Genomic DNA, 500,769 nt, shown 5'->3' on the forward strand with positions numbered 1-500,769 from the left:
AGAAAGGTACCCACAGCCCAAAGCATGGCTGCTGGAGAAACCTCCAAAGCCATCCTCCCTGGATCATTGCCCCATAGAAACACCAATGTGACCTAGTGCCTAGAATCCAGGCTCTTAGCAGGCTCCGCCCCCACTGGCTCCAGCTTGTGCCTACTGTGCTGAGAAACACTAAGTCCTTTCCAAATTTGCGATGTAAATTTATCGCAAACTATGTGAGACCTTAAGGAAGAAGAGTATATTCATCGCCATAGAGGGGTCACCTCAAGGACAAATATGTAACCATGCACAGCTTGGGAAAAGGACCCAGGAACATCAACGTTGAAAGTAAAAACCATTTGGAACTGTCAACAGCCACAGCAAAACTCCCGGTGATCCACCATTTTCTATCTTGATGAAAAGAGGAAGAGTCAGGCAACATTCTAGGAGCTACTGGCAACACCTTCTGCTGGGCCCATAGTCCCTCTGCCCCCATGGATGCTCCTCAGTGACCCTGGAAAAGCACAGAAGCTACTTTTCATCTGCCCATTTTCAGGGACTTTGGTGTTGGGCAAGTTCTTAAACTGCCTCAGCCATCTTTGGTGTCCTGTTTCATGCAAATTTGTTACAGGCAGGAGGAAACAGACACAGGATATCTACTCAACAGTAGCCCAAAGCAGAGCTCCTGTGTGTAGGGAATTCTCACATGAGCTCACATCCCTCCTTCACTCTGGCTTCCAAGTGTCACCTGCAATCCTGAGATCATTATAGATATCCAGTATGACCAGGCTGCGGGGCTCCCCCTCCTTCTGACCATATTTAGGATAATATGTTATCAGAAACACTCTGGAGTGAAAGATAATAGCTTCTTGGGACTGGTATTTCTGCTTGGGAAATGTTCTGTTGAGCCTCAGTTTTCCTTTATAACCCATAGGGCTTAAGATGAAATGCCTTTTCCATTGCCCACAAAAGACATATCCCTGTTTCTTCCTGATTCACAGACTAAGAGAGAGCATGGCTGTTACGAGAAGCTTTTCTTGAGAGGAGCCTTCCCGCCCGCCTGGTTCCAGATCTGCATCAGTCCCAAATAAACACACAGGAGGCTATATTAATTATGAAGCTGTTGGCCTTGCTTGTTTCTTACTGGCTAGCTCTGACTTAAGTAATTACCCCATAATTGTTAATCTAAGTATGTCTCTTACCGGAGAGGTTTCCGGGCTTCCTACCCCAATGGTGTTACATCTCGACTCTCCTGTTTCTCCTTCCCAGAATCCTCCTGGACTCCTAGTCCCTCCTATCTAGATTCCCCATTGGCCAGACAGTACTTTATTGACAAATGCACAGGACTTCCCCAACATCATGGCAGTCTCACTGTGTGTGAAGACAAACACCTGGCCTGGGCTATCTTACCCCATTGCATGACCTCCAGAGTGGACAGGTAGGAGAATAACAGAGGCAGTGGGGCTCTGGTGAAGAGAACAGAAATTCTGGAAGAAGAAAGGAAGGATCCTTATTGCTGGCTCACCTCCTCGCACTACTGAAACTTGATGTTTTGTTCATTTGGTTCTTCTCTGGTATCAACTTTGATAAATTCCTAACCCAGACCACCAATTCACAGTATCTTCTTATGGCAGCCCAAGTGGGTCAAGAGCGCTCTAGAAGACACATCAATTGGCTCGTTTGAATGAAAAATGTCATCACAGTCTCATGTATTTTAACACTTGGTCTCCAGTTGCTGGCTCTGCTTGGGGATTGTCTTAGTTTGCTCTCCATTGTTATTCTTACACCATGTTAAAGCAACTTGGGGACAAAAGAGCTTAACTGGCTTACATGCCAGGTCACAATCCATTGCCCAGGGAAGCCAAAGTAGTAGCTCAAGTTAGGAGCTTTAAACAAAAACCATGTAGAAATGCTGCTCAATGGCTTGTTCCCCTGACTTGTTCAGCTAGTTTTTTTTTTTTTTATTTTATAAAACCCAGGACAGCCTGTCTAGGGATGACACTGCTCACAGTGGACTGGGCCTCCTCCTACATCTATTAGAAATTAAGAAATGTCTCACAGACCAAACTGAACCAGGCAAGTCTTCAGTTCAGCTTTTTCTTCCCAGGTGACTTGGTTTGCATCAAATTGGGTGCTAAAGTTAACAATGATAAGGCCACTTTGGGATTTTTAGGAGGCAGAGGCTTGCTGAAGAAGTACATCACTGGGGATGGATTTTGAGGGTTTAAAGACTCGTCTGGCTTCATGCTTTTTCTCTCTCCCTCCCTTACTTCTCTCTCCTCTCCCACCCCCTCTCTGTTTCCTGTGTGCAAATGAAAATGCAACCAGCCAGCTTTCTGCTCCTGCCACCATCTAGCCTTGTCGTCCCGCCTGTCCCAACACGTAGAATTCTATCTTTCTGGAACCACAAGCCAAAACAAACTTTTTCTTAAGCTGTTTTTGATCATGAAATTTCATCACAGCAACATAAAAGTAACTAAAATGGTCTTAGGCTCTGGGCACCTGAGGGAAGAGACAAAAGAAGGAAGGGGGTTGGCACAGGGGCCTTATTGTCAAAAGCGTCACCCTTTCAATGACATTGGAGAACATTGGGACAACCCTGATAAGATATGAGAAACCATTAGCAAGACAGTAGAGCAAACAGAACTGTGTCCCACCTCATCCAGGCTCCTCTGACACCCACAGAGCTTTTGGGGTTGCAGTCTTTGGTAACAGTGTCACCTGGATAAGTCAACAACAAAGGAAAGTTCTCCAAAGCAGTTTTCCCAGGAAGATCAATATTTAATTTCTAAAAATATAATTCTCAATTAAATCCTGGATTTGGCTATGGTATGATCCTTCACCTGTGACTACCACAGACCTTTGCTCCAGTCAGTTCCCAAGCATGACTGATTTTACAGTCATGCATACAGGTGCTCAAACCCATGGTTGTGACCAATACAGAAGCCTTTGTGTAGCTATTGTCTAGAGGATATGTGACAAGGTCTGGAGACTGTGTCATTGCCACATCTAGTGGGTAGAGACCAGAGATCCTGCTCAATATTTTGTAATTCACGACGGCCTCATAACAGAATTGCTCAGCCCAGATGTCCACAGTGCTGACACAGAAAACCCATCAACAGTCCTCCTTACCTCCTTGGCAATCAAACTCAATTCATATATGATCCTTCTCCTTCCGGCCCTCCTCCTGACAGGATGCCTGCCCAAGCCACACCCAGGCAGTGTTCATACACATCTGTCGCCTGACATGACACTCTTGGAATTCCCCAGCTTTGTAATCTGCCAGATATGCCTTTCCAGCCTTGCCACCTAGTTCCATTCTTGTCTCAAAACTTCCCTTTGCACACCAGCCACTCTCCAAAGGGCATGTGCATCAGAATCACTCTGGGGGGGCTTGGGCTGAGGGACAGAATTTTCATCTCTAGCCAATATGGTGGCCATTGCTCTAGGTAAGAGACTCTGACAAAGAGTCAGCCCATGGCTGGCTTCTCTGTGATCTGGTTCCCAGAAGGGCTTTGCTCTTGATCTTCCCTCACATTTGACCTCTGCTTTCACAGTCACACCACCTCACCAATGCCACTGACTACTCTTAGCACCCTCACACCTACCTTTGGCCACTTATTTTCTTCTTTCAGAAACAATTATCCAAAATCAGGCCTTACCAGTCAGAAACCCTCAAAAGGAGCAGCCAAAGAGAGCTTTAATCCAAAAGTGTAGGCAGCATTAAGGGACTCCAGTACAGGTGAAGCCCTGGTCATGCTGAGGGCTAGAGCTAAGGTAAGGATTTGATAACCAGGGTCAGAAGAGGGTTACCTGGCAGGAGCTGTCCCTACTCTCCTGCAGGCTGGAATCAGGAAACAGACAAGGAGCAGACCCTCCGTTCTCTGAGCAGGGGAGAGGGACACAGAGAGGATCCCACCAGGCAAACAGAGGGGTCTAGCTTAGGCCACTCTTCTTACTATGACACCCCACTGGACTGAAGCCACATCAAAATTGCTCTGAAGGATTTGGAGGGGCTCAGGTGCTAAGAGAACCCAGCACCTTCATGGACACCCCACAAGGGACTGGAACTCCATATCCAGGGAATTCAGTGCCCTCTTCTGGCCTCCATGAGTACCAAGTACAGACACACAAGCAGGCAAAACACCCATGCATGTGAAACAAATGGAATTGTTTTAAAATTTGCCCCTGATCCACAGCAGGCCCAGGAACCATGTGACATGGTAGACCATTAGTAAATATTTTGAAAGTGATTTCATCATTAGTTGGCACAAATGTCTGGTGATTAATTCTTACACATTTTATGGAATTTATCCATGCTGAATATTAAGATTGTTCACAAAACCATAAGAAAAACACAACCAGGAGCCAGGCCATCCCAACCCATTTCCCAACTCAGTCCATCAGTTTTTTACCCACATATGACTTTGTCCCCCAGAATAAAAAACACCAAGTAGGAACACATCTGATCTGTGGAGGGGGGGATCCATTTTCTCAGGTTTCAAGTAGTCAGAGAAAACTCAAAGAGACCAACTCTAAGTGTAATATACCCAAACTGAAGTGAAAGGGAAAAATTGAAAGCAAAATATAATCATACTAGAAGTTATAAAGGGCTTAAAAGCTACTATTAAAAAACTATTTACTTTACGTACATGAACATTTTGCCTGCACATATGTATGTGTGCCACATACATGCCTGGTGCCTGCAGAGGTCAGAGGAGGGTGTCGGGACTTCAGATCCCATGGAACTGGTGGCTGTGGACATCAAGCGGGTGCGGAGAGCCTAGCCTGGGTTCTCTGTAGGAGCAACAGGTGCGTTTTGAGCCATTGAGTCCTCACGCCAGTGTTCCTCCCTTTTATGTATCTGTTGGGGTTGGAGTAGGGGTATGAACACCATGGCACTCCTGTGGAGGCCAGGTGTTAATGTAATGTGTGTGAGTTGATTCTTTTCTTCCTGGAGATCAAACTCAGGTCATCTGGATTGGTGGAAAGAGCCTTAATCTGCTGAGCCATCTCACAGGTCCCAAAAAGGCATACAATTCTTTTTTAAAATTTATTTTTATCTCTGTGTGTGTGTGTGAGTGAGCATGTGCATTTGTGTGCATGCATTAGTGTATATCTCTACATATGTATGAGAGTGCAGGTGACCCAGAGACTAGAGGTGTTGGATCTCCCAGAGCTGGAGCTCCAGGGTGGTTGTGAGCCTCCTGATATGAGTGCTGGGAATGGAACCCAGTTCCTCTGGAGAAGAGTTACTTGCGCTTAGCTATTGAGCCATCTCTCCAGGCCTGAGTGATATTTTGTTTAATTAACAGTGTTTATTCTAATTCATCTAATAATCGTTTAATAAAACTCAAGTCAACTCAAATAACAATTTTTAAAAATCAAGTATTCTACCACAATACAACTCAAAAATATACTTGTCTAATGCATGCTGAGGGATGACCACTGGAAAACATTAAAAGTATTTTGTTCTTTGCAATTAAACTTTTATGTTTCTTTAAGATCAGAAATTCCACATGTGCAAAATATGTGCAGTTAAAACAAAATACTTCATATATGTAATAGTTTCTATCTGAACTGAGGCCCTTGAGGCATCATTCTTGGTGTTGCATGGTCTGATGGTAGAAAGGTTTCCAGCTGTGTGTTCAGAACCAAGGCTACGGTGAAACTGGGAGATGCAGCATGGCTAAGTTCTTTTAGGAACGCCGAGGGTTCATTGTTCATCGATTGTTGATGGCTACACAGTTGGAAGCTTTTGCTGCTGCTCACTTTTTTTTTTTTGTAAACCCCACAGTTAGTTATATGACCCATGTGGAGGCTCAGTTCATACTTGAAGAAGCTGTGATATCTGATGAGGCACTCCTTAGGATTTGAACCTCTGGAACTGAGTCAAATTGCTCTAACCGTATTATCTCTGCTCTGGAAATGAATCAGTCCAAGCAGGGCAGCAGGATGGAGGGGCAGGCAGAGGGGAAGAGGGCAGGGAGGAGTTGAGTACTATGAACCGTTGGGACAGCAGGACCTGGCCTTAGACGGTGAGCTCAAAAGTAGAAGCAGGGAACACCTCATTGGAGGTTGGGCTATTGTCACTCATCAATGCCCTTAGAACAATGAAGTAGGTGATGGAGAGCCTTTAGAAGAGGAAGTAGCTGTGTAGACTTTAGGAGCCTTTTAACAGGGGTGACAGTGTTAGTAGCGATCCACACTAGTAGAATTTGTTGCTCCAGTAAGGACAGTATTTGGTGGAAGCCAGGTAGATTTATCCCATCCCAGGTAGTGTCTTGTGCCAAATTCAGGAATCTCCAGTTACAAAGTTTCTCTGGGATGTAAGAAAGACTCCATTAGCCATCATGAGGACAGCAGCCTAGGTGAATAAATTTTATGGACTGGTCTTCCAAACAGGAAGAGGAAGTGGGACTCTTGTTATCTTCTCTAAGGAAGCAGCAGAGGAGAATGGATCTGAAGTACCGAGCCTGACTTTGCAGACTAATTTCCAGGGTGTGGTGGTGTGGGTGTGCAGAGGAGTTGAGGGTAAGCTACAGAGTAGTTGGGCTGCCTCCTCCCATGTTTAGAGAGTTACGACTCTGGGTTGCAGCTGCCTGGTGTGGAGCATTTTGCTGTTCTGTGGAGGGACCACCCAGAGTATAGATAGAGGCCAAGTGGTTGGAACAGAGAGAAGGCCTGAGTTAGAACTCCCTCAGTATGGAGGGGACCAGAAAAACCAGAGACCTGCCACAGTGAGGGAGAAGGTGTCCCCTCCAGGAACACATCCTACAGAAGGTAGTCACTGTGGTCAGTTAGGAAGTGTGTAGGAACAAAGGACAGGGTGGGTCCAATGATATTGGCAGAACCTCAAGCCAAGCCTTGTTGATGGCCTCTGGAGCCCCTCTGCTTCCTTCTTTCGGGTCAGGGAAGCAGAAGCTGCTGGGGGATGGAGCCAGAACTTGGCTTATGACCTGTAGGGAACACTGCTAACACATAAAATACAGGTAATTTCCTCCTAGAAGTGCTTGGAATCACTTCCAAGAGAAGCATTGTCTGCCTGCACACAGGACCTCTCTCCCCTATGATCTGTGAGTCCTCAAACCCAGTGGGAAAGCAAGCAATCAGCACTCACTGTATTGCTGAGTTAATCAAAGGGTGTTCCACGCCTCCCAAGGGCTGTAGGATTTGGAAGGGCCCTTTTCACTTGTGAGAGGGACTCCATAGGCCACACCTCATTGGAAAGTGACACCTGCCCCACTGACTGTACATCTGCCAGCACATGACTTCCACCTTTCCCACAGGTCACCTGGTGCTTTCCAGGATGTTCCTGGAGCATGTTTGCAGAGGAGCCTAATGGTGCTGCACTCAGAAGAAAGTGGGCACTGCAGGGGTGTCTTTGCCCTTCCTGCTGCTCTCTGCACCCAGGGAAGGCCCACCCTGCCTCACCTGCCAGGCTGCAGAGACATCCAAAAGAAAGAGCCCAGGGGGACTGTCCTTGTTCTCCCTTTTTCGTGCAGAGGAGTGGTTCTCAACCACAGAAGAATGACAGCCTGCACATCCTGTTTCCGATCTAGTAGGTCTGAGGCAAGACCAAGAACGAGTCTCTTGGCTCTCAGGAAATGTGGGTGATCAGATCTAGGACTTCACTGTGGAGTTAGTGCTGTGCGAGTCTCTTGGCTGTCAGATGTGGGTGACCAGATCTAGGACTTCACTGTAGAGTTAGTGCTGTGCGAGTCTCTTGGCTCTCAGGAGACGTGGGTGACCAGGTCTAGGACTTCACTGTAGAGTTAGTGCTGTGCGAGTCTCTTGGCTCTCAGGAGACGTGGGTGACCAGATCTAGGGTTTTACTGTGGAGTTAGTGCTGTGCGAGTCTCTTGGCTCTCAGGAGATGTGGGTGACCAGGTCTAGGATTTTACTGTGGAGTTAGTGCTGTGCATGCCAGCTCTTTCTAGGGTGGACTCAGGGTCCGAGGCAGCTACATCAAGGCACTTAATGGTACTCTGTTGTCATAGGAGAGTTGAGTTGAGATCCATTGGCAGCCTGCTGAACTGGATGTGCCTGGTCTCTGGCTGGTGACAGTAGAAAGGGACAGGGTTTGCATGTGTGCACTCCTGGAAAGCCAGAAGCAGGGATGGCAGAGTCAAAGAAGCCTTAGGGGACCCTCTCCTCAGAATGTCAGCTGTCAGATTTCAGGTGTGCTCTGGCCCTTAGGGGTTACCCAGTCTCTGCCTGGAGCTCCTGTCTACCCTGGGGTGGGATGTGAAGTTCCCTACTCTCCCCCTGACCTCAACAACTTTTCCTTGAATATCAGGCTTTTAAAGAAAACATAGGATGGCTAACAGTTTGCCTGAGACTATCAGGATGATGTCAACTACATTTCCCCATTTTAGCACAAGAAGCCTTTTAAGTTTTCATATGGTACAGGATGGAGGTGATCTATATTTAGATCAGAAACAAGGAGGAGAGGTTCTGAGTCCAGTGGCCAAACCTTATGGGAATCCTTGAAAAAGGAGCTACAGGCATAGGGACAGGTAGGCTACTGGGAGGTTGAATCAAAATGCACTTAGGTAGAGGAGGCTGGAAGACCTGCAGCAGATGTCGAGTCCAAGCTTCAGGCCAGTTATGTTGTGATGTCACAGCTCTTTCCTCCACTGCACAGGGTGTGTGTGTGTGTGTGTACAATTATCTCATTTTCCCTCTGGTTCTCTGCAGTTATCTGGTTATTGGTTATTCCCAAGGATTTAGAGTAGGGTCTAATTCCTAAGAAATCCTGCCAGGCTGTTTGGCCTGAGACACAGTCACATGACAGAACATAAGTGTTCCAGAGCCAGTACACTAAAGCTCTAAGTCACAGAGACTATAGAGGGACAGTGGGTTCCTTTGGGAAGCTGGAGTTGGCACAAGCAGCTGGGTTCCCTTGCCCATGAGAGTTATCAGTCAGACATTGTGACACATCTGCCCAAAGTCTGGCTGGCACTGTGTTGGCCTATGTAAGACACAGGATTGAGAGCTGGTCAGACACTCTGAGCCACGCCTCTTTTCTGTCCATGCCTCTTCAACAGTGTCCCTGTCTGTCGTAGGCTATTGTGCAGGTGCCAGTGAATAGTCCTCACTCAGCAGGCAGCACTATCCACAGACAATGGCTCAGGACCATTTCATATTTTATGTAACCATTTTTGTCAATTTTCAAAGTAGCATACCTTTGGTGTGCAAAAAGCAAAACTTCACAGCAAGAAAGTGATCCCTTAAGCCCACAGAGCTGGTAACTTCATCAGAGTCACGATGCATTCAGATGTTCTTAGCATCACTCACAATGTATACATAAGTAATGACCAGGACAAATTCAACAAAGCACAGTTGTGTGGCTTGCTTTTTAGATCTGCACACATCTGGAACTCTGTATTAATAAGTGAACATTATCTGCAGGCTCTTTAAGGAGCATCATTGATGCCCTACGATGATTGAATGCTCCACCAGGAGACACTAGGAGTCTTTCCTTTGGGGCAACAATGTGTAGCCTTTTTGGGGCATCTTTGACCCTCCTGTGAACCTTTCTGAAGGAGGGACTGTAGACAGATTGCTAGGCCAAAGTGTATGGTCATTTTACACTTCAGTACGTATTGCTGAACCAGATGGGGCTGCCACACGCACCCACGCTTCCATGTTCATGTCTGCCCAACCCAACCATACTTATAATTTAAAAATAAATCTTTAAAATAAAAAAGAGCAAACCTAAGCATGGGTAATACAGTCCATCAGGAGACAGAAGGAATCCAGGCCTTTGGTGGATGCAGAGTCATTGTATCTGCTGGGGACAGTCTGTTTTGTTCTGTTGCTTTTGGTTCTTGGTCTGGCCTCTAACTTGTGGTATCCTTCTGTCTCAGCCCCCTAAGTGCTGAGATTACAGGCATGCACTGCCACCATGTCAGGCTTCGCGAAGCTTCTTACATGGCTTTTGTTATGTGCAGCACAAATGCATCTACTACACCACTTACAGTTGTAGAGCCTGCAGGGGAATACACAGTATTTGGAAGCTTTAGCATCCCCCACTGAGGGGTCAGGTCACCCACAGGAGCTGACAGGGTGGCTGTCATAACTAAGGGTGCATGTGCACAGGGCAGTGTCTGCCCACCAGGACTGCAGAGCAGACACTTATGGACCTTTTACTCTCTTGATGTTCAAGCCACACCTCAAGCTCAGTAAGTCAGAAATTCAAGGGGACTGAACTTTCAAGGGATCTAGACCTAGGTCATGGTGACTTTAAAGTTGGTGGCATGATGTCAGGTGTTGGTAGCAGTGTGGTTCAAATGAACAGTGGTAGCTGGTGAAGGAAGGGCTAGGGTGCAGGTGAAGGCAAAGCAAACAGGTTGGGGCACTGCAGTGCCCCACAGAAGAGCAATATGGTGGGGTTGGTCCTGAGTCTCTTCAGGATTCCCTGAGAACCCCTGGAACACTGGGCTGCAAGAGGAAGCTACCGGACAGGCAAATTCCCTTAGCTTGCTGTAAGAAGGTACCTCGCATTGACTACTGCTTACTGATCTACTGTTTCTGAAGAAGCAAATTAGCTTTGAGACAGAAACTGGGGTACCGCCTGCAGTCTTAGTACTTTTACCATTTTCAAAGAAATATTTGATCAGGGAGCACATCTTTTCTGCATCAAACTCCATTTCAAATACCAAATCCTACTTACTTTGAAGGACTGACAGTGGAAAAGTTAAAACTCCACAGCCTCTGGAAGCAGTAATGAATTCGCCTGGAATCTGTGTTCTCTACAGGGAAGTCGCTTCCAGAACTGCCATCTTGGATAAGGGCAGCTTATAAAATGCGTGCATTTCCAAAGGGCTCACGGGATACACAAAGTCTGAATGCTTTCTGGGAGAAGAGAGAAGGCGGGGTATATGAAGGGAAGAAAAGCTGAGGGAAGCGGGGAGGGCACAAGGAGACACTTCAGAAGGTCATTTCTTTTTTGAATTAGGGCAAATAAAAAAGGAGTCATCTAAATCTGATGTTCAAACAACCTTTCCAGTTTGATCTTGTCTTTTCCCCTTAAAAAAAAAAACAAACCTACATTTATAAGTGCCCCAGATCTGTGAGCCGGCGACACTCCGTTCTTTCCTTTGTTTCTACTGGGCTTGAAAGAGAGGCAAACTCTTCTTTATCGGTCTGCACTTCATCCAGAAACTTCTATGGGTGCTCCTTCTCAAAGTAATTTTTTGTCGTTGTTAATTTTGTCCTTTCACCTTTCAGTTGGGAATCCCAATCCTACAACAGAGCACATATCTGGAAGGCTTAAGGATTTTTGAGTCTAGTGAAAAGGGGAGGAACACCCAAATGGTATCTAGCCAGATTTTGCTTATTATTAAGGAATGATCACTGTCACCATTACTGTAGGATGAGGAGTGTGCATTTTCCTCCACAAATCACAAGGTAAATATGAACTTTGAAACACAGAATGCATACAGTTTCAAACACATGTGAATTGAAATCTTCATGGTACAGTGTCTTTCAAACCAGGATGTGAGCACCTCCAGGGCCACCTCTTACACAGTTGGCTAGGCTGGCTCTATTCCACTTGAGAATTCCAGGAAGGGCTGAAAATTTAGCTTTCTTGACAAGCTTTCAGGTAACACTGATGCTGCTGGTCCAGGGAAACTGCTTTGAGGACCACTGTCTTACAATGTTGAGTATCTTCATCTATTGCCCTCTGCCTTCAAGTTTTGAGGCAGAGTCTCTCACTAAACAGGATGTTATCTGTTTGGCTAGACTAGCAGGCCAGTGAGTCCTCTGGATCTACTTGTCTCAGTCTTTTCCCCATACTGAGGTTATAGGCCTGCCCAGCCGTACAGAGCACATGCTCTTACCCACCTAGCCACCTCTCAGTTTCTAGACACAGACTACAGATGCTGGAAAAGAGACCAAGGGTGTGGGGATCATGGGGGAACCGCTGGACATTTGTTGTGCAAGATGGTGGCATGACCTCTGGTGTTGGGACTGGTCAGGGTGCTTCATTATTTGTCTAGACCTGGACTGGGATTTAAATGGACAGTGTGGGGGAGGGTGTTAATTTCCTTAGCAAGTGCAAAGCCCAGGACCTGGGATCTAGATGCTCACACAATGCTATTAGAAACTGGTCTCTCCTGGTCCCTTAGTGTGGCTGATGCTCTAGGGTGCTCTAGATTCATTTCTATAGGTATAGCAATAAAATAAGGCAATACCTCCTCTCGAAAAGCCCCAAGGTGGCCATTCATTGGATTATCTGGGTCGAATTTCTATCTTCGTGTGGTTGAAGGATCTCTGTACTGACTGTCCAAGTGTGGAAAGACAAAACCCACACTCCTCCCTATACTGCAGCAGTTCTAAAAGTGTGGGGGCTCTTCTCTAGACTCTCTTCCCTTTTGGATACAGTTTAAATGTGGGGTGCAAAAGTTGCCCCCTCCCCGAGTCCTTTGCTAAAGGTTTTGGTGTAATCAGGCTTCACACTCTGTCCTCCCTTGTTTTCGTTACAGTAGCAGGAATCGTTTAAGAACATTCAAAGGCTAGTCCTTCCAGACCAGGCCTCACCTGCCACCTGTGATGTATCTGTCACCTCCAAGTGTCCAAAACAGGCCAGGCAGCATCGGTCCAGCTCCTGTGCCTGAAGGGCCATCACCATGCCACTTTCCATTCCCTCCCCGTCCTCATGGGTACCTGTGTGTAATCACTGACCAGACCAGAGTCCCCTGCTCCTCACCCTGCTGGACTACTGTGGACTGCTTTCTCCAAGACCTTCTTGCTCTTGCAAAAGGGAGGCAGAGCATGGTGGCAGAGTGTTCACAGCTGCCATGGAGGGGTTAGCTGAGCACATCCTTGGTTCCTCATCAGGTCCCAACCCTGTCTCTTCCTACTAACTATGAGGGCCAGTTGATTATCTGTACCAACACACAAAAGGATCGTAGAGGCCATCCTCACTGTCCTTTCCTCTGAGTGCCAGGCACCCTCCCAGGGTCGCAGAAGAAGGGCACTCCCTCTGCTCTGCAGAGGCTATCTCCAAGGAACAGGCCCCTGATAGTCTCCCAAGAAAAGCAGAGCGGGGGCTGTTTGCTACTCAGCAACTCCTTCCCCAGTTGAGTCCAGAGCCTTGTCCCTCCTGACCTTCCTTCTCTGCTCCTTGTGATCAGGATGGGCTGGGAGATTGCAGCGAGCCTGGCCCTATGTCTCTCCGGAACAGAAGCCAGTTACCTTTGACCCATGCCTTCTCTCTGGAACTGCCTCTAAGGTCTTCTTGCTGCTTGAAAGGGGAAACAGATTCTGCAGTAGCCATAGCAGGCAGGCTGAGAGCAGGCCTGATTTTGTGATTTCTCCAGCTAGCCTTCCTTGCTGCCTCTGAAGCCTCTTCAGACACAACTCAGTGCTAATAGAACTACTCCCTCATCCAATCCACACAACTCAGTGCTAATAGAACTACTCCCTCATCCAATCCACACAACTCAGTGCTAATAGAACTACTCCCTCATCCAATCCACACAGCTCAGTGCTAATAGAACTACTCCCTCATCCAATCCACACACGCTTCTTGCTTTGCTTCCAGTGGACTTAACAGGTGGAATCTAGAATCTGGGACTAGCATGGGACACACAGTAAGACAGTCTTGTTCTACAGACCCAGGTGGGACAGCCAGTGCTTCAAGACTGGGGGCACAATGCCAGTTACTATAGCTGAGAGGTTAGGTGGCAGCTCAGTCCTACCCCTGTTTGGGTCTCTCTGTGGCACTGGATTGCCCAGTAGTGTGTCCCCTACATATGGGGAAGGAAAAGTGGCCTTCTGCCATCCTGATGCTAGCCCCACCCCTGTGCTCAAGAGAACTGCAGAGAGAGAGCCCCAAATCACTCTGGGTTAGTGCCTCTCTCATATACAGATCAAGAGTAGAGGGTAAGGGACCATGCCAGGGAACTGCTAAATGATGTTATCTACAAATGCTATCAGTCAATGAGCTAGCTTTTCTTATCATCAGAGTGTTTTTAAATAAATCAACATGTGATACTATTCTCCTACGTTAATTCAGATACTATTATCTGTTAAATGCTAAACAGACAGCGAGCTATCTACGAATACTTTCTCCTAAGTCTGGGTCAATTAGAGATGATCAGTTCTATGCCAAGGCTATGAAGATTAAAGATAAAATGTCCACAACCATTATTAAGAGTGACACAGGTTATTAAGAACACCATTACAGATATTTTAATAATGAAGTTAGATGTGGTAATTTTATAATAAGGAATCCTTCATGTATCATACATTACAGAATTCAGTTTTGACCGGATTGCATTTGTTCCTTAAGTGGGGATCACCCTAAGTAGGACAACCGAGACTATAGAAAAAAAATTAATGTAATGGCGGCGACCCCATGCACACTGGCTTACAGCCCTTTGGTATGTTTAAGGGGGAATAGCAATTACAAAAATTATTTTCCTGTTTTAACTCAAAGGCCAGAGCACAGTGCTCAGGGACACTAATTTAGGAAGGAGTGGCACTCTGCTAAGGAGCTTGGCGCACAGGCTGGAGCGGGGTGCTTTTGCTAGCTAACGCTGCAGCTGACTGGCACTTTTGAAAAAGCAGCTGTTCCCTGAGTAAGTGGTCGCTGCAAATGATGGGACTGAGAACTAGGAAACTCAGGTGAAGTTCACACGAGGACATCCTTGGCACATAGCACAGGACAGAAGCTTGGCCAATGTGAGCTGAGTAGCTGCTCAGGGCTGAGGGGTGCAGTCCCGCCCATGGGGTCTGCCCAACAGTGCTAGCACTAGGGGCCTGCCCTCACTGCTGAGGATGGTGTCAGTAACTCTCTACAATGTTATACCTTTAGTTTAACCCCGAACCAGAATCAATTAAAGAAACACTTGGAAAGTAGTTCTCTGATGCCTTTAAAATATATAGACCAGGTTTATTATTGAAAGTGAACCCGCACAGATAATTTATCAAAATGCGAGTTTCCCAAATTATACCCTTGATAAGATTTGTTAGTTCATTAAAAAGAAAAGGCCCCACCACGAGCAGTAGCTACTTCTTTTTAGCTACTTGTTTTTGCTGAGTGTCCTCTGCTTTTCCGCATGTTCCACAATCTTTTCTTCCACATAGAGGCCCTTCCGCTTCCGTACCGCATTCATGTACTTCCGGGCCTGGTTCTCGGAATCTGCCTTCTCCCCAAAGTGCAGGTACTCCTCCTCAGTGGTTGGCACCCAGAAGGGGTCACTGGGAATGACCTTGTAAGAGAAGGTGACAGGACAGGCAAGGTGAGGCAGATGGTAAATTTCACCAGTCTTTGGCTAATGAAACAACTTCAGCAATGGACATTTAATCGTCCTAGGAATGGTAACATACAAATACGCCGTGACAAAATGGGGGCAGATCCAACAAACTGGTAGCGTTTGCCATTCTGACTTCTCCTGGAGCCATTTCACAAGACAAGCAAGAACAACAAAATAGCTTCATCATTAATGAAAATGAGGAAGCCATCCTGACTAGGATGTATCGAAGTATGCCTTTATTCATTTTGTCTTGACCTCTAAAAATGATCAACTAGTGTGAATGTGGTCTTGCTTTTCGCTTTTGTAGCCCATCGTATAGCCCATGATGGATCAGAAATCACTGAGTGGTTGAAGATGACTTCTGGTCCTCCTGTTGCTACCTCCTAAGTGCTGTGATTACAGGGGTGTGTCACCACATCTGGTTTATGTGGTGTTGAGGACTGAACCCAGGACTTTATGTGTTATGGGTCCCATTTAGCTGGAAGCTCCACTAAGGACACCTGAGGCTGGCTGATCTTCTCCTAACAGGCTCACAGGGCTGCTGTTTGTATGCACTGATATCTTCCCTTGGGGATTCCTTCAGGGTCTTGGCTGCAATGCTCCCATGCGGTGTGCTGAGGTCTGACCCGCCACAGGATCTCTCACCTTCACCACTCTCATACCTGTGCGGACACCCCGACTCTACCCCCTGACTCTACCCAACCTGTGCGGATACCCCGACTCTACCCCCTGACTCTACTCAACCTGTGCCATCATCCCGACTCTACCCCCTGGCTCTCCCCAACCTGTGCGGACACCCCGACTCTACCCAAACCTGTGCGGACACCCCGACTCTACCCCCTGGCTCTACCCAACCTGTGCGACACCCCAACTCTACCCAAACCAGCTCGGACACCCAGACTCTACTCAAACCTGTGTGGACACCCCGACTCTACCCAAACCTGTGCGGACACCCTGACTCTACCCAAACTTGCGCGGACACCCCGACTCTACCCAAACCTGTGTGGACACCCTGAATCTACTGCATCAACATGTCAAAAAGACTCCAGCCCAAGAGAGATGGCAGTCCACTATGGCTGTCCAGTTTGGAACTATAGCAATTTCTCTCTAGACCACAAAGCAGGGATTGTCATCAGATTGGAGAGGAGGGTGATGCTTCCTCACTGGTTCACAGAGAACCTGACGGACCAGAGCTCAATCCTTAGATCAATTTTTCCAACTCAACAGTTAGAGGTGTATACCACCTTCTAACTAACAGGAAGGCACCCAAGTGAGAGCTGTTATCCAATCATCACGGAGATATAGACACATAAGTATATACACACACACAAACACACACAACTATGTATACACATGCCCTTAGGCTTTAGGGGCTCCATTTCCTTTGGGTCCAGCAGGTGGGAATCACCACATCTAACCTAACCTGTCCAGCCTCCCCCAGCGACACCAGCCTCCCACAGGGTCAGCTCAGGATTAAGTGGTAGATCCTGGGTAGGGGGGTTAGGCTGACATGTATATGCAGCAGCACTGGCTGAGAACACTTTCCCTTGTGTCTGTTATTAGTTCCTCTTCTTCCCCCTTTCATGGAACGCTGAAACTTAGAAAGAAATTATGAGATTGCTGACTTCAAAGGTTTCCTCGTGGAAAATGCCTGTAATTTTATTTTCTCTATTTTCTGAAGCACTTTCTCTCAAAAGCTCTTGATTGTAAATTATATGGTATGCCAGGACACAAATGGGAAAAAATCCTTGGAGTGAGAAGGCAGATCTCAACAACCATGCTATTTCTAAACCTAAATATGTGTGTGTGTGTGTGTGTGTGAGAGAGAGAGAGAGAGAGAGAGAGAGAGAGAGAGAGAGAGAGTACTAGATCAGTGACATTTAATTACAACGCAGTTTTAAAGATGTTCAAGGATTTGAAGCTTTAGGAAATAGGACCATGGCAGGTGGCAAGAAAAAGACAGAAGGAAAGCATTACAACCAGGACAGAAGTTTTCTTGACAAAAATTTTCTCTAAAATTATTAAGAGCCTTGTTTTTAGTAACTGTCTGCAGCTGAGCCACACACTAGTGCTTTTAAACATTACTAAGAGTATAAGTTCACTTTAGACTCAAAAAGAAAAAAGAAAAAATTGGGAGACACAAAGGATAGTAAAAAGTAAAACTTACCATGGCTCCTGTGTGAGGATTCACCTACTGATAAACCTTGTTCTGTATTGACTATAGAAACTGGTAAACCTGTTTCTGTAATGACAGATGGCCACATGGCCAAATGGGTTTGGGGGTGCAGGAATACTTCTGTAAGAGCTAGACACACCTTGAAAATATTATATCTTAACTATTTAGCTCTTTTTTGAAAGCAGCTACAAAAAAAAAAACCTGGGTGAGCTTGTAAGGCTATACTCTAATAAAATTGTATTTACTCCAACAGACAATGTGCACCATTTTGTGGACTCCTGACCTAGTTAAAGAGCACATTTCTCAGCTTCCTTGTTAGATGTGGTCATATGACTGGATAAAGTAATATGAGCAAAATCCAATGTGTATTATAGGGGGAGGAGAGGGTCTTCTTTCTCAGCCCAGCCCTGTTGGCTGGGATGCAGCTATAACCATCAAGGAAAGAGGGGATGAGCCTGGGCTGTCACTCTGAGCCATATGTCAGCTCTGCACTGCCTTCTTAGACTGGAAGGAGAAGTACCCTCTGCCTGTGTGGTCACTGTATTTTGGGATGCCTCCATTAGAGCAGTCTTTTCCCTTTTCTCCATAACACATTTGCCTGTGTGGAGCATGGCTATGAATGTGTACAAGGAAAATGCCTGGTATCTTCACTAGGCTAGCTCGATAATGAGCCAGAATTTGCCTGTCATTTCCTCCCAGTGCTGGGATTACAGACATTTGCAGCCACACATGCTTTTTTTACATTGGAGCTGGGGGTTTGAGTTCAAGTTCTCATGTTTGCACAGCAAGCTTTTTTACCACCCCCAGCCTTCATCCCAAACCCATTCATAAAAATTTAAAGAGGTTCAATAAAATCATTTTCAAAGAAAGACTCAGTCTAAATTATTATTATTATTTTGGTGGGGGCAGGTCTGATGGTGTAAACATGTAACTTTATTAACTGGGCAGAGAACAGAGGCAGGAGGATCAGGGATTCAAGGCAAGCTGTGGCTGCATAGCAAGTTCAAGGCTAACCTGAAAAACTTACTTCCAGTCTCCCTCCTTCCACAATCTTTTAAAACAAAAATAGAATATATGATGTATCACTCATCCAATGACGAAGTCAGTGTAATAGCTCCAAATGCTTATTTCAAGCTGTTTATAGCCAGTCTCGGGCATTATGTACCCAGCATGCTGTGTTCGGAACAGAGACACTGTAACCCAGTTTTCTGTGCCAGCATTGACCAAGGCCACCCTTGTGAGATGGCCTGAGATATCAGAAGCCTGAGCTCTGAACACTGTTTAGCAAGGGCAGCATCAATGAGGTCACTGTTGCACCTCTCAAGGTCACCACTTAGAAGTGGACCCATCGCACTCAGTTATACATTAGCTGCATAGTTCTGTCACTGTGCGCCTGGTGAGTAGGACCCCAGGAACACTGCTGACAGTTCCCAATCTCCAGGCACTGCCACTTTAAATCTATTTCTATTCCTTACTGCTTTGTGTTTTATGTAAAAAGTGAGTGTTGAGCCAAAACCCACGCGGAAACACTAGAATTTTGGATGAATGGGAAATGACTATCTGTGAGCTATGAAATAATGGTAAATTAAGTGTTTTGGGGCTGTTTCTACACAATGAGACACAGAGATGAAGACTACCTGGTAAAAAGGAGATGAAGGAAACCATCACAAGATCATTCAGTATTGAAAAATGCAAAAAAAGTCACTGTTAAACACAGTCTGTACTAACAGCTAAGTCAGAGCATTCAGCTTGTTTCTATTGAGTGCTAAAGAACTTTACGTTTTCTAGGGAGAAGCAGATAGCCCAGGGCTTTGGACTGGACACCGAATCCACACCAATCCAGGTGACAGGGACCGCTGAATTAAAATCACACGTGCCCTGTCCAAAGCCAGCTTCTCCAGTGTCATCATTTTTTCCTTTCTGGCTTCCTTGATTATAAATCTCAGTTTAAAAAGAAAGGTTTTACTCAATTATTTTCTACTTCATTAATCATCTAAATTTAAGCTCTGTTTAAAGGGTCCTGGAGAAAGAAAGTCATCAGGCCAGAGAAGGTGAGAGACGACGATGGTAAAAAAGAAATCCTCTGAGTAGCTAGGAGGGCTGCAACATGGAGCCTGAGGTGAGGGTTTGACACAGAAGTGAAGTCTTTGGGCACGCTGTCCAATAATTGGCAGACTCGGTATCTACAAGTGAGCTATTTGACAAGAGCATTGCTCCCTCCCACATTACAAGCCACCATAGAAGAAGTGAACTGGAGTGACTTAGGTTCCTACAAACAAGAAAATACTGCTTCTTTGGAACAGCCTGTCCTCTGGCTTTCATTTAAAAGACTTCTGTTCATGACTTCCGTTTAGTTTTCCCTGGCTGGCCTCCGTTCCTTCTGATCAAGCCTTCTCTCGGCTGGTTAACTGCTAATTCTCCTTGAAGGCCTTCTTCAGGAAGGCTCACCCGACTCCTCCCACACGCTTTGTATTCACAACCCCTTTCTCTTCTCCGAGAGTACAGAAGAATTTGCTGCTCACTTGACCCCACATATGTGGATGGGGAAGGGTTGTGATGAGCTAACTACTCCTCTTGGGGAAGCCATAGAACCCCAATGCCCAGATGACAGAAGACTATAGAGACAAACTGCAGACCCCCCCTTGAAGAGTTCTCCCCTCAAAATGCTGGACAAGTCTCTCCCTATCCTCCTACCCATTAGGGAAGCGTCCTTCAAGATTCACTTTCAGAACAGCTGTCCTTTATCTTTAACCTAATATCCGTCTGCAGCAGGAGGACAATGGATGAAACCTTCTGTCTCTTCCATTTTACATTAGAAAAAGAATGCAAACTAGTGCTATCAGCCAGCTTTCACTTGCCCCTTGCCTGGGTCACCCACACCAGTGAAGGCCAGTTTCACTCAGCCTGTGCCCAGTCCTAGAGGGTGGGGCTGCATCTTACCTCCCAGTGGCTGAATACCAGCTGTGGGCTAGCCAGCCCGCTGGTCCTCTTCCTGACTTCATCTGCAAAGCCAAAGCTTTCGGCCACAGGCAGCACGGCCTTGATGATGAACATGTCTGTCCCTTCCTTCATTTCTTCCTGAAGCACTCGACCCTCTCGCTTTGACAACACGGCATAGACTCGTCCTGTAGAAACAAAACCACTTAAGTTCATTAACTGATCATGACTTGACCCAAAGCCACATATGATTTACACACCCAGTAAGGACAATGGCAGTGGCTCAGGGATGTTCTCAATAATCCTGATTTATAAAACAAGGAATATCTAACTGCTAATTAAAGGGGGAAAGTTAGAAAAAAATTACAAATAAAAGATAAACAAGAATCTCATCTGTCCCTAGTGACAATCCACATGATAAAGTCTAAGAAACACAACCTCTGAATTACAAGCAGAGTTATCTTTGGGTATGAAATCCAAGGAGAAGAATGTTACTGGAATCTTACAAATATTAAAATGCATTAGCAGCTATGTGTATTCTCAATATGATGGCCAAAACGGTGACAAGAGACCATTTGAGTTCAGTAACCAAGCAACTAGCAATGGCATTTTCACACTGATCAAAAGATTGGTGATTACCATATCCATGTAAACATTTGCTCCATAATATTCCAGTGGTGTTGAGCATGCGCATTTTATTCCTCTGGAGATAGATCATGTTTGGAATCTTTAATATCTGCTAACAGTCTCTAGTGCCACATAACGAGAGTTTTAGCAACTTCACTAGACTGACAGTAGAAATTTGCCTTGAGGTGAGATTCGGCCTTATACTCAGGAGGAAGGCATCTGCCCCTGGGTGTGGCACCTGCACAGATGTCTGTGGGTGTTCAGGGTGTCCTTTCAACTAGCAAGCAGAACGGATTGAGAGCAACAGAGATACGTTAAGCTAGCAGGCATGCTCATTAGAGCCCCGCCTTTCACCTGCAGCTGAAAAGGCCTTTTGGTTAGCTGTATTTTGATCTGCGCATGTGTACGTGTGCAGCTGCAGCTGGCAGAATTAAAGTCTACCTAGACGCCACTCTGAGGTCTGACCTCTCAGTACAAGGGGATGTGTCTGGTGCAGCCACCTCTATTCACCCATCTTTGCTTCTTAACCCGGGAACTGAGGGCTGGGAGGAACACTGGCCCACACCTTCCTTTCTGCAGATTCCCTATGCTACTAGTGATTAGGAAGGGCACTGGAGACAAATGGCAGAAAAATGTGCCACAAGGCCTCCAGGATTAAGGCAATGACCCTTCTATTAGCTACGAGGTCACGACCTCTCCACTTGTCTGACAGCCCCACCCGCTCCCACTTCTTCCCATTTCTAAAGCAGGGACTTCTAACTTCTTCAAATGCTCTGTGACTCCAGGTTCTTTGAGCAGCCCTGGGCTCTAATAAACTGCTTCTTGGAGTCGGATGCTAATGTCCATGCTCCTAACCAGTGGACTTCTCAACCTGGCTCTCATGACCTCTCTGAGGCACCGGAGACCTCTGATGGGTATGCCTGTGCCAAGCCTTCTTTTTGCCCCTGGCTCCTCCTGGGCTACCATTGTTGATTTCTGTAACTCCTGAAGGTATAACTTTCCTATGAGCATTCCGTGCAGCCTCGAACCAATTCCCATATCGTGTATGTGGTAGGCTAATCTTGGGCGATTCCTAAGACTCTACCTACACTAGGCCCCTCACCTATGTTACAATGCCCAGTGCACATCACTGTGGAGCCCATTCTCTTCTAAACTCAAGTCCAAGTGCAAGAGGCAAACCACCCTCTAGGAATAGCACCTGCTCTGTCATTGGTACTGGGAATGTTAGCTACAGAATCATGGTACAGTGAGTTGGAAGGAACTTGAGGGTCAGCAATCTTTACCTGATGAGTCAGGTAAACTCGGCATTTATTTCCTAAACCCAGCTTTCTCCTCCTCCTAGGCAGCCCCTTCTGTCTTTGACAGCTACACAAGTCTTGAGTCTGAAACCTGGAGATTTGAAGTTCTTACCTATCATCCTAGATTTATCATGTGGGACACGTGTGATACCTCTTCTATAAGCCAGCCTCTTAGGCACTTGAAGACAGCTTTCTGGTCTAGAGCCCCTTGACAGGCTTTGAATTTCCTGTCGTATCCCAGCTGTCTTCCTACCTAAGCCAATATGGATTGGAATTCAGGTCCTTGGGCTTGTGGGGCAAGTGCTTATATCCACGGAACAATCTTCCTAGCTCCATATTCTCAGAGAACAATTAAGTTAGTCTATGAAAGTGAATAGTAAGCATTAGGTGCAAGAAAGAACAGGGAGACTGGCGCGAATGAGCCATGATAAGGGCTAATGAGGACAAACTGCTGAATGCTGCTGCTCAGGCTGGCAATTCCTCTCCTTCAGGGGCCATAGCAACAGTTGGGATCAATACTTGTAATTGAAACTGAATGCAATTAATCATGTACTTTTGAGTCATTCAATTTGAATTCTACTAGAACTACATCCTAAAATTGAGGCATAGTAATGGATCACCTAAGAGATGAAAACAACATAATAAAACTTCCCATGTCACTGTGGATAGGTGTTCCTAAAGCTTAGAAGCCTTTGGGCACCTTCTAACCCTGCTACCTCTGTCACTGGGAAATCAACAAGGGTTTCTGTCCCAGGCTGCTAACTGTAAATGCTTCGCTATTCCTTTACTGGGACAGGGACATCAGACCAGTCCGTACTTCCTTTGCTCATGCGCAGTCAGAGTCCATGTTCTACAGACAGCACCACAAGAAAAGTCTTCATGAAAAGAAGAACTACAACATCATCAAATCAGTGGGGAGGGTTTTGACCATGACTGCACCACATAACTGCACCTCAGCCTGTACCTGGCCTGGTGCTTAACAGGACTTCAGCTCTGGTGAATAGAGCACATGCTGGGTGCTTTCCCAGCCCAAATGAACTGCTCACATCTCAGTGTATGTTGGAGGACTTCCACTTAGAGCCTCGGCTTGCTCACCTAAAATATGTCATCTTAGTCCAACCCTGTAAGCATTCTTTTCAGATTCAAGGACACTCATGAACAACTTGAACTCTCCTTCCATGCCGGTTCCATGGAGCACGGTCTTTACAGCATTACAGATTAACATGCATTTTCTTTCAATGTAACAACTAAGAGTAGTCTACAACCTCTAAAGATGGGAGGCAAACAAAGGTTTGTTGTCTTTCCGAATATAGAAAAGAGAGCAGCTGTTCACAGTATACTTTCTCCTATAATGAACAAAGATGAAATGAATTTCCAAATGGGGGATGATAGGTCAGCAAATTATAGCACATCAAGTTCATAGGAATTATGTAGAGGTTAAAAAGAAAATTATGTAATAAGTGGCTAAAGAGAGGCATGCTTTGAAAAGAACATACTAAAGTAAAATTATTAAATTAGTTATACCATGAGGTCACAACTATGCACAGCATTCCAAGAAAGTGATGACAATAAATAAATGAATAAATAAGTAAAATGGGAAATAAAAGGTTGATTTCCAAGGAAGATTTTTTTTCTTTCCTCTCATGATTTCTGTAAGTGTCGGTAACACAGGTGAACAACTTTCAAACGCACATACAGACATTTAGAATTTCTTAAGTCTTACAAACAAGTTTACATAAAAGCTTTCTCCTGTCACCGAGCTACCAGAATGTGAAATCAAGCAAATGAAGCTAACAGGATGGATGTGGCACCTGCAGACTCACTGGGCTTGTGGGCTGCTTGCTACTACAAACAAGGTCAGCTACAGGGTTAGAGGAAGTTGGTGTAGCATGATGGGGAAGTCCTTCTGTGTATATGTAAATAAAGCACTGTTGGCCAATAGGGAAGCAAGATAAGTAGAACTAGGAGTCTAGGAGGATTCTGGGAAATGTAGTGAAGAGAGTCATCGCCATGTGATCATGGGACCCAGGTGGGAATCCCACAACAATATGGCACCAAAAATGTTGGTAGTAAGAGCTTTCACTTAAAACCTGATAAAAGCTTAAAAAGGGATTTTACAATCAAAAGAACAGAGGCAAACACAGCTTCTTGGTAGCAGCATTTTTCTCAGGTGAGCTCTATTTTGCTAGAGACAGGCAGAGACTCATGCGGCTCCCTTAAGGGATTCTTCCTGACTCAGCATAAGAGGCAAAAAAAAACCCCCGCAGGGCTCTTTACAAGGCCCTGCGACCAAACAAGAATGGTGTGTATGAGCAGCTGTCAGTGGCAGTGACCTATCTTCAAGCTGGATGTCGGCATAGATTAAGGCAGTGAGCACAGCTCCCAGTGTGGGCAGTAAACTTACACCAGCCATGTTGAAAAGTCAGCGGCTAAAACAGCCACTGCCACTTTAATTTTACCAATGTTGTTTAGCAAATAAAGACACATGGCCAGAAAAACATAAAGATTTACAGTAATGTCAGATTCAGATGAAGTAAAACCTCTAAAGGTTCATAGTTTGTTTAAAAAATATACATAGGCTTGGAAGAGAAAAAGAAACAGGATAATGGCTGGGTCTGGTGGCACAAACCTTTAATCCCAGCACTCCAGAGGCAGAGGCAGGCAGATTTCCATAGAGAAACCCTGTCTCAGAGAAAAAAATGAATAAATAAAAGTAAAAGAAATAGAGTAGAACAATGTGAGGTGCACTCTCACCCTGAACTCTTGGGGAAGGGTCTAGGCCCTGCCCTATATGAAATGACAGACTATGGACACCCCCATGGAGGGCCTCACCCTCCCTGCGGGAATGAGGGGATAACGGGGGGGGGGGGGGATGGGGGGAGGGCACGGGAGGAGGGGAGGGAAAGGGAGAGGGACCTCATACTGACTTGTGAAGCAACCTTGTTTCTTATCTAAATTTAAAATGGAAAATAAAAAAAATATTAATAAAAAAAAAAAGAAATAGAGTAATAAAAATGCCACATAAAGATGAAAAATACACAGAGAGTCTGGATACTGTATGCTATTGTGTTCTTCAATTGTTCAATTGCTAAGGAACAACTGCTGAAATATACTTGATTATAAATGCTGCTAAATTAATCCAACTTATATATTTAAAAATGCTTTGGCTTCTAAATTTAACTATAAGGACAGGTTACTTGGGAAAACATTTTTGTTTCTGTTTCCACAGAAAATGAAAGGCAGTGGATTCCTTCAAGGCTTCTATGGTTTGATGAAGTCAGACCTCCTGAAGCACTGTCCCAGGCAGTCCAGTATCTGAAACAGTTGAGATGATGCAGCCTTACAGACTACAAAAACAAGGACTTAGCCATGTTTCTGTGTTTTGTCATGATGTCCAAGGTATGGACAGCACCCCCTACCAGCAGGAAGCAGTTTGAAATGAACAATGTCCAAATTCCCAAATATTGTTTATATATCTTTGTTTTCATTTAAATGGGGTTGGTTATAAATGGTTAATGACCACCACCACTCTCTTTTAAAAGGTAAAAGGGGATTATGGTATAGAAATGAATACTTTGTATTGGTATGGATTTTCATTTATTGATACAAATTTACGGTCAATTTTCTGATGTGTACATTTCTCTTGTTTAAGTATTGTGTTTATATTGATCTTTTAAAATGTAATGCATAATTAAATACAGATTGTATATAGTCACCTATAAAAGTCAGAAGTATAGTTAGGTTTTCTAGATACACAGAGATATATTTGAGATAGGTAGGTAGGTAGGTAGGTAGGTAGATAGATAGATAGATAGTCTTTAAACCTTTCAAAGACCTTCGAAAAGTGCATTTAAAATGGTTTAGAGTTTTTCTTGACAATGAGAAATGTCTGCTCCTGGCAGCACCAATTACGTCTGAGAGAAAGATGGGCATTGAAGAAATTCGTTATGGAGTTTGCTTTCAACATGGCAAGATTAGCCATTTGGGCAAGAAACTGCTCTTGCCTGGACTGTTTGACTGCTGCTATATAAAATGGACATGCAGGACCCACAGGAAAATGACTGCTGAACTTGAACAGTCCTACAGTGTTCCTGCTTCATGGAAGAGTCTGCCAGACATTCTGCAGGACACAGAAAAATGACTAACAAACTGCCAATGCAGATGGACAGTTTAAAATTTCCTGCTTTGCTGAGAAGTCTTCTAGACACACTGTGGCCTATGGGCTGAAAATGGATGCCCCAATGTTGCAGAGGAACTTGGGTGACTGTCCAGGTAGCGAGATGTCTCTGTCAATTCTAATGTTTATATATTATCCTTCTGTGGTCTTTGATGGAGTTTAAGACAGATAGTTATAGTTACAGATTTCCTTAGTTATGATAAAAGATAAGCTACATATAAGACTTTAGACTTACACAGATAGATGATAAAATACTTTCTTTAAATCTTACTAAATGTTAATAGATTAAATATTGTAACTATAGTTCTTACTTGATAACTGTTCTGTTATATATAATTTGACTATGTTAAAGTTAAAATCTTTCTTTTTATTTAGACAGAAAAGAGGAGATGATAGGAGAAGTCCTTCTGTGTATATGTAAATAAAGGACTGTTGGCCAATAGGGAAGGAAGATAGGTGGGACTAGGAGTAGACGAGGATTCTGGGAAAGAGAGGCACAATGAGTCACGATGTAGGACGCAGGAGGAGTAACAAGCCCGGACCCTTCCTCCAGTAAGATTAGACCACATGGAAATACTTAGATTAACAATTATGGGTTAAATACTTAAGTTAGAGCTAGTCAGTAAGAAACTAAGCAAATGGCCAACAGCTTTGTAATTAATATAGTGTCCTGTGTGTTATTTGTGGGCTGAGACAGCAGCAACACCCAGGCGGCTGGTGGGAAGACTTCACGTTACAGTAGCGGACCTAGCCCCGGAAGGTCTTCAGTGATTCTCTATGCACTGCTTCGTTTGTACTGTCATTGTAGACTTCCTACAGATGCAGAGGGCACAATCAAATCCAGGTGACATAAAACTCTCAGAGTAACACTCTGAAAGAACTAGCTAAGGCCCCCAGTGGGACTGTTAACACAGTGTCAGTTTGCAGGGGTTTAACAGGCACAGTGTCTGGGCCCAGAGAGGGAGCACTGAACTAAACAGTTCCTAAAGCCAATCAGGAATGAGCATGAGCTCAGTTGTGCTCTTCTGTGTGCAGTAGATGCTGGCTGAGCCTGGAATGATTCAGTACAGCCAGGCCCATTTCAACATCCTATCACTTTTGAAAGACCCACCCCATGCCCCTTCCTACTAATCCCAATTTCTTATAACATGTCACTGGAAACCAGTACACTAAACAACTGGATTTTGCTCTATTCACTTCGTGTCATTAAACTTTGTCTCCTTAACTCCTCTGTCAAGGAAAGAATCATGCTTGACTTGTGGATAACACATGCTGTTCAACCAGATCTTGTTGAAGATGATGCTGGTCAACCATACAAAGGACTTCAAATGAAGAGGGGGAAAAAGGGGCTTTACAAGCTCAATGGTAGTCAGGATGTTTCCAGCTTGTTCAAACACATACATTCTTACAATGACAGTGCTGATGCCTATGTGTTAAATTAGGCCAATAATCACGGTTGTGATTAAAATTCTAGAACTGTTGGACAAAAGTAACAGGTCTGAAGAAAGAAAAAGATAGACAACTGATTGGTCACATGACAAAGCAGTATTTATGATGGCTAAACAGGCCCATAAGAGGAAACTTTTATGGGTGAACACAATAACAATAGAACCATAGATTTATTTTTAAAAGTTTCTTTTTCTTTTTCTTTTTTTTTTTTGTAAAATAGGATATTTTCTTGGAATCTTTTGCCAAGATAATTTGGAAATGAGTATTTTCTTACAAAGTTTCCCATTTTGATATGTAAGGAAAGATAGGTTTTAATAACCTATGCAGGAAGAATTAAGAAATAAAAAAACCAGGGCTAGAGAGAAGGTTCAGTGGTTAAGAGCACTGACTGCCCTTCTAGAGAACCTGGGTTCAACTCCCAGCCTCCACATGGTAGATCACAACAGTCTGTAACTTCAAGATCTGATACCCTCACACAGACATACATGTAGGCAAAACATATAAAACACAAAAACAAAACACATGCAGGCAATGCATATAAAATAAAAATAAAGCATAAAAGCAAAAAGCTGAAAAGAAGTAAAAACTCATCTTATTAAATAAAAAGGACCACAAGTCACTATGTGACTATTCATAGAGAATTGAAATGAACAGTTAACAAAGTCTGAAGCCATCTTGGAAAGTCCCCAGTTATCCTGGCAAGAAGTAAAAAGGCTTTAGAAACAGAGTAAACTTATCCATTTCTTTTTCCAATTGAAGTTGTGGAATTTGGAAGATAAAGAAAAAAATAAAACAAAAAAACATGTCAATATCTGTGTTGATGGACCCTGAACTCTTGGCTGTCCATACCAAAGAACACCCCCAAATGCCAGGAGAAAACAGATCTCAGGGGAGATGCTCCGGGAACTCGACTTCAAAGCAATTCAGGAGAGGAAAGGGGTGAAAGAATCCAGAAGGATTCATTGTGGTAGGGGTGGTTGAAGGTAGGTCTTGGAAACCAATGTCCATTCTAAGCAAACCACATACATATTTGCACATGGAAGACCTGGCACAGTGGGACTTGAGTGCTACTTGGACAAAGGAAAGCCAGACTTCACTCCAAAGAAAGAAGGGTACAAGTAAATGGGTCCAGATGGGCATCTGGCTCTGGGAAGTCACACAACTATGTATGGCAGCCAGGTAAGGTGTGTCAACACGAAGATAAAAGAACAGGATGACAGTATTGAAGTATTACCCTAGGGAGGATGAGTCACACACAGGGCTGGGTGTGGTTTTGGGTAACCAGACAGTTTGCTGGGAATTTCAACCTGGTAACAGGAACAGCTGCCTCTGACTTCCATGTTATGTTGTAAACTTGTCTTTTCAGAAAACCAAGGACAAAAGTCAGGAATGCAGCTTAGTGGTATAGCATTTGTGCAGGAGACAAATGACAAGTGCCATGCTACCTGGGATGCCAAGTAGAACTGACAGTGATTTGAGGAGGAAACGTTTCTCTTATCCCAAGTGGTGGAGGTACAGATGAGGACCTACGCAGACTGTGGACATTAGAAAGACCACTTCAAATATAAAGAGAAAAGGAAAAAAACAAGCACAAAAATCAACAAGGCATATGACAACAGATTCTGAGGAAAGTGAGAAAAAAAAAAAAACCAAAAAAAGAAGTCAACTATGAATGATTCTTCTGAAAGGAAGAGGTGAGAGCCGGCATCTAACTTCTATGTAGTGGGTGGAGGAAGGTTACTGGTTATAGACAGATCAGCAGCGTGTCCAGCACATTTACAATAAGCTGATCCCATCAAAATAAAGCGCTATTGTATCACGGAGGAGCCTTCTCATTGTTCCCAAACAAGGAAAGTGTGCACGACCTGGGCAGGGCTGGCATGAGGCTCATGGGGACAGCAAGAAAGCTCCCATCCTCTATACCTGCATGACCCTACTCTCAGGGAGAGAGGTGAGTAAGGATCTTTCTTCTCCTCAGACATCTGGTAAGCTGGTAACCAGGGCAGTGGCAACATGAAGGACTGTGGCCTTATTAAAATGCTTGGTTCACTGATAGTTGACTTACATGTGGGGAAAAAAAAAAAAGGAAAAGGAATCCATGTGCTTAGCTGTGGTGATATTTTGTTTATGATCTAATAAATAAAGCTTCCATAAAGATAAGAGTGCAGAGCTAGCCATACCAGTTAGCAATAGAGGCCAGGCAGTGGTGGCACACACTTTTAATCCCAGCAATCGGGAGACAGAGGCAGATGGATCTCTGTTAGTTCAAGGCCACCCTGGGCTACATGAAATTAATCCAGTCTAAAAGAAAAACAGAGCCAAGCAGTGGTGGCTCACACCTTTAATCCCAGTACTTGGGAGTCACACGCCTTTAATCCCAGCACTAAGGAGGTGGAGATGAGGAGGGAGATAGCTGAGTGGAGAGAGAACTATAAGACCCTCTGAGGATACAGCCTGAGGACAGGATCACTCCTTTGGTCTTAGCAATGGTAGAGGTAAGAACTGTAGTGGCTGGCTGCTCTGCTTCTCTGATCGAGTTTTTATTAAGACCAAAGAGAATTTGTTCTACACAGAGTTTAAATTTTTGGCCATTTTTCTCCTTTGTACAGTTGTATTGCTTATTATACAATATGCAACAAGAAAATTAATTATATAGACTCAGATTATTGATACACAAATAAAAGAGAACATGAGACTACCTAATTTTTGTATAGTTTAGGTCATCACCACAGCAGGGATCCTGATTTTGGGGAAACAGCAAGAAGACATGTTTTTGAAAACAAAAATGGGGCCAATAAGACTCAATCCCTAAACTCCATGAGAAGAATGCTAACCCAAATGAGAGGTAATAGTGTTTGTCTCCTGGCAGGTCTCTTGGGTGATGGGTTCAGACATGGTTGCTTTACTTAGGAAGGATACTGACCAAGTGAAATGTGTCCAATGGACTACTGGAATGGTGAATGGGCACAAAACCATAGAAACAGCTGAAGGATCAGGGTAGCTTCCTCCCAAGTAGAAAATTAGGAAACCCATATTCTCAAATACAAAAATCACTGCTCCAGAGACGAGGCAGTACACACATGGCGGAAAGGAGTAGCAGACTGACCTTACGCTCAATAAAGGAGACAGTGACTAATCATGGAAATGGCTGAGCTGCCCACTACCAGTTTAGAAGTAGATGTGGCATGCAGACTGCCAGAGTAAAAGAGAATGCAGATGAGTTCTCTAGGATTCGAAGGAATCACCATCTCTTGATTTCAGCTCCATCTCTGTCTCTTTAAGAAGGCTCTCAAGGGAAATGTAGACTAACATCTGGGAATGGGCTAGTTAGAGGCTGTATGAGGAGCTGGTGGGTCTGCTACATTTAGAAAGAGTGGAGGAACACTGTGCACAGCCCACACTTACAGACCTTCATCACAGGGCACACTGCTGTTCAGTAGCCTCTGTGACTAAATCTGCCTAAGTTGTTTAGTCACGCTGTTTTGAAATGCTGTTACAGATATTCAGCTTGTCTCAAAGAATTTTATTGTGATACAAGCCTAAATTTCTTTTGGAAAAAAATCTCAGATTCTTCTTTTGGGAACTAATAATAATAATAAAAAAACTTACTTAGAACGTAATTAACTGTGTATGGACTCAAAAGACCTTATGGTTAGAGGAAAGACAATAAACTCTCTGGTTAATTTTCTTCCTGTATATTCTCTTACAGTTGATTCCTAGAAAAAAGACACCTACTATGTGCACGACACTTCGAGGAATGGTGTTTGTGTTCTCACTTGAATTTTCACAACCTACAATCACATACCTTGTTATTCCCCCTTTTAGTAGAAGAAACTAAGCCCCAGTGAAACAGTATTAAACGAACACCAAAACATCCACACCAAACTCAATAATCAGGGAGTCTGCATGGGACCAATCTAGGCCCTCTCTATTTACGTGGCTATTGTATAGCTTGGACAATTTGTGGGACTCCTAACAATGGTAGTAGGGGCTGTCTCTGACTCTTTTACTGGCTCTTGGAAACCTATTCCTCATACTGTATTTCCTTGCCCAGACTTAACTAAAGGGGAGGTGCTTAGTCTTACAGCAACTTGATATGTCATGTTTTGTTGATACCCATGGGAGGCCGCCCCTTTCTGAACAGAAACAGAGGAGTAACAGATTGAGGGGGGTGGGCTAGATGGGAGGTGGGGGAGGTGATGGTAGGAGAGAGGGAAAAATGTAGTCAGGACATAAACACATTTCTTAAAAAGTGGGTTTAAGATGCAGACTTTGTGTTACTCAGGGCACCTCTCTATCTTCGCCCTTCCCTCCTTACCGAGAACATCACTGGTGGCCATGATGTCACATGTGTACATAGCTGCCATCAGGCGTTGAGGCTTCACCTGCACAGCATAGCGACAAGCTTCTTTCATGGTGGCAATGAGCTGCCCTGAGAAGGGTCCATAGCAGTCAGTGACTGGAGATTCGACTTTTGGGGAAGTCCCTTCAAAGGGCTCAGAGCAGCCATCTTGTTGCTCTTGGTTTTCATCTCCACTGTGACAGGTTTTACCTTCTTCCTGTCCTTCTTCTGCCAGATCACACTGCTTTTGGTTCTGTTTATCACTTGCTCCTTGTTCTGCACATTTATTTAGTTCCCACTTTTCTAGAACAAAACAGACACCCATGAGGGGCTCTTCACACATGGGGCCAGAGAGGGTTGCTAGCTGGAAACCACTCACAATGCTATTGTCAAAGTCTCGGAATCTACTAGCTTCTTTTGATTCTCTGCCAGCTGGGCCAGACCATACTGAGTTCTGGAAATCTTCACTTCTACTGACAAGTATGTTGGGTCCACATTTTCTTGGGCCAAATGACCAGATTTGGTCAACAGTGTTCCTCCATTTTCTCCCTATTAGGTGTTGCTCAAGTTTTCCTTTGAATTCCCAAATTTTCTCTTGGGTCTTCTGATGAATTCCCTGGGTATTTTTGCCCTCATTCAAGGAGGATGTCAAAAGCTCCATGGAACGAATCAAGTCACTATTTTCTTCTAGAATCTGAGTAACCTCTTCTGGAAGAGGTATGGCCCGAACACTGAGAGTGGCTAGTTTATTGGGCGTTGTGATGGTGATCAGCCCATCAGAGTCAACGTGGATGCCCTCTGGAATTTTGCTTTGTTCTTCTTTTGTTTGGTGTATGACAGCAACTTTTTGTTGTCTGCCTATTTCTTCATTGACCATGTCAACTTTGGGAGGTTTTGTGATTGTTTCTCTGAATGGAATAATGGGTTCAGATACACTGATGTGAATCTTTGCGAACCTATGAAATCAAGAGAAGGAGCAGATAGTTAGAATCATAGCCTTGAATTACACATGGAGATGGTGGAAAAACAAAGAAATAGAAAAATCATTTTCTACGAGAGGCCTGTAATTTACATTCTGTTTCAATTCACAAAGTGCTTTTATTTCAGACTGAGAGACAGCCTCTGATGGGAATGTACCTCTGGGGAGCTCTTTGCTTGTGCTAGGATGTCACTGCTTTGTTCACTCTCAAGACAAATTTAAACCATCTATTTAGGTAAGATCATTTTGAGCGGAAAATAAACACTGCAATAGGATCTGACATATGACTTCTTTAAAATCAAATCTGCCAGACCCAAGTCTGGAGAAGAAGAGCCTAGTGATTACAACTCTGAAGAGACAGTCAGAGACTCACAATAGTCAGAGCTGAGCTGTACGAGACATTCTGAATAGACAAGGAGGCTCACACGAAGCCAGACCAGCCCAGGAGTTTGTCTAGAATAGCATGTTACCATGAACTTTCTGCAGTGACAAGAAGCTATCTTCTCTGTGATGACTGAGCATTGGAAACGTGACTAGTACAACAGAAGAAAAAGATGTTTAATTTCATTTAAATGTAAATAGCCACATTATGGCTGAGCATTGGAAATTAGACTAGTTCTGTTAGGAACTGAATTTTCAATTTCACTGGATTTTAACCAATATTTATCTGAATAGCTTCACAGGGTCCCATAGCTTCACATAGGTGGTGTCTGCAGTACTGACTAGAACAAAGCTCAAGTCCTAACCTGGCACAAAATTCAGAAAGTACCCTTTCCACATAGTATTGGGTTTAGCTTCTTTCTTGTCAGCTATAGGCTCAGCCAGGGCAGAGACTGGAAGCTGGCCTGAACTGATGCTGCTGTTGCTGCTGCAAAAAATTGGTAACCTTTTTCTTTTTGTCTCATTTTCTGTTTTTACCACTGTCAATTCCCATTATAGCTTTGGGTTAGTCTTCCTTTGTGTGTGCCTGTGTGCATGCATGTACAAATGCATTATGTTGATCTTCTAGAATCTCAGAATGATGCCTGCCCTGGGAAATTTAGTTCATAAGGAAACTGAATTCTGACAATTCATCCAAGGTTTCTTTCTGTTTTCAACATTTTATAGATATAGTCCAATATTTTATTTTATGCCTTTTGACAAATTTGAAAACTCAGTAAGTGGATTCTTTAAATGAAAATGATATTCAAACAGATTTCAAACTTCAACATAAAGAACCCAAAATCGACTATAATGTGTAGAAGGAAAAAAAAAGGCATGATAAAAGGTTACTTTCACTAAAAGCTATGGCTCTATTAGTAAGAGTTTTTCTCTTTCAAGGATTAGCTTACTTCAAGTCTACATGTCTGCTCCAGGGTACTCAAGACATTGTACCAATTAAAACTTCCTCTGATACTCAAACTTGAGATCATATACAAATGAAACTACAGTTCAGCCTCACCAAATAATTCAGATGGAAAACAGAGATAAAATAACAATGAAGAGCATTAGGAAATTCATGTACATTTTGTTTTGTGACGGCTCCTTACTACACTGAGTCATTACACAAGTGCGTTAAAAAGTCGTTATTCCTTAATAGACACTAAGGCAATCTTTATTGTGTAGAAGAGAAGACCATGTAAGAATAGGTATTATCCAAGCAGCTGGAGAGTAGATAATCTAGGATCTGAATCTTGATCTGACTTTAGAGTTCACACTCTCCACCATTACAGTGCAGTGAAAAGTTGAGTTTTGACAGTATGGTAAAGCAAAAATTCACAGTGCCAAATGATTTAGATCATAGGTCATATAAATTAATTTGTTTGAGGTCTGTCAATATAATTAAAATCATAATATAATTTACACCAAAAATGTCAAAGTAATCTTTACAATCATTATTTAAAGTGACAAGTATTCAATACTTATTCTTAGGTAAGCAGTATTTAGAGGTCTTAGAAATAATAAATGAATCTTAAAAACAAATCTTGGAAATAATAAATGGCCGCTGACTGACTCCAAATAGCTAATCCAGTCTTTCCTCCAGTGTGTGATTCTTCCCACTTCCCATTCTGAGGGTCTAGTTTGCTGCTGCATCAATTCTAGGGAGTCCTCTCTGCTGGGAGAAGCTAGGGTGGCACCATGGGACACGAGGGTCTGAGGTGCCCATCTTATCCATGGTGGCACTTGCCAGGCACAAGCTTCATTCCTTCCCATGCAGGGTTAGGAGCTACTGAAATAGTACTCATTGAAAACCCAAACCATTCTTAGTTTCATGTTATTAGAAAAAAAGCCAAGTTCATGTAAGAGCTCCTTGACTACTTATTTTGGTTTTGGGCCTATCCTTTAACGGCTGAGCCATTTCTCCAGACCCCTTGTCTACTTATGAAAAGCATTTACTGGGATTTACAATTTCATGAGGCGAGGTACTAATCAATTAGCTGGCACTTTGGCCAAAACAAAACAAAACCCCAAAGAGTATCATGATAAAATTCCTTGTTTTAGGAATTCTTATAGGCTTTTTAAAGTGACTTATTTTCACAGAGGTTTAATAAACATGTTATGCAAGGAGGTGAATCAGGTGAATGACTTGTAGCAGAGAAACTTCAAATGGTCTAAGATTTGAATTCATCAGTTAACATGGAGGGTGGGTAGGTAGAAAGAATGAAATTACTGTTAGTGTTTCTTTTCTTAAGAAAAAAAAAAAACCCCAGTGAGTTCCAGTCTTATTTCAAGGCTGTGATAGACATTTATTATTATACTGTTTTAAAGATGTTATTTTTTTAATTTGAAGATTAAAAAAGGCTTATTTGTTACATATGCTTATGAGTGTGTACCTGTATGAGTTTATGAGCATCCTGTGTGTGCAGGTGACCAAGAAGGCCAGGGGCCATCAGATGCCTGGAGCTGTGAGCTGTCTGAGGGTGAGTGCTAGGACTGGAATCTGGGCCCTGGGCAAGAGCAGTAAGTGCGCTTAACTGTTAAGTCGTCTGTCCAGCTTACAGCTGAGTTCCTAACAACAATAAAATGGTTCTGGCAATAGTTCACCTGCAAGCACAGGACCCGGGTTTGATTCCTAGAACCGGAGGAAAAGAAAGCCAGCGTGCTGCTTGTGCTTGCAATCTTAAATTGAGGAGGAAGGCAGTTGGATTCCTGGGGCTTGCTGGACAGTCAGCCAAGTCTAGTTGGGATGCTCAGTATCTGAGGAATGACATTCAAAGCCTCTACAGACTCATATGCATATGGAAATGCACCTCCCCACCCAAATACACACACCAAATAACAAAATGGAAGCACAAACACTAAAAAAAATAAATAGAAAAACCACAAGAATGGAAAGTCTAAAAACCATTATGGAATATGTACTTATGTACTTCAAGAAAGCCAACTGCAAAGTTGCTGAAACTGAGACTGCATCAATAACATTACATCGTTACCTTTTATTATAAAGTAACACAAAAGCTAACTACTTTGATTTCTGAGGTTCCAAAAAGTCTGCTATAGAAATTGCTCATGTGATTAAAGCCATTCCATGCTGTTGAGGGAAGTTTGAGTCTGCCAAACCCACAAAGCACCAGGAGCAGAGGCTCTGAAAATCCTGGCAATGCAGAGCCTGCTGTTACTTATAGATGACAGACAGACAGACAGACAGGGTAAATATTAAATAGGTAGGTAAGTAGATAGATTTGATAGATAAGGGAAAGATGGACAGATAGATATATGATAGACAGACAGACAGACAGAGAGATTAAAAGCCACAGTAGGCTTCTACTATTTCTGTGAGAGTGCTTCGAGTGGATTCCTGCTCCATCTACTTTGTACCTAAGGTTTGGATGCTAAGAACTAACAGTTCCTCTGGCCTAGGGTCAACCGCTGACTCTTCACCTCTTTCTCTTTTGTATATAAACCATGGATTGGTAAAAAAGTTCAAACAAGAGACATGTCCTATGAAAACAAAAAAAAATTGTAGAAGGCCATAAATGTTGTTAATATAATCGTGAAATGTAGCAGTCATAAAGACCAGTACACAAAGAATCTACTGATCTGTAATAATTTGGCTCAATGTGAACACCCATGCAAACGATTGCCCAGGCTAAGAAACAGTTTCTGGAGCCCTAAGAAGGTACCTCCCTATCTCTTCCAAATCCTTCACAGGTAACCATAATCTTTTATTGTAACCTGCCCTGTCCTTCTGCCTTTAAAATTTAAATGAAAACACCTACACTCTACATTTAATTATGTGCATACAAGTATATGCGCGGACATGTGGAAAATCTGTCCTTTCCTCGTTGTTCTGCATTTCAACCTGTTTTTGGAATCTCTTCAGTCCATCATCTCTGCGGTCAACATTACAATCTTACTTCCTGTTACTTAAAAAAAAAACAAAAAGACCTCTGATTTCCAGTTTTCTAGCACAGTGACAACACTGGGAGTTCTTTGGCTATTATTGACCCTTTGCATTTGCACACAAATTTTCAAATCAGCTTGAGAAGTCTTACATACATGGGGGTGGGGAGAGTAAATGGACCACATACGTCTTTCAAGTCATATGCCAGGTGACATATTGCTCAATCAGACCCTACCCAATAGACCATTCAGTATAATTCCTTCTTATGACTCTTGGGCCCCTGAGCAAATCCCTGCTTGTCACAGGGCACTGGGATACTGCAATTGCCATGGCCCTTTGCCAGCACCACTTGTTCTGTTTCTTGGAGTTCAAAAGCAGAACCTGCCAGTCATAAGGCACTGCCCGACTAAGCCCACGCCCACTATCCTTCTCTGGGATTGGCACTCAGTCTAGCTGATTTCTCTACTGACTACCGTTACATATGGAGCAGGGAGTTTCCTTTTGTCTGGGATCCAGGTGACCTCTGAGTTCTCAGCTTGAGGTTGCTCCTCTGTCACAAGAGGCTACAGGAAGGGAATTATTTTGTTTGTCTTGAGGGAGTGGGTGCTAAGCAGTACTTTAGTCCAACAATTTAGAGCCACTTCAGAATTTATATGGGATTGCCAAGCTCACAACACATATCTGTAATCCTATTACCAAGGAGGCTGACACGGGATGATTGTGACTTCAAGGTTAGTCTGTGCTCTATAAAGAGAAATCTACAGAAACAAACAAATGAATTAATGAGAAAGAACTTTGTGGTATTTTAATAAAGCAGTTTATCCTTTTTCAAAAGATTTGTTACAGTTTTCATTGCTCCCATTCAATATAACTATAAATTATCTTTAGCTTTTAGATATTAATATTTTCTAGGAATTTTTATATATTTGTATTTATTGAAATTACTTAATACCATGTTAACAGTACATTTCTAGAAAGCTAATTTCTTTTATAAGACATACTTGGATTTTTCCCACCACAGGTTAAAAAGAATCTACAGTGAAAATCATGAGGTATAAATGCTAAGCAAAGATAAAAAAATAGAACTACTAAAGCAAGTTTTAAGGAGAAAGTACTTTTCAAAATAAGTTTAAGTATTAAAAGAATGATTTTTAAGGAAGAGATAAAAGGGTGAGAATGTGAGATGACTCAACACGGATTTTACATAGGCAGATGGAAGTAAAGTGGGGAGAGGCATCACCTAATTCACAAACAGAAAATACATTTCTAAAGCTTTGCAAGGAACCTGAGTCTAGGGCCACCCTACCCTGAATGCATCTGCTCTCATGTGATCTCAGAAGCTAGGCAGGGTCGGGCCTGTTAGTACCTGGATGGGAGGAACCCTCTGGAAACTGTCGTTATTTGAAGTGCTTTGTATCTCATGATTTACCCAAATGGAACTTCAGTGACTCTAAGAAAATACTGACAAGAAATGGACATCTACCTTCAAGTTTTGTGTGGATCATGGCTACACAAACACAGAAAAGGAAAAAAGAACAGTGGCATTCTCCAATGAAGAAGACAGGGGAGCACTCTCCATCTGGAAGGAGACCCTGCCTCATCCCAGGACACTCCTGCACACTGCATACTGCCACCACAGTCACCTCATCCCAGGATGCTCCTGCACACTGCACACTGCCGCCACAGTCCATGTCACCTCGCCCCAGGACGCTCTTGCACACTGCACACTGCACACAGTCACCTCATCTCAGGACGCTCCGGCACACTGCACACAGTCACCTTGTCCCAGGATGCTCCTGCACACTGCACACTGCCGCCACAGTCACCTCGTCCCAGGACGCTCCTGCACACTGCACACAGTCACCTCATCCCAGGACGCTCCTGCACACTGCCACTACAGTCCACAGTCCATGGTCACCTCGTCCCAGGACGCTCCTGCACACTGCACACAGTCACCTTGTCCCAGGACGCTCCTGCACACTGCACACTGCCGCCACAGTCCACGGTCACCTGATGCGGCCACTGCAGTGCATTCCTACCACTGTCTAGTCTGTGGGGTTGGTGTGCGGTCGAGGTGACAAACACAGGGACCACATGCTATATTTAGCATATGATTAGAACAACCACTTGTAATTATTATCTAGGTTATCATTATTATCCTGACAGAAAATTTAAAAATAAAAGGAAAAAGGGCTATTACAAGAAAATACTCATTGTTTTCATTAGTAAACATAAAAATATATATAACAAATAACTTTTGTCTTCTAGATTGTGATGTTTTAAAAATATAATAACATGTAAGGTTAACAAAAGTGTGAGCAAACTGGCATTTCCAAACACTATGGTAGTTATATTATGTGCTTTTTCAGTTAGCAATAGTAGCTGCAGAAGTCTGTCTTGGCAAAATGAGCAGAGGTCAGCACAGATAGCCGTATATACATAAATACCTACAGACGAGTGGGTTCATGAACCTGAATGCTAATCACAGTTATTTCTGCGAATAACCCAATACTCTATATTCTTCTATACTTTCCTTATTTTTCCAATAAATATACATTATCAACAAGACAAAGAAGAAAAGCATTTTTTTTAATAAAAAGTGATTTGATATGCTCATATAATGACTTACATATGACCTTCATAGAGAAACTTTCATCAGGTTTACACAGAGTCTACAAGAAGTTTATCTTAACCATAACCTGTATTTATAAAATAAGACTCTGTTGCTTTGATATGTGCTTAAAACATAATATATATGAAAATGTTTTATGACTCAAGATAAACGCAAAATTATTCAAGTGTATGAAATTCATGTCAGTTTCCAGCTATTAAAATTTAAATTTATGATTCAATAGCAGTTTTATGTCTGAATTGAGGGCACTGCATTTCTCTCCCAAAATAAAGCACAGTCTTAGTTTGACCTGTTTGGGAAACATTAAAACATCTCATTGGGTTTAGAATGATCATTTCTCCATCTCTAGCATTTTAATCTGACCTTTCTCTTAAGTCATCCAAACATCGCTGAAGGTGGACCTCCCCCGCTGTGACCAAAACATGCTCTCCTGTTTCCTGAATTAAAATCTGGACACAGGGATCAGCTTGGTTTAACAGCTTCATTCCTTTCACAAGCTGTGGCATTTCACCTAGATAACAAAATGAAACAAATTAACAAAGCCATAAGAACCTATATGACTGGAGACAATGGCAGTGACTGCTGACAGGAACATTACAATGACATTAAGTGCCTAGGTCACAGAAGTGTGAAGAAATTACCTTCTTGGAATTGACTTGTACAGACAGATAACTAGGACAAGACCGACACAGCCTTATCTTTAAAGTGCCAAAGGTGACTAACATCTCTTCATCAAATTATTTTTTATTCCCTTTTTAAAACTTATATTAGAAACAAGCTTGTTTTACATGTCAATCCCAGTTTCCTCTCCCTCCCCTCCTCCCCTGCCCACCACTGACCTCCTATCCCATCCCTTTTTTGCTCCCCAGGGAGAGTGAAGCCTTCCATAGGGGATCTTCAAAGTCTGACATATCATTTGGACAGGGTCTAGACCCTCCCGTGTGTCTAGGCTCCCAAAGTCCATTCATGTACTAGGGATAAATACTGATCCATTACTAGAGTCCCCATAGATTAACTAGACCTCCAAACTGACATCCACATTCAGGGGGTCTGGGATAGTCCTATTCTTAGCATATAAAACCATCATCACCATGCCTTTGAACGAACCTCTGTCTTACTAGTAACACATGTATTATAGATTTAGAAATGGAGCAATACTTCCTCAAATAGAACATACAAAATTAAGACAGATATGCAAGGCATTTACAATAACATTTGAGAGCTACTAGAACGTCATACTAAATTAACAATGTGTAAGTCAGGCTTGGTGACACAGACCCTACCATCCCAGCTACACAGCGGGTTGAGGCAAGAGACTCTCTATTTCAAGGATGGCTGTGATACAGAATAAATTCAAGGACAAACTTTAGTGAGACTGTCTCAAAATAAAAATAGTAACAGGATTGGTTAGAGGTGTATTTCAGTGGCAGAATGCCTGTCTGCTGTGCACAAGGCCCTGAATTTTACTCCTAGCACTAAAAGAAGTTAAGCAGGACAAACCCATTTGTGAAAGCACTTGATGGAACCGTGGGGTTCAGGGCTACTATATCCTCTGCATCCCATTCTGTGTGTGTGCTTGATACATACCTGCTTCCACCCAATAGCACACGTTGTTGAGTTGAGGGCACAGATGGGGACTGAGATCTGCATTTGGGATTCGCTTTTCCACTCCTACATGCTCAGCTGCCACTTTGCCTTCAAGGCAGGCCAGAGCAAGTCTCTGGATGCTGTGTAAAAATTCTGAGGGCATTCTTATACAGTATTGCTTTGAATCAATGTTGTGCTTCACCGTTCTTCAGCATTCAGTTTTCAACACACAAAAGCAAGGAGCTTTTTGCAAGGCAGAAAAGTCTTACAAAAGTTTGTTAATTAAAGGACAGGCAGAGACTGTAAGAACTTCAATGCTGATTTATTTTTGAGCTAAAATTCTAAAAATAACTACTACTATTTATAGTGTGAAGATGCCAGACAAGCATTTCAGAATCAGGCATCATAGAAGAAGTGGAGAGATTAATGTTCTCATTGTGCAGATGAGGAAACAGCTGGAAAAAAGAGAAAGAATTTGCGTCCAAAGTCAACAACAACTACATGGCAGAAGCTGGTTCTGACGCTGGCTGCCCGGCCTTAGAGTCTAGGTTCTGTCCACATACATCACAGCCCTGTAGACCAGCTGGCTGTACGCCACCCTGGAGTGGGAATCCCAATGGGTACCCTCTTATGCTCCCTTTACTATTTTGTGGTTTCCCTTTGCTTATACAGGTAGATTTGATAGTGTCGGCTTGACTGTCAGAGAATCTGAAGCCTAGCTTAAAGGATTGATATACTGATGCTGGTAACACTCAAAACACAGGACAACAGCAATAACAGGAAGACAAAGCTTTCCTTTAGCTCCCCTTCAGCTGAATCACAAAGTCCAAACCGTGCATACTTGTCTCTGTTCCTGCACACTTAAATCTGTCTCTGAGCTAAAAGCAACAATGTAAGAGTAATGAAAGAAGACAGTTTTAGAATGAAATTTGAGATTTGGAGACAACATTGATATCAGAGATTTGAAAATGTTTCTGGTAGCCATTCTGTGGCCAAGGTCAACACAAACACTTCATACACTAAGCTCTTGAAATTTGGAGGGTGATTTTCTTTGCTTATTTTAAAAATCTTGCAAACACACAGTTCACCCCCAACATAAAAACAGACACTAAGGAGTGTTAAGAGACAGTGACACCGGGAAAAGTAGACATTTATTTTCTGCATTTTATCAAGAACTTGGTGTAACTGAATAATGCTCTGAACCAACACATGGCTCAGTGCTGGTTGCCAGTGAGGCACTCCTTCCCTGGGACTCCGCAGCAACGACAGCGATCATTCAATTAAGTGTTGCAATAATGGATCCCCGGAGACACCTCTGAGTAGTTACAACACAGGGTGCCAAGTCAAGAGTTCAAGCAGCCAGCCTTGCAGGTGACTTCCATCATCCTGGCCTCCTGTTAGTCAGTTCTACTACAGTGCCCCTGACAGTGACAGCGACATTTGATAACAGAACACGGTGGGAGTGGTGATGTGTGCCTGCCCAAGCTAGCTCTGGACTGAAGTTAGTCACTATGCTCTGCTGCAGCATACTTGAGAACCAAGTGAAGGGCCCTGTGGAGACCTGAGGGCTGAACTCAAACCAACATTTGGGTCCAAATGAATAAATCTTGGAAGCACAGTCAACCTGCAGGCTGCTGTAGCCCTGAACTTGTACAAAAGCCACTGGTTAGGACTTTAAGCTCACCTACCTCCAAATTCCTGGCCAAAAGGACAAATAAGTGATTAGTGTTTCAGACTATTAAATTAATGTAACAATTAATTACAAATAGTATGCCTATGTACAAAAAATCCATAAAAGTGTAGTTATTTTATTTCTCAATTTTAAATAATTTCTACTTTTGGTGTTTCATGATATACAGAAAACACTAACAGAAAAACCAATGCATCTAGAAGTCCTATTTCAGCTAAGGAGGATTTCTTAAATTCTCCTCAAAGATTTAGGATTGTCTCTGAGGCAGAGATCTGAATCCTGAACACAGCCCTTATTAACTATACAACCTTGGACAAGTTAGCTTTTTCTACTTTATTTCATTTTACAATTATGTGCACATGAATCAATGACTTAGCGTTCAGAAGAGGGCAGTGACTTCCCCGAAGTGGGGCTATGGGTTGTTGTGGGCACCCTGACAAGGTGCTGGAAATGAACGTGTCCTCTGCAAGGGCAGAGGACAATCTTAACTGATGAGCCATCTCTACAGCATCACTGCCTTTCTATTTTTGGTTTTAAAACTTTCCTAGTGTTGCGGATCAAATAAATTAGGCTTTGTATCTAATTAACTCCTTTATGCCTTAGTCATCCTTGCATGAAGATGAGAATAAAAATGGCACTCGGATGGCTGCTGAGGTTAGAAGATAACTCAATATCCATTCGGCACTACACTGTTGGGATACATATGATTAATGAGACTGATGAATCAGTTATGGTTTGGGGACACTTGTGGGTGTCTCTGAGAAGCCTGTGTGTAGGAGAGGGCTAGCCAGCAGGACCTGCAAACTCCAGCTTGGGAAATCCAAGAAGAAATGTGAGAGAACAAATGGGTGTGGTTCTCTTTGATAGGGCAAACGGTTCGGTTTTGGATGAATCCTGCTTATCATGAAAAAGATGAGAGGCCCCAAAGTGAAGAGCTGTGTACAGGAATAACAGCAGGTCCTCCTAGGCTTCTGGGGCAGTGCTATTGGGAGTCTTGCTGTGAACCTGTGAGCCCATGGACAAAGTGGCTATGGCCCCAAGGAAGGATGAGTGTAAGACAGCAGAGCCAAGAGCAAACAGTACATGCATTCTGAGGACTACGGGCCTGAGGACAGCATGAAGGAAAGGGTCTCAGGCACCCTGAGTATGAAATGAGGAGCAACAGTCAGAAACTGAAATATTCATATGGGCACTTCACTGATACAATCAAAGGATGGAAAACAGCAACATTTCTTTAAAAGTTATAACAGACATTGTATGCTCCTTTCAAATGTTTCAATTTAGATTTTAGAAGCTCAGAAACATTTAATCAGTGGGGAAATGCATCTTGGCCTCCAGGTGGATAACTAAACAATTCTCTCTCTCTCTCTCTCTCTCTCTCTCTCTCTCTCTCTCTCTCTCTCTCTCTCTCTCTCTCTCTCTCTCTCTCTCTTTTTACAAAGTAAAGGAAGTTAGTGTCATTCAGAGCATGCTATGGACAGGATAAAAGCCAGGTATTGGGCAGGATCCCTCATGTCACAGATCATATGGGGCAGCTCACAGCTACCTATAACTCATTCCGGGGATGCTGCTGTTTTCTGTCTCTTCAGGCATCCCCACACATGCATGCACACAGATGGAGATCCCCCAACACGCACATTAAAATAAATCTAAAAAGGGGGCAGTTAGTAAATATTTGATAATGTAAGAAGCTCTAATATTTTAATAGAAAACTTCTAAAAGGCTGTTTTGGGTATCGCTTTGTGCTATGTTATCCAGGGTAATTAAAAGACAGTAGAAGCAGCTTCTGGGACCTAGGGACCACGAGCAGCTAAGTCTATACTTTGGAACTTAGAGGGAGAGAAAGTTTTCAGGGTTCAGACCTAGAGAGAGGAAGGATACACAGGTAGAGATGTAATGAGGCCATCATATCCTTTAGCAGAAAACTGCTTTTCACATACTTGTTCTATGCTTCCTAAGGGAAAGTTTGTCGCATCTTCATTCGCCATTACTAGGTACCAGGAACAGCTAGATCTTAGGTAGACAAATAAATGTGTACATTAAGAAGGTGAGGGAAGCTGGGTGTGTGTTGGTGTACGTTTTTAATCCCAGCACTCTGGAGACAATGACAGGCAGATCTCTGAGTTTGAGGTCAGCCTAGTTCATAGCAAGTTCCAGGTCTGTCAGAGCTATGTAGAGAGACCCTGTCTCAAAAGAAAAACACCAAACAATCCAAAACAAACCAAAAACCCATCTCAGCATTATACGCCTCTAAAAAACAGGGTCATCTTACTTGGGTGTTTTGGTTCAACAGCAACTCTCACAATAGGGGTGGCTTCAAAGTTGAGAGGAATGAACGGAGGGCAGGATGGCAGGCTGCACAACGTTGCGGATTTTAGAACAAAGTCCTGGAGGCCTCCAATTCCTGCAGAGAGAAAATGACCCACGGTCAATACAGGATGATCAGTTCTGAACTTACACTAGGAATATAACTGTGTATCTAGTATACTACCAAAGTGACAAGGAATGCATTGTTTGCTTGTTTTTAACCTAGATAATATTACTCTTGTCAAAAATACAAAAATTCTGGATGGGTGTGGCAGCATACAACTTTAGTCCCAGCACTTTGGAGGCAGAGGCAAGCAGAGTTCCAGGCCATCTTGGTATACATAGTGAGTTGCAGACTAGCCAGGGCTATATAGTGAGACCCCGTTCCAAACAAACAAAACATACAGAAATTTGCTCTATTTTTTCTTTTTCAGATAGACAAATCAAGCTACATTAGGTTTAGCAAAAGCATATCTACTTTGATAACAGAAATGATCACTTCTAGGTTTTATGTGTGTATGTTTTGTATGTATATCCCATGTGGTATGTGTAAATATGCTTGGGGGGGGCATGCACACCAGTGAGCACATTCACGTGGAGGTCAGAGGCAGCTGTCAGGTATCTTCTGCAATTGCTCTCTGCCTCATTCTTTTGAGACAGGGTCACTTGTTGAACTTGAAGCTCACCAACTGGCTAGACTTGCTGGCCGGTGAGCCCAGGGATGTGTCTGTCTCCCTTTCCCCAGTGCTGGGGTCACAATGGTCTCTAATGTGGGTGCTGGGGACCCAAACTCAGACCTTCATGCTTGTACAACAGGCACTTTCCAGACTGAGCCACCTCTCCAGGCCCCACTTCTAGATATCTTATCTAAGAACCATGATTATTTCAAGTTACAGCTTATAGTTTCTCTTTAAAATATATTCTAATTTAATGGATATGAATCTCTGCTAAAATAATCACTTTGCTAAACATATTTATATACACATATATATACAAAGGGAATTCAGAAATCTATAGTGTGGCATGGCTACTGAGTATTTAGCCCCCTAGCATTTCTGAATTCTACCCCAGTTTTAAACAGAATCTTCCTCTCCAGGCTCATGAATGACGGTTACATGAGACTCTGAAGGGTATATATATGCCTCTGGATAGACAGGAATAAAGATAATATCCTATAAAGAGAGATAGGACATTCTGATCTCACATCCAGAATTAGAGTGGACAGTGTTCTAGAACACATTAAGGAACATGCACAAGGACCATTCGGGAGCCATTGTGTTGAAATAAAAAACACTGAGGGGCTAGGTAGAAAGGAGATCATCCAGGAGAGGAGACCTGAGGCAAGGGTTTTGTATGTACACTGGAATGGCAGCTTACAGGACTCTCCTTGTCTGACCACACTGGTGGAAACTTGCCTTTGATGTGCCAACCACAGTGCATTCCGATTCACCATCTCATGAAGCCAGTTCCAAGTGTGAGAGAGAAAGCGTTCATTCTCCTACGGTCAAGCCTGTTGCTCCATTTACGCACGTCTCCACACTCCAGCATACCCCTGTAGCTAAAGTCTAAATTCCCTGCTACTGTACCCACTGGCCCAGTACCCAGAAGTGTGTGGCTGTAGCTTCCTGTCTCTCTCCCTGGTATCAGGATCTAACTGATTCTGGAGCTGGCAAACTCTCCGGCAGGGCTACTAGAAATAGCCTCATCTCCAGGGAGGCCGGGCTTCAGGAAAACCCCGTAGTAAATATTCCCTTTCAAACTTCATTCATCCTGCTTGTGACCTCTGACAGCAGCACTTCCTTCCTGCACACACAGCACATGGTTTCACTGGAGGGCTAATGCTGCTCTTTCTTCTACACCACAAGGGATATGAGCTGCAGATGGTCAGTGAATCTGAACACTAGCTCTCTGACTTCTGGTTTACATTTTGCTCTTCCAGCAACCAAACCTACTCTTGCTATTTAGATCTGCTCAGATCTGCTGGCATGACAGGAATTCCCCCGAATAGAAGAGTCAATGTCACAGAATTCATCGCATAGGAAATGATCCAAAGACTGCAAGACCTTTGTTAGCTGAATTACCAGTTACCAATTTTATTTATTTTAAAATATAATTTAAAGACACAGGAAAAGGACCATCAAGGTTATCTGGGCAAATCACAACAGAATGACTGAAAGTCTCTGAGAAGTTCTTCATCGGATACAGGACAACATTGACTATGCAGCTTGGTTTTATACCAAACACAATTTACACAATTTGAAACAAAGTTTTTGCCTTAAAAATAATGGCACCAACTTCAGTTCTGAAAAAGAAAACACATTATCTACTATTCTCACACCCTCACACTGCTACTATCCTCCACCCCAGCCCCTTTTTCTGCTCTTAGGCACACACCTTTACACTACTATAATATTTAATAATCTTTTTTCCCCTAAGCCATGATTTTTTTCCTTCAACCATTTCAGTCAATACTAAATTAATCAGCCAGGCATGGAATCCCCACACCCAGGAGGCTGAAGCAGAATGCCTGTGAATTGGAGTCAGGTTGTGCTATACATACAGACCTTTTCTCAAAACAAAAAGCCAAACCCTACTATTCCCTTCGACTAGGACTTGGAGGGAAGGGACACACTCCCAAGGAATCATTTCATATTCTCTGAATTAGGAACAGATTGGGTCCATGTGAAAAATCCCAAACGGGGGTGGCCATCAGTTTTTAGTTCCTACACTTTTTTTTTTTCAAATTTTAAGAATTAAAAAAAAGAATAGAAAAGCCAGATTAAGGGATATGGTGATAAAAGCAGTTTAGAAGCAAAAGAGTTTCAGCTTTTTTCTTTCTTTCTTTTTTTGGTAACTGATTGAAGGTAAATGAGTCTGCATGCTAACTGGCCCTCACAGACAGGATGACAGTTACCAGAACAAAGTAAATGCTGAATTCTTCAATGGGGCACAGAGGCCCTGGATAGGCTCTATACCATTCATTTGATTCTTTTAAGTTAAATGTTACATTTTATAAAGTTACCAGGCCATTTTTTTCCAAGATGTCCCCAATATCCCCCTTTAAGAAGTAGCTCAGACATAAGCAATGCATGAAACATATAAAAAGACTTGCTATATTTTACAGAGACTGAGAAGTGGGTTGGCTTTCTGTTACATGGGTTGAGTCAATCCCACATGAGGCTGCCCTGCAGGGAGGAAGATGACAAAACTACCACTTAACACTAGCACTACTTTCTGAGGACAAGCCAGTCAGCTGTCTGGAGGGAACACAGCATTACCGTCTACAGAAAACTTAGGTTTGTAAAGCACTACTCCCTGGCTAAAAGAAAAGTGTTACTGGGATTAAAATTTGTTGGGAACTATGTAGTTAACATTGTAGCTAGCAGATGGTCCCTAATGTTTAGCGTTCTCACAGTTAAAACCCCCAGCCCGCCCTTCCAAGGCTGTTTGGCCAGAATCAATGGATTCTCTAAACTCTGGAGAAGCAGACTTGCACATAGCCTCAGGTTTGTTAGAGCACTTGGAGCCACTTTGGAAGGGACATGGGGACTTCTCTATTTTTCAGTATAGATGCATTAAGATGTAGGATGCTGTGTCCTTGGCTGTGCAAGGCTACATTCTGCCCTATGCCCGATGTCATTAGGTACTGAAGGACCCAATACGTCTGTCCCCAGCTTATGCTCCAGTTCTACTTCCTTGTCACTCAGACTCAGCAGTTTGACTCAACTGCAGAGTGTTAGAGAACCCATACTTTACCACCCTCACCATAAATGAGGGGAGGCTGTGGAGGGAGTCCAGAAACATAAACATGCCCACTCTGTCAGCACTGCCAAGGCTGACAGGTCGAGACTAGCTAAAGTGTTCAGAAGCCTGGTTGGCCTGTTAGATGTGCTAAGCAGGCCCAGGAAGTCAACAGCCTGTCAGTTCTTGATAGTCCTAGAGAAAAGTCTTGCAACAATGACATCGTCATGTTTTTTCTTCTCTTAGGAACAAATAAGCTAAAATAGTTCTTAAGCAGGTTACACTAAGAACTGGAGGTCCTCTCCTCAGAAGAGAAAACTAACACCTTAAACAATTGTACATTTTTAATTTTTGTATTTAAGAATAGGGAGCAAACTGCCCATTGAGGAAAAAGAGTTATAACCAGATGTGGCCACAGGGAGCCAGTTTATGTCATTCCTGTGGAAACATACCGACCCAGTAGAGTTTGGCTAACACAATCAAACATGGGAGACAAGGATTCAAACAGGGGAAGATCCTGAAGTGGCTGAGTGTTGCCTAGTAATATGTCAAAGGCAAATGAGAGAGTGCCTGAAAGAAGTCTTCTGTCTTCTCCCTGTTACACCAGGATAAATGAGAGCTACATAGGCTAGCCAGGAAAACAAGGTGGCATGTATTTCAGTTAAGACATTTGAATAGATGTTTTCTACTAGATCAGAGACAGCTGTGAACGGTTATACAAGGTGAGGAAGGGGATTCTAGCCCCAGTCAGAACAGAGAGAAGCCATAGTCCTAACAGTCCCCAGCACTGAGGCAGGTTATAGCAGAGAGCACAGGCTGGAGGTAATACAGACAGGTGTCCAAGGGCTTAACCTCACAGCATGGACACTAGTGTGAAGGCTGTAGATGTGATAGACTACAGCTAGATTAAGGACCTAGGGCCCAAAGTGGGGCTATCACTGGATTAGGGACTGAGGAGGAGCTGTCTCTGGATTAGGGACCAGGTGGAGCTGTGCCTGAATTAGGGACCAAGGAGGGGCTGTGCCTGAATTAGGGACCAAGGAGGGGCTGTGCCTGAATTAGGGACCAAGGAGGGGCTGTCCCTGGATTAGGAACTGAGATGGGGTTGTGCCTGGATTAGGGACTGAGGTGGAGCTGTCCCTGGATTAGGGACCACGTGGGGATGTCCCTTGTGGTGGTTTCTGAGAGGCTGGAAAGATGAAAGGGAGGAAACAAGCACAAAATGCTGATTCTGCCATGGGCAGGAAAGGGAAGCGTTGCAGTCCAAGGCTCTTCTTTTAGGTGTGTGATTCCTTATTACCATTTACATTAGTCACTGTGTAATGAACATTTTAGCTCTACCCCATCCTCCAATATCTTTTCTATAGGATACTTTTGAAGTTTTTCTATTTGGTATCCAAGCTTCAAAGCTTAGAAAGGACTTTGTGTTCAAAGGGCTGATTAATAAACATTCAAAGTCTTCCAATAACATGAGTTTTAAGGGCAAGGATCCAAAACAGGCACCCCCAATGATCCTCCAAGGACTGAACGAATGTGAGGACTTCCTGTCCTCACAAAGCTTAAGAACTGACAGACAAATGCAGGGAAGAAAAATTTCAGTGCAATATGACCAGTGCTATAACAAGGCAAGTGCATTCTGTTTACAGCAAAGATAAATCAAAAGGTTCCAGGCTTCCCTGAGAAACTGACATACAGGGATAAGGAGACAGCCATGCAGAGTGCGTAGGAGGGTTCTCAAAGCTGAAATGGCACCATCGTAGGCCCAAGGGAGAACACAAGGTCCTTACTGACAGACACAGTGTGGAGTTTCAAACAGGACTGAACAGACATTTCACCCTGCGCTCCCACTTCCCTGGGATCTTGCAAATGCTATTGCTTTTTTTCTCTAGTCCACATGTGTGCTTGTTATGTTTGATGTGGAATCAGGGGATTTGAATCTAATTACAGCTCTAACCTTGTGCAATAAATGAAGCAGTGGCAGTGATAATTATAAAGGTCACACTAGCAGCTGTTGTGCTAACATAACAGACAAGCTCATTAGATTTTGAACTTACATTCGGTGGATGATATGAATAGTATTAATCAATCACATGAATACACCAAAGAGTTAACTACAAAGAATAACAGATTTACATTCACAATCCCACCCATCCATAGGTTCTGTGCCCTGTCCCACTGACCTAAACTTACACTTTGTATGTAACATATTGGTTTAGATAACAGTCTTCAGGATGAGTTTCAAATGGAACAATTTAAATACATGGAGGACCGTACAAAGATGAGTATGCAAGAAGCATAAAATGCTTAGAGTAGATTAAAAATAATGCTGTACATTAGTCTACAGGCAAAACTTAAGAAGGGAAGGAAAGAAGAAAAAAGGGAGAGAGAGGAGAATAGGGAAGAGGAAGAAGAAAAGACACAGAAAAACATAACCCGACTGCTTCTGCCGTTAAAACTCAAATATTTGTTTCCAAATGGAAAGAGGAAATGTGTTCCTTCTGGGTGAAATGGCAGCTCCAGCTCAGGTACAAAATGATCCTGACCAAAACAATCAAAGCAACAGAAAGCCAGGGAAAAGCTGAATGAACAGGTGAAATTGTAGCAGGGCATCTCCAGCGGGAGCTACTTCTGTTCACTGCGGACCAGATAAAGAAGACTGAAGGGCCAGCTCATAACCCTGCTCATGAGAAAGTGGCACAACTCCAGGGGAATGTATAGATAGAACAGGGATGGTGATCTGTCAGACACAAGACAGCCGAAAAGAATGAGAGGCAGACACAGACCCACAAGGACCAGCCTGAGGACGATAGCTCCAAGGTGGCAGACAGGAGGGCCTCTTCAGCAAGCGGCAGTGAGACAATAAGCTGATGAATCAGGAAAAAAAAATTAGCACTGTCACATACTCATAAAAAGTAAATTTCATAAGGATCAAATATGAAATGTGAAATGAAAAAAACTGGTACACTTAAATCTCAAAGATTCTGTAACATTAGACTCTCAAACCTCAGCACATTGTAAAAAACACACTTTGTAACAAAACATGCCAAAATAAAGTGACAAAAATGGTTCTGGTATCAAAGAGTTGGAACAATGCAAGCACTAAGTGCTAGTGTATATCAAGGAATCCTGTAAGGCAACAGAAATATAGATGAAGAATACAAGCATAACTACAAAAAGATTCTAAAAGAGGAGACACCCTGGATGTATGTTAAAGACCAAAAAATCCACAGTCTTAGTCTTATTAAACAATAACACAAATATAAATTTAAGAAAGACATTTCATACCTATACAAGTGGTATGGAAGAGCCAGGTTTTGGTGACTATGTGTACTAAAAAGTGGGTTTTGTGTACTATAGATGCTACTAAAGGTTGTTACAGCTGTTACCAATGTCCTATACAAAAGAGTCAGCCCTTTGTATGCTTGATTTGTAGGTTCTATGCTGGACAACTAGCCAACAGTAATCTGAGCTTAATCTAATTTCATTTTAATAGCAAAGCTGGTTGCTTTCTTTTCTTTTTATAGTTAAATATGCACTAAAATTTTAAGAGTGGAATTATTATATAAATCAGAGGAAGAATGAACCTGTTCTGTAAACAAGATATTCACCATTTTGCTAAAAGCCCCTCAGGGCATAGTCATCAATACCATATATTCTATCAAACTGCCATCTATAACTGTGACATAAACACCAAGTGTGTAAGTAACTGGCATAGTCACAATCTTTACATTCCAAAGGGTACTGCACTTTACTGCAGATTACTTCCTTTCTGTTTGTCCTTGTAGCTAAATCATTAAACTGCCATGTTGAAATTAGGAAGGCAGGCAGATTATTTTGTCCTTGAATTATGTTTCCAGGAAGAAAGGTGATGTTAAATTAGCTATTAAAATAAGGTTTGGATTGATGGGCATTAAAAAACCATTGCCTTAGTTAAGCATCCACATGTTCAAAGATGCACACTGTAGCACTTTTTTCAACAGCAAAAAGCTGAAAGTAAGATGGCTAGATGGTGGAGGCCTGTCACCTTAGCAACATTTCCAAGTTCTAGGCCAGCCTGGACAGTGATACCCTGTGTAAGGGTGTGAATAAGAATGGCCTCTGTAGACTCAATACATTTGAATGCTTAGTCACCAGGAAGCAGTGGTATTTGAAAGGATTAGAAGGATTAGGGCTTACTGGAGGGAGTTATGTCACTATGGGTGGACTTTAAGGATTTAAAAGCTCACACCAGGCCAGGTGCGTGCGTGTTCACAGCTACTTCTCCAGCACTGCTCTCTGCCATGATGATAATGGACTTAGCTTCTGAAAGTGTAAGCAAGCCCCCAATTAAATGCTTTCTTTTCATAAGAGCTGCCTTGGTCATGGTGTCTCCTCCCAGCAATAGAATACTAAGACAGAAGTTGGTACCAGGAAGCAGGGTAACAGGTCTGACCATGCGAACCATGCTGCTTGTTGGAGAAATATGGAGGACTTTGGGACTCTGGACTAGAAAAGTGCTTAATTCATTATCCTAGTAGGAATATGAGACAGTGCTGAGTGGTTGGAACTGTGAGGGCTCAGCTCAAGAAGTTTCAGAGGTGAGGAATATTAGTAAGTGGCTTAGAGACCATACTTGTAATATATTGGCAAAGAATTGACTGATTTTTGCCCTTGTCTTAAAAATCTGCCCAAGAATAAATTGAAGAGTTTTGGATTAATGACACTGACAGAAGAGATTTCAAGACAGCCTAGTATTGACTATTATGTTATTAGTAATCACTCTTATGCAGATCTGTAATGAAAAGTAAAAAGCTAGACAAAGAGAATACAAAATGTACAATTTGAGGAGAAAAGGAGCCATGGGAAGTGCACTGGAGCCAAGCCCAGTGCTCAAGGAGTTAAAAAGTTTAAAAAGTCTGATGCTAAATGGAATAAAGGGAGTGGGGACCTCAGGGCAAGACCCCACCCAGCTAAGCTTCCATCTTATAAAAAGGAATTAAAGAAAAGCTTAAGCAATAAAAGAAACCATCAACAGCAGAAAGCTGATGCAAATATAATTGAAGGGGGGGGGTTAAGTTCCAGTCCTATCATGAAGCAGGACTTGGCAGCTTTGGCCACATGGTTCTGGCCTTAGAGTCAAGGATACAAGAAAGGAGCTGTAGAATTTCCCTCCATAGCTAAGGAAAGACAGTGACTGAGGCTGGGGCTGTGTCAGGCTTTTTTGCATGGAGGCTGAGAGAGGCCACTGCATGAAGCTATAAAGGTGAAGCCTAGATTGCCCTAGAAACCCCAAGATGTTGAAGATGTCAAAGTCAAGGAATACACACGAAGGAGCTCCTAAAGGTGTGGAACCAGTCCAAGAAAAAGAAGTGTGTTGCAGTCAACAAAGTTGAAAGGAGTTGGAGATAGGAAGAACACTTTGTTATCAGACACAGAGAAGCAGAATTTGGAGTTTGCCCTGCTGAGTTTTAGTCTTGCTTTGGTATTTCCTCACTATGTTCCCTTTCCTTCCTTTTGGAATGGTAATGCATATCTGAGCCTTTGTATATTGGAAGCATGTGATTTGGTTTTTGATTTTGATTTTATAGGGTTTACAGTTAAGAGATTGCCAAGAGTCTCAGAAGAGACTTTGAACTTTTAAATAGTGTTGAGATGGTGAAAGACTAGAGGTGCTTTTGAAGTTGGACTAAATGCATCTGCATCATGATTTGGCTATAAGTCTTTGGGCACCAGGGAAGGGAATGTGGTGGTTTGAATTAGAAGCAGTGTCTCATATTATCTGAATGCTTAGTCACCAGGGAGTGGCACTATTTGAGAAGGATTAGGAAGTATGGCCTTGCTGGAGTAGGTGTTGCCTTGCTGGAGGAAGTATGTAACTAGGGGTGGGCTTCGAGGTTTCAAAAGCTCACACCAAAGGCTGGTGCGCTCTGTCTCTGTCTCTCTGTGGATCAGAATGTAGCTCTCAGTTACTTCTCCAACTCCATACCTACTACCTTATCTGCTGCCATGTTCTCTGCCATGATGATTAATGGACTAAGCCTCTGAAATTGTAAGCAAGCTGCTTTGGTCATGGTGTTGCAACAGCAATAGAACACTGGTTAAGACACCCTGTGACTAAAAAGCAAAAAGACTAGAGATCTAGTTTGGGGTAGAGCATTTGCCAGGTCTTATATTGAATTCCTAGCCCTGGGAGAAAACAAACAACAACAAACCTGAAAGCCACTTTCAATAACTGTTAATGAAAGACCAGAAAACTTACATCATGATAAATTCTGACATTGGAATCAGCATAGGCAGAAAAAAAAAATCCCTGATGGTGATGATGGAGAGCTAGAGACGGACAGAAGGCATGAACTATAAACAGCCTGGGTTACAGAATGAGACCCTTTCTCAGAAAACACAATTAACTTCCCTCACATCCATCAAGTTAAAACAACACGAAACAGAATATGAAAGTGTTGCACAAGTCATAAACAGTATTTTGCTGTTATTCAGAGTTTAAAAATTCAGTATATATGCATCTATACATGTTATCTTACAGAAACCTACTGGGGTTGTAATCATGCTGCAAATACCTTTTAAAGCGCCTAAGAAGAAAATACCCAGCAGTCTCAGGAAAGTGACACCACGGGGGCAGGTGGGAGCTCTTGATGAAATGGGAAAGACACAACAAAGGCTCCTTAGGTGACCACTCAATATTAAAAGGATGGATACAATTACAGGAAAACTTCCAAATCAGTTAAACCTGGATGAATATGTGGGTGTTCACTGTATTATTCACCACTTAAAGTACTGCAAATTTTAAAATGTTGGTGATGGTCTTAACTGTCTTACATTTTTCCTATTTCTTTAACTTGTAAAATTTTGTTTTTTATTGAGTTCATTAAGAAGTGTATGTTGGCCAGGTGGTGGTGCTGTACGCCTTTAATACCAGCACTCGGGAGGCAGAGGCAGGCGGATCTCTGTGAGTTCTAGGCCGGGCTGGACTGACAGCCTCCAAAACAATACAGAGAAACCCTGTCTCGTAAAACCAAAAAAAAAAAAAAAAAAAAAAAAAAGTGTCTACCTTGGGAGCTGAGGAGATAACTCACTAATGTAAAGTACTTGCCTTGCAATCGTGAGGACTTGAGTGCAGTCCCCAGAAAGCATGTAAAAAGGCTGGATGTGGAAGTGTGCTCTGTAATCCCAGTGCTGGGCAAGTGGAGACAGGATTCCTGGGCTCACTGGCCATCGAGTCTAGCCTAATTAATGACCTTTAGGCCAATCATAGAGTCTATCTCAAAGGAGGCAGGCAGCAATTCTGAGAATAACACTGGAGGTTCTCTTCTACCCTCTACATTGTACATATACATGTGCTTCCCCACACACATGCACAGAAACATACATGAAGTATATCTTTCATTTTTTAAATGCACATGTTTTAAAATTATAACCTTAAGTGCACAGTGAAATAGAAACATACACATAGGAAAGCATGTATTTAGAATGCCAAGAGTGTTGTCCCTTTTGTTCTCACACATTTAAACAAATAATCTCAGCAAGATTCCTACTTTTATTACGGCAAGATTTATTTAAAAACAGAAGCTAAAAATAAAAACAACAACAACAAAACAGCCCTTTGTTGTTCCTGGGGCTTGAATGAATGCTCCCATTGTTTGGGTGATCACAGAGTAATAAACCCTGGGGTTATGCTTTGAATGGATGGCATCAATATTAATCAACTTGAGCCCAGAAACTGAAACTGGTCTCTGGACAGTCAGACTTAGATCTCCCTGTGCCTGTGTGCCTGGTGTCCAGAGGGAGGTTTGGGTTCCTATCAGATGGGGAACAGCCTGCTCCTTAGGTTAATCAAGGTCCTTCCAGAGAGTGAGGTATGGAACAGCCTGAGACTGAAGGCGGTGCTGACTCTCAGAGCCACCACAGGCCCTCATCTCCTGGTTATGCCTCACTCACAGGCCATCATATTACTAGTGGGCCAGCACCACTCAGTGACTCTCCTGTACCCTTTGCCACTAGTACTGAGCACGTTTCTAATGGTAACTGCTTTACTCAAAGTCCATTCAGGAGGCATGGAATTTGGAGTGGCCTTTGGAATCTCGTTGGTTAACCCAGCAATTTGAGGCTGAACCCAACCCTTGCTGAAGGAGCATTTCACACAGTTTCTTTACTTTTAGAAATTTATTCCACTTAGTGCCTCACTAGCCACTCAAGCTTCCATATGTGCTGAGGACCATGGACGGCAGACGAAGACAAGGTCATTTCTTGTGTTTTGTTAACAGGGCTGTTGCTACAGTATTTTAAAATTTCCTTTTTAACTTGTATGTAAAATCATAAAAATTTTACATTCATGGGGCACCCTGCAAAATTTTGACATGTTTACATTGTGTGGTATTTAAATCATGTTAAGTGTATCTACCTCCCTCCCTAAACATTTATCATTTCTCTTCTATCTTTTTTTTTTTTTTTTGATTTGCTGGTATTTTTAAAGGAGCAGCAAAGCTCTCCATGGAAAATTCCACCATGATCAATTGACCTACTGCAAAATGGTCTGTCCTAGTTACACTTACACTGTCTATATCTGCCAATCCCATTGGTTATATCCGTTTACAAAAGCAGACAATTTCAGAATGTGTTACCCAGTATGTATTTAGCCTTCAATGAAAAGAGTCATTTTTGTACAGCAAAAACTTTCAAAGTCCCTGCTAGTTCACATCACCATCACCTATGTCACCCTCCTGTGCAGGGGCACACCAGGAAGAGTAGCTTAGCCCCTGCTGGTGACTTCTGGAGCGGTGTTGGAACATAGTCCATAAAGCTTGCTTACTGAACCCCTAGCCCCGAGTTGGTAGCTAAGGCTCTACCGTGTGTCTGCATCTTGATGTGGCATAGGTGCCACTGAGCTACATTCCCAGCCTGCTACCTAAATTTTAAGCAAGGTGCACCAGTGAGCTTCAAGCTAACATCCAATTCCAGAGCCTGTATTACTGTCCCAGTAAGAAGCGGTAGGCAATCTGCAAGATAGCCAAAAATTAAAAGGAAACCATCACATTTTCTCCCTTATCAGACCTTCAAGCCCAAGGGAGATGAGATGACATAGGTTCGATCCCCAGCACTACAGGATAGAAGAGAAGTGATTCCTACAAACTGTCTTCAGCCTCCACACAGAAAGGGTGATAAGTGCCCACCCGCCAAGAAAATAAATAAATTAAAAAATTTTAATTGTAAAAAACACTTAAAGTTCAGTTTTTCACATTAATATCATCTTAAATATAAGAAAAATTTTATACTACAGTGGTTATGGGTTTTAATTATGTATTTTAAGAACGCAGTGGGTGATAGTGGTGTATAAAGCAATCAAAGTATAAAAAACAAAAAGAATGGTACTATAAGGGATGGATTAATGTTGACTCAATTAAAAATAAGTGAAAATAACTAATGATAGGGGCTCAAAATTGATATGGCCATTCTATTTGTTACCTTTAGTACAATACATTTCTGCAAGATAGCAGTGTTTCCTATCTAGATAAGACTAGCCTAGATGTCTAGAGACTGGGCAAATATGTATACCTGTCAGAATACTACACAGCCACTAAATAAACCGAATTTGGAAGACCACTTAAAGCAGAATATACAATTTTATGTAAATAGGATTAAATACATAAAATATAAGGAAAACAATTATAATAAGACCAATTAAAGTAGTGTTAGTATCATGTGATTTTTTTAAAAAATGAAAATGTTGACAGCTTTACCCTGAAAATTGGCTCACAAGCTGTAAGAATTTTTGAATTGTTTTTAGAGTGTGGCTGGAATCAAGGGATTATAAACTACTGAGAGTGGAGCTCTCAGTTCTATGATGTCTTCATCAAACCCTTCCCATCAAAGCTCAGGGACTATGCAGAAGAGGAGGCAGAAAGACTGTAGAGCCAGAGGGGATGGATGACTTTAAGAAAACAGTCTTCAAACATGACAGGACTGATGCACACATGAACCCACAAACATTTTGTGGCTTGTGGCAGCCTAAATGCAACATACTCATGCTTCTGTTCAAGCCAGACAGAGTTCCAGCAATGAGCTGGGAAATGGACATGGGCTCCTGCCCCTAACAAAGAAACTATTTGCAATTGATACCTACTCACAAAGGGAAAACCAGTTTTCTTCAGTGGAGTGTCACAGGATATGTCAAGCACACTCCAGGGCAGGCCCCATGCCCAACAGTTGACCAACACAAAATAATTAAACGATTTTATGCATGTGTGTGTACTTCCTTTGTTTTGGCATTAAAAAAATCTTATTGCATTTTGTTTATTTATCCTTTAAGAGAGAACAAGAACATAAAGGTAGAGGTTACAGAGGAGAAGATGATCTGACAGAAGTTAGGGGAGGGAAAAATAGGGTCAAAAAACATATTACAAAAAATTTCAAATAAATACAATGAGTAAGCAAAGATTTCATACAAGAGGTATACAAAACACTAATCACAGAAGAATCACAAAATCTAAAATATATATTTTCTCCAAAATAAAATATATTAAAATATATCAAAAGACATCACTGGAGAACCAAAGGTTACTCACAGAGGAGGGGGAAGTATCTGCAGTCTACACACTCAGACTTCTATGCAGAAAGAAGATAGACAGGATGCCAACAGCTCAATAGAAAATGAGGACAGGAATGGAAAGGAGATACTTAACAGGCTTTTCACAAACAGAAATCGATGATCAACAAATAAGAGGAACTTATTTTCACTAGTCATTGGGGAAACTAACACCGGCTGCTACTTCATAAAGAAATAAATGGCTCAAATGAAATCAAAAGTAGAAACAATTGTTAGTAGGGATATGGAGTACCCAGAACTCTCAGACACTTCTGTTGGAAATTTAAATTGTAATTCACTAAACATAAGCATATGCCTATGCTGTGATCCAGAAATTTCTCTCCCAATAGAAGCATGTAGATATAATTGCCAAAAGACATGCGTAAGTATAGTCAAAGCAACAATATTCATAACAGGCAAATACTGGAAAAATTACTTAAATATCTCCCAATAGAAGAGTGGATAAAGTATAGTAGGCACACATACAGTAATGAGAATGAACAAATGAGCAATATGTGTACAGATGGATCTCACAAACAGAATACCGAATGAGTAAGTCCAGCAGCAGAGTACACTCTCGTAGTCTGTACAGACGAGCTGGCAGTAAAACAGAAGCAGCACCTGACGGGGCTGCTCATCTTCTCCTTCCTCGGTCTCCAGCGCTGACATAGCATGTCTGTCACTGCCAAGTCCTTATGCTGATGACTGCTGAAGATGCCTGGCCCCAAGCAAATTCCTCACTTACTCAAATATGTGCAGACTGCCTCTCCTGCCTGCTGTCTTCTCATCGCTTTCAGGTTTTTGACATGCTATGGTTTATCCACAGTCTAGTTCTTTCAAACACCAATTGGAAGATGTCCAAAAATGAAAAAAAATGTACAAGTTTATGCTATGATTTTGTCTTTATTTCTGGAGAAAACAAAATAACGTTCTAGCAAATACACTTACTTCTCTATTGCTAACATCCAACATGTCACCAAAGAACTACCGTGTGTTTGAGTCTATATTGCTATCATCATTGTTAAGATCCAGCCACGGCCAGCCTATATCACAGGGATCATCCCTGAAGAACAAAGATGAGCAGGACAATGTGAAGGTCATTTCAAGTGGAAAAATCTCCATAGATGTAACGTGACAGCCTTATGTATGTGACTTTGAAGGCAAAGACCCCCAATATCCAGTGGGGTGGGATAGTCATTTAAAATTGATTTAACTGATCTTATTGATCCAAATCTCTGGACTCCTAAGAAGGGAATGTCCTCCTAAGAGGGAGGCTCCTTTACTCCATCATGGACATTGGGATGTGTTTGCTCAAACTAGAGGACTTCTAATTTATTAGTAAACAATGCCTAGTGCAACCTGTTACAAAATCCACAGTAGCACGAATCAGAAATGTAGGTGCAGTATCTGTAAAGAAACCCTCATCAGCAGTGTCTGGAGACTGCCTGGGGACTGCCACAGAGCCTCCCCTCCCGGCTGGAGCCACACACCCAGATTCCTGGTTTTCTTTTCCACCAATGGAACCAGCAAGGGGACCAGGCAACCAGGTGAGCCCAGCCCTGTATCTGGGGTCTGCCTTCCAGTGCCTGGGGATTGCTACAGAGCCTCCCCTCCAGGTTGGAGCCACACACCCCAGAATCCTGGTTTTCTTTTACACCAACAGGATCAGGGACCAGTGCATGCAGACCACCAGTGGGAGCCCATGCACCCGCACCCCAGATTCTCGGTCTTCTTCTCCACCAACGGGACCAGAACTAGGACGAGGAATAGAAGGACTACCAGAGTATTGGACTTGCTTGTACCCACCGAAAGGGAAGTATTGTCCCCTACCCACCAGACCAGTAAGTGACTCTTTCTGCAACCACTAGAAGAAGGGATGGGAAGGAGACAATACAAAAACACACTCAGGAACAGAAAAACAAATATGACACCACCAGATTCTAGAGACCCCACAAAGGCAAGACTCAAACATTCAAAAGTAAATGAAGCAGAAGAGAATGACCTTAAAAACAACTTCATGAAAATGATAGAGGCCCTAAGAGAGGATATAGGAAAAATCTCTCAAAGAAATGGAAGAAAAAACAAACGAAAAAATGCAAGAAATGGAAGAAAAAGCAAACCAAAAACAAACCAGAAAATGCAGGAAATGGAAGAAAAAATTAAAAAAATGCAACAAATGGACAAAAAGACAAAGCAAAAATTGCAAGAAACAATTCAAACAGTGCAGGGGTTGAAGACTGAAATAGAGTCAATACAAAAAAAAAAAAAAGAAAACACAATCTGAAGGAAGGCTGGAAATAGAAAAGCTGGGCAAACGGTCAGGTAAACAACAAAATACAAGAGATGAAAGAAAGAATCTCAAGTGTTGAAGATACACTAGGAGAAATTGACTCATCGACCAAAGAAAATCTTAAGGGCAACAAATCCCTAACACAAATCATCCAGGAAATATGGGACACCATGAAAAGACCAAACTTAAGAATAATAGGTATAGAAGAAAGTGAAGAAAACCACCAAAATATATTCAACAAAATGATAGAAGAAAACTTCCCCAACCTAAAGAAAGACATACCAATGAAGGTACAAGAGGCTTACAGAATGCCAAACAGAGTAGACGACAAAAAAAGTCCCTTTGCCACATAATAATCAAGACCCAAAATATATAGAATAAAGAAAGAATATTAAGAGCAGCCAAGGAAGAAGATCAAGTAACATATAAAGGTAAACCATCAGAATTACACATGACTTCTCCATGGAAACTCTGAAAGCCAGAAGGTCCTGGATAGATATTCTACCAACACTAAGAGACCATGGATGCCAGCCCAGAGTACTATACCCAGCAAATCTTTCAATCACTATAGATGGAGAAAACAAGATATTCAATGACAAAACTAGATTAAAAGAATACATATCCACTAACCCAGCCCTACAGAAAATTATGGAAGGAAAACCCCAAACCAAGGAAGTTAACTACAACCAGAAAAACACAGGCATTAGATAATACCACCTTAACAACAGCCCAAAAAAGGGGGGGTGGGATTCCACACATAATTCCACCAACAACAACCATTTCAAATCAAAGAAGAATGAGCAATCAATGGTCATTAATATCCCTCAATATTAATGGTCTTAACTCACCCATAAAAAGACACAGGCTAACAGAATGGATTCGAAGACAGAACACATCCTTCTCTGCTGCATATAAGAAACACACCTCACCCTCAAAGACAGACATTACTTGAGAGTTAAAGGTTGGGAAAAGATTTTCCAATCAAATGGACCCAAGAAACAAGCAGGGGTAGCAATCCTAATATCTAACAAATTAGACTTTAAAATAAAATCAATCAAAAGAGATGAAGGAGGTCATTACATACTCATCACAGGAGAAATCCATCAAGATGAAGTTAAAATTCTGAACACCTATGCCCCAAATACAAAGGCATCCACGTTCGTAAAAGAAACATTACTAAAACGTAAATCACATATAAAGCCCCACACACTTATAGTGGGAGATTTCAACACCCCACTCTCACCACTAGACAGGAATACCAGACAGAAACTTATCAAAGAAGCAAAGGGGCTAACAGAAGATATGATCCAATTTGGATTAACAGACATCTATAGAACATTCCATCTAAATAAAAAAGAACATACTTTCTTCTCAGCACCACATGGATCCTTCTCAAAAATTGACCACACACTTGGCAACATAGCAAACCTTAACAGGTACCAAAAACATTGGAATAACTCCATGCATCTTATCAGACCACCATGTGTTAAAATTAGAATTCAGCAAAAACACAAATTGCAGAAACCATACAAACTCATGGAAGTTGAATAATGCACAACTGCACCATTCCTGGGTCAAAGAAGAAATAAAAAAAAAAGAAATTAAAGACTTCCTAGAATTCAATGAGAATGAAGACAAAACATACCCAAACTTTTGGAACACTTTGAAAGCAGTGCTACAAGGGAAGTTCATAGCACTAAGTGCTCACATGAAGAAACTGGAGAATAGTTACACTAGAGAATTAACAGCACAGATGAAAGCTCTAGAACACAAGAAGCAAACTCACCCAGGAGGAGTGGATGCCAGGAAATAATCAAATTGAGGGCTGAAATCAATAAAGTAGAAACTAGGAAAACAATACAAAGAATCAATGCAATGAGAAAACCAACAAGATAGACAAACCCTTCTCCAACCTTACCAAACAGCAGAATATGAACATGCATATTAACAAAATCAGAAATGAAAAGGGGGACATAACAATGGACACTGAGGAAATCCAGAGAATCATCAGGTCATACTTTGAAAACTGGTACTTCACAAAATATGAAAATTTAAAGGAAATGGATAATTTTCTGGATAGATATTATTTGCCAAAATTAAATCAAGAACAGATAAGCAATTTGAAGAGACCTATAACCCCTAAGGAAATAGAAGCAGTTATCAAAAGCCTCCCAGCCAAAAGAAAATCCAGGACCAGATGGCCTCAGTACAGAATTCTACGAGAAATTCAAAGAATAGCTTATACCAATTCTTCTCAAGTATTCCACGCAATACAAGCAGAAGGGTCTTTGCCAAACTCTTTTTATGCGGCTTCAATAACCTTGAAACCCAAGCCACACAAAAATACAACTAAGAAAGAGAACTTGAGACCAATATCCCTCATGAACATTGATGCAAAAAATACTCAATAAAATACTGGCAAATCAGATCCAAGAACACATCAAAACAATCATTCACCATGATCAAGTAGGTTTTATCCCAGGGATGGTTCAACATAGGAAAATCCATCAATGTAATCCACCATATAAACAAGCTGAGAAACAAAAATCACATGATCATCTCACTCGATGCTGAAAAAGCCTTTGACAAAATCCAACGCCCCTTCATGATAAAGGTCTTGGAGAAATCTGGGATAACAGGAACATACCTAAACATCATAAAAGCTATATACAGCAAACCAACAGCCAACATCAAACTAAATGGACAGAAACTCAACGCTATTCCTCTAAAATCAGGAACAAAACAAGGATATCCACTCTCTCTATATCTTTTCAATATCGTCCTTGAAGTTCTAGCTAGAGCAATACAACAACAAAAGGAGATCAACGGGATACAAATTGGAAAGGAAGAGGTCAGACTTTCACTATCTGCAGATCATATGATATTTTACATAAGTGATCCAAAAAACTCTACCAGGGAACTCCTACAGCTGATAAACACTTTCAGCAAAGTGGCAGGATATAATATCATTTCAAGAAAATCAGTAGTCCTGCTATATACAGGCAATAAAAGGGCTGAGAAAGAAATCAGAGAAACATCACCCTTTACAATTGCCACAAACAACATAAAATACCTTGGGGTAATGCTAACCAAACAAGTGAAAGACATGTATTGCAAGAACTTTGATTCTTTAAAGAAAGAAATTAAAGAAGACATCAGAAAATGGAAAGATCTCCCATGCTCTTGGATTGGTAGTATCAATGTAGTAAAAATGGCAATCCTGCCAAAAGCAATCTACAGACTCAATGCAATCCCCATTAAAATACCAGCACAATTCTTCAGACTTTGAGAGAACAATAATAAATTTTGTATGGAAAGACAAAAGACCCAGGATAGTCAAAACAACCTTCTTCAACCAAGCAACATCTGGAACCATCACCATCCCTGACTTCAAGCTCTATTATAGAGCTGTAGTCCTGAGAACAGTTTGGTATTGGCACAAAAATAGACGGGTAGACCAAAGGAATCGAATTGAACACCCTGATATTAACACATACATGTATGAACATCTGATCTTCGACAAAGAACTAAAAATATACAATGGAAAAAAGAAAGCATCTCCAACAAATGGTGTTGGCATAACTGGATGCTGGCCTGTAGGAGAATGCGGACAGATCCATGTCTATCACCATGCACAAAATTTAAGTCCAAATGGATCAAAGACCTCAACATAAATCCAGCCACACTGAAACACTCAGAAGAGAAAGTGGGTGGTACCCTTGAACGAATTGGTACAGGAGCCCGCTTCCTGAAAATAACACCACTAGCACAGACAGTGGTCACCAATTAATACATGGGACCTCCTGAAACTGAGAAGCTTACTGTAAGGCAAAGTACGTAGTCAATAAGACAAAAAGGCAGCCCACAGAATGGGAAAAGATATTCACTAACCCCACATCTGACAGAGGGCTGATCTCCAAAATTTACAAAGAACTCAACAAGCAAATCTTCAAAACACCAGAGGAAACAGTAAAAAAGTGGGCTACAGAACTAAATGGAGAATTTTCAACAGAAGAGTCTAAAATGGCTAAGAGGCACTTAAGAAAGTGCTCAACATCCCTAGCCATCTGGGAAATGCAAATCAAAACAACTCTGAGATACCATCTTACTTCTGTCAGAAGGGCTAAAATCAAAAACACCAATGACATTTTATGCTGGAGAGGTTATGGAGAAAGGGGGACCCTCCTCCACTGCTGGTGGGAGTGCCAACTCGTACAGCCACTTTGGAAATCAGTATGGAGAATCCTCAGAAAAATGGGAATAAGCCTACCACAAGACCCAGCAATTCCACTCTTAGGCATATACCCAAAAGACGCACGTTCATACAACAAGGACATCTGCTCCACTATGTTCATAGCAGCATTATTTGTAATAGCCAGAACTTGGAAGCAACCTAGATGCCCCTCAACTGAAGAGTGGATAGAGCAAATGTGGTACATTTACACAATGGAGTACTATTCAGCAGAAAAAAAACAATGGAATCCTGAAATTTGCAGGCATATGGATGGTACTAGAAGAAACTATCCTGAGTGAGGTAACCCAGTCACAAAAAGACAAACATGGTATGTAATCTCTCATATATGGATTTTAGACATAGATCTGGGGAGTGCTAGCTCACAATCCTATGGCCAGAGAGTCTGGGGAACAGAATCTTCATCCAATGGCTGATGGAAGCAGAGGCAGACTCCCACAGCTTAACACTGAGCTGAACTCAAGGAACCCAGTGACAGGGAGGACTGATGACCAAAGGAGCTAAGACTGGGCTGTTTTAACCCCCAGAAACAGCTGACCTGACAAGGGTTAGCTCTTGAATCCCAGCCATAGGACTGATCAAGACCCCCTGAATGTGGGTGTCAGTGAGGAGGCCTAGGCAATCTATTGGGCCTTGGGTAGTAGATCAGTATTTATCCCTGGCATACAAATGGACTTTGGGTGCCCATCCAACAATGAGAGATGCAGTCTCAGCCTGTACTCTTGGGGGAGGGTTTAGGCCCTGCCCTGGATGAAATGACAGACTGTGGACACCCCCATGGAGGGCCTCACCCTCCCTGGGGAAATGATGTAGTGTTGGGAGGAGGGTTGGAGGGAGGACGTGGGAGGAGGGGAGGGAAAGGGAGAAGGACCTGTGATTGACATGTGAAACAACCTTGTTTCTAATTTAAATTTAAATATAAAATAATAATAAAAAAAGAAACCCTCATCAGACAGACTCGTGGCTGCCAAGCCTATCTACTGCACCATCACTAGACTAACAGTCACTGAAGTCCACCAGTTTACATGAATTCTTACCTGCACTGGGTTCATCAGCTAACCTGGGAATCCTGAGGGCTGTTCCCCAGGAGCTGATGAGCTCATAGGTGCCGAAGATTCTTGGACACTCTCTGTGGGTACAGGGGACACTGCTGTGGCCCAATGTCTTTCAGAGAACAGCTCTTACAGGTGTTTTTCCTATCTTCCAAAGGGCTCAGCCACAGGATCAATAGGATTGGGCCAAAAGGAAAGTAAAGGAACAGACCTCCTGAGACTAATGCTCAGGTGCAGGATTGCCCTGGCACGTCTGCTCTTTTCTTCCTCGGCGCCTCACTCACCTTCCCAGGTCCCTCTACCAATTCTCTGTACCTGCTATTCCTCTGAACTCCAGAAGATAATGCACCTGTGCGGACATCACCCTTGGAATCTCACTGCTTGCATTCCTAGCACACATTAAGAAAATGGCCTATGGCATCTGCTCAGGTAGCAGAAGCGGAGGCTGTGGCAATACTACTGTGTCCCTCAGAAATAGGGAAAAGCCTGCAGGGACCCTGAAAGTAGCCGGGGCTCCACATCCAGTACCACAGCAGAGAAGCAAACTCATCTCTCACTCTGTTTTCAGTTAAGACATCTCTCTAAATCTCTGAAAACAACTTTTATAGCTGGCTTGTGAAACAGCACTGTCCCCGAGTCAAATACATAACCATATATCTTAAACCCACAGGCCCTCAGAGTATGTCCATTTTACTGAGAAGGAATCCGAGGGGAGCACGGCCACAGGCTGCCCCTCACTGCAGTCCCTGAAGGTTTTAGAGACTTCCCTAGTGCCAGGCCAGGGCTGGTGCCCACCACTGTTTGCCCAGTGTCTTCAGGGAAGAGGGCTACGTTTTCGAGGGATAAGCCATCACAATATTGCGTCTCCTCTCCACAATCTTCACGTGCCTTCTCTCCACTGAAAAGTGGTTCTGTCCGCTTCCAGCTACATACTCCACACTGCTCACGACACCACTGCCACCTCTGGTTTTAGCTAGCTTTTAGACACTTAAAAACTATTTTCCCTAAGATTCAATTTTTATACCCCATCCCATAGACAACTCCCTCCCTGCCTCATGTAGAAACTGAACAAAATATGTTTAGGTTAAAAGGAAGATCAGTTGCAGCGCAGGTACATCCCCAGGCAGCTATCTGTGCAAACAGAGCCTCAGTTTGTGCTTGGCAGCAGGTCTGCTGTGAGCGCAAAGTCGGAGGCAGCTGCTAACTCTGTCTTAGGTATTCTTTCTTGAAGCAAAGTGAGGCTCCCACAGCGGTCACCTGAATCACCTGAACTTGAAGTATTACTCCATTAGAAAGGACAAGTTTGGCAGAAGGGGATGGCAAGCTGCTTGTAAATCTTATTTTATGGGGATGAAGGACACAGAACCAAATGCAGTATGAAGCCAGGTTTAATCACCAGAACAGCTGGCCAGTGAGAGCAACAGCAGACGGACAATTGCAAGAAAACAAACAGTCAGAGTGTTTAGCAGGTACCCGGTAGAAAGAAAACAAGAAGGAGCAGTGGTGAAAGGACCAGTTGGCAGGAAAGAGACCTGGGAGTGACAGCCACTCATATCCAAGATTGTGTGGGAAGGGAAACAGCAAAGCCAACCAAGGCCTTGTCTAGAGAATTTTATGACAGGAGCCCTTGAGATATACAGTAAGTAGCAAAAACTATGAATCTCAAATGTGGGGAGAAGGAAAAGTTGCTACTCATGCACATAGGCTAAAAATAAACTTGGCAGTAATTTTTTATTTTTTAAGCAGGCAGTTCTCACTTGCTTTTTTGGAAAGCCAGTCTTATTTGGGGGGGGTACTTGTCTTCTTAGCAGGCGGTGTCATGACACCACTTTGGGTAGCTTTTATTACTAAGAGTCACCAGTCCCTTTGTCTCTGCTCTCCAGATAGTGGCTATGAACAGGTCTGGTGGAAGGAGCTGGAAGAAAGGCAATGATAACAAAGGCCCTGAGATGTGCTGGGAATGTGTCCTGTGGCTCTGCAGAGCTGAATGTCGAGTCCCTTTGAGAATCATCTGTGGGTCTACAATAGCCCTTGTGTTCTCTGTTTGTGAACAGGGTTAGCTGGCAGCTGTTACTTTTCTTGGGGAGTTATTGCAGCCAACACGGAAACAAAACCAAGTACAGGATCCCCTAAAAAGTGCAAAGTGCTGGGAAGTCTGCCCAGCAGAACCCTGCCAGGTTATCTAGCAAGCCCTAGAGCAAAACGCCTGAGCAGCACACAGATGTGGAGGGGGGGGAGGGTTCACTGACAGGGCTAGTCATGTCTCTGTCCTACCATCTATTGGCCTCTGGTACTCTGAGAAAAGACAGAAAGCATAGTAAAACAGTGTGGAAAGAAAGTGACCCACTCTGACATACTCCATTATAGTCAGTGGTTCCTAATTCTTTTCCATTGAAGTATTTCATCATCTTTGAAGATCACAAAAGTTTTAAGTGTCTTCTCTCACTACAAACAGTACTCAAGGGTACTGCAGAAGCACATTGTTGGTGGACCAAACCAGACTGTGGCACCTGCTTCCCTAGGTGACTTACAAATGCTAACTAACCAGCTCCAGGAGCATCACTGTGCATAGGAAAGCAAAGCCCTGGCGGGGGGGGGGATGAGAGCTAACCTTGGCTTCCTGGTAGAGTGGAGGGTTAATCCAGAAGGCCCCAGTTCTTCCTACTTCCCTTAAGTGACATTTCACTGTCAATCAGAGTCCAGCTCTGCCCTCTTGGAGGGACACACCACAGAAGCAGACTAAAGCTACATTCCTCAACAGACAAGCAGACTGGCCCAGCCAGAACAGGCAGACTCTGCAGACCTCTAGCAGACTTAACTGCTTCTCTAGCAGGCTGGCCTTAGGCATGGGAATTACACCTCACATTCGGAACCCCACTGGAAGCTAAATAAACTGTTAGAAAGAGGAGAAACTCCTCCTCCCCTGCTGACAAGTGGGCCACAGGGTGAGTGGCACAAGACCATTTATCTACAGCAAAAAAGTGTCATCGTAAATGGGAGAGTCAGTTTCTTATCTCAACATTTAGAGAAAAGAGCTTAGAGAGTGGAGTGAATGAGAAGCTAATAAATAACGAGACTTTCTTTTTCCAGACTGAGTTTGTTACCAGGAAGCAAATGAAATCTGTCTGTTATGTGGGGAGAAAGAAAAGTTGCTACTCAGTGCGCATGGGCTAAAAACAACCTAGACAGTAATTTTTTAAATAAAAATTATAATATTTAAAACAAAAAATTATTATATTTAAAATAAAAAATTATTTTATGGTGGGCTTTTTCTGCCAAGATGAACTTGCTATACACATGAAGTCACAGCAGGTACTCAGTGCCCTAGAAGACACAGTTCCCAGCAATGCTACAAGGTGTGTCACACTTCTCAGTTCATGGGCTAGAGACCATTTTCAAAAAATAAAATATGGACATGGTCTCCATAAATGAAGATAAACACACAGGCAGGTTGAGCAGTAACACTCTATGTGCAGCTGTTTAACATGACAGATACAGTGATCTTAAGAAAAACACAGAAAAAAAAAAAGACTACAAAAATCAGCAAGCCTATGTAAACCTTGAAAAGCAGTTGTCTTTACTCATAACCCCTCCCCATGCCTCCTCTTGCCCTCTCCTTCCCTATGCTGTAGAGCTCCTGGGAGCTGTACATTCAGACAAGGCTCTAGCTCCAGCCCTATCCATTTACCTCTCTGGTAAAAGCCACAAAACACAAAAAGATGAGTGAAGAACTGAAAACGTACTTAACAAGAGCTGGATGCTTCAACATATACATGAGAATACTAAAGAATACAGTCCATGCTGGATAGGATGGCGCACGCCTTTCATCCCGGCACTGGGGTGGCAGAGGCAGGCGGGTCTCTGAGTGAGTTCCAGGACAGCCAGGGCTACAAGGTGAGAAGCTGTCTTAAAGACACTGCCCACCCGCTGTGTTGGTTCCAGTATATACTGGAGCTGCAGCTTCTCTTTTCTAGGAGGCAGCTGTATTATTTCCTAGGGAAACAGACAACTGACAGCTCTGTCTTCCTTCACGGCAACACGCAGGCTCCACGGTTCTGGAGCACATCTATATCAGGAAGCTTTGATACGCACAATTCCTACTTTTGCCCATTTTTAAATTCCTCTAGGCAGCCTCCTTCCCACTTTTAAATAGTATCTAAAATAAATATTAGGGCCAGAGGTCAAAAGGCAACAGGGAGAAAGGTCACTGGAACAATACAAACTTATTTTGGCCTGCAGAACCCAACTCTCTAGGAAAAGCCACCTCCACAGTCTACTCGTACAAGCACAGGCATGCGCTTTCTCTGCACGGGCGGGCAGAGCAGATGCTGCCAGGGCTGAAACCCCTCTCGCCAAGCAAACTGCTTCCAGATTCTGGGAGCTCTGGTGTCACGGAGTTTTGCTATGGTCAGAAGCAGCCACCTATGTCTGATCCATTTAATGCCTTTGTTTTTCATAGAATTTAATGAGTTTAATATAATTTTGCAGTAATCCCACCACTCAGAAGGCCAGGGAAGTTAGACAGCTATTAAGTTTAGACAGCCTGGACCTAAGACAGACTGCGTTTCAGAAAAAAAAAATTAAATAGATGTGCATAATTTAGTCTTTAAAAATAGCCAAGTTTAACAACTGGTTGGCAAATTTTGTGAAACTTAACAACTGGCTCTTGAGAACTGACAGCTCCCCCCACACCCCTCCTGTCCTGCATGGCCAATCAGATTTTTCTAGAGAGCAGCTTGTGGCTCCAGCTGTTGGGAGGCTGTAGTCTGTGGCTTGGTTCTGCTCCTATTTCAGTGTTCACTTCTGATCTACAACTTCTAGAATCCTCATCTCCTCTTGCATGGCTGAGGCAATCTTTGCTGCAAACTGCTGTGGTCCCCCGAATGCCTCACGATGCTGGGCAAACCACTGTCCTTCCTTAGTAATGCATACACTCTGAGAAATGCACCTTGTGGGGCTTCTGTCACTGTGTGAACACCATGGGAGGGAACCTAACAGAGTGCAGCCCTGACCCCTTGACAGGACCGAGAGGAGGAAAGCCTGAAGTCCCCATTGTCACAACACCACACTGTTTCACAGTAATTTCTAACCAAGAAGGTGTACATGCTAAAGTGACAACTAAAAGTATAATACTCAGATAAGCCGGTGGCATAGTTGCTTATCTTCTATGTAATACACAGAACTGAGTGTGCTCGACTTTTATGGGTTTGGGAGCATGCTAGGCTTCACACCAGCATCACCACAGGCATGTGAGAACCATGTTATAACTGGTTTGAAATGGCTACCATATCCATAGGCTGAAGCAACTTGTCAGCTCCATTATAATCCAATGGGATCATATCTGTCATGAGAGAAATGCCTCAAGGAGGCCTCTGACTATAATCCTGGCTAACCAGCAGCTCAGAGGAGGGGATTCTGAATTTCCCTTTGCTAAAACTTCAGCCTGAAGGTTTGCTGTTTAAAATCCTTGAACCCTAAACCGGAGCAATCACGTTCCTTGGAGACTTTTGTAGGCAGCAATTCTTGCTGTTCTTAGAGTGATGGCACAAATGTCTTATTTCAACCATGCTACAAAGGCTGCTAGCAGAGGAGGGTGAGCTTGAGCATGGCTCTGGTGATTGCAGCCTAGTCACTGGCTCTCTTCTTGATGGACCTGTCATCCTTGACTATCCATTCTGATTTTAACCAATGCAATGCCCTCCTAAACAGACTGAATAATCTCTTTCTAAGCTCTCTCTCATTTCCCACACGTCTGCCTTACGTGGGCCTCTTAGCTTGGGTTGATGAAGTTGGTTCTCTTCTTCAAGTGTCTGTGTCTGTTTTGCGAGAGGTGAGGAGCTTGTGTTTAGTACTATGTGACTGTTCAAGTTTTTATTTTCTACCAAAAAGGGAGAGAAGACTTTAGATTCCCTATAGATTCTTTGCTGTTTATCAGATGATCTTGTGGCCATCTGTATGGTATAAAAAAGAGAGACTTGGCAAGCAGGATCAGAATAGTTTTACTAAAATAATGTTTTCCTCATGTCTTCAGTAACATAACCAACAATAGGCATGTCTATTTTATATGTATGCATGAATCATTACACATATGCATACATACTACATGTGCAATATATTGTATGTATGTACACAGATGTATTTATTATATCGTCTATGTCCATGAAATACTTAACACTGGATAAGGCTTGGGTGTAGCTCAGTGGTAGAGTTTGCATTTACCATGTATAAAACTCCAAGCTGAACCCCTAGCAACAAAAACTAAGCTAACCCTGAAGTCCAAGTGGTCAATGTAAAATCTCTGTATCAGTTCTTAAAAACCTACAACTCAAGTATTACTTTATGCTACAACTGCCTTGCTTTTCCATCATATTGGGGAACAGACTGTGTCTTCTCGGCCACCTAAGGAGTTTTTCTTTGCCCCTTCTTCTTTCTCAGCTATGTACTTGAGTTTTCTTACACATATTACACATTATCCACATTGCAGTAAGTTAAAGTCATTCACTAAAAATAGACAAGGGTGAAAAATAACAAACCCCAAGCTTTCAAGGGTTGCTCATGTCTAGGATGATTCAAGCAGCAGCTTTTCCTTATAGGAAACAAAGTTTGAAGTTTCACGTTCAGATGAAGCCTGTTGAAAACACCTGGAAATGATTTCAAAGTCACTATCCTAATAGGTATCACTTCCAACCTAACCATTACTGGCCTTTGAAATATAGAAGCTAAAAGCAGACTGGACAGATCAAATACTATAGATAAAAGCATTTTGAAAAGCATACAGCCCTATGAAAACATAAGGTGGGGGTGTTAAAAATGGATTTGGACATGAACTCTCCCAAGCTCACTCATTTCAACAGTTCCCTAATGCTCAGAAGAAACAGAAAGCAGGCAGACTTTAATCCAAATCCAGTTCAGCATTGCACAGGGATCATTTCGGGCCAGCCGGCTTTAATCAAAACTCTCCTCGTCCACACATGACTGGAAACCAACCGAGGTTTGGTCACATGCCACTGCTGCTCACTCAAGGCCACTGCACTTACTTTCTTAGAGGCCAGTGGGAAATTATGTGATCAAATTTGAGGGCAACTTTTTGAGAGCTGTGTGTGGTCTTTCTAACAAAGAGGAAATTTATAGGTGCGGCTGACTTAAAATCTCTTGCCTGCAACTAATCAATTGGTAAAACAGTCGCAGTAACAAACGGGCACATGAAGCAAACAAAATGCTAATGTGCTAACTGAATGCAATTTATAGTTTATTCTCACTGATCAGATACAGGCAAGGATATGGAAGAGAAGTATTGCTTTAAAAAAAATCAACTAATGAGCACCAGTGTTCTCCCCTAAACCCCGTGTGCATGCATAATGCCATGGAGCTATATCCCCAATTCTTCAAAACTTTTAAAAACTGAAGCTACTCAGGCAGAGCTTTAGGTTAGGTTACATGTAAAAGAGACAAATATAGTAAGAGAAGCCGGGTGATTTAAAGATCTATGCAACCCAATGAATTAATTCAAACCCAGGCAAACCTTTCTTTCTACAAAAACAAGGTTCATAGATATCAGTTGGTAGTGACCATTGTGATATGGTCTCAGAGCTTGTGCTTACTAAATGCTTAAACAAACAGTACCTTATTTGGGCTTTGTAACATCATGGACTAGAAAGCCCTGGCATACTGATAAGGGGATTAGCTACAGTAATGAATTTGAGTATGTGTCAGAAGAGAATGTGATAAATTGTCCAAGGGCAGAGATTATACACTAAGTGCTTCATGCCTCTTGACATTGTGTGAGCAAGAGCTCAATACATCATCTATTGAGCTGAACCAAACAGACAATGCATCTAATGCCACTTTCATAAAACAAAAGGAAGGGGTGCCATGTGTTGCTTGTTGCTCGCTTTATGCCAGAGAAGAGGTTGCAGAGATGATGAGACTTCATTTTACTTAATGATTCTGATTTAAAAAAATATATATTTGTATGTGAGAGTGTGGGCATATGCATGCCATAGTGTGTGTGTGTGTGTGTGTGTGTGTGTGTGTGTGTGTGTGTGGTCAGAGAACAAGCTCTAGGGTCTATCCTTGTTTTCTTTTTTGTTTGAGAGGGTTTCACATTTGCCACGGTGTATGGTATGCTACGCTAGGCTGTCTGCAAGATGCCAGAGATTCTCAGGTCTCCAGTTCTCATCCCATCATTAGCTCGCTGGGAGACTACAATTGCACCTACTGTATCCAACTTGACATGGGGTCTCAGTCTGAACTCAAGTCCTCAAGTTTGCATGGCAAGCACTTGACCCATGGAGACATCACCCAGCCCTATTTTATTTTAGCATTTCCACTGTTGGGATTTGTGTGACAAGCATGTACGATTTTTGAAATTTGTCAATGAAATAAAAATAAAAGTGTATTAGCTAAACTTGTCAGAGAAGAGTTGATATTAATTTAAACACGAAACCCTCAAATTACATATTTTTGGTGGGAAACAAAAGAGAAGACACCTGGGGATTTTGCTGTGGTTGGATTATGCTTGACTCCAACTTACTGTAGCCTAAAAAGGAAGCATAGTGAACCCAATAACACACTAGACTTAATTCACACTTATGGGGTGTTGCCAGATGACAGGAAGTGAACAGTGTCCTGGTGGTGTAATATTTATAGAATATCTGAATCCAGTTTACCTAAAATATGCCTTGGATACCCCTCAACTGCAATCCCATATTTTGAACAGTCGAACAAAATGGCATTTCTCATTATCAAAGGTGTTTACTGCTGATAGCCTGCAGCTTTATTACATCTAGCAACAGTTAGCTTGTCCTTATTTCCCCTAACCTAGAGGCACTTGGCTGGTGTTAAATCTGGCCAAGTAAAAAGATTCATTTTATCAGGGATTGCAAATGGTCTACCAGAGTACAGACCAGCTTCTGTAACTCAAATTCTACAAAAGGTCATTCTTCCCTCCTTGGGCTCATAGTGGCTGATGGTTACAGGATACACCTGGCTGTCTATAATTCTACTACTTCAAATAAAGAAAACAAATTTCTTGAGAAACACCACTCAGTCAACTGAATTTGCTCATAAAGCCTTCCATTTCAAGAAGTCTTTGCATAGCTCTCGAATTATTGTCTAACTGGTGCAGTCTCACACAATTCAAGGTCTTCTCCTTCTAGCTCTGGGACATACCAACACTGAAGGTGGTGGCCACAGCAACCAAACCAAGGTAGTCCAGTCCATCTCTGCCTTGGCACTTAGCAGCTGAATGGGCTTAGAGAATTTCAACCAAGGGTCCTACAAGCCCAAGTGGTGTTACTAGGTAAGCAAACACGCTGAATGATTCTTTTCCAAAAGAAGGCTCAGTCAACAGTAGTGGAAAGAATGGATATCCTCAGCTCAAGCTCAGTCCAGTCCCTTCCCTGGGAGGTTACTATACTGTTCACAGATGAGACCAAATATCAATACTAGAAAGCCAAAATACTTCCTAAGACCCATTCTACAAGTTCTTGATCAGTAACTTTTTGCTTAGAGACAAAAAAGAATTGTATCAGTCTCAAAGAATTTATGGAGTCTACATTTTAAGTTGAAATATGAAGGATAATATTGACAAGTCTAAACAATGATTTGAAGTATATAAAAGGCAGCTATGAAAAGAAATAAAAATAGAAAATGCCTTCTAAGAGTTAAGACAATTAGTATGGCCAAAATGTGTTTGAGGCATCAAAACTTTTCCACAGCTCAGTGGGTAAGAGTATGAGGTGCTAAGCCTGATGACCTGTCCCTGAGCCCCCCATAGTGGAAGGGGAGACCTGACTCCAGTAAATTGTCCTCTGATCTCCACAGCTACACTGTGGAACACAGAATAAGCAGATGTAAGATGTAAAAAGTTTTTTTTTACACTAAGTCCAGAATACATCAGTACTAACAAGTGTGATCACGCAGAATTTATCATCCAAAGCAGAAAATGTAAGAGTGAAAGGACACTATTAATAGCTTCTCCAGGACAACAGGCAAGGACCAGGTACTCTATGCAAGACACCATCATGAGGCCTTTGGCTCTATAAAACAAGCGAGGAGTGAGTGAGTCCAAATGCTCAGCTTCCCCTGCACATCCTCACACCTTGATTTTAGATTCTGAAAACCAACAGGGCACACTGGAGAAAATGGAATCTAACATATACAAAATGTCTACATATACATAAAGATAAGAACTATATGGAGCTGCTATATGTCAAATTGCATGTGTGCACATGCGTGAGTGTGTGTGTGTGTGCGTACAAACCACACATAAACACACATCTAGCATAGCTGCTCACACGAACTTCAGCACTTTATTCTTGCAGGTAGCTACTAAAGACAAAATACTGCAAACGGTTGAAAAAGCAAAGTGCTGTCTCTCTCTCTCTCTTTTCTTTTTTTTTTTTTGCGAATGGTAATAAGTGTATCACCAAACTTCATTGTGACGCTTAAGAAAATACAACAAATATAGCTCACTGAATACCCAGCATAAAATAATTACTAAACAAATGATGGCTAGATGTGGTTTAAGATAGCTTTGAAGTACAATTCTAATATCAGTTAACAAAAGACATTACAAATATGAGATCAATTATATAAATCACTAGAAAGTGAAAAGTTAGTAGTTATTTTTGAAAAATTGAAGGCTTGTGGCTTTGAAGAAAAACAACTATCGTGCAATAAACCTACTAATTGCTGCTTTTGTGGAGACCTAAAAGAAACTATTCCTGTTTCCACCCCAGCCTAGCCCTAGGGAATAGTGAATTTACCTTTGATTTTCAGAGCGTATCTGATTTCTTCCAGCCATTACAAGTCAAATAACAAAGAGGACTTAGATATGGCAGTAGAGGAGAACAACTTTGAATCAGCAGACCCAAATCCTCTGAAATGTGCTCATCACTGCAAGTATGTACTGGGCTACTGCACATTAATAAACAGTCATCTGGAAAGCGTAAAACAAAACAGTGACAATGTGCTTCTAATTGCACGAGAGACCAGTGATTAGCAATATTTTATATTCTGTCCACTAAGCAATATGTATTCTTATAATACTTTTTCCAACTACAAACAACGGAAGGAGTCATAACTCATTTTTCAAAATGAAGAAGAAACCAAAGGGGAAGAAAATAGACCACTGAAACCATCCCTTCAAGAATAGGGAGGAAGGATGGTGCAAAACAGATTTAAAAGTGTCTGTTTTGAAATCATTCTTCGGGTTCAGACAGAAAGCTACACTAATCTTAGCTTTTCTACAGGGACATGGTCATTTCTATTTTTAAAATTTAACTAATGTATTTTTTTTTTGCCTGCCATTCATGTCTCTAGTAATAAAATGTCTGTCTTCCATGTACTGCTGTGGGTTATGTGAGGAAAATGTTCACAGAAATGACAGTGAGGAATTCTGGAGTGTGCTAACAGAACTGCAGCCTGGCAAAGCGCAACTCTATCAGTACGTAATGCCCTTTGCAACAGCTTGGCACATTTGGGAACAAGGACCACTCTGTCTTTCTTCCTGGTGGGGACCTGCATAGAACAGGCGCCAACCAGGTTCTTTGTTCCTTTTTCTGGTTTGATCAAAATCTGGAGAAGGCTGCCCCCTTGTGTTCATCTTGGTACAGCTGCACTTCAGTGGCCACCACTAGTGCCTGAGGTCTGGCAGCACAGACGTTGGCCCCAATCAGGGCCACTGTAATGAGACCTTTGCTGGGGCTTTTGGAGAAGCATACAGAACTCTGATTTGCCCAAGTCTGGGACAGCTGTTCTACACCTCTCTGGAGGCGGAGCCATTTTATGTAACCTCATCAGGAGAAGGAGTGCCTTCTTAAAACTCCAGATGGAGCGGTTCCTGTCCGTCAAATGTCTCTAGCTGTGTGAAAGTGACCTGAGACAGTCTACACATAGAGAAGAGGGCAAAGAGGGTACTGAAACCAGCAGAGCAACCAAGTAATGAGAGGATGGCCCAACACATGAGCAAAGGAGAGGGTGGAGGTTCTGGGAGAACCCTAAGTAAAAGAGATGGAGATTCTGATTCAACCTTATTTATATGGATGTTCTGAGTCTGGACACCTCATCAAGATGAGCTTGCTGAAGAGTTCATATCTCGCATAAGCAGCATTGTTTCTCCTGTTACCCCACTGGCTAGAGAGGCGAGATCAGAAGTAGGAACGGCCTACAAATAATCTGGAAGACTAAGTCACAGTGGAAAATCTACTGTAGTGAGAAGGATAGACCTGGACAGGACAGGGAGCATAAAATGAATACATAGGAGCAAATTATTAGGTTAGGAAACAAAGCAACAAAAGCTTGTCTTTTCAGAACAGTCAGAATTTAACATGGAAAAGAAGTTGTCTTTTCTTTCCATTTTCTTTTTTAAGTGACTAAATGCCAAGAATGATTTAAGACTGAGGAAATGGTTCAGCAGGTATGCACAAACATATGAATCTGAGTTCGAAACCCCAGAACCCACAGAAAAGCTGGTTGTGGTGGCACATGTACCTGTGACCCAGCACTGTGTCTGGTAGACAAGTGGGTCACTGGGTCCTGCTGGCCACTAGTCCAACTCCAGGTTCAGTGAAAGACTCAGTCAAAAGCATAAGGGCAGAGAATAATAGAGCGGGACATATATCCTCTGCAATGTGCACTGGCACATACACCCACACCCCAAAAGATGGTTTATACCCTTTCTACCTTCCTCCAAGTCTCTCCACCCCAAATCTCAAGGCTACAGAAAGGTACAGATTAGGGAAAGGCTGTGTCAACACAGGGAAAGGTCTCATGCAAATGCCAGACTCTGAAAACCGGAACTACATTAAAGGCCACCCAGGTGCTTGAGAATTAATTCATGCCACTAAGACAGCAGGTGGCCTCTCCAGAAGTTAAAAATAAGCACCCTGGGCTTCACAAAGAACGTGCAGTAAGACGGACCAGGGCAGAAATCACATTTCAGGGAAGCCCCTTGAAAGTTTAGGCTGCTGCCTGGTGGCTCAAGTTGAAACAGCTGGCCTAGAAGCCACAAAAGCAGGGGAGAAGATAGGAGAGGGTTCTTCCCCCGAAGAGACTAGCACGAGGGCAATGTTACCTATCTAAAATTATTCACCTGGAGTGAGGAGACCAGAATAAAACAGGCAGGGCTTAAGCTGCACATCTTTGTTCGGCTCCCTGTCAATTTCTGAGTTCACGCATAAAATTGTTATCTACTATATATACACATCTACACATTAGTGTACTTATGCATATATAAGTCTAAGGATTATACATTATGCGGTTAACACATGCAAAAGTCACTGATAGAGAACTGACCTCCATTGATTCTTACATACTGAGTTGATAAGAACATGATCATGACTGTGTTCTTCAAATAAAATAAAATGCCGTAACACTGGCATTAATGAACTAGACAAAAAGGATTTCAGTTCATATGCAAGAATAAATGCGAGAGAGTAGCACCCAGCTGACAACCAGCTGAGATGAAACCAGACCTAAAAGTAAATTTACGGGCAATACAGGGATTCTAGATGGGTAACACCACATTTTGCTCTTCGAGAGCTTGGCTCCAAGCACCCATCCTGGCAGCTCACAACTGGTTCCAGGGAATCCAACACACTTTTTCTGGTTTTTGAGGGTACCCACCCACCAGTGGCACACACATACACATAAAAATGTAAAGTAAATCTTAAAGAAAGATGAATTAACAGCATCCTGGTTAGTGTTTAGTCAACCTGACAGAAGCTAAAGTTATCTGGGAAAAGGAACCTCAACTGCCAAAGACTCTTCATCAAATTGGCCTTTAGGCATGTCTGTGGGGCATTTTCTTGATTAATGGTTGGTGTGGGTGAGTTCAGTTCACTGTAGGCAGTGCAATCCCTGGGCTGGTGGTCCTGGGTTATAAGAAAGCAGGCTGAGCAAGCCATGGGAAGCAAGACAGTAAGCAGCTCCCCTCCATGGCCTCTGCATCAGCTCCTGCCTCCAGGTTTCTGCCCTGTTGGAGTTTGTGCCTTGGCCTCCCTCAGTGATGGACTGATCAGGGTATGTAAGCCCTTTCCTCCTCAAGCTGGATTTGGTCACAGCATCTTTTTCATGGCAACAGAAACCTAGCTGAGACAACAAAAATAATTGAAATCAAACAATGACTAGTAAAACACACTAGAACAGAAAATACAGCCTTGCAGAAGCATCAGTATAGAGTATAGTGGGATCCATCCATCCTTCCATCCTTCCTTCCTCCCTTCCTCTCTCCCTCCCTTCTTTTCCCTGATGTAGTGCTGGAAAATAAACCAAGGGTCAGCACAAGCAATTTGCAAAATTTACTAATAATTGAAGTAGTAGTAAGATGGCTCAGATGTACTGTGCAAATGGAAAACCATCAATTTGACTAAGTTTATGTGTCACTGTGTCCACATTCTGGAAGAGGGGAGACAAGCACATGAATTATATAGCACAAAATGTCAGAATAATAATACAAGAAAGAGTTTAGCTCCCAAAAGGACTGTAGAGAGCTAGGGAACTTAAAGAAAAACACAATGACTCTCATGACCCTTTGAGGCTACAGTACAAAATAATCACCATAGGCCAAATAGCACTCTAGACTGTGACACCTGAGCTGTGCTGAACTCAGGAGCACTCTGCTTTGGAAACTCAAAAGTGCTCCAAAAGGCTTCTAGGACAGCTGCTGGCTTACAGAGCCTGAGCCATACTCTTCTGTTAAGAGATTCAGATTTCCCTGTTCAACAACCTTGTCTCTTTCAGCCCAGACATCAGGAGAGGAAGAGGCATTAGTTTCAGTGTCCAGTTGGAGAATTCCTGATAATCTCCCCATGCTCTGGGGGATTAGATCTTATTAAAACACAACTGGCCAGGCATGGTGCTGGATGTCTGTAATCTCAGCACTTGAAAGGTGGAGGCAGGAAAATGAGTTCAAAGCTACCCTCAACTATATAGCAAGTCTGAAGTCAGGTTTGGTTACTCAATACCCAATACCCTAATCCTAACCCCAATAAAAGGAAAAAAAAATACAAAACGCAAAATAAAGCTATATAATCATCTAAATCTTCTCCAAAAAGGAATGTTCAGATTAAGAAATGATTTTTCTCTTACCAACCAACTTCTAGCATTTATTTTATATGTGTGTGGTGCACATGTATGTGCTCCCATGTGTTTGTGTGCACAAGTATGTAACTACTTGGATGGATTGTCCAAGAACATCATATAATGTACGCTCTATTTACTGAATCAATCTAGTGAAGCTAGCCAGCTTGCTTTGGGGAATCCCGTCTCTGCCTCCCATGTGCTGGATTACAGGGGGACTACCATGCCTACTTGGCTTTTAAATGGCTTCAGGGGATCTGACTCTGGTCTTCATATTGGCACAGCAAGCCATTTCTCAGCCCAATTCTAGTATCTTTATAATGGAAGGAGCGCTGTTGTCAGAGCCCACTCCAGGTTCAGGTTGGAACTATGGAAGCAGAGCTTTGGGAGACAAGATGTTGGGTCTTGGAGGCAGTGCTATGGCTTGGCAGTTGGAGGAGGCAGGGAACCATGTGTCCAAGCTTGCATATAAGATAAAAAAGGAAGTTGACAGTAGTAATCCTATTGTCCTAGAACATGGTTCTCAACCTCCCTAATGCTGGGGCCCTTTAATGCAGTTCCTCATGTTGTACTGGCCCCTTCTATAAAAGTATTTTCATTGCTACTTCATAACTGTAATTTTGCTACTATTATGAATCATAACAGTTTTCTTATGGTCTTAGGTGACCCCTGTGAAAGGGTCATTCATCCCCCAGAGGAATCACAACGCACAGGTTAAGAACTACTATTCTGTTGCCTACTATGAAGAGCCACATACCTGGTCAGCAAACAGTAGTCTAAGTGGGAACAGATTTAGAATGAATTTTTGAATTATTTCTGTAAAATTGACAACTACAAAAACCAGCATGTGTTTCTAAAATGACATTCTGAAGAGAAATCTTCCAAGTCAGGGGTTCTTGCTGTGATCTAAAGCTTCAGTCTTTGTCACCATCAATCGCTGGGAATGGGAAGGAGAATCTGAGAACAGCAGCATCAGTGAGCACACCTGATTTCTTTCTTCAGCATTGCTGGAGAACGTCTTTCTAACTGACTTCACCAGAACAGAGCCAATGGCGCACTTTAAGTTTTTAAACAAAGAAAATAAATGACACCTTTTCTGAATTATAAAAGCCTTGAAATCGTCATACTCAAGTATTTCACTTATGGTTTTTGTTTTATGGGTGTGACTTTCAGAGGCCTACTTACCAGTAATAATATTTCCTATAAAAATAAATGGTAAATGCCATGAGACTTCATTAACATTGTGTCTTTTGATAGTTTTGAAACTAAATGAAGCTGTAGATCCCACTGAACCTTATGGCAACCTTCCTGGATCCTCACTCTACAGCTGAGGAAGTGGAGGAAGGTTAAGCACCAGCCAGGTTACTAACCTTGTTACCAAACTACTCTAGCCAGAGCAGCTGAACTGGAATTTTAAACCAGAACATTCCATTTCCAAACCATACACTCTGCATTTCCTAACCCAGTTCTTGGAATAAACCATACAAGACAGAATCAGCAAGGTGAAGAAAACACATAACACTATTACCCATGAGCCCCCCCATCGCTGTGTGTGTGTGTGTGTGTGTGTGTGTGTGTGTGTGTGTGTGAGTATGCATGCTCTCACATAGGAAACAAATAAAAGGTAAAAAGAAAAATGAAAGAAATGACATAAGGCCAAGTTCAAAGACACAGGACACTGGCAGCATCTGTTTACCCCTGTCAGCCCATCTCAAGTGAATTACCTTGGCCTTGCTGTCAATTGTTTTTTTAACTACAGACACACTTGTTTCTAAGCAATCTACAGTATTTACATGCTTTTAACTTTTATATGGAAATTCTGTAATCTGTTTCCAATTCTCTACGCAAAACTGATAGTATCCTTCATTTCACTCGCATACACTCATGGATGTTTGGTTTACTCTTCTCTGAAGAACGCCAGCACAATGAACATTCTTGTGTGTGTCCCTTTCAGTATCTGGGTATCACGCATCCTCCAAAGCACATCAACAGTTCTACAAACCCAACACAAGTTGTTGCCAGCTTTAAATATTTCTGCCCTTCTACTGATTAGGAAAGAACACTCTATTGTGATTTTAAAATATATTTCTGAGTTACTCCATATCTGTCTGCCATATACATTTACATCTTAGATGATAACTGAAACATGCTTTTTCATCCAACATCAAGTTCCTCTAAGTCTCGCACACTGTCTTTTCTGAAAGACTCAGCTGTGTAAAGTTTTCATAAAAACTGCCACTACTCAAACTCATCCTTACTGTGGTCACTCAAAAGTCACCTTTCCATAAGCTAGCCTCAGGGTCTTAAAGATACACACACTTCTCCCTCAGAAAACATTAAAAAAGAAACACTAATACATTTATACTATCCCATAAAACTTATCTTTAAAATCCTTAAGACAACGTCAAATTGTACTCCAAATGAATGCATTATTTTATGCATATGAAATTGTTAAAAGAAAAATCTGTTTTTATCAAAAGACTATATGGTATGAACCATCAATGGTATCTTGTCAATATTTACAAGCCATTTACAAATGCCAAATTGTTTTCCCACTTTGCAATGAGCCATAAATACTAAGAACCAAGATCAATTATCTCACTACTTATCTCCCGAACTTGACTTTTGCTTGGTCCGTTAACTGTCCCCTCCCGCCTGTATTCTTATAGCTGACACTTGACCTTTTGATGTCTTGTCAATAGCTAAATTCCAGGCTCTGGCCTCCATGGCCTGGTCAGTGTTGGCATAGCAATTATGTCAACTATTAATTATCAACTTGACAAGTACGCTTCTAACAAATCTTTGGAATGGAACAGACTTCAAGTTTAATCATTGTGTTTGTTTTAAGTACAATTCCTTACCTCTTAACTACTACATACAAAACCCACTTGGATCAAAATTATAGCCGCAGCTCAAGAAACAGCAAGACCTGCCAATTGAGTTTGCAGGAGGTTGATCACTGGCGTGGGAGCCTGTTCCCACCCTTGAAGGTGTCAGTAGCATTTCTTCCAAGGAAACCCCTAGAAAAGCATCCGTTGTCTACAAATAACCTCTAGCTCCCCCCCTCCCCCGCACTATGCTCAGGCCAACCTTATATTTCCATGTATGTGATGCTTGCTGGGTTTCACATCTGTGCTTCTTCTGAGAGCCTAGTGTTGCTCCAACTTAGTCTAAGCACAGTGTAATAAAAAATCTGCTGACCAGGGCTCACTGTATTTCTCCTTCCATTTACCCATTTACCCAGTTACACCCTTCCTTCCTCTCTCACAAGATGCTCCTGTATTCTGCACAGTTAAGAGAGATTAACACTTTCCATCACTGATCATTTAAATTTTTCACTCTATCTTTTATTTTTCCCCTTGCTTGTCCTCCTCCCATTGACTCAATTGCTTTTGATACATTAGTCTGCTGTGCTCCTTTAACCAACAACTCCAACTATTACTTGCTCATCTTCCTTCATGCTCGGCTACACTGCTCTTTTAGGCTTCATTTAAGAAAGAGCAGAAGAGAAGGCTGGATGTGGCAGTGTACACCTGTAATCCCCGCAATGAGAGGCTGAGGTGGAAGGACTGGCCAGCTTGGGCTATGCATAACAATACTCCTAAAAAAAAAACAGAAAAAGAATAAAAAAGGGAATGTATATATTCTTTGGAGATGGGGCAGAGTTACTACCTAACTTCTCAAATAAGGTCTTGGGGCAATTCTTAGATTAGGAAACAGTACCCATCTAATTTTTCAAAAGATACATGTTCACAGCCATGTTCTTCAGCCAGTGACTATGAGAACCACGAGGTACAACTTAGCCTACACAGTAAGCACTTATCACAGCGATAATCTAAGCTGAAGTGACAGTGAAGTAGATGTCCTTCCCTAGAACCTGATCAGTGGTTTCCCAGGCTGAAAGGGCTGAGCATGCCCCAGTGCCACCTGCAACTGTACACCACTGGTTGGAAAGTGCTGAATTACGGTACACATAACAATGTACTGATAAGACTAGGTGTGATGGTTACTGCTTTAATCCCAGCACTTGGGAGGCAAAGGCAGGCAGATCTCTGTGAGTTTAAGGCCAGCCTGGTCTACAGACCTATAAAGTAAAACTGTGTCTCAAAAGAAAAAGAAAGAAAGGCATTCAATCAAAGTCATATTAAGAATTAAGATAATATGTTTTAGTTTCAAATACAATAAATGAAACAAAAAAGAGGATTTAATAAAAATGATCATATTAATTTAAAAAGCTGACATATATGAAGACTTACTCTTTCATTTTATTTTATTTTTTGAAGACAGGGTCTCACTTTGTAACCCTGAGTGCCGGGATTAAAGGCAGTATCAGTATTACAGTTTCAGAAGACTTATTCTTTAAAGGTAGACAGGAAAATGCAATGTCAAAATGATCATCAGTAAGACTAATTGGAGCACAGGAAGGAAACCTAAATGATACAGAAACAAAAAAGTTAAACAGCTACAGACAAAAGTAACTGCTAAACACATCAGCTTCCACAATGCTCACCATTGTATTATAGATCAGGGAGTCAGTTAGTTGGTGTTTCCTAGCTTCAGTCCCCCGTATGTAAAATAGTCCTGTCTCACCGGCAAGAAGTGAATAATACCACCACTGAGAAATATTTAGTACAGTTTCTAGCACACAATAAGCCCAGACAGACATTAGTTGTTAATGATATTATTATAGCCAATGTTAGCACAGGTCTCTATGATTGAACAATCAGTCTTATAATCTATGACAGCATGAGCACTGATGGAAGGACAGGAACATTAACCCAGGTGATACACAATTGGCCGACATTACTTCATCACAAACTTGATAACCAGTCAGAGACGGGTGGTATCATGGAAATCAGTATCACGAACTGTAAGAACCAGAGAAGCCTCATGACACTTGAACTGTTTCCCAGAACATGAAGGACAAGTGCTGTAACTTTGATTTGTTCACATCTACTCCACATACGCAAGAGATGACTTCTATTTTGCTTAACCTGAATTTTCAAATTTACTCATGTCGAGACTGTGCTATACTTTAAATTATTTTTAATGAACTATGACATTAGGCTTTCTTTAGCCCAAGGCCTTGCATATAGTAAGCAAGCAATCTATAAGAGGCATTACATTGAAATTTAAGAGAAAGCTCTATAATCAAGAACTCAGGTAAGAAGACACATGCAGAACTAGGACTGAGGCAGATACAGCATCCCAAAATCACACAGGCAGACAAATGCACCAGGCATAACTGGCTTTACCCATAAGAGAGCTACTTCAAACTTACAGAAAGACAATCTGCAAATTACACACACACATTGACCCCAACCTCACTTCTACAGTTTGGCTACAGAGTCCTGGAGTACAGCCAGCACAATTGATGATGTGAATTTTATTGCCTTTTTTTTTCAAATGATTTAAATGTAAATGAATGGCCATAGTTAGTGGCCACCAACCAGACAGTACAGTTCCAGAAGGGGAAAGAGACAAAGTTTCCTATTTGGTGCTTTCATGATACTTAGGAAACACTGGTCAGTTGTCCTCACGACAGGACAGAAATCTGGATAAAACACCTATGTTAAATCTCACATTCTATTACTAGAATGAGCAGTGATCAATGGCTGGGATTTTTCTCTAGGATTGCAAAGGCAACTTAATGCACAGAAAATGAAACATGACTTTAGGTTTTTTAACAGGAAAGTCTCTAATACTCTGTTGTCACAGTCTGAGGATTCATCAGCACATTCAGTTATTCCTAGCTTGATGAGAGCCATTGAATCACTGGTGAAGCTGAAACACCAGGGACGTCACCACTAAAGCCAGGAGCAGCAGATACACCCACCTCTATTTACCACCCTTTATCGGCAATATGAAAACATGAAGAAATAGGTTATCACCATTACATAACAGGAAAAATTGTAAAGAACTTCAGGTTAAGCTATGAAAGAGTTAACTTTTTGTTGATTAAAATGTAACTCCAATCAAAAATGCTGATAATAATCTACACTGTAAAAAATTCTCAAGAAGTCAATTTAAAGTATTATAACAGTATTACCAAGACTTGAGACTAAGGCCACCCACGTTTTCTTCTAAGAGATTCAGTGTGACTGGATTTATGTTGAGGTCTTTGATCCATTCAGACTTAAGTTTGTGCATGGCCAGAGACATGGATCTATCTGCAGTCTTCTACATGCCAGCATCCAGTTATGCCAGCACCATTTGTTGAATTTGCTTTCTTTTTGCCATTGTATAATTTTAGTTTCTTTGCCAAAAATCAGGTGTTTGTGTGTGTGTGTGTGTGTGTGTGTGTGTGTGTGTGTGTGTGGGTTAATATCAGGGTTTTCAATTTAATTCCATTGGTCTACTTGTCTATTTTTGTACCAATACAAAGCTGTTTTCAGGATTATGGCTCTATAATAGAGCTTGAAGTCACGGTGGTGATGCCTCCCAAAATTCCTTTATTGTACAGGGTTGCTTTGGCTATTCTGGGTCTTTTGTTTTTCCATATACAGTTGACTATTGTTCTTTCAATGTCTGTGAAGAATTGTGCTGGGATTTTGATGGGGATTGTGCATTGAATCTGTAGATTGCTTTTGGCAAGATTGCCTTTTTTACTATGTTGATCCTACCTATCCAAGAGCATGGGAGATCTTTCCATTTTCTGGTATCTTCTTTAATTTCTTTCTTTAAAGACTCAAAGTTCTTGTTATACAGGTCTTTCACTTGTTTGGTTAGCGTTACCTAAGATATTTTATGTAGATTTCCTTTGTAGTGTTACCTAAGATATTTTATGCAGATTTCCTTTGAAATAAATTAAGTCAAACTCACTGGTAAAAAAATCCTTCCAACATTTTTTGTTTCTAGGTTACTTCACATAAACAGAATATATTCTCACACACATACTCTCTCTCTCTCAAACACATACACACACACAAATATACACAAACACACACACATGCCATTTGACCTATAATGATATAATGATCACTGATACTGATTTCCTATTGGTCCAGCAACCAACTATGACAGAATTAAATCTGTTCAGAAAAGGCTAATTAATATTTATTATTTTCCTTATGTTGTGAAAAAAGGAATATCATGTTTCCTCTCAGAATATGTCCCTGAACTTTTAAAGGCTCAACCATATGGAAGAGATCTACAAGAGTACATGAAAAAGGCCAGGATTTGGAATTCTAATTCAATTTCCCCTCATATTTTAGTACAAGCCTGTAGCAAACATTTATTTTTAGAGATATTTTCAGTGGGGAATTTAACAAAAGACTATTGTGTGCTTGACACAGTTAGGTCTCTTTGGTCCCATCTATACCAACTATATAAACATCAGGTTGGAATTAAATGACTTTAAACTTAAAATCAACTATTTCCAGACAACAAAATCTATTCCATACTTATCAGCACATATAAGTTCTAAAGTGAGTTACAGCTGAGTTCAAATGTGAAATCTGCATTTTCAAGTGTTCCCATAAAGGAACTCCCCCGTGGAGCCTGGCTACCTAATACTGATTGTCCAAGAATGCCATATAATGTTTTCATTTCCTCTTCCAACAAAATAATTTTCATCTGCACTGAATGAACTCACTGCTACACGGTTTCTGATGAAAAGCAGATGGCCATCAGCCACATCATTTGCCACCATTTTCTTATTAAATACATCTGACATTTTCTCTAAGTGAACAAAGTCACAAAGAGCTCACAGGCCTTCCCCAATCACCACGAACATCTCTATCTTTATTTGTAATGTATATAGATAGGTCTATAAAACACAAAAGCAAAGAAGTAGTTATCTGTGAACAGTAGTGTGGTGGTTTCAAAGCACTGTCCATAAATCCTAAGACTGGCCCCTCATTAAAAGTGAGGGTTAAAAAAACCAGATAGATAGTTCTCTTTCTTAGAATATGGGTCATGACTCACTTCTTACAAATAGGATGTGGTGGCACGATGCTCAAAGCTGTGGAAGGCATCCACAAAGGTGACAGGGCTCCCAAGCTGGGTGCTGGGACACACTCACAAAATAATTTGGGAGGAAGGATGTATTTCCGCACAGTTCTAGAGACTGCATTCCACAATTGTTGACTCTGTTGATTCTAGGCTGAAGTGGATCATGAAAGTGGAGCAGAGAGGGGGAGGCTGCTTACCTCATGGTCTGGAGGAAGGGAGGAAGCAGCAATCAAGATAGACCCTTTAAAGACACATCCTGGTGACTCAGTCTCCAGGGTGACCCATCTCTGAGAGTGTCTACAAATTCCCCAAGTAACACTACCAACAACAGGAGCATTACCAACAACAGGAGCACTACCAACAATAGGAGCACACTACCAACAACAGGAACACTACCAACAACAGGAGCACACTACCAACAACAGGAGCACTACCAACAACAGGAGCACTACCAACAACAGGAGCACACTACCAACAACAGGAACACTACCAACAACAGGAGCACACTACCAACAACAGGAGCACAACCGACCACAGGAGCACTACCGACCACAGGAGCACACTACCAACAACAGGAACACTACCAACAACAGGAGCACACTACCAACAACAGGAGCACACTACCAACAACAGGAGCACAACCGACCACAGGAGCACTACCAACAACAGGAGCACACTACCAACAACAGGAGCACACTACCAACAACAGGAGCACAACCGACCACAGGAGCACTACCAACAACAGGAGCACACTACCAACAACGGGAGTACTACCAACAACAGGAGCACACTACCAACAACAGGAGCACTACCAACAACAGGAGCACACTACCAACAACGGGAGCACACTACCAACAACAGGAGCACTACCAACAACAGGAGCACTACCAACAACAGGATCACAACCAACAACAGGATCACACTACCAACAACAGGAGCACTACCAACAACAGGAGCACTACCAACAACAGGAGCACTACCAACAACAGGAGCACACTACCAACAACAGGAGCACAACCGACCACAGGAGCACTACCGACCACAGGAGCACACTACCAACAACAGGAGCACTACCAACAACAGGAGCACACTACCAACAACAGGAGCACACTACCAACAACAGGAGCACTACCAACAGCAGGAGCACTACTGACAGGAGAAAAACAATTAAGGAATGAACCTGTGGGGGAAATTCATATTCAAAGTGGAACAAACCACTCACCTGTAAAGCCTAGTTACCCCCAACCAAGGCCACAGCCCAGAAGAGGCATTAGTCTCCAGCACTTGAACTGAAAGGCTCTTCCTACTACTCTACCCCATAGGCTTTGAACTCCGCCAGCAGACATCCAAGGAACACACACCACCTACACCAAGCAAATCCACAAACTGCAGGTACATTAAAAAAAAAATGTTCACTTTAAGTCACCAGGCTTTAAGTTTGCAATGTAGCAGTAGGAAGCTGGAACACAAGGTCTATTCTACCCAATTCAGCTAGCCTAATTTTTCATTTCAAACTGTAAACAATGAAAACCTGTGTGGATACACCTGGTTTTAGTCAATGTACCCTAGGAACACTTCACTGTCCTGAGCTACAGCTAGCCTCCTCTGCTACCCACCTTCTAGGCTGAAAGCTCCGAGTCTCCTCCTCCTCCTCCACTCTTGCTAGCTGTGAACAGCTGCTTTTATTAAACACCTTGGCTTATGAACTTATGACTGCTAACATATGCTGCATGGTTTTAAATCAATGAACAAGTGGAATTTGCCTCAAGAGGCTGTTCTAGGTTCTGAAGCCACAAATCAGTTCATGGTGTTCTGATGGAGTCATTTGAATGGGTCATCAGGCCCAAGTGACCATGTCCAAACAGTTACTGCTGCTTCTAATGAATACTGGGAGGGGAAATGGCCTAATTACTGAAATAAAGTTTATATTTAAGAACCTTGGGCCTGAGAAGTTAGGGGCTTAGAAGGGACATGGATATAGTATTGTTCTTTTCCAACCGTGGAGATAGTGGCAATCCAGGTAAATAAGGCAGAGGCAGGTGGCATATCTCTGTGAGTTCAAGGCCAGCCTGGTCTAGAGAGATTTCAGGACAGCCAGGGTTATACAGTAAATCCTGTCTCAGAAGAAAGAAAAAAAAAAGAATTTTAAACTTACTGCATTTGACTTGGGTTATCAGGCTGCTACAACATAACAGGAATGTCAAATTCAATTTTGTAGGTATTTTATAATTTTGTTAGCATTTTATAGTTAGAACAACAAAATGAACTACATCATATATTGCTATTAAATGTTCTGTCTTTCACATTTTAGCTAAATAATAAATATAACAAATGAAGCCCCAGGAATCCATAGATAACAATCTTGGGAAACAATTAAATGTAGCTATTCTGTTTCTACCAGAGGAAACAGAATTGTCAGTAACATTAATAACTAAGGCAGTAACTTCAAATCATTGGTAAATCCTTAAGCCCAGCAAGGTTTCATGACTGGCTAGAAGCCAATATAACTAGCTGGAGGGAAATACGGGCAGAATCTTGGTGTCTTTGTTCTGCGTTGCAAGTTATGCAGGGAGCTCAGTTAGATTTGGAAACAATTACTGCCTGTCTCAATTTAGAGAGCAAATCAAAGAGGCTGGCCAGGCTCTAATTCCTTCCGTGTTACTTTCATAATCCTGGGGGGGGGGGGGTGATCTTACTCGTCGATGTGAAGAAACACAACTTTAACAAAGGGACTCAGGAATCGATGGGCAACAAGAGATGAGGGGTGGGGTGACTTGGCTGGTAGGATAAACCAGACCTCTGAAAAGCATTAATAGCCCCAGTATCCCTACACTCAATCCTGGGCCTCCCTTGTAGTTAGCAGGGCATATAACAAAATCAGAGAAAAATGTCTATACATCAAGATCACCAGGAAAGCTCCTTTACTTCCCAGTAAAACCACGAATCTACTGGAGGCTGCAATGATTTATCTTCTTACCTGGGTGAGAAATGCCTAGAAGGTTTAATAAAGCATACCCCAGGCTGTGTGTCCAGAGACAATTGGATCATGAGAGTTGTGATCTAAGGAACAGTTTGACACCTGGGAAGCAGCATTCTGGAAAGGGTGGGGGGAGCGGCTAGACATGGGCCACTAGGCAGTGCCAACCATGGAATTTCATCTTATCCTTTCTGTCATGGTTTCACTCTTCCTCCCATCCAAGATCTGAGACACTCTGCTCTGCTTCCAGGCTACCATAAGTCACACCACACGCTCCTGCCACCACGATGTTCTGTCTCACCAAGGGCCCACAGCCAAATAGTCAAGGACCATGGACTGAGATCTAAGCAACTAAATACTGCTAAATATAGCTCTAATGCATACAGGACTTTTCTCACTCAACTCTACTTCACCTCAAAGTTATCTGTCTCTTTGGTATGTTCTTAAATAGGTACATGACAAGTAATGCTGAATCACTTTTACCTACCTGCTACTCTACTCCCCAATTTTTAAAAAATAGGACGGAGGAGTGTGTAGGTGTATGTCTGCGCGCACGCACGCATGCACGCGCACACACATTCTTTTTTTCTCTCAAGAAGAAATGAACAGTTTAACTCACAGCTCACAGTAGGTGGTAGGTGGTTTCCCTATAGCAGAGGGCAGAACCATGGCTGCCCTGAGAGATGGATGAGATAGAAATGGTTTCAGTACTTCTACTAACACTTAACTATGGACAGTATCTAGAACCCAGAAGAAACTGGAAACCACTGCCTGACAAGCTCCTATCACTTATAATGGAGAAGACAACACAAGGAGTCCTAGGCAGAGGCACCATCATGAAGGCACTCCATGCTTCCACACCATAGAGCATCTTCCTTTTCCTGGGCATCAGGCTGAACTCCTCTAGGTTATGGGCCATTTAAGAAACACAGGGAGTCTAGGCCACAGTAATCCCAATGAGGGCTTAGGAGCAGAGGTGGGGTGTTCTCATTCTGCCAAAGCTCTCATGAAGTTGGCTATGGTCACTCACAAAGCTAGATCAATCATCAGCTTGATCAAAACTTCAGCAGCATTTTCAAAGTAGAAACAAAAGAGAGAACAGGGAAGGAAGAAGCCAGGAATTCTACTAATTCCATGTCAAATTTTAAAAAAAATGAAATTTGTTTTTAAAAGAAAAGAATACATCTCAGCAGGACCATGACAAAATGTTTTGGCAAATTCCTTAGATTAAAGCCCACAAAATCCATGCAAACCGGTAGCTACTCTAGACCAATACCCTTGCTGTAACAAGGACTTCTCATTTAGCAGTCACTGAATGAACAGCTCTACAGCTAACGAGGACCATATGGCTCAGAGTCCAAGTGCACAATGGAACACTGCACTCCATGTCCTGTTTCTGATGAAGAACTTGCCTCAAGAACAGCCTAAGAGCCTCAGTGGGTTCTGCAAGAAGTGCAGGAATCAAGCCAGGGACAAGGAACAATATTCACAGAAAAATTAATACCAATCAGTTACTTTCAGTGGTAAGAAGTACTGGGGGGGGGGCGCTAAGGAAAAACGGAATGAGTTTAAACAAACCATCATAACAAAATAGCTTCCAAAAATTTAGAATCAAACCTGTAGATCCAGAAAGGTTGGGTCATCTATACTGACGTTATATGAGTAAGAAGTCTCTTTTTAGTTTCCAAACAAATGGCACCCCCACTTAAGACAGAGCATCACCATTTACTAAAGCAGCACATATGTTTGAACTACATATCCAAATTGCTGACTCATATGCTGGTGACTCAATTATACTAAGCTAAAGACTCCAGAAAAAATTACGCACTATGGAAAAAGACAGCCTTCAATGGTGGAGTGAGTGGAATAGCCAGCAGCACCTTACCCAGCACATTTCCTGGGGGCACTTCCTCCAGATCTTGCAGCTCCCTTCCCATCAGAAGATACAGGTTCTCCAGAGTACAGCATGCCATGTGTGGGACAGGAGGCAGGTCATCTGGCGGAGTTGAGAAGCCTAGTGGAACCTGCCAGAGAAAAATGATGGAAATCAAGTGAGGAGATGAGTGAGGTATCACAGAGCCTTCAAGCTTTTAGTAAGCAGCAAGACACTGAAGGTCACCTTGTCTCTACCCCAAAACACACAAAGCTGAAATGTTATTTTCAATTCTCCATAGGTTATGATAAAAACGAGTCACATTTGATGAGCAAGTTCTGCAATACTAAAACCTCTCACATATTTAAAATGTGTCTCAATGCTCACCTATAAGCTCTGAGATTAAAAAATTCTTCTGTGACCTGGTAACTCCCCTTCTGCTGGTCCAGAGCCCTTGTTAATATGGATGAGCATTATGCCAGCAACAGTTCTTAGGACTATACCATGCTTCTTCAAATTTCATCATTAAAATTGTTGGGCTCTTCTGATGATGTTTTGAAAAGTATTCAATAACAACTGCGCTAGTGCCTTGAGACACATGAAAATAACTGATAAAAACACCATAAAAAAGCTGAGCACCTACTGGGTACGTATGCCACATGGTTAATCTGAAAGGGAGCATATGTTGAAATACTAGGAACACTGGAGAAAAGACAGAATGCACATGCATGTAAACACACACAAAAACAGCAGAATTATGAGCCCCCTCCTTCATTATTATTAAGGAAACACTGTCACGTATGATTCAAGGTGTGAGTTTCATAGGTGTTCAGAAATATATCCTCCATATCCAAGTACCCAGGAAGTATTTCAATCAACCAATGCATCTTTGGTGCCCACTAGTACTAAGATGGAATAAAATATCTTAGATCTAACGTATGAGGTCAAGACAGCTCACATCACAAAGAGTGACTGACAGAAAAGGAGCAAAGCAACAAAACTCAGGGGTTGAGAACAAAGGCAGACTTGGGAACCTCAGGAAAGAGATGGCTTTCTGACATGACAAACCTCAGTGTCCATGTTCTATATGACTGCAACTCTCAAGAGCATCTCTAAAGACAAAATGGCAGAAAATCTAAAATGCAAGCAACACCTCAAGCCTGATGGCACAGGCCTATAATCCAGGTACTTGGAAGGCTGAGGCAGAAAGATCACAGTTCAAGACCTGCCTAGGCTACAGAATGAGCTCAGAGCTATCCTAGGTAACTCAGTGAGGCTCTGTCTCAAAATAAAAAGTAAAAAAGACTGTGGCTATAGCTCAGTGCCTGCCATGAGCATCCCTGGTCCAACCTCTACTAGTGTGTGCGCAAGCAGCCCATGTGCACACGCTGTGCATGGGCGCTCGCTCCTCCCCCACTCCCTCTCTCAGAAGCACATCTTTTCTAGTTGATTCTGCAAAGGAGAACAGCCCATCAACACCCTGATGACAGCAGTGTAAAATCCCAAGGACACCCAGCTAAGTCAGACCCAGCCCCAGAGTCTTAGAAAGTATAAGCCAATAACATGCACTTTTCTAAACTGCCGGATAACACACAGCAACAGAAAAACAGCACATAGGACATGGGTAGGATCTCAGTAGGGCTAACTTCCACAGTGGGTCTGAGATATTTCACATTGCATTTTAAAAAAGTATCACCAGACCAGGATTCCCATGGCTCTGACTCCATGGAATCAACTGTCTTTTGTGTTGCTCAGCTGTAGATACATGAGCAACCGGTTTCAATCTGTAGTCACAGTGATAGACAACACACAGACGGTGGTGAACAGGAGTACTCACAGGATTTTTAACAGCCAGTGAGTCCCTGCTTCAGAGAACAATCCCTACCACTGGGACAGTTCAGAGTACGTGACTCTCAGGGACAAGCTAAGAACTTCTAAGATCACAACAGTTTCCCACAAATCACAAGTCTCTGTATATCACACCAAGTCCTGTGCAGCACTGCAGAGAATAAACTGTGCACAGTGGAGACTGAGGACAAACTTTCTTCAGCTGCTCCCTGTCTCCTAACTGCATCTGACTGCACTGTCCTGGTCTCCTACAGATAAGCTACTTCCATGAGGCCAGGTGTTTCTGCGTCTGAGGGGTCATGTCACTCACTTCTGAGTTGCTTCTTGCTGGTCCTGTCTGCCACTTTTGCGTCTTTCTCATCCATTTTAATACCAATGCCTATGTCATGTGTTCCCCAATAATTCTGGCCTATGGCCTCTTACTGCCCTGGCTCAAGCATTTCTCCTTGATGGCTGTCCACCCGTTCTCAGACAGGCCTGAGTAGACTCCAGGCTATGCAGGCGACACTTCCTGCCTGCTTGCTTCCTATACCTTTTGCTCGAGTCATTGGGATTTTGGCTCTGTAGACTTCTTGAAGATGGACCATTGCCTTGGCTCAGGAATAACATCCCCATCTACTTCTTCCCTCCATCCCAAAGTGACTCTTACCTAGCTTGATGTGCAAAAGGCCCGAAAGCTGTCTATCTGCTTTTAAGGTTCTCAAATGCTACTTACTATAGGAACCACTTACACAAAATATTGCCAAGACAACACAACAGAAGACCCAGGAATTGGGGTGCCTCTTGCCCATTCACCTATTCTTCACCACACCTAGTCAGTCTCAAAGTTGCCACACCCTTAAAATAAGGCCTTGAATTTTACTCCTAACTCTTACCCGTTGTAAAAACTCAACAGGGCTGTACTTGGGTCCCAATACAAAAATTTTCTGTCCTCTTCGAGCTACGCCACTGAACACACGAGCAAATGCAATGAAGGCTTCTTGGCTGCTTTCTTCCTGGGACACAGGTTGAGGGCTAACATTTGCCACATTTGGCTCATCACCTGCCAGGCACAAAAAGATATTCAGTGCCACGAATGCTCATTTCAACCTAGGAGCTATTTGTACATACAGAAGAAATGTGAACATGAGTATCTGCTCCAAGAATAGAAACAATATTAACAAAAACTATGATAAAAGTTAAAAGATAAGGGACAATGCAGCAAGATTAACAAAAATGTCCAATACTTTACACCAAAGCCTGTTTAGGAATGCTTTACCTCTTGGCTCATCTCCCTGGGGACTTGTTTCAAGGGTACCTCCATCCTGGGTGGAACCCTGGGGTGCCTGCCCCTGTGTTCCTGCAAGCCTCTCTGCGTGTCTCTGTCGTGCACGTTCACGTCTTTGGGCAATTTCTTCTTGAGTGAGAGGCCTATGGGATGTCACAAATACGTTACGATCTGGCAGTACCAAGTACCTCTCAGCTCTGTCAAGAACAAGCTCTCATCTGTCCACAGAGGTGATGATCAGTCCCAAGTCCTCCCAAGAAGTCTTCTCCAAAAGGGGAGCAGGCTCTCTGGCCTGCTGTGTCCTCAGAGGCTCTGAACCTATGGACTGGTGCACAAATGCCCATGGCCCCAAGCAGCACCAAGTGCAGTCACACGACAATTCCACAGACACCCAACAGCTCTTCTGGTAGAGGCTGACAAGGAGAAAGAAGAAAATGGCTAACAGGCAGGGATGCTTGGAACACCCTGAAAAATATGCAAAAGGCCATGATAAGAAATGAGGTTTTCGGCTGACTTGAACAAGTAGGAGCTCATGGACCCTAGATTGATAGCTGGGAAACCAGCATAGGACTGTCCCAGATCCCCTGAACGTGGATGTCAGTTTGGAGGTCTGGGAAATCTATGGGGCCTCTAGTAGCCGATCAGTATTTATGTCTAGTACATAAATGGACTTTGGGAGCCCACTCCACACAGAGGGATACTCTCTCAGCCTAGACACACAGGGAAGGGTCTAGGCCCTGTTCCAAACGATATGACAGACTTTGAAGATCCCCCATGGAAGGCCTCATCCTCCCTGGGAAGCAGAAAGGGGATGGGATAGAGGGTCAGTGGGGGGGGGCAGGAGAGGAGGGAAGGGAGAGGGAACTGGGATTGACATGTAAAATAAGCTTGTTTCTAGTTTAAATAAAAAATAAATTAATTAAAAACAAGCTTGTTTTACATGTTTTATCTGAATATCTAAGGCTGAATTTCTACAATGGTCTTGCATTTCAATGACAACTTGTGCCTATAGTTTAATATAGTACACTTCTTACTTTAAAAAGCATCTAGTCTGAAGGATAAACTGCATGGCTACTCCACAGTTATTTAACAAAAGGTGTTTTCAAGAAAAAAAAAGAAAGAAATGAGGTTTTCAAAAAAAAATTAGGTTAGCTGGGCATTGGTGGTGTACGCCTTTAATCCCAGCACTCGGGAGGTAGAGGCAGGAGGATCTTTGTGAGTTCAAGGCCAGCCTGGTCTACAGAGTGAGTTCCAGGACAGCCTCCAAAACAATACAGAGAAACTCTGTCTTGAAAAACCAAAAAAACCAAAACAAAACAAAAAAATTAAATAAAAAAAAGAGGCTTTCTTTCTAAGTTCAAAAGTATGTCTTCACGGAGAACGAACATTCACAAGGAAAACTGCGATGTCGGGCTGAGAACTCACAATTCAGCAGCACTAAAAGGTCAAATTCAAACTATCAGCCATTATTAGACACAAGCGATACTCAAAAAGAAAAGGCAATGTGTACGTGGGATGAATGCCAGGGTCAGTCTGAGGAAAGGGAGGGGCCGTCAGCAATAATGGGATAATGCTTGTTTCTTTTTTTCCTCTATGACAAGTGACTCTGATTTCTACCAGGATAGAGAAGGCACTTTGGAGCCTTAATACTGCAAAAACCACTGTAAAAAGGAAGGTTGAGGCTGGGTATTTAGCTTAGGAATTTGGGTTTGGAAGGGAGAAACCAGGTAAGTGAAGGGTCCCAGGACTGGCCTCCCTTTCAACAGGCATTCACATGAACCCACCTGCATATTTGAAGCCCACACAGAGCCGGACAATCCTGGTCCTAAGTTGGTAGAATCTGGCATGTTTAGTACACACTGGGGCTGCTGGGACAATGCTTGAGCGTAGGCTTGAACAAGAGCTGCAGAAGTCTACGACGCTGCCTCCTTCCCATGCTGCCCCTCACCTTTGACATCACCATTTCTGTTTCACTCTGCTGTGGACACCCTGAAGCCAGTCTCCGCCTCTTCTCCCACCCCACCTTGCCTCTTTCCTGTCCTTTCTGCTTGAGCACCAGTGGCTGTGCTCACACACAGGGCATAGGCACTTGCTTTTTACCTCCCAGAAATACATGCTCTTGGAGTCAATGACATTTTGAGGGGTTTTAACTCATATTGTTCACTGCTATGCTCTTCAGGTACCTGCTGGATAGGGAAACTAGTGCTACCTGGCTTCCAAAGGGAGCATCTAGACCTAGGAGCTGGCTCTCCTACTCAGACCCAGCCCACTCTAGGTAATCAAAGTGAGAGACCTCCCAGCACCGGAGGGAGAGACTGGACACTACTCCAGGAAATGCTCTCCTCTTCTTGGAACATGCCTGCACCCTGCTTCCTCAGAACTACTGCAAGAAATGCTCTCCTCTTCTTGGAACATGCCTGCACCGTGCTTCCTCACAACTGTAAGCCATGGTTACTCTCTGTCTTTGCAGCAGTGTCTGATTTGTCTACTTCCTGCCTTTCTTTGCCATCATCAACAGCCATATCTTCTGCTCCTGCTCTTCTGTCCCAAGCTACACACTTCTGCTACAAGTATGTATCATTGAGTCTTTTGCTAAAAGAATGCCCAGGAGTATCATCCATGATTGGTGGTATACATATGTAATTAATCCCAATGCTAGGGAAGTGGAGACAGAGGATCCCAGTCTAACCTAGGAGGCAAGCACTAGATCAGTTAGAAATCCTGCACACACACATGGGCATACACACACACATGGGCACGCACACACACACACACACATGTGCACACACACGAAAATACCTGAAAGTATGAATTAAAATACAAATGTAGAATATATATGGTATTCATTGTTATTGTTTATTATCATTAGTTTAAGAGTACAGAAATAGAAATAAGCACACAGTGTGAAGAGAACTGTTCTCTCACTGGTCTATACACCATGCTTACCACTTCACACATGTGACAGCTCATAGCCACTACAGCAATCGAAGACAGCACATGGTATACCCCCACTCAGGAAAACAGAGACTCAGAAAGCTTAAGAAAGTTGACCCAAAGTTAAGTGAATACTACATGAGCCATAATTCAACTATAATTTGTTGGGTCTAAACTCCAGTCACCATCTTCCAGTTGGTAAAAATTAAAAATCACTACCTTAAGAAAAAGCAATTTAAATTTAGCTCTGGTTACAAAAGAAGTATAGTCTTCACCTTTATTAAAGGCTAAAGCCCAAGTTCATGACATGGTGTAAAGTCACCATTTAAATCGATATTCGGCATATTCACCTACAGTCTTGGAACTCAGGAGACTTGAGGCAGGAGGCTTGCCAGTCTGAGGCTAGGGTTCTCATTTTTGTTTGTTTTATCAACTTGAAACAAGCCACGGTCATTTGGGAAGAGCGAAACTCAATTGAGAAAATGCTTCCATCAGCTGTGGGACATTTCCTTGATTAACCATTGATGTGGAAGGTCCCAGCTCACTGTGGATAGTGCTAACCCCTGGGCAGGTGGTCTCGGGTTATATAATTATGAAAGACTAAAAAGCGCCAGGCGTTGGTGACATACACCTTTAATCCCAGCACTCAGGAGGCAGAGGCAGGTGGATCTCTGTGAGTTCGAGACAAGCCTGGTCTACTGAGCAAGTTCCAGGACAGCCTCCAATACAGAAAAACCTTGTCTCAAAAAACCAAAAAAAAAAAAAAAAAAAAAAAAAAGACTAAAGCAAACCATGAGGAGCAAGCTAGTAAGCAAAGTTCCTCCATGCTATCGGCTTTAATCTCTGCCTCCTGATTCCTGACTCCTTCCATATGGACTGCAGCACAGACGTATACATGAAAACACTCTTTCCTCTTTCAGTTGCTCAGTCATGGTGTTTATCATAGCAATAGAGAAAATTAGGAAACCTGAGTTACATGATCAGATCTTATCTATAAGTAAATAAATAAATACCAGGCAAAAATAATGTGCATTTCTAGTGACCAGTCAGTATAAAATACATAACTGACTGCCACTTAGTCACCCACTGATGAATACCTACTGTGCCCTATGCTGTTATAGACACCAAGATGCTAGGAGAAGGAACAAAACAGGCAGAGGGAAATCCACAGGAGTTACTTAAGAATCTGCTAGACATCCAGTATTTATTCCGAAGAGGAATTATTTGCAAGAAAGCAGAGTTCTGTGGGTAAGGAAATAGTTGAGGGCAGTGAGTTAGCTAGGTTACAGATAACCACCACCTCCTGAACAGAGAGCAGTCCCCAGCACTAGAGGAGACCAGAGGTGAGGCTGCTAACTGGAGACTGAATATTATGCTGACACACAGATTTGGTTCAGAAAGGAAAAGAGCCAGAAACAGAAGTCCATCCAGCTTCAGCTGTCATGAACAATGACCACACTCTGGCCTCTGGTGCTGATGGGAGAAATGGGTTGGTGGAAACTTGTTGCAGTCAGTCCAGGTGAAAACCACGCTACAAGGTAGCACAGATAACAGAGCAGGTGACCCAGAAGAGGCATCTGTCTGATGTAAAATAAAAGCTGCCCAGGGACAATAGGGCAATTCTGCCTGGAGAACTCCAGTTTCTTAAGAACTACAGTTCAGAACAGCAAAAGCAAAGGCACAAAGTGCCAAAAGGCTGGAGTTGCTGAGAGTTAGCATGGGTGCTGAGTGCTGACACGCCATGGGAGGCTGGAGAGCAGGTTCTACAGAGTGCTGAGGAAGACACAGGCTTCAAAGCCAGGTAGACTGCATTCAAATTCTGGTGCGATTCCTCTGGCTATGTGACCTGGAACACACTATACATTTTTTTCCCTAAGGCTCTGTAATTCCTTCACAAGTGAAACTGAAACAAGAGCTGTTGTTAGACCCAAGTGGCACAGTCAGTGGTGTTGCAGGAATATTGTAACAGCTTAATGAACTGAAACCAACTGCTGGTTCCACAACTGCAGAGCTAAAGCTTGACCTGCAGCGTGGCTACCAGACTTGTGCTTCCTCAGAGACGAGCAAGCAGACCAGCACCAGAAGAGAAAGCTGCCACAGTTCCACGCAGTGAGAGAATGCAGGGACTTCATGTACAACTAAGATGGGATAGCTGACAGTGAGGGCAAAGCCTGATTGCACTCTGCAGGTGCCCAGCGCTCTTTCTTCTTCTTCTTCTCATCACCTGTCATTGCTTAGTGTATGCTAGTCTACACTACAAAAGAATATTTCTTATAGTTTTGGTTGTGAGCCTAGCCTTTAACGGCTGAGCCATCACGGGGAAGAACCTGGGCCATTCCCGGGATGATGTGACAGACTCTAGAAATCCCTCATGGAGGCCCTTGCCCTCCGTGGGGAGTAGAGGGGGGAATGGAGTGGGGGTGAGGGGTTGGGAGGATTGGGAGGTGGGGGAGGAGGGGAGGGAGAGGGAACTGAAAGTGACATGTGTAAAAAGTTAAATAAAAAATATGGGGGGAAAAAAGAATATTTCTACTACAGCACTGATGGATGAGATCAGTTCATCGCCAACGGCCATGTCTTCAACTCAAGGGCAGTACAATTTATATGAAAAAGAGCCAGAAGACAGAAAGGAACAAGATAGGGATGATGACTTTACTCAGACATATTTGAAAACACTGTAATATATAAAGTAAGTACTAAAACAAAGTAAAATAGGTAAAACAATCTTATGGAATAGAATTAATAATTGCTCCACCAAAACACACCAGGACATGAAACACTATCAAGAAAAATACTCATAAGAGACATAGTGAAGTAGTGGAGTTATAGTTGCCATTATTTTCTAGGAAAAGATAAAGGATGAGTCACAGAGGAATTTTTAAGTGGTAAAAACATGCATTTGAAGCCTTGGGAGAATGTTCTCCAATTCTTTAGCATCCTCTAGTATCTGAGATATTCTTAGTGGCTACAAATACAATCTCCAAGGATGTTTGAAAACTGTCACTATATGGAGCATTGAAAGCTCGCTGGGACAGTCTACAGTTACATACTCCTTGTCAACTTTTCACTTACTTTACTTACTGGGTTACCAACTCTTTCCTTTACCTCCTCTCTAGTTCACACATTTCCTTCTCAGGTAGTACCCTTCATCTACTCATTCATTCATTCACTCATCATTCATTCATTCTCTCATTTCTCTTCAGAACAAAAATTCTGTTAGATTCTTTTGTTCAAACCACTATAAAAAAGCTAACAAACAAACAACAAAAGTCTTACACAACCTTTCTCTTAAAGAATAAAGCAGAATTTGATTGGAAAAGAAGAGACTCCCTAGGATGAGGTATAGCATAAAGGACAGGACCTTGTTGATGAAACAGCACAAGTACCAGAGAAAGAGAACAATCATTGAAACACATTGTAGGGAGTCGGATTACGACAGGAGTGATTCCCCAAAATTCAGACACTTTGTGCTCTGCATCATTTGTGGAATATTTACTTAAATGGACAAATATTCTTCTTAAGACTTTAAAGTCTCACCATATAAAAAAGAAAAACTATCATGACACAAAAAGCAATAAACATAAATATACATTAAAATAAGTATGATAATGAAAAGTGCCACTGCACTCCAACAGTATACTTCATATTTTATGGAAAACTAGATATTGAGAATCAATAATGGTTTTTAAGCAGGAGACCTAATCTTCAGATGGAAGTCTTTGCAAAGATTATTTTGAAGGGGAGGCAAGATGGCTAATGGGGAAAAGTGCTTGCTACCAAGACTGAATATCTGAGTTTGATCACCAGGACTCCCACGGAATAGGAAAAGAACTGACATCTGACTTCTACACATTGTCCTCTGACCTCCACAAAATAAGTAAGCAAGTAAATAAATAAATGTAAGTTAAAAAAAAAACTTTTGAAAAAAAGGTTAAGAAAGATCACTCTGGAGCAGGGTGAGAAATACACTGGAGAGTTTCAGGCAGGGGAACCAGCTCAGAAGTTGCTTCAATTATTTCCAGAAATGACCAGGGTCTCTAAGAATGTATGCTGGGATCTATTCTCTGCCTCTGCCAAGCCTGTTTTAGACACCTGACAGGGATATCTGGGCTCCGAGCCAGCATACTTGCTGATGCTAATACATCTCATCTGGGAGGCGAATTGCATTAAGGAGTGCTACCCCACTTCCCTGCCTCCTGCCAGGAATCAGACAGCCAGGCCTTGAGCTCCTGAAGTGAACCGCCTGCTCCTCAGAAAGAATAAGAAGAGCCACCACCATGCCACACTTCCTGTCCTTGGTCCTAGAGTATGATCACTCCTCAGAACCCTGCCATAGAATTAATATCTCTTCTAATTAACCCCCCCATTACACAGTAATTTTTCTTAGTGTCCTCCTGAACCACCAGCCCCACCCAAACCTAACAGGATCTAAACTTGTTGGGGAGGCTGGAGCCATGGGGAAGAGAAGAAGACATGGGGAGCAGACAATGGAGAACAGAAGGGCTTTCCAAGACTCTGAACTTGACAAATCCTCTCCACAACCTGACAGCCCTGCAGACACAACCCACAGTGATGATCAGACACCCAGTCTCCACTGAGGTAGACATGCCTAGAGACAGGGAAGGCTGACTGCATCATATCTGACATGCTCAATGAAAGGTTAACTGTCCTTAACAGAGCTTTTACTAGCCTTTAAGCTTACATCAGTTCAAGTCAATATTCCATTGGTGATTCCAACAGCTTTCTTCTACAGATGTAACAAAAGGACAGATGATTTAATGGATTCTAAGTTACCCCAGGGATGTGCACAGTCCAAGGCAGGGGTGAGGAGGAGTGGCAACACCTGTGCCTCCCAGCCACACCCCAGTTCCATGCCTCCCAGTCAATCATAAGCCTTTCCCCTAGCCCAGCCCAACTTTCCACTTTCTCTTACCTGGGCTTATTCTGAGGCAAGGTTTTCGCATCAACTGCAAACATTTTGGAAACAAAGATAATAACTGGAGCAGTATCTTCACTTCCACATTTCATAAAAGCTAAATAAACAGGAAACAATATGTCACTGCTTTTCTCAAGATTTAAAACCTATAAATGGTTGTGAACAGCAATTGCATTTAGAATACAGCATCATCGAAACACGTTAACTCTTTACAGCTGTGATAAAGCAAGAACTGGATGATATATAAAAAGGAGTAAAGCCGAAGGGTGGGAGCTGGAAGGCTCCTCCCACAGACATAGCAGCTGGTGACAGGGCTTGGCCACCCACAGCAAACCCTAATCAATGTTTCTCTGTATCCAAGGGAGAAGGTATACAACAAAGTACTGCTACCAGGATCAAAAGCCAATAATGGAGTTGCTTAAACGTTCTTTTAATCCCTTATAATGGCAAGTTAAAGTATGAAATGAAAAAAAAAACAATGTGTTATCAGGGTTGGTGAGACGGTTCATCAGTGAAGAGCACTGACTGCTCTTCTAGAGGACCCAGGTTCAATTCCCAGGATCCACATGGCCGCTCACAACCATCTGTAACTCTAGCTCTCACTTCTGATTCCATGGGCATCAAGCAAGCAAACAGACGTGAATGCACACAAAAACTCATATGCAAATAATGATAATCATGATACTAAAATTTAAAAATAATGTATCAGGATAGTAACAAAACTCAGAAATAAAGACTCAGTGCCATAGAGAAGTCAATTCTCTTTAAGTATATAAAGTTTAACACAATTCCATATCAACATATGTCAGACCTCAGAGATACTCATCTTTTCCAGAACCTAAACACAGGTATAAAACCACTGGTATTCAGTTTTTAGAAAACTCATTACCTCTTATCAAAATAATTTCTACAAAGAATGAAACATTTAAAAAAAATCAAACAAACCAGGTGGTAGTGGCACATGCCTTTAATCCCAGCACTAGGGAAACAGAGGCAGGCGGATCTCTGTGAGTTTGGGGGCAGCCTAATCTACAGAGCGAGTTCCAGGACAGCTAAGGAAACCCTGATTTGAAAAACCAAATAAACAAACAAACAAATAATTAAAGTATAACAAGAAAACTACAGGCAACAAGAGCTCAACAGTTCTGAGCATGTCAATAACATCAGTCAGACTGCAGCTAGAGAACACAGAATTGGGTGCAGGTGAGAGATAATGGCGACTGCCCAGAGAAGTGGGTGGAAATGCTGGGCAGTAGTTGGATTCTGGATGTATTTTAGATGAAGAACTGGCAGCTATTTTCCAATAAGTCCAGGGGTGTGAGGTCAATACAAGAACCACAGACAACTCAGCAGAAGAAAGGGTGGATGCAGCTTTAAGTTCAGCAGGAATAATCAGAAGAAGCAGGTTTGGGAGGCTGGGGTATGTCAAGCACTGAAAGCTTCTGAAGCAGAGTAGAGTGGAGGCGGGGGTGGGGGTGAGAGCAATCTATACAAGTCTAGTGAGTCTGGAGGTCAAAGAGCACCTGTGCATGCAGACACAGATGAGGAATCTATGATCATGTAATTGTCATGTAAAGTCAGAAGGAAAGGGGAGCTCACCAAGACTGCAGATAAAATGAGGTATAAGGAAGGGATCCTGTGTGTGACTTCCAAAGTCAAAATGCTGGGAAAAAAGCGACATAGGAAGTAGTAGAATGTAGTCAAGGAAGTCCAGGTTCAGAGGAGGAAGCAGTCAAATGCTAGTGACTGATCTGATCAGATGAGGATGGGAACTGGCCGTCTGAGTAACAAAGTCAGTCAATAGTGGGCCCCACTACAGCAGTTTGTAGATTGGGGATGTAGGGGTTACAAATTTCAGTATAATGAGAAGAACTGGAGACAATGAACACAGAAGAGTTCCACTGTGCCCTAAGCCTGGAATGCTACTGGCTCATATATGAGGAATGTGTACCAGCAGTTCTTAAGCATTAGTACAGTTCCAGGATTCACTCCTCCAGTCCCTGAGAAAGCCATGGCAGTGACTTCATAGCTCAGCAAACACATGCTTGGCAATTTAGGAAGATGGAGTACAGTGGGAGTAGGAAATGAGAACAGCAAGCAGGAAGGAGTCTAGGTCAGTGGCTGCTAACCAGAGGGCTTAGCAATATGCTAGAGTAAAAGGAAAGCCTTGGGAGAGGACATGGTCAGGTCTAAAAGTGGCGATTTAAACGTGTGACAAACTGGCCTTCGGCAAAACAGGGCAACCCGGACTGGGGACAGTCAGTAGTGTAGTACGCGGCAATGTGCCCATCGTTCCTTACCTGATTTCAGGGCTTGGGTTTCCAGTGGAAGAGACTCAAATGTCTGTGATCCTGTACACATCAGTCTCTCCACTCGCTCAGATGTCATGTCAAGAGGACTGGGCAGCTTCTGACACACCATAGCTAAGGCCTGTCGTTAAGGAGTCTATGCTTTCAGAGTGATGGCACTGAAACAGTCAGTCATGTTTACACAGAAATGCCTGGATGTAAGGTAACACTGCAAAACCTGCATGTGCTAGGATGTCTACTGACTCGAAGTATCTTTCTTGAGTCCTTTGTTTCTTATCATATACTTTGTCAGCTATTTTATTGTTAGTGTATTTTTAGAGTACAAATATTGTTTAGAAAAGAATACTTCATAGAATTAATATTAATCAACATTAGCACATTAATTTTCCTAGTATTTCATATTGCTTCAAGATAGAACATGAAGTAAACAGAAAAGACTTACACTGGATTGGAATGGGTTATTTCCAGAGGGTTATCTGATTGCCAATGAAATAATGTTTTCATCTTATTTTATAAAATCCAGCTAATTAAAAACCACTAAAATAAAGGATACCGAGAACAGCTTGGGATATGGGGAGCCACTGGCTACAAATGGCATTGATCTGGACTTTAGGGTCTGAATGTCGTGCCTCCCGGGCTCCAATTTTTAATCCTAAAGAAGTCACAATTTTATCAATTTTTTCTTTGTCCCTATGGGAAAAGATGAGATAGAGAAGGCATAATAGATATGAATGAGTAGCAAAGAAAATTAGTTTAATTTTGTTTAACACCTTTTTTTCTTTGTACATTACTTTTTCAGAAGTGGCTAAAAATAAGTCAAAGGACCCTAACAAGCAGGCGACTCTCCAAGCTCTCTATGCTAACACCTTCTAACTCTTTCCGAACTGTGCACAGAGTACCGTTCTACAATTTACTGAAACAAGCAATGTCTATTGGAGCAGCTTTACAAAGAAATGCTAACACTGATTCTGCCCACACGGTTAACAAGTTTACAAAGGCAGCCTTTTTTTTACACTTATACTGGGTGAGTTTTTCTCAAGTTCCTGATCTGACTGTTCCCACCACAATCACTGCTTCTTTAAACTGTACTTACATAAAGCAAGGCCCATCGCTTCTTTGCAGCCTCTGCTCTCATCACCCCAGTAGGCTGCTGTTCCAGTCCTTCCTCTCTCTTGCTCGAGCTGCATGTACTCCTTTAAATTGTTTCCAAGCTGTATAGCTAACTCATCTGTGAAGCTCTGTTCACTGTCCCAGTCAAGCTCAGCTATCTAATAGACCATCAGACTGGGAAGTGGGCAAATTACCCTGCCTTAAGACAAACAATTTTACAACAGCCTTACTTTTTCAAGACTGCATCATACAAACTCCATATATTTTCCAGGATCAACTGTACAAATAAAGGTTTCTTCCCTTTGGCCTACAAAGAAGAACATGACAGCTTCAGTACCTGAACATTGACTACAGTCACGCCTCATCCCAGCACTGTCAGTGTGGCTTTTTATGCTAGAGTATTCAGTGGTAAAGACAAAAGTCATGTTCTAAATAGCCCGTAAATCATATCCAGTAAGTCACCAATTCTCTTCCTTTAGGAACCAGAGGGGTGTTGAAATAACGTGAGCATTTGGGGGACATACCTCAGGGGCTGCCCCACAACTACATAAAAAAAAAAAAGCAACATCTGAGCTGCAAGTTGACTTGACTCAAGGCACGGGGCTCTCTCTACAGACTGACATTTAATTGCAGACTTTACTTGTTCCATGGAGACAGACACATAGACACACATACAGCAAGTCAGATGTGGCCAATTAAAAGTATTTATCAGCAAGCTTGACAACCAGTTCAATCCCTGGCACTTATATGGTGAAAGGAGAAAACCAACTCCTTTAAGGAAAAATTTTAAACAAAACTCTATCTTTTAAAGATCAAACTAAATAAAAAAATAATAGTTTGAGTAATGAGAACCTAGGGTTATATGAATGCTATTGCACAAACATGAGATGAAATACATATCAAATGACTCCTTTCTGAAGAGCCATTGGCAATATTATCATTATTATTAGCTAATGCCAATTAAGAGCCATTGCCTTGAGTGTCCAGTTTAAAGAAAATCATCAAAAGAAATTTATACACAAATGTGACTTTGACAGCTTTACTTACATTATGGAAAAAATTAGAAGTACACAAAGGCAAAATGTGTATCTTCAAAGTAAGTGCCCAGGATCTAAGATTTAGAGTACTCAGAAACCAAAAACAGTTTTCTAGCCACTTAATCTAATTTACTTAATTTTGAGACAGTATCACTATTTCTCAGGCTGGCATAAATGCCAAGGAACTGACCCACCCAAGCTACTGGGGCAATACACACATATTACTGTATTCAGCTTGCTCACGGTATTTAAAACTGGAACTCCACAGAAATAATGCTTGAACATAAGACTCATGTACTTTTTCCAAATCTATGCCATATAAAATCCCCCGTGAACTCATCTGCATAAACTAAGGCTGAGTAGTTTCTACTATAGCTATATATAAGTTTTCTATAGCCAACAATCAAAGCAACAAAAACCACACTACCTGATCAACTTTCATAATCTTCTTAGCCTTCATATTTATGTAATAATCTCCCCACAGGGTCTTCAAAAGAACTTCCTTCTTGATGCCAATTTTTTGACTATAGATTCTGGCAAAGTGCTCAATTCTAAAAGAAAACCAATAGTGCATGTAATAACATTAACAATGAAAAGAGCTAACACGTCACTGTTTCTTTGCTATACTATTCAAAATGCTTTATACATACTACTAAACCTAGTATTTTCAACTGTCTTGCAAACTTTTCTCATTTTATAGAAAAGGATAATGACACAAAGATATTACACAGGTAGTGAGATTGGGATTCAAACACAAACAAGGTGACATTGAGGCCTGTGCCACTGTTCAACATTCTGTATATTGGCATGAATTAGAACTCAGGCTGCAGAACCTTTGTGAAATTTGACAAAAATCAGAAGTCAAGGAAGAAAAGGTGCCAGCTACCCATCATAAGTTTATTAATTACAGAACTATTTTTGGTCTTCAATGCTGTAAGTGCTGTTATTCACGAGGAAAATGAACTCTTGAGTTCTAATCTGCCAAAACTAGAGATATAGCATCCTAGAATAATCAGTCACATATACACATTTATTTCATTTTCATCACCCCACAGAGAAACCAACTAGCACCAGTTTCCACCTACTGGAGAGGAGTCAACCACAGTGAGGTGTAAGGTATCCTCTGGTTTAAGTGCTTAGGGACCACTTTCCTGTAGGAAACATTACTCATCACCAAAAGCTTGTCTGGAGCTCTCAAAGCACAAACATGTTAGGAGATGCTGCTCAGAAACAGGTCACAAAGACCACCTGTACACAGCTCTTCAGCACAACACCCAGAGCTACAACCACAGTGATGATAAGGGTAAACTATCCTTGGCTGAAGGTGATATGGTCATCCATGTAGAAAAATTCACGATTCTCATGCTCTACTGACTGTTCTAGACAGACTTTGATGATTCCCCATGGAAGGCCTCACTCTCCCTGGGGAGTGGATGGGAGCTGGGATGGGGGAGTTGAGTAGGGGGGGATGATAGGATGAGAGGGAGAGGGAACTGGGATTGATATGTAAAATAAGATTGTTTCTAAATTAAATAAAGATTAACCAACTAAAGCAAGACTGCATGCAAAGCTAACATAAACATTGCTTCTCTATATGCCAGCAGTCTCAGCAAAGAAGACAGACAGCAAAATAAGTCTATAATCTTACTCCGCATTCTGCCATCAGGAAAATGTAGTGCTATGTGTCTTTCAGTATGGCCCAAATCCAGAACAATGACACCATGAAATGCTGTCATGGGTAAAACAACAGTTACTCCATTCATTACTAGTAGGAATGCAAAGTAGTACAGCCTCTTTGGAAGACAGTATGGTGGTTTCTTAACTATCTAAACATACTTACTTGTGATGCAGCAATGGTATTTAAGTATTCACATAAACTGAAAGCATATGTCCATAAAATATGCACATGGATGTTTATAGCAGTTCAATTCACAATTTCCAAAATTTGAAGCAAGCAAACAAAGTGTCCTTTAAGCAAGTCAACAGACAAACTGTGGTGCAACCAGAGGAGGGAATACGACTCAGCACTAAGCAGAAATACATGGAGGCAATGTAACTGTTCACTGCTATCAGAATGAGGTCAACCAGCAAAAGCTACATGCCGACTTTGCTATGTGGCATTTTAAAAAGTCTAAACTATGAGAGAGTTAAAAAACCACTGGTTGCCAGTGGTTAGAGAGAGGCAGGAATGAAGACTGTGTAAGTTTACTGTGTAAACTTCGTTTTCTCTTTGATCCAACAGTGACTTATTTAGTAGAGGCTTTCCTTTGTGTTTTTTTTTTTTTAATTTTCAAGTAGGTTAATTTCTCCAAAATCTATATGATTATTTACTGTTAATTTTTGGAGAAGTCAAACTATTCTATACGGTATGATACTGCAGGGTACAGCACCAAAAGAGAACTCCACGAGGATCTTGGAGTGCCAAAGATATGTTGGTGTGTGTTTACCAGTCACAATGAATGAACTACATCGGTGAAGGATAACGGTCATAGTAAATCTATGTATGGATGAGAGTGAAATTTGTACTTTCCTTTCAATTTTGTTCAAATCTGCAGGGTTATTTTGTTTGTTTTTAATTCCTTTTACAAAAGGAAGAAGAAGAGGAATCAGAAACCTGCCATTCTCCTCACTGGAGAAGGAATCCAAAGCTACCAATACTGCACACAATGATTGATTGATTGATTGATTTTGGTTTTTCAAGACAGAGGTTCTCTGTGTAGCCCTAGTTGTCCCAGAACTCACAATTCTTTCCATGTCAGTTAGGGTGGTTTTCCTGAAAACCAGGGTTAATGTTAAATGAGTTAAGTGATGCAATTAAGAAGCTGCAGTCAACAATTACACTAGGAAAGAGAAATGCTAAGGTCTTCTGGCAGTGGCTCAGAAAAAGTGTAAACAGCACAGACTGCTGAAAATAAGTAACAAGTGACTCTTCTCACTGAGGACAAGGGAGAGAAAAATACCTAGAGACCAAAATCCAAATTATAGTTACAGCTACTGACATTCTGAAACTGTCTCAAGAGTTTACTTTCTCTGTAATTTGCTACAGTATAAACTTCATTTTCAATCTCATCAAGCAGTTACTTATTTAGAAGTTTCCCTCATAACTTCCCAAAACTTTAGTTTCTAAAAATCTATATTACTGGTTACCATTGCTTTGCTGTTTTGAAGTAGGAAAGTAGGAAACTTTTCTCTCTATAAGTTCTTATCTCACTCCAAATATCTGGAGACATCTGCAGCTTTCCATTAGAGAACTGTGAATGGAGTACTGCTCACTCCCCGCCACCTCCCCAGGAATGGTATTCCCTTGAAAAATCAAGTTGGAGAATGCTCAGGAAGTCGGGCCACTATGGCTGCAAGCTTCCAAGGGTTGAACTCCGGAGCTGCCCATACATAGGTCCTGGACTGGGTCTGTAAGTCTCCTTGGAGGACTGCAGCCTGCCTGGCAATTGGCATCTATAACTAGGAAGCTAAAGAGACAAGATCTTCAAATGTGTCTAAATAAAGATTTATTCTGTAACCAGGGAAACAGAGAGACGATATGACTCCTTTACCTACCAGTGCAATGAACAGGAAGGCAAAAGCAGTCTCCCAGTGGGTCAGCCCTGTATGCTCACAGACAGGAGAGCTCCTCACCACCTCCTTTTTCCTTGCACATCCGGTTGACACCTCCCAGGCGAACCTTCAGTATTTGGACTCTGTATTTTTACATTGATATCTTTCATATGGCAAGTTTCTAAGTGGTTTCTTCCTTCTTTTAATAAAGAATTTAATAAAGAATTTGCTACAACTGTTTAGATGAGGAGGATTCCTAATCTGTTTGTTGTTTGGTTGGATAGTTTTTACTTTTATCTGTACCTATTTTTATACTGAATTTATTCCTGTGCCGTAAGTTTTTGTTTCATCAATTTCTTCTGAGATTGAGATAACTTTTTCTTCTGTGCAACCTCCTCTTCTGGCTTTGGAACAATGTGCTGCTTTTCAGTGCAGATCATTTCTGTGGCGGGCGGTGTGGGGCTCATGTATGGGTTAGAGGGTCTACATCTAAACCTCTAAGTTCAGCATTACTCTCTGCAGCATGTTCAGCAAAAGTTCAGCAGTCTTCGGCCACCTGTCCTATGTCTAGCCCCACTGTTCAGCCTGGGTGCTCCTACTGATGCCACCATTATACCTCCAGAAGAGCACACATGGCTTCTTTAAAATGGCATCCTTAGACACTTTTTGGATATGCATAGCTTTGATTGCCTGGGCAGTTTCACAGTGTTCTTAAAATGAACACAAAGATTTGAAACTCTTGATTCGCATGATTTTGTATAGTTTTCTGGGCAACAGAGTATCAATCCTTCTTCACAGGTCATTTTAGACCTCTTACAAAAGAGATACAGTGGGGTTTTTATTTCATGTCTCCAGAATTTTAAAATGTTAATTTGTGTTACTAAATCAAGTCATATTTTCTTTTACATTTTATAATACTGTCAGATAAATGCCCCATCTTATGTTCTAAAAGTGGTAAAGACTACCCTCAGAATGACAAATTATAAGATATTTGCCCTGATTCTCAGGCCAAGGTCTGCACTTTCATTTCCATCAGCATTTTCTCCTCAACTAACTTAACCTTGTTGAGAACAGGCATTGAGTCCATTCATCAATATAATAGACCAGGGATTACTATCTAGTAACACTGAAAAGTGGAGAAATCTGAACGGGATATAGAAATTACTCTTATACTATTCAAGATCCCACTCCTTCTCCACCCACATGGAACTTCCTCCAATTTGTAAGACTGAGACTCAAGTTAAGATAAAACATGAAATTATGAAAATCATTCTTATGGACAAGCCCTCCACCTTGTGGTTCACTAGCAGAATGCTCACAAACTAGTACATTAACAGGGCTGAGCTTGGAGTATAACTGAATGTATCATTTAACTTTTTTTCCCTTTTTTTGAGATAGGGCTTGGCTATAGTTTATGCTGACCTAGAACTCACTATGCAGCTAGCTCATACTGCCCTAAAACTCATCCTTCCGCCTCACCCTGCTGAAGTGTCACACTACAGGTATGAGCTTAGCTATGGTATTTTTTTAGTTAGAAAAAAATTACTAGAAATCATTTTAGTTCAATCTTGTTTTTCAGAATGTTACAACACCAAGCTACTGTACAGGTGGGGAAAAGTTCATAATCCCTATTCTCTTTATATACTCATGCCTATATTTATTTAAATTTGCCATAGCCTTCCAGGCACAAGAACTAAGGTACCTATAATCTATAATTTGACAAAAATGGCCCCAGTGTGTACACAGTAGGGGTTAGGTCTCTAACCCACAGGGAAGAGTTATGAGAAGTACCATGGCTTAAAAAAATAAATGACCAAGTAAGGTTGACTTTAATGTCAACCCTTAGTAGCTGAGCAAAGCTTGTTGTGAGAATTCAATCAAATAACTCAAATAAAGTGAATAACTCAATGCCTAGCATATGTATATACTTGATATAGCTTTTTTCCATATTAATCTCTGTTAGCATTAAAATAAGTGCACTTGCTCATTGGTGAACAAAAGGTTTAAAACACACAAGAAACTGCCAAAAGAGGAACTAAACTAAGGTTAGGGTAGAAGAATGGTCCAAGTGGCTTTGGCAAACGTACAACAGAAACTCAATGGGGGGGCAGGCAGGCTTTTCAACAATGGCACAAGAATAAAAAATTAGTCAACTTCAACCCAAACCACATATTGTATACCAAATTATTAACTCAAAATGAACCAGACTTAAATGTAAACAAGAAAGCCAAAAGAGACATGAACGTAGAACAGAGGCTACTGAGAAAGGAGAGAAATGGGGGGAAGTGAGAAAAGAGAGGGTGAATATGATAAAAATACACTATGTGTGAAAATGTCATAGTGAAACCCATTGGGTATAATTAATATATGTGAATAAAAACATTTAAAAATGAAAGAAAATCTTCAGGGTCTTCAGGTAGGCAAACAGTTATTAAACTTGATACGAAATGTAAAACTCAAAGTGGTAAACTGATTGTGACAGTTTGAATGTACACTCATAGGGAGTGGCACTATTAGGAAGTGTGGCTTTATTGGAGTGGATATGGCCTTGTGGAGGACCTGTATCACTATGGGGGCGGGCCTAAAGTTTCCTATGCTCAGGATACCATCCAATGAGACAGTCGACTTCCTGCTACCTTCTGGTAAAGACAGAGCCAGCACCACATCTGCCTGCATACCGCCATGCTTCCTATTATTATAATAATGGGCAGACCTCTGAAACTGTAACCAAGTCACTCCAATTAAATGTTTTCTTTATAAGAGTTACAGTGGTCATGGTGTCTCTTCACAGCAATGAAAACCCCAACTAAGACACTGATTCACCTAAATTAAAATCTTTGTTCCGTAAAAGCCACAGTCAAGAGGATGCAAAACCACAGGCCAGGAGAAATATTTTCAAAGCACACATAAGACAAAGGCCTAACACCTACAATTTACAAAGAGCTTTCAAAATTCAGCTGCAGAAACGCAACTAGACAACATGGACAGGAAGGGATGCATAAAAACCAAACGACAACAGTGATGGCGCCAAGTCATGAAGCAGACCATGTGGGCACTGTTGCAGGCATGTAAACTGGAGAAGTCCTCCGGAAAGCTGTTTGGTAATTTCTTTACAATTAAATGTACTGGCTGGGGATGTAGCTTAGTTGATAGAGTGCTTGCCTGGCATACACACACACTTATAATGGCTCCTAATGGGAAAAATCCAAATGTTCTTTAGTGGATAAATTGTGGTAAATGTAAAAATAGGATATGATTGAGGGGGGCAGTGGTAGCGGCAGGGGTCCAATTATTATAGGCTGAGCACACCTAATTCAAAAATTAAAAACTTTTTAAGCACTAACACAACACATTAGTAGAAAATTCCCCAAGGGCTTTTATGATCAGCCTCAGTGAAGACATGGGTGCAGTTAAATTACATGCTGGGTAAAGTTACCTTCCGGCCATGTGTGCATAATACAAGTGAATGCTGGAGGACAGCTTCAGTCCCATCCCCAAGATACTTTGTAAACATGTAAATATTAAAAAAAAAATCACAACTATGAAACACTTCTGGTTCTAAGCATGCCAGGTAAGGATGACTCAAGCTATAATATATGAAACCATCTGTATTACTATCTAGAAAATTATGCTGAGTAAAAACAAAATTGAAAAAGGGTTCAAGTTACTTGGCTCCATTCCTATAGCATAATGTTTTGATTTAATTTTTCTAACTTTTTTTTTTTTGGTTTTTCGAGACAGGGTTTCTCTGTGGCTTTGGAGGCTGTCCTGGAACTAGCTCTTCTAGACCAGGCTGGTCTCAAACTCACAGAGAACCACCTGCCTCTGCTCCCAAGTGCTGTGACTAAAGGCGTGCACCACCACCGCCCGGCCTTTTTAAACATTCTTAAAATAGCAAACTACAGAAATGAAGGACATTAATGACTTCAGTTTTGTTACACAGGACTTGGGGTAAAGCAGATGTAGCCACACAGGTATCATGTGGAAGCTTCATGAGATACAATGTTCTCTAGCTTGACCATGTCCATGCTACTGTCCTGAAGGTGACACTGTCTTACCATTTTTCACAATGTAAGCAGGGGGCAATGCAGGACACTGAGCAGAGGATACAGCCTAACTCTGTATTGTATTACTTCTCATAACAACATAAAATTACAGTGACACCAAAACAGAGTTGAAGCACCAGTGGTCTATAATTCCAAGAGGCAGAGGTGCAGAGCGGCTTACCCAAAGCCCCAGCCATCTATTGCACTGGTGAACACCACGTTGCCCTGTTCTGGGGAGAAGTACAGCTGGGAGTCATCGGCGTCCTCCAAACCAGCACTCCAGTCGTACACTTGGTCTCCTTGTTCAGAGTGTGTCTTCACCTGGGAGTCTGTCTCTCTCTCTGCCCTTTCTTCTAGGACTTTAGAAGTAAAAAGAGTTCCTGTAAGTGCGTTAATCTAGGAGAGATGGTGAAATGGCAAAGTGTCATTCATATGCTTAGGACAGATGTGGGAGGGAACACACTGCCTAACCTTTCCTGTTGAGTTTGAGTTCCCTGGAGGTGACATTATAATCAACAAACAACTTCCACATATTAACCTATTCTTTCAAATTCCAATGGGCCCACAGCTTCTAATGTGGTTTCTGAAGGGCCATCTGTGTGGATTACTTTATTCCTGGGGAGTTTCACTAAAAACTCATCCTGTCCAAACCTCCAAACTTTAATCAGTCCTTCTCCCATTTACCACATCAGCTGTTTGGAGTTGCCAGAACTCTCAAACCATGTTCCCAGTGTCTAGTCTCAGATAAGTAATCTCATTTCCTACCTCAGAGTGAAAAACCAAGTCTGCTACTCAGAAATGCCACAAGGCTCCCAGAGCCTACCTTATGCCCTGCTTACATCTACAAACAAACGCCTCTGCCTCTTCTCTTGCCACTCGCCATGGTGAGCACCCTTCCTCCGTGTTTCTGCAAGGGAGGAAATGTCTATAGTTTGGCCTTTTGTGCAGGGAACTAGACTGGCCACCCATTCCCTCTCAAAGCCCTACATTTGTCCTTACTCTCTTTAGCAAAGAAATATATTGGTGCTGATCTTCACCAAGTTTATATTCCTTTATATGACAAAAACCTTCCTAAGATGTAAGGCTTACACTGTTTTTGTTTTCCTGTCAGGCCCCATTTCTTATCACTTCCTATCATTAATTCTTTTTTTTTTTTTTTTTTTTTTTTTTTGGTTTTACAGGACAGGGTTTCTCTGTATTGTTTTGGAGACTGTCGGTCTAGCCCGGCCTTGAACTCACAGAGATCCGCCTGCCTCGGCCTCCCGAGTGCTGGGATTAAAGGCGTGCGCCACCACCACCTGGCTATCTCTTAATTCTTAATTTATAACAAATAATTTCCTTAATGGAAACAATGCCCATACTTTTTCTGGCTTCGTATTTTTGCACATTTGTTTTATCTCCAAAAGCCAGGAATCTTAAGTGATAAACTTTCAAATAAATGTATTTCTCCTAGTACCACCTCATATTCCCCACTTTCTTACAGTCTTTCAGTGCATTCTTTAGTACTAAAGAATACTTACCTGTTCTAAAATATTCTTGAGGTGAGAGTAGGCCTCTTGTGGGGTGAATTTTAGCTCCACTATCAGGCGATCTAGCTTATTAATCACTAAAACAGGACGGATATTTTCAAGCCAGGCTTGTCGCAGAACTGCCTGTGTCTGATAAAAACAAAGCAAAAACCCCTCATGATCTGTAATGACTAAGGCACATAAGAAAAATCTCATTTAATAACTAACACCTTCTCAGGTTGCATTATAACCACCCAGACTAAAATATGCATACATGTTTACCAGGCACTCTGCAAGTACACACACATATTTAAAGAATTAGCATATAGGTCAGAAGCACAATGGTCCTAGAAGGGACTCGCCCCTCGATCCTAAGGTCTTCCACATGGCCACTATTCTGCTATCCTAGTCAGGGGTCTTCACCTCACCCATCCTATCAGACACTGCACAGGATAAGGCTGTACTTCTCAAGTTGAGACCCCTGTGGCCTTGTGGGAACATGCACAAGGGATACATGGTAATCAGAGCACATCTTCCTGTAGCATTAAACTTCTTCCGTTCAAAAAATTAAACCATTTACTATTCCTTTTTTTAAGCATTAAAAGACAACATATATTAAAGACAATTCAAAATTGACTTTGGATTTTGGGTTTTTGTTTGCTTTCTTGTTTTTTAAGATGAGATGCAAGTTTGTGAGAAAAGAACTAGCCTTTCTGAGTTTTACTGCCCCAGGTACTACACGTTGACTCTACCCTTAATGGAAAATTCTTCTAATTTTGTTAAGAATAGACACACTGGATTAAGGATGCAGAAAAATTCCCTAAGTAGGAAGGATGCACGCGCATGTATGTGTGCGCACACGTGCATGTGTGTGTGTGTGTGTGTGTGTGTGTGTGTGTGTCCTGAGATTCTAGTAGAAGAGAATTGCCCTGTCTAGGGGAGAGCTAGCTCCAAGCAGTGCAATCAACAGCCTTCTATGACTTGGAAACCTTTCCCATTGGAATAGAGCCTTCAGATCCCTCACAAACTCAGCATTCTCGTGTTTTTGCTAGTCTTTCTTCTAAAAAGATACTACAGACATGTCTGCTAAAGTGTGGCCTGTAAAGGGAGGCTTTTTCCTTGAGAGAAGCATTCCCGCCAGCCTGGTTCCAGAGCCGCATCAGTTCCAAATAAACACACAGGAGGCTATATTAATTATGAAACTGTTGGCCTTGCTTGTTTCTTACTGGCTAGCTCTGACTTAAGTAATTACCCCATAATTGTTAATCTAAGTATTTCTCTTACCGGAGAATAGTTCCGGGCTTCTTACCCCATGGCGTTACATCTCGACTCCTGTGTCTTTCCTACCCAGAGTCCTTCTGGATTCCTAGTCCCTCCTATCTTGGTTCCCTATTGGCTCAACAGTGCTTTATTGACATAAGACTTCCCCAACAGTGGCCCCTATCTCTTACAATCTCATTAAGACTCTGGTGATAAACCAGAGCCTGGAACATTGCTAGATGTGAAATATGAAATCCACTGTCTGTCGACAACACACAACAATCAAGTGTCTCCTCTTCTATACCCTCCTTAGCTAGTCAAATAGAAGACCCTTTTGGGTCAGACCTCACCTGTGGACAGACGCCCTCCACAGCATCTACCACAATGATGCATCCGTCACAAATGCGAACCGCTGTTGATACTTCTGAGGAGAAATCCACATGGCCAGGAGAGTCTATCAGATTAATCAGGTACTCCTCATTACCTGAAATGAAATTTGAAGACACATTTTCAGCTGTGCAGACAAGCAATCCTCTTCCCTGGGAACTTGGAAAGATGAGAAGACTGATCAAAGGTACAGGAGTCAAAGCCTCAATCATCGGCTATCATTCCAACTTTACCACTGCACATGTGGAATCCAAAGTCTCTACAGAGAACAGTAAAGACCTTCATTAAGAGCTTAGCGTGTACCTGGTGCTGTGCTAAAGACTTTTAATGCACCTAACACATACTGGATTATTAAACTATCCCTATGAGATAAATAGCTCTGTTCTCATTTTAATCATTAGTTTTTTGAGGTGGAAAGAAGCTAATGCCTAAGGGCTCATGAGTAGAAGCTCTTCAAATGGGGCCTCAAATGCCTATTTAAAACATTAAGCAGTTACCAAATTCAAACTCCTTCCATACTTTCTCAAGGAGCACTGTGTGAATCTGTAAACAACAGTGAGACTCAAATCTAAACTGCACAAAACTGTGAGGAGCAGGTATTATGGGCAGGTAGTGCACAATATGCTCTCACACTACCTCCTTTAATATACCCAACAAACATGAACTCAAAGTGTGGGGGTCACCTGGCTGTATCTGTCTGGTTTTAGCACTAAGATTCACACATCCCATCAAAGCCCCAGGCACACCAGGACAACTGGTCATCAACAGAATCAGAGATTTAACAATGACACAATTCAGTAAACCATGCAAACAATAATCATACTACAGAATACTGCACTTAACTGCCATTACTGCCAAATCTGATACAATCTTAAAGTCAAATCAATTACTTGATTGCTCAGACATAGTTTACTTTTGTTCCTCTTGTGATTACTAACTGCAACATGTTAAAGAATTACTAAAAGCTACATGGTACAATCTATGGATCACATAAAAAACCTTTTCTGGAATAGAACTCCAACAACTCAATGTGACATGACAAGGACAGAGAACCACAGCAGTAACACAGCCAGAGCTAACATCTATGGCTCACCTATTTGTGCCTGCCATTGTTCTAAGTCTATAATGTTCTTTTAAGCCCTCCACAGTAGAAGTCAATATTAGCACCCTTTTCACAGATCTGGATACAAGAGCACATGAACACACCTATCTCTAGGACAGCCAGCCAGAACCTCACTCTGAGTCTGCCTCACAATCAAAATGGTAGAAGCAGCCAGGTGGAGGAGGAATAGGCAAGAGTACCGCGAGTTCAAGGTTTGCAGGGCTAAACCGTTTCTAAATGAATAAACAGAAGCTGAGAGTTGTAAAACAGCAACAAAACAAAACGTTCAGTTTCAGAGACCACACCTTCAACCACTAACTTGGGCAGCACACTACCCTCCACATGCCAAGACGCCACTAACAGTAAACTGCTGGATTGCTAGGACCTGACTGCCTATGCTTTCCAGTCACCTGCCTCAACCTTCCATTCATTCAGCATCCCTTTTCACCCAAGGTATGTTTACACCTCCTCCAGTAGACACACACATAAATGGGATGTACAGACCAAACATTTACTGACAAGAACTCATAAACCAACTTACAACAATTCTTTAGAATGCATAGACCTTTACTATGGATTAACAAGCAAAACAATGAGACAGAAGTACTGATTTATTTTACATCAGGAATTAAATCTTGGGTTTAATACTGGATGGTACAGGGCACATAGCATCTTTAATAATTTTTTTTCAAAACTGTTCAATATTTTGATTTTATAACTGTCACTGCTGAGAATACTACTTCATATAAATGACTGCTATAAAATATCAGAAATATTTAGGAGTTCTGTCTAAGTCCAAAGCCAACACTTATGGAACAATTTTTTAGGAAACCTAAGTCATATCTTAAACAATGATATTTAAAGTTAAAACTTCTAATATAATGTAATCTAAAGACATACTGATTTGATGCTTCCACAAGGAGGGAAGTTTTCTGTGATTAATCTGTTTTAATTAATTAAAATAATATAATTCAATGAATAATTTGATTCAATTAATTTATTTAATTGATTTTAATTAATCTGCTTTAACTCTGTAATTAAACTTTGTTTTCTGTAATTAATCTGTTAATTAATTCATGAAAGCAGACAATTTCATGTGTTCAGCAAAAATACTGGGATTCATAGCACAGAACAGTCTCTGATCTGAGCCGAAGCATTCCAGGCAGCAGTCGTTGGCAAGGTGTGGCATGACGGCACGCACAGTCAAAGTACACACTGCGTGCTAAGAGCCAGCTGTGGTGACGCAATACAAGTGAGTGTTGGCACAGACTCTTTGGATTTCTTACTTTTTGACTTTGAATTAATTTTGGTATGCACAGTCAAGACCCTCACTGCTATTACTAAATTTTTCACTTCTTCCATATGAGGTCTTAAGCTATAATTTAAGAAGCTGGGCTCCAAGAAAGAATCTCAGAGTGCACTGGAGTTTTGGTGCTCTTGGTTAGCAACAGATCCCTTTCCCCAACACCACTGCTCCCCTTGCCTCCATCTTCTCAGGCAAATTTTCAAAGAGCTTTCAAATGTTTAGAGCTCCGCTAAACCCAACACACAAGGCTCCCCATTGCCAAGGAAACATTATTTAACAAAGCCCTTTACTGCCAGCTCTCTTAGGCCTGGTTCCAATCATCATCTTAGATTAAGTACCATGGTTTCAACCAAATAAGCCACAGGAAATTGAGCACGTCTAGCATAATGCAGGATCCTGGCACACAAAGCAGTAGTTGGGAAACGTGGGACCACTCAGCATCCTCTCAGCCTAACCCTTCACTATATAAATATCCTAAACCCCGCAAAAACAAGAGCATTGCAAGGTCACACACCAGTGTACCTAACAGTCTGCTATGTCTATGTCCTACATTGTATTTCGCAGATAGGGAACTAGACATGCTTGTTCATTTGCCAAACTCCAGACTTAACTTGGGTCAGTTAATTAACAAGCACTTCCCTATCCTTGGATAAGAAGTCTCAGAACCTGAGCCTTCTTCACAGATTCGAAACATGAATTTACACAGCAACCTCAGGCCACCTCGCATCTTACCCTTTAGTGGGACCCCAGGCCTTCTAGCAACTCTGAGAGACATGAACACCCCCCTAGTTTTGTCTGCATCCAATTATAGACCTTGGGAAGTTCATTCAGGGGGGCAAATTCAGTTCTAAAACGGCACAGAAAGCTAGTGACATACCAAGTGTTTATTAGAAAAAATTATAATCTGAACAATAACAATGTATGACCAAATCAATTAGGGCAATACAGTTGAAGTTTCTCAAATATACTGAATGGTGAAGAGGCAGAGCTCCAGCCAGTTAACAGCCAACATAGGCAGGGCTGTGCTAAGAGTCAGGCCTTCCAACTCCTCTTTTGGTGCCTTTTCCATTCTAAGCTTTTCAAAGTAACTTCAAACTGAGTTTTGAAGGCAGGGGAAAACAAGTCACACACCCTTTAGAGAGTAGTCTACAAGCACAGCTGCTTTTTTAAAAACCTATTTATCAAATGCCTTCTACTAATGTGCGGATGAGGGTCTAACTTAAAAAAAACACACATAAAAATGTTACAGTACTTATACATACACACATAACAAGAAGGACAAGATCTAATGTGTTTCAGGCTGCCCTTGAACATGACACAGCCAAGGACAGACTTGAAATTCTGACCCTCTTGCTGTAATCTGAGCGCTAAGATTTACAGGCACACATAAACACACCATCTGCTGAAGACTGAAACCAGCCAGGGTCTTGTGTATGTTAGTAAGCACTCTACCAACTAAGCTATATTCCCAATTGATGGGGCAAGTCCTTCTGTGTATATATTTTTCTTACTGGTTGATAAATAAGGCACTGTTGGCCAATAGGAAAGCAAGATAGGTGGGACCAGGAGTCAAGGAGGATTCTGGGAAATGTAGTCAAAAGTAGAGTCAGCATGTGATCCCGGGAAGAGTGGACATGGATGCATCAGGATGGCTTCCTAGGAAAGATAAGTCCTTATAGAAATATACATATTAGTAGTCATGGGTTAATACTTAAGACAGAACTAGTCTATGAGAAGCCCTGGACACTGGCCAACAGCATTGTAACTAATAGAGTCTCTGTGTGTTATTTGGGGTTGATGCAGCTCTGGGACCAGGCTGGCGGGAAGAATCTTGTTACACTCAATCCCTTTGGCCATATATATATTTCAACACAGGGTTTCTCTGTGTAGCTTTGTAGATCAGGCTGACCTTGAACTCACCTAGATCCATCTGCATCTGCCTCCCAAGTGCTGGGATTAAAGTCATGCACCAACACTGCCCAGCTTACTTTTATATTGAGAGCTAATTACAAACGAGAAGTTTTGTGTGTGTGCTGAATGATCTCTCCAATCTGTAACAGAATCCTTCCTCCTTAGCTCTCTGATGCTGCTGGAGAAAGTGTCAAGTGACAGGAGGGTGGTGGGGACTTTCCCGTGTGTAACAGTGATCCATGCTGCAGCATTCAGGGACAGACACCTTGCTGCCTCCTCATGTCAGGGGATTGATTTAATAAGCCAAGCAACACTGTAAAAAGACAAGTTTTTTTTTTTTTTTTTAATATGCTCCCGGCAACTGAGAAAACAGAAAGTCAAACAATCTGAAGTTGATTATGGTAGAAATCTCAATCTCTGCTAATGGAGTAGTACGGACACCATCTGTCAAAGCCTTTACTTTAGGATGATGTGGGTAATTGTTCCAGCAGTATTGAGTTGACCAGCATCTGACTAAAAGCTCCTCTGTGGACAGAACTTACAAGGAACTCAGCAGAAGGCTTCCAGAACATGACAGGTGACCACTGGAGCTCAGGAAGAAGGCTCAGGAGAAAAACATTCCTCAACAAGAGAGAAACTCACCATTCAGACAAAGATCTAAACTTTGTGCAAGTCTTTTTTCTATGTCAGTGTATTAGAAAATGAATACTCAATCTAACTGACTGAAATAGCATAAACTGAGTTATCTGAGGCACATTCTTGAAGATGCCACAGTAACAACTACATACATGAACTATATGGCAGCTGCAGAGTGACTGCAGGTGTCCCTCCACAAGATACACTATTTCCATTTACTCTGTAGTTTAGATCTGGCACATCTCCCAAAGTCCTTAGTCCTCAGCTTGGCTCTACCAAGAAGCAGTGGAACCCAAAGAGGTGGGGTCAAAGGTAAGTCTTAAGTCACCCAGCAAGTGTCCTCCAAGGGGCTGGTGACACTCCAGTCTCCTCTTTCTCTCTCACTTCCTGGTGAGACACCTTTTCCACTACATGGCCCATCCCTGATAGGCTATCTCTATCACAGTCAAACAAGCGTGGACAAAACCTCCAAATTGCCAAGCCAAAATAAAAATAAACCTTTCTTCTTTAAGTTGATTATGTCAGGTAGTAAACACAACAGAAATCTAACACAGCTTATTGTGTAATAGAAATGTAAAACATAAGACACACTTTATCTTCTATTTGCAGACATCATAAGCGTTTACATATAATAGAAATTTCTTAAAATCATCCCTGCTGACATATTCAAGGCCAGGAAGTTCCATAGTCTTGTTTTCAGGCATTCTGAAGTGAGAGAACCCTGCAAGAAAAATGAGGTCATTCAAGAGGTATGGTGCAGACTCAGATAGAGTGTCCGACTGAAGTTTGGAGAGTAGAGGTTGGTAACTTAGAAGTAATGAACAAATGAGGCTTTGCTTTTACAACATAAACCCTTCCAAAGGCCCTCTCTGGACATTTCTCCAACTAAAAACAAACTGGCCCTTGAAATGCTGCTCATGGTTTACTTCATTGACTTCACTTTTCTTTACTATAATCCCAGTCCACACCAACTATCAGGCCTGCGGCCACATCCTGAACTCCCACATCACAGAGAGCAAGCCCCTCTTCAGAGGTCTGGTATGAATCAAGCAGCTGTACCTCCACACGATCATGGCTCTTTACTTGCTGGTATCTCATTCTGTTACATCATCCTGGAAGGGAAGTCATAGCCTGAAGTCCAATCTTCTTGCAAATCTCATCTTGCTAGTGTGTGCCATTACTGTAAGATGTGGGGCCTATCAGAGCAATTTAGAGAATAATAGTAGTACTAAACTTGGAGCAGGGAGAAAAATGAAGAGAGACCTCGTGGAGAGAAAGAACTATGGACTTATATGATGGGCAGACTTAAAGGCCAGAACTGGGAAAAGATGAAGATACAGATGAAAAAACCCTACGTGGGGCATGAATCCAGAGCACAGGAGATAGACAAAGACAAAGAATTGAGAATTCTTTCTGCAAAACTTAAATAACAATGTCCACTGAATCTGTGGAAAAGAGTTTGAGGGGTATGTTGAAGATTGTCATAAGGTTTCAGATAGCTGTTGGAGAGAATGGGGAGGCCTCCTAGAAAGAAGGGATAAGTTGGCCTGCAAGTCTGAAGAGGAAGAACTGTAGAACACATTAATCAAGATGGGCTTTTGTTGGGGGGAGTGCTATAGAGGGTTAAGGAAGTAAAAGGAATGCTGGAGGATGCTGGGAAGACTGCTGGCCAAGTGACATCCCTGTGCTATAGAAGGCAGAGAGCAAGTAAAGGGGGCTACTGGGCCTTGACAAACTCATAGAGTCTTATGAAATAAAAACTGGGTACCTCACCATGTAGGCAAAAGAGCAGGAAAGGACAAGGGTAGCAAGGAAGGGACTACTGAAATTTGATAGTTGCTATTGACTGAGTAAGTTTTTAACTTCTCAAGTGATAACATATTGAACTTTCGTTATTGAGACGAGAGAGAGCAGGCTGCTCTCAAACTCATAGGCTCAAGTGATCCTGCTGTATACAGTTTCCTGAGTAGGTGGAGACATGTGCCCTACCAGGCTCAACCACAAGTATTTACACTTGAAATGTTAAAGATGGTCAGTTCCCAGAGATGCTGGAATTCAGAAAGTGACATGGTAGCAGCCAAGGAAGCAGAAAACTAAATTGCTTTGTTACTGAAAAGCCAATCCCTAAGAGAAGTCATTTTAGAGATGGTAAAAGCTACCTTGAAAAAGTCACATGAAAAAGAAAATTAGGCACCAGGTGTCAAATCATCAGGAAACTGGGAGCCTTTAGGAATTCATAATACTAAGAAAAAGGAGCAACTGGATGGTATGCAACTGGAAGGGATCTAAAATAGGACAGAATTAGCACTGTAGTGAAAATTTGGGCAAGAATGGCAACCCCGTGTCCTAACTCAGAGACAAGGAGCATGAAAGAAACATGGAGAGCAGTGTGGTGAGAACAAGGAAGAGGGAACACCATCGGAGATGTTGAGGGTGTGCTGATGTTTGTCTTGGGAAGTCTGCAGAGGAAGTTTTGGTAAGGAAGGAATAGTAGGAGGTCGAGGGAGGTGTTAGAATCACAAAGAACTATGGAAATAAGACCATAAGGGAGGCTGGGACATGTGGCTTACATCTTGGGCAGTGACCAAGGACAATAGGGCTGTGGGTAATGCTGGCCACAAGATGTCCAAAAATAATCCCAGAAAAATCTGTGGTGGAAAGAAGCGAAACTTCAGGAAGAATTAGCTGGGGCCTAGCCTAGCTCCAAACAGACTCCTGATCCAAGCGAACAGACTGGAAATGTAATTACTTGGTTTCTAGGCCTGCTACTGTATTCTAGGAACTACTGTCGTTCATATATTCTCGTAATTGCTGAAATCCAGTTTGCACATAAGTAAAATAAGGATAACCACCTCAGAGGATTTTGGTGAGGATTACACAAAGCCACGCATGAAACATCTAGCTCAGATGACATTCTACCATCACCAAGGTTTACCTTAAGCTTGGCATCAATGACACTTCAGAAAATGAAGAAAAGCCATTGTTCTGAGAGGGGAAATAAAATCTGATCTTTCAGTCAAATGAGGAACAAGGTAATCCTTCCCTCCTAGGCTAATACACAGGTAGGAGGAGAGGGAAGCCTGTGATAGCAAACACTTTCTGGTACACTCTGCTGTTGTGTAGCCTGGCGGGGGAGCAGAGGAAGTGACTTCCCTATGGCTCAGTCTCTAAAGAGTTGAGCCAGAGTCACAGGGCAGAAGCCATCATGAGTGTGAATTCTGAGCCTGGTCACCACACTTACCCAGAGAAAAGATCCCGAACCCAGGCTTCTTGTAGAAAGCTGTTGTATCTCCCATCTTCCCAATCAAGGTAAATCCCCAAGTGCCTCACTTAATCAAGTAATGACTTCATTTACAAAGATAAATAGTTACAAACTAAGGTCTACTGCAATTTATTCTCCATATAATTTTATAAATTTTTTAAATTGACAACATTTTGTAAATTACTAAAACTCTTGTAAATGCAAATTCTCTTAAGGTATCAATCAACAAAGCCAAAATGGTACTGGCCTTCACCGTAGGGGGGGGGGAGATATATTGAGGATATATGGTGGATAGGAGAAATTTACTCTCTAGTCCACCCAGTCCCACCCAGAGTATCTCAGTCAGAGATGTAAAGACCAGCATAACAGAACCAATAAAATCATACATAAAATGATATCTGACTGATGTTAGAATCCATTAACTGTAGGGAGGGGGAGGTAAGTTATATATTTACTTCAGTGTATACACATGTGCACACATAAAATTCCTGTGGATTACATATAAAAACTGAAAAAAAGAAATAAAATTAAGAGTGATTTGTATTCCATTCTTGTATTTTACTCAATATCCTATAACAAAATATAGTATCAATTCTTACAAAAAGATAAATATTTTATTTAAAATATCTAAGAAAGACTGAGTAAAATAAAATGCAATGTTCTACAATGGCAATATTTCCTCATAGATATTTGCTAATGACTATAAAGTAGAAATGTCAGCAAAATGCCTTTTGAGACTACCCAAGGACTAACTAGTCCATGAATTTCAAATTGCTTAAAATTTGAATATACTTATTATACATGCACTCTAAAAGATTTAAAGGCATTGTATTACCGTAGAATGCTGAAGACAGTGCTCCCAAATTCTTGAAATGACAATATACACCAATGGTACCTCTGGATAAGGGCATGAGTGATGGGTAAGAAACAGAAATGCTTCACAATATGCTTCTAGAAGTTATAGCAAGTGATGGCCTAACTAAACATGGAAGACTTCAGGCTCCACAGAAGAAACGGGCCTCTGGAAGATGAGACATTTGGGGTTACTCTGATGGTTTTCAATCATTTTTACATTGTTCCAAGACTGTTGTATGCTTATCCTTTCAAACTGGAATAAGGCCTACTATTTCAATCTAAGGGAAAAATGAAAAATGTACACACAAACTAAAAGCCCATCTCATTAAGCATCAGACCCAGAGAAAGGACTTAACATTTACTAAAGATTTCCAACTAAGAAGGCAATCAAATGGGATGGGTAGTGGGTGATAGAAGCAACCTGTGGAGTTTCTTTAACCATTAGCAGCTTCCTCTCTTCCCCCCACCCTCACGAAGACCACTCTGGAGAATCAGCACTCAACTTCAGAGAGGAAATGTATTCAGTTCTTAGAAAATGTCCATCAGTGTGCCCAGCTCTTATCCTTTTGTGCTAGGTTAGGAAAGCTAAGTATGGTGAGCCCCGGGCTTAAAAATCCCTTCTAGCTATCAGTCAATGTCCGCAGAGAAACATGTTTGATATTTACTGACTCCAATTCTTATTGGTGTCACTAGATGACCAGCCAGCTGAAGTAAAGTCAATACACGAGTACAACCTCTGAAACAGACTGACAGAAAAAGAAAAGCTGAGGTACATCGTAAGTTCAGAAAAATAAGAAAATGAAGTAGTAAGCAACAGGAATGAGGGAAAAGAACAGATAAAAGTAGGAACAAGGAGTCAGAGATGAGCAAGAGGAAGGAGACTGGGAAGTAAGGCAAACCTATAAAAAGCGGAGCAAAAAAGCATAGGCAGAAAAGAGACAACCAAACCTGAAGACAGAGTAGAGTTCCAAAAAGAACATTCATAAAGCTGACCTGCTGTGGTCAGTCTGCCCTGTATACACAGGCAACTATGGGGCTGCATGGCTATAATCACTACATTTGGGAGGTGGAGACAAGAAGGAGAATATGGAGTTCAAGTATAGCCTTCACTAAATACTGAGTTTCTGATCAGCAGGGGTTATGCGACCCTATAACTAACAAACAAAATGTCACTCTGATAAAATTCCCAGTTTTTTCAAATTTTCATAAAAAATCTTTCTAGTTATTTTTAACATATATTCAATAAGTCACTCCACCTCAACTCAAAGTAGCTTGTATCTCTGTTTCTGTATAACCTAGAAAGAAGCATGTGTCTAGAACATTCTAAGATCAAAGTTCCCAAAGCCAGAATTTAACAAAACTTGTTAGGCCACTCAATCCCCAGGATTCCACAAGCCATTTCCCCACAGCCTCTATCAGAAAGACAATGAGGAAGTGGAATTGCTGAATTTCATGGTATATACGTAAGGCCTGAATAAAATAGCTAATGTAGTGAGAATGAGTAGATACAGACTTGGGCCGTAACAACTAGAACCGACACTAGAGGAACCTTGAAGTTAAAAAGGCATATTAGAATGAAACAAGAAAGGTTACAGTCTCTTCAAGTCTATAAAATAGTACGGTAAGGTCTGTCACACCATTCTCCGGGTTTCAGAACAGGAATAGATCCTTTAAAATATAAGAGGTAGCATTACTTGAAATATTAAACAGTGGGGATTTGTGTGCTTCAAAGTCCCCAAACTAGTTTGATTATAAAAATGGTTTAAATGCTAATGTCAACGAAAATGGCCATACTCCACACAGTGCTTCCCTTGGTGCCAAAGATACCACACTGTGAAGGATGAACCACAGGTCACTCCATTAGAGAAATAAATCTTTATTATTTTCTTCAAAATATCAAAATATACATACTTATAAAGTTTTCTAACAGTACAATAACACGTACTTCGAAAATCACAAATTTTATCATTATCCAGTTTCTGGAAATATCTACTGTGGTGGTGTAAAATATATCCTTTTAGAAACACATATACATGCAGATTCATACCTCACAGAAATACTCTGCAATTGGCTTTTCTGTCTCTTAACATGCCATTTGCACGTAATTATAAATATATCACCTATATAACTATAATTCTATGTAATTAAGCATTCAAGGCTCTATAATACTCCACAGTATGGATGATAGTCAATGCAATAGGGAATACAATATACTTATTTACCAGAGAGAGGGAATCACACAAGCTGGGAGTCAGAAGCGTGGCCAGCTTCCAAAAGAGGAGGTCCTTTCTCCTTTCACTTCCTTTTATCTCTACCTTGCTAATTTACATGTCCCCGCCCTCATGGGCGGATAACTTTGTGGGGTTCACTCCTATGCCACAGCATGGATGTAACAATTCATCTAGCCATTCTTTTTAACATTTAAGTTACTGGCATGCTTTCACCAACACAAACCTTCTGTGAACATAGAGCTCATGGCATTTGTTTGATACTTTTGTCGGAGAAGTCCTGTGTTACTATCAGAATGACAAGACAGTACTTCATGGTGGTCAGAGCAACCCACAGTTACATAACTAAGACTCCAAGTTTCCTATGCTGGCCATGGAGCAGAAGAGGGATCCAGCCAGGGAATGGAAGGCTAAGATGAGCCAGCCAATCCTAGCTCCTGACTTTCCTTGTGAAGAAATCCACACAGTCACCTGGTGGAGTGAGGCAGCTGTGAACTGCCACTTCTTCTGCCCTCAAGTCAGTCAGAGGTCCCCATCTACATCCCAGCCTGGACAGCCTGACTTTGACAACAGATCATAGGAGATGCCAGAATGAAATGCATGGAACACAAAGCAAAGAAACCGAGGCATTTTATTAATTCAGAAAGAGAAGGGGCAGGGCATGAAAGATAAAAATTGAGTTCTTTGAAACACAGATGTGTTTACCTTCTGTGTAATGTAGTGAAATGGCGCTGGATTTCATGGTGATCCCTCTGACCTGCTCATCTTCTCGGCTGTCCATGTACCTCAGCTAGAAAAGTACAACATATTACATACTATTACTTTCCAGTGACTAAAAGGCAACATAAAAATGGAGTCAGCTTTCATTCCAAACACATAAACTACACTCAGCCTCTGTGTCTTTTTAAGTGGTAAGGTGCTGGAGAAGCAAGGTTAGTCAAGAGAATGCACAGACAAACTGAAAGGCGTTGCCACAAATGCATCCACACACTGATTCCCCGGAGTGGTGCTCATCTACATCTTAGCCACGAAGGATTAAACAGTTCAAAAGTCCACAAAGGGACCTGGAGTTGTTTTTGTTCACAATGCAGCCTTCCTTTCCTATCCAGAAGTACTTGAAGAGGTCCAAAAGAAGCAGAAGGTCTTTAGAGGAACGAGGAGAATTAACTCTTTTCAAAAGTAACTGACTTTAATTATGTGTGGCTTTTCTTCTTTTTATAAGAATGACATAGGAGAAAATATTTACAATATCAAAACTTAGCCAATGGCTTTCCCAAAGCTTTACTGCTTACATATAAAGTCCCACCTAGCAGTACATCAGTATTTCTCTCCAGTTTAAATTCTTAACTTTATGTAGATTCAGCTCTTTCAAACAAAATCCTTAAGAATATGTGATTACTGGATTGCCGGATTGCCACACTTTCTCATCCTATAGTGAATCCTAAGTATTTTAATACTTCCATCCCCACAGCCCTGGCAAAATATCATTTTGAATTTTAAGCTTTAAGGCTTATATAAGTAGAATTATATTTACATTCACACACATATAAAATATCACATTTTTTTGTTGTTCAGTATTGTTATTCACTGTTTCCCAAGTCAACCACTTTGATGGATGTAGCTATAAGTCACCCATTATAAGATTCTCCTTCACAAACCTATCATATTTACTCATTCAGTCTACCAATGACGGACATATGTAAATTCACTGCTTTTTAGTAACATAACTGAGCTGGTAAGAAGTTTGGATAGGAACCGGAGAGATGGCTTAGTGGCTAAAAGCACCGACTGGCTCCTCCAAAGTCCCCTGGTTCAATTCCCAGCAAGCACATGGTGGCTCACAACTGTTCGTTAACTCCAGTTTCAGAAGACCTGTGCTGTTTCCTGGCCTCCAACGGCAATGCATATCCACAGTACAAAGACACGTATGCAAGCAAAAACATCCATACATATAAAGTTACAATAAATCTAAACAAAATCTTAAAAAAGAAGTTGGAATCATGTCTCTTACACACTGTCTAGGAGATCTCAAAATCACTAAACTGACACATCTTCAGTGCTACCACATTGTTTTCCTGCTGTTGAACCAATCCACACTCAACAGTGGAATACCGTTACGGTATAATAAGCAGTATTTCATCTTTTAAATTCACACTTTCCCAACTTCTAATGGGATTGAGCATCTGTACAGTTTACTATCCTGGCTTAGTTGTTTCACACTCCTCTTCTGTAAGTATCCCATATTCAGTCCATCTTCCTGCTGGTTATAATACAGGTTTGTTTTGGAAAGGTGTTGTAAATAATCTCTAATTGTTAGTTCTTTGTCAGTTAAATGTTTATTATATTTTCCCTAATTCCAAAGCATTTTTGTTATTTTTTTTCATTTTGTAGCATACTTGATAAAAATGTTACTCATTTAAATATAGCTGAATTAAGCAACCTTTATACCATAGTTTTTACCTTCTCAAGATATCTTCCCTTATGGTCACAGAATTAAATTAAGTTAAATTATAATTAAATTCACTAACATCCATTACTATTTTTCTAAAAACTTAAGCTGGGACTTTTGTGTATTTTAACTACATGCAGGTGTTTTGTTTGATATTAACAACAGGTCGGTTCAGTATTACTTCCACATAGCTAAGCAATTTCCCAAAGATCCTTTATTGACATTATCTTTTCTCCACAGATTTGAAATGCTAGACCTATATAAGTCAAGTTCTCACATATGTATCTGTTTCTTGGTCATTGGTCAATGTGATACCCCAGACAATTCCAAACCACCAAGTGACAGGCCATTCACAAGCCTTACCATCTTACAAGACAGTAAGTACCACATCCCACTCCTCCGGGGTTTTAAAAAGACATATCTATTTTTAAATAATAAAAAAAAAGCTGTTGGAATTTTTTCTAATTCATAAATATATGGATTAATACAAAACAGCCATCAAGTTTTCTTGTTTTGGTTTTTTTTTTGTTTGTTTGTTTGTTTGGTTTTTTTGAGGATTTGGTTTTTCGAGACAGGGTTTCCCTGTGTAGCTTTGAAACCTGGAACTAGCTCTTATAGACCAGGATGGCCTCGAAATCACAGAGATCCACCTGCCTCTGCCTCCTAAGTGCTGGGATTAAAGTCGTGCACCACCACCCAGTAACCAAGTTTTTAAATATTGAGTTTGACAAAACACAAACATAGTATACCTACCTTGTTTAAGTTTTCTCTAATATACTTTTATCCTAACTATACGGTAGATTTTAACGTCTTTTATTGTTTATTTATTGCTGATGTGCATTTCTTTTCAATGACTTGTATATCCTGAAATATGCTAACATATTAAATTCTGGCAGTTGATTTATAATTTTTTACCTTTGGGATCCCCTAGAACTGGAGTTACAGGTGTTTATGAACTAGCATGTGGGTTCTGGGACTTGAACCCAGGCCCTTTGCAACAGCAACAACTTTTGACCACTGAGCCATCTCTCTAGCCCCTTATTTTTTACTTCTCTACAAAGTCATAGCCATTTATTAGTCAACAGTTATTTTCTTTCCAAAACACATTATTTTTGCCTTATCGTTATAACTATAATCTCCAAAACAATGCAAATTAGAAGTTTAAATGCCAACAGCAGGATACAATAACTTATTCATGAACAGAAAAGTTTTAATATTGCATAATTAAATTCAATCTTTTAGATTTGAAAAAAACACATTAGGTTATCTTCTAAACTTACTTTGTGAGAGGATTTTTATCATAATCACAATAGATGTTGAATTTTATTGAGTATCTTTTACATCCATTGAAATATTTTTCTTTAATTCATTAATATAGTCATATTAAAATCATTTTAAAATTCCTTGAGATATATTTAATTCAGTTATAAAGAATTATCATTTTAAAAAATACTAGATTCAAGTTGCTAGTATTGATAACTTTTAAAAGATTTTATTTATACTTATTTTATGTGTATGAATGTTTTGCCTACTTCCATGTCCTATGCACCACCTGTGTATTGTCTACAGAACAGAAGGCATGGTAATATCTGGAACTGAAATTACAGAATGTTGTAAGTCACCATGTAGATGCTGGGAACAGAACCCAGAACCCAGGTTTTTTCCAAGAACATCAAGTGCTCTTAACCACTAAGCTATCTCTCTAGTCCTACTACAATAACTTATATCCCAATTAGAAGGTTGACATGGAATTTTCCTGCCCTAGGTTGCCTTCGAAAGGACTTCTGGATAATCATGTTCTCCTTGACTTGGTATGTCCTGTGATTGGTGAATATGCCCCATCGTTGGGTTTCTCTCCTCTATTGTTTTTACTATTGCAGGTAGAACTAAAATTTATTTGTTCTTGAGGTTGGAGAGAAGGCACTGGCTCCTGTTCCAGAGGACCCAGGTTCAGTTTCCAGCACCCACATGGAAGCTCACAACTGTCTGTAGCTCCAGTTCTGGAGCTTCCAACACCTTCATGCAGACATACAAGCAGGCAAAACACTAATGAACATAAGATAAAAATAAATGATATATATTTTAAAAATAGTTTGTTCTTTACTACCATATAGACAGTTAAACTAGACAGGCATATTTAAGTATTTAAGCAATCTGGGCTTTTCAGTGAAAGGTTTTTCCCAACCAAAATAATTTCTTAAATCATCACAGTAATAGGTTTACTGACATAAAGCTGTTTGTTATAATGTATTACCTAAATCTCTATTAGCATCATCTATTTCTCATTCTTTACCAATCTTACTGATGTTGTCATTTATATTAATCTTTTAAGTCATTAAGAAAATATCTCTTTATATATGCTATACTGATAGGGGAAGTCCTTCTGTTTATGTTTTTGTCTTATTGGTTGACCAATAGGGAAGCAAGATAGGTGGGATTGGGAGAGGTGGAGGATTCTGGAAAATATAGTCAAGAGTGGAGAGTCACCATGTGATCCCAGGAAGAGAGGATGCATAGCGTCCTTGGAAAGATAAGTCCTTATAGAAAATACATATTAGTAGTCATGGGTTAATACTTAAGACAGAACTAGCCTATGAGAAGCCCTGGACATTGGCCAACAGCACTGTAACTAATAGAGTCTCTGTGTGTTTTCTGGGGATGATGCGGCTCTGGGACCAGGCTGGAAGAATGCTCGGTAGACTATACTTCATATATTTCCTAAGTACAGTGAGCCACAGAAAGTAGCATTAGCTGGTCAAAGTAACAAATATGCTTCAAGAGAGAAAATTAAAAATAAAAAAGCAAAATAAGGTTTTATTCACACTGATCATAAATTGCTTACACTGTTGTAATTTTAATTAGTAAACATCATAATTTAAAACAATTTATGTCTATAGAAAACATAATAAGTATTAACAGTTCTCACAAACATCCTCCTAATGGCTTCTCTCATTATTTACATCTTCATTACTGTGTGGTATGCTGCATTCTCACAACTGATGAACCAACAGAGATGGTTTACTAAAGCCAGTTGATATATATATATATATATTTTTTTTTTTTTTGGTTTTTACGAGACAGGGTTTCTCTGTATTGTTTTGGAGGCTGTCGGGCCAGGCCGGCCTCAAACTCACAGAGATCCGCCTGCCTCTGCCTCCCGAGTGCTGGGATTAAAGGCATGCGCCACCACCGCCCGGCTTAAAGCCAGTTTATATTAAGGTATATATTTTAAGCATGGCTATCATCTTTATAATTGTTAGTGGTTGTCTTTGGCTTCTCTAGTGCTTTCTATAAAGCATCGGTTTTCTCCCTCACGTGCTTAACTTTATCTTCTTTCATCTTACTTTGGATACTGTCACTCTATCTTTTCAAGTCGGGAGAACATGAGTGCTTCATTATTAAACCTGCCAGCTCCCATACAAATGGCCTCAAATTTCCAACAACCTCCTAAGTCTCCAGGATCTATTTTATTTCTCTATTTTCCCATCTCATTATTCCTCATCCATCCTGTTGATTACATACTAGATAGATACTAGGTCCATTACAGAGACAAATATTTTATTTTGGGACTATGAAGAGAATTATTCTAAACCCTTTGAACTTAAAAGCTAGAACAAACACTCTTCCTTTTAAAACTTGTACTTATTTGTGTGTGTGTGTGTGTGTGTGTGTGTGTGTGTATGTACATGTACACATACCATGCATAAAAGTCAGAGGAGAATTTGTAGGAATGTGTTCTCCACTCCTACCATGTGGATCCCAAGAATCGAATGCAGGACATCAGGCCCCAGAGCAAGCACTTTTACCTAATCAGTCATCTCACCAGCCCTAAAGCAGTATCGTCAAATGATCCTCAAGCATTCCTTTGGTTCTTGAATTACTTGGGCTAATCTTCAAGGTCTTTTGTAATTTGATACATTCTGTTGGTCTCTAGGCACTAGTTCCATTCAAATCAAGTATAACACACAGAAACTGGTCTTTATTCTATTTTCCAGCACATAATGGCTTTTCTGTCTTCCTCTCAACCCAGCCAACACATCCACCTGTGAAATCTTAAAATCAAGTAATAGCCGACTTGTCACAAGTCACTTCTGCATTTAACACAATATCAGATTAATACAATGCAATAAAAAGCAATATAGAAGTGAACTTTTCTCAACACCTATTTGATCTTAACTTAATGGATTGTCAGTTCCTGCTACATGTTTAGATTACTAAAGAACACTGCAAATGGATCATGACATTGTAGATAGCTAATACTCATTAAAATGCAACAAATATTTAACAAATCTAAGAACATACCTTGCCTGCCAGGCGGCTGGAGATGATTCCATTACTAGATATAAGACAATCAGCAAGGGTAGTTTTTCCTGTTAAAATAGCATTAATTACCACACATTTGTTTAAAGGGGCTAGTTTTTCCTAGTAAAATACATTAATTACCACCCATTTGTTTAAAGGGGCTAGCATTCTACAGTGCTATATTTTCTACCTGTGGACTTTACCAATTGCACTTGAAAAGTTGTCAAATTAATTTTAAGCACAGAAATTTTTTAAATTGAGGTAGACCTTACAGAGTAAAACATATGACTTTGGTGAGATAAACCACTAGAGAATCAAAATACAGATCATCTTGTACAATAGTATACTCTATAACTAGAACCTAGCATTTAAGAAATTAATAATTTACTAACCATCCTATACAACTGATTATACTTATAAACTTAGGCTCTAAAGGCTCAGAATGTCACAAGGTATGCTAGTAAATCATCACCAGGAAATGACAGCACACAGTCTTCTGTCATAATTACCTATGTGTGACCCTCAACAACATTTGCAGGTTAAACTGTTAACATTTATTTCATAAGAAAATTGCAAACTGTTGTTTGCAGTGCAGCCTGTAGAGCAGTACAGAGCAGCCAATGCAACCCAGTTTCAAAACTAAACCTAAAATCTACTTTACAATAAAAGAAATTTGTTGCATAATCAATATACATTTACAGTTACCCTTACCAGACTATTGCCAAAGTGTTTAAAGAATGGCATGGGCATACTCAATTCCCACAGTTGGGTAGGCCTAACAAATGGTTGGATTTTTCCTTCAATCCAGCTTTTTGTAGTCTGTGAATATATAATCTGTGAAATCTGTGTAATAGCATAAACCAGGAACCACTCAAAAGGACCTCTGATGATCTTAATGTGTTTTAGTATATAATCCTAGAATATCACTTTGCTGCTATGCAACAAGAGTAGAATTCATTCTAAGTATGCAAACACACGAACCTTACAATATACCACAAAAGAGGGACTTTGCATTACTAAACAAGGCTGACCCTTGGACAACAATGTTTCATACATACACACTGGTGAATCTGCTATTAGTTTTCAAAGCAAAAACAAAACAAAACAGAAACAAAAAGGGAAAAAGAAACAAAGTGAAACCTTTGGCAAGACCTCATATCCTCCAAACGTGCATACTATCATAAAACCCATGGGGTAGGTTAGTCACTGATTTGTGTACAAAACTCAATCAGTTGGTTCTTCCTACAAGGTGACCCATTATCTCTGTTTCTATACTACCTTCAGAGCTCACATTAAGGACAAGAATCACCAAGCCTCTTTTCTGCCTTCCAAACCACCCAAGTACCTTTACCAGTCTAATCAAATCTGTAATCTGAGTACTTCACCCTTGCTTGCTTGCTTTCCCTAATGGCTCCCTACATGATAATAAAAAATGCTAATCACCATTTTCCTGACTACGTATTTCATTGCTGACAGGAGATTCTCATAACCATTCTTTTACATAGGCTGTACACCGCAGCTCAAATAGGCAAAGTAATTTGAAAAGAACTCAGAGTTTAGGATGGCTAACTACATAGCTAGAGCACTTAAGCCTTCTCTTAGAACCTTGCAGGCTTGACAAGCTCTAAAAGACAAGACCCAGCCTGCCTCTCCCCCATCCACTCCCTCACCTTTAAAATGCTGAGTGGTTTTGACTTCACAGGCCAATCTAAACAGAGCTGAGGCTACTAGAAGAAAAAGTTTCAACTGGCCAGCAGACTCAGAATGAAGCAGTCTGACAGTGTCAAGGAAATGTCTACCAGAATCCCACAAACAAACATTAGCTGAGCCGGCCTTTACTGTACACTTTGGTCACATCTGTCTCCTTCTGTCCCTGCTCACACATTGCCGCTTATAACGCTTGTCCCCACCTACCAGCTAGAGTGCCCTCCTGAAAGGGCAATCTGACAACTTTTCCTAACCCAACCTGGCTACCCAATCCTCCATTTTTCAAAACTCTTATCTACTCCCCCTCCCCTATCTCATCATGATTCATCCCTAAAATCGCTACAGCTGGGCAGCTGGCATCCTCAGACACGTCTAGATCCTGATATATTTAACAAAATGCCACAAACTTAGCAAATGTTCATTCAGTATGGATGAATTAAGTAAGATCCCTAGGAGATACTCTCTACCAAGACCATGGATATTTTTAACATTTCACAAACTCATCTTTTAACAAAGATTCAAGCTCAAATTTAAAAGCATAGGAAATCCTATGCAGAAGAATGCTAATTACCAGGTAACCTATTACAAATGTTTTACAGCATGCTTCTCTGACATCATACACACACACACAAACACACACACACACACACACACACAACTTCTTAGCAAGCATCACTTTCATCACTCCAATGACACGTAGAGACATCCCTTTGTTAATAAAAAGCCATTTTTCAAAAGTCTTACCATGGTCAACGTGAGCCAAAACACAGATATTTCTGATGTTGGCGGTGTTTTTCTGAAGCTGAATCATCTTATCAAGGCCATTGAGCACCATGGTTACTTCTTTCCTGTGACTAAAAATTAAAAGCAAATTACAAGTGGTACAATGTTTAAGGGTCAGGGGGAAACAACAACAACGACGACCAAAAAAAAAAAAAAATGAACAAGCTGAGAGACAGATGCTGGTATTTACAAGCCGCCTCAGATTTCTCAGCTGAGACCCCGAAGAATGGCTAGCCACATCTAATTCCTTCTGCCTCTGATGGGATACGACAGTCAAGCCCAAGAACAAGTTCCACTGCAAAGTCCACACACATTTACAGCACTTGCGGAGTGAGCTGGGAGTTTCCGGATCTGAGGCGCGATGAATCACGCAGCTGGGAGCAGGGAGCAGAGACGCCCAGCCAAGTGACACCACGCCCCCGTCCAGGTACTGAGGCTCAAGACGACCACCGGAAAAGTGGGCATCTCCCTCTTCCCCACTTTAGCTCCTCCGAAAATCTGTCGCTCCTGTCAAGCTCGCTGGCTTTTTACCAGACCGAAGGATCTCGGCCCGGAGACGGCACCGAGTGTCCCTAAAACTTTTGGATCACGTGCTGGGGAACACAGCAGGTGCATGACACATCGCCCGTCCCTCTGCGGCTAAAAAAACGCAAACCAAGGACTGCAAGCTCTTCCTCCGTCCGGGCGCCGGGAGTCGTTGCCGGAGGCTCCCAGGGTCCTACGAGGTGCAGCTGCCCCGTGCCCTGCTCGCCTAGCCCTACCGCCACGACCCCCGGGTCCCCACCACCGTCCGGAAGCCGGCGTCTCCCGCAGGCCCCACTCACCGGCTCCCGGAGCGCTTTACTCACGCTTCCAAGGCTCCCGGAGTAATTCGGGCCGGAAGTCGCAGGCGCCGGGAGGCGGGGCCTGCAGGCCTGCGACCTCTGACCCGCGCGCGTCTCCAACCCCGCCGGAAGTCGCGTCACGCCCTTCACCATGGAATCCCGCGGTCGCCTTGACGACCGCGGACGCTGTGGCTGCTCTGAGGTGCCGGCTGAAGCCCTGCGGAGCCAGACGCCGGAGCCAAGGCCATGAGGAACTGGTGTCTGTGTCAGATTTGCACCTGCGGGTAAGAAACGGAACGGCCGACCAGGGGTCGGCGGGGCCGTAAGCACCGCTCACTCCTCGCTGCAACCCCCATTACTTCCTTGCCTGAGGGGCCAGTGCCCAGCGACGCCTCCACTTACCCTCTGCGAAGTGCACCCTTTTTCTCTGCTTGTCTGGCTCCTGGGGCAAAACTTTTCCTCTTTGTAATGCCCGAGACTTCCTATTCAGAGATTTAAACTGAAATACAGTCCAGCCCTGGTAAGTAGTACGAGCGAATATGGCTTATTAAGTGATGGAATCTGGACGGGGAAGAGTTCGTGCCCTCCCCACCACCACCAATTCTGATGGTTAATTTAAAAAAAACGGTATCCAAGGTCTTTAGTTAACAACCCAGGGCTTTCCATCATCTAAACCCTATTGTTATTCCTGCTCAGGGTCTGCCTGACAAACAAAAATGGCAGTAGTCCCCACCTTAAACCTCACAACCTCCCCCCACCAGTAAACACATTCATCTCTTTCCTCAGCCTTACTGTTGACCCAGAGATTAGGTCACCTTTGCTAAGTAAATATGAATAATTCCAAGCCCTTTGTATTTCTAATCCTCTTCTAGGGGCAACCACCTACAATGCATGGTGATTGAAAGCAGTTTTTATAGGGAAAAGGGACCAGTCAAAGAAACACACCCCAGCAGAGACAAGAAACACACTTTGGCCCTGCAACCAGAATCAAAGAAATGTACCCTGACCCTGAAACCAGTGCCAAAGGAACACACTTTGTCCCTAAAATTGAAGCCAAAAGGCTAAAAAGGACCAGAGAAAGAAACACACTTTGGCCCTGAAACCAGAGCCAAATCTGACCCTAACTCTGTGTAGGAAACTAACCAATCCTTGAACAGAGCTCTAGCCAATCTGAGCTCAGCATTGAAATCTGACCAATCCCCACCCTGGAATCCCTACATAAACCCTGTGTGTGCTCAGCTTGTGGCTGTTCCCTCTACCCGGCTGTCCTCTGCCAGAGCAAGGTTTCCCCGTCAAAAGTGTTGCACTCTCCTGGATTCTTCCCTCCCAATAAACCCCATCTATGACCTTTGGGTGAAGACCTTTGGCGGAGGCAGAGCAGAGGCGACCCTGGGCAGAGCAGAGCAAGCCGGGCTGTAACACTTTGGCCGGGGAAACCTTGCCCTGGCAGAGCAGAGTTGCTACACTCTGCTGTCCACTCCTCCGAGAACAGAGCTGAACTGTAGCAACTTTGCCCCGGAAACCTGCTGCTGGAGCAAAGCTGCTACACTGGGCAAACATCTCCAGCTAGAAGAGCCTCTCCTGCCTGAGCAGAGCAGATACACTGGGGAAGCCTTTCCCTGGGACAGAGCTGTAAGCCGTGAAGCTTACTGCGGCCTGTGGTAGTCCTTGGCTCCCAAGCTCCAGGATACCTTTCCATCTGAGCTGCATGACTCCCGAGTGCCAGAATACCTGTCCCACCCGATCCGACCAAAATGCCTACCGTTTTTCTGCCTTTTTTCCTAATAAACATTGTTTGTATGTAAGTATGGGTACAAACACAACTTTTAAGGTGTGAATCTACAAAATCTGGTAAGAAAAAAAATTTTAATCTGAATTTATTTGCAGCATAAGTTATTTCCTATCCAGCCATCAAGAAATTCATTGTGTTGGGGACTCCTCATTATTCAAATAATATCATTATCCAAAGAGGTGGGGCACTGCCAATGTAAGAAATAGCCTCTTTAAGCTTTGGAGCATGGCTAGTAACTTCTGTTGAAGTGTCCCTTGCAGAAGTTTAGTTTCTTCCAAGGCAGTGTTCTGCTCCTTTTGTTTTTTATAAAACGAGGCACAAGAATCTTTGACAAAATGAAGAGTTACTATGTATGACACACATATTTCCACTCAGCCAATGGTTTTTAAATGTGGCTACCTCCATGGGACACTGTCTCAGAATGGGACAAAGATTCTTCACCACCATCCCTGTACATCCTACCTTTTGCCTCTTGCCCTGTTGGAAGGAAAAAGGGAAGATCTTTCTCTATTCTTGTTGTTCAAGACCATCTGTTAGATACCTTTGCATGATGTAGTAGCAATACCAGACAGGAAAAAGGAGGAAAGTGCCATTTGGGCATGCAGTTCCAGAGGGCGCCGTCCATGCTGTCAGGCATGGTAGAGTTCTTGTTCCTGGAACATGAAGCAAGGCTTCTTACATGCTGGCAGACCAGGAAGTAGAGCCTTTGGAATCAAGAACCAGGCTATCATCTTTCAAGGTCTGCCATTAGCCACCTACTTCTACCAGGTAGGTGCCAGCTTCCAAAATCCTTCCAGAATGGTTCCATCCGCTGGGAAGCAAGGATTCAAAACGTGAGCATTTCAGGTTCAAACCATATGCCATCTTTTCTCTCTTATGAACCTTAAATCAATTCCTTTGTTCTCCCAATAGGAACATCTAATTTCACATTTTTCCCTAAGGCAGGGTTTCTCTGTGTAACTGTTCTACCTGGCCTGGAACTCAGAACCAGGCTGGCCTGGAACTCACAGAGACTTGCCTGCCTCTGCCTCCTGAGTGCTGGGATTTTAGGAGTGCACCTCCCTGCCCAGCCAATTTAATCATTTCTATGAGCTGCTTCTTCAAAAAAGAGAAAGATTTAACAACTGTGAACAGCTATAACCACTAGAAAAACTATAAATCAGAAGAAAGACATTTTCCTTTTAAGGATTACAAATGTTAGATTATGAGGCTTTTGCTTTCTTTTATAATTTGTCTGCACTCTTTTATATTTGTCCACAGTCTTTGGTATGCTACAGTGTGAAGGCAGTACTTTGGTGGGCATGAAAACAGTGGCAATTCCTAAAATGTTGTGTCTTGTTAATCAATGCAGCTCTATCAGAACTTTTATTTATACATGACCTGTGTACTCTCCTCCTGGATTTTCTGAGTGTCTTGGACCCTGCATGGAACAAAATCACTTCAGCACTTGATAGCAGCCTCATTTTGGGAGGGGGCATTGCTGAGTCTCTTGACTCTTCTGACTTAAAGCTTCTTAGACACATGGAAGAATAAAGATGTGTAATCAGGATGCTGCCTAGCATCTCCCAGCTCCAATCCCTCTTGACCTCTACTATATTCCAACTACTGAAAAAGAATGTTGTGCTCTGCCTCCGTCCTTTTGTAGCTATGTTCTGAATCAGAGTCACCCGTAAGTATCTGTTTTAGGTGAAACTGAAATGGAAAACTTGTCTGCCAGACATCTAGGAAATTTACTCGTTAGCATTTCTACTTCAGTAGCATAAGAAGTCACTAAACTGTGATAAGCAAAACCCGTTTCTGCTACATAAGGCTATACTGTAATTTACTTATTATTTTTATGAGCTCCAATGCAGAGAGGGAAGCTGTGCTAAAGTTCTAAGTGGTGAGTTCATTGGGGATCCTGTTAACCTGTAATAACCACAGGAGATGCTTTTAAGGCAAAATAATGTTTCAGTTTATTTGTTTGTACAGACGGCATCGTTGTCCTCATGGAACCACAAGGGTTTATGAACATTCTGGCATATCTTGTCCAACAACGGAGTATTTGGAAAAATATCCAAAGTATGGCGATGTTCTTCCACCTCAGAGTCTTAAACCCAAGCAAGAATTTCAAGCACACCGTGGTAAAATGGAAGGAATAACTACATTTAAGTAAATATTGAGAAACTATTTCCTTATTTTTGGCCCAACTCTTCTGACCTTAATAAAGTTTTCTTACTATTTAAATTTAACTAGCTTGTTGAATTAAGTTGAACTAAACTTTAGAAGCAAAAACTAATTTACAACTTGAGAAAAACAGAAAGGTAGGAATTAAGTACTTTGGCAAAGAGAAGGAAAAACAAAAGGTTTTTCTGATTTTTAATTGCATAAAATAGCTCATATCTATGTACTTTGCACTGTTTCTACCATCAAGATGAATACCTTTTTCCTAATGTGTGTGTGTGAGTGTATTTGTACTTATGCTTGTGCATGCAAACATGTATGTGTGAGTTCAAACATGTATGTGTGGGTATGTATAGGTGTGTGTGTGTTCTAGTTTTTGCATCTCTCATTGGTATCCAATACATCAGCCTGCCAAGGCAATCTTTTCAGTGTGCAGATATAGTCCTATCATGGTTCTACTTAAAATGCTTTAAAAAAGTTTCTGTTTTTTAGCATAGACTCAATCCCTTCCATAACTACATGGATTATCAAACCCTGCTTGCATCTTTAGTTTGTTTTCCCTGTTTGGAATTCTCCTTCCTTCTTTTCCTAGCTAATACTCATCCAATCTATAAAGATCAACTCAATTTTCCTTTGTAACTGTCATCTCTGACACCCTACCTGTGTTTTATTTAGCTATTGAGACCAAGTAAATATCCCTCTTGTAATTTCTCATAAGATCTTACTATTTGTTATTAGATTCATTTCAGTGTTCTATACCAGCAGGATGTACATCTATTCTTTTCTCACTATTCCATCCTCAGGAACCTAATACAATGCCCATTACCTACAGTAGGTACACAACATTCCTAAAAGCAGGGGCTTGGAACTCTTCCATGATTCTCTCATGTTGATCATATTGACTAGAAAATTTAGGGGTGATTTATCTATACTAAGAATAAGTCTCATTCTATACTATATGTTTCTATGTTTCTATAACACAGGAAGAGACTGTGTGAACTTGTATGAGATCTTTTGACATCATAATTGTAGCTCAGTTAGGTAACTGTCAGGATTGACTGTGTGCATCTTTAAAATAACTATGATGTACATGATAATATTGTCCAATATTATTTAAAGGGAAACTAGGGCATAATCAGGTTAACTAAGTTATCCAAGGTTATGCAGCTATTGAATGATAGAGCCAGGATTTGGATTCAGGAAGTCCAGTTAGCCTTGAATCTCTGGTTTCCTCCATTCCATTCTGTCTCAGCTCCTGCATTACACCTCCATCACAATAATGTTGTATAATGCATAGGGTGGCTAGATTACCATTTCATTCCCGTCCGTGGCCAGGGCTTCTAAGAGATCCAAAATCTTAGTAAGGCTGACAACTGTACTATGACCCAGAGTTAATGATCATTTTAACAATGCACAGGAATATATTGTGACTTTCGTAGGAAGACACTGTGCCTAAGTATAGTCTATGCAGGTGAATGTGGCTTCTGACAAAGTGAATACAGAGCAAGTTTTGGCAAATTATCAATTATCAGCTCACCAAATCTTTCTCTTGAGATTTCCCTCTACATTAGATAAAATAAAATTACTTGAGAATTTTACTTACAAGATCAAATTGAAATGTTTCAATTTAAAAAAACTAGGATTTGTCATGTCTTTTCTTGTCATTGAATAGAACCTTATATAACTATTCAGTTGCTTCTTTCAAATAATAAGCTATTACAATTTTATTATCTCCTTAGATTGTTCAAGTAAGACAAAATTGAAGATTTCGGTACTATAATAATAAAAACAGAAGAACCAGTGAGGCTATGTTTCACAGACACACACACCCACACTATATATATATATATATATATATATATATATATATATATATATAAAATTTCAGGTCAGATTATCGTCCTTATGAACTTGTCAAACAGACTCGCCACGTACCAGAAGAATATAAACCCAAACAGGGGAAAATTGATCTTGGTACTACCTACAAACAAGATTTTAATCCTTTCGAAGTACAGCCTGTGGTAAAAGTCCGTCCTGTGGAAAGACAACAAGTTGAAAAAGGAAAGTTGGACACTGTCCCAACTTATAAAGGTAACTTGTCATTGTAAAAACAAAGGTACCCCAAACCTAAAAATGCTGTCTTTGACCTTTATAGTCGACTAGTAATTTTCTTGTATTATCATATTTAGTCACCAGTTAGGAAAGAGCATTCTTGTCTTTGACCAAAATAGTATTGTTAGCAAAACCTAATTATAAACAAACAAACTGCCTCATGGGGAATTAGGAGTCTTAGACTCTTTCCACATTTATACCCTAAGTTTTCTGTATCTCAGAGCATATTAAAAGCAAAGGATGTCACTAGACAGGGATATATGCTACACTTGTCACTTTGTCATATTTAGTTGGTATTATCTTTTTCACCCTTTCCTAGCCTATAACGAGTAGAAATTCATTATGAGAGAAAGTTGGAGTTATTGAAAAGATAAAACAGCAACTGTGCTCTTGATACAAATTCCAGACCAACCTGTAAAACTAACTAATTAGTAGATTAACAAGCAGAGTATTACTTTTATACTCTAAAGGCTAGATTGGAGGATCTATGAGCAGATGATTCTTGATACCGGATTTCAGAATAAGGTAAACATCTTCACGCTGACAAGCAGTTCTAGATGACAGCATATAGGCCCTGTTCCTCTAAGCCTTGCTCGCAGCAAGAAAGAAGTGGGAGTGTACTTTCCCATTGTTAGCAGCTCACTTACAAGAGAAAGCGCTGGTATTGTATGATTCCCCCCTCCCAACAAAAACTCACATGATTTTAAAATGCTCTATTGCTCTTGGATCTTCATTTAAAAACAGACCATCTTGATAATGAGCTATTCTGGTTTGCTTGTTTTTCATTAATACACAGTTGCACAGCAGGCTTATATTCTTTCTGTTGGTTATGTGAAGTAGCTGAATGAGTATGTTCCAATATAAAACATTCTGCATCAGTGTTAGCAGATATAGTTAATTAGATAATAACTAATGAACACTTTAAAAACGCTTAACATTAAAGAGGTAAGTAAAATGCAAGGTATCAATATACTATGATCTGTCAGGGAAGTTAGGAATAATGTTCTTTCTGATTTTGAAAAAGTTTTTTCTGGTTTTGAAAAACTGAGTACATGCACTGCTATAGAAGAACAAATTATAATGACCATGAATGGTAAATATAATCAAATACAGCACAAGCAAATTGCTGAGATACTGATATATAAAAGATAATCTTGACTAAAAGATAATCAGTGAAAATTACTATGCCATTTATGAAACCATAGTAATTTTCTTCTGTGTAATATGTATTAAAAAGAGAAATACTCTGTCCTTTGATGCACACAGCATATCTAACCCTTACAGACACATAGTGTTCCAGGTTTTCAGATGTGAAACAACAACCTCTACTGTACTTAATTTTGTGTGATTGTAATTCTCTGTGTGTACTTCTGAATACCTTTGTAAGAGCAGGTATCTATTATAGTCTAAGAGTGGAGGGCAGAGGAAAGACACAAATAGAATATTACAGAGGAAAATATCCTACAGTGCAGTAAGTAGATTTACATTTCTGAACATGCGGTTTCTTGAAACAGAAATTTTGTCTGTCCTCAGCTTAGAAATTCATGTTAAATTTTAGATACTAAAAATAGATTGCTGTGATTTGATAAAGGTCTTAGGGTTTCTCTGCCATATGCTTGCTATTATAGAGAATACTGAGCTATAGATTGGAAGGTCATTCCTGACATTCAGAAATTTTATAGCCAATATAATGAAGTAAAAACTCTGTACACTGAAAAATATAGAACACAGATGAAAGAAGTGGAAAGCTATCTTTTATCCATGGATTGGGATAAATAGTATTAAAATGCCTATGATACCAAAGCAGTCTACAGATTGAGTGCAATCCCTAAGAAAACTCTAGTGGCATTTTCTCAGAAATAGAAAACAATTCTAAAATCCACATGACACCCCCAGAAGACTAATACTCAAAGCAGTTTAGAGAAAGAACAAAGTCTGGGAGATATTTCCTGATTTCTAACTATATTAAAAGGCTACCATAATTAGTATGCTAATAACAAGAGAATGTACACACAGACCCATGAAGCAGAATCAAGGGCTCAAGTGTGTATATTAGCATATATAGCCAACTAATCTTCAGCAAGGGAGCTATAGATATACAATGTAGAAAAAATAGAATTTCTTCAATAATTTGTATTGGGGAAACTGGATAACTGCAATATAAAAATAATAAATTTGGTTTTTATACCACACACAAAAATTATAGGAGAAGAAAGACTCAAATAGAAGACCTGAAATTGTAAAACTCCAAGAAGAAATACTGACTTTGGAATTTGTTCAGATAGGATGCCAAAAGCACATACAACAAGAGCAAAAAGATACAACTAGGATTATATAAAACTAAAAAACTATGCAGCAAGAAGTGAAATAGCAACATATGTATTTGAAAAATATTTGCAAAAATATACCAGATAAGGAGTTAATATACAAAATATATAAGAAACTCAAACAATTTATTACAAAAAATAACCTTATTTAAGAATGGCCCTTGAATCTGAATAAACATTCTTCCACAGAACACATAAATGACAAACAAGTACATGAAAAAATACTTAGGGTCACTAAGATAGGGAAAGGCAAATGAAAAACAAACTAAGATACACTTCACATCTATTTCTTTGGATATTATCAAACAGTAAAAGAAAACTCCTGTTGGTAAGCAAACATCAAACAGTAAAAGAAAACCCCTGTTGGTAAGAAAACAAAAGAAAAAAAAGAAAAAAGAGAACTTTGTACTCCTCTTCATAGGAATAAAAATCCCCCCCCACAAAAAATGGAGCTTCCATATGATCCATCAATATCTAACCAGGATTCATAACAGAAGGAAATGAAATAATTACTTCAGAATTATAATATGTATTCCTAGATCCGTTTTAGCATTATTCACAACCATGACTGCTTATTAATTGATGACTAGGTAAAGAAACTCAAAAGTTAGGGGAACAATTCAAAAATTTGTATTTAGTATTTGTTTGTTGTGGCATGCCTGTACTACCAGTACTTGGAAAGCTGATAGAGGACCTCAAGTTCAAAGTCAGCCTATCCTATATAGTTCAAGACTAGGCTGGGTTAACACAGGTATAGCTTGTATCAAAACACAGTATAGAAATAGGAAGGATTACCAAATGCTAGAATAAAATAAGAAAAACCGCATAAAATGGTGAGGGGTGGGAGCAGATTTCTTGAATGAAACTGCTGGGGATCAGAGTCAGGACTCAGAAACTAGGATGTACTCTATAAATGCAGGTTGAGATTATATTGGGAAGAGCCTTGATTGACAATCTGGACATTTTATAACCATTATATATTTAAACAATGTTTATGTAGCACAGGCTGGTGTTGAAATTGTATATTTCAGAGGGTGTCCACCTGTCCACCCACCCCCCGTGTCCCCATCTCCCCATAACTGACATTGCATATATGTGTCACCATGCTCAAATATGTTACTTATTTTTATTTTGACTACATTACATATATTTATAAGTTCCTATGAAGGTGAAAAGTATGTCATAGGTAGTAGAAATCAGTGCTTTTATTATAACAACTAAGAAAATAATATAAAAATTTAAGTCCTTTTAGTACCAGGCAGCTTGTGCAGGAAGAAACCTAAAGTTCCATAAAGTGCTGTCCACCTTATAGATAGATGAGCTACTAATTCTGTGAGAATATTTGCCAAGTCCATATACAAAATCAATTTACTATGGGAAAAGTAAAGCAGTAAGCTATTTGATATGTAAGCTGACCCAGATTGCAATATACAAAAATCCCATATACATTGCTTATTTCTTTGTGAAATTCGCACTGTTTGATGGATGTACTGAAAGACCGAGCCAAAAAATTACAAGAAACACCTAAGAAGTTTATTTGGGAGTAGATGCTTAGTAGATAAAGCCTATTAGAATGAAGAGTTTACCACAAACACACCCAAATCATGTCCTAGGGACATTTAAACATAGAGCATGACTGTGTCTACCAAGCTTAATTTATATTGGATTGAGGGGATATACCCATACCCTATATGCCAAATATCTGAAAGCAAAATTTCTACTAAAGAAAGAATTTAGTTTCCATGGTTCCTTTGTATGGAGATAAATAGAAAAAGAACTACCAAAATTTGTGATAGAATCATTGCATAGATTTAAGTTCCAAATAGATAAACACAAAAGAAACTTCCCCCTAGATAAATTCCATTTTTAAAAGGTAAAGAATTCTTAAAGATGATGGAAATCTATTTATGAAAAAAAATTGTCTAGAAAGAGAATTAAGTAGACTTTGTTGAAGCCCAATGGAACAGCATGCAGTTCTAAATAGGATGTCTATATCAAACCCCTCCCCCCTCAGGTATCAGGAATATATGCAGAAGATGAGGCAGAAAAATTTTAAGAACCAGAAATGATGTCTCCACGGAAACAAGTCTTCCAGACACAACAGGGCTGATGCACATATGAACTCACAGAGAATGTGATAGCATATATAAGATCTATAAAAATTCAAGCCCAACAAAATCCCAACATGGAAAAGGTGAAGTGGGCACAAAGTCCCACCCTTAACCAAGAAATTATTTGCAACTGATACTTCCTTACAGAGGGAAAATCAGTTTTCTCCAATTGAATGAGTGACTTAGGGTATATCAACCACATTCCCAGACAGGACTCATGCTCAGGAGTAGTTGATCAATGTTTTGGTGCTCATGAGTGGTGTGTGTGTGTGTGTGTGTGTGTGTGTGTGTGTGTGTGTGTGTGTGTGTGTGTGTGTGTGTGTGTGTGTATGTGTGTTATGGTTTGGTAATTCTTGTATTTTGTTTTTGATTGAACATGAAGTGTTGGGTGAGTAAGATCCAGAGGATCTAGGGAGACTTGCGGAAGGATAAATAATACAATCAAAACGTTGTATGAAAATTAAACTTTTTAAAATAATTTTTAAATGCCACAAGAAACTATTTAAATATACTGAATCTCAGACTTATATAACTAGTAAAATTGTCTTCAAAAATATGACAAAGATTCTTTAAAACAAAAACTGAGAGAGCTACTAGCAGCACAGCAATACTGCAGAATTTTAAAGGAAGATCTTGTAGTTGAAGGAAAATGAATCAGATAGAAACATGGAATCTATGAATGAATAAAATAGAATGTACAAATAGAAAATATGTTGCTAAAATATTGATTTCATAAAGTCATGGTATGTTTTCAAACAAATATGGGATTGAAAATGTTAGAACAGTAGCATTAAAGAAAACTATTGTGGAAGTGTTCACAACATCTGCATACATAAGCCAGAGAGGTTCCATAATTAGTGAAAGTAAACATTTTATTTAAAAATGGAGGAAGGCTTATTGAAATTCTAATAAAGATAAGATAATTAAAAACCTGTGCTAATTCAAAAGAATAGGAAATATGGGATGGGGAACATATGAGGGAAAGCAAATAGTGATATAGTCAAGACTAGCTGGATCATTCGTGGTATTGTATATAAATAATTTTAGAGTGGTTTTTCCTATAAGGGATTTAAAATCTGATGTCAAATTATATTTATATAAATTGTGAAAATTCTTTGAGAAAGATAATCCACCAAATTAACTTAAGAATTAATAAAGTTCAAGTAGATATCTGTTACAGAAACTGAATTTGTAGAATTGCAGATGTAATTTAAAATGATAAAGAATGATCTGGGATTTCCAAGTTCTGAGTAAAATGCAGAAAACTGAAGAGTGTTCTCAGCCAAACTTGGAAAAGCTAGGCAGGTAATGTATAGAATCATAAGCGTTCATGAATCCCTTAAAAAGTTGAGATCATAAGTCCACTAACAAAGCAAAAGCAGAAGAGGTATCATGCAAAGTGAATGTTGCAGCTTGGAGACAAGAAATAGGAAACAAGAAGCAAAACAAAGTTTTTAAAATTCTCCTCTCATGTATTACATTCCAGCCACAGTTTTCCCTACCACCTCTCTTGTCAGTCTCTCTTCTTCTCCCAAGATCCATGCCTCTTCTGTTTCCCTTCAGAAAGGGGCAGGACCCCCAGAGTTATCAACCAAAAAAAGAAACTTCTTAACATGAAATGAGACGATGTCCCTCGAACTAAGCATTGCGAAGATCTATCTGCCTCTGCGATGCAGGATAGACAGATCTGGAGAAGAAAAACAGATACCTCTCCATATACACACAGTAACCTACCTCACTTGGAAATGAGTACCATCAGCTCACTGCTGGGAAAGGGCAGGATATGGAGAGACACATTTCCTGAAGTATAAAAAGCTAAAGATGGACCAGATAAATGAAAAGCCTCCCCACAAACCAGCCTCCAACCTGAACACAGGAGCAATACCAAAGACATTCTGGTCCTCTGAATGCAAGCATAGCAACAGAGAGACCCAAACTTAATTATGGATTGGACAAAACTGACCTCAATAAAGCTCTGAGAAATGAACATGGATTCATTTACGATTTCTGGTTCTCAAATTATAAAAGGGGAAATGAGGAGAGAAGGGGGAGGAGGAAAAGGAAGACATTTTCATGAGACCAAAGGTAAATTCAGTCTAGGAAGGAGTCAGATAATGGATTTATCAGAGAATCAAAAATTATGACTGATGGTCAGAAACAAGTAGAAAAATTAGCCTAAAGAGGGAAAATACAAAAAGGAGAATGCAATAACTAAAAAAATTAATAGTGATGACAATACCTTACATAGGTGTTTGAGTAGATAAGAGTACACCCATAGGGAAGGAGTCATGAACTTCAGATATAAACCAAATGTAAGGAGGGAAAACAGCATGCAGTGCCCAAAGCTGTAGACCACTTTGAAATTGTCCTAACACACATGTACTTAAAATACTAGAAGGTGGGAAAAAATGGGAGGATCACCTGAAGATTGAATAGAAAAGATTTTTTTCCATAAGTAATGAGTGACATCAAAATATGGACCCAGAAAACTTTAAAACGCCCAAGCTGGTTACATTTATAGTTTTAAAATCACATAGAAACATACAGACTGCTTAGTATGAGAGGCATTTTATAAATTCAGGCATGTTGGTACATACCTGTAATCCTGGTACATGGTAAATAGATACAGAAGAATCAGAAGGTAAAGACATCCTTGGCTAAACAAAGAGTTGAAGGCCAGTCTGAGCTACATGAAACTTTGTCTCAAAAACAACAAAAAAGAAGCAAATTAAGAACATAAGAGTGAGGACTGGTACCGTGGAAACTAGAAGATAATGGAGTTAATGTCTTGAAAATGGTGAAGGCTAGGGTCCATCAACCATATCAACCCTTAGTGAAAATACCTTCTATAAAGTCTTTCAGACAAGAAAAAAGAATTATCAAAGATAATATCAATGTCATATGCAGGGTTTTTTTTCGAGACAGGGTTTTTCTGTATTGTTTTGGAGGCTGCCCTGGAACTCGCTCTGTAGACCAGGCTAGCCTCAAACTCACAGAGCTCCACCTGCCTCTGCCTCCTGAGTGCTGGGATTAAAGGCATGTGCCACCAAGCCACCAACACCCAGCATCATATTCAGTTTTAAGAGAAATTCATCAGGTAAATGTAATATGAAGCAACAGAAACTTGGTCTTCATAAAGAGAAAAAAGTCCCCAGAAATAAATGCAACAACAATATAGTGTTTATGCTATCAGATTTGGCTGGTTTTTTTAACCGACTATAAAAGTACAAAGTAAAAGAGGTAAGAATTGGAAATGTGCTGTACCTTAGTTGTTACTCCTCAGTCATGTCTGTGTAACAATTCAGTCAACAGAAGACTGAGTTTACAGCCACAGCCCACTAAGATGATGCCATCTAGTGAGGTCATAGGCACTTTGGAATGCTTTTATTCCCATAGTGAAAGAACTGTAAAGATTCATCTCTCAGTATGTCCCTATCGTTAAGGTGCACAAATTGCACATGTAAATCAGAACATTATTACTCAAAAAATGACTATGGTTTGTTAAAAATTTGTATTGTAAATTTTTAAAACAAGGGAAAAAAACTGGCCTGTGGGCCAAGTCCAGCCCACCATTTTCTTTTTGTAAATAAAATTCAGTTGACCCACCCGTTCTTTTCCATGCTACCTATTGCCACATTCTTGGTACACAAATAGATGTTTGCCTTTACAGTAGGCATCACACATTTAGAGACTTAGCTTCTTATCTGGCTATTACAGAAAAACCTTTGTCAATACCTGCTCTGTGATAATCCTGATGCTGAGATTGAAAACTTAAAAAGAAATAGTGCTTATACTACCTAATACTATCAAGAGACTTTGTCTCTCACCCTCCACATTCTTGTTTCCTTTTCAAACGCCCTAGTTGCACTGGTATGGGAAAATACTTTCTCCTATCATTTGCTTATTCACCTAAAATAAGCATTGTTTTTCTTAGTCACTTTGGCAACAAAAACTTTCCCAATATAACCAGGAAATATGGATTTTCCCTAACATCTCTGATTTTCTTTTAGTTACTGTAAATAGTGCTATAATTTTATACTGTAGTTCCTAAAGAACAGAGATCCCTTCATGGTAGCTTAAGAGAAAGATTCATGGCAAAGCTTCATGTGAACTGGAAATAGAAAGTTGTCAGGTACAGAGGGAACTGTACGGAAGTGTTCTAGCTAACATGTACATGATCCCACTCATAGCAGCTTTGCTTCACTCACACATCTTCCCTAGTTGCTATCCTAAAAGCTGGCCTTCTCCAGTTACCTATTTCATTGCTTCTATACAAATCTTTCAGAATATGCCTTCCATCTGCCATCAGTCTGCAATATTACCTCATGCCATTCTTTATGTTCTTCTATCCTATTCTTGATTTTTAGTTTTAGGATCATAGTATTGGTCTGGTTCATCTTTTCCTGCCACTTGGTTTCATTGAATTCTGGTAACTTAAATATTATCTGCTCTTCAGCTGAGTTTCCACTTTCACTAAACATCAGTAGTTTAATCATTTAGTTTAAAACTCGGCAGGAATACCTATGAATGAAGAATATTTTTTCACAGTTGAAGGCCATATAGTGAATATTCAAGGATTAACTATTCCAGTAGTCATTCCATAGACTTTGGTTCATATTCTATTATCTTACCTTATATATAAAATATTTGCCTTTCATAAATTAACTTTTGATATTTAAAATTTGGGGGGATGCAATAGATATTATATTTCTAAGCTTTCTATATTATCTAGTATGTAAAATACTTGTAATTTATAAATTAAATATAAATATTTTATAGTGTGAAGTAAATTTTATCATATTGATCAGCTTAGTACTTTTCTCTCTAGAAGTAGATAAGCTTTCACTGAAATATAAATACTTCAATTTTCCACCTATAATTTAAATAAGCTGTATGGACTGAACTTCTAACTCTCAGATCTCAGCCCTGATGTTCACTTCTAAATTGAAATACAGTTTTGAACACACTCAGTTTGGGGGCCTGTTCTCTAGATGCTATGTATCTCTTGGGAATGCTTTAAAGACCAATAGTTCATGCAATATTGTATCTTTGATAAAAATCAAATTGAAATTGTGTACATAGTCTGTAGGGCTTTTAATTTTCAATTATAGGATCCTGAAGGTCATTCCTGTAAGTTTTTAGAAAGTTGATCAATTGACTTGTAAATGGTTTTGGCCTTGCAACTTGTCTAGTTCATAAGATACATAATCAAGTCGTTGACTTCTTTCTGTTGGAGACTTCTTAGCCCTGATTTTTATAGATAACCTTAGTATTTTGTGACTTATAGTGAAAATCCTAGCCAGTACATTTTATACTCTCTTCACCCCCAACACAGACTATTTAGCTTTCCCTTCACAGTCAGGCTCATGTGTACCATATGCTCTTGTATGTAATCAGACACATCTGGAAGTAGAAAAGTAACTGTCCTCAAGAGGGAGATGCATAGAAAAAGATGGAAAACAAAAAAGAACAAATATGAAGACAACTTCATACTGATGGTAGTGTTTGTGTATCTCAAAGAAAGCAGAGGATGATTGATCATGAGTAGTAAGAGTTCTTTGAAGAAAAGTCCTTTTCCACAGTATTTAAAAATGTTTTGTTTGTTCTAATTTTCAAGATGATTATAGATCTTGGGATATTCAGAAATGTGAACTGTGTAAACCAGAGCAAGTTTACCATCCCCCAGATGTGAAATTCGGAAATTCAACTACATTTCAGGATGACTATGTTCCCCGAGAGATAAAGCCTAGGCAAAGCTTTAAGCCCTGCTCTGGGGTCAAGTGTTCTGTAGGCCCCTTTAATGGTGAGACAAGTCATCGTCGAGATTTTGTACCTCACCAGCTAGAAGTCATGTTTGCAAGGCCAAAAGAAGTTTATAAGCCTACTGACCAGCCTTTTGAGGATCTCACCACTCACCGGAACGACTTTCAGGGTTTTGCTGGAGAAACTGCAAAAATCTGCAGACCTGCCTACACAAGAGTAACCCAAAACACTCAATTTAAAGGAAGCACTGAATTCCGTGACAGTTTCCAACCATGGGAAATTCCACCACCTAAAGTCAAGAAATTAGCAGAGTATGTGCCCCCTCCAGGAAGCATGCAGTTAAACAGCACCAGCCATCTTGACTATGTTCCCTATCAGGCCAGCCGTGTTGTTGCCATCAGGCCCATTTCTCACAGAAGAAAAAGCAATTTTCCTTTCCAAGGAAAAAGCACCATGAAGGAAGATTTTCCAGTGTGGGAAAGTTGTCATCAAGGACTTATTAAGCAGCAGCAACAGATTCCCAATCCGTCTGGAAAATTTGATGGCTTGAGCACTTTCAGATCTCACTTTGTGCCACATGAATTAATTCCAACAGAGAGCTGCAGACCTTTGAATGCTGCTGTTAAGAGTTCGGTTCCACTTGATGATGTTACCATGTATTCTATACAGTACACCCCGAAGAAACGGGAAATCTGCCCAGCTAGCTATCCTTCTCCTCCAGGTTATGTATTTGAAAATACAAATTCCCAAGGACATAAATTCTTTCGCAAGATCATTCCTGCAATGAAGGCCTTTTAGTAATCAAATAATTTTAAAAGAAAGCTAATGAGAGTTCAGTTTTTTAAGAGAAAACCCAAATTTTACAGTGAAAAATTATTAGAGTTATATCATTTTTAGCTTTTTAAACAAGTTGGGACATATAGATCAGAATTCCCAAATCCATTTCATACTAATGGTTTAAGCCAAGAATGTTCTTTGTTGTTCTTATTTTTTGATTTTTGAACCAGGGCCTCCTTTGTCTCTCCATGCTAGCCTGGAACCTGCAGTCTACCAGTGTCAGTCTCCTGATTCAAGACTGTTCTTCAATGGACATTACTGAAGGCTAAATGATGTGCATGCTCATCTACATATGTCTGTTATCATTTATACTTCTTTTTATAATTACACAATTATACAGCTACTCTATGTTAGTTACCAGATACATTGGGACTCTCTAGAACTAAATGGAAGGTGAGACATGAATTTCTCTTCCAAAAAGTCCAGGATTTACTCTTTTATTCATTCATTCATTTATTCATTCATTCAACGTATTTACAGAGCATTGAACAAGTCGAGTTTGGTTGGTGATGTCAGAAACTACTTCTCTGCTCCTTGCCATGTTCAGCATAGTAAGAGACATTATTATTTGAAAAGGAAAGGTCCTCTGGTCTGGGAATCAGAGGACCAGAGTTCAACTACTAATATAATCAGTTTCTGTTAATGCCACTGTAAGCAAACTGCTCACATACATACCATTGTGATTCGTGTGTAAAAAATATTGGTCCTGTGTACCTCACAAAAGTTTGTTGGGAGCATTAAATCATGTAAAACATTTGAATGCATAAAGTACACAAGAAAGGTGTGATTAACTAGCTATCAGCTACTTTTCGTACTTACTTTTTTCCTTTTCAAATAAGGATAATTACAGACTTAATACTCATTACCTGCTCTACAGCAAAGATTATAAAATAACTTTTGAGTTTATGAGTAATATGCATTTGTGAGAGGCATCTGCCCTCTACAGAGTCACAGGCACCCTATAAATTATGGCAGAGAATAGAGAATTGAGATTAAATACTTTGGTGTGAATGGCTACATTTTCAAAAGGAAAAATATTTGCTAGGGCAGTTTTAGGGAACATTTTCAGCTATGACAAAATCTTCAGGAGAAACAGGTACCTATGCATTCAGTGGCCATACCCAGAGTCACTGTTCACTAGTAAGAGCTGTAACTACCTTGTTCACCACTGAAAGTTTAAGGATAAGTGCTAAGAAGGAAGGGGAAGAGATGCCAATGAGGGACACGGAAATAGCATACTACACTTATAAATGCTGAAAGTTTCTAGAGAGCTAAGATCAAGTAATTATTTTAATAAGTGATCATACGTAGGAAAACATGATTGACTTTAAAATGAATTTTAATGTTTTCATAGTTGTTTAAGAATATGTAGTATTTTATGAAGTATTTCTAATTAATTGAAAGGAATTCCCAATATTTGCATTTGTTATAAATACATAATGTTTGAAAATTGTTTTATGTGTAATTAATAAAATGGATTGGTTTTCATGAAGTCATTTCTGTATTTTAGCTGATATTGAACTTCCAAATAAATTCCTATCTGGAAAAGCCTATACATAAGTAGATACACATTATTTTAAAATAAAAATACTATAATAATAAAAAATTTAAATTGGATAATATTGTACCATCCTCTTCATCCTGGTACATGTTCCAATGTTTAATATTCAAATCCCACTGCAATTTGATGGGTTGGTCTCCTCTCTGAACAAAAGTCATCCTTAAGAAGACATCTACTGGCATTTTCTGAAGCAGTCTTCCTTAGGCTAAGGACACACTGATGACACTGCAACGATAAACGGCACACTTGTTGAGGGTATAGGTAACTGTTTATTGTAGAAATTACTCACAAGAAAAAGATAAGCAACCCAGATGAGTCAAGTAGTTTTCTGCCACCGAACTGGAAGCCGAAAGAGAGTGAGCGCTGTGCTGTTAAGTCTTTTATTCCTTCCTCCGTACACGCCCCTAGCCATGCCCAAAAGTGAGCCTGGCTATTGGCGTAGTTCCACCGCCCTGTCTCTAGTCATGCCTAAAGTGGGTGTGGTTAGCGGCACAGTTCCGCCCTTTCGTTACCACATCCCTATGCGTCTTTAGAGCGCCACAAGGCTAATGGTGGAGTCCTAATTTTCCCCCTATACACAGACATACTGTTTGTCACACTGTAACTTAATATAATAGGTGTGAAAATGGAAATTAGAACAGATCATAGCCTAAGACATTCAGGTGGGAGTTCAGGAACATCTCCCTTAAGGAATGCCTTCTGAGCTGAGCCTTGAAAGATAAATAGCAAGAAATAAGGATGAAGAAAAGTCGAAGGGACAATACCCTATTTTGCTTTCTATTGCTATGATAAAGACCATGACCAAAAGCAACTTGGGGGTGAACAGGTTTATTTCATCTTACTGCTTATAGTCCATCATGAAGGGAATTCAGAGAAGGACTTGGAGGCAGAAACTGAAGCAGAATCCAAGGGGAAGAATTGCTTACTTGTTTTCTGTTTCTTTCTTAGCCCACTTTCTTATGTAAACCTGGGCCATAGGCTCAGGGGTAGCACTGCCTATAGTAGACTAGACCCTCCCCCACCAATCACTAATCAAGACAATGCTCACAGATGTACCTACATATAGGCCAATCTGATAGAGACATTTCCTCCATGAGATTCCCTCTACCTCTATGTTAAGTTGATAAAAACTAACCACAAAATTTTTGTTTTACTGGTTTCCTTCTTTCCTTCCTTTACTTTTTTGTTTTTTGTGGTTTTTCCTCCTTTTATGAGAGAGAGGGGTATATGGAGAACATGCATATAACATTGGGTGGGGAGGAGTTGGGGACAGGGACATAATATGACCAAAATATACCATATAAAAATAATTTTAAGCCAGCAATATTGAACCTTTGTCACTATGACATATAAATACATCACTGTTAAACCATAACCAGTCATTTCTTGTTTATTCCCAAGATCTCATGTTAATATCACAGTCCCACAGTCTTTTTAAAAATTCAAATGGTCAGTGAGGAGGCCTAGGCAATCTATGGGGCTTTGGGTAGTCAATCAGTATTTATCCCTGGAACACAAATGGTCTGTGGGTACCCATGCCACAATGAGGGATACTCTCTCAATCTGGGCACTTGGGGGAGGGCCTGGGCCCTCCCTGGAATGAAATTACAGACTCTAGATATCCCCCATGGAGGCCCTTACCCTCTCTGGGGAATGGAGTGGGGATTGGGTGGGGTTCTGGGAGGTCGAGGGGGAGCGGGCATGGAGGGGAGGGAGAGGGAACTGGGACTGACATGGGAAGCAAGCTTGTTTCTAATTTAAATATATAATAAAAAAGTGTTTAAAAAATTCAAATGGTCTTTTAAAAATATTCAGCATCTTTTTAAAAATCTAAAGACTCTCAACTGTTGGCTCCTGTAAAATAAAAGTTACATACTTTTTATTCCAAGAGGGAAGACCCAAGACACAGTTACAATTAAAGCAAAATTAAAATTACGAAAGAAGTTACAATTAAAGCAATACCCATCAGTATAAATAGCTCAATACTCAATGTCATAAATTCACTCGTGATCTTCTGAGCTCCAAGTGGCATGGACTGCTCCTTCTCTCTGGCTCTGTAGGTCATCTGCACCACACCCTGCTTGTCTCATTGGATCAGGCCAGCTCCACCCCATATCTGCTGCTGTTCTTGATCATACCTTGGTTCTTACATCTCCAATATGCTGGGGTCTCCTGCACTGTTTCACCTCCACCAATGGCATTCTGACATCTATTCAAGGACTCCAAACCTGCCACCTGATGCTAAATCTCAGCCATTCTCCAGGACTCCTTTAATTCTGGAGCTTCCATTGCTCCAGAGGCTTCACCAGTGGTCTCTCCTGGGTTCTCACAGGGACAAGCCTCAACTGTTCTCCATGACCCCTTTAGACTTGCAGCTTCCATGTGGCCAAAACCACTTGTGAATATTCTTACACAATACCAAGTTCAGCTGCCAGTTTGAGATGCAGCACTGGACCTCTATGAGCCACAGCTTCCTGTGCTAACTCTAAGAGATACTTTGAAGATTTCACTTCAGTAACTGGCCTCTTATTAATCAAAGCCAATTCTTCATCCCACCTGATCCAGAAGCTAGAGATCTTTATAAAATATATCACACAAATAGTCCTGACAGTCTTTACTTCCTCTGAAAGTTCACATGCCAGGACAACATCACCTACACTTAATACTCTTATCTTCCAAGCATCTCCAAAAAAGCCCATTAAACTTTGAACGTTCAGTGGCTTTTGCAGCTCAGAGTTCCAAATGCATGGCCAGGTCTGTCACATCAATACCATGTGGTTCAAACAGCAATTTCTGTTCTAGTTTGTTTTCTGTTGCTGTGATAAACATCATGACCAATAGAAAATTGAGGAGAAAGGGTGTTATTTCATGTTATGATCCATCATGAAGGGAAGTCTGCAGAAGTGGGAAGTCTCAAGGTGGGAACCTAGAAGTATGAACAGAAGTATGGTGGAGAAACACTGTCTACTGGCTAGTTCATCATGGATTTCGCAAGCTACTCTTATAAAATCTAGGACCACCTGCCCATATATATATATGAAAAACCACATTCACATAAAATAAATTAATTTTTAAAAAGCAAAAAATGCCTGATTGTAGAGATGTCTCAGCAGTTAAAAGCACTAGCTGCTCTTCCTGCGGTCCTGAATTAAATTCCCAGAAACCACATGGCAGCTCGCAATCAAAATGTCCTCTTCTTGCCTACAGGAATACCTGCAGACAAAGCACAAAAAGTAAATCCTAAAAGAAGAAGCAAAATTGCCTGACAGATGTGCCTACAATGTCAATCTGATGGGGGCATTTTCTCAATTGAAGTTTCCTCTTCCTCCATGACTCGAGCTTGTGAGAACTTGGGAAAAAACAAAACAAAACAAAAAAACTTAACCAGCACAAACCAGTATAAATGCAGGTCTCGTTAAAGAGATGTTTTAGGGTAACATCAATGGAAAGTTAGCAATCCCAAATTACTGGCTTCTTAAGTCTCTTCAAAATCCTATTCAGGAAAATATATTTGCATATTTTAGAAAAGCATTGGAAACTACTAATATTCAACACTCTGCCTGAGTTTAGAAGGAGAAGGAGTTTCCATTAAGGTAAACTTGGATAATGCATTGTAGGGGAAAATTCAAAGTGAAAGTTTGATACTAATTTCCACCTCTATCCCGTCTCATTTTTTAAAAAACGGTGTGTCTGTACCTGTGCTCACCTGATTTCTAACAAAGAAGCCAAAAACACTCTGAAATAAAAAGACAGCATCTTCAACCAATAGTGCTGGTCAAACTGGGTTGTCTGTATGTAGAAGAATGAATATAAATCCATATATATATCAACCTGCATGAAACTTAATTCCAAATATATCAAAGACCTCAACATAAGACTAGATAGCCTGAATCTGAAAGCAGAAAAAGAGGGAAATAGTCTTGAACTCATTGGCACAGGAAAAGACTTTCAGAACACCCATAGCAAAGGCACTAAGAACAATAATTAATAAATGGGACCTCATGAAAATGAGAAGCTTCTGCATGACAAAAGGCACTGTCATTCAGGCAAAGTGGCAGCCTACAGAATGAGAAAAGATCTTATTTTTACAAATTACATATCTGATGGTCAGACCCGTAAAATGTATAAAGAACTAAAAAATCTGGACATCAAGAAACAAATAACCCAATGAAAATTAACTGGGTTAAATTAATTTAAACAGAATTCTCCAAAGATGAAACACAAATGTCTGAGAAACACTTAAAGAAATATTCAACATCCTTAGTCATCAGAGAAATTTAAATCAAAATTACTCTGAGATTTCATCTTACACCAGTCAGAATGGCCAAGATCAGTAAAACAAATGGCATCTCATGCTGATTAGGATGTGGGGAAAGAGGCATCCTTATCTCTTGCTGGTGGAAGGGCAAACTTGTACAGCTACTATAAAAGTCAATATGATGCTGCAACGATAAACGGCACACGTATTGGGAGTATAGGTAACTGTTTATTGCAGAAATTACTCACAAGAGAAAAACAAGCAACCCAGATGAGCCGAGTATTTTTCCACCGCCGAACTGGAAGCCGAATAGAGTGTGAGAAGTTCTGCTGCTCAGTCTTTTATTCCTTCTTCCATACACGTGGGCCTGACTAGTGATGTAGTTCACCACCTACGACTGTATACATCTTTAGTCACGCCTAAAGTGGGTGTGGTTAGTGGTGTGGTAAACCGCCCTTTTATTACCTCATCTGTATGTGCCTCTAATATGCCACATGGCTAATGGCTAATGGGGGAGGACCAAATTTCCCCCTACAATTCCCCTTTTAGTCTAAAAAGGATATTTAAACTTAAAACAAAACTAACTTGTGTCAATGAACAAAATGTCTCAAACATCTATTCCATCTAAACCTAAGCTTATCTGAAAGAAACACCAAAGTCTGAACACCTCCTTCCAGTCCCAACTCTAAAATAATTGAAAACCAACACTAACAGGTGTAAACTATCATATAATATCAATAGTAGGGAGAGGGGGCATGGAATTCTCAAAACTAGTTCCTGCTGAGAAGGGACGATGGCAATCTCATGGGGACCTGTGAGAAGAAAAATGTTAGTGTAGTAAAATCTTAAGTAGATTAGACAATCTCTGGCAGGGGATGCTTGATTGAAGTTCCTGACTGGATCGAAGCTCTCGTCTGAAGCTCTGGCCAGATTGTAGAAGGTGTGCTGTATCAGTCCCTTGGTCTGAAGTTGTGTCGAGTGATGTAGTTCCAAGCCAGTTTCAGGATGGTGGAGTTGATGATATGGGGCAGTTCAGATGCATCCAGTCGGATCAGGTGGAGTCGAGGAAGTGGATCGTCATTCTCTTTCCGAAGCAGTTGAAGATTGTTGTCAAGAAATTCCTTGTTCTCTGGAAAACTCAAACATTAATGTTAACAAAGAAATTTTTTAACCTTTATATGTGTGTATACTGGAAAAAGTGATAATAGGGAAGATGATAAACATGAAGGAGATTAGGCTTTTCAGAAAAAGAAATCCACAGATAACAGTCCCTAATTTTATTTTCTTCTGTCTTATATCAATGGCTCTTTGATATAATACAGAAATTCTGAATTTTATTTAAATAATACGCTTGAATTTAGAGTAGGAGAGCCAATCCAACTCCAAAGCCAGCTTCAGTTGAATGAATGGGGACTGAAGTATATGAAGAAACAAAGATAAAAAACAATATAGAGAGATTCAGACTTTGATACCACACAGTTAGTTATTGTTTGTTTGATGGTCCTCAGGGTACCTATTCATTAATCAGGAATCCATGCATCCAGTATTCTTTGCTGAGTTTACCTATGGTTCAGTTCAGAAGTCTTCTCTGTAGTCCAGTGTCTTTCTGCTGCAGTTTGTCCTTTTTTCATTAGCACTAAGAAAATTCAATATTAATAAAGCATTATGTAACCTGTGTTTTGGGGGTCTTTGTTCCCCCTGGCTATTTATGAAGCATCTCTTTTAAGGTTTGGTTAAATCTTTCAACCACTGCTTGTCCTGTAGGATTGTAAGGTATACCAGTTACATGTTTTATATTATAATATTTGAAAAATTGTTCCATTTTACTGGAGACATATGCTAGAGCATTGTCAGTATTTATTTTTTCAGGTATACCCATAACAGCCATCACCTTTAAGAGGTGTGTAATAAAAGAATCAGCCTTTTCAGAGCTAAGGGCAGTAGCCCATTGGAAGCCTGAGACCGTATCTATGGTATGGTGTACATATTTCAAATTGCCAAATTCTGGGAAGTGAAATACATCCATTTGCCAAAGTTCATTTCTGTGAATACCTTTAGGATTACAACCTGCTGGTAATGGAGTTTGATTGTAGAATGAGCAAGTTCTTACTATGTCTTTGGCTTGTTGCCAGGTGACAGAAAAATCCTTCTCTAAACCTTTGCTGTTAACATGGTGTTTCTTATGGAATTCTGAAGCTTCCAACACATTACCTATTAATAAACGATCAATTTCATCATTGCCTTGCGCCAGAGGACCTGGCAGACCTGTATGGGATCTGATGTGTGTTATATATATATAGGATGAGTTCTGTTTCTGATGGTTTCCTGTAATTGTAAAAACAATGAGGTTATTCCTGTGCTATCAGGAGCAAATTCTGTAGTCTCAATGTGCAAGACAACTATCTCTGCATACTGAGAATACATGACTATATTGAGAGGCTCTGTAAAGTCTTTAAGTACCATGAGAATGGCATATAACTCTGCAATTTGTAAAGAGTTGTAAGGCCTTTGAACTACTTTACTTGTATTTCCTAATTTATATCCTGCCTTACCTGATTTGTTTGCATCCATGTAGAAGGTAAGAACTCCAGAAATAGGTGTTTGTCTCACGATACGTGGAATAATCCAAATTGTTTTCTTTATGAATTTGATTCTCTCTGTTTTTGGATAGTTGTTACTAATGTTTCCCAAAAAGACACTTTCAAGCTATTTGCCAATACTCATTATCTTTCCATAAGGAGGAAATTTCCTCATTAGTTAAAGGTACAATAATTTCAGCTGGGTATTTCCCAGTCAGTTGATGAAGCCTTAACTTACCTTTTAATATCAAATCTGAAATCTTTTCTATACATGTTTTCAGTTTTTATTTTGTTTATGTGGTAGCAATACCCATTCTAGTATGATGTCTTCCCTCTCCATTAAAATTTCTGAGGGGTATTCTCTAGATGGTAAAATAACCAGAATACAGTCCAGTTTTGGATCTGCATGGTCCACATGCGCTTCTACCCATTCTAATTCCTTTTCAGCCTCAGGTGATAGTACTCGTGGGCTATTTAGGTCTTTATCTCCTTTTAAAGCTATTTTCAGGTGTTTTAAATCATGCCCTTCTACACCGATAATTGTCTGTAATTGAGAGATTTCTCCTAATAGTTTTTGAAGATCATTAAGAGTCTGGTAACGATCTCTTCTGATCTGTACTTTCTGTGGTCTGCTTTTCTGAGAATCTATTTTATAACCTAGATAATTAATAGAATCTCCTCTTTGTATTTTTTTCTGGGGCAATTTGTAATCCCCAGCGAGGCAAAGTTTCCTTTACTGCTTCAGACTCCTTTTCCAAAGTATCCTTATTTGAATCAGGCAGTAATATGTCATCCATATAATGATATATTAACAAATGTGAAAATTGGTTATGAATTATTTCTAGAGGTTTATGCACAAAATATTGACACAGTTGGGCTATTTAACATTCCTTGAGGCAACACCTTCCACTGGAATCTTTGTACCGGTTGGGAATTATTATAGATAGGTACTGTTAAGGCAAACTTTTCTCTGCCGTTTCCTTGTAATGGTATAGTGAAGAAGCAATCTTTTAAATCTATACCTATAATTGGCCTATCCTTAGGCATTAGAGAAGGTAATGGCATCCCAGGTTGTAGAGACTCCATAGGCTGAATTACCTTATTGATGGCTCTAAGATCAGTAACCATTCTCCATTTCCCAGACTTCTTCTTGATAACAAAAACAGGTGAATTCCATGCACTAGTTGATTCCTCAATATGTCCAGCATCTAGCTGTTCCTGATATAACTTCTCCAAAGCCTCTAAATTCTCAGATGTCATAGGCCATTGACCTACCCAGACAGGTTCATCTGTTAGCCATTTTAAGGGTAGAGCTTTTGGTTGCTCTGTAGGTTTGGCACTAGCATCCCGTTTCTGTACAGACTGTATTTTTGGCATCTGTTTTATGTACTGCCTTACTATATTCTTTCTACCACCAAGAGCTTGTCTATAATTCCTATCTGATACAGGAGGAATGTTAATCTGCATATTCCATTGCTGTAATAGTTCATGACCCCAGAGATTTATAGCAATATCTGCAACATATGGCTTTAACCTTCCTCTCTGTCCTTCTGGCCCAATGAAGTCAATCCATCTAATGTTCTGTTTAACTTGAGATAGCGTTCCAATCCCTAAGAATTGAACGTTTACCTCTTTTAAAGGCCAAATCGGTGGCCAAGACTTCTGATTAATGATGGTGACATCATCTCCAGTGTGTAAAATGCTATTAATCACTGTATTATTTACTTTAACTGGTAACTTGGGTCTATGATATTGAATAGAAGTTTGCCAAAATATACGTTTTGTATTTCCTCTTGAAATAATTGATTCATCCTCTATAGCGATTGTATTATCCAGCAGCGTATTATTTACAATGGGCAGTGGATATTCTAATTGTCCTGGGAGAGGCTGTCCTCCACTGTCACTGGGAATGACCAGACTACCTTGGGCCAGTTTCCCAGCTGTAAAGGAATGCTGTGGTCGATCAGCATTCCTTGGTCCAATGTCTTCCCTTTCCATACCTCCTGCAGAGACCAGAAGGCTGAGGCATTCTGTCATAAGCATTCCTGGTAAAAACATTGTTTCTAGGAATGCTTCGTCTACAGTTCCTACTCAGATGTCCTATTTTACCACGGTTAAAGCACATGGCATCTTTATGTCTGTTGAAATTTTTGGAGATTGCCTCCCCTACCCAGGCCTCTATATTGTCACAGGTAGGGTATTTGGCATCCTGGTGCCTCCTCAAACCTGTAGAAGTAGGTTCACCTACCTAAGCTCCTGTATCCTGACTTTTACATTCAAGGTTAGCTGTATATAGGACCCATTCCTCCAATGGTGCTGATCTTATTTTTAATGGCCAAAGTACCTGCTTGCATTGTGGATTTGCATTCTCATATGCCAAAGATTCTATAAGGAGTCGCCTAGATTCTGGATTTGTTACTTGTACTTCTATCACTCTGGACAATCTTTCTAAAAATTCAGTGAACCTTTCCCTTGAACCCTCTACTACTTTGGTATAGGGTTGCATTATCTCTCCTGTTTCACAAACCTTATCCAAAGCATTCAAAGCAGCTGTAAGGCATAAAGTCAACATGTGCTCGTCATATGCGGACTGAACTTGCGGGTCAGTGTAAGCATCCTACCCAAGAATCTTGTCTTGGGGGGTGCTTCATAACCGTTCTTTAATCCTTGTATCTCTAGGGCTTTCGCCTCTTGCCTCCATAAAGCTCTCCATTGAATTTGACATGAATTTTTGAGCACTGCCGAAGCCAATTGGGCCCAGTCTCTTGGGGTAACTCCATTTGCCGTGGCCCATGAGGTTATGAGCCCTCTTACATAGTGAGAATGAAGACCATATGAAACAATGACCTCCTTTATTCCTTTTAGGTCCTTCATCTGTATAGATTCCCATTGATAAGCAATGAAACCATTTGGGTGCTTTCTCATTGCTGGTTTTTTGATTACAGATACTGAGAAAACCATAGGTGAGGGCATAGCAACCTTAGGGAGATCTTTCCGGCATTTGAGAGGTATAGGGAAACCTCTGTCCTGACCTGTTGCCTATATGTCTGATTCTGAAGTATCAGATTGGACATCTTCTGAGATCTGCAATCTATTTATCATTGTTTCTCTGAGCTCTTGAAGTTCTTGGGTCAAATAGTTTTCCAAGGACGTCATGGAATCGTTCATTCTTTTTTGCATTCATCATTTATATGTGATTCCAAATATGTAATATTCTCATCCTTGGAAAGTATCTCAATAGCATGTAAACGGCCTTCCAGAAATAACATTCTATCAGCTAGTTTGTCATTGCTCTCAGACATGGAACGAATCTTTTCTGTTAGCATTTCAATCTTATGTTCCAGAATTTGTAGTTTGCTAGTGAAATCATCAAACACAGAACAGTTTTGTTGATTAAACGTTTCAACATTATGTTCCACTTTTTCTATTCTGTCTGTTGAATCGATAGATATGGAACACATTTTTCCTGAAAGTAATTCAATTTTATGTTCCGTCTCTTTAAACCTGTTTGCCAGATCTACATTATCATTTTAATACCCTGAATATTTTTACCAAACCTTCCTTACTATCCTGCAAGGAATTTTCCATTTCCTGAATTCTTTGTACTAGGATTTCATAATCATCATGCGATGACTGTATGATCCATATAAGTTTGTCATTTTTCGCCCTATTCTCGAACCATTTCTTTAGTAAAATTATATGGATTATGAAACTAATAATCACCATCATGGGTAGAAAGTACCTTCCAGGTAAGTCCTCAACCCTTTCTAACATCCCATCCATACAAAAAACAAGAAAATTCTTAACATCCTGCATTGTAATGTTAGTTGACATTGTATAAAGTGGTTAAGTTTGTTACCAGTGGAGTTTTATTCAGGCTGAATTCAGCAGGCCGCCAGTGAAAGAGTACGTGGCCGCGAGAGAACTCTCAGAAGACCACTTAACCTTACCGGTAGGTAGAAGGTGCTGATTCCCAGCAGAGGGAATCATGCCTTGCCTAGCGAAGTGTTGGGAACTTAGTGAAAGGAGAATTCATGTGTGCCTGGGGCCGGCGGTGGTCCGGCCGAGGAGCAGCTGCTTTCAGGGTGCCTGGATCTGGGTTCTGGGACTTCTGACACCAAAATGATGCTGCAACGATAAACAGCACACTTATTGGGAGTATAGGTAACTGTTTATTGTAGAAATTACAAGAGAAAAACAAGAAACCCAGATGAGCCGAGTATTTTTTTGCCTCCAAACTGGAAGCTGAAAAAAGGCAAGAGGTTCTCCTGCTCAGTCTTTTATTCCTTCCTCTGTACACACCCCTAGCCATGCCCAAAAGTGGGCTTGGCTAGTGATGTAGTTCACCACCTACATCCATATACGTCTTTAATCACGCCTAAAGTGGGTATAGTTAGTGGTGCGGTAAACTGCCCTTTTGTTATCTCATCTGTATGTGCCTCTAATATGCCACATGGCTAATGGCTAATGGAGGAGTACCAAATTTCCCCCTACACTCAGGAGCTTGGGAATAGATCTACCTCAACATCCAACTCTACTACTCTTGGGTATATATCCAAATGACTCTACAAAGTACTATAGAAATATTTGCTCATACATGCTGCTCTGTTCATACTGGTCAGAAATTGGAAATAGCCTAGATGTCAATCAATAAATGAATGGATAATGAAGTGTTATACATTTACGCAATGGAATATTATTCAGATGTTAAGAAAAATGAAATTATAAAATTCACTTGTAAATGAATGGAGCTGGAAAAAGATCATCCTGAAGTAACCCATATCCAAAAGACAAATACTGTATGCTTTCTATTATATATGGATGTTAGCCTTTAAAGCCTTTGATAGATGTGCTCTAGTCCATAAAACCACAGAGATTAGGTATAGAATCAGAAACTAATGGGGAGGGAAGTATCTCCTAAAGAAGGAGAAATAGAATATATATATATATATGTATATATATGTATATATACAGAGAGAGAGAGAGAGAGAGAGAGAGAGAGAGAGAGACATGGGGTAGACTGCAACAGGATTAAACAGGGATGGGGATGGAAGAGATGAGTAAGAGAAGGAAGATGAGGAGGGACAACTAACACTAAAGGCCATTTTGAGGAGTCACTTATAAATCTACATAGACATATGAAATGGAATCACTAAATTACATGGGAGACAAAACCGCAACTATACTTCTTATGCTACCCAGTAAAACCTTCGGTGTCAGGAATGGGTTACATCTACTTGAGTCATTGGCCCAAGGGCCCAGGTAGTTCAAGCCGTATCCTTACCCACAAACTGATTGTAAGGTCTTTTTGCTGAAGATGACACTTACATATGTCATTGAATAAGAGAAGTCAAGTTGTTCCCTACCTACTGCCTTTACCTCTATTGACTAGTTTTCATGGTAGTGGAAGGTATTCCTCATGCTACCAGAGGAGAAAGGTAACCATCAACCCAACTGTAATTCCTGCAATCTACAACAGTAACCTGCCTGTGACATAGTGGCATAAATGTAGGATTAAGCAACCTCATTCTTATTGGATTTAAGGCCCACCCCATAAGATGAAACCCATGCCTGACCCTGCTTGGGAGCTAAGAACCTGAGACTAGATAGATCATGATCCTGGGGGAAAACCAAATACTATTTTTCTGCTAAAGGAAATAGCAACAAAATTACTCCTAATTGGACAATGTCCACAGAGTGAGAAATCTGGGAACAGCCAGTCCTAAATAGAATGTCTTTATCAAACCCTCCCCTTAGGGCTCAGGGAGCTATGCTGAAGAGGAGGAGGAAAAGATTGTAAGAACCAGAAGGAATGGATGATGCTAAAGAAACAGTGTCCTCCAAACACAATAGGAATGATGCATATCTGAACTCATAGAGACTGTGGTAGTATGCTCAGAGCCTATACAAGTCTAAACCAGATGGAGTTCCAATGCAGAGAAGGAGAAGTGGACAGGAGCTCTAATCCCTAGTAAAAAATTGTCTCCAACTGGCATCTACTCGCTAAGAAAAAATTAGTTTTTCCAAATGGTATCTCATTGGGTATATTAATCACAGTTATGGTCCTTAGCGACAAACAGTAGATGGTCTTTACAAAATGAACTCAATGCTATTTTTGTAGACTTTTAGTAACAATTTGTTTTGTTTTGGCATTTTTGAATAATTGGACTTTTGCTTGTATATTATGATTTACAATTTTGTGTTTTTATAGGTTTTGTTTGTATGTCTCTATGTGTTTCTTGTGTGCTTGCATGTGTGCTATTATTCTGGTTTGTTTGTTTTCTCTACCTGTTTGTTTTCTAAAGAGAGAGAGAGGAAGGGTGCAGAATTGCATGGGTCAGGAGATGGGGAGGCTCTGGGAAGAGTTAAGGTAGGGAAAACCATGATCAGAATATATTTTTCCAATAAAAAATAATAAATTAAAACTTTTATGAATCATTGTCTTATAAAATATAGTTAAAATAACCCTGTAGAGATAAAATACTCCCAGATAAAGAAAGGAAAATTCTGAAGGCCCATAAAGCAATGAGAGCAGCGGAAAGCCTGGCAAACCCATTTTTTGATAGTACCCTAGAAACTAAGTTTGCAACATCTCAAAGACCACAAATGTCATTCGTTCATAAAATCTCTGTTTATAATTCTGATCCCATGGTCTTTTTTTCCTCAACAACAGTACTCACAGAGACATTGTAGAAATGAGATAGAGCTGACCAGATGGCTCAGTTGTGAAAGTTCTTGCCCTGCAATCCTGGCGATCTGAGCTCAATCCCCAGAGCCCATAGTGGAAGGAAAAAAACTGACTCCTAAAATTTTTCCTCTTGCCTCCACATGTGTGTGGCCAGAGATCCTTGAGTGCTGGGGAAAGAAGGTATTTCACTGGAAAGGTCTGTCAAAGAGATTGTGTTCCTCATCCTTAATTGCTGCAGGAGTTGTAATGGTAGAATAAAGAAATCTTTGGATTGCACCGAAGTGTTGTTTTTATCTAAATTGTTCTATTACCAATAAAGACTCAGTAGTCAGATATTGGTGTGAAAACACCATAGATCAAAGGAGTGGAGGAAAAGTAACCAACTGACCTTCCCTTCTTTACCTGAGATCCAACAAGTTCATCTTTCATTGCACATGTCCCAGACCAAAACGACCATGAATCTCTATGTCCCTCCCTATTCCTTCCTGTGTGTCTTCTTTATCCATCTTCCTGGATCCTCTGTACTCTCTATGGCTAATTCTTGTTAACCAGTGGCTGGCTCCAGCCCTAATCCAAGGTTAATTTTATTAAGACAGTCTCAGAGTTTTACAATGCAATCAAATATCTCCAACACCAGAGAGCTGCCCCAGTCAGAGATCATGGCCTTTGAAGCTCAATTGAGTTTCTTGATAGCCCAAAAGGGGAGGAAGAAACAGAAAGGTACCAGAAAAATTGGGCACATCACCCCTCAGACAAATGACAGATAGTGGTGAGCATGTGTGTTATTAGTGAGGCCTATTGGCCACATCAGGGGTGATCCTAAAGCACACATATGACATGATTTTGAGGATCCAGAGTCCAGAGAAATGTAAGAGATGTCACCAAATAGTAGGGGCTGATGGTTTTGCAAAAGAATTCACTGTCTAGAGAGCAAAAGGTAACATCTATTGAATATCCTGAAAGAGTTCTACAGCAAAGGACAGTGATAGAATTGCCTATCATGCAATTTCTACTTTGCAAATAATGGCAGTTTGATATCTGGTTTTATATGGAGGCTAGTGTTAGAGGGCCAATAGCACTGTGATTCTAGCCTATGGTGAATTTTGATTGTGTCATTTATGTCATTCTGCCACTCATGGCTCAACTGATAGTTTGAAGGGGAGAAAGGGAAGAGGGGAAAGAGAGAATTATTTCAAAAAATAAAATGAGTAATAAGATGGAGGCCTTGGCCACACTCTGGAGTATGGCCTACTGGTTAGACATACTAGCTGGCTTGACCACATGAGGGAAGGACAGCAATTGCCATTTGTTGCTGCCTGTAGGGAGAAGAGCTGTTGGAATCACAGTTCAACTTCTCAGAACATTTTCATGCCAGATTTGTACTGTAAATTTTTCTGTTGGGGACCTGTTTTAGTTAGGTTTCTATTGCTGTGATAAATACCATGACCAAAAGCAACTTGGGCAAGAAAAGGTTTGTTTGTTTCACCTTGTACTCTTAGATCACATCTGATTGTTATAAGTCATGGAAGGAACGTACAGCAGGAACCTGGAGTCAGGAACTGAAGCTGAAGCCATTGAGGAGTGCTGTTTTATTGGCTTGATTCAGCCTGCTCCCCTACACAATCCAGGACCACCTACCTACCCAGGGGTGGCACCTCCAACAGTGGCCTGGGGCCTCCCACGTCTATCACTAAGAAGATGTCCCACAGGATTACCTATAGGGAAATCTGAAATCTAGTTCACATCATCTGTCCTGACCCATTCTGAAGAAAGAAACAACAACAAAGAAAACAAAAACAAACGACTTCAGAAATACATGAGGTATACAGCTGAACAGCACAAATTCACCACCAGGCTGTTATTAAATTATATGACTGATTGCCAAAGGTGATAGTTCCTTTTATCTGGAATGTCACACTAAAAATATTTTAAACCCACAATTTGAAAAGTTAGAACAAGCATTAGACATGTAAGACATGACATAATTATGAAATTTGGAGATTAAAACATCTATGATTATAAGGATGAGGTCAGCAATGGATAATGCTGAAGCAAACAAGAACAGGTAGACAAATAATCAGAGAGATTAACATTCTAAGAAAGAAACTACACCAGGAGCACAGTAAAGGGACTCCTGACGTAACCACTCCATTGTATGGTTAGAGGAAAGGTAAAAGAGAAAATATCCAGAGCAGAGAGAGAAATAAATAGACCGAGCATGGCTAGCGGATTGGACAGGGCCAGGGCTATCTGCAAGAGAGGGGCGAATATCAGGAGAGCAAGAGAATGGCAAGAGATAGGAGATAGATAGATGGATACATACATACATACATACATATGATATACATAGATGACAGATATAGATGATTGATAAATACAGATGATGGATAGATAGATAGATAGATAGATAGATAGATAGATAGATAGATAGATGAAGAAATGGGGGTGGACAGAAGATATAAAAAGAGCAGGGATCTTAGGTGAGAACAGACAGGATGCTAGGGTAAGGGCTTTGAAATGTATAACAAGTACTTATGAATAGGGACTGGGGGAGATTGGAGACTAGGATGACCTTTAATATTTAGCCATATGTATAAGTTAATGTGTACCTTCTGCTAGAGGTAAAGGAACTGACTCATTTTGGCAGAAGGGAACTGGTTTCACAAGTTCCTGAGGAATTCTGGCTTTATCTAAGCATCAGAAATCCTTCTATAGTCTAGGTTGAGTTGGGCCTAGATGTAATTTTGGATCAAATCAGTGGGCCTGCCCTCTGTGAGTCAAGGGGCAAGGGAAAATGAGGTGTCCTTTGGACCTGACAGAAACACTAGGAATTTAAAAACAAAACAATAAATAAATAAATAAGCAACAAAATAAAAATGCTAACAAAAATGAAGAAAGCCCTTGGCAGGCTCTAGGAATGTGGATAAGTCAATTCAACTGAAGAATCTCTCAGTTTGACAATCTTTCCTCAAAAGCATGAAAGTGAGAATAAAGAAAAATACTTTAAAGAAATGAATTTCCAAGAATAGTGACATAACTACAAAATATGCAATGCCCGCATAATGGACATTACAAAGAAGGGAGTGGAACAGAAGTATTTGAAAAAGTAATGGCTGAAAATGTCTTCAAATTAATATGATATACCATACCATACCACAGGCTCAGGACATCCCCAGACAACACCAAGGATGACACATGCAGAAAGCAATAGCTGGCTGTGGTAGTCCAGGTTGGTAGGATATGCTGAAGAGCCAGAGGCAGGAGTGTCACAAGCCAAGGTCAGCTTGGGTTACACCTTGAAGCTGAAGAGGTGGCTTGGTGGTTAAAAGCACTTCTTTCTCTGCCATACCAATTCAGTTTGGTTACCAGCACCTAGATGAATGGTCACAATCACATTAATTCCAGTTCCTGGGAAACAATGCCCTCTTCTGGCCTCAACAGGCATCAGGTAAGCATGTGGTACAAATACATACATGCAGGCAAACATTCAAACACACACACACAAATCTTTAGAAAACAAAACCCAAATAAATCCATCCAAAGAGACCTACAGAAAAAAATAAAGATAAAAATATTGAAAGGTAAATATCTTACCTGTAGAGATGTACAGATAAGAGTTACCTCAAATTTTTCTTCAGAAATAATGCAAGAAATAAGCAAATATTTATGCCAGAAGATATAGACAATCTGAATAAGCCAATCTAGAAGTTGAAGAAAAACAAACTAAACATCTTCAAAAGTAGAGAGCAGTAGGCACAGGTTTGCTCACTGGTCAACTCTACTAAAAACTAAAGGAGGAAATTATTCCAGTTCTGTACAGTCTTTTTCAAAGGCTGGAGCACTTTCACATAATTTTGGTACTATGCCTCAACTCATTCTAAGAAGCTAGCATTATCCTAACTCCAAAACCAGACAAATATTACAAGAAAACTTCACATCAGAATTATTCATAAGCATAAACACAAAATCTCCAACAAAATGTTAGAAAATTGACTCTAACAATTTATAGAATAATTAAACACTATGAATAAGAGGGATTCACCCCAACTATACATGGCTGGTTTAACATTTAAAATTCTATTAATCTGCCTTCCAGATCCCACCCTCCAGCATCCCAAGTTTCAGGTGAGCTTGGGTCCTCCTAGGGCCACCCCCCAATCACCCATTCCCTCAATCTTCCGGGGACCTGCTGCTGGCATCCAGAGGTCCCACCTACACAGGAAAGGCATCAGTCCTTCCAGACCCCACTCTCTGGTGTCTCAGATTCAGGTGAGCTTGGGTATCCCTGGGACCCCCCCACTCATCACCAACTCCCTCAATCTTCTGGGGGCCCGCTCCTGGCATCCAGAGGACCTGCCCACACAGGAAAGGCATCAGTCCGTCCAGACCCCACCCTCCAGCATCCCCAGCTTCAGCTTCAAGAAAGGAGACCAGTGGAGATAGAAAGACCCCACCTGCAACCACTGGAAGAAGAGATGGGAAGAAGACAGAATAAGAGCTCACTCATAAATAGAAAGACCAACATGACTACACCAGAATCTAGAGACCCAGTGCCAGCAAGACCTGAAAAGCACTACATAGATGAAGCAGAAGAGACAGACCTTAAAAATTATTTAATGAAGATGATAGAGACCCTCAGAGAGGAAACGAGGTAATCCCTTAAAGAAGTAGAAGAAAAAACAAACAAAAAATACATAAAATGGAATAAAAGACAAACCAAAAAATTCAATAAATAGACAAATCTCTTAAAGAATCTAAAGAATACCAAGAAAAAACAACCAAACAAATGAAGGAAACAACTCAAACAGTTGAAGGATTGAAAGCTGAAATAGAAATAATAAAACACAGAATGAGGGGATACTGGAAATAGAAAAGCTGGGTAAACCATCAGGGACTACAGATGTAAGTATCACCAATAGAATACAAGAGATAGAAGAGAGAATCTCAAGTGTTGAAGACTATTTAGAGGATATACAGTCATCAACCAAAGAAAATCTCAAAACCAACAAATCCCTAACACAAAATATCCAGGAAATATGGGACACCGTGAAGAAGCCAAACCTGAGAACAATAGGTATAGAAGAAGACGAAGAAATACAGCTCAAAGGTATAGAAAACATATTCAACAAAATCATAGAAGAAAATTTCCCTAACCTAAAGAAGAATATGCCTATGAAAATACAAGAAACTTATAGAACATCAAATAGTCTGGACCAGAAAAAGAACTCACCTCACCATATAATAATCAAAACATCAAACCTACAGAATAAAGAGAAAATATTAAGAGCAGCTAAAGAAAAAGGCCAAGTAACAAATAAAGGCAGAACTACCCGAATTATGCCTGACTTCTCAATGGAAACTATGAAAGCCAGAAGATCCTGGTCCTACAAAAGCTAAGGGAACATGGATGTCAGCCCAGACTACTATATGCAGCAAAGCTTTCAATTACCATAGGTGGAGAAAACAAAATATTCCATGACAAAGCCAGATTTAAACAAGATATATCCATGAATCCAGCTCTACAGAAAGTGCTGGAAGGAAAACCAAGACCCAATGAAGATAACTACACTCACAAAGACATAGGCAATAAATAATCCCACTGAGGGCTGAAATCAATCAAGTAGAAACCAGGAAAACATTGCAAAGAATCAATGAAACAGAGTTGGTTCTTTGAGAAAATCAACAAAATAAACAAACGTTTGTCCAAACTAACCAAAAGACAGAGAGTGAGAGCATGCTAATTAACAAAATCAGAAATGAAAAGGAGGACATAACAACGGACACTGAGGAAATCCAGAGAAGCATCAGGCCATACTTTGAAAACCTGTACTCCACAAAATTCGAAAAATTAAAGGAAATGGACAATTTCCTGGATAGATATCACTTGCCAAAACTAAATCAAGAACAGACAATCTAAACTGACCTATAACCCTTAATGAAATAAAGCAGTCATCAAAAGTCTCCCAACCAAAAAAAAAAAAAGCCCAGGCCCAGATGGCTTCAGTGCAGAATTCTACCAGAAATTCAAAGAAGAGCTAATTTCAATACTCCTCAAAGTGTTCCACACAATAGAAGCAAGAGGCTCACTGCCAAACTCTTTTTACGAGGCTAAAATTACCTTGATACCCAAGCCACACAAAGATACAACTAAGAAAGAGAATTATAGACCAATTTCCCTCATGAACATTGATGCAAAAAATACTCAATAAAATACTAGCAAATCGTATTCAAGAACACATCAGAAAAATCATCCACCATGATCAAGTAGGCTTCATCCCAGGAAGAAACCATCCTGAGCGAGGTAACCCAGTCACAAAAAGACAAACATGGTATGTACTCACTAATATATGGATTTTAGACATGGATCAGGATAGTGCCAGTCTGCAATTCCACTGACAGAGAGTATGGGAAACAGGAAAGAAGCTAAGAGAGATATTCATGGTCCCCCAGAGAAGAGGAACGAGGCAAGATCTCCTGAACAGATTGGGAACACGGTAGGAAGTGTGTGTGGGGGGGAGTGGGAGCTGGGAATAAGAGAGGGGAAGAAGAGGAGGAGAGAGAAAGTCATGGGGGAACAGGAAGGTTGAGTTGGGGGTGGAGTAAGGGGAGAACAGGATGAGAAATACCATAATAGTGGGAGTCATATGTTTGAAGAGAGATCTGGCACCATTGAGACCTCTAGTGATCTAAAAGGATGACACCAACTGGCAAGCTAAGCAATAATGGAGAGACTACCTTGAATGCCCATTCCTGATAATGAACTTGACGTCTACCTTATATGCTATCCTAGAACCTTTATCCAGTGACTGATGGAAGCAGAGGCAAACACCCACAGTTAAACACTGAACTGAACCCGTGGAACCCAGTGACAGAGAGAGAGAGGAGCGCTGAGCAAATTGGCAAAGAATGGGCTGGCAAAACCAGCAGAGACAGCTGATCTGAACAAGGGGGAGCTCTTGGACCCCAGACCGACAGCTGTGAGGCCAGCATGGGACTGATCCAGACTCCATGAATGTAGTGTCAGTGAGGAGGCCTCAGAAATCTCTGGGGCCTTGGGTAGTAGATCAGTGTTCACCATGGCATACAAATGAACTTTGGGAGCCCATTCCACATGGAGGGATGCTCTCTCAGCCTGGATACATGGGGAAGAGCCTAGGTCCTGCCCTGGATGAAATGACAGACTCTAGAGATCCCCTCAAGGAGGGCCTCACCCTCCCTGGGTAATGATGTGGGGATTGGGTGGGGGGCTGTGGGGGAACTGGTGGAGGGACAAGGGAGGAGGCGTGGGAAAGGAAGCTAGGATTGACATGTGAAGCATTTATTTTTCTAATTTAAATAAAAACATGTATTGAGAAAAATTCTATTAATCTATAACAGAACTCATGTATAAAATTCTCAAAATAAATAAAAAATGATGTCACTTCAGATATTCATATATAAAAAGATATTGATGTCAAATATGTTAATTACATCATTATTAAGATTAAATAAATGAATTAATTTGAGCTTAATAGATCATAAGCAACTACTGTGCTGCTAAGTAAGAATTTAGGAGCTGAACAGAAGAGCTTGTGGTTGATATTAGTTCTTTTTATTCCCAGAAGACCCAAGTTTGGTTCCCAGGATCCATGTTTGGTGGCCTACAATAGCCTGTAAATTCAGTTCGAGGGATATCTGACATCATAGGCCTCCAAGGGTACTTACAGCAACATACTTCCTCTTTTCTCTCTCACAGATACGTGCACACTCACACAAATACACACACACACACACACACAAATTAGAAGCAATGAAAAAGACTCTGGAATTTAGTTTGCTTATACCATCATATTAATATTTTTAAACTAAAGGGTAACTCTCTAGTTATATGATATCTGTGAGAAAATAATAGTTCCCTGTTTTTGGTCAATTTTATTTAATATATAAAAATAAGATTTAAATAAAACAAAGATTTTCCCCATGACAAAAATATCTATCACATAGACAATCAGATGAATAGAACAATATATTCTAAGAAAGCATTCATCAAAATTCAACATTTATTATTATATGACTCTCAGTAATTAGATATAGAGAAAATTCTTCAACTGCATAGAATATACAGAAGAATCTTTTAGCTAATACCATGCCTAATGATGAAAAACTTGAAGCATTCCTATTAGATTAGGAATGAGGAAAGAATTCCTCTCCATACCCATTTTTTCTATACTTTACTTAAATTAGAAACAAGATTGTTTTACATGTCAATACCAGTTACCTCTCCCTCCCCTGTCCCATCCCATTTCTGCTCCCCAGAGAGGGTGAGTCCTTCCTTGGGGTAACTACAGAGTCTGTCATATCCTTTGGAGCAGGGCCTAGTCCCTCCCTTGTGTGTCTAGGCTGAGAGAGTATCCCTCTGTGTGGAGTGGGCTCCCAAAGTCCATTAGTATGTTAGGGATAAATACTGATTTACTACCAGACGCCTCCTCACTGACACTACATTCATGGAGTCTGGATCAGTCCCCTGTTGGCCTCTCGGCCATCAGTCTGGGGTTCAACAGCTCCCCCTTGTCTGGTCAGCTGTCTTTGTGGTTTCACCAGCATGGTCTTGACCCTTTTGCTCATCACTCCTCCATCTCTGTCACTAGGTTCCTTGAGTTCAGTTCAGTGTTTAGCTGTGGGTATCTGTCTCTGCTTCCATCAGTCACTGAATGAAGGTTCTAGGATGGCATATAAGGTAGTCATCAACCTTATCATCAAGGTGGGGCTATTAATGTAGTCTCTCCACTATTGCTTAGTTTGCCAGTTGGTGTTATCCTTGTAGATCTCTGGAGATCTCACTAGTGTCAGCTCTCTCCTCAAGCCTATAATGACTCCTTTTATTATGGTATCTCTCATCCTGCTCTACTCTATTCTCACCTCGATTCTAACTTCCTGCTCCCCCATGCCTTATGCTCCCCTCCTCTTATTTTTTCCTGAGTCCCTCTCCCCTTCCCCAGTGTTCCCAATCTGCTCAGGATTGGCTCATTCCACTTCTCTGGGGTATCATGCTTCTCTCTTGGGAACCTCCCTGTTTCCCAGACTCACTGGCATTTGGATTGTAGGCTGACACTCCCCTGATCCATATCTAAAGTCCATATATGAGTGAGTACATTCAATGTTTGTCTTTTTGTGACTGGGTTACCTCACTCAGGATGGTTTCTTCTAGTGCCATCCATTTGCCTGCAAATTTCAAGATTCCATTGTTTTTTTCCGCTGAGTAGTAGTCCATTGTGTAAATGTACCACATTTTTCTCTATCCACTCTTCAGTTGTGGGGCATCTAGGTTGCTTCCAGTATCTAGCTATTACATATAATGCTGATATGGACATAGTGGAACAGATGTCTTTGTTGTATGAATTTGCATCTTTTGGGTATATGACTAAGAGTGGAATTGTTGGGTCTTGTGGTAGACTGAGTCCCATTTTCCTGAGGAATCTCCATACTGATTTCCAAAGTAGCTGTACGAGCTGGCACTCCCACCAGCAGTGGAGGAGTGTTCCCCTCTCTCCACATCCTCTCCGGCACAAACTGACATTGGTGTTTTTTGATTTTAGCCATTCTGACAGGAGTAAGATGATATCTCAGAATTGCTTTGATTTGCATTTCCCTAATGGGTAATGATGTTAAGCACTTTCTCAAGTGTCTCTCAGCCATTTTAGACTCCTTTATTGAGAATTCTCTATTTAGTTCAGTCCCCCACTTTTTAATTTGATCCTTTGGTGTTTGGAGACTTGCTTCTTGAGTTTTTGTAAATTTTGGAGATCAGCCCTCTATCAGATGTGGGGTTAGTGAATATCTTTTCCCATTCTGTGGACTACCTTTTTGTCTTGTTGACTGTGTTCTTTGCCTTACAGAAGCTTCTTGGTTTCAGGAGGTTCCATTTATTAATTGTTGATCTCACTGTCTGTGCTACTGGTGTTATGTTCAGAAAGCAGTCTCCCTACCAATTTGTTCAAGGGTATCTCCCACTTTCTCTTCTAACAGGTTCAGTGACTTAAGTTTTGTGTATGGTGATAGTCATGGATCTATCTGCAGTCTTCTACATGCCAATATCCAGTTACACCAGCATCATTTGTTGAAGATGCTATCTGTTTTCCATTGTATAATTTTAGCTTCTTTGTCAAAAATCAGGTGTTCATAGGTTTGTGAATTAGTCTCAGGGTTATTCAATTCCATTGGTCTACCTGTCTATTTTTGCGCCAATACCAAGCTGTTTTTAGGACTATAGCTCTATAATATAGCTTGAAGTCAGGGATGGTGATGCCTCCAGATGTTGCTTTGTTGAGCAGGATTGTCTTGTCTATCTTGGGCTTTTTGTTTTTCCATATAAAGTTGAGAATTGTTCTTTCCAGGTCTGTGAAGAATTGTGCTGGGATTTAAATAGGGATTGCACTGAGTCTGTAGATTGCTTTTGGCAGGATTGCCAGTTTTACTACATTGATCCTACCTATCCAAGAGCATGGGAGATCTTTCCATTTCCTGGTGTCTTCTTTAATTTCTTTCTTTAAAGACTAAGGTTCTTTCAATACAGGTCTTTCACTTGTTTGATTAGTGTTACCCCCAGTTATTTTATGTTGTTTGTGGCAATTGTAAAGTGTGATGTTTCTCGTGTTTCTTTCTTGGCCCTTTTATCGTCTGTATATAGTAGGGCTACCGATTTTCTTGAGTTGATCTTGTATCCTGCCACTTTGCTGAATGTGTTTATCAGCTGTAAGAGTTCCCTTGCAGAGTTTTTTGGGTCACTTATGTAAACTATTATATCATCTGCAAATAGTGAAAGTTTGACCTCTTCCTTTCCAATTTGTATCTCCTTGATCTCTTTTTGTTGTCTTATTGCTCTAGCTAGAACTGCCAGTACAATATTGAAGAGTTATGGGGAGAGGGGACAGCCTTGTCTTGTTCCTGATCTTAGAGTAATTGCCTTGAGTTGCTCTCTATTCAGTTTGATGTTGGCTGTTGGTTTACTGTATATTGCTTTTATTATGTTTAGGTATGTTCCTGTTATCCCTGATCTCTCTAGGACCTTTATCATAAAGGGGTGCTGGTTTTTGTCAAAGGCTTTTTCAGCATCTAGTGAGATGATCATGTGGTGTTTCTTTTGCAGTTTGTTTATATGGTGGATTACATTGATAGATTTTCGTATGTTGATCCATCTCTGCATGCCTGGGATAAAACCTACTTGATGATGGTGGATGATTTTTCTGATATGTTCTTGGATCCAATTTGCCAGTATTTTATTGAGTATTTTTGCATCAATATCCATGAGGAATATTGGTCTGTAGTTCTCTTTCTTAGTTATGTCTTTGTCTGGCTTGGTTACCAAGGTAATTGTAGCCTCATAAAAAGAGTTTGGCAATGAACCTTCTGCTTCTATTCTGTGGAACGATTTGAGGAGTATTGGTATTAGCTCTTCTTTGAATTTCTGGTAGAATTCTGCACTGAAGCTACCTGACCTTGAGTGTTTTTTTGTTTGTTTGTTTGGGAGACTTTTGATGAGTGCTTCTATTTCATTAAGGGTTATAGATCTGTTTAAGTTGCTTATCTGTTCTTGAGACAATTTTTGTAAGTGAAATCTATCCAGAAAATTGTTCATTTCTTTAAATATTTGAATTTTGTGGAGTACAGGTTTTCAAAGTATGACCTGAAGATTCTGTGGATTTCCCCAGTGTCCATTGTTATGTCCCCCTTTTTCATTTCTGATTTTGTTAATTTGCATGTTCTCTCTCTGTCTTTTGGTTAGTTTGGATAAAGGTTTGTCTATCTTGTTGATTTTCTTGAAGAACCAAAGATTTGTTACATTAGTTCTTTGTATTGTTTTCTTCACTTCAACTTTATTCATTTATGCCCTGAGTTTGATTATTTCCTGGCCTCTTGTCCTCTGGAGTGAGTTTGCTTCTACTTGTTCTAGAGCTTTCAGTTGTGTTGTTAATTCTCTAGTGTGACTACTCTTCAGTTTCTTCATGTGAGCACTTAGTGCTATGAACTTTCCTCTCAGCACTGCTTTCAAAGTGTCCCATAAGTTTGGGTATGTTGTGTTTTCATTTTCATTGACTTATAGGAAATCTTTAATTTCTTTCTTTATTTCTTCCTTGACCAAGGAATGGTGCAATTGCATGTTGTCCAATTTCCATAAGTTTTTAGGTTTTCTGCAATTTGTGTTGTTTTTGAATTCTAACTTTAAAGCATGGTGGTCTGATAAGAAACAGGGGATTATTCCATTTTTTTGTATCTGTTGTGGTTTGCTATATTGCCACATATGGTTGATTTTAGGTCCCATGTGATGCTGAAAAGAAGAAGGTATATTCTTTTGTGTTTGGATAGAATGTTTTGTAGATGTCTGTTATTCCCATTTGGGTCATAATTTCTGTTAGTTCCTTTGTCTCTTCGTTAAGTTTCATCTGATGGTCCTGTGTAGTGGTGAGAGTGGGATATTGAAGTCTCCCACTTTAACTGTGTGAGGTCTTTCGTGTGATTTGAGTTTTAGTAATGTTTCTTTTACGAACTTGGGTGCCTTTTTTGTGAGGCATAGATGTTTTGAATTGAGACTTCTTCCTGATGGGTTTTTCCTGTGACAAATATGAAATGATCTTCATCTCTTTTGACTGATTTTAGTTTGTAGTCTAATTTGTTAGATATCACGATAGCTATACCAGCTTGTTTCTCATGTCCATTTGATTGGTAAATCTTATTCCAACCCTTTACTCTGAGGTAATGTCTATCTTTGAAGTTGAGGTGTGTTTCTTGTATGCAGCAGAAGGATGGATTCTGTCTTTGTATCCATTCTGTTAGCCTGAGTTGCAAGTTCAGACCATTAATATTGATGCAAATTAAGAACCATTGATAGTTAATTCTTTTTTGTTTTTTATTTGTTTCTGTTGGTGGTCTTGTGTGTGGATTTTCACCCCTTTTTTCTTTTGGCTTTTGGTAAAGTGGGATTATCTATTGCCTATGTTTTGTGAGTGTAGTTAACTTCCTTAGGTTGGAGTTTTCTTTCCATTACTTTCTGTAGGGCTGGATTAGTGGGTATGTATTGTTTACATCTGGTTTAAACAACTAATAAACTTGCTTTCTCCATCTTTAGTGACTGAAGGCTTTGCTGGGTATGGTAGTGTTGGCTGGCATCCGTGGTCCCTTAGTGTTTATAGGGTATCTATCCAGGACCTTCTGGCTTTCAGAGTTTCCATGGATAAGTCAGGTGTAATTCTGGTAAGTTTGCCTTTATATATTACTTTGCCTTTTTCCTTTGCTGCTCTTAATATTCTTTCTTTATTCTGCATGTTTGGTGTTTTATTTATTATGTGATGAGGGGACTTTTTGTGGTCCACTCTATTTGGTGTTCTGTAGGCTTGTTGGGCTTTCATTGCCATGTCTTTCTTTAGCTTGGGAAAGTTTTCTTCTATGATTTTGTTGAATATGTTTTCTGCACCTTTGGGTTTCTTCACCTTCTTTTTTTTTGTTTGTTTTTGAGACAGAGTTTCTTTGTATTGTTTTGGAGGCTGTCCTAGAATTTGCTCTCTAGACCAGTGTGGCCTCGAACTCACAGAGATCCACCTGCCTATGTGTACTGGGATTATATGTGTGCACCATCAACGCCCGGCTTTGCATATTTTGTGTTAGGGATTTGTTGGACTTAAGATTTTCTTTGGTCAATGAATCTATTTCTCCTTGTGTATCTTCAATATCTGAGACTCTCTCTTCCATCCCTTGTATTCTGTTGGTTATGCTTGTATCTGTAGTTCCTGATCATTTACCTATCTTCTCTAATTCCAGCAATCCCTCAGACTGTGTTTTTTTATTGTCTCTATTTCAGCTTTCAAACCTTGCACTGTTTGAATTGTTTCTTGCAATTTTTGGTTTGTCTTTTTTTCCATTTCTTTAAAGGATTAACTCATTTTTCTATCATCTTCATGAAGTTGTTTTTAAGGTCGTTCTCTTCTTCATCTGTGTGGGGATGTTCAGGTCTTGTTGGTGTAGAGTCTCTAGACTCTGGTGGTGTCATATTGGTTTTTCTGCTGTTGAATATGTTCTTATATTGTCATCTTCCCATCCCTTCTTCCAATGAGTGCAGGTGGGGTCTCTTCTTCTCCTGGTGGGTACAGATCCAAGGTTCTCTTCCGATGGATGCAAGTGGGTCCAATACTCTGATATGTCTCATGGGGGTATAGGTGGGTCTGAGGCAGTCCCTCTTCCAGTGGGTGGGAGCTGCACTAGCACAGTGCTGTCAGCAGACTCCTGGTTCTTGCTCCTCTGGGCAAGTCAACCTGCCTGCAGTTCCCAGGTCAGAAGTTCTCACAGTGCGCAAATCAAAGTTGGACCCAAGGCAGGGGCTGAAGCTCTCCTCTGCCTTGAGTGGGGGCGGGAGTAGCCTATCAATCTCAGAAAACTTGCTGTTGCTTGGTTTGCCCTATCTCTAGTTCTTACAATCTTTTCTTTTCCTTTCTTCCATGATGATTCCTGAGGGTTTTTTAAACTATTACAAAATCAGTTTAGAGTCAGGTCACTTGGTATAGTCTTGCTTTTCTTAGTTCAATGTCATAGGTTGTTTTCAGAGATCACAACTTAAAGACAGTGAATAGCCAACAGAAAGTCTTTATTCCAGAGTGCTGGGGCCACAGCTAAATGATCAGGACCTAGGTGTGTCCTCCACACCCATTTCTAACAGACCATAAGTCCAGGTTAATGGAGCAAGGCAAGAAAAGCAGCTAGAAGAACACAGGATTGGAAAGAATCAAACTTTGTTCACTCATGACATAATAATTTATGTGGAACAATTATCCCAAAATAAGAAACAATTTCTGGAAAGAATAAGTACTTATAACGTTGCCTACACAGTTGACATACAAAAGTCAATTATTGGTCCATGACTGTAGCTCTGTGGTAGAGGCACTTGCCTGAGTCTGAGTTCAATCCCCAGTATTTCTGGGGGGGAAAGTTTATTTTCTGCATGCCAACAAGAAACAGGTACAATTTGAATATATAAACAACTCTAGTTACATTAGATTCATTCAAAATTAAGTAATAAAAATTGAACAAAATGTGTTCAAGATCTATATGATAAAATCTACAAACCTTTGATAAAAGAACATTTCAATAGAGATATTCTCCATTAATTAATAGACAGACCTATTATTATCATGATGACATTTTCAACTTGATCTGTGTTTCAATATAATCCCCATTAAAATCTTAGTAAGTTTCTTTATGGATTGTAGGAGAAAGAAAGTCCTTGTACTCACAGACAAGCACTAGGGAAACCAGGAATGTGAAAAAAATGCATGTTTTTTTCCTGGGAAAGGATGTGGTAAATAGCCTGTATGGCTACTGCTGTCCTCCCCAGACCCTTATCTTGAGCATTGTTTACCTTGAGCCTGCTTTCTCAGTCAATCTACAGAGCCCATGTACTTCACAAATGGGAACAGATATGGCTACAGCTTGGTGACTTTTGCATTATCTATATGACTGAGACCCACCAGATCTTTCCAAAGACCTTCAAAAAGATGTCACTATAAAACCTGTCCTTTCTTTCTTTCTTTCTTTTTCTTTCTTTCTTCTCTCTTTTTCTTCCTTTCTCCTCCTCCTCCTCCTCTTCTTCTTCTTCTTCCTCTTCCTCCTCCTCCTCTTCTTTTTGTTTTGTTTTTAGAGACAAGGTTTCTCTGTGAAACAGCCCTAGCTTTCCTGAAACTAACTCTGTAGTCCAGGCTGACCTCAAACTCACAGAGATTCACCTGTCTCTGCCTCCTGAGTGCTGGGATTAAAGACATTTGTCACCACTGTCCCATCTATAGAACCCATCTTTATGGAAGAGGTCGCATATACTTTATGAAGAGTTTCAATGTAATCATGTCTTAAGCTTTGTTGTACAAATAGGAATGAGTTAATTATCATAAGTTAACTTTTTTCCAAATTGTGCTGTGCTTAAATATACCTGAAATAAACTACCCAGTGTCAGACTCTTGAAATTTGAACCAACACTCTCTACTAAGTCATGTAGAATTGGATCTCCTTCTTGCCTCATATGGACCAGAGCAACACTGCTGGCCATGGTGTCCACAGACCCCCCCCCCAACAAGGGATTCTGAAAAAGTGATTTGAACATTATTATGGAGTGATCAAAACAACATTGAGAGAGAACAAAAAAGTTTGTGGACTGACACTAACCAACCAAGAGACTTAGCAAAATGACAATAATCAAAATTGCATTGATAAAAGGACAGACAATAGATCCAAGAAACAGAATATAGGACCTGGACATAGACCTACATGAATATATCAAGTAATTTTTGAAAAATGATAAAAAACTAGTACAGTTGACCAGTTTAGTCATTCAACAACTGGAGATAGAATGCCTGAACATACACATGCAAGAAATGAAAGTAGACCCAGGTGTCTTTCACAAATTAAAGTGGGAAAGAGATGAAGAGTTAAAAAGAAGAGGGATTTTTTTAGGATGGTAAAATGGACACATGTTATTTTACATTTACCAAGAACTTCAAAATGTGTGACACCAAGAACAAACCTTGGTGGAAACTACAGACTTCAGTTATGATGTGCCCTTATAGATTCATGAATTACAGCAAAAACAGAAATGTTGAGAGGATAGTGCTAGTGGTGGAGGTTATTCATATTTTCATGTATTAGAAATCTGTACTTTCTCAAATTTGCTGTGAGCCTACCACAAGCCTTTCAAATATATAAATAAAGGGGCATTGGTATGCTCTGCTATCTATGGATGTAGCACCTACTTGCTCCTGCCTATTATCATCCCACGATTCTACTAACTTTTCTATTTCCATTTTTAAAAGTAGGATTCATAAGACACAAAGGATTGGGATGTGGAATTGGAGTGAATTTCTATGATCTCTCATTCTTGTAATTCATGCAAAGGACAATCTGGGATTTCAAACTCACAAAGGGAGCTACTGGATTAACAAGGAGACAGACGGGCAAGGAGGCAGTTCCAAAGTCTAACAAAAGCACATCACAGAGAAGCCACCTAAGGATGCCACTGGATACTCAAAGTGAATTTATTTTGAATTAAGGATCATCAAAGGGAAATATTAAACCATATCATAAAAACAGTAGTAAAATACAGTACACAGGAATGCCATTTGAATGTTAACAGGTGAAAATACAATAGCAACTGAAAATTGGTTCATTTTAACCTTAAATACAAAGGTGAAGCAGTTTAATAAGAAATTTTGTTAATATGAAAATATATGTCCCATGTCTTTATTACATACTGTACAAAATAAAATATTGCACCTTTGAGTCATATAATAAATATATACAAAGAGTACTTTACAAATGATCTTTCTTTTAATTTAATACGCTCAACAATCAAATGTGATTGATGACTAACAACTCAAGGGCTGGTGTGCTCTTTCCTTTGCCCTGTCTGTTCCAGACCACCAAGCCCTCCACCTCCAGCAGTCTTTGTCCCAGTGTCAGTGAGGCTGAAATTGGAACAGAAGATAGATCTGTACTCAGATGATGGCAGAGAGGCTCAGCAAGCTTCTCCACAGACCAATCAAAAGCCACAATGCACTGTTCACATGTTGATCAGGAGGTAGGTCCAATGCAACCTGCCTCAGGAAAGGTTGCACTGTGCGCCAGGAGGCTGTGAGTACTGCATGTGCAAACAGTCAGGACACCGAGTTAGGAAGCAGGACCATTGATCTGGGATTGTGTAGCATCTAAAGCCATAACTGGCAAAATACCATGGAAAGGCCCTCATAGCCGAATTAGTTGTAGGAGTTAAAATTGAATGCGAGCATCAACCTTCTTTAGCAGCAAAACTGACTCCAATGTCATGAACACTAGCATTGGCCCAAGAGATCCAACCCTGTCTTAAACTGGCCCTAACCTTAAGGCCAGCTCTGTTCTTAGCTCTAATGCAACTTCCTTTCTCACCTAACTGAATCCTAGTGCTAGTCCAAGACGAATTCAACCCTTCTTCCCAACGCATAACCCAAATCCCAACTCTAGCTCCTAACCCCAAAATTGTTATTTCCAGCCTAATCCTAATTGATTTTGGATTTACTGACAAACCACCTCAAATTATAACAATCATTTACTATAAACAATTTCTTCATCTATCATGTTTCTTATTTAGATTACTTTCTTATAAACTTTCCAAAATAAAAATCATCAGGAATATTATTGTATGCATAAATTACATCTGATAAGGCTCTGATCTCTATGTGCAAGAGAATGGTGCTTAGAGAAAGTTTCATTCACAGCTCTGAAAAGAAAGCTTGGAATATACTTCAAAATCAGTAGAAAAGGTTAGCTTTTCCTCTCCTTTGATTTCCAAGATGCCTCATTTGGTCACAGATAGATTTCTGTAGTTATGAAACTGGCAGTCATGTCTACTGTGTTTTCTCCCATGGATGCTCTAAGAGTGAAGGTGAGATGCTGTCTGCAGTGAATTCTTGGCTCAGGTGGTATCAAGAGCTGTCCAGGGAGATTGCCTCTTCTTCTCATAGTAAACTTAAGGATCTAGAAAATGCCATTAGTGCTGACATCTGAACAGCTACTGGCCACAGCCTTTAAATCATAAATATCGCACAAATATGCTGAAACTCTGCAACCTGAGAGAAATCCTCAGCTGCTGATTCTTTGGTATGGACCACTTTTGGCTGGTCTATGAATCACAGCGGGTGATGATGTGCTCACGATGAGGTCCCACGAGCAATGGTATGGCTGCTGATGCATTTTTGCTAATCCTAGAATACATCATTTGGAGAAACTGGAATTAAAAAACAACCACTGGAAAAAGCTAACTTTACAAAATTGGAGTAGGTCCTGCTTCTGCCTCAACCTCTGCTTCATCATAGACTCTAGAAACTTTAAGAATTGTGTGGTTTAGCCGGGTGGTGGTGGTGCATGCCTTTAATCCCAGCACTCGGGAGGCAGAGGCAGGCGGATCTCTGTGAGTTCGAGGCCGGGCTGGTCTGACAGCCTCCAAAACAATACAGAGAAACCCTGTCTCATAAAAACCAAAAAAAAAAAAAAAAAAAAAAAGAAGAAGAAGAAGAAGAAGAAGTGTGTGGTTTTGACCCAGAGACATGGGGGAAAGAGCCTCTAGATTTTTCTTTTCTCACCACAGCAGCATCAGAACCCCACCAACACTTTATTCTTGGCAAGACTGACAGCACCTTTGTTTGTAGAGGGCCAGAGAGCACAAGTTAAGGTGCTTTACGAACATACAGTAGTGAGTTGTGTCGGTGCAGTTTCCTGCAAAAGAAGAGAAAAGAGCCCATGGCATGTGGTTCATTAGAGAATGAATAAGAAACTAGGTATGCCTGGTACAACTGCTTTGCCCTGTATCAGAAACACAGTCAGCTCACTTCTCCACTTGACCAACTGACTTCCTATGGCACCCTGAGATCCTCACAGGTCCTCCGACCCAGGGTACTTCTTTCACTGCTGAGGGTAGGTGTTACTTTTGTAGGGCCATGGGCCCCTTGGAAAACTGAAGAAAGCCTCATATTTGCCCCCTAGAAAAGTAACATGCAATATATTCACTATGTAATTTTAGGACATTTGTTTACCTGTACAAGCCCATTGGCTCAGTCTTAGCAGAGGAGACTGCTAGGGAAAATGCGTGTGAACTCTGCCTGCCACTGTTTTGAGAATCAGTGCTGCTGGCTGTGCCCCATTGCTCTTATGTGACAAGGGTGAGATAGGCACATTTGTGTCTGGATTTTTGACAAGGCTTATGGGGAAGCTGGAGATACCTGAGAAGGGTACGTACTATCACAGGAAGGCCCAATACAGTGCCTCCAGGAAGCTGGTTTCATCTGCGTACAATGTCTGTCAGCCATGGGTTTGCAGCTCCCTGTGTGAATGCAGTCGACTTTGCGAGATTGGAAGCCCCTACCGCAGACTGCTGTACAGGGCTTCCAGGGCCCCACACGCCAACATGTCTCACAGAGCCCTGAGGTACAGTTCCTCCTAAAGGCATGTCTGAAATGAAAAAAAAAAGAGAGAAAGAAATATAAAATGGGAGAAGATGCCAATCAAGCCCTTTCTCCTACTATGAATTCAGAGGCTTCCTCTCAGAAAACAAATTCACACTGTCCATGGCTGGATAAGCAGAGTAGTAGGACTTTCTGACCACAGTAAAGATAAGTAGATACCTGAGAATGTTGCCCAGATGTTGGGAATGACCTGAAAATACTGATCATTGCCCAGATGTTGAAAATGACCATGTAGTCCACCCACATTATCACTAGATATGCTAGGAAAGTTCTGGCAAAGATTTGATAAAAGGAATAGAGGAAAACTTACTTTAGCAAAAAGGGTCATAGCATTTATTTAAGACTTAGTGTATGGATCACATGGAAATGAAGAAGTAGAAATGGGGGGACAGTACCGAAATAAAGTTGAAAAGTGTATGGAGAGAGCCAATGAGTGGCTGAGATGCCACAGTGGGCGGCAAGAAGAGGGTACTGGCCTGTGAGAAGCCAGTGGCGACTGCTCATACTCAGGTGTGTGCAAGAAAATCAACAGGGTGTGAAATCACTGCAAAGGAACCCAGGAAAGGCATTGGTGCTCCACTGATGGTGAGCACAAGGTCTGTGCATCCTAGAGTGTTCTATCTAAAAACAAGACCTGAGCTGGGCCTGGAAGCATAGGTCTGTAATTCCAGCTACATGGGAGTCTGAAGTAAGAGACTCAAAGGTTAAGTTTGGCATCAGGTATAGAAAGCCCTAAATTAAAACAACAACAAAATGGCCTGGGGATATAGTTAGTGGTAGATCACTTGCTTAGTATGCACAAGGCCCTAGATTTAATCACCAACACTCACACACACACACACACACACACACACACACACACACACACACATGTCCCCTGCCTCTATATCATACAATATAGGGTGACACCATTACCCAATACCTAAGGTTTAATTAACATCTCCCCTGAAACATGATCTGACAAATAAGTCATGGCCAGAAATGCTGTATGTTCCCAGGGATTTCTAACATCAAAATCAGTGTATACCCATGAACAGACTATAATCTGGAGCAAATTAATTTATGCAAGGAAGAGAGTTATTACAATGACCACAATAAGCCTCTTTAAAATTGTTAACAAGCCTTAAGTTGCTGTTTATAAGTCCCAAAACACTCAGCTATAACAAGAATGTATAGGCCTGCAATGTTGTCTGCCACTGGGTGTGTGCTCAATTCACATTTTAGCCACATATAGATTTGTCACCAGTGATTACAAAGCTCAATTTACTTGGAAAGTAAGATCTAAAATAGAAAAGAAACTCAGTGGTTTCTGATGTTTGGAAAGACAATGACCTCAGAGGACAGCATCTCAGCAGATATACACAGACATATCGCCGTGGGAGGTACATTTGCAAGTAGGAGACAGTCTCTATCCCCAAAGATGACTGGGAGAAGGTCCTAACTTGAGGTGCTTCGGTAGTTGTCTTTCTCTTTGCAATCTGGAAGATGTGGAACAAGGAATGAGGCTTGGGATAACAGTGTCTGCTACATAGGCTGAAGAGGTTGAAGGATGTTTAGAAAAACCCAGTAATAAATAAAAAACCAAAAGCTGGAGAGATGAGAGAAGAAAAAACAAGCTGGTAACTTCCCATTCTCCAGGTACAGTCCCTCCTGATCTTCCAGCAGCACCATTGAACTCTCTGGTCGTTATTGTAACTAAATTTCAGTTTACAAGCAGCATCTCTTCTAAGGAATGTTGAAATATTACTGGAGGTATAAGAAAATGGAGAGAGGTGTGAGAGCCTTACTTGTGTAGGAGAGTTACACAAAGTGGGAAGCAATACTTGGATTCACCAGTAGGCGGAGACACCATCAAAGGGTTTAACTAGGAAACAATGCTTTCCCACCTAGTTGCTATAAGATTTAGGGACCAGGCTCAATAGATTCCCTAGGCCAAAAAAAAAAAAAAAAAAAAAAAAAAAAAAAGATTTAGGGACCAGGGATCAGAAAAGATTGTCCTGTTAATTTCCCTTGTTTTCTCAGTGGGTATAAATTGTAATGTCCCAAAGTCGAATACTTTGACCAACAGAACAGACTGAACACTCCTTGGCTTTCCCCCACTCCAGAGGTCAGCTTCCTACAAATACTTAAAGAATAGATTCAAGAGGTTAGTAAGTGGATGCTCACAAGTGTTAGGTGATCCTGTATAACTAATAAGGCTATGCTCTCTTTTCAGAAACTTGTTTCTGGCCTGAAGGGACTTAAATAATTCAACTGTCCTCTTGATTGAAGGTCAACCCTTCCTAAATCCAAATGATGAGAGGCCCAGGGATCTGTTAACCAACATGGAGGCCAAAGCCCAGACCCTCTTGGAGGCTGAAAACCAAAGACCAAAGTTGGTTTAGCTGAGGGCATCTACCTTCAGAGCAGGAACAAAATGACTTGGAATGAGGAGACCCAAGTCAGGTAGAGGTTGTGTAGACACCAACAATACAAACACAGTTTGACCTCATGTGTTTATGAATGTGTGATGGCAGTAGGAATCATGAAGTGACTGTCTTACTAGCTTGCCTCAATTTCTCTATTACTGCTTCAAATCATCCTCTCACCACCAGCCAGATGGAGTTATCAATTCTAAGGGCTGTCAATGGGGTCCAAGCCTGGCTAGTTATCAAGAATAGACAGAAGTGGACAGTTTTAAAATGATGTAGACTGCCAGACAATCTCCCCAAAAAGATGGCCCAGGATATTATGACACCTAGATAAAGTTGTAAATCATCATTTGAGAACCTTTCCATGTCCTCAGCATTTCCTCACGTCCCAGAGGTCCTCATGATTCTTCTAGATAAGTCCGGATTAGTTCTACTCTTACAGTTCCCAGGATGTCTACAAGGCTACTCAATAGAGCCCACATATCCTGAGCCTTCCAGAATACAGACCACCCACCATTCTCTACCCTAGCCCCAATGTGATATCCTATAAAACACCATCCCACATCTTCTGAGCCCCTGCTGTGGCTTCTGGGCTGTCTCTACTCCATCCCATTGCTCCTCTCTAAGCACTTTGAAGATATGAATCTCTAAGGCGACCTTCTCTACCTTTTAATCAAACCCACAGACAGCAAGCATACCAATTCAGCAGATATCTGTGGGGAGAACTAGATTATAAAACTTCAGAGAAACCCCTCTCAGCAGCTCTCTCTACTAATCAACTTGGCCTCCTACCCACAAACTACCAGACACATGAGGCAAAGTAATAGCCCTGAAGAACACCAGGTTATGACAGAGGTGGGCTATTCTGGCAGAGAAAAGCCACACAAAGCAAATGAAAGGCAGTTGACACCTTCACGTAAGAACAGCCCTGGGAGACTTACACTTACAATTCTAATCAAATCTACTCTTTCATTTCACTTCCATGTCCTTTGTGTAAGATCCTCTTTGATCAGATTCGGAGCCACCTGATAGATCGTTCCATGCTCCCTTTTCCTTCTTTTATATTTTCTGCCTCTTGTTTTTGTTGCCTTTGATTGAGCCTATAAGGTCTATCTAAGGACTATAAGGATGATATATGAAGATCAAATATATATATACCATTTATATTTTTCATATATGAAAGAAAAAGTGAGACAGAGTGATGATATATATATAATATACATATACATACATATGTATATGAGAGATGAGAAGAGAAGAAGAGAAGGGAGGAAAGAGAAAAGAAAAGGAAAGAGAAGAGAAGAGAATTCAGGGAAGGAAGAAGTGGATTTGAGCATGTAACCCCACATTAAACATTTTGGCTAGCCTTCTCACTAGAAGCAAGTAAAGTCTGAATTACAGTAATAGCTGACTAGGTTTGCATTTAGACAACCACCTTGATCTGTAGCGTGGAGACTGTCCTGGAAAACAGAAGGATGAAGAAGGGGAGACCAACAGGATGGATGTGGTTTAGTCAAGGGTGATAGTGGGCAAAATGAAAAACAAAAGGAAGGTGAATTAAAGACAAAGGGCACAAGGGGTCAAAAATCCATATAGAACATTACAGAAAAGAACTCTATCATATTAATTAAAATTGAAAGATTAAACACATAGCTAATGTTAATGAAATGGAGATAACTCTCATATTGTTTAGATAGTTTGATGATAATTTGGAAATAGCTGAGGGAGCATACTTACAAACCCTCTTTGATTTCTAAATATCTACCCCATAAAAATGTAACTGAGCATAAAGACATACATTCTGAGATGTTTATTGCAGCATCTGTTTACAAGGGCAAAAATTAAAACAATATCCTGTCATAGACATAATGGAATATTAAATATCATAAATAAGATTCAGAAAAATATGTATATTATGTTAAAAGAAAAGGCTCCATCCATATATGCTTTTGTGTTGTAAATATGCAAAGAGAAACATCTGGGATGGTGCACATCTGTGTGTGGTCTCTATCTTCTCAGTAAAGTAGTAAACTAAGTTGTCTGTTGAGAATAAGGGCAGCTGCTACAAACATTTTCCATTTGAGGAGAATGATTCTGGCTTGAAAACACCTTGTGGGAATAGGAAATACTGCTGACTCTACATTGCCAAACCATACTGAAGGCTCAGAACAGCGACCAAGCCAATAGTCAAGGTCATTCCACTCTTAAGCAGGATTCAGGATGTGGAGCAGTAAGAAAGAATTAGATATGGGGTGTTGTCTGAGACCAGGACTGCTTAGGTGCTAGCACTCTGCTCACTAACTGTAACATTTTAACTTCAAGATCACATGTATGATAATATTGCATTTGCAATATAAACAGCTATATAGTCCAAGGTCACACATAAAAGGACAATGGAATGAAAATTCCTTAGTGGTGTATAACGCGCAGGTTCCCTAACACTTGGGATGGCTGGGGAATTATCTTCTGTGGTAGTAGAACCAGCAAATGGAGGCTGGCCATTCAGGTGCTCTCATGAGTCAAGTTCTACTCTACCACCTGTCCATACAGACTTCCATGCAAGAGAAAAACAAACACCCCCCTTGAAAACTAAGAAGTTTATTTTTATTCTCTGATAAATCATGCTAATACCAAATCAGCACAGCTTCTAAACAGGGATGAATCATTCACTGAAAACAGGAAAATTTCACCTGTAAAGCCAAGTGAAATATTAGGCTTGAGAAAAAATATATATTTAAAACATATACATGTCACATATGTTATATATGTAACATATGTATATGTAAGTATATGTATGCAAACACATATACACTTATGTACATACATATGTTTATAAATCTATTTAGGGTGCTTCTTTTTACCCTTTAGAATATTTTCTCTTTCTGTTTAACATCCAAATAACTGTCAGTATGAATAGTGCTTATTGACCATATTTCAGTATAATGCACACTGTCAAGGATAACATTAAACAAATAATAATTGACTAGAAATTTTCAATTATGACAAGTGACAGAAACTAGGAATAATTCCATTTCAGGCAGTTCTGGTCCCCGAAGGTGCAAGGGGAGGTGTGTGCTGCACCAGGCTGGGGTCAGTACCTCCTTCTGTCCTCACAGTCAGAGATGGAGCTGTTGTGGGCACAGGGTATGTGGTGCTGCTGTGTCCTCACGGCATGGCCCATGCAGCGTCCGGGACACTAGAACAGAAGCGCAGTGCAGTGTTGAAGCACTCTGAACACCCAGGCACACTGTGTGTGCTGAGATCCTTACTGACGTGGATTGGCCAAGGACAAGTTGCAGGGGGCCAGCTGTCCCTATGGTGAGGGGTATGATTATAGCTCTGCAGACAGATGTATCCTCCGCCCACATTCTTTATCCTCTGAAACTCAGACCACATGGGGGAAAAGGAAAGGATGGGATACACTCTGAATTGATTGAACTTAAGTATGGAAACAGCTATATTTAAAACAATTAGTGAAACCAAAGTAGTTTTGGGTTTTTTGTTTGTTTGTTTGTTTTGGTTTTGGTGTGTGTGTGTGTGTGTGTGTGTGTGTTTGTGTGTATGTGTACATGCACGTGTACCTTGTGTTTGTTTTGTTTTTGTTTTGTTTTGTTTTGTTTTTTGCTCTGAGCAAAGATGGAGGCACTTGTGCTAAGGCAAGTTCAGCTACAGGAGAAACAGCTCAAGCTTGATTTGCAGCCCTTGAATTTTTGCACAGCTGTAAGGCCCATCACATTTCCCTCGTAATGCATGGAAAAGTATGTTACATTTTTTATTACTGTTACAATGAGCTCTCTGGTGAGGTCAGAATTTTGTGGTGTATGTTCTAAGTGTAGTTTTTGATTTTCCTTACTTTTCTTACCTTACCTAACTGATTTCTATCATACAATCTTTTTATGTTATAGTTTATTGGGCTTTAATTCACCTGCCATATAATTATCAACCATTAAAAACACACATTGTAATGGCTTTCAGACTTGCCACACCATACTCAAGTTTGGAACACTATCACCATCCCTCACAGAAAGAAACCTAGAGCCCTCAGCCGTCCTTTCTCCCCTAGCAGGCCTAGGCAGCCACAAAGCTGCCTCTTGTCTGACAGATTTACCTACCATAGACACAACAGTACAGTCCTGTGTCTGGCTTCCTTTATTTGTCCTGAGGTGCTCAAGGTCTGGCTGTGGTATAGAATATGCCAGTCCCACATTCCTTTTAATGATATTCATTGTACTAACATGCCACAGCTCAGATACGTTGGCACTTCCTTCATCATTTTGGCAGTCGTGTTACTGTTATTTGTATTGCTTCTGCTGCTTAGTTATTATGAGTAATTAGGTTATCACCTCTATCTGTAAGTGTTTGTATGGTGTTTTCACTGATCTAGGATACACACCTAGCAATGGAACTTCTGGGTCATCCTTAAGTTCATGTTAACACCTTAAGAACCTGTAGATTGTTTTGTGATGAGGATGCATCATTTTACACCCTGTCTATAGTCCTGTAGGCTCCAGTTCTGCATTCTCTTGTTAAACTGTTTTTAAACAATGCAAAAATGGCTGCAAAGTGGCATCTACTTGTGGTTTAAATCTAATTTCTGGGTCCTTATAATGCTGATATTTCCATTTAACAAAATAATAGGTCCTCTATGTGTCCAACTTTTAATTTATTCATTTTAATAATATGCTATCTTTTAACATTTTATTTTATATATGAGTGGTTTTGCCTGCTTGCATGTGTGCACACCACTTGTGTGCCTGATGCTCATGGAGGCCGAAAGAGAACATTGTATCACTCAGAGAGTTACCAATGCTTGTGAGTCATCATGTATGTGTTGGGAATCAAACCTATGTCCAATGGAAGAGAAGTCAGTGCTCTACCTCTGAGCCATCTCTCCAGCTCCGGTGTGTTCTATTTTTCATTAAAAGTTTCTATACATCAAAAACAAAATTCTTAGCTATTTTACTTTATAATTTTGTTTGCTCTTTAAAGACAGGGTTTTTCTAGGTAGTCTGGACTGTCTTTGTATCCCAGGCTAGCCTGAAATTTGCCATTATGACAGTCTGCTACACTCCAAATCAGTGCCTTAGTCGGCTATCATCAGAGAAGCTTCTGCCTGGAGCAGTCGGGAACAAATACGGAGACCCACAGTCAGATATTATGCACAGAGAGAGAGACCTTGGAACATAGCTCTAAACAGGAAGTTTCCATCAAATCCTTCCCCTCAGGGCTCAGAGAAAGAGGAGGTAGAAAGTGAGTAAGAACCAGAGCGGATGGAGAACATCAAGGAAAGATAGCCCTGTAAACACAGCAGGACAGACACACTTATGAACTAACAGAGATTGAGGAGGCATGAATAGAAGACCTACATCAGTCTGATGCAGCTAGGCTCTTAGAGCTGAAAGATGTAGACACATGCCCCATCTCTAATCCAGAAGCTATCTCAATTGACCACCACTTTCAAGTAAAAATTTAGTTTTCCCCAGGGATTCTCAGTATGAGAATGCCCAGTAGTATGGCCAAAAGAAAATGAACTCAGTGGCATCTTTGAAGGTTCTGTGTCTCTTAGTGTCATGTCAGGTTTTTGTTTGCTTGTTACAATTTTATTTCTCTATTTTAATTATTCCTTTGTACACCACTGGTACTTTGCATATAAATCATGGTTTCTAGATGTGTTTTTATGGGATTCCTAAATGTGCAAATAAGTTGGTCTCTGTGTCTATATTTGTTTCTTGTGCCTTTTCTTGGGCTCTTTTCCTTTTGTTTGTTTTGTCCTATTCTGATGTGTTAGTTTTTGTTTTATCTTATTATATTTTATTTAGTACATTATTATCCCCTAGAAACCTGTTAGTTTTTTTTAATGAGATATAGGAAGGGGCAGATCCAGATGAGTAGGGAGAAACTGGAAAGAAGAGGGGAGGGGAAACCATTATCTGAATATATTATATGATGAAAAAACATATTTTCAATAAAAGGGAAAATACATGGCCCATTAACAATTTTAAAGTAGCCACAACAGCATTTTTAGCTATATATACTGTTTTGATAATGGCTCACCAGAACACATTCATCTTGCACAACTTTGTACTCTTTAAGGTCAAACACCCTTGTTCCCCAGTCACTCAGCTCTTTAAAACTACTGTTCTATTCCCTGCTTTTATGAACTTGATTAGACTCATATACAAGTGGAATCACAGTCTTTGTTTTCTGTGCCTGGATCACATTGTTTGGTAACAAACATATGATATCATTTCAATGTTGAATAAATCCTTCAAGTTAGATATTCTAAATAATTTGAAAGTTCATTAGTAACAAAGAGGTGATTACAGATAATACTGCCAAATATCTAAAGTTACCTGGTTTCCTGGGTCGATGACCTGTTGAACACATGGACGGACTGAACACGATTTTCTCCCCAGAGGCCTGTCTTTAGGAGCACATGCCCTTGGGGACACCACTTGTACAGTCCCATTGGCTTTTGTCTGTTTGCATGCCACTTGCCGACTGTGAAATCCTTCACCACAAGACACAGAGCACTCTGACCACACACTTGTAAACCACCTAGGAACAAAAGCTACAGGACCTCAGCAAGGGATGTCATGAAAAGGCTCATTTGTTGATCTTAACACTATGGTGGTGTCAGGGAAGTCTCATGTCTCTCCAGAACAAGGTTGCAGCACAGGTAACTTCCACTCTTCCTCCTCCCCTCCCCTCCCCCCTCCCCTCAGGAAGAGCAGTGTCACTAGGTGGAAAGAACCAATGTAGCGATGAATGTGCCACCCACAAGGTTTAATAGAGAGTTGTCACTGTACACCAATTGTCAATGTACACATTTCCCTGTGGGTTTGTATCATGATATTTATGTTTTCTCAAGGGTGATTCTCATATGACATGCTCCATTTAGAAATGATAGTAGTTACTAAAAGATATGGCAGGTAGAACGCCTGCAACATTGACATGCCTCAAAGCAGCTGTTGTATCTGACACAGCAACTCTGCTTTTCAAAGTCTTCTGAGGCAGTGTGGACGTTTCTATAGGAAACGGAACTGTAGAACAGCAAGGTTCTCCTATTTAAGACAATCTGTATCATTTTTATTAGTGTGTGTGTGTGTGTGTGTGTGTGTGTGTGTGTGTTATGAGTGCCTACTGAGGCAGAGGGCATTGGATCTCCTGGAGCTGGAGTTACAGGCAGTTGTGAGGCATGGGCATGGGTGTTGGGCACTGAGGTTCTCTACAAGAACCTATGCCTGTTAACTACTGAGCCATCTCTCCAAGCCCTAAGTATCCATCTTTTAATCAGAAAATTAGGGATGAAAAATCATGCCTGCCTTACAGATCTGAGCTCAAAAAATACAAAAGCACCTCGTCATTTGTTAATTGTTTTTATTATTTATTTTTGTGTCATTTGATCAATTTTCTGCTAGACTATGTGACAATCATTTATTTCCCATTAACTCTGAGTATAGCTAAATTACTGTGCCTATAAAAATAACTTTTAATATTATTTTATGTGTATGGGTGTTTTGTCTACATGTATGTCTGGTCACTATTTGTGTGCTTAGTGTTTGCAGAGGCCAGAAGAGGGTGTCAGATTCCCTGGAACTGGACTTATAGATGGTTGTGAGCCACCATGTGGGTTCTGGGAATTGAACCTGGGTCTGCTGGAAGAGCAGCTAGTGCTCTTAGTCACTGAGCTATCTCTCCAGTCTCTATTACATTTTTCAAAACCAGCAAAAACCAGTATACTGTTAAGAAAGTGACTAGATATACATACCTTGCTGGGCAATCCCGGGTGTTACAAGACTGAAACCCAGTTAGCAGCTTCCTGTGAGGTCCACAAAGGGCTTCATTTACTTCCTGCCCACTGGCCACCACACACCGGGGCCTCTGAAGGCGTACTCCCAAGGGGCCACAGGTGGCAGAACAATGTGTCCAGTTGCCAGGTTCCCAAAAAGGCTCTGCAGAAAGGAAATGAAATATCACCAGCAATCCCAAATAAGAAAGGATGATACGCTGGAGGCAGAGGGCCAACCACCACCATCAGTTGTTCTGTGGTTAGCTACGTACCTGCTTTTTAAATGGCACACACAGAAAAAGCCACTGCACAGAGATTATTGTCCCCGAGGACTGGAAACCGTGACCAGAATGGGCTCTTTGGAGCACAGCCCGGGAGATGGCCACTGTAGGTTGGCTAGGTCTACCAGGAAAATCCAAGAGAAAGGGAGGGGGGCTTTGTGCAGCCAGTGCTTCCTAAGGATTCTCTAAGCAGAGCCAACAGGGCAGGGAGGAAGGCCTCTCCAGGGGATGCCCTACTGTCATCCATTTTCCAAAAACAGATCAGGCAGAGAAACAGAAGATGATTTAGCAGGAGGAATGGGGACCGGGGATTAAGCAGTAAGGTGAGATGCTTTTGAGTCCCACCCTTACTTTTCCATTAATTCTTAACCCAAACATCACATCCCATCTGAAACTGCATAAATAATTTGTTCTGGAGACATCTGGAAAGGTAAGAATGAGGTTTTCTTTAGACAAGTAAAAGCCAAACACCTCCTAGTAATCACAGCTTTCATGTTTCCCTTCCTTGGCGACACTCGGTAAAAGATGAGGTAGGACATGATGATGACAGGTTTGTGGATGGCCACAGAAAATGCCAAATTTCCCTGTAATAATCATGAATAATTGATAGCTACCAGCTGTGTCTACATGATCTCTCCCAGAATGGAATGGTTTCTTTAACTTATTGTTTTCCATTCTGAGTTTTGAGTTTTTACCTTAAATTCACATGGCATCATTTGCAGAGCAGAGCCATAAATTATATCTCCAGTTGGACTTTCAGAATCATAGTTTATTTAAAAACGTTTTCTTTTCAAGGTGGCCATTTACTGAGACTCTCCGGGGTGAACAGGTAGTGGGCTAGACACTTTAAAAATTAATCTTCCATTGACAGCTATGAAGCTGCTAATTTTATTTTTATTTGCAGAGGTAGAGAGATTGAATAAAGCTAAATAAGTTCCCCAGTGTTTGTTATGTATCAGGAAGATTGGAACCCACACGTGCCTAACTCCAGATCTCAGCAAGGCAGGATACATGTACCTTCTTCAAAACGATTGGTCATTTATTAAAATACAATTTATGTACAAGAAAGTACTCAAATCTCAATTTTATGAGCTCCACAATTGTGTGAACTCTTTTATCTATGATGCACAACAAGGCAAAGAATATTTTTAACATCCCTAAAGCTTTCATTTTACCATTTTCCAATCAGCCCCTTTCCCCTCCTACATGACCACATGTTTTTTTTTTAAATTATCATTATATCTTGGCTGTACTTCTTCCTGGGGCTTCTGTATTTAGTTTCCTTTGCTTGGTATGCTGTTTGGGGATTCACTCATATCATTGGGAGTATCAATAGTATATCTTCTTTTACTGTATTTCTGAATACACTGTAGTCTTTCATTCTGCTGTCAACAGCTTTCAGGAGAGGTCAAACCTTTTTTTGTGAGCACGTTTTCACTCTGAATGAATACCTATGAGTAGAATTTCTGGGTTGAGAATGGATGTGTGTTTAACTGCAAAGTGCCAAGCAGTCTTCCAGTGTGATCTCAGCTCACCAGCATACAGAAGCTTTAGGTGAACTATGGCTTGCTGGAATTTAATTTGTGTTTTGTTTTCAGCTATTCTAGTAGGCATGAACTTACATCTCCTGGTTTTGATCTGCAATTCCCCATTGCCTCCTTCTTATTCAGCAATTTCCTCCAAGGCTCAGTGATACCAGGAGCTTCTAAAAGGCCTTAAGTCCCTGAAACCAACCAGATGCACAAGACTCCTTCTTCCCCAAGGCTACATAGGCAATAAGGACTGCTGAGGAGACTCACCAGTCAGGACGATTAAAGAGACACTCAGACCTGTTGGGCTGCCTGAAAGCCCTGCAATGAACTCCACGGTTCCAGCTGTCACAGTCACCATATTGGCAGGGCATGGAGGACTTACAATGTTGTAGCTCCCTTTGAGTCATTCCTATCCCTGCAAGTAGTCCTTGCCCATATTCCTGTAAGTTAACTCATTGGTTTCCTGTTGCACTTAGTTGTTGTCTTTACTTTGGTCTCTTGTCAGTTCCCTATCTGTAGTGAACAGGTCTCCCTAGGAACAATGTTACACAACACACTCATATGTTACTTTTTATGAAGAGTCCATCAAGGGCTTTTGTATACTGTTTTGTAGTCAGGGAGTGGTGGCCACTGTTAACTGAAGGAGTTTCTTATGTTTTTCATGCAGTTCTTCATCAGAAATATATTCTGGTACAGACAGGCCAAAATCACTCAATAGGGAAATCATAAGAATGAGGAAATAGGCTCTGCCAATATTTCTTCAGTTGTATTTGAAAAGTAGATCATAGCTTGACACTCACATATAAAGCTCCTTGGTAACGCTTGACATTTTAACTTGACCCTCAAAATCCTGGATGGTTGGTTCTCAGAAACTCCCTTTTCCTTCTGTACCCTCATTGCAGGCACACTCTTTTTGTTTGTGAAGCACATCAGGCTACTTTCAATGTAACTAATCCCCCTCTGGGAAAAGCCCTCCTCACCCTGCTGCACAGAGGGCTCTATCTCATCCTTTATGTCTAGGCTACCTTAGCTCCTCCCCAGGAGGCCTGTCCTGACTATCTTCCCCAAAGCAGCCAAAACCAAACATTATGTACCCCATTGCTCTGATAACTTCATCCCAGTGCTTAACTACGTATTTATTTGTTTACTTATTTCTTGTTTATCTTTCCTACTGAAAAGTCAAATCCATACATGCTGTTCTAGTCAACAAAAGGGCAGGGTGTGCCATATATAAGTGATTGAATTAACATTGGTTAACAAATGATTTTCTATAAAGCGATAGCCTAATTCATCACCGAAGGGCTGACACACTTTACAGCATGCCCTTTTAAGTATTTGCATACATTTCTGCATAACTAATTTCTGAGTCTGGGTACAAGGTGCTAAAATGATGTAAATAGTTCCAATTAGCCAAGTGTTGTCTACATTAAAGGCTTGGCCTTGCATTATCATGAGAATGTCTGCTATTCTGTCTGTTGCAGGAGTTCTTATGGTCTTTGTGCCTCTGGCACATGCAACATCTAAATGTCTTCTCATATTCTAGTTTCTCCTATTGGTGGGTCCTTCCTTCTCTTCCCAGAACAAATATCATGACATCCATGAAAACCTAGTTGACATTTCCAGAAAGAGGCTGGCCTCTTCTTCAGCAATGCCGTTGTGCTTTGGCCATGTTTTTCTCTTGGTATTCACTACACTGCCTCAGCAGAACTGTTACATGCCTGTCTCTTTCTTAGACTGGAAGCTTTTCAATGACTGAGACTGTAGGGCTGCAGGCCTAGGAGAAGCAAGTGCTCAGCACTTGACACTGAATGCCAAATGAATAAATAATTAACCATGTAATACTGGTAGCATTACATCTAAATGAGTAACTTAAGCAGGGTTGTCATCAGTTACACATGGTGCTGTTGATGAACAGCTTATCACCATTTACCTCTCCTATCCTCTCCCTTGAATGTCAGGAAGTAAAGGTCTTAGAAACTATAGACCCCCTACATACAGGATGATATTCTACATTCATTGTACAGTTGCAAGGAACTCCTCAGAATTTCAAATCCCAAAATGACATCATTGCTCTAACCATTCCACACAATAAAACATGTGGTCTGACAGTAGTTTTGTTTTGTCCTGTGGCCATCACAACCTAATTTTGAGTGACAAGGAGCTGATATCATCACCTGTTTTCCTGATTTTTCCTTTCTTACCTCTACCTTACTCCCCTTGGCCTTCAGAAGAGGGTTACATAGCTTCTTTTGATTATATATCAATACATAACAAATTAGTATGAATGGGAAATTTGTGTGTGAATATAAAATGAAAGAACTGATCCCACAGCTAAAAAGAACTTCCTCATGTTGGTGTTTCTTCAAGTGATGGTTGTTTTGAAACTGGAAAATCAATATCTACAACATCACAAATAATGATGTATATTAGGGATATGAGCTCAGTGAGCTGCCTCATTTCAAAAACTGTTTCACTGTGGAAGGATTAGATTGAACTACCAAAGACTGAGGGGCAAGAAAAAACCTTAGTAAATGTGCAAGAGTACACTGCATAGAGAAAAATTCCAGAGGTCTCCCAGCAAAAAATACATGTCCCAAAAAGAACTCTGTAAACAGTCAAAATCCAGACCTTGAGGCAGGGTCTCTCCTGTTGAGTTGTTGCTGTTGACTCTGCTGTTGGATACCTGGATAACGCGCCTTTTCTGAGCCTTAGAAAATACACTCTTACTGCCCAGTCCTCTTCGTTCTGAGAAAACAATGTGTAACACATCTGACCAATCAAAAACCATCAAATTCTCATTCCAGTTTGGGTGTTCTTGAAGAAAACTATGAAGAGGAAATTTTTCTAATAGAATGCTGTGTGTCCATGGATGCTCTGACTCACACAGGTTGTGTGTTCATGCCTTCGTGTGTGTGTGTCTGATTCTGTGTGTGTGTGTGTGTGTGTGTGTGACTGTGTGTGCGCATGAACATGTTTAATAGGACCAGCAAAATCATTTTGACTAAAACAGACCTCAGTACAGTACACATATACAATCGGGGTTGAGGGTTAAGTAGATATAGAGGAAGGACATGAAGTCTTAATGCTGGGCAGGAAAGTGCATGTTACTTAGGCAGAAAAGTAGCTTCACAATCACAGCCTTCTAAAAACTTTCTTGGCAGCATGTTAGAAGTGACTTTAAGTAGGCAGCAATGGCATGGATGAGAACCATGACACCTGTATCATTCACACTTTGACTCCAGCCCAGCAAGTCTGGCCCTACTTTTTACACATTATTGAACAAATCAGGAACAATTAGAATTGGACACTCACCCAGCAAATGGAGCACAGAGGTTGACACTGCTTTCCCAAGAGCATTGGTGGCTGTGCAAACATAGGTTCCTTCATTTTCAAGGGAAGCATTCTGCAACAACAGGGATCCATTGAAAAGCAAGGAAACATTGTCACTCAGAGATCCTCCTCTCTTCAACCAAGTTACATTAGGCTGAGGGACACCTTTGGAACAAAAACAAATATGACAAAGGCAATTCCTTTAAGAATAGGGCCACAGAACTATGAGAAAAATACCATCTAGTGTTTGGAGTACAAGTCAGGAAATGGGTAAATCATAGCTAATAGGAAATGACTGATTCTGTTTTTAAGGCATATATATGAGGAAGCATGGTGGAGCAAAGACTTTGGTCCAGGGGGTACCTCATTAGTTCATGTATTATATTAGGGGATAGGAGTCAGAAAGATTGCTTCACTCTGGAAATGCAAGGGAATTTTAGTTGGGCAAGCCAGTGGGAAAATTGTTAAAAGAAGGAGTTGGTAAAGCTGAGGTAAGTGGAGGCAGAAGAATTCTGACTACTGAGTTGTTACCAAGAAGACTTTGAGAAGCAATATATATATATATATATTTAGTTGTCTGTCTAGGTGTGTGTCTTTAGAAAGGTTGAATTTACTTATGTTACATGTACATACAGAAACTAAATATAATATATTACAATATATATCATCTCATATATATACATATATATATCTGTTGGTTGTGAACATATGATAGAAATGTTCCTCCTTACTCATATATGTATTTTAGACACAGAGCAAAGGATTACCAGCCTATAATCCACACTGCCAGAGAAGGTAGGAAACAAGGAGGACCCTAAGAGAGACATACATGGTCCCCCAGAGAAGGGGAAAGGAACAAGATCTCCTGAGCTAATTGGGAGATTGGGGGAGCGGAGTAGGAGTTAAGAGAAAGAGAAGGGGAGAAGAGGAGAGGAGGACATGAGAGAGCAGGAAGATCAAGTCAGGGGAAGAATAGAGGAGAGCAAGAAAAGACATACCATAATAGAGAGGTCATTATAGGTCTAAAGAGGAATCTGGCAATAGGGAAATGTCCAGATATCTACAAGGTTGACCCCAACTAACAATCTAAGCAATAGTTGAGAGGCTACCTTAAATGTCTTTCTCCGATGAGATTGGTGACTACCTTATCGGCCATCCTAGAGCCTTCATCCAGTAGCTGATGGAAGCAGAAGTAGACACCCACAGCTAAACTGAACTGAACTGGAATCCAGTTGCAGAGAGGGAGGAGTGATGAGCAAAGGGGTCAAGACCAGGCTGGTGAAACACATAGAAACAGATGACCTGAGCTCGTGGGCTGATAGCTGGGAAACCAGCATAGGGCTGTTCCAGACCCCCTGGATGTGGATGTCAGTTTGGGGGTCTAGGAAATCTATGGGGCCTCTGTTAGTGGAACTGTATTTATCCCCAGTACACGAATGGACTTTGGGAGCTTACTCCACATACAGGAATGCTCTCTCAGCCTAGACACACGGGGAAGAGTGCTCCAAATGATATGACAGACTTTGAAGATTCCCCATGGAAGGCTTTACCCTCCCTGGGGAGCAGAAAGGGGATAGGATAGGAAGTTGGTAGGAGGTAGGGGAGGAGAGGAGAGAGAGGGAACTGGGATTGACATGTAAAACAAGCTTGTTTTTAATTTAAATTGAAAAAAAAGGAAAAAGATACATGTTAAAAAAATTTCTGCCTTGGAGGAAGATTATATGCTCCTTGGAGAAATCTTCATTAATTTTATTCATAATTCTATAAAAAGTTTACTTGTAGAGAAAAAAGGAAGTGTTGAGTTTTAGTCTGGGTCAGTAAGACTTCCAGTAAGGCTTCCAGAACTATCACAGCAGGAGCCTGGGTACAGGGGAGGACAGAAAAGCTGGAAAAATGTCTTCACCCACATCTTAATAAGTACTAGCATTTTGCTAGGCTACTGAAATTCAGAACAATTTCACTTGATTTTTATGAGTTAATGGTGCCTCAGGTGGTGCCTGGGACTGAATAGGTAGCTGGTTTGAGGGATGTCTTCTCCTTCTAAAGTGCTCTAGTGGGAGAAAACATCGATTGGCTTTCTGAAGAAATTATCTCACCACTTTTATAATGGCATGTGCAAAGTAACTTGTAGCAGGTTGAATTTGGTTGAGTTGTTGGCCAAGGGGGTCCCATGGAGATTCCTAAATAACCCAGGCTGATGCTAGGACAGAGGGTTGCTTTCCAAAATGTGACAGCAGGGCTTCATTGCTAAGGATAGCATCCATACAGGTTGAGCTGGTACCTTCATTGACCCTTCACCCCTATATTGTAGTCTCTTTGGCAAGGGAAGGTACTTGACAAGCTAACAAAAGAGGAACCTGGACATCAACACAGACACAAAACCCTCAACCTACAAACTATCCTGCCTACAAGATATTCTGGGGCAATGGTGGCACAGAACTTGCAAGAATGGCCAACCAATGTCTGGTTTAACCTGAGGTTTGCATTATGAGAGGGAACACATTTCCTACATTATCTGGATGTCCAGGGACAAGAGACTGGAAAACCCAGAGACCTATGGTAGAATTAAACACTACTGGCCAAAACAATCAATGAAATGATTCGTAATGATATTATACTCATAGATCTGTGCCTTGTCCAGTCATCATCAGCAAGGCTTCCTCTGGCAGCAGATGCAGAGACCCATAACCCAACATTATGTGAAGGTAAAGTCTAAATTTGAAGTCTACTTGGGGTCCCTCTCCTCAGAGCTAGGGGTATCCTGTGGAATAGGGGTTGAAAAGATTGTAGGAATCAGAGGGGATGGAGGACATCAGGAGAACATGTCCTACTGAATCAACTAATCAGGGCACATATGAGCTCACAAATACTGAAGTGGCATCATGTGGCCTGCAAGGGTCTGCTCCAGGCTCCCTGCATGTATGTTATGGCTGTTAGCTTAATTTTTTTGGTGGGGGAACTCGTACAAGTGGGAGCAGGTATATCTCTGACTCTTGCCAGCACTTGGGACTCTATTCCTCCTATTGGGTTACTTCGTCCAGTTTCAAAGTGAAGGCTTTTGCCTTGTCTTACTGTATCTTGTTTTGTCACATTTGGTTGTCTCTTGGCAGCCTGCTCTTTTCTGGGAAACTGGTATGTGTTGGTGGGGAGATCTTGGGGATGAGCATAGGTGGGGAAAGCTTGGAGGAGTGTCGGGAGGGGAAACTGTGGTCAGGATGTACTTATACAAGAAAAGAATCTATTTTCAAAAAAGATGCAATTCATGCTCAAAAAAGTAGCAACAAAATGGAAAAGTTGCTGCCTTAGGTGTGAAGGGAGGTGCTGCTCTCATTCTCATCTATTACTTTGTTAACTTTGGGTATCACATTGGATTTCATGAGCCTTAAGTGCAAAAGGAATGTGAAATAAGAACAGGAATGCTATTGCATTTAGATGTAATACTTGAGGGCTTCAAAACCTTAGTCTGAGTCTGAGTTGGTTGCTCTCAGGGATTTTTGTCTTTAATCCTGTGGCTTTGTATGATCTTGTGTGACTGGGGGATTTCCAAAGGTATTACCTCAAGATTCGTATCCTCTGCTTGCTGCATCAAATAACTAATATAAATACTGATGTCGAGGGGTTTTGCAGATTTGACTAAGTTAACAAGTCAGATGGCCTTAAAATACTATGGTTGTCTGCATGAACAATGCAATGTTGTGAGTGCTGAAGATCAGAAAAGCAGAGCAGGAGTGGTTAGAGATGTAAAACGGGATGGAGTAGGAACAACAAGGCCGGAGAATATGTGTGAGGGGCATTGTCTCCCATTGATGATTTTGAAATGAAGGGATCCATGAGCCAAGGAATGCAAGTATCCTCGAAAAGTTGGAAGTTGCCTCCAGTTGATAGGAACAAGCAAGTGGGCCCTTGAGTCCTGCAATGAGTAGGAACTAAATTCTACCAACAACAGGAATGAGATGTATTCCCAGAATCTCCAGACAGGAATTTGCCCTCAACAACACCTTTATCTGACCTTTGATCCTCTAGATAGAGCAGTCATACTCTACTTACTGACACATAGAACTGCAAGATAATAAATGAGTGTTGTCTTCAGCATATAGGTTTGTAGTAATTTGTTACAGCAGCAATACAAAATGAATACATTGGTAGACATCAAATTATGTTGAGAAAACTAGGCTTACCCTAAACAGCCAGAGCATTCTAATGACATGTACATATATAGTTTTAGCTTCTTCTGTACACATATACATAGGACAGTCAAGCTTTCCTAAGGTCATAGCTATTAAATACAGAAAATGAGATTTGGAGCCATGTAATTAGACTCAGAATATCTCTTAACCAGAATTCAGATAGTCCTCATACATTTCTTAATAAATTCTCTCTTAAGCAGCTTATAGTTGTTGAAAGGTTTGGTAGTAGTAGCAAACAAGATCATATGTACATACATGCATATGTAGTATACACTATGTATAGTAGTTGTTGATTGCTACCACATAAAGGAAGTTACAAAGCCTATTTATCTTGTTTCCATCAGCATACTAGATGATTTAATTTTGGTAGGTTTTCAATTATTTTCTTCTTTATTTTAAAAAGGTAACAATTACCCCAAGTGTCCTGCCTTTCCTTGCTACCCGATTCTGGCTGACACCTCTGGCAGAAGCCTCTCACCTCCAGAGGTCAAACCAGCATCCCGAACCCCAGGTAATACTGGCCCCCACCCCACCCTGCTCACCCAGCCTAACTTCAACTTCCCCTCCTGCCCTCTTCACCATATCCTGGTCCACATTTCTTGTGGAAGCCTTCCAGCAGAAGTTAGGCCAGATTCTTGAAAACTAGGTAAGCCACTATCCCAACCAACACTCTCCTGCCCCACCCAGCATGACCCCAAGTTCCCTTTTTCTCCTGGCCACCTGATCCTGTCCCACAACCCTCTACTGGATTAGAGGTCTTCCAGGCCATCAGAAATCCAGCCCTCAATGCACACAGAGACCATCTACTCAACCACAGGCTTCAGCAGACCAGAAAGGAAACAGAAATCAAGGAACCAGACACCCATGCAACAAAGACAAATTCAGAAATTGGCACCTAGATATACAATCACTCCAAACCCAGATGTCTAAACACTAGTGTAAGAACACAACAACAGACAGAGCAACATGTCACCAACAGAGCCCAGCCATACCACTACAGCAAGCCTTGAATATTCCAATACAGTGGAAGCACAATAAAATGATCTTAAAACCAAATTTATGAGTATAGAGGTCTTTAAAGAAGAGATGAAAACCCCCTTAAAGATACTGAGGAAAAGACAACCAAAAAATTGGAGGAAATCACCAAATCCCATAAAGAATGCAAGAAAAAATAAACAGGTGAAGAAAATGCTTCAAGAAATCAAAATAGAAATAGAAGCAATAAAGAAAAAAACTGAGGGAATTCAGGAAATGGATGATCTGGATAATTGAATAGGAACTATAGACACAAGTGCCACCAAGAGAATTCAAGAAATGTAAGACAGAATCTCATTCACTGAAAATACAATAGGAGAAATAGATTCATCAACCAAAGAAAATGTTAGATATAAAAATCTCCTAACAGAAAATATCTAGGAAATCTGAGGCTCCATGAAAAGGCCAAACCTAAGAATAACAGGAATAGAAGAAAGAGAAGAATCCCAGATCAAAATCCAGAAAATATGTTTAATAAAATAATAGAAGAAAATTTTGCTAACTTAAAGAAGAACATTCCTATAAAGGTACAAGAAGCTTAAAGAACACCAAACAGATTGGATCAGAAAAGGAACTGCCTAAATCGCATAATCAAAACACTAAGTATACAGAATAAAGGAAGAATATTAAAAGATGCAAGGGAAAAGGGCCAAGTAGCATATAAAGGCACAGCTATAAGAATTACACACGACTTCTCAACAGAGACTCTAAAAGTCAAAAGTCCCAGACAAATGTGTTGCAGACTCTAAGAGACCATGAATGCCAGCCTAGAATAATATACCCAGAAAATCTTTCAATCACTATAGGTGGAGGAAACAAGATATTTCATGACACAGTCCAATTTAAACAATACCTATCCCTAAATCCAGCCCCGCAGAAGGTACTAGAAGGAAAACTCAAACCCAAGGAAGTTAACTACACAGACAATAGATACTCTTACACCAGCAAAATCCGAAGAAGGGAAATACACACACACACACCACCACCATCACCACTACCACCAACAACAATAACAGCAGCATAATAGTAACAAATAATCAGTGGTTATTAATATCTCTCAATATAAATAGGCTCAATCTGCCAATAAAAAGGCACAGGCTAATAAAATGGATACCAATACAGGATCTATCCTGCTGCTGCATACAAGAAATACACCTCAACATACAAAATAGACCTTACCTTAGATTAAAAGGTTGGAAAGAGATTGTCCAATCAAATGACCCTAACAAGCCAGCTGAGATAGCTATCCTAATATCTAAGAAAATAGACATCAAAAAGAAACTGGTCAAAAGAGACGGAAAAAGACATTTCATACTCATTAAAGGAAAAGTCCACCAGGATGATATCTAAATTCTGAACATCTATGCCCCAAATGCAAGGGCACTGACATTTGTAAAAGAAAAAATCACTAAAGTTTAAACAACAAATCAATCACTACACATTAATAGTGGGGGACTTCAACACCCCACTATTACCAATGGACAGTTCATTCAAACAGAAACTAAACAGAGAAAGAATGCAACTAACAGACATTATGAGTCAAATGGACCTAAAATATCTACAGAACATTTCACCCAAACACAAAAGAATATACATTCTTCTCAGCACCTCATGGAACTTTCTCCCAAACTGACCACACAGTTGGTCACAAAGAAAATCTCAAGAGAGACAAGAAAATTGAAATAACACCCTGTATCCTATCAGGTCAGCATGAATTAAAGTTAGATCTCAACAACAGAAAGCCTACAAACTCATGGAAACTGAACAACTCTTTACTGAATAACCACTGGGTCAAGGAAGAAATAAAGAAATTAAAGATTTCCCAGAAGTCAACGAGAAGGAGTGCCTAACATTCACAAACGTATGGGCCACAATGAAAGTGGTACCAAAGGAAAGTTCATAGCACTAAGTGTCTGTATAAAGAAATCAGAGAATTTGCATACCAGTAACTTAATAGCACTCCTGAAAGCTCTAGAACAAAAAGAAACAGACACACCCAAGAGTAGCGAATGGTGGGAAATAATTAAACTCAGTGCTAAAATCAATAAAATAGAAACAAAGAACACTGTGAAACAAAGAGTTGGTTCTTTGAGAAAATCAAAAAGATAGATAAACCCTTATCCAAACGAATTAAAAGGCAGAGATAGGATATCCAAATTAACAAAATCAGAAATGAAAAGGGGGACATAACAACAGGCACTGGAGAAATTCAAAGAATTATTAGGTCATACTTTAAAAACTTGCACTCCACAAAATTGAAAAATCTAGAAGAAATGGACAATTTTCTTGACAGATACCACTTACCAAAGTTAAATCAAGATCAGATAAACAATTTAAATAGACTTATATCCCTCAAGGAAATAGAAGCAGTCATTAAGAGTCTTCCAAACAAAAAAGGACCCATGCCTAGATAGTCTCAGTGCAGAATACTACCAGACTTTACAAGAAGAGCTAATACCAACACTCAAATTATTCCACAAAATAGAAACAAAAGGAATATTGATAAATTCCTTTTATGAAGCCATAGTCACCCTGATGCCCAAACCAAAGACTCAATAAAAAAGGAGAATTACAGACCAATCTCCCTCATGAACATTAAGGAAAAAACACTCAATAGTAATTGCAATCTCAATCCAAGAACTCATCAAAAGGTTATCCACCATGCTCAAGTGGGCTTCTTCCCAGAGATGTAGGGATGGTTCAACATACAAAAATCTGTCAGTGTAATCCACCATATAAACAAACTGATTAGATGGTGAAAAAGCCTTTGACACAATCAAAGGAGAGATCACAATACAAGGGATATACCTAAATATAATAAAAAGCAATATACGGCAAGCTGACCAACAACATTACACTAAATGGAGAGAAACTGAAAGCAATTCCACTAAAATCAAGAACAATACAAGGCTGTCTACTCTCTCCACATCAATTAAATATAGTATTTGAAGTTCTAGCTAGAGCAATAAGACAACTGAAGAAGACCAAGGGGATACAAACTGGAAAGGAAGAAGCCATGTATTATTATTTGCAGATGATATGAAAGCATACGAAGTGACACCAAAAATTCTACCACTGAACTCCTATAGCTGATAAACACCTTTAGTGACTGGATACAAGATTAACTAAAAAAATCAGTAGTCCTCCTATACACAAATTATAAAAGGACTGATAAAGAAACCAGGGAAACAATACCCTTTACAATAGCCACAAAAATTATAAAATATCTTGGGGTAACTCTAGCCAAGCAAGTGAAAGGCCTGTATGACAAGAACTTAAAGTCTTTGAAGAAAGAAATTGGAGAAGGTATCAGAAAATGGAAAGATCTCCCATGCTTATGTATCAGTAGGATTAACATAGTAAAAATGGCCATCCTACCAAAAGTAATCTACATCAAAATTCTAACACAATTATTTACTGACCTTGAAAGAACAATACTTAACTTCATATGAAAAACAAAACAAAACAAAATTCTCAGGATAGCTAAAACAACCCTGGAGCTATCACCATCCCAGATTTCAAGCTCTACTACAGAGCTATCATAATAAAAACAGAGACACTGAACTGACAGAAAAGAAAGTGGGGAATAGCCTTGAACACACTAGCACAGGTGACAACTTCTTGAATTAAACACTAAGATCAGAAATTAATAAATGTGACCCCATGAAACCAAAAAAGCTCCTGTAAGACAAAGGACATCATCAGTAGGACAAAAAGGGAGCCTATAGAATAGGAAAAGATTTTCATCAACCCCACATCTGACAGAGGGCTGATTTCCAAAATATATAGAAAACTTGAGAAACCAGACATCAAAAAACCAAATGATCCAACTAAAAATGAGGCACACATCTAAACAGAATTCTCAACAGAAGAGTCTCAAATGGCTGAGAAAAAATTTCAAGAAATTTTCAACATCTTTAAGCCACCAGGGAAATACAAGTCAAAATTTGTTTGAGATTCCATCTTACACCTATCAGAATGGCTAAGATCAAAAACACAAATTACAGCTTATTCTGGAGAAGATGTTTGCACTCCATTTCTGGTGGGAGTGCAAACTTATACAACCACTTTGGAAACAATATGGCTGTTTCTTAGAAAATTTGGAATCTATATTCCTCAAGACCCAGCAATACCAATCTTGGGCATATACCCAAAGGATGCACACTCATACCACAAGAACACTTGCTCAACTATGGTCATAGCAGCTTTATTTATAATAGCCAGCACCTGGAAACAACCTAGATGTCCCTCAACTGAAGAATGGATAAAAAGAATGTGGTACATTTACATAATACAATATTACTCAGCAGTTAAAAACAATGACATCATAGAATTCAAAGGCAAATGGATGGAACTAGAAGAAAAATCTCAATCCTGTTAGTGGAAAGTGGTCCAGGATTTCTGTTCTGCTGCTGATTGGTGGGCAGGTGCATCTGGACCTTTTTAACACAGTAGTCAAAAACAAAGGAGCCCATGCCAGTCAGAAAGTGGGTCCAGAAGGTTCTATATTGTTCAAGCTCTGGAATTGGTATCTTAGAAACAAACTTGGAGTGAAGCCTCTGTATGGTAAGGGTATGATGCTCAATCTGCAGTCAGTAAAAGTCTACAGCTGTTAGGAATACCACACAGCAAAGCAGTGTGCAGCAAAGTTTTAACTATGAATGGAGAGACAAAAGCCCCATTGCTAAGGAGCCAACTAGCAGACTTTACACCTAGAAACATTGTGACACCTGCAAATGCTTTCAAAGGACTGAAGAGACCAGAGGACTGCAGACAGGATTCTTCATATTACTGTCCTTTGCAGGCTTTCAAAATTACAAATGTGTACTCTGTGCAGACAGCTCTAACATGGTAGAAATGACTTAAACTTATTTATCTAACCTCAAAGACAGGCCATTCCCACAAGACTCACAGCCCTGAAATATCTGGCACTCCACTTCCACAACTCTGAAATAGCTTTTGGAAGGTGAATGTTGTGGAAAAAAGTCCAGCTCTGCAGAGGCTGTGAAACATGTACTGCAAAGAGCCTGTACCTCAAGGGTGTCTTTAAAGTAGTCAGTGTTTAAAAACAAATTTCCTCCATCCTTGAAAGGTCCATGAAATATTCCACACTATAAAATCCTTGGCTTGAGCAGACCACTCTAAGATGCCAGCTCTTTATGTAAATATATAGTGTCCCTGAATGTTTTTGCTATCTGTTGTTTCTTTCAGCTATTTCACAACACACTGTGAAGGTTTAAACCACTATTGCCTTCCCCAGGTAATCATGAAGAAATGCTGCTGTCATATAAAATAAGAGGTTTACTGACCACAGTGTAGGCAACAACGAAAGGAGTTGTCATCAATAAGTGTAATAATAAACAGGAAATCACAGCATTAGCATCAGAGATGATACATTGAAGTGACTACAGCAAGACAGTTAGGTGGCAGCAGAAGTTTGAGTAATATCCTTCTTTAGAACTAACTGCATATTCTTTAGTCCTTCCTGGCAATGAAAGGCCTGTCTACCACTGAGGGTAGGTCCAGAACTCCAATCACAAAATTATGTCTATTCCCAGTTGCAGAACATTTGAAATGTGATGATGTGTATTTCCTTTTATAGAATTGATGTCAACAGACTCGCATAATCAGTACCCCCATCAATTTGTTCTGAGGCTTTAGAAATCAGTTGGATTCTATATTTCAAAGCTCTGTAATTAAAGGTCTTTCCATAAGTCTGCTAAACGTTTTCTTGTGTCATGGAGGAGGAGAGCACCAAGTTCTCTTTATGGTGCAGTTATGCCTGACCTCTCAGGACACTGCGATTCTGATTTCACTCAGGACTGGACAGTTCTTCCTAACTACCAGGCATATTCTGTGAGCTGCTGGATACTATTCTGCAGACTCTCATGTACAGGCCACAAAGTGTCCATGGCAACTATTCCACATATTGTCTCAAGGCCAGAACCCTCTGCAGTTCCTTGAAGAGTTAGAAGCAAGGGCTTGTGCACATCATACACAATGATATGAGCTGCTGCTGTACATGCAGCCCTGTACACATGACATTTACATCTGGAACTACACATGTCACACAAGCCACTGACCCCAAGTACTGAGAATGGGGAGAAGAACCCTCCAGGGAGGCTCAGGTGGTGAGAACAGTGGGCATTCCTAAGGCTCAGTCTTATGAACAGCAATTTTGGTAACTTATTCACCTAACACTGGGCTATAGGCACACAAACTGCTATTATCCACTCTTAAGAAGCTGTATTAGGCCGGGCGGTGGTGGCGCACGCCTTTAATCCCAGCACTCTCGGGAGGCAGAGGCAGGCAGATCTCTGTGAGTTCAAGGCTGGGCTGGACCGATAGCCTCCAAAACAATACAGAGAAACCCTGTCTCGTAAAAACCAAAAAAAAAAAAAAAGAAGCTGTATTAAAAACGAATGTTTATCCAGAGGGAATATGCCATGATCTACAGGGGCTTCTGGACCATATGTAAAGCAAAGAAAACAAAACAAAACCAAAAAAGGTGGAAGGGGAGTTTTGATCAGGAGAAGTAATTTTAAATATACTTTATTTGCCTCTATAGGTTTAGATATTTCAAGGATTGTAAACGAGTTTTTAAATTGACAACTAATCAGCAACTTCTAGAGACACAGACACTGCCTGCATTGAGAACACCAAGAGGTGAGTGACTGGTTTCCCACCTAGACAGCCCCTACTCTAGGCACTAGCCCCCTCCCATCGCAATCCCACTAGCCAGTCATCAGGCAAGGATCCTGAAGGCAGGCCAATCTGCCATTACCCACACTGGACCCTGTAATATATAAGGCCCACTGGGTGCCCCACACCCAACCACCCCCACAGAACAGCAGCTCCTGGAGACACAAACACCACCTACAACAATAGGACAAAGAGTGCCCCCTCGAGGCACAGGCACTACCTACAGGAAAAACAGCCCTCAAGCCCCAGGCACCGCTTGTACCAATGGGAGGCAGAGATGGGTAGACACCAGTGCAAGAATACACTTAACAATATAATGAGCAGTATGGTACCACCAGAACCTAGTGGTTCAACAATATAAAGACAAGAACATCCCAAAGCAGAAGAAGCAGAAGAAAACAACCTTAAAAATGACTTTATGAAACAGAAAATTATTAGGGATTAAGGAGGATTAGGAGGAAGGGAAAGAATGTAATAAAAATATATTGTATGAAATTTATTTAAAGTCTTTTTTTTTTGGTTTTACGAGACAGGGTTTCTCTGTATTGTTTTGGAGGCTGTCGGTCCAGCCCGGCCTCGAACTCACAGAGATCCGCCTGCCTCTGCCTCCCGAGTGCTGGGATTAAAGGCGAGCGCCACCACCGCCCCGCTGACTTATTTAAAGTCTTTAAAAATCCAGTATCCTCAACATAATCTTTGAGATATATGACAAAAACTTATTAAACTAATAAAAGTAACTTTTTGATCACTTCTATGAAAAATAGCTTTATGAAGATGATAAAGTTCCTTAAATAGAAAATGAAACATTTCATTAATGAAATCAGGAAAACACAAACAAAAAATTGGAAGAAATCAATAAATCTCTTAAGGAAAATCAGGAAAAATGAACAGGTGAAGGAGGTAGTTTAAGACGTGAAAATTGAAATATAGGCAATAAACAAAACACGACCTGAGGGAATTCTGGAAATGGAAAATCTGGGTAAATGAATAGGAATTACAGATGCAAATATAACCAACAGAATGCAAGACATGGGAAAGAGAATCTCAGGCACTGAAGATAGAATAGAGGAAATAGATTCTTTCAGTCAAAGAAAGTCATAACACAAAACATCCAAGAAATTTGGGACACCATACAAAGACCAAACCTAAGAATAAACAGGGATAGAAAAAGAGGAAGAATACCAGCTCAAAGGCACAGGAAATATATTCAACAAAATCATAGAAGAAAATTTTCTCAATCTAAAAGAGGAAATGCCTATGAAGACATAAGAAGCTTACAGACCACCAAATAGACTGGACCACCCCCCTAAAGACCCCTTAGCACATAATAAAACACTAAACATCCAGAATGAAGAAAGAATATTAAGAGCTACAAAGGAAAAAGGCCAAGTAACATACAAAGGCAGACCCATCAGAATAACACTGGACTTCTCAATAGAGACTCTGAACAGACATTATTTAGACACTAAGAGAACATGGATGCCCCCCAGACTACTATACCCAGAAAAACTTTCAATCATTATAGACAGAGAAAACAGATATGCCAAGAAAAAAAACAGATTTAAACAATACTTATCTACAAATCCAACCCTACAGAAAGTTCTAGAAGGAAAACTCCAACATAAGGAAGTTAGCTAGACCCATGAAAACACAGGCAATAGACAATGCCACACCAGCAAATCCCAAAGAAGAGAAATATACACATGCTACCACCACCACCAATGAAACAAAAAATAACAGGAATTAACAACACTGGTCATTACTATCCCTTAATATCAATGGACTCAATTAGCTGATAAAGACACAGGCTAACAGAATGGAAATTAAAACAGGGAGCTGACCTGCTGCTGCATACAAGAAACGAATCTCAACTTCAAAAACAGATATTATCTCAGAGTAAAGGGATGAGAAAAATCAAGTGGACCTAAGAAGCAAGCGGGTGTAGCTATCCTAATGTCTAACAAAATAGAATTCAAGCTAAAATTAACCAAAAGACAGAGAAGGACATTTTGTATTCAGCACAGGAAAAGTCCATCAATATGAAGTCTCAATCCTAAACATTTATGCTCCAAATACAAGGGCATCTACATATGTAAAAGAAATATTACTAAAGCTTAAATCACACATCAAACCCTACACACTAATAGTGGGAGACTTCGAGACCCAACTCCCACCAATGCACAGCTCTGCCATATAGAAACTTAACAGAGAAATAATGCAACTAACAAATGGGCTTAACAGACATCTATAGAACATTCCACACAAACACAAAAGAACATGCCCTCTCCTCAGCACCTCATGAAACCTTCTCTAAAATCAACCATATACTCAGCAACAAAGCAAACCTCAACAGACACAAAAAATTGAAATAAACCACTGTACCTTATCAGATCACCATGGCTTAAAGTTAGAATTCAACAACAACACAAATTGCAGAAAGCCTACAAACTCATGGAAACTGAATAATGAATGCTCAACTAAATCATCACTGGGTCAAGGAAGAAATAAAGAAATTAAAGACTTCCTAAAATTCAATGAAAATGAATGTACAACATATCCAGACTTATGGGACACTATGAAAGCAATGCTAACAGCAAAATTCAGAGCAGTAAATGCCCACATAAATGAAGAATTTGGAGAAAGCTGACACTAGTGACTTAACAGCACCCAAAGACTCTAGAACAAAAGAAAGTCACCCAGGAGTAGACTATAGGAAATAATCAAATTGAGGCTGAAATGAATAAAATAGAAGCAAAGAGAATGCTATAAAGAATCAATGAAATAAAGAGTTGGTTCCTTGAGAAAATCAACAAGATAGATAAATCCTTATCCAAACTAACCAAAAGGCAGAGAGAGAAGATCTAAATTAACAAAATTAGCAACGAGAAAGGGGAACATAGCAACAGACACTAAGGAAAATCATAGAATCATGAGAATCGTGTCATGTTTCAAAAAATTGGAAAATTTACAAGATATGTACAATTTTCTGGGTAGGTTCCACATACCAAAAATCAAATCAAGACCAGATAAACAATTTACATAGATCTATAACCCCTAAGGAAATAAAAACAGTCATTAAAAGTCTCCCCCCCCAAAAAAGCCCAGGGACAAATGGCTTCAGTAGAGACTTCTACAGGAATTTCAAAAATGAGCTAATACCAATATCCTCAAACAGTTCCAAACAATAGAATCAGAAGGAACATTGTCAAACCGTTTTATGAGGCTACCGTTACCGTGAGACCCAAATCACACAAAGATACAACAATTAAAGAGAAGTATAGGCCAGTCTCCCTCTTGAACATTGATGCAAAAATATAAAATAAAATCCTGGCAAACCAAATTCAAGATCATGTGAGAAAAAAATCATCCACCATGATCAAATAGGCTTCATCCCAGAGATACAGGGATGGTTCAATACATGGAAATCTGTCAATATGACCCATTATATAAAAAATTGAATAAAACCCCACATGATCATCTCATTAGATGCAGAAAAAGCCTTCAACAAAATCCAGCACCCTGTTCCATCTGCTCGCTCTCTCTGGGATCTCCTGGCCTAGGGACTGCAGCCAGGTTGATTCACCCCCAGAGGACCAAGCTACCAGAAGCCTGCTGAGAGAGCCTGCCTACTACTGCCCCCATTCAGGGAAGAGGGCAGAGGGAAGAGGGCAGAGGGTAGAGACTTGATTGCACACACTGAAAGGGAACCCTGGTCCCCTACACACAAGGAAAGGAAGAAGCTCTTTCTGCACCCACTGGAAGAAGAGATGGGAAGGAGACAATACAAAAACCCACTCAGCAACAGAAAAACAAATATGACACCACCAGAGTCTAGAGACTCTACACCAGCAAGACTCAAACATTCCAATGCAAATGAAACAGAAGAGAATGACCTTAAAAACAACTTCTTGAAAATGATAGATGCCCTCAAAGAGGATATAGGAAAATCCTTTAAAGAGATGGAAGAAAAAACACACCAAAACATGGAAGAAGTGGAGAAAAAGACATAGCAAAAATTGCAAGAAACAATTCAAACAGTGCAGGGGTTGAAAGGTGAAATAGAGACAATAAAATCACAGTCTGAAGGAATTCTGGAAATAGAAACACTGGGCAAACAGTCAGGTACTACACATGCAAGCATAACCAACAGAATACAAGATATGAAAGACAGAATCTCAGGTGTTGATGATACACCAGGAGAAATAGATTCATTGACCAAAGAAAATCTTAAGTCCAACAAATGCCTAACACAAAATATTCAGGAAATATGGGACACCATGAAAAGACCAAACCTAAGAATAATAGATATAGAAGAAGGTGAAGAAAACCACCTCAAAGGGGCAGAAAACATATTCAACAAAATCACTGAAGAAAACTTTCTCAAGGTAAAGAAAGACATGCCAGAACACCAAATAGAGTGAACCACACACACACACACAAAATCCCCTCGCCACATAGTAATCACCACCACCAAACATTCCAAAACAAACAAGAATGAGCAATCAGTGGTCATTAATATCCCTCAATATTAATGGTCTTAATTTGCCTATAAAAATACACAGGCTAATAGAATGGATTCAAAGACACAATCCATCCTTCTGCTGCATACAAGAAATACACCTCAGCTTCAGAGACAGACGTTACCTCAGAGTTAAGGGTTGGGAAAATATATTCCAATCAAATGGACCCAAGAAACAAGCAGGGGTAGCAATCCTAATATCTAACAAATTAGACTTTAAACTGAAATCAATCAAAAGAGATGAAGGAGGTCATTTCATAATCATCACAGGAGAAATCCATCAAGATGAAATCTCAATTATGAACATCTATGCCCCAAATACAAAGGCATCCATGTTTGTAAAAGAAACATTACTAAAACTCAAACCACACATAAAACCTCACACACTTACAGTAGAAGACTTCAACACCCCACTCTCACCACTAGACAGGACCACCAAACAGAAACTTAACAAAGGAAATAATAGAAGTTATGACCCAATTGTGTTTAACAGTCATCTATAGAACATTCCATCCAAACGCAGAAGACTATTCCTTCTTCTGAGTGCCACATGGAACCTTCTAAAAAAATCAACCACATACATGGCAACATAGCAAACCTCAACAGCTCATAGAAGTAAGTGCCCACATGAAGAAACTGGAGAATAGCCACACTAGAGAATTAACAGCACAACTGAAAGCCCTAGAAAAAAGGAAGCAAACTCACCCCGGAGGAGTTAACCACAGGAAATAATCAAATTGAGGGCTGAAATAAATAAAGTAGAAATGAAGAAAACAATACAAAGAATCAATGTAACTTTGAGAAAATCAACAAGATAGACAAACCTTTATCCAAAGTTACCAAACCCAGAGTGTGAACATGCAAATTAAAAAAATCAGCAATAAAAGGGGGACATAACAACGGACTCTGAGGAAATCCAGAGAATCATCAGGTCATACTTTGAAAACTTGTTCTCCACAAAACTCAAAAATTTAAAGGAAATGGACAATTTTCTGGATAGATATCACTTGCCAAAATTAAATCAAGAACAGATATGCAATTTAAATAGATGTATAACCCCTAAGGAAATAGAAGCAGTCACCAAAAGTTTCCCAACCAAAAAAAGCCCAGGTCCAGATGGCCTCAGTGCAGAATTCTACCAGAAATTGAAAGAATAGCTTATACCAATTCTCCTGAAAGTATTCCATGCAATAGAATCAGAAGGGTTTTTGCCAAACTCTTTCTACGAGGCTTGAATAATGTTGATACCCAAGCCACACAAAGACACAACTAAGAAAGAAAACTTCAGACCAATATCCCTCATGAACATTGATACAAAAATACTCAATAAAATACTGGCAAATTGGATCCACCATGATCAAGTAGGTTTCATTCTAGCGATGCAGGGATGGTTGAACATATGAAAATCCATCAATGTAATCTACCATATAAACAAGCTAAGAAACAAAATCACATGATAATCTCACTAGATGCTGAAAAAACCTTTGACAAAATCCAACACCCCTTCATGATAAAGGTCGTGGAGAGATCTGGGATAACAGGAACATACCTAAACATAATAAAAGCTATATACAGCAAACCAACAGCCAACATCAAACTAAATGGAGAGAAACTCAATGCCATTCCTCTAAAATCAGGAACAGGACAAGGGTGTCCACTCTCTCCATATCTCTTGAATGTTGTACTTGAAGTTCTAGCCAGAGCAATAAGACAAGAAAAGGACATCAAGGGGATACAAATTGGAAAGGAAGAGGTCAAACTTTCACTATTTGCAGATGATATAATAGTTTACGTTAGTGACCCAAAAAACTCTACCAGGGAACTCTTACAGCTGATAAACACCTTCAGCAAAGTGGTAGGATACACAGTCAACTCAAGAAAATCAGTAGCCCTACTATATAAAGACAATAAAAGTACTGAGAAAGAAATCAGAGAAACATCACCCTTTACAATTGCCACAAACAACATAAAATACCTGGGGGTGATTCTAACCAAACAAGTGAAAGACCTGTATCACAAGAACTTTGAGTCTTTAAAGTAAAAAATTAAAGAAGACACCAGAAAATGGAAAGATCTCCCATGCTCTTGGATAGGTGGGATCAACTTAGTAAAAATGGAAATCCTGCCAAAAGCAATCTACAGACTCAATGCAATCCCCATCAAAATCCCAGCTCAATTCTTCACAGACCTTGAAAGAACAATTCTCAACTGTACATGGAAAAACAAAATACACAGGATAGCCAAAACAACCCTCTTCAACAAAGCAACATCCAGAGGCATCAGCATCCCTGACTTTAAGCTCTATCATAGATCTATAGTCTTGAAAACATTTTGGTATTGGCACAAAAATAGTAAGGTAGACCAATGGAATTGAATTGAACACCCCGATATTAACTAACACATGTATGTACAGACACTGAGATCAACAATTAATAAATGGGACCTCCTGAAACTGAGAAGCTTCTGTAAGACAAAGGACACAGTCAAAAAAACAACAGCCCACAGAATGGGAAAAGATGTTCACTAACCCCCCGCCCCGCCACATCTGATAGAGGGCTGATCTCCAAAATTTACAAAGAACTCAAGAAGCAAATTTCCAAAACACCAAAGGATCCAATTAAAAAGTGGGGTACAGAACTAAATAGCGAATTCTCAATAGAGGAGTCTAAATTGGCTGAGAGACACTTGAGAAAGTGCTTAACATCCCTAGTCATCATGGAAATGCAAATCAAAACAACTCTGTCAGAATGGCTAAAATCAAAACCACCAACGACAGTTTATGCTGGAGAGGTTGTGGAGAAAGGGAAACACTCCTCCACTGCTGGTGGGAGTGCCAACTTGTACAGCCACTTTGGAAATCAGTATGGAGATTCCTCAGGAAAATGGGATCAGTCTACCACAAGACCCAGCAATTCCACTCTTAGCCATATACCCAAAGTATGCCCATTCATACAACAAGGATGTCTGCTCCACTATGTTCAGAGCAGCATTATTGTAATAGCCAAAACCTGGAAGCAATCTAGATGCCCCTCAGCTGAAGAGTGAATAGAGAAAATGTGGTACATTTACACAATTGAGTACTATTCAGCAGGAAAAAAAACAATGGAATCTTGAATTTTGCAGGAATTTTGAAATTTGCAGGCAAATGGACAACACTAGAAAAAACATTCTGAGTGAGGTAACCCAACCACAAAAGACAAACATGGTATGTACTCACTACTCACTCATATATGGATTTTAGACATGGATCAGGGTAGTGCCAGCCTACAATCACATTGCCAGAGAGTCTGAGAAACAGGAAGAACCCTAAGAAAGATATGCATGGTATTCCAGAGAAGGGGAATGAGGCAAGATCTCCTGAGCAGATTGGGAGCTTGGGGGTAAGGGAGAGGCAGCTAGTAAAAAGAGAGGAGGAGAAGAGGAGGGAAGAGGAGGACATGGGGGAGCAGGAAGGTTGAGTTGGAGGAAGAATAGAGGAGAGCAGGATGAGAGATACCATAATAGATGGAGTCATTATAGGTTTGAGGAGAGGTCTGGCAGTAGTGAGATTTCCAGAGATCTACAAAGATGAAACCAACTGGTAAATTAAGCAATAGTGGAAAGCCTATCTTAACTGTCCCTCCCTGATAATGAGTTTGACGACTACTTTATATGCCATCCTAGAACCTTTATCCAGTGACTGATGGAAGCAGAGACAGACACCCACAGCTAAACACTGAACTAAACTCCTGGAACCAAGTGTCAGAGAAGGAGGAGTGATGAGCAAAGGAGTCAAGACTGGGCTGGTGAAACCCACAGAAACAACTTACCTGAACAAGAGGGGAGCTCTTGGATCACAAACTGATGGCTGAGAGGCCAGCATGAGCCTGATTCAGATCCCCTGAATATGGGTGTCAGTAAGGAGGCCTAGGCAATCTATGGGGCCTTGGATAGTAGATCAATATTTATCTCTGGCATACAAATGGTCTTTGGGTACCCATCCTACAATGAGGGATGCTTTCTCAGCCTGGACTCTTGAGGGAGGGCCTAGGCCCTGCCCTGAACGAAATGACAGACTGTGGAGATCCCCCAGGGAGGTCCTCACCCTCCCTGGGAAATGGAGTGAGGATTGGGTGGGGGGTCTGGGGGTCTGGTGTGGGAGCTGGGGAAGAGGAGAGGGAGCTGGGATTGACATGTGAAGCAAGCTTGGGGACACCAACTTAGTTAACAAAGACAACATATCAGACTAATATCAGACCTTTCATCAGCAACCATGAAAGCCAGGGCAGCAGGAAACTGCATGGCTTATGCCCTACAAAGTAAACAACTGCCAACCAAGGTCGTTACTTTATCCAACAAAGATGTATTGAAGATTGATGGAGAAATAAGAGCATTTCAAGACAAGTGGCTCATGATTCCAAGCCAGTGCCGCAGAAGATAATTAAAGGGATAGTATAATTAGTGGGATACGAAAGAGTCTCAATCGTAAGAATACCGGAACGGAATGAATGCATTCCATGAAAAGATGAGCAAAGAACAACAAAGAGGGTATCAATTATGTCTAACGAAGTAAGCTAGTGAGCCTCTCACACGCACAAAGAGAAATAAAAGAACAAATAGTAACAAACCAGAAAAGCTGTAAGAATCGCTAAACATTTCTCAGTAATAATCTTACTGGTAAATAGTTTCAACTCTCACCAGTACAGAGAATCAGACTAGCTGACTGAATTTAAAAAAACAAACAAAACAAAACAAAATTATACTTTTGGAGCTGGAGAGAGAACTCTAGTCAAGGGCATTAGCTGTTCTTGTAGATGACTCAAATCGGTTGCTGGAACCCATATAGACATCCCATAAGTGCCTGTAATTCTAGCTCCAGGGGACTGGACACCCTCTTCTGGCCTTGTGGGTATTTGCAAAATACAGCACACGGTTACATAGACGCATACACATTCTCATAAAGAAAAAGAGAAATAATTCTTAAAAAAAATAAACACTAGCCCCAATTATTTGTTACCTCTAAGAAACATCTTATGGATGAAAGTCAACTTATCAAGTGAATAGAATCCCAAAAGAAACTGAAATAGCTATTCTGATACCTAGTAAAGTAGAATTCAAGGCCAAATTAGAAGACATGAAGGCCACTACATATCAATCAAAAGAAGAATTCATCAAGAAGATATAACTATGTTAAGCAAATGTACTGTATGCTGGAGTCCCAAGTTTCATAAAACAGGCCTGCTTTGTCAAAGAGGAGGGCTGGACTCACAGGCCTCTAAGACCCTCTCATATTTAATTTTGTATTTTTATCTCAACCACATCTAACTATTTCTCAAGAGAACTTTCTTTTCATATTTTGACTTCACCCATTTTTGAGGCTAAATGGTCCAGATTCAAGCTATTCATCACAGTATTAGTACCTGTGGGCATCCAGACATTCGGACATGTAGAAAGAGTTGTGTGTTCAGAGGACATGAAACATAACTACAGGTGACACACATTTCCCAAAGGTTGTTCAAACCTTTCATGCTGACCTACTTCCCTCTACTATGTTATTTTTTAAAAATAGCAGTTTTCACATAAATGAAAGACTCTATTTCAAATATATCAAACTCTGGCTTCACTGAATCACAGATTCTATATTATTTGCTTCTTTTCTTTTTATTACAACCTGACTTTCCAAATCATAACATAGCTAATTGGGTTTTTCATGAACTAGTAGTTTAGCTGCAAAACTTGTTTTTGTGAAGGACTTTCTTTCTACATATTCTGTAAGAGTTTTCTCCACACTTGTGGGTTCTTTACTCAGACATTTCCAATAAAAGGTGAGAATTAATTATACCCAGTTTCAAGTTCCAACTGGTTGGGTATTCCCAGACCTTTTACTTCCTTTATTATTATCTTGGTCCACATTTCTGCCAGGGACCTAAGGTGCAGAGTAGAATTTTCTTCAGGATATCCCACCCCAGTGATTCATTCCACAACAGAAAACAAATGACCTGGGAGACAGTGTTAGGGACTCAAGATCTCGCAGCCAGGCAGTGGCAGGGCTAGGAGAACCATATGTGATATTCACATGCCCATGACCCAAGATTAAGAGATATTTAGACCTGTTTTTGTTTGTTGTAGACAGTTTTATGCAATAAGCAAGCATCACAGGTAGAGTCAGCATTCTAACCACAAACTGTCCTTTTCTCTCAGACCGGGAACGATTCTGTGCCCTTCCCTGCAATTACACATGGCCTATGGAGAGCATCCTGACAGCTGTCCCTTGGCCTCAAGGGGACAAACCTCATGAAAAGAAATTTCAGTTCTAATCATCTAGTTGCTATAAATTAGTTTTTCCAATATATATCCTGGTTGGCCACACCTGCCATTCTATTTTTAAATATTCTTGCCAACCCTTAGTAGTGTGAAACTCTTGAAGTTTTCCAGTGTAACAGGTCCAGGAGGAAGCATCATTGATAATTTGATTACAAATGAGAATGGAAACACTGCAAATCCTTTGAAGCTCAGGGCTTCAGTTCCGACAACTGTTGGTACCTATGGCCAGCTTACTGTTCCATGTGGTGATTTGTACTTAAGTTGATTCTCAGCAATCATTTATATATCGTGGATACTGTGTGACAAAAATTTTTCCCAGAAATGTAACTTTTAAAAATTTGTTGAAAATGTCTCGAAATCTTAATAGCAAAATTGATCAAAATATTATTCATATATTATGAAATTCAACCTTTAAAAATTTATAAAACTGCTGTGCATTGGTGGAGCTCACCTGTAATACCAGCACTTGAGAGGCAGAAGCAGGTGGATCTCTGTGAATTTGAGGCCAGCCTGGTCTACAGAGCAAGTTCCAGGACAAACTCTAAAGCAATACAGAGAAGCCCTGTCTCGAAAAACCAAAAAGAAAAAAAGTATATAGCACCAAAGTTCAAGTGCATTCATAACATTCTCTAATTATCCCCATGAAGTAGGCACTGTATTTACTTTATCATTTCCAAATATCAAACACATCTCATATTTTAATTGAAAAATTAATTGCTTCGTATTTTAGACATGTAATAAGAATCATTCTGGGTAGAGGCTATTTTATGTTTATAACCAATTACCATATCATCATCTACTTAGCAATTTGCCTTTTGACTTTTCATTCTGCCACTACTGGATTTTCCTATATGTTTGAATCTGCTGTGGAATCCACATTCTATTTCATTATTTGCCTGTCCCTTGTCAGCCCCATACTGCTCTTAGTCCTCTGGCTTTATAAGAAGTCTTTGTAACTGTGGGAGGCAAGTGAATGAAGCCCTGGCCACTGTGGGCCCCAGCACAGACACTGGGTGTGTTAACTCTAAACTCTCCTGGGCCCACAGAGCTTCACAGGCTTGCACTAGTCTCCTTCTAGTCTCCTTTTGTCTCTAGTCCTTTCTTGCTTGCTTCCCTCTTACACATATGGACAGCAATGCCCTGAATATCAAACTCTGCCTTGGCTTGACTTAAAGTTGATTCTTTAAGTGTGGTGGCATGTGGCACATGCCAGCATTCCCATTACTCTAGAAGAAGCAGTAATATCAAGAGTACAAGGTCATCTTTGACTACAGAGTGAGTTCAAGGTCTGCCTGGGCAACCTGAGACATTGCCTTAACCAAAACCAAACAAATTCAACCCTAATAAATTACCTATTTGTAAGCACTGTAAAAGTGTTCACTTTCTTGGTGAATATTCTCCTTACTCATACACAGGATTGGGTTTAGCCTAGGAGCTGCTTAATCCTTTATACATTTGTCCTTATGACTTTTGTTAGAGTCCTCTGCCCTACCTGGAGGCCAGATGCCAGAGTCCCTGAGGCAGAATTGTTCTTCTGAAGCAGATGTATATACTATCCATCCTAACTAGTGTTCTACACTATTGGTATTCTTCAGTTTAGTTAGAATTTCAAAGCATAGCCAACCATTTGGAATTCACTTTGCTCTGAGGAACAAGTATCAAATAGACCTCATGCTTAAGAGGCTTTCCACTTTTGATGGCTGTGCCATAGGGCTTTGACAGTTCCACGCATTCTGGGACTGTCATTTTCCTAGCTCAGGCCCATTTTTGTCTTTGGACCTGGAGAACTTAGAAACAAAAGTGGAACTGACAGTAGAGCCTCTACACCAGGGGCTCATATCAGCTGGGTCTGGTGTGCTTAAGGAGTAGTTAATAAACAAGAGTGAACACATTCAGCAGAAAATTACAGGAAGTGGGCTGGTGAGATGTCTCTGTTGACAAAGATGCTTGCCCCCAAGCCTGAGGCCCTGAATACTATCCCTAAGACGCACATGGTGGAATGAGAGCGCTGACTCCTGAAACTGTTTCTGACTTCTACATGTGTGCCAAGGCATGCAGTTCCCAACCCCTGCAAAACAGGTAACAGAAAAGTATATGGTATACAGTGCTTCTGGCATGTGCTCATGTGAAAGAAATAATGGTATTTGCTGCTGTTTGCTTCCTCCCACTCCCCAACACCCCGCATTTATAAGGAAGTATTTCTTAATCACAAGCCAGGCAAACAACCTTTGCAGGATAGAACATTTAACCTCCAGAAATGCTGGCTTTTCTAGTTCTATCATTTGATAGAATCAATAGAAAAGTCTCTAAATGTGGCCAGAGAGAAACTATTTATATCTATATCCCTGAGCAGTATAAAACATGCTGTCTCTGACAAAGAATTATAAATTTGTCTGGAAGCTCTATATATTTTAGGATCCACAAAAAACGACTAGCACAAAAAAGTTCAAGGCAACTGGTTGCATTTTTAAAATGTAGCCTACTGAATTAAAGTTCTGGAAGTATCTGATTTTGTGAATCATTCTATATGCTCACCTATAAAATGAAAGACTAAATTAAATGACGATGAAGTCCCTTCTACTACTAGCGTCTATCTTCTGTTTTGGAGATGAGGGTAAGACAGACAAATGACTCATCTGTGGTTGTAGTCTAGCTATTTACAGAACTGTCTGTCACCTCACATTTTCTGACTCTTTATCGGCTTCACCAACTGTCTTTGAAAAGATAGTGGTCTGTAGAAAGCAAAGCAGGCTAGAGCTCTCCAACCATGAGGAAACTAAGTTCACTACAGGCTTGTTTAAAATGACACATAACTCCACACGACCGTGGAACCTCCAGCAGCAGATTCACTTTGAGAGGAGAACATTGGAAAGGTTTCTGGGACCTGAGTCCATAGCGGAAGGCTGCCAGGCACTAAAGATCGAAGGGACTAATTCTAGAAAAGATGAATGGTGGGGAAGGGTGACTACTCCCAATTCTGAGCTTCATTGGAAAGGAGGAAGAGGAGGAAGAAAAAAGAGAAGGAGGAGCATGAGGAAGCCCCACCCACCAGCAATACAAAAGCATAGGGCAGGAGGAGCTGCAGAGTTCGGGAAGGGATCAGACAGTTCATAATTTGCCTGAGTGGATAAGAGACAAGACCTGGGCTCGGTGTAATGATCTCTGGAGACGTTGTTTGTGAAAACAGTCTCCACTGCCTCTAGTCCCTGACTTAGGACAGCAAATGATGTCCACAAGTCTTTTTAATTTTAAATGATCGGAAAGCTACAATTTAAAAAGAAGCATTAAAAGTTGAGGTTTCTCTTAATAGAAGTCTCGTCTGTTTTTCAGAATCCTCTGCAGGTGGAGGGCTACAGAAACTAGAGAAGGCTGTGGCTTGGCATCTTAACAGCTGCTCTGCTTTTCTCCTTGCCCTGGCTACAGAATGCTGGCCTGTTCTGTAATGGTAGGTCCATTTTGCCAGAAAAGTCACATATTTGTGGGTGGAGCCATTGGGGAGGCTGGGCGAATTGTCAAAAGTCTGCATAGGCCAAACACTGCAAGGACTGCCAGGGGGTTGAAAACTAATACCTCGGAGGTTAGCAAATTTCCAGTGTGCTCGGAGCCAAAGGTGTGCTTTTAGAAGTAGGGCAAGCGGGAGACCATTAGGGGGGAGGAAAAGAAGGAAGCAGATGCGTGTGACCCAGGTCCTTTCATGACACCCAACTTTAGGTGCTACAGGGCAGCCTCAGAGGCTCCTGCTGTCACACTGCATTGTATCATTGGTTCTCCTGAGTTCATTACCTCTGGTAGAGAAGAGGGGACCTGGTCATACAACCCAGGAAGTTACCCGAATTTGTAAGACTGGAAAGGTCAAAAGGTTAATAGAGGCAAAGTCTCCTCCCCAAGGTCGCATGCACAGGAAGCTGTTGCTAGACTGGAGGAGATTGTTTGACAGAGCTGCCTACACGCTATGCAGAGAGCTGTGGTGAATGGTCAGCCATTCAGGAATGGGCTTTTGGGTGATGTAACTGCTTGAGTCTTCCATGCTCCTGTAACTCACACCCAATAAACTCATTGGTTTGAACTCACACTCAATTTAAATGGAATCTTTTTTCATCTTTCTTTCTTTCTTCCTTTCTGTCTGTGGTTTGTGCCCTAGATGGGATGAATTAACGTTTTCCCACAACTTCTGTAGTCGTTTGAATAGTTATAGCCCCCATAGATTCATGTGTTTGAATGCTTGGTCCATAGGGAGTGACACTATTAGTAGGTGTGGCCTTGCTGGAGTAAGTGTGGCATTGTTGGAGGAAGTGTGCCACTGTGGGAGTGGTCTTTGAGGTCAAGTCTGGCCAGTGTGACACACAACATGGACTCCTTCTGTTGCCTGTGAATCAAGGTGTAGAACTCTCAGCTCCTTTTCCTGCTCACTGCCGGTTCTGTCATGATGATAATGGACTAAATCTCTGAAACTGTAAGCCAGCTCTAGTTAAATGTTTTCCTTTATGAGATATTTGCCATGATCATGGTGTGTTTTCAAAGCAGTAGAAACCCTAATTAAGACAACCCCCAGTGAAAGAGTCAAAATCACATATCATTAGATGGGTTAACATCAGAGAACATCAAACATATCTACAAATACAGTGGTGCCTTATTAATCCTTGGAAATTGGAGGGTATGGCTTTTTTAGATATCTAAGTCAATGCACAGTAAATTAAGGGTATGTAGAAAGTTTCTTTTGAATTAGTAGACTCAATTTTGTATTTATATGACTCTCTTAGAAAGCGATCTAAAGCTACTAACAAACGGCCCACCCCTTACATCTGTAAAATGTAGAAGTGTGCAGAATATATTGTCTGTTTACATAGTGGGCTCTCAAGAGCCCAAGTTAAGACTTAAGAATGCCTGTCTTTGAGTGGCCAAATAGCCCTAGTTCAGGCAGAGTGAGGCCAAAAGTTTTACTTCTATCAATGAAAGAGGCCCAAGGGTTCATAAACAGCACTACAAATAAACAGTCTTTTGCAAAGGAGTTGATCCTGCATTAGCAAATACAGCAGAAACACCACTGACACACCACTGACACACCACTGACACTCATGGGCAGTTGAGAACTATGTCTGAGTAGAAGATACTGACATTCCTAGTCTCAGACCTGGCTTTGCCAAGGCCACTGCATAGCAGGAAGACATATCTAACAATTTCCAAAAATCCTTTTTCTCAGACTCCATAGTCACCACACAACCTCATAACTGAAAGTGTCTCTTTGTTATAGATCTGCCCACACACGGTGCTCTGGCTTTCCCAAGATGAACATTCCAGTGTGTATGTGTCAGTCACAGCCCACAGTGGAGACAAAGTGGCTATCTGTCTTAAACATCTCTCCCCCCCCACCGTGTGTGTGTGTGTGTGTGTGTGTGTGTGTGTGTGTGTGTGAGAGAGAGAGAGAGAGAGACAGAGACAGAGACAGAGTCAGAGACAGAGACAGAGAGAGGGACGGAGGGAGGGAGGAAGAGAAGGAAGGAGAGAGAGAGAATGACAGAGACAGAGAACATGCTAGTGTGTTTGTATATGTGCATGCAGGTGCTTATGCATGACCAAGTCTTTACGCACTCCTTCACCTTATCTTTTGAGACAGGGTCTCTCACGGACTAACAAGACTAACTGGTTAGCAAACTCTAGGAATCTGTGTCTCTGAAACCTACACCAAGGATCTGGGGTTACAGACACATACTACTGTGCCAGGATTTCTTTTTTATTTTTATGTGCAAGCTTCTCAGGTCCTGATGTTTGCAGAGCAAAGACTTTATTGACAGAGTCATCTCCCCAGTGCTGGAATCAGTCTTACGATCTTGTATGAGGTGACTTTTGATAATTAAATGCATGGGAGAGTACTAGAAATCAGAATTAGGGTTCATCAGGATAATATATGGAACACTAAAATGCTAGCTGTCACCTTCTGGCTATTGTTGGCCAAATACATTCACACAGGAAATGATAATACTTACCTTTTACAGGACAGTGAATTGTCACATTTGCCTGAAGGGCTGCCTCCACAGTGCCTCCCACCACAACAGACAGATGGCTGTGTTCTGGTTTGGTGACATTTCTTTCAACAGACAAGATGACAGGTGCCTCTTAATTCAAAGGGAGCAGAAACTATGTTAGGTTTAAACTCTTGTTCATTGACAAGCATTGTTGATTTGCTGAAATCGGGGAAGAGTACTGGTCTCTTTAACCCTGTGGTACACACAGACAAGCATATACACACACACAGCTAGAGGTACTCAGTGTGGAAATGATGGATGGATGCATGGATGGATGAACACATGGATGGATGGATGCATGGATGGATGATGGGTGGTTTGCAACAATCAAGTATAAAGTGAATATATTTTATCATCATAACCATAATTAAGGTTAACTCTTTCTTGACATTTTCACAGAGACTCAGTTCACAAGATGCAAAACTGCATGGCAGGCCAGAATAGCATCTATCACATGTATCCTCAGATGGATTGATGCAGGCCTAAAACACCAGGGACTGTGACAATCTGATACTTTATGGAAGGAGGGGTTATCCTCGATGGAAAAGGCTCTCTGAGGCCTCTCCCACTGATGTAAGAGTAAGCCAAGACTCAGCTAACATGTGCAAAGCACCCCACTGTGCTCTCTGCTCAGCAGCAACAAGAGCAGAGCTACTCTTTAATTAATAATCACAAAGCCTGCCCCTGCACAAGGTGATGCAACAATCAGACATTTCAAGAACAATATAGAGCCTAAAAAACAAACCATGTACAGTTTTCTTTTAGGGCCAGAGACAGGCTGACTTGCATATAACAGAGTAAGTTTAGGATTCAGGACTCATTCAAAACTGTTTTGGGAAAGGTCAGCTGGGCAGGAGGTCACAACTCTCATTAACTTTCTTCTAACCATGAACATGTACAAAGTTTCTGCTGGGCTACGGTAGGAACCCCAATCAAATTGCTGAGTGACCTCATAGCCCTTCACCCTGCAGTGTGTGGCTCAGAGGCTCCCCTTCTCACACTATCTAAATAAATTCATGTGCACTTAAAATAGTAAAACTATCACTCTTGAAAGACTATTGGCTGCTGGGGCACCTCCTTAATACACTTCTCACACCTCTCTACTCTGCAGAAATTCTTCATTTATGAAATCACATGAAGCTATCTCAAGTGGATGCCCTGTTTGGAGGAGAAGTAAGAATTTAGCATTTTAACTAATGTGAAACAAATAGCCACATAAAACTTGCCACAGAGTCAGGAATTCATTCAAGGATTCTCTCTCTTTGAAATTTGATAATTAATGGATTCATTTATTAACTCAGTCAGGGCACATGCTTTGTCCCCCTACATGCATAATTTGTGTGGCATGGACAATGAAAATATAGAATAAGAACACATGTACTCTTGTTCTCAAGAAGCCTAGGCTACAGAAAGTTCCATTCTTTTTTGGAGTGCCTGAGGCAGTAGAAAACTACCCGAGGGGTTGAAAATGATGGGAACACTTTGGGTAGAAGGGATCTTTGGTTGTCACAGCTCATCCTATGGTTCATGAGAACCTCATATCAGCTCTATCAGAAGTCTAGGTTATCTGGGGATGGACTCAAGAGCAGACTTAGGAGCACTGGTAGAGGAGGCATTTCCTGGTCACCAAGGAACTACCTGAATTTGTGCTTGCTTGAAAGGAGCTAATGATTACAGGCATAACAGTCCAGGAGAAAACAAAGGCTATTAACCTGTAGGTCACAACCCATTTAGAGGTCAAATGACCCTTTCACAGGGGTTGCCTAAGACCATTAGGAAATATAGGTATTTACATTATGATTTACATTACAGTTATAAAGTGGCAATGAAAACAACTTTCAGTTGGAGTTCACTACAGCATGATAAACTGTATTAAGAAGTTGAAGCATTAGGAAGGTTGAGACCCACTTATCTGATGACTCTGACTTGGGAAGGCAGCCATCCTCAAGTCATCCAGTCTCAAGGAACTTTCAAAACCAGTGGGTTCAACTTTCTCAGCTTGTGGATGACTAGTGTCTGCCACCAAGCCTAGCAGCTAAGTAACCAAACTGGGTTCTAAGCCCTGATGTTGTCTCTATTCTCTCTTGGTCCATTTGGGTCACAAAGAGAGGAAGAAAAGAGAATAGTGATCTGGGAGATGATACTCTTGTTTATGTCTAGTCCTAGAATATAATAGTACCATGGAAAATTACTGCCTACAGCTTAGGCAGCTAAAAATTATCTTCTATTGTAAAAAATATTTTGATACAAAGTGACAATGTCCAGTGCCTATGGTGATGTTTGCTGATGTAAAATTACAACCCCTGAGGGTGGTGCTGACTAAGGAGTGGCAGGTATGTCACTGAGAGAAAAGTGACAAATTTAAAGGCTAGTGATTTTCATTCCTCGGCTGATGGAACTTAAAAAGTCTATAACGTCAACATTGCCAATGAATCTCCATCTCATTAATTCCCAATTTGTGGAAAATAAGCCTTACAGCCACTGTTTCCAGAGAGTTGGTGTAAACTAAGAACATGTTTAATAGATCAAGCATCAGTCTCATTCCAAACCTATTAAGGCAATGCTCTAAGCAGCACCAAGCAAATGGTACTTTAACAAGCCCTGCTCCATTGCCATACACAGTGAGAATTTAGAATGCTAGCATTCCAGGTGATAAACAAAGCAACCATGAGACCTCAGACACTCTAGGCTTCGTCCGCGGGCATTACCTGCGTATAACACCAATGAACTTTCTACATCTGAACCAAGATGATCAGCTACTGAACATTCATATATCCCTTGCTCTTTCCTTGTAGGATTTTTTATCTGCATCTTCCCAGTTTCATCCAAAATGATCCTGCAATTAAACATTTAAAATAAGAATATATTTAAGTAACATATATAATTGCTGTAGGGTCATCACAGAATGTGACTGCAAAATTGCAGGTTTTCATCTGGCATGGAACCTGCAAGGCAATCACGTCCCGGCTCCTGACTCGAGGAAGAAACTGCATATGTGGAAGAGTAGGGAAGGCTCTCCTCTTGCATTAGATCAGAGAGGTCCTACCGCAGGCTGGGATGTGGACAAGCTGGATTCTGTTTTGATCTTACTACAGTTTAAAAGAAAAAAATGGCAGGTAAGTTGCACATCCCAGAAGCTTCCTGGAAGAGAAGGGCAGAGAGAAGGCAAACACTATGACACCCCAGGTGAGCAGACACAGATGTCAGATTCATGGTGGACAAGGCAGTCATGTGGCAGACATGGGGGCTTTACAGAAAGAGCAAAGAAGTCCAAACTAGCAGGGGAAACAAAACAAAACAAAAAACATACTTAGGTTTAGGTTCTGGCTAGCAACTGAAAGAGATAGGATAAGAAAAGAAAAGAAAAAGTTCCATCTTTCTGAGTCAGACCCAGAACCTCATAGCAACCACACTGTGGTTTGTGGAAAGTGTCCTAGAGAACAGGAATTCTGGGAAGGGAAAGTAAAGTACCTCACTTAAGCAGTCAGTTAGCCCACCTATCTCTTGAGCATGGCTTAAGGTGAGACTAGCCTATTAAGGACAGTATTTCCTCTGATGGGGGAATAGTCCCTAGGTCAGGTGATTGACTCCACAAGCTTGAATTTTAGGTTTCCCCTGAGGTCAATGAGTGTACTTTCAACCAGGAGCTTGTCCTTAATGGGTGGGCCTTTATCACTCTTTAACAATACTTAGTGAATTAAGCCATCTCAGAAAGGCAAACATGCCTGGTGTGCCTTTTCCCATTTCTCATTCCTGGACTGTGTATAGATAAATATAAATGGAGTTCTTAATTGGTCTAAGTAAAAAAATACCTGTAGTCAGATATAGAGGAAAATGCTGAGGGATCAGAGAGAAGGAGTAAGCTACCACCACACCTTACCTCCTTTGTATGTCAGCAGACAAGAGATGGAGCTCCTGTTTCTCCCTGCTTATATCCTGTTTCTGCCCAGCTACCTAACTTCCTGTCTGTCTGTAGAGACCTCCAGACCTCTATGGTTAGCTAGCTGCAAGCTCCATTCTTTGACCTTCAGACAGGCTTTATTTGTGCAAGCAAGGTATCACCACACACGCACGCACACACGCACGCACGCACGCATGCACACGCATGCACGCGCTGTGAAAGAAGTAAAACTGTTTAGGTAGATAAAGGAGAATGGGAATGGGAGGAAGCATATTTTTTAGGGGAAGAAATCTGAAAATGTTTCTAAGAAAACTAGAATAGGCCACAATAAGGAAGTACCAAGGAAACACCATGTTCTTAGTTGACTCACTTCACAGAGGGCTGCAGCAATGCTCCATCCTTGGTCCAAGTGTATGTGGCCTCACTGCTGGGAGTAATAAGATTGCAAAGCATATTGATGACCTCTGTGCTTTTTGTAATGTATACTGTGTTCCCAATCCTTGCATTTATTGTTTTGTTAAATGAAACTGAAGGGGGTAGGGTTTGTCTCATGAGAACAGGTCCTTTTGACTTAAAAGTCAGCTTGCCTGAAGTTTTTACTGCAGGGCTTTGGGGAGCTCTACCTGTCTCCCCTCTGAGTGGAGCCTTGGGAGTAGTAGCCACCTTGTGGGTGCCCCTCTGCTGGACAGGCATCGGCTGAGCCTTGGCCAACTCAGCTACCAGCTGATATATCATCTGAGATGCGAGGTCATCGCTGGCCTCTCCTGTCTCCATGAGCTGGCTCATATTTCTAATAAGCTCATCAAATTGGGCTGTGTCCATGCTGTATGCTCCCTGTTTCATGGCTGCCTCAAACTGCTTGTTCTTAAACTCCCAGGAGTTGGTGTTTCCTGCAGAGCTCCTGCATGGCCCTAACAAAGCTCTCAAGAAAGACTGGTTGTTTATTTCCCCATCGTGCAGGTAAAGTTCGTTTTGGTTATTCCACATCTGACGCATTTTATGCCATGTGGCTCCCAAAATATTGGCTTCATTGTGGTCCACCCCAGAGTAGGCCCGCAAGTGCTCTCTGAGGGATGGGTGCGCAATGAGTCTGTTGTCAGTCCCAATGAGCTTGAGGACAACTGTTTCCTGGGCAGAACCTGCAATGCACCTGTACACGCCAATGTCAGGGGCTGCAAGACTGTGGATCTTCAGTGAGCCCGACTTGGTGATGCCAAGCTGCTTGGAGTTCTGCAGACAATGGCCATCCTTCTCCCACTGGATCAGAGATTTCTGGAAGCGTCTTACAGGACATTTGATGATCACAGACGTATTGAGCAGCAAGTAGGCTCTACTGCCAATGGTCAGGTTGATCCGTTTCTCCTCCCTTGTCTGAATATAGACTCTCCGGACACCAAGAATCTGGGGAGCCCGCTCTCCAAGCTGTTTCTTTGTCCCAAGTTTCACTTCTGCAGGGGGAAAAAAGTAAGGAAAAAATTGATGGAAACCACTCACAAATAGAAAATTTTGACAGGAAATTTCTGAGGCTGATTGATCTAGGCCTACTAATATCTTTCTTTTTAATTCTTTAAAAACATGTGAATTAAAACAAGAGAAGAATCTTACATCCATGTTTGGGGTAAACTTCACAGCTGTAACCTGTATTCTTCCCACCAGCTGTCTGGGTCCTGTAGTTGTCTCAGCCCCCAAATAACACACGAGACACTATATTAATTATGAAGCTGCTGACCATTTGATATATTTTCTTACTGGCTAGCTCTGACTTAATTATTAACTCATAATTACTAATATATATTTTATAAGGTCGTATCTTACTGAGAACACCAGACTTGTGCCCATTCCTCCCGGGATCTCATGGTGACCCTCTACTCTTGACTACATTTCCCAGAATCTTCCTCAACTCCTAGTCCCACCTATCTTGCTTCCTTATTGGCCAACAGTGCTTTATTTAGCAACCAATCAGACAAACATATACACAGAAGGACTTCCTCTATCCCACAGCAGTCTAGTACTTCACCAAGGATGCATACAAGTTTGAACATGTTGCTTAGAAATATGTATGCTATTTTATAAAGCCCTGGCATGAGGTAAAATAACTCAATGAAACAGAAGAAACAGAAAGGTTCTTCTGTAGTTGAGAGTTGTTTTTTGCCACAATGGAGTAGTGGCTTGATTAGTTTCCCAAGTACTGATGGTGTAAGACTCTATTAATAAGATGCTTCTTCAGTATGTTGGCCACCCACTCGCTGTTGGGGTGGCCCTCAGTGAGTTAGTTTGGCTTTGACCACAGGTATACCAAATCTAAGGGAAGAGGTGAGAGAAAGTGAGTGAATACATTTAGAAGGTCTGAGTAGGATGATGGGGTAGACAAAGTTCAGAATCTAATCCAAATAGATCATCTAAACAACCAGGAGTGTCTGAAGATGTAGAAGAGTGTGCTCAGCATAGAAAGGTACAATAAAATAAGCAATTTAAAGCCAGACATCCAAGTTTGAATCCCAGCTTTGCCTGAGGATATGACACTAAATTTCTCCAAGTCTCTATCTTGCCTGCAAAATGAGAATGATGTTAAGAATGTCATCCTTCAAATGAGCCTGAGAGTTACGTCCACTTGCTTAGATCACATGTACCCTCCTGTGGCAGGCACATGTGGCTTCTCATACGTGTCAAATGACAAAGGCATCCCAGAAGCAATGGGGCAGTGAGAGGGTATCAGAGCTGGGACTGAACTTCATTTGTTCCCAATGACACTAGCTGACAGCTTGGGACAAAAGGTTATATACTTACAATTCTGTTCCCTAAGGTGCCAGCGTTTGCCCTTGTTTTTACCTGAAAACACGTGTATTCTGGAGAAATATGGGAAGAAATCAGATTACTGTTTGATGACATATGTTGGTCTCTGGGCAGGTCACAGGGTGTGGGAACCTCAGTGTTCTTGTTTCTACTCCCAGACAGTCTAGTTTATGGGGTACAGTTAAAACTTTAGAAAGTTCCTCAGCTGACTGAAATGCTCAACTACTTTGAGGACAGTCATCCTGGAGCATATCACTGGAGTAGACTAACAATGGTAGAAAAAGGCACTCATGGCCCAGTTTCTTCTATTCAGTGACAGTAATGAGCATCTGTATTGCTTGTGAGCTCAAGTCTCTGTCACACACGTGTCCTTTCCTAAGATGGTAGTGGGAGCTTGTATATCTGATCTTAGCATCAGGCATCGTGGTCCTTTACTGATTAGTCATACTTGTATGTCATCAGGTTTCTCAGAAATGGACTGTAGGAAGGATGCATGGGCAACGGATAGCTGTGAAACGCAGTCTTTAAGAACTATGCCAAGTCTAACACTGGGATTCATATAATGGTGTAAAGTGCAGAGAAAGATTCTTTCATGAAAGTAGAGTCCTCTACATAAAAAATGAAAATTGGCTAGTATGGCACAGATTCCTACACAGGGAACTATCTAGTTGAATGACTCATGTTGGAGACAATACAAGAATGGTATGATTCCTGGAATCCAGTGACCCAATATGGACATGGGCCTACCAGTGGTCTTTAAGATGTCCTCATGCAAACTTAAAGTTGAGAACACCTGATTCTTTCCAAGGAAGGTCATGAAGCTTGGGTGCCCCTCTGGCTGCATGCCCATTCACAGCAGACAAACCCTTTGATGCCACTCATCCCCCTCCCAGTCCTGCCCTGGCAGTTGCTCACACTGAGGGTACAGAGCAGTTCAGACAGCAGAGGGCCGGGGAGTGGATTGAGATTATCCTACAGGCAGACACTCATAACACCTGTAAGGCTGCTAGGCTCTACATCTTTAGCCAGTTTCCCCTTTGGTTCTCCTGTGAGTTTCTTCAGAGCAGACCCCTATAGTGTGGTATCATTGGAACAGATCTTGTGGCTTTCTGTCTCTCTTATATCTGGAATTATTCCAACTGTAACACTGGCCATGCCCAATGAGACCAGGGCATCATTATCTACTCTATACCGTGGTCAGGGATAGATGACATCCTTATGGAAGGGTTTCTGGGCTATGTAATGGTGCCAGCCCATCACTTTACCCTCTTCCACTATTGCAGGGTATCACATCTTTAACTTTTATAAAATATGAATCCCTTCCTTCCATATGACTTCCTTTTGAGTCAGCTTGACATAAAGGCCAACTCCAGGTACCAGATGACATTATAGCACATGATTCAGTACCTTGCATACCTGTCCTGTCATTCTATTTGTTGTATTCCAACCATTACTCTAAGCCTGGGAAGTATGCCAGATTTCTGCCTCATGCCATTCTGGCTGCAATTTATATTTGCTTCTCCAGCATTTGACTCTTGCCACTCACTAATGGGCTTTGGCCATGACCCAGCCCTTACAGCCTTCCTATTACTCTGCTGGAACCCTCTTAGACTCTGGACCTCGGTCTGGTCATTTGGCTGGTACTGGTTCCCTCGCCTTCCATGAGGCATGGGGATTCAGCAAGAAAAGCTCATCTGAATATGTGTCAAGAATGTGAGGAGTTAGTTTATTTAGGCTTTTTTGAGGGCTACTGATGAGAGGCTGTAGAAATGCTATGGGTGGGACTTGCTAAATGAGGTAAGATGCTCCTAAGACCCCGTAACCATGGTATGGCCAGGTCAGACTGAAACAATAGCTCCCAGTTACTTATTTCTGTTTTACTATTAACCAACTCCAGCCTGGGTTCTGTTTCTATCACCACACTAATGTTCTCAGGAAAAGGCCACCAATGACCCCTAGAGATAAATTCATCACTTTCTCTTTTGGGTTCTTACCCACATACTTTCTTCTCTAATAAGCTGCTCAGTGTGTTTGTGTCTGAAACTGACACTGGGCATGAGTAACTCGTTAGAGTTCAGAGCCTGGTTCTCCCAGTATCTTGCCATATGACACTGGTGAGCTGTGATCATTGCCTCCTTCTTAAAGAAATAGTGGCTATAGCTGCCTCATGAAAGACTGCCTTAAAGTTTATAAAGAGGGCTAGCTACGAACTCAGGTGCAAAACTCAGAAATACTGGTTAAGGGTGTGGGTTTTCCACTGTGAAAAGAACCTCAGTGGACAGATATGACAGAGTGAAGAATTTGAACTTGTAAAGGGCCAAGCCTGAGGAGGTGCCTTGCAGGGAATGTTTACCAGTGAACAGCTGGAGTGCAATTAGACTATACGGGGTACTGCTGGCCTTTAGGGGAAGCATGTAACATTCTTCCTACCCATTGGAACACCAAAATAGCCAAAATGAAGAGCAAGAAAAAGCAAACCTCTCCAAGAACATGTATTTTACTTAACCCAGGACACTGTTCAGTGCAGATATTCTAAAATGTTGTCTGAGGAGGAGCCACAGAACAGTTGGGCTTGGCTTCTCTTGTCCATAGCTTCAGTTATGGAGAGGTTAAGCTCATGTAAGACCATATATTTTCCAGTTTAGGGAAGTAACAGGGTGGATTTGAGGTGAAGTAGAGAGGAAAGTCAAAAGTATGTTGTGCTAATGCAGCCTTACTGTTACCAATGGGTAAAAGACGAGATCATGCACAATGAATGGCAGCATAGTCATGGGAAAACAGTTGTTCTGGTGACTTTCTAGTGATTTCTTAGTAAACGTGGGATGGCTCACACTTACTGCCCAGCTTATTTTAGACAACATAAGCATGCTTGTCTCACTGGCAGAGTAACATTATCTATTCTTAGAAATCCCAGTAACTCAAGTCAGAAAGCAAAAAGCAGACAAGAAAATCACTTGAGAGTAATGCTAAGGTTAAAGATAAGCAGGGTCTCTCGCAGTAGGTTAAAGAAAAGCATGTATCTGGCAACAGGGTTGATTAAGTGGATGATCAGAAAAGCTAGCTAAGTGGACTGGTTTCTAGTACAGGATCAGAGTGTTGGGAAATAATAGGGACATATGGAAATTCCAGAGGTCATAGTGAGACATTAACCAAACAAGGTCTAACAGCAGGAATCTTGGGTGTCATCTAACCATGGTGATGGCATAGAAGAATTGTTGAGGTTGGGGGATGGGGATATTACCTATCAGAAAGGTCATCAATAGGGAACTTGGTTGTCCTGTGTATTAGCAAATGTTGGTAGATGCATGGCGGTGTATCCTACCGTCAAGTAGAAAGTATATTGAAGACCTATATAGTGAACCTTGTAATGTCTAAGGAGGATGCTTAAAATGGCATGCATATGAGGGAAGAAAAGAAGCAACAGAGACAGGATGCTGGGAAAGTGTCCTGCTCATCACCTGGCCTTTAAGATGCAATGGTGGTAAGAGACTGGCCCATGAATGTTCAGAGGGAGCTGCTCACAGCATAGCCAAGCAAGCACCATCAATCAGAGGTGATGACCTGGCACCAGATGGTGGCAGAACTGGAGGTCAGCTCATGGTGGCTGGCTATTAGGAGTATGCTGGCTCCTGTCCCTTCTACCGCCTATGTGGTCAGCAGGCTAGGGAATATAGTGGGGTAAAACAAAATGCTTTGTTTTTCTTGTTTTGTTTTCCTCCATAATGCTTGTGAAATTCCTCTCTCTCTTGAATGCCATAATGATTTATAATCCCATCCTGTATATTACACGTCCCAGTGACCACAACACATCCCCACAAAGTGTTCTGTCTATTTTCAAGGGGGCTGCTGGTTATGACATTAACTTCATTTTCCTCTAAGGCACTTTATGGCCTAGTTGCACTGATAAAAATCAGGTAGGTAAGTGACTAAAAAAAAACACATACCATGCCATTTGCCGCAGACATTCCTGATTTCCAAAAGGCTTTAAAACTTGCAATCTTGGGGTTTTAGAATGTCAAGATTTTGAAAATATGTTCTCAAAGTATTCCCAGAAAAAAAATGTTAGTGTCCATGAATCAGCAGAGAGTAGCAGCTAAGAGTCAGACAGACTTGTGGTCAAATAGGTCGAAGGGTCCAATTGGCAGTCATGGAGTCTAGGGTAAAACTCAGGTCTTGTCTCTAAATGAGAATGAGGTCTGATTCTGAGCATTTCTGGGGAGACTAAATGAGATAACCATGCAAGGTACTTTCCATGGTGGAAGATGGTCAACAAATATCACTACTTTTCAGTTGAACTTGTTTTGTGACTTTCTCCAGGAATACTGTCAGCAAACTAAAGACACACACACACACACACACACACACACACACACACACACACACACAAATGACAACAGTTCATCCCTGGTGTTTTTCTTACTACAGGCAAGCTCGGTGGGGCTATCTGACACAATGCGTGCAGTAACTAGCTAGGCAGAGACTGTCCCCTGAAGCTGTAGTCTCAGGGTTCCACACTCTCCTCTTACTGTCACCTTTCAGGTGCCTGTTTGCAGTTGCTGCTGTGACAGTCCTGATCTCACAGGATTTGCTCCTCTCACATGATACACACACACACACACACACACACACACACACACACACACGAATGCATCCTCGCACATATATGCCGATTACCTTTGAATAGAATGAAAGCACACTATTGATGTCGCAGTAAGTTCATGATTTAGAATCAATTGGCAAGATATGCAATCTGTCATTTACTTAAAGCATGTTTCTATGCTAACTGATTTTGACTTACACAGCATTAAAGTACTTTTATCAAATACTCAGCTTTTCTAGTTTTAATAATGTGAATACAGATATACGTAAGCCAAGAAGCAATTCAGTTTCAGCCCTACAAGGCACACTCATGAGCAGATACTCCTTAAATTGGACTGTCCTTAAAACTCTCTCTAGGTCTCCCGAGTCTAACATTCACTGCTGAAAACAAGCTGGAGTTTCGCTTGGGTTGCTTCACCCCAGGGTTGAGATAGGCTAAGGGATGAAATGGGGAAAGGGAGATGCTGACGCATGGGAGATGCTGACACATGGGAGATGCTGAAGCATGGGAGATGCTGACACATGGGCGCTGCTGCTTACTTACTGCTGCACACAGGCATCTGGCAAGGTCTCACGAGGGGGAGCCCCGGCAGGCCCCTGCACAGCGCCTCACCGAGGGGCACACGCCGGCCTTTGGCCGTCAGCCTTTGACACACCTGCTTTCTTCTCTGGAATCCCACACCACAGGTGACAGAGCACTGCAATGAGAGTGGTGCATGTCAGACCGAGCATGAGCGGGACGACCCACCGACAGAGCATGCGCAGGATGACCCAGCGGCAGAGCATGCACAGGGCCACCGGCCTTGGGTGATAGCCTCCAAGGCTGATTTTTACTATAGAGAGCTTCTCATCGCAACTCCTCTCACCTTCCTCTCATTCCCTTCCTTTCACTCTCTTCGTTCTCATTAATTCCCCTCTTTCCTTATATTCTTCTTTTCTTCAGGCCCTTCTTTCTGAGATTAGCAAGCAACTGACAGTAATTTATTGTAGACTTTACGATTTCATTTTTGACATTCGAAAAGATGCCTAATTTATTTTCTGTGTGTCTGTGTGTATGTGCACACATGAATGTGGGTGTATGTGCGCATGGTTTCAGAGATTCAAGGACAAGTGCTTTCCTCTACCTTATTTCTGAGACACTGTCTCTCACTGAGCCCAGAGCTCACTTGCTGACTAGACAGGTTGGCCAGCGAGCCCTGGGGATCCAACTGTCTCTCAACCGACCCTGCCATGCTTGGGTTACATATGACCATCACATCTTACTCTTATGTGGATGCTGGAAAGTTGACTTAGTTCTTCATGCTTGCACAGCACACACTTTACTGACTGGGCCTCTCCCCAGCCCTCTAATGTGCTTTTTACTGTATGTTTATACAATTAAACAGTGACAAGTGGAGAGTGTAAAACTGATATGTGAAATTAGCATTGCAGCAGTCCTGTTCCTTCAAAATGTCAATGACACTTTCACAGGACTATTACAAAACAAGCAAACAAACAAACAAAACAATAGAAGGGAAGAGGCCTTCAGTACCCAGCTTTAAAATATACTACAAAGTTATACTAGTCAAAACAAGACAGTATTAATATACAAATATATATCTAGAGTAATAGGTCAGAATAAAAGTAAACGTGTACATTTACAATCAACTAATCATCAACAAAGTTCCAAAAGAATGCACTAGAGAAAAAAATGGTCTTTTCAATGTATTGTGCTGGAAAAAAAAGTGTTATTCAGTTATTCACATAACAGAATGAAAATCACACCCTTACCTCTCACCAGCCATGAAGATGTTCAACTCAAGGAAGATTAAAACCAAAAATATAACACACAAGAACTACTAGAACAAAGCAGAGGGAAATGCACACGCTCAGGTTTTGGAATGGACACGGACTGTTTGGCTGTGACTCTGGGGTATAGGAAACAGCTTTGCAGCCAAATGCAACTTCATCAAACTAAGGAGTTTCTGCACAGCAAAGGAAACGATCCTCAGTGAAGATAACCGACAAAATGAGAGAAAATGTGACTCATAAATCCACTCTAGGCAAACCCAAGAAGTGCAACTAATAAGTGGGCAATTCACCTAAATAGACATTTCTTAAGAGAGGACATTCAAATGACCAAAGTGCACATGAAAAATGTTCACTATCACTAATTACCAGAGAAATGCAAAATTACAATGAGATGTTACTTCACTTCAGTAGGACAGGCTTTCATCAAAAGGTAACAAGTGCTGGTGGAGATGTGGAGATGTGGAGAAAAACGACCCTGCCATACCCAATTGGTCCATAGAAATGTAAATTAATACAACCATTATGGGAAACAGTATGGAAACTCCTCAAAGAAAGAAAGAAAGAAAGAAAGAAAGAAAGAAAGAAAGAAAGAAAGAAAGAAAGAAAGAAAGAAAAGAAAAACAAAACCTAGAACTACCACATGTTCTGGCAATCCCACCACTAGTTATTTCTCCAAAGGAAATGAAATCGGTATGTTGAAAGAGAACCTGCCTTCCCTTGCTTGTGTGGTACACAGCAGATAAAAGATGAAACTGATAAGTAGACAAAGAGACTGTGGTTCATTTACATCATGGAATAGTTATTCACATCCAAAGAAGAATGGAATCCTGTCACCTGTGACAACATGGTTGAAACTGGAGGTCATCTTGTTAGCAAAAGAACCAGCACAGAATGACAACTGTCAGTATAGGGATGCTGTAGTCTGGGGAGTCAGAACAGGGGACAGATGGAATGGGGAAGCGTTGACTAATAGGTAGTAAGTTACAGTTAGGTAAGGGCAGGGGTTCTGGTGTGTTATCATCCAGTAGGTGACTGTATATAACATTGATGGATGCATATTTAAAAAACTAGATTTTTTTGTTTTTTGCCAGAAAGAAATGATATACCTCTGATGTAATATATATTTGAGGAGATAGGCATGCTTACCCTCCCTGCCTTAAACAGTCTACACCTCTCTCTCTCTCTCTCTCTCTCTCTCTCTCTCTCTCTCTCTCTCTCTCTCACACACACACACACACACACACACACACTTACTTTTTTCATTTTATATATAAACGAACAAAATAAAATGGAAGACATGTATGGTTGAGTATAATTTGAATGTCTCCCAAGATTCATATGTATAGATATGGTTCTCATAGAGGTGCTAATGGGAAGAACTGTACCTTTAAGGGGTGGGACCTAAAGGGATGCTCTTAGGTCACTGAGAGTAGATCCTTAAAAGAGATTTTCAGATACTTCCCGTATATTCTCCCTGGCTCCTGGATTGAGAAGTGACCACTTACTCTTACCATTGCTGTCCATCACTCTCTCGAGAGATGAACAATGCAAGTCATAGTGCCTTTGAAGTTCCCCAAATCGTGAGCTATAGAAATCTTCCCTCTTCATGAATTAATTGCTTGGTATATTGCTGTACTGATGCAAAGCTGACTAATACAGAAAGACTCCATTAAAGAATGACAACATTAACAATTACCTAAGATACATGCAGTTTTAAATTACAACTTTAATGCAATTTATTAAATGTATTAGGGAAAATTGAATACAATTATAAGATCTGTTGAAGGTTTGGGTTTTTTTAAAGCCATAATTCATTTCAAAAGGAATACTCTGAAGTTATTATGGAAGATTAAAGAAACATGAAACTTGGATAGTTACTTTAATGGTATATTTGACTTAAGAGAATATCTAGGGTCCTCTGCTAAGCAAGGCAAGAAAGTAAGCCCACTCCCATTACTCTACCACTCCTTTCCACACTCCCAGTTAGCTTCCACCACATCAATGAGATGATGGCAGGACTTCCAGTGTTTATATTCGCTTCTGCACTATCAACGACTTGTTTTAATTTTATATTTAAATGAATTTACCATTTATTTTCCACTTTTTAAATAAACGAAGATGAATGAAAGATCTTTTCAGTTCTCTGGGTTCACCAAATAGGCATATGAGATGGTTCTCTAACCCACTCTTGTTGCCTGTCCACATGAAGAGCAATCACTATGCAAAGAATACTGTCTGTCAAGCTTTCTGTCCCTTAAATCCTGATCCTCTGCCTTCCTGTGTTGAATGCTCATGGGAAAATGTGGGGCCCAATGGCGGCTTTGTTATTGGTATGTTTACCTCTTCCACTCTTAGACCTAAAGGGTTAGTTAAATTAGCACTTGGGCAGGGTGTCCTCCATGTTGCATATTTGCTCATAAACTTTTATTAAAGGATGTCAATGGTTCCATTTTATCTCAATATTTTCCTGTTCCTTTAATTTTGTTGTTAATAAACACTGATGAGGCATTATGCTTGCCTGCCTCCCATACCCATCAGTGCCTCTAAAGAGCAACATGCATCTTGCTTGCTGTCTCTTTTACAAATCATCTCATGCCATCAATTCTAGCATTTGTACCATATTGCTAACCACAATAACTTATGTGTTATTATTTCTTGTGAAGCGACCTTTGGTTCTGTTTGTTTTTCATTTACTTTTTGAATTTTACTATGCATTACACAATTTTATTATGTATGCTTATTGTTAATACATATATGAAATTATTAACACATATATACATAAAATTTCAAAATATAGACATCCCTTTTAGGGTTGAATTTTCTAAACTCTCTCACTCTCTGCACATTGTGCGGATATGGGTTTCTGTGTTAATTCCCATCTACAGCAAAAAGAAGCTTCTCTGATAAGGGTTGAGTGAGACTGATCTATGAATATAACAAAATGTCATTTTATTGCTATGTTCCTTTAGCAGAATAATAGTAGTAGGTTTTACCCTAAGACTCATGACCTACCTACTCTCAGGTTCTTGGTCACCTTAGCAGTGTCAAGTGTGGGCTCCATCTCAGAGTGGGCCTTAAATCCAAACAAAAGTGGTTGGTTACTCTCATAAGGTTTGTTCTACTGTTGCACCAGTATACCTTGCCAACATATCTCTATTATAAGTCACAGGGTTTGTGACTGGGTGATAGTGATGATTACTTTTCTTCTTCAGTAGCATGCAAATCACCTTCCAGCACATGAATGTTAGTCAGTAGGAGTGAAGCTTCGAGTTGGACACCAGCTCAATCTCTCCATGTCCAATGACATAAGTAAGTTGTCTTCAGCAGTATGGAGAGTAACCAACCAAAAGACTTGGCAATAACCTGTGATGCTTAGGGAGAGGGGTCTATGAGATCCCTTTTCTCATACTCAGCTTGAAATTTGAACCCAATTATCAGTCTCTGGGCCTTTTATTCATTCATGTTACAAATTAGCACCCAACGTGAGGCACAAACCCATGACTCTGAGATTAAGAGTCTCATGCTCTACTGACTGAGCTAGCAGGTCCCAGCTGAACTTCAAATTGAAAGGACTTAGATAAACATTTGCAGGTCTTCCTGAGGACCCTGCCAGACATCTTCAGTGAAATCCCAGAATGTTGAGGCCATATCTGTGACAATTGAGGGCACAGATTATGTCAGCTCTCCCACAGCAGTGAACTTTCTGTATGTCTTCTAACCAGCAAAAGAACTTGCAAGTAATTTTACTGTACAAAATGGAGGGGGAAATTCAAACAAACCCCCATCATTAGAGATGTCTCAAAAATGTCTGATAGTGATTTAACCACTGTGTTAAATAAACAAAATTAGTTCTGTGCTATTTAGTAAAACGTTGTTTACATTTATTATATGGAAATTTTAGTTGTTTATTTTCTGCTAGCATGAAAACAATGGTATTTAAAAATCTCATTCCACTTTTATGGAATTCAACAACAATAAACCACAAAGAGAATATATAAAAGAGGCACTCCAGAGAACTGCAACCCCAACTGTAAGTTATGAAACACACCCACCAAACACCATAAAAATCTGCATCAAACCAAGAAGGAAAGTTTAGTGACAAAAAACATTTCCTTGGGCACCAAAAGGGACACAGATTTCCACAAGAGTAAGTGTGGTGGATCTCAACGGCCTGCTCAAAGCTCTTTGATTAAAGAGATGTTAGATTAAGGACTATGTGCTGTCCCTGAGATCGATGCAGACCCTTGCAGAACTGCGGGTCAGCAGGAGCTGGAGGAGAAACCACATTTCTATGCCTACTTGCAGAGCAAAGGGAGAAACAGAGGCAGCAATAACTGAATTATTACAGTGCATCACACAGTTTAGAACTTCCTTTCCTGATCCCAACAACCTTTCAAATGCTGTCTATTTGAATAGAGTTGTGGGTAAAGGAAACAAACGAATTGTTGGTAGGTTCTCAAAGACAAGGCATGGCAAATGTGGTTGCCTCATCCTTGACGTTTGTTCTGTTCACCAGCAGCTGGATGCTTTCAGAGTACCAGTGTGCATCCAGGCTACTATGAGAATTTGAAGTAGAAAGACTCAAGGTGCAAGGAACGTATCTAATGCAAGAGTTACACAAGCAACGGAATAAGGTATTCCCCAGAGGAAACGGCAAGCATCTTCTGTATTTCCAAAGAAGGTTCTATCATGAGGTCTGGGGGGAAAGGTGCAAAAGTGAGGCCTGAGAGTTTATGATGATTAGAAGAGAATAGAAAGATGTCAAAAGACAACAGAAACAGTTAAGGTGAGACAAATACAGACTATAGATAGTTACTTATAATAGTCAGAATTTATAGTTAGGTAAGTTAGGTTTTCTAGATATATAGAGATATATTTGAGACAGATAGATAGTCTTCAAACCTTTCAAAGACCTTCAGAAAATGGCATTTAAAATGGTTTAGGGTTTTTCTTGACAATGAGAAATGTCTGCTCCTGGCAGCACCAATTACGTATGAGAGGAAGATGGGCATGGAAGAAACTTGTTAAGAGTTTGCTTTCAACATGGCAAGATTAGCCATTTGGGCAAGAAACTGCTCTTGCCTAGACTGACTGTTGCTGTATAAACTGGACATGCAGGACCCACAGGAAAGTGACAGCTAAACTCAGTCTTACAGGGTTCCTGCTTCATGGAAGAGTCTACGAGACTTTCTGCAAGACAGAAAAATGACTAACAGACTGCTGATGCAGATGGACAGTTTGAAATTTCCTGCTTTGCTGAGAAATCTTCTGGGTACATTGTGGCCTATGGGCTGAAGATGGATGCCCCAATGCTACAGAGGAACTTCGGGTGACTGTCCAGGCAGTGAGATATCTCTGTCAATCCTAGTGTTTATATATTATCCTTCTGTGGTCTTTGATGGAGTTGAAGACAGATAGTTATAATTATAGTTTTCCTTAGTTATGATAAAAGATGAGCTAAATATAGAACTTTGGACTCACAAGGATGGGATGGATGATATTTTCTTTAAATCTTGCTAAAATATTGTAACTATGTTCTTACTTGATAACTGTTCTGTTATATATAATTTGACTATGTTAAAGTTAAGACCTTTCTTTTTGTTTAAACAGAAAAGAGGAGATGATGGGGGAAGTCCTGTACATTTGTCAATAAAGTACTGTTGAGCCAATAGGAATCTAGATGGGTGGGACTAGGAGTCCAGGAGGATTCTGGGAAGGAGAAACACAAGAGAGTCAACATGTAACGCCATGGGGTAGGAGCCTGGAACTATTCTCCGGTAAGAGACATACTTAGATTAACAATTATGGGGTAATTACTTAAGTCAGAGCTAGCCAGTAAGAAACAAGCAAGGCTAACAGCTTCATAATTCATATAGCCTCCTGTGTGTTTATTTGGGACTGATGCAGCTCTGGAACCAGGCTGGCGGGAAAGCTTCTCTCAAGGAAAAAGCTTCTCTTTACAACCAGTCACTATCTCTCATCTCTAGCTCAGGTTGAAAGGGCTGATCAACAGGAGCTCTTCACCGAGTCTCAGACTGCTGCCTCTCTTCCATGTGACTAGAGAATGAATGCCTCTCTGAGACCTTGCTTCTATTTTATATACTTCCCCAATGTTGGGATTAAAGATGTGAGCTATAATTCTCTTTTAGACTGATTCATTCTTGTGTAGATCTGGATGGCCTTGGACTCACAGAGATCTGCCTACCTCTTAATTCTGAATCCTAGGATTAAAGGTGTGTAGCAGCAGCTCCTAGCTTCTGGCTACTGGGATTAAAGTGTGTGCCTGGCTTCTATCGTTTATGGCTGACTTTGCTTTCTGAATCCTCAGGCAAGCTTTAATAAATCATAAATAATATATCACTACACACTCACATTTTAATTCCTTTAGGATCTTAATTATGTTACTCTATTGTTTTCCAGTACAAAGTAATATTTCTGAAATATCTGGTGGTAGTATGATCTTTCTCTAGTATGCAACTTGATCCTCTTGTCCAGCGCAAAACTCTTCATCTTTAAAATGCAGTCATTTTAATAAGATGTGTCATGATGATGATCATTTTCAGTTGTTATCATTACACCCAGGTTTTCCAGGTGCTGGGAGTATCTTTCAATGTGGTAATTTAAGCCTTTTGTTCTATTCTGTAATCAAGTGATTTTCTTTCTTGGGACTTCACATTCATTAGACTATTTTTCTCTACTTTTTATATCTATTATTTTCACCTGAATGTTTTTTCTGTTTAATTCTCTGCACATCTCTTTAATTACATTATCTAAGTCTAGTCAGTCCTTAATTCTTTATACTTTAGAACAAGTTTTGAAAAAGAAACTCACCCTTAGTTTTTCAATTCTTTCCTGCACCTTGTTAACCATCTTTTTGCAATACTCTATTTTTATTTATCATGTTCATTAGATTTTATATTTTCATTTGTTTCTGTGGTTTCCTTATTTTCTTTCAGCTCATTTTGTAGTATTAAGTTTTTTAAAGTTTATTAAATTTTTATTATTCTGCAGTGCCACCAATACTATTACCTTGTAGTAATCTTTGTAGTTTGCTGATACTCCCACATAAATTAATAGTTATCTCTGTGCTTGTAGAGAACAGGGGTGTAAGGTATTTCAGAATATTTATTACCTTCACGATGAGAACTCCATCTTTTGCTCTCTGGTGTTAAAATGCAGTCCACAGTTTGGAGATTTGTATTCTCTGGATGCTATCAAGGAAATCAACATCTCTTACCCCTCATCCCATGTCATCCTCCTCAACGCCGGTTGCCAGCACATTCTCTGAAGGTCTGTGGAGAGCCCATGTGGTCATTCTTCATTCATACCCTTCTCCTGGGTTCACCGATTGGTCTCCAGTCACTTTTTTCAGACTTCTAATCAGAGTTGGATTCTTTCTTTGTCTGGCTGTGTAATGTTGGTTTCCAAGTTCATTGGCTCTTGCCCTACTTCATCTCTTCCATCTCATCATTCAATGGTTGAGATTGCAGTTTCTCTACCTTTGGCCTTTAACCTTTGCGTCACTTATATTAAAATTACCTGTGTCCCTTTACCATTACAATCCTAATTGTATTATTTTTACTGCAAGTTCTTTTTTTCAATGAGAGGTTAGAAGATATATATCCATATGCTGCTACTATAACTTTGCTTCATCAGAAACCTGTTAACTGTTTAAAAGGGACTGCTGACAATATACATTTAGATGTCATGGTATCTATCATCTATGACTGCAACTACCACTTACAGATTGATGTGTCCTACATTCACAACTTTGGCACAGATCTTACCTAGGCTGTGATTTTTTTTATCAAGACCTTTACAGACTCTCAAGTTGTATGTGTTTCAAAACAAAACCCATTTTTCCCTTTTACATCATCTTCTAAATATGATTTTCCTTCTCTAGCTAGCTTTATAATCACTTCCACACTTTCCATTAGATTCCTAGGACAGAACTATAGAAACTTTTTGCTCATTCACGGCCAAGTTAATGGCCAAATGTGTCCGTTATATTTCCCAAGTCTCTTTCAAAACTGTATTTAAAATATTTTTATTAATTTGTTGAGAGTTTCACACAATGTTTTTGATCACATTCACTCCTAACCCCTCCTATTAACTCCTCGCAGCCCCAGAGGACAATTTGCAAGACTGTCATTTAGTATTTGACTTGACCTGTGGTGTTTACATAGACATCTCCAGTTGTACTAGTTTTAAATGTGTACAAGCTGTACAGAGAATTATCTAAGTGAACCATGCCTTATTAATTAGACAAATACTGTCTACTATTCTCTATGCCAACAGCTTCATTATCTCCCAATAGTTGGAATCCAGCCTCTAACTTCTATGTCTTCTCTGTCTCCCATGTCTTCTTTCTCTAACACATGACCCAGGCTGCCAAATCGTCTTAGCCTCTGAATATTCAAACGTTTCTGCCATACTTTTGAGGACCATGGGATACACATGAATAACCCCAATCCTCTTCCATCTGGTTACAACTTTGACTTTCCACCTCACCTCCCACTACGTCCTTAATGTGTACTGTTCTAGAGCCCCACAAGACTTATAAACGCAATAGTCACATACTACCTGGGATATCCTTTGATCTCATTTCCACAGAGATTGCCCTCATTCCTTCAAACTCAATATTAAAGCCACATCTCCTGAAACCTTTCCCGGTACTGAAGTAGGAATAGAGGTGTCCTCATTTCTCCTAGTTATGCACATGTGACACCTATGATGGATTGCCCCTACATGATTATGAGTCCTATTTCATCTCTGTGCCTTCTTGAAGTGTGACTGCATTTAAAACTGTGATCTTGGTTGTGTCCATTTCCTGATGCCTCTAGCAATCCCTACATCAGTGTTCAGTAAATGTCTGTTGTTTGAGTGACCAAGTATGTAAAGCTATGAAAATAGGACTATTCAATTCAGAATGAGCAATTATAAGTTAATACTTGTCATATTATAAATAGTTAATGCAGGGCGGGTCAATGCTAACCTATCCATAGGATAACACTGGAAGAATGATCTGAGTCCAGGCTCTACCAAATACATTGGCTCTACCAAATACCAATTATAATGGTAAAATTAAAAATGCAAAAGAGAAGCCCAACCAAGTTTCTTAGACATTGCAATGAAGAGTCAAGAAGTTGGGGGCTGGGTGGGAGACTGCTCAGTGGCTAAGAGGGCATACTGCTCTTGCTGAGGACCCAAGTTCCATTCCCAGCACCCATGTTAGATGACTCCCTAATGCTGGTAACTCTACCCACTGTATTTGACACCTCTGGCTCTGTAGACACCTGCACACATGCACATCCCACACACATACACTTAATTTTCTTTAAATCATTGAAAAAATTTGAAATAATAAGAATCTAAAAATGTAAAATTCTTGAGGGCAGGTACATTTTAAGTACAAGCTGAAGATTTCTTCCATAGATTGTGTACATGGGAGAGACACAAACACACACACAGAGAAACAGACAAAGAGTGTGAACAAGAAAGAGAATTTGAGCAGGAGAGCATCTTTCATCTACTTACCAAGTTCACGACTGGCTTCTGAGTGACTGTGCCCTGGCTATGTGCCAGTTTCTCACTAGTGCGGGTCTGAACCTCTTCGGGAAATATTTAGCAGCTGAAACAAAGGGGGAGCAGAGAGGAAGGGGTTAAGAATGGCTTTTACCTTTGACCAGTCTCCAGCAGTCAGCTGTGGAGGGCAGTCTGTCCTGGCGCAGGACTTATGAGACGATGCCTTGGGTCCTTGGCACAATTCATCTGACAAATCCAAAAAGCTTCCATCCGTTAGCAGCTGCCGGCAGGTGACTCTCCGGTTCTGCGTTCCCCCACCACATGTCCTGGAACACTAAGGAGAGTGACTGTGAAGCAGTGATCTCACTTTCTGTTGATGCAAAGCAGGGCTCCCACCATTGTCATAAGCAGAATGGGTCATGAGATGCCAGACTTCTCTACCTGCTGCCACTCTTCAATATGCCAGCTGGGAGGGCAATCAAACTGATTGCATGCTCGTAGGGCATGAGGTTTGTCATCTCTGCATTCCTCTAGAGAGGCTGGGGAATCCTCAGGATGTAGGCAGTATACATCTCGGGTCTGGATTCCAACACCACAGGTAGCTGAGCACGGTCCCCAAGAACCCACGTGCCATCTGTATCAAAAGCCAGGTGGGGAAAAAGGCAAAATCAACTGGGAAAAGGTGACCCTTCAAACAAGGCTAAACACAAGCACAGACCATCTCCTGCTCATCTCAAGATCCTCTCTAGACCTCTAGAAGAATAGTTCTCAACCTGTAGGTCATGGTCTCTTTGGGAGTCACATATCAAACATCCTGCATATCAGATGTTTACATTACAATTCATAACAGTAGCAAAATTACAGTTATGAAGTACCAACAATACCATTTTATGGTTGGGGCTCACCCCAATGTGAGGAACTGTAAAAGGGTAACAGCATTAGGAAGACTGAGAATCACTGCTCTAGATCTTATTACTCTGTACATGCTCCACACTGCAGCATCTCCATGAAAACACAGAAACACGACATTTAAAGAGAAGAAATGCCAGGGAAGTGGTTAAAGTCTCACTTGTCTAGGACAATCGTGAGTGACAGGGAGCAGATTGTTTCCCCTATCCTGCCCTGCCGCTACTATCCATCAAAACTAAAACCTTGACTTGCTTTTGAGTCCCAAGGCAAAGATGATTTATAGAGGTGCCAAAGGAGGTTTTAAATGCTTACAAACACATTTCAGGAAATCTTCAGGGCACCTGGATTCATTATTTGTAATATCCTTGAGAAAAATTCATTTATGTTAGGACTGGATTTGCAGCATATATATAATGTGATTCCTTTCTAATAAGATCTTGGAAAAATCAAGTTTCCTTGTGAAACAGCTGGAAAAATGAAAACTACAGCAGCTGCATTACATTCATATTTCCAAGTCACTTCAAGAAGACTTGCAGTATACACCCCCAACCAAAGCTTACACACCCCATTTCCTGAAGTGCTGGGGAATGCCATTTTAAAAGTCTTTGCCCATCTGATTAGTATGTTATGGTTATTTTACTTGTGGACATTTGATTTTTTTTAGGTAACATGAATTCTTAACAAGTTACCACAGAGATTCGTCAGGAACAAATAATTTTAAAATGTTTACGACATATGTTAAAAAAGATGCTGGCTCCAGAAACTTTTGTAAAGAAAAAAAGAAAAATATGAACTTCACAAAGTGGAGTAATATCATACACATTTAAGCAGTAAGAGGGACAAACCTGTGATGCAGCATTGCTAGTCATCAAATGCTAAAGTGGACATACAGTAATTATACACAGTATATTGATTGATTGATTGATTGAGTGTGTGATTGTATTGTTGAACCAAAAGCCTCTCACACGCCTGATAAGCGCACAACTACTGAGGACTGAGTAATAGTATTTTTGGTTTTTGTATTTTTCTGACTTTTATTACATTCATTCACCACAGAGGCATTAATTATCAGAGAACAAGTTCACTCAAAAAGCATACATATTTAAAAGTAATCTTCAATTTTCTCATTTCTCTGTTTCTATGATAAACATGTTTACTTTTCTATGATGAAAATGAAAAAGAAACAGTAGCACTCATGACAAAATACAAGATTTTCATGTTGAAGCACTGTCTTCCAATAGGGTGCTGTCTGCAATAGTAATTAGGGTGAGGGTAGTCATAAGGTACCTCTCTCCCCACCAACAGCAGACACTGGGAGAAATCGGGAATCAAAAGGCCAGGCAGACTGGTTCAGCCACTTTGGAAATCAGTATGGAGATTCCTCAGAAAAATGGGAATAAACCTACCACAAGACCCAGCAACTCCACTCTTAGGCATATATCCAAAAGATGCCCATTCATACAACAAAGATGTCTGTTCCACTATGTTCATAGCAGCTTTATTTGTAATTGCCAGAACTTGGAAGCAACCTAGATGTCCCTCACCTGAAGAGTGGATAGAGAAAATGTGGTACATCTACACAATGGAGTACTATTCAGCAGAAAAAAATAATGGAATCATGAGATTCGCAGGCAAATGGATGACACTAGAAGAAACCATCCTGAGTGAGGTAACGCAGTCACAAAAAGAGAAACATGGCATGTACTCTCTCATATATGGATTTTAGACATAGATCTGGGGAGTGCCAGCCTACAATCCTATGGCCAGAGAGTCTGGGAAACAGAAACTTTATTTAGTGGCTGATCGAAGAAGAGGCAGACTCCCTTAGTTAAGTACTGAGCTGAACTCAAGAAAGCCAGTAACAGAGAGGGAGGACTGATGATCAAAGAGATTAAGACTGGGCTGGTTTAACCCCCAGAAACAGCTGACCAGACAAAGGTTAACTCTTGAATCCCAGGCATCAGCCTGGGAAGCCAGCATGGGACTGATCAAGACCCCCTGAATCTGGGTGTCAGTGAGGAGGCCTAGGGAATCTATTGAGCCTTGGGCAGCAGATCAGTACCCATCCCAAGTATACACACGGACTTTGGACTCCCATAGAACAATGTGAGGTGCACTCTCACCCCGAACTCTTGGGGAAGGGTCTAGGCCCTGCCCTATATGAAATGACAGACTATGCACACCCCCATGGAGGGCCTCACCCTCCCTGGGGAAATGAGGGGATAACGGGGGGGGGCTCGGGAGGAAGGGAGGGAATGGGAGAGGGACCTGGAACTGACTTGTGAAGAAACCTTGTTTCTTATCTAAATTTAAACTGGAAAATAAAATTAAAAAAAAAAGGCCAGGCAGAGAGTGTTCTCCATAAACAGGCCCAACAGGGTTTTCACCTTTCACTTTCTAGCCAAAGGGAAAATAAAGTTCCATTGTTAAAGTTACCCTCACAGTGGTACTTTGTTCTTACAGCCTGTGATCACTAATATAGTTAGCTTTCTGACCAAACTGGAAGCAAGTTAGACAAGACCTAAATATATTTAAAGCATGCAATGATCTTCTAAATTACCCAGGAGCATATATGATTTCACACAGAAAAAATGTCTGGGAAATTATATATAAAAATATTAGTAGAAGGAATTGTATCTAGTATTTTTAAATGCATATTAATAAAAAACAAAATGTCAAAATCAGTCTAAAACTGATTAGAAGAAAATCAATAGTTTTAAACACATATTTGAAGAATAAAGATTGACTTTAAACTCTTAGTTTCTACTTCAAGACATTAAAAAAAGAAACTAAAGGGAAAAAGTAGAAGGGAGACATAGAAAATAGATAGATAGATGGATAGAAAGACAAAATAAGGATAGAAGAAATGAATAAGCTGGAAGATAAAAACATCTGTTTCTTCAAAAGTCTAATCAAATTAACATGTCTTTGAGAAAGTCTAAAGAGAACACAAATTACTGATGCTGGGAACTTAAAAGACAATCTTGAAAAGTGAAGTCATTAATTGAATGTAAGTTTATAGTGGCATTTGTCAATAAATTTGAAAAATCACAACCCTACTGCTTCAGTATCCCAGACACAGACCACCATGCTAGGCTTGTCTGTTTTATGGTTGCCAAGAGAGTCTAACCTTTCAGAGCCAAAACTAATACATCTCAGTTTATGGGATGGATATTTAGTTTCTATGATTTGAATTTTCATTTAAGTAGATTCTGGCTTTGCATGGGCTGTCCATTTTATTCCTTATCCTCAAGTTGTCCTAGGGCTTATCAATTTGATAGGCAAAGCCTATTAACTCAAGAAGTCTAGGTTGCTGGACTTGGCAACTGCACCCATGTAAGCTCTGACTTTAATACTGGATTAACATTCTAGATTGCACATTAACTTGTTTTTACCTCAAGCTTTCCTTTGCTCCTTATAAACCTGCTCTATATTTCAAGTTGTTCTGCTTAGTTGAGGGAATTTTGTCTTGTTTATAAGACAAGTTCTCATTATGTAGCCCAGGCTGGCCTCAAACTCACAATCCACTCAACCATAGTCCCCAAGTGCTGCAATTGCAGGTGTGAATCCCCATGGCCAGCTCAGACCTTCACTGTAAAATTCTGCCTCCATGATGTTTCAGGTCATGAAAATATGTAAAGAAGGTCTGCCACAAAGTCGTAGAACCCCCACTCCCATTTGAAATTTCAAGAGCATAGTCTTTAGGTGTCATTCTGATTCACAGTTTCAGGGGTTTGAGTTCATTGTCTCCAGTGCTTCTGGGATGGTGGTGAGGGAGTGCATTGTGTCAGCAAGAGCATATACATAGTATAAGCTGCTTGCTCTCAGTAGACAGGAAGTGGTTAGGGCTAACATTTCTTCTCATCACTCATCCCTGTTTCACTGATTTTTGTTCCTAGTGTTCTAATTGTTTCTTTGCAACATTCAACTACTCTTACTCCATTTTTATCTATTTTTGTTTCATAATGTCCAGTTACGTATATGGGTACTACTAATCTCTGTCTCCAAAGATGCTAATAATCTAAGTGTTTTTCAGTTTTTTTGGTGTGTGTTTTAATTTCCCCTGGAGTAAGCTCATCTTGTAAATATTGAATTTTCATTAGTATTAGATGTCTTTCTTCTTGGGCTTTGCAATTTCAACTTTTAGGTGCAATTTGAAGGAAATAAAAGATTCTCTATTTTTCTCCCTCTCTCCTGCCTTCCTTTCCTGTTTTCCTTTCTCTGTCAAACAGGAACTAAACTCTCATTTGCTATAACTACATCGAACCTCTAGTGTGCAAAGAGGCCCCAAGAGCCAGATTTCTCATCACATCATACTCTTGTCCTTTGCAATCCTGTATAGCTGTTCTTGTGGATTTGCTGTTTTAATTTCTCCCCTTTATACCAGCCATCTGTATTTGGAGCAAACCATGAGAAACTAACATTATTTTAACTGGAAGTTTATCAATTAGACTATCACTGATCACATCTAAGTTTCTGTAGCTTTGGGCATGAGAAAAGTCACAAACTACTCACATGCACACACACAATATTTTGTTGGCAATATGATTACATAACTAATTATTTAGGAGGTGTCTATTTCACTCTTAAAATGATTTGGCTTAAACTTGTAAACATCATTGGGAATGACTTCAGCCTGATTATCTTTCAAAAGTATGTAACTAGAAAAATCAATTATAGCCCCAAGGAACTGGATATGGAACTATTTTTATCCTGGAAGGGGGCAACAGTTTCTTACTAGCTGACAACAAACTATATGTGTGTGTATGTGAATAAATGATATACATGCATGTATGTTAATTCAAGAAATGAGTAACAGGTTGGTGCAAAAAGACATCACTCTTGCCTGTTGCTCCTGTACTCCCTCCCATGAGTCACTGACTCCTGATAGAGAAGAAGGCAGTCTTCAGACTAGTGGGACCATTATGTAACCCTGCGTGTTTCTATAAACTTCTGGCCCTCTCCTGGAAAAGGCAACTCTGAAAAATAGCAGACATGTAGCAGTTACAGGACAGTCCATGGGGAGCAACCTCACAAGAGCAAATAAGCATACAACACCCCCTTGGGAGCCCCAGGCTAATACATCAAGTGTATTTGCCTTAGGGAAAATACAGGTCCGCTGACTGCCCACCCCAGTCTCAGTGGTAAGTTTTACCCTGGGGTGAGATTTTACTGCTATTGCCCTTGGAGTCGGTAAATATTTATATGGAAAATATTATGTATCCCCCTGTTCTTGTTATTCCTACACCAATGATTTCTAGAACCTAAAACATTTTTGTAAACCTACCTTTATTTTGGCATGGAACATTTGCCTCCCCTGGGTTTTCTCCAACATAACTCTCAATCTTTGAAAAGGTTATTAAAGTTGCAACTTTGAAATGAGGGACACTATTTTCTTTTGTATAAAAACAGACTCTTAATTTTGCAGAGTGGCCAAAGTATATTGTCGGCCCCATTCTTTCCAGCTTGGACGCTCCATGACACGTGTTGCTGAGGATGGGGAGAGTGAGGGCTCTGGCTAAGGCAGTGAGGAAGGCAGGGACAGTGTGCATGTGGACTGATAAAGGGACAAATCAGCAAACTTTGTTCAGCAGCCTTAGGAAACATTTTCCAGATTTCATCAAATCTTGCTGTGGTTCAGAGGTCAAATGAAGGAGGACCCTATAAGCTAAACTCATGCTGTTTTTATCTCCTGAACGGTTCTGGAAAAGATTATCATTCTTAGAACTTGACCAAATCTTATATTTTTCACCCCACAGATAGTGCCCAGATTTCAATGATTTAATTTCTTGGTTTAATGAGTTTTCTACATTCAAATTCAGAAGTACTGTATGTGCTGAGTGAGTGTCACATCCTCACTAAGCACATACAGTACTTCTGAATTTGAATGTTCCTTTGGGCCAGTAAGAGGCCATCTGATACTCTTGATGCTGAGTGGGGACTCTGAGCTGCAGCTCCTTGAGCCCCATGATCACAAGGGGAGAGAAGGGATGCTGAGATGGACAGTGCTACCCTTACTACTGAGTAAGGGTTTGAAAGGAATCAACTGTACTTTAAGCTGAGGAGCATCAAACTCACTGGAGGCCACGAATCAATGCAAGATGTGAACAAAATGCACTTTGAGACCATTAACCCAAGTCAGACATTGCATGGGGCTGAGGGTGTAGCTTTGGAGAAGAGTCTTGCCTAGCATTTATAACATCCTGGGTTCCAGCCCCAGAACCACAGAAGAAAGAAATAATAATATTGACGATCAAGGGGCTTCAGTAATCCTAACTCTTACCGTCTGATACTGTTCATTTTCAGACTAAGGAACTAGGCTCAGAGATTCCCTCATTCAAAACCCCAAGAGACAGAAATGCAGGAGTGGAGATCCATCCTCTATTCCTATCAATTGTCATTTCTCTGGGAACCATCAAAGTTTCCTCTTCTTGAAGTGTCTGAGGTTGGTTTCTATTTATAGTCTATTGACCTTCACACTGTCAATGAGAAATGAGTCCTTTCAAGTGATTCTTTTTAAGGGGGAGAATTAACTAATGTCCTGGTAGAGAAAGACACTGGGTCCAGGACTCAATATGAGCAAAGGCCCAGAACTCATGAGTGAGAAGGAGCAAGCATGGATCACAGTAACAGAGTGTGGCTCCAAAGTAAGTTCCTCAAGGTGAATGTGAGTGTGTGTTAGTGCGAGTGGTGTGTGTGTGTGTGTGTGTGTGTGTGTGTGTGTGTGTTTAGGGAAGTTGTCACAGAAAATGTGATTCAAGTGTTAGAGTTAGGATCACAAAGAATTTTTGTTTTATTATGAGTTGCATTACAATCTCCCAGATTCTGAAATTACATGAATTCTACATCTGTAACTGAGAATTTATTTACAAATAGTTTTTTTTTTGTGATGGGTTAGGTTAAGGGGTGGTTATTAGAGTGGCCCTAGACAACCTGAGTGGTTAGTTATGGAGAGGAGCAGTCTGGACAGAGACATGCTGAGGAAAAGTGCTATAAAACCACAGGGTGAACACTTGACAAGCCACAGAAAGCTGGAGACCAAGAGCACAGAGAGGGGCCTGGAAATGATTCTCCTTCCCAGCCCTCAGAAGGAACCAGTGCTGCTGACTCTGTGATTTTGGACTTTGTGTCTCCAGATCTGTGAGATGATAGATTTCTGTTCTTCCAGCCACTTAGTCTACCATGCTTTGTTGAGGCCACCCCGGGAATCTAACTCTATGCCAAACAAAAAAAGTGGATTTAAGTGTTCAGGTGAAAGAAAGCCAAGCAGTGGGCTGCAAGTTAGAGAGCGAGAACTCCATCAATTCGTACCCCTGCTGCTCTTGCTGGGGACTCAAGTTCAGTTCCCAATACCCACATCGGCCCTCTTATTGTAACTCCAGCTGGAGGGAGTCTGACACCCCCTTCTGACCTCTGAGTACATATTTACACACACACACACACACACACACACACACACACACACACATTAACTTTTTAAGTAGAGAGAAGAATTTGGCAATATTCTGGGACCTCCGTCCATCCTACCACAGTGTAAATCACCCTCATGGGATGTGCATTCAGGCTGTGGAACATTACACTTTACCCAGTCTTATTGGTGTCTGGTCTTTCCTCACATCATCCCTTTCAGTGTCCTGGAAAGCCCAGGGCCCTGATAAAAACTAGCTTTATGGTGCGTGCCTTCATTCCCAGCACTCAGGAGGCAGAGGCAGATAGATTTCTATGAATTCAAGGCTATCCTGGTCTATAAAGTTCCAGGACAGCAGAGGCTATGAAGAGAAATCCTGTCTTGAAAAACAAAAAAAATAAATAAAAAAGTAGCTTCATGCCTATCTGGAATGACATTTGAATCTAGAGAGAAAGTACCCCAGTGTCTTGGGTTGTCTTTTTCCTTTTAACTTGTCTCAGCTAATGGCTATGAGAACGTCATGCTTCATCATTCTGCAGTCAGCATTTACAATCTGTACGAATTCTAAACAGTTTCTTTTATAGCAGGGAGAGGGGGTGTTGGCTAGTGTAGAGAAAGGGGATGGCAGGCAGCAAGGGCTGCAAACCAAGGGACCGGCTCCGCCAGGAGCAGCTTCCTTTCTGTGGTTTGGAAAAGGCAGAGTTTGGACTAGATAGTACTTAATGAGAAATCTCAACTCTTGTGCCTGACTTTTTATCATGCAGTTTGACTATGTGTTCTTGGGCAAGTTACCAACAACCTAAAACCCCATAATTCTGTTCTCATATTCGGAAACCAGGGTTATTTATATGCTATATATTCATCACCACATTCCTAAATGGATGCGAAGTTATTGACTAAGATAGCAGAGAGATGCACGATATCGCACGGGCGGTAGTTACAAATTCATTCCTGTGCCTGACATATTTAAAGTCCATAGAAGAATTCTGTACATGTTGTGAGACCCATAAGACTCCTCTACTGAGCTCTGGTGCACAAATGAACACAGTGTGGAAAGGACTGCACTCTGAACATTTCTGGAAAACACCACAGAGATAAAAATATCTGTATGATTTCAGCTACAGAAGCAGACTCAACTGCATTCACATGTGAAAGGAATGGTGTACCTGTGGGTTTACAGAAAACCTCTGCTTTCCCAAAAACATTTGATTCAGATTTCAGTATTAAAATGAGAAGAAGACTAAGAAACTCAGATAAGCTGAATGGTTCACTAAGGCTTGTCCTCTTAGTACCAAGTATTATTATGAGCAGGTTCTTCCAATCAGATTCACACCCTACACTAACCCAAATAAAGTCATCCTTCATACCTGCAGCAAGTATCCCGAGACAACTTCCTTCCCCAGAAGACACTGAAATCTACAATTTCCCAAGCCCCCTATATAAAATGGCTACATATGTGTATACCTATGCACCCTCCAATGTACTCTCGGTTACCCATAGAACTTGGTACGATGTGAACACTGTGTAAAGAGTTGCTGTATGATACTATTTGGGGAATAGTGACAAGAAATAATGAGGCTGATGTTTTGGTTTGCTTTTTGTTGCTGTGATCAACACTTTGGTCAAAAAGCAACTTGGGAAGGAAAGGACTTATTTCATCTTAATACTTTGCAGTCCCTCATAAACAGAAGCCAGGGCAGGAACTCAAGGCAGGAATCTGGAATCATAAACTGAAGTAGGGATTTAGAAGGAGTATTGCTCACTCACTGGCTTGCTTCCAAGCTCACCTGCCTAGGGATAGTGCTGCCCACAGTAGACTGGAGCCTTCCTACTTCAATCAACAATTGAGAAAATGATCAGCAGATGTCCTCACAGGCTACTCTGATGAAAGTAGTTCCTCAACGGATATTCCCCTTTCCCAAGTGGGTCTATCTGACAGTAAGGTTAGTTACCACACCTGGATATGTTCGAGACAGAAAAAACAAATTTTCACAGCACTAAAGATCAAACATAAGGCCTTATATATGTTAGACCCTTACATAGCCCTCTATACTGAGTTATACTCCTGGGTCATTAGAACAATGCTTTAGTTCATAATTGGTTTGGATGTGCAATTTTTGAACCCTTGGACACAAAAAGTTGACTGTAGCCGGTAAACGGGCTGCACTGTGCTTGATACTCATGGAAAGCTCTGAATGCAGTTAACAAAGTGGGTGTCCTGCTTGGCAATTAGACCAGACTTTCCCTCCCATTTATATTGCCTATTCTGTAACAAGTTTTCCAGTGTGGATCGCCCTGAAATGCAAACCACCAAGACGTGAATGAGAGTTAATGGGAAGAGACTTCCCTGTGTTGTTTCTGGGCCTTGACTTTAACTGCATTATCCCATCTGAGTCCAGAAAGATGGCTCTGAGAGCAGCCAAGAAGTTCTTAGTGTTTCTGATGGGTGCCAACAAAGCCAAAAACACAGGAATCAACAGGAAACAATGACATCTCGCTGCAGGTAAGGTTTTCCCAAGCATGAGGCACCTCTGAGCTGGCTTCCTCCTGAGACACTCCAGGACGAGGGTCATGAAGGAAGGATGCCCACATCCACACTGCAGAGGACCTGGTGACCAAAGTGGCCCAATCTCCTTGATCCTCATTCTTGTGTTGTCAAAGCTGGAGGGTCAACATCACAGTCAACATGTTTCACAGAAGCATCAGAGAATTCAAGCATAACTTGTTTCCTGAATGCTCATAAAACACACTTATGTTTTCTCCAGATGGCAGACAGGGGACACAATAACCTTCCTCCACCACTTAGAGTTCCAGACATAGCAAAACTGCCTTTAACAGTAATGGCAGCTTATCAGGTAAACAACATAATCACCAAGATTCCAGTAGAGGGCAAGGGTTGATGGAATGGGCTCTCAATTTTTTGGCATCTCATTTTTATTAAAGCAGAAGAGTGGCTGACATAATAAAGGAAAAGGACAGCCAGGGACAGACTGGGAAAGGTCTGTGTGACAAACCAACGATGCTAAGTTATCATCATTTGTAGCCAGCAACACCCAGGGAGAGAGAACTTCCTGCAAGGAAGCAGATTAACTTTTAAGGTCAGTCTTTCAAATCAAAGAGACCATAACAAATCAACCTGGGCTTATGGCATTTCAAACTCCATAATCTGAGACCTAAGGCAAGATAGACATAAATATGTCCTTGTGTGATTCTTTGTTGCTGTGATAAAACATTGACTGCGAGGAAAGAGTGTGTGTGTGTGTGTGTGTGTGTGTGTGTGTGTGTGTGTGTGTGTTTCTTGTTTGTCTTGTCTTTTGCTTTCAGGTTACTGTCCATCACTGAAGGAAGCCAAGGCAGGAACCTGGAGGCAGGAACTGAAGCAGAGGCCATGGAGGAACTGGATTGTTCCCTGTGGCTAGCTCAGCTTGATTCCTTACACAACCCAGGACCATCTTCCCAGGGGTTGTACTGCCCACACTGTGCTAGGTCTTCCCACATTAGTAGTTAATCAAGTAAATGAACCACAAACATGCTCACAAGTCAATCAGATGGAGGAAGTTTCTCAGTTCCGGTGCCCTCTTCCCATGTGACTTTAATTTGTGTCAAGCTGACAAAAACTAACCAGCACAGAATGGTAGCAGCATCTCTGTGAGTTTTAGTTGACAAGCAGACCACTGAGTTATCCACAAATACAGATGAAACATCTACTGAGGGTCCATGTGACCTCTCCTTCGGATGCTCTGTCATTAGGGGGAAAAGTTCCTTTATGGAGACTAGGCAGAAGAAGGGAACACACAGGTTGACTCTTATAATAGCGGGCCAGTTTATATCCATTGATAGTGACACAAATGAAAGTCAGGCATAAGAGGAATGTACCGTGAATATACCCCAGAGAAACTGGCGCCACAGTATAACTCGAGCAGATAAGAGTTCTGAGTGGGCTCAGTTGATCTACTGTGATGAGTTTGTGAGTCTCTGCACAGTGACTTTCTCTTTGAGGCAGCTGTTACTGTTCCTATTTCATTTCTATCCTAGCTGCATATAATAGCACATACCTGGGTGGGCAGGGCTCTGTGTTACAGGCCTGACTCATTGCTGGAGGACGGTGAGCCATGTCACAGAGGCTGTCATTGACAGTCTGCTGGGTCTGGATGTGTAAGCACACAGCAATAGCTTCTTGATGGCCTGAAAGGCAGAAAGAGAAACAACGCATATACAGAACATCTCACCATGCAAAGAAGAAAACAGGATCTTGGGACTTTACATCACTAGGACATTGTGTTTTTGACTGCCTCTGAAGCCATCTTCGAGCAAAGCCCAAGACTCCAGCCTTGAGACTCCTTCATTCACCTCTATAATGCCCCTCTTCTCTCTCTGCCAAAATCTCCTTATGGGGAAACAATTAGGAGCAGCCGACACTCAGAATCAGCTGCTTCCCAAGGATAGCTAGGTGTATGTCTGCTGTCAGTCTGTATCTTCCCATCATGTACAATAGTTTTCCTAAAAGAAAACTTTACGTGTTCTGCTAAAGAATATCATTTTTTTCTAGATCACCACCCATTGATAAATCCAGTTGTACTTTGAATCATACAACTAAAAAGTGATTAGTGGCATTTTTACTAGCAGAAATGCCTCCCATTGCACAAACCTGTGATGTGCTTTCACCCAAGTCTACAACAACTCATGAGGCCAAGTAAATGGCATTCATATCTCTAGTTTACTTATATAACAATAAGGAATTTGAAATGTAGAGAGAAACTAAGACTGAAATTGTGGTGAAATAAACACTGAAGATTTGGCCTGGGGAGATGGCTCAGCTGCTAATGTGCTTGTTGCACAAGGGTGAGGACCAGAGTTTAGATCACCAAACTCAAGTAAATATTCAGTGGGCGTGGCCATTCATCTGAATTCCAGCCTAAGAGAGCAGGGCACTGGGATTCCCACAGCAGGATGCCTGGGGAGACTAACCACACCCATATTCAAGAGCTCTGGGCTTGAGTGAGAGACTCTGCTTCGGTGAGTAAATTGGATGACTGATCAAAGATGATTCATGACATCACTTAGGGCCTCTACATCTATGTGAGCACATAGATTCCCCGCCTCTGGATTCAGTGGTCTCTGTCTTGTGCTCTAGGAATTCTAGAATGTGGCATGGTCTTTACATGTGGCAATAGTCCCTTGTGTAAATGTGAATATTCGTGGGCATATTTTCCCTTGGAGGCCAGACAGACAAATCTATGTGACTCCTACTAAAGTCAACACTCTCAGTCAGTACTGTCTGTTGAGACAAAAATGAAAAATTATTGGAAACTTGGAAATTGGTGAAATGTAACTCAAACTTTTGATGAAAAATATCTAATGAAAACAGTGACTGTTGTTTGAAATAGGCAAATATATTCACTTTCATGTCAGATGCACATTCCGTTATGTTACAAGTTTGTGGCCCTTTTTCTGAATGCCATGTTTCAATTCATCCATTTTACAGCATTTTGCAGAATGTAGTATAGGCCAAAATACTTGTAAGATGGATATTTTCCTTGTTCAGTTCTGATAAATTTTCTCCCACCATCTTCATCTGCATTGTTATGCTCACTGCCATGGCCAGAGGCAGTCAGCAGGCATCCTCTTTGAGTGTTTCAAACAATCTCTGATTACTCCCAAATATAAGAATACATGGCCATAGCCCACTAACTTTGACTTTTATTTCAAAATATCAAATTCCTTAGAAGCCTCCTAGGAGAATAGGAGAATGGATGCTCATTTCCTAATAGATTTTGTTTTTTTAATCTAAGAAAACTGCAGTCATATTTCAAATGCATTTCAACTTGTTACAAATTCTTTAGAAAATATATTCAGAATATTTTGGAATGTTTTATGGAGACAGACTGGGGGAAGGTCTTAGAGAACCACTTGAAATCATTTGGATAGAATTTACAACACCCATGACATACTTTTCGCCAACAGAAAAAAAATGTTAAAGAATCTACTAAATAATTTGGAATATTTATTGGTGTAGAATATATTTTCCAAAGATGGCCACAAAATATTTCCTAGAGCACATTTTGATCCAATAACATGATTTTAACACTTTTTACTTCTGGAGGAAGTTTGATCAAATAGTTATCTTTAAAACAAAAAAAGGAAAAAAATTAGATTTATCAAAATAAGCTCATCTTATTCCTAACAAACCCAGGTCACTACATTTAAATGCTTAGAACATGTTAATTAATTAATTAATTAATTGATGTGTTCAGTGAAGTGTATATAATAAATTCCTTTTGCTGCATGAGAATATATCCCTCATAGTTGATTTCTACAGTGTTTTGATAAAAGTGCCATTTCCTGGTTACACACACACACACAGCCATATGCCAATGACAAGGAAACATTCAAACAAATATGTTACTGGGTAATTTCTCATTGTGCAAACATAGTGCCCTTGTACAAACAAGACAGAAGTGACTTTTCTACACGATAGCACATTATGAGCCCCTCATCACGTGTGTGATGGCACATGGCCACATCTATATGCACATGCATATAAAAATATACACTCAAAGTCTCCATCAAGAAATAAATGATGAATGTGAAACGATTCTAATAGTGGAAGCAGAGCCAGTAAAAATATCCAGCCAGGAACGGTGACACACTCATTTAATCCCAGCATTTGGGAGGCAGAAGCAGGCAAATCTTTATGAGTTTGAGGCCAGCCTGGTCTTTACTTCGAGTCCAATCCAGCTAGGGCTACATAGTAATACCCTATATCAAAAAACAAACAAAAAACCCCAAAGAACAAATACATTTCTTTTTGTTGGTTTTGATCAGTTTGAGTTAGGTGATTGACAAGTTCATGCCATGCCCTCATATATAAGGGGTGAGTGTATGTGTGATATGTTGTACATGTGATATGTGTGTATGTGATGTGTGTGATATTTGTATGTGATATATATGTGTGTGCACACATATGCACCTAGGATCATATTGAAAAGATTAGCTAGTATGATTAAGTGCAAACTACTACAAGCCTTCAGGTAACTAAGGGAGGAAATGGAGTGTGTTATGGACCTAGAGAAGTCCAGAGAACAGTGCCACACTTAAGCAAATGTGCACATTGCTCAGTGTCCCACACAGGTGCCTTTTTTTCACGAACCCATGAAGATACAGCTGGTAAAGATTAAAGGCTGTTGAAGGCTGTTTGGCCTTCTGATGGGCACCATAAGCATCACTGGAGCCTGATAGGAAGTGACCAATTATATCAATAGTAGCTGGAAAAACTACAGCTTGTGGCCTGTCAAGATTTGAAAGGATTTGGAGAGAGCAAAACAGTGAGGGCTAATGTACCATGTCAGGAACATATCTCCAAAGAGAGCATGTTAAAATGAGTCCAGAGTGAGCTGATTCAACGTTTATTCTCTTTCATTGCCTGTAGGACTCATCAAGAGAAAGAGTCACTTTCTATATGCCAAGATATGCCAGTGTTAAGGTTTCCATGATGTGTAAATAGAGGTATTTGAGGTCCTGAGCTTGGAGGGAGAGAAGTTAAGCTTGGGACAAATGTGACAGTTGAGGATCTGGACATAAGAGACATGGCTTGTGTTTCAGGTTCAAGTAAGCCAGAAAGGCAAAATTCCTAGTGAGATGGAATGAACTTCTAGGAATGAGGGAACAGCAATCGAGAGAGGGAAAGAAATGGAGGCAGCTAGGGCTCTCGTGTAGCCAAGGCTGGCCTCAAACTCACTAGCAGAGGGTGATCTTGGAACTCCTGATCTTCTTACCTTTACTTCTCAAATGTTGGGTCTACAGGCATGCCCCATTGCACTTGACTCAGCTATGGGTTCCTTCTCCAAATTCCACATGGACAGCTCCACACACAAAACAGTAGCTTTACTATAACCTGAAGTAAGGCACATGCTGGGCTCAGTGCCAAGGGGGCAGTGTGACAGAGCAGAGCTCCAGGGTGGGTGTGTTCAGAGCCTGACACAGGCAGGGAAAGGAAAGATGGTCAGGGACACAGAGGTCAAGGACTGAGAATTCAGTCTCAAGAGTGGTTGGCCTTGAGTTCTTTCCTACTAGAGCATTCCAAGCCACCAGCTCAAGACCCCCAGGAAGAGTGGAGCAGGATCATGAGCCAACAGCTCACAGGTAGCTGCTTCTTTTGCTTTTTGACCTTCTTTGAGGGGTGACACCAGAAGGTGCCCAGGGAGTGAGCCCGCTGCATAGCAACTGGCTGAACAGTTAAGTCAAGAGTTATAGGACATTGTTGATGCCTGCCTTTAATTCCAGCACTCAGGAGGCAGAGGCAGGTGGATCTCTGTGAGTTCAAGGCCAGCCTGGTCTACAGAGCAAGTTCCAGGACAGTCTCCAAAACAATACAGAGAAACCCTGTTTCAAAAAAAAAAGTTATAGGACAGAATGTAAGGGGTTCTGGATCACCAGGGAAACTAGGATCTTTCTTGTTAGTAAATTTCTAGCTTTCCTGGTTGTTACATTTTCTTTTAAATCAAGTGTGTGTGTGTGTGTGTGTGTGTGTGTGTGTGTGTGTGTGTGTGTGTGTGTGTGTTTGAGGGCCAGATATCAACCCTGGGTGTTGTTCCTTAGGAGCCATATACCTTGATTCTGAAACATGGTATCTCACTGTCATGGGGTTCAATAATTAGAACAGATTAGTTGACCTAAAAAGTCTTCTTTACCAAGAGGGGAAGAAATTCACTAGCTAATATGGAATGAGTTAGAAAATATAAAAGAAAGAAAAAGCATAGTTTTGCTATTGAATGAATTCATCCCTTTTAGACTTTGCTAATTTGCATATCTAGCTTATGTGATGCAGTCATCCCCTTCTCAATAGGCCATGTTATCTATCCCTTAGGAAGGGGTTTGAATACCTCCCAAGCATGTTGCAGTGCAGGGCGTAAAGCCAGCATACTCCCAGTCGTAAATCATCTCACTGTCCTTCTCCTGGAGAGGGCCACCCAGCTCTGGAGACACAGCACTCTGGTCACAGGCTTCAAGGAGGCAAGGTCGCTCAGTGGGCAGCTTAGGGCCTTCACACTCCTCCTCGGGGAGCTCTGTCTCCGTCTGTGTGAAAGTGAGGAGAACCCGACACCTCACCTCACGCACCTGAATGCCAGGCCCACACGTGGTGCTGCAGGCCGACCAGGGTTCTGGGATGAACCTGAGAAATACCAGAAGCCAGAAGAAGGGTCACATGTGGGCCATAAGAGGAATGCTATGGTTCTGGTGACTGTCAATTATATAGTTAATGCCTTTAGAAATTTACAGCCAACAGAGAGAATTCTTCATTAAAGACACACTACTTTTGCCTCTTCACACACAGAAATCAAAGTTCTGAGCTATAAGATCAGTGCAAAGCACCACAACATTTCTTAAGATGTAATAAATAAGCCACCGCTTAGAGAGATTACATGATTTCATTTACAAGATGGGTGTTTTCAATCCTCTTTATTCAGCCAGTAGTTGGCCAGCTTCTCCTTTGTAAAGGGGAATACTGTTGAACCTTCTCCAGATTTAAGAGCTCATCTGCAGGGTAAGGCAGATGTGTGTGCAAAGAGGATGAAACTGTGATATCCTCCTTTGGTGTTTAACAAATACTTGAGCTTTTAAATGTTCTTGAACATAGGTGGGAGCCCACAAACCAGCCTTATAGTGAAACATTTCTTCTTTACCCGAATTACTAATCACAAAGTCCTAAGAGTTGTCAGGCTGGGCCTCTCAAATCAAATCCATCTTAGAACTGTTCTTGTAACAGCCCATCAGCTACAAACAGCTTTTATAGTTTGACACTGTTAGTGATGAAAGAGGATAATATTTTGTGACACATGTAAATTAAATAGAATCCACATTTTAGTGTCTATAATGAAAACCGTACCCAGGACACAGTCACACTCATTTGTCAACCTCTCATTTATGGTGTTTTTCTGCTACTGGGCAGTGCCAAATGTTTACAACAGATCATTTATTCTTTGTAACCTAAAATATTTATTTTCTGACCCTCTTCAGAAAATATTTCTAACCCTTGTACTCATTCATTGAGGAACAGGTTCAGTAGGGACATGTGTACATAAGGTACTCTGAAGCAATACTTTGTATCACAGGATATTAATAAACTGACAGATGGAGGGAGGTGGCTTAGTGGAGTACTTGCCGTATGAGCCTTAGAACCCACTACAAAGCTGGATGTGGTAGTGGGCTATTCTAGCCCTCCTATGGCAAAGTGGAGAAAGGAGAATGACCCAGAACCTCACAGGTCGGCTAACCTGGAATATGCAGCATATTAGTAGAGACAAGAAAGACTCTGCCTCAAACAAAGCAGAAGACGATTGCTTCTTGACTCCTAGAAGTTTTCCTATGAGCTCCACAATGCTCTATAACATGCATGCCTATACTTATCACACACACACACACACACACACACACACACACACATGCACGCAGGCACATACCACACATATGCACATGTACACATATACACAAATATTTTTTTTAATTTAGAAGAAAATAAAGTGATAGGTGAAAGAATTCAGTGACAGATCAAGTTTGGAAAAGTCTGGGTTGAGTAATGTCAGTCAGCAGGTTTTTTTACTACAACACCTCCCCTAAGATTTCACACTATACTAAGTGAAAAAAGTATAATGTGAATCATTGTATGAATACAACGCAGATTCCAATGTGTCAAACAATGTCCGTCTGCTAGACATCTGTTAGATAGCACGAGAAGCGAGAAGAGATGCAGTTGCCAATATTAACGTTCCAAACAGTGTACTTCCAAAGTCTTCCCAAATCCTGTATGCAATGACTAAGACACTTGAGTGACTCTCCCTGGGAGCCCACAGCCATGCTGGGGTGTGGCTTATTAACTTCAGTCTGATAATCCCCAAGCTACTATCTACTTTACAGTCTCCCCTTGAATACTTTCCAGCTCTGCTTCATACTAGCTGGCCCCGAAACTATGCTCTGCTGTGAAAAAAGAAACTCGGCTTCACTTGAGGTGCCATCTCGGAAGAGAATTGCTGTCCCTGCCTCCAACCCCACTGCTGCAGACATGAGCATCTGTCAAAACTCATTGAGGGTGCCCTCATGTACAACTCATGTATCCACTAAGACCCGTAACATTCACGATTGAAACTGCTATGTTTGAGGTCACAGTGAGAGGGGACTGAAGAGAATCTAGACAGCAACATGGAGCAGAAAGCATTTTCAAAAATTAAACAAGGAAAAACACATCTTGGAAAGATGAATTGTCCTCCAGGTAAATGTGATAAAAAATTTTTCTAACATCGAAGCCTAAAGTTGTAGGCAGTGTAGTAGCTTCCACCCATCCTATATCCCTATGCTGTAACCCTCAGAACATGTGCTCACACCATAGTCTACAGCAAGGAGGACCCAAGTGAGGTTACTAAAGGTTATAAATTTAGAGATAATCCTGTGTTGTCTTGGTGGGCCCAGTCTCACCATGCAGGCTTCAGAAATAGGAGTTTCTGAGGTGGAAGTCAGAGGTGAGGGGGGGACTATTTTAAGGCCTGATCAGCTCTCAACTCCTGCTGATGACCCAAAGGTGGAAGAGGCCACATGCCACAGAATTCAGGTGGACTCTAGAAACTGAGAACAATCCTCCAACAAGCAACAAGGAAATAGGATTTTTTTTGTGGTACAACAAAGAAAAGAAAAGAAATAGAATAAAAATAAAAGTAAATATAGTAGAAGAAAACATCCATGAACCCTAGAAATATCCAGAATCCAAAATCTCTGACTGGGCTGACAAGATGGCCATCTGCCAAACCTGACAACCTGAGTTCAATCCCTGGGCTCCATGTGGTGGAAAGAGAGAATCAACTGCAAGTTATCCTCTGACCTCCACACAAATGTGCATACCCATGCATGAACACACACACACAAATACATATGTAAATGACACAAATTAAGCCTTTATTTATCAATATTATTGAAACACAAGCCATACCTGGGTTTGTTTTAGAGAAGTACTCTAATTTTTAATTGTATGGGCACATATCCAAAAAGACAAATATATAAAAAAGTAGAAGAAAAGCTGCCAATTAAGGAAGAAAAGGTACTTCAGTATAAAAGTAAAAAAAGGCTAAAATAAAAGGGCAAAAGAGGAAAGTGTAAATATCAGAGAAAAAAGTGAACAGAGGTTGGGCATGGTACTGAACACCTACAATACCAGCATTTGGGAGGTAGAGGCAGGAGAACAGTGAATCTGAAGCCTTTACAGTCTTCCAGTGGACACCTTGTCTCAACAAATAAAGAAATTGTTCTTCAGCCAAAAAATAAACCTAATAGACAAGGTATCATGGTTTGAAATTTATCTGATAGTTACAAAACATAAAATTAACTGAAAACTTTTGGGGAAAAAGAATTCAAAAAAGTAATTCATAAATATATCCTTGTATAAACATGAAATGTAGATATATAACGTAAAATGACCAATTTCCCCAGAATTCAGCTAACGCAATGTACATCTTACATATATGATTTAATATAATTGTTATATTACCTCCTTAATTTTATAAATGAGAAAAGCCAGTCCTCAGAAATGTAAGAGCATTTCCATAATTCTACAAGCTTAAAAAATGGAAGTTTTATGCAGAATATGCTGGTCTGATACAACTAAAACTTTGCCGTGCTGGGTGAGGTCCAGTGAGACGCCATAGCAGGTACAGATGCTCTCTGCCAAGTCTAACTCAACCTGAATTCGTTTCCTAGGTCCCACATGATGTAAGGAGAGAACTGACTCATGGAAGTTTTGCTCTGATTTCCACACACATGTGCTATGGCATACACATGCCTATGAGCACACACTAATAGATAAATAAAGATTATTTTTTTAAATGTGAAATGTTGCACAGATTCTGACCCCAAAGACCTGAACAAATTGTAAGGCCACCCTCTACCCTGGAGCACAAGATTCAGAACTACAAAGACTGTTGCTTTCCCCAAAACTTGTCTAATTTCAATCTAAATGTCTGAGGTTGTGAAAGTTGGGGGCCAAAAAGACACAGCACAACTATAAAGTTTTATAGAAGATTGAGAACAGCATGGACATCTCTAAGAGAAGATGCAAATATAGAGTAATTGCTTAACCTGATTTAAAGAAAGTAAAAATTGGAATGATGATTAAACAGCTAAAAGCTCTTGCTGCTCTATAAAAATTAATTTACCTTGATTTTTATTATGTGCATGGTGTTTTGCCTGCAAGTCTGTCTGTGCACCACGTGCGTGCAGTGACTACAGAGGCCAGAAGAAGGCACAGCATGCCCTGGTACTGGAGTGACAAACAGTTGTGAGCCGGCCGATGGGTGCTGGGAATCGAACCTGGATCATTTAGAAGAGAAGCCAGTGCTCTTATCTGCTGAGCCATCTCCATAGTCCCCAGTTTTATCCACTTCTATTTAATTTTCAGTTCATTTCCGATGGTGACTCACAACATATATAACTCCAGTTCCAGGGAATAAGACAGTCTTCTGACCTCCCCAGTCATTAGACACACAGGTGACAGGTGGGCATATATGCAGGCAAAACAATCAGACACATAAACAAATCTGAAAATGTATTTTAAAAAGATAAAATAACTCAAATAATATGGTTCTAGCAATGAAGTATCAACTCATTAATTACGTTTAAACATCAAAGTGGGGACATTTTGGATTATTCAACTATGCCCAGGCAATCATTTAATTGTTTTGAAAGAAATTAAGTTATGCTAATTTTTATAAGCCACATGGTAATATAAAACCCTCCATGAACCAGAGTTCAGTACAAAAAATATTAAATGGGGAAGGATATTTTCTTCAAAGATAATTTTTCAATGTTAACCAAGTGAGAGAGAAAGTAAGCTTTAGTGTTGTTGGTGGTGAGGGAAGTGGACGTTGAGTTTTTGGAAGGAAACTTTTCAGCAAAAAAAGGCCTTCAGTGAGCCTGTCTTTTGGTCCAGAAATCTCCCTCCAACAAGGATATCCTCACTGGTTAACTAGAAACCTGTCATTTGAGATTTGCTGCAGTTTGTTTTACATGACAAATTAGCTAGAAGCAAGTTGCAGACAATCAGAGAGACCTTTACAATGTGGAACAGTAATGATTACACCATTTTCCTGTTAATACCCTTCAACTGCTACTGCCTCCAGGTAAAGTCCAGGCTCTTTACTGAACCTGAGCTACCACCTATATCTGCTTCATTCTGCCATTACTAACCCCCTCAATCCTGCAGGCTTTTATCTATACACAGAGATCCCCAACATCCAGAAATCATGGGCCAGCCACCCAACACATATCTATTGCCCCACATGTCTGCCACACAGTGCTTCTGACGCCTTTGGAGTATCTCAGTTCATCAAATCATCCTTCCCAGGAAGCTGTCCCTGACACCTAACAATTCCTAATGTCATCTTATAACACTGTGGTAGTTTTAATATAATTGGATCCCATAAACTCATAGGGAGTGGCACTATTAGGACGTGTGGCTTTGTTGACTGGATATGGCCTTGTTGGAGGAAGTATGTCACTATGGGGGCAGGCTTTGAGGTCTCACATAGTCCCAACCCACACCCGTCGTTTCAGACCATTGTCTTCTTATCAGGATGTACATAAAGCACCATGTCTGCCTGCATGCCGCCATGCCTCACCATGATGATAACGGACCGAATCTCTGAAATTGTAAGTGAACCACCCCAGATAAATGTTTTCCTTTATAAGAGTTACTGTGGTCATGTTTTTTTCTTCACAGCAATATAAATCCTAACTAAGACAAACACCAAGACACCAGAATGCATTGTGATATTAGAATCCAGCAGTGTACTCAGGATGGAAGAAACCTGAATTCCTGTCAGCTGCCCGATCCTGAAGCCCCTTCCCTAGTACAGACTGAGTCTCCCTACCCAAAATGCTTGGCCCCAAGAGTTCCTCAGATTTTGAATATTTTCTAAATTTCAGAATATCTGCATACACATAATGAAATCTCCTAAATATACAGGCTAAGTTCTGAATACCAAATCCCCCGGTATCCTAGATATTTAATGCATAAAACCTGAAGGTAATGTGTAGCTTTAAGTGTGTCTGATTTTGACCACAGCCCATTGTTCATAGGTCACCAGGTCTCATGTTGGTGCTTACACATCCCAGAGTTTGGGTTATTTTGTAATTTGCGCATATGGACTAGAGTTGCTCAGGTGCTATGACGGTCCATCAAATCTCTCTGTGACCATCCCTGACTAGCTCTGGACCAGACCAGTCCTTAGTCTTTCAGCACAGCCCCCAAATGAAGGCAATCATAACACCTCGGACACTACATTAAATAATGATAATCCCCACAGCACATTTAGAATGTGATCTTCGCCGAAAGAAGCCCTCTGTGTTAGCCATGGTTAGAAAAACAGATTCCTGGAACATAGCCTGACGTGGCTTTAGCAAATACAATCTCCACTCACAGCAAAGCCAAAACAACAGTGAAGAAAACACGTAATGTCTCTGTCTGTCCCATTTCTTTAGTTTTCATATATGAAAAATGGGAGTGAGGGTAACAAAGCTACTGAAATGCTGGGAATCCCATAGAAGCACAGAAGGCTCCAGGGAGGAGTTTAAAAGCGTGACAACAAATGACAAAGCAACAACCATCTTGACTGAGAACACATTCCACAGCTGACAGCCAGGAAGGACAGAACAGCAGTTCCCTTGGCTTCACTTTATAAACTCTACTTTTTTAAATTTTCCTAATTAAAACAAAAGTCTTTTGAACACCACTCTCTATGTAAATTTAGAGCACAGCCTTGGTAAACCACAGCGATGGGAGTATTTATCTTTTCCCTGCTGGCTTGGCAGGCTTTCCTTGGGGGATGTGAAATTCAGCTGGGATCATCCTCTGCTTTACTGTCAACAAGCAAGCATCCCAGACCACAAAAGACAGTTGCCATAAAAGGGTGCTCTGGAGGCTGAAATATGTTGCGGTTTTGTTTGGAAATGGAGGCAATGAATAGAATCAGAAGTGGCAGGGAACTAAAAACTTCACACCAGCTGACCAAGAGCAGGACAGAGAATGCCAGGCAACAGGAAATACAGGAGGACTGCATAGACACCTCAGAGTGGGAGAAGGCAGGGGTGGGCAGCAGGTGCAGGCAGCTTAGTGTTCCACAAAGCGAGGAGAACCTGGAGTCCCTTCAGTAGCAAAGAACATCAGCTTTGCTTTGTGGTTGGGGGAAGAGGAGCCCCTATCTAAGTGAGGTGGTGCTGGTAGGAATGTAAGCTTGGAGCGGACATGGGAGGAACCCACTATAGCTATAGTATATCCATAGTGCTGTCTACTAATTCTTTGAAATGAACAGTGTTTTCTGAACTTTATAGGGACCTGAGAGACTACCTGTCCTGTTAGTTCCAAAATTTGTATTCGCAGCCAGCCCTTTGTTTTCTATTGCTGTGTTAACGTACCTGGACCAAAGGCAACTTGGGAAGGAAAGTGTTTACAATGAATGACAAAAAAGGAACCTAAGTAGGGTAGGAACCCAGAGGCAGAAACTGAAGCAGAGACCACGAAGGAATGCTGCTTACTGGCTTCTTATATCTTGCTGAGCTTGTGTTTTTATACAATCCAGGACTACCATGAAGGGTTAGTATTGCCCCCCAGCAGTCTGGGCCCTCACACATCAATTATTAATCAAGAAAATGCAACATAAGTTTGCCAACACACCAATCTGATGGGGGCATTTTCTTAACTGATGAATCTACCTTGTGTCCAGTTGATAAAAAGCTAACAAGCACATACTCCCCATTCCTTGGAGGATCCTGGAGTGCTTGTTAAAAATGTAGGTAATGCCAACTAGGGCAGTTCTTGGAAAGCAGAGGGTCATGAGTTCAAGGCCAACAAAAGCAACAAGATACTCCGGACTGAATTCATAGAGAAAATGTAGAATAGAAATGACCAGAGTCTGGGGGTAGGTAGGGAAAAGACTGTTCAACACGCACAGAGTTCATGTTGAGAATGATGAAAACACTTGGCACAGGTCAGGCAACCATGTGAATGTTCTCAGTGATGCTGGACTTCATGCTTTCAAACGGTGAAAGTGCCAAACCTTGTGTTTGAATGTAAAACCTTAGGAAGAGGATAAACGCTGCAAAAAATGGTGATACCCCACTTCCAACATGCCTGGCCCAGAGTTGATTACAACTTCGTTTGTTGGTTTGTTTTTAAATTTTTGAAAAAGGGTCTCACACTGTAGCTCAGAATGGCCTTGAAACTCACTGTGTAGCACAGGCTGCTCTCAAACTCATGGCAATCCTCCTGCTTCAGCTTCCTGAGTGTTGCAATTATAGATGTGAGCCACCAGACCCCTCTTCATTACACCTTAAAAAATGGCCCAAATGAGCTTGGTTGGAGGTAATGTAAGGTTCATATTTTAAACGCACCAGTCTTTTAAAACTTGTTTCCCTTTTAGAGAGACACACTGAAGTATGCAAAAGTGCTCTGAGAGGACCCACTGTGTTTGGTCAGTGGGGCGGTGCGGGTACAGTGCTGATGTTATAGAGAAGGAAGGCAGGTGTGGTCCTGGGGGGCTCACTGTAGACACCTGGGGCTTCTTTGTTGCCCGTGCTGCTCTTCCATGTATGTTTGACATTCTCTATAATAAAAACACTTTTAAAAAAGATTCAAGGGGAGTGTAGGTCTGACAGAAAGGGAAGGCTGAGAAAGGGGTGCAGGGCAGTGCCAACCTGTGGTGTGTAGGTCAGTGTGGTTGAGGATCCCAAGCAAGCGCTCTGCAGCCCTGGGACCATTCACCTGAAGCATCCACAGTTCTGTGGTGGTAGTCAGGCTTGCAGCCGACCAGGACTGAGCTGAGGTAAGCCAGGGCTCTTGGCCTGCTACTAAAGAAAGCTAAGTCATCCACACCCCTCCGGGGCTCCCTGCCAGGCTGGGTCATGCTCCTGAGGCACAATGACAAATGGGAGTGCTCAGATGAGAAGAACAGGTTGGTAAGAGACTTGAAAACCCCAGCATACGAAAAGCACTGAGATGCTAAGAAAAGACAAGTTCTTAGGACCTGTGATAGGTTTCTCCCAAGTTACAAAAGCAAGGGATACAGTACAGGGATGTCTGTTTCAAAAAATGGGCATGAGAAAGAGCTATATTTTGGATCACGAGAACAACATTATTTGTTCAAGTGTGGGAGTGCAGATGGAGCTAAAAGCAACTCTAGCTACAACAAAGTACTTGTGTTGTTCAACAGCAGTAAGCTGTGTCTCAATGTGGCGACCTCCACCCACTGCTGAAGGTGTTGAGTGGCTATAAAGGAGAGTCCAATGCTGTGGAAAGGGAACCAGGCTATGGTCCTATGAGAATTGGAGCTGAGAACCACCATTATGAACTACGGACCTTGCACAAGGCCTTGCCTCTCTACTTGATTCTCTTTATTTGTGAAAGAAGCAGGTTGGAGTTGACATCTCGGGGAAATGAGCCAGATGGCTATTGAGATCTTCTTTCCTGTCCCATCTGTGAATTGCTTTTTTTTTTTGCAGCTAGCTTGTCAGCACTCCAGACTCAACTGCCCACTGTGGGATCAGCTGTCCTGTCCAATTACTCCAGTCTATCAAGGGTGCTGCTGTTCTGATGGACTCCTGGGCTAGACATCTCCGAGTCTCTGCTTCCTTGCTTCCTTCTCAATGGGTCTCTCTCTCTCTCTTTCTTTCTCTCTCTCTCTCTCTCTCTCTCTCTCTCTCTCTCTCTCTCTCTCTCTCTCTCTCTCTCTCTCTCTCTCTGTACTTCTCCCCCACCTCTAACTCAGGAGTGCTCTTTGACTTGCTCTTGATCCTGCAAGTCTGTGACACCATTAAAAGCTGGCCTCCACACATGGCATGTAGACCATAGCTGCTGATTTCTGAATTGGAATGGACCCTGGAGAGTCAGGCCCAACCTGCCCCCTTTACACAAAGAGTGAGCCACCAACACTAAGCAGTGAGGTCACATGGTTCATAGTGGTGGTTCCTAACTCTAGTCCACATTCTCCTGTTTCTCCGTATCCCAGCAGTGCTGGGACTTCTTCTCAGGCCACCCTGGTGTGTTTCAACATCATTAGTTTTGCAGAGATTGGCCATGATTTCAGCTCAGGACGATTGGTTTATTTGTACAATACTATGATGGTCTTCGGTTAAACCACAAGTGCACATCCAAGAACTATCCTCACTCATCCCTGCAAGAGAGCAAGGGTCTGCTTTGAGTTAGAGAACACAATCTTTTCCGTGCTTCTCACACATACTGCCAAAGCAGGACTGCTGAATTGTGAAATAAAAAGAATTCCTAGCCAGTTCAGGCTCTCTGGAGTCCGTAAATCCAGGTCATTTGGATACTAAATGTATCGTTGAACTCCAATGAGTACAAAAATGACATATATCATGTAAACTGGATGTGCCCTATTTATGTCCATAAAAGACCCTGGACTCACTTTGGTTCTTCTGTGGCTATTCTGGTCTCTTCTAGCTCTTGGGCTTGTTTCAGCCAAGGTAATTTCGCTTCCACTGGACTTTTTTCTGAGAGAGAGAAAAAAAGAAAGTAAACAATTAAAATAATTAATATCAATCATTAAGGACTTTGATACATGCTTATTATTTACTGGAGAGTTCATTAACATTAGGGTTATACTTTTCAAATGCACAGTTCATTTGTTTCTGGAATGAATAAAATTCCTGCTATTTCTAATTAACATATTATAAATGCAATCAAAATGATCCCTGAAATATAGTTGAATGTGGTTGAACATCCAAAAGTTAAATGTATAAATGCCTAATATAACTCAACACCTCTTTCTGCTCTTTTAATATGAAAGCTCTCATTCCAGCAATACCAGAGTCTTCCTTTTGCCACAAATTCTTCTTGTCTCTTGAATTAATAAATTAATGGAGAAAAGCAAATATCAAGAGGCCAATGAAGTGGAAAGATGAGAGTCTGTGTGTGGCTTACTCAAATTCCATTGTTACCACAGGAAATGAAAACCATCTACATAGGCATGGAAGGGACAGTTGCTCTGCCCTTTTGTCCTTTAAGGCTTCCATGACAGGAGAAGAGAGATAATCCAGTTGTGAAGGGAAGAATTTGGAGACTTCAGGGAGATTAAAGACACTGAGAAAGTCCTGTTGACAACAGAGGTAATAAGAAAAGGCTTCAAGACAAGAACATATCATGACTATATGCCTGTCATAACAGCTACTGATTTTTCTATGATGAGCTCAGTCAGACATATGTAGACTGATGAACTGTGGAACTATCTGTATAAACAAGGAACTGAGAATCCCTGAGGAAGAATTTGCCATTCTTTCTGAAGTACTAAGGAAAAGTCTTTACAAAGAGGTTAGAACAATCTTTTTTCATTTCCTTTTTATCACATCTATTTATTATCTATCAGTTCTATCTGTGTGTGTGTGTGTGTGTGTGTGTGTATGCACATGTTAGCACCATGCATAGGTCAGAAAACAAGTTTTAGAAGTCATGGTTCTCTACTTCTACCACAAGGGTTCCAAGGATTGAGCCAGGTTGTCAGGGTTGCCAAGTACCTTTACCTGCTGAGCCAGCTCTGTAGATATCTTTTTCTATGTCAAGACAATATCTGTCATAAGGATAGGCACAGGTAAATAATCATGGGGTGGGGAGCAAATATCTGAGAGGTGATCAAGACTTGTTAGTCATAAATGTCTGCTTATCCACATGGAGCAAAAGAGAAATCCTAAAGGCACTCGCAGACCCAGAGTGGCAAGTAAGTCTTCACTCATCCCATGTGCTGTGACACACAATAACATCATTGTGCCTCTGGCAAGGGGCACTGCAGTAGAGAGGTGCCCACACTTCTTGAGAGCAAAGAAGAATGAGAAGAGCTATTCTGCGCATGAGGTCAGCTGACTCCTCCCCTCTCCCCCTCTGTTATCGATCCTTCCTCCCTTCTTCACCCTCTCCTTTTCCTTCTCCTCCTCATCTTTCTTTCTCTTGATGGTGGGAACTGCACGTTGAAAAATTTCATGTCCACCATGAAATGCGAGCCCAGACCTAGACAGATGAGAACCACCCTGTGTGAACTGTATTAACAGCATTCCAGTTTACCATCCAGGTTATAATCCAACTGCCTTAGCCAGACCTCTTGCAAACTGTCAACAAAACCATCCTCATAAGAGAAGAAGTGGCAGTGGAAGTTGCCTAGTACTGAAAGAGAGCTGGAAAACCCTACTTGACTTCAACTACAGGACACCTCATGCTTACCTTTAGGCTTATAGCATGGGGTGGGGATAACACACTCCTCCTTGATGTGCAGCTTCATCTGTGGGTTGCAGCCCCCAACGTGCTGTCCATGATGGTTGATACACAGAACCACTCGGTAGCGCAACCCTCGACCACAAGTCACTGTGCACTTTGAGAAAAGATGGAAGAAGCCAATGAATAGCGTTACCTGGGAAGGGAACGCAAAGTCATCATTTTTTACACACTAAGATGGGACTGTGGATCTGTGTGACCATTAAACACAAAGACCTCCACATAAGATGTTGTGTGAAGGCTGATTTTCTGGGACACTTGTGTTTCAGGGACCTCCCTTACACAGCCCCCTTCTAATTTTCTTTGTATTAATTTAATTTTAATTTTATGTGTATGGATACTTTTCTGCCTGTGCCTGGTGCCTGTGGAGACCAGATGAGGGTGTCAGATCCACCATGTGAGTGTTGGGAATTGAACCCTGGTCGTCTAGAAGAGCAGCTGGTGCTCTTAACCACTGAGCCATCTCTCTAGTCTCATATAATTTTCAGTTCAAAGGTATTTAAGATGAGTTTACAACACAAGACCAGCAAATGCTCCGAATTTCCTGGGCTCCAGATCAAATATGAAAGAAACCTGATTCAGGCTTTCTAAAGCTTAAACTCTTCAGAAGACATTATCCAAAGCAATTTGTCAAAGTGAAAGGGATTCTTCTAAACAATGAATTTAAGAAAACTCACTCCAACCAACTACTCCGGAGAACTAATTATCTGTTCTGTCTACAGTGGTCTTGCAGAGTTGTCATATAAAGAGACTGTCAGGGATTATTCAGCCACACAGTATGAGAAAAGTACCATAGAGAATGGGGAGACAGCTCAGTAAATTAAAGTCCTTGGGCAAGGATGAAGACCAGAGTTTGAGTTCCCAGCACCCACATAAAGAGTTGGGCAAGGCAGGGTGTTCCTGTAATTCCTGGCAGACACAGAAGATCCTTGAGGCTTGCTGACCACCCTTGATGAATAGGTGAGCTCCAGGTTCAGTAACAGAACCTGTGTCACAAAAATAGAGAGTAAAAGAGGATGACATCCAACAATGACCTGTAACCTTCATACCTACAAACACATACACACATATAAATGGCCATAGATGGGCAGTTAAAGTCATGAAACATTATGATTTATTTTCCCTGACTTATCATGAACTTGTTTTGTTAGCATTTTATTCACTGCCTTATTAACATCTATTTATAATTTGACAGCTGTTCTTGCTTATAAATGAAGTATTTTCAAGTCATGTGAAAATCTAGTAAGACTTTTGAGTTTATCTTGCATGTTCTGATAGCATGTATGGGAGCATATGTACTGTTTTAAATTGTTAGGCTTTAAAATGTTTTACTGACATGACACAGTGCTCATTTCGCAAAGTGGTGGGCTTCATAAGGGCATTTTCATTCAAGTGTATTATGTACTTTGACCACATTCACTCCCGTTACCCTCTCTTGTGTCCCCTCCCACTAGTCTCCTTCCTTCTCCAAATAACCCTCCTACTCCTCCTCCTTCTTCTGTGTTTGTGCACACGCACGCATGCACACACCCATGCATTTGCATATGAGTGTGTATAATCTGTGTTCCACATCTGAGAGAAAACATGTCATATTTGTCCCTCTGAGTCTTGCTTACCATTAGAGACCCCAGGCCCCTTAGGTCCTAGGTAGACAAGGCTTTAAGCAAGGCATGAAAGCAAACCCCAAAGCCTGCCATCTGGGATCCAAGGAAACTTGACAGTGGTCACTCATTATTCCAGCCCCATTCCTTTCTCTAGCACCTCTAGGATTCTTATGAAGCAGTCTAAGTCAAATAAGTCCCATAAAATTGGTTACTTGTTAACTAAGCCTGCTTCCCTGGAGTATAAAAGGCCAAGGTCCTATATACCTATGTGAGTAGAGACCTTCTTTGTCTGATGGGCTACAATTCTACTTTTTTTAGAGCTTTCCTCTCTCTCCTCTCTCCCCCACCCTCCATAAATCTAATACTTCAATTAAAAATAATACTTTGGACCATGTGAGTCTCACAAAAATGTTTAGGTTCACAGAGAACTGTCACATGCCCTTGCCCACCTTGCTTCCACACGGTCTGGCTGTTGCCTTTGACAAGCCGGTACCTGAGTGGCCCCTTGCCTGTGGTCTCATTTTCTATGCTTCCAGTTACTTGCAGTTTATCATAGCTCAAAAATATTAAAAGGAATCTTCCAGAAATAAGCAATTCACATGTTTTAAATAACTTTTTAAAGGTATATTACTAAAATTGCTCCACTTTATTACAGTTCTTATCATCAATTTCTTGATGTGTTTAATTTTTAAATGACATTTTGTGATGGGAAGGTGGCACGGTGAAATCCTCTTCCAAACACATAGGGTTTTGTGCTGTCCAATTCTTCCACTCACCAGTCTTGGAAGTACCCCCTGCAGATGAGGAAGCCACAGTCCTGAGGCAATGTTACTCAAGTTCAAAATTCCTCAAGTTTCTCTCAGCTTTTTAAAAGCTGCCGATTCTTCTCTTCCTCCAAATGAACAGCCATTCACTCAATACTCTGTATTCTTGCCTCCCCCTGAGGAGGTCACCTCCAAATTGTACACACTGCAGGTCCCTTGGAGCTTGAACCGACTCCTGGGATGATCCTGAGTGTTCCTGAACACCTGTGAGAAATGGGCGCTATCATCTCACTGCCTTTCCTGACTCCTTGTAGAAGAGGCATTGCTCTCCCACTCAACAGATGGGCTTATCAAAGACCACTACCTGGGCCTCTGCTCAAGTGCCCACAGAGACCAAGAATTCCTTTCCAGCACCGCTCCAGAGTGCAGCCATTTCCTTCAGAGTTTCTCAGTGCTTTTTCCATCCAGCCCTGCTGAGTCTTGAGTATCTCTCTGGAGGACTTCCTCAGCATACACATCACCACAAAGTTTGGATATTAGGGACATCTCTTACCACATTCTCTCTCTCTCTCTCTCTCTCTCTCTCTCTCTCTCTCTCTCTCTCTCTCTCTTCTTTATTAAGTATCAACACAGGACCCATGAATGCTGGGCAAGTGCTCTACCACTGAGCTACATCCCTCCCCAGACCCTATTTCTGACTCACTCACTCTTGAATTTATCAATTAAAATATATCTGTATGTATATGATATTGAAAAACTCTTCATACCATATGCTATAAAGTCAGTACCAAAGTAATTGCTGAATCCACATCTCACCCTACTGATGAATACATGCACAACCTGTTGAGCCCCATTTCACTTACCAGAAGGCTGATTTCAAATGAAAACTGACTTTTTATAAATAATATTTTACCATAATTTAAAATAGATTTATGTTGTTTTGATTTAATAATAACTGAATTCAAGTGAACATTGACATTTAGATCCTTCTGGCCAGGGGAAACAAATGATTTTATTTACTGTGTGCATTTTCCTGGAATGGTAGAATGGTAGAACAGGGTGATCAATACAAGGCTTTAAAACATAAAAATATATTATTTTAGGATAGAGCTTTGTAGGCGAGTAGCTTAAAAAGTGAATTCAAGAGGAGAATTACATAAATCAAGTAGTCAAGGAGTGCATTCCTGCTGTTCATAGAAAATGGAAGGGACAGAAATGAGCATAACATTTTGAGTCCCCTGAACATAGTTTTTAAAATGTCATTAACAGTTTTACTTCAAAATGTCAGTCAGCATTCATCACACAGTGGAAATGATCTTCTTTGCTATTAAGCTTACCATAAAAATGAATATGTCAACAGTGGAAGGGATAAGTCATTTCCCAGACTTCTTTTAGGGAGAATGTGGAAGCAAGCAGAGTTGATATCCCTGTCCTGAAAGTACAGATGAAGTTCTCCAGGCTGACATTTAGCATGGATATCCCAAGCTGACCAACTCAGCGAACTCATATATCTCCCAAATAGACTGCAAGTGTAGAGAATCTCTCCACCTTGCATGCCCGAAGTACCACATGCCAAAGCCATACCACATACGGAAGCCACACCACTCATGACCAACCACACAGGTCCACTAGATTACAGCTGTCTGAATGTATGGCTATGCAACTAAATTCTAAACCATTGGGAGATGGAAGTTAGCTTTCTCTAATTCCAGCACACTAAAAAGATGAATATCTAACAAATGTGGGTATATTGTAGTTCCATGCAAAAGAGCTATAGAAACTTAAATACATTATGACTTCCTTTCTAGAAGATTAAGTCTAAGATAACATTAAATAAAGGCAACTATATTGTTTACCTTGAACTAATCTAACTGCATTTTATTTGTTCTAGAAGACAATTCTTCCCGTCTCTAGACAGTTAATGTGAATGGGGTCTTGTCAAACCTCTGGGACATTTTCCCCCTTCTCTACTTTTTTCTGTTTCCTTCATGGTTTCTAAGAAGACACTTGCCTCTTGAGGCCCTTCCTGGTGTTTGGCTGGCTGGCTTCAGTCACTTAAAACACAACTTCTCTCGAAAAGGTATCCAGTTTCTTAACTACTGGATCATGTCATGTCAGCATGTCTACCTTCACCTTCAAATTCCTAGAAATATGTTCTCTCTTTAATCTATGTAAATCAGAACCATCTTCTCTTTTTCAAACTGCTTATTTTTGTCAGTGCTTGGAGAATCGTATACATTGTAGTTTGAGCATAGTCACTCTCTTCCACCAGCTACTGCCAGATCCATCTCCCCATTCTCTACCCACCCGACTCTATATCATTATTTTTAAAGCATCTATCAAGTGAAATCAGTACTGCTCATATTCCTGTGTGTATGACCATACTCTGGAGCATGTTAGAACTACCAGTAGCCACAACTCCAAAGAAAAGCAACTCTCCATAACTACCTCCCCACTCCATGCTTGGTTTTGTCTGGTTTGAGCTTACAGAAGTCTTTGTCCATGCAGCAACATGGCTGTGAGTTCACGTATACACCTGCCTTGTTGTATCTTTTTGTTTGTTTTGTTTTAGAGGCAGGGTTTCTCTTTGCAGCCCTAGCTATCCTGTAACTCACTCAGTAGACAAGGCTAGCCTATAACTAAGACATCCGTCTACCTCTGCCTCCCGAGTGCTAGGAATAAAGGCATATGCCACCACCATTCAGCTAGCCCTCTTGTGTCTTAATGACTTATTATAACCATAGATCAGTGGATCTCTCTATCCTCATCAGAGAAGTTTCTTTTTATAGTACATCATGATTAAAACACTGATATCCACAACTGGTCAAGGCACAGAGAAAAAGTGGCTATGGAGTGTTCATCCCTAAAAGAGATGCCTATAGCAACCCTCTCCCCCACAAGGCTCAGGGATCATTTTGGGGGATGGGGCAGGTAGACTTGAAGATCCAGAAACAACAGATGACTACAACTAAACAGTGTTTTCCAGTCACAACTATATTTTATTCTAACTTCTAGGTACTCTATTTCATACTTGTGTTTGTTTGACAGTATCTTCTTGGCCATCAGCCCCAGCTGTGCTCTCTCTAAGCTCTTGCTTGCTCAGAATCTACTATTTTCAAAGAGGGTTAAGCTTTGCAAGGGTAACAATGACTTCATCCCTGATAGCTTTGGCATTTGCACCTTCCATATGCACTGCAGCCCATAATAGTATTAATCTTTACCTGAATTTATACCTGTGACCACTCTCCTGTTGTCCTATCTTCTAGAGCTCTTTGAATATGGGGTCTATGTTCATACACATGAGTTACTTACATATTTGTTTGTTTGTTTTGTATGTGTGATATGCATGCATGTGCATGCATGTTTGCATTGTGAGAGTTCATGGGTATGCATGTGCCTGTGTATTTAGAGACAAGAAGCTGACATGGAATATTGCCCTTGATCTTCTCCCATTTCATTTACTGAATCAGGTTCTCTCACTGGATCCAGAGACAACTGATTTTGGATAACTATCTGGCTTGCTTCAGGATCCCCTCTCTCTCTTCCCTATGTGCTGAGGCTGCAGGTAGTCATCAGGCCTGCCTGACTTTTTAAAGTATGTTCTGTGGAATCTGAATTATGACCCTTATTCTTGTGTGGTGTGGTAGTTTGAAAGAAAATGACCCCTATAGACCCAAAGAGAATGGCTCTATTTAGGAGGTGTGGCCTAGTTGGAGGAAGTGGTCACATGGGGGGCAGCTTTTAAGGTCTCAGATGCCCATGACATGCCCAATGTCACTGTCATTTCCTGCTGCCTGCAGATACAGATGTAGGACTCTTCAACTACCTCTCTAGTCCCATGTCTGCCTGCATACCACAATGACAATGATGGACTAAACGTCTGAACTATAAGCCAGCCCCAATGAAATGTTTTCCTTTATAAGAGTTGCTGTGGTCATGATGTCTCTTCACAGCAACAGAAACCATAAGACAGAAGCTATTACCAGGGATTTAGGAATTGCTATGATAACTTGCTTTTGTTGGGAGGAAAGTGGACTTCACAACTTTGAATTAGAAAAGCAATTGAGACTCAGAGGAGAGGAGAGGTGAGATTCCATCCCTGTCTAAGGCCTGACTTCTGCTTGCCCACTCTGGGATCACCTGGCCTGGATACTGCAGGCAGGTCAACTTACACGTAGTGGACCAAGCAACCACAAGCCTGCTGATATCAATGGCCTACTCCTGCCCCCACCCAGGGGAGAGGTGAGCTTGTGTCACTGTCTCAGGCCTGAATTCTGCTTGCTCACTCTGGAATCTCCTGGCCTGGGGACTACAGACAGGCTGACTCACCCCTAGTGGACCAAGCAACTGCGAGTCAGCTGACATGGCAGGAGAGGGAGGGCCTCAGAACCAGCAGCACACACCATGAGACTCATCAGAGTATTGGACCTGCTTGCAACCACTGGAAGAAAACTTTGAAGTTGTACTCCACCTGCAACCACTAGAAGAAGGGATGGGAAGATGACAATATAGGAATACATACAACAACAGAAAAAGGAATATGACACCACCATACTCTAGGGACTCTATATCAGTGAGACGTGAACATTCCAACACAGATGAAGCAGAAGAAAACAATCTTTAAAACAACTTCATGAAGATGATAGAGACCCTAAAAGAAGAAATGAGAAAATTCTTTAAAGAAATGGAAAAAGAGACAAACAAAAAATTGTAAGAAACAATTCAAACAGTGCAAGTTTTGAAAGTTGAAATGGCAACAATAAAAAAAACAGTCTGAAGGAATGCTAGAATTAGAAAAGAAGGGTAAGCAATCAGGAACTACAGATTCAAGCATAACCAACAGAATACAAGAGATGGAAGAGAGAATCTCAGGCTTTGAAAATACACTAGGAGAAATAGATTCATCGACCAAAGAAAATCTTAAGTCCAACAAATCCCTAACACAAAATATCCAGAAAATATGGGACACCGAGGAAAGGCCAAACCTAAGAATAATAGGTATAGAAGAAGATGAAGAAACCCAACTCAAAGGTGCATAAAACATATTCAACAAAATCATAGAAGAAACCTTTCCCAACCTAAAGAAAGACAGGCCAAGGAAAGTACAAGAAGCTTAAAAAACACCAAATAGAGTGAACCACAAAAAGTCCCCACACTACATAATAATCAAAACCCCAAATTGGCAAAGAATGGGCTGGCAAAACCAGCAGAGACAGCTGATCTGAACAGGGGAGTGCTCTTGGACCCCAGACCGACAGTGGGGAGGCCAGAATGGGACTGATCTGGACCCCCCAAATGTGAGTGTCAGTGAGAAGGCCTGGGCAACCTATGGGGCCCTGAGCTGTGGATCAGTGTCTATCCCTGGTATACAATCTGTCTTCATGTGCCTATAGCACAAAGAGAGATGCTCTCTCAGCCTGGACTCTTAGGGGAGTGCCTTGACCCTACCAAGAGTAAAATGATAGACTCTAGATATCCCCTATGTGGAAGGATTTGGCAATAGGGTGGGAGGGAGGGTGGAAGGGGAGTGCGGGAGGAGGGGAGGGAGAGGGAACTGGGATTGACATGTAAAACAAGCTATTTAAAATTAAAATAAAAAATGATAAAAAAATAATCAAAACCCCAAACATACAGAATAAAGAAAGAATATTAAGAGCAGCAAAGGAAAAAGGCCAAGTAACAAATAAAGGCAAACCTATCAGAATCACACCAAACTTCTCTGTGGAAACTCTGAAAGCCAGAAGGTCCTGGATAGATATTCTATCAACACTAAGAGACCACAGATGCCAGCCCAGACTACTATACCCAGAAAAGCTTTCAATCACTATAGATAAGAAAACAAGATATTCCATGACAAAACCAGATTTAAAAAATACACCTTCATTAATCCAGCACTACAGAAAGTTCTGGAAGGAAAACTCCAACCCAAAGAAGTTAACTACACCCACAAAAACATAGGCAATAGATAATCCCACTTTACCAACAGTCAAAAGTAAAAAGAGGGGAATTCCACACACAATGCCACCACCACCACCAAATCCAAAACAAACAAGAATGAACAATCAATGGTCATTAATATCCCTCAATATTAATGGTCTTAACTCACCTGTAAAAAGACACAGGTTAACAGAATGGATACAAAGACAGAATCTTTCCTTCTGCTGCATATAAGAAATACACCTCAACTTCAAAGACAGATGGTACCTCAGAATAAAGGGTTGGGAAAAGATTTTCCACTCAAATGGACTCAAGAAACAAGTGGGTGTAGCAATCCTAATATCTAACAAATTAGACTTTAAAAACAATCTAAAGAGATGAAGGAAGTCATTTCATATTCATCACAGGAAAAATCCATCAAGATAAAGTCTCAGTTCTAAATATCTATGCCCCAAATGCTAAGACATACACATTCATAAAAGAAACATAACTAAAACTCAAATCACACCTAAAGCTTCACAAACTTATACTGGGAGACTTCAACACCCCACTCTCACCACTAGACAGGACCACCAGACAGAAACTTAACAAAGAAACACAGGAAGTTATGACCCAATTTGGTTTAACAGACATCAATAGAACATTCCATCCAAACACCAAAGAATATACCTTCTTCTCAGCACCACATGGAACCTTTTCTAAAATTGTTCACATACTTGGCAATATAGCAAATCACAACAAGTACAAAAAAATGGAATAACCCCTGGTATCCTATCAGACCACCATGCTTTAAAGTTAGAATTCAACAACAACACAAATTGCAGAAACACTACAAACCCATGGAAATTGAACAACGTGAAATTGCACCATTCCTTGGGAAAGAAAGAAAGAAAGAAAGAAAGAAAGAAAGAAAGAAAGAAAGAAAGAAAGAAAGAAAGAAAGAAAGAAAATAAAGACTTCCTAGAATTCAATGAAAATGAAGACACAACATACACAAACTTACGGGACACTTTGAAAGCAGTACTAAGAGGAAAATTCATACTACTAAGTGCCCACATGAAGACACTGGAGAATAGTCACACAGCACACAACTGAAAGCTCTAGAACAAAAAGAAGCAAACTCACTCCAGGGGAGTAGATGCCAGGAAATAATCAAATTAAGGGCTGAAATCAATAAAGTAGACACTAGGAAAACAATACAAAGAATCAATGTAATGAATAGTTGGTTCTTTAAGAAAATCACCAAGATAGACAAACCTTTACCCAAACTAATCAAAAGGCATAGAGAATATGCAAATTAACAAAATCAGAAATGAAATGGAGATGCAGAGTTTGGAGTTTGCCCACATGTTTCTCGGTCTTGCTTTGGTCCACACTATGTTCCCTTTCCTCCATTTTGGAACTGTAATGCATTTCCAGCATGTTGGAAGTATGTGATCTCCTTTTTGATTTTGATTTTGCAGAGGATTAAAGTAAAGACATTTCAATAGTCTCAGGAGAAACTTTGAACTTTGAAATTTTGAACATCATTGAGGCTGTGATAGAGTATGGGGACTTCTGAAGTTGGACTTAATGCATTTTTGCCTTAAGATATGGCTATGGGGGCCAGGGAGTGGAATGTGGTGTTTTGAAAGTAAACGGTTCCTCATAGAGCCATAGAGAGTGGCAATATTAGGAGGGGTGTCCTTGTTGGCCAAAGTGGTCACTGAAGGCAGGCTTTGAGGTCTCAGGTTCTTAAGCCAACCCAGGTCACTGTCACTTCCTGCAGCCTACTGATATAGATGTAGCACTCTCAGCTCCCCCTCCAGCACCATGTCTGCCTGAAAGTTTCCATGCTTCCCACCGTGATGATAATGGACTGAACCTCTGAACTGTAAGCCAGCCCCAATTAAAGGTTTTCCTTTATAAGAGTTGCCATAGTCATGATGTCTCTTCTCAACAACAGAAACCCTAACTAAGACACATGACAAGTATTTTATCCACTGAACCATCTCTTCAGCCCCCTATATACAACTTTTCTAAATCATAATATTCAGTGAAGTTTCAGATACATAGCAAATAGTCATTAAAATCTTACCATCATGTTCTCAAATCTCACCTGAGACCACTCCATGGCAACCCATTTGGGGCAATCAAACAGGTTGCAAGTTTGCATCACCTTGGGCTTGGGTGCATACATGCACTTCCATTCTTCTACCTGAAGTATCTCTGCATGCATAGATTCCTCTACACACACAAAACTCCGTCTCTGAATTCCTCCTCCACAAGACACTGAACATGCAGTCCAAGGATTATGTTCCCAGCTCAAAAGCAAACAAAGGAAATTACATTATTTATTTAATGTACGCTAGTTCATTTCAAGTATGCAAGAGCTTTCGAAAAGAGTGACTTCATAGTATCAAGTCATGACTCTATTGAAAGAACACAAGACTTAATTCTCCCAGACCTTTAATCTTAACTATGGTTACAAGGAACTCACCTTCTTTGAACATGAGTTTTCTATATGATGGAAAAAAATATACCCACCACAGTTAGCCTTCAAAGGGCCACTATGAAGATTGAATTAATTAGAATATAGAGTGTGAAAGGATCTTTAAATTGTTTCTCAACCACAAAGTACTGATGGACCATATTCCTGAGAATCATAGTCAAAGTAAAAAGAACTATACTGTTTGGTCATGGTGTTGCATGCCTGTAGTTCTATATTTGAGAGGTAAAGACAGGAAGATCAAGAATTTGAGGCAATCTCAGCTATGTAGTCTGAGGCTATCTGAGACCCCATGAGATCCTGTTTCAAACAAAACAGCAAGGAAGAAAGGAAGGAAACAAGTATAGGAGGGAGAGAAAGGATACTGGTCATCTAGATATTAAAGAGGAACCAAGTTTCTGAGCAATGCCTCTAGTTCAGTGATTCTCAACCTGTGGGTCATGACTCCTTTGGTGGTTAAATGACCTTTTCACAGGGGCCATATCTCAGATATTCTGCATATCAGATACTTACATTATGATTCATAACAGTAGCAAAATTACAGTTATGAAGTAGGCATGAAAATAATTTTATGGCTACAACATGAGGAACTACATTAAAGGGATGCAGCATTAGGAAGGTTGAAGACCACTGCTCTAGTTCTTTTTTGTTTGTGCTTTAGATACCTGATGTTCAAGATAAACTTGATGTCCCTGGCAATGGGCAATAGAACTCTACAAACTTTTCAAAGGCAGCTCATTCCATCTAATTCTCAGATACATCTTTCTTAATCATTAAGCCTGTTGCCTTTTAACTTTATAAAAGGGAAAATAAGTATTCCTCAAAAACTCTTAGAATCCATTATAAAAGGAAGGGAATATTTAACTCACCGAGGGAGAGGTTGAAAGTGGTCATAGGGCATAATCTCTTTAAATCCATCACTGCAAAGGAAACCACAGTGAAATAGTTTTCTAAATCCGACAACACACATGGTCATTCACTAATACAGGTTCATTGCAAAAATATCATTTTCAACACAGTGAACACATTTGCTAGCTGACTGACCTGTATTTGATATTCCCACAAGACAGAAGTCTTTCAAATGGAAAACCAAAAATGCCAAGTGGCTCATCAGTCACTCAACCAAAATTCAGACAGTATCTTTTCAGTTTTTAAGAGAAATACTCAGGCCATCTCCAGTTGAATATAAAAATATAAAATAACTGAAGGCATATTAATCAAAGGAAAAATTCTCTTCATCTAGATATGTCTCTTATTCATTTTAAACAGCACTATACTAATATATTAATGCAATGAATACACTGTCATGTTGGCAGAGTCTACAGAGAATCACTGTGCTTGAAGACTCTGTCCTTTGAAAGGTCTCTGTTAATAGTGATGTCCAAGCAGGATTACAGAAAATGGGCATTATAATACAGGAAATGAGAGTCATGGACAAGACTGCTTTTCCCACTTGCACCCTGTGGTCTTGGCCAGCTGGAAGGAAGCTGGAGGATCCAGGGGATTGATATTGGGATGATTTTAAGATACTGTAGGAAAGCCAGGAAACTTGCCTAGACAATCCAAGTCAGCAGGTACTAAATTACGCAGTAGAACAATTTCTGCATAGCTTTTCTACTTTGGCATGAAAACTTCTTGCTTCCTTGCACAATGCATTATTTATATGGAGTTAGATGTGAACTCTTCAAAATCCAAGATGTGGTAATGGGTGACCCAATTTAAAGCCTAAAATAGTGGGTGGAAGATATTTGTGACTGACAGATGGACTACGCATGGAATCCTGGCAGATCAGTATACACATGGGTCTTTGATATATGTATCTGTAAGAATTTCCCAAAATGCTTCATTACAAAGATCTTAGGGATACACAATTCCATGACAAGATATATCCCAAGGAACCAGATCAGCAAGTATGTCTTAGTTCCCATTATTTGTGATTACAAATGTGATCTGACACCAGTACATGTTCAAAAGTCAAGACCTAGAAGCATAGCACCCTGAAGGACCCAGGTGTTGACTTGTTTCTTTGAAAAGTGTGGGAAATTGCACCAACCTCGATGGGCAAGGATCCATGCTGCATTCCTTCAGCTTTGGTTTGGGCTTCACGTTTTCTGGGTAGTAATGACAATAGTGGTCAGGCACCACCCTTTTCAAGCGGATGTCCATGCACTCAGCAGAGTTGAGCTGATAACCTAAAGGTACATGATGACAGAGATACAAGCTGTAACAGTTGTGTATCGGCTTGGCAAAGGTGCAGCCCACATGCTTGTCTTCCTCTCTAGGAAACCTAGCTCTGTGGTTTCTATGGTATTCAGCTCTGCAACAAACAGAAGCACAGGCAAGAATTATCAGGGCTTTTCATGGTAATGAAGCCAGAAGGACTCATCTGAAGCCCAGAAGATGGGTACTTTCTGTCAAGGAGTCTCAGATTCTAGTGAAACAGCTAAAACCTGTGGGTGTTAAGTGAAGCTTTTTCTTTGTTAGCCGCTTTGGTTTATCCCCCACCAGCCGCCTGGGCTCTGCCGCGCGAGCCTGTTTCTAGATCCGCATGAGTCCCAAATAAACACACAGGAGGCTATATTAATTATGAAGCTGTTGGCCTTGCTTGTCTCTTACTGGCTAGCTCTGTTTTAAGTAATTACCCCATAATTGTTAATCTAAGTATGTCTCTTACCGGAGAATAGTTTCAGGGTCCTACCTCATGGCGTTACATCTCGACTCTCCTGTGTTTTTCTCCTTCCCAGAGTTCTCCTGGACTCCTAGTCCCTCCTATCTTGGTTCCCTATAGGCTCAACAGTACTTTATTGACAAATACACAGGACTTCCCCCAACATGTGGGCAAGCACAAATGCTTGAATTGACAGTGGTCTGTTGTGCACATTACAGTTGACTCCTTTTAGGGACTATCCAGACCTTGGGTACAGTTTGGTTCTTCATGGTTGTCAGGTTATTGCCTGTCTGTTCCTGGTCACGGTGGGAGCCCCTCCCTTCCTCTTGTCCCTTTGTTTTACCTGTTATTCTCCTACAGCAGGGCCCATTCCCATCGTATTCATTTCCCCAGATACCCCTTCTGATCTATCGTTTCCATATCCTTAAGTATGAAAATGTCTTGTATAACATTGCTTGGGGTGCATGTTTTGAATTCAATTTACTGTTTTGTATATATATATATATATGTATATATATACAATGAGTATGATTAAATGTATACACTTAAGTTAGAAAATGTATCCGTGTGCTATGAGATCAAACCCAGGCTTTGAACATGCCAAGTAAACTCTGCCTTGATCTATTTTGCAGTTGTTAAATTTTTTCTCTACACTGTAAAGTCTACAGTATGTCTTGAGAGCTGACTCTGAGTATTTCTTTCACAATAGTCCACTATTTGTCTCTGTTCTGTTTACTCATCTGCTCTCCTGAGGTAGCCAGGGAACCTTCAATACCAATAACCTTGCTGCCTGGGGAATTAGGATTGTCACGAGAGACAGGAGCAAAATCCATCTCCATACCTCATCTACCACACAGGCTTTCAAAGGGGATGGAATGAAGACTCACTCCCGATTATAGTAAATCCAATTTGGACCATTTTTTTTCTTTGAAGAAAGAGAACATTCCAAGATACTGAGCATAGTAAACCTAAGGAAATAACTCTAGACAGGACCCCTTTCTTCCTCAGAGTTCTGACTGCAGCTTTCCTGTCATTACACAAATGTCATGTCACTGTTGTTTTAAAAAGTAAGGTAAATTTTCAATGCCAGAATGAGCTTTATAAAATAAAATAAAATAAATAAAACTCTGAAGCTAAACTCTCAATATGTCTGCCAATTGGTCTAAAGGTCTAAAAATATATTTCAAGTCCTGATTGCTCAGAGGAATCTGGCTTTATGAACCGCCAGGAAGCTTTCTACAAGACATGGCTTGGAAGTCAGATGACCTCACAGGGCCAGAGGCCCGGCTGGTACGCATCACAAAAAAGCAAGGTTGAAGCCACAAGAATGAAAATGCAAACGGCATCAATAAAACATTACTCTGGTGCCAGTGTCTGCCAGAAAGACCACACTATCAGATGGTCATGGCAGTCTCAGAGCCTTCCCAGACAATCTCGAATGTATCATGTGGATAATTACAGACAAGAGCAGGCAACCCTTCCAGTACCCTCGGTGCCTCAGAGACAGACCAACTCATTTTCTTCATTATCCAAATATCTCTGGCATGCCATTCATACAATCACATAGGTCTGATTACTAATATGATTAAAATTTGGCCGTGTGTTCTGCATGGGTTAGATGGGTGTACTTATATTTCCCCCAAACAAATACAGAATAAGATTACAGTTCCTTGAATCTGAGAAAAATCTATGTCCTAAGTGGAAACATTCTTCTAAAGCCACTCAATGGGGGACATACAGGTGTTTGTAATTTGGGGAGAGAATTCATTTTCCTATTTAATTTTATTGCAGTTTAGAGACTAGCAAGAATAAAGAAATAAGGCAGATTGTCTTTCAGTCCTGTGAACACATGCACTGAAACCCTGCCCGTGTGTGGGAGAGGGTGGGCAGCCCCAGCAGCCTCTGTGCTCTGCCTCCCTTCCTACTGGGGCTGATCTCACTGGGAGGTGCCCCTGTGTACACTCATGCTTCCAGAAGGATGGTCTGCCTGTCTATGAGCATCAAAGTATGAAAAACAGCTCCCCCAAGAATTTGATCAATGGACCTACACCAAAACCTGTTGTAAAATGGAGTGAAGGGCTTCTCCTTGGTTTTATGAGTCCAAATGGAAGTGTCTGACTGTCTGAAAAGCTATGTGTGAGAGTCCAGGAATAAATAAGAAAGGGAAACCCATTTCTCTGCAGAGTAAGAATAAAAAAGCCCCCACTATCTCTTTGTGATCCATCATTTTAGGGCCTATGAGGTACCGTTGTCTTCCCTGGACCTGTGACCTACCTACCTAAGGATGTAGGACTCAGTATGCTATACTATCCCACTCTATCAGGAGCTCTCCTCAGCATCCTTTGAGTCATGCATAGTCAGTACCAGTGTGCCTAAAACTGTGGGGAAGGGAGGGGCCTGTGGAATCATTTTAGCTTGGGATACAGCAGATGATTTTGAAGGGCTAAGTGCCAGCTGCCACACCACATCCCTCAGCATGTACCATTGCATTGTGCTATACCAAGTGCCATCAGGAGAAGAGAATCCTACCAACAGAGAAACGGATCTCAAAAGAGAGACAGAAGAGTGTGTCTGGTCCTCAATCTCCACCATTCTGCCTAGCGCACTAGGCCAGGCTGCCCTTTTGGTGGTGGTTGAGATGGGACCAGAGACTGAACATACCAGGCAAATAGTCTACCACTGAGCTGCATCACCAGCCCCAACACCTGCACCTCACTGTGAACTTGGCATGTAAATGTCAGAGAACAGCATTGGATCACTAAGGCCCAGGTTTATCCAGCTCAGGCTTTCCATTCCAAACATTGTTTCTCCTCGGTAGGCTTGGGGAGAGCTCTGGGATTACATTTCCTTGGAGCTTGGTGCAGAGTCACTGACTAGATGATTTAAAAGAGATTTTTTTGTCTCTTATAGAATTGCCTGTCTCTGGACAGATGATGTAGCTTAGTTGGTAACATGCTGATAATAGTGTGCACAAGGCCCTGGGTTCAAAACCTAGTCATGCAGGGAAAGAAAGGTATATGTAGGAGGATCAGAAGTTCAAGGTCCCTGGTTGGATAACAAGTATGGGGTGAGCCTGATCTACAGGAAAACATGTGTCAAAAAACAAGCAGATAAAAACTGTTTCATGTATGACAAAATTCAGAAACACACAATAAGCCCAGAGAAGGTTCAAGATGGTAGTTAAGTTAGTATTATTATACTACATTTCTGTTTTCACTGTGTTTGTCTTTGTGGTTGTGTTCTGTGTGGCCAGAGACTACCATTCCCTATTCTGGGTGTCATGACTAAGTTATTTTTCTAAATATATTTAAGTTTTAAAATACATCCATTTAACAGACTTAGTAGACTTCCTAGGGGAGGTGTGTGGGGGAGAGAGGAGAGAGCAGGAGAGAGAAGGGAGAGTGGACTGGGATTGGAACGTAAAAAAATAAATTAATAAGAAAGAAAGAAAGAAAGAAAGAAAGAACGAAAGAAAGAAGAAGGAAAACACCCATTTAAAGAAAACTCCTTGTCATTAATAGTGTGGTGGCAACATACACAGGGAAAAATGGTGACATCACTGTGGCTGGAGCCAACAGCCAAAGGTACTACTTTACAGAGTAATCCTCAAAATGCAGATTGCACCTTGCAACTCTGGGACAACTGTGAAACACAACAGAAACATCCTTGGTGCTTCTTAAGGAGCTGGAGGCAGTCTGAGAATTTACATATTGGTACTGATGATGCTGGAGTTTCAGAAGGATGCTGTCCTGGATAGTTTTAGGTCAATTTGACACTAGCTAGAGTCATCTGAGAGGAGGGAGACTCAGTTGAAAAAGTGCCTCAATGAGACCAGGATGTAGGCAAGCCCATAGGCATTTTATTAATTAGTGATTGATGGGTAAGAGCTCAGCACATTGTGGGCGGTGCCATTGCTGGACTGGTGGTCCTCAGTTTTATAAGAATGCAGGCAGTCCAAGCCATGAGGAGCAAGCTAGGAAGCAGCAATCCTCCATTGTCACAGCATCAGCTCCTGCCTCTAGGTTCCTGCCCCTTTTGAGTTCCTGCTCAAGTTGCTTCCATGATGGACCTTGATGTGGAATAAACCCCTTCTTTCCCAAGTTGCTTTCAATCATGGTATTTCATCACAGTGATAGAAATCCTGAGACAGATACCTATAGGATCAGAACTGAGTGCCCATCACACTGTTGATGGGGGGTGTCCTTTTGTACACTGTGAATACATGTTTCTCTTATTGGTTGATGAAATAACACTATTTCAGCCAATGGACAGGCAGAATATAGCCAGGCAGGAAGTATAGGTTGTGCTACAAGAATAGGAGAAGGGTGGGCAGAGGAATGCAGAGAGTTGCCAGATAGACGCCATATAGACACTGAAGTAGTAACATGCCAGAGTATTAGATGTAAGCCGCAGACCCATAGCAATACATATTTTAATAGAAATGGGTTAATAATTAAGAGAGAGCTAGTCAGTAAGAAGCCTGAGGTGTCAGCCAAACAGAAGCCTCTGTGTGTTTATTTGGGATTGAACAGCTGTGGAACCAGGGGGAACAGAAACTCTGTCTTTAAATGGCACCCGACGTGGGGCATGAACCCATGACCCTGAGATTAAGAGTCTCATACTCTTCACACTGTGTCTAAACATACTCAGAAAGATTCACTTTTTTCTTTCATTCTAGGGCCTTGACCCATCCTAGGCTTGACACAGGCTCTCACTGCGGTCTGGGCACCTCAGTGTTTCCCCACAAAAGAGCCAGCATCTCCTCTCAGGGGAAGTTTAAGTCCAGGAAGATCAGAAAGATCTGACCTGCATGTGCATGAGAACAGGACCCCAGGAGTCCTCCTTGAGATGCCTGTAGTTAGGATGAGAGAGGTCAGAATCCCATTCCCTTCCTGACTTTCTTAATGGGTGATATTCATCCTCAAAGGAAGAAATGGTCTGGGACTGGGCTAAGAGGTATTCTAACTCTTCAAACAGGACCCTGCCCAAGATATGTCCTTCACACGGGGATAGAAGACAGTCCAGGAGGCACAAAAGGGCAACCTAATTAGAGCCTGGCTGTGCCACCTGATGAATGGGGATCCTTACTAAGTTTTACCTCAGCCATGTGTAAAACAAACACCAAACTGACTTTCTCAGGAATGTGACAAAGAACCCTCGGCATCCAGCTGGTCAGGTGGCAACCACCCAGTATCACTGTCTGGTACACACAAGAAAACTCTTCAGGTTCTCTGGAAACGCAAGCAACTTGGGGATCCTGGGCTGGCACCAGTTTAGAATCCTGTACTCTCTTGTTTAAAAGCTCATAACAGAAAAAGAGTCATGATGGTGTTGGCTATGGCTGCCACTTCATCTACTCCAGGCTATCATGTCTCCACACCAAGCAGACAAATGTCTCCCCAAACCCTTTGTATTTTGCATATGTACACTTGGGTTACACTTGACACCAAACCTTCTGTAACTGTCTATTAGACCCTGGAACTTAGCACACTCGAGACACTTCCTTCTATCCCAGTCGTAAAGTCCACCTCAACCAGGTGTGTGTGCATCCCGGGTCACAGCTCTGGGTATCCCAGAAAGAAGTCTGTGTCTCACCTCCTCCACATGTCACGGTACAAGGAAAGAAGTCAGTCTGTCTCCACTGATGGCTGATGGGCTGGTAGAAGAAGAACTGGACCACGCTGCCTTTGGCCACGGTGTACCTGGTCTAGACAGAGAGAATGGTGATGGCATGGCACGTTCCACACAGCGAGCCCGGGCTCTTCCTGTCTTCTTTGCCCATCTTAGGCAACACCCACAAGTATGACAATAAGCTAAGTTACAGGAGGACTGGGAGGGCTTTAGAAGGGGTAGCCTGTCACTCAGTCTTACCCCAAATGGGGGTTCAGACGATAACAAGTCTTCCTGGAGTCATTTTTCCATGCAACTTTGTGCCTCTGAACAAATTCACAAAAGCAGTGCGTGAACTTGTTTGCTTACTTATTTGGTGTTTTTCCTTCCTGAAATGTTAGTTTGTTTCCATGACACCAGAAACTGATATTTAATTTGTGTTAGGTTTGCTTATAACATATTATATAAGTGGGACTCTTGACTCCAGTGATTCTTACTTTGCTTTGATATTACACAAATGGTATTTAATTTTCCATTACTATGTTTTAATTCTAAAAGCAATGGGCCTCATTATGATATTTCCATACCAGCAAATAATGTGTTTGATTCTAACATTTTAAATAATAACACCTCAAATATTCCCTTCTAGAGGTTCTTTTAATGACTCAACTGGGGAAACTTACCTGCCATGAACACAGATATATTGTAGTCATACATGAATGTTCTAGTAGCTAATTAAAGGGAAAGGACACTGCTGGGGGCAAGCAGAAGTTATAGATAGGACTACATTCATTTGTAGGTGACTTTACTCAAGCAACAAGCTCTCTTTCAACATTTGCTTTAGTTTCTTCCCTGGTTGAAAAACAGAACCTCATGAATTTTGGAAGGCTCCCAGGAAGTAGCACAAAGAGGAAAAAATAAAAGTTAAGCTCAAAAGAGGAACACCACAAAATGTGAAGACACATATCATCCCCAAGACGTTATACCCAAAAATCACTGAGAGGAGATGTCAATTGTTTTCAGTGCCATAAACTGACAAGGAAGCCAGGTAATGATTTCTCTTTAGCAGTTCTACTGGGTAGACAAATGTTCCAAAAGTTAAATGATAAGGTGTGAGCTTCCACCTGAACAGTGGTGACTATTACAACGACTGAAACGTGAACAGTCGCAGACCAGGCTGGAGTATGACAGACATTGTGAAAAAGACGGTCCCCAAACATCTGGGGGCTTAGGACAGATAGTCTCTTTTGTAAAACATTTTATAAAATGGATACTAATACCTGGAAAGAGCATTCCAAGCAAGCAAAAGTTAGTCCCGAGGAACCAGAGAGATGGCTCAAAGGTTAAGAGCACTGGCTACTCTTAGAAGACCTGTCTGTGTTCTAGTCTAAGCACCCACTTGACAGATCACAAAGGGTCTATGATTCCAATTCCAGTTTCCTCTTCTGTTCTCCACAGGTATCAGGTACATATTTGATACACAGACATACATGCAGGCAAGACACTTATACACATAAAGTTAAAAAGAAAACCCATCCTGGAAACAAATACAAAATCTAAAATAATATAAAGCCACATCCAGTGATATATAAAAAGATAGGTAGTTTTATGACTAACAAAATAATAATAAATTCTAAAATGTAATGATGCCTGAATGGTGCTTATAATAAAAAACATGGATGGTTTAGCATCTGAGTCAGAACAAAAGGGGAAAAGGAAAAAAATCCCACTATTGTCTTAAAGGACACAGCAGGTTTGATAAATTCTATCTACACTTCTGTAGTATAACGAAATAAAGCCTTCCATCAGGTAAGATCTCAGAAGATTCCACAGCAAACTTCATATAAACTGTGAACAGAGCATTCTGCCCTGAAATGACAGGCATAAGAAGGAAGGCGTCTGTCTTCATGTCTGCTCAACATGTTCCAAATAATGCATGATAAGTGGAAAACACACAATGACAGTAAGGAAAACCACAACTGTCATTATATAGATGTCACAATCGATACAGGTATACCTCAAAAGAACACATGAGTGATCAGCAGCAATATGTTCTACAGTGAGAGCATAATGATATATAAAAGTCTATTTTATTTTCACCTGCTAGACACAGATATGTAGAAAAAGAGGGAAGAGATATTCATAAACACATCAAAGCGTCAAACAATGGAGATGAACGTAATTACAAAACACATGAGACACAAATGCTTGAAATCACAAATACTGAGGGAAAATTTAAGTTACCAGACTGATGTGTGGAGACACCATACTTGTGGATTAGAAAGCCAGCATTAGAAGCTGATTTACTCTCATTAAAACATCCAAAGAATTCTGTTTGTTTGTTAGTTTGTTTCTTTGGAAGAATCATCTGCATTTATTAATTTATATCTAATTATTAAAATTTATTCTTTGAGAATTCTATACAATATTCACACCTCAGTCTCTGCCTCGACCTCCCCCAAGGAATTTTATACAAACTGAAAAACTGACTTAAAGATTGACAGGAAAATTTAGAATCAAGAATATCAAGGATCAACTTCAAAAACACAGCTAGAGCCTTCAGAACATAAATTAAGACTTATTTGAATACAGCATATATAAAACATGTTGATATTAGAATAACTCTCCCTATGAAACAAAATCCCTCAATACACATAACACAGTGTAGCCCTGGATATAGGGTTATGAGAGAGGAGCTGTTCTCCATGGAGTGGCCCTGTGTCAATGGGACTGTCACACTGAAAGAAATACTAATTGAACTTCGCAGCATATACAAAACCAAGTTCAGGGGAAAGGTAAAACATTACAGGCCCACGAAGCAACACAGAAGAACGTCTCCGTGACTAGAAGGAGGCAGCAATTTCTTATCCAGGACACAGACAGCACCAAGGGTCTGCCGCAGTGCAAACAAACAGTAAAGAGGGACATGCCACACTGTACATAGATGGAAAAGATGGATATGCCACATTGCAAACAGGCAGTGACGATGTGCATACCACACCACAAACAGGCAGTGAAGATGTGCATACCACACCACAAACAGGCAGCTAATATGGATATACCACACTGAAAACAAGTTAAGAACTCCTGTATAGGAAAGCTAACAGTGGAGAGAACTATGAACACGAAGTGAATTAAGAATTCAGCTCTACATCTTTTTTTGAATACACACATGAGGTATTTAACTTTTCTTATAGTATCTTCTATTAAGCAGTGTAACCTTAACATTGCTAAATTATGTTGAGAAAACAGTACATATTGAGAGTATATCATCTACACTAGGACTTGTACTCAGGAGGCAGACGCATGAGGATCACAAGTTCAAATGTATCCCTCACTGTTATTGACATCCAAGCCAGGTTGAATAACAAAGAAAAATCTGAAGGGTATTTGTGAAAATATGAGAAACATACCCATGCTCAAAGTACCACCATCTTTCAGAGAAATCCTTATTTGAAAAGTATGATCACACACTGCCTGATAATCAAAAACTAAACACAAAAAATTATAAGATCATTTAGATGATGGGGGTAACAGTATCTACCTTTTAGCAGGAAAATACCTGTCACTTACTAAAAGTAGAAAATGAACAAACACCACAGAAGGAATATAAGAACAAGCACATTAAGTTCACTAAATGGATTTGCCACACAGATGACACACTTTGGCATCCACCTCAAATGTTTCAAAATAGAACCCTCCAAAATCAGTTCCCCCTCTCTGCTTCATGCTGCAGCATAAGGAAGTGAGTTCTTAGACTCCTGCTTTAGCTGCCAAGCAACTTTCATGATGATCCTGTATCCCTCTGAACTAAAACCAAGTTAAAGTCTTTCGCTCTACATCTTTAATCCCAGCACTTGAGAGGCAGAGACAGGCAGATCTCCCCGAGTTCAAGGGCAGCCTGGTTCACAGAGTGAGTTCCAGGACAACCAGGGCTACACAGAGAAAACCTGTCTCGGGGGAAAAAAATCAGCTCTAGAAACTCAAGACACAACATATAAATGAACCCATAGAAGAAATAAAGGTTAAAAAATGTGAATAAACAGAAAGAAGAGTGAACTAAGAAAAATTGATCAGCACCACTAAAATTGAGTATCTAGACACAACAGAAATACTTTCTGGATCAGTAGAATAAAACAAAAATTAGACGAGTAATCAGTAAATTATTCTATTCTATTCTCTTTGACAGGTCTTATTCTATAGCCCAGACTACTCCGGAACTTACACACTAGAGTCCAAGTTAGCCTCTGCCTCTTAATTAATGGTATTGCAAGCATGTTCCAAGATGCTTACTTAAAAAAAACAATCCCACTAACCTCCAATAGACACCAAGGACTTTAAGGAACCACACATTTTTCCCCCATAGCCTGTTACTCTCCAATTCTTCTAGAAAATAATTTGTGCTTCTTCCTCGGTCTTCAGACTCACAACACTTTCTACAAGGTCATTCCCATCTTATAACTCTGTATTCCATTTCAGAGAAAATGTAAATAGGACTGGAGGAGAGATGACATCTGCCTCCATTTAATCTGCTTTCCATTAACTCCTCTGGTCCTTGCTTCAGGAACTCTTCACACCCAGGGGAGAAGAGCGAGCCCTGAGAAATACATCAGGCATCACCAACTGCCATGTGAACCCACAGCTGAAACTGACAGGCACTATCTATGCAAATGCACTTGAAGCTGCCATCTTCCCTATTTACAGTCGCCCCTCCCCCACTCCAAGTAGACAGAGCTGGTCAACAGGAGTGGTACTGAAGAAGAAATAGGTTAAGAATGCCTGAGATGAGCTTTGTGTTACACTGTTAGTTTCTTGGTTTTGTTTTGGCTGTTGTAACTAGCAGAGAAAATGGATTTTATATCTTAAGAGGAACACTATCATAATAAAGAAAAATGATCCCTGGGGCCATGGTTCCCTGGGATTTCTATACTCACTCAATCCCCTGGATGCCTCCACCGTATGTCAAACTGAAAATAGCAACACAGCAGGAAGAAAATGTTAGCCAGTCTCTTAAATGACTGTAAAATTGAGGAGTTATTGGAGCTGTGACTCAAAGGGCAATGGCAGCATCTGGACAATGACAGCAGAAGGGTGAGGAATTAAAGGTCATTTGTAGCCATAAAGCAAACAAACAGAAAACAGAGGTTGAAAGGGAAGCAAGCACAGTAGAGACTGCTTTCTCCTTCACTGAAGAAACTCAAAGAGAGGGTAGAGCAATGGGTCAGCCCCTGATGCCAAACCTAGAAACCTGAGTTCCATCCTCAGGATCCACACAGTGGAAGGAGAAAACTAACTCATGCAAATTGTCCTCAGCCCTCCACGCTCAGCACGGCACATGCATGTACCCGCCGGTGGCCTCCCTCCCCAGACAAAAGAAACTCAGTCAGCAGCGGTGGCACACGCCTTTAATCCCAGCACTAGGGAGGCAGAGGCAGGCAGATCTCTGAATTTGAAGCCAGCCTGGTCTACAAAACAAAATCCAGGACAGCCAGCAGTACAGACAGAAACCCTGTCTCAAAAAAAAAATCAAACAACTCAAAGTTCAATGTCCTCTTCTGGCATCTGAAGGCACATGTACACACACACACACACACACACACACACACACACACACTGCCCCCACTATGTTCTAAAGCACCTGGAAATATGTGGATTTCTTTACTGCAGCCACCACATGGTGAGTCCATGACAGAAAGGAAACAGACAGTTAGATAAACCATCCTAATTCTCTAGACAAGGGAGACAATGTGAGTAGACAGCATACAGTATCAGAGTTGCCTCGGAGGAAACAGGAGACAGACTGCATGGTTAGAAAAGCATGGAAAAACAACAAGAAAGTGTTTACCTACAGGAGCAGAAAATATCTGAATAGGACAAAACTGACTCCTCCCAAATGACAGCTTGCAAAGAGAAAATTTCAGGCCAGAAAGTAGACAAATGCTTTTTTTCTCTATGTTTCCCAGAGAAGTTTCTACCACAGAAGCATGTATCTTCATCGGAGTCATTTCATTTCAGAAGTAATCTCAATGAAATACACTCCAATTTGATATTCCCAAACATTTACTTCCAGATGTCAATGTTAGGTAATTTCCCACTGGGTAACCAGTGCCTATAATTAATCTGTCAGCAACTGACCCAAACAGTAATTACATGATCAAGAGTATCTACTGCCTACTGGTGGCCAGGTGCACATATTGCAGGACAAAATACTCAATACTCCAGGGTAAATGACCCCACTGCAACAGAGATGGGCATGGAGCCACCATGAGAAAGTGTTGTTCAGGAAAACAAGAACATACATTGAGACAACCATAGAAAGAAGAAAAATCAGAGTTTGCTGGGACAATCTAGTTATCAAAATAGTATCTTAAAAATTTTTTTTAAAAACGAATTTTTCTTTTCTCCTGGTGAAGTACATGTTACATGTACAATATTTTTCAACAGCTCGTTTATAAAATCTATGACATAAACTATGAAGACAAACATAGCCCAGAACACTGACAACTCTGCTGGCAGTAGCATGGAGCAGGTAGCCTGCCCCACCACCACCACCTTGGAGTTCTGTTTTAGGTGGAAGCCTTCTTTATACCAGATGTTTTGTTAACTGAGTGAGATGGGAAGGGGTACAGAGAAATGCAGGGAACAGTCATCAGTAGCCCCAGGTGAACTTTTTCCCCCTCCCTCTAAGCAAAATCCAGGTGTTGCTTGTTGATGTTATGGTCCAGGAAGAGATGGATGTAAGCAAAGAGGTCCTTACCTCAGCCACGGCACAGCTGGGCAATACTACATTGCTGTGAATGGAGGGGGGAAAAGTGACTGTTGGAAAAGAATATTTCCTAGAAACCCACATTATTTGGACAAGCTCCCAAGTCAGAGAAAAACAACATCGGAGCCTTTCTTACTTCATTTTAATGTCTCCAACTTTGCCAGGTTCTCTCCCACCAAGCACACCGCAGCCGTGCAAGAAAATGGCTGTAGGCATGGAAATGACATTCTGTTTATACACAGTTAGTTGTGTGTAACACCCTCTTTGATAAATACATTTTTAAACAACCCTTTCAGTCTTGAGGGCCCCAAAGCTTTCCAGACACTGAAGCTGAGGTCCAGAGCTGTTTATTCAGCCTGAAAGAGCCAGGATTCAGAGACTAGGGACAAGGGGACTGCTAAATCAGAGTGCAGAGAGCATGCTGTCAAGTCACACTCTATTAAGAGGTAAGTGCATATTTAGTTAAGAACAAGTGCTATGTGAATACATAGTATTAAAAATTATTTTAAGCCGGGTGGTGGTGGCACACGCCTTTAATCCCAGCACTCGGGAGGCAGAGGCAGACGGATCTCTGTGAGTTCGAGGCTGGGCTGGACCGATAGCCTCCAAAACAATACAGAGAAACCCTGTCTCAAAAAACCAAAAAAATTATTTTAAGATGCATATACTATAAATGCACCGAAGGCCACTTTCAGAAAACACATATCTCCTTTGCAATGGTCACTGGGATTTCACTTTCTGACGTGTTCCTCAGTATTGCAAATGTATGCACACACACACACACACACACACACACACACACACACAGAGAGAGACAGAGAGAGAGAGAGAGAGAGAGAGAGAGAGAGAGAGACAGAGAGAGAGAGAGAGACTATCTATGCACAGATACGTGCCTCATAGTAATGGTTTGTTGGCTTGAAAGATAGCTCAGCTGGTAGAGTATCTGCCATGTGAAGACATGAAACTGATATTCGGTACCTGTATTTAAAGTAAAACCTGGGGATACTGGCACACACTTGTAATCCCAGCACTAGAGGGGCAGGGCAGGAGAATCTCTGTGCTCACAGGACTGACAGTCTAGCCTAATCTGTAAATCCTGGGTTTCTACGAGAGACTGTCTTAAAACACAGGTAGACAGCTCCTAAGGGGCAACAACTCAGGTGGACTTCCAGCTTTTACATTCATGAGTACACACACACACACACACACACACACACACACTCACACACACTCACACACACTTCACACACACTCACACACCAGCCCAGGTGGGCTTCAGGCTTCTACATGTATGAGCACACCCATGCATCCACACACCAAGGTGATCTTGTACAAATAATCAAAATGGTCCCTTCAAGCTCAATCCATGATGATATTGTAACCATTACCTTGGAATACTAATCATTGTGGATATCTCCCCTATCCAATCTCTCTCTCATTCAGTCAGAGCTCCCTGTATTGACTCAGTGAGACTATCGGTTCTCTTAGCAATTTGAAGAAAAAAGTATTGATCTATGTGTGAGAGAGAATCAAACAGGAGCATCGGCAAGGAAAGCATGGACTCCATGCTATAGTAAGAAACTGGAGAGAGAAGAGAGGATGATCACAGCTCCCTCCAAATCTCTGGGCAATGTGACTGTGAGAGAAGAATCTGGGGTTGATGCTTTCAGGATCTCATATAGGAGTGACAGATACCTATGGCAACCAGGCAGATGATAGAGATGCCTGGAGGAGGATGAACGACATCAGACACCTGTTCCTTTAATGCAATGTGAGGGATGCATTTGGGGAAAATGTGGACGATGGCAAACAAGAGAGTGAAGCCACAACCTCCTCAGCATAGAGCAGAAAAATATTAACAACTGATATTTTTATATTAAAAAGTATCTTCATTTTCCAGCATTGATCACTGTCTTAGTTTTCCTTCCTGCCACCATGACAAAACATGAACAAAGGGGCCTTCAGGGGAAAGGGTGTGTCCTGGCTCACAGCTCCAGAGTACCATCATTCACAATGGCCAAGACAAGGAGGCTGCAGCTTGAAGCAGCTGGTCACATCACATCCACAGGCAGGAAGCAGCCAGGGAGGGGTGGATGCTGCTGCTGTCCATCCCCCTTGACCATGCACACAGTCCAGGACCCCAACCAAGGAATGCTCCCACACAAAGTAAAGCTGTGGTGGCTAACCCTCAGCTGGTCACACCGTAGGCTGAAGTTGAGCCCGACAGATACAGATCAGCTCGCAGATTTAATCAGGCCCCTACATATCTCTCTGGTAGCACAACCAACACCCCCATAAAACATTTTTTGTCGAATTAATATTTTGAAAGTTGAAAACAAAGAGCATAGTTTTTTTTCAAGATTTCGAGGGTCTTTTTGCATGTGTGATGATTAACATCCAAAAGCATCTAAACTCATCTAGGAGACAAGCCTCTGCAAATGCCTGTGAAGGAGTTTCTAGACTGAGTTGAGATAGAACGACCCATCTGGATAAGGGTCCTGACTATATAAAAAGGAAAGGCTCGCTCAGCACCAGCGCTAATCTCTCTCTCTCTCTCTCTCTCTCTCTCTCTCTCTCTCTCTCTGTCTGTCTGTCTGTCTCCCTCTCTCTACTTCTCGACTGTGGATGTGGTCAGGCTACCACATAACCCTGCAGCCATGATTTCCCCCTCCGTGATAGGCTTATCCTCAAACTATAACCCAAAACAAACCCTTCCTTCTTTCCTGTCTAAGTTACTTTTGTCAGGGATTTTGTTATTATGGCATCTAGAAAACAACAAATATCATTTTCCTTTATAAAGGTATAATTGACAATCAGGGCAATGTTTGTCCTACTAAATTTTGGATGATATTTCTGGAAATGAAGGGCAAATTAACTCACTGGATTATCATTTGTTCTTTCATTCCTCAGAAATTTTCTTATACACCAGATTAGTTTTAACCTGTACTTCTTTTGGAATAGATTGGCCTTACACTCAATTCTTTTACATAAGGAAAGATGGCCTCAACTCTGCCTAGAGAGAGAAGCAGCTCCGGGGTCCAGAGAAGACACAGTCTGACAGGGTGCTAGCTAAGGGCTCTTCAGCAAATGCGACCCTGATCTTTACTCAGACACTGCAGTACACACGCTCTCGGGGCTGAGGATGACAGGGACAGTGCCATCAAAGGAAGCCCAGGGATGATGATCCCTGCTCTGTCCTTTTCTTACACATGATAGTGTGCTTAGTTTTTACCCATCTGCACCAAACTCCCTGTGCATTTAAACTCAGTGGGGCGCCTGGGGTGATTAATATGAAATTATCTCCTTTTGTAAGAACAAAAATTGATTCTTAACCCTGAGAGTCTCTACTTGAGAGAGAAGAACAGTTCTTGGGAATGACCTGTTCAGATGAAAACACAGACGCACACTCTGTATGGACACGGTCATTGTCGGCTCCCTGAAGAACACTCTTGCTGTGCTTAAATAGGATGCTGTGAAGATGGTTCATCTACCTTGAAGATGAAATCAGCCATCAGGGGTCCAGGAATCTTGAAGGTTTGTCTGTCGGCACCCTTCTGAAACTCAATCGTTGTGTTTTCTACAACAAAACCCCCAGGACTGTTGAAGCTGTGTTCTCCTCTGTTTCCTTGAAGTGTTTTTGATTCAATAACTGAAAATATAAAAATAAAATTTAAATATGAGAACCATCCTAAAGACATTTGATTTCAAATGACAGTTTTTACTAAGTGCAACATCAGTATGTATGATCAACAAACAGAACTATCTATTCAGTTGAGGGCATTGATTCATGTTGGCAGAACAGATGTGTGAAATATTTAGGGGCTAGCAAGGATTTTTTGGCCCACATAGGTCTACTCAAGCAAGTTCTTGGAGATATTGTATTTCTTTTTTTAATTTATTTAACTTATTTATTTTATGTACATTGTTGTAAAAGGGTCAGATCCCTGGAACTGGAGTTATAGATAGTTGTGGGCTGCCATGTGGGTGCTGGGAATTGAACCTGGGTCCTCTAGAAGAACAGTCAGTGCTCTTAACCGCTGAGCCATCTCTCCAGCCCCACATTTCCTTTCTTAGCTTATACTTTTTCACAATGTACCCAAACTCACAGATCAAGTAGAGCCATGTCTCTTACTACCTATTCAAAAGAAAAAAATCTCAATTTTGCTTTAAAATATTATTTCTTCTTGAGTAAATATAAATTCATGGTAATCTGTACAGAGATGTCCTATGTAGCCTTCTCTCATCTGGTCCATGGCAATCCAGGACACAATAGCCAAACCAGGAACTGATGGCAAAATGTGTGTTGTGTTGGTTGGGGCAGCTGTTGTTTCACCACAATGCTGAAGAACAACTTTCCACATTTCCCAGGAACTGAGCCACACGAGTGCGTGGAAATCTAGGGAGGCAATCTGGGGGCAAGAGAAGACACCCATACCCTGAACCACAGCGTAGACTTTCTATTAGTTAGGTTTTGATGCCTAGGAGAACTGCAGAGGCGACACTTTTGCTGAGTTCACACAGAGCCCTCTGAGGCTTCTACAGCAGGTGGCACGGTGGTAGCCCCAGGGCATCCATAACCATCCCATGACTATTATGGATGAGGATGTGCATCTGTGTTCTACCGCCCACCCACCCCCCAGCTAACTCTTCCCCTCCAGTCTCCACAGTGAGGAAGGGGGTGGAGAGTGAGCCAGTAGGACCAGCAGCCTCACACAGCAGGCAGTGCCATAGAGAACTGAAGCCTACTTTTGTGCCCAGATCTTTGCAGCTCATTTGTAATTACACATTCTAATATGATACTTATTTTATATGTATGCACCTGTACGTGAGCCCACATGACAGTATACGCACCGTGTGCATGCAGGAACCAGCAAGGTCAGAAGGAGACATCAGATCCCCTAGAGCTGGAGAGTGTGTGCTGTAGTGTGGGTAGTGAACTGAATTCAGGTCTTCTGCAAGAGTGATAATTTAACTATCAATCTGTATCTCCAGTCCCTATAAGGACACCTTTAAGTAATTTAACCTGTACTAGGAAGAAAGAAATAAAAAAGAAAGGAAGGAAGGAATAAAGAAAGGAAAGAAAGGGAAGGAATGAAGAAAGGTAGGATGGAAGGAAGGAAGAAAGAAGAGAGGGAGGGAAGAAGAAAGGAAGGAAGGAAGGAAGGAAGGAAGGAAGGAAGGAAGGAAAAGAAGCAATGGCTTTAAGGATAATGAATCTTTCTAGCTGTTTCTAACTGAAGGACTTGCACTGAAAACATCAGCTGTGGCTCCTTTGGAAAGAAGCAGAACCAGGTGACCAAGAGATTTGTTTAGACTGTGGAGGTCAGTAAAACACTGAGGTGGCTTTAGGTAGTTATGCCTGAGGGCTTATAGTGAGCCCTACAGCACCAAGCATGTGCCAACAGCAGATACATGTCTGTTGTGTGTGCCTGTCCTGCTCAGCATTGCTTTCCTTCGGTCATTATGTGTCATGCCCATGGTCCTATCCATGCCCAGGGGACAGGACCTGGCATGAAATTGTATTCTTCCAGTTGGTGGAGGTTTCAGCCTATGGCATCTTGATCTTTCAGGGTATTGTTAGTAGAACATTTGATTTATTATTATTTTGAATTTTTTTTAAAAATTTAAAAAATGTGTGTGCGTGTGTGTGACAGAATATCTGCCACAGTTCCCACAGTGACCACAAGAGGTCATTGGGCATATGCCCTAGAGCTGGACTTAAAGGCAGATATGCGTGCTGGGCACCAAACTTAAAGCAGTTAGCACTCTTAAACATTGAGACATCTCTCCAGGCCTTTCATATTTTTTAAATTACATTTACTTGATTATTGGGGTGGTGCTGGGGTGGTGGCTTTCTTCTCCTATCACATGGATCCTGGGGAGCTCAGGTAGTTAGGCTTGGCAGCAAGAACCTTTACCTTCTGAGTCAGCTTACCAGCTGTGTCAAACATATTTAATGCCAAAGTTTTGCTATAATTACATTGCTTTTGCATGGACTTTCTTATTGCTTGCATTTGGGGAGGGACGCATGACTGGAAAATCTGGGGCTCTGTTCCCTGCAATAATGTGACTAGGATTAGAACATGCTAGAAATTCAGAATCTAAACAGCTCTAGGCAGATTTTAAGACGGACATTCTATAATTAAATTCCATTCCACAACAAAGGGACTTGACATTAACAGTACCAAGCTTACTCAGTTTTCAAAACTGAAGCCATTTGGAAGGTTGTAGTTACTACAGGCCTTAAAAGAATGATTTATTACTGCAAAATAAGCTTGATTTCAGAAATACAGCTTTAAAAATAAAAAATAAATGGTTATATAAAACAAGAAAACAAAACCCCTTCTGTACTGTGAAATTCAGACATGTAAACTAAGTCCTTTGCAAGGCAGCCAGTGGAGAAGGGTGGCTTTCAGAAAGGCTTCCAGGACTGTCTGTGGGGCTTCAGAAGAGGAAAACTCCAAGTAATAGATCTGTCACTTGGAGAAGTGGGAGCGTTTCTGAACCCTGGTCGCCAGGAGAGCGCCAGTCTCCAGGACAAAGCCAGGCTTCATCTGCCCGCACATGCTTGCTCATGGAAAGGAGGGCCTCCAGGGTATTTTTGAGTACTTGTTCTGCTTAGTGAATTGCTTACTCTGTTTTTACATCTAAAAAATCTCTTAAAGCTGGACATAGTGGCTGACACTGGCAAACCAGGCCTTGGGAGACCGAGGCAGGAAGCTAAGCCCAAGTCCAAAGTCAGCCTGGGCTACAAGCCAGCTTGGGCTACACAGGGAGTTCCAGGACCACCTGGAAGACAGGGTGAGACCTTCTCTCAAAACACCACCACAACCTTGAAACTGAACTTAGGGAGCCACCATCAGTGCCATTAGGGCAACACATTAAAAACGCATTTTAAGCAATTGTTAATATCTAACTGTCACGGCAGAGAGCCTTCCCAGTTGCATTCTTCCTTTGTGGTGTGTTTGCCTCCCTTTTCAGTACTTGGTGTTGAAACCAAGGCCTCACACTACTATTGAGCTAATTCCCAGCCCCCAGTCACCTACACAAATACAGTATCTTATTATTTATTCATGCTCAGTATTTTCACCATAGAATAAGATTGCAATGGTTTTTGTCACTCCCAAATAAAATCTCATCCCTAGACAGGAAATCGTCCATCCACTTTCCATCTCTGCAGCTTTCTCTGCCTAGGTATTTCATCTTATGGAATTGGGTGACATGTGGCCTTTTGAAATTGACTTCTTTCACTCACTAATTATTTTCAAGGATCATCTACCCACATTGTAGCATTCATCAAAATGCCTTCCATTCTCATCACCAAATAATATTCCACATGTGTCCTGGTTAGTTTATCAATTCAACAATTGATAGATATCTGCTTTGTTCTCATTTGAAGACTAGCAGGACTGATGCTGCTATGGATATCCAGTACTTTACTCATTCACTATTTATTTATGTAAATATGCATAGATTGGGGGGAGGTTTTTGAGACAGAGACTCACATATCCAAGGCTGTCCTTGAACACCCAATCCTCTTGACTCCTAAATTCTCAAGGTTACACGTATGAATCACCGTGCCTGGTACTTTTTATAGTTTCTAGTCCAGATGATATCTCACAATTGTATTATTGAGATGATTCACAGAATTCAACTGGGATGAGTTTTGTTAGTGTCTAAGTGTCACATTTAATTTACAAGGAGGAAGAAATGACCCCGCAGAGTGCTGAAGAGTTTCAAGCCCTTAGGAAACAGGTCTCTGCAGGGAGAGATCTCTCCTTAAATGGCTCTAAAATGTTCCAATGCCTCACATCAAAGATAGTCTTGCTTCACTAATGTCAGTCATAAGGGGCTAGAGAATTTCTCCTTGCTGCACAAGCGTAAGACCTGAGATGGATCCCCAGCAACCACATTAAAAAACAAGCAAATAAACAAATAGGTGCAGCAGCAAGTGCCTATAAACCTAACATGAGAGAGACAGATGGGTGAATCTGTGGGACTTGCTGGCTAGCCAGGTCAGCCAATTAGTGAGCTCCAGGTTCCATGAGGGATCTTGTCTCAAAGAATAAGGTAAGGAGTGATTGAGGAAGACCCCTGACATCCAACTCTGGCTTCAACACTCCCACCCCTGTGTGAGCATGCATGCACACACACACACACACACACACACACACACACACTTGTGTATACACACATGTGTACACAAATGCAAAGATTTTAGTGTGATGATGACTTGAAATATTTGTACACCATTTTCTTGAAAACTTTTCTCTGAAGATATTTGTTGGGCCCCAGCCCCCACGGGGTCTCTGTGAGTTGCTTGTCAGCCAATAATCACAGGTGCATCCTGTTTTCTAGTTCTGGCTTACAGCCCCAGCCTTACCCCACTGGCATCAACCTCTAAATTGTGAAAACACGAGTTCTTACACCTGGGGTTTCTCCACTGTGCTGTAAGTCTATATATAAGACTGCTCCCTCCTTGCAAAAAACACAAACCCTCACACGCATTCTCTTAGCATAAACGGCCAGACATCTTGTCTTTAATTTAAATCTTCAGGTCCCCCCCCATATATTAGACTTGCTCTTGGCATAGGCATCCCAAGTGGAAGTTCCACTGAGATCCGCAAAGAAAGAAGACCCTGAGAGATTGCCCTTGGAGGCTGGCCAGCAAGTAAGGATTTATGAGGGTGAATTGAAATGGGTACCTCAACTTCTAAGACTTTATTGATATAACAGTTAATAGAATTGTTAAAGAAACAAGGTACTGGTGTTAAGCAAAAGACAACTAAAGATTTCATTTTAACTTTGGAAAAGACAAGTACATGGTTTTTACACGAGGAGGCAGAGGCAAGCAAATCTCTGTGATTTCAAGGCCAGCCTGGTGTATGGAGTGAATTCCAGAACAGGCAAAAGTAAACAGAGAAACCCTGTCTCATAAAAGGAAAAAAAAGAAATAGAGTAATAAATAAGCAAGCCACGTAAAGATGGAATATACACAGAGTCTGGATACGGTTTGCCATTGTGTTGTCTTTGAATTGTCTGACTGCTGAGGAAATAGCAACAACTGCTAAAAGAAATGCTACTGGATTAATCCAACTTAAGTATACCAATATGTTACTTTGGAAAAGAGATCTTATTTGCGTTTCTTCAGAAAATGAAAAGCTGTGGATTCCTTCTAGACTGGTATGGTTTGATGAAATAAGACCTCCTGAAGCAGTGGCCCAGGTGATCCAATACTCAAAACAGCTGTGACAAGGCAGCCTTGCAGACCACTACAGCCAGGATTTCTGGCTTTTCTTTTTTTCTTTTTTCTGTTTCTTTTTTGTTTGTTTGTTTGGTTGGTTGGTTGGTTGGTTTTTCAAGGCAGGATTTCTCTGTGTCTTTGGAGGCTGTCCTGGAACTAGCTCTTGTAGACTAGGCTGGTCTGGAACTCACAGAGATCTGCCTGTCTCTGCGTCCCAAGTGCTGGGATTAAAGGCGTGTGCCACCACCACCCAGCCCCATTTCTGGGTTTTCTAAGGATCTCTGTGACAGTGCCCTAAACAGCAGGAAGCAGTTTTGGAGAGATCAATGCCCACATTCCCAAATAAATGGGGTTGGTTATAAATGGTAATGATCACAGTCAATCTCTTTTTAAAGGAAAAAGGGGACTAGAGGGTAGGCAGTTTAATCAAAGAATGGGCTGGGTCCCTATCTCTGGCCCTTGTAGCCATAGGACTTATTATCATATGTTTCATTTGGCTAAGGTGCCTCAGAGCTGGACAAGCCCAGGCTAAATTTGCCACTCGAGGGCCACAGAGAATCCTTCAGCTCAACTATGGCTGAGCCTACAGAAAAATTAGGCAGTCAATGACGGGCAAGACTAAGGGGATGCCAGCCAACCTAAGACAGGAGGGTCATGCAGCCTGGGTGATTTCTCCAGTGATGGGAAAGGTTGGTGTTAACGTCCTAGTCACCTAAGACAGGCACTAATTTATATATAAAGAAGGAGACTGCTTTCTCCTTGCAATAAACACACACACACACACACACACACACACACACACACACAAAGTCTTGTCTTTCATTTAAATCTTCAGGCTTTCATCTGATACATTAGACTTGTTCCTGGTGCAGGCGACATAGATATTTGTGGGCGAAATATTAGTTCTGGTTGGAGAAGCATACATACTACCAAACTGTGAGATTCTTCTGGCCCTGAGAAATTCTTATGATCTAAAACAATTCTATGGTGGTGGCCTAGAAGAAAAGGCAGCCACACAGTATTTGACTCAGTAACCTTGACTGTGTGGCTTCATGGTAGTGTCTCTTGTTCTGTATGTGCAGAGCTAGCCAAATTCAAACAGTTGGGGTGGAGAGATGGCTCAGTGGTTGAGAGAATGGACTGCCTTGCTCAGGACCTCCCAGCAACCATGCTGGGCAGCTCACAACTGCCTGCAACTCCTGCTCCAGGGGTTTGGGCACCACTGGCCTCCTTGGGGACCTACGCTTATATACACATACCCCCTACACATGCACATAATTTAAAATGATAAATATGAGCCTTTAAACCCAGCACACTTCTTCAAGTTCAGAGCCCAGTCTATCTGAGACTTACTGTGTTCTGGACACAACTAAGAAAGCCTGAGGCTATAAGGACAGCATGGCAGGCAGGAAGGAAACCCATGGCACTTCCAGTTTCTATACATCCTAAGAAACCAAACACTCCTAAAGTAAGTGACGCCATCTGACATTGGCAAAAAAAATTCCTCCCTTGCACTTATGTCACTACTCTCTGTATCACTCCCAGAAAGCCTTTATCAGCTTTCACTAAAACCTGGACTGGAAGCCATGATAAATCAATGAAGCTTGTCCTTCCAGGTCAAAGGTCATTGATGAAGTCTTTATTAAAATTTTTAGTCCTAAGCTTCTGACACCTCTAGAAGATCCTTGAATTCTTGTACAATTTTGCATGTAATTTGATTTTCTCATGGGGAGATTAAACCCAAGTTGATATCCTTCCCACCCTAAAGCAAGAGAATAATTCGTAGTACACACATGCTGACACTTACACACACACACACACACACACACACATACACACACACCATTAATAATCAAAGAAAAAGAATGTGAGGTGACACAGGAAGGATTTAAGGGAGAGCATCTGGGAGGGGCAAAGTGATGTAATTCTATTCCAATTCAAAATAAATTTAAAATATCTCTTAGAGACAGAGACTGAGTACATTGGACAGAAATCCCCACCATAAACAAGGAAGCATGTTTTTGTTTGTCTGATGTTGATTTCAGGAAATTTCGTATCATGCTAAAGTGAGATTCTGCTCACAGAGACGGGCAGGTCCTTTCACTGTTATTCTCACGCTTCGACTGCCCAAAGGAACTGCAATCACGTTTTCTTCCCCTAGAAAAGAACACAAGACAAGCGTAGTGAAAACTCATGTCCTAACGACCCGTGAGTGTGAGCAAGTGCATTTAAACCCGGCAGTTCCTCATAACGTTGACCAACCATACCACCAGTGGCTCTGCCTCGGGGCAGATGCCTGTGAGAACCGAGAGCAAGGACTCACACAAGTACCTGCACATCCACACTCATGCAGATGGTCTACAGTAGCCAAAAGGCAGAGGCCATCCACATATCTATAATGCTGTTCCTGCAGGCAAAGCAAATTCTGACGCGTGCTCTCACACGGATCAACCAGGAAGAAACTACACTAAATGAAATAGAACAATAGGAAAAGGACACAGAGCCAAGTTCTTACAAACTGAAAGTGGGCTACACGTGTGTGTGGGAAAGAGGGAAACAAGGAGTCTCAGCACCCACACAAAAAACACCAGGTGTGGTGGCATATACTTATAGTCTGAGAACTAGGGAGGCAGAAACAGGTGGATCCCTAGGGCTCAATGGTTAGGCAGTATAGCCTAATGGGTGGGTTCTAGGCCAATGAGAGACTGTCTCAGAAGAGGAGGCTAGCAGCTGAAGCTATCTCTGGCCTTCACATGCATGCACAAGCACATGCATCCTCCCAACACACACATGTTCATGCATCCCCCAACACACACTCATATGTGCATGCATCTCTCAACACACACATATGTGCATGCATTCCCTTGACACACACACAATGCACTAACACACACAAAAATGGTTAAAACAGTAACTTGCAAGTTATGTATATATACATACATAATCATAATTGTAAAACACATACGGTACGGTCTCATACTAGAAAAGTTCATTCTCACATATGCGTAAGTTGCAGCAATACATACAACAGTATATTGCATGCACACGTTACACTATACTGTGTGTGAGTGGGAAGATGACAGTGTGCACATAAGAGTGAGGCAGAGGATTGTGTGATTGCTCATTAGTGAGTGACAGTAAGACATTTCATTTCCTCTGTCCTCCACATGTGATGGGGAGCTCCCACCCAGCTGCTGGTGGCCAGCATCTCTGAGACAGACTGAGAACTCATGCTTTCTGAATTTTCTGGAATAAACATGCTTTCTATATAATATTCAGTCTGTTACATACTTTTTAATTAAACTTGACATTTAAATAGGATAGACCAAACATAAAACAATTGCTAATAGCAAAAAGACAACGGCCTAAGAGTTTTCTAGGAGAGTTTTTAAAAAACTTTCAGCAAACAGTTCTGTCCCATATGACAGAAAGAATGAGAGGCGAGTTCAGGATCAACGTAACTCTGAAACCCTCACCAAAATAAATGGCAGCCCAGAAACTCTGTAACCCTCACCAAAAACAAACAAGAAAAAAAAGGCAGCCCAGAAATGGATTCATATGAGCCCATTTGATTAAAGTTATAGATAAAAATATTGAATAATACAAAGAAATAGTTTCTGAACTCTATCAAAAGAATAACACACACACACACACACACAAATAAATGAGTTATGTTCTCAAGTGAATTACAGGTCAGTACTGAGAGGTGTCTCAATGTATTGGGTAACCAGAGGAACAAAGGCTTGCTTAAAATCATCCCTATAGATAAAAAGCATTTTCTAAAATTCTGCATACACTGCTTATACCAGTCTCAATAACACAAGGGATAGAAGAAACATCCTCAATTTGGTAAACAGCATTAGAGGCCAGGAGCAGACTCAATTGTGAATAACTAAAATTATTCCCACGGAGAAAAGCAAACATGATCATCATCATTATTTTTCCTGTAGATTCTTGTCAATGGAACTAGAAAATAATAACATATGCAAAAATATTTTGGAAAAAAGATCTTAAAATTCTGTAGTTAAGAAAGAGAAAAAATAAGTTCAAGAGATTCTGATATTACACAAATGGCTTTCAAAAATTTTATTATTTTGTTATATATTTAAAGATATTTATGTATTTATCCAGGCAGTGGTGGCGCACACCTTTAATCCCAGCACTCAGGAGGCAGAGGCAGGCAGATCTCTGTGAGTTCGAGGCCGGGCTGGACCGACAGCCTCCAAAACAATAGAGAGAAACCCTGTCTCGTAAAAAAAAGATACTTATGTATTTAATGCTTTGTGATATATGTTATGCCAATACAGTGCATATTATGTTAGTGCACAGCATTACCTGTTGCAGAATGTTACTTTAACTAATTAAAGGGGTCCTGAATTTGTTTATTTTGCATTTGTTTAACTAGGCAAAGGTATATTCTGTTTGTTTATGCTGCATTTGTTTAATTATGTAAAGATGTGTTGCTGTTTCACCTTGCCTGCCTAAGGTACCTGATTGGTCTAATAAAAAGTTGGATGGCCAAGAGCTAGGCAGTAGATGGACTGGGGGGGGCTGGTGGGCAGAGAGAATAAGGAGGAGGAGAAATCTAGACTTGAGAGGGAGTGAGGACAATGAAGGAGAAAGACAGGGAGATGCCTAGGGCCAGCCATCCAGGCAGTCACCAGACAGACAGACACAAAGACATACAGAATGAAAGAAAGGTACAAAGCCCCAGACAAAATGTAGATTAAGAGAAACAGGTTAAGTTTAAAAAGCTAGCCAGAAACATGCCTAAGCTAGGTGGAGCATTCATAACTGCAATAAGTCTCCATGTTACATTTTGGGAGCTGGTGTCTGAGGAAGACTGCTGCAATTATGCATTGGTGCAGGCATGCAAACACTCATAACACAAGCTAATGCAACAGGAGTGAGCATGCTTGTCATAGGCTGTGCTACAAAAGAATGGAACTTTTCAGAGAGTCAACCACAGTTTGAGTCAGAAAGCAAACACTATACCATTGTGGCACAGCAACTTTGAGAACTCAGAGATACTCTTAAAGACAACTGGAGTCAGGTTGAAAGGACTTGGAGTTAACTTCAAGGTTCCTCAGGTACCAACAATGAGAGGATCTGATCATTAATAAGAATGATTACAGAAGAGTTAGTCACACAAATTACATTGAAAGCAGCGAATTCAAATAATACTGGAACAGTAATGTTGGCTACATGTGGAGTGTGCTAGGAACCAGTTTTCTTTCTTTCTTTTTTTTTTTTTTTTGATTTTTTGAGACTGGGTTTCTCTGTATTGTTTTGGAGGCTGTCCTGGAACTCACTCTGTAGACCAGGCTGGCCTCGAACTCACAGAGATCAGCCTGCCTCTGCCTCCCAAGTGCTGGGATTAAAGGTGTGTGCCACCAACGCCCAGCCAGTTTTCATTTCTAAAATTGGTACACAGAAAAAAGACAAATGCATGTGTCAAGCCTTTCCATCCCAAGCACACTGCAGAAGAAGCAGACAGTTGATAGGAGGATGTCTTTCTTAAGGGAGTGTGTGAGCATGTAAATGAACGTGATCATATGACAGGTCTTCAGCAACTACAGAGCCACAAGAAAGAGGACTCAGTGAGCTTCCAGACACAATTCATTAGGAACTACAGACACCAGCCCTTAGGAACTCTCACCCCAGCAGACTGAACACAGGTAGGTCTTCAGGTGGAGTTGATACGTTTCTGTATCCCGATATTAAGTCTCTCAGAGGACACAATAAATCAGATCCGGCTGAATTAAAGTCAGGTCTTAATTTTAGCAAAGCATTGGGGTGGAGGGGAAGAGGAGAAACCACTAGGGAGAACAACGTGGCAGGTTGGGATGTGGGGGGACCACATCTTAAATAAACTGTAGGTGTTGCCTTGAGCATCTCAGGGGAGGAGCTGATGGGCTTTCTCAGGGGCAGGGTCTGAAGAGGGCAGCTCCAGGGGTGAGGTCAGCTCTTGGTGCACTGAGGGCAGGCTTTGGAAGTGGCAGTTCTGGGGGAGATCCCCAACAGGAGCTACCTGTTTAATGCAAATAGATACAAAGCAAAGGGAGTAAAGGCTGTGTTGAGCCAATAGTGAAAGGCAACATAGAGAACAGAGACTAGATGATAGATGAGGATTTGCTTCAACAAGAAAATGTCAGGAGGAAAGGAGAAAAGAGCAAGGGCTTGTCCCTTAAAACATCAAAAAGCCAGGCATGGTGACACATGCCATTTAATCCCACCCAGAACTCACTCCAGAGGCACAGGCAGGGGAATTTCTCCAAGTTCAAGGCTAGCCTACTCTACATAGAGAGTTCCAGGACAGCCAGGGCTACATAATGAGACCCCATGTCAAAAAAAGAGATGCCAAAGAAACTCCTGGCCTTATTTGACAACTGATTTGAAGAGATAAGAAAACAGCAACAACAGACCAAGGGAGTAAGAACTTCTGCAAAGGAGACAATGAGCAAACATTGTAGTAACTGGCATTTCCAAAGCCCTGGAAATCAACCAAAGGCTTGCAAATGTCTGGGCAGTAATTACTCAAGAAAAACATAGAGTAAGAACAGCAAAGACTGTGGGGTATCAACTTGTTTATTTCTCTCTTCCCTGTTTTCTACCCCCATAGTAACCTTTGTAAAAAGCCCTTAACCTGAGCAAGGACCAGCAGCTTGCCAGACCCTGCAAGAATTGGAATGGGTTTGGAGCTTCTTAGAAGCCCAATTCCCAGGGGTCATTACTTGGCTTGTGTGATAGTTGCCTGGAAGACCCCACTCACTAAGCTGCCTGAATCTGACCTGTGAGCTTGCCCAGTGCAAATAGTCTCCCTCATGGGAGGCTGACCAAAACAATCAGACGTTGTTGTTTAAAATCGAGGTTATATGAGGTCACTGGCAACTATCAAAAGCCCTCAGTGGAAGAGCTGGAAACAATGTCCATTATATTCCTAGGAGTGGGTGGTCACATGTATGTAGGGCGGCCATATGAATGTAGGGATGCCATGTGTGTGGGGGTCCGTCTGTATGTAGGGATGGCCCATAAGGACCGTGAGTTCTCATCTGTTAACCCTGAAGCAGAGACTGAAAGTTAAAACAAAGCTGTCAACTACCTGGTTGCCTGCTGGAAACATATCCTAACACACACACACACACACACACACACACACACACACACACACAGAGCGAGAGAGAGAGAGAGAGAGAGAGAGAGAGAGAGAGAGAGAGACAGAGAGAGAGACAGAGAGAGAGACAGAGAGAGACAGAGAGACAGAGAGACAGAGAGACAGAGAGAGACAGAGACAGAGAGAGAGACAGAGAGAGACAGAAACACAGACACAGAGACACAGAAAGAGACACACAGAGAGAATTTCAAAGTATATGACAATAGAGAAAATAATCAGACACACCCCAGCATTCTGTGGAACAACTAAAAAGAACACAAAGTCAATAGCATAGAAAATGTTTTTTACATAAGAAAGACTAAAGAGATTTTAAAAACTAAATGCAGCTAAGGAAAGGACTGGTCCATGAGTCAAAATGTGATGTCTGTAGCTTACTTTCTAAACACAACTAGAGTGGTGGGTGATGGATAAATGAGGCTTACAGTGCAAATGCAGCATAAATATTGAACCCAGGTATAAGATCTACAGTAGATAACTATATTAGGTAGCAAATTCTATTTATACTGAAAAATTAAGAGAACCAACAGATTAAAACTCAGTGAATAAAAGCAGAGTGTGAACATCTTTTCTTCTATCCATATGTATGTGTTCGTAGTGTGAATGTATATACCCATCTCTGTAAGTATGGAGACACACCCATGTGTGCAGGTGCACATGGAAACTCAAGGTTGATACCTGGAATCTTCCTAGGTGGCTCTTTCTTCTTTGAGGCAGGGTCTTTCAATCAAGCCCAGAGGTTGCTAGCTAGCATACTGTGGGAATTCCCTTTTTGGCCTTGTGACAATGAAATTACAGGTGTGTGACCAAGCCAAGCTGACACTTACATGGGGCTTGGGAAATCCAAGATCTGGTCTTTTTGCTTGCAGGGCAAACACTTAAGTGGTGAACCATCTCCTCAGGCCAGAAAAAACTTCATGTGGCCTGACTGTACATGACTCTCAGAAGCACTTGTTTGTATGGCACAATGCGTCGTGCATGTGTTAGACACACATGCATAGTAAGCAGCTGTGACATAGGCAACTACCAATAATATTTGCACTGCAATTTTATCACATGAACTGTTGATATATCTTGTACATACTCAAACACTTTACCTTTGCAGGGCTCTAGCAGGCCTGAGCATGGCAAACATGGTACTGACAGGTTTTTCTTTCCACCTTTCCCTCTCCCTTGCTAAAAACAATTCGATTACATTCTTTTTGTTTTTAAGATTTATTATGTATAGTGTTCTGTCTGCATGTATGCCTGCAACCAGAAGAGGGCACCAGATCTCATTACAGATGGTTGTGAGCCACCACGTGGTTGCTGGGAATTGAGCTCAGGACCACTGGAAGCGCAGTCAGTGCTCTTAACCTATGAACCATCTCTCCAGCCCCCTAGATTACATTCCTAAAGCTAGTCCTCAAAGTCCTTCCCTTTATTTGGCTACTGATTCGTTCTGGAGACAGAACACTGAGGTCCAACAATCAAAACTCTTTAATTGGCTAACATGTCCAGTCAGTATTTACCAACTCACTCTAGCACAGACTCCCTCTTTTCTCCTTAAAAACCCTCTTGGGGGGCTGGAGAGAGGGCTTAGTGATTAAGAGCACAGACTGCTCTTCCAGAGGACCTGGGTTTACTTCCAAGCACCCACATGGTGGTTCACAACTGTCTGTAACTCCAGTTCTAGGGGATGAAACATCCTCACACAGACATACATGCAGGCAAAATACCAATGCACATAAAATAAAATATAAATTATTTTTTAAAAAGCACATGCTTGTTGTCTGCCTTTACAGCCTCCCCACCCCCCTTGCCCCTCCTTTTTGCTGAGAATTTGGGGTCTGGGTATGTCCTGTACTGATTCTGTGGGGGAGGGTCAACCTTCCCCACAACTCCTGCCTAGAAGGACCCACCAATGTGACCAATGTGATCACCAATGTAGTTTCTTGGAACTATGATTGATCACATTGCCTGTTGACTATTTTTGTTTCCTTTGCCAGGATAGTGTGGACTTTATGGACAAATATGTAGCATATTATATATAAGGAAAACAGTTTTAAAATGTATTTTTGAACAGACAAAACAAATACTTCCTTTGAGTAAAAAGCAAACAACAAAACATTTTGAGTAGATCAGTTGGAGTGATCGGTGTCACTACAAATGCAGTCCGTAGTACCCTTGAGCAGTGTGTGTCTCTCCACTGCCACACTTTCATGTGAAAGCATTCAGGCCAGAGGCCCTGGCAGGTCAATGGGGGAGTTCCCTGGGGCTCCCACTGAGCTACTCTTAGAGTGGACTGCAGAGGCAACAGGAAAGGTTTGGAACAGGGGCGAGGGTGTGGGGGCATCCTGTCAGGGCACCCTTCTGCAAATCCTAGGGAAAGTGATTACACCCTGAAATCCAAGTGCTTGCCTAGACCAGAGTCCTTTGTTTCAGTGACCAATCTGTGTCTTGGTCTCCAAAGTTAGCACACAGACACGTGGATTGAGGGAACAGAAAAGAAAACCCAGAGTTAAACCAGCACAGTCACAGCTGCCTGTGTTTGCTGTTGGTTTGACAAAAACATCCATTGGTAAAAAGTGTCTTCAAGAAATGGCTCTGGAAAAACTGGATGGCCACATGTACCATCTCATTCCCATCTCTCTTCCCTTAAGATCATGCCCTCCCCTCTCTCTGTCCCCTTTCTATTTTCATCATGAGCACGCACGCACGCACGCACGCACGCACGCACGCACACACACACACACACACACACACACTTCATCCTATATATGAATCACAGGAAATGTGCTGCTGCAGATTCCTGTTCACCTTCAGGCACCTGACCCCAGCATGGTAGGCTGGAACCAGAGGACCTGCACCCCAAGAGCTGCTGAGGATGCTGCACCATAACATCCCATTGGGCCAACAGGGCAAAGTCAAGGTCATCTGGGCAGAAGGGGAGGCCTGATGAGATCCCAAAGGTGTTTCAACACTGTGTCTTCACTGTCATGTATGGGGGACACGGTATAGCTCTGAGGGGTGACCAAGTATCAATCCTGTGAGGCGGAAGCATTGGGGTGGGGGCGGGGAGGCAGAGGCCTAAGGTACTGTCTAGAGGAAATAAAGGATGCCTTTAACATGCCTTCAAGTGGACTGTTGAGTTCTGCACGAGCCTTCCCATGCTGAGGAGCAGGCTGTAGGGAGGCTCTGATCTGTGGAATGAACAATGATGAAAAAGTAGAGACAGCCTATGTAAACAATCTTTCAAACACTTGGCAGCAGAGGTTGGTAAAGGATTTGGGCAGGAATAGAGACGGTGTGTTTAAAAGAGCTCGCTTGATATAGTCATAAAAAAATAAATGATGAAAACACATTTCATATAAACATAAAATTACACACTCAGATATTTTGATATGCACATATGTACCTATAGACATGTATACATAGACACATTTTAAAAATTATACTTTAAAGGCGGGAGAGACCTGGTCCCATGGAGCCCTGATGGGAAAGGGAGGGAAGATAAAAGCCAGGGCCTGATGGGTGGAGTGAGGTCTCTGAGGAAACAGAGGGGGCTGAACTCCAGAGCCCAGATGGAGGGATTAATTAGCCTTGTGCCTCTGCAGCGGGAGGGGGGAGGGACTGGCGCAGCTGCAGGGCGAGGCCTCTTCTGCTGGTTTCTGGGTTTTATTGGAATTTATTTTTTAGATACTCTTTGGAACCTAGAATACAACCACTTTTTATTCATTTTATTTATTTATATCTTTTTTGAGTACTGGAAATTGAACTGAGAATCTTCTATCTTCCACTAAGCTAGCTTCCAAACCTTCCTCTTTTTACTCTAAGACAAGCTCTCACTAAGTTTTCAGGGCCAGCTTTGAACTCACACCTGTCCAAGAACTTGGAATCCTCCTGCCTCAGCCTCCCAAGTAGAGTAGCAGGGATCACTGGACCATGCCCTCAGGTCTAGCTTTGCAACCAGGTTATTATACATATACCATGCATAAAGTACATTTCTTCATATAGGTTTGCCTGCGTTAGCTTTCTGTCTCTAGGAAATAACTGTATTTGGGCTCATGGCTTTAGAGGTTCCAGCTCATGGCCCTGTGTTGAGCACATCATGGTGCTGAGTACACAATGGAATAAAACTGCTCAACTCCTGGCTGTGTATGTACCTGTAATCTCAGCAATAGACAAGCTGAGGCAGCAGGACCGAGAAAAGTTTGAGGGCAGCCTAGACTACACAGCGAGATTCTGTCTCAAAGGAGGAAAAAAGAAAGCAGGCTCGTGACATTAACTCCTAACCTCCTCCACTAGGCCCTACCTCCTAAAGATGATACTGTCTCATAGTGGCTACAGCCAGAGGCTGGTGACCAAACCTGGTGTACTCTGGGGGTAGGGGGACATCTGACATTCAAGTCATATTACTGAGATTTGATACACTCCTACTTGGACAGACAGATGTGGTGGCACTTGATTCACAAATTTTAGATCATTGGTGAATATAAAGCATTTGTCTCTGCTTGTTGTTGTTGCTACCTAAAAGCCATTCCCTCTGGTATAAGCCCTGTTAGCTGTGGTTTATTCATCCTGCCTGCAAAGATGGGCAACTCTAGGCCTCCTGGCAAACTCCCCGAGTCTGGTGTTAGCCTAGAGCTTGGGATCAGGCTGAAGCAAGGGCGAGTATAGGAAAAGCAAGCGTGGGCTCATTGAAGCCTCCAGGAATCTCCCACCATGGGCGCACAGATGAGGGTGCCAAGCAAGTCTGAGGCACCATCAAATCCTGCCCATCCCATCATGGCACATTCATCCCAATAGCTGAGGTGTGTCCCACCTACCAAAGGCCTCTTCTGCGTTCCAAACCATCATATTGCTGGCAAGAAGCCCACATCTGGGAACACTCAGATTTGGAGGTGGTGATGGCGGCCAATGGTTCCTGCGGGACACTGATTATTTTGGAGTTCTTCCCAAACCTTCTCATTGAAATTTGTCCTGTGATATCCTTGATACTGCCAATGGCTGCACCATCTTCCAGGGTTTGTCTTCTTATTCTTTAGGTGGGATTTGCATCATTTTTATACTATGCACTATAGAGAGAGGCAATGTAGAACGGGGAGTTTATAAACCCAGACTCTGGAGCCCAGAAACATGGGCTGGAATAGCAGCATATTGACCTAAAATTGGTGTGTTGCCCAGAGCAAGTTGCTTACCTTCAATGCCTCAAGTTCACCTGCAAAATCATAAGGATATTTGCTCTAAGAAGTTGCCTTCAGTGTTCAACAAGCAATATTTGTTCATCGAAGAACCTTGGTGACACTAGTAGCTTGGGGGAACCAGGCACCACGCTAAGTAACTGGAGACAAGCCACCGTGTTTGAATTAGTAGAACTCTGTCTCTGCAATGAAGAACGCTGGATTTGTTCATGTTTCAATGCTTTGCCCAGCATCATGGAGCTGAGTTTGAACCATAGACTCCACCCTTAACTCTTCTTCTGAGAGCCCAGTTTACCCTTTGCAAACCCAGTGGGTCCATTACAGATGTTCCTCTGGCACCACCGTTTGGTTTTACAGTCACTACATAGACTTGTGATTGAGTTTGCAGCACCCCCCAAACACACACACACACACACACACACACACACACACTCTGTTCTCAAATCCAACTGTTCTCTCTCTTTTTTTTCAATCTCTAGTTTCCTGTTGTGGATCATGGCTTTGCTAAGTGACAAGATACACAGGAAACAGACCAGGGTGTGGTGATGTACACTAATAATCCCAGCATTTTGAAGGCAAAAGAGTCAGGAGTGTAAATCATTCTCAGATATATGAGAAACCTTGTTTCAAAAAAATGTTGTACAGAAAAAAATAAGGATTCACTAAGTATTAACTGTAGCCCCCCCACTGTAATGTATATCAAATTGCTTATTTTCACTAGTAAGCCCAGCAAGTATGTATGTATATTATATATACATTCCAAGATTAACACAAGGAAAAAGTATTCCAAGGACCATCATGTTAGCAATATCTCTACTTTCCTATTACTGGTGTGTGTGTGTGTGTGTGTGTGTGTGTGTGTGTGTGTGTGTGTTCACATGCGCATCTGTGTCTGTAACTGCATCTGTGTGTCTGTGTATGAGAGTGTGTGAGATCTTTTCTATCGATTGGACCTGATTTTGCTAAATGCCCTTTTGTTCAAATATTTTCGTGTTACTTTTCTTTTCCCTGTGCTGATTGGTCTTGCCAACTTGGCATAGACTTAGACATCTGGGAAGAGGGAGTCTTAATTGAGAAAATGGCTCTACAAGATTGCCTGTAGGCAAGTCTGCAGCACACTTTCTTTATTAATGATTGGTGTGCGAGGGCCCAGCTCACTGTGGGTGGTGCCATCCTTGAGCAGGTGGTCCTGAGTCTAATTAGAAAGCAGGTCCAGAAGGCCAGTGAGAGCATCAGGGGGCAAGCAAGTGAAAAACATCCCTCTGCGGCCTTTGTACCAGCTCCTGCTTCCAGGTTCCTACCTCGAGTCCTTGCCCTTACCTTCCTCAGTGATGGAGTGTGACTGGAGAACTGTAAGATGAAGCACATTCTTCCCTCCGTAAGATGCTCTAGGTCATGGGGCTTTACCACAGCAACAGAAACCCTGAGACGCCCCTTACCTATATTTTCTGTTACCTAAACACACACACACACACACACACACACACACACACACACACACACACACACACACACGCATGCACAAGGCTCTCACAACAATTACAACACATACTCCATTCAAAGGCATATACAAGTTTCTTTTTCAGGAAGAAAGATATCTGGATAGATACTAGTGTTCATAATATTTAGACCCCATAAAGTTGCAAATAATATGCTTGCCTTTACAAGGAGCTAACAGGTATGAAAATGCTTGTCATCTGCAAGAACATGATGGTTGGCACTGCCCCCACATGACCTCAACCATCTGGCATGGCTTAAACTAAAGGTAGCACCTTCTGTCACACCATGAGTAGCAGAGACAGACAACTTTTCAGGGCTACAGTAATGAAATCTGTCTTGAGTTCGGCTGTCACTCTGTGGTGCTGTGGCAGGCTGTGTGTATGACAGAGATTCAGCATGTGGGCACCCATGTTCTAAAGCTGCAGGAGGTTTCCAGACTCTTTTCCACAAATGGAGATAGGAGAGGTGAAATGAACCAATGAGCTAAAGCAGAGAAAAGAATAGTAAGAAGAGATAGCATCAAAGGGGATAGGAATGCAGCAGGGCTTGAGACAAGGACAGCAACCAGCTGCAAGCTGGAAATGGATTCCTCTGTACCCTGCCTGGAGCCACACTTCTCCCACCACCCCCTGAGCCATAAGGCTACATCACACCCCTGGAAGTCAAGCATTGCTGAGTCTCTGGTCATGTTTATTTACTGACTTAAATTGCCTTTACCCCAAAAGAGTGAGGCAACAGCAGTGTGTGCAGGCAAATGTGTGTTGATGCTTTACCTCCATGGCTAACTGAACAACTGACAGTAATGAATGGGTGGGGTGTGTGTAGGGGGGAGAGGGTCCAAAACAAAACCTCTACTCAGATGTTCCACAAAATCCTACTGTGCCTCTTCTTTTCTGCCTGAGTGTGGCATCTAAGAAATTAAGAGTCGGGCAAGACTAAATTTGTCAGTTGTCTTCAGTGGGGATACTGAGGCTGAAGAGTAGAGGTGTTAGCCAGAGGTGCATAGCAATCACCTGGGAGGTCTGGTGGTATACTGTCCCCTGACTCACTCCCAGGAAATTGTAAAATTGTCGGGCAGAAGTGAATATTCCAAGATGGGACAAGCTGTACAGGTGATCTTGATTTGCATACTGGATAAGGACCCATGAAGCTAGGCTCCACCAAGGAGAAATGGTTGGTGGAGGCAGCCATACCTATCTCTGTTTCCATTTCTGTTCTAGCCTAGTCACTCTAAAGCTTGGGTACATTTCACCTCATGCTCACTTAGCTGTCTTTTCAGGATAGTTTGGGAGAGTATCTGAGCACACAGACCTGAAGCCAAACCATTCTAGCTACTCATGAGTTGTGAAGCCTAAAACAAGGCACTACATCCCCTTCAGATAATTTCTGCATTTGTCAAATGGAGAGGCATGATGGTGTATTACCAGATAGCAGTAAATCAGAACATTCAAGAAAAAAAATTGTGCCTGGCACAAAAATGAACAGGCAACCAGTAGAGGGAGACACCAGCAAAAGCAGCAGCACCTAACAAGTATTAGTGCTAATTAGACCCAGAGCTTTCATCTGGTTGGTGGATGTCATGTCTCCTGGATAACACTGGGAGTCTTCATTTCATTCAGTGACCTTGGGAATTGCTACTATGGAGTTGTTGATCCAAAAGTGGGCTATTCTCATCTGTTCAGGTCAGGACAATACCCTCTCTCTGAGAACATACTAGGTGTCAGGGGTTGGACTAAGTGTAAAGGGGATTTTGAAGGAAGGAGCTCACACACCAAGAAGAGAGTTCAGGATATGAATAAGAAGCCTAGCTCGCAGGTGTTGACAGTGGACTGTACAAGTACAAAAGTAATCAAGGCGATTTCAGGACAGAGAAGAAACTTCACACCAACTCACTTTGGTGGGGCATAGAAACATCCCCAGGCTCTTTAAGCCATCTCTATGAAATCTTCTCATTAAAATTTCAGAAAACTATTTCACGTAAGATTATAAGTCTCATTTCTCAAACCCCCATTCAATCTCAGAGTCTATTTTTTTAAACAAGGAATAAGCTGCAGATACATTTTTAAGAATTCAGTCCTAGTGAAGGTCTCAGAACTCCCCTGTGTTAACACACTGTGCAGATGAAAGAGCCAAGGCCCCAGCCCGTGAAGCATCTTGCCTGTGCTCACGACTGTTGGCAGCCAAACTGAGGTTATTACAGCGCTCTTTGGCATCTAGGCAAAGCCTATTGCACAACGCCATCAAGCACCACTGACATCATAGCAGGAAGCAGAACCACGCCTGGCTCAGTGTATACGCTCGTTAGTTCCAAGTTAATTGAGCTCCGAGGCTGTGCTTGACACTGGCCCAGCATTAGGAATGAATGGACATCATAACACACCTGACACTGACTTTTATAAAATGTTCCTACTGTGGGATGTAAGTTAAACACAAAGGAAAGTAAGCACTTTTTGTAACAAAGGCTAAGCAGGAACTAAACAAAGGAAATGGGCTACCTTCAGGCAGATTAAATGTCTGTCTAATATGCAGCTGGATCCAAAGAATGAGAACCAGATAACCATGCTAAGAAACTGAAGAAGCATATACCAGGCCATGGATGGGTTGGTGCAAGAAAGAATGCACCAAGATAGAAATGATCCTTGGCATTCTAGAATCTTCCAGAGACTCCATGTGATTGTATCTTAATATATGAGAGGCAAATGGCAGCACAGGACATTATGGAGATCAGATGACACAGGCTTTTGGAAGGGCCGTGTATTTCACCAGAAGCACAGCATTATTTCACAAAGAAGGGGGAAGTCCAGGGTCTACCTGCTTTGCTATGATAATCCTATGATAATCTTTCTCAACAAGGTCCACATGCCACTTTTCTTTCTCTCCATGGGAAGATAGAGGCAGAAACATGCAAATGAGCCAGGTAAGAACTGACTTTGAATTTCTAGTTCCAAGCTATTTGTTCTGTGTCACAGGAAGGAACCATCCATGAAGTTGCAGTGCCAAGGGAGGGAGCTGGCGAGATAGTTCAATCTGAAAGAACACTTTTGCACAGAGCACGGACTCAGCTCCCTGCACTCACATGGTGGTGGCTCCCATTCACAATTCTAGTTCCAGGATATCCAACACCCTCCTCTGACCACCTCCCCAGGCACTAGGCAAACATGTGGTACACACATACATGCAGGCAGGCAAAACACACACACACACACATACACACACACATACACACACACATATACACACACATAATTTTTAAAAAGCAGCAACAACTTTTGTTTGATTTTTCCATCACCAGCTAAAGATCCAGCGTCAGAGTATTGTCTATATATAGTAGGGCTACTGATATTTTGAGCTAATCTGTATTCTGCCATTTTGTTGAAGGTGTTTATCAGCTGTAGGAGTTCCCTGGTAGAATTCTTCAGGTCACTTACGTAGACTATTGTATCATCTGCAAATAGTGAAAGTTTGACTTATTCCTTTCCAATTTGTATCCCCTGATCTCCTTTTGTTGTCTTACTGCTCTAGAAAGAACTTCAAGCACAATATTGAAGAAATATGGAGAGAGTGGACAACCTTGTCTCGTTCCTGATTTTAGAGGAGTCTTGTTGAGTTTTTCTCCATTTAGTTTGATGCTGGCTGTCAGTTTGCTGCATATTGCCTTTATTAGGTTTAGGTATGTTCCTGTTATCCCTGATCTCTCTAAGACCTTTATCATGAAGGGGTGTTGGATTTTGTCAAAGGCTTTTTCGGCATCTAGTGAGATGATCATGTGGTTTTTCTTTTTCAGATTGTTTATATGTTGGATTACATTGATGGACTTTCGTATGTTTAACCATCCCTGCATCCCTGGGATGAAGCCTACTTTGTCATCAGAATCTTGCCACTGAAGGATGAATGGGGAGGCAGAACAGTGATGAGAATGGAGAATGAAAACCAATCTGTTTATCTGCTGGCAAGTCCTTTATCTCACATTCAGTCTTCCCTACCATGGATCATATTGAGTTTGTAGGTTATCTTTGGAAGTGCCAAAGTATCAATGAGCAGTGTGTGGTGAGGAAAACTCATATGCATCACACTGTGGAACAGCCTGTGGTCTCCTCAGCCTGGAATGTGAGCATCAGGATGCTGAGGGCATGGTTATCATCACAATGTTCACACTTGAGTGAAGAACTGACATCCCTGTCTGCCCTTAGCTGCCATAGTACCAATAAGCTTAGTTATCACTTGACAAAATGGGTGAAGAGCACAGAACAGGCGAGCCGGTCTTTTTTACTTGCCTCAGCATGCCCTCAAGTGGATGAAACCAAAGTAAGGGACAAACATGGAAGTCCCCAAGTGTGTGTCAATAGCTTCTTCGTTGCTGTTCTATGTAAAGAGCACTGTTTGCTCTTCCTGAAGACCTGCGTTCGATTTCCAGCACCCACATGGCAGCTCACATTCATCTCTAACTCCAGTTCCAAGGGATCTGACATCCTTTTCTGAGCTCTGTATGAACTGCATGTATGTGGTGCCCAGATATATATGCAGTCAAAACACTCTATGAACATAAATTATTTTAATTTAAAAATAACCCATTATTTAAAGATAAGCAAATAAATCCCAAAACTTATTCCACACATGTATAGAATTATTAGTCAATTAAAATCCTTCCTTTATATTTTTAAGGTTGATTTCATATCTGTGCATGTGTGTGTGTGTCCACCTCAGAGACTAGACAAGGGCTTTGGGTCCCCTGAATCTGGAGTTACAAACAGTTGTGAGTGTCCAGATGTGGGTGCTGGGAACCAAACTCAGGTCCTCTGCAAGAGCAGCAAGTGTTCTTGACCACTGAGCCATCTTTCCAACTTCATAATTTAAAACATTTTACTTAATTTTTTTATACTAAAGACCACCAGAGTTTTTTGCCTCGAAACTTGAGTGACTTCCAGCATCTTTTCCAACATGTAAATCTATTTATGCTGGTTGTTAGTTCAGTCCCCACCTGACTCCGAACAGGAAATTGTTGTGTTGTATCTGGATTCATTTCTGATTTTTCTCATAGCTAAGGCTTTGGCTCCAGGCTCTTATACCTTGTGTCTGACTTGCTGCACGATGGAACTGATATCCTGTATGCAGCCTTCTGCACTCTATCCAGTGGGAGGCTGTGCCAATAGCTTCTCCTAGCCATGCCTTGACTCAAGGAGAGTCCCTGGGAATGATTGCTTGGCAAGACCTGGGCTTAGAAGCTACGTGGACCCTGCAGGCCTCGGTGATGCACACTCCAAGGAGCCCTGGCTTCATTTCCCACGTTTCTTTCACACAAAGTGTGATTAAGGGAAGTGCTTCCATATGGCCCAGGGAACTCCCAGCCAAACTGGCTTCAGCTGGCCAGTTTCAGAGCCACAGCAGACAGGATGGGGCCACCAAGAGAAAGAATCAAGAACAGGAAGCCCTGTGCTTTCGTGTAAGCATGCTACCTTTAGCCTTAGCCTTGGCACGTGGGCTCCAAGTGGAGGAAATGCCAGCATTCACCCCATCACTCACTCCTTGTCTAGAAGGGTCTGCCTGCGCACTCTGGCTCTCCTTTCTGTAGAGAGTAAGCAAAACCATTAGACTCTTTTGGGAGTCTTAACTAGAAGCATCCCGAATGGGCAGGAAGATCTCCAGGGCTTGCTGGCCAGCTAGTCTAGTGGCAAAATGCCAAGCTCCAGGCTCAGCGAGAGACCCTGTCACAAGGGAGCAAAGAAGATAATGACGAAGCAGGACTCCCAAATTCCTACCCTGGCCTCAGCTTACATGTGCCTAGGTGGGTGTCTGCACCTGCACACAGATGTACAATCACACGTACGTGTCATACGCAAACAAAAGGAAAAGGAGAAGAAAAGAAAACCAGAATGACGAATTTGCGGCTTATACACACACAGATTTTCCTGGGAAAAAACACTTTACTTGAAGAGAAGGTCTCATTAGTTCTTTGGGAGTTTCATACGTTTTATTTTTATCATATTCATCCCTCTACCAACTTCTCCCAGGCCTACACACTCATACCCACCCAACTTTGTGTCCTCATTTTTTTTAAAGCTATCAATAATTTCAACAGGTTCTTGTAAGGATCTATACCTCGAAAGCTGACAGTCAATGAGAGGAAAGGAGGGAAGCAGAACGAGGAGGGAAGGGAGGATGGAGGGAGGAAAGAGCAGGGGAGAGGCAAGAAGATGTAGACCTAAAGGGAGAGAAAGGGACAGGGGAGGAAGGACCTCATCAAGAGTGAGAAACTAGGACCTCCGAGATGGCTCAGGCACTAAACTATTTGCCACACAAGTATGAGAACCCTGGTTCAGTTCCCCAGACAGGCATAGTGGCCCACTTTGGAGATACAGATCTGGGGTTCATTGGCCAGTCAGCCTAGATGAACTGGTGAGTCCCAGGTTCAGTGAGAGATCCTGTCTCAAACACTAAAAGCAGTCAAGGAGGACACGTGATGACAACCTCTGGCCTGCACCCATACACGTGCAGACAGTTGGATGTGCACTCACAGGAATATGGACACACCCTGCCTACATACACCAAGAATGATGCACTGCTAGGCCGGCACCTTGAGCTAGCACAAAGCTCCCTCCTGTGTCCCTTTCCATTCAGTACCTCTGGTCCATACTTTCTACGAAAACAAAACCAGACAGATGGTTTCAGGACACAGCTCCACCAGCTTCTGTTCTGGTTCAATTAGAACGGCCTCGGTGACTAATTCCTTTCGGACTCTGCTAAAAATGCAGTCTTCTCTGGTGAACTTTTAAAGGCAAGCCCTTACTCTAGGTGCTTCTCAGAACACTGAGCTGAACTGCATGTTTTGTTGTGCTTGTGCCCTCACGGGGAGCCTTGCTGAATAGTCCTTCAGAGGACAGCCTGCCTCTTCAAACTGCCAGATCTGGGCTATTCTTCCAGTTTTGCTTTCTCCTCCATCCCATTCTTGTGTGATCCTTCCCCAACACCCATCCGATGCTCTCTTAAAAACCTTTCTTAAGGTGTTTTCTAGGATTAATTTTGTGAGACATTTCGTAACACCCCTGGTCTTTGTAGAATGGGTTTGACCACCTCAAAGCTAGAATGCAGAAGACCTAGTGAAATAAAATGGCATCATGCATCTGAAGAGAACTTGTGTAATCATAAAGAATTATGTTGTTTTGTACCAATGACAATGATGGGTGGGATGCTTAACACCTGGTTTCTATCCCCTCAAAAGCAATAGTGTCTCAGGCTATAGTTCTGGTCAGTGACAAAGAAGCTCTAAGGGACAACTTCTCTTTCTGAATAACGACACAGAATTGAAAGAGTCCTGGATGACATGACAGACTCTGGAGATCCACCATGGAGGGCCTCACCCTCCCCGGGGATCAGAGTGAGATTGGTTGGGGGCTGGGGGGTCTTGTGGGGAGGGCAGGGGAGGAGGGGAGGGAGAGGGAGCTGGGATTGACTTGTGAAACAAGCTTGTTTCTAACTTAAATGAAAAAAAGGAAGAGAAAAAAAAGAAAGAGTCTCTATTACCAGCTCTTTTTATCTGGGAGGTGGATGCGATGTCTAACCTTTCAACTCTGCAGCCATGAAGACAAATTCACAATCCCAGAATGTGGAGAGTAAAGAGCTGGAGTTCTGGAAGACAACACTGAGCAGGGGAGAGCAGCTTCTCTAGCCTTGACCATCAGTCCAGACTTCTTTTCAGAGGACACATATGACTCTGAAGTTTATAAACTGGGTTTCATGAGATTTGGAATACGCGCATTTCTGTTGACACACTAGCTGTCAGAGTCACCTACTTCATGAAGTCCATGGAATGGAACCTCCATGAATTTCGTTTCCAACTTTACCTGGCTCTCACCATGATCCCTCTATCTTTTTACATCATTAGTGAGTTCTATTTCCGTTCCCCCTAGAGGGCACATCTCACTGTCCTTATTCTCGGTTACCAACTCTTCTACCTAGTGAAGAACCAAATAGAACCAGGAGGATGGAACACATATCATTTTCCATCATGTTCTCCAACTCCATCTTCTCTTTCCTCATCTGCTCACTGTGATCAAGCTTGCATATCTGAAATTCACTGATGCCGCTCTTGTGAATACTACTGGTCATCTTCAAATTGACAGAACAGGGGGGGGGCAGTCCTGGATTCCAGCCATCTTCACAAGAGCATTTAACTTCCTTGAGATGACCAGTCCTTGTGGCTTCTGTGACTCTGCTCTTGCTAAGTTCTGCGTTCAACTACTCACTCCTCTTCTCTGATTAAATGTTGGAGTTCCTTGAGTACAATCCACGGCTTTCTCATGTTCTACATGCTCTCTTTGGGTGAACCCACCTACATTCATGACTGAGTGCCACTAGTAAGGGCATCTTCCCACCAGCCATTATGGGCTGGTATGTTTCTAACCAGCCTCCAGCCACAAAAAATGCACTCAATAGTTGTTGGAAAGCATCAGAAGGATACAAAGGAGTTGACTATCCAGAGAGTCAAGACTTGAGAGAAGAAAAATCAGAGAGATGGGCTCTTGACCTTGATAGATGCCTCCTTCCTGAGTATGCCTAATCTCAGAAGAGAAGTGAGCAGAACAAGCTACCCAAGCCAAAGATGTTGCTTCATCCTGTGTCTCTTACTGTAGTAGTTACTCAAAAGAACCTTGAACTCTGATCCTGGAATTCCTCCTCCTCAATATCTTTTCAAGCATACCATCTTCACCATCTCCTGTCAAACTCCCTCAAACCAAGGCCCTTGGGTGTTTAAAGGAAGTTTCCTATTTGAACTCCCTGCTTCTAGGTTGTCCTTGAAGGTGATCGGTGAGTTCTCCTGAGCCACTCCTTTGTCTAAATTGTTTTGATGATTCCATCTGACCCAGGATATAAACCATACTGATGACAGCTTTTGTGGTTGACTCTTAAACAACACTTTATCTAATCTACTCCTCGATGTGCATTCAGCCTGGAGTAGCAGATGAGCAGGACCACAATGAAGCCTGTCTTGTTTGATGTGATGGAGCATGCTTAGAACTCTAGTACTCAGGAGACTTCAAAGGGGTCAGCCTGGGCTGCGTGGCAAGACCCTGTCTCAAAAAAAAACCCACAAAACAAAACACCAACAAAATGGCAGGTTTGTCTTTAGTGTTATACCACACATGAAATATATATTTCCCCTTCTTAGGAGACTTTTTCCACCTGTCCTCCCTGCTTCCTGTCCTCCCTGCTTCCTGTCCTCCCTGCTTCCTGTCCTCTCTACTTCTTGTACTCCACTCATCTTCCCCCTTCTCTTCCACCTTCCTTCCATTCCTATAATGGGCTCCTTATCCAAGGAATAGCTAAGATCCCAACGTTATACAACAACCAGACACACAGATGAATAGAAAATTTAAAGATAGAAAACAATAAACAATAGAAAGGGGAATAGAGAAAAAGCTCAGTGATTAAAAAAAAACACTCATTGCCCTTGCAGCAGACCCCATGTTCAGTTCCCGGTGTCCACATGACAGCTCACAAATGTTTGTAACCCTAGTTCCAGAGGATCTCATGTTCCCTCTGACTTCTATGACTCTGGCACACATGTGTTACATGTATATACATTCAGACACATATATACATAAGATATAAATAAATATTTCAAAACTAGACAAGTAGAAAGCAAAACCAAAGGAGTATTGACTGAAGACTTGCACGAGTGTTCTCTCTTCTTCAAAGTCAGAACAGGTTCCTGTTCTGCAGGTTTCAGCCTGCAGCTTACTTATTTTAAATTGAGTTTCATTGGAACATGACTACATTTGTTTGTTTGTGGGTGCTCTCATGGGACAATGGTTTTGAGTAGCTGAGACAGGGATGATATGTCCTGAAAAACTTAAATTATGTACTAGGTGGCCACTAATGTATACAGTTGACCCCGAAATTAAAGGGAGACTCTACTGAGATGAGAAAACAAAACAGCTGAATAAGCATAGCTTCCAAAGCACTGCTTCCCCAACACAAGCAAAAAATCAAAGCTAAGTAACAACCTGAAAACCTGAAAACCACATCTGAAATAGGTGTGACCGGCTGAAGGATAGCATTCCCAATAACATGAAGTTTACAACAATAAAATTTAAGAACTGAGAAAGCAGATGGCTTCAATAGATAACCAAAAACAAAAGATAAAATAAATATTATATCATTTTCTGTCTTGTTAACAACCAAAAGAAGACAAATAAAATAAAATTATGACCCCAGTTTACCTGAAAAATGTTTTAGGCTATTTAACAGTTGACTACCAAATATTTTTTAAATGGTGAGGTTTGTAATGATAATAACTCAAAAAATGGGGGCCCTTAAAGAATTGAGGGAAATAGATTTTATGTGCTCTTTCAAAACAGAAAACTGAAAAATAATAACAATTTTTGAAAAGGAAGAGATTTGACTTTCTGAAAAGAGGCCAAAGTTAATTCTGCCCAGACAAGTTCAGCATTAGGAATAAGTTTTCCAATAAGAATGGAAAACACAGCTTGTTCTATGGTAATATAGAACTGTAGGAATACACTGTTCTTGTAAGAATGGAAAACACATATTGATCCCTCGTAACACAGAAGTGGGTTTCAAAACTTACGTTTCTCAGGAGCCAGGTGTATCTTGGCCTGACCCCGCACCAGCCTGCAGGTGGAGCCGTCCCCTGCACAGACGCCACAGTTGTCCTCCTTGGCACTGCTTCCCAGTTGTCTGTCGCAGCCCACAGCCTGTGAGGGAAAGAGGAGGTAAGGCATCTCACTTACAATGTTATCTTGCTGCAGTTTATAGGCTGGCTGCCTTTATGAGGACACCATTTTGTAAATGTCACTGCTGGGTTGTCTTAGAGTCTAAGATCATTTATGTGACTTTAATGGAAGGCTCCAGAATTAGGTGGTTGCAACTGTCTCCCTGCAACACTACTCCCCTTTAGCTGTATTTCAGATATCTATATGCTTATAGAAGATATTTCTTTCCCCCTTCTTCGCTAACCCCCTCTCCTTCCTTTGAGATAGGGTAGATAGCCTTGAAATAGCTGTGTAGCTGAGGAATAACACGGAGTGTCCGGTTCTTCAATTTCCACCTCCCAAGTGCTGAGAGTCAGGCTCGCTTCAGCACAACTGGTCCATGCAGTGCTGAGGAAAGAGCTGTGATACTGGACAAACACTCTACCAACTGAGCTACCTCCCCAGCTCCCCTTCCAACCCCCTTCTTTCTCTCCAAACCTGCCTTTGCCCCGACTCTCATTTCTTGTACCCAGCGTCCATGCCTCAGGCCCACAGTAGCTCTGTACATCTGCTTCAACACAGAGAAATCCAGAAAAATCCTCCATCTGTACAGTTATGCCTACACTTCTTTATCACTAGCTGCTCTTACACCCATATTGCCACCTCCACACAACCATATCCATATGTCTACAAATGATCTTAAAGAGAAACGCTAGGAGTTATGTTCCATGTGAACCATGCTTTGCTGTTATCAGTTTATTGGGTGACTATGCTTGTGGTGTGTGTTACACTGAAATTCTCCTTACAGGAGAAAGCTGGGCTTTGTATTTCCTTCAATTTCACAAATTTAATTTCCGCATAAAGGGTGCCTAGTGTTAACCAGTCTAATAGTTTATCTCTACTTGCCACAGGGGATGATGGAGACAGACGGCCATGACAAATCCTGACTCACCCACCACATCTTTCAAAATACAGGATGCTGGGCAATTCAGACTCTCGGAAACTCATTTTCCTCAACAGTGAAACAGAGCCACAGATGCCAATGTATGTTTCAATGTATGTTTCACAGAGTGTCTAGCAAGGATTAGCAGATAAATATTTTGCTTAGAGAAGTACAGTGATGGGGCGATTCTAGAGAGTTCCAAAAGGGGTCAATCTGACTACTTATCTCTGTTGTTCATTTTGGACTTCAGGAGCCTGTAGGCTGCAGTTGGCAGAGCTGTCAAATCACTCTGTACTCCAGGTGCCAAAGAGAAAGGACGGACTGGACGTAGTTCAAACCACATCTACAGGGGAGTCTTTCCAAAATGTTGGTGTTGAAGGGAAGGAGAAAGACAGGAAATATTCCAAGGAAATGAGGGAATAGCTGTGCTTTGAGATGTTTTCAGTCTCACCCCAGGATGTCAGGAGGGAAGGGTCTACATTTGTCCTCTGTAATCAGGAACAGTGAAAGCTATGGCCTTTGCATTACTCACTTCAATGGGAGAAAGTCTCAAAGCCAGACTCCTTGATGGGAAAGCTGCGGCAGGTACTAAATTATTGGGTGAGCAGCTGGATTCAATAACCTTCATATCCTTCCATCCTGATAAGATGACTTTAATGATATTATTGGCAGTAGCTGATTTATTTGTGTGTGTGTGTGTGTGTGTGTGTGTGTGTTAATGTATGCGTCCAGGAGCACACATATCAGGAGACATGTGACAGAGGATGGCACTGGGTGTTGGTCTTTATCTTCCTTAGCTGGCCCATGAACTTCTGGGAGTCCTCCTATTCCTGCATCCCCAGAGCGGAGACTATAGATACTTTATGTAAGTTATAAGGATCCAAACTCTGGTCCTTATGCTAACACAGCAAGTGCTTCACCCGCTGGCCCTGTAACAGTGCGCTGGTGTTTCCTGCATGCTCACCATACGTCTGCATTGTGCCACAGATGTCACCCTGCTTGCTCGTTTCTTCTCCACAAAAATCTTAAACCTTTTATCTGTGAGACCTTTAATCTCCATTTTACAAATAAGTGATCCGTCTGAGCATGGATAAAGCTGAATGACATGTCCCCAGGGCACAGATAGCACACCATGCCAGTAATAGTTTTAAACCCCTGATCCTCTAAGCCAGTGGTGCTCAACCTTCCTAATACTGTGACCTTTTAATACAGTTCCTCACGTTGTGGTGACCCCAACCATAAAATTATTTTGTTGCTATTTCATAACTGTAATTGTGTCATTGTTATGAATTGTGATGTAAATATCTGATATGCAGGTATTCGATGTGCTTTCGATATGCGACCTTCCCAAAGGGGTCAGGACCTACAGGTTTAGAACTGCTGCCCTAAGCAGAATCCTCACAGTGTGTCACACCCTCACGCACCTTTGCTCTCAGCAGAAGGACAACAAGGATCCCTGTTACAGAGGGCTTTATATTAATATTTACAAGCACATGTGGAACCGATTAAGGGTGATTGATTCTGGAAACATACTTGCATTGTTGGGATTGGACCAGTGAGTAACTGTGTTGGTGAAACCTTCCCATGGGAAATAATTCCGCCATGAAATTATAGACACCATCTTCCTGGGCCAAGCTCTGTCCTCACATGTCGCTGTCCCCGAGTGCTTTGCATTTCATGAGGATGAGAGTCACCCTCTCTCTGCTCATCCAGGAAGGGCGTGTGCTGAAAAGCTAGGATGGGCTTATTTTGAAGAGTGTTTGGAGCCTTGCAAAACCTTGGGCAATCGAATCCCTCCCGAGCACTTGTATTTGCTCCCTATTTTTTTTAAAGTTAAAATTCATCCAAATCTTACAGCCAAACAAAGCATGTGAAAACATCACAGAAAAATGATATTTGAAAAGGCCTGATTGCCCTGTGATTCATCAAGTGCAAGCCAGAGCTGACCTTGAAATTGAGGCAGTCTGCACTCTGGCTTTCTACATCAGCCATAGAGCACCATAAGCAACTCCCAAAATATTATCTGAAGTGTTTTCAACTTCTGTGACATCTCCTAATGCCAAGATGCATAATTACAGTGATTCATAAGCTACTAACTGATAAACCCATCGAGCATATTAGCATTAATTACATTATCCTTTTCTATAATGCCAAGCATAAAAGTATAAATCAATAAGACAAGATTCTTATCTTGTACTGTAGTTAATGAGACAAGTTAAAAGTTGTAAGACACAGCATAACATAAACACAGATTTAAATATATGAGCAGTGGCTTTTGGAAGACATATTCATCTATAAACAGAATGTCAGCAAAGACTATTGCAAAATTCAAGCAGATGGAGTTTAAATAAGTGCCATTATTTCAAATTAAGCAAAATGTGAGTTTTTCCAGATAAATCAAATTTAATCCTTCAAGAACATAACTTTTTTGAATGAACTTTTTTGCCTAATACCTCTAAATATTGAATTTTACTTTAGAGAAAATTTGAAATTGTGCTGGTGCCTCACTAGAAGCTCTAGCCCTACAGACTAGTATCCATGGTGCAGGCAGGTATTCTATGCACTACTGGAGAGGAAAATCAATCATCACTATCGCACAGCTACACCCTGTGACCTGCCACAGCAATGTGTCTGCAAGACATACTAGTGCAGTTGTGGCACAAATGTGATGGGAGTAACCAACCAGATTTTCAGAGTAACCGTAAAGCCTACTCCATGAGACGGAACCCGTATCTAAAACAGCTGAAGTGCCAAGAACCTAAGACTAAGTAAGTCAGGGGCCTTAGGGGAAACCTACTATTTTACTCTGCTAAAAGAACATAAAATGATGCCTAATGACATATTGCTATATCTGTAGATCAGGGTCTCACTCAGTCCCCATCAAAGAAGCTTCTTCTTGCACAGAAATTAGCAAAGATCCATAACTAGACAATGTACAAAGAGTAAGAGACTCTGGAACACTCAATCCTGAATGAAATGTCTTTATCAAAGCCCTCCTCTCAAGGCTCAGGGATCTGTGCAGAAGAGGAGGTAGAAAGATTGTAAGAGCCAGGGATGCTGGATGCTTCCATGGAAACAGCATCACTGAGATGGGAACAGGACTGATGCACACAGAGACTGTGGCAGCAAATTCATGTCCTACACAAGGTCAAGCCAGACAAAAATCCCAACATGAGAAGAGGAAGTGGACACAAAGTCCCACCCCTAACCAAGAAACTCTGTGCAATTAATACCTGTCAGGAAATGGGAAAGAAGTTTTCTCTAGTGGAGTGTCACTGGGTATATCCACCACACTTCAGGGCAAGCCCAAGCTCAGGCCAACATAAAATGGACTCTGTTTTTTTGTGGGCCTTTTTTTTCATCCTCTCTGCCACAACTATTTTTTCCTGTCTTCTTGTTTTTCAGTTTGTTTTATTTTATTTTCATTTGGGAGTAGGAGAGAGAGGAGAAAGAGAGAACATATGGCTGGGTTGATAGGAAAGTGAGAAGTGTGTGAGAAGAGTTATGAAGGGGATAATATTGATATTTCATACAATATGTATTGTATGAAAAAGTTTTAAAGATTGTAAAAAAGTAAAAAAACAAGCCCATTGTGATGGTCATTGGAGTCACTCTTAAGTATTTCAGTTCTCCTCTCAACCCATGCAAGTTTCATTAGAAGTGACTGTTGTTACTGTCTTTGACCAGTGAAATAAGAGCCCAGCTGGCTTGTGACAGTTCTGTTGAGAAGGCTTAAATGTCAGCCTGAGAGTCTCACAGTCTCTCTGTCTACCACAGCTATACGAAAAGTGTGAGGTCAGGATAAAGCATCTCTAGGTCCTGCAACATTCTAAGCTCAGAAAACCTGATGACCTATGCCAGCGAGTGGCACTGGCAAGAAGCAGTGTTTGCTTGCTTTAAGCCACTGACCTTGGCTGTTGGTTTCTGCAGAACAAAGCTAGTCTATATCACACAGGAGTGCAGTCCAGTCATTCACACACAAAACAAAGTTGGTGATAGAAGATATTTTTTAAGAACAGAAAGTTTCATGTTAAAATCCAGAACTCTAACGTTTTTCCCAAGGAAAACAAAGAAGCAAATAAAATCTCTAAAATGCTTGTATTTCCTTTCCGCATTCAGTGTATCAAAAAAATGGTGGAAGCTACAAGACTAAGCATAATTCAGTCCAACATGAGAAAATTTGAAAAGCCGATTACTTCATAGTGGGAAAACTGTAGATGGTATTAAGTTATTGCAGGAGTAGCAGAATCCAATGACTCCTATGAACTTTTACCCTACCCAGGTCTGATCAGTCTCCCTGCAGGCTCTGTGTGTGTGTGTGTGTGTGTGTGTGTACATTATGTCTTTGAGTTTGAATTCATGCTATTGAGCTACCTATTTTTACAAGTCTCCTGCTGTACTGACTGACCTTATCCAAATACACCCCATTTTCAATGAAACTTTAGCTTTACAAGTAGGCAAACAAAAATATTAGCTGCTGAGCAAGGCGGGCGGACACACCTTTGGGAGAAAATGTCTACACGAGTACCTCCTCAGTCGTCTTTTCTTTTTGTTTCATCTCTGAATACAGAAAAACAGAGACTAAGGCAAGATCAACTAGACACTCCAATTTATTCTTTTATACAACCTAGAGTAAACCTGGCTTACTGTAATTCTAAACTGAGCATGCCTCAAAACATTCCTATCAGTCATCTTTCTTTTCTGGACACATGTGCTATGACCGTGAACTGAGCTTGACCAAAGATATGTCTACCATCTTTTTTGAAATACAACCTTTCACTGAGCATGCTCAAAATGCACAGCTTAAACAAAGGACACTGCCATTTTTTTAGCTACATGTGCACATTTGAGTGTTTGTATACTCTTAAATTTGAAAATGTGTTGAAGTCTTGATCCCCACAGTGATATACTATTTGGGGTGGGACCCTAGAAGCTGTTTGTATTAGGAGAGTAAAACCCACTAGACTGGATTAATTAGTGTCCCCAGAAAACAGATCTGGAAGACCTCTCTTGTCTCTTACAAGTGAGGTTACAGCTGTCTGAAAACCAAAAAGTAGGATCCCATTAAACAATAATAATTCCAGTGCTTAAATCTGGAACTTCCAGATCTTTGGAACTATGAGAAGCACATTTTCTGTTGTTTATCAAATCCACTCTGGAGCACTTTGTTACAGCTCACGCAGATGGAGACACTCTGGGAAATTACCTCCCTCTGAATGCCCATTTTCCTTATAAATAAAGTGTATAGTCTCCATTTGGGTAGGACAGTTACTGTACCTGCTTCCACAGATGATGCTAAACTAATGAGTAAGGTGCTTATGTAATACCCAATCCCCAGAAGACACCCAGCATCACTCATTATTCTTATCATAAATTTTATTGTAAATTTTTATAACAAGTTTTTAAAAGATTATTTCATGTGGGTGTTTTGTTTGCATGTATGTCTGTGTACCACATGTGTACAGTGCCTGAGGATGTTAGAAGAGGGCATCAGGTCCCCTGGAACTGGAGTTACAGACAATTATGAACCACCATGTGGATGCTGGGACTCAAACCCAGATCCTCTGGAAGAGCAGCCAGAGCTTTTAACTGCTGAGTCATCTCTCCAGGCCCTCATAAATTATTTTAGCACAAATTCTAAGTGACTTCATCTAATTAGCTGCCAGGAAATTTGACAAACATAAATAAATAATCAAGCATGGTGCTAAAAAGGTGCCTCAGCAGTTAAGAACATGCATTGTTTTGGCAGAGAACCCAAATTTGGTAAACAGCACCCTTATCAGGTGGCCCAACCACCTGCAACACTAGTTCCAGGTTCACTGCCCTCTTCTGGCATATGAGGACACACACACACACACACACACACACACACACACACACAAGAAAGAGGAGGAGAAAAGGGAAGAAGAAGAGGAGGGGGAGAAAGAAGAGGAGGAGGAGGAAGAAGAAGAAGAAGAACAACAACAACAACAACAAGAAGAACAAGAAGAACAAGAAGAAGAAGAAGAAGAAGAAGAAGAAGAAGAAGAAGAAGAAGAAGAAGAAGAAGAAGAAGAAGAAGAAGAAGAAGAAGAAGAAGAAGAAATAATCAAACTTGATCCTCAGAGCTGGCCTGGCAAATAGCAGAAGCAGAAGCAAATTTCATTCAAGAGACCCATAGTGAGAGACCTGCAACTGTCTCAAGCTATCTGCTTTCTCAGGCTAATGGAAAGTTGTTCCCAGGAGCATTGGGACATGTCCCTTTACATGAGAAAATTGTAAACACACTTACAAAAATCATTACCTATGCCAAATACTCATCGGGGCTCTTTCCAGTGATCCTGAGGCCAGCAGAGTGAGTCACATAGTTCACTCTCTCTCCCTGACAACTGCTGATACCCACCACATTGTACAAAAAGGAGAGTGTTGCCCTGTAGAAGCAATGACACTGAATTCAACTGGGAAATGTCCACATCTTTTTACTCATATGCCCTGCACTCACCTTGAAAAGTAAAAACAGACATCACCCTCTATAACAGCAAAGAACTGGATTTGCTTGGATCCACAAAAGCACAGGGGAGGCATTCTTTTATAAAGTGCTAATTCAGAACTGCGACCGCCATTGTCCTGCAGACCTCTTCCCATGCTGGAGTTAAGTAATAAACGGGAAGCCTTTTGGACAGTAAAGACCAGAGGAGGCCAGGGAAAGTGAAGTTGGGTTGACTGACAGCTATCCTGCTGAGCATCTAGAAGTTTTTGGAATTGAAAGGGTTCTTTAAAGGGCCAACAAGAAAAGTGCATTTTTGTGCACTGAAAAGGTCAAATCCCAGTGACACTAAGGGAGAAGTTGCATGGTCGTCAGCCAGCTCAGTGCAGAAGACATCTTGCATCACAGGGAGTGACCTAAAAGTTTATGCAAATATTATTAAGAATCTTGGGATTAAATCATCGTGGGAATAATAGTAGGTGTCCTAATTTTGTTTTGTTTTTATTTTAAAGGGAGACTTACAGATAGATGGGAAGATAAGGTGAAGACAGTGGCCAAGGCTGCCTTGATGGATTCACAGGGAAGGAACATGGAGGATGACTATCAACCACAAGAAGTCAGAAGAAAGAGGCATGGGATGCATTTTCTCTCTAGAAGGAACAAGCCCTACTGAAGCTTTGGTTTGGGGCTTCTGGCTTCTAGGCTGTGAGAAAATACATTTCTATTGTTTTAAGCTATCAAGTCTGTGGCAGTTTGTTTTAGTACCCATGAGAAACTAATAAAGTCTGCTATCCACTAGTGCCTTTTCTAACCATGCCACAGGCTTAGCTCAAACCGACGCCACCAAGTAGCTGTCATCAATATGTCTCCTGATCCTCTTAAATCCACTGAAATAATTGGCACTGTGAACCTTCCTTGTGCAATATTCCCCCACCCTGTCTCCCTTGCTCACGGCCTTTACACAACATAGAAGTCTGTTTCACTCAGTCAGGGCACTTTTCCATGCTTTTCCCTTCAGTGACAAGGGCAGTACTCTGCTCTCCTTACTCAGTACCCAGGGACATTAGGTCACATGTCAGGATCTTAGAATCAACCCTTAAAGTCTAAAATTTGTGCTAACTTATGTATTCACAGGAGTACCAAGCCCATCTCATCTTTAACCTACACATCTCATTCTCTCCTGATGTTTTCTGTCTTCCTGAATACCTCACTAGTCTACGAGTGGCCGCTTTAACTCCCTGCATCCATTCAAACATTCAGTCCTAAGATCTGTTTGTTCATCTCTAAAGTTTCCTCCCCTTCTTCGTTCATTCTACCCACTGTTTGACTTTGCAGCCCTTATGAGTCCAAACTTGACCTTCCATTGTTTTCCCAATTCCTGCCCCCTCCAAATATTCTGGCACACTACTACTAAAGTGACCTTTCTACAGACAAGCCCATCTGAGTTATTTCTTGGAATATTCCTCAGTGGCTCTTCCCATAACTCTCAGGAAAAAGTTAACAACTGGTTTCTTTCCACTCACACTCTCAGCCCCTCTTCTAACACTACTGCACAAGCATAATTTATCTCAACTCTACAGAAAATTAGACAACCCTACACACAGGTGCTGCTGCTTCCTTGTTCTGTATGTCGTAAGCCCATTTCTTTTATTTGTCTAACTCGTTCTTAACTTTTCAAACCCTCAGTTTCTAATATCACTTCCTTAGAGTGAAGAAGCCCTGACTAATCCCTCCCTTCATTGCTGATGCTCAAACCCAGGGCCTTGTATATTAGGGAAGTGCTGTTCCACTGAGCCCTCTAAGTCACCTTTGATTATAACAAGTTCATTTTGAGTACAAAAGCAATGCATGATATGGGCAAAAAGTTGGAAGAAAACAAGTTGTACTAGAGGGAAATCATGGACAGGATATAACCAAAAAAATAGAACAGTAAGCCTTGACCACAACCAGATTTGTCAATAGAAATCACTAGATAGGATGGAACAGAGCAAGCAATGGACAAAGAGACATTGGAAGGTAGCTAGGGGAGGCTGGATACTGCAGTGCCAACTTCAAGAAGACTTTTCATTTTATGTTTGCATTTGTGATATATTTGATTTATGTTTTGTGAAGGATGTCAATCTCTGTTTAGAACTCTTATATGTAAATATCCAGTTCTTCTAGCACAATCTGTTGACTATCTTCTCTCCACTGCTCCCTTCTTAGAGATCACTTGACCTGCTATGGACGTATTCCCAGGCTTTCTACTATGTCCACTGGCCCATTTGTCTCTTCTTGTGCTGCTGTTTTACTGCTTTGAATGCTGTCACTTTATATTGAGACTTGAGGCTGTATAATGTTAGTCTCCCAACTTTTCTCAGCTCCTGCAATGTCATGGTATATATTTTTGGGGATGCTAATGTAAGTAGAATTGTATTTTCAATGTCAAAGTCTATTCTTTGGCTATATATCATTGAAGTCACTGACTTTTGTATAGAAAACCTGTTTATATATGCTGTAATACTTGTAAACAGTTATTAATTCCAGGAGGTTTTATTTTTTACTCAACATATACAATCAAATCATGTATAAACAAAGATAATTTTGGTTTTTCTCAAACAGCATACTTTTTATTGTCTTTTATTCCCAGTATGTTGAAAAGAAAAGTAGCGGCAGAGGTTGGGTGACATCTTTGCCTTTTTCCTGATCTTAGCAAGAAGCTCTCTAATTTCTTACTGTTAAGAATGACATTAAGCCAGTTGTGGTGGTACATACCTTTAATCCCAGAATCTAGGAGGCAGAAGCATGTGAATCTCTGTGAGTTCAAGGCCAGCCTGGTCTACATAGTGAATGCAGAATCAGTCAGGGCTACACAGTGAGACCCTGTCTTGAAAACATATACTGCACATACAAGCATGCTTGTGCGCACACACACACACACACACACACAACCCCCCCCCACAGTATACATTATCAAGTAGTGGAAATGCTCCTTGAAGTTTTCTGGAGGTTCTTTTTTAAACATTTTCTATCATAAATGAGTGTTGAACTTTGTTAAATTCTTTTTCTGCATCTATTCCTATAATTATGGATGGGTCTTCTTTAGCATGTGGATATGATAAATTATATTATTTGATTTTTTGAAAGTTGAATAATGTTTCAGAATAAATGTCACTTGGTTTTGTTTGTAAACACTGTTGAGTTTGATTTACTTATATTTGTTGAGATATTTGTATATGGGCTCATGGAAGAATGAGTTTAGAAGACCTCACTCTGTTCTCATTTTCTGAAAGAAATCATAAAGAATTGGTAAAACAGGATGTTTACTGTGAGATTGTGTCTCTTAGCAATATTAGAAACTATATAATGAAGTCTCGCCAGAATGACTGCCTAAACACGAGCTGAACAAGGAAATAACAATAGAGGTACTAGCATGGACAGGGGAAAGTCCATGAAGCCTCAACCATACACAAAGAACTACAGGCAACTAAGGAGTGCTAGCGCAGGAGAAATAGTCTTCCTCAGGGAAGAACACACCAACTAGTTATCCAGTACCAGACAGCCAGTCTTGAAAACATTCATATTAGTAACATTATACAGACCGAGTAGTTGTGTGTATGTATGTGTGTATATTTATGTGCATAAGAGAGGCAGAAAAAGAGGCCATAAATTTGAAAGAGAGTAAGGAGTGTTATGTAGGAAGGCTTAAAGAGAGGAAGAGGAAGGGGGAAATGGTGTAATCACATTATAATGTCAAAAATAAAAGTTATTAAAGACAAAACAAAGAAGAGGAAGAGGAAGGAGGAGGAGAAGAAGAAGGAAGAGGAGGAGGAGGAAGAGGAGGAGGAGGAGGAAAAGAAGACTAGAAGACTAGAAATTTGTGTTTTTATTAGCATTTATTAAATGTATAAATTAATGGATTTCATTATATTACACACACATTTTGGTCATCTTCAATCCCCTATTACCATATCCTTCCCCTTCCCACTGCTCCCTCTCCTCTACTTCCAAGCCTTCTTCATACTTTCGTGTATTAACACTATTATTTTCCTTTTTACAAAAAAAAAGCATTCTTCAGGGGTTGGGGAGACGACTCACTTGGTAAAGTGTTTACTGTATATACGTAAGTTGAGAACCCTAGGACTTTGTGGCACATACCAATTATACCAGACCTGGTGATGGTGGGGACAAGTGGAGATAGGCTGATCACTAGGGCTCTCTGTTCACTGAGACATTCCATCTCAAAAAATGTGAAGAAAAAAATGAGGAAGATGCCTAATATCAACCTCTAAGCCTCCACCAATTCTTACATGAACTAGTACATGTATACAAGCACATGTGCTCACACACACTCACAAACACACACACACAAAACATCCTTCACAGATCAAAGGAAGGGGAAGGAATTCTGTGATGTCCCTGTAGCCCTAATGCTGTCTCTGGAACCTGTCTAAATTCACACTCATTGAAATCCACTGGAGACTAGGCCTTAGTCACATCATTCTCAGCTCTCCAAAATCACCTGACTCACCTGCTGGGCTGACCTTGATCCCAAAGATCAGCTCTGCCCTCCCAAAGCAGTGTTCTCAAGAGTGTGGTCCTAGAGCCCGCAGCAAAGCTTCAGTGGCTCTGAGAACTCAGGGGAAATGCATGGGAGTGGGAGGGAGTATCCATTAAACCACCTCAAACCCTTCAGGGGGGTCTTTTGTATGTCCTAGTTGGAGATTTTCTGATCCCAGAGAATCATAAGGAGCCACATAGTTTACTTCTGCATAGGCAAAAGCCACACTACATTCAACAAGGCAAACATGACTAGAATGCCGGATATCCAGGGTTTTGAAAACCTTTCTCAGCAACCAGAAGAGAGGGAGAATTCTATCACTTCCCTAAAGCCTTCACATTCTCTACTGGGGAATACACTTTTTTGACACTCAAATGTCAAAACTTCATTTCTAAGAATGGACGTGGCACATCCCCAAACCAAGGACACGTGTGGCAGGTGTGGCTTACCTGGCAGATGCCACTTATGCACATATCCAGGGAGTCAGCATTGCAACGCGTTCCATCCAACACTTTCGGGGCCAGCTCCACTACCAAACTCTGTCCCCGAGCATGACACTTAAGTGCACAAGGGGCAGCAGGGTCATTGTATAGTGGAATCCATTCATAATAGTGGCCCTGGTATTGCACGTCATTGTAGGCAGAGCACTGCTGGGCTCTGAAGTCTTCCGAATCTGCTGGGCAGTCCTGCAGGTAAGCAGAAGGAACCATGGGAACATGCACTTTAACCAGACCCCACCTGCCTCCACTGAGACTCACCTTAGTTCCTTATCCCTGCCCCCACCACACCCTGAGAGTACAAACTGAAACTACACCTCTACATTGTGGAATTCCACAGGAGTCTCTGCAATGCTGACCTACTCAGGGGATCATTTTATTAATCCTATCACTCTCCCATCCTACTGTTTTTCCCAGCTAATTAAGGCATATGATGGGTAGGTGCTAATTTTACCCTGGTTTTGCCATTTTGTGTATAAGCTTCCAAATGAATTTCAGTCGCCTGTTTGGATTAAAGGGAACCAAAGTTCTTTATATTTCCAAGGTGATTCAAAGTCTTCATGGGAACAGTATTAGTCCTGCCCTTCTCAGTGGAACCATTTGCCCCCATTTTAGCCCCAAACTGCTGTTTGCTTTTTTATTAAAGTATTTTAATTATATGTAATAATGGGCCTTATTAAGACATTTTCATACATGTAAATGATATGTTTTGATTATATTTACCACCATGATCTTCCCTTGCTGCTCTCCTACTGACCACCTTCTCTTACCCAGTCAGCTGTCATTCTACTTTTATGTCTTATTTTGTGTTCCCCCAGACATCCCCACACCCACCCATAGCAACTGTTAACTGCCTATAAATCTGCAGGAAGGAGTGCGGTCTTGTCCAAACTTCTGTGTTTTGTGAGGCTTGCTGGCTGTATCTCCCTTGCCATTTAGTGCATCTGCTTTCTCTCTCATCTCCTCGCTGGTACCAAACATCTGTCTTCAACAAGCTAGTGCAAAACTCTGTCTGTGACAAAAACAAATAAAACCCAACACCCTAGGGCACCCTCATAATAACAGTGAAAAGTACACTTGTTGATGGCTTAGGGAAGACCCTTCTATTAAATTATGCATTCTTCCTTCTAGATAGTTCCAAGGAAAGATGCTGGATGAGACTAATGTGCACTCACAGAAAATCTATTTATTTTATACTCCCCTTGTTATGAAGATAGTTAATGTTCACTCTAAGAACTTTGGAAGAAAGTTTCTATTAAAATGAATAAGTTGCAAATATTCTTATACTTAAATATTTATACAAATCTTGATTCTTTCCTAAGGGTTTATTTCTGGAAATAAAATTTTCTGAGTCCAAGTGTACACATATTTTATGGATTACTCTAATGTCGTGAAATAATCTTCCAGAAAGGTATTACCATTGCCATGGCCTACCCAGGTTGCCTTTCTATATCTTTCTTCCCCATTTGGATATTATAATTTTCTAATCAGACATATATAATTTCCTTTGTATTATTTAGGCTTCATAGGTAGTTGTGTATGTTTGCTGTTTTATACCAAATATTTGAAAATTTCTTGTTTTATGTCCTCTGTTCTGCTTTTGTATTATTTTTAGCAGATAAAGCTACTACTTTTGTAGTGAAGGCATCAAATTTGGTCATTTGTGGAAACCTTTTCACTATTTAATTTTGCTCTGGGCGCCCTGTGAAGTTGAAAAGGCTTGAATGTTTATGCAGCCTGCTCTGCTAACATTTCTTCAAGATTTCTTCCTTTTTAATGGGCTACAAATTCTTTTCTTACCCTGCCCGGAGGACAAATAAATATTAAATGTATTTGTCTAGTTCCTTTATAGGTTGGCAATGGCATTTAACTCTTTTGAGTTTGGGTTTGGGGTTTTATGTGTCATTGTTGCTCTGGTTTTTTTCCATTTTAATTTTGAGGTAGGGTCTCTGTAGCCCAGACTGGCTACACTTACACTTTGAACTTGGAGTTGATCCTTCTTGCTCTGCCTCAGACATGTGCAACTGTAACAAGATTAACTCTTCGTTATAGCTAGAATTATTCAGATGAATACTGTGGGGTAAAAATCTTACCCTATTTTCCCAAAAAAAAACCCAACTATGATTCAACATGCTTCTGAAATACAGTTTATTTCATGTCTTACCTTTTCCCATATCAAACCTTGGTTTTACTGTTATAATGAGACCAGTCCTCCTAATCCTAAATAGAGTAATTCTATCTTTCAGTAATTCACCATTTATCTGTTCTGCATTCCAAACAGCAAAAAAATCAAGCCAGCCTTACTAGAGTTGGATTGTGTTTGCTTATACCATTGCAATCTTTGATAAGAGTACATATCAACATAAATTTCCTAGAGTCTAGTTTGGTCTGTGGATCTTCAGTCACATACCTGCCCCACTAGGGATCACTCTGAAGCTAGATCTGTATCATCAATTCCACTATAAACTTAGAGCCACATAAAATGAGGTGTACATAGAGACTTCTTGGAAAATGGAACTGCCCATAATCACCCATAAGTAACCTCCAGTAAACTCACTTAATTCATAAAGCTGAACTTGAATGAATTATTTTTTGAGTGTTGGTGCCATCCCAGTGTAGGGACAGTTGTTCACCTTGCAATTCCCCACAATATTTTTTGCAATAACTGTGTGTGTGTGCTTTTGCTCTTTGCAAATGTCCTCAAATCCTTTGGAAATAGATAGGGAATGAGTAGAGCATGCTTACCAAATTTCCCTAGAGGCTCACTTATACTATACTGGTGTAAAACTTTCCCAACTCCCACACTGTATTCATTTTTGTTGTTTTAGCTAGAAATCTTATCTCAGTTCATGACAAATGATGCAAATCAAACCAAAGTAGACGGAAGTCAATAACTTTTCTCTTACAGAAATGGGAACTCTGTCGTCCATGAGACCATAAGAAAGCCCAATGACAAAGTGACATCATCTTCTTTCCCACAAGCCATGGTCAATGTTTTCTTTCAAATTCTTTGAAACTAAAGGAAAGTGTGTGTGAAAGCTGGGAGCAGATGCCTCCCCTTGTATTGGGCCCGCGGGTGTGGCAAGCACTCTTTAGGGGCTGAAAGGTCAAGCTGGCTGACTGCTATCAGCCAACAAAGTTTCAAAAAAGTAGTAAATGCTAGTTAACATAAGTTTAGGATGTCTGCCTAAGCTTAGTCCTTGCCCAAAGGGTGGCCAAGTTTGTCATCCTTGACTATCCAGAGGCACATCTGGTCTACACCAGGTGAAAACTTTCCCAGGAATTTGAAATAACACAAAAAGGAGAAGCAGAGATGAGAAGTTACATGAATCTGGGGCTTGGCTGGCCCTTTCTTTTATGACATATGTGCCCAACAAATCCAGGCAGTTCCCCCTTACAAATGAGAAAGGATGAGCTATGGAGGGAGAAGGAAGTTTGGCAAGCTAGTAGAAGGAGAAAGTAGCCTGTGTTCCTCACTTTTGGGGTTCAGTTCTCAAGATCTGCTTCTGCTTAAATAACATTAAACATCACTTATTTCTACTGAGGCACTGCATCTCACTGTATTCCTTTGGGTTGCCTAAGCATATGACCCATGGCAGAATTCATAAAGTATGTTCAGTAGACACGTGTTGCGTTGACCATAACTGTCCAGAAGACATGCATCTCAGAGGAAGGAGCTTAGAAGCACTCTGGTCACTCAAGTTTTCTAATGGTGGCTGAACTATTTCATGGATACCACATTCTAAGAAATGGAGGGGACATAAGCAACTTAGTTAATTGCTTTCATTTACTTTACATTCATAAAGCATCAACACTAAGCCTGCCCAGCCTGGCTTAGCTAGGATCAGCTCAAGACATTGTAGGGATTTTTGTGTATTAAAATGGCCTAGTTTAGTCTTATAGTTGAAGACAGATATGAGCAGACACAGCTCCTACTTAAAAGATTAGTATTTATTTAGGGGTATGTGTATGTGTGTGTTTACAGAGGTCAGAGGGAGCTGTTGCAGCCCCTGGAGCTAAAGTTATAGAAAATTGTGAGCTTCACAATATATGTTCAGTCCTATGAAAGAGCAGCAAGTATTCTCAACCACTGGGCCATCCAGCCCCAGGACATGGCTCTAATACAGAGCAGAAGCAACAGCAATGGAAAGAAAAGAACACCTCCAAAAGAAACAGCTAATGAAATGCCGGTAGAAATTAGCCGCTCATGGGCTCTGTGGCATGAAAAAAGGATCCTGCAAAGGCCATGTCAAATGTCACCTTTTCTGGAAGCCATCAGAAAGCTCACTGTGCAGAACTAACTGCTCATTAAAAATTTGCCCATGTTGCAAAAATGTTCCTGCCAAGTTGTGATACCCTGCACATTCCCCTTTGCTTCTTCTAGCTGTGCCTTTAATCCCATAAACCCTGGATGAAGAAAGCACAGGCAGTCAACGAATTCAGGTATTAGGACTCCTGGCTGACCTACATGGCGTTTTCTGAAAACTCACGTTTGCTCTGATAGACTCCTGATAATTATCTCCCAAGGCCTGGTGACAAGGCTTGACTGTAAGGATCTATGCTAAACACCAGTCAAAGCTTGTGTCTAAAGACTGAAGTCACTTAGGAGTCACCAGGCCTGTTCTACTCCCTAATCTTTCAGCCCAAGGCCCCAATCTCTTTTGAGAGGGAACCCAGGAGCTCCTGAAACCACAGCCTCATTTCTTGGAGAGAACACTGTGAACTCATAGCCTGCTGGAATCTGATGTTTATACCATGAAGGTGTGTCTCCGCCAAGGTGACTTCTGATTGCTTTAATAAAGTGCTGAATGGCCAATAGCTAGGCAGGAAGGGGTTAGGCAGTACTTCTGAAGAGGATGAGAACTCTGGGAAGAAAAGAGGCAGAGACACTGAAGAAGTTGGACACGCGTACAAAGGAGAGGTAACTGAGTCACATGGCAGAACACAGATTAAAGAAGCAGGTTAATTTGAGTTATAAGAGCTAGTTAAGAAAAAACTTAAGCTAAGGCCAAGCTTTCAAAATTAATAATAAGTCTCCTTGTGATTATTTGTGAGCTAGTGACCAAAAGAAAGTCCTACTACTGGAGTCTTTCTCACCTGCCACCTGAAGCATGATTGGGCCCCTGCAGACGAGAGGAGGGAATTCTTCATCTGTGGGTTCTGAATGCCTTTCCTATTGCCCTGCACTTCTGAACAAAAGACCATCTGTGTTTCCAACCAGAGACGCTTGATAAGCTTTTCCAGGGTGGGCAGACTTACCAAGCAGAGCTGGGGCACAGCTGGGGGGATACCTTCCTCAAGCAGGGTCACCCTTCATACAGAGGATGACGGATGACCCACCTGAACAAGGAGCAGAACACAGATGGGCACAGGACTTCATGTCTCTGACTTGGCTTCAGTTGCTTCTCATCCATTTCCTTCCTTCCCTGCCTTTGCCTAACCTTGGTTCACCATTCAGGTCTGGGCTGCTCACCCAAGGCTTTTCCTATAGCAATGGGCTCATGGTATTGCAAGATACTCTGCTTTTGGTTCCGAGCTGTCTCAAGCATCACTTCATTTCCTAACAAAGCTGAAGACACTTCTAAACTTCTTTCCCCAAGAGCACCTCCATCTGTCTCAGAAGAGTTTTCCCCAGAGTCCCTACACTTCATCTCCAGCCCCGTTGTTTCAATTTGAGAGCATTGTGCTAAAGAGGGAAATATTTGGAATGAAAAGGAATGGCTGCTTTTGTGAATTTTCCATGCTTGATGTGTCCATCAAGCTCACATGCACACCAAAGAACACGTGCACACCACGCATGTGTAAGCATGTAGGAATGGAGGCCTGAGGACAACCTTGGCTGACATTCTCAATAATGCCACTAACCTCCTTTGAGACAGGGTCCCTCATTACCCCAGAGTTCACCAATTAGGCTGACATGGCTGGCCAGTGAGTCCCAGGCTCCTCCTCTCCCTGCCTCCCCAGTGCTGGGATTGCAAGCCCACCCCCAAGCCTGGAATTTTTACTTGGGTTCTGGGGCTCAAACACAGGTCCTCGTGCTTGCAAGGTAAACTCTAACAACTGAACTACCACCCCAGCTTCTAATTTTTCTTTTTATAATTGCAAAGCAAAATATTCTAATTCTTTTTGGTGTTGACTAGTGTAACAAACAGTAAGGCTTGTACAAATCTTTCTTTCTGTGTGACTTTCTGAGCCACCCAGCCCTGTAGCCGTGGGCACAATAGGCAGTCTGCAGTGTAGACACACCCCAGACCAGTTCCCATCTGGAATCTTCCTTTGAAGCTCTCAAAAATAAGTTTAATCCCTCAGCCTCAGTCCCTCTCCATGTGTCTGTGTGTCCATCCCTCAACCAGAGTCCCTCTCCATGTGTCTGTGTGTCCATCCCTCAGCCTCAGTCCCTCTCCATCTCTCTGTGTGTCTCCTGACATCCTGGAAGAGGTTGAGTGAGATACTGACACAAAAGCACTTGGAGCCTTGAAGGACCTTGAAGCTACTGTTAATATCACCTCTATAAATACAGTTACAATTGCATACTTACCAGCCTCCATAATAAATGTGAAATGGCTTAAAAAGAGCACTGTGAATGGAAGCTACTTATAGACAAAGCCGTCATCCACCAAACAGGTATTTAAAATTAACTGAAAGGCTCTCAAGACACTATCAGTCCCACAGTATATGTTAAATACTCTCTCTAAAACGGGTTTAATTGGATTACATATTCTTAGACTTACATGATTGCTGCATGTCTTGTATCTGATGTTCTGTCCTTCGCAGTTTCTAAAGGAAGAAGGAAACAATGGATTTTATAGAGGTGGCATGCATTAAAATGATGCAAAACAAGGTAACAGTTTCCTATAAAATTTTAGTAGTGTGTACTACTGCAAGGATTCTAAGTTTAAACTCTGAAGAAACAAACTTCCAAGATCAGGGAACCAAAAACATCAAAAACATCTCAAGGAGGTGTTCATAGAATAGAGGGTGAATTCTTTAGGGAATGACATAATGGTCAACTGGCTTTTTATCTTACCTTAGGGTCTACCTAATCTTGGAAATCATGGTGTGTGTGTGTGTGTGTGTGTGTGAGAGAGAGAGAGAGAGAGAGAGAGAGAGAGAGAGAGAGAGAGAGAGAGAGAGAGAGAGAGAGAATTGTGCTCTGATGATCTTCCTATCTCTGCCTCCAAAGTTCTGGGATTACAGTCATACCTCACCAAATCCAGCTAGCCTTAAACTTTCTTTTCCCTTATGGCATGTACCCATCTCTGGGAGGTACCATCCTTAGCTGTATTTAGAAGGCTTTGGGAAAACCACATTTTGGAGTAAAAGAACATGGTTATGGCTGCCTCCCAAAGCATAACCCCTAATGTTTCTAAATGCTTGACTCTGAAGACAGACTATGAACTCATTAGTTGCTCCTTCTGAACTTGTGGCTTAGAATGTTTTCCCACATTATGGTCATGGGTTGGCTAAATCTTCATATTCTATGACTCTTTTCACTTGTCATGAGTCTACTATTGAGGTTTGCTGCAGTCTTCATGAGAGGACACCACATTTTAAAGACTCAAGAAGCACCAAGCTGGGAGGCTGGCAGAAAAACCATGCTGGGCTGGAAGACTACATTCTTCTGGGGAACCACAGCTGCTTGGTGTAGATGGCCATTCATTTGCCAGACTTACATCACTTTCCTTTTCATGTGGATGACAGGAGAAAACAAACAACATAGTGGAATGGCAATTTCAGTTGCTCTGTTCATTTTAGGGAGGTGGCTGCTAGATCTGGGAAGTGACATCCAAATGCTTTCTGTGTCGTGTCAACTTTTAACCCTAAAATGCTTTAGTCCACATGAATGTATTCTTTACATGGACTGATAACCCCCGATGTTTTTCATTGGCTATTCATGTTCAAAACCATTTTTACCATAGTTTATTTTCATTTTACTCAATAATTTTTCTTAATTTCAATGAGAAAGACAAATTAAAGGGAAATAAACCAATAGAAAATCTGAACTAGTAGAAATACTGAGAAATAAAAACTCTTGGAGCACACAAGGAACAGAAATTTCTTTAAAGATGATTTAAAATTTCAGAAATATTTTTCACATGATTTTAATAATTATTTAATTTTACATATTTAAATAAAAAGTCTTGTTTCAAATAGAAATTTAAGTTAAAAGAGAAGAAAAGAGTCAAGTTGTCTCATGGCTGTGTCTCAAGTCATCTCCATAAGCTACATAGCCAAGGTCCACACCCAGGAGTCACTTGTGTGAACACTGAGCCCAAAACTGTAAACCTAAAAACCAAGTGCATCCCTCCCACAGACCCCACTTCAAATGCTTCAACATGACAACAGAAAACAGAAGTTTCATTCCAAGAATTCTCAAAACATAAATCACTCTGTTGGACTTCCTCCTTCGTCCACAAATTCTGTGGTGAACTTACTGTGGACCAGGATGTTGATATAATGATACCAGGGCATTAGTGCTCAGTTTGCTTTATAAATCAGCATCCGGCCACCATTTTTAGCATTCTCCTTCACATCCTCCAGCCTAACACACACTCAGCCCACAGACTGGTCTCTATTGATGTGGTCTGCTCTTGGTTGCAATTTAGTCAGAAAATGAATGACTACTTTATGAAGCAAGCATAAAATGAAATGCAAGTTATTTTAAAGTTAAGGACATGAGAGTCCTAATTCCCCAAGCAGGAACCCGCCAGCTTATTCTGGAAATAATTCCTTTGGCCCAAAGCAATCAAGCTGCAAAAAATATTACTTGTGTGTTTTTAATACTACTATAATTAGCATATGAAAGAGCTGATGGTTATCAGGAGTATATGAAAATTCAAGAGCACTGTTCCACAATTATGGATTCTCTGCCCATTACAACATTCATAGCACCCTAGAACTGAATATTTTTAAAGTCTAAATTTATGAATATCTAAAAAACATGTTGGTGTCACATGAGAATACATTGCAAACATTAATAAAATTTCCCCAGGGCTTATAGTACTATAATTTAATATTCACTTGGTGATATATTGACTCAAACACTAGTGTCATAAAGGCTCAGAAGCATATGTTTTGAAGAATAAAATACATTAATTTTAAAATAGTAGTGAAGCTGGACCTGTGGTTCCTGTGGCTGGCACTTGGCCAGAGGATCAAGTCACAGGTTTATTCAGGGAAAAAAGATGGTTCTGATTGGTGCATAGTTTGTAGTGCAAAAGAACTGACTGGGATATCTCTTTCCTGTGTTCCTCTCTTTCCCTGAAGCCTTCATTTGAAGGAACACACTGATAAGAGAAACCACTGGGATGGGCTCTAAAGGCCCGGGGGTAGCTGTCTGTTTGACTTGGTATAGAATCACCTCCATCCTCCTCTTCCAAGAAAAGCTGACCACAAGTGCTCAAGATTTATAAGGTTTTCATCGGTCTCTGTGACTCTTCAAAGAGAATTGATAAGCCTTCCAAGGGAAGTGGGTTTCCTTCTTAAGGTCTCAGAGAACTCCAGAGATGCAGTGGGAGAACTTAATATGGGGCTGAGTCAAGAATGAAGAAGGCCTAGGAGGGACCAAATGATGGGCAGCAAGATTGCTTGGATTCTTTAAAAATTCCCTACCCTTCTCTCATATGAATCCCATCCAGTTTGTGTACAAGAAGATGACATTACTGTCCCTTTTGGGGGCATGGAGCAGGCAGATGTGTCTCAGGTTTGGCCTCATCCTAGAACCAAGTTGGAGTGAGGAAATACACTGCCATCCATTTACCTACTGGAGACAGCAAAGAGCAAGCTGGTATCTCAGATGACCTTCTATACACTGCATATGTGGAATACATCACTCTGTACATACATGCACATATTTTATACGCAGTTTTAGGTATCTTGTAGGCCCACATCCTTGTTTAAATGGGATAGATTTGGGGAGACAACAAATTTGGAGGTTCACAGCACATCTCAGAAATGGGAGGAAATCAATGTATAAATAGACACAGGTACACTAAATGGTTTTTAAAAGGTTTGAATGTTGGTGTGTGTGCACCTATATGTGCACGCATGTATATGTGTGTATGTAACACACGTGTGCCTCTGTGTATAAGCATGGGTGCACCAAAAACAAATAGGTAGACCAATGGAATTGAATCGAAGAACCTGATACCAATTCACACACTTACGAACACCTGATTTTTTTTACAAAGAAGCTAAAATTATACAATGGAAAAAATAAAGCATCTTCAACAAATGGTGCTGGCAAAACTGGATGCTGATATGTAGAAGACTGAAGATAGATCCATGTCTATAGCCATGCAGAAAACTTAAGTACAAATGGATCAAAGACCTCAACATAAATCCAGCTACACTGAACCTCTTAGAAGAGAAAGTGGGAAGTACCCTTAATTGCATTGGCACAGGAGACCACTTCCTAAATATAACACTAGTAGCACAGACACTAAGTGCAACAATTAATAAATGAGACCTCCTGAAACTGAGAAGCTTCTATAAGGCAAAGGACACAATCAACAAGACAAAACAGCAGACTACAGAATGGAAAAAGATCAACCCCACATCTGACAGAGTTCTGATCTCCAAAATATACAAAGAACTCAAGAAAACAGTCACAAAAACAACAAATAATCCAATTAAAAATGGGGTACAGACCTAAATAGAGAATTCTCAAAGGAGGAATCTCAAATGGCAGAAAGAAAGGCACTTAAGGAATTTCTCAGCACCCTTAGCCATTAGGGAAATGCAAATCAAAACAACTCTGAGATACCATCTTACACCTGTCAGAATGGCTAAAATAAAAAACACCAATGACAGCTTATGTTGGAGAGGATATGGAGAAAGGGGAACACTCCTCCACTGTTGGTGGGACTGCAAACTTGTATAGCCACTTTAGTTATCAGTGTGGTGGTTTCTCAGGAAAATGGGAATCCATCTACCTCAAAACCCATCAATTTAACTCTTAGGCTTATACCCAAAGGATGCACACTCATACCATAAGGACATCTGTTCAACTATGTTTATAGCAGCATTATTTGTAATAGCCTGAAAACAACCAAAATGCCCCTCAACCGAAAAATGGATAAAGAAAATATGGTACATTTACACAATGGATTACTACTCTGTGGTAAAAAAAAAAAGCAATGACATCTTGAAATTTGCAGGCAAATGGCTGGAACTAGAAAAAACCATCCTGAGTGAGGTAACTTAACACAGAAAGACAAACATAGTATATAGTCTCTCATAAGTGGATATTAGACATTGAGCAAAGGATTACCAGCCTACAATCCACATCCCCAGATAAGCTAGAAAACATGAAGGACCTTAAGAGAGACATACATGCACCCCCAAGAAGGGAAAGGGGACAAGACCTCCTGAGTAAATTGGGAGCATGGGGAGAAGGGGAGGTAGGAGAAAGAGGAGGAGAGAAGGGGAGTGGCGAGGAGAGCATGAGGGATCAGGAAGATTGAGTTAGGGGAAGGACAGAGAAGGAGAGCAAGAAAAGAGATACTTTGATAGAGGGAGCCATTATGGGCTTAACAAGAAACCTAGCACTAGGTAAATTCCCCAGAATGATCCCAACTAAGAATTTAAACAATAGTGGAGAGAGGACCTTAAATGCCCTTCCCCTATAATGAGATTGATGACTACCTAAAATGCCATCATAGAGCCTTCACCCAATAGCTGATGGAAGCAGAAGCAGAGATTTACAGCTAAGCACTGAGCTGAACTCCTTGAGTCCAGTTTCAGAGAGGGAAGAGTGATGAGCAAAGGGGTCAAGATCATGCTGGGGAAACCCACAGAAACAGCTTATCTGAACAAGTGGGAGCTCATGGACTCCAGACTGACAGCTGGGGAACCTGTATATGACTGATCTAGGCCCCCTGAATGTGGGTGTCAGTTGCAGGGCTTTGGCAGTCAATGCATGAACTGGCTTTTTGGAGCCCATTCCCTGTGGTTGGATACTCTTTCAGCCTAGAAGCAGGGGGGAGAGCCTTGGTCCTGCCCCAAATGATGTGACGGACTTAGATGATTTCCCCCATGGGAGGCCTCACTCTCTCTGAGGAGTGGATGGGGAGATGGTGGGGGAATGGGAGGATGGGAGGGAGAGGCAACTGGGATTGGTATGTAAAATAATAGTGTTTTGAATTTAAATAAAAATTAATAAAAAGTAAGCATGGATGCACATGTATGGAAACGCCTTATTCACTGAGGCAGGGTCTCTCAGCCCAGAGCTCACTGATCTGGCCAGTATCACTAGCCAACTTTCTCTGGGGATCCTCTGCCTCTGCCCTAAGAAACTATAATTATATAATTACAGGTGGGCTGCCATGTCACCCACCCCCAGTATCTGCAGGCATTATGGGGATCTGAACTGCAGTCCTCAAATTTGCTTGGCAAGCAAGTTAACCACTAAGCCATTTCAGAACCCCTGGGCATTATTAGAGAGTCTTCACATTCACAAATGTAATTTAACTCATGTCATGACACTATAGTAATCTAACTTGTAACTGTTAATAAATGCCAATGTTATCCTTATAACTTGGTGTTTTATAACTTTGCTAAAGAATTTTTCACTACCCAGAAAACATGTTATCTATCTACATTATTTCAAACTTTACATTCATACATGAACTTTAAACCACCTGAAATTTATTCTTTATATGGATTAATATACTCTAATACTTTTCCATTGAATATTGTCCTTTCAATTTTAAAATGTTTACTATAACTTATCTATGGATTATTTTGATATGAATCAATTTTCCTTAACATTGATGATCTCAGATGATTCCAGTTTTAAAGGGCATCTAGAGTGCTTCAGTGAAAAATGTCCTGTCACCACAGGGCAACTTGCAGTGTTTGTGGGAGGTACATCATCATGAATTATGGAACACATCAGTACAGAATGTGGGACTCACAACAGCATGTCCTGTGGGACACACATCACATCAGCATGGACTTTGGGACACACATCACATCAGCATGTCCTGTGGGACACACATCACATCAGCATGTCCTGTGGGACACACATCACATCAGCATGGACTGTGGGACACACATCACATCAGCATGGACTGTGGGACACACATCACATTTGCATGGACTGTGGGACACACATCACATCAGCATGTCTGTGGGACACATATCAGTAAGGACTATGGGACATATATCACATCAGCATGGACTGTGGGACACACATCACATCAGCATGTCCTGTGGGAAACACATATCACATCAGCCTGGACTGTGGGACACACATCACATCAGCATGTCCTGTGGGACACACATCACATCAGCATGGACTGTGGGACACACATCACATCTGCATGGACTGTGGGACACACATCACATCAGCATGTCTGTGGGACACATATCAGTAAGGACTATGGGACATATATCACATCAGCATGGACTATGGGACACATATCACATCACATCTGTTTGTTCTCATTCCACTCCTACTAAAAAGTAAAGTTCCGAATCTGGGAGCTGGAGGCTGAGGTTAAGAGTGCTTGCTGGTTTTGCTGGTGTGTTTTTGTCACCTTGACACACAAAAAAAGGCACCTCGGAGAAAATAATCTCAAATGAAGAACTGATTCCATCAGTTGAACTTGTGTGGCATTTTCTTAATTGGTGACTGATGTGGGAGTGCCCAGCCTACTGTGGGCGGGGCCACCCATGGGCAGGCGGTTCTGGGAAGTATATGAAGGGAAGCTGAATATGATCCTGGAAACAAAACAGTGAACAGTGGTCCTACAGGCTTTCTGCCTCTACCCAGCCCTGATTTTCCTCAGTGGTGTACCATGACCCTAGGGTTTTACCACATCAACAGACAAATGAACTACTATACTGTTTGTTCAAGAGGACCTGAGTTTCATTCACAGCCTCCACATCAGGTAGCACACAACTGTAACTCCAGCTCCAGGGCATCTTATGTCATCTTCTGGCCTTCACGGGCACCACGCCCATATAGCATACAGTTACATGACTCATACACACACACTTTAAAATTAAGTGTAGTGCCTGTTCATTTTTGCAAGGGTACACTGACACTTTTATGATGCTGAGACTTCCTAATTTATGATCATCCTTCATAAAGGTCTTACACATCCTTCATAGAAGTCATTGTAAAATGTTTTGTAATTTCCTAATAGTTCAACTGCTGCCTTTTGGAATGTTGATTCCTAACTCAAAGTCTGAGTCCCATTATTTATGTGTTAGTCTTGTCTAGAATCCTCCAGTGAATTCTGCAATGATTTGCTATCTATTTGAGCTGTGAGTCATGAGAGTTACTTCTTCATTCTAGTTCTTAAAAGGTGTATTTGCTTGTCTCCCTACTTTAGCTACACTAAGACCACAAGCACAACATTGAATATAAACAGTGACATCAAGAAGTCTTCATACCTGTTGCTAAAGACTATGTCTAGGTACATTCGGTGTGAATTTCTATTTCCGAGTTGCTAGAATTTGTTTGGTGGGATTCAGTCTTTCATCAAACAAATCACTGCATGACTTTCCTCCTTTACATCTTGGAATTGCTCTTAACACCTTGCTGTTCCTAAATGTTTCCTCCTGGGCTCTGCGCTTTAAGACTGCAAGCTTGAGCTACAAGTGCTCTATTGGTAGGAAGCCTCTTCAGATCCCTCACCACTGCCAGGCCCACCAGGGTCACGTTTTACATCTGGCATGTACTCATTATACAGGGTTCCAAAAGGACATTTTTATACAACTACATAATGTACTTTGAACATGTCCACCCCCTGTATTTCATACTCTCCCTTTCTCACCCATCACCCTCCTGCTTGTCTCCTTCATTTTCCTGGACAGATTTTTTTCATGACATGTATGCATACATGATTGTGCATCAGTGTAAAATCTAGAATACACACTTGAGAGAAAACACATGATATTTGTCTTTCAAGTCTGACTTAATGCGATTAATAAGATAAACTCCAGTTGCATTCACATTCCTGAAAAATGACATAATTTTGTTCGTTATGCATGAATAAAATTCCATCATTCATATATATTGATTCATATATATATATATACATATATATGTATATATATATATATATATTCTCACATTCCCCACTCCTCGGTTAACAAGTGGGTTCTATAGCTTAACCCTGGAGAATAACAAGGCCATCTTTATGCTAACTTTCCACTGCAAGCCTCCATAGTCTGTGGGCTGTGTGCATTCAGCCTACATACTCTACACAATATATGTGCTCCTGAAACTCTTGGGAGGACAACAGTACCCGTGTTCTACAGTGAAAATTTTTTATGTTTATAATTAAGATCAACATATTTAAGTTCCTTAGGCTGGTATACAAAACTTGTCGGGGAAATGTATGAACCACAAAGGTCCTTCCTTTAAGCTAGGGTTACAGTTCCTAAGTTGTGCCTCACATACTCTCAAGACATGGGCTCCTATATTTATGGTGGAATTAACTCTCTGCAAGCTGAGTTCCCACCTCCATCACCAGGGCAGGCAGAGAACCAGCCATACACTCACTGTTGTGGCCTTCAGTTTTCCCTGTGGACCCCCCTAAATCTCCTACAGTTTTAATTTGAAAAACATACCAGTCTAATTTGCCTGGAGTTTCTGGGGAGGGGTGGTCAAATGAAACTTAGAGTGAAATTATCTGCTGTTCACTCAGTCTCTCTTAAGGGTGGCATCTTAAAGTCTAGCTCAGAGACACCCAGGGTGTTGCCATTCAGACAGCTAATGCATAGGACACTTCTGTCATCACAGGGATCCTGCAAGCTTTCTTTGGTAGCTGTGTCCTCTCTCTCCCTCTCTTATTCTACCACGTGACAAGTGCTAATCTGTTCTCCATTTATAAAAGTTCAATCATTTCAAGACTATCTCATGAGAAGGATGAAGCAGTACCTTGAATGTATTTTAAAAGGTAATCTGAATATCTAGAGATTTGTCCAGGTTGTCTAGTGACTCATTTCCTTCAATCCTTCATTTGCCTTTAATCCCAGTACCCAGGAAGCAGAGGCAGGGGAATCTCTGTGAGTTCAAGGTTAGTGTGGTCTACAGAGTGAGTCCTAGGATAGTCCGAACTATGCAGAGAAATCCTGTCTTGAAAACGAAAAAGAAAAAAAGAAACTATTCCTTTTCAGGGTGGCTAGACCAATTTACACCCCCACACACACACCAGTTTACGAGGAGCAACCTAGTACCCCTGCATCCTTGGCAGATTTACATATGTCAACATTTTCCTTCTATGGACATTCTAATGGGTATGTGATGGTGTCTCATTTTAGTTTAGTTTACAATGGTCAGCCATTCTGGGCATCTCTTCACCATTTCTGTATCCACTTGCTCATCCTTCACTCATTTTCTGATTATATTTTCTGTCCTAATGGTCAATTTTTAAAGCTCACAGCCTGCTGTCAGGTGGCTGGCAAATCACCCCTGTCAATCACTTCACTTGTCCCTCTGCCAAAGCCACTCAATTGATTATGCAGCTGTATGTCTTGAGATGATGTAAGCTGATTGACCTTATTCTGTTCTTTTTACTCCCCACTTATTTCACCTACTCCGGGTCCTGTGTTTTTCCATCTAGATTTTAGAATAATCTCATCTCCATCTACAAAAAAATATTGTTTGCCTTTTAAGAGAAACACAGTTAAACCTGTACATCAACTTAGGAAAACCTGATATATTTACCATGGTGAGTCTGGCAACTAACTTGATGACTACTAATTAACAGTGGCTATTAATATTGAATTACATTGACTATTAAAATTACATTGACTCAATGTTTAATATTGAGTCATCCTTACAACCCTGCACTAAACCCATCTTGATTCCTAATTCTTTTATAGATTTTTGAACAGTAATTGATCAGACTTAATTTTTAAGTTTTACATTCATATTTATGGCCTATATTTGTCTATAGTTTTCTTTTTGTATAGTCTTTCTCTGGTTTTGGTATTAGTGTTACATTTTGATTGACAAAATTATTTTAATATACTCTATTTCTTAGAAAACTTTCTACAAAAATGTTGTAAATTCTTCTATCAATGTCCTGTAGACTTTGCCTGGATGGGGGGGAGAGAGAGAGAGAGAGAGAGAGAGAGAGAGAGAGAGAGAGAGAGAGAGAGAGAGAGAGAGAGAGAGAGAATTTTCCGAGAAGCAAAGAATCAGAGAAAATGAACAAAAGATAAGCATCTATAGACATCTATAGGACTTTTGGCCACCACAAGCCAATAAATAAATAAAATAAAGGATTAGTCATGAAAGAAGGGGCTTGTTGGAATGTGTTTTCTAGTGAAAGTCTCACACCAAAACACAGTGACATTTCAGTGTTTACAGAGGAAGGAAGACTGGAATTCAGTCTTTAGATTTCTCAATCTGCCATTTGACATCATGAATTGGTGTGGTAATACCTTCTAAATTCTCAAGGGAAATTATATCTATGCCATCATGCACCTGGAGAAAATTTACCATTCCAGTTAAAAAACAAAATAAAGACCATTTTAGATGCCCAGGAATCTCTTGAAGGAGGAAGTACTCCATAAAAATGTGAGGGATGGATGCTGGCACTGTGCCAGCACAGAAGTGGGCCCAGAGTGACTCTAAGCAGCCCTACCCCAATGGCTGAAGTATTTGTACTGAGACATTCAGGTGTGAGGGAGTCATCCCCTTCAGTTTGATGCTCGCTGTTGATCCCACCAGGCTCCAATGTAAGTTCCAATCTGGTGATCACACAGATGATCCTGCCTAAACTAAACGGATCACAGAACAATTCAGAAGCTTTGAAGTTTAAAAGGGAGTGGAAGGGAGGATGGAGGTTGGACATGGATGGAAAGTGGTTAGAGCCAAGGGAAAGATCTTTGGGACATCACCTTACCATTGGTTAATGTATAAATCACACCCAAGAAGCCCAAGGGCGGAGAAGTCAGCTGCAGCAGCCTTTGAGAGTTTGTTCATTGTATTCGTATGGGGGTTTCCTGTGCACCATATGAAGAAAGAGCCAGCATGAAGTGTTCCTATGGGCCCACAAAGGCAGCACTGAGGGTAATACAGGTAAATAATCTAGGAGTGTGCCTACAGGTCCAAGGGTTGAGGATAAGCCATATTACAAGACAAGGTGTACTGAATAGCAGCTATCAAGAGAACAGGAGACAAGAGAGCTCAATGGATTAGGGTCAGGAATGGGCAGTGGCTCAGAAAAATCCACCAAAATCCTCCTGGGAGCCATCTTTAAATACCTGCCAAGCCACAGAACACTGTCCCCTGGTCACAGCAGTATGTGTCCTTGCTTCTGCCCAAACAGGAGCCGAGCAATGCATTACTCATCTACACACAGCCACTTAGGATGACAAGTCACAAACTCACACCCATCCTGAGATGCATCACATAGCAAGTTTCATTTCCAAGCAAGACCAACATAATTTTAAATGAATCAAGAAGATATAAATATGTAAATATTTTGGTTCTGTGATGAGGGCATAGAAATTATCATTCATTAATATATCCTTTACAATTCTGTTTAGCAAGCATAGACACAGGATATATTGTTTTAAGGATGACAATGGAACAAATACCTCTTCTTTGTCATTCTATCTATCATTGACTTCAAGTTATTCATATTCTTCATATTTGGAGGCCACACAGAGACATCCAAGGTGCCCCTTCAGTTTTCAGGTTGACCATTCCACCCTCAGTGACAGACCAGCACTTGTCCACGGGTATGTGTGTGTGTGTATATATATATGTATATATATATATATATCCTGATATTATAAGATACATCATCACTCTTCTGTGTATCACAATATATTTAGAGTAGTGGAACCTTGATTTCCCAACAAAACTAAAAGAAAGGGGAGGGGGTCAAGCATAGCCCTTATTATCACTAGGCTAAGACTGTAGGACTGGGTTCAGTTCTATATCCATTTGCACAAGCTGATGTTCTGTCAGAATTTTCTCTAGATGGAACTATGCTCCTGCAGCCTTGCCATGCCTTACTGTGTAGACAAATGTGTCCTCCTTCTCAAAGGACTCTGTTCTCTTCGCCCATCATGTCCTGCACTGTCTCGGAGAAACTGAAGAACGTACTTGGTCACTGTCTAATGTGCCTGCATAAGATCTGCTTGAAACATCAACTGAGCAGAATAAAGTGTGTTCCCCTTGTGTCTCTTCTCTGTAGCTGCAGATAATCAGTATGAGCCAGTTTACTCCCTCACCCAGCAGCATCCCACATGTAAAGACGGCTGCTGTAATCTAGGAGGGTTTTTTTTTGTCTGAGATCAAAAAATGAGAGTCCATTGACCTGAGGCTATGCCTTACCTAAGAACCAGGTTTAAACTCTCCCATGAGTTACAACCTCAAAAAAAGCAAGTACAGCTTTCCCAGAAACTTGTGGGCTTTTAAAAGTAAACTGACCTTCCATTTTAGTATAAATGGACCTAAGAGTTGAAAGCAGAGAGTATCTTAACTTCTTTATAAGACATTTTTTAAAAAGCATGTGTGTGCACGTACACACGTGCATGCAAGCATGAGTGTGTTTGTGTGTGTGTGTGTGTGGTGTTGTATGCACTTGAAAATGTGGGTGCATTCATCTGTATGTGCATACTGAGGACCAGATGTCAATGTCCAGATCTTCCCCATAGCTCTCTATCTTATTTTTGAGGCAGGATCTCTCACTGAACATAATGTTCACCACTTTAGCTAGACTTGCTGACCAGCAGGCCCTCTGATCCACATGCCTCTACCCACCTTGTACTGGGTCACAAGTGTGCATAGCCCCTCCTGGCTTTTATATGTGTTCTAGGGTTCCGAACCCGGGTCCTTGTGAAGCAAGCACTTTACCCCCGGTGTCAGCAGCCCAGTTCCTGCCTCACCTTCTTGACCCATGGGAGGTTCAGAGTAAGTGAACAAGAAAGAAACCACAGTCATAGCTTCTCAGTGACTGCCACCAAGATGACATAACCTTTTGCCCCCCAAATCTCGACAATATCAAGCCCGCAACTGAACTTAGCAGGCCCTCACTTACTTAGGGCCAAAGTGTCTGATTTTCCTGAACCAGGTGACCATTAATGTAAGTTGGATGCAGTGAAATAACAGGAAGTAGGATTATTCCCATTTAAATATGTTAACTTGAGATTCACAGATGTGTATGGTAGGTAGTAAGTCACCAAGTAGGACACTTCAGAGTCACACCTTCTCCCCTTCTCACTCACCCAGAGTCACTGACACAATCCCCACAGGAGCGGCCAAGCCACCACTGACCTTCCAGTCAGACACCTCCGCAGAGAATAGGAAGCTCCTCCCCCACAGGTCCGGGAACAGTCGCTCCAGTCTCCCCAAGCATCCCAGTTGCCATCTTTGTCTTCATCTGAATGAGTGTTTCTTGATGTCTGGATATGGGGAGGAAACACAGCCAGTTATAGAAGTCAAATATCACCCAAGTCTACTCCCAGGAAATATCTACCGTAGTCCCATGCAGTGAATGGGACATTAGTGCTGTCTGCCAGAAACTTGTGGGACACAGAGGGGAAGGGACTGTTTGGTGGGTGTGAAGCTCCAGCCATGCACAAGGAGAAAGTTCCTGGTCTGTACCGTACACAGACTGGGCTTACAGTTACGTCAGTTGGTCAGAAAGTTGGATACAATATTCTATGCTTTCCTTTAAAAGGAGTAAAAGTGGGACTGGAGGCTTAGCAGTTAAGAGTACTGGTTGCTCTTCCAGAAGACCTGGAATCGAATCCCAGCACCTATCTTGCAGCTCACAACTCTCTGTAACTCCAGTTCCAAGGAATCCAATACGAACACATGTGGTACACAGACATACATGTAGGCAAAACAATGACAACACAAAAATAAACCTACATAAAATAAAAATAAGTTAAAAAAACAAAATTTCAAAAGAAAGTAAAAGTGAGGAAATGGGGAAAACTGTCTCAAGAGTTACAGTAGCTGGGCAGAGGTATCACACACCTTTAATCCCAGCACCTGGGAGACAGAGGCAGGTGGATCTCTAAATTAGAAGCCAGCCTTGTCTACAATGAGTTCCAGGACAGCCAGAACTTCACAGTGAAACTCTGTCTCAAAAAACCAAAAAAAAATGGTTATAGCATTGACATAAAAACAAATAATCATAGGTATTAATTTTTCCCATAATGCTTTAACAGTGCATATTAATATGTTTCATTATGACATTTCATACATGCATATAAAGCGCTTTTATCATACTAAAAGTAGCTTTAAACTATTTTAATTCTTGATAGTATCTCCTGGCATAGCTCAAGCAGACACTGAACTTATACACACCCCAGGCTGCTCTCCACCTCAGCTTCCTAAGTACTAGTATTAAAGATTATTTTTATAAATATATAAAGTCTTGGTCTGGAGAAACTGCTCAGCAGAGCTCTCAGAGAGAATTCAAGTCTGACTTCTAGCACACATGTGGTAATTCATAACTGTTCATAGCTCCAGTCCCAGGGATCCAATGCCCTTTCTGATCTCAGCAGGTCCCAAGCATACATATGATCACAAACATACATGCAGGTAAAATAACGACATATAAAACAAAATGAATAAATCTAATAAAAACCGATTTAAAAATCTATAAATTCTTAAAATATGTCAAAATGAATTCCAGATCTCTTAGAAATTTATATTAAGGCACTGAAACCATAAACTACCAGGAAGATCATATGCCACATAAACATTGACAGGCATATGGTAAGCATAGGAAAAACTGTCTTATATTTATTAACAGGTTAAAAAAAACAGTTTAAAGGGAAAGGCTGGTGTTGCTTAATTTCTTTAAAATAAGAACACAAAGCATTGTCATGCTATCTTCATATAAAGACAGCTTAGTGAACACACATGAAAACATTACAGGGAAAACACAGGAGCACAGGCTAGAAGAACACACCTCAAACTGTCCCTAAGTCCCTAAGAAAAGAAGAGGAGGGTCTCCGCGCTGTCTCTGAGAAAATTCACAAGAGGAATTGCTTTATTTTCCCTTACCACTCAAAAATGTTTACAGCAAACATGCCTGAGCTTTAAAAATCAACATGAAGCCAGGTGGGCTTTCATGGGTGGCGGTGTTGCTACTCTCTGAACTTTAGTGGTTTTTGAAAAAATTTTTAAAGTATTTTAGGCCAAAATACATTCATTAGATGACAACACCCTATCTAGACACAAGGCTGTATCATGTTTAACATGGGTAAGTCTGCCCATGAATAGAAAAAGAGATGTCCAGATAAATAAAATGTTACAGAGAGAGAGAGAGAGTGAGGGGGCTTTGAATGACTTGAGCAACATTTTGTATTGTGTCCCCATAGTTTGTAGTATTTTTAAAGGGTTTATATTTATGTTTAGTTATGTGTATTCTTGTGTCTGGACTGGGGTAGTATGTGCACATGAGTGAATGCAGGCTACTTTGGAGGCCAGAAGAGGGCATCAGCTCCCCTAGAGGGGGTGTCACAGGTAGCTGTGGTCCTCCTGAATGGGTACTGAGAACTGAGCTCCAGTCCTCTGGAAAAACAGTAACTGCTCTTAATTACTGACCTATTTCTCCAGTGCCCGCCCCGTACCATACTTTAAATGATAAAACACATAATTTCTTACTTAAAACCAAGCAAGCAAGCAAACAAACAAAATGCTATCCTCTTGGACTATAGAAATAAATGTTCAAGTCAGACAGAATTTAGTAAGTACGTTGTAAGGCAGAGAGGGAAACCATGGCAAGGTAATAAATGACAGCATGTGTTCCTGAATTAGACATCACCCAGGTTTCTCTAAACCTTCAGGGAAGTTACATCATCCTCCTCTCCTCCAAAAAGTTAAATTAAAAGGGGGATTGGTAGGGAAGACTTTCAAAACTGAAATGAAAAATAATGACAGGAAGAAAAAAAAAAGGTTTTCCAATAATTTTTGCTCAAGTGCCACCAGTCATCAGATCTGACAGCTTCTACCAATAGCACCATGAGCAGCCCTATAGAGCAGCACTTCAGCCTTGGTAGAGGGATGGAAAGAATAATATTTGGCAGCTGACCAAATCTTTCATCAGGGATGGTAGCTAATTAAACCCATACTATTTACTGCTCTAATTAAGACCCCTGTTCAGTTCAATTTTCTGCCCTGAAAGTCATCAAACATTACTGTACCCTGTCTATAATGTAGTATAAAATATAAAATTCTAATTCATAAAAAATACAATTGGCAGTTTAATGCATTCACTTGGACTTTTAGATGGGGTAAGTCCAGATCATTTAGGCAAATATTTAAACTACACACAGCTGAAATTGGTTTTTCATTTTGTCACTCGATATATGAATTGGTTGAATGTGAAAAGTTGAAAAATATCATCATATATTTTTAAACGAAAATTGAGAGCTCCCTGCAATATTGTTTTAATTTGTTTTTATTCCCACCATCCCATCTGTTCCATTTATAGTTAGAATCAGGTTTCTTTCCATAACTCCTCCACCTTCACTTACAGAAAACATCTTGATTCTAAAATAATTAAAACGGGCATATTATAAAATGAAAACATCTGGTTTCTTTGATTGGACCCATCAGATTTTTTTCCTCTTAAGAAAACAGAAAGCAAACAGCAACTCAAGGAGTGCCCATACTGTTTCCCTTCTCTGTTGGGATGGTTGGGTGCTGTAGACCCCAGCATTCTCTGCAGCCACTGACTCTGCCGTGCCTTCTTCCTAGCTACAAAGTAGCAACAGTGTCCCTGATTTTACCCACTTCTCTCTTTTGACCTTCCTTTCCTGGAGTTTCGTGCCTCTGAAGAGGCTGACAGGGAGCCATCCCAGTCCTTTTCCCTGGAAGAACACGTCTAAAAATTTCCCAAAGCCTCTGGTGTCTGGCTAACATCCCAAAAGCCTTCTTACTCTCCCTGGTCTTTCGTGACTGCATTCAATCTCTGCACATAATTAAGGATGCAAAATCTAAATCTCAAAATGTAGTGTCTATACTGTGGCATTATATCTACAAAGAGCATAGGCTATGTATTGCTCCATGACCATTATTCCCATGTGCCTATGGCTGCATCTCTCTCTCTCTCTCTCTCTCTCTCTCTCTCTCTCTCTCTCTCTCTCTCTCTCTCTCTCTCTCTCTGTGTGTGTGTGTGTGTGTGTGTGTGTGTGTGTGTGTGTGTGTACATAGATGTAGAAAACAGAAAAGAACCTTGGTGTCATTTCTCAGGCTCAGTCCACTTTGATTTTTGATTCTGAAGCAGAGTCTCATGTTGACTTAGAGCTCACTTTTTTTTTTTTTGACGGAACTGACTCACCAGCCCCAGAGATCTGTCTGTCTCAGCCTCCCCAGCGCTGCGATTACAAACACATGCTATCGTGCCTGGTTTTTCTATGTGGGTTCTGGGAACTAAACTAAGTTGTTTCCTTAACCCATTCCAAATTTCTTTTGATAAAGTTTCCCTCTCTTTTCCCCTCCCTTCTCTCTTCCTCCTCCCCTCTCTTTTTATTTCTCCCTTCCCTCCCTCTGCCATCTCTCCCTTCTCCCTCTCTTTCTTCATATTTCAGGCACACCATTTATTGCAACTCCTTTTGGAGTCAGGATTACAAAATGATTAAAGCTGTTATGATAAGCTTTTAACCCTTATAAAACTCATGTTAAACAGTGATGGTCACCATGACTAACACATTACTTAAAACACACATAGAAAGGAAGTCACACGGAGTCTCCATGTGGTGACTGTGTCACAAATGTCAGCGATTGTTGCTCTTCTTCAAAATAATGATGGCAGCGCCAGCTCTCCAGCCGGTGCTTATGCAAGACTTCACATTAATCACCAATGAACCTCCTCTTGTTGCTTTTGGCTCGGGAGATCGGCCTGCTGAGGTCTGTTTGGATCCCGATCCCAGCACCCATCTGTAAGCCATGCTATTTGACTTCGCAGTTTCCATGTGTCCCCCTAGTCAGAGATAAGCAAGCTAGACATAGCATCCTAATCCGATAGAATTCCATTAGTGCCTATATCTGCTTTTTTACAAAAGTAAGCAGACCATGATGCCAAGTGAGTAGCCCACAGATCAGAGAGACCTGTGAATAAAGCTTCATGTTACCACAAAAATATGAAATATCAATCACTATCATAATATCAATCACTGTCAATAATATCCATCATTATCACATATCAGGAAGCAGAAAAGGGTGGTGGAGGATGGAGGGACAGCCATTCATGGGAACTGGATAGAGCTTTACTGGGCTGTGTGATGACCACCAGGGTTTGACAGCCCAAACTGTAAAACCCGGTGACCACAAAGGCAGAGCTGACTTCATGATAACCCAGAGCAGACAACTTTTGTTAAGCAGTGGGTACTGCTTCTCCCATCTCCCCTTTCAAGCGTTCTTAAGTGACTATTTACACTTGGTATGAACACTGCTTTGTAAGGCAAGTTGTTGAAGGAACCCAACCTAAGTTCGATTCCCCCACCATCAAGTCTGTACCTCTGTGGTAAGACCTAGACAAAGACCTGAAGAATCCTGTCCTTCCTAAGGCAGCTGCTGTTCATATAGACAGTGCTGTGGGCCAGTCCTTGGCTTGGCTTATGTCCTCTTTCATACCCACGGCCTCTCTGGTGAATATTCCAAGCACCATCTTTAGGTGAGCAACATTTTCAGAACCGTATGTGTCCAAGGAATGGCAGGGCCATGGCAGAACCCCTTTGTCATCCCCCCGCCCCAGGCTAACCCCATTTTCCTCTGTGAGATTTCTCCACTGATGTTCTACTTGCTTCGTCACCAGGAATCCAGGCAAATTCAGGTGCCAAGCTACCATCACTCATGGTTAGCATTCCCAGTATTGGGTCCACTCCATCCACTACTGGAAGTCACTTGACCACAACATTCTTTTGATATCCCAATGAAGCCATTTACATTACCCATGCCACTTTATTGCAAGTGGAGCTACACTTCTGGTTTTCAATAGTCTGCCATTTTATCTCGGGGATTTTGTGAGGAGTGCACGTTCCAGGCTGGTGTTTGTGGGCTCCCAGGAATCTGCTGGTTCCCTTATCCAAGTAGATACCCATGGTCAAGGTTCTGCACTAGGTGCCCTGCAAGGACAGATAAGGATCCAGGCCCTCAAGCTGTTCTAAATGAGCAGGAAGAGAGAGGGGTCAAGGGACCAGGTGGGATGGCATAAGTTACTTCCATAACCTTCATTAGCAGAGTGTAGAGCAAGGTCAGCTCTTTTCCATAGATTGAGACAATTCTGTGGGAGCCATATGTCCCCCAGCATCTCCCATGCTACAGTAAGAAGGCCTTATTTTTGCTTGACTCTATTTCCTACTTGCTCTATTTCCTATTTGCTTGTCTGTATTTCCTTTTTGCTGATTTTTGTTTTCTAGTGTCATACAGTGTGTGTGTACAAGCACACGCACACACATAATAAAGCATTCAACATAAATTCTTTTGTTTTAAACAGCAAAGGAAAACACCAAAGGAAAACCTATGAAAACACACCTTAAGAAACAGTGTGCACTTTGTGCCATTTGCTTCAAACTATCAGGCTTCATGATGGCTTAGGAAATCATATTTTCCAAAGTAAAATTCTAGCTTGGGAATAGGCTGGAGGAAAAAAAATCCCTAAAGATATTGTTTACTATTTAATCGGACTTGGCAAAAGCCCAGGCTGTGGTAGGAGTGGATGTGTTCACAGTCTCGTAAAGGCTTGAGTTTTGCTCGCTCTTCTTGGATCCCCAGGCATAAATCAAATCATAAACTATTTCCCTGACAAGTTCTTAAATCTATGACATGTACTGAATAGTGCTGTTCTGCTGGTCTAGCTAAAACATTAGTAATTAAACACAGATTTCACATCTAAGGTCGCTTATTGGAAATGCCATATTAACAGCTCCATATTAAAAACAACTCCAAATGAAATGAGTTCCAGTGGGATATTACTTCCCAGACATCAAATGAAGGTTCATTCCAATGTTCCCACAAAGGTTATTTGAGGAGATCTCAAGCCACTCAGATTTTGTTAACAGTAGATACATTCTTTCAGGGTAATACTGCCTTAGGTCTTGAGCAACAAAAGTTTATCATTATGAATGGGGAGGATGTCATAAAGATGTCAGTCAAGTTGTCACACAGGTCAGCAATTCAATTCAACCAGGTTGTATTAAACACTAATATGTCTAAAGCCATGTGCTAGGTACCACTGATAAATTCCCAAGACTCTGAGGCTTAACTTTCCTTTCTCCAGCCCATACTACTCTCTGCTAAAATTCACTGGCTGAAGAGCCAACTGCCTGTGGAATTTGTTCAGCCATTTCCTAGCCAATCTTTGTCCCTGGTCATTTTTACCATCAGAAGAGAACTTTACTCTCACTAATTCAGGGGAGCACATTTCACACTAATAAGCCTTTGCCTGTCAGACACACCTCACTCTGCAGCTCCATATCTCACAGTTCCTGTTGAGGCTGCATCTCATACTCCAGACATAGTCCTCATTATTTCTCCAGTAGAACTATGCTGGTCAAATCTGCTCTCTCTCTCTGTGTGTGTGTGTGTGTGTGTGTGTGGTGTTGTATATATGGGTTTATGTGTGTATGGGGTTGTTGTGTGCATGTGTTTATGTGTGTATATGTGTGTCTGTGTCTATAGTATATGTACATTTGTGTGTGTGGTATGTGTGTGTATGTATGTATATGGTTTGTGTGTGTATGAATGTATGTGGTTTGTGTGTGTATATGAGTGGTGTGTGGGTGTGTATATGTACTTGTTCACATGAATATGAGCCAATATGCTTGACTAAGGAACCAAACAGATGTCTTCATGCATGAGTAGTTGGTGCTTTATTTACTGAGACAGCTTTTGAGCCTCTCGAGGGGTATTTTATTCTTTGTGATTTTGTGTTAATTTATTTTTGAAGAACTTGCATTTGTTTTTGCAATATTAGGGATCAAACTCACAGTCTTGGGCATGGGAGGCAAGGCAAGTGCTTTGCCACTGAGTAATACTCATAGCCCCCAAGGAACATTTTTTATTTAGAAACCATCTTATTTTACATATCAATCCCCCATTCTCTCTCCCTCCCATCCTCCCATACCCTCCACTGACCCTCCAACCGACACTCCAACCCATTCCCCAAGGATAGTAACACCTTCCATGGGGATCATCAAATTCTGTCACATCATTTGGGGGAGGGCCGAGGTCCTCCTCCATGTATCTGGGCTGAAATAGTATCCCTCCACAGGGAATGGGCCCCCAAAGTCCATTTGTGAACCAGGGATAAATACTGGTTCCACTGCTAGAGGTCCCATAGACTGCCCATGTCTCCTAACTGGCACCCACATTCAGAGGGTTTGGTTCAGTCCAATGCTGGTTCCCTGGCTTTACAACTGGGGTCCACATGCTCTCACTAGGTCAGGTCAGCTGTTTTGAGTGAAGAACTACCTGACTAGAATCCACATCTCCAGAGAAACTAGGAAACAAGGAGGACCCTAAGAAAGGTATACATGGTCCCTTGGAGAAGGAGAAAAAGGACAAGAACTCCTGAGCAAATTGGGAGCATGGAGGTGAGGAGAGGTAGGTAGGAAAAATATAAGGGGAAGAGAGGAACAGGGAGGAGAACAAGAGTGATTAGGAAGACTGAATCAGGGGAGGAATAGAGGAGAGCAAGAAAAGAGATACCTTAATAGAGGGAGCCAGTAAAGGTTTAAAGAGAAATCTGGCACTAGGGAAATTTCAGAGATCCACAAAGATGACTGACTGCAACTAAGAATCTAGGCAGCAGTGGAGAGGCTGCCTTTGATGCCCTTCCCTTATAATAAGATTGATGACTACCTTAATTGCCATCCTAGAGCCTTCATCCAGTAGCTGATGGAAGCAGAAGCAGACACCCACAGCTAAGCTCTGAGCCATACTCTTGGAATCCAGATATTGAGAGGGAAGGGGCGTGAACAAAGCAGTCAAGACCATCTGGAGAAACCTACGGGAACATTTTTTAAAACATGTCATTGAATGCCTAGTGTGCAGAGAAGCCATGAGAGTTGGGCAACAATTTGGGCTGGTGTGAGCCAGGCTATGTAAATTCCAGGATTTTCATCTTCATCTTTCTGTGTAAAGAGCTATGAGGGGGAGCTAAGATTTTTGGTGAGAAAATACAGCCAGAGAGAGGGGGGAAGAGGGAGGGAGGCAGACAGACAGACAGACAGACAGACACAGAGACAGAATGGAGACAGAGAGGCAGAGACAGAGAGAACAGACATTCCTCGCCTTTCCCTCTAATCACTTGTAGTGTTCCCTACTGGTCAAAGAGCAGTTCACACGGGTCACATCCAGCAGGTGGGGAAGTTCAGTGGATCCACAGAGTGAAGGAAAGCTTTTACCATGCTCGAACACTCATGTATCACCTCACTGGAAGTTTTCACGGCAGAGGCATGACTTCAGCAGACTGTGTTTTGGAGAAGTTCTTCTAGCAGGAGGAGCATGAGGAAGAATCCAAAAGGTAGAGCCTCCATTGAAACATTGCATGCAAGAGTTCAGTCCCCAGACTCCAGAGTTCACATTTGTGTTAGGGTGGCATTCATACGTGTGCAGGCGCATGTGTGGATGAAGACATGTGGAGGTCAGAGGCCAACCTCAGGTCTCATTTGGGGGGGGGTTCAAAACAGGGTTTCTCTGTAGCTTTTGGAGCCTGTCCCGGAACTCACTCTGCAGACCAGGTTGGTCTCAAACTCACAGAGATCCACCTTTCTCTGCCTCCCCATTGCTGGAATTAAAGGAGTATGCCACCACTGCCCAGCCTCAGGTGTCATTCTTTGAGGTACACCCTGTTCTTCCGATACAGTCTCTCACTGACCTGAAAGTCACCAAACAGGCTAAGTTGTTTGCAAAGCAAGCACTGTACTGTTTGAGCCATCTCTCCAGCCCCAAAATTCTTTTAACAAAAGAATTATTTGGACAAGGTTTAAGTATATAAAGACTTCATATAAAAATAACAATTTTTGACTTCTGACAAAAATGAAAGAAAAATGTAAATAAGATTCACATTACTACATGATAATGGTATCTGTACTGGGTGGTTTTGCGTGTCAGTTTGACACAAACTAGAGTTATCAGAAGAAGGAGCCTTAGCTGAGGAAATGACTCCTTGAGATCCAGCTGTAAGGCATTTTCTCATTTAGTGGTCAATAAGGTAGAGCCCAGCCCATGGTGGGTGTTGCCATCCCTGGGCTGGGTTCTATAACAAAGCAGGTTAAACAAACCATGGGAAGCAAGACAGTGAACAGCTCCCTCCATGGCATCTGCATCAGCTCCTGCCCCCGGGATCCTGCCCTGATTGAGTTCCTGTCCTGACTTCCTTCAGTGATGAACAGCAATGCTGAAGTGTAAGCCAAATAAACCCTCTCCTCCCCAACTTGCTTTTTGGTCATGGAGTTTCATCACAGAAATAGAAACACTAACTAAGATGGCAGGCCAGTGGCACAATGGATAGCGTATGTGACTACAGATCAGAAACCCTAACTAAGACAATATCATTAAATGAAACTTGAGTGTGGCCCCTCAATTATAGTGGGCAATGCAGCGTCTCTCTATTCATCCAGTTTGCAGTAAAAGCCAGAGGCTGCTGCTATTCCTCGTCCACTCAGGATGACTACGGGAAAACAATGCACTGTGGGTAAGAAATGAGCAAGGCCAGACAACACAGAGTGAAAACTGCAAAGTGTGGAGGGAGGGATGGAGCCCGCATCATTGCTGGTGGGACTGTAAAGTGGCACAGTCATTATGGAAAGCAATAAGGCAGCTCCTCAGAAGCGTGTGTGTTCTCCTTATGACTCAGCAGTTCTCTTTTTGAGTACATATCTCCTGAAATTGTACACACTTTTCAGATAGCTGCATGTTCATCTCTGTTGCCAAGTCATTTAGAGTCGTCAGAATAAGAAAAAAAACAAAAACAAGGCCAGGCGGTGGTGGTGCATGCCTTTAATCCCAGCACTCAGGAGGCAGAGGCAGGAGGATCTGTGAGTTCGAGGCCGGGCTGGACCGACAGCCTCCAAAAACAATACAGAGAAACCCTGTCTCGTAAAAACCAAAAAAAAAAAAAAAACAAAAAACAAAAAACAAAAAAGAAAAGAAAAGAAAAAAATGTCCACCAACAGGAGAATGAATAAGATATGCATGTATATGGGCATGTATGAGTCAGTATAGAGAAAGAATTGAATTCTGACGCATGCCACAACATAGATGAAATGGCAGTCACTACACAAGGGAAGTCAGGTGTGAAAGAAATGTGATTAATTACTTCTGAAGCACCCCCAGTCATCCCATCTGCAGGCACATGGGTGAGGAGTGACCGCCAGGGGCTGGAGAGAGGAGAGAACAGGGAGGCACTGTTTAATGAAATCTGAAAGGCAGCTCTAGACATACACGGTTCTTGCAAAATAATAGAGTGAGTATAACTGACACTACTGAACGGGACACTTTAAAATGGTTAAAATGCTAAGTATCATCGTGTATGTTTTAACACACAGGGAGACAAAGACAGAAAGACAGACAGATACAGGCAGACCAACATTTTCAAGTGTAGAAAGAAAAAGCCTCTGGATTTGCAAACTTTCCTTTAAAAGTTGGCAATGAAATCCAATCAACCAGGAGATGATTCAAAACTCTTTAACCGGAGGATTACAAAGTCAAGGAGAAGGCATGGGGATGAGTGCTTGATCCACTTCGGTACAGAGCCCCTGATAAGCCATGGGCTGTGAGAGAACACATTCTGCATTGAATTAGCTCCTGTAGTGTGACTGGTAAACATAGGAAGGAGAATGGAAAAAAGCTGTAAGGACTTCATGCAATATAAACTGAGATTTAACATCAGTTTTCAAAATATAATCACTCCAAACTCCCAATGCTGTGTGATTCTTTTGTCATATATGTAGAGATACTGTTGGGGAAATAAGTTGTTCCCCTATGGCTACAAGCTCTGCAGGCCCCTCATTTTATCTTCATTTTCTTATTTAATTCACACAAAATGGAGAGATGGCTCAGTGGTTAAAAGCACTGGCTGCTCTTCCAAACGACCCAGGTTTGGTTTCCATCATCTATGTCAGGTGGTTCAAAACCATCTGTAACTATCTCTGGGGGATCCAAAACCCTCTGAGGGCACCTGCACTCAAACACACACACACACACACACACCATTATTTTATACTTCACATAAAATTAAATACTCTCCACTTAAAATGGCACTCATAGTGTGACAGCATTTTTATGGCACTGTGGCTGTATGCTATTCAAAAATTCTATCCATGAATGTGCATGGGAATTTTCAGAATGTTTCCTTATAAATTCTGGTTATTTCTAGAGATGGATGATGGGTGGGTTTGTGGTTTTCACTGTAGCCTTGCTGAACTGCTGGATTTATTAACTGGCAAGTGTGACACTTTCAAACTTAATTATTGTAATATATAAATCAGTCCAGCACGGGTCCAAGAAATTGCCCATGGTACTTTCAAAACACTGGGCAATGTAAGTTCTCTCTAACAAACATTGGTAAAGAATTTGGCCCTGATGCCTGGCACCCTCAAGAGCATCTATGGAAACTGCCTTAGGACATCTCAACCCCAGTTGTACAAGATCTCCAGCCAGATTTTGAATATTGTTAACTTCCAGTCCTACACTCATCCACGATATTCTAGAATGCTGCTTCTCAGCTGGACAGGCCCTGTGGAGCACTTGGGAATGTTTGGAGACATTTTGGAGTTTTGCATCTGGGGCTAGGGAGACTACTACTAAAATGTTAACATGTTCCAGTTCCCAGGGCAGCCAGAACAGCTAAGAAATATCTAATCTAAAGAGTGGCCTGGTCAGGAAATCCATTCTAGAAGGTTGCTGGTCATGTGATCAACCCTCTTTACTCTCATAATGATTTGTAACAATTAATGTGAAAACAGTTACTTTCTAGCCCGATATAACTGCCACACATCATGAGGATTTCAGCTCTCAGACGAACTTTGCCTTCACTCAAAGTGAAGAATCCCTACAGAAACCCGACATCTCCAATCCTCAAGCAGACTCCTTAGAAAGTTCTGTGTGCTCTTGCCCATTACCAAGCACAGAACAGCCTTAGGAAGCTCTTCATCCCAACATACCCCAAGCCACATTCAAGCCACTCACAGCTGACAGCCCGCAGTGGGCTTTTCTTTCAACGGAGTGGGGGCAACACAGGCACCGTCTGTCAAGTTTCATGAAACCAAAGTTTTAGAGAAAGCTTCTTTTTAGATTATGTGATTTATTTTCATTCAAGGTTAGCCATTTTCACGTAGAAAAACATGGGATTTAGGCCAAGGACTCATCAAGAATATGACCCAGACCACATGCAAGGGCCATTGGCTTTAAACAAACTCCCTCAAGACACATTATCTGACAGTTAGTAAAGTGAGTCATGAGAGAAGCCAGCATACTGTTTCCATCCCTGGCCTCTCTGCGCATGCTGGCCTAGGGTGGAGTGTTGCCCTAGGTGAAGAGAGAAAACTGGCACAGGGAATTCTGTGTACCCGAGGCCAGAATACAAAGACAGGAAGAGCCAACAACAAAACCCCTGTACCTTAACAAACATGTTCCATGAGCCTCCCAGGTTAGAAAACCACAGCCAGTGTAGACCGCCAGGTGGAGAGGGTTCAGAACCATCAAGGCTTCTGCCAGGGTCTTCCGAGTTAAGCAAAGCTGAAGTTCACCTTCCCCTTCAATAACATTTCCCAGATCCCATTTAGCCACTGCCCTCAAAAATCTGGTTAAATAACTGGAGGGCGTGGGAAACATGCACTGGGCACTAACGGGAAAGGGAAGGAAGCCATGCTTAGCCTGGGCACTTGTGGGAGGCAGATACAGGAGTCTCTATGGAGGACTCAACTATGGCAGACCTAACCAAGGGCACATGACCACACAGTGTACAGTGTGGGAGGGCAGAGAGAAAACATTCAGATGAGAATCCATGTATGGAATATAGTCATCAAAGAGTGTGGTGACTAGACAGTGGGGTCTGGGAAGTTTGATTTTTATCTGTTTCCATCATTTGACCTTGGACTGACAGCAGCTATGTGTGAAGCACTTGTTAAATTCTATGGGCCCCGGGCACTGTACTAGGAGATGCAAATCTAGAAGTGTTTGATTAAAGAATGTTCCTTTGGAACTATGGCATATGTCACTGCTGGAAAAATGGCCACAAAGCCGAAAGCAAAGTCAAGAAAAGAGAGTTTACACGTATGTACATGCGCATGTTTATATAAGCACAAAACATGAGGATATGCGATACAACTTACATTAATTAATGCACGTACAATTACATTAATCATTTTCAATTATACTTTTGTTAAATTTTGAAAATACTTAGTATGGAACGTCTTAAAGGAACATTAAAAAATTCAAAGCCAGAAGAGAATGAATTCAAACAAAATATGTTCTATACAACAACGTATCAAAAATAAAATGATGAAGCTAGATGAAAAATATTAATATAATAAATGATTAAAAATAAGGAAATCAGAAGAAACATAAATACAATAGGACATGAGCTCTTTTCAGAATGTTAACACTGTGTTCTGTGTCACTGGCTCCATTTTCTACAATGTAATTTTGCTCTGATTTGCTTCTGGTGAAGCCTAAACCCTTCTATTGCATCATTTGTTTACAACGTCTCCCTAACTTTATTTTATTTATTTACTGGGACATACTATTTGTCCATCTTTATGGGGTACATTACGGTAATCCAATACATGCATACAATGCAAAATAAGCAAATCAAGGCTGTAAACCTCTCCATCCCTTCAATAATCAATCATTTTTATGGATTAGGAATTCTGCATTCTTCTGGTCATCTCATGTTGCTTCAGACACAGTCTTTTCTTAGATTTCATTGATATCCAAAACAAATGATAATTAGAATGTACATGCTTCCAGACCCTTCTTAGCTATTTTTTAAATAGGATGCAGAATATCTTCCTATTTCTATTGCTATTATTAATGAATTTTACTCCCTACAGAAGGAGAAATATTCTAGGCTTTTATTTGTCCCCCAGGCATTGGAGATTCTTACTGAAGGCTGGATCCTCCTCACCTGGGCACCCTCAGCAATTTCTGTATAGCTGGGATCAGTGATTAACCAGGAAGTCATATTGAATCAAAATGGAAATGCATCCCCCAAAGCTAGGATCACCTCTGTAATTGCTCCTTTGTATTTACTAGCAGTGCTGCCCTAATGCATGAGGTTCTGCATGTACTTTCTGTTGATAGCAGCCTCCACGCCTTGTGTATTCAGATCCCCAGCAACCACCCACCTTCTTAGAAAAGACCCAAGCACACTGTCAGTAATCTACACCAAGGAAAAGCACAAACGCCCGCAAGAGTGTGTGTGGTGCCTAACCCCAATGCTCCTGATTTACCGCAGGCCTCCAGTTCTTCTAAATCACACTGGCCAGCAATGCTCCAAACATAACCGTGCCCATGTCTGTCATGGAGGCTTCATTTCAAGACTGCTGAGTGTTTGGCCTTGCCTCTAATCTGTATATGACTCCAACACGCTTAAGTCGATGTGTCTTTGCTTCTTTTCATCCATCACAAAACAATTATCACATTTTTAGTAACCTTGAAACTTCGTTCATTCACTGAAGCTACAAGGTTGCCTAGTTAACACTAAGTTTCCATCCTGAAATTCTCAGCTCTGTTGCCACATCTTCAGAGAAACCTCATCTCGATTAGAGGGAAAACCACGTGACTGTCAGGTTCTTTCTCATTGACTCCCTGCAAGCTTCATGAAATTTGGCCTTTTGTCTGGTTTTACTTGCTAGCACATTTCCAGCAATTGTCGAAGTGTTGGACATAAGAAGCATCTGGTGAAAATGTTTATGAAATGAAGACATGAAGTAAAATTTAATGAGCAAACACAAGTACAGAGTTAATACTTTTGATAATAAGCAGACTTAGGAAAATCATCTTCTGATCAATGAGACAAGGATTTAAAACTCTGATATGGGAAATACTCTCTACAAATCATTTTTAGTTTGCTAATATGTCTTTAATTGAAATAGAATTACATCACTCCCTTTTCTCCTTTTCATTCCTCCAGCCCTTCCTAGCTGCTCACCCTGGAAACTCTCTCAGGCCCCTCTCTCAAGCTGAGAGCCTTTTTCTTTGATTATCGTTGTCACTCACGTACATATATATATACATATATATATAATGCACGTGGCATGTGTATGCACAAATATAGAAATACAACTTGCTGGGACTGTTTTTGTTGTTTGTATGTATATCCCAACAAGTACATCATTATCACAGCCCCTGCATCTGAGAGTCAGGGATCATCAAAGAAGAGGAGGTAGAAAAATTGTACAATAAGAATCAGAACACCAGGAAGTCCTTTGTAAAACAGTCTCTCCTCTAAGTAGCTGAATAGAACAATGGCAATATCAACAGGCACACTAATTTTCTCCTGGTCCCACCCAAGACAAAGAACTACAGGCAACTAATGACTGCTGGGAGAGGGTTTAGGCTCTCTCTGGAATGAGCCACTTTATCGGTTGTCCAGTGCAGAGCCATTAGCCCTGAAATCATATACAAATCAGTCAAAGCAAAAATGACCAGCATCCTAAGAGTTCAGCTTTACTCCCTCATTTATATCTCAGTTTTGTTTTGGTCCCATGTAAGCTTTTGGCTATGGGCTTGACACCATCCTATGTCACAGAATTCATGGGAGAGAAAAACGTGTACCTTGCTTCAGTCTTTATCACATCTGGCCTCACACTGGCTGGCTTCTTCTTTGCCAGCATTAATCCTCTTCTCATTACTATTTAAGCAGAAGCTTAGGTGAAGACATTCCATCTCTGAGCAATAAGGAAAGCTAATTCCGTCTTCCTTGTAGCTGGGTTGAGTTACCGGATATGTTGTAATTGATGAAGAAACAAAACCCTCAGTCTTGTAATTGCTGATACATGATTCTGGTTCAGCTTGAATCCATAATCCACTGGCTACAACTTTTATGTGGAAATATAGGGATTTGGAAGGCCATGAGAGTGGAGGAATCAATTAACATACAAACATACAAACCAAAGTTTCCAGAAGTCTGGTTTTACACTAAACCAGCCTTCAACATCTTTTCTAAGGACACAATTTAAGGAATGCAAATGAGAAGATAACTTTAACATAAAATCACAAATTGCTAGAATTGGATAGGGACTTTTAGTTCATCATTTTTACAGATGTAAACCAGGTCCAAGAAGAAGATCTTGGATGGGATCTTGCTTATTTCAGTCAGGGCTCTTTCTTTCAATCTATCAACCAAAGTTTCTCTCTCTCTCTCTCTCTCTCTCTCTCTCTCTCTCTCTCTCTCTCTCTCTCTCTCTCTCTCTCTCTCTCTCTCTCTCTCTCTCTCTCTCTCTCTCTCCTCTCTCTCTCTTTCTCTCTCTCTCCTTTTTTCCCTAGTACTGGGTACTGGACCAAGGGAAAGACTTCATCACTGGACTACATCTCTATCCCACCTTTCATTTTCATGCAGAGTTGACCAGGCTAGCCTTGAACACACCTGTAACCAAAGCAGGTCTTGAACCTGTGATCTTTCTGCTCCAGCCTCCTGATCACCAGGCCTGGCTGCAATACTGACTTTCATTAGTCTATAAAAGTCTCTTTCCCTTAAATTTCTTGCACTTCCTGTTCTCCTACATGTCTAAGCCAGGTACTTCCCTCTAGAACACAATTCAAACCCATCACAACTACAGCATACTCAGACTACCTAGTATATTCTGATGTCCTCAGGATAAATTTCAAAGACCTTTACTTGGCAGTCAGGACCTTGTACCTTCTGCTTGCTACCAATGCCTGCATTACCCCTGCTTATCTACAGACACCATAGGCAATGCATCTCAGCTGTCCTACCCCTTGATGCTCATCATGATGGCTGTGCATGCATTTGCTCATCTCATTTTCCCTATGGCACAGCCTGGAAACACCTGCAGGAGCATTCTTGTTGACTTGGCTGCAAATGTGCATTATCAAACAGCCTTCATCTGTCTGCCATTTGCTGGGATTAAGACAGTTGTTAGAGGCATTTCTATTGGGCTTGCCCAATAGAAAACTCCAGAAATAGTCATTTCAGCTACTGCCAAGAAACAGTGAAATACATAGTGGCTGACTCTTCTCTTACACTGAGGCTACATTCAGTAACAACTGCATGTGGAGCTATGAGGACCCAGCTATATTAGTCTAGGAAAGGGCAACTCTATTGGCTATTTGCTTAAAGATCCTTGTTGATGGGACAAGTCTGTCTTCATAGTCTCAACTATTCCTCTGTCCACTTTGCTTCCTTCCTATCTCTCTACAAAAGGGGAACACTTGCATTTGCATCGAAATTTGTGAGCATCCTTCTACAAAAACCCAACATGCAATACTCTCTACAAAAGAGAACTATTTTCACAGTCTTTCAGAGTCTTTGCTCCAGGTCACTCCTCTTTAGAAGGTCTATATCATGGCAGATCACTTCCTTTATGTTCTATAGCATGAACCACCTTGTCATATCAATTAGTCAAGTACATGAAATCACCATCATCTAATGTGACTAATACTTGTGATAATATTGTCAGCAATGAATGTGGTACAAGCCATTCATCAGTGTTAACTCCGTTCTCTTTCCCCAACTAGCTAAGTAGTTATTCCCTAAGCACAGAGCACTCTACTCTCAAATATTCCCCATGGTAGATATTAGATTAACGATCAGTACACCTTTGATGTGCTATTGCTTTCAGAACAAAGGAGAGCATGTATGTTTTTGTATTCTCAGACACAGTAGAGGAAGTGAGGAGAGCAGGGGAAACAGAAGAAAGGTTTTGTTTAAGGGAAATGACATATGAGGAATGTTGTACAAGGTCTTTCTTCCATGCCAAAAAGACTCCAGAAGGTGCCAAGAAGACACTTGCTGAGAGCCACACTGGTGCCAGGGAGTCTGGACCTGCCAGATCCAGTGATGGCTCCACCCAAGCTTCCTTCATCCATCTGGGATGACCCATGTTCTGAAATAGGAGCCCCTTCACCTCATATAACCAAGGAACACAACTGTGCTTGTTTCTTCCTCACAGAGAGCAGCAAATGTGTGGGTGATCCAAGTTCACTTTAATTAAAACAAAAACTTGGTCACATTAACTTTTACAATAACAAGTAAACAAGAATACACCATGAATCATGAGGGTTGAGTTTTAAATTTCGTGCCATGTGAACACGCTGTGAAAGAGAATAACAAGTTTCCTCAGCCCCAAAGAAAGGGCTGAAAAATTAACCTTGGAGTACCTCCCTCAGTCTGGGTCATTTCTGAAAAGGCAAGAAGCACAGCATCCTGCCACCTCCTGCACTCAGGGACCCAGGCAGGTACCTGACAGGAAATATAATGAAGGGGAAATGGAAAAACTTACTGAAGCTGTTCCTGTATCAGGAAGCAAAGGTTCAGGAGCAGGGACACTATGACTGCCAAATAATAAGACACTATCTCAGCACTCTTTTGGAGCAAGGAAGGAAGGACCACAAGATGAGCATCAGAGGGACATTAGAAAGGAGAGGGCTCTGAGGACCCGGGAAGCAAGAAAGGTCAGGAAGGACCCAAACTGGCTGTCAGATGAGGCCTTTTCAGAGACTTGCAGCCAGGGGTAGCCAGGTGCTTCCTGACATGGCTTTCCACCAAAGCACCCACACCACATCTCGTGGGCAGCTTCCTCTTCCACCTGACCCATTCCCATTTCTGCTAGCATCACCATTTTACTGGTATCCACACAAAGGAAGTTGGAAGATAGTTTAGTCCATTGACTTTCTCCCAGAACAGTCTGTAGCAAGCCTTTGTCTTACATTATCAAAACTTATTTCACAAGGATGGAAACCTCATAGTTTACTGTACTTTAAAAACAGAACTTCTTACAAACCTGAAATGTACTGTTGTCACATGACACTTGATTCATCATAGCACTGTCATCATCAATATCATCCACATAGCACAAAGTCCTTATTAAAAGTCTAGGGTTTGCAGCTTAGGAGTCAGGAGCATGAGCAATAGGTCTGGGCTTCTCTACTAACTCCTCAAGAGATGGTGACTCTTGCCTTTTAGGTGATTCATCTCCATCTGAAATTCATCATGGATAAGGCAAACATAGCACTGAATTTGTGCTAGGCTCCAATGATTGACTCTCATTGTTTTAATAACAGAATCCTCTAGGAAGTAAATTGAAATTCAATGTGCAATGGGGCTCCTGCTTTCTTATCTTAGCCTTCCTTGCAATCTGAGTGGCCTGTGATTTAGGGGTGTTCAGTGACACAGAATGGAGCATCTGCACTGGCTGCTTCTGGGCAAATAGTACACCTCCCAATACTGCTTATATGCAAGTATTTATGTGTGGAAGCCCAAGATCAACCTTGGACAACAGTCCCTCAGAAACCAACCACCCTGAGACAGAATCTCTCACTGGTCTGGAGTTCACCAAGTTAGCTAGATTGGCTGCCCAGCTAGAACCAGGGTTCCTCCTATCTGTTAACTACCTACCTCCAATTCAGACATGAACCAAGACACCCAGCTTTTTACAGGTGTTCCAAGGGCTGAACTTGGATCTTCATGTTTGCATGCTAAGTACTTTACCAACTGAACTCTGACCCCAGGCATGAGTATCAAATTCTTGATTAATTGGATGTATGTAATTACATGCCTCTTCTCTCCCTCCTTGGACCTCAATATGGTGCGTGAAGCTGCAATAGCTATTTTGCAACCACATACAGGGTACAAAAAAAGGGAGCCAGGATATTGAATAATGTCACCTTGGCATGATACCAGCCCTACTTATTAAAGCAACAACTCTTTGCATCTGAAATACCCTTACCTAATGTAGGATTGCTGTGAAGGCTACAGAACATACTTTATGAAAGTCATTTGTGTCCCACACATCTTAGCTTTGTCTGGCTTGTAAGCCTGCCCCTCTTTCCTTGACAATAAGTGACCACTGTATTTATTAATGAGATTATTTTTCCCAGGGGCACTAGATAATCCAAGCATTGCTTTAAGCACAGTTTGCTTCATTTTGTTAATGCAGGTAGCCTTGTAATATAAACACATTGCTTTGGCATGGTAGTAGAAAAGAGGTAATTCCCAACACCATAGTCCTGCTAACAAAAGCAGCGGTTGAATATGAAAGCTTGTGGTGTGGGGGTGGAAAAGATGAGATGGAAGTCAAGGTAAGGCATATTCCACTTAGCAGTACATTCAGGAGGTCTAGTACCCAACATAGTGCCCCGGCTAATAGCATCATAAAGCACTTTGCAAATCACTGAGAAAGTGGTAAGGGCTCTTCTCACTAAAAATAATAATAACAAAAACAATAATAACTAGTTAGGTAATACATATGTTAATAAAGTCAACTTGAACCTTCTATACCATATACGTATTCTAAAACACTTGAACTAATACTTGTCATTAAGATTAATTTTAAAAGAAAGTTACTGGGCAGAAATAGCACTTATATGTCAGTGATATGAACATACAGAAATTCTTAATCATAAAAACTAATGGAGGTAGAAAGAATTCCACTACATCTGGTGACAATGCAGGAGAGGAGGATTATGGACTCTCGGGCATGAAAATCTGAGCAAAATTGTTTTTGGGACCTTAGGCATAGTGGCATACACCTATCAACCCACAATTAAAGAAGCTAAATCAGGAGGATTATCAAGTTTATGGTCAGTCTGTGAGGTAAAGGCAGACTGACAGACAGACAGTCTGAGAGACAAACTGATAATGATAATTAGTTACTTTTCTCGTTGTTGGGGCCAAACCCCTGACAACAAAGCCTGCCCTTTACTATGTAGAATTGATTGCAATTGTATTATTTTTAATTACTCATTAATAATTTCTTTTATGTCTTAGTGCTTAATCAGATTTTATGTGTGTCCCATGGGTGTCTGAATGCTTCGTACAACCACGAACTTCATCTGTCGGATACCAAGGACTGTGTAAATCTAGGTTTCAGTTACGTTAATCAAACCTTCCATACCTTCATGTGTATTTCATCAATCTAATCTACAGGAAAAAGTAGATTGCACATTTTTACTGTGACTACAGTTGTACCCATCTTTCCTTGTATCTCTGTGTGTTTCTGTGTATGTCTTGTCTCTCTGTCTGTGTGTATGTGTAATGTATGCATTGTGTGCACATGTGTGTGCAAGTGCATGCATGTGTAGGGTCAAAGGTCAATCTCAGGTGTCTTCCTCTAATACTCCTTATTTTTTATGACAGGGTCTCTCATTGAACCTAGAACCCTCTGATTGGCCAGACTGGCTGACCATCAAGCACTTAGAATCTGCATAGTTCTGCCTCTCTCAAAGATGAGATTACAGGTGGGCACCACCAGGTCCAGCTTTTTACACAGGTGCAAGAGTTTCTCACTCAGATCTTGACACTTGAGAAGTGAACATTTACCTACCAGTCATCTTCACAGGCCCTGTATTTCTGTTTGTATCAGTATATTCTATAGCTATATGTAACTGCATATGTGGTAACTGTTTTAATAGTATTGTCAATGCAAAATATCTGTGTCCAATTTAATATTTCTTTATCAAATCCTATTTATAATACTGCTATGGAATTTTCCTTTACATGTATACTTGAGTGATGAAGTATTATACTAAGCATTTCTTAGTATATCTCACTATATGGTTTTGTGTACTCCTTCATAATAAGGCATTTAACTACTACTTTTAAACATAAACCTACATATTCAGAAATTCATTTAGCTCATTATATATTTAATTTAGTTCCGTTTTCAGAGCATTTTCTTTAACATTTAATAGGTACTATATACATTAAATTTTACATGAGACAGCCACTAGAGAAATTTACATATTCTAATAACAAGCTGAATGGCTAAGCAGTACCACACAAAATAAGAACCACTTCTTAAAACTGTGTGGATGCCCGCACACTTCAGGGGTCATCTTGATGACTGGCTATCCTGTCAGCTTCACTGCCAGGGTCACCTTCACCCCAGTTGTCTCCATTAACATTTGTAACACCTGCCTCTGGTGACTGTCTGGAAGTAGCATTGGGTATGTGGTCAAATGGAAGCCAGAAGTAGTTTGTCTCCTAGACTGGAGGTTGTCTGTCTTTCTAAAGGTGGCTATCTATCTGGGGTACCAGCCCAGATCTTTGGTCCTAGTGTCACACCTCTGCTTGTGGTTGCTGTGTGGGAGGCTATAAAATGCCACACCATGCCAAGCTCACACTACTTAATCTTGGTTGCCCATTTTGCTGGATCTGGAACCAACTGAAAGATAAGCGTAGGGTATGTGGTCAAATTTAGGGGGTCTGGACAAGTCTCATGCTCTCTCAGCAGCCATCAGGCTAGGGTCCATGAGCTCTCCCTTGTTCAGGTCAGCTGTTTCTGTAGGTTTCACCAGCCTGGTCTTGACCCCTTTGCTCATCACTCTTCCATCTCTGCAACTGGGTTCCAGGAGTTCGGTTCGCTGTTTAGCTGTGTCTGCTTCTGCTTCCATCAGCCACTGGATGAAGGCTCTGGGATGGCATATAAGGTAGTCCTCAATCTCATTATTGGGGAAAGTCTTTTAAGGTAGCCTCTCTACTATTGCTTAGTTTGTCAGTTGGTGTCATCCTTGTAGATCTCTGGAAATCACACTAGTGACAGATCTCTCCTCAAACCTATAATGATTCCTTCTATTATAGTATCTCTCATCCCGTTCTCCTCTGTTCTTCCCCCGACTCAACCTTCCTGCTCCCCCATGTCCTCCTCTACCCTCCTCTTCTCCCCCTCTCTTTTTCCCAGCTTCCTCTCCCCTCCCGCAATGCTCCCAATCTGCTCAGGAGATCCTGTCCCATTCTGCTTCTCCAGGGTACCATGCATATCTCTCTTAGGGTCCTCCCTGTTTCCCAGACTCTCTTACTGTGGGATTGGATGCTGGAATTCCCTTGATCCATGTCTAAAATTCATATATGAGTGTGTGCATACCATGTTTGTCTTTTTGTGACTGGGTTACCTCACTCAGGATGATTTCTTCTAGTGCCATCCATTTGCCTGCAAATTTCAAGATTCCATTGTTTTTCCCACTGAGTAGTACTCCATTGTGTAAATGTACCACATTTTCTCTATCCACTCTTCAGTTGAGGGGCATCTAGGTTGCTTCCAAGTTCTGGTTATTACAAATAATGCTGCTATGAACATAGTGGAGCAGATATCCTTGTTGTATGAACATGCATCTTTTGTGTATATGCCTAAGAGTGGAATTGCTGGGTCTTGTGATAGACTGATTCCCATATTCCTGAGGAGTTTCCATACTGGTTTCCAAAGTGGCTATACAAGTTGACACTACAACCAGCAGTGAAAGAGTGTTCCCCTTTCTTCACATCCTCTCCAGCATAAACTGCCATTAGTGTTTATGATTTTAGCCATTATGATGGGAGTAAGATAATACCGCAGAATTGTTTTGATTTGATTTGCATTTCCCTAATGGCTAAGGATGTTGAGCACTGTCTTAAGTGTCTATCAACCATTTTAGACTCCTCTATTGAGAATTCTCTATTTAGTTCTATACCCCATTTTCTAGTTGGATTATTTGGTGTTTTGGAGACAACTTCTTGAGTTTTTTTGTAAATTTTGCAGATAAGCAGTCTGTCAGATGTGTAGCAGGGGAAGATCTTTTGCCATTCTGTGGGCTGCCGTTTTGTCTTATTGACTGTGTCCTTTGCCTTACAGAAGCTTCTCAATTTCAGAAGGTCCCATTTATTAATTGTCGATCTCAGTGTCTGTACTATTGGTGTTATGTTCAGGAAGTGGTCTCCTGTACCAATTAGTTCAAGGGTACTTCTCACTTTCTCTTCTAAGAGGTTCAGTGTGGTTGCATTTATGTTGAGTTCTTTGATCCATTTGGACTTAAGTTTTGCATAGCATGGTAAATATTAAAATACAGACCATCATCTCTGGAACTAAATAGTGATGCTTGTTTTCTGGAGGTCAAGAAAAGCATTTGAAGTGCTTGCGTAGCCAGTAGAAAGGGAGGAATGGGAACCTGGCCTCTGCTTAATTCCATCACTGAATTCAATGAATCTTGGCTTTACAGCCTGACGCCTTGATTTGCGCAACCTTCAGACACAGTCTCTTGAAATCTAAAGTAGCTTGAGCTCCACTCAGCCTTCATTTTGCTGTACTTGTGCTAAACTCGAATGCTATAAATTCATATCATTTTTTTTGGTGACTGCCACAAAACAGAAAGGTTGGCTTCTGACTCAAGCGGGATTCTGAATTAATAGATTTACACACCACTACCCTCGTTGGAAAAGTAGATGAAGCCTCTTCCAGAAGGGGTTCTACCATTCATCCTTCAGTGTCTCCCCAAATCAAGCCACAGTGGTTTCTCACTCTTAAACGACAGGAAAGTGGTGTATTTTCTCAAGAGCCCCTCTTGCATGAGCTGGTATCAGGCCTAGGATTGTCAGCATTTCCCAGGAACAGGAGCATGTGAAAAGCTTAAGAGGATCCTGAAAATACATGTTCATTTCCTTGTATAGCTCCAGCTCTATCAAGAAGCCAGAAAATTTTCCCAGGACACCAGGATTTCTCTATAAGTAATAAGAAGCTCCCAGGGAAGACAAAGACAACTGGAAATGCCTAAAGTATGGTTCTATTTCTTTACTTTAGTCTACTTCGGCATGCAGGGCAGTGTTCCTCCAAATCTGTGAGACTAAGTAATCTTTGTCTTTGATCATATAAACTCATGATTTTGGTTAGTTCTGGTAAGCAGACCCAAGAAGAATTAGGAACTTGAATCTGATGGCATCGTTTTCTGAATGGGAATGAGATCATGCATTCGAAAGTTCCCTGCGGTGGTGATCCAAAAGAAGAGATCCAGGTGCGACGCCAGACACGGGAATTCTTGCCCTTTCCTCTGGCAGAGGAGGAAACAGTAAAGATTCCCCCACCATTCCCAAGCTAAGAGTGACCTCTGGGGTCAATCTGGACACATAGTCCTCTGTGATCTAAAAAGTGACTTATTCTCTTCAGCAATAACTTCGTATGGATACCTAAGAGTCGTCTACAGCTTGTGTTGTCCATGTCCACATTTACCAGGTAGAAGGATAGTCCTCCCTGTCCACATCTACCAGGAAGGACAGTCCTCCCTGTCCACATCTACCAGGCAGGAGGCTGGAGGATCACCCCCTCTCAGAAGTGGCTGCACCCTCCTGAGCTGGCATGTATAAGCAAGCAGATGGTCTCACCAGGCACAGGTGTGGTGTCATGAAGAACAGCCATCACTACTTGGTGAAGGAACTCCTGCACGCATAGTTTCAGACACCAGGATCCTAAACATGTAACCCTGGCTAGGAGCCTGACTCTCCCTGGTTCTGCCAATAGTAACTTTGGGACAGAAGGAGGAGGATTTGTTTTTAAATTAACCCAATACTATTTTAGGTCACAAATTCTTGCCAGTGTCATTAACTATGGAATAATATCTACAAATCCCAATTAGCATAATAGGCAAATCAATAAAATCCTTACAGTTGTGGCGTTCACTCAGATGCCAAACACTCAAAAGAGAAGTCTTATTATTATTTTTTTTTTTGCAATTTGAAAAAAATAGCATTGATGAGTTTTCCCTTTGAAGGAACTCATACAAATGCATCTTAAACTATTGTCATAAAAATTACTGTCTGGATTTAGGGCCATTATCAAATCATAGGCTATATTTCACAGTTAAAATATTTGAAGCTGTTAAGCATCAGCATAAAACACACACACCAACAACAGCTTTGATGCAGAGCCTCTCTCCTCCCCCCTCTGCTCAGGGGATCACCACACTTGTCTCCAGCAAGAGCACCAGCCTTCAGTTACATAGCCACCAGTGATGTCTATTTCTCACATACTACCCCAGATGTCTACCCAATGGGGAAGGGGCTCCAGGCCTACTTTGTGTTACTTCCTGTTTTTCTTGGAACTAAGCCTAGCAAATGAACTAAAACACTCAAAATTGACATCAAAACTAGTAATTTTTGTTCATATGAGATTCAGGGTCATGTGCCTTATTTTATGAAGCACAAGTGCTGTCAACAAACTAGAAGAGGTTCTAAAATAAAGTAATTTCCCCTGTAAATTTAATAAACACTAGTTCCTGCAGACAGCAAGCCCACTTCCACCCGACAAGGCTTAGCTAGTGTGGCGCAATCACTTGAAAACGCTGCCCTCCCGTGCAGTTCATTACAGAGCGAGTTGCTTCCCAAACCTCTAGACCCGCAAACTTTCTCTGGTGAATTTAAATGATGTTAAATTCCATCCATGTAATGTGCACAGCCACAAAAATGCCCAAGGACAATTAGTCCCAGAATTCCAGTCACTCTTGAAGACTATGACTCACCGTCTCCCCTCGGCAGGCTCAGTACCTAAATTGTAGACACCCATGACTAAGTCTCACCCCATGGAGAGAGCCTTCCTTTCTGTGTCTGTGGACTCCATCAGCACCTCCATGTCAGCATCAAATGGCACCATATTGAAGTTCCTTGTGTCCATTGTCTCCTTGGCTGAGCTGTGAAAAGTTTGAAAACTGAAACTGTCTGGTTACTCACTTTACCCCTGAGGGTTGGTATGTGGTAGGCCCTTGACATATCTTGACTGAATGAATGATTCTGTTCATTTTTATTTTTTTGCGGAGGAGGCTGGAGAAGATATTTTACATTATATTTCCCATCTCATTCTTGTGATTACACCCAGACAGTAACTTTAATGAAACACAGAACATGGAAATGATGTGGTGGGTTGTATTAAATGCACCTCAGGAATTTCTCCAAAGTGTGTCTCCTCAATACAGTGTGATACTGTACTCTTTCCAGGGGCCACAATTCACCCACTCCATTTTGACAGAGTCTGTGAACCACAAGTCATCAGGGCACTATCCATGACACGTGCTCACCTTTGTCTGACAGGAATCAAGTGGACAGTTTAACAAAACCTTCCCTCTAAGACAAAGAAAGAGGAATTCACGAGATGGTCTGATGAAAATTCAATACCATCCAAAGAGGAGAGGGCTAATCTAGCAAAAATGAAGAAAAATCAATCAATTCTATATCCATAAACGTCAAGGGAACACAATTAATGGTTTTGTGGGAAAGAGTAGCCTAGCTAATACAGGCAAACATGGTTCAGGCAGCTTCTGGCGCAGCTGTAGAAGACTTTTTATAATCCCAATTCATTAATAAATGTGACAGCAAATTCCTGGCATAAATTATGACCCCTCATTATTCAAACAGAATATAACTTTTCTAGGAAAATTAAAATTCTGAAGAGTCATAAATAGCCACCCCAATTTGTTGCTTCAACTGTCAGGTTACAAATGCCTGTTGACCTGGCAGAGGAAAAGCCCTGTTAACAGAAAACAGAGATGACTCATCCATCTGACATTATTAGGGAAAGTCATATTTTCCAGGTGATGAAGGATGCTGTTCAGAACAGCATTTTTAGTTTAACTCCTTTAAACTAGGAACCCCATTCATCAGCCCTTCGAGAAGAAAGCCTGACAAGGATTCAAGACACTCTCTGTGCTCAGGACTATGAGCATCAATTGCTATGTGGTTCTTTTTTTTTTTAAACACAAAAGTTGCATATATTTAAGACGCATAACACAAGGTTTTGACATTAGCATGCTACAGTCATGCTAATGAATATTCCCATCTCCACACATGGTCACTGGCCGGCAGTAAGGGACAGCAGCTGAGAGGCACTCTCAGCAAATTTGCAACACAACCTCACAGTATTACAAACAAACCTGACGTGCTCAACATTGGACCTATGACCTTTTTGTCCTATGCGTCTGAGGATACTTTGACTGCCATCTTCCCATCTCCCCTGGCCTGGTGACCGTTCTCCTATGCCACCATGCACTCTTTAGATCCCACATGTAAGTGAATTCATGGGTTTTGTTTTTGTCTCTGGCTTACTCACTTGGGACAGTGTCCTCAAGTTATACCCATATTTTTACAAATGACATAACTTCCTTTGTTAAAAGCTGTTTGGACTCCTCTGTGTGATCATGTTGTTTTCTTGGTCTGTTGCTTCTTCAGTAAACACAGGTTTTCTTTATATCTTAGCTATTACAAGCAGTGATTCAATGAACAAGGAACACAGAAGAATTGTTGGATTATATGGTAACTCTGACTATAATATTCTCAAGAGATTCAAAACCATTTCCATGATGGCTGTATGAGTTTACACTCCCATCAATATTACACTGAGATTCTCTTTTCTCTTTGTCCTTATTATTTCATGATATCTTTATAATACATACCCTAACAGGTAAGGCAAGGCTCGTCATGGTTTTATTAATGTTTCCCATTTGACTGGTAATTTCATTATTTTCATATACCTGTTGACCATTTGCATGTCTTCATCTAAGCAATGTCCTTATCCCCAGTTTTTAAAATCTGGTTAGTTGGAGATGTCTCACTTTATGATTTCCTTTTGTTTTGGCAAACCTACGCTAATCAAAACAGTATGGCACTGGCATGAAAACAAGTATCTAAAACCACAGAACAGAACAGACAACCCAAAAATGAATCCAAAGATATAGTCAATTAATTCTTATCAAGGGCACCAGGAGTATATAATGACAAATGGATGATCTGTGAAAACTGGATAGCCAAGCACAAAGGGATAAACCTGAAGTCTTGGGCCATATACCAAAGTCAACTCAAAAGCTATAAATACTTAAATATAAGATGTTAGGCCACCAAAAATGCTTAGAAGAAAATGTAAGAAAAAACTCGTTGATGGAGATGTTTCAAATGTGACTTCAAATAGCATGCAAAGCAAGCGGGTTACATAAAACTTGAAAGCCTCTCCTCAGCAACAGAAACAGTCACAGGACCAGAAAGGCAGCAGCACAGAGGCAAGAGAACATTTGTAAGCCACATACAGGGTAAGGAGTGGATGGCCAAAGTGTATAAAGATCTGACACAGCTGGCTAGCGGAGAACCAATCTGCTGTGATTCTAAACACTCTCAAACTGCTGGGGACAGTTTTCCCTTGCTGTAAAAGGTGCTGTGTCTGCTTTGACCCAGGTCTACATCCCACCATCTCTCTCCTTGTCCCTGTACTCTACCCCTTTGCACACAGAGAGGACTGGACACACTCTGAGGAGAAGCGTCCAAACTCAGCTGAACCTTTCTTGGTTCAGCATCCCAGGCCTTGGACTTGGTTTCAGATTCATTCCTCTGCTCGCTATTATTCTATTATTCCCTGTTTGAAGAAGCCACCGGTTCGACCCACCCTAGTGACCAGTAACCCCAGTCTTGTTTGCTAGCAGGGATGGAACAGTTAATGCACTTACTGCCCTTCACAGGGCCCAAATTCAGTCCCCAACACCCATGCTGAGCAGCTCCCAAACAACTGTTAACTCCAGCATCAGGAGGTCTGATGCCCTCTATGTCATCCTTGGGCACCTACACATGCATGGCAGGCACTCACACAGGCATATGCAAGCACATAAATAAAAGAAAAACATCGAGGAAGACTTAAAGCTCTGGTCCACTTGGCACCTTCTCTGGGCAATCAGTACTGGTGATTGATCCTTTACATTATTCTGCGGCCTTTTGACAGCACCTGACTATGCAATCTTTTTTAGACATTACTCATTCCTGAAAGAAAATCCCAGGGCCTGCGTGTCAGATTTCACTTAACTATTTAGGGACCATTCTCCTTGTAGGGGCAGAAAAACATAGCTCCTGATAATATTGTTAAGTTGAAGTTTATAAAGATACAGAATGTATTCCCCCAGTGGATTTTTGTTTGTTTGGTTGGTTAGTTTTATTTTGTTGGCCTCAAACAGGGTCTTTCTACAGGACAGCCCCAGATGTTCTGGAACCCACTACATAGGCCAGGCTGGCCTCAAACTCATTGAGATCTGACTACCTCTGCTTCCCAAGTGCTGGAATTCAAGGTGCCACCGCCACTATGTCTAGCTTCCCAGTGGAATTTTCTGTGCAAAGTTTTTACTGTAAGTATCCCATGACTTATCTGAGTGGTAACAGTGTGTGAGCTTGCTTATACTTGTTTCTTACTAACTTACTGGCTTATAAAGCTCTCATTTCTATGACAAATACCTGAAAGAAACAATTAAAAGGCAGAAATGTTTATCCATTTCATTATTTAAGAGGGTCCCATCTGTGGACAGCCAGCTGGCTCGCTTGTTTTTATGCTTATGATAGGACATGGCAGAAGAAAGCTGCTCACCTCATGGTGAACAGGAAGCAAAGAGGAGCAACAGGAAGCAGCCAGGGCAAATATATCCTTCACACGCACATCCCCCAGCAACACACTTCCTCCAATTAGGACGCATCTTCCCCGTCCTACACCACTTACCAACAATCTATCCAAATGTTTAATCCATCCATTAAGTGTGAGCCCTCAGAGTGGTCTCTAGCAACACCAGCACAGACACACATGGGTGTGTGCTACTCAGCTCCCAAGTGTCTCCAATCCAGCTGAGTTAGTGATCACGACTAATCACCACCAGCCTCTCACAGACTATAGTGTCCCCTGTTCTCTTTGAATTTGTGTTGAGGGCTCAGGACATGGCTGTGTTTTGTTTTTAATGCCATCATTCTGGAACTGGGGTGCAAGCTCTCATGCTTCATCAGTGTGGAAGAGGAACATTTCTAGGTTGTGGGATGTAAGTTGTATCCAACTTAAAAACCTTGCACTATCTTTAATCATTAACTAGTAATGATTTAATATCAGCAATCCTAAGTAGGAAAGTGGATTGTTATCTTAACCCAATTGTTATGGCTTCCTGTTTTTATTAATAGATAAATATTCACTTTCATCTGACAGTACAGTTTCAACCAAATATAGAAAAAGAATAGGCATGTATGGGTCTCTGTAGTTGAAACCGAACACACAGGCTCCTCCCAAGGCTGAACTCTGGGAATTTCTCTGCTCTGCAGTGCACTTCAGAGCAGATCAGCACAGGCAGGGAGAGCAGGAATGCAGTGTCTCTGTAGAATAAAAATGGGAACATGAGCTCCTCCACCTCATAGTGAAATTGCTTCATAAAAACCAAAAAGAAAAATTAAAAACAGAAGTAAATATCAGTGGGTCCTAATATCCATGCCCCCAGTTCTTTCCATTTGTTAAAGTGACCTATAACTTTCAAAGTAACCCAGTATTATTAATCACTTCCCACGAGTGCTCTTCACTGCTATTTAAGAAGAATATCAATCCAAGTTTCAATTATTATGGTAGTGTATAATTATTTGTTTTTAAGTGAAAAGTAAGGTCTTGGTTAATAGCTAAATGGAAAAAGTGTGTCTCACTTATAATGTATAAAGAACATTTATGAAATACATGAAAAATGACTTCCAAATCTTTAAACATCCATAATGCCACAACTTGAAGTTATCCATTGTTAACACTGTGATCTTTCTTTCCAGCCTCACATGAATGAAACTGGAGATTTGCTGTAGGATTTTGTGAGCTGATCTTTAACCTTAAAGACTTCATATTGCTATTTTCTATAAATTTTGAATAGGCAAACATCATTAAATTTTGTAATATCCAATGCCAGAAATCTCATAATTAGCCATTTCTCATGTCTTAGTATTTTTATATTTAATATTTAAGATTGTTCCTGGGTTTTGAGTAATGTACATAATAATTATATCAAATAGTATAAGTATTTTACTTAAAACTATTGCTTTTTTGAAGACTCAGAAAAGATGTTTTCTAAGACACAAAGTAAAGTACCATGCTAGTCAGGGGCATGGTGGTACATGCCTTTAGTCCCAGATCAGAGAGGCAAGTAGGTGGGTTTCTGTAAGTTCAAGGCCAACCTGATCTACATAGGTAGTTCCAATACAGCCAAGGTTACATAGAGAGACCTAGTACTTAACAGTACCCTATAAGTCTGGCACTATATGAACAATTTCTTTCATTTTTGTGGAGTAATGCCATGATAGAGAATGCTAATTGGTCACTGCTTGGGTTTAGACTTCATTGATTATAAACGAGGCTGAGTTTCCTGTATGATTATTCACCAGGCACTTGAATTCCTTTTGGAACAGCACATAGCTTCCTCTCACCTACTCATTAAGTATTGGCACTTCTTGTCTGTTTGTAATCTTTTTAAAGAACAGTTTTATTTTTATTTAACTCCGATTCATCTGGAATTTATTCTGGAGCCCAATAAAGATACAAGTTAACTTTCTCTGACTAGTCAATGGCTTCTTATAATAATACGTGAAAATGTATTGAGCATATTAAATGTTTCTCGAAAGTACTTGAGGCTGTAGGGTTGCTTTTGGATGTGTATGAGTGTTTCGCCTGCATGTGTGCACCGTGCACATGATGCGCCTGAGCAGGCCAAAGAGGGCATCATAACCACTGGAACTGGAGTTACAGATGTGAGCGGCCTTGTGGGTACTGGAAACCCAGCTCAGGTCCTAGCCAGAGCAGCCAGTGCTCTCAAGAGCTGAGCCATCACTCCAGCCCCTGAATTACAATTTCATGTCTCAGTGTAATTTTCAGTTAGCTACCTAGCTTTAGATAAATATTCTCGTTTCTCCTTTCTACAGAGATATAATTGCACCTTTGCTTCCTCTTTTGTCAGAGTGTTCTGAATTTTCCAAGTGCTTATTTGGGTTATTTGGATGCAGGATATGGGTGGTATTAATCTGTACACTTCTTACTTTTTCCCACTTCTCTTACTTTCTAATTATTTTTGAAATCAGGAGGTTAAAATAATCTTGTAAATAATATGTATGCTTAGTGATGATGTTTATTTCACAAAAGCCTCTAACAAACTAAAGGTGTCTTACAGTGTTTGCTTAATTTCTCCTCTCCCATCTGCTCTCATTGCTCTCTCTGACATAGGTCAGACCTGTGAGGCATACCTAGCACAGACAGCTGTGGTTGTCTGCTCCTCATTCTAATTTCTGTTTCGTTTTCCTCTATGTCCAAGGCATCTGGGGTCTGTTCTGCCTAAATCAGTTCCCTGATGCATCTAGAATGCTCCAGCACCTTCTGTGTCTTGATTTACTTTGGGATCCACACTTCCATCTCTTTTATCCTCTGGTCACCTGCCCTGCGTTTTCCCCTGTATCTAAGGCAGTGTCTTCCCAGAATATCAATCAGCTGATGCCCCATGTTTCTGTTGTTCCTGGTTGTAAATTTATGTTGGAAGGAGGCAACATCTAAGAGTGTTAGGGAGTTAGAAGTTCCCTCTCTCCAACTAGAGACATTTTGTAGGCTCCATGATATCCTGTTACATATATTTCCATAAAGTTAAAATGCCTAGAATGGGATTATAATTGAGTAGGGACTGCACATACATCTTGGGGAAAAATACCCCTGCACCCAAATCCTTCTCTATGTCAGAACTGTCACAATTAGCCCCAGGTGGAAAGAGAAAACAGGACTGTGCGCTCCAGCAACAGTAACCGCTTACTCCAGGTGTGGAATGCTACTGTTGAATGCTGCCTGCTTCCAACAAGGTTTCCTGTGCTGTGTGGTAAAGGCTGGAACTAACGGAGAGCTGTGGAACACAGCCATGACAGGCTCACACCTGGCAGACTACATGGAAACTTGGGGCACTTCCTGCAGCTCTGCCAATGAGTCCCAATCCCAGGTAAGGGCAGCCCCACTCACTTAGAAAGCATAGCTGCCACTTCTAAACAAAGTACAAGAAAGCAGAAAAATGGCTAACTAAACCTGCACAGGAACCAACAGAGTCTTCCTGCACCTTCATATGGAGCCAGGATTGTTGTTTCGAATTTCTTGTTCTAATATTTTACAAGGAAATCTGGTGTGTGTGATATTTTTAACTGTCAGTGGAATAGCTTGTGCATTAAAATTTTTAAACGATGTTTTAAGTATTTTTGTTAAAGGTTTACACCAAACCCATGACATTACAAACCCCTGTGTTAAAGTGAGTTGAATCGGGGACACACGTTATAGTTATCTTCTAGGAGCCAGTGCCCTATAATAGGGCAGGAAATGAAACTGCTTCAAGCTAGAGCACAAAATAGACTCAACTTGTAAAATATGCTAGTGGTAACATTCCCACTGCCAACATTAGGGCATATTTATGTCATAAAAATATTTTGGTGTTTGACATGGCCACTCAGATTGTAATGTCCATGGACATATTCTAACCTTGTATGCACTGAAAATGCCAAGACCCTTTGTCACCAAACTCTGAATCAATGTTCCTCTAGTATGTTCTACTTTCAGAAAACAGGAAACATCCTTGATGCTTTTGCACAGCCAGGCAAAACACTAGTGATTGGCTGCAGCTGTCTCCTGGGAGAGCTCACCAGCTCCCCCAAGAGCAGATTCCTCGTTAATACTCTGGAAGAAGCCAGTCCTTGTCACAGGAATGCTCGGTTTGGTTTCTGTTTTGTTTTCATATTGTTGCTGTTTATAGTTATTATTTCTGATGATATAGGAATTTTATTGTATACAAAAGTACACAAAATAGTAAAATTAACCTCCAGTGCCTGGGACCCAGTCCCACCATCAGAATCAAGGACCAGTCTCGTACTGTCTGAGCTCACCTTCCCACACTGTTTTGAAGCAAATGGAAAAATAAAAACCTACAATTTCACCAGTAAATATCTATGTGTATGTGTGTTTCTGAACACCTTCACAATAATTTCTTCACACCTTAAAGGAAAGTGACAGAACATTTCTTCACTTTTCTGTGTCATAATGTGTTGACACTTGATTTTCTGTCTGTCTGCTTGCTTAAACCAACATTTAAACAAGGCATGGACACAGCAATTGATTAACACATCTTCAAATCCTGTTTGACCCCTTTTACAATTGTATCTTGTCATCTTTTATTTTTCAACATAGTTGATAAGGAAATTGTGTTATTTAGCCTAGAGTTTCTCAAGCCCTTTTCACTCATGAATTCTCACTCAAGAAAGTCTTACACAATCTGGGAGTACAGCCATACAAAATAGCTACATAAATCAAACACTCATTGATAATTGATTGTGAGGAAATTCATCGTAAGATAATTGCTTGATAAACATGTAACTTTACCACTTAGCACAGGTAAGAGCAAATTTTGTACACTGAAATACTAGTGAGTTGGACTTGCGTATTCATTCAGCATAAAGAATTAAATCTTGGCTGAACGTTTGAGGCTGCAAAACACGGATCATCTTCACCACTTTTCAGAGCTGATTAGTATCTTCCTTCTGCAATCAAGGGTTCTTAGAATGCCACTTCGCACAAACCCTAGTACAAAAGTATGTTTAAAGCTTTTTAGCTGTTGAATAGTTTTTTATGAGATGCAAGTCAGCAACTCCAATAGATGGTTTTAAAAATCAAGGATTGTGGCACAATAGAATCCTAAGATATACTAGTTAGACTCTGACACATTCTGAGAAATGATGATTAGAAAACACCCAAGGTTGTTTTATATAATTAAAATAGAATGTTTCTGCAAGAGAAGACAACTTTGCATATAAACACTGTAGTTCATTACACAGCATTCTCACTTCTGGGCTGAGGGGTTTGAGGAAGCGTGGTGGGTGTTGATCGGGATAATAGCATGCACAGTGACAAGTGTGCACGGTGTGTTCAGAAGCGGGACTGCAGAACATGTGATGCAACACGGCAAAACACCTCAGATCATTAGGGGATTGATTCTGAATTATTTTTTGATCTCCATGTGTTCAGAAATCTGTTGTCACTTTTTCACAACCCTCATGTTTAGTTACACAATCCCTTATGGAGCTGCAACTTTCAGTTTAATAAACTGTGATTCTGCCTGTAAAGCTCTGCCCTTTGTGAATGTTGGTGATGGTCAATGTGTGGCTTAGCTTAATCTTTTTCCTCTTGGAAATGAAAAGTTGCATCTAGTGTGTTGATTTTTGGAAGAGACAGGAGCATAGAGAGCAAGATACTACAAGGTGGCAATGTTCTCTCCCACTCAGTATTTGGTTGTGACATGAATGAGTGTTGAGATTCAAGGACTTGGTCCATCAGTCCATAAGGGTTGCAAAATGAAGATATACTCCTATCATTCCTTATTAATTGAAATGTGGATAGAAACGTGTGTGTGTGTGTGTGTGTGTCCCAGTTACCTTTTCTGTTGTTGTGATAAATACCATGACTACAAGAGTAACTTGGTGAGGAAAGGTTGATTTATTCTCACACCTCCAGGCCACAGTCCGTCACTGATGGAAATGACAATTCCTGGCTTACATTCAGCCCTTTCTTACACATCCCTCTACCCCCCCCTCCATTTAGCAATCAAGAAAATAAAGACAGGCTAATCTGATGAAAGCAATTGATTAATTGATGTTGTCTTCCCAGGTATGTCAGTTTGACAAGCAAGACTAGCTAGCCACCACAAGGTATAACTATTTGTGAGGGGATTTTTGAGGGGGGTTCAAAATAATATCTTGATTCTCAAGCAGCCACCAGCATTGGCTAAATCACTTTAGTATCATTATTAACGTGGTGATTTAAACACATCACTCTTGCTTCAACCCTTGGCAGGCTGTTTACCACGTTGCTGTTCCAACTGTCTAATGTACGCTCCTAACTTCTTACACTTTGGCTCCTGAATCTGCTGAAGAGACTCTAGTTATTTTAACAGTTTCTTTGTTACTTAGTAGTTACACGATGATCCAGGTTAGCTTTGCATGCCTCAACCTCAAACCTGGATTAAGCTATTTTGCAGAGTTCTGGTTCTCCTAAACCAGGCATGGGAAATGGTAGTGAGAGGTCAGGATCTATGCAGTAGGGTCCTCACTAGCATTCAGATGCCTGTTTACCCATAGTTTAGGGCCTTTCCAGGAAAGAAAACAAGAAAATATGCCCTACTATTTACTTACGACAGAACATTGCAGGATTTTCACAGGTACTTACAATTCAACCTGAGCACCACCAAATTTTACTTAAATTCCTGTCTTGTGTCGGCATCAGCTTTCTCTACACCAAGAATATGGGCCCTCAGAAATATCGGGAATTCAAAGACAGCAAATCTCCTCTGTTCCATTTATTTATCAGACATCATGTACACATAGAAGTTTCAGAGCAGCCTGTCGATGCCATCAGCACTAATGAGACTTCTGCAGGAAGTCTAGCCTTTTATTTGACACATTCTTCCTTCAGCATGACTGTCTTCAGTCAAACGAACGTGCGTTAAAGCGAGCTGGGCCCATTCTTCTCTGGTGCGTTGTTAGCGCCACCAGACTAGAACACAAACAGACCTCTCATTTCTGTTCTTTTGGTTTACAAATCTGACCTTATTTTTACAAATATGTAACAGTATTCAGGATCCCAAAATCAAATGCAAAAGACAAAAGAAGAAGAAGAAAGAGAAGGAGGAGGAAGAGGAGGAGGAGGAGAAGAAGGAGGAGGAGGAGGAGGAGGAGGAGGAGAACAAGAACAAGAACAAGAAATAGAAGGAGGACAGAAAAGCCCAGAGCTGCTGCCTGCTTCCATGCCACCCTCTTCTCTCTCTCCCTTTACACCAGTCTTTCCTGTTGGCCTCCATTCGCTCCACATTGCATGCCACCCTGATACTGGGGCCATACTAATACCTGTTCACAATGATAATTTTAGTATTCGTGCTGCTGAAGGTACACAAGGGGTTATTCAGAGGAGGAAACTGTGATTACCATGCACCATTCCATACATTTCTCACAGGTGAGCATTGCCTGATCTTAGTCCTAACCAAAAAAAAAAACTTAAAAGGCCTTCTTGGAGCTAGAGAGATGGCTCAGAGTTTAAGAGCACTGGCTGCTCTTCCGGAGGTCCTGAATTCAATTCCCAGTACCCACATGGCAGCTCACAACCATCTGTAGCTCCAGTCTCAGGGAATCCAATGCTCTGTTCTGACCTCCATAGACACCACGCACACATTGTGCATAGACAGTGCACATATATCCCATTGTGCCCTGGACCCAATAAGAAAGCAAAAGTTAAGTTTTAAAAACCTTTTCTTTCTTCGTAGGAAAGCAAGTTTGTATGGCATATTTGAACTCTGTAGAATTAAAACTGAACTTACATTAAGTCCCAGTGGGAAGGGATCAAGGGACTCATCTCTGGGTCTGTCTGAGTTGGAGGCAGGGCACCCAATATGCAGAGACAAAGGCCAGCCCTTTCCTCCAGCCATGCCTCTGTGCTAAGTGTTTGGAGGAAACAGTATCATTTCTTCACTTTACATGCAGAAAATTAGAAATAAAACCAAATATACACATATAAAAGAAGTCAGATAGCCTTTTTTATTATGACATAAAGGTGAAAAAAACTTTTGAAATTTTTATTTAATCCTTAAAGAGAACTCAGAAATAGTTTTAGTCAGTGTGTCTTCTAGTCTCATCACTAGCTATTCTGAGTCTCAGGAGCAAGAAAAGTAGTCACACGGGCCAGCTCCAGACTTGTCCTTACCCTAGTAGTAGCTAGCAACAAAATCTCCATAAATAAATGCAAAACAGACTACCATTTTCCAAAGAGCAGGACACCATCACTTATGGTTCTTGGAGGTGAAGAAACCTCGGCCATGTACTGTAGAAAACACAGGCTTTCAAAGAAGAACACTGAAGCCGATGGCCTAGCATGGGCAAAGGTAGGAAGACCCACATCTTATGATGTGAATCTCAGTTTGGAAGCAACACTGGACAGAGGGAAACATGAAGAAAGGCAACCCAATGCTAACTCATGTGAGGCCTGGATGCAGTCTGTGAGAGGAGGAAATGGGACCATCTAAGGATACCATGTTTAAACCCCTTTGGGCATGATCATCAACAAACAAATATTCATGGAAAACACAGCCCCTGTCCCGAAGAGGCTTGGAGACTAATGAAGGAGGAGGAAGGAGATGACCACTGTTCTGGGGACAGAGGAAGAGGGAAGGACATGAGATCAACAGGCTTAGTGGAAAACTTGATGGAGAAAATGCTGATCCAGTAAATGCAGCTCAGGGGAGAGAGGTGTCTGTAAAGATGCTAATTTTCACACAACTCAAATGTGTTCATACAAGTTGCTGTCCATTATTAACTAAAACTGGAAACCTGTCCAGACCAACTGTGCATTTGTGCCTATGCATGTAGTGATGTCTTGTTCTGCCAATAGATTTGAGGTACAGGCCTTAGGGTATGGCTTCAGTGTGCAGATGTGATCCCTTATAAGGCAGAGGAGGGGTCTCCTCTCTCTCTCTCTCTCTCTCTCTCTCTCTCTCTCTCTCTCTTGTGTGTGTGTGTGTGTGTGTGTGTGTGTGTGTGTGTGTGTGTGGTCTGAGCATCCTACATCACATCATCCTGAGCCTCCAGGGCCAGAAGACTGCAGTGGCTATTTACCTTCACTGTGTGAGTGCTCCCCAAACACATATACACATGTCTGTTATTCTTTTATTCAGGCATTTGTGGACTTCCTTATCCTGCCTTCATATGCATAATGATGGATGTAAGTGAAGTGGTGTCTGGGAAGAAGCAATGTAAAGAGTCTTCGGTCACTCTCCTGGGATGCCACTGCTGACCATGGGGATATGAGAGGCTCAGCAGAAAGCCATCCAAACTCAAATCCTGGTTGTGTTTCCCAGAAGCAGCTCATGATGCAGATCCCCACAGAGAATGTAACTTGGGTGAAGAAGTCCCCAGACTCACTCCAGACATGAAAAATATCCCACCTTCTGTCTTCCTACTCCCTGCATCCACTCTCCATGAGGGTTACAAGGCTAGGAGGTAGAAGATGCTGTAAGGAAAAGAAATCCCAGAATGAGTAGATGGATAGAAGAATGAAGGAAAGAGGGGATTGAGGAAAGAGATAAGAGAATGGAGTGGGACAAGGGGAATGACAAACGAGAAGGTAGGCTCTGTCTCACCTGGGAGTAGGAGTCACATCCAGAGAGGTAGGTGAAGGAGAGGGCAGTATGAGGGAAGAGTTCCCAGAAGAAGAAATCACGGAGCAGGAGGGTCAGCAAGCATCATCCTGGAACCTCAGGGAGGAGAGCAGGGCAAAAGACAAGAGAAAGGTTGAAGCAAGTTGTACTGTGTCTATAGTCTAAGAAGAGCCTCTTCGAAGAAAGAAAACACCTGGCCTAGAAATGTACTTGTTGACATTGCTGAGAGAGTGTCCAACAGCAGAAGACAGTGACCTGTGCCTCATGTGTCCTTGGGATGTCTGTCAAGCAGTGTGGCCAGATCTCAGAACTTGGATCTCACTAAAGGAACCCAACTCAAGAATGGACAGCAAAGCCCAGCCCAGAAAGTAGCACAGAAACTGGGGCTGTCTTGGTCTAGGAAAATAAGGCATAGGCCACTGTCTAGAAATTCAAATAAGACTGAGATTAAGAGCATTCCAAAAGGTAGCTAAAGCAGAGAATAAAGCAATCAACTGTTGGCATACTTCTTCACCTGACCTAGAGGCAGAGACGGTGTCCCCACCACCAGATGAGACCTCAAGATGTTCCTGAACTCCCTAAAACCCAGATCTGAGGAAACACAATGCAGAGCATTAAAACTCCAAGGATGAGTAGACCGGAGCACCCCCTGGGTTATCTGCTCTCCCAAGCCTTAGCTATCAGGATACTTTTTGCAAACTCTGCTTGTATTTTTGTGATGTGGGCCAGAACTGGCCACAGCAAAGGAAATGTTTCTAAACTCCAAACAAGCCAATCAAAACAATTCCTCAAATCCCTTGTGATGGGGAAAATTCCATTATGGCTTCTACACCTAGTCCTTCCAAGTTCAGCTTAGAGAGACTCAAAGATGTCTTTTCTTGTCTGGCATGGTTCCCTCTGGCCTGGACAGCTAAGTAACTTATCTCTGCTTTGTGTCTCTGCTGATCTCTAAAGTCTACTCACTTGGCTGTGCCTGAGAACAAAGCATGGCAGTCTGTAAGTCTGGCACTCATTTGAGAGACTAATAGAGTCAGTAGCAGGAATGCTGCTTACTAGGAGGAGATGATCAAAGTGGCCAAAGAAAAGAGACGATCAAAGGTCATAGTGAGGCATCCACCCCTACTGGAGGCTGTCCCTCACAGTGTGGTGACTTTCTACAGAAGAGCTCAGAAGACTACCTGAACACAAGGCAAGGAAATGTTCAACAAGTGGGTCTGTACAATAGTGATGCACTCAGCTGACGCCCCCAGGAAATCCATGCATATGAGGGTAGGGATGACATTGATGAGTAGGAGACCCCTGATCATCTGAGAAAACTGGGGTAAGAAAACTGGTCCTCTCTTGATGTAAAATATATTTTTAAAAGTAGATGGGTAATAGAAGTGCCCACTGGAGGCTATGAAGGGAAACAACTGAAATTAGGGAGTAGGCAGTGTTGTTTGGAGCATGACAAGGTCCAGGCTGGACATTTGGAAAGGGTGGCCACAGTAGGAGGTGAGTAGGGATCACCGGAGCTAGAGAAGACCAGAAATGATGGATATCAGGGAAAGCTTTTGGGTGTCTATAATCCCCAAACAGCCTCAACAACATGGCAGAACTTCCAAGGAAAGAGATAGGGAATGATGCTTTGTAAACACTTTGGTGAGTGCTCAGGCCAGCCAATGGGGAAAAGCATTGAGAGGAGGGAAGTCTAACCCAGAAGCAGTGGCTGGAACTTGGGAAGAGCAACCTCCCATCCAGGTTCATGGTGTCTGAGGACTGAGAAGTCACGGGAGGTGAGCTGCCTCAGCACCTAGAGAACAAAGAAGGAAGTTAGACATGGATCTATTGAGAGGACAGTAGGAGATACTGGGAGGGCAAGGTCAATGCCAACAGGTAAAACAAGAGAACTCAGAGCAAGGTATGAAGAGGGCTGAAGAGAGAAGGCAGAGAAGAGGGTTCCATGTTCACCAAGGACTTTGAAGGATGGAGCTAAATTGCTCAAAATGGCCTAGTCTCGAAATGTTTGAAAACTGAGAATCTTCCAGTAAGGACTGGCTCCCTAGAAAGGACATGTCTCCCAGCATCTGCAACTGGAATGAGTGGGGGGAGCTACATTTGAATTTGCCTTGACTCTCCCTAACCTATGTCCACCATTTAATCTGCATGACCGAAGTGTAAAACAAACAAATGACAACAACAACAAGAGCACAGTTTCCCCAAATGAATCTAGGAAGAAGAGTATAAAAAGAGAACAATGTGTGTAGAATTCAAGAGCTGGATGTTGAACTTCAAGAAACAGACGAACCCATTGATCCTTGAGAAACAACTAATGTGTAAAAATCTCAGAGACAATGAAATCCGGAGCTCACACAGGCCAAAGTCAATAACAACAGCATGCTGCACATGCAAGGTTTATGTGTTTGCTGCATGCCTGAGCTGGGACGGAATACGCAGCATTTCAATTAGCACATCCCCCTCGTCTGCTCGCGGGGCATTTACTTGCTTTCTCATTAGATGGCTAAATCTTTGGAACATTTAAGGAGCATGGCTGCATTCAACCAAGATTACTCACTAACAAAAGAATGAGCCATTCAAACTCTAATGGCTTGCTGCTTAAACACAGAACACCCAGCGGCCAGGAAGGACAAGGGAAGTCGCCTGTGTGGAGAACATGTAGGGGGCTCACTCTGATCAGTGAAAGAGATGACAGATTCCAACAAACGCAAGAGCTGGGTTCATCTTCCTTTACCAGAAATTTCAGAAGTTGCTATAAGCTTTCCAAGCTAAAAACTATTACAGAAATAACTTGAAAATCCCAAGTGATAGTTCTGAGGCCTGCCAGAAACTTAACCACAACGCAGCTCCTGGCCAAGATGTCCATGAAAATCTGGGAAGGAGTTACTCTGAGAAAGATGTACTTGTAGCAACCAGACTTCTCCTTAGAAAGAATGCATAAATCAATAGTTAAGTAAGGAAAATTAGGTCTGGCATAATAGCATCAGAAGGATGACATTTAAGAGAAGTTTGGGGTAAGACTACACAAAGACTTCATTATTAATATACTGTTGTTATTACTAGTTTTAAAAATTCATTCAAACATTTCTCTCATACTTTTCCTGCCCGCAGATTAGATGTAAGAAAAAAAAAAAAACCAGAAGTCCCAACTATGCTTAAGGGCAGAGAGTAGGCACTTGACTTTGCTATGTCTGGCTGCGGGATCCTGGACAGGACATCATTTCTTCCTGGCTCTGGGACTCCTCACCTGAAGAGCCAGGTCACTAGGCTCTCTTTCAACTCTGATAAGCATTTTCCAGGGGCCTGTCAGAGCCACACATCGAGTCCTCTGGTTCCCCGGGGGTGGAAATGTAAGAAATAGAAACTGGCCACACATCTTGAATGAAGAAGTCACATAAATAGGCAGTCAGTGGCATGCAGGAAAAGAGTAAAAAGGATTAGCCAGGGTGGTGTCTAAGACACCATTGCAGATGGGGCATTGCCCTGGTTTGTTTTCTATTGCCAAAAGCAACTTGGAGAGTAAACAGTTCATTTTCATAATACATTTTATAGTCCACCATCTAAGGAAGCCAAGGCAGGAACTAAGAGCAGAAACCACAGAAGGAACACTACTTAGTGGCTCATTCACTCTGGTTTTCTCAGCTAACTCCTTTATAGAGATCAGGCCCACCATCTATCTAGGGGTGTGCGTCCCATAGTGGCTGGGCCCTTTCTGTGAGTGAGCTTCCCTCTTCCTAGTATGTCAATTTACCAACCAAGATTAGCCATCACAGATGTCAAAAACACAATTTTTTTTCAAATGTAGAATCATGTGCAATAGAACTGGGGTGTGACTTCAGGGAAATTATTGAAACTTAAGACATTAAAGATGACTGTCAAAGGTTGTGTAGAAGAAGGCTGGAGGAGATTCTAGAAGTTAGATTTAAGGTTTACACATGAATGTAAGAAAGAAGTAGATGATGTGCCCGGAGGCATGGATCTGTAATCCCAGATAGCTGGGATGTTGAGGCAGTAGGATTGAAATTTCTAGGCCTACCTGGGCCGCTCAGTGAGGCTGACTCTCTTGCAACATTCAAATTACAAGAAGTGGCAGAGGAACATAATTCAGCAATTGGACACTTGCTTAGCATGTGCAAGGCTCCAGGTTAAATCTCCAGTACAGGGGAGAAGAGGAGAAAGAGAAGGAGGGGGAGGTGAAGAAGAGGGAAATATGAACTTGAAAAATCCAGTGATCACAGAAAGCAAGGGTAGAGCAGAGTATAATTAAGAGTAATTTTATGGTTGATCTCCAAAATATATAAATAACTCAAGAAACTAGACATCAAAAACCCAAATAATACCTGAAAATGGGGTATAGAACTAAACAGAATTCTCAATAGAAGAATCTCAAATGGCCAAAAATACACATGAAGAGTTACCCTGGGTATACAAGTGGGCTTTGGACTCCCATCCAACAATGAGAGAGGCACTCTCACCCTGAACTCTTTGGGGAAGGTCTAGGCCCTGCCCTGGATGAAATGACAGACAATGGACACCCCATGGAGGGCCTCACCCTCCCTGGGGAAATGAGGGGATATTGGGGGGGTTGGTGGGAGGGCACGGGAGGAAGGGAGGGAAATGGAGAGGGACCTGGAATTAACATGGGAAGCAACCTTGTTTCTAATTTAAATTTAAATTTAAAAATAATATATATAATAATAATAATAATAATTGTTTATCATCCTTAGCCATCAGGATGAGATTCTATCTTATACCTACCAGAATAGCTAAGACCAAAAACACTAATGACAATTTATGCTGGAGAGGATATAGAGAAAGGGGAACACTCTTCCACTGCTGGTGGGAATGCAAATTTGTAAAGCCACTTTGGAAATAACTATGGTGGTTTCTCGGAAAATTGGAAATCCATCTACTTTAAGACCCAACTATACCAATCTTGGGCATATACCCAAAGGATGCTCAGTCATATGACAAGGACACTTGCTTAGCTATGTTCATAATAGCATTGTTCATAGTAGCCAGAACCTGGAAATGACCTGTATGGATAAAGAAATTGTGGTACATTTACATAATAAGGTATTACTCAGTGGTTAAAAAACATGACATCATGAAATTTGAAGGCAAATGGATAGAACTGTTTTAAAAAATTCCTGGCTGAGGATTCAGACACAGAAAGACAAACATAGTATGTACTCACATATAAGCAGCTGTAAAATAAAGGAGAAACATTCAACAATTCACAGCCCCAAAGAAGCTAGGTAACAAGGAAGAGTCAAAAAGGGAAGTATAGATTTCACTGGGAAGGGGAAATAGAAAAGATTTCCTGGGTAAACTGGGGGCAGGGGAATGGGAACAAGAGGGATTGGGCTGAAGGTGCGACAGACGGGGAGAGAAATGAAAGAGATGTCTTGATGGAGGCATTTTGGGGGTCAGGTAGAAACCTGGTGCAAGGGAAACTCCCATGAATCTACAAGGATGACCCTAGCTAAGACTCCTAGAAATAGTGGATAGGTAGCCTGAACTGGCCATCTCCTGTAATCAGATTGGTGAATACCCTAGTTGTCATCAGAGAGCCTTCATCCAGTGACTAATGGAAACAGATGCAGAGATTCACAGCCAAGCACTGGGCTGAGCTCCGGGAATCCTGTTGAAGAGAGGGAGGAAGGGGCGGGGGGTCAAGGTCATCACAAGGGAACCAACAGAGACAGCTAACCTAGTCTCATAGGTGCTCCTAGACTCTGTATGACCGCTAAGGAGGCCGCATGGGCCTGACCTCTATATATGTGTAACAGCTGTATAGCTTGTTCTACTTGTGGGACTCCTAGCAGTGGAAGAATGACCTGTCCCTAACACTTTGGCAGGATTTTGGGAGCCGATTCCTCGTATTGTGTGCTTTGCCAGCCTTATTAAGAGGGGAGGAGCTTAGTCCTACCACAACTTGATATGCCATGCTTTGTTGACACCATGGTAGGTCTGTCCCTTTCTAAACAGAAACAGAGGAGGAGGGGATGGGGGAGCAGAGAAGAGGTGGCAGGGAATAGGAGGGGGGAAACTGTGGTTCAGGTATAAAATAAATTAATAAATTTAGTGAAAAATTACACAGAATAAAGTAATTTCAAATATGAAAAAAGTTAATGTACTCAAACATGACCAGGAAGAGACAACACAAATGCTAAGTTAGTCATGGGCTCCATCTCTGGCAGAGACACATTTACAGAGTGAGAGGGGATGGCAGAGTATGGATAGATCTAAAAGGCTCGTCAGCATGACAATGACAAGGTTGTTTCCTTGCAAGCTTACTTTAGTGAGAGCTGCCTCACCTTTACTGGATGCCCCGCTGTATCTCCATGCTCAAAAACCAGGATAGTAGCCCTATTCTGCCCTTTGCTTCTTTAAAGCCTAAAATTGGCAAGGCTAACCATACATAAGCATGGACTCCAACACAGCATGTAGAGACGCTTTACACCCCATAGAAAATCATCGATGAGGCCAAGTCACCTTTGGCTGTTCTTTGCCTCCTCTGTAACTATGGCTACAACCAAGAAGGAAGTGCACTTCAACAATCCACCAGGCCTGTGGGACACGCCTTCCTCGTTTCTTCACCCCTAACAAGTGCTAAAGGGCCAAAGAAAGTAGAAATTACACATGCATGAAAATACTTCATAGCAATTCAAATAAATATGCAGCCTTTTATGGAGAAGCACAAAGCCTGGTACAGAGTTGTAAACCAATGTCCACAATGATGCCCCACATTCCAGCCTTCAGTGAATCAAGGTGAAGTATGCATGGAGCAAGGGCTCATCATCCCCCTTTTCCAGGAGGAAACTCCTTACACACAGCCACGGCGGAGGAAATGACCAAAGAGTAATACCTGGAACCCAAATGCAGCAGTGGTCACCGAACAGGTCTTCAGTGACTGAAACTCCAAAACCTACATGAGGAAGAATAGAAAGCATCCCTGGCCAGAGTATTTCAGCCATACCATCATAGCCAGTGTCCCAGACAAGTACTTTGAAGTCACCTTGTATATGCTTATTACATCCAAGTGAACAGGGGTTTTCACCCCAAAGATGCCTACACAACTGGGAGGCAGAACTGTTTGCATTTGACTTTGAAAACACTGTGGTTCCTATTAAAACTTGGGAGGGATGATAAAGCTTGTAAGATGCTCCTTTCTAACCCCAAATTCCTGAAGTTACTAAGTCTGAATCTGTAAAGCTATCCATGGATATCAAAGTGTTCTCTGTGATTTCCTGTGGCCCCCAAAAGCTCTCCTTGACCATAATGGTGGGGTCAAAGTCTTGGGGAAAGAGTGAACTTTCCAGGGGAATCTGGGAGACACAGAGGGAGATAGTCTGGGATGACAGGCCTGCAGTGTGGAGGGCAGAGATCTTCATCTTTCAAATAGCCATCTGGATGTCCTTGACTAAGCCTTTTGCACACTAAGAGTCTCTGCTTCCCTGACTTGTGGAATGAGGTGTTGGGACTGGCCTCCACCAGCTGTACAGCTCTCCGATTCTCTAGGGTAACAGTCTGTTGCACGGCTGGCTGGACTGCCTCGGGAATCAGAATGAGCCAATTAACACGGCAGCTGGAATACTCGTGGTTTCAAACCTAGACTTTTTTACAGAGGAAGGAGGGAAGATCGTGAACCCCACTAGCTCTGCTTTGGAAAATAGTTGAAAAACCTGGGGTCTACAGATGTCACATTACTGTTAAATTACAAGCTCATTAGATGGAAGCAACATGAAGGCTGCCTGACTGGTCCTGCCTGCAGCCCAGTGGGCAGACGGCTAGCTTCAGGATGTACGCTCCCTAGAAGCTGCTTCCATTCCCAAATAAACCACGATGTGGCTTTTCTGTGTCTCATTAAACTCAGCCTACATCACAGCTGTGCTTTACAGGGCTAAGGGTTATTAGTTTTCCAGGCACCTAATCCAGAAGCCACTTGGAAAGTGACCTGAAGGTCTTCATGAAAATGTGCCCAGGATAAAACACTTTCAGGAGTCCTGTGGGAGTTGTTTAAGAAAGCTGGTGTCCATACACCTACTGCCTGCTTCTTGTTTTATCAAATGAGGATTTTGTAGTGAGGAAGAGCCTATGGAACCTGCCTTTGCTCCAACCACAAAGTTGCGCAAGCACTTTGTCAGTCTGGCTCTAGGAGGTGAGAGCAAACCACCTCTAGCTAGGTGGCTACCTAGCAGTACAGAGCCGTCCTGGGTAACAGCCACTGACACCATATCTCTTTTTGGCTCCTACCTAACAAGCACTGCCCCGCCCTTCCCCCAGGTATGGAATCTTTGCACCAACTGCCCTGCAAAACATTTAGTGACAGTCTGGGAATTCATGCAAAGGAACAATGGAATGCCACCCAGAGTGATGCAGTTCGCCTCATCTGAGACAGTCTGTTACAGTGCTCCAACTGAAGGCCACACACTAAACCTTGTGTGAGACTGGATCCAAAGACTTGACCAAAGCTCTTAGAAACATGATATGTGGAAGAAGCCAGACATCAACCATTGCCTGCCATATATTCTGCCCATATAAGAGCAACTGAAAAGCAGGCAAAGCCAGCCTACACCAAGGACCAAAGTCAGAGGTATTTGATCTCCTTGGATGGTGGATATTGATATGAGCAAAGGGGTCAAGACCATTTTCAGGGTTACCCACAGGAACAGCTGACCTGAGCTAATTGAGCTCACTGACTCCCAACTGACAGGTGAGAACCTTCATAGGACCAAACTAGGCCCTCTGAGTGTGGGTGACAGTTGATGGCTTGGGCAGCTTTATGGGACTACTGGCAGTAGGGCCAGGATTTATCCCTAATGCATGAACTGGCTTTTGGAGCCCATTCCCTATGGAGGGATACCTTGCTCAGCCTAGATGCAGGGGGGAGGGGTTTGGCCTTGCCTCAGTGTGATATGACAGACTTTGTTGACTCCCCATGGGAAGCCTCACCCTCTCTGAGGAGTATATTGGGATAGGGTGTGGAGAATGTGGGGGAAGTGGAAGGGAGGGAAGGAAGGGGAACTGGGATTGGTATGTAAAAATTTTAAAAAGATTATTTTAGCCTGGCGGTGGTGGCGCACGCCTTTAATCCCAGCACTCAGGAGGCAGAGGCAGGCAGATTTCTGTGAGTTCCAGGCCAGGTTGGACCGACAGCCTCCAAAACAATCAGAGAAACCCTGTCTCGTAAAACCAAAAAAAAAAAAAGATTATTTTAAATAAAAGAAAAGAATGCAGGGACCCTTTAGGAAGCTCAAAGTTCTATTTCTTCATCTTCATAGCTGTTTCACAGGTGAAAAAAATAATGAAAACTCTATCAGTTCTAGAAATCAGTCTTCATTTTACCATGTGAGGTTATGCCTCAGTAAAAGTTAATTTAAGATTGTTCTTCATTTTTAATTATGTATGTTGGGGCGTGTGGTGCCTCTGGAGGCCAGAAGAGAGCACTGGACCTCCTGGAGCTGCAGGAGCAGGTGGTCATGTACCATCCCCTGTGGATGCCGAGAACCGAACTCAGGTCCCAACTGTTTTTATTTTGCCCCTTTCCCCTCATAGAATCATAGCATGGAGGTAACACAAAGAGGTGTTACACGCTCAACACTGAGCTTTCTGGAACAATGTGTCTGCAGTAAAATCTCCACAGCACATACTTTTAGGATCTGCATTAGAAAATTTGAAAAAACTAACAGGAGCTAGTTTCCCTCTTTTTTTTCTAGTTTTTTATATTGTTGTTTTATTACATATAATGTATTTGTGGAACCTGGAGACAGCATTAGAGACTCTTTAATTATAAAATAGACAGTTACTTACTCCAGTACCCTGCTTCATTCTTTACTGTTTCTCACTTGGTTTCTCTGACGATCTTATGTTGGAGGATTAACTTCTGACTTAGAGGGAGCTATAAATTATAGACCTTCCAAAGACCCATAGGATAGAAAGGCAGAACGCAGCCTAATGTTATTTGGGTCTCGCTGGGGATCAGCCCCAAATGGCTGGGCTAACACTATGAATCCATAATTAACCTGGTTCAGCCCAGCTCCCAAGAACATATTGGTACAGGGACCTTGAAGAAGTGATGGAATGATGAACTTTTCAGTTCAACACTTTGGTCTTGTCTGACCATACCCCAGTGACCTGTGAAGCTCTGTATCAACAGGAAGCATACTATATCACAGCCACGTCCCACATTCCCCACCCCAGATGTAGAGCTAAACCCACCAAGGGTAGTTAATTCTGCAACAGCCTCACAGTTTGGAGGATATAGAGATCTGGGCAATAAGCTCCCCAGTCTGCCCCCTCCGCTCCAGGCTCTTGTTTGTACCAGCCTGCCACACTGGGTCAGACTTCAAGTCCGCATTCTAACCAACAGCTCAGTCCAGGTTCAGCCAGTGCTAGACCTGATCCTACTCCCTGTAGCTGCATCTCACATGTACCATATCAATAAAGAAAGACTTTCAAGAGTTGATCCTCCTAAGGGATGCCTTCCTAGATCCCCCACGCCAACAACTGGATGTTGGCCTTTGACCACACAGTTAAAGACAAGACAGCTGGTCTCAAAACATCAGCCGTGCCCCTCCCTGCCTTGTGTGCCATGACAAGGTGGTCATGACCAGTTCTTCATCTTTCCTTGGGCCTCTAGGTGCCAGAGCTACCCAGATCCCCATGTGGGTTTAAATCTCTACTCCCTGTTTTCTTCCACTGTCTCTGGAACCCAGTATTCATCTATAAGCCTCTGCATTTTGCAACGCTGACATTCTAGGTCACAATTTGAAGATGATCCTAAAGACCTGTCTAATATTAACTGTTAACACTGTGAATTGAAACTGAAAGGGAATCACGGCTGTAAGTGTCCAGCTTCCACATCATAGCCAAGCATCGTTCGATTCTCTGGTTAGCCTTTGTGAAGTGATTTCATGTGCACATGCACACACACACACAGAGGCACATGCACAGGCATGCACACATGCACACATTGTCTTTTAAAGTCTAAGAAATGGACTTAGACTTAAATTAAGATGCTGGTGCTCCTGAAAGAAGTTGTGGGGAGCACAGAGGTCCATGAACTCACAGACAAGCACTAGGGAAACCAGGAATGTTAAACATACATGATTGTCTCTTCAAGGGAGAGATGCATATTCTGTTTTCCATCCAGAAGGCTGGAAATTGAGGTGGCAAATAGCCTGGTGATCTGTGCTATCTGTAGGACCTGGCCATACCATGTTTCCACATGCAGGACAAGAGGAGGCTAATAGTCTGTATGCCCAAGAGCTCCCCCAAATTCCCACAACCAGGACTGGAGGTGGCTAATAGGCCAGATGACCTCTACACTATTTGTATGACCTACTTAACACCCAATCTTCCCCTAGGCTCCTAAGATAGCAAATGTATCCTATCTCTGTTTCTAGAACCCATTTTCTTGGAAGAAGAGACATGTACTTTGAGAAGCATTTCAATGTAATTATGTTTCCTTGTGCACACAGGATTGTGTTACACCAGGAAACTTTTTTCCAAATTGTACTATCTTAAATATGCCTAAAACAAACTGCCTGGTGTCCGACTCTAGAAGCTTGAACCAACACAGGTTTGAGTCGTGTTGAACCGGGTTTCCTTCCTGTCTCACATGGACCATTACCCTACTGGCCCTGACACTTGCAGAGACCCCAAGTGAAAGCTAAGGGGACAAAGAAGCAAGTCTATACACACAGTCAGACTCCTCTGATATAAATCTCTCTGGGAGAATAAATTTAGTATAGCCAAAACATTGCTTCTGAGAGAAAACTAAGAGTCATTGTTAAGCCAGTGTTCTGGGCAGAGCTGAAGTGCACACAGGGCAGGAAGTCATTGCAGCCAGCGGCCTCAGACCCTGACAAGGTTTCAAGGCCTGTTATAGTAGTACTGCTCAGAGAAGCACAATGTTGGATTGTGTAGACACTGTGTGTGCAATGTGTATCTATGTGTGCACCTGTGCTCCTGGGAAGGCCAGAGGACACTGTTTGTCCTCCTCCATCACTTTCTAGCTTATTCCCTTTAGACAGTCTCCCACAGAATCTGGAGCTCAGGTTTCACCTTCTTGGCTGACAGCCAACAAGCCTCACTGGCCAGACTGTCCAGTTCGGGGCTTCCAGACACATATAACCATGCATGACTTTTTGTGTGGATGCTGCTGACCGGAACTCAAGTTCTTATGCTTGAAGTGCAGGCAAGCTCTCCTCCACACCGAGCCTCTCCCCAGACCTTTGCCGGCATTTCTGGGGTAGAAAAGGCAAAGCCCATGACGGGTATTTTGGTAGTGTCCTTACCTGGTCATCATAGCGATACGTAAGGAACTGTTCCCCTGTGGTGTCTTCAAGGAAGCTTCCTTGAGGAGACAATGCAAACTCGGGAAGGAAGTAGGCTCCAGGAGACTTCTCTGCTGTGGCCTGAAAAAGGGGGTTACTTGGTCACAAATAATACACTGGGAAGGAACTTCTAAGAGACAGAGTCCAAAAAGACCCCCTTACTACAAACACTCTCCTCCCAAAAAGAGAGAAGTGGCCTCAGAACAAGGAGCAAGACAAGACACATCAGTCATCAATTCTGGGACACATGCCCCTTTCTCCTCCTCCTCCCTCTGTGCTCCACCTTCCAGCAATAGAGGCATATAACAATTACTTGCTCATGTTTTATGACTGCAAATCCGTTGCTTCCAGGACTTTCTTTTCCTTTAAAAGAAAATTTGTCTTATTTTTACGTACGTGCCTCCTGTCACACTATATGAATGTGTGTCACGTATATATAGGTGCCCATGCCTGTCTGTCTGCGTGAATGTATGTTACATCTATGTAGGTACTCCAGAGCCTATGTGTCTGCTACTCCATGTGCATGTAGGCGCCTCAGGAGGCCAGGAGAGTGTGTCAGATGCCCTGAAGAGGGAGTAGCAGGCAGTCGTCAAGCCTGTTACTGACATGGAGACTGGAGCTGTCTCTGGAACAGCAAACACTCTTAACTGCTGCTCCATCTCTCCAACCCCCGAGAATTAATTTTCTTTCATTCTTTCACTCCTTCTTTCTTTATTGCCTTCCTTTATTCCATCTTTTTCTTTTTTATGTGAAAGACAGGAGAAGTTCCCCAACATTGCAAGCAGGATGTGTGTTCATTACAGGAACTTTAGAAAATGCAGACTTGCCATAAAAGATAGCAAAAGGTTACCCACAATCCCTGCAAACCATAATAATGACTTTTAATTATTTTACCATATTTCCATTGAAGCTTCTTTTTCTTTTATCATACAACTTTGTGTGTTTTCATAAAGACCCATGCTTAAATAACCCTGTCAAAAGTTTATTTGTTCACGGGTTTAAGGCCCCATTTTTGCCTTGGGAAACTTGCCCACTTTACTTTCTCAAACACATTCCCAGATATGACACTGCTCACAGCAGTCTGGGATAGGTAGGTGGGTGGGTGGGTGGATGGATGGATGGATGGATGGGTGGATGGATGGATGGACGGACGGACAGACAGACAGACAGACAGACAGACAGACAGACAGACAGATTTGCATGCAGCTCACTGTTCTAAAGCACCAATGCAATGGCCGGGGTCTTCAAGAGTCAATGCATCTCCTGTGGAATATGCCTCAGATAAGATGAGCCTGGATTCACTTCCATTATGCCACCCAGTGCATACTGGCAGAACCAGCAAAGAGCTGCTGAAGGGTGTGGAACACTGAGAACCTCTGGCTTGATTCAGCCAAGAAGGGCACTGGCAAATGAAACAACATTCCCCATGTTTGGTCTAATTCACTCAACACATTAAAACAATGACCAGATACACCTGGACTGGAACCACACCCCCTGTGTGGGGAGGAGTAGTATGAAATAGAGGAGACCACAGGAGTTACTGCAGAGAAACTGCTTTCTGAGACAGAACAGTAGGAGACAGAACTGTAGGAGAAAAAAAAAACTCTCCTGACAGCTCTGTTGACCCAGGAGTCACCTTCCCACAGAGCAGTGCAAACTTTGATTACAGGAGGATCAGGGACTGGGGCTGGAGCTCATTGATGAAATGGTGCCTGGTTTGCACCAAACCCTGGGTTTGATCCCCAGCACCAAATAAACCGGGTTCCGTGGTAAACATCTGTAATCCTGGCAGGATCAGAAGTTCAAAGATATTCTTGGCTATATAGCTAAATCAATCACCTTTATTTGAACAATAAACTTTGAAAAGAAAAATAAGCACACAATAATTTAGTCAGGAGACATAGAAAAGATAACTCTACTAAACTGGACAGCACCAGACAAAAAGAGCTAGCTGTAAGATTTTCTTTATCAATTTCATTTTAAGTGAAAATTAAACTGTTATAAGAGATCTAACACCACATCCTGGTTTACTTTCTACTGCTGTGATAAAACATTCTGACCAAAGTCAGCTTGGAGAAGAAAACACTGAGTGTCAAGTTGGAAAACAAGAACAAAAATATCAACTAACACAATAGTAGCTACTTTTTATTAAATTTTAATTATTTTGTGGGTGCATATGAGTTAGCATGCATGTACCACACCACGAATATGGAGGTCAGAGGACAACATTTTGGAATTGGTACTCTTTTGGGTCTTGGGGATGTAACTCGGTTGTCAGCCTTGGCAAATAGATTGTTGCCCACTGGGCCTTCCCTCCAACATCTCATCTGTTTCCATTACCTTCTGAACTCACAAAAGCAGGGTTCTGAAAGTCAGAAGAGCCCTTAGATGTCATCTAAGCCCAAACCCTTACTTTACAAATGGATAAGAAAAGGCTCCGCATGTACATTCTCGCGAAGCCAGGCCTAAGCTACAGTTGGAACATCTTCAGTCTTGGGCAAAGCATGGAGAGACCCATTCAGTTGACCATTCAGTCAATACAGTCAGGACCTCTCAATGCCTGACACAGTTCTTAGCGCTGTGAACACCATGAGAAACATGGTGGTTCAAGTCCCTACTATCACGCAGGTTATCTTTTAATGGAGAAGATACATTACAAAAATAAGAGAACAAACAAAAAAAATTAAAGTTGTGTGATAAAAGAAATACCCAGGGTGATATGACAATAAATAAAAAACCAGCAATGCATGCCTGCAAAGATGGTATTTGTCTACTTCCTAAGAGGGAGAGAGAGGGAGAGAGAGAGAGAGAGAGAGAGACAGAGACAGAGACAGAGACAGAGACAGAGAGACAGAGAGAGAGGGAGGGAGGGAGGGAGAGAGAGAGAGAGAGAGAGAGAGAGAGAGAGAGAATGTAAAAAAAGCAAGGATACATAATTTGGTTAGATAAAGAGCAGTACTCAAATCCCTCACTTGGAAAGGAAGTCAGTGGACTTGGGGTACAGAGAGGAGGACAGTGTGACTGGATGCAGTATGGACCAGGAGGAATGGGGCATGCGATGGAGATTGGGAGGAAGGAACATTCAAGCTATTAAAGCCTCGCAGGCCACCAGCAAAGGGGTGGAGAACCATGAGTGAGCATTTGAACACTGACTGGTCTGTGTATAATGGGACAGAGGAGGCAAAGTAAACTCATAAAGACTAACTAGAAGCTGTGGTTACAAACCCAAGCAAGAAATTGTGTTTTCTTGGGCTGGAATTGCCCCTTCAATAAGAAGGAGCCAGCCACGAATGCTGAAAAGGAAGGGATCAGGGCATGAACAGTCCAGGATCTCCACGCTTTCCTCTCCCTCCCCCTCATCACTGCTGCAGGGTTTGGCTTGACCAGCTAGCTACCTGTAAAGGAACTCAGTGGTGGGTGGTCCTGAGGCAAGAACATCTGTAGGAAAGAATGATCTGAAATGCCCATGCAGAGAGCCTAAGGTTGGTACTGCATATGCAAGACTAGAACTCAGAAAAGAGATTTAGAAGCAAACAAAAGACATTTAAATTATTCAGCAACTAAAGTACAAAAGGAGGTAAAAAACAATACTAGATCACAGGAGGATTGCACATCAAGGAGGGTCTTCAGCCATCTTCCATGTCACCAAGAAGTTGAGGAAGACAGGACTGGAGAAGCATCCACTGAATCTGGGACCTAGGAGGTCCCTGTTGACTTGACAAGAGCAGTTACTGCTCAGTGTCAGGGGCAGTTGCACTGGATGTAAGGAGTGGCCTAGACTAGAGAAAATGGACACCATTAAGAGAGACTTAGATGGGGCACATCGAGGGCAACGTGGTATAACAGGTTTTAAAGTTTTTAAAGGCAAGATTTGGGGAATGCTTGCTTGTTTTCTGAAATAATCCAGTAGTAAGAGTGAAAAAAGAGAGAAGAGGTGACTGCAGGAGTGAAGACCTTAGGAAGTGTCCACCCTGCACTGGAGAGAGTGCTCATTAGTCAGGGCACTTTGTAAGCACACAAGGCTAACCAGTCTCCATGCATATATTGAAGGGACACTAGCCCACTTGAACATGTAGTTCTGGCAAGCCTTGACCTTCTCCCCCATTCCCTCTGCCATGCTAAAAACCATTAGACTACATTCCTAAAGCTAGCCACTAAGGTCTATTCCTATATTTGGCTACTTCTTCCTCCTGAGACTAACTACAGCAATCAGAAGTCCCCTCAACTAAATTTAAACACCTCATCCTAACATGGGGTTTCTCCCTTTACCTTTATAAATCATTTGTCTGTGGGCGACATCTGTCTCCTCTCTTATCTATCCAGAAGAAGTTCATTGTCCCTTCAGGACAAATACCCCTGTTCCCTTTCCCTTTTCCCCTTCTCCCCTGTCCTCTATCTCCTTTACAAGGGCATCCTAGCCCATTCTAACACAGACCCTTTTTCTCTTCTTAAAAATTACACCTGCAAGGTCATTTGCTGCTGGGTTTTGTTGTTGTTGTTTTGGTTTGTTTTTTTCAGAGCCAGAAAGCAGCCACTTTAACTTTTCTTCCCCACTTAATAAAGGATCTCTGCGAAAATAGGTGTTTAGTGTGGTTTGTGCCTTATCCGGGGTCTGGAAGGGAGCCTCTACTGTGTGGGAATCTCCTGCATATATGATACATGCACACAAACATAAATACATATGTGCATCATATATTCATATGTGCATGTATGCACAAATAAACACATACACACATACATGTGCTCATGCATAGACACATTTCATTACAAAGAATGAATTTTAATATGTGACAAATTACAGTGCACAATATCAGGCTGAATTGTCGAAGCCTTAGTATATGCTACAATCAGCAGCCATGTTCAACTCAACAGCACTCTTTGTTGACTTTCAGAGTCTAGGGAAGAATTTTTAATGTTCAAATGCATTATTTTCTAGTTCATGACAGAAAATAATCATTATTGTGTCATATTAACAGTAGTTAGTAGTCGTTGTATGATAAATACAGGAAAGTTTTGTACATCCGTGTTAAATGTAAGAGTGCATTACTTGCTTATTTCTCTCCAAGTAGAACAGACGATTAGAATGACCAATGATGACACAGAATGATTCTGTTGTTTTGCAGGTGATTTGCCTCTGATTTGGGGAACTTAACTTATATACAAACATCATGACTTTGTTATAAAGAAAATTGTCTATCATTGAGTGTGTGGATTCATTAATGTACCATTTTTATTAAAATAAAAATTTATACAATATATTCTCAACAGGGTTTTCCCTCTCCACCTCTTCCCAAATCTACCCAATTCTACACCCTTTCCTTCTCTCTCCCTTTAAAAAGCAAAGTAAACACATAAAAAAAGCTCACAAAACCAAAAAATCAAAAACCATAATATACAAGCAAAATACCAATAACGACAAACAAAATTATCTCAAACAAAGCAGCATGAGACAAAAGTCTACAACCATCTCTTTGAGTAGGTTTTGTGTTGGCCATCTGTTGTTGGGCATGGGACTTGCTCTCAGGCGTGTTAACACACCAGAGTAAGACTAATTTGGAGAAAACTATTTTTTTCTTTGCAGGCAGGTGTCAATTGTGGGTAGATTTTTTTTTGGTTAGGGATGGGAGCCCATGTCTACTTCCACCTCTGAGTACTGGGACCCCATCTGGTGTGAGATCAAAACAGGAAAAAATATACCTTGCAGGTTAAGAGTTCTGTTTGCAGTTAAGACTAAATTCCTGATGGTCCTATGTCTGTTTGACCATCTCCACATGTGGGTGGGAGATACATGGGCAGAAATACTTTAGGATGCAAGCTTGCCCCGACTGGATGTAGGTGGGAGGTATGTGGGCAGGAAAAACATCAAAATTTATGCTTGCTCCTGATTGGACCTGATGGGAAATGCCATGAACCATGGGGGTTTGCCTCTTTAAGCCATGGCAAATAGTACTTGTGACCATTTCCTGGGAACCCAGAGATGGACCTGGCCAGAGAGTCTATCAACCTGGCCAGTATTTAATTAAAGCTTGCTTCAAAACTAGCTTTAAATTGTGGTAGTGGTCTTTTTCTCAACTGGTGGGATTAGCACTGGCTCGAACCAGTGCAGGTCTTGTTTGTGCAGCCACGGTCTCTGTGAGCTCATTTGTGCATCCGTTGTCTCTGGAGAACATGACCATTCCCCCTGGCTCTCACACACCACCTCCCCTCAGGGCTCAAGGAGTTGATCAGAAGAGGAAACACAAATGTGTTTTTTAAAGACAAGAGGGTAGAAAAAAAGACACTCACGTTTCTGAGAATCTACTATGAGCTAGGATTTGTATTTTTTTTAAAGTCTCACTAGGCATGATGGTGCACACCTTTAATCCTAGCAGTAGGGAGCAGAGGCAGGAATATCTGTGAGTTCCAGACCAGCCTGATCTACATAATAAGTTCCAGGCCTGCCAGAGCTGCATAATGAAACCATCTCAAACTTTAAAAAGTAAAAAGTTCTGGGTTTTGTCCTCTCCGCTACCCTGTGAGTAGGCGTCATTAGCCTGTGTCTCATAAGAAGCAGTGCCGCTTACCAAGTGACAAAAAGACCCCAGTACCCAAGGAAAAGTCACCTCTATTCCATCTTGCTTCCTCCCTGGCCATTGTTGCTCGAGCTTAGATTGGTTTCATGAGCTACCAAAATATTAGATAAAGAGATCCTGCTTTTTTAACTAGGAAAAGATTGCAGCACATTCTCTTGGGATGTTCCAAAAGAGATAAGGACATACTGTCATTCACATCGTGATGACAGTAAGAAAGATGGGTTTTATGCCCTCAGGAAACAGCTCCTCTGCTTCTGCCTCAGAGATCCAAGGGTGGATTGATTGCTCAGCATCCTGGAGGCCAGTTGAGCTGCATCTCTGTATGTGTAACAAGTTCTCAGGAAAGCTGGGTCATCCTTTAGGAAGATGGTCTGGTCCACTCAAGGCTTAAGAAGGCTCATGCCTCTGACATTTCCACCCAGAAGGGAGGTGACTACTTAACTATCAGAGAAACTCTAAGCATGTGCTTCTTGTGGGATGAGGAGACCAAAGAGGTCAGGGCATCCAAGCAGCGAGAGTTGGAGGCAAGGCCAGGGAGAGAGGCCAGATAGGAAGTGTGAGAGCTTCCCAGGGCGTAGAGCCAGGGCCAGAGAAAGGAGCTGCCAAAATGCATCATCCGCACCAGCCACTGTCCACAGCTGCTGAGTCACCAGGGACAGAGGCAAGAGAAATCCAGATGAGCTCCAGGGACTATGAATGTGGGACTTCGGCATACAGCTGGGTCCCCACCCCCACCCCATCTGAAAGCTGTAACTGTTACAGAAAGAAATACATACAGACCAACAAGAGCTAGAACACCATTGTAAGCCTCTACCCTACCCTGTAAAGGACCGAGACAGGTTTTGAATATTGTAAAATCGTGAAAAGATATACATTCGATCTGTGACCACATTTTCTAACACAGGACTCCTAAGACTGTGATAAATTTAGGGGTTATAGAAGACACATCTTCTGATGCCCCAACTCTAGGTGGGCTCTTGGATGACCTCAAGTAGGAGGGCTATCTCGATCCTGGGTTCTCCAAGAAGGTGGGCTGAGCAAGCCATGGGAAGCAAGTCAGTAAAGAGCACCCTCCATGGACTCTGCATCAGCTCCTGCGTCTGGGGTCCTGCCCTGTTTGAGTTCCTGTCCTGATTTCTTTCAATGATGAACAGTAAACCAAATAAACCCTTTCCTCCCCAACTTGTTTTTGGTCATGGTGTTTCATCACAGCAATGGAAACTCTCACTAAGACAGAGCTGGTTGGGACCAGTCCTGTGGTAAGATGACTGACCCTTCCATCTCATTCTAGCCACTGAGGAATGGGGAGAAACTGAAGGTACAGAAGACACCAGAGATATCATTAATTATGCTCACATAATGAAATCTCCATTAGAAACTCAGAACAGGGCTCAGGGGGCTTCTGGATTGGAACCCTCTTCTCCTTGCCCTTAGGATGATCTTTGACTTTCCCCCCAGTTCCTCCTCCTCTGACTGTTAACTTGTATCCATAATCGTATTCTTTCTTGTGTATTTACTTATTTGGCTTGTTTGTTCGAGAGAGGACCTGGTGTTGTAACCCCAGCTGGTCCAGAACTTGCTTTATAGATCAGGCTGGCCTCAAACTTGTGGCGATACTCCCGCCTGTATCCCAATATCCCAGTACCCCCAGATCCCAGTGTTAGGATTACATTCGCATGCCATCAAGCTTGATACTTAATTTAATTCTTGATTTAAAAAAATAAGATTGATAAACACAAAGGAAACATTTCCATGAGCCACTCTATCCAATTAACAAACTCAAGGAGTATTCGATTAGAGGGAGTCTGGGTCACTGCCAGCTTGGACATGTGACACTTGTCACTAGTGTCAGATGTGATCTTGGAGAGCAGTTTTGCAGGACTGAACCCTTAACCTAGTATGTCTGTTGATACCTTCAGAAAGACAGCCCCAGAATTAAGCAGAGGACACCCAGCTGGTGCCTGCTGGAGAAGTGGTGTGTAGGACTTATACCCTCATGCTTTTTAATACCAGCAATACTACGTTGACTTAAGAGCAGAGTAGGAAAAAATCACTGTGGGTGGATTTTTGTTTTCTGTCTTTTGGGATGATGTCCTAGGAAGAGAGAACTGTGGAAGAGAAGAGGGTATTCCTATCACAGAAAACAGGACCTAAAGCCCCTCCCAAATCAAGCAGTCGGCAGTTAATGAGAACACAGTGTGATTGCCACTGAAATTCAGCAAGCCAGTTTGAACATTGCTGGCTCAGTCTGAGCCCTGTAGGTGGGATACTCAACTCTCTCCAGAGTGTAAGCTCAGCCAAGCACCACATCCCACACTTACAGAGCCACGGTTCACGGTGAAGGCCCCCAAGTCTTTTTCCCATGGGCTGCTGTTGAACCATATGAAGCCATGTCCCTGCACTCTGGGCTGAGACTGGATGTCCAGCTTCCTGTTGTTCGCATCCTCTTTCCATCTGGCTCGTCATCCCAGCCTGTCAGGATTGTTTTGAATCCCAGCTCCATCTGTGTATATGCATCGCTTTCTCCTCATTTCACTTCCGCCCAAATGTGAGGCATGCTCTCCATCAGCGTCCTTGTCACCAGCACACAGCCTGAGCAGGCGCAGGCTGACGCCTGGACCTTTGCCTGTCTCCAGGCCACAAAGAGTCTGCCCTGGTATAGTCTCCTCACTTCATGTCTCCAGGATGGCAGTTGGTGAAGCAAGAACTATGCTGGAGACCAAGGTGGCAGCTGGGGGCTGGGGGGTGGGGATTATAAGCTAGATGGAAGAACTGAGATTCCATCATTTCCAAGTATGACTGGAGCAAGACTGAATGCCAAGAATACAAAGCCTGAGCCACAACTGCTGAACTCTGCCTGTGATGCTAGGGTTTCAAAGTTCCTGTCAGGGACAGTGTGCACAGGTAGGCCAGTTTTTTAACCATAGCAACCATACTCTACAGGGGAGACATCTTCTTCTGGATGGAGAGGACACCCCTGCAGGTGGAGTCCTCCTAAATAATGGCATGCCACAAATTCACTAGTGTGCAGGGACAGCAGGGAGAATCCTAGGCTCACATCCAGAATCAAGTCAGCAAGGACCACTCTCTGGGGACCTCGGCCATTGAGCCTCCTGGTAAGAATAGCACATGGGACTTTACAGTTTGTACTTTTTAAGGCCCAGGAAGAATAATTAAAGTGGCTAACAGTACTCAAACTCAGTACTACATCTTTCTTCCAGAAACCACAATGTGCATCTTGTTTCTTAAGCCTGCAATAAAGATGAGAAAAAGAAACCTTCCAGATAATTTTGGTTTTTAATCAGGATTTCATCATCCAGAGATATTTAAATATTTGGTGTCTGAAACTTCCCGATGACATATAAAACACACTTGCTTTGGCAATGTGGAGCCTGACAGAAGGGGTTTTCTTTTTTTCTGATGTTTTACAAATTAACTCTAGGACCAGGCATGGTGACACATGCCTGTACCCTAGCACTTGAGAAACTGAGGCAGGAGGATCTGAGTTTGAGGCCATCCTGGATTACATAGCAAAACCCTGTATCAAATACAAAAATTAATTAGGAATTTAGTATTGCAATTCTCTATTTACCATCAAGGAATTGTGTGTCTCCCAGTGCAGAGAACGCTGAACTATGAGGCCTAATGTCTTGAACATCTAGATACAACCTCAGCCAAAATACTGGTTTTACATTTGAGCTTCTTTCTAAGTCATGTGTTTAAAAGAAGCGTGAGTAGCAAAGCAAGCAGGGAAGGGCCAGCTGGGTGATCCAGAGAGAAGGTTCCAGAAATGTAAGTATTTCACAGTAAGACTCCAGCAAATTGTAATTTAGATCTAAATGCCATTCACCACATCCACACTTCTCCCCTCCCCCCACCACACACACACACACACACACACACACACACACACACTTCATCAGCCCTGACAACCAGAGCTCCAGCAGTCAATGGAAAGATCTTGCTGAAACACATGGTGCCTTTCAGTTTCCTGAGAGAAGAGAAGTTGAAAACAGAGTCTTCCAACCCTGCTCAACAAAGCAACGTCTGGAGGCATCACCATCCCTGACTTCAAGCTCTATTATAGAGTTATAGTCCTGAAAACAGTTTGGTATTGGCACAAAAACAGACAGGTAGAACAATGGAATCTAATTGAAAACCCTGAGATTAATCCACAAACCTATGAACACCTGATTTTCGACAAAAAAGCTAAAATTATACAATGGAAAAAAGATAGCATCTTCAACAAATGGTGCTGGCATAACTGGATATTGGCATGTAGAAGACTGCAGATAGATCCATGTCTATCACCATGCACAAAACTTAAGTCTAAATGGATCAAAGACCTCAACATAAATCCAGCCACACTGAACTTGTTAGAAGAGAAAGTGGGAGGTACCCTTGAATGAATTGGTACAGGAGACAGCTTCCTGAACATAACACCAGTAGCAAAAACACTGAGATAGACAATTAATAAATGGGACCTCCTGAAACTGAGAAGCTTCTTTAAGGCAAAGGACACAGTCAGCAAGACAAAAAGGCACCCCCACAGATTGGGAAAAGATAGTCACTACCCCCACATCTGACAGAGGGCTGATCTCCAAAATTTACAAAGAACTCAAGAAGCAAGTCTCCAAAACACCAAAGGATCCAATTAAAAAGTGGGGGGACTGAACTGAATAGAGAATTCTCAATAGAGTAGTATAAAATGGCTGAGAGACACTTGAGAAAGTGCTCAACATCATTAGCCATTAGGGAACTCTGAGATATCATCTTACTCCTGTCAGAATGGCTAAAATAAAAAACACCAATGACAGTTTGTGCTGGAGAGGATGTGGTGAAAGGGGAACACTCCTCCACTGCTGGTGGGAGTGTCAACTCATACAGCCACTATGGAAATAAGTATGGAGATTTCTCAGGAAAATGGGACTCAGTCTACCACAAGACCCAGCAATTCCACTCTTAGGTGTATACCCAAAAGATGCCCATTCACACAACAAGGATGTCTGTTCCACTATGTTCATAGCAGCATTATATATAATAGCTAGATCCTGGAAGCAACCTAGATGGCCCACAACTGAAGAGTGGATAGAGAAAATGTGGTACATTTACACAGTGGAGTATTACTCAGTGGAAAAAAACAATGGAATCTTGAAATTTGCAGGCAAATGGAAGGCACTAGAGGAAACCATACTGAGTGAGGTAACCCAGACACAAAAAGACAAACATGGTATGTACTCACTCATATATGGATTTTAGACATGAATCAGGGGAACATCAGCCTACAATCCCAGTGCCAGTGAGTCTGTAAACCAGGGAGGTTCCCAAAAGAGATGCATGATACTTCAGAGAAGTGGAATGGAGCAAGATCTTCTGAGCAGATTAGGAACATTGGGGGAGGGGAAAGGGAACCAGGAAAAAGAGAGGGAGATAAGAGGAGGGGAGAAGAAGACATGGGGGAGCAGAAAGTTTGAGTCGAGGTAAGAATAGAGGAGAGCAGGATGAGAGATACCATAATAGATGGAGTCATTATAGGCTTGAGGAGAGAGCTGACACTAGTGAGATTTCCAGAGATCTACAAGGTAACTCCAACTGGCAAACTAAGCAATAGTGGAGAGACTACATTAAATGCCCCTCCTTGATGATATGGTTGATGACTACCTTATATTCCATCCTAGAACCTTCATCCAGTGACTGATGGAAGCAGAGACAGATACCCATAGCTAAACACTGAACTGAACTCCTGGAACCTAGTGACAGAGATGGAGGAGTGATGAGCAAAGGGGTCAAGACCATGATGGTGAAACCCACAAAGACAGCTGACTGGATAAGGGGGAGCTCTTGAATCCCAGAATGATGGCTGAGAGGCCAACAGGGTACTGTCCCAGACTCCATGAATGTAGTGTCAGTGAGGAGGCCACAGAAATCACTGGGGCCTTGGGTAGTAGATCAGTGTTTACCATGGTGTATGAATGGTCTTTGGGAGCCCATTCCAAATAGAGGGATACTCTCTCAGCCTGGACACATGGGGAAGGGCCTAGGTCCTGCCCTGGATGAAATGACAGACTTTAGAGATCTCCCCAAGGAGGGCCTCACCCTCCCTGGGGCATGATGTGGGATGGGGTGGGGGGCTGAGGAGGCTGGTGGAGGGACAAGGGAGGAGGGGTGGGAGAGGGAGCTGGGATTGACATGTGAAGCATTCATGTTTCTAATTTAAATAAAAACATATATTGAAAGAAAAAAAAAGAAAACGGGGTCTTCTCACTCCACGGCCTAGCTGAGAGTCTTCAGTGCCTAGCACCAGGCTTCATACATGCTTCTCTGACAACATAGCTCTTTCCCAGAAGCCAACCCAAGCTGCTGCCGCCCCAGCACAGAGCCCATGCAGCAGCCATGGTCTGCATGCTCCCTCTGCTGCGAGAGGCCCTGACTGAACAGAGAAATGGCATAGCACGAGGATTATTTTAAGACTCACCCGGTACTCCAAAATGAAAGCCTCCCTGGCAACACACAGCCCCCGGTCCTTTTTCCTGGGGTCTACCCCCCAAAATCTTAATGAAGAGTCTGCTTTTCAAGCCCTTGAAGTAAGCGGACCCTTTTAGAAACAGCTATTTGCAAAAGGTAACAAGGAAATCGGTCTGCCTTAAAATACCTCAGGAAACTGAACGTGGCAGTTGGTGAGCAGGGCTCCTTCACTGAAGAAATACCTCAGGTGTGAGATCTAGACACTAAAATCCTGGTTCCACTTTTCCTCTTTCTCCAGTCACCGGAGAGAGGGAGACAACAACCTCTGCCCAGTAAGTCTGTGAAAAAGGGCATGAGGTAGGGGTGAGAGAATGCTGAGAAGGAGTGAGGGAACCGGGGGTCCGTTAGTTCTAGAGCTAGAATCACTGCCACACCCTGACAAGCAACAAGAGTTCTGTGCTGAGGTGAAACACTACCTGGATCTAAGCAGGAATTCCATGCCTGTGCTGAAGGAGACCACTCTACAGGCCCTGGAAGGAATTCTGTGTGAAGAGAAACCACTCTATAGGCCCTAGAAGGAATGGTAAATTGAGGAGGAACTGTATATATGTCCCGACATGAATTCCATGCTGAAGGAAAACATTTGCTCTTGGTCCTGGAATCTACACTTTGACCCTAAAGTGAAACTTGTAATTTCCCACAACCTCTTTACCACAGACACTCCTCCCTATCTTTCTGGGAGAGGCAAGGCATCTTTGCCTTTTAAGTAAAGTGCAAATAACTTATTTTATTAAAGTTCCAAAAGGAAGGACTATCTAAGTAAATCTAAGGCCTGTTACATCATTTAATCAATATATGTGCATTATAACTTCAAATGGTATCTCATACCCGCAATTCCAGCACTTGGGATGCTAAGACAGGAGGATAAGTATGAGTCTGAGGCCAGCATGAGCTGCTACAGAATGAGACTTCATCTCACAAGACAAAAGTAAACAAACATTAAGTATCCAGCAGAGTTTCTAACACTGACATTTAGGCAATTAACAACACAAACAAGAATCGCAGTCCCTAAGGAGTTCAGAGTCTAATCGGCAGAGAAGCCAAATGCCTGTGAAGTCATACAGGAAAGGAAATGTTAAGGCACAGAATGCCAATGGCAGTTGCACATAGAGTGGTCAAGGCCAGGGTAGGTGGAAGTCCCTAGGGATATCACCTTTTTGTCTGAATCACCAAACTAAAAGGTATATCCTGCCATCTCCCTTGGTGACCCCAGTGTGCCCAGGCTCTGTGGGAACCTAGCCAGGCCCGTGCAGCTCCACAGCATCGGGATACCCTGACAAGGTTCACTCTCCTGCTCCTCACGCCTTCTGCCTGCTCTCTTCAGCTACTGGTCACATCTGCTGTTCCTCTGCCTGGTGAACCACAGCCTGGTGCTGGTCAACCCTCATGACACCATCATAGCATGTGCAGGTAAGGCATGCCAACCACTTCCTTGAAAACTGAGTAATCACCCACACACGGTACTCTTCGTTGCCAACATGAGTGACCATTACTGTCATGCAAGCCTGCACATAACCCTCTACATGAATCCATATTCATTCAGTAGCCCCCCCAAAAGAAAATAGCATTGTAACTATTCTCTTTGGCAATGAGACACCTCCCAACCTGACAACATCCAGAACCCCTGGGGACATATTCATATTTTTTCTGGGCCTTCCTCAGCCCTACAGCTTTATTGCTTTCAGGAAACAACACGTCTATGTGGCTGAGACCATGCAAGCTTTCAAAATGAAGCTAGCCTCCCAAAAGAAGAGAAAGACAGAAACCGGCTGTTTGCACATAGTCTAAAAATCCCTTATATTCACCATAAGCTGGTTTGTTTTTCTAAGTGTTCAAGGCAGGAAGCAGGAACCACCAAAGCTGGATGCTCAGGCCTTCCAGGGAATTCTTAAGCAAACATGATGAAGGGAGATAATGATTTAGACTCGGGGTGTCTGTGCTGCTCCGAGTGTAAACGGCAACAGTCTATGTCTTGTGAACCTCAAAAATCTTGAAGTTTAGCATAAATTAGAAAGGACTTTTTAAAGCTAAAATGGGATGCTTTCATAATAAGATACAAACATCCACCTTTGTAGCCCAATGGTCAGAAAGCTACATTGGGGCTGAAATTAACAATGTACTCCATCCTTGGTTAAAAGGATGTTACATTATATATTCTGTTTGGCAAAAAAGGGGGGGTGAAGCATGCTAACTATTGTCCTTAATCAAATTATATGTTAAAGAGTAATACACATCACTAAATTTAAATTGTATAATTTTTAACTTCTTAATAATATAATTAAGTTTCTTTTGTGTCTTTGAAACAGAATCATACTATGCTGTATTTGTTTTGATGTGAAATTGTCACTTAATTTCAAAGCCCAAATAAACACTGCAGTCATTCAAGTCTAGGTCCAGATATATGAAAAGTCACATTCATAAACTAGACCCATGTGGAGTTAGTAGACACCTGCTGCCATTAGTGATGGGAACTCAGGTTCACAAAGGGCCAGAGTGGCAAGCTACCTCTGCAAGAAAGTAAGCATATGGATCGACACTCATCAGTTCATATCCCCAGGACTTTTTCCAACATCACTAAACAAGGAAAACAAAGCCAGGCAGACTCTACAGCACCCCAGGCAAGGCAGGCAGGCAAGCAAGAAGATGGAGGAGAGCAATGTTTCTTTACTGTGCTTTTTAATTACTAAAGTAATATTGTGCCAATTTTTTAAAATCCGTTGAAGAAAAACCAAACAAAATAAAAAGAAAACCTATGGTGCCTTTTCATGAGGCACTGCATTTTCTCTAACCAAAATCATGCCCAGGAGAGAAATACATAAAGATCCTCTCCGTGTCAAAGGGCTCTGAGATGCAGCCACACCAGGGTCAATGACAGAAAGAATGAAGTTAACTTCTAGACAAGGAGGCGAAGTGGAAGAGCTCCTGGGTTGTTTGTCCTTGCTGTCTCCACGATAGTTTTGTTTTCACAGGGAGGCAGCTTGCGTATTTTGAACAATTGTATGTCCTCTTAAGATCTCTGGCTTCTATAGCACAAAGAGAGATGCTCTCTCAGCCTGGACTCTTAGGGGAGTGCCTTGACCCTACCAAGAGTAAAATGACAGACTCTAGATATCCCCTATGTGGAAGGATTTGGCAATAGGGTGGGAGGGAGGGGGGCAAGGGGAGTGCGGGAAGAGGGGAGGGAGAGGGAACTGGGATTGACATGTAAAACAAGCTATTTAAAATTAAAATAAAAAAAGAAATAAAAGAAGTAATAAAAATTTAAAAAAAAAGAACTTGAACAAGCAAAAAAAAAAAAAAAAAAAAAAAGATCTCTGGCTTCTCAGCCGAGTGGTGGTGGCGCATGCCTTTAATCCCAGCACTCTGGAGGCAGAGGCAGGCGGACCTCTGTGAGTTCGAGGCTGGGCTAGACCGACAGCCTCGAAAACAATACAGAGAAACCCTGTCTCATAAAAACCAAAGTTAAAAAAAAAGATCTCTGGCTTCTCTTTGGTAAAATAGACGGAAAGCTGTTGCACTTCCCACAGTTACTGTGCCTCTATAACTCACACGGGAGAGCTCCTTCAGCCAAGTGGGGCCATGCAGATGATCAGTGCTATGCTTATTGAGACCTTAGAGTTCCAAAAGCAAGTTTTTAATTTGTGAGTTAATGCAAGCATGCACGGAGTACTTTCCATCACAAACGCTGTGCTGTCCGTGAGAGCAAACACCACACGCCATGCGCTCAGACTGCTCGCCATCTGGGATTCAGTGCGGAATGAGAGCCAAGCAAACAGTAGATTAGGAAGTTATGTGACACAAGTCATTCCACAGAGGAAAAGACAGGTCAATTCAGTGTCACCTGAGGATGTCACAGAGGCAGTGGCCACTAAGGAGAGATGTAAAGGACAAGCAGAAATCACCCAGAAAAGCAGAGAGCAAATGGAGAAACAGAATCTTATCAAAAGCATGAGCGAAGGTAGGAAGGAGTCTGAGAGAATAGGGCAAGCTGGATGAATGGAGCCCAGCCCTGCATAGCTGGAGCACCTTCCTGCATAGCTGGAGCACCTTCCTGCATAGCTGGAGCACCTTCCTGCATAGCTGGAGCACCTTCCTGCATAGCCGGAGCACAGCCCTGCATAGCTGGAGCACCTTCCTGCATAGCTGGAGCACCTTCCTGCATAGCTGGAGCACAGCCCTGCATAGCTGGAGCACCTTCCTGCATAGCTGGAGCACAGCCCTGCATAGCTGGAGCACCTTCCTGCATAGCTGGAGCACCTTCCTGCATAGCTGGAGCACAGCCCTGCATAGCTGGAGCACCTTCCTGCATAGCTGGAGCACCTTCCTGCATAGCCGGAGCACAGCCCTGCATAGCTGGAGCACCTTCCTGCATAGCTGGAGCACCTTCCTGCATAGCTGGAGCACCTTCCTGCATAGCTGGAGCACCTTCCTGCATAGCTGGAGCACCTTCCTGCATAGCTGGAGCACAGCCCTGCATAGCTGGAGCACCTTCCTGCATAGCTGGAGCACAGCCCTGCATAGCTGGAGCACAGCCCTGCATAGCTGGAGCACCTTCCTGCATAGCTGGAGCACAGCCCTGCATAGCTGGAGCACCTTCCTGCATAGCTGGAGCACCTTCCTGCATAGCTGGAGCACCTTCCTGCATAGCTGGAGCACCTTCCTGCATAGCTGGAGCACAGCCCTGCATAGCTGGAGCACCTTCCTGCATAGCTGGAGCACCTTCCTGCATAGCTGGAGCACCTTCCTGCATAGCTGGAGCACCTTCCTGCATAGCTGGAGCACCTTCCTGCATAGCTGGAGCACAGCCCTGCATAGCTGGAGCACCTTCCTGCATAGCTGGAGCACAGCCCTGCATAGCTGGAGCACCTTCCTGCATAGCTGGAGCACAGCCTTGCATAGCTGGAGCACCTTCCTGCATAGCTGGAGCACCTTCCTGCATAGCTGGAGCACCTTCCTGCATAGCTGGAGCACAGCCTTGCATAGCTGGAGCACCTTCCTGCATAGCTGGAGCACAGCCCTGCATAGCTGCAGCACAGGGTAAGAGGAGTGGGGAGAAGAGGACATGGCGAACCATCAGGATCCTGAAGAGGAGTAGACAGCAGGTCATGAAATCCATGTTCTCCTTAAGAAGATGGGGGGCATTAAGAAGTGTGACAGAGGCAGGGAAATAAGCTAAGGGACCAGTAATACTCAGGGGTGACATTGTGGCACCAACAACTGAGAGAGGGAAATTAGCCATAATGAAATAATATCTCAGAACACAGGGTTTGAAAAAAATTATCCCACTCTGTATGTCATATTGGGAAAACTGGAAATAAAAAATGACCAGGAAGGAAGGAAGGAAGGAAGGAAGGAAGGAAGGAAGGAAGGAAGGAAGGAAGGAAGGCAAGCAGGAATACTTCCCAAGAAGTAAAAACAAAAAAGAGTCATGTGGGTTTTAGAGTGAGCACCCCAAAGCCTTCAAAATATAAATAATTCCCATCTTTAAAAACTCCTTTCAGAACAGAGTAAAAAGTAAAGAACACCCAGTTATTCACTTTGTGACTTTATCAGAATCTTGCTAACAAAACCAGACACAAGTGACACAAGAATGAAAATCACGTATCAATCATACTCTTAGGAGGAAGAATTGAATCAAATGAATCAAACACTATAAAAAGAAGCCCTGGATGGCAGGATAGACCAGTGCGCTGTGGTGTGTCCATAACCCAGAGAGCAACAGAACAGTAAAAGTGAATGAGCTCAGCTTCACACGTCACTAGAGATAAAACTGAAAACCACAACACTGAGCAGGGCTGACGCAGTATGATTTCATGTGTATAGAATCCAAAACAGGATAACACCAAATAATTTATTAGTATAAACACACACAAGTGGCTAAACTCTAATGACAAGCAAAGGAATTATGACACAGCCTTTACCTTTTGCTATGGTTACTTCAAAACAGAGAAGGATGCAGTAGGAAAAGAGCACTGACTCCAAGGCTGACAACACGCCACTTAATGACCCATGGAGGGCACTTGAGCGAGCATTAGCTCATGGTCCCCCAGCCGCCTTGCATATGGCTGTACAGGTTGGGCACTCCACAAATGCATATGGTCACGCTGTGGTTTGATACGCAGTGCTCCCCACAGGCTCCTGTGTTTGAACACTCGGTCCCCAGGTGATGGTGCTCTTTGGGAAGCTTGTGGAGTCTTTAGAGGTGGAGCCTTGCTGGAGGAAGTGTGTCCCTGGAGGCGGGATTTGAGGTTTGATAGCCTGGTCCCGTTTCCCATTCACTGTTCACTTTCACTTGCAGACTGGGAGCAGTGTGGCAGGCTGGCCTCACTATCCTGCTGCCAAGAACTTCCCCACCATGATGAGGTGCTCTGGACCCGCCAGCCAGAGCAAACCCTTTTAAACCAATAAGTTGTTTTTGCTAGAGTATTTTACCACAGCAAAAGAAAAGTAATGACTGTTGCCTTCCTTTAAACATGGTAACACATAAATTATTTTGTGAATATAAATATGCATAGTAAAATGTTTTAACTGGGATTATATGTGTGTGCATTTTAATTTAATATTAGATAGACAAAGTCCTTTTGGGGAAATGGCAGATTAGTCAACAAATTCTTTTAACACAATAGGCAAAAATTGGGGAAATGAGTGAACACAGGTCTTTCCTATGTCTGTGTACCAAAAATCAATTCCATGTGAGTAAAATATATATAAAAAGAGAGATGTGTGATAATTTCATCATTTTCTAGAATCAAGAACTATGAAAGAAGCGCTCACTGTCAATATAATAAATTCTTTTTCTACTGATTTTCTTTCTGGAATTTTTAAACATATTTGTGATCCCCCGGTTTAAAGTATTTACCTGATACATCTGACAGCTGATAATCTCATGAGAGGTTCTGTTTGAGTGGCTTTTTTCACATATGTGGCCATGTTTTTGAAGTGTGCTTGTGTGTCTCATAAGGCTTGGTTAAATCCGGAATAAATAATCCATTAAATAATATGCCAAGACACCTCTTCACAACTTCTTCATCTTCTTCCAGCCTAAATGTACGTCTCAGTCTGTACCTCTTCCTTACTGGCCCACAACCCACTGAGTCCTCTCCAACTTTCTGCTGATCCCTCTTTCTTCCCTGGTTGCCTCATCTCCAGCCATTTCTCTTTCTACTTCTGGGGTTCTAGAGTTTAACCCTTAGGTCTCCTACTCTGTCCTCTAGGTCTCTCAGCTTTTCCCTCCCACTTCCTACTCTGTGTATTTCCTTCAGCTCCTTTCCTGAATTTGCATTGCAAAAATCTCATTTTATTTTCAAGTGTGAGGGGGGTGTTAGGGATGTGGCAGAGTCTCCTTAGGTACAGGTTGTTTGTGGTTGTTATTTCCTCTGCCTGCACCTTGCCTGTAAGAGACATCTGACCCAGATGTGCACTTCCTAGACCTCCTTGAGTATAAACTCACAGGCTTCTTCGCTCATTGCTGTAACCAAATACCTGACAAGAAGCAACCTAAGGAAGCAAGTGTTCACTTTGGCTCACAGTTTAAAGGTCACAGTCCATCATAGCAGAGAATGCATGGTAGGGCAGCCCCGTTGCGGCCGACAGGTATGGCTAAGATTTCTCACTTCCCAACAAAACAGGAATCAGAGAAAACTGGCAGGAGATCAGACTGTCTTATAAAGCCTCAGAACCAAACCACTGTGACCCTCTTGCCTGGTGCAGATTCACTGAATTTCTACAACCTCCTCAAACAGAATTTCCAACTGAGAAACAAGTACTCAAACATTTGAGACTATGAGGGACCATTGCACAGAAGGGGATGTAGGGAATAGTTGGTTGTATTCTCAGCAAGGGGAGAGAGCAGGTAAGGAAATGAATATGCCCTCTCAGCCACACACAGCATCCACTAGGCACACCTGGCAATCAAGTATTCAGACTGTGACCAACCATTAAGATGAACTCAGGGCATAAAGAGAACACTTGATTTTCCAAACAACATGCAAAAAAGCAAAGAAACATAAATCATTTAGAGCTCCCACGCTAGTTACATGTTAAAATAACATTTAGATGCAGTGGAAACAATGAAATACAACACTGACATTGATTTCTGTCTGCTTGCCTGGACTTGTTTAATGCAGCTACTGTTACATTTATGGTGATATGTGTGGGCTGTGGTGCTATCTTGTCCTGAATAGCACTGCCCTATGGCTTCAGGAGTGGTTGCTGCTTCTCTGAAAGTTACAGAAGAAAAGAATCTCGATGATCTAAGAGGGAAGGGTCCACAATACTCCACTAACCAAGTTAAGGTTTGGGGTTCAAGACTGATAATTAATTTGGATTGTCAGTTTTATTAGATTGAGACACTCTGGTGCAAGGGTGTGCGTAAAGTACTTGCCACATAAACATGAAGTCCCAAGTTTGATTCCCAGTACCCACATAAAAGCTGGGTGTGGTGAGATGTACCTGTAATCCTAGCACTGGGGATGTAGAGGTAGGAGGATCCCTGTGGCTTGTGGACCAGTCAGCCTAGAAAATTAGTGAGCTCCAGGTTACTGAGAGATGTTGTTTCAAGACAGACAGACAGACAGATAGATAAAAATAAATGAAGTTGAGAGTGCATGAGAAAAACACTTCTGACCTCCACATATTTGAACACACATGATCTATCTCTTTGTCTCTCTCTGTATCTCTGTCTCTCTGTCTCTGTCTCTTTCTCTCTCTCTCTCTCTCTCTCTCTCTCTCACACACACACACACACACACACACACACACCATTAACAAGAAACAGTAAAACACCAGTGATGCACCTTTGAGTGTGTAAGCAGGGATGTTTCCAAAGAGAATTCACTAAGAGAAGATCTGCCCTGAATGTGAGAGGCACCATCCTGGAGACGGAGGTCCTGGACCAAATGTCAGCCCCCCCCTTTTCTCAGCTTCCGTTGCACCCAGATGAGAGCAGGCAGCGTTGTACAACTGCTGCCATGTCTCTCCACCATGACTGACTTTCCCCTCCAACCATGAGCCAAAATAAAGCTCTTCTCCCTCAAGCTGTTTCTTGTCATGTATTTCATCATAGCAATGGAAAGACTCGGCAAGTTTAAAAATAACCGGGAGGGAACCATGGTGAGGGGACTGGGGAAGAACTGGAGGAGAGGAAACAGGGGAAGGTTTTGATCAAATACACATCATACGAATGTATGAAATTTTCAAACAACAAAAACACTTTAACAAGTAGCCAATGCATAGACTGAACAAGTGATAGGAAAGAGGTTTCAGGAGAAATGAGTAAGCGCTCCAGGCTTACATGCCCTGCCCAGGGGCCAATCCCACTATACCTCACTACCAGATCAGACTGAAAATGACAACCAGTCTCATACCAGTGTGAAAGACTTATTGCAAGACATGACTGCAAAACAACATCCCAAGCCCCCAGTGGACCTGAACAACTATGTTATCCCATTCTCTGAACAGGACGCCAGAAGGCAACTCACCCAGCTGGACCAAGATGCAGCCTACTACATACAACATCTTCTATTTTGGAGGCTGCTAGCCAAGTGTAATTCAGTGTGATTATAGTTACATTTTATACCTAGATGATGTTTGACAGTTACTGCAAACCCGCCCTGTGCCTAGCAAGCCACTAGTCATAGCTGAAAACCGCCAGAGCCATCAGCTGTAGACGGAGGATCTGCAGTGAGTGAATCGCAAAACTCCTTCAGAGGAAACCAGTCCCTCGCCTTACTTAAAGGCGGATATGGTCTACAGGAAAGTGTCTAATTGTTCAGGAGAAGCAGTGTCGCTGCTCGAAAGGCCGCCTGCATCTACTCAGAGGTCCCTGACAGGTTGTAAGAGAGAGGCATCTGCTGCCTGGCTTAGCCAGAACCCTAGACTGTGAGGGGGAAGGGAGTAGAAGAGGCTGGAGGGAGGGAGCCCATCCTGGGATTCTATGTGTACTTGGAGAAGTCACAGAGAAAAGAGGCATCCTACTCCTGGAGTTCATTATGAGCAAGTGGGGAGGCACTGTCCACATTATCAGAGCCCATGGCATCCTTGCTCATAACTAGACATGCATCACGGCTCATGTGAACAGCTCCAGCAGCCCTGAGAGGTATTGAAAATCATCTTTAAATGAAGGCAGAAAACCCAAAGCCCCAGGGGAAAAGAGGTCTGAGTGCTATCTAATAAGAACCAGAGGCTGCCGGGAAGCCCATTCATTTCCTTTCCACAAAGCCACACAGGGTGCAGGATGAATGTGCTGGGGAAGAAGAAAAGACTAAACATTTAGAATGAAATATTGAGGAATAAGTATGGTATCAAGTTAATAAGGGAGGTTTTAAAATGACACACAAAAAGGCAAACTATGAAGGACAAGATGGGAAATCGCTCATGCCCTCATTCAGCAAACATTTTTGAGTATCTGCCGCATATCGCATGTTAGGTGCTTGGATATATCAGTGAACAACAGGGACTCAAAATCCCTGAAGACACTGGAGAAAGAAACTACACCAAAATCCAAGTGGATGCTTTTGTATACCATAAAATGTTCAAATATAGACTGTAATATGAGAAAAGACATAAAACCATGAAATGCTAGTTTCTTAATGTTGACTACTGATAAAAAAGGCTCAAAGAGCATTCACAGAACATAGAAGTCAAAAACCGCAAAGTAGCAATATGGAATGACAGAAACTTCACTAGCCACGGGAAATACAGATAATAACACTGGAAGGATGCCATCTTAGAACCATGAAATGGAAACATAAGACCTAATGATACTGTGTCAGGGACCATGTGGCTGTGATAATGGGACCTTTTATTTAGTAACTAGACCATAAACTGGTGTCAAAACTTTGCACATTTATATTTGTGATAACTAGTACAGTTTAATCATTTTGCCTGTCAATTCCACTCCTTAGATTAGGTCTTAGGGAGATTATGCATACAAAGATGTTCAGAATTGTCTGCAAAAGTAAATTAGAAAGAATTTAGTTGAGTAGGCTAAAAGGAAAATAAAAATAAGTATTGATGTCTTGTGCTGCAAAGTCTTATGCTACAGTGAAGAGATTATTTGAGGCAATATTTAATAATATGGGTGAGCGTCACTATGACTGAGCAAAAAAAAAGTCAAGTTGCAAATAACTTTCATGTAATTCCATGTGTTCTATAAGGTTTTAAAAGTACAAAACAGCTATACAGGTTTTTTCTGGGCATATAGCAAATGTTTAGAATTAAAGAACAGAATTTAAAAATCAGCATTTAAAATGATCTTATCCTCCAGGAAGCAAGATGGAAGGAAAGGAGATGATACAGAGCTTTGTGTGGACAGTGTTCTAGTTCTTAAGCTGAGAAGTGGAGCATAGGGTGTGGTGTACTGCTATTCGAACTGCTTTAATTATTTTTTATATGTATGAGCATTTTGCCCCTCTCTCTCTCTCTGTGTGTGTGTGTGTGTGTATGTGTGTGTGTGTATGTGTGTGTGTATCACATGTGTGTAGTGCCCACAGAGGCCAGTGTGTACGAATTCCTGGAACTGGGTGGTTGTGACTCATCATGTAGGTACTAAGAACCTGAACCCAGGGAACAGCTCAGCAATCTCTCCAGTGCCTGCTTTGATTCTTAAAAGAATTACATAATTATTCTGTTCACAATGAAAAGTTTTCATCATTTCCATAGTAAGCCAATTTTGCAAACTAAGGCAACATTTCAAAAGCATGGAGCAGCTATAAGGCATAAGCAAGGATGCTCAAAAGACAAAGCAATGCCTTTCCTGAAAAGTTGTGAGTTAGCGATTACTGCTTTGGATTTCAAACATACTATGAAACTCTTGAGGTGAACCATCAACATGAAATTTATAGCCAAGAATTTGTATTGGCTGAGATAGTACTGTATGACGTAGGAATTTTATGTAGTTTTCCTAAAAGCAGAATAAGAAACCCACTGAAATCACAGTAAACTGTTCTGGTCCGCTGAGCAAGTGCTGTAGGGCACAGAGGCACAGAGAGGACTGACAGCTCAACCTGAACTTCTTCCAGGAAGACAGTGAGTCACAAATGAATCCTGACTGTGCCCCAGGACCTGTGCTGGGTTGACGCCAGGGACCAAGAAAAAGGAGTGGAGAAGGAAAGTCAGACAACGAGGAAGAGAAGGAATTCCTGTGTACAGAATGAATACTGTGAGGTTAGCACTGTCAGTTTCCCAGGATCTGGAACCACCTGGGAGACACACCTCCAAGGATTTCTCTGAGAGATGATCTGGTGCCTGGGCAGGCCTGTGGGGCATTGTCTTAACTAGATTAACTGATGTGGACTGTCTTAGTCAGGGTTTCTATTGCTGTGAAGACACCAAGACCACGGCAACTCTTACAAATGAAAACATTTAAGTGGGGTGACTCCCTTACAGTTCAGAGGTTCAGTCTATTTATCATCATGATGGGGAGCATGGCAGCGTACAGGAAGACATGGTGCTGGTTACATCTTGATCAGAAGGCAACAGGAAATGGACTGTGACACTGAACAAATCTGGAGCAAAAGAAACCTCAAAGTCTTTCCCCACAGAGACACACTTCCTTCAACCAGGCCACACCTCCCAAGAGCTTATGGGGGCCAATTGCATTCAAACTGCCATAGGACTTTCATCCTCACCTTCACTCTGGGCAGGGATCCTAGACTGCAAAGACGGAGAGAGTGGACTGAGCATTAGCGTGTGTCCATTGCCTTCTCTGTCTTGACTGGGGGTGCAAAGTGACTAGCTGCGTAAAGCTCCTGCCTCTTGACTTCCTCACCACGGCAGAGAGTACCCTTGAACTGGGAGCCAGAGCAAACCCTTTCTCCTGGAAGTTGCTTCTGTCTGAGGGCTTCATCACAGTAACAGGGGAAGAACTAAGACAAACACAACAAAGAGGAAATTCCTGGTGGTGGGAAGATTGGGGAAGACTTTGGCTTAAATCTTGTAGGATTCCAAGGTTCAAAGGGAGGAGGACAGAAGGAACCATGGGGCAGCAGAAACCCAGTGTGACTCCAGTGTGGGTTTCCTATCCAGCACGCTGTTCACCAGAAGCAGGCATTTCTGCTCAAGGGCAGAGCAGGAACTCGGGGACAAGCCGCCAGACTGTTACAAACGCAGGTCTGAGGAAACGTCTCCTCTCCCTTTGTCCCACTGATGGCTTAAATTGAATGTGTGGTCATATTCCAAATAGTTTCAAGTCAGTATCCTGGCACTCATCAACTTCCAGAAAAGATCAGGTATGTTTTGAAGGCATCTTTCCTCCACCATGAGACAACTGGCCCACCTGACGTCAGGCTGTCAACCCTTTAATACAGTTCCTCATGTTGCAATGAGTGCAAATTATTTTCACTGCTACTTCATAACTGTAATTTTGCTACTACTGTGAATCATGATGCAGATCTGTGATCCCTGTGAAAGGGTCTCTCAAGCCCCAAAGGTATCACAATCCACAGGCCGAGAACCACTGCTCTAGAGAACCGGAGGAGAGTGAATGAGAAGCAAGTTATGTCTCTTTATGAGCTAGAAACAATGTTTTTGTAACTGAAGAAGTAAAAATAGCTCACTTCTAAGAAAGCCAACATTTGTACAAAAGTCATTAGATGACATCTGTTCACTTATGGAAAATTTGAGGTAAACACCATAATTCAGGCCAAGCCAAGGGAAACACCAATTAGTATTATTTAGACTACCACACTGCCACATCCCCCTGTACAGTAAACAAACACCAAAACCCTCTCCTGTTTAACACTGCTACTCAACAAAAACACACCAAGTTCCTTTTTCCCTCCAGTACACCAGTCAGTTCAGGAGCCAGTCCCTGGATCGGTGACTGCACATCTCAGGCTTCCATTTCCTCAGGTCAAATTCAGTCTGAAAACGTTAAAAGCAATGTTCCAGAAGCAAATCACCCCAAGATGAAATCCTGTGCCATTCTGTGAAGTATGACAGATGCCCACACAGTCCTAAACATTCTGCTACCCAAAATAAGACTCACTCCTCTGCCCAGAGCACACACGCTGTACATACCCCCTGCCCACTCATTCAGCAGTCCTCCCGGGTATCACACGAGTGATTGTGGAGTCAGGGTGCTCTGCTTCAAGTGGCCCTTCAATAGGAGTCCAATGCCACTTCATCTATGTGGGCTTTGTATCAACTAGGTCATTCCAAGAACTGATATTTTGAGAGACAAAGAGACCAAATTCATATAACTTTTATAATCATATCTTGATACAATTGTTCTACTTTATTGATGGTCATTGCTGATTTCCAAGTGTGCACTCTGTGAGTTGAACTTTATCGTGGGTATACATACACTGACACTGGGGAGGGCGCTACTTAGTCTTACTGAGTTTGGCATTGTCTACAGCTCTAGGCATCCACCAGATGTTAAACTATATTCTCCATGGGCAGGTGGGACAGGGTGCCTGTAACTATTTAGTGCCAATATTGCTTTGGCACTATCGTCAATCCTTTGACAGGGTTGACGTTTACTAGTGAAAGAAAGAAAAGGGGGAGAAGAGAAAGGGCTGGGGTGGTGAGTGAGAGAGACAGGAATAAAGGAAGATGGAAGAAGCAGGTAGAGTAACTCTGCTGCTAAACATGGGCCCTGGTGTCATACGCTGTCCAGAGAAGTCGGTAACTTCGTTCAGAACACCCTGAGTGTGCAGATCAAAGGCAGAGTCTAGTCATATTCCAGTGAAGGTACTGAACACCTCAAAGAGATAGAAAAAGAATGTTGGACTATGGATTATGTTCCATCCTCTAAATTAGTGGTTCTCAACTTTCCTAATGCTGTCACCTCAATACAGTTCCTTATGTTGTGGTGAGCCCACCCAACCATACAATTATTTCACTGCTACTTCATAGCTGTAATTGTTATTGTTATGAATTGTAATGTAAACACCTGATTGCAGAATTCTGATATGTGACCCCCCCCGGGGGTCATGACCCACAGGTTGAGAACCATTGCTAAGTACACCTATAGGCATAGTACAGCACAGGCAGCCCTGCATTTACAGGAAGCAATTACAGGAAGGCTTTCTGAGAGGTAGAGAGAAGAGGGCAGACTGAACAGAATCCTCAAATCATAAAGGACAATATTTTAGTGGGTTCTCTGAGTTTTCCCTTTTTACAGTTGTTTTTTGTTTTGTTCTTTGTTTGCTTGTCTGTTTTGTTTCTGCCTTTGTTTTGGGTTGGGTTAGGTTGTTTGGTGAGACAGGGTCTAGTTATGTAGTTCTGGTTGGCCTCGAACTCTGCCTCCCAAGTTCTGGGATTAAAGGCTTTTGTGCTCCCTTTATTTTGAGCTGAGTGCTACAGAACCCTGTCATTCAGAAACATCACCAAACTCAATAGAGGAAAGGAGAGGAGAAACAGACAAGGCTGCTTTCTCTAGCTGAAGAGCCCATGGAGCTAGCCCAGCAAGACAGACATCTCTTATGCCAATAACCGTGGTCATCTCTCCATCTCAGCAGTTCCAGCAGAGAATAGAAAGCCTGGACTTTGCTCCCCAGTGGGAAGAGAGGGGGACAGTCCAGGGCGGAAGTCCCTTGCTCTTGGTGTGACAACATATCTGCCTGACATGTTGAAGTAGCTTGGCTAGCCCCTGCCTACCAGCGGCTGGTGCACCTTTCCTTTCCAAGTAGAATTTGGAAAGAGCAGAGATTAGAGCAATGCTGCAGAAGGAAATCTTTAACCTTACCTGTAAAGTCGCAGACAGATCCCCACCCAGCCCACAAATGGAACAGTTACAAGAGGTTTGGAGTGAACTGCAGTGTGGAAGACTACTGAGAAAAAGAGAAGGCAGATCAGAAAGGTACTGCATGGGATCTACAAATTAAACTGTCTTTATAATTACGGCCCACAAGTACAGCAAGAGCCGGAACATTAAATCTATACAGAGTCCCTGGCTGTCGAAACAGAGCATAGCAGGTACTAATCTAAACAGAGCTGATGGCTGTTAGAATAAATAGAAGATAGATTTAAATTAGATCAAGCAGGAGTCAGAGTTGTGTAACCTAACCTCTAAATAATCACTTGATTTATGACAAACAAGCAAAGTCCTAACATAAATGAAAAAAATAAATCAACAGATATCCATACCGGAATGACTAAGAGTTCAAATATTTGACAAAGATTTTAAAAGAACCACCATGATAATGACAATTACAACCACTCTTGAAACAAATGGGTGAAATAAAAAAATACCAGAAAGAGAAGACATATGAACTAAATAGAAAATATAAAACTGAAAATATAGTCCCTCCAAGGTTTAATTTTGTCATAAATAATAAAATGTCAAACTACAGCCCTAAGATACCAGTAACTACTTTTTTGTTGTTGTTTGGTTTTGTTTTGTTTTGAAACAGGGTTTCTCTATGCAACAGTCATGGCTGTCCTGGAACTTTCTCTGTAGACCAAGCTGTCCTCAAACTCACTAAGATCCGCCTGCTCCTGCCTTCCAAGTGCTGGGATTAAAGGTGTGTGTCATTACCACCTGGCTTCAATAACTACTCTCAAATAGTCAAAATACAGAAAATATGCCAGTAAACTGCATAAAACCTGGTAGGATGCATTTTTTAATGACCCAACTATATATAATATATAAGAAACTCACTTCATATATAATAATAATTGCAGAATAAAAGCAACATGATAAAAAGTACATCTAATAAGCTAATAGCATATTTGACAGCAATTTCTAAAGGTATGACTTCATTAACAGAAGACAAAATGAACTTCAGAGCAAAGAAAATGATGAGGATTCTAGAGAATAATTCCACCAACAACAGGAAGGAATTCTCGAAGTGTGTGTGCCAAGCAGCAGAACTCACAACACTTGAAGCTGGAGTTGATTTATTTTAATTGAAAGGAAGTATGGACTTAGTAGTGTTATACTGAGGTAGTCCATGGACTGTCTCAGAAACTGGTTGGTGATCTCTGAGGTGGTCAAGAAAACAAATTATCTTTTTTTTATTAATTTATTTTTTACATTCCAATCCCAGTTTCCCCTCCTTCCTCTTCTCCAGCTCCCCCCATTCCTCCCTCCTCTCATTTGCTCCTCAGAGAGGGTAAAGCCTCCTCTAGGAAGTCTACTAAGTCTGTCCCATCATCTAGTTAAGGCAGGACCAAGGCACCTCTCCACCCCCCACACCCCTGTGTATAGACTGGGCAAGGTATCTCTCCATATAGAATGGGCTCCACCAAGTCAGTTTGTGTATTAGAGTTAGATCTTGGATCAAAAACAAATGATCTTAAAGACATGAATTGGAGGCTGGAACTGGCAGGGACAGAGCCTATAGAGTCTTCCTGTGTGCTGAGCTTTAGAAGTCATGGATTCTTCTCTCTGTTCTCCTTGATCACAAGGTAGGGTTGCACGACGCAGTTTTAGCTTTCTTGGTGTGCTGGGATTCCCTTTATAGGATGGGTTAAGTATGTGCTCCTGGTCTGTAACTTGGATTTTCATTTTCTCATTAGCTCCTCTGAGAAGCATAAGTTTAGCATCAGAGATTGTCGGTCAATGCATTTGCTAATTGAGCTTCAAAATGATGTGCTAATCCCAGTCTTGTAGAGCAAAACAGGGTTCTGAGCTCAGTGAGTACTTCCACATGACACTTATAAAAAATGTCTACGCCCTGTGTGCCATGCATCTTTTGAAGGACAAGCCTCCCTTGGTTATTCCTAGAGTGGAAAAACCCTGTTAAAGCTATCTAGGACATTGCTCTGGTGCTGGCTAGGGCAGTTTCTTGGGAGCCAAGGGTTACTCAATACACTCTCTGAGTCCTGGGATGGACATCACAGAGGATCATCTGACAACACAGAGAAAACCTAATCATGAGGCCAACAGAGCCACCTCCCTATTCTGTTCCACTCAAGGGACTAGCAGTGCTGTGCTGAGGAAGAACCATGGTTAACTCAGTCCATCATCAGTGTTACTCAGCATGTGTGCAGATATGCCTGGGTGTCTAGTCATATTTTTCTCAATAGAACTACGTAATAAATAGTGGTGAACTCATCTCGGTGCAGCTTGGGTTCATTATCCTCCTTGTAAAAGTGTTCCGTAATCTTTGAAGTGCCAGGCTCTAAGTACATTGATGAGAACCCATCAGACATCAGCAATCTTAGGCCAGGTACACAGTGGGAAACACTGAGAAAAACAGACCCTCTCACAAACTGACTGAACAGAGCCTACTAGAGTGTAGCCACCAGCCACTCTATGCTTCCCTTCCCTGCTCAGGGCATGGAAATGCTTTCCTGGCTCTGCTGCTGGAAGCTGATAATGCATCCCAGAAAGTGTTTCTAGAACGTTCAGCACAAGTGCCCTGCCTCCAGAGTTGTGAATGGTGATGCCTGCCACAAGCTGGGCCTCCCAAAGTGCCCCACCTCCAGCATAAATGCCCAGCCTCCAGAGTTGTAAATACAGGCTGCCACACACTGGGCTTCCCAAGAATGGGAAGAAGGGCTCCAGGGTGACGCCAAAGCCATCAGGCTACCAGTAGAGCCAAAGGCCACAGAACCTGGTCTGAGAAGTGAGGCCACTATGCAGACCCAATGGGACCCCATGATGGAGCCAAGAGTAGAGGGAAGGTTACTTGAAATTGTGCCCCTAACCAGGGCCCTGTGGATGCTCTGCCTTCTCCATGTGAAGTGTTTGCTCTGGAAGGAATCTGGGTATTGAGTTTACTTTGCTCTGCCCTTCCCATACACCCCAACTCTCTCAATATGAGCAAACAGAGGCCAACAAATAGGTAACCTTTTCCCCAGGACAGCCTATGCCAATCACCACTCAGGCTGGCTTTTCCCTACTACCTTCTTCATGTTTCAGGTGCAGCACATGAGTAGGACATCTGTTGACCTCACAAAGAAAAACAAGCTTGTAAGAAGAAAGAAAGAATTTGCAGGCCATGCCTTCACAGCAGCCAGCCAAAATCCCCATGATGTTATTTCCCAAGTTACCCAGAGTCTTGTCTTCCAGGTCCACTTGAGTACCAGAAAGCTTTGCTTTTAACCTTACCACCTCTCTCCCTTCATTGGTATAGTATTTTTTAACTCTAGCATGTATTGGTCTCTCTTTCATAAATTACAGATTCAGATGATCCATTTTATAACACAGTTTAAAGTATACTCCTCTGTGAGCCGCACCAGCCCTTAGAGCTCCACACCCTGGAAGCAGAAACAATGGCTAAGTGGGAAAGCACTTGCCAGACAAGCGTGACAGCCTAAGTTTGAACCCTGGAACTCATGCAAAGCCAGGCATGTCATCATATGTCTGTAATTCCAGAGCTTCTACAGCAAGATAGGAGGAGGAGAAAAGGAAATTTCCAGAAGCTCTCAGGCCAGCCAGGCAGGAGAAAACAGAGAACAGCAAAGAAACCCTGCCTCAAACATGGTAGAAAGTGAAGACTGTGTGGGAGGTTGTTCTCTAACAGCCACACATGCGTTGTAACACAGACACCCACAACTACATGCACAACACACACACACACACACACAGCATACATACATATACAGCATACACACAGAGTAACCACTAAACCCTCCTTACTCTGATGACAAGAGCAGCCAATTGTATTCGGATTTGAGGGTGACAGAGATGAAAATGCCCACACTAAAAGCTCTAAAAGCATGATAACAGGACTCTCCAGGGCTACCAGTGAACAAATCTGGTCATGAAGAGAGAGAGTCTCAGGAATAAAGAAGCCTTCATTGTCAATTGTTAGAGATGCTAGAACTACTACTGAGCAATCCAGAGACAAGATCAGTGGAAAGGGAAATGGAATTCAGTCTTACTTAACAGTATGGCCTGTTATTCCTATTAAGCGGCATGTTGTCTTTGTTTATAAAAACAGCAAATGGTGGAGCTGAAATCCTAAGTGTAGGACACAAGGAAGTAGGAGACAGATTGCTCCTCAGTGTGAGAGTACCTATAGGAAGGGAGGGAGGGAGGGAGGGAGGGAGGGAGGGAGGGAGGGAGGGAGGGAGGGAGGGAGGGAGGGAGGGAGGGAGGGAGGGAGATGCCATGAAGAAATGGGGAGTGAACTACCTGCTCTAAATTCAGAGGAATGTAACTAATTGTCAAATAAAATAACTTATTAAGATGTTAAATTTCCAAATACCTTCAGAGTACAAGTGACATTAAACCTTTTCACACAATCCAAGAATTAAAACATCAAGGCCATATCCTCAAAAAAGGAACTAAATTAGAAATCCATAACAAGATAACATCACTGTTCTGAAAAATTAGAAAATATTCTCCTTTGCCCTATGCTGTCAGCTGTTTAATTTCTGGTCATATGAAAGTCTTTAAGACACAAAAATCGCCCAACTTGATCAGTGAAGCACAAGAAATTAGTTACTTGTGTGAATTAACAACTATAGAAAAAGTGGTTGTTGGGCTAGAGCAATGGCTAGGTGGTTAAGAGCACTTTCTGGTCTTTTGGAAGATCCATTCCCAGCACCCACACAGAGTTTCACAACCTCCTGCAACTCTAGCTCCAGGGCATACTTGTGTGCGAGCGCATGCATGTGCACACACATGTAAGAAAAAAATAAGTAATTGCCAAAGAAATAGTTCCCCAAAACATTCTGTGTCCCTTTTATGTCACTGGCAAGTTCTTTCAAACTTTCAAGGAATTGTTTCTCTGCTTCTTAAGCTGACTGGAAAAAAAAGAAAAATGATGAAAAGTGTGCCCCTGTTCATTTTATGAGGTTAGTAAATCCTTGATATAAAAACCTGGGAAATGTAGTGTGAACTAACATCTCTTATGGATTCAGATGTAGCGATTTTCAATAAAATATTTTCAAACCAAATCCAGCTGAACATTAAACCCACAATACTCCATACCCAAGCATAGCTACTGCCAGGAACACAAGAAATATTCAATATTAGAAAACCTATTAATATGATTCCATATATTATGGAAGAGGGTTTTTTAAAGCATAATTACCTAAACAACTTTTTAAGAACTCGGATGAGTGAGCTTGCCAGGAATTCCACACTTACACATCCACCACTGGCAACAGGTGGTTCTCTTACAACTAAGTAGAGGCCTGACATAATAAGGACCTGTCTTAGAATCTCAAAACCAACTTTTAATTGCAACACACAAGTGTAAACAGAAAATAGGGTCAATTCATGAGAACAATGTGAATAGAGCCCACAGGCAGGGCATGAGATTAGCCAGTTACATCTTAATCAGCCACTTGTTCGTGAAATCATTTGGACTGGAATGAAATAGAATGGAAAAGTTGAGGAAAATACCAGGGTTAATTACTCATAAAGATGGTAGTATTTTCTGATCCCTTTTAAGTAATATGAAAAGGCGTATTTATTTAAATCATGAGGTCAGAGGCATTTTCTCCCATAGGTGATAGCAAAACAACTAAGTAAACGGCATGTTTGACCCAAAGGTAAATTGCTTCCTGCATTTTTACTACTACAGAATTTGTTTAAGATCATCATTAGGGTCACATAAGAGATAGAAAAAAGACACAAAGCTTCTATACCTCATGAAATAAAGCTAATGCCCTGACTATAACATATACGCTAAGAGAGCCCTGACTATAATCTTTGTCTACTTTCTCCAAACTTGACAGTGTTAATTTCTGAAAGTCTTGAAAATGTAGTGATTAACTGATGCTCTCTGTAGCTCAGTGAAAAACCCCAGCTCTGTCACAATAACCACATTAGACTATTTTCAGAAATAGTCTGATACTTACTTCTTCCCTTTGCTCCATACATACAGTCTCTCAGAAAGGAGCACACTGAATTGAGCTTGATCGTATAACTAGTTTTGAGCTCAAGGAAGGTGTCCTGGGTAACTTCAGTTGCAGTTTGACACATCTGGCTAGAGAGACCCTCAACTAAGGAATTATCTATGTCCAACTGGCCTGTGGGCGTGTCTGTGGGCCAGTTTCTTGGTTGTTCATTGATGTAGAAGGACCCAGCCTATCATTGGGAGGTACTATTCCTTGTCAGGTGATCCTGGGCTGAGGAGAAAGGTAGCTGAGCCAATCAGTAAACAGTGTTTCTCTATGGTCTCTGTTCAGCTCTGGCCTCCTGGTCCCTGCCCTGAGTTCCTGTCCTGATCTTCCTCAGTTATGAACTACTACTACGTTGGAGTGTAAGACGCGATAAACACTTTCACACCCAAGCTGCTTTTTGTCAGTGTGTTATCACAGCAACAGAGAGCAAACTAGGACAGTGGGTGAGGACACTTCCCTAGCCCCACCTTTCCCTCCAGTTATGTGACATCCGCAGAAATGGCATTTGCAGAAGCCTGACAGACCAGTGTACATGTCCAGCATTACCTAGAAATGAGCATTCTCTGGTTGGCCTCCTGGTCCAAAGAGAAGTGATGCATGAAGAAAAGCTCCATTAAAAGAAGAAGAAGAAGAACCCCACTGGAACAGAACTCTGACAAAAATCAATAAGGCCAGATGTTTAAAAATAGAAACAAAACAAATATGTAGCTAAAGAACAGTATCACGATATGGATATGAAATATGCCCTGAGGCTCTTGTGTTGAAACCTTGGTCACCAGACAGCAATACAGAGCTGGGGCTTTCTGAAAGTTATTGAGTCAAGGGGTTTCTGAGTACATCAGTGGGTTAATATATCTATAGATTTGTAATTCAGTGTCTTTATTGGGAGCTAATGAGTCTACAGGAGTTGGGGCCTAACTGAAGAAGTGGTCACTAGGGACATATCTTGTTCATTCCACCCAGCCCAGCTTCCTGGTCACCATGAGGTGAGCAGCTTCTTCTGCCGCATGTTCCCACCACCACCATGGATTTCCTGCCTCACCTCAGACCCAAAGCCAATGGAGCCATCTGACCTTGCACTAAAAAATCTAAAGCCAGGAGCCAGTGTGCACCTCTCCTCTTTCAGTTGATTTTCTTTTCTCCACATTCACACTTCTCTTCCATTCTCAGCAATAAAGACATGAAGAGGACCCCTAATCTAACATATTATGAAAAGACAACTCTCCCTCCACACCCTGTGCCTCTTACCCCATTCCAGCCTCCAGCAGTGTCCCTCAGTGGCAGACCATGTTGTGCACCTAGCCAAAAGAAACCACCACAAGGTCTCCCCACCCAGTCCATGAACCTTGTCATTTTCAGCTTCAATCTGGGCCTCTCTGGAGGCAGTAACCACTTCTTCCAAGAACCACTCTGGCTTCTCAATTTCACCAAATAATTGACAAACCTGGATTTCTCAAATATCCAAGAAGGATGAGAGAGAGGCCTTGCCACATGCTACAAAGCAGCTAGAACTTTCCAAGTATGTATTAACACAGGAGGAGGCTAAGATATTAAATAATTGAACAGATCCCAAAATGTAAGACCAGAAGAAAACCTAGGTGTGTATGTATTTTCTCTCAACAGATATTGTTTCTAAATATGATGCAAAGACAGACAGTTAAAAAGAGATTCTTGGCTACTTGAAAAGTTTCAATGTTAAAACATCAAAACCGTGTATAAAAACATGATACAAATGAAGTCTTAGTTAGGGTTACTATTGCTGTGAAGAGACACCATGACCACAGCAACTCTTATAAAAGAAAAACACTATTAGGGAGGCTTACATTTTCAGAGGTTTAGTCTATTATCATCACAGTGGCATGTAGGCAGACATGGTGCTGGCTACATCTTGATCAGAAGGCAGCAGGAAGTGGACTGAGACACTAGGTGTGACTTGAGAATATATGAGACCCCAAAGCCCGCCTCCACAGTGACACACTTCCTACAACAAGGCCACACCCACTCCAACAAACCACACCTCCTAATAGTGCCACTCCCTTTGCAGGCCATTTTCTTTCAAACCACCACAAATGACAAAAATTGGGAAATTATTTGTAATATGTAAATGATAAAGGGTTAATCTTCTTTGTGTATGAAGAATACTTACAAATTGATAAGAAATTCACAATAGATGCGCCTGACATTTGCCATCAAATTTGTTGAACACTGTCTTTACGTTGTCATTCAATCAATCACAAAAGGCAGTCTTGGTACAGAATGAAGAAGTAAATAGAATCATCGCTTAATTAGTTATGCCCAGAAGCAACAGAGAACAACCACAGTATAAATCCCAGTAAAACGATGAACAGTGACATGTCTCATGTAAACAGAACAGCGATGTGAGGTGTGTGCTTATGTCTGGGACTGTAATTTCAGAGTCCTATTTTATTGTTTTCTGGGAAGAGTATTACATTACATATTAGTTTAAAAAATACAGCACACTTCAAAAATTGGAATCCATTGTACAAAATATACATAGAATCCCTGGCTACATGTCTCTATAGAATCCTTCAGGGTTTGGAGTGTATTAGGATAGCTATGGGGTAGGAGATGACAAAGATCAAGGGGTATATGAGATTCTAACTTTTGTGAATTATCCCCTCTTAGTCATCACATACATTTCATCAATGGAGAAGTAAAGGGTTATTAACTGAGTTGATGTGCCATAGCAAACTGAGGAATATCTGTTGGATCCTGGCTGCGGTAAAAGAAATGATTTCTGAAACAGACAAACAATATCTTACGAGGCTGCTTAGTCTGTCCCACAAAAAGGTGGGTTGTGGAAGGAGGGGGTCATCTTTCCTGTCCTTCCAAAGCTCTTTGCTGTGATGAAAAGCATGACACATTTGAACTATTATAAAAATAAAGATTTCTGTTGACATTAAAAAAAAGAAATTCACAATAGAAAAGGAGAAGAGAATGTAGAGATTGAATTTTATTTTTCTATTTCAAATGTCTTGTGTGTGTGTGTGCTAAATATAAATCTGTATGTGTGCATATGTGTACATGTAGAGGGAGCCAGAGATCAACATTAGTGTTTTCCTCAATCATTCTCCACCTTACTTCTGGAGACAAGGACTCTCACTGAACCTGGAATTTGCCCAATGGGCAAGACAAGCAGGCCAGTGAATTCCAGAGATTCTTGTGTGTCCACTCACCCTCGTTGGTGCAGGGATTCCAAACGTACAACTCAATGCTCATCTTCAGATGAGGCAGCTAGAAACTTGAACTCAGTTCTTATGCTTGCACAGCAAGGACTCCATTCACTGAGCCATTTCCCTGGTCCCATATTTCTAATGCATTAAGGATAAAATACATACAAGCAATAATGCAAATGGTCCAAAAATATTTTTAAGACTATCTCACTATGCCAAGCATGGTGACTCATGCCTGTAGGCCCAGAACTTGGGAAGCTGATGAGGATGGACACATGTTCGATATCAGTCTTCACTATACAATAAACTCAAGGCCAGCCTGGACACTTTTAGGAAAGTAATTTGATCATATAAATCAAAAACCTTAAATTTTCACATAGATTTGAACCCCAAAGCAATGTCTAACCAAGAACGTTTTTCTGTAACTCTATTTAAATCAAATAATCACAGAAATGTGCAAAGCTGAGCCTGTAGGCACAGCTACAATAGACACTGTCCTGGAAGAGTATCTAATGCTCAACATCAAGGAACTAGTTAATGAATTCTGATATATTCAAATGATGCGATGTTATGAATATGGTAGATAGTATTAGAGTAAAATACTCCTCACATTGTTTTAAAATTTTTTAATCATCAAAGTGATTATTATGTCTTCTTTTCATGTATTTGAGATAATGTTGAATACATGTGTTCGTGTACATATGTGTTCATGCATATGGAAGCCAGAGGTTAACCTGGAGTATTGTTACGCATTGTTCACTCCCCCACTTTTTATTTTGAAAAAATGGTGCCTCACTGAGCCTAGGACTGGCCAAATAGTCTGGGCTGGCCAGCAAGCCCCAGAGACCTACTTGTCTCCCTATGCCCAGCGTTGGGATTGCAGGCATACACCATCATGCTGGACACTTTTATGTGTGTTCTGAGGGTGAAATCCAGGTCACCATACATGCTGTGTATCAAAACCAGTTTGCCAACTAAGCCATCTCTCCAGCCCATTATCACCTATTTAAATAAACATACATGCTAATATTCCAAGGTCAGAAACACATACAGGGAACTCCTAAGAAGCCGTTAGAATTCAGGATGGTGACGTGTGCCTTACCCTTTGTCCTTTCCTGTACTTCTCACACATCCATACGGAGTTCTGCTGCTGTTGTTTATAGCCAGAAACACACACACACAGGCAAGTTCAAAAGAGAGGACTTTACTAAATTGTAAATTACTTTCATTAATACAATAGCTGGTCTTTATTTTATTTTTTATTTTTCGAGACAGGATTTCTCTGTGGCTTCAGAACCTGTCCTGGAACTAGCTCTGTAGACCAGGCTGGTCTCAAACTCACAGAGATCCGCCTGCCTCTGCCTCCCAAGTGCTGGGATTAAAGGGTTTTTGGTTTTAAAAGTACTTTCAAAGGAAAATTCTATTAAGTGTCTAAATGAATGCTTGAAGAACAAATGGGTTTCTGTGAATTTGGCCACAATAATTTATAGCATACATTGTCTGGAGCTGTTCCGCACTGACAAATTCCAGGAAGTAATTGCATAAAATACTTGGAGAGGAAATTGCTTTATGCTTCCATGCTATTTATGGAAATTAGCATCTTTGTAAAAATAAACCGAGAGTGATCACAACCGTAAAGCCTGAACTGTGGCTCCCATGCAGTTAGGCTCGAGCTCTCAGACCGTTTGTGACAGGGACCGCCTGATTTGTTCCTGCTATCAAACAATTACATAGAATGATGGTTTTCTCCTTCCCCTTGTATCTTTATCATCTTGCTTTCTTTCAGAAGTATCCTGAATGGAATTCAGATATGCTGAAGTGCAGTTTATGGAGAAAGCTTTCTTGTCATTCCATTTCCCTCCCAAAGACTATGCAGAACCCGTTTTCAGCATCTCAAACTTCTCCGAGCCCAGGAACAGGGTGAACTTTCAAGTCCTTGTCCTAAGACTAATTCAAAACCGGAGGGATTTTCAGTTTTTCTTTCTCTCAATTCCACATAGTCTCTTACCATGTTCTGCTACCTCCAAGTGGGTTCTTGCAGGTTCCTGGCTTCATCTCATCTAGTTCACCCCAGCAGCCTAGGGCTCATCATTACCATAGTGCCAGGCATCATCTGCTCCAGCGAGTCCCCTGCAGTCCCACAGAATCCTAACAGGGCTCCCTGCGGTCACCTGCTCGATACTCCGAAGACTCTACGCTGCGTAGTTCTTAGAGTGGACAATCTTGCAGCTTCCCCTCACGGCAGCCACTGCCCCTGCTCACTGTTACCTCCCAGCCCATCCTGCCATGTTCCAACTCTTCACATGCATGGTATCCATGGAAACCCAGACCCAGAGGCAGAAACAGGTTTGAGAGGTATTTCTGAGCTGGCAACTTGTGACCAAGTGGATACAGAATGAAGATGACAGAAAAGACATTTGGAGCATCCCTGGGATCAATGACTAGTTGACAGTGAACCAGAGAGAGAGAGACAGAGACAGAGACAGAGAAGAGACAGAGACAGAGAGACAGAGAGACAGAGAGAGAGGATGAGTATGCATAGCTGGGGCTGAGGAGAGGGCTCAGTGTGTAAAGCACTTTCTGTGTAGGCATGAAGCATGAGGTCATGGCCATGCAGTAAGTGCTTATAATCCCAATCCTGGGGATGTGGAGACAGGAGGGAAAGCCTGCTCAGAAAATAAGGTGTAGACTAATTGAAGAAGGCACCCGGTGTCAACCTCTGGACACACACACACACAGTACCTACAAAACAAAGCATATGATTTTGTGTTTATAGTCCTATTAGTTAGTTATAACCTGAAATGAGTTTTTGTGAACTAAAACCCAGGTTTCCCCAGGGCCAGTTACACTTCTGAAGGCTTCATGGGAAAAGCCATTCTCTGTCTCTCCCATCTTGTAGAGGTTTCCAGTATCCTTAGCTCCCTGCTGCATTACTCTTCCGGTTTCCTTGGTGGCCTCTTCTACTCCTCTGCCTTTGCTGCATCCTAGGTCCCACTTATGAGAAGTGCTGGGACAACCCCCCCAACCTCAACATCTTTTCCTGCATGGAAAAGTCTCTTTTGTCATATGAGGAGCATAGATGGGTTCTGGGAACAAGGCCATGGACATATTTGGGAGCCATTATTCAATCTACCACACTTTCCAGGGGTTTCCATACCTTAGACCCAGTGGCTCCTTCAATACTATAATGATCAAAACAATAGGAGTTTGGAGGGGTGGGGGAGTGACCGTTGTCTCCACGGGATAATCAGGTCCTAAGGAAAGGCCCAAAGTAACATCAAGCTCCCAGAGCCTAATAGACAGGAGGGGGCAGGGCTTTCTACTACTTGAGTGGAAGGAGCCTTCAGCTTCACCAGGTCAAGCCCTGTGCCTATCACAGTAACTTACAACCAGCAATCGTAAGAGTTCATATTTTCCATGATTTAATAAGGAGAATCTCATTTGTATTAATTAACTGAAATACCCTTATAGCTCAGCCTCACACATTTGTTGGTCTTCCTTGTAGCCTACTTATGAGGCAAGAGGAGCTATACTGAGGAACACCTTAAGCTCCATCCCAACATTAAAATCCTAATGCTGGTAGACAACTTCTTACAAAGCTCATATGAACCTGGGGGAAATACCAGAGACAGCCCTGTTCACTTCTGCAAGAACCTCCTGTTCACATCTCTGGAGTGCCCTCTGCAGCTCCATAGCAGAATATGCAGGCACAATGCTAATTTCAAACCTTTAAGAAGCAGACACAATAGAGTTCACATTCATTGCCCACATCCTTGCTTCCCACTTCACGGTGCATCGCCTCTTGAAAACAACTCTAAGAGGTGGGCACTGTTTTGAGTTCCCCTCTACAAGTGTAGGGACAGATGTGATGCACGGATGAGTGACCCAGCCACACATACAGGGGCAGTGCTGGGATTCCAGCAGTGGGTGGCGTGGATGGCTGAGACTGCTGCCCAGGAATCAGGAATCATGTGGTGTTCCCTTCCATGTGTGCTACACTGATGCGAGGAAACAGCACTGCCACAGGCACTCAGATATGGGAAAATCCAAAGAGGTCTCTGAGAGATTCAAGCTGGGCAAATGCTCCCTTAGAACAGAAGGCAGCAGGCAGACTCAAAGTGCAGAGAGATGGCATACGGGACATATTCAGGAGTCAGTTCCACGTGACCAGGAAAGAATATCTCTGAAGCTCTTGTGTTCTATTTTAGATCCTTTGATGACAAGCAAAAGTAAACCATCTCGCTTTTACAACAACACTGACCGCACTGACTGTGTGCACCCGTGCACATTATTGCAGTTGCCCATGGAGACCAGAAGAGGGGGTCAGATCCTCGGGAGCTGGCCGTTACCCCATGTTCCAGGAACTGAACTCAGTTCTCTGTAAGGATAGCAGAGTTCTTAACCACTGAACTCTCCATCCTCTTAGCCTTTGTTCTAACAAAATATATCCATTTAAAATACAATTTCAGAGGAGCACTGTAAAATGGGATAAAAGGGATGATGTCCCTCACTAACCAGTTGTGTGTGAGCCACAGAATTGATGGAGTACTGAAAAGGGCTTAAAGGCAGTAAATCCAAGAGAATACATCGAGACGCAGAGGCCTCTGCTTCATTTACTCGGAGTATAGATTTTCATCCATGCCTGCATGCTTGTTTAACAGACTTAAGCCCTTAAGTACTAGGCTGTCTGCTAAGACCATGGGGGCGCACAGACCACAGCCAGAAGTGTAATCCTCAGGGAAGTGTTGTCTTGTTCTAAGTCACATAAGACATTGCACGGGATTAGCAGCCACCCTCAGGATACGGTATTAACTGAAATGTTCCCTACATTTTTAGGTTCAGGGCCCACACACTTCTTGGCGGAATCCAGCTGCAAACATATTTGTCTGGATTTCACTTTGTTATAAACCAAAGGGACGTCGAAGAAAGTTGGATGTCCCAGCTATCTTGAAATGTTAGAAGACCCAGTGATCCTGAGCTTGCATTCCTACTTAACAATGACAAACTGGAGTCACGCAGTGAAGGGAAATCAAGTTCCACTTTTTACCATCTTTACCGCTCTCCACTGTCTCTTTGGCAATGCCAGCTACTAATCTTTTAGTTTGCCCAGCAGACAAATAACTATGCAATCTCTGAGCTCGGCTTCTCAGGCTGGATGAAAAAGACAAGAGTCTAGAGTAGTGGTCCTCAACCTGTGGATCATGACCCTTTGGGGGTTGAACCCTTTCAGAGGGGTCGACTAAAACCATCAGAAAACACAGATATTTACATTATGACTCATTAACAGTAGCAAAATTGGTTATGAAGAAGCAATGAAAATAATTTATGATGGGAATCACCACTTAGAAACTGTATTAAAGGGTTGCTGCATTTGGGAAGGTTGAGAACCTGTGGTCTAGAGAGAGGACTGCACAATATTGTGGTGTGTTAGCAGAGTAAATTCAGAATACTCACTTAGTGGCTAACTAGTACAGAAATCAGACTCTTCCTGACCTCTAACATGTAGCCTCTGCCGGGCTCATGAAGACAGCCACTGTAGTCAGAAAAGACAGGGTCCACCCAAGCCCCAAGTCACGAGTGGTGCATGGGTCCACAATGGTATCGAGTTCCTGGTCTTTGACTTATCCTTACAGAGAAACCATCCATGACACCGTCTGTACGAGATTCTCTGGTGCAGCATCAGCACTGGTCCTATTAACATCGTATGATCTAGAATAATACTGCTATGCTAAGACAGGCATGCCCCGCGTTCTCAACGGCCCGATTCTATTACCTGCAGAAGACCAGGGAACACAAAGACCGTCCATCTCAGCAGCCACCAGGATCCTGTCCAGGAAGCCATGGGATCCGATATCCTAGGAGCCTCCCTCACAGCCTACAAAAAAGAAAAGACCTAGTTTCCAACAGGCTCTGGCTCCAGAGACAAGAGTCTGCGAGCTAAGAAACCAATCAGAGGGCAGGGACCCTGAAGCCAGGCAGTGTCTAGGAAAGGTTTGTGTTGGCCCAGAACGGGATTGCCTGCTGCAGAATGGAGGCAATACGGGACTCCATTTAGGATGAGTCCACCAAGACTGGGGTGGGGGCAGGGACACCCCCCTCCAGTCAGCAACTTATACTTTCAGCACTCCAGATGTCGAGACACCCCTGGACCAGCCACCTCCCAGCCTGTTTGTCAGCACCAGGGTGTGGTTTTTGGCGCTGTCTCGGGATCCAGCCTACAGCCAAGGGTTAGGGCACCTGCCAGCTTTGACTCCTTGAGGCAAAAATTAGTCTAAAGCCTGCTAACCTAGACCAGCGAGGGAAGGAACCTGCCTAAGGTCACACAGCAAAACAGTGAATCTAGGATTGGAACGCAGATCGGATAATTTGAGGCATTTCTCACTAGGCACACAGAACGCCCTCTGCTTCCAAACCTGCAGCTAAGAGTTCTGCGGGGCACAGTCCTACAGAGTGTAGTCCCTCAGAGGTGAGGAAAAGCTAAGCCCAGGGGGAGCTTTTCTTCTCCCAGTGCTTTCCTGTCAATTTACAGGGAACTGAGTTTGAGAGGAGACTGGAAAAGCCGAGGTCACACTCGACTCCCACTTCGCCTCGCGGGCGCCTTGGCGGAGTCGGTGTCCGGGGGCGGGTCGGTGGCTTCTCTCCATCTGGAGAAAGCATTAAGGCCTGGCTTAATGTGATCCGCAAATGTGCTGCTGTTTCCGACCTGAGGCGGCAACTCTGGGACGAAGGGAGGCGGCCAGGGCTGGGCCCCGGGACCACGCGCCCCTCTCCGCTGGCTGGCACACTCCAACGCACGCCACCCTCATGCCTCCTTTCCCTGGCGTGCCTCTCGCCTGGGTCCTCTGCGCACCAGGCGTGCGAACCTCAGCAGCTAACCCTCCGGACTTTCGGACGCTCCATCCGCTGACCCTGCAGGGTGTCCCGTCATCGAGAGCGACCCTGGCTTGCAGAGGACCTGGGAAGGTTCTGCCCAACATCCCAGAACGTGGTAGCGTGCGCCTACCCGGAGCTAAGTCCAATAGGGTAGTGCTCACGTTGTGAAGCCCCGCGGCCAGCGTAGGACCCTAATTATCAGTGGCGTTCCCATCAACTTGCCCAGACTTACCATCCTGGGAGAGACCTGTCCCTGGATCTCTGCGGGTGTCCGGCTTCCAACCAGGAGCCACAGCAGCGTCTGTGGGTGCCGCAGGTATGAGCGCTGCGGAGACTGAGACCAGCAGCACCAACTCGGTGACACCTTCTGCGAGCGCGGGGTCCCGACAGTCCCCGACGCCGGCCTCCAGCCCGCGCCTCCGCCAAAGTTAAATGGGGCTGGGACGCAGCTGCCCCGCCTGTCCCGCCCCTCCGGGCGCGCGGAGTGCAGGGCTGGCCCCAGCCCAGAAGCGGAGGGCGCGCGCCGCCACCTGCGCCGTCTGTCCCGCAAGTACGCGCCGCGCGCCGTGGCCAGTCAGTCAGTGCCCACTCCTCGTCCTCCGCTCGAACCCGGGACAGCTAGGAACGCGAGGACAAGCGGGGCAGCGGGCCACAGCTGGGCGGCTCAGAGCACGCGGAGCCGTGGCGGCCACGGGAAGACTCGGCTGGAACGCTTCTCCGCCCGCTTCCTGGAAGCCACTCCTCGCCCTGGGCCTGCAGCCAGGCCTGGTGCCAGGAGCCCCGGCTGCCGCCGCCGCCGGCAGCGCGCTGGGGAGAGGCAGCCGCTGTGCCGCGGGCCAGCCGAGTCAGCCGGGCCACTGCGAAGATGCCATCCCCTCCCACCTTCCACCGCCTGGCCCCCGTGCAGGGTCTGCTAGGTCGCTGCCTAGAGTCAGAGCTCGTGATGGGAGCATTAGGAGATTGACCAAGACCTACCAGCATCCCTTCAGTCCAAGGACTTTTGGCTGCAGGGGACAGCGGGTGTCCCAGCAGGTATACTTAAACCTGATACCTGAAGTCCCGAGTATGAAACAGGTTGGGGTGACCCTGAACTCCAGACCTGTCAGAAAATAAATTCAGCACTAGGGCCTAGGGTTTGGAATGGAGGTGTCCCAGTGGGGAATGGGAATGGTACCCTGGGCACTTCTGGGGGGAAGAAAAGTCAGGGAAGAGATACAAGGGCCTTGGCTTCATCCCAGCAACAGGAGCCAGGGACCAGGGTGTTCCTTTTAAGGTCTACATGCTGTGCGGCCACCCTCAGTTCCCTTGAGTGAAGCTACTTTGCCAAGAGGTTTGTGTGTAGCCAGCCAACCCCAAGAGCAGTATTCCTAGCATCATCCCAATTCCTCGGGGAATAACAAGCCCACGGGGGTCAGAGAGGCTAGGTCGGAACTGGTACCTACTTCTCTCGGGAGTCTGAAACATTTGCATCTGAAGTTGCTCGCTTGTCTGCTTGCTGGACTGCTGGTGCTTCCAGATTGTTATGGCATTACCAAAGGCTCCCCGGATCTGTCTTCTTCACCTTTTCTTCCCTACCCACTGCAGACGGCCTCCTCTCACCAGAGCGGTCTCAGGACTGTCCTTTCACTCCAAGAAGGATATTGGCTGGAATCCTAGGGAAAATGAGCAGGTGGCAGGTGGGAAGATTAGGGAGGAACCAAGAAAGGGTAGGAGCAGAACTAGACTGACTAACTCACCTACAGACCACCGAGTCTCTCTGTTCAGCTCTGGAATGTGGGGCAAACAATGTACTTGTAAATACTGAGCTGTTACTGTGGTGGGTAATGCAGGAGTAGGTTCCCGAGAGCCTCTGTCACGTTTTTTCAGCCAGTTGGCACACTGCCTTATTTTGTACACATTTCCGTGTAAAGACACCTCATTTAACACATGTTCATCCATTCGCATTGACCTCAGGGCACCCCCACCTGTAAGTCACTGACAAGTGCTTCTCTCTAACTGTTCACCTGCACATCACAGCCTCTTGGTCCTTGGGGACACATAGACAGCACTGAAGCCAGGGGTACTTTAAAACAACGAAATCACAAACAGCAAGACGTTGCAAAGAGGACTTTTAGGATAACGGCTTACACAGTAAGAGCTGAAACAGACACAAGAAGAAAGGGCTTGTAGGACCTTAGCGGTGAATATGCGCACCAGCGGACTCAAAATGCCCACTGGTCTTCAGATGACTTTGAAAATGCTATGTATGTTGATTATAGGGCAACAGGTGATGGGTTTTTTTAAATAGACATTACAGATGAGAAGGATCCATGGTGAGCACATCTCTGTCAGTGGATTGGTAGAAGAGCATTTCAGAACATCTATGACACACCATGTGGTAGTGTGAATGAGAATGGCCACCATAGGGCCATATATTTGAGTCCTCAGTGCCCAGTTGATAAGCGGTTTGAGAAGGATGAGGAGGCATGGCCGTGTTGGAGGAAGTGTGTCTCTGGCAGTGGGCTTTGAGGTTTCAATAGCCCTGCTACAGCCAGTCCCTTTCTGCCTGCTGCCTGCAGATCAGGATGTAAAGCTCTCAGCTACTGCTCCAGTGCCATGCCTGCCGGCCACTGCCACACTCCCTGCCAAGATGATAAAACACTAACACTCTGAAACTGTAAGCCAGCCCCCGCTCCCAATTAAATGCTTTCGTTGTAAGAGTTGCCGTGGTTATTGTCAGGGCCCATAGAAGTGACTCCATTTCACTTTGACTTACGGTCAGGGAGTTCAAGCCCATTATTGCTCCTTCAAGTTTAAGTCCACAGTATGTTTGACCTTGGATGTGGCTACTGTGCGTCTCACCTTGACAGGATATTTGGTTCAGGGTGTGGTTACTTGATGTTTGGGGTATTGAGAAGGCAATTTTGCTTGCTTGTTCTTTGTATCTTGATAAGGAAGTCTTTTGCCCCCCCTTTTTGATTGGGATATATAAGAACTTTGAGTAATACACTTGGGGATGATCCTAGTATTCACTGGGTGCCTACCAGACTTTATCTCTGTCTCTTATCTAATTATTTCCTCAATCCACATTCCTTCCAAGCAGAGACTGGACTAGCAAGCAGGACAGGGACAGATGGCCCCTCAACATGGGTCACAATGTCTCTGCACAGCATTTACCAGGATCTGGTCTAGGCATTTAACAGATCTGACTAATTCAGCCACCAGGACAGCTTATTGGGTACTATGTTGGTTTGACCTGACAAAAAAGCATTTAAGAGATTTCTTTTGGCTCACAATTTCAAAGGTGTCAGTTTATTGTGGCAGAGCAGACATGATGGAACAGAGAGCAGTTCCCATCTTGGTGATCAAAAGGCAGAGCAAAGGAAAGTGACCTGAGACCTGCTAACTGGTCTTCAAAGTTACAACCTCGGTAACCTACGTCCTCCAGGTAGACTCCGTTTTCCAAAGTTCCAACCACCTACCAAAATAGCACCATGGGCTGAGCAGCAAGCACCAGGCGCACAAGCCTGCCGGGAGCATTTCACATTCAAACGTAACAAGTAAATGTTTTCATTCCTGTTTTACAAATGAGGCACCAGAGCAGCAAGATTTAAGCACCATATGTTCTCAGTAACTAGACTGATTTCTCAAATCATTCACATTCTAAAACTGGCCGTCAAGTATCATGGAGTCAATTGGAACACTCACATGAATATTCACGAAGAAATGGAGAATTCAAAGAACTATTGTGTTTATGCCTTGGCAGCTGCATCAAGCTCAGATCCCTGTGTGTGCAACCGAGGGAGGCCCTGAAGATGCCTCTGGAGCTGGGGACATCGCTGGGAATGTTGAAGTGGCTCTGCTCTTAGGTATTAATGTCCCCACAGAACTTCCTGTCTCATTTCCCTTGGGGGCTTTTGATTCCTAAGCCAGCCCCCAAGGAATGCCTCACACTGTAAACTGGAGCCGGTACAGTCTTTATTTCTTCAGGTTCCATCTAGAGTTAGGCTGTCCCTACAGAGAGTTGGCTGAGGGGGAAAATCAGTAAAGGAAACGCCACCCATACTCTTATAGAAGTTCTGCCACCCCAATAATTCTGGCGTATTGAACCATCTCATATAGGTGACACAAGGGTTATAAAGGACAGAATCTACCTATGGGTTATCTGCACCTCAGAGATGTCCCAGTGTGACAGTTAATCTCAATAGTCAACTTGACTGGATTCAAAACCACTGAGAACATTCTAAAGCACGCGTCTGACATCATGTTTCCAGATGTTTAGATCCGTCCTGATGGGTCTGCCCTAAGGAATGCATTGGTCCCTTAATGGATCATAATACAAATGTGTAACTGGGGTGTTGAAAGGTAGAGCACATAGGCTACTGGGGGGGGTGTCTTTGGAGACTCTGGTTTCCCCTGGACCCTTTCTGTATGCCCTTTCCTTTGCTTCCTGACTGCTGTGGTGTGGACTGCTTTGTTTTCTCACACCCTTTACACATGACAGAGTGACACCTCTGAGACTATGAGTTAGACTAATTCTCTTCTTGTCCCTAACATCTAATCACTGCTACATAAAAGGAACTAATGTGTCTAAGTCCTAGACTTGGCCATTCGCTAGGACTCTGCTGTACTCTGCCCAAGGGCAAATGATGTTTTCCCTCAGTCACTACTCTACCCTCTCAGCCTTCGTTCACATCATCCTCCTTGATGCCTGACCCAAGTGTTTGAGGATGACATTGTCAAAGGCATAGGACGGGGGAGATTGGAGACTGGGAAAGATAGAGATTAGAGAACCCTTAGAGTGCCGGGATGAGCGTTGAGTGCACTGTTCACCTGATCCATCATTGGAGTCTAGGTCAGGCCTCCTCTTCTAGCTCTGGACTTACCTTCCCGAGACACACTACCTAGGGACAAAGGGGGTGCATGCGCTGACTCCCCAAGAGATCTGGGAATTCAAGTTGTGTTTCCTGTTAAGATGTACCTTCTTAGCTTCCTAGTTTCTGGTACCTGTCTGTGTCTGCCTACAGGAACTTCATATATTCCTACTCCTCCTGCTCAGGAGGTTATGAGATCTTTATGTGCTGCAGAGATGAAGTATCTCACTGGAGCTGGGCAGGTTTGGAACATCATCACACTTCTCCCTCTTGCTTTGCTTCCTGACGCTGATAAAATGTGAGCAGGCAGCTTCCTGCTCCTGCTACCGTGCCATGCCTGCCCAGCCTCTGTAGGGTCTATTCTCCTGGAACTGTAAGTCAAAGCGAATACTTTATAAGTTGCTTTTGGGCCTGGTGTTTTATCACAGCAACAGAGAAGTAACTAATACTGAAGCTCCAGATACTAGACATGAAGATGTAGTATTTGATTATTTGCCTGCTGGGCTTGAGGCTTGACTTATATTCTGTGCCACTGTGTTGGAAGTTTGTAATGCCTTTTTATTTTAGGGGGGTCACAGTTAAGAGTCTTTGGACTGTGGTTAAATACCCTGAAGGCATGGTATTCAGCAACTCAGATGAGGAGCAGCTCTTGGAGAGCCTTTCTGAAAGGGGGCAGGGATTAGAGAGAGGGGGGCGCTGGAGTGGAGCTTCTACCTAAACAATAATTTCAACCCACCATGTCTTCTCTCTCCTCTCTGTCTCTCTGTCTCTGTCTCTGTCTCTCTGTCTCTCTCTGTCTCTCTGTCTGCCTGTCTGTCTCTGTCTCTCTCTGTCTGTCTCTCTCTCTGTCTGTGTCTCTCTGTCTCTCTGTCTCTCTGTCTCTCTGTCTCTCTCTCTCTCTCTCTCTCTCTCTCTCTCTCTCTCTCTCTCTGTATGCAAAACTGTGACCACCCAGATTCCTGTTCCTACAGCCATGCCTTCCCCACTCTAATGGACTCTCCTGTTGGAACAGTAGACTGAAATAAACCCTGTCTTCCTTAAGTTGCTTTTGGTAATGGAGTTCATCACAGCAGCAAGGAAGTTCCACTTGGTGAGAGAGTCTGAAGCTTTCAGCAAGCCCTTAACCTTGGCTTTCCCCTCTGCCTGCACTCCGACCCCACGGAGTTCTAGGCGCTCTTAATGGCACCAAGTGCATAATTTGGAGTAAAGTGTTTAAGACTTTGGACGGCCACAGCACAAGAAGTATGAGATCTTCAGAATATTTGTCAAGAAAGTGAGGGAGATGATGGATGGAGTCCCAAGTCTTCAAGGTAGGACAAGGAAGACTAGAGTCCAATAATGTCTTCTGAAGGATGAAATCTGGCAGCCCTTCCGAATTCTGCAAGCCACATCCCCGAAGGTTGACTCCTGCTGGCTTCTGGGGCTAGGAAAGTGCTAGCCTGGTTCAGGGGTGTTTGCACCTCACACTTTGCAAATCCTATGCATGTACACAACCAGGTGCTCAGAAACTCTGCTATAGACAAACACAGATGCCTTGCAGAGTGCCTTCATCAGCATCTTAGAACTCCCACTCTGTCCCTGAGAAGATCCTATCCCTTCCCCTAGGGTGCACAAGATCACCTACCACAAGAAGTACTGGTCAGGAAATACAGTGCTAGTTCAACCTGGGCCACCAATCAGGAGATTCGAGGCAAGTCATTTCACTATCTGAAGATGAACCTTCCAAGTCCAAAAGTTAGAAAGTTGCAGTAATTCCTACCTGTGCACACTGTGGCGTGTTTCCTCACTTTTCTTGTGGACTATAATACTCATTGGGATGGTTTGGGTGTGATTTGTTGCCCAAGGGTTCAGATGTTGGTAGCTTGGTCCTCAGTGTGGAAGTATGAATGCTTATGTCATTGAGCACTGCCCTCAGAAGGAGCTAAGGTATTTCTCTTGGGACCTGATGAAGGCAGGGTTTAAATAAGTTCACCAGACCCAAAATTAATGATAAATAGGTGTTTATTAGGGAAGGACTTACACAGATTAGAGTAAATAACCACCGTGGTATTCCTGCTCCAGAAGATATAGTCTCTGCTTTTCTGATGCTCTCTGCAATCCAAGAGAGTGAGAGCCAGCCCCTTCTCTACCTTATAATGGTCAAGTCCGCACCTGAAACCATGCCCAAAACATGTGGCCACCACTACAAGTTTACTGGCAAGGCAAAATACCACTACAGCATGATTTAGGTCTTAAAAGAAATTTGTTATGAAAGCAAGTCTATCCGTAACACTATTCTCTCCTCTTTCCTTACTGGGTACCTAACCCCTGTAGTTATTTGGGTTGTAACTCACACATCAAAAATTTTAAAAGTAACATCCACATATAAGAGAACATATACAATTTCTTCTTTTCAGGTATGGGTTACCTCGCACAGTATGATCTTTTTTTCTAGCTCCATCCATATACCAGAGAATTTCATAATTTTCTTAACAGCTGAATAATATTCCATTGTGTAATGGTACCATGTCTTCATTATCATTAGTTGATAGATATCTAGGCTGTTTCCAGGTTTTGACTATTATGAAAAGAGCAGCAATGAACACAGATAAACAAGAATCTCTGTAGTAGGATGTAGAGTCGCTGGATTTTAAAGTGGATTTATTCCCAGCTTCCTGAGGAACTGCCACACTGATTTCCATAGTAACTGTACCAGTTTGTACTCCCACCAGCAATGGATAATTGTTCCCCTTCCCCCATATCCTCACCAGCATGAGTTGTCATTCATTTTATTAATTTTGGCCATTCTGACTGGTATAAGGTGAAATCTCAAAGAAGTTTTAATTTGCATTCTCCCAATGGCTAAGAATGTTGAACACGAGTGTTTCTCAGCCATTTGCTTTTCATCTTTTAAGAATTCTCTATTTAGCCGGGTGTTGGTGGCACACGCCTTTAATCCCAGCACTCGGGAGGCAGAGGCAGGCAGATCTCTGTGAGTTCGAGGCCAGGCTGGACCGACAGCCTCCAAAACAATACAGAGAAACCCTGTCTCGTAAAAACAAAAAACAAAAAAGAATTCTCTATTTAATTCTGTGCCCCATTTTTAACTGTGTTATTTGTTTGCTTGATGTTGACTTTTTTAGTTATATTTTCTAGATACTAAACCTCTATGAGATGTAAAATTGGTAAAAAGTATTTTCCCATTCTGTAGTCTGCTGCTTTGCCAGAATGAGCTATACCCATTTCTCAGTATCTCACTCATTCTTGCTTCTTTTCGTAGGAGATGGGAATGAACAGAGACCCATGATGAAATAATGTTTAGAGAATGAGACTTTTGTTTTTCTTTTTTTTTCTTTTTTTTTTTTTTTGATTTTTACGAGACAGGGTTTCTCTGTATTGTTTCGGAGGCTATCGGTCCAGCCTGGCCTCGAACTCACAGAGATCTGCCTGCCTCTGCCTCCCAAGTGCTGGGATTAAAGGCGTGCGCCACCACAGCCCGGCTTAGAGAATGAGACTTTGGGACACTCAGCCGTAGATGGGATGATTTTATCAAAGTCCTCCCCTTAAATCTCAGAGACCTATGCAGAGGAGGAGGCATGAGGACTGTAAGAGACAAACATGAAGGTTGGCATCAAGGAAACAGTGTCTTCCCGACACAACAGGACTGATGCACATAGGAACTCACAGAGGAAACCTATGGTCTACACAAATCTCCTTTCCTTTTTAAATCTGTGCATCCTCAGGAGTTTCATCATAGAGATGAAATGGACTCAAGCAGCTCTCCAATCTAGAGCTTAAGTCTAAGAAGGGATCCCTATCACAGCCAGAACAAGAATAAGAATAGCATCCAACCAGCACACAGATTTAAATATCACACATCAGCAAGCATAAGTCTTGCTCAACATTACCCATGCTTTGCCCTTAGTGTCAGTGAGTTTATTCAATGGACTTTTCCAGAACAGATTTGAAGCTATGAGTTAAGAAGGGGTAGGAGGTCCAAGAAGAGGCATACTGACCACATAAAGTAAGGCTGAAAGGAAATTTACTACTTTAGTCTATAATAACTCAATCACCTCATTGGAGCCCGAAAGAAAGAGTAAGGCATTGCATAAATGCTGTGTTCACAAATTCAGACTATCCTGGAGCATATTTGAGTGTTCCGTTCTATCCACAAATATATGGAGGTAAATGCTACACTTTACAAAAGAATTTGCTTATAAAGGGTTACCTTTAAGGAAAGGACAACAAAATCCAAGTTGTGTACAGAAAGAGATACAACATAAGTAATAAGGATTGCATTGCTGTGCTGCTCCTGCTCTCCAGGGGCCACAGGCTTGCACCTCACATTGTTCTAAAACGCACATTGCTTTATACTGGAGAATATGCAGATACAGTCAAAAAACATTTTCAGTAAGGCCATGTACTTTGCTTAAAATATTCCTTTCCCCAAGAAAATGAATTATTTATTCATCTTAATTATTTTGTTCTTTAACTTTCACTTTCTAACAAAAATTCTGTCTAGAATTCCATCGCTGACAACTCAGGAACACCCGCAAATGATTAACTTGAAGGAGAAGAGCAAAGTGTAAAACATTAAATCGCTCTAATACTCTGCACTACTGAACACTTGCTGGCTATTTTCTTACACATCACCGAGTGTCAATAAACAAAGGCATCTTCCCTGACTCTGTGTCCCCTTCACTGGCTGTGCACCGCAAGACGAGGCCGTCCGCTTAACCGCACTTGCCCCTTCCATGCCCCTCACTTGCTCAGTGAAGCAATATTTGCATTGGAAGCACAGCAAAGGGCTAGCGCAAAATAAGCTCAATAAAAACATTTCTGTTTTGAGTTTTGCAGAGCACATTAACTTTGGGAGAACTTTGTTAGCCGATTAAGCATTTCCCCTTTTACACAGAAATGTTGTGTGATGCCGGACAGGCGGTGGTGCACGCCTTTAATACCAGCACTTGGGAGACAGAGGCAGGTGGATCTCTGTGAGTTCCAGGCTAGCCTGGTTTACAGAGCGAATGCCAGGACAGACTCCAAAGCTACACAGAGAAACCCTGTCTCCAAAAACCAAAAAGAAAAAGAAAAAGAAAGGAAGGAATAAAAGAAAGAAGAAGGAGGAGGGAGGGAAGGAAGAAAGGAAGGAAAGGAGGGAGGGAGGGAGGAAGGAAGGAAGGGAGGAAGGATGTGTGGATGGTGTTAGTATTCAGGCATCTGTACTGGCCTGTCCTTGGGGTTCTGACAGGATTCGCCCTCAGATGCAGCCACTAAGAGCACCACCTGTGCACATTCACTATGTTCCCTTTTAAAAGGGCCCTGACCACCTATCACCTAGCATCCTCTCCTTTCTTTCTCTCCCTCTCTGTGTCTCTGTCTCTGTCTGTCTCTTCCTCTCTCTCTGTCTCTCTCTCTGCCTCTCTCTGTCTCTCTGTCTGTCTCTGTCTCTCCGTCTGTCTCTGTCTGTCTCTGTCTCTGTCTCTGTCTCTCTCTCTCTCTCTCTCTCTGCCTCTGCCTCTCTGACTCTCTGCCTGTATTTCCTCTCTCCTGCTGTCCCTGTCCTCTTTCCCCTTCCCTCCACTTGAACTCTGTAGCATGGTATCTTTCTCTCTTGTGCTCCCTTTTTTAAAAAAAAATTACGACAGATTCGGGTCATGAACCAGTTTCTTTCAGACCCCAGATTCTGCATCTAGTCTGCTCTAAGGATCCAGTCAGGGCAATGCAGCAGTAGGCAGTACATATTCACTGACAGTCTAACTCCTGCCGGATCTCCACCAGGGGACTTAGAAACACAGTAGCCATGTGTGTTGGGAAGAAGCAAATGAGATAAATACACCCAGAGGTGAAAGAACAGGAAACTATGAATGCATGAGGCAGTAACTATATTCAGTCTTGGGACAATTAGAGGGATGTTTTGTTTTGCTTTGCTTTGCTTTAGTGTAAGCAATAATTTGGGTTAAAAGGTATAACCACAAGTATCAAATCTTGCTACAAAAAATAACCCTCAGCATTTTGCTCTCCCCGTGTAGTTACAGCACAAACAACCTATAATCGCAACCCTGTGTTTTAGGACAATATAAGGTGGGGGTGGTGGCAAGGACCTGTGCCCCTGGCTACTAAAAATTGGGGATGGAGCATCAGGAGATTGGAAGGCCAAAGGGAACCTGAACAACACTGCAAACCTCACCTCTCATAGCCTATCTCTTAGATACAACTTACAAAATAAATAATACAAATGGCTGTGAGATAGATCTGGGAATGAAGAGCTTCTTCAGGTATTCTAGAACAAATCCTATTTTTGGCATGGAAGAAGGGAAATAATGGCACAAGCTCGCATTTATTACTTTCTCTCTCCTCTTTATCTGTCATCGCCAGAGGCTGTACTTGCCTCTCCAGCAGAGTAGGAGGACATGCCTAGCCCACAACCTTCTTGCCCTATCTTAAGGACTGATGACACCAAATCAGAGGCAGCTGCTGTGTCTCCTCAACCCAGAACCTCTCTTATGTGCTGGTTCCTGTCCCCCACTTTCCAGGGCTAACAGAGAATTTTCTGCTGTGTCTATTTAATAATCCCCATGGGAGAATGGACAGTATGAGTAAAACACCTGAACTTAAACCATCAGAAGTTTTTACCAGCCTGGAATTTCCTATGAACAAGTTACCTTCTCCATTTTCTGCTTTTAAGTGTTAGAGAACACTGGACACTCTGTTCTCAATTTCCTTGCCCCATGTGTGACTAAGGGCATGCTTGTTTCATGAAGACTTTTTATCCCTCCCTTGGTTATTAAAACAACAATAGTACACTGTGCTGGTACACGCTTTATGCAATTTTGTGTGGACGGCAGAGTGAGTCTCCCTCTATTTTGATGACTAACCAGAGACCAGGCTACAATTAAGTGTCAAACTTTCCTGCAGGGTTAGGTGTATCTCTTAAGTTGGAGTTCATGATGGAAGAACAAAAGAGCAGAGCTAAGAAAACATCTTCCCGGCCACACTCCCTGGATGACAGGATTCAATAGTGAAAATCCAGGTAGAAGTTTGAGATGGATCACTACGACTGCTTCTTAGATCTTCTTTAAAAAGATGGAGACCACTAGAGAAAATCTCAGTTGGCCAAAATGCTGAGAATAGCTGGCAATAGGCTGCCCAGACCAAATTGTCACATCTACAACATAACTACTGTACCTAAGGCTCAGAGAACGTGGTGAAGAGAAAGATTGTAGCCACCAAAAGACCAGGAAATCTGCTGTGGCACTGTGCCTCCCAGAAATGACAGGGAGGTTTCATATCTCAACCACAGGGCTGCCTAAACATGGGTGAAAACAGCAGACACACTAACGTGGAAGGAGGAAACCTCTTCAGAGCTCTGCCCACAGACAAACAACTACAGGCAACTAAGAATGCTGAGAGTAAGCCGGGCAGTGGTGGTGCACGCCTTTAATCCCAGCACTCGGGAGGCAGAGGCAGGTGGATCTCTGTGAGTTCGAGGCCAGGCTGGACCGACAGCCTCCAAAACAATACAGAGAAACCATGTTTCATAAAAACAAAAAAAAAGCGTGCTGAGAGTAGGAGTCATCCCCTAACTGGCTATACAATACCAAGGTCGGCCTTGAAATCACATATGTACAAGCAACACCAAATAGACTCAGTGGGCTATATTTATATATCTATGTATGTGTGTGTAAAACAACAACACTAATAATAATAAAAGAGGCCATGAATTTGAGAGGGAGCAAAAGGAGGCGTGGAAGGGGTTGAAGGGAAGAAAGGGAAGGAGAATTACGCAATTATAGTTTAATTAAAAAATTGTTCAACATATAGTGCTGAGGAAACTAGATGTCCACATGCAGAAGAATAAAATTAGATCTACATCTATCACCTTGCACAAAAACTAACTCCAGATGGGTCAAAGACCCACATGTGAAACCTGAAACACTAAAGCTGCTAGAAGGAAACACAGGCTGGAGCCTACATGACATAGGTGTAAGCTTTCTGAAAAGGAACCCATTGGCCAGGAACTGAGGCCAACAGTTGACAAGTGGTACCTTGTCAAACTATAAAGCTTTGAAACCACCAAGTGAGGAGGAGGCCCACAGAGCTGGAGAGGGTAGTTGCCAGCCATACAGCTGAGCAGGGGGCTGAGATCCACAATCCAGGGGGAGTTTAGGGCCTGCAGAGCTGACTCAGCAGTTAAGCACTTTGCTCTTTCAGGGGACACTAGACTGATTCTCAGCTCTCACATGGTACACACAATCACCTGTAGCTCCAGTTTCGGGGACCCAAAGCCCTCTTCTGACTTGCACATGGTGCACACATATACATATACACATAATAAATATTTTTCTTTAAAAAAAACACAAAGGACCCATTAGAAAAATGGGCCTGGGATCCGCGGTGGTGGCACATGCCTTTAATCCCAACACTCAGGAGGCAGAGGCAAATAGAACTCTGTAAGTTCGAGGCCAGCCTGGTCTACAAGAGCTAGTTCCAGGACAGCCTCCAAAACCATAGAGAAACCCTATCTTGAAAATAAAAAAAAAGAGTTCTCAAAAGAAATAAAAATAGCTAAGAAATATCTCACACACACAAAAAAAGTTCACCGCCCAAGCAGTTAGGGGCACACAAATCAAAACAACTTTGAAATCCAACAAGCAAAGGACAAGCACTGGAGGGGCCGTGGGGAAAAGGGAACTCTCAACTGTAGGGACTGCAAACTGAACAGCCACTCTGGAAATCAGTATGGAGAAGCTCAAAAAGCTAAAAAGGGAATCTACCCAGTGACCCAGCTAAACCATTCCTTGGCATGTCCCCAAAGAACTCCAGAGCCACCCCACAGATACCAGCTCAGCCACGTTCACTGATGCTCTATTCACAATAGACAGGAAATAGAAACAACCTAAGTGTCCTTCAAAACATGAATGGGTAATGAAAGGTGGTACATATACACTATGCGACGCTACTCAGCTGTAAAGAAAAATGAAATCATGATCTTTTCAAGTAAATTAATGGAACTAGAAGATTACATTGAGGAAAGTAACATAGACCCCGAATGACAAATACACACATTCTTTTTCATCTGAGAGTATTCCTTCCAAGTCTTCAGATGTGAGTACATATCCTGGAGTAACTGCTGAACCAGAAAGTAAAAAGGGATCACAGAAGCTGGGAGATGGTAGTGCATGTCTTTAATCCCAGAACCTGGGAGGCAGAGGCAGGTGGATCGCTGAATTTGAGACCAACCTGGTCTACACAGCTAGTTCCAGGAAGGCCAGGGCTACACAGAGAAACCCTGTCTCAAAAAAAAATAATCAAAAGGGAAGGGCATGAAGAGGGAGCGATGGAGAAGGGAATAGCAGAGTACTAGCGATTTGAAGGGGAAAATGGATAAAACAGGGAGGGATTTAATTAGAGGGGGGAAACTAATACAGAGAAGGAAGGAGAGTAAAATAACAGTAAGGCTATCTTAGAGAATCCTAAGTATTATCTTTCTAAAATACATATAAGTCTGTGTGCACATATGCATATGTAGTTTAAATAAAAATTTCCCATCTGAGCTGACAACACTCCCCACAAGAGCCATAGACTATCGAACAAAAACTTCAACATCAGGCGTGGGAAACCTTTTGGATTGGTGAACAGAAATGTCTAAGAGACTCACAAAGCATAGGCTATTGCTGTTATTGGTCTCCCAGAGGCTGAAGATAAGTCCTTATTGCTGAAGACACCATGTACCTTAGACACAGGACCTGGAGGATTCACACTGGATCTGACCTAAAGGGCTCCTCCCTGAGAACTAGCTTTCATAGTATCAGGAGGTGTCATGTAAAGGAAGCTACCCAGCAATGGCTATGATGCTTATGAACTAAAAATAAGTGACCAGCATGGGGTAGTTGGGTTTTTTGTTTGTTTGTTTTCTTTGTTCTTTGTTTGTTTGTTTTTCTCTTTGGGGACCTGCCACCCAGCTCCCAAATAAATGCAGAGACTTATTCTTACTTATGAATGCCTAGCCTTAGCTTGACTTGTTTCTAGCCAGCTTTTCTAACTTAAATTATCCCATTTCTCTTTAACTATGTTTTGCCTCTGGTCTTTTTACCTTTCTTTATTTTTTTAAGTCTTTCTTTCCTTCTTACTCCATGGCAGACTATGTAGCTGGGTGGCTGTCCTCTCCTTATCCTTTTCTCAGTCCTTGCTCTCTTCCCTAGATTTCTCCTCGTATTTATTCTCTCTGTCTGTCAGATCTGCCTGTGTGTCTCTCTCTCCTGCCTCACTATTAGCTGTTCAGCTCTTTATTAGACCAATCAGGTGTTTTAGGCAGGTAAAGTAACACAGCTTCACAGAGCTAAACAAATGCAGCCTAAAAGAATACAACATATCTTTGCATCATTAAACAAATATTCCACAGAATAAACAAGTGTAAAACATCTTAAATTAATATTCCACAACAGCATGGCACAATATTGCTACTACTGTACTACAAGCTGGTCACCATGGCAGTAACCAACAACTCTCAAATTAGACTTAACACCCACCTGACTAGGGGTGCCTGGTACCAGAAACCTAGTCAACTCTCCAGGACTAGGGAAGGCATGGATTTTGGAGGAGAACCTACAATCACCACTTTACTAAACCAGCATAATTCATAACTACATTTAAATAACTATCCTTATACCCATAGCTAGGTCTCAATCTTCATTAAAGAAACATCTCCTTGTAACAAACAGAAACCATTACACAAAACCATGCCCAAATCACAACCAAGAGAACAAGTGACCGTGTGGTGCCCAGCCCCAGTTAAAATATCTACGACAACTCCTGCACGTATGGCTCAAGGATCATAGCAGAAGAAAAGGGTCAGAGATTTTAAGAGCCAGAGAAATAGGAAGTTTGATGTGAGTTTTTTGTCTCCTAGAAATATCAGAGAAGCTGACATTAACAGTGCTGTCTAAACAAGACCTGAACAAGGACAACACCGACAGATGTGCTAACATGGAAGGGAAAGTCTCATGGGCCCTCAGCCCTAGACAAAGAATGATAGGCAACCAAGGAGTGCTGAGAGTGAGAGAAAGAGTCTTCCCTGGGCAAGAATCCTAAATTGGTTATCTGATACATACAAGTAATATTATGTAGACTGTGCAGATTATAGTTTAAAGAAGAAATAAATTTTTGGTGCTGGATAGATGTCTCAGAAGTTGAATTTAAGAGAAAAAATGTTTTAAATAGCAAAATACTGCTCTTGCAGAGGACCTGAATTCACAACTGCCCCCTTGAAGGGATCCAGTGCCCTCTTCTGTACTGTGAGAGCACCTGTACTCACACATGACCACGTTCTCATACAGACATGCACATGACCATGTCCTCATTACAGACATGCACATTCACACATAATTAAAAACACATCTTTCTTAAAACACAAAAATGGGGGACTGGAGAGATGGCTCAGTGATTAAGAGCACTGGCTGCTCTTCCAGAGGTCTTGAATTCAATTCCCAATAACCACATGGTGGCTCACAACCATCTGTAATGAGATCTGATGCCCTCTTCTAGCCTGCAGACATACATGCAGACAGAACACTGCATATATAATAAATAAATTTTTTAAAAATCAAAAATGGGTTTTGATCTTTGCATAGGTTGAAGCTAATTATATGTGTTACATGACGTTAGTAATATGTATATTGTGGAACATCTAGAAATATCTTTCCTGATAAAAATATAGAGAGATAGTGATTGGACAGTATCCATCCTATAGAATTCCATGACTTTTGTCTGCCATATATTGGTGTTACCAAAAGAAATATCCAGGCTAGGTTGTCTGCCTTATTCTACAGTGTCATCTCCAAGATATCCCAGATAAGGTTTTTGTCTCTGTCACCCTTTCTCACTCAGCATATTCCTTTTCTCCTTTGTCCCCCTCATCAATGAATGACTCACCACCACCCTTGTCACCTAGTGTTGACCCCTCCCCAATGTCACATACTAAACCAGGGCTTCTCAAACTTTTTCTCCTGAGACCCCTTCGACTGAGAAATGTTGAGGCAGCCTTGGGTACATAGGCATATAAAATAGGTATACAAATCAAAAGCTTATTGGTAATAATTATAAATCAACTTAACAGTTCTTTGGCAAAGTGTAACTACACTATTTGCTAAAAGTTAAAATAAATTTGTACACTAATGAGATAAATGTGTTTCTTCATGTTAGCATGGATAAAGGTTTAATATTGCCAGAGCTAGTTGATGTTTTGATTTTATAATCATCAATGCTGAGAATTTTTGCACAGATATTTAGTATGAAACGGCAGAAGTATTTAGGAACACTTCAAAAATTGTTGGAATTTTTGTCCTAATATCAAGTCAAAATTCACTGAACCTTTTTTAAAAAAATGAATCTCAGGTCAGGAACTCAAATACAGTTTTAAGAACCAAGCATTGTAACATTGTAACCACCTTGAGACACGTTAGCTTTTAGCTTTTCATTTACACACTGAGGAATGATGCTTGGGAAACATTGGAGGTTTTGCCTGATATAATTAAGCCACTGCGTTTCTAGGAAAGCAGGACTCTTTATGCATATGGTAGAAACTCACAACAAAATCATCTGCAATCAGAACCAAGGTGCTTCGGGAAGCATTCACAAGTGCACAGTGATGGAATCCAGGGTAGGAAGTATGCATGCCATGTGGTGTTCAGACCCAAGACTGCAATGGAGTTGTGTGATGCAGCATGGGCAGGCACCAAGAGAGACACATTGGTTCATTATGCAGCTGACTTTAAATTTACATTTAGCTGTTTCATATGCAGGAAGTCTTACTGCTACCAAGCTTCCTACAATCAATTACACACCACCATAGGTCTTTATAACCCACAGTTCAATAGTCTGGCTTTAAATCAGTCACCACATCAACTCTACCTCTCCCCACACCAAATCTGTTATTCTATCCCCACTGTCAGCTATGCTAAGCTAGGCTATCATGGGCTATTGCTTATATTACTAAGAATATAACCATAGTAATCATACCCAACAGCCAATCTTATCATTCCATTATTCTGCCAGATATTAAGCAACTCGTTGGTTTGAGGGTAAAATTTGAAACCCTATCACATGACTTATGTGTCTTAGTTCCCCATCTGTGTCTATGAACTTACCTCTGGCCATTCCATTTTCACTCTGGTACAAACATACAAGTCAGCACAGTCAAGTTTTATACAGCAACACTAAAAACACAGATGTCTAACAGCTAAAGCTATTTCTTGTTCATGTCAAACCCGGCATACACTGGATAACTCCCCAGGGGAAGCTAACTTTAGTGGGATGATTCAGAGAATCGGGGTCCTTTGATTTTGTGGATCTGCCCATCAACAGCCAGCATCTGTATTAACTGTGCAGATGTAGAGAGAGCCTGGGGAAGCCTTGGGAGCCTTTCATCACCACCACCACCAGGAAGCGACATGTGTCATTTTCACCCTACGTCACCAGCCAGAATAGCATCATGAATTTGCCCAAGTGCAAAAAAGGCAGGCACTGCCACCATCTGGGAGGATCCAGGAAGGAGGTCTATCAGGGCAACTAGGTGAACATGCATTATCTCTGTCATAGACACAGGGCATAATCACTTTGACCCACCTTCTCCCTACAAGTCCCTTTCTCTGATTCATGTCTTTTTGTTTTGTTTTCTGACTCTGAGTTTAGCCAGGGTCATCTGTGTGATCATTGATTTGGAGCTATCCTTTGGAGCTTGTGTCTCATCAATGGGCAGCTTACTGAAGACAATATTTACTCCTCTCCCACGATTCATTGGTAGCTTATTTCAATGTTGGGAATTACACCTAAGCTTCAAACATACTAGGCCGCTAAGCTATATTCCCAGGGCAATAACTTCCTTTTGAAACAAGACAGCTTGCCATTGTTCACTAGAAGTGTATAGGTCTCATAACTAAGACTTTGCCTTGAGACTTTGGGCTTAGATTTTGTTATTTAATTTTTATACACTATAATTATATTCTAAGGACTGCTAAAATTGGTGGC

The 500,769-nt window shown here is 41.7% G+C and overlaps 3 protein-coding genes and 2 long non-coding RNA genes across 13 annotated transcripts; 1 reads left to right on the top strand and 4 right to left on the bottom strand.

The window, feature by feature from the left end:
* Nucleotides 1-14,859: 14,859 nt before the first annotated feature.
* Nucleotides 14,860-143,234, bottom strand: Efl1 (elongation factor like GTPase 1). Of its 2 annotated transcripts, none has more exons than XM_005077846.4 (20): nt 143,131-143,234; nt 142,268-142,377; nt 139,817-139,884; nt 133,771-133,855; nt 121,729-121,862; nt 120,131-120,268; nt 118,792-119,006; nt 111,440-111,563; nt 110,206-110,282; nt 109,419-109,555; nt 108,857-108,979; nt 106,554-106,653; nt 98,678-98,829; nt 98,295-98,461; nt 95,584-95,722; nt 45,739-45,870; nt 40,553-40,700; nt 32,231-33,210; nt 20,365-20,549; nt 14,860-15,203 (listed from the first exon to the last, which is right to left on the bottom strand). In XM_005077846.4, exons 2-20 carry the CDS (start codon nt 142,356-142,358, stop codon nt 15,015-15,017), a joined length of 3,384 nt encoding a protein of 1,127 aa, XP_005077903.1. In that variant the 5' UTR covers nt 142,359-142,377; nt 143,131-143,234; the 3' UTR covers nt 14,860-15,014. The 2 variants fall into 2 exon arrangements, with proteins under 2 accessions (XP_005077903.1, XP_021087345.1); XM_021231686.2 differs by lacking the exon at nt 143,131-143,234 and adding an exon at nt 142,619-142,915.
* A 25-nt stretch (nt 143,235-143,259) lies between these two features.
* Nucleotides 143,260-161,790, top strand: Saxo2 (stabilizer of axonemal microtubules 2). 2 transcript variants are annotated; one of them, XM_013118976.3, is made up of 4 exons: nt 143,260-143,414; nt 146,894-147,073; nt 148,974-149,176; nt 159,253-161,790. In XM_013118976.3, exons 1-4 carry the CDS (start codon nt 143,377-143,379, stop codon nt 160,194-160,196), a joined length of 1,365 nt encoding a protein of 454 aa, XP_012974430.1. In that variant the 5' UTR covers nt 143,260-143,376; the 3' UTR covers nt 160,197-161,790. The 2 variants fall into 2 exon arrangements, with proteins under 2 accessions (XP_012974430.1, XP_012974431.1); XM_013118977.3 differs by lacking the exon at nt 143,260-143,414 and adding an exon at nt 143,421-143,650.
* LOC121133247 lies at nt 149,035-156,984 on the bottom strand. Of its 3 annotated transcripts, none has more exons than XR_005870052.1 (3): nt 156,900-156,984; nt 149,895-150,017; nt 149,035-149,119 (listed from the first exon to the last, which is right to left on the bottom strand). It is a non-coding gene; the product is annotated as an uncharacterized LOC121133247 (long non-coding RNA). The 3 variants fall into 3 exon arrangements; XR_005870050.1 differs by having other exon boundaries at nt 149,895-150,037; nt 156,900-156,940; XR_005870049.1 differs by having other exon boundaries at nt 149,895-150,067; nt 156,900-156,939.
* Nucleotides 161,791-194,426: 32,636 nt separating the features above from the next.
* Adamtsl3 (ADAMTS like 3) lies at nt 194,427-482,262 on the bottom strand. 5 transcript variants are annotated; one of them, XM_040729180.1, is made up of 30 exons: nt 482,142-482,262; nt 480,810-480,911; nt 436,954-437,073; nt 384,020-384,147; nt 370,497-370,542; nt 363,718-363,954; nt 351,196-351,322; nt 328,839-328,913; nt 321,004-321,161; nt 310,732-310,843; nt 304,522-304,660; nt 303,338-303,388; nt 302,079-302,283; nt 291,625-291,772; nt 289,823-289,907; nt 279,248-279,537; nt 274,421-274,550; nt 262,490-262,682; nt 262,203-262,382; nt 251,277-251,430; nt 243,711-244,788; nt 242,148-242,275; nt 239,401-239,529; nt 210,653-210,835; nt 209,969-210,085; nt 205,507-205,690; nt 204,089-204,293; nt 200,834-200,931; nt 195,099-195,310; nt 194,427-194,578 (listed from the first exon to the last, which is right to left on the bottom strand). In XM_040729180.1, the coding sequence occupies exons 1-30, from the start codon at nt 482,142-482,144 to the stop codon at nt 194,475-194,477; spliced, it is 5,121 nt and encodes a 1,706-aa protein (XP_040585114.1). In that variant the 5' UTR covers nt 482,145-482,262; the 3' UTR covers nt 194,427-194,474. The 5 variants fall into 5 exon arrangements, 4 of the variants coding, with proteins under 4 accessions (XP_040585114.1, XP_040585119.1, XP_040585128.1 ...); XM_040729185.1 differs by having other exon boundaries at nt 195,082-195,310; XM_040729194.1 differs by lacking the exon at nt 209,969-210,085.
* LOC121133254 lies at nt 423,015-433,144 on the bottom strand. Its single transcript, XR_005870068.1, has 3 exons — nt 431,147-433,144; nt 424,634-424,740; nt 423,015-424,503 (listed from the first exon to the last, which is right to left on the bottom strand). It is a non-coding gene; the product is annotated as an uncharacterized LOC121133254 (long non-coding RNA).
* Nucleotides 482,263-500,769: the final 18,507 nt, after the last annotated feature.

This window comes from Mesocricetus auratus, unplaced genomic scaffold (genome assembly GCF_017639785.1).
Source record: "Mesocricetus auratus isolate SY011 unplaced genomic scaffold, BCM_Maur_2.0 Super-Scaffold_4256, whole genome shotgun sequence".
NCBI lineage: Eukaryota > Metazoa > Chordata > Mammalia > Rodentia > Cricetidae > Mesocricetus > Mesocricetus auratus.

Excerpts from the sequence above, each read along its gene's own strand:
- Efl1 (XM_005077846.4), bottom strand. The coding sequence starts at position 142,358 with ATGGTGCTCAATGGCCTTGATAAGATGATTCAGCTTCAGAAAAACACC. Across the intron at positions 121,863-133,770 it reads TTCACTACATTACACAGAAG|GTAATGAGGAGTACCTGATT; the intron begins GTAAACACATCT and ends ATTTCATTTCAG. Across the intron at positions 98,830-106,553 it reads TTGCCTCAGAATAAGCCCAG|GCCTCTCACTCAAGAAGAAA; the intron begins GTAAGAGAAAGT and ends GACATCCCATAG.
- Saxo2 (XM_013118976.3), top strand. The coding sequence starts at position 143,377 with ATGAGGAACTGGTGTCTGTGTCAGATTTGCACCTGCGG. Across the intron at positions 147,074-148,973 it reads GAAGGAATAACTACATTTAA|GTCAGATTATCGTCCTTATG; the intron begins GTAAATATTGAG and ends ATAAAATTTCAG. Across the intron at positions 149,177-159,252 it reads CACTGTCCCAACTTATAAAG|ATGATTATAGATCTTGGGAT; the intron begins GTAACTTGTCAT and ends CTAATTTTCAAG.
- Adamtsl3 (XM_040729180.1), bottom strand. Across the intron at positions 244,789-251,276 it reads CCAGATGCCTGTGTGCAGCA|AAGTGAAACTTGGGACAAAG; the intron begins GTAAGTAAGCAG and ends TTCCCCCTGCAG. Across the intron at positions 205,691-209,968 it reads AGGAGAGACCCTGCCTCAAG|AGCCTTTTTGGGAACCTGGC; the intron begins GTCTGGATTTTG and ends TCCTTTCTGCAG.